The following is a 551,311-nucleotide window of genomic DNA, read 5'->3' as shown; positions in this document are numbered from 1 at the left end:
TCCATATGCTTGGGTACGGCCCTAAAAAGACAAAAAAGAAAAAAAAAAGAAATTAAAATGAAGAGTCACAATTCTTAACATTAGTTATTTTATGTTTTATATTAATATCACATACTATTTTGATATCAAAAATTTAAAAAAAAATTTTTTTTTTTTTGGCTACACCTGTGGCATGCAAAAATTCCCAGGCCACGGATCGAACCTGAGCCACAGCAGTGACAGTGCTGGGTCCTTAATCCACTAGGCCATCAGGGAACTCCAAACATTGAAGATATTGTTTAAGACTTTAATATAAAAATAACAAACTCGGAGTTCCCGTCATAGCACAGCAGAAGCTAATCTGACTAGGAACCATGAGGTTGCGGGTTTGATCCCTGGCCTCGCTTAGTGGGTTGGGGATCCGGTGTTGCCCTGAGTTGTGGTATAGGTCGCAGATGTGGCTCAGATCTGATGTTGCTATGGCTCTGGCATAGGCTGGCAGCTACAGCTCTAATTAGACCCCTAGCCTGGGAACCTCCATATGGCATGGGTGTGGCCCTAAACAAAAACAAAAACAAAAAACAAACCTGGGAGTTCCCTGGTAGTCTATTGGTTAGGACTCAGCACTTTCACCACTGCAACCTGGGTTCAGACCCTGGTCTGGGAACTGAGCTCACACATCAAACCTTTGCACGCCTTGTCCAAAAAAACAAAAATACCAAAAACCTATTACCTGTTAAAGTTAGTTTGGTTTTTTTTTTTGTCTTTTTGGGGCCGCACATGCAGCGTATGGAAATTCCCAGGCTAGAGGTCAGATCCAAGCTGTAGCTGCTGGCCTACACCACAGCCACAGCAACACCACACCCAAGCCATGTCTGCAACCTACACCACTGCTCATGGCACTGCCAGATCCTCTAACCCACTAGCGAGGCCAGGGATCAAACCTGCATCCTCACGGGTTCTAGTCAGGTTCTTAACCCACCGAGCCACACCAGGAACTCCTAGATTTTTTTTTTTTTTTTTAAGACAAAAATCACTGCTGTCCAAACAAAAATGTAGGAGGAGACTGACCTTATTCTACATTTTGTAGATCCCATTTCTGTGTGGCTTGAAAGAAGACAGCTGGGTTCTACATTCAGTCTGTTGCATTGTGTTGTTTGGATTAAAATTTGTGTTGTTTGGATTAAAATTTGTGAAGATCTGGCCTCACACAGTGAGGTAGTTGGAAAAGGGAAGAACACTTTAAAAGCCTTTTCAGATAATCGTGCATATTCTTCTTTTCTTTCAGATAATTTGTGCACCCTCACGAATACACTGAGTTAGACACATCTTCCGATGTCAACACACTTTGTCTTTTTTTTTTTTTTTTTTTAGGGCCGAACCCATGGCATATGGAGTTTCCGAGGCTAGGGGTTCAATTGGAGCTGTAGCCACTGGCCTGCACCACAGCCACAGCAGCGCCAGATCCAAGCCACATCTGCAACCTACACCACAGCTCACGGCAATGCCGGATCCTTAACCCACTGAGCGAGGCCAGGAATCGAACCTGCGTCCTCATGAATACTAGTTGGGTTCATTAATCCCTGAGCCACGATGGGAACTCTAAGATGTCAACACGCTTCATTAAATATTTTTTTAAAAAGGGCACATTTGCTTTCTGATCTCATCAGAAATGTCTTCAGGTTTTAGGAAGCTATGAAGCTTATGGCAGTGGATACATGTTTTCCAAAATGCTGTTTTTGCCTTTGTGGACAGGTCAATTTTTTATTCTTGGCAGTGAATACTGTTCTTTGTGGGGTTTTTTTCTTTTTCTTTTTCTTTTTTTTAAGCAGCAGGCTCACTCTGTTCATTTTTAAGATGTCTGCCAACTCTCCAACCTTGATTAGCCATAGTTTATTAGTTATTCTTTGACTTAAAAACAGCATTCCATTAAGGGGCAGGGGTGGGGGAACAGGGAGTTCCCTGGTGGCTCTACAGGTTAAGGACCTGGCATTGTCACTGCTATGGCTCGGCTTACTGCTGTGGTATGGGTTCGATCCCTGGCCTGGGGAAGTTCCTCATGCCAAGGGTGTGGCCAAAAAAATAAATAATAAATAAATAAAATAGGAGCTCCCATTTTAGCTCATCAGGTTAAGAACCTGACATAGTCTCTGTGAGGATGTGGGTTCCATCCCTGGCCTCGCTCAGTAGGTTAAGGATCCGACGTTGCCATGAGCTGCATCATAGGTTCACAGATGCAGCTCGGATCTGGCACTGCTGTGGCTGTGGCGTGGCGACAGCTGTAGCTCTGATCCAGCCCCAACCTGGGAACTTCCATATGCCGCTGGTGCGGCTGTAAAAAGAAAACATATAATAACAAATGGAAAGGGGGGCCCGCTCAGCCGAGACGTCAGACCTCATGCTTTTCGGAGACTTGGCGATGCAGCCAAAGGGCATTTCACCCACTTCCCGCGTGATCACACTGTGTAATAGAAAGACGTGCTTAGGTTCAGAGTTAATAAAATGAATAGTTTCCACTCCCAGGACGTGCTTAGGTGAAACCGGATGTTTCCGACCTGAGCGTGGGGTGCACTTCAGTTTCACACCTTGTTTGCAAGGCCCATCTCAACACTGTGAGAAGGGAAAACAACACTTTGGCACGAGGTGAAAACGCTCAGGACTTGGCGTGTTCCCGGCCAGGTCTTGGGCCGGAGGAGTCGGGAGTTCACTTGTGAACCCCTGGCCCCCGGCTTCCTCCTCCCTCCCCCTCCCCGAGGGCCACCTCCTTAGACCAGCTCAGCTCCCCATCGTAGGCTTTCTAAGGCCTCTGCTCTCTTCCATCGTGGCACCTACCCCGCGTGGTTACAGGCTCATCTGAGGATTATCTGGACCAAGTAGCGGCCCGGTCTGGTTGGCTCTCCATTGGGTCCCCAGGGCCCGGAACATAGTAGGCCCTTTGGGAGTGTTTGTTGAATGAGTCAGCTGCTTTGTGTCGCCCCGGGCTTCCCGAGATACTCTCAGCCCAGGGAGGGAGCCAGGGTGTGCCGTCCAGTGGGGATGTTACCAGCGGGGAAGGCGCAGGAGACAAGGACGCTAGGAGTGCAGACAGCAGGGACCCAGGGAGGAGAAGGGTCTGCCGGTGGGAGGGGCTGTGGAGTGAAGGGGGAGGGGTCTGTGAGGTGGCGAGGGTCTGGCTGTGGGGGAGACATGGCCGGGCCCCCACCCGAGCCTGGCTCCCTGCACCTCTTGGAGCAGCACCTGGCTGGTTCTGAGGCATCTTTTGTTCCTTGGTTTTTTTCTGTCAGGCCACAGTTACCTGGAGAGGCTCCTGAATGTTGAGGTGCCCCAGAAAGTCAGGTGAGTTCGGTTCCAGGACTTGGGAAGCTGTCCAGAGGAGCCCCCCAGATGGAGGCCTTCCTTCCCCATCGGGGCTGCCCCCAGGCTGCCCACTGCTGCAGCCCTGCCCCTACCCCAACCTCACTAGGCAGTGAGGACACAGATGTCAGGCCTTCCCAAATGGCTGGTCAGCATCACTCATCAGCCCTGGCCCGGTCTTGACACCTCCAAACCTTACCCAGGGGCCTGGGCTCCATAGGTTGGTAAATCCATAGGCCTGTGGATAAGCCAGTACAGCCACAAGGAGCCACCTCAAATTGGGGTGGGTGGCATGGGGGTGGCATAGGGGTTGGGATCGCTCCCTGCTCCAGCTTTACACCCCAGCCCCGCTTTGGGCTAGCACTGCTTTTCTTGGAGGCCATGTCCTGCCGTCACCCTATCCCCTCTCCCACCCCTGGTACCCCTGCTTTGGAGCAGAGAGTCAGTGCCTGGGATGGGGCGATGGGGGTGACTGGGTCGGCCCTCTGGCTTTGCTGGCCCCATGGTAAGTGGAGAACAGGCCTTAAAAGAGATGTGGCTCATCCAGGCCCAAGCGGTGGAGGCAGAGCTGGGGAAGGGCAGATACCCGGAGTTGAGGCCCTGATGGCATATACGTGAAGGCAAATTCAGAAGCTGCCTGTCCCAGGCTGCCGGCGGCTATGGGTTTGAGGCCCAGGCCAGGCATCTGTGTGGATCCCTCCTGGATCGCTGCGTGGGGGAGGGGCTCCCGTGGGGAGGCTTGGGCTGGGCGGGTCCCACAGTGTCCCCTGCTCTGCTTCCAGCCCCAAGGCAAAGGAGCCCAGCGAGGAAGCTGAGCCTGAGGTGGTGGCCCAGCCGGAGGTAAGGCGGGCAGGCCAGGGAGGGGCGGGCTCAAGGCCTGCCAGTCCCAGGTACAGACCCCTGAAGCCTTGGTGCTTCCCTTAGGTCCCCAAGAACAATGACAGCACCTTGCGGCTCCGCAGTGCCACCAAGATCGCCATCAGCACGCCCGGCTCGCAGCCTGCAGCAGGCACGCCCTCCGAAGGGCAGCAGGGTGAGTCTTTCTGGCCTGCTGGTGTGGACACCCAGGGCCGTGCGGGCCTTGGCAGCCCAGCCTGACTTTCTTTCGGGGGAGAGGGGAGCCCGATTTCCTGGGCTGTGAGGCCGAAGGGAAATGAGACCCAGGGTGCGGAGATCTTGGAGTTTGCAGGTTTCACCTTCCAACCAGTGGCCGAGGCTGGTGGGTGCAGGAAGCTGGGGAAACACCTGAATTGGGACACTCGCTGTCACGGCCTCGAGCCTCCCTCCGCAGGGAGGGGGAGAAACTCCATGCTGGGCGGTAAATACCAGGACTCGCGTTCTGGTGTTTTGTCTCTGCCGCTGGCTCACTGCTCACCCGTGTGGGTTCTGTCTAAACAGGGTGGGAGAGCCGAGGACTCTGGGGCCCAGCCCACGTTCCCTGATGGGAAGAGCACCGTAGCTGTGAGGTCCTGAGCACTGCTCCCCCGACAGGGTTAGGGACCATGGCCGGGCCAGCCCCACAGACCCCAGGGGGCTGCCGGGACCCTTTGGAGTAAAGAGTGGGGAAGAGCCGGGGGGTGGGATTTTTTTTTTTTTTTTTTCCTAGGGCCGCACCCATGGCATGTGGAGGTTCCCAGGCTAGGGGTCTAAGCGGAGCTGTAGCCTCCAGCCTATGCCAGAGCCACAGCAACTCGGGATCCGAGCCACATCTGAGACCTATACCACAGCTCACGGCAACGCCGGATTCTTAACCCACTGAGCAAGGCCAGGGATCGAACCCGCCACCTCATGGTTCCTAGTCAGATTCATTAACCACTACGCCACAATGGGAACTCCAGGAGTGGGATTTTGCAGTCAGTCTAGGGGTCTCTGAGAGCTTGCAGCATCCACAGGCTTCCACTCTGGAAGGGGCACCACCTCCTCTCGGTGTTAGAGGTGGGTGGGACGTGGTGGGGCCACCTCGATGACACTGTCCTGCCATTCTCGTCACTGGCCAGCCATGGAGGCGAGGGGTCCGTGGGCTGGGGATGGCGTGCTGGCTCTGCACATCCATGGATTTGTAAGGCCAGTTGGTGCCAGAGCTGATGCTTCTGCTCCTGGCCACCCTGGGGTCGGCCAGGGAGAGAGCCTCACCCTTGCCATAGCTGCTGCTGGTGGGCGACCTCCCCGACCCCTCCACGGCCCCCCCTGCCGCCTCTCTGAGACTGCTCTCTTCACAGAGGCCAGGACCGACCAAGCAGATGGCCCCAAGGAGCCACCCCAGAGTGTCAGGTTTGCATCCGGGAAGGGGTGTGCAGGCCACTAGCCTGAGGGGCCCAGATGGGCGTGAACCTTGGGTCCTCTCTAGAGGAGGGTGGGCGTGGGCTCAGGGGCCTGTGTTTCATCTCAGCAGAGGTGGGGCCTGGCGCTCGGATTAAGGAGGGCAGTGGCTCGATGCTGTAGGACGAGCCTGGCCTGGGACCCAGCCACCAGATCCCAGGCCTGATCCTTCTGCGTCCTCCTGGCTCTGTGACCTTGAACGGGTCCCTTCCCTTGCTCTGACCGGGCAGCAGAGGGTCAGTCAGGGAGACCCCCCCCACCTCTGCAGTACCTTTCAGTCTAGAGGCCCGGGAGCTGGGCCCGGTTCTGGTCTCAGGGGTGGCCTTTCCTGGGGTCTGGCGGGGGCGCTGAGGCCCTGTGACGCCGCTGCCGCTGTGCCCTTGGCAGGAGGAAGCGCAGCTACAAGCAGGCGGTGAGCGAGCTGGATGAGGAGCAGCAGCTGGAGGATGAGGAGCTGCAGCCGCCCAGGAGCAAGACCCCGTCCCCGCCCTGTCCCGCCAGCAAGGTGAGTGGGCCTCTGCCCTCCCTCGGCACCCCCGCCCCCAAGTTTCCTGACCCCAGTCCTCGCCCGTCTGCAGGTGGTGCGGCCCCTCCGGACCTTCCTGCACACCGTGCAGAGGAACCAGATGCTCATGACCCCGACCTCGACCCCGCACAGCAGCATCATGAAATCCTTCATTAAGCGCAACACCCCCCTGCGCGTGGACCCCAAGGTGAGGGCGGCGTGGCTGAAGGCTGCCGTCTGTCCCCGGGCCGCTGGGACCAGTTGGGTCTGGGCCAGAGCAGGGGGGGCCAGGCATCGGTCAAGGACCAGCTCAAGCCTCTGTGGCCATGGGCTGCCTTAACATGGGGGGACAGTCCTGACCTGTTGGACCCTGGGCTGGGAAGTCGCAGCACTGGCCTTGGTGGCCACTGTCCATCTCACACACGGCCCCCTTTCCCTCCCGGTGGCTCTAGTAGTTAAGGTGAGGGACACACATGGACACTGACTTACTGGGGCTGGGTGACACTTGGGGGGGTGGGGGGGGCTTCTGATGAGAGGGTACAGGCCCCAAGCAGGCTCGTGGGCCAGGAGGGCGGCCTGCTTTCCAGAATGTTCCCCACGTGGCAACTCTCGGCTCATTCCTTGTCTCCTCTCCTCCACAGAGCAGCTTCGTTGTAAGTAAAGCCTTCCCTTACACTTGTGACCTGGCCCCTCCACTTAACCTGCTGTCGCCCTGTTCTGTGAAACTGACAGCACCTGTAGAAGCACTAACATAGGCGGGAGTGTTACGGGGGGAGGCGGTGGCATCTTGCTCTGTTCCCCTCCAGCCACCTCCCTCCCACCTCCCCGCTGCTGGGCTCCTGCTCAGGGTCTGGGGCTGCGAAGAGAACAGACATCTGATCCCGAGCCACTGAGATGGACTAGGTCACAGACCTGCATTGCTGCCTTGAGGGGCAGGGCAGTGGGGGACAAGGAGGTCTGGGTCTGCCAGGGGACACTGGAACTGCCAGCGGCATCCCCCCGGAAAGAAGGCCACAGAAGCTGTTCTCTTCTCAGATACCCCAGAGCTGGGCTGGACGCCAGTCGTGTGCAGGGAGCTGCGGGGAGCTGGGACCTGCTTGGCCCACGGTCCTGGCTCCCGGGGCTCCTGAGAAGCTGGAGGGCTGAGCCCCCTCAGCCCTTTGGTGTCCCATTGCGCTTTGAAGGGCCTCCTACTAGGAGGGCTTCTGCCTCCAGCCGAGGGTCTTAGGGCCCCAACAGCACTGCCGTGGGCAGATCAAGGGGTGTCCCAGCAGCTGGTCAGGCAGGCCCTGAACTTGCCTTTCCTACGAGGAGGCTGGTCCCCTCTAGGTGGACAGGGCAATGGCATGCCATCCAGTATGCCAGCCAGCAGCCTGTCTGTGTGGTCGTTATGCACCTATTTTTGTGCCAGAGATGCCCACAGCAGCGAGCCAGCCTTGGGCTTCTTCCTCCTGTATGGACTACCTGTTCCTCGCAGACCGGAGCCTCTCAGGGCTCGGGGGTGACAGAGAGGGGCCCTTTCCTGCTCCGGGGAGCCCAGGTCCCTGCAGGGGCCTCTGGTGGGTGAGACAGTCCTCAGGAGACCAGGGGAGCGAGGCAGGTCGTTGAGGCTTTAGACTGGTTGCCTGACCTTCGGGCCCAGGTTTCCTCGGTACCTAATGTGGTGCCAGGTCCGTTCACGGAGATTGGATGAACCAGAGGCGAATGTGTGTCTGGCACCCAGCACAGGGCTTGGCATGCAGGGCTTGCTGGACGGCAGAGAGCCTGCGCCTTTGAGGCCCCTGGAGGCAGAAGAGGCTGCATAAGCTTTTGGGTTCCTCCTGCCCCCCACTTTGGCCTTGACAGTGGCCTGTGGGGAGCAGCTCACCTTCCAGGGTTGGGGTAGCGAGGAAGCACAGATTCTGTGACATGAATGACTCATCTTCTTCTGTAAAATTCATAATGCAACAAGATAAATTTTCTGACCTGGGCTTAGAAATACTAGCACTCAGGCTTCAGGACGAAAACCTGTTTTGCAGAGTTCCTGTCGTGGCTCAGCCGGTTAAGAACCCAGCTAGGATCCATGAGGATGCGGGTTCGTTCCCTGGCCTTGCTCAGTGGGTTAAGGATCCGGTGTTGCCGGGAGCTGTGGTGTCGGTCTCAGATGTGGCTCAGATCCCGCTTTGTTGTGGCTGTGGTGTTGGCCAGAAGGTTCAGCTCCAATTCAGCCTCTAGCCTCTAGCCTGGGAACTGTGGGAGCGGCCCAAGAAAAATAGCAAAAATACCAAAAAAAAAAAAAAAGAAAGAATTTATACAGTAAAATCTCTCCTTCGTGACAGTAATAGCTTTACGGAACCGCTCCCACAGTTGGGATCCAGAACCATTCCATCACCCCCCTAAACTCTGCTCCACCCCTAGCTAACCCCTGTTCTCTGTCACTGTAGCTTTGTCTTCAAGAGTGTCATGTGACTAGAATCCTACAACAGGTGACTTCTCGAGACTGGCTTCTCTCATAAGGCCTTTGAACTCAACCTCCGTAGTTCCATTTGAAGTCAGTTCCTTGTAGATATCTTAGAGCTTCTCCATCTATGAGATAGTCAGGGTGGCTTTTGTTTGTTTTTTTCTTTTTAAAATCTAACAGTGTCTTTTATTTGATATATTTAGTGATATGTTTGGATATAATTCTACTGTTTTATTATTGTCAGCTATTCCCTTTGGGTTTGTTTGTTTGTTTCCCTTTATTATCTTTTGGGGGGGAGCTCCCTTGAATTTTTTTTTTTTTTTTTTTTTTGTCTTTTGAGGGCCGCACCCGCAGCATATGGAGGTTCCCAGGCTAGGAGTCTAATCGGAGCTGTAGCCACCAGCCTATACCACAGCCACAGCAACGCCAGATCTGAGCCGTGTCTGTGACCCACACCACAGCTCACAGCAACACTGGATCCTTACTTAACCCAGTGAGTGAGGCCAGGGATGGAACCTGCAACCTCATGGTTCCTAGTCGGATTCGTTTCCACTGCGCCATGATGGGAACTCCGGCATCCTTTTTTTTTCCCAATTACTCGGTAAATTTTATTACATTTATAGTTTTGCAACGATCATCACAATTTTGGTATTCTAATTTAATTTATCTCTTGTGATTTTTGACTGTATCATTTTGAGGGTTTCTTTAGTGGTTGTTCTGAGGCATTGCACACTTCACTTTCGCAGTCACTTTAGAATCAATATCTGATCCGTTCAAGTGGAATGGAGAAATCTTACTACCTGTAGGCACCTCAACTCCCCACTGGATGTAATCTGTCTTACATGTTCCATCTCCATCCACGGACGACCCCATCAAACTAACTTTTCAGCTGTCAAACACTCAACGAGGAAAGGAGGTCTGTTGATACTCACCCAGATGTTTGTCATTTCTGTTGCTCTTCTTTCCTGATGTTTCCTGTTTCCTTCTGGTGTCACTTCTCGTCTGTCTTGAAAAACGTCCTAGAGCAATTCTTTGAGAACAAGTCTGCAGACAGCACATCCTCTAGTTTTCCTCTATTTGAGAAAGTTTATTTCACTTCATTTCTGAAGGACGTTTTCACTGAACACGCGTAGAGTTCCAGATGAACACTTCTTTCCAGCGTTCCCGTCATGGCGCAGTGGTTAACGAATCCGACTAGGAACCATGAGGTGGTGGGTTCGAACCCTGGCCTCACTCAGTGGGTTAAGGATCCAGCGTTGCCGTGAGCTGTGGTGTAGGTCTCAGATGTGGCTCGGATCCCGCGTTGCTTGGCTCTGGCGTAGGCCGGCGGCTACGGCTCCGAGTGGACCCCTAGCCTGGGAATCTCCATATGCTGCGGGAGCAGCCCTAGAAATGGCAAAAAGACAAAAACAAAAAAAAAACAGTTCTTTCCTTTTAGCAATTTGAAGACGTGCTCCTTCTGTCTGGCCTCCATACTTTCTGATGAGAAATCCCTAGTCATTCAAATCTTTGGCGCTTTTGAGTTTTTTTTTCTTTTCCTTTTCCTTTTGCATTATGTTTTTAGCCGTTTGATTCTTTTGTGGCTAGACAGTGGGTTTCCTGAGGTTTATCCTGTTTGGGTTTTGATGACCATCTTGAATCTGTAGACTTTCATCTTTTAGCAAATCTAGGAGGCATTTTTGGCCATTATTTCTTCAAGATTTTTTTTCCACATTTCATAGACTTTTTGTTGTCATTTCACTGTTCCCTCAGGCTCTGTTCATTTTTCTTCAGTGTCTTTTTTTCGTTGTGTTTAGATTTATTTATCGTCATGTTTTCTCCATTCTGCTATTGGGTCCATCCCCTCAATTTTTAATTTCAGTTATTGGTACTTTTAGTTCCAAAATTTCCATTTGGTTCTTGTTTAGCTCTTCCACTTGCTGAGATTTCCTATTTTTCCAAGCTGTTTTAAGAAGGCCTCTGATTATTTGGGGGGTTTTGGCTGCACTCACGGCAGTGTTTCCGGGCCAGGGATTGAACCCATGCCATAGCAGCAACCCAAGCCACTGCAGTGACAATGCTTTATCCTCTAAGCCACATGGGAGCTCCTTATGATTACTTACTGACTCATTTTTGTCATAGCTACATTAAAGTCTTTGTCAAATCATTCCCACATATCATCTTGGCATTGGTGTCAGCTCATTGCTAGTTTGCTGATGCTTCAAAGTCTGGTATCCTTTCCATCTGCCTGCGGCTGTCTACCTCGCAGAGGCCTCAAATAGCTGCTCTGTGCATTCGCATAGATTTTATAGCCACACCTAGTGGGAGAGACGGTGGCATGTCTTCTGCATCTCACCCGTAACCAGACCCCTTCTCACCATCCTTAGGATGGTATTATCTTGGGGCCGTATTTTCAGGTGGGAAGTCTGCTTAAAGAGCCATGAGTGGCCAAGGAGAAATAGTAACTAGTGCAAGGAGGGAGGGGCCGATGGGTGGGCGTCTGATGAAAACCAGTTTGGGGTGAGGGCTGGGGGCTCTGGTCTGGGTCCCAGCCTCCACCCTCATCCCCTGACTATTAGGGGTAAAGCATCAGTCTTGTCCTTGGCCAGGGATAGCTGGGAGCCCACTGCTATCGCCATGCCCCTGGGTCTTTCTGGGCCTGCGGAGGCAGGAGGTCCCAGCATGAATCTGCTTTAAAAAGCATCTAATACTTTTAAAAGTTGTCTTTGAGGAGTTCCTGTCATGGGTCAATGGCTAACGAACCCAACTAGTATCCATGAGGAAGCGGGTTTGATCTCTGGCCTCGCTCAGTGGGTTAAGGATCCAGCATTGCCGTGAGCTGCAGTGTAGGTCACAGACATGGATCAGATCTGGCATTGCTGTGGCTGTGGTGCAGGCGGGCAGCTACAGATCTAATTCGACCCCTAGCCTGGGAACATCCGTATGCCACGGGTGCTGCCCTAAAAGGACAGAGGACAAAAAAAAAAAATTGAAAAGTTGTCTTTGAAATGATTATGTAGTCATATCACAGGAAGTTTGGGAAATAAAGAGAAAAAAATAGCATACCTAACCTACCTCATCAGCCTACCTCTGTTAGCATTTGGCAATATTTTCTTTTTTTTAAATTTTTTTTAACTATTAGGAAGTAGTTGATGCACACAAAAGAGTGTGTGTACACCCATAGCATAAAAGTTATAAAGCATAATAATAATAAATTAACATGTGTATCCACCTACCCCTTTAAATAGAACATTGACAGTAACTTTTTTTTTTCCTTCTGCTTTTTAGGGCCACACCCGCAGCACATGGAGGTTCCCAGGCTAGGGGTCCAATTGGAGCTACAGCTGCCAGCCTGTGCCACAGCCGCGCCAGATCTGAGCCATGTCTGACCTGCACCACAGCTCACGGCATTGGCAGAGCCTTAACCCACTGAGCAAGGCCAGGGATCGAACCCGCAACCTCATGGTTCTCAGTCGGATTCATTTCCTCTGCGTTATGATGGGAACTCCAACAGTAACTTTCAAAGCTGCCTTTCTGTTCCTTCTCCATCTTGTTCTTTTTTTTTTGTCTTTTGTCTTTTTTTGTTGTTGTTGTTGCTATTTCTTGGGCCGCTCCCCGGCATATGGAGATTCCCAGGCTAGGGGTCGAATCGGAGCTGTAGCCACCGGCCTACGCCAGAGCCGCAGCAATGTGGGATCCGAGCCGCGTCTGCAACCTACACCACAGCTCACGGCAACGCCGGATGGTCAACCCACTGAGCAAGGGCAGGGACCGAACCCGCAACCTCATGGTTCCTAGTCGGATTCGTTAACCACTGCGCCACGACGGGAACTCCTCCATCTTGTTCTTCACTCCTTTTCTAAATACACTTTCCACATAGTTCTAATCAGAGCACACCTCCGATCTTGCCCACCACTTGGCAGGGCTCAGGTGATGGCACTCATGACTCAGGTCCTGGGAGGCCTTTGGGTTCCCCTGGAGGAGAGCCTGAAGCCCAGGCCTCCAACTCGGTGGGAAAGGCGTCGCCTGATTGGGGTGACTGCCTGTCAGAAGCAGTCTGGTGCTGCCTCTAGTGGCTTTGGGGGCCGTCCTGGCTCACACACACCCACATCCCGACCCCCAGGAGAAGGAGCGGCAGCGCCTGGAGAACCTGCGGCGGAAGGAGGAGGCCGAGCAGCTCCGCAGGCAGAAGGTGGAGGAGGACAAGCGGCGGCGGCTGGAGGAGGTGAAGCTGTAAGTGCCCGGCCCCCAGCCGCCCCCTCACCCCCCAGCAGCCCCCTCACCCCCCAGCCTCGCTGGAGCCCCCGTGACCTCCTGTGCCCGCAGGAGGCGTGAGGAGCGCCTTCGCAAGGTGCTGCAGGCCCGGGAGCGGGTGGAGCAGATGAAGGAGGAGAGGAAGAAGCAGATCGAGCAGAAGTTTGCTCAGATCGACGAGAAGACAGAAAAGGTGCGGGCTCGGGCTGTGGGTGGTGCTTTCAGGGGGCGGAGCCCCGGCGGCCCCGCCCACCCCACTTTCCGCGGGAGACTCCGGCTTGACGCCCCCGCACCCCTCTCTTGTCGGTCCACGGGCCCTGGGGTCCGTTCTGAGCATCCGTGGGTGGGCTCCGCAGGCCAAGGAGGAGCGGCTGGCCGAGGAGAAGGCCAAGAAGAAGGCAGCGGCCAAGAAGATGGAGGAGGTGGAGGCGCGCAGGAAGCAGGAGGAGGAGGCGCGGCGGCTCAGGTGGCTGCAGCAGGTGCGCTCGATCGCAGGGCTCAGGCGTCCGGGAAGAGGCGGGGAAGGACCGCGCTGCCTCAGTGCCCTGGAGACCGCTGAGCACACCCCCCACCCCGTTGGGTTGATCCCGGTGGATCTTGTGGCCTCAAGCTCAGAAGGCTGCGGAGGTGGAGATGGTGACACGTGACCTGCCTCCTGTTGTCTGTAGAGGCAGAGGTCTGAGGGTCGAGGGTGGGGGCTTGCGTCAGATGCCTAATCTCAGTTCTGCCGTTTATTAGCTGTGTGACCCCAGATGGGTTCCTTGACCTCTCTGTGCTCTGGTTCCCTCAAGGTAACAGTGGTATCTACCTGATAGGGTTGGTGTGAGGATTAAATGTTCTGCCTATACAATTACAGACCTACCTCTTCCTGGGAACTGTCGGTTTTATGAGTGTAGGGAACACACATTTGTCGTTAGGGAGTGGTAATACCAGTGGCTAAAATTTATCAAGTACTGACTTCGTGCCGGGCACTGTTCTCAGTGCGTCGTGTGTATAGTCGCCGCCGCCTCGTGAGGTGTGAGCATTGCTGTTGTCCCCATTTTACCAGCGAGGGCAAAACCGAGGCCAGAGGGCGTCTGTGACGTGTCCAGTGTCACCCCGCTCGTGGGTCTGGCTCCAGCCTGTACCCTTAACTATCAAATCTGCTGCAGCAAAAGAAGTTGTCCCAAGGTGCCCGTCAGGCCGGTCACAGGGGTCCCTGTGGGTGGAGCCTTGGTGGGGTGTCCCTGGGCTCAGTCCCTGCCGTTCCGGACCCGCCTGGGAGGGACAGGCCCTCCGGCCTCCAGCCCAGGCGGGCCTCCGGGCCCTGACCTTGCTCTCTGCTCACAGGAGGAGGAGGAGCGGCGCCACCAGGAGCTGCTGCAGAAGAGGAAGGAGGAGGAGCAGGAGCGGCTGCGGAAGGCGGCCGAGGCCAAGAGGCTGGCGGAGCAGCGCGAGCAGGAGCGGCAGCTGGCGGAGCAGCGCGAGCAGGAGAGAAAGAGGGAGCAGGAGCGGCAGCTGGCGGAGCAGGAGCGGCGGCGGGAGCAGGAGCGGCTCCAGGCCGAGAGGTGAGGGGTCCTTGGCTGTGAGGCGGGCGGCCCCCCCTCCAGGTGGCCGCAGGCATCCTGCCGTGTGTGGGTGAGCGACAGATGTCATTGTCACCTGAAGAGGCTGGCTGGGGGGGTCTGGAAAAGAAGAATGGGCTTTTTTTCTTGGCTCCAAACCAGGCAGACCACCTGGCGAGGTGTGTTGCCTACTGGAGAGTCGAGGGGTAAATGGCAGAGTCACTTGGGAGTTTGTCTTGGTTCTGCTTCCAGCCGGGTGATCCGACCCCTTTGGTGCGTTTTGTCCTCAGCTGACTGGGGAGGGGGGGGTCAGAGGACGGGCCGGCATTCCTCAGCATCCACTGTGGGCCTTGCGGGGGAGAGTCCACCACGCACTGCGGTTCACTGCAGGGCCTTTGGCCTCCTTGGCGCCTGCCCACATGTGCCTCTCTGGTACTGATGCTGGCTCAGGCTGCCAACCCCCCTCAACATTCCCGACTGCCCCCCATTGGGAATCATGGCAGATGAGCCCTCTCAGAGTCAGTGGTCTCTGCATTAGGCGAGAATTCCACATTTAGGGAGTTCCTGTCGTGGCTCAGTGGTTAATGAGGCCGACTAGAAACCATGAGGGTGCAGTTTTGACCCCTGGCTTCTCTCAGTGGTTAAGCATCTGGCGTTGCCGTGAGCTGTGGTGTAGGTTGCAGACAAGGCTTGGATCTGGAGTTGCTATGGCTGTGACTTAGGCCGGCAGCTGTAGCTACGATTTGACCCTGAGCCTGAGAACTTCCACATGCCATGGGTGTGGCCCTAAAAAGACAAAAAAAAAGTTTCACATTTAGTTCCACAGGTGTCTATCCAGGGCTGACCCTGTACCTGGCTGTGCTGGGTCCTAGGGCTGCCAGGGAAGATAAGCCACAGTCGCTGCTGGCCAGGAGGTACATGGGGTCCTCTGCCTATGTGTAGACATAGAGAACTCTGCCCCTGCAGGTGTAGACATGTGGGTGGATCCAGGCCTTTTGCAGTGGAGAAGTGGGGGTAACAGCCACAGGGCACGCTGCGTGGGGGCCACCCATCTCTCAGTGCTTATCGATCGGCACAGAGGTGTCCCTGGTCCTGAGGGCAGAGTCAGAGACAGAAGTCTGGGAGGGGGACCGAGAGTGGCGGCTGATGAGGTTTGAGAATTGGCTGCCTGTCAAGCAGCACCAGGGGCTTGGAGGGGCGATGATGTGATGGTCGTAGTGGTTGGCAGCTTGGGCGGATACCAAGCTTCGCGCTTTCCCCACGTTTCCTTGTTTAATCCTCTCAAAGGCCCCTATGGTGTGGGTACCAGCAGCTCCACTTCCCAGAGCGGGAAGCAGGTTCAAAGAGGTCCCGTGACTTATTCAGGGTCCCGAGCTAGTAAGCGGAGGGGCTCCAAAGCCTATCGACAGCCCTTCCTGCTTTGTGTCAGGCTTGGGGCCAGGGGTTGCCCTGTGGGTTGGAGATTGTTGGTAACTCAGATGACCTCTTTTCATTCACACGGCGACTCTGGAAGAAAGGTGTGATCCCCATTATGCAGCAGATAAGACTGAGGCACAGAGACCTAAGTTGCGTGGAAGGGCGGGGCCAGATTTGGCGGACCTCAAAACTGAGCGTTCCCCGCACTCTTGGGTGGACACTCCTGGTCCCTTGGGCACAAGCGCTTCTGCTGGCTGGGGGCAGGCGTGCCTGTTCTGCCTTTCCATCTTCCGGGGCCTGTGCCGGGGGCCTGGCTTCCCCAACAGGGACGGAACAGGGCCAGGGCTCAGCTTCCCTCTGACAGGCTTTGCTCCGTCCTCAGGGAGCTGCAGGAGAAGGAGAGGGCCCTGCGGCTGCAGAAGGAGCGGCTGCAGAAGGAGCTGGAGGAGAAGAAGAAAAAGGTAAAGGGAGGGGCATGTGGCCCCCACGGGGTCCGCCTGAGCTCGGGGCAGGGAGGCCTGGTCCAGCAGCCCTGGTGCAGGAGCTGCCCTGCCCGCCTTTGCTGCCTGGGGTTGGCATGGGGGAGGAGAGCGCACCCACAGGCTCTGTCACCATCCGCCCTCCTAGGAAGAGCAGCAGCGCCTGGCTGAGCAGCGGCTGCAGGAGGAGCAGGAGAAGAAAGCCAGGGAGGCCGCAGCGGCCAGCAAGAGCCTGAACGTGACCGTGGACGTGCAGGTGAGGCCCAGGCGTCAGGGCGGACAGGGCGCCCCCAGTCTTCCCAGTAGCTGGAGGCACAGGCTGCGTGTAGTAGGGCCTTACCGAAGAGGAGGGAGACGGTCGTCCCAGTTGTTTTTTTGGTTTTCGTGTTTCATTTTGGTTTTGTTTTTTGGTCTTTTTAGGGCTGCACCCACGGCATATGGAGGTTCCCAGGCCACGGGTCGAATCGGAGCTATAGCCGCCGGCCTGCACCACAGCCACAGCAACACCAGATCCGAGCCGCGTCTGTGACCTACACCACAGCTCACGGCAACGCCAGATCCTTAACCCACTGAGCGAGGCCAGGGATGGAACCCGCAACCTCATGGTTCCTAGTTGGATTCGTTTCCGCTGCGCCGCAACAGGAACTCCATTCTTCCTGTTTTTTTAATTTTTTTTTTTTTTTACTATTTTTGATAGGTATATTCTTCCTTATTCTGAAAGTAGAATGTTGTTGTTCAAAAAAAAAAAAAAAGATACTGAAGTTTGTAAAAGCGTACAAAAAGTAAAAGGTACCGTCGGAAGCAAACTCTGTAAGTCTGGTGTATATCTTCTTTTTTCTTTAAACAAAGGTACATATGTTCCAAGACAACACTCCGTTCTCTGCTGCAGTTGGCAACAGATGTTCTAGCAGGAAATCCAGATGTTTAAACAGGAACAGAATCGTCATGGCCTCAGGCACAACCAACAGTTTCCTTTTTGCCAGATTTTTTTTCTTTCCATTTTTTTTTTTTTTTTTTTAAGGCCATGCCTGCAGCGTGTGGAAGTTCCCAAGCTTGGGGTCGAATTGAAGCTGCAGCTGCCGGCCTCCACCACAGCCACAGCCATGTTAGATCCCAGCCACATCAGTGACCTACACCACAGCTCTCACAGCAACGCCAGATCCTTAACCCCCTGAGTGAGGCCAGGGATCGAATTGTATCTTCATGGTTCCTAGTCGGGTTCCTTTACTGCTGAGCCACAGAGGGAACTCCCCTTTGCCAGATTTCTTAATTCCAACTGATGCAAGGGGGCCTTTCCCCAGGCCTTCGCTTTTAGCTCCTCCAGTTTCTTCTGCTCCTGCTTGAATGCCTCATCCTCCTTGTCCATCTCCTCGGCCTATTTCTTGGGCTGCTTCAGGGGCTTCTTCTTGCCCCCTTCACAGCCCAGCGTGGTGCCTACCGCCTGGTATATATCTGTCTATATTTTTACATCTATAAACATTTTATACACACATAGACTCCCTCTCACACACATATATAGGGTTTTGTGGGTTTTGTGGGTGTGTACGGCCCTAAAGGGACAGAAAAAAAAAGTGACGCCTGAACTTTTTTATTTTTCCCGTGAAATGAGGGGAGGTGGCCAGAGCCCTCAGCAGCGGTGGGAGATGCCCACAGCAGAGGGGGCAGCTGACAGCTGCGTTCCTCTTTTCCAGTCTCCAGCTTGTACCTCGTATCAAATGACTCCCCAGGGGCACAGAGCGCCCCCCAAGATCAACCCGGATAACTACGGGATGGATCTGAACAGTGACGACTCCACCGATGATGAGGCCCATCCCCGGAAGCCCATCCCCAACTGGGCCAGAGGTGAGCAGGGCCGGAGCCCCCCAGGAGAGCCGGGTGCTCACTTGTGACTTCAAGGGCCCTGGGGGGGCCGTGGCTTGGCAGCTGCAGGTGTCGAGAGCAAGTTGTGCCTGTGAACTGGCAGCTTGAGTTTTTGGCCAACAAGTCTGCCTCTGGGGACAAGGCTGCACCTGGGGAAGAAGGGTGGGTGCCCCGTGGCCAGTGCGCTCCGCCGGGGACCAGATCCACGACGTTGGGTACCTCCATTCTCAAGAGATGCATTAGATGGCGGCTACCCAGGGGCAGGTGTGGTGCTGGGTGTGCCAGCTTGGGTGCCCTCCATCCCTGAGTCCCGGCTAGTAGGCTGCATGGACCCAAATGTGCACCCTGGGGTGGGAATAGAGCTACAGTGGTACTGGAGTGTCAGCAGTGCACAAAGAGCCGGGGCAGGGGGCTCAGGCAGCCGGGGGAGGGGTGGGGATGGGGGTGCACTTGAGCGGGTAGCACCCAGAATTTACAGGCCTAGCATTCAGATAGGAGTGTGGGTAAGGGCGAAGGTGCCACCTCAGGCCTGGACGCCAGGCCTGCTGGGAGTGCCCCAGTGCGGGTGCACACAGGATGGGGGAAGGGGGGGGTGCTTTACAGAGTCGGCCAAGCTGGAGGAGGGGCGGGCCGCAGCCTCTCTCCCCAGCGGAAGGGCCTAGAATCCCGCAGGGGATCTGCGCTCTGCAGAAGACAGGTGAGTTCCAGTTCACCTGAACCCCCACAGTAACCAGAATCTGTGTCTCCTTAACATCCAGAGGTGGCAGCGGGGCAGGGGGCAGCATGGCCTGGGAGCCAGACTAGTTACTGCTGGCCTTCACCAGCCACCTTCAGCTTGCTCGGTTTTCCCTTCTGTGGAATGGGGGTGCTGGGAGCACCCCGCTGAGAAGAGCTGTTGAGGATGGAGTGAGTTAGTGTCTAGCAGGCCTGGTACAGGGCCAGCGCTGGGCCCGCGTGCCGCCTCCTGACCCCCCCAGGGTCCTCCTCGGCATCGCTGGCAGGGCTGTGGGTCACCCTCGGTCCCAGCCTGCCCCGGGCACGCTGGGCCTGTGGAGCTGAGGACATCAGCAGCCCCTCAAGGCGGTTGAGGACAGCGTTGTGTGCTCCAGTCCTGGAGCCGGACTTGTCTTCAAAGCCGGGCTCTGCCAGTCACTAGCTGTGTGCCTTTGGGCAGATGTCTCGCTGTAAGTGGGCAAGATTAAGGGGCCTGCCTCTGTGGTGATTGTGGGGACAGAGCAGCCATGCAACGGGGGGTTAATCAAGAGCCTGGCTTTCTCAAGCCGCCAGAGCACGGCTGGCTGTAGGAGCGCAGTGAGAGCGACGGCAGCTTTGGAGGTGGGGCTCTGTGTGTGTAGGGGGGTGTGGGCAGCAGGGTTGGGGAGGCTCAGGGGGAGCCCCAAGGCAGTGACCCAGCCTTTTCTGTGCCCCCACAGGCACCCACCTCAGCCAGGCCATCATCCACCAGTACTACCACCCCCCGAACCTTCTGGAGCTCTTCGGAACCATCCTCCCGCTGGACCTGGAGGACATCTTCAAGAAGAGCAAGCCCCGCTACCATAAGCGCACCAGCTCCGCCGTGTGGAACTCGCCGCCCCTCCAAGGCGCCAGGCTCCCCGGCAGCCTGGCCTACAGCCTGAAGAAGTACTGAGGCCAGGGGCCCTCTCGGCGGGCTCGGCCTGTGTCTGTGTCTGTCTGTCCGCGTCTCTGTTGGTGTGGTGCCCTCCTGCCTGGGGTCCTGTCGCTGAGGGTTTGGGCCCGTGTATATAGGCGTCTTGAGTGCTGCGAGTGGAAAGCGACCCGGGCCTGTCGGGAGGCTGAGCTTGGTGGGTGTTTGGGCAGAACCAGGCCCAGCCCCGTCTGGTCTGCTGACAGCACTGTGTACATAGACTGTGATGATTCAGCTGCGTTTTAGCCTCTAGTGTTTGAGAGCTAGATTAATAAAGTCTGTTCCTTCAAGCCGCCTGTGGGTATCATGAGACTGGGCTTCTCGGCAGGGAGCCCTGGACCCTGGGCCTGTCTCAGGCCGCTGCCTGGGCTGCTCCTTCTCCTGGGGTGTGTGTCCAGGTCACCCGCATCCCACCCCCAGAGATGCCCACGTAGTGGGTGATTCTGATGCCAACCCGGGCAATGCTGAGAAACACTTCAGTTACTTTGGTGTTGGGACAAGGAACGACACATCCTGTTTTTCTGGGGAGCTCCCTGCTGGTAAGGGCCTGTTCAAGGGGTGAGACCTGGGGTGGAAGTCAGGAAAATGGGGCCCTGCCACTTGAGAACTTTCTTCCACCCCTCCACGCCTCAGGCGCCACCCATGATGCACAGATGGTAAGGGACTTTATTCGTTTTTATTTTTTTTATGGCCACACCCATGGCAGATGGAAGTTCCTGAGCCAGAGACTGAACCACAGCTCCAAATACCCTGCAGCCACAAAGCTGGATCCTTTCATCCACTATGCCAGGCAGGGGATCAAACCTGCCCTCCACAGCAACTCAAGATGCTGCAGTCAGATTCTTTTCTTTTCTTTTTTTTTTTTAATCTTTTTAGGGTCCCACCATGGCATATGGAGGTTCCCAGGCTAGGGGTTGAATTGGAGCTGAAGCTGCCGGCCTACACCACAGCCACAGCCATGCAGGATCCGAACCATGTCTGCAACCTACACCACGGCTCACAGCAACACCAGATCCTTAACCCACTGAGCAAGGCCAGGGATCGAACCCGCAACCTCACAGTTCCTAGTTGGGTTCATTAACCACTGAGCCACAACGGGAACTCCTGCAGTGAGATTCTTAACTCATGGCACCACGGCGGGAACTCTGGTGAAAGGACTTTAGAATGTGGATGTGCTGGTGAGGCAGGAGATCTGGGCTGGAAAGGGGATGGCTCTTGAAACTACCTCGGGGCCAGTACGGGCAAACAGTTCAGATATTTTCCCGCAAAGCCAGGCAGCTGCTACCTAAACGCATAGTGTCTGTGGCAGCTGGCCCTGCCTGATAACTGCCAATGGTGTTCTGAATGGCCCCTGGGCCAGATCAAGCCACAGTCTGTTTTTATAAAGTTTTAGGGTTTGTTTTTTATTTTTGTTTTTGTGGGGGTTTTTTTTGTTTTTTTTTTTTTTTGTTTTTTTTTGGTCTTTTAAGGCCACACTGGCAGCATAGCCTAGCCTGCAGTTCCCAGGCTAGGGATTACATCTGAGCTGTAACCACTGGCCTACACCACAGCAACACCAGATCTGAGCCGTGTCTTCAACCTATGCCACAGCTCACGGTAACATGGGATCCTTAACCCACTGAGCGAGGCCAGGGATGGAACCTGCGTCCTCGGGGATCCTAGTCAGATTCGTTTCCGCTGAGCCAGGACAGGAACTCCTGTTTTTATAAAGTTTTATTGGAACTCACCCTGCAGGAACAAGTGCTTGTCCCCAGCCACTCTGCAGGGGCAAAGGAGTTGCAACAGAGGCCTCATTTTTCCCAAAGCTGAGACTATTTGCTATGAACCTTTACAGAAAATGATTGCTGGCCCTGTTAGGACAAAATCAAGACCTAACACAAGGCTGAATACATTTTAAAATGAAATAGTGAATACACACAACAGGTTGATCTAGAAAATTCCACCTGTGCAAAGAAAAACATTTTACAGTTCATGCAAATATAGTCTGCTATTTAAATTTTTTCCCCTATGTTCTCTGGCTAGAACCTATTCTGTTGTCAACTGGTGAGTATGTCTGCCTAAAGCCATAATGTCACAATATTACTTCTTATAAACATATTTATGTCGGGTGAGACTGTTCAACCAAAAAGGTAGTTGCAGTTGCTTTCCGTCTTTAGTAGCCTTTGATGTTATCTGTGCTTCTCATTTTAACCATTTGAATAATCATGTAGTGAATTCTTATCCTGGTTTGTTGTTTTGTTTGGCTGCACCCATGGCATGGGGAAGTTCCCGGGCCGGGAATTGAATCCACACTTCAGCAGTAAGCAGAGCCACAGCAGTGACAATGCTGGATCCTTCACTGCTAGGCCACCAGGGAACTCCTCTCACCGTGGCTTTAATTTGTGTTTCCCTAATGGCTGATGCTGGAACATCTTGCGGGCTTACTTGCCGTCTGTGTGTCTTTGGTGCAGCATTTGTTCATTGTGAAGTTTGGGTTGTTTGTTTTCCTGCTGTTGAGAATCTCTATGTATTATGGATACAGATCTGTTGTCAGATGTGTACTTTGAACATTTTCTTCTAGTCTACAACTTTCATTCATGTAACAGTTTCGTTTTGTTTTTTTATCATAGAGCAAAAGATTTAATTTTGATGAAGTCCAGTTTGTTTGTTTTCCTTTTTTCTTTTTACGACCACACCTGTGGTGAATGGAAGTCCCCAGGCTAGTGGCAGGGAGGGGGGAATCAGAGCTACAGGCCACAGCCACAGCCACATTGGATCCAAGCCTCGTCTTCAACCTACACTAGAGCTCGCAGCAATGCCGGATCCCCAACCCACTGAGTGAGGCCAAGGATTGAACCCGAATCCTCATGGATACTAGTCAGATTCGTTGCCACTGTGCCACAGCGGGAAGTCTGCAGTTGGTTTTTCTGTGTTGACCTTGTGTCTTGTGATACAACTAAAGCAGTGCTTAGAGGGAAATTTATAGCACTAAATGCCCCTATGTTAGAATAAGTCTCAAATCAATGAGCCTAGTTTCTCCTTTAGGAACCTAGAAAAAGAAGAACAAACAGAAATAGAAGCAGAAGAAGGGAAGTAGCAAAGGTAGAGCAGATATCAATGACATTGGAAAAAGAAAAATAATAGAGAAATCTTAGTTAAACCAAAAGCTGGTTCTTTAGGAAGAATTTTTGTAAACTTCCGTCTAGATGAATAAGAAAAATAAATAACCAATGTCAGGAACGAGAGGAGACACCACTACAGATTCTACAGATGCTAAAACTACAAGGAGAGGTTATGAACAACTTACTATAATGTGACAGTTTGGATGAAATGAACAGGAATTAATTGGAAGATACAAATTCATTCACTCAAGATAAAATGTAAAACCTGAATAGCCTCGTGTATGAAAGAATTTTCATTTGTAGTGATAAACGTTCAAGGAAGAAATAACACCAATTTTCCACAACCTCTTCCGGGAACTGCTCCATCTATGAGGCCACCATTGCTCTGATCCCCAAACCAGACAAAGTCACTGCAAGAAAGGAAAACCAGACAATTACTCTCCATGAACATCACAAAAATTCTTTTTAGCAGATGAAACCCAACAAATGTTGTTTTGTTTTGTTTTTTGTCTTTTTAGGGCCGCACCTGAGGCATATGGAGGTTCCTAGTCTAGGGGTTGAATCAGAGCTGTAGCTGCCGGCCTATGTCACAGCAATGCTGGATCCTTAACCCACTGAGCAAGGCCAGGGATTGAACCTGCGTCCCTCATGGATGCCAGTCAGATTTGCTTGCCCTGAGCCACGATGGGAACTCCCTAACGAATGCTTCTTATATAAAAAGGTTACATCTTAACCAAATAGGGTTTATCCCAGCATTGCAAAGTAGGTTTAACATTCGAAAGACAATGTGATTCCCCATATTAATACAAGAGGGAAGGGACTTCCCACTGTGGCTCAGGAGGTTATGAACCCAACTTTGTATCGTGAGGATGGAGGTTCAATCCCTGGCTTTGCTCAGTGGGTTAAGGATCCGATATTGCTGCAAGCTGCAGCATAGGTCACAGATGCAGCTCGGATCTGGCATTGCTGTGGCTGTGGTGCAGGCTGGCAGCTGCAGCTCTGATTTGACCCCTAGCCTGGGAACTTTCGTATGCTGCAGGTGTAGCCCCCCCGCCAAAAAAAAGTACAGGAGAGAAAGCCTGTGATTAAATTCATACATACAGAGTTGGACAATTTAACACTAATTCATGATAAAAGTGTTGAGCAAATCATTTAAAGGGAATTTCCTCAGTTTAAAAAGGCACTTCTACCAGAAAATCGTCAGCAAACATGATGGATGACTGGAGGTATTTCTCCTACTAGCAGGTCCAACACAAGGGTGTCCGCAGTCATTACTGCTGAACATTTTATTGTAGGTTCTGTCTGGTGCAAGAGGGCCAGAAAGAAAAAAAGGTACTTAAAAGGAAGAGTTAAAATTACATTCAGGGAGTTCCTGTTGTGGCTCAGCAGGTGAGGAACCCGACATAGTCTTCGTGAGGATGTGGGTTTGATCCCTGGCCTCACTCAGTGGCTAAAGGATCCAGTGTAGATCACAGATCTACAGATCTGGTGTTGCCGTGGTTGTGATGTAGGCCTGCAGCTGTGACTGTTTTGACCCCTAGCCCAGGAACTTCCATAGGCCGTAGGTGTGTCCTTCCAAAAAAGAAAAAAATAGTTACATCCAGAGATGACTTGTAGAATGTCTGACAGTAACTACAAAAGGATTAATAAGTGAGTTTAGCATGGATGCAGGGTGCAAGATTAATATATGAAAGCCAATTGTATTTCTATACATCTACCTTGCACAATCAGAAGTTGACATTTAAAAACCGTGCAGTTTTGGAGTTCCTGCTGTTGGGGGGTGGGTTATGGATCTGACTGCAGTGGCTCAGGTTGCTATGGAGACGGGGGTTGGACCCCAGCCCCTGGGAACCTCCATATGCCATGGGAGCAGCCCTAGAGATGGCAAAAAGACCAAAAAAAAAAAATTGCTGAGAGAAATTAACTAAGATCTAAAGAGGATATATACAATTTTCATGAATTTTCGGAAACTTTCTTTTTTTGGCCACACCCCAGCATGCAGAAATTCCTGGGCCAGAAATCAAACCTGCACTATAGCTGTGACCCAAGCCACAATTGTGACAACGCTGGATCCTTAACCACTAGGCCACCAGGGAACTCTGGAAACTTTTTTTTTTCTTTTCTTTTTGGCTGCACCCAAGGCATATGGAAGTTCCCGGGCCGGGACTGAATCTCAACCGGAGCTGTGACCTACACCACAGCTGCAGCAATGCTGGATCCCTAACCCACTGCCTCAGGCCAGGGATCAAACTGGGGCCTTCACAGAGTCAAGCTGGATCATTTACCCACTGCGTCACAGTGGGAACTCCCTCAATATTTTCTTTTTTGCTTTTTAGGGCCACACCTGCAGCATATGGAGATTCCCAGGCTAGGGGTCGAATCGGAGCTGTAGCCGCCGGCCTACACCACAGCTCGCGGCAACGCCGGATCCTTAACCCACTGAGCAAGGCCAGGGACAGAATCCAAAACCTCATGGTTCCTAGTCGGATTCGTTAACCACTGTGCCAGGACGGGAACTCCCCAACTTGAGGACTATTACAAAGCTGCAGTAGTCAGGATAGTAGGTGCCGATATAAAGCTAGAGAAATAGATCCAGGGAACAGTGCAGAGTCCAGAAGAGGAACTAAAGACGTATGGTCACTTTGTTTTTGACAAAGGTGCAAAGGCAATTCAGTGTGGAAAGGTTGAGTGTTTTCAACACATTGCCTGGTGACAGTTGGCGATATTACAAATTTTCTAGTCCTACTCACACCATATATCAGATTAATTCTTGAACCATCCTAGGCCTAAATGTAAAAGTGAGAAACATAAAACTAGAAAAAAAAATGGGACAAAAATCTTAGGGTCTCTGTGTTTGGCATAGATTTCTTTCTTTCCTTTCCTTTCCTATGTCACCAAGCCCAGGACATAGCAAAGTTCTAAGTCATTGCAGTGACAACGCATGGATACTAGTTGAGTTCTTAACACTGCACCATCAGGGAACTCCGGGCACAGATATCTCATATATGACACCAAAAGTATGAACTCGAAAAGAAAAAGGAGTTCCCATTGTGGCTCAGTGGGTTAAGAACTCAACTACTATCCGTGAGGATGCTGGTTTGATCCCTGGTCTCCCTCAGTGGGTTAAGGATCCAGGGTTGCCACAAGCTGTGGCGTGACTGTGGCCGTGGTGTAGGCTGGCAGCTGCAGCTCCAATTTGACCCCTAGCCTGGGAACTTCCGTATGCCATGGGTGCAGCCCTAAAAAGACAAAAAAAAAGGAAGGAGGGAAGGGAAAGAAAAAGGGAGGGAGGGAGGGAGGAAAGAAGGAAGAAAGGGTCAATCAAAAATTTTAAATTTTTGCTCTTTCTAAGCCCCTGCTACTCAGCATTTCCCTGCCCCCAAGGGCGGGGTGGTACAAAGAACCCATCCAACCTTATTCCCGGGAACAGTGCTGGGAATGATCTGATGAAGGGACAGGTTCAAGGCTCCCCCTGCTTCAGTAGGATCCATCCACGTGTGCCAATCCTACCCCTCAGAGTAGCGCCCCCTTTCCCCTGCCCTCCGCCCATCTTACCTCCTGGACACTCTTCTCTGGTCAGACCCTGGCTGCGTAGCTGCCCCGTGAGGCTTTCCCCGTCTCCCCCGGTTAAACAAAGGTATAGCTTCTTTCCGGCTCCATCTGGGATGGTCATGCCATGAGCACCCTCTGCAGCTCAGTCTGCTGAGCACCAGTGAACACTGGGTGAGCTCTGCTTGGGCCAGAGCCACAGGCTGGGCTTCCATGATGCCCGCATTCCTCCAGAAGGTTTAGGAAATAAGGGGGAGCAGGCACAAAGGGAAGCTGGCCATCACCTGCCTTCCAAAGGTTTGCAAATTCCACCCAGATCCCAAGTCACTGTCCTGTCTGAGCCGCTTGGAGCTCAATGCTAAGCATCCATAGGGCTGTCAGCAGCACCCAGAACTAGGAACGTCGAGTGCCTTGTGGCCTGAGGCACCTGCTTTGTATCCTTACCGAGGAAGACAACCTTAGCTGTCCCCAACTGGCAAAGTAGAACCATTCCAACCAAATCACCACCAGTCATTTTGAAATTTCTCAAACCAAGCAATCTGTCCCCATGCTAGAAGGCCCACCCCAACCAAAATATTGCTGCGATTCATATCAAAGAGGGATGAACCTAGTTTTTAGGCTTTCGTGGGAGATGCTGTGTCACACAGCAGTCGGTCTGCAGGGCAGCCCAGGCACCAGCCCAGGGGTCCCTCTAGCAGAAGGGCCCTGGCTGCCCCCCACCCCCACCTCCATGGGACCATGGGGTTCTTGGCAGTCAGGGCAAGGAAGGTGTGTTCTCACTGAGTTTATTTCCCATCATTTTCTGTTTCCTAGGACCTTGAGGCTTCAGCTCCTGAAAAGCTGTACCCCGTCCCCCCATCCACATGGGAGAGTGACTCAGGACGATCTGATTTGCTGGGGGTGGGGGGGGCGGGGAGAAGGGGTCTCAGCTTCAGAGATGAGAGCCGAGGCTGAGAAGAACCTAGAAATCCTTCCGCCAGGCCTGGTACAAGTTCACGAACATGCAAATCACTGTGGTTACTATATTGGACCAGTCTCCCTCCAGGGCTCACCCTCTACCCAGAGGGCAGCCCATCAAATTGATCTTGAACCCGGTATAGTAACAGGGTACTTGAACTTGTTCAGCAGGTCAAGGGATTTGCAGTTTATTTCAGTCCTTCCATTCGAATCCAGTGTGTCATATCGTGTAGCAGGCTGAGTTACGGTCTCCCCAAGAGGTCCCTCATTCCAGGAACCTATGGCTACATTACCCTACACAGTAAAGGGACTTTGCCGATATGATTAGGTTAAGGATCTTGGGGTGGGAGATTTTCCTGGATTATCCAGGTACCCAGTGGCTCCCAAGAGACTTCACAAGAGGGGAACAGGAGCATCACGGTCAGAGAGAGATGCACAGACAGAAGAAGAGGTCAGGGATGATGGAAGGGGCTGCACCACTGGCTTTGAAGATGGAGCACAGAGCCACAAGCCGAGGAATGCAGGTAGCTTCTAGACTCTGGAAGGCAAGGAAGTAAATTCTCCGCTAGAGCCTCCGGCAGGAACAGAAGGCTGCCGACCCTGGATTTTTAACCCAGTGAAAGCGAGGTCAGACTTCTGACCTCCAGATAATAATGTCATGCTGCTAAGCTGCTTCGTTTGTGACCATCTGTTACAGGGGCAACAGGAAACTAAGACACGGGAGAAGTGCTGAGTATCGGTTATAGAATGTTAGAAAAATTCCCTGGGGCTGGATCACATCGGGCCTGGGATCCAGGACGGAGCACCGTCTCACCATCACCTACGGGTTTTCTCTCTCCTTAATTCAGATTCAGCAGGTACATCAGTGAGAGCTCAGTCTGGGAGACTGTTCTGTCCTTAACCATGAGCATCCGGCCCAAAGATGCTCACCTCACCTGCCTGCAGCTGGTGAAGGAAGTGGAACCTCTCCGGGACGGCTGGAAGGGACACGGACACCCTCTGGTCCTGTCCTGCAACCCCCACCTGTTCCACGGATGCTCAGCATCCTTTCCAGGCCTCCCTACTCCTCTGTGCCTGTAGCCCTCAACCTCGGTCAAAGCTTGTCTGTCTGCGCTTCCAGGAGTGCAGGCATTTATGAGCAAACGAATGTGACAAGACCCATGAACAGAATGAGCTGTTTCATCCCCTTGATCTTCCTCTTCCACCAAATCCACTCTTCTCCCACACTGGCTGTTAAATGAAAGGCCACAGTGACGGCCTCCTTCCTTTATCATAAACTACGTGGACATCTCCATCCCAAACGTCTAACTTGTGGGACACAAGTTCTTCCGGGAGTGATATTTCTATGGGCCTCAGGGTCACTGGCAATGCTGGATGCCCTCCTAGAAAAGGCTTTGCCCTCTGCCCCCAACTAAAGGGCGCTACATGCTTCTAACCTCCAGGGTTTCTGGGTTTCCCCCACATTTTTTTTTTCCTTTTTTTGGCTGCACTTGCAACATAGGGGATTTCCAAGGCCGGAGATTGAATCTGAGCCGCAGCTGCGACCTACACCATAGCTGTGGCAACACCAGATCCTTAACCTGCTGCACCACAGTGGGAACTCCTCCCCCCTCATTTCATAGTAAATCTGGTACCCAGAGAGAAGGTATAGGATGCAGTGCAAGTCAGATCACACTGGAGTTCCCTTTCCTTTGCTGATGGTTCTTTTCTTTTCTTTTTCTTTTTCTTTTTTTTCCTGTCTTTTTGCCATTTCTAGGGCCGCTCCCGCAGCATATGGAGGTTCCCAGGCTAGGGGTCCAATCGGAGCTGTAGTCACTGGCCTACGCCACAGCCACAGCAAGGAGGGATCCTGGCCGCGTCTGCGACCCACACCACAGCTCACGGCAACGCCGGATCCTTAACCCACTGAGCAAGGGCAGGGACCGAACCGGCAACCTCATGGTTCCTAGTCGGATTCGTTAACTTCTGAGCCACGACGAGAACTCCTGATGGTTCTTTTCTTGAACCTGGACATCTCCTCTTGGTTCCTTTGACTCTTCCTGATCATCTCCAACCCGGACTCGCCCAGGAACGCGTTTCCTTTATCAGTCGTCCTTTGACTGGGGCCTCCCTGCAGTCATGGCCATTCCCGCACAAACCTCCTGCTGAACACATGCTTCATGCCAGGCCCTGTTCCTGGCCCTTTGAACACATCCGTGAAGAAAAGAGAAACATCCCTGCCATCATGATGCTTGTATTTAATGGAGGGGAGCAAAATAATAAGCCAGATAAAGAGGTGAAAATTTAACTATATTAGAAGGTGATAAATACCACAGGGAAAAATAAGGCAGGAGGTAGGGGAGTGGTGTGGTTTGAATTAGGATGACCAGCACCTGAAACTACTGTAATATTGTAAATCAACTATACTTTAACTTTAAAAACTAGGATTCGAGGAGTTCCCGTCGTGACACAGTGGTTGACGAATCCGACTAGGAACCATGAGGTTGCGGGTTCGGTCCCCGCCCTTGCCGTGAGCTGTGGTGTAGGTTGCAGACGCGGCTCGGATCCCACGTAGCTGTGGCTCTGGTGTAGGCTGGCGGCTACAGCTCCGATTAGACCCCTAGCCTGGGAACCTCCATATGCCGTGGGAGTGGCCCTAGAAATGGCAAAGGGACAAAATAAAATGAAATAAAATAAAATAAAATAAAATAAAAACTAGGATTCCAGGAAAGATCTCACAGAGGAGGTAACATTTCAGCCCAAATAAAGGCATGAGTCATCTGGAAGATGAGCATTGCAGGTGGAAGGATGCTCCAGGGTCTAGTAATAGAGTCTCTTTAGTTTTTACATAAATATGTGTTGCCATAAATTATTCTAGGGACCAATATCCCAGAAAGCAACGAATTACATTCCGTTGCCGCCGTACGTGAGATGCTCCAAGGCTGTGGTTCTCAAATATAATTTGGGTCAGGATCACCTAAGCATCTTGATGAAACTGATGGTTGGGCTCACCCCTGGGGTTTCTCATCAGTAGATATGAGGTAAAATCGAAGAAGTTGCATTTCAAACAAGTTCCCAGATGATGCTGGTGTGGGGGACCATATTTTGAGGAGCAATGATCTAAGGCAACCTGCTGTCTCCCCAAGATGCGCCCTGAGAGTCACTGTGTTCCACCTCAAGGCCAAGGTTGGGGCTTGGCCAATTTGAATGGACTAAAGAAACCACTCCTGGAGTTCCCATCGTGGTGCAGCGGAAATGAATCCGACTAGGAACCGTGAGGTCATGGGTTCAGTCCCTGGCCTTGCTCAGTGGGTTAAGGATCTGGCATTGCTGTGAGCTGTGGTGTAGGCTGGCGGCTGTAGCTCTGGCTAGGCCCCTAGCCTGGGAACTTCCATGTGCCATGGGTGATGCCCTAAAAAGCAAAAAGAAAAGCAATCACTCCTACTTATCAACATATTTGAACCTCAGCAAAGTGCTGATGGAAAATTCTTCTCCATTCTGAGGGCTTTTGCCTGGTCAAGTGGGAGATTATATTTTATTAAAGACCCTGTCATCTCTTTCCTTCCCAAGAAATGATGCAGTGTTGGTTTAAACCTCATTTATTTTACTAAGATGTATCCAAGCTTAACAACGTCACCTCTTTTCATTTTCCTTAACTCTTTTCAGCCTACACATCTCGGAAACAGAAAGCTTGATAATTTTCCTCTTTCCTTGCTGACTTAAGCAAGCACAGTCTCTGCTCAATCAATGGTAGATTAATACAATCAAATTGCAGACTAACAAATTCTGCAAGTCATCAGTTCTGCCACCTGCAGGTGGCACCATTTCACCATTTCAATCTGAGGTCTCCCTGAACACTTGCAATATACCATTGGTCGCTAGGGGCGCCTTTCTCTTCTACATGTGGATGCAATGGTCTAAGCGACTGCAAGGAAGTGAACGTTTTGCTTCTGTTTGTATTCGTTCAAAACAACTGACCAGCTCTTCTCCTCTGGACGAAAGAAGGCGACACGTAAACATGCCAGGTGCATTTAACGACTGTCTCTTCAGATTTCACACCCGCGGAGCAGGAGATGAGACATGGAGGGTTCTATGAGCTGATGCAATAATGGCATTTCTGATGTTGTCCTACCTTCTTCCTCTGTTATGACACTGACAAGAGATGTGTGACAGAGCCACACTTCAAGGCAAGAGTTGATGAACAAGGTGAAGGAAACCATCTCGGATGCCCAATGGCCATTTCTGTGTCCTGTACCTTCTTCAGAAGCTCACAGCTTGTAGCAAGAGGTCTGAGCTGCATCCACGTAGGAGGGTGGCTGGCAGGTGGCCTGTGGGAGCAGCAGGTGCATTAACCCACACGTTTGGTGGTGAACCTCAGGGCATAAATCATGTAGGGACAACTGTGCACAGTGGCAAAGGAAGAAGTAATACATGGCTTTGAGGAGTTTATAACATAAAATATGTTGGTGCTTTGGAGTTGCTGTCGTGGCTCAGCAGAAACGAATCCAATGAGTGTCCATGAGGACGCAGGTTCAATCCCTGGCCTTGTTCAGTGGGAAAAGGATCCGGCATTGCCGTGAGCTGTGGTATAGGTTGCAGACGTGGCTTGGATCTTGTATGGCTGTGGCTGTGGTGTAGGTCGGCAGCTACAGCTCTGATTCGACCCCTAGCCTGGGAACTTCCATATGCTGTGGGTGCAGCCCTAAGAAGCAAAAACATATGTGTGTGTGTATGTGTGTGTTTCAAGTACCAGTAGAGATGCTTACAACTTTGGATAAAGACCCAGCGTATAACTTTTTGATACTTCTTAAATGTGTGACATAAAAGGTTAGTGTTAAGTGCATCTTTTAATGAGCAGAGGACTGTCTTTGACTTTGTTATTTATTACTAAAATGAGTCAATTTTATTCATTTCTCCTCTTTATAGATGTAATTTCTCAAAACGCTTATGAAATTGTGGTAGTGATACGACTATTTTTTAATTCTTTTGAGCTATAGGTTAAGTACATTGTTTGACATTGTATTGGATCACTCAATTCATTCTTTTTTTTTCTTTCTTTTTTTTTTTATATCTTTTTAGGGCCACACCTATGACATATGAAGGTTCCCAGGCTAGGGATCTAATCGGAGCTGCAGCTGCCGGCCTACACCACAGCCACAGCAACGCCAAATCCAAGCCACGTCTTCGGCCTACACCACAGCTCATGGCAATGCTGAATCCCCAACCCACTGAGTGAGGCCAGGGGGTCAAACCCGCATCCTCATGGATACTAGTTGGGTTTGTTACCATTAAGCCACAACGGGAACTCCTCAAGTTCATTCTTAATGATTTATTATCCAGGCTAAATTAGGTCCTCCTTTGATTTTACTAAAAGCAAGAAATTATAATCCACTTTTTATAGAAAAAATTTCTGTACCACGAATTTTTTTGTTTACATCTGGAGACGTATATCAGAGTCACTGCTCTGTATGAAGAGGCTGGTGGATGACAGTATGTCTTCCTTCTTCTCCTACTCCTTCTCCTTCTTCTTCTCCTTCTTCTTCTTCTTGGCCACACCCATGGCCTGTGGAAGTTCCTGGGCCAGGGACTGAACCTGCATCACAGCTGCAACCCTGAGCCACAGCAATGACAACGCCAGATTCTTAACCCGCTGAGCCACACAGGAACTCCGACAGTGTCTTCTGTCTTTGGTAAATTGGAGCACGCGTGATTGTGAAAGAGGATGAAGAAACGAGGGCTGGTGTAACCACATGCGTGTATATGGCAGAAGAATATGTCACTGTTACCATCTAGAAGTGATCCCTTAAAAGTTTTCACCCCCCTGGTATGTGTTGACCCATCAGAAGACCAAAATCGCTGGAGTAGCCCTGGGATTTCGACCTCAACCAGAAATGACACATGGGACCAGAATACACTGCTGAAGATGGGAATGCGGAGACCCTGTGTGCCTCGCGGTGGGAATATCAACCCCTGTCCTCCACCCTCCCAAGCCCTACGTCCAATACTCAGTGTTTAGGATGTTAAAAATCACAATAAGAAATCACTTTGACATGATCATAAGTCAAAGCAGGAAGCAATCTCCTCTTAGCTGATAGAAATTCCAGTGGAACTGGAGCGAGATTCTGAAGCACGCTTTGTTAACATGTAAGATTAAAAAAAAAAAAAAAAATCCGCATTGGGAGAGTTAGACTCGGTTCGCTATTTGACTTTGGGAATGAGATGAGTTACTCCGTTTGACTTAGTACAGAATATTTTTTCCCTTTTTGTTACATAGGTGTCAGAGCTGACATTTATGGCCAGACACTGTGCAGCACCTCGGATTCAACCTCTAGCCTGGGAACTTCCATATGCCACAGGCATGTCCGTAAAAAGAGAGAGGAAAAAAAAAAAAAACACTACCATGTAGCCCTGGGAACTATGTCTGGTCACTTATGATGGAGCATGATAATGTGAGAAAAAAGAATATATACATGTATGTGTAACTGGGTCACCATGCTATACAGGAGAAAATTGACAGAACACTGTAAATCAGCTAAAATGGAAAAAATAAAAATCATATATCTTAAAAAAGAAGCTCAGCAAGAGCTAAACAAGGAAAAACAAAACAAACGAACAAAAAAAAAAAGTCCACCTTTCCAAAATTGATATATAAATGTAGTGCACTTGAAACCTGAATTACTTTGGAGTTTAATCAGGAACTAAATGGAATTATTTTAAATTCACATGGAAAAAATATATATGTATATTCACATATATATATATGAAAATAAACAAGAAGATTAGGAAGAACACTGAGGGATCACTTGCTGTGTCAGATAATGAAACTTACTAAAAAAATGTCACCTTGATCCAGATTAGTGTTGGCACAGAAATGACAATTCTGCTGTGGAATACAATAGCTCAGAAGTGGATCCATAGATTAAGAGAGCACAACATACGCGTAAAATACATCACAATTCAGTTCCTGTTGTGCCTTAGCAGGTTATGAACCCAGCTAGTACTCATGAGCATGCAGGTTCGATCCCTGGCCTCTCTCAGTGGATGAAGGATCTGGCGTTCCTGCGAGCTGCTGCAAAGATCACAGATGCAGCTCAGATCTGCTGTGGCTGTGGCTGTGGTGTGGGCCAGCAGCTGCAGCTCCCATTTGACCCCTAGCCTGGGAACTTCCATATGCCACAGGTGCGGCCCTAAAAAGAAAGAAAAAGTGTTACAATTCAGTAGGTAAAAAGAGTATGTACCTTTTGGTCAGACATTACTAATAACCATCAGGAAGAAAGATAACAAGATTTCTACCTCTCACCATATAAACATGTTAACTGGCTTTAAGATTAAAATGTAAGGAATTAGGAGTTTCATGATTTCCCATTGTGGCTCAGCAGGTTAAGAACCCAACAGGGTCCATGAGGATTGCACAGCGTTCGATCCCTGGCCTTGCTCAGTGGTTAAGGATCTGGCATTGCCATAGCTGAGGCATAGGTCACTGGTGCTGATCGGATCTGGTGATGCTGTGGCTGTAGGGTAGGCCAGCATCTGTAACTCTGATTTGACCCCTAGCCCGGGAACTTCTGTATGAGACGGGTGCAGCTGTAAAAAGAAAAAAAAATTTTTTTTTAATTAGGAGTTTCGGTGAAATAGTTGGAGAGGAAGCCAGACCGCATGGGGGTAGGGGTGGGGTCACTGGAAGTTGAAAATCTGGGTCAGTCCCCAGAAGTTTAAGAAGTAAACACTTTCCGGGGTCCTGTGATAACTGCTCCACATGCTGGGCAACTGAATCTGCATGTGTCGTTTCCTGGAATAGCGAACCCTAGAGTAATTGAAGACAACAACAACGAAGAGAATTGTCCAGCCAGACCCTGGAGCATCCCTCCACTCGGAACGCTCATGTCCCAGATGCCTCTTCCCCTCTTCCTCACTTCCTTCCGATCTGGGCTGAAACATTACCTCCTCAGCGAGGCTTTTCCTGTCCACCTGTTTTGGGTTGGTCTCAGCCTGTGGCTAGTGATGCTGGCTAGGAATGCCTGGGGCCCTCACCTGAGTGGCAATGATAATGGAAGGAGACCATCACTATGGAATTTCATTTCATGGGCAACCAGAGCTGGTCCAGAGCACTTGCAAATAACTTCAGCCAACCTGGCTTCCACCTGGTTGCAGTAACGCCCCCTTCCCCAGAAGTCCATGCAGTTCACTTCCCAGCATGCAATGAGATCTGGTCTTCCTCTCTTTTGACCCTGTGCAAGCTGTTAAAGGTTGACACCAGCTTAGATCCTTTTCTTTTTCTTTTTTCTTTTCTTTCTTTTTTTTGGCCTTCCACCAGCGGCATGTGGAAGTCCCCAGGCTAGGGGTTGAATCAGAGCTGCAGCCACTGGCCTACACCACAGCCACAGCAACATGGGATCCAAACTGCATCTGTGACCTACACCATAGCTCAAGGCAACGCCAGATTCTTAGCCCACTGAGCAAGGCCAGGGATCGAACCCACGTCCTCATGGATACAAGTCGGGTTCATTACTGCTGAGCCACAACAGGAACTCCCTAGATCCTTTATATATATGTAATTTTTATAATGATTTTTATTTTTTCCATTATAGCTGATTTGCAGTGTTCTGCCAATTTGCTACTGTACAGCAAGGTGGCCCAGTCCAAGTGACCCAGTCACACATACATGTCTACAATCTTTTTTCTCCCATTACCATGCTCCATCATAAGTGACCAGGCATAGTTCCCAGGGCTACACAGCAGGATCTCATTGTTTATCCCTTCCAAAGGCAGTTGTTGCATCTATTAACCCCAAATTCCCAACCCACCCCACTCCCTTCCCCTCCCCCTTTGCAACTAACAATCTATTGTCCAAGTCCATGATTTTCTTTTCTATGGAAAGGTTCATTTGTGCTGTATTATAGATTCCAGATATAAGTGATATCATATGGGGTTTGTCTTTCTCTTTCTGACTTAATTCACTCAGGATGAGAGTCTCTAATTCCATCCATGTTGCTGCACATGGCATTATTTTGTTCTTTTTTATGACTGAGTAGTATTCCATTGTGTATATATACCACATCTTCTTAATCCAATCATCTGTTGGCAGACATTTGGGTTGTCTCCATGTCTTGGCTATTGTGAATAATGCCTCAATGAACATGCAGGTGCATGTGTCTTTTTTAAGGAAAGTTTTGTCTGGCTATATGTCCAAGAGTGGGGTTGTTGGGTCATGTGGTAGTTCTATGTATGGTTTTCTAAGGTACCTCCATACTGTTTTCCATAGTGGTTATATCAATTTACAGCTAGATCCTTTCTTGATGTAGCTTCATATCATACCCTCCAGGAAGCCTCCCTGAATGTGCCCTGGTTAGGTGGTCACTTTTCACAATTCATTAAGCACCGCCATGGCTAGGCTGCAGTGGGTACCATAGACACTGCACAAGCACTGCAAGAGATGAACCAGAGGCTGACTTTCCACCCTCTTCCCACCCCGTGATCTCCCATCAGTGCCTTTCATTGGAGAACCTCCCAAGATGGCAGCCGGCAAGAGAGTCTGGGATATGAAACTTGCAGGCCTTCATCGGACAGATGAATAAGACAAAGAAAATGTGAAACTAAGAAAAAAGAGACACTATCTGGCACATAGGGATTGAGTCTACAGTCTTGATTTTATTTCTCAGCCTCACAGAGGCCATTCGTCTGACCTATAGGAAAGTGAATAGCTGATAAGACTATTGCCCGTGACATGATCAACATGACTGAATTGGCAAGACTATGTCAACTAACAAGCACATTAGCTTTATTCTTCAGTGTCCGTGTGCTGAGTAAGGCTGGGATATGAAAAATTCCTCTAATATCTGATGCCTTGTGTCTTATATCCAAAAGCAGTAGATCTACAGTGTGCGGGATTTCAGGGATGATGCTAAGGCTACGTGTACAAAAGTGTAGTGGGGATTAATGAGAATCAACCTCCACAAGGAACAAAAGACTTACTGTCCACTTCACTACAAAAGACTGTTTAAAAAGAAAGGTCTTTGTGACAAGTGAAGTACAAGGTTAAGCAAAGTAAATAGTCTCAGTGATCCTACAGAGAGGACAGGCTCAACAGTTTCCTGTTCCTGAGGTTATTTGGCCACCTTCTTTGTGCCCTTCTTCCAGAATTCTTTTTTTTTTTTTTAATAGAGAACTACATTCAATCTGTCATGGGTGCCCCCTTTCTTCTCAAGGAGAAAGACGGAGAAGGTCTGTGATTTTCATCACCATAAGTGGCCGCTGTGTTTGCTGAGGATTCAGACGTCCCAGCCTGGGAGGGTCCTTTGATGGGGTTGTGACTTGCTGTCCTCGGGGCTCTCCTGCACCTGTAGGGCTGACCTACAACGAGGAAGAAGCATGTACCTCAAGGACATGCCAGCTCACCTGATCGACGAGGGAGGGTCAGGAAGAGTTGTTAGCACCGGGCTCTCCTGCTGCCAGGTGGCTCTCCCTCTGGAATTGTTTTAGGTGACATCCGTTCCCCAGGTAGAACAGATTGTATTGGGACAGTGCCTCACCTGGGTCCAAGAGTCTTGACTTCTGCTGAAAAGGAACTTAGGATGGAAGGAATGTCCTTGACATTCAAGGGTCTTCTAGTGAAAACCGTCAGAGTACCACCTGGAAATCTCATGGGCCCATGAGATCGTATAGGTGCCGTGTCCCACGGCCCATTTACATGCTGCCTGGATGGTTCTTATGTCATTGAGAGGGCTTTAGGCCACTTTAGGCTTGTTTCTTGTAATTTTGTTAGTGCTTGATTTGCCGCTAGATTTGTGTATGATCTTGCCAGAGCTGTGGGGTTGGGATATGTGATTTAAACTGATGTTGAAGACTTTGCATATTTGTTGGAAAAATTGTCTTAGTCTTTTTTTTAAAAAAAAGATATATAATTCCCTCAAAGAGAACATACTCTATACAAGAGTAAGTGAAGTAACACATCCACAACAGGTGGATCTGGGTAGCAACAGGTGTTCTTCTGGTGGACATGTCATTACACGTTTTTCTGTAAGTTTGACGTTGATTTCAAATGGATGCAACTAGAGATTCTCGTACGAAGTGAAGTAAGTCAGAAAGAGAAAGACAATACCATATGATACCACTTATATGTGGAATCTAAAATATGGCACAAATGAACCTATCTACAGAACAGAAACAGACTCACAGACATGGAGACTCACAGACTTGCGGTTGCCAGGGGGAGAGGGGTCAGATGGACTGGGAGTTTGAGGTTAGTAGATGCAAACTATTACATTTAGAGTGGATGAGCAATGAGGTCCTACTGTATAGCACAGGGAACTCCATCCCATCTCTTGGGATAGAACATGATGGAAGATAATATGAGAAAAAGAATGTATGACTGAGTCACTCTGCTGTACAGCAGAAATTGGCACAACATGGTAAATCAACCATACTTTAATTCTTTGAAATGGTATCCAGGGAGAGTCATGATACAGCTGGGTTGTTGGAGAGTCTGCTGATGACAGATGGTGTCATCAGCAGACGTCAGGGTGCAATGGGAGGAAGCGTCCCCAAACTCGAGGTTGTGTCTCAACTGGCGCCTGGGCTGGATTCTCAGCACTATGGACAGCGCACGTAGCCCGGGGCACACAATGCATAAGTGTTATGGCGAATTCAGGAGCAACCCAGGCATGTCTGATATTTTCCTACCTTCTTCTTCCTAGGGTATGACACGGAAGAGAGATTTAGACAACACGGGGTTATCACTTCATGGTGGGCAAGGGTAAGGAGACTGTCTCTGGTGCCCAATGGCCTTTTCTGAATCGTGGGCTCTGTGGCTCACAGATGCGGCCGGAAGTCTGAGCTGCATTAGGTGTAGGAGGCTAGGAAGGAGTGGCTACATCACTCAACACGTTCCTTTAAAGAACCTCAGGGCATAAATATCATAGGCTCAACAATGCAGAAAGGCAAGGAAAGAAGGAATAAAACGGCTTCAAGGAGTTTGTAAGATAAGGTGTGTTGGTGATTTGGGGACCAGAAGAGGAGCCTGCAGCTTTGGTCAAAGACCAGACATTTATTTCAATTTCTGGCTATTTTTAAAATACAGGATGGAAACTGTTATTGATAAATACCTTTCTTCGGGGGAGGGGCCTTAAGTTTCTTCATTGGTATAATTAGGGTACTGATGACTTCTAAGCTATCTCTTGATTCTAAGGCTCTGGGTGCAGATTAAAGTGAGAAGTAAGCTGCCCATCGCCCATTGCATTAGTATTATAATAATAATAATACATCTATCTATCTATCTATCTATCTTTGGATGCACCCGCAGCATAAAGTTCCCCAGCCGCAGCAGTGACTCCAGCCACAGCAGTGACGACATCAGATCCCCAACCCACTGAGCCAGCAGGGGACTCCAAATGTCTATCTTAAACAGCTGGATGTGACCTTTTTAATTTTATACATCCGTGGACAATATCATTTATTGCCAAAATGGGACAATTTTGTTTATGTTTCTCATCTTCATAGAAGTAAATTCTGAAAATACCTGTCACATCAATGTGCAGATATGGAAAGAATGAGCTTATGGTGGGGATGTCCCTTGATTCTTTGAATTCCTCTGGAGGATGGGCTAAAAATGACATAGTAAACTACCACTCAGCATTATTCTTTTTTTTCCCCCCTTGTTAGGGCCACACCCGAGGCATATGGATGTTCCCAGGCTAGGGATCAATTCAGAGCTGCAGCTGCCAGCCTACACCACGGCCACAGCAACGCAAGATCCGAGCCGCATCTGTGACCTACACCACAGCTCACGGCAACCCTGGATCCTTAACCCACTGAGCGAGGCCAGGGGTCAACCCCACATCCTCTTGAATAATAGTTGGGTTCTTAACCCACTGAGCCACAGTGGGAACTCCAACTTGGCATTATTCTTAATCATTTATCGGCGCTGGCTAAATGAGGTCCTTCTTTGATTTTATCCTAAGCAAGGAATCAGAAATCAATTTCTATAGAAAAAAAAATTGTGTACCACAAAATGTTACTTTACATCATTCTTTTGGCATCTAGAGATTGTACCTGCAGAGTCGGTGCTCTGTAAGAGCTGATGGATGAAGTGTATGTCCTCTGTCTTTGTAAATCTTTGTGAAAAAGCAAGAGTGTTTATCAGAAGGGAGATGGGACTTGACAACGAGCATAAGCACAGGATACTATGTTGTAAAAGTGTCTGTGGGCATCATGGTTCAGAGGTGATCCATTAAATATTTCTATCCCCCATGCGACTATTAACCAGTTAGAAATTTAATCCCTGGAGAATTGCCAGGGTTTCAACCTCAGCCAAAAGGACAGGCGTGACCAGAACATCCTGCTAAGGACATGAGTCCCTGTGCGTCTTGGCCTAAATAACCTGTCCCCACCCACCACCTTCCTACGTCCTCATTCCAATCGCCAGTCTTGAGGATATTAAAACAACAGGTGCTTAGAACTGGCCATAAAACAATTAGTGATTGAAAAGCAATGAGCCCTTCTTCCCTGAGAGAAATTTGTGGAACCAGAGCCAAATTCTGAAGCACACAGTGTTGATATTTAGGATGAGTTTGTAAATTTGCCACTGGCAGGGTCAATTAGATTCAGTTTGATGTTTGACTTTGGGAGTGGGGTGATTTATTTTGTTTGACTTAGTGCTTATATTTTTTTTTTCCTTTTTGTGGCACAAGTGTCATAGCTAATATTTGCTCCCAGACGCTGTGCTGGGCATTCTTTTCCTGTATTCATTCATTTCTCCTAAGACAAAGCCTACAAGGTAGGCAGTATTTCATTCCTCTTGTTTTACAGATGGGGAACCTGAGGCTGGAAGGGTGAGCACCTTGCTGGTGTCCCCACAAGCAGAAAGTGTCAGAGCTGGGCTTGAACCCAGGGAACCTGGGGCCAAAGTTGGGCTGCACCCACTATTCGATAAGTGAATATATGTTCTAATTTTGAACAGCACTTCAGAATTCAAGTCAATGTCAAAGTGATCCAATAGGGTTCTGATGGGGGCTAGACTGAAATCGTAGAATCCTTTGAGAGCAATTGGCTTCTTTAAATTTTCTAATATTTCCTTCAGGAACAAGGTGTGTGCCCCTGGGTTTTTAAAAAATTTTTTTTTACTGAAGCATCATAGTTGATTTACAACGTTGTGCTCATTTCTGCTCTGCAGCAAAGTAACCCAGGCGTCTATATATATTTTCTTCTCATATTATCTTCCACCATGTTCTATACCAAAAGATTGGATGTAGTTCCTTGTACTATATAGTAGGGTCTCATTGCCTTTTTTTTTAAGATTCTTTTTTATTTCTGTGAGTAAAGTTTCATGATTTTATCCCTAAAAGTTTGCATGTTTCCATATACATACATGGGCCACACCTGTGGCATATGGAAGTTCCTGGGCAAGGGATCAAATTTGAGCTGGGGCTTTGACCTACACCATGGCTGTGGCAATGCCGGATCCTTAACCCACTGCATCATAGTGGGAACTCCTATGTATATTTCAATATATTTTCATTGCTGCTATTTGTTGCCAGTGGTATCATTTTTTCCATTATGTCATATAATAGCAATAGCAGGTTTATAGGAAAGCAATTACTGTTTATAGGCTTATAGCGCTTTCAGCTACATAGTGAACTTTTACCAGTTGTAATAGTTTTTTCAGTAGATTATCTTAGACTTCCTGAGTGTTGATCAACTATCTCTACATAGTGACTGATTCGCTAATTCTTTTTTTTATTTGGTATTTTTCTCTAGTTTGAAGAGAATGTTTTAAACAAGATGTGTCCCTTTGTTTTTTTGTTGTTGTTGTTGTCTTTTTTTTTAGGGCCGCACCTGTGGCATATGGAGGGTCCCAGGCTAGGGGTCGAATTGGAGCCATAGCTGCCAAGCCTACGCCAGAGCCACAGCAACGCAGGATCCGAGCCGTGTCTGCAACCTACACCACAGCTCCCGGCAGTGCCGGATCCTTAACCCACTGAGCAAGGCCAGGGATCGAACCTGCAACCTCATGGTTTCTAGTCGGATTCGCTAACCACTGAGCCACAACAGGAACTCCTATTTTTAAGTTTTTGAGGAATCTCCAGTCTATTTTCCTTAGCAGATCCACAATTTTACATGCCTGCCCAAAATGCGCAGGTGTTCCTGTTTCTCCACCTCTTTGTTAACCCTTTTTTTTTTTCTTCCTGCCTTCCTTTCTTTCTCTCCTTCCTTCTCTCTTCCCTCCCTCTCTTTTTTCTATCTCTTCTCGTTCACTCCCTCTCTCTCTCCCCCTCAGTAGCCATCATACAGGTTATGCAAAAACCTCAAGATTTTGACCTGAGGTCAGAAACCTGGCTTGAAAGCCCTGGGGCCAAAAAAAATCTCAATGTATCTCGCCTCTCCCATCCATTCTGCCACCGTTGCCAACAAGGTACAACGGAAGGACCTGAATCGGCTCGTCCTGCCTCTCCAGTCACACACCTTCCCTGTTCTACCGCGTGTTCCTCTATGTTTCAGGTAACCTGGGGACCTGACACTCCCCAGTGAGCCGCTTGGTGTGAGCTGTCTTATCATCCCTCCTTCTCCTTCCTAGGGATCCCTCCTGCAAACATTCCTTCACGTCAAAATCCTATCGTTTCTTTCTTCTTCTTTTTTTTTTCTTTTTACAGTCACACCTGCAGCATATGGAAGCTCCCAGGCTAGGGGTCCAAGCAGACCTGCAGCTGCCAGCCTACACCACAGCCACAGCAACGCCAGATCCGAGCTGCATCTGTGACCTACACCACCACTCACGGCAACACTGGATCCTTAACGCACTGAGCGAGGCCGGGGATCGAACCCATATCCTCACGGACACCATGTTGGGTTCTTAACCCGCTAAGCCAAGACAGGAACTCCAGAATCCCGTCTTATCTTGAATGCCCCTCAAATACGCTTCCCCATAGGAGCAGCGTGACTCCCCAATGGCTTCACTCAGAATCGACGATGCCTCTGCCTGTGTTTCCACGTGCCCTCTGCACGTGACGGGGGAGAGACAGAGCACGAGCCTCTGTGGGCGTCTCCTCTGCTAGGACCCTGGAGTGACTCAGAAGGTGTGATCCTCCTATTTGACAAGGAAAACTGAAGAGGAGATGCTTTTTTTTTTTTTTTAATCAATTTTGAGCTTGATTTGACAACTTCTTTGATATGTTTGGAAACATTAGAGTAGAAAAGTAGTAGTTGGGGAGGCAGTCGTCCTTTCTGCACGGTTTTCTCTTGGGATCCTGAACACCACTGATTTTTACAAGTGTCACTGTGACCCTTTTCACAAGTGTCGCTGTGCTACTAAACCTTCTCCCTCAGCTGTCCCAAGGGAAGCCTGGCAGAGCAGGCATCATTTGACACTAAAGATGTACCCTAATCAAGGAGGTGATTTGGTCACTCCTCTTCAATCATTTGTTCAAAGAATATGTGCTTATCCTTTTCTCTGTGCCAGGCATGATGCTGTGTAAAGATGGGCAAAAGCAGGCGTCCAGTGGTCGTATGTGTGTGTGTGTGTGTGTGTGTGTGTGTGTGTGTGTGTGTGTGTGTGTGTGCACTCATATCCATGAACTGATTATACATTTGGAGAACTCTACCTCAGTTTTTGCTGCAAAGGAGAGAGGTGCAGGGTGCCAGCAATGCCTACAAGTAGGACTCTGACTGAGTCGTTGGAGACTGTGACATTGGTGGATGGCATCAGTCCTGAGCAAGGAAGGTAGGGCTGGAAGCCAGACCTTGCCACTGGCCACGTGCCTGTGTGGGCAGGACCAACAGAGCTCTCCAGGTACAAGTAGCCCTGGGCTCCCCAAGCTCCTGAGTCCAGCTCCTAATTGCTTATCGTTCACTAAGGCTGAACACTCAAAGCAAAATAAACCATGAGGCTGTCCCTGACGGTCCTGCTGGTCACTTTGGCCCTTTGCTGCTACGAGGGTGAGTATCTTTTCTCATCAGTCCAGCACTGGTCCTGGTGAGTACCTTTCTCTAGGTACTTTCACTAGGTGAACTTATTTGGGGCAGACTGGGAACAGATCAGAATCCAAACCTCTTCCTTTACTTGAGAGCGAGTCTCTCAAAAGCCCAGCCCTCATTTGATCGATTCCCAATACTCTGGAAATTTTACCAAAAAAAAAAAAAATCGTTGCAGTTAACTTTTAAAGGGCTCCCTCCTTGTCTGTGATCTGGTTTTTCAGAAGCAGCCTAACGTTATAAGATCCGGTTGCAAATCACGGCTCTGCCACTTATCAACTCTTTGACCTTGAACAAAATGCTTAATCTCTCCAAGTCTCCTCTCATCACTGGGTTTACCAGTGCCCACCAAGAGTAGTTTAGGAAAATGGTGTGGGTGTGGCATGTCAAGAGGCCAGCTCTGGCTCTCAGGCTGATACCTAGTAGTTATCAGATGTTCTCCTTCCTAGAATTTCTTAGTGACAGTTGAGACCACAGCCTTTTAAATGCATAGATTTAGACTCCTAAAATGTTCCAGCTGGAAGGGCTTGGGGAGAGCTTTTGGTTCAAGAAGAGCAAATAGTCTCTGAATCTCTGAGTACTAAATATTCACCTGGGCTCTGCAAATAAGCAGCGCTCAATCTATCTACAAGCACTACCAGTTTCTAGGAGTACTGCCGGTAACTGCAGTAGAACTAGTGTAAGCATTCAAGCCACAAACTTCTTTTTCCACAATCATTCCAGCCATTTTGTTTATCACTACTTTTGCAGGCCTTCCTGCCCTCAACACTGACCACAGTTTTTGAGTGTTTCTCTTTAATCTGACTACTTATTTATTTATTTAGTCTTTTTAGGGCCGTGCCTGTGGCATATGGAGGTTCCCAGGCTAGGGGTTGAATCGGAGCTACAGCTGCCAGCCTACGCCACAGGCACAGCAAGGCCAGATCTGAGCTGTGTCTGCGACCTACACCACATCTCACGGCAACGCCGGATCCTTAACCCACTGAGCGAGGACAGGGATCGAACCCTCAACCTCTTGGTTCCTAGTCAGATTCATTTCCACTGTGCCACGATGGGAACTCCTATCTGACTTTTTAAATGTCCCTCTTTCCCCTTTGATCTTACCCTTTCAGATTTTCTGCCAAGTCTGATGTCTTATCAGGGGTCAGAGCAGAGCCTGGTACATCTCAGGCTTCAGGGCAGTTGCCAAGACATAGGGGGATGGAGAGCCCAGACCAGGAGAAGTGGTTCCTTACTGGTCTCAGCACCATTCCAGTGGGGTCTGGAATGACCCCCGGTTCCCACCTCTCACCCTCTCTAGGAATCCTCTTTTGCAGAATAAAAGAGCCAATCACAACTTGGCAGATGAGCTTCAAATGTGTTCAAATTGATTAGATTTTTGGCTTTTTTGCTATGTTTGCGTCCAATAACATAGTCCTATACTTTTTTTTTTTTTTTTTAAGGACCAAACCTGTGGCATATAGAAGGAAGTTCCCAGGCTAGAGGCCGAATCAAAGCTGTAACTACTGGCCTATACCACAGCCACATCAACACGGGACCCAAGCCGCATCTGTGATCTACACCACAGCTCACGGCAACGCCAGATCCTTAACCCACTGAGCGAGGCCAGAGATCAAACCTGCATCACATCCAGTCGGGTTTGTTAACCGCTGAGCCACGACAGGAACTCCCAGTCTTATTCTTTTTTCTTTTCATTGTATTGAGCCAAAAGTAACAGTCTTGGGTTAATTTCGCTCTACAGCAAAATGACACCGTTATACATACATATTCTTTTCCGTTAGCTTTCATCACAGGATATTGAATATAGTTCCTTGTGCTATAGAGTCAGATCTTGTTGTTTATCGTTTGCCTCTGCAAACCCTCAACTCCCAGTCTTTCCCTCCCTCACACCCCCCACCCCCTGCCCACTTGGCAACCACAAGTCTGCTCTCTTTATCTGACTCTGTTTTTGTTTCACAGACTGTTTGGTTTATGTTATATTTTAGACTCCACATATAAGTGCTGTCATATGGGAGTTATCGTTCTCTCTCAGACTTGCTTTGCTTAGTCTTATACTTTAATTTAGGCTCAAAATAGCATCTGCCGTCATAGAGATAGCTTAGTTAATGCCTCTCCGGATTTATTCACCCTGCTCCGATCTCTGGGAAGACCTGACTCTACCATTTGCTAGAAAACGCAATTCGTAAAATCATCTCTTTCCTACATCCCAGACAAAATCAGGTGTCACTAGACTGACAGGCAAAAACTTAATTTTCTGAAGGGAAAAATGGATTTCAGCAAACCGAGGGAGAGCCTTGCGAAGTAGTGGGTGTGGTTTGAAAACGATCAAAACCGAACTCGGAATCAGGAAACTGGTTTCTAGTCCTGGCTGAGGGGGTGCTCGCTCTGGGATCTCGAGGAAGTCACAGCTCCAGGGTCCTGCACTGCCACTGGCACAATCAAGGGGATGAGACCCCTGGGGATCCTGTCTGGTTCTGACTCGGGGAGCCGTGGGAGGAAAGCGACTTCCTTTGCATCAGTTGGTTCTCTTTGTTTCTGCTTCAGCCCATGGGATTGCCTGTCCGGCCCTCGTTAATGAACTTTCAGGCTTCCTCTGGAAGCCTGACGCACTCTACAGGCCAGAATTGGAGTTATTTGGTGCACCCCCAGAAGCTGTTGAAGCCAAGATGGAAGTGAAGCAGTGTGCAAATGACATGTCCCTTAAAACGAAAACTCTGCTTACGAAAGCACTGGTAATTTCTTCCTTCTTCCTACATAGAGGCTTCTGCTCAGCTCACATCCACGGAGGAGCTCTCGTGCTCTTCTGACGGGGGCCACCTGCCACCTGCCTCTTGCCTCACTGCTGATCGGGGACCCCTGGCCACAAGGTGGACGATAGCATCCCACCTGCTGGGCTGTGCAGAGCCTCTGGGCGAGTTCTTCTTGGGGTCACCTCCCTGGAGGACTCAAGCGGTCAGGTTGAGTTTCCAGACTGTGAGTCTGGGGAATCTCCTGAGAGCAATATTTCCCGACTCTCCTGCCACGCCTGTCCCCATCCTCCACCTCGTGTCCCCTATGGAGTGAAAAGGTAGAGTCCTCTGTAATGGCACAGCAGAGACCAGAATGCCTGGACTGCTCTGTCCAGCCGTCACCTTTTTCCTCCCAGTGGGAACTGGAGCCCTGCTCTTGGGGGACCATCTCAGGATTTAGGTGCCGTTCTGTGGAAACGGTTCTTTCCTGATTTGCAGGCTTCGCCCTGATCATACTGGGTCTGTATCATTGGCCATGCATGCTAGGTTCCCGCCTTCGGCCGGTCCATTTGCCTTTTGCTGGCTGAAAGGTCTCTGGCCGCTTGCTTGTGAATGAGAGTCTGTGCTAGTGTGTCATCTTCGGCCCCAACCTGAATGACCTTCTCTTTCATTCTTTCCTTTTCTATTTCAGGTGGAGATACTAGTGAAGAAGTGTGGTTCCGAAGAAACCACACTAAAAACACAATTCCCGGATTTCTCTTTGGAGCTCAGTGGAAGCGTGTTTAAGTAGCATCCATAAAGATGCAGGTTCGATCCCTGGCCTCTCTCAATGGGTTAAGGATCGGATGTTGCCGTGAGCTGTGGTGTAGGTCTCAGACAAGGCTCGGATCTGGTGTTGCTGTGGTTGTGGTGCAGGCCAGTGGCTACAGCTCGGATTCGACCCCTAGGCTGGGAACCTCCATATGCCACGGGTGCAGCATGAAAAAGACCAAGAAAAAAAAAAAAAAAGCTATTCCCCATCTCTAAATGATCACCTGATCTTCTCTGGAAAATGTAAAGGTTTCAGCGTCTTGCTCAATAAATTACTTTCCCTTCTCTCTATTTGTCTGGTTATTATCTAACCACTTCTGACTTTGCATTGCACTGGTTTTCATCATGAAGTGTCCAGCCAGTGGGTGTTGTCCCCGGTACACCTTAGAGAGCCAAGGTCCAGTTAGCCATGGCGACCTGAGGTGCAGGGCACAGGTCATGAATCATCCTGCATCAACAGATGTCCCATCCATGTCACCATGACTGAAAGGATGGCTAAGGGTAAAAAGCCGATAAAACTTTCCTATTACTGGTCTTGACCTGAGGGATACCCACACCCTGTCTGGCAAATCTAATGGCTCCCCACCAGCAGCATCCTTCAGCTTTGGTCCTCGCCCTAACTGCCACCTGCCTGCCTGGTGCCCTTTCCTTCGCCGTGGTTTCAATCCTGTGAATTGTCCCGTGAAATTCATTTTCCATCTACTTCTCAATTCTTAGTGACTCCTCAGGGTTCGACCATCAGTTAACTCTTTTTCTCTTTTCTCTTTTTTTTTTTGTCTTTTTGCCTAAGAATTCAGAATCATCTTCTCTCCCCATCTCAAAATTTGTAACTTTATCACATCTGCAACCCCCCCCCCTTTTTTTAACCATGGAAGGACACTGGTACAGTTTCCAGGGATTAAGGCATGGATATCAGGCCCTCCTGCTGTGGCTCAGCAGGTTAAGAACCTGACTAGTATCCATGAAGATGCAGGTTCAATCCCTGGCCCCACTCAGTGGGTTAAGGGTCTGGCACTGCCATGAGCTGTGGTGTAGGCGAAGAAGTGGCTTGGATCCCACGTTCCTGTGACTGGTGAAGGCTGACAGCTGCGGCTTTAATTCGACCCCTAGCATATGGGAACGTCCATATGCTGCGGGTGTAGCGCTAAAAAGACAAAAAAAAAGAAGGAAAAAAAAACGCATGGACATCTCTGGGGGAAGTTTTACAAGCCAATTATAGCTCAACTCTCTCCTGACGTCTACAAATCATGAATTCCTGGAGTTCCTGTTGTGGCTCAGCAGGTTAAGAGCCCAACATAATGTCCTTGAAGATGCAGGTTTGAGCCCTGGCCTCACTCAGTGGGTTAAGGATCAGGTGTTGCCGAGAGCTGCAGCATAGGTCACAGATGCCACTCTGGTCCAGTGTTGCCATGGCTGGGGTATAGGCTGGCAGCTGCAGCCCTGATTCAACCCCTAGCCTGCGAAACTCCATATGCCGCAGATGCAGCCTTAAAAAATTAAAAAATGAGGCCGTTCTGCCCCCGCTACTGCCACAGCATCGCTTCCGAGCATCCTCTCCTTCCCATCCTCGTAGCCATCACCACAATCCAGTCCTAGCCCTTCCGGGCTTGGACCAAAGTCTCCTAAAGGGTTTCCTGGGCTCTGCAATCCCCTCCCTGCAGTACATCCCCCTCACTGACCCCCTCCTAAAATCAGGATGTGAATCAGATCCCACTTCCGTAAATCTGGAATACTAGAGGGCACGTATTTCCAAATGTTTCCAGTAAAACAACTCATTCCTACACCCACTCTCAAATTACATTAGGTCTATTGAGGTGGGTCTATTTATACAAACTCTTGGGTGGAGAAATAGAAGATGAGTTATCTACGGATATCAATTAATAGCAATGCTTCTTTTTTTTTTTCCCTTTGCAAAAACTTTATTTTGCTGTCAATTTCATTTAATCATCACAGCAACCTGGAAAGTAGGTCCCTTTTAGAAATGGGGGAGGCCGTAGCAATGCTTTTTTGATAAGCCTATTTTCACATCAGGAAATAGATGCACTTAGGGCCTGTACTGGGCTTGGTGGAGGCAAGGATTTACGGAGCTCTTGCAGCACTCTGAGAAACCCGGATTGGAATCACTGCTGGGGGGGGGGGGGGCGGTCAGGCCACCCCGGGCATTACAAAAACAATCCTTGGGCTCGTCCCCTTAAAGAGACACAGCTATAAAATCCCTTGGGTGGCCAGGTACACCCAAGGCCAGGGGTGTACCTGGTCTAGGAAAGGCCCAAGGACGGAAAGAAACAACGGACAACTGGCTGACACCAGAGGTCTCCACAGCCGGGGCCTTTTCTGAAGCTTCTAGCCTGTAAGTACATCTCCACCAGGCTTTTAGACTTCAGTATGATCTCAAGGGAGAAGCGGTTCAGATCCAAAGAATATGCCTCAGGTTAATGGGCCAATAGCCCTGGAGGCGAAAGGCAGAACTCATGTTATTTTATTTTATTTTATTTTATTTTATTGATTGATCGATTGATTGTCTTTTTTGCCATTTCTTGGGCCACTCCCACAGCATACAGAGCTTCCCAGGCTAGGGGTTGAATCGGAGCTGTAGCTGCCAGCCTACGCCAGAGCCACAGCAACGCAGGATCCAAGCCGTGTCTGCGACCTACACCGCAGCTCACGGCAATGCCGGATCCTTAACCCACTGAGCAAGGCCAGGGATCGAATCCACAAGCTCATGGTTCCTAGTCGGATTCGTTAACCACTGAGCCACGACAGGAACTCCAGAACTCATTTTATAGAAGGAGCGAAGATAAAGAAATGAGGGGAGTTCCCTCACTGGAGGGAGTTCCCCTTCCCCAGCGGCTACAGCTCCAATTCGACCCCTAGCCTGGGAACCTCCATCTTGAGGCCAGGCGTGGCCTTAAAAAGACAATGAATAAAAATTGTTTAAAAAAAAAAAAGAAAAGAAATGGGGGTATCTTGTCCTCAGAATGTTGTGGAGCTGATACACATCAGTAACTTACAATTTTTTTGTCTTGGCTGTGCACATGGCTTGTGGAAGTTCCCAGACCAGGGATTGAAGGGGGGCCATAGCAGTAAAAGCCCTGAATCCTAACCACCAAGCCACCAGAGAACTCCAGTAACTTACAATTAAAAAAAAACAACAACAACTCTATAGCAGAAATCTACTCAACTTTGTAAATGAACTATATTTTAATAAAAATTTTAATAAAAATTTTAGGAGTTCCTGTCCTGGCACAGCGGAAACGAATCCAACTAGGAACCATGAGGTTGCGGGTTCGATCCCTGGCTCAGTGGATTAAGGCTCCGGCATTACTGTGAGCTTTGGTGTAGGCCAGCAGCTGCAGCTCTGATTAGACCCCTAGCCTGGGAACCTCCACATGCCATGGGTGCAGCCCTAAAAAAAAAAAAAAAAAAAAAGGCAAAAAAAACTTTGCATCTAAATTTCAGAATAACTTTGGTAGGCATTTGTGCCAGTGCATGAATCACTGAGGAAAAAAAAAAAAAAATGGCTATTGCTAAATGTCATTACTCACACTGAGTATGGCCAGGCCTCAAATGACCAAAACATTAGCGTGAATATATCTTAGGTTTTCTATGGGCTTAAGGCTGGGCCAATACTCTCTCTCTCCCCTGAGACATGAGATATCTGGGTGAATAATTGACCTCGATGCCATGGTTTGTCATAGTAGGTGGTCATTAAATGTCACACCAACACTGAAACCGAAGGTACCTCCTGCTCTAGTTTCTGGACCTAATTTGGGGACCTGAGCCAAAGTCCCTTTGGGGAAGAGAAAAAAAATCAGGCCAGCAACACAAGCATCCTAACCTTTGGGCTTCTATTTCTCCTTGTAAACGCTGGCTTGCAGAGTCTTTTGGGAGCCGAGTTATTATGGGACTGACCTGAGATTGAGCCTTCCCTGCCGTGGGAAAAACATGGAAGGAAAGAGAACAGGCTCTATATTGTGGGCACCATGGACGTGGTGTGGGATTTTTTTTTTTTTTTTTTGCTAAGTAAGAAAAGTTTGAGGCGATCCAGTGTCCCCAGCAGGTCACAGAGAAGGCCCATAACAACTGGGGCACCAGGCAGTGTCTCCACTGACTCCCGGCCAAGGAGACAGCCTCCCATTTCTTTACGAATGTCCTTCACTTGCCTTTGGAATAAAGATCACCGGCGATGGTCAGCTGGCTGAAAGTACACACACAAGGGCATAGTCTTCTCCCCATTTCCAGCCTCTTGCTAAATCAATATTGTTCTTGGCAATTTATGCCCCAGCTCGATGATGAAAAGAAAGGAGTCCCAAATAATCCACACTGCAAATAACACACTCATGGGGAATTAACGATTGCCTCATCTCTCTGGCCCGCTTGCCCATGTCTTCCTTTTTCTAAACCGAAGCCAACTTTGCTTCACTTGTTCCCATGCCCTTTTGATCACCTTGCTTCTGCTGGTGTGGGTTCTTTCTCCTACCGGGGTGTCCTATCCCTCTCTGACACCAAGAGACCCTCTTTCCTTGTTTCCTTGTCTTGCTAGATACCATGGGCTCTCAGGGCCCCTGAACTTGCTGTTCCCTCTGCCTAGAACACTCTTCCCAGATCTTTCCCTCGATTTCGCTGCCACTCATCCAAGCTCGAAAGTCTCTCCCCCTCTAGCATGCCTGGACCTTCTTACAGGAGCTGCTCCTGGCGTTGTTCTGTTGTTCTTTAGCGCTGCTGTTTTCTGAGCTCACTCAATTGCAGGACTGTTTGTTGCTTCCCTTGTTACAGGTAAGCTCCACAAGGGCAAGATCCTGGTCTAACTTATCCCTGCAACTGAATCTGTGACACAGCACAGGGCCTGTCCCAAGAGAAGCTCATGGTGTTGCTGGATGGATGGATGGATGGATGGATGGATAGATGGATGGATGGATGGATGGGCGGATATGTGGATGGATGGAACCTCCCTTTGATCCATGATACTTTTTTTTTGTCTTTTTGTCCTTTTTTAGGGCCGCGCCTGCGGCATATGGAGGTTCCCAGGCTAGGGGTCGAATAGGAGCTGTAGCCACTGATCTATGCCAGAGCCACAGCAACACCAGATTCGAGCCGTGTCTGTGACCTACACCACAGCTCATGGCAACGCCGGATCCTTAACCCACTGAGTGAGGCCAGGGATCAAACCCACAACCTCATGGTTCCTAGTCGGATTCGTTTTCACTGCACCATGGCAGGAAATCCAATACCCATTTTTTTGGTTGGTTTGTTTCTTTGTTTTCTTGTTTTTTAGGGCCACACCTGTGGCATATGGAGGTTCCCAGGCTAGGGATCAAACTGGTGCTATAGCTGCCAGCCTATGCCACAGCCCCAGCAACTTGGGATCCAAGCCGCATCTGCGACCTACACCACAGCTCACGGCAATGCCAGATCACAGACCCACTGAGTGAGGCCAAGGATTGAACCCGCAACCTCATGGTTATTAGTTGGATTCATTTCCACTGCAGCACAACGGGAACTCCAATGACCCTGTTTTAAGCCCCGTAAGATAGGCTTTTCACATAGAGCATCTGTCATCCTTTCAAAACTATCATTTCTAACCATTTTAGCAGTGAGGAAAAGGAACCTTGGAATGACCAGTGCTTTAAACTGTCCCAGGACGCTCCATGATTAGGTGCTGCATCCAAGTTTCAAATCCACATCTGCCTGAGCCCAGATCCCATCCCCATCCCACCATTCACCACTGCCTCGGGCTCCGCAGTTGTTCTGCTTCACGGCAGCGGTTGAATCAGTGGAAGCAAAACCTGAAAAAGCTCACAAAAAGTAGATGAAAATTAATTCATAGATTTATAATAGGGTGAATTTAGGAAACGGAGTTAACTAAGTGAGAGAGTCTTTGTAAAAACAACCCTCAGAGAAAGAGAAATATTATTAATATTTCCCATATTTGAAGCACCTTCCTGAAAAATTGTCTATGGGCCAGGGAGGTCTGCCTCCCAGAGGACATATGTGGTATTGCACCCAGCTCAGGTGTTCCGTGACCTGGAACAGAGGCACACACAGGCTGTGAAGCAATTTGCACTTAGCAGAAGAAAGAGAAGGGGGACAGAAGCAAGAGGAGGAGGAGGGGAAGAGAGAGGTGTGGGGAAGAAGAAGAGGCAGCGATGGGGAGGAAGAGGGAGAAGAGAACATGACCTTCACAGTGATAATAAAAAAACAAGCATGGCAACGCCAGCCCGCAATGTTGTACCTTATTATTTAGAAAGCCTTTTGCATTAACGTAACCTAAAGTCATGTATCATTACTGCTGTTCCAAAGTTGGTTGGGGTCCAAAAGTCTCCGTGTCCTTGATTTGCTATCAACAGGGCACAGGCTAGCTGGGCTCGGGTTGATCCCTGCTGTCACTTTCTGGTCCTATGCCAGCTTATTCCTGTGACTCATTCCCTCACTTGTGGGAGGGATTGGTGTGGTGACCTGGAGAATAAAAGGAGGCGTTCTGGGCACTCGTCTCCAAAGTGAGTTCCTCTTTCTCTGCCACATTGGACTGAAGAGCCAACAACGGCTGCCTCCAACATGAAGCTGGTGATGGTGTTCGTGCTGGTGGCCCTCCCCGTTTACTGCTCTGCAGGTGAGTCCTGACAGGGGGCACAGGCTTTGCGCTAAGCTGGGTGTCCGGTCCCCTGTGCAAGACTTCCCCATCCCCAAGAGCCAGGACAGGACAGGTCTGCACCCTATTGGCCAAAGGAGCATCACTGATTCCAGAAACTCTGAAAAGAAGTCCTCCGTGGGCTTTGCCTCTGCCCTGGAGCTGCACGTGTGTCTCACGCCATTCCGGGTGTCCCGGCAGCATCACAGGTACCCTGAAACCAGAATGCATCATTCTGGAAAACTAGAATTGGGTGTTTCTGTGGGACAAGGGAAACATACTCTGGCGATCCCTATATTTATGTCTAGATGGGTTTACTGAAAGAGGCACTTAAATACAAAAAGAAACAGGAAACCTGCAAGGAGAAAAAGCTCAGGACATGGTGTGTACCAAGCGCGGATCCCAACTCCCCACAATGTTCAGGGTTGGTTTGAGCCCTTCTGGAATGTTCTTACACCCAGTCCCTTTCCACTCAATGGTGGCTGAAGGAGAAGAGCGCACACTCTCTGGAGGTCTCCTGCCTTGACGAAGATCGAGCCAGAGAAAAATTCCCTGGCAGCTAAAATCTGGTCTTCAGTGATAGGTCACACATGTAGCTTGCTTTGTTCAATTGCCAAAGCTCTTTCAAATGCCCCCAGCTCATTTGTTCCTCAAGTATGTGGCGTGAGGTTCCAGGCGTCAAGTTCAAGGTCAACTATCTAGAAAACTGCAGACCGGAGAGTAAAACCCAGCTCCCACAGACCCAGCTCCAGAGCTCTTTTCCCCTCCCCCCACTCACACCAATCCCTTCACAAACAAGAATTTCATGTGTGCATTCTTTTTTGTTGCAGAAAAGCATTAGCCTCAACGGCGCTAAGGAACAATCTTCTAGACCCAATACATTTACTAGACTGGGCAATCCCTAGCTGTGGCTCTCAGTGACTAGAGTGAAACATCACATGACTCTGAAGAAAGAGCAGATAATAGCTATTAATGTGTAATAATATATTGTGCTAAGTGAGAGCATCTCCTGTCTCCAGCACCCTCCTTAATCGAGGTTACATAGTCTGGCTTCTGGAGGCCTATGAGAGGAAGGATAGATGATTTAGGGCTTAAGGAAAGCCCAGATCCTCAGTTCACGCTCATAGAATTGAGGACGCCAGACCCATTCACTGTAATCTTCCTGAAGAGACATCTCTCCCGGGATGTAAGAGGATGACAAATATCCCAAAGAAGCTCATGCAACATTCTGGAGCCCACGTTTGCACCCTTACTTTCTCCCCAGGTTCTGGCTGTTCCTATCTTGAGAAAGTGATTTCAGATGCCAGGGATTCCAGCATAACCGTGGATGAGTATAAAGCATCTCTTCAAGAGTTCATAAACAGTGATGACACTGCCCAGGCCGTAAAGGAATTAAAGGAATGTTTTCTCAAGCAGTCAGAAGAGACTCTGGAAAATTTCAGCGTGTTTATGGTAATTTCAGCTTTTTCTGATGTGCTTCTAGAGACAGGGAGAAGCAGGCTCAGAGTCTGTCACTCGTGCCAAAGCAAGTGATGAATGTGCTTTATTTCTGTTTATTTCATTGTGTGACAAGTCTGATGACTTTGACGTCAAGAAAGACAATCAAGGCCACAGGGCCGATTTGCCACTTGGCAAAATCTTCCGTGAATCATGAGGGAAAAAGGCAAAAGAGGGAAAAGACCACTCAGGCACAGGACCACCTACCCCTCCGCTCCCCAGCACACACACAACCCCCCTCTCAGTTCCCTGCATGCAAGCGTGCACGCACACACGCACGCGTACACACTTTCTATCAAAGTAAAATACGTCGGATTCTCAAGACATTCCCCACTTGTAGGAGGGATGAGCAAAACAGGATCCCTTCTTTCACAAGTCATGAAGTGTTTTAAGAATGTTCCCATAGAATCCAGAAGACCCCATTTGAGGAAGGGGCCATATACCGTATTCAAAGAATTGGAAATGCACTTTCAAGCAATCCAAATTTGTCACTCTCAAGGACTGGCTTCCTTGACCTTTCACTGGTCACTCCATGAATGACCAGTGCAGATCAGGGCTACGAATCCATCCTGGAGGATGGACTTGTTTCAAACAAAAAGCAGTCGTTGAACAATGCATAATTCTTTCTGATTATGAATTGAAATCGTTGCGTTTATTCTAGCATGTATTTCCTTTCCTAATCTATTATTGAAACCATTCCACGGTGGACCATTTAGAATATTGCAAAAAGCAGATAGATCAAAGGGAATGGCACCTAAGGAGATTGTGAACCCAGTACAACCTGGATGAACCAGGGACAGGGGGGTGGACGGGGTAAGCCAGTCACAGAAGACAAATGTCACACGACTCCACCTACTCCAGGCTTCAAGAGTAGCCAATCTCATAGAAACACAGGGTAGAAGAGCAGTTTCCAGGGGTTGGCTATCGAGGCAAGTGAGAGTTATTTAACAGGTACAGAGTTCCATTTTTTTGCAGGATGAGATGGATGGCACTGACTGCAGGGTGAATGTGGTGTTAAGTAAACTGAAAATGGTTGAAATGGTAAATTATATGTTATGCATATTTACTATAATAAAAAAAAAACTTTTTATGACCACACCTGCCACATATGGAAGTTCCTGGGCCAGGGATTAAATCAAAGCCACAGATGCGCCCATGCTGGATCGTTTAACCCACTGAGCCAGCCGGGGATCAAACCCTCACCTCTGTGCAACCCAAGCTGCTGCAGCTGGGTTCTTAACCCAATGTGCCACAGCGGGAACCCCTAAAAATTTTTTTTCATGGGCCATCCTTACCATTAAGGATGATGGGCTTTTTTTCCTTAAAAACCTAGCTCAGATTAATCATCCTTAGTATACAGCGCCAAAGTTTCACAGGTCACAAAGTCAGGGGTGGCTGTTGGGCTCTTTCCTGTTATTTCTGACAGTGGGGCCATATGGGATCTCAAAAATGTTGTGTTTCATTGTCTTTGAGCTGAGATTTTAACAATTTTATGTTGAACACGGGTAATACCAGCAGCAGAGTTACTGGATAAATTATTTCACGGAACATAAATGTGCAGAGACAGCTTCCTAATGATGTCCCTGGTGGAGGAACGATCTGGAAACACCAGCACATCTTTGGCATTAATCAATGTCTCCGGAAGGAGAGAATAACTATGAGATCAATGGGATTTTTAGCCCCAGCACTAACTCTCTTTGAGAGTAGATGTGTGTGGAGAGATCCAGGAAAACAAGGAAAAAGAATGTTTCTTTACAAGATTGTACTTGAAAATCTAAGAGATACTTATGTTTGTTTTCCAGCAAGCGGTATATAATAGCCTATGGTGTGCTGCGTTTTAACTTTCCACGAGACCTTTGGCTCCGAAGATACCGACTAGAGATGAGTATAAAACACAACCTACCTTTCTTTCTCATCTTTTGAGCTACAGACTGCAAGACAACTGCTGAAACCTCAAATACATTTTCCTTTCAATAAAGTACCTGCAAATCTGCCCTCTTTTTTGTGATTGATATCTGATTCATATAGAGGCTCTAGATGAGCTCCCATCGTGGCTCCGAGGGTTAAGAACCCAACTACTGCCCATGAGGCTGTGAGTTCAGTCCCCGGCCTCCTTCAGTGGGTTAAGGATCTGGCATTGATGCAAGCTGTGGCGTAGGTCACAGATGTGGCTTGGATCTGGTGTTGCCATGGCTATGGCAGAGGCAGTGTCTGTGGCTCCAATTCGACCCCTAGCCTGGGAATTTCCATATGCTGCACGTGCTCCCCTTAAAAGAAATAAAATAGAGGCTCTAGAGAGCTTCATATCTCTCACACACACACACACACACACACACACAATTACTCATTAAAGAACTCAGGAGGAAGGATGGAAGTATTTGAAAAGCACTTTGTCCCTTACTGTCTGTGGCCCGACATTGTTCCCTTTCTGGAAAAGTGGTTTTTCCTCCCTCGTCACCCCCATCTCCCCAGGAACCCACTTGGGGAGGTTCTGGTGGCTGGGTTATGCCCAAGTTCCCTGATCTGCCTCTGTCTCCAGCTCCGCCCTGAGACCTGCTGGCCACAGCCAGGCAGCTTTCGCAGCTCTCTCTGTCCCTGCCCCAAGTGTGCAGGGCTGGGGACAGAGCCAGCAAGAGATGACTCCAGCAAAGCCAGACTGAATCTGTCTTGATTTTTAAATTTGATATATGGCAGTCATTTGGGGTTTTAAAAATGGTTCACAAAATGGCATATGTGGAGCTCCCTTCGTGGCTCGGTGTCTTAAGAACCTGAACAGTGTCCACGAGGACGCGGGTTCAATCCCTGGCTTCACTCAGTGGGTTAAGGATCTGGTGTTGCCGCAAGGTGTAAGTCACAGATGCAGCTTGGATCCTCGAGTTGCTGTGGCTGTGACATAGGATGGCACCTGCAGCCACAGCCACAGCAACTCAGGATCCTAGCCACATCTGCAGCCTATGCAGTAACCTGCAGCAACACTGGATCTTTAAGCCATTGAGCGAGCCAGGGGTCTAACCCCCATCCTCCTGGATGCTAGTCAGGTTCTTAACCCCCTGAGCCACAGTGGGAACTGCACAAGAGATTCTTAAATCAAACCTTAGCTCACCTCACTTTCACCGTCCCCACAATCCCGTCACCAAAGATAAGATGCTCCCACTCTCACTCACACCTGCCACAGTCCTTCTTCCATCCTGGGCCAATCCCTTCACCAGGAAGACCTCTGACCCCTTTCTCAGGACAATTCAGCCCCCACCAGATTCAACTCTTCCATCCTGTATGACCCAAGCAGGAGTTCAGCACAGCAGAAGATTCTGCGTCGGGGAGCCAGGGGCCCAAATATGACAGCAGTGATTGAAATTGCCACTCCTTAGACTGGTCCCTGGCTTGGAAGGGAGGAAGGCCTCAAGATTGCAAGCAGTGGCAGCTCCCAGGGGGCTCCTTCCTAGCGGGCCAGGAGCCGGAGTTCCCATCGTGGCTCAGCAGTAACGAACCCGACTAGGGTCCATGAGGATATGGGTTCGATCCCTGGCCTAACTCAGTAGGTTAAGGATCCAGCACTGCCATGAGCTGAGGGGTAGGGTTGCAGCTGTAGCTCTGAAGCGACCCCTCATCTGGGAACTTCCGCATGCCTCGGGTGCAGCCCTAAAGGAAAGAAAAGAAAAGTATCCTAGGAGTGCAGAAGCTGATATGAGCCTCTAGACAGGGTGGCCCCAGGAAGTCTGTCCCCAGCACTTGAACTGCTTTGGCCAGCCCCTGCCTCAGGGGCATCATAGCGCTGCATCCAGAGGAAGGAGGCTACAGGATCCAGTCAGGGATATAGCTGAAGGGTATCTGATGGAGGGGCCTGTGCGGGCAAACCCACGCAGAATTCCAGGGAATGACAGTGGACTGGGCGGACACCATCAGCAAGTGCTGTGTGTCCAGGAGCCAAGCATGTCGGAAGCAGCCTTGCAGAACGTCCATGCCGACAGGTCATTCGACCAACCTCGACAATGGCAAAATAATTGAAATCATACAAAGTACGTCTTCTGACCATCGTGGAGTCAAACCGAAAAATCAAGAACAGAATGATCACAGGAAAACCTCCAATCAGTCGGTAAAAAAAAAAAAAAAAAAAAAAACCTCCCTAAAAAAAATCACTGAATCATCCAATACTGATGGAATATATTTTTTTTTTTGTCTTGTTGCCATTTCTAGGGCCATTCCCGCAGCATATGGAGGTTCCCAGGCTAGGGGTCCAGTCAGAGCTGTAGCCACCGGTCTACACCACAGCCACAGTGACGCGGGATCCGAGCCGTGTCTGCGACCTACACCACAGCTCACGGCAACGCCAGATCCTTAACCCGCTGAGCAAGGCCAGGGATCGAACCCGCAACCTCATGGTTCCTAGTCGGATTCGGTAACCACTGAGCCATGACGGGAACTCCCTGATGGAATATTTTTTAAAGCATCTGTCTCCAGCCCTGGGCTGGTGCTCTGTGTGACTGGAAAATGGTGATCTCGTTCCATCCTCGTTACCTAACTATAAAGTCATCAGTCAGGGGAGAGGGGGCAGAGGGCAGACGGACGGTTCGTGAGAGTTACATGCTCCACGGAAAATACACTGGTGACAAACTCTGGTGGGAACAGGAGCCATGGGCAGCAGGGAGGAGGCCAGAATCACTGGGGTCTTGTTTGTAGTTTATGGCAAGATGAGGATGGGGGTGGTGGGGCGGCAGGGGTGGGGGGGAACCCCATGGAACTGTTTCTCCTAGTTTCCTTTCTCAGCACAGTCCCAAGTCCACTCTGCAGGACTCTTCCTGCCTGGAGTTGGAGACAGAGTAGTGAACATGTTTAAGCAGAAGGGCCTCGTGCAGAGCTCACACTGTGGCGCCACGGGATCGGTGGCATCCTGGGAGCGCTGAGAGGCAGGTTCGATCCCTCGGCCCAGCACAGTGGGTTAGGGATCTGGCGTTGCCGCAGCTGCGGCTTAAGTCATAACCACGGCTCAGATCTCATCCCTGGCCTGGGAGCCCCACATGCCGCAGGGCGGCCAAAAAAGAAAGGAAGAAATGCATTATGCGATAGCTGTACGCCTCAAGGTGTCTGAGGAGCCAAGCGAATATTGCACCTCCTGGAAGCGGACACTCAAACCTCTTCTCACAAAATACATGAACAGGATGGGAATTGCCTGGGAACGGCAGCAAAAGAACATATTTTCATTGACAATTCTTACTAGGGGTGAGATTAGAAAGAAAATGCAGTGTTTGCCTACAGAAATCAGCAATTTACAAAATAGGAGTTCCCGTCATGGCTCAGTGGTTAACGAATCTGACTATGAGTGGTGGGTTTGATCCCTGGCCTTGCTTGGTGGGTTAAGGATCTGGCGTTGCTGTGGCTCTGGTGTAGGTCATTGGCAAGAGCTCCGACTGGACCCCTAGCCTGGGAACCTCCATATGCCATGGGAGTGGCCCAAGAAATGGCAAAAAGACAAAAAAAAAGAGAGAGAGATAGGTAGGTAGATAGATAGATAGATAGACAGACTCATTTAAGCTAGGAATAGGTTTTGTTTTGTTTTTAGGGCAGAACCTGCAATATATGGAAGTTCCCAGGCTAAGGGTTGAATCAGAGCTACACTTGCTGGCCTACCCCACAGCCACAGCCACAGCCACACCAGATCCCAGCCACGTCTATGCCCTACACTACAGCTTGCGTCAACACTGGATCCCTAACCCACTGAGCAAGGCCAGGGATCGAATCTGCATCCTCATGAATACTAATCAGGCTCGTTTCTGCTGAGCCACACGGGGAACTCCCTGAATAGGTTTTTCTAATGTTTCGCAGTTAGTGCGCTGTCAAGAAATAGCAAACCTCCCAGGTATATTGAGCAGAGCAAATAACACACAGGAGTTGATAATGAAGGTGTTTGAAAGGCTGGAGCAGCAATAAGGGGACTGGAAGGATGCACAAGGATTGACCACTGCAAAAACTGCCCCTAGGAGTTCCCACTGTGGCTCAGTGGTTAACGAATCCGACTAGGAACCATGACGTTGAGGGTTCGATCCCTGGCCTTGCTCAGTGGGTTGAGGATCCGGCGTTACCATGAGCTGTGGTGTAGTTTGCAGACACGACTCAGATCTGGTGTTGCTGTGGCTCTGGCGTAGGTCAGCGGCTACAGCTCCAATTAGCCCCCTAGCCTGGGAACCTCATATGGTGCGGGTGCGGCGCTAGAAAAGCCAAAAAAAAAAAAAAAAACTGCCCCTAGAACTGGAATAGAAAAAAATACAGGATTGCCCAGATCCCACAAGTGCAGGTGAAGCTGAGATTGCTGTGGTCCAAACTGAGCTGCCTGAGCAAGAACCCAAGAACCAAGGACCCAGCTGTGACGGCCGCCACTGCAGACAGGGCCATCGCTGGGCTGCTGGTCCACCCTACCCACAGCTGCCACAAGCACTGTAAGAGGGACGGCAAAAGCTCAGAACACGTGACCTCTGTCCTCTTCCCCACCTTCCAGTCTCTATCAGGGTCTTCCTTTGGAGAAGCAGATGAGAAAACCACTGCCGAGCAGGCTGGAGTCTGTAACACACGGGTGCTCCCTGCCAGCACTGGAGAGGTGAATAGAAAAAAAGCAACCCTGGACCTAGGAAAATAAAGACCCCTGAGTTCCCGCTGTGGCTTAATGGTAACAAACCTGACCAGTATCCCTGAGGACGTGGGTTTGATCCCTGGCCTCACGCAATGAGTTCAGGATCCAGCTTTGCCATGAACTGTGGTGTAGGCGGCAGGTGCAGCTCAGATCTGGCATTGCCATGGCCGCGGTGGCATAGGTGGCTACAGCTCCCGTTCAACCCCTAACCTGGGAACTTCCACATGCTTGGGGTGCGGCCCTAAAAAGAAAAAAAAAATGTTGGGGACAAGAAGTCTTTCCAGGGAGCAAATTAAATAGTCTTGAGGATCCTACAGGGGGCGTGAGCTCAGCACTTTCCTGGTCCCAAGGTTACCTGGCCTCCTCCTCCATGCACTTCTTCCAGAATTCATTCAAAAAAAGGGGGGAGGTTCTCATTACGGCTCAGTGCGTTGAGAACCCACATTGTCTCCGTGAGGAGGCGGGTTTAAACCCTGGCCTCTCTCAGAGGGTTAAGGATCCCACCTTGCTGTGGCTGTCTCCTAGTCCAAAGCTGCAGCTCTGATTCAACCCCTAGCCCAGAAACTTCCATAAGCCACAGGTGTGGCTCTAAAAAGAAGAAAGAGAGAGGAAGAAAAAGGAAGGAAGGAAGGAAGGAAGGAAGGAAGGAAGGAAGGAAGGAAGAAAGAAAGAAAGAAAGAAAGAAAGAAAGAAAGAAAGAAAGAAAGAAAGAAAGAAAGAAAGAAAGCAAGCAAGCAAGCAAGCCAGCCAGCTAGCCTATATTCAACCTGTCATGGTTGTCTTAGTGTTACTCACTTCTTCTCAAGGGGAAAGATGGAGAAAATCTGTGATTTTTTTGAGTTAGTTTGTATTTTGTTCTGTGTTTTTTCTGCTTTTTAAATAATTACCGTATGGTTGATTTACAGCATTGCGCTAATTGCTGCTGTACAGTGCAGTGACTCAGTTACACACCTATACACATTCTCTCTCTCTCTCTTTTTTAATCTGCCATTTTCATCACCGTAAGTGGCCACTGTGTTTGCAGAGGACTCAGACGCCCTAGCCTGGGAGGGTCCTTTGATGGGGTTGTGACTTGCTGTCCTCAGGGCTCTCCTGCACCTGCAGGGCTGACCTACAACGAGGAAGGAGCCCATGCCTCAAGGACATGCCAGCTCACCTGGCTGACGAGGGAGGGTCAGGAAGCACCGGGCTCTCCCGCTGCCAGGTGGCTCTCTCTCTGGAATTGTTTTAGGTGACATCTGTTCCCCAGGTAGAACAGATTGTATTGGAACAGTGCCTCGCCTTGGTCCAGGAGTCTTGACTCCTGCTGAAAAGGATGGAAGGAGCAACCCTGACCTTCAAGTGGCTTCTCCTTGGTGAGGGAACCCTCTGGAACACTGCCTGGAAATGACGAGCCCATGACAGGTTAGCGACGCAGTGCTCCCCAGCTCTTGAATGCCGCCTCCATGTTCCTCGTGCCACGAGAGGGTTCAAGGCCACAAACGATGTTTATTGTGGTCTCTTTAGTCCCTACAATGTCCCCGGCTTCATGGATATATGACCTCGCGGAGTTCCGGGGAGGGTGGACCTCACGGGTATATGTTCATGTATAAGGTTGTACGTATCTGTTGGAATTTTGGTTCCATGTATTGAAATCTTTGGCCTGTGTCTTCATGATGTGACTTCCTGCTAAAATGAGTTACTTTTCTTCTCTTTTATCTTTCTTTATTTTTTTAGGGCCGCACCTGCGGCACATGGAGGTTCCCAGGCCAGAGTCAAATCGGAGCTGTAGCCACTGGCCTACGCCACAGCCACAGCAACACCAGATCCAAGCCAAGTCTGCCACCTACACCACAGCCCACAGCAAATACCAGATCCTTGACCCACTGAACGAGGCCAGGGATCGAACCCGCATCCTCAAGGTTACGAGTCAGATTCGTTTCCACGGAGCCACAATGGGGACTCCTACCATGAGTTACTTTTCTTCTTGGTTTTCCTCTTCATGTATATAAACTTTGAAAACACTTGTCACATGAATTTGCAGTTGCAGAAAGAATGACTCTTGTGACAGCAGTGCCATTCCATTCCTTCAATCCCTCTGAGCGGTAGGCAAAAAATGGCATGGTAATTTATCTCTCAAAATTATTTTTTAATAATTTATCAGTCACAGCTAAATTTTGTCCTCCTTTGATTTTATTAAAGCAAGGAAGTAGAAATCACTTGAGATGAAAAAGTTTTCTATACCACAAAATAAGATTACATTGTTTATTTTCCCCCCCAACTTCTCTTTTATTAAAATTGAGGTGTAATCGACATAGGCTATTATATTAGCTTCGGGGTATGCTACCTAATGATCCAATATTTTTATACATCATGAAATGACCACCCCAATGAGTAGCTAACATAGTTAACAATGTCCATCTTACAGAGGTACAAAAACAAATTTTTTCTTGTGATGAGAACTTTCTTCTAATTCATTTTTTATTAAAGTTGATTTACAGTGTTGTGCCATTTTCTGCTGTACAGCAAAGTGACCCAGTCATACACGTATATACATTCCCTTCCTTCCTTCCTTTCTGTGAATGTGAGTGTGTGAGTGTGTGAGTGTGTGTGTGTGTGTGTGTGTGTGTGTGTGTGTCTTTTTAGGGCCACACCAAAGGTATATGGAAGTTCCTAGGCTAGGGATCTAATCCGAGCTGCAGCTGCCAGCCTACACCACAGCCACAGCAACGCCAGATCCAAACCACGTCTGCAACGTGCACCATAGCTCACAGCAACGCCGGATCCTTAACCCACTGAGCAAAGCCAGGGATCGAACCCAAGGCTTCACAGATACTAGTCGGTTTCATTACCACTGAGCCACAGTGGGAACTCCCATACATTTCCTTCCTTATATTATCTTCTATCATGTTCTATCTCAAGAGATCGGGTATAGTTCCTTGTGCTGTAGAGTACAGCCTCATTGCTGATCCATTCTAAATGTGAGGAGAATTTTAAGATCTAAGATTAAATTGCTTCTTTGAAGTCTAGGGATTTCTTTTTTCCTTTCCTTTTCTTTTCTTTTTTGCTTTTTAGGGCTGCACCTGCGGCATATGGACGTTCCCGGGCTAGGGGTCGAATCGAAGCTGAAGCTGACAGCCTACACCACAGGCACAGCAACGCCAGATCCAAGCCGCATCTATGACTGCAGCTTGCAGCAACACTAGCTCCTTAACGCACTAAGTGAGCAAGGGATGGAACCAGCATCCTCGTGGCTACTAATGTGGCTCTTAGCCCCTGAACCACAACAGAAGCACCTCCAAGTCCAGGGATTTCTACAGGCAAAGTCAATGCTCTGTGTTAAGATCCTGGTGGATGTTGCAGACACCTGATGCCTTTGGTAAACTGGGGCAAGAGGCTTTGTGAAAGAGGAGGTGGGACATGTGGTCTTCGGTTTCAAGACCTGAACAATCGCTAGGGTTTCAACCTCAGCCAAAAGGACAGGAGTGACCAGAACATCCTACTGAGGACATGCGACTGTGTGTCTTGGCCTAAATCACATCTGTCCCCATCCACCAGCTTCCTCTACTTTGTTCCAACCGTCAGTCCTGAGGATATTAAAACCACAATCCCAGGCGCCTAGAACTGGCCATAAAACAATTAGTGATTGAAAAGCAATAATCCCTTCTTAGCTGAGAGAAATCCAATGGAACCAGAGCCAAATTCTGAAGCACACGGTGTTAGCACTTAGGATAAATTCATAAATTTATTGCTGGCAGAGTCAGTTGGATTCAGTTTGATGTTTGACTTTGAGAATGGGGTGATTAATTTTGTTTGACTTGGTACTTTTTTTTTTTTTCTTTCCTTTTCATTGCATAAGTGTAATGGCTGGCATTTACTACCAGACTCTGGCTGGACATTTTTTCCTGTGTTAATTAATTTATCCTAAGCCAAGTCGTATGAGATAAACAGTGGTGTCACCCTTACTTTACAGATGGGGAACTGGGAGCCTGGGAGGGTGAACACCTTGCTGGTGCCCCCACCACAGAAAGTGCCAGAGCTGGACTTGAACCTGGGGAGTCTGGGACCAAAGTCAGCATACCCTCTTCTCAACTTAGTGAGTACATGCTGATTTTGAGACATTCCAGCAGCATTTCACAATTCAAAACAAACCTGCATAATACAAAAACGAATGTATATATATGTGCATGACGAAGTCACTGCTGCACAGCAGAAATCAGTACAAGATTGTAAATCACCTACGCTTTGTTGAAAATAAAGAAATAGGAGTTCCCATCGTGGCTCAGTGGTTAATGAACCCGACTAGCATCCAGGAGGATGCAGGTTCAATCGCTGGCTTTGCTCAGCGGACTAAGGATCTGGCATTGCCGTGAGCTGTGGTGTAGGTGGCAGACGCAGCTTGGATCCCGCATTGCTGTGGCTCTGGCACAGGTTGGCGGCTACAGCTCTGATTGGACCCCTAGCCTGGGAACCTCCATATGCTGCCAGGGTGGCCTTAAAAGACTAAATAAACAAATAAATAAATACGAAAACAAACCTACAAGTACCCTATAAGGATTCCAACAGGGGCTGCACTGAATGTGTAGAGTAATTTGAGAGCAGTTGACATCCCTAAATGCTTTCGTGTTTCCTTGAAAACAAGGCAGGCGCCTCTGTTTATTGAGACCCCTTTTTGGCCACACCTAGAAAATGAAAAAGCTCACTGCTACAGACAAACATACAGTAAAAGGTAGGAAATGCCGCGTCCGGGCGCTGCAGGGCAACGGGGAATCCTGGAAGAGGGATGGCAGGGAAGAAGAGAACACAGGAGACTCTTACATCTGGAAAGTGGGGGACCAGGAGGCACTCTGTCCCGCAGAACAAAGGCCCCTGGGCTTTGGCCCACATGACTTTTATTAGGGAAGGGGATGAGATTAGTATCAGTTTGATTAAGGAAGATGACAGGATTCGTGGGCAGGACCAGGCACAGGCAATGACGAGGTAGGGCGGCTGTTTATAGAATAACCTGGTTAATGCATAAGTCCTTTATCTTGTCTCGGAAGGAGACTCTGTACTTTAGACCTCTGCATCCATAGATATTTGCCTTCGGCAGAGTTCAGCTGTTCCGTGGTCTCCCACAAGGAAAGCATCCACACGTCAAACCAGTAAGACGTTAAAAGACAAAAAGCAGTAAAATCCGCTGTATCCACAATAAGCGGTTAAGAGATACACAAAACAATTAGATGTAAAATATGATATTCAAAACAGCAATCATGATGGAAAGAGAAGGCAAATGCAGGGTGGTTTGGGGGGTTTTTTTTGGCTGGGCACGTGGCATGTGGAAGTTCCCACTGCGGTGCCAAGGCTGGATCCTTAACCTGCTGCATTTTTAAAATGCATTTGAAGTTAAGAGATTAGCCACTTAAAACAACGTATAGGAGTTCCCCTGGTGGCTCAGTAATAACGAACCCAACTAGTATCCAGGAGGACATGGGTTCAATCCCTAGCCCCGCTCGGTGGGTTAAGGATCTGGCAATACCATGATCTGTAGTGTAGGCTGCAGACACGGCTCAGATCTAACATTGCTGTGGCTGTGGCTTAGGCTGGCAGCTGCAGCTCTGATTCAACCCCTAGCTTGGGAACTTCCATATGCCATGGGTGCGGCCCTAAAAAGACAAAAAAAAAAAAAAAAGATACGGTGGAAGCAGGAGCAGAGCAGTAACACACAAATGGGGAAAATGAGAATGATAACTCCCTTACCCACATTCTGGAGTGTCTAAGAACTGCAGAGGATTACACCCCAGAATAATCTCTCAGAAAGGAAAGGAGCAAAGATGAGAAAAGACTTAGCCTGCAGGCAGGCTATATCCTGAGAGACCCAAGGAAGGGAGTAGCTTCACATACCAGATAACCCCTTGCCCAACGTCACAGCCAGGTCAGCCTGTCCTCCTGCTGAGGAAGATGAAGAGAGGGCTGTTAGCAGCTCCACTCTAAGCAATGAAGGCACGGTACCGGTCATCGCAATTATGTTTAGAATCGCCCAAGAGTTGTAAGCAATGTAAATAACCACCAACAGTTATACATGCACTGATACCGAATGGGGTCCAAGACTGAGTAAGAAAAGAAAGTTACACCACTCTACCTGGGGCGTGATCTTGTGTCTATCAGTGTGGCTTCATACAGAGAAGGCTCCCTCCAGTGGTCAACATTATAACTGCAAGGCCTCCACCAGCCGATTCTTAAGGAAACAGCGCCATCTTGTGGCCAGAGTGCTGTAACCGCATCCTGTGCCTTATGGATGGCAGAGGCTGCCGAGGCGGACACCTGCTTGATTTCATCTACATCTGGCAAGGCCAGTAAGAAATGATGCTGCTCCGTAAGAAGTCCCTTCAGCATAGTCTATAAAGTCCCAGGCGTAGGACTGTCTCTTTTATCCTATCAGAAAAGAACTGAGATTCAACTGTTCCCCGTCCTCATTACTAATCCCATCACCAACGTTATTGAGAAACTGCTTGGCCAATAAAATAAAATAGTTCCCATCGTGGCTCAGAGGAAACGAATCTGACTAGGATCCATGAGGACGCAGGTTCGATCCCTGGCCTCACTCTGTGGGTTAAGGATCTGGCGTTACCATAAGCTATGGTGTAGGTGGCAGACATGGCTCGGATCTGGCATTGCTGTGGCCATGGGGTAGGCCAGCGGCTACAGCTCTGATGTGATCCCTAGCCTGGGAACGTCCATATACTGCAGATGCAGCCCTGAAAAGCAAAGAAAAAAGAAACTGCTTGGCAATAAGCCTGTGCCATAGAGGCTAGGGTGTGCCAGACACAGACTCTCCCCCAGGAGAACTCCAGTCTAGGATGAGAAGACAATAGATAAAGATATTGATATTGACAAATTCAAAGCACAGGGCTAGTAATAAATTAATAGAGCATGAAGGATTTTATTTATTTACAATTTATGTCTTAGTTTGTTCCAAAAAACATTTGAGTTACAGTCTTAGAATGCAAGGAGGTGCTGAATCATGTAGGGCAGAGAGAGCCCAAGACTTGGACACAGAAGGACAGTAATGCAAATACGAGTTATTGATCTTCAACTTTCAGGGTCAATCCATAGTCAAAGCACTTAAGACTTAATCGCAAGAGTTCGCATTGTAGCTCAGAGGGTTAAGAACCCGACTGGTATCCATGAGGATGCGGGTTTGATCCCTGGCCTCACTCAGTGAGTTAAGGATCCCGTGTTGCCATGAGTTGTGGTGTCAGTGGCAGACACGGCTCAGATCCTGCGTAGCTGTGGCTCTGGTGTAGACCAGCGACTACAGCTCTAATTCCAACCCTAGCCTGGGAATCTCCATATGCGGTAGGTGCAGCCCAAAAAAGACAAAAGACAAAAAAAAAATTAAGTTAAATTTAAAAAAAAAGAAGAATCACCTCCTTGAAGCTCTAGTCAACCATTGATCTTATATGCTGTATCGGGTCACACAAATGCATCGCCCCCTCCCTTCCAAATCCTATTAACATGATAATAAATGATGTTTTTAAAAAGTATATTACCTACAAGAGAAAAAAAAACCCAGAGGCCATGGTTAGTTCGGAGACAGAAATTTGTGCCAACTCAGTCTCTTGACGTGTGTGAGCACAAGCGCGCGCGCATGTGCGCGCATCTTTTTAGGACTGCACCCATGGCATATGGAAGTTCTCAGGCTAGGGGTCAAATCATAGCTGCAGCTGCCAGCCTTCGCCACAGCCACAGCAACGCCGGATCCTTAACCTACTGAGCAAAACCAGGGATGGAACCTGCATCTTCATGGATGCTAGTCTGGTTTGTTACCACTGAGCCAGGACAGGAACTCCCAGAGAAAGAATTTGAAAGACAAGGTGAGGGAGGAGGCTGCCAGGTACGCGATCAGCTCGTGGACATGCTTCTGATTGGTTGGTGGTGAGGTAACATCATCAACCTTTTGGTTCCAACCCGTCTGGGGTCTACCTGCTTGTGGTCAGGCTGCCGTCAATTGTCAACTTCTTCTGCTGGGCGGGGGTTTCAGTATTTGCAAAACAGCTCAAAGGACATGGCTCAGAAAAACAGCGATAGCCTTTGAGGGGGAACTAAAGTCCTTGACTTGGTTTAACGGCTACACCATTATTTTTGTCTGGCTTGATTGTTTTCCTTTGTTTCTGCCTCTTCTCAGGTCTCTGCTTAAATGTTTTCTTGGAACCTGGTGAACGTCTATGCGGCCGAAGTTCCTCCACAAACGAGGGGCAGGCGGGGGACGGGGGATGGGGGGTGGGGGGAGTCTGTCCTGGAAAGGCCTCAGAGGGTCCTGTGGGCTACACTTTCACCCTCAAGTGTGCTGCCACACACCTTTGTGCTTGCCCATCTGACGTGCGCTCATCTGACGTGCGCTCCTCTTTCTCCTTCTCCTCCCCCAGTTCAAATCCTTCATTTCCTTTGTACCAAACTCAAGGTCCAGCTACAGAAAAGCGTCTGTGCCAAACGATGGCTCACGAGTTCCTCTCCCCTCTCTAAAAACCTCTCATACTCAATTGATGCCCCAAAAATCTCACCTTTGCCTCTGTTGCTTTTTTTCTCTCCTGTCGTTTTCATTCGCTGGCTGATGGTTATTTGTCATTTGCCGCCACCCAATTTTTTCAAGACTCTTCCCACATGGGGGCAGTATTTGGGGCTGCATCCTGCTGTCCCACCGCAGAAACTCCAAGGAGGGCATTCCTAGACTCCCTTGCAGCTAACGGGGGGGGGGGGGGCACGTGATTTGGGTTCCACCAATCAGATGCATCCACCTGAGCTGCGGCTTCAGAAATGAGCAAGACGAAGAAGTGGGAGTGGGAACGTGACCCAGGCAGTCACGTTGCCAAAGTGCCTGGTGGTCGGGGAGGTGGGGCTGGAGAGTCTGGGCCCCAGGGAAGGCACCTAGTGAGGGTGCCTAATGATGTTGGTGAAGGTGTACTCCCTGGAGTCCAGGGGAGGCTTCTATCACCTGGTTGGTTACTCTTCCCCTCTGTGTGGATTTAGAACATCCCAGAGGTGTGTTTTGTTTTGTTTTGCTTTGTTTTGCTTTGCTTTGCTTTTAAGGGCCACACCCTCAACTCATGGAGGTTCCCAGGCGAGGGGTCGAATCGGAGCTGTAGCTGCCGGCTTACGCCACAACCACAGCAACGCAGAACCCGAGCCGTGTCTGCAACCTACACCACAGCTCACGGCAACACTGGATCCTTAACCCGCTGAGCGAGGCCAGGGATCAAACCCGCAACCTTGTGGTTCCTAGTCAGATTCGTTTCCGCTGCACCACGGTGGGAACTCCCCCAGAGGTTCTTAATATTCTCTAAGAAGTCCTTTTGCTCCTTTTGTGTTGGAAAATCCTGCACGTCTCCTGTGGGTCTCCCGTACTCTCTTAGAGCTATTACTGCACTCACAACCCTTCTGATGGCAGATGTGGGGGTGGGGGTGGAGTGTTCCTTGCACCCACCAATTCTCCACAGCACCAGCTGGGGCTCCTACAATTAACTCAGTCCTTTTTTTTTTAATAGTGATTTTTATTTTTTCCATTATAGCTGGTTTACAGTGTTCTGTCATTTCTCCACTGTCCAGCAAGGTGACCCAGTCACGCATACATGCATACATTCTTTTTCTCACATTACCCTCCATCGTGCTCCATCCTAAGTGACTGGATATAGTTCCCAGGGCTGTACAGCAGGGTCTCATTGCTGACCCATTCCAAAGGCAAGAGTCTGCATCTATGAACTTCAAATTCCCCATCCATCCCCCTCCTTGCCCTGCCCCCTTGGCAACCGCAAGTCTGTCCTCCATCTCAGTTCCGACTCTATCTTTCTGGAGACACTGTCAGATCCCACGAGTGATGGGCTCAGTCCCACAAAAGTGCTCCCATCCCACTTCCAGTGCCAAGCCTGGTTAGCCCACAACTTGTCTCCAATGTGTGCACGAATCAAAGGTCCCCAACACCCCTTCCTCTGATACAACTGAATTGCTGGAGTGGGTGTCTCAGAACTCAGAGAAATACGTCCATTCGCCAGGTATATACAAAGGATATAATAAAAGTGAAGAGAGCGTGGGGAGAGGCCTGCGAGTTCCCCAGTACAAAATTCTTCTGTCCCCACAGAATTGGGGTGAGCAGTGAGCCACCCTCCCCATATGTGGATACTCACCAACCTGGAAGGCTCCCCAAACCCCGAACCACGGGGATTTGACGGAGATCTCTGCCCAGAGTCAATTCTCAACTCCAAGAGTTCCCGTCGTGGCGCATCGGAAACGAACCCGACTAGGAACCACGAGGTTGCCGGTTCAATCCCTGGCCTCGCTCAGTGGGTTAAGGATCCGGTGTTGCTGTGAGCTGTGGTGTAGGTCACAGATGTGGCTCGGATCTGATTGCTGTGGCTCTGGTGTAGGCTGGCAGCAACCGCTCTGATTGGACCCCTAGCCTGGGAACCTCCATATGCCACGGGTGCGGCCCTAAAAAAAAAAAAAAGTTAAAAAAATTCTTAACTCCATTTCCAGCTCCTCTCCCCTCTCTGGAGGAGGATGGATGGGCCTGAAAATTCCAAACTTCAAATCACGGCTTGATGAACACCAGTCAGCGTTCCGCCAGGAGCCCACCCAGGGTGTCCTCAATAGAAAAAAAGATTCTTCCTGTCATTCAGGGAGTTACAAGGTTCTAGAAGGTCTGTGTCAGGGACCAGGGCCAGAGAGCAATATATATATTTTAATTTCGCAGACTTCATCCAGCCAGATGGCTATCGCTGTGTGCAGCCCGACAGCCTGACTAATACAGTTGGTCTGATCTCTGCAGCTGAGTTGATTATTTCTCCGTAGTCAGTTTGGATCTTTTTTTTCTTTCCGGGGCAAACCTGCCCTGTGGAAGTTCCCAGACTAGGAGTCCAATGGGAGCTGCAGCTGCCACCCTACACCACAGCCACAGCAACGCAGGATCCTTAACCCACTGTGCGAGGCCAGGGATGGAACCTGCCTCCTCATGGACACTATGTTAGGTTCTTAACCCATGGTGCCACAGCGGGAACTCCCGGGTTGGATCTTTGAGAGCTTTTCTATTCCGCTAAGCATCTCCCCAGCACAAACCACGCAGAGCATTTGCACAGAGTGGAATTACAAAAACACATTCAGGGGAGCGTGTGGGGTCACGGAGTCGACGGTACAGGGTTGTTGTGGCTCCTGGCCAGGCACACACAGTGAGCAAAACAGCCCAGAGGCAGATGCCCACAGGACCCCAGCTGAATTCCAATGCGGCACTGAAGCTTTTGGCTGGCTGCCTATGTGCTTTTTCCACTTTTCCCAAAACAAGGGCCAAAAAGGGTCCCTTATTGTCCCCAGAGAAACAATTGGGTGGCCTGTCATCTTGAGAATTTACTCAGCCTGCCTCACAGAGTTGCCTAATTCCAGTAAGCGTGGTGTAGTTTTCCTGGTTTCTTGAAGAGCCTTGCGTTAGAGACGCTTGCTTACCTGCTGCTTCCTTTCCGGATCGGGCAGTTTGCAAGCTGCGTGCACATGAAGCAGGGAACCATTCCAAAGGCTGATGACTAGAAGCCTGTCCAAGGCACTAACACAGCTACAGACACTGTTGAAAATCTGTGATTCCTTGAAACTTTTTTTCTTTTTCAGTTTTTGGGTCCTTGTGGCACATGGAAGTTCCTGGGTCAGGGATCGAACCTCCGTCACAGCAGTGACGCTGGATCTTCAACCCACAGATCCACCAGGAAAGTCCACCTAGAGACTATTTTTTTATTATTTATTTTTTAATTTTTTCTCTTTTGAGCCTCACTCGGGGCATGTGGAAGTTCCCAAGCTAGGGGTTGAATCAGAGCTGCAGCTGCCAGCCTACACCACAGCCACAGCAACGTGGGATCCCAGCCGCGTCTGTGACCTACACCACAGCTCACGGAAAGGCCAGATGTCCGGCCCGCTGAGTGAGGGCAGGAATCAAACCTGCATCCCCATGGATACTAGTCAGATTCATTTCCTCTGCACCACAACAGAAACTCCTCAAAACTATTTTAGAAACAATTCTCATACTTTTCGTGAGTTCTCACTAGGAGGAAAGTCATAATTCATCAATACTTCTGCAACATAATTTTTTGCTGCCCCACCCCCTCTTCTCAACACGTATCATAATCTTAGCCATAAAAAAAAATCTACTTTTATGGAGTTTTCTTGAAGGATTCATCAAAAATGCAAATGAGGATTTATGTATAAAAATGTTCATTGATAGGAGTTGCTGCTGTGGCTCAGTGCTAATGAACCTGACTGGCATCCATGAGGACGCAGGTTCGATCCCTGGCCTCACTCAGTGGGTTAAGGATCTGGTGTTGCCAGGAGCTGTGGTGTAGGTCACAGACGCTGCTTGGATCCAGCATTGCTGTGACTGTGGTGTAGGCCAGGGGCTTGGGCTCTGTTTCGACCCCTAGCCTGAGGACTTCCATATGCTACAGGTGCAGCCCTAAAAAGACAAAAAAAAAATTAATGTTCATTGAATCATTATTGTTATTATTATTTTAGGCTGCCCCCATAGCATATGGAAGTTCCCAGGCCAGGGATCAAATCCAAGCCTCCACAGAGACAACGCCTGATCATTAACCCACTGCACCACAGTAGAAACTCCAAAGCATTATTTCCAACAGAACACCACAGAAAACATTTAATAGCATGGAGATGCTCACAAATTATGCTACCTGGATGAAAAAGTAAGAAACACAGCATCCTAATAGAAAAAGGGAGAACTATCCCCCAAAAGTTCAATTGTGAGCAGCTCCAAGTGGTGGAATTACAGCCATTTTTATTTTGTTCTTTATACTTTGCCAGGCTTTGTCTCTAAAAAATACACCCCTTTACCTGAAAATGTATTTGTGCATCTGATTTAGAATTCCCAGGGTTATTTCATCTAGAGGAGGATCTCTCCTTATACAAATAAAACAAGTATGTTCTCTTACTCAGAAGTTGAGCTTCGAATTATAATTACTAACCATCAGTATCCCCGGGACCCTCAAACTTCAGCCCAACCCCTGTCCAGGGCTGAAGCCTGCCCCCCTGAATGAAGTTGGCCCATTTTTTATTCAATAAGCATTTTTGAGCAGTCACTGTGTACCAGGCTCCATGCCAGGCATTAAGTAGTGAACACAACAGCCCTGATGGTGCCCTCATGGGGCTGTTACTAGCTCTAAGCCCCAGCCACCCACCCCCAAAGAAGGCAGCAATGTGACTCTGCCAGAAAAAATGGGTTCCAGGCACCTCTATCTGAAATCCAGTGTTTTTCTCCCATGGCAACAAGTGGTGTCAACCGATCAGCTCACAAATATCCAGATCGCTCCAGTTTTATTTCTCCCAAGAGCTGTGGCCCTCGACTGCTGAGAATTTGTTTTTTTTTCTGAGTCTCTGAACCACTTGTTTTTTGTTTTTTGTTTTTGCTTTTTAGGGATGCACCCACAGAATATGGCAGTTCCCAGACTAGGGGTCAAATCCGAGCTACAGTTGTAGGCCTACACTGCAGCCACAGCAACACAGGATCTGAGATGTGTCTGCGACCTACACCACAGCCCACGGCAACACTGGATCCCTAACCCACTGAGGGAGGCCAGGGATCAAACCCACATCTTCATGGACACTAGTCAGGTTCATTTCCGCTGCACCGCAACGAGAACTCCCTGAGCCATTTGTTCTTTATCCAACATTTATGAAAACCTCCAGAGAGCCAGGCATGGTTCTGGCCTCGTGTTACAAAGAGAAAACTGTCAAGGTTCCTGCCCATAAGATGCTCTTCGCTTAGTCTCTGGACAGAAAAACCCACCCAAAGACCATGATCGGCTCTGGAAGTTTCTATGGAAAAGATGTGCATGGCGCTCTGGGAGGCGCTATGGCAGGAGGCTGAGCTGATAGGACCCTCTTCATTGAGAACCGCTATCCATGCTGCGAATTTATTGCGGGGAGGCTAATTTTATTTTATTTTATTTTATTTTATTTTATTTTATTTTATTTTATTTTATTTTATTTTGGCTGAGCTCATGGCATGTGGAATTTCCCAAGCCAGGGATCGAACCCCCACCTCAGTTGCAACCGGCACCATGGCTGTGGCAATGCCAGATCCTTACTTAACCCTGCGCCACACGGCAACTTCCTTGGGGGTCTGATTTTAATCACTTCCAGCCTATTTCCATTCTCTCCCCAGAGAGACTGCACTGGGCACTTCAAAAACAAAAGCTCATTCGTTATTCATATAACATTGGAATTAAAAAAAAAAAAAAAAAAAAAAAGAAAAGCCGAAAACGGCACAGATTTCCCAACCTCCTACTCTAGATCCCGTGAAGAATACTGTCACCAGCCTCAGGCTGGATAAGTTTACAAGGGACAAGATCTCAATGGTTCCTTTTAGACCAATGGTCCTCAAAGGACGCTCCTGAGAACTGCCACAGTGGCAACAGCAGCATCGCCTAAGAGCTCATTAGCAGTATCTCCTAGGAAATGCAAATTCTTGGGTCCACCTCCAGACCTACTGTATCTGAAATGCTGGAGTAGGGCGCAGCAGTCTATATGTGACTCCAATGACGTTAATTATATTATTATTATTGAAGTATAATTGATTTACAATGTTGTGTTAATTTCTGCTGTACGGCAAAGTGATTTACTTACACATAGATATACATTCATTTTTTTTTCCTTTCTGGTTTTTGTTTTTGTTTTGTTTCTTGTTTCGGTCTTTCTAGGGCCACACCCTCGGCAAATGGAGGTTCCCAGGCTAGGGGATGAATTGGAGCTGCAGCCACTGGCCTACACCAGAGCCACAGCAACGCGGGATCCGAGCCGCGTCTGCAACCTACACCACAGCTCACGGCAACACCGAATCCTTAACCCACTGAGCGAGGCCAGGGATTGAACCCACAACCTCATGGTTCCTAGTCAGATTAGTTTCCGATGTGCAGCAATGGGACCTCCCGTTTTTTTTCTTTCTTTTCTTTTCTTTCTTTCTTTCTTTTTTTTTTTTTTCCCCGTCCTTTTCTAGGGACGCACCTGCAGCCTATGGAGGTTCCCAGGCTAGGGGTCAAATCAGAGCTGTAGCCACCGGCATACACCAGAGCCTGAGCATAAACTCAGGATCCGAGCTGTGTCTGCAACCTACACCACAGCTTATGGCAACACCAGATCTTCAACCTACTGAGCAAAGCCAGGGATCGAACCCACAACCTCATGGTTCCTAATCGGATTCGTTAACCACTAAGCCACGTCGGGAACTCCCAAATTTTTTTTTTTTTTTTTGATGGCTGCACCCATGGCATATGGAAGTTCCCAGGCCAGAGAGTGAATCCCAGCCACAGCTGTGGCAACAGGAGATCCTTTAACCAACTGCAAGCCAGACCAAACCTGCCCCTCCACAGGGACCTAGGCTGCTGCCATCAGATTCTTAACCCACTGCAACACATTAGGAACTCCTGTATTCTTTTTTAAAATATTCTTTTCCATTATGGCTTCTCATAGGATATTGAGGCAGTTCCCGTTGAGTCTCAGAGGGAACATATCTGACTAGCATCCATGAGGTCACAGGTTCGATTCCTGGCATTGCGGTGAGCTGTGGTGTGATCAAAGATGTGGCTCAGATCCAGTGTTACTGTGGCTGTGGTGTAGGGCTGTGGCTACAGCTCCAATTTGACCCCTAGCCTGGGAACCTCCATATGCCTCGGGTGTGGCCCTAAAAAAAAATTAAAAAGATATTGCATATAGTTCCCTGTGCTATACAGTTGTTTATCCATTCTCTGTATAATAGTTCACATCTGCTAACCTCAGCCTCCTCCTCTCCCACTCCAACCATCTCTCAACCCTCTCCCCCTTGGCAACCACAGTGATTCTGACACTTGATAAAGTCTGAGACTATGGCTGGGTTACATGGTTCTCACCCTTCCCATCACAGGGGCAGGCTCGGGGCAGGGTTCAGGACTGGGGGCACCGTCCCCAGTTGAATCCTAATGTTGACTGTGCAGCCCGAGGCCATGACCGGTGCTCACATCCTTGGTGAAATTCCCCCACCTCAGCTATCAGCACAGAAGCCGCTGCTTATCTGTCCCTCTCTTTCAAGGCTGTTACGACAGAAGAGAAGGGGACATAGAGTTCCCATCTTGGCGCAGTGGTTAACGAATCCGACTAGGAACCATGAGGTTGCGGGTTCGATCCCTGGCTTGCTCTGGCATTGCCGTGAGCTTTGGTGTAGGTCGCAGACTCAGCTCGGATCCAGAGTTGCTGTGGCCTGGTGTAGGCCGGTGACTGTAGCTGTGATTAGACCCCTAGCCTTGGAACCTCCATATACCACAGGAAGCGGCCCTAGAAAAAGCAAAAAGACAAAAAAAAAAGAAGAAGAGAAGGGGACCCATATCACTCAGGGTCTCATTTCCTTCTAAGACCTCTTGAGACCGTTACCGACACAGCCAGCTTATCTTCTTGGGGAAGCCAGTTTAATAAATTTGGGTCTTGCTGACCCCATATAAAGTTACGCTTTGGTTCATGCCGCATTTTGAACCAAAATGTACTATTTGAAGAGTTAAGAAAAAGCAACGACAGAGTTAGGAGTTGTCCAGCAGACTGAAACCGTAACGTCTTTTCTCAAAAAGCGAATCCAGTCAAGTTGCAATCGTAGCAGGAGGAACTGCGGGTTTCCTGGTCAAGGTTACAGTATGGCACATTTTGGGCTGAGGCAGGCCTCCTTTCCAGGGCCTTGACTTTAGACGGATGTTGAGTTTCTCTTCATCCCCTGGCTTGTGCTGTCAAGCTGGGTCCCTAAGAGGTACCCCAGGGACAGAGGGATGAAGGCTGGTCTTCTAAGTAGCTGCAGATCAGCCACAACTTGGTTATGACACACAGATGCAACTACCCAGAGAAGAGAGGGAAAGAAGTTTCTAGAGTGCCTTTTGCGTAAAACAGTCCAGTGTTGAGAGCACTTTCATAGCTTCCTGGCTGTCTGGGGGAAATTTCATAAGCAACAATTGCCAAATGCAGAGCTGTGTTAGCCAGAGCAGTCAGAAAGTCAATGAGATACTTTTGGTTGCTCATGGCTTCTCATCCAGATCGCTGTGGTCTCTGACAAAAGGACTTAGAAAAGGACTTCGTGCTCTCTGCATGTACTGTCTGCTGCTTATGTCTCCCAGGTCAAAGCTTCAGGCCCTGAGAGCTTTTGTGGGCTATTTTACATAATAAAATAATGTATCCATTAGTTCCTGCTGTTAATCTAGCATCTCACAGTTGCCTTAGGGGATAGAAAAGTAAACTTCTATTTTTAGGTCGCCATGGTAACAGTAATCTAGGGCAATTTGGTGGGGGGGGTGAATACGGGTGACTGGTTCAATCATCTAGGGGGTCAGAGCCTTAAGGGAACGCTCTGGGACAAGGAGGAGGAAAAGTGTCCACAAAAAATCAGGGCACTTGTAGTTGAAGGAATTTAGAGCTGGGATCCTGAGGTTCAGAGGAGGGGTTTCAGACACTTCAGTGCACCCCAGGCACAGAACCAGAACAATTACAGAGTTTATCTCTCTGTTCTTTATCAAACGTTAAGCGGAGAGAACACTGAAAGGAAGAGATTGCGTTTAAAAGAATAACTAGCAAGGCTAGGAAACATCTCTGGCCGAAGAAGGATTTTAGCGCGTGCAGCGAGGCATCACTTCGCCAATCTCGCCAACGCCACCACACCGTCCCAGCCTCATAAGCAGGAGGAGTGCCCTGCATCCCACTAGGCAGCTCGCATGCGTGAAGAGTCAGCACAACCCCTGTTCTAGGAGCCGAGCAGCCGGAGTCCAGCCCTCAGTGGCGACGCGGACAGAAGAGTTGTGCTGCGGCCGCCGGTAGAGGCTTTACGGTAATTCGCGGTGCGCTGCCCGGCCTTCGCGCGCAGGCGCGCAGCCGTTGCGGGTCCAGTGGTTGCGAGCAGAGCGGTTTCCTGAGTGGCTCCGCTGGGAGGGACTGGGCTGTGCAGGTTCCGAGGCCGGCGGGCAGCTCGGCCCGGCCTGAAGCCCCGGCATCCGCCTCCTTCACTGTCCTTGGTAGGTGGACGGCCCTGCGGGAGCCTCGCCAGAGACCCGGGGAAGCACCCGCCGCGGTGCCGGGCGCTGGAGGCGGGAGGGCGCCGGCGAGATCGCGACCTCAGGCGCCCCTGACTCCGCGGCGGGGGTGGGAGCGGGGAACAGGTCCCCCCAGGAAACCGAGGCCCGATGTGGGACCCGGGAGGAAGCCTGGAGCGGAGGTTCCGGGCGCCTTCCCCGCCCCTCCCGGGCCGGGGACCCAGCCTGGGATGGGAGCCGGGGTTTCCCGAGGACTTTGAGCCCGGAGGAGGCGGCGAGGAGGGGGTGCGGGCTCCGGGGAGGGGAGCATCGCCCCACCTCCGCGAGTCCGGCAGGTGCCTCCGGCCGGGGCCGGGCGATGTGCGCTTTTCGTGCAAAGTTCAGGCCTCGCTGCCTCTGCCCTTCGTACTCCCTCGATCTCAGGAATTTGCCTGCGGCTGTAAACCTTGCATCCCACCCCACCCCTGACCAGTAGAAACCGAACCTTGTCCCCAGCAGGAGACGTTAGCTCCGTGCGGTTTGGGGCCCGCTTGAAACGACACTTTCATCTTCCTGACCCCTAGGATCCGTCGCCATGAATTCCGCCGTCATCGTGGTCCACGGCGGCGGAGCCAGCAGCATCTCCAAGGACCGGAAAGAGCGGGTCCGCCAGGGCATCGTCAAAGCCGCCACCGTGGGTTACAACATCCTCAAGGAGGGAGGGAGCGCCGTTGACGCTGTGGAAGGAGCCGTCGTTGTCCTGGAAGACGATGCCGAGTTCAACGCAGGTAGGTTTGCCCTGCAGCCAGTAACTGATGCCAGACCGGGGTAAGCTTGTCCCCACCCCCACCCCCAAATAAATAGAACCTTTCTCAGTGAAGCTCTTCTGCTTTATGGTAAAAATCTAATATACTGAAGAGATTCCATTTTTCTCTCCTTACCTGTTGACCAAGTTGCCTTAAAGAATTGTAAAATTCGTTCTGCATCCCGTTTTCTTCACCGGCTTCTTAGAATTCAATACCAAGGGCCTTTTTTATTCCATCTTTTTAGGGGGCAGGGGTTGACTCCTGTTGGGTGGTAACCTCAGAAGCTGCCAGGTGTAATCTAAAAGGGAGGAACTGAGGAAAAAGGGAGACCACTCCAGGTTGGTAGGTGGCAGGTTTAATAAGCATGGGAACATACAGAAGAGGCTTGTCTTGCAAGATAAATAGACCTCTTTCTGAACCAGCCAGAATCTTAAAAGCCACGTGGTCTTTTTTTTTTTTTTCCTTTTTTTTCTTTTTAGGCCTGCACCCATGGCATATGGAGATTCCCAGGCTAGGGGTCAAATTGGAGCTGCAGCTGCCGGCCTACACCACAGCTCACAGCAACGCAGAATCCTTAACCCACTGAGCAAGGCCAGGGATCAAACACGCGTCCTCATGGATGCTAGTCAGATTTGTTAACTGCTGAGCCACGATGGGAACTCCTTATTTTATTTATTTATTTTTTTAAGCCGCATGGAGCTCTTATCTGGGTCCAGTCACATAAACCACCCCGATGGTCTCAACACATTTTTCTCTTACAGCTGCGTCCTTGGGCAGCTTCTAGCTCAGGACTAGCAAGTGAAGGGCACATTCTAAGGACAGGGGAGGAGCAGAAGGGCCACTGACCGCCTTGGGGCCCGCTCGCAGGTAACTGGCAGTCATCCTCAGTGATTCCTCCCAACACCCCATTCCTCATCACCGGCCTTTGCCATCGCACACACCCCCTCTTCCGCATTGTGCCCTGAGTGGTCAACAAAGTTGACCCCTTGTTGGGGGCTCAGTTGGCAGGTCTCTGGCTTCGTTGGAGCTGATGCCACAGCAGTGATATAGGCACATGCAAAAAAGATACGAGTTAAGGCAATAATTCCCCAAATCAGTGATACCTTTTTCCACCGAGAGCTTCATGGTTCAAACCATTGTTACTAAGTCCCCTAAGCAGAGGCCAGGTCACCAAGGGCATTCATTTGTGTTCTCCTGTGATTTAACGAAGACAGCACCTTAGCAGACTCCTCGGCTGTGCGCACACAGCATTCTGTCTGGATGGTGTTACAGGTGTCTCCTTGCGAAGCAGTAATACCATCCAAGGCCATCCTATTTTGGAGGAGGGTTCTTATGAGAGACATTTCAGCGTGCAGTAGAGACAGGCCTTGTTAGAATTCCCATCATGGCTCTGGTTACGAACCCAACTAGTAGCTATGAGGATGCAGGTTCGATCCCTGGCCCTGCTCAGTGGGTTAAGGATCCAGTGTTGCCTTGAGCTGTGGTGTAGGCCACAGTCTCGGCTCAGAACCCATGTGGCTATGGCTGTGGTGTAGGCGGGCAGCTGCCGTTCCGATTCAACCCCTAGCCTGGAAACTTCCATATGCCACCAGTGTGGCCCTAAAAAAAAGACAGGCCTTGTTGGCTATCCTTCACAGCTCGGTGAGTGACTTTAGTAGGGACCTCTGTGTGTGGTGTCACGTCCTCCAGGCCAGTGGAGGGGACAAAGCCAGCAGCCAAACGATCACTCCAGTGGGAACCAGAACATGCCCACCTGGCCTTGAGGAGAGAGCAGCTGGCAACCCCAGGAACTTGACCTGGTTTTGCGAACCATACATGTCAGCCAGGGGAGGCAGCCCTGTCAGGCTGAGGAGCTGGAGTGGAGGCAGGGACGCCAGACCAGAACCCCTGCCGCCTCCTCTTCCTCAGTGGCGCGAGGTCCATTCTGGGTGTGATGCGTTTCCTCGGGTCCAGCTTGAGGCTGACGTCAGAATCCCAGTGGAGATGGAGTCATGCCCCCTCATCCATCCCCATGGGACGTCCCACTGCAGATTCTAGCAGATAACTCCTTTCCCAGGTGTGTGGGGCTTGATCCACAGTGAGAGTCGGGACAGTGGCTGTTTCCTGACACAGCTTCTCGGTATCGGGTGTTTCAGAGGGTCCCCAGTGTGCACAGGGGCAGGGGCCCACCTGCTTGATCACTGCAGTGTGTGAAAGCCTTAGTGCTTTAGTCCACCTGGCCAAGGTGGTTTGATCTGTTAGTCACTTAACATACTGCTTTAATAGTCCATTGTTCGCCTTTATCAGCCCTGCTGCTGGTGGGTTATAGGGGAGGGAGAACCTCCATTCAATGTCATGTCATGTCCTTATGCCCAGTCTTGCATAGCATAACCTCTTTTTTTTTTTTTTTCTTTTTAGGGCGTCACCCGTGGCACATGGAGGTTCCCAGGTTAGGGGTCGAATCGGAGCTTCAGCTGCCGGCCACAGCCACAGCCACAGCAACACAGGATTTGAGCCGTGTCTGTGACCTACACCACAGCTCACGGCAACGCCAGATCCTTAAAACCCACTGAGGGGGGCCAGGGATCGAACCCGCATCCTCATGGATACTAGTTGGGTTTGCTTCTGCTGAGCCACAACGGGAACTCCCCCAACCTTTGAGATGTGACCCTGACCACTACCGATTTGACAAAGGTGTTCCCCTGTGGGCCTCAGCTTCGCTCATCCCCCAGTACTGGCTGCCTGGTTTGCACGGCCACAGGGAAAAGCTTGGCTAAAGTCGGACGCAGAGTCCACACAATCCAGGGAAGCTCAGAACCCTCACTCAGAGGGAGGAGGCTAAGATAATCCGTTTGCCAGTCCCTCTCCAGTTGGGAACTCTGGTGGGTGGCTTCATACTCCCTTGGCACCTGCCATGGGCATCGTTGAGAACACGCAGGACGTGCTGTTACTGCATTAACCAAGTCACTGTATTTCAAGGGCAATCCAGCACCCTTGGCAATGGCCTTCCCACCCGCGTGCTGCACTGGACACTTTCTATCGTCTAATCTCGGGATCTCCTGAAGGGTCAGTTGCCAGGGATCATACGGAGCTAGGGCATCTGCTTCCTGACGGCCACAGGGTGTCAGCACCTTGGGAGCAGGGACACGGACGACAGTGAGGACTACCTCCGGCTCTTGCAGGAAAACCAGATGTCCCTCCACACATCCTGACCCCACAGGGGCTTCCTGTTGTCCAAGCCATGGGGTTAATCAGAGAACGGCCCAGCGGTCGGTGCAAGTGATTGGCCCAGGCCGCTGCAGTTCATTCCCTCCTGAGACTCCGCCTGGAGGAGCTCTGTGCACACGGCTAGGAACCGTGGCTCGGGGAGGGGTTGGGGGGTACGTGGTGTTTCTGTCCCCTTCCAGAGCTGGGACCAAAATCCAGCGGATGCTGTCCCCTTCCGTTTTCCCTGCCACACTGCTTGACCCACACCTGGAGCCACAGCCACATCTCACTCTGTAGCTCTGCTGGGGAGTCGCCCAGAGCTTTAATCTGCCTCGCTAGTACTTCTGCCTCTTCAGAGGCTCTGATCCCATGTGCCCTTTCTTTACTGCATCCCATAAGCTATTACCACTTTTAAGTTTTGAAAAATGTATACACCTGTGTACTCACCTTACAACCAATATTTTAAAATGTCCATCGTCCCCCAAATTTTCTTCATGCCGCTTTGCAGTTAATCCCCCCTCTCGTCTCCACAGCACCAGGTATCCGTTGATCTGCTTTTGTCAAAAGTTTGCATTCTCTAAAATTTCATATAAATGCAGTCACACGAAACATGTTCTTTTTTGTTTGTTTGTTTGTTTTTTGTCTTTTTGCCTTTTTTCTAGGGCTGCTCCCGTGGCATATGGAGATTCCTAGGCTAGGGGGTCTAATCAGAGCTGTAACCACTGGCCTACGCCAGAGCCACAGCATCATGGGATCCGAGCCACGTCTGCGACCTACACCACAGCTCACGGCCACGCCGGATCCCCAACCCACTGAGCAAGGCCAGGGATCGAACCTGCAACCTCATGGTTCCTAGTCAGATTCGTTAACCACTGAGCCACAATGAGAACTCCCAGAGGGTGTTCTTTTGTGCTTGTCTTCAAACAGATCCTTTTTTAGAGTAATAATCATCATGGCTACTCTGAGTGTCTATACTCTGTACCAGGCAGAGGTCTAAGAAGCTTGCACAATTAACTCATTTAATCTACATGCCAGCCCTAAGAGGTAGGCGTAATTATTATGCTCGTTTTTCAGATAAGAAGAGGAAGGCACCGAAAGGTTACGTAACTTGCTGAAAGACACTCATCTCCTGTCTGTTTTGAAATAGAAAATCTAACACCTGGGAATTAAAATACTTCCTGGAATCATACCACCCACCCAGCATTTGTCAGGAAAAAGAATTTCAGGAAATGGTAACCAATCAGTCATCAGATATTTCGTAACTGTTCTGGTCCCCTTGCCTCCGCTCTGCACTCTTGAGCCCTTAACCCATCCTCGCGCCAGGAGGAGGCATGACTGCATCTCTATGGCTGTTTGTTGAGCTGGAATGTGCCACACGCTCCGCCTTGGTGGCAGCAGCCTGCTGTTTCAACGGGGGGCTTGTTAAGCTCTGTGCCGGTTAGTAGTCAGGACCCCGTGGGCTCACAGCCCCCACTCATTCACGGGGACCTTCGGGACCTTCGCGTGAAGCAGGTCTGTCTGGTTTCCTGCCCTCTCGAAACCGGAATGCACTGGGGAAGTATGCGCCTCCGGGGGACTGGAGCAGCTAGTTCTCATGTCCATGCTCTGAATCCAGAACCTGCCTTCTGAGTGGCTCCCTTCTCATGTGGCAGGTATCTGCTATTCAGCACGTGGAGGGAGATGGGAGCAGGGCTGAAAAATGGAAGTCAGAGAGTCCATCCGGGCGGGGTGTGTGTGGGGAGGAAATGGGGGTACTTTGAACAGTATGCTCTCCCACCTTGAGCTCTGTTCTGCATTTGCCTTTCCCAGCTGAGGTCACCACAAGCAAACAGTATTTCCAGCAGCCTCTGCTATAATCGTCTAGAATTACTGTTGGGGAAATTCATTCAAAAAGCTGAGCCCCCTGCAAGTCCTGAGTTAGGTGGCAATTATTAGCATTCATGATGCGGCTGACGTGAATGTTTGTAACAACTTTGTTTACATCGTATTCGCATTGCAGTGTGGATTTTATGTTTAAAACTTGTTTCCTAATAGCTTAGTAGAAACTAGCTTCAATATTCACCTTAAAAAATGAACTTTTAGATTTGTATGCTGGAAATATCTAGACTTCAATTGGCAGAGTTCCCTTGTGGCAAAGTGGGTTGAGGATCTGGCATTGTCACTGCTGGGGCTCAGGTCGCTGCTGTGGCACAGGTTCGATCCTGGCATGGAAATTTCAATATGCTGTGGGCACAGCCAAAAAAAAAGAAAAAGCAGGCTTAGATTGGCAACCAAATAATAACCCTTTGCTTTTTGCTTTCATTGAAGTTGAGCAGTAATTACACAGAACTCTTAAGTAGTTAATTTATTTCCCCCACAGTTCAGTTTTATAAGCTGTCAAAGAGTCTGAGATAACAGGATTTTTATTTATCCACCCTCTTCCTGAACCTCTTATGATGTAGTATCTATGAGGCGAAGACTCTGTGATAAGGTCTAGGCATTGTTTTTTATTTGTTTTGAAGCTTAACCAGTGATTCTAAATTACTATACTTGGAATCCACTAGCCTAATACTGTATAACTTCAGAAGTTTATTTTTAGTGTCATTTTTATATACATGAAAATTTCCCCTTTTTTGTGTACAGTTCCGGGAATGTGACAAACACAGGCATGTAACTGCCATCACTGTTAAAATATAAAAGTTTCAGTACTCAGAGCTCCCGTGGTGGCGCAGCGGAAACGAATCCAACTAGGAACCATGAGGTTGCGGGTTCCATCCCTGGCCTCGATCAGTGGGTTAAGGATCTGGCGTTGCTGTGGCTGTGGTGTAGGCCAGTGGCTACAGCTCTGATTCGACCCCTAGCTTGGGAACCTCCATGTGCCGAGAGTGCAGCCCTAAAAAGACAAAAAATAAAAAAATAAGAGTTTCATTACTCAAAATTTCTCCCATACCCCTTGAGTCCACACCGCCTTTCACCGCCAGTCCTTGGCAACAGCTTATGTGTTTTCTGTTCCCATGGTTTTGCCTTTTCCAGGATGTCATAAATGGAATCTACCGTGTGTGGCCATTTGAGTCTGGATTCTGCATTTAACACAGTGCATTGAAGGGTCGTTTGTGTTGACAGGAGCGCCTTTGATGCTGTTGGGTATTTTGCATTGTACAGATAGACTGCAGGTTTTGTCATTTACCAACTAAAGAACGTGTTTGATTTGGGGCCACCATAAATCACTATGAACATTTATGTACACAGAGTTCCTGTTGTGACGCAGTGGAAACAAATCTGACTAATGTCCATGAGGATGGGAGTTTGATCCCTGGCCTCGATCAGTGGGTCAGGGATCTGGCGTTGCCCTGAGCTTTGGTGTAGGTTGCAGACATGGCTCGGATCCCACGTTGCTGTGGCTGTGGTGTAGGCCAGCAGCTGTAGCTCCAATTCAACCCCTAGCCCAGGAACTTCCACATGCTGCGCGTGCAGCCCTAAAAAAAAAAAAAAATTACATACAGGTTTTGTGTAAATGTAAGTTTTTATTTCCTTTAAGTGTGGGACTACTGGTCATATGGCAAGTGTGTATTTAACTTTATTTGAAACGGCTAAACTATTCTTTTAACTCTTTTTTAAAGTGACTCCCATTTTTATTTCCATCAGCAATTTATGAAAGTTCTAGTTACTCTGCCTCTTCTCTGGCCCTTGATATTGTTCACAGTTTTTATTTCAGCACCCTCATAGATGTGTGGTGGAATTCTAGTGTTAATTTGCATTCCCCTAGGGGCAAGTAATTTTTACTTTAACCTTTTTTCAAGCCTTTTGTCAATTTCTTTATTGAGATTTTTTTTTCCCCTTAATATTGGGTTTTAAGAGTTCTTTATATATTCTAGATATAGGTCTTTTATCAGACGTTTTCAGGTACTTTCTCCCTCCTCTGTGGCATGTCTTTCTTCTTTTTCTTAACAGTGTCTTTCAAAGAACAGAAGTCCTTAATTTTGTAGAAGTTCAATTTTTTTTAATGGATCATGCTTTTTGTCTTATATCTTAAAGAAATATTTGCCTAGGAGTTCCCCTCGTGGCTCAGCAGTTAAGGAACCCGACTAGTATCCGTGAGGGCGCAGGTTCGATCTCTGGCCTTGCTCAGCGGGTTAAGGATCTGGTATTGTCATGAGCTGTGGTATAGGTTGCAGATGCGGCTCGGATCCTGCGTTGCTGTGGCTGTGGTGTAGGCCAGTGGCTACAACTCCGATTCGACCCCTAGCCTGGGAACATCTATATGCTGTGGGTGCAGCCCTGAAAAGACAGGAAAAAAAAGAAAAAAAAAAAGAAAGAAATATTTGCCTAACCCGGGTCACACACATTTTCTCTAATGTTGTCTTCTAGAAATTTTTATTGTTCTATGTTTTATATTTAAGTCTATGATCCATTTTTTTTTTCCACTTTTTAGGACCGCACCCTTGACATGTGGAAGTTCCCAGGCTAAGGGTCTAATTGGAGCTGCAGCTGCTGGCCTACACCACAGCCACATCTACCACCACATCTACCATCCAAGCCACATCTACCACCTACACCTCAGCTCACGGCAATGCTGGATCCTTAACCTCCTTTAGCAAGGCCAGGGATCAAACTTGCATCTTCATGGATACTAGTCAGGTTCTTAATCTGCTGAGCCACAATGGGAACTCCCATTTCTAAATTCTTTTTTTGTTTGTTTGTTTTGTTTTTAAGTGATTTTTATTTTTTCCTTTAAAGCTGGTTTGCAGTGTTCTGTCAATTTTCTACTGTACTGCAAAGTGACCCAGTCACACATACATATATACATTCTTTTTCTCACATTATCCTCCATCATGCTCCATCATAAGTGACTAGATAGAGTTCTCAGTGCTGTACAGCAGGATCTCATTGCTAATCCATTCCAAAGGCAACAGTTTGCATCTATTAACCCCACATTCCCAGTCCATCCCGCTCCCTCCCCCTCCCCCTCCCCCTTGGCAACCACAAGTCTGTTCTCCAAGTCCATGAGTTTCTTTTCTGTGGAAAGGTTCCTTTGTGCCATGTATTAGATTCTAGATATAAGTGATATCATATGGTATTTGTCTTTCTCTTTCTGACTTACTTCACTTAGTATGAGAGTCTCTGGTCCCATCCATGTTGCTGCAAATGGCATTCTTTTGTTCTTTTTTATGACTGAGTAGTACTCCGTTGTGTATATATACCACATCTTCTTAATCCATTCATCCGTCCATGGACACTTGGGTTGTTTCCATGTCTTGGCTGTTGCGAGTAGTGTTGCAGTGAACATGCAGGTGCGTGTGTCTTTTTTAAGGAAAGTTTTGTCTGAATATATGCCCAAGAGTGGGATTGCTGGGTCATATGGTAGTTCTATATTTAGTTTTCTGAGGTCCATTTCTAAATTCTTAAATCTTGCTTTTCAACTTCTATTTGGTTTTAGGTCATGGATCTGTCTTGAACGAAAATGGTGAAGTTGAAATGGATGCTAGTATCATGAATGGGAAAGACCTGTCTGCGGGAGCAGTGTCTGCAGTCCGATGTGTCGCAAATCCCATTAAACTTGCGCGGCTTGTTATGGAAAAGGTACGTGTGACTAGAGCACTCTTTCCCTAAGGAATTGTCACTGCTGTGCTTTAGCCACTAAAAGGGGGCTGACTGTAGGGAATTGCTTAATATCTCTGCTCTCCTGAAATTGCACCAAAGAACAAAAACAATGTTAAGTTTCTCCAGTAAACCAAATTACACCATGTAAACCAGGATTCTGACTCTGTTGATGATGTAATTAGACTCATGATCACCTGACCAGCGATTTACCTTATTTTCATGTTATCTTCCTGAATTTTCTTCATTCTTCTCTCAACACATTTCACATGGCACATACAAACAGAACAGGCTGTTTCAGTAGCATGTATTAAATTAAAATGGATTCAGTTCTCTAAATTTAAGTCAACTCTTTAGTAATATTCCATCAATTGGGGGCTTTTGAAAATATGAAAACTCAGAGACAAGGCATGTTTTCAACATTCAGAAAAGCAAGCCAGTAGAATTTGCATTTTCGAGGCTTTTTGTACCCAGAGAGAATAATTCTTTCCACACAGTTGGAACTGTTAAAACATTTTTAACATTTTCAAAACGTGATTTTCCCATTTCTTTCTGGCTCAAGACACATCATTGCTTTCTGACCGACCAAGGTGCAGCAAAATTTGCAGCAGACAACGGGATTCCAGCAATTCCTGGAGAGCAGCTGGTAACAGAAAGAAACAAAAAACGCCTAGAAAAAGAAAAGCATGAGAAGTGTGCTCAGAAATCGGACCCTCAAAAGTAAGTGTCATCTGTGGCTTGCATCTGGGGGAATTACAGAGATGTGAAAGTTTGACAAATGTCGGATTATCCACATTTCTTAAATCAATATCACTTGGTCATTTCAGTTTTTGTACAAAACGGTTTGCACTAAATAATAGGAAGACTGCTCTTTTGAGTCTGAAATTTAACCTCAATTATTACTCCTACGAATAGTAGCCCAAATTAAGCTAACAAAGTTCCTTCTCCAACATGATTTAGTAGATGAAAATAGAAGTTCCCGCTGTGGTGCGGTGGGTTAAGGATCCAACTGCAACAGCTCAGGTCACTGCAGAGGCATGGGTACAATCCCTGGCCCAGGGCATTTGGTTAAGGATCCGGCATTGCCATTGTGGTATAGGTTGCAGCTGCAGCTCGGATTTGATCCCTGGCCTGAGAATTTCCGTATGTTGCAGGTGCAACCATAAAAAAAAAAAAAAAAAAAAATAGATGAATGCCGTGTGTTAATGTATGAATTACTGGATACTTCTTGATTAATTTGCTTCTTACATACACTACAGAGGTTCTCCGTGATCCAGACTCCCTGTGAACTTATTAGGCACCCTTTCGTTAGTGCAGAGAACTCAGTACAGCTCTTCGAAGTGAATTGATCATGTGTTCTGAATTATGGTTCTGTGTTACTGATTTCCAAATCCCAAATAAAAGCCCCCTTGGAGTTCTTTGGTGGCTCAGTGGGTTAAGGATCTAGTGTTGTCACTGCTGTGGCTCGAGCTTGATCCCTGGCCTGGGGAAGTTCTACATGCTGTGGGAAAAGAAAGTCCAATCCAAATAAAAGCACCCTTATTTAAAGCAAAATTTGAATGTGGCCTGGAGGTTGATAATGGAATATAATCTAGTGATGCTACATATCTTTTAGATTTGTACTGTTTAACCGGAGGTACACTTTAATATCACTTGGGAAGCTTTTTCGAAGTATATATGTCTGACTGAGCCCTTTCCCTAAAGAAGCTAGTTTAGCAGAGCTGAGATGGAGAGGCCACGCAGGTCTGTTCGAAAAAAAAATTCCCAGGTGACTCTGATGTGTCCCCAGGTTAGGAGTCTGTTTGACAAGAATGACATATTTTGGTAGCTATCATCTTTTGCAAGTGTGCTCTTGTATCTAGAGTCTAAAGTCACAAGAATGAGATCGCTTTATCAGTGGTTCATGTACATTTTAATAGATGTTGCCACGTTACTTTCCACAAATTCTGCGACAGCAAACACCTCCACCAGCCAGTACTGCTCTTCGGTATAAGCATGTGGGGCTCCTGCCCTGGGCCCTGCATTCTAGAGGGACCCTTATACAGGAATTACAGAACGGTTGGTTTATTGCAGGTACAGGGGGCACCTCTGTCACTCAGCAGGGGCACCACTTCACCCCTCGCCTCTTGTGACTGATCTGATTCAGCCGTCAGATCAAATGCCTCTCTGCGTCTCTTGCTCTATGTCTTAGAAATAAAGATCGCCTGCATCTCAGGGTTCATGGATTACGCCACTGCTGACCTCGGAAGCAGGCAATGCTTTGGCGTGTAGGAAAGACTCAAACAGCAGAAGGACTTAGGAGAAAACGACAATAATTTGTCAGATAAATTCTTGCTTAACAGAGTGTTGTTTCCCGGTAGTGCCCAGTGTCCTTTCTCTTTCCTCTGTTCATGTTTCAATTCGTGGTCCTGGGGTTGTTCATGAATTGGTACAGTATCTGCAAGACTTGCATGTGAGCGCCGATTCCTGTTACTCTTAAATGTGTGGATTTAGACCAGCACTGTCCAATAGGAATACAAGAGCCAGATATGTAATTTAACATTTTCTACGAGCCACATTTTTAAAAAGTAGAAAGAGGAGTTCCCGCTCTGGCGCTGCGGATGAAGGATCTGGCGTTGTCTCTGCAGCAGTGCAGGTTCGATCCCTGTCCTGGCGCAGTGGGTTAAGAATCTAGCTATGGCGAAGGTCACAGCTACAGCTCGGATTTGATCCCTGGCCTGGAAACTCTCAGGTAGGGCCCAAAACAAAAGTAAAAAGTAACAAGTGAAATTAATAATGTACTTAATCCAGTATACCCCCAATATTATCATTTCCACGTGTCGTGAATGTAAGACATTATTTATGAGAGACTTTTCTTTCATGCTAAATCTTCAAACTGTGGCCTGTGTCTCACACTGACAGCACCTCTCAGCGTGGACACCCGCATTTCCAGGGCTCAGTGGTCACATGCAGCTATGTTGGACAGCACAGAACTATGAATGGTTTTATTCTTCTAAAAACACTTAAGATGGAGTTAAGTTTTCAAAAAAGTTGATGTTCTTAGCTTTTAAGTACTTTTTTATTTAAAATGTCATATTCAAAACCTGACCCAGGCAGGGGGCGGGATGGGGAGAAACCTGCTGTTGGTGATGTGTTTTTAGAAAACTGGAGAAATGTGAATGTTGACTATTATGAAAGGTGAACGTTTATTGACGTGGAAAGGTGGATTGTTAACTGAAAAAACATTTAAAAAAGGATGTGTGCTCTGAGCTCATTTTGGAGAAAATACCGATAGGCGTAAATAGTGATCTTGACTGGGACTTACATGCTACGAACAATAAAACATTAATAAAGGAAATTGAGGTGTTCCCGTCGTGGCTCAGTGGGTAACGAATCCAACTAGGAACCATGAGGTTGCAGGTTCGATCCCTGGCCTCACTCAGTGGATTAAGGATCTGGCATTGCCGTGAGCTGAGGTTCCCCTAGCCTGGGAACCTCCATATGCCACAGGTGCGGCCCTAGAAAATCAAAAAGATAAAAAAAAAAAAAATTAAATTTTAAAAAAAGTAAAGGAAATTGAAGATGACTCCAAGAAATAGAAAGATATCCTGTGCTCTTCTAACAGAAGAATGAATGTTATTAAAATGGCCATACTACTAAAGCAGTCTATAGATTTAATGCAATTCCTATCCAATTACCCATGACATTTTTCACAGAACTACAACAATAGTCCTACAATTTATATACCATACAAGACCCAGAATTGCCCAGGCAACCTGGAGGAAAAGAACAAAGCAGGAGACATAACCCTCCCAGACTTAAGACAATATTGCAAAGTTCAGTCATCAAAGCAGCGTGGTATTGGCGCAAAAACAGACGAGTGGATAAATGCAACAGAACAGAGAGCCCAGAAATAAACTCACACACCTTCAGTCAACTAATCTTCAGCAGAGAAGGCAAGAATATACAGTGGAGAAAAGGTGGTCTCTTCAGCCAGTGGGGATGGGAGAACACTTGGACAGCCACAGGTAAATCAATAAAGTTGGAACTCCCTCATACCATGCACAAAAACAAACTCAAATGGCTTAAAGACTCAAATATGACATGACACAACAAAACTCCTAGAAAAGAACACAGGTAAAACATTATCTGACATCAACTGTACCATTATTTTCTTACGTCAATCTCCCAAGGCAATAGAAATAAAAGCAAAAATAAGCCAATGAGACCTCATCAAACTTACGAGCTTTTGTACCCCCAAAGGAAAAACGAAAAGACAATCTATGGACTGGGAGAAAATATTTGCAAATGATACACCCGACAAGGGTTAAATTTCCAAAATGTACAGACAGCTCAAACAACCCAACAACAACAACAAAACCAAACAACCCAATTGAAAAATGGACAGAAGACAAAGAGACATTTCTCCAAAGAAGACATATGGGTGGCCAACAAGCACGAGAAAAGATGCTCAACATTGCTAATTATTAGAGAAATGCAAATCAACACTGTAAGGAGATACCACCTCACGCTGGTCGGAATGGCTATCATTAAAAAGTTTACAAATAATAAATGCTGGAGAGGGTGTGGAGAAAACGGAACCCTCCTACATTGCTGGTAGAAGTGTAAATTGGTGTAGCCACTATGAAAAACAGTATGGAGTTTCCTCAAAAAACTAAAAATAGAGTTGCCATATGATCCAGCCATCCCATTCCTGGGCATATATCTGAACAAAACTGTAATTTGAAAAGGTACATGCACCCCAGTGTTCATAGCAACACTATCTGCAGTAGCCAATGCATGGAAGCAACCGAAAGGTCCATGGACAAATGAATGGATTAAGAAGATGTGATACATATACACAATGGAATACTACTTAGCCATAAAAAATGCCATTTGTAGCAACTTATCACAAGCAAGTGAAGTGCGTCATGAAGTACCATGTTATATTATTTATACATAGAATCTAAAATGCGACCCAAATGAACCTACGTACAAAACACAAACAGACTCACAGACACAGAGAACAAACCTATGGTTGCCGGGGTGGGGGTGTGTTGGGAAGGGAAGGATTGGAAGCTTGGGGTTAGCAGATACAAACTACCATATATACAACAGATAAACAAAAGGACATAACTGTGTAGCACAGGGAACTACACTCAGTATCCTGTGGTAAACGGTAATGAAAAATGTGAAAAAATAATCTGTACACACACACACACACAGAGATATCTGAATCACTTTGCTGTACAGAAGAAACTAACATAACATTGTAAATCAGCTATACGTCAATAACATAAATTATTTGGGAGTTCCTGCTGTGGCTCAGCAGTAATGAACCCAACTAGTATCCATGAGGATGTGGTTTCAATCCCTGGCCTTGCTCAGTGGGTTAAGTATCTGGCATTGCCGTTGGCTGTGGTGTAGGTCGCAGATGTGGCTGAGATCCTGTGTTTCTGTGGCTGTGGTGTAGACTGGCAGCTGCAGCCCTCATTTGACCCCTAGCCTGGGAACTTCCATATGCCACAGGTGCGGCCTTAAAAAGGCAAACAGTAAAAATAAAAATAATTTATATTCATTAATTATAATTCATATTTAGACTTTAACATTAATAGATAATTTGTATATTTTAGAAAATACTACCTTTTGAAATATTTCTGCAAATTGCTTAAATTATTTTTTTTATTTGCTCTTAATTTTGATGAAAATATTTTCTCATTTAGTACATTGTCAGTATAGTTACATTTTACTTTGTAATTCCTAGATTATTGAAAATGAGTACAAGTCAAGATTTTGATAGAAAAATAATACTAAAGTGGAACTCACAAAAGAAAAAAAGCTAAAAGGAAACAAAGAAATAAAAAAATCTTCAAAGAAATGGTCCGCTTTAAAAGTAAGCAGTCTTCTTGCAGGATGTAACCCTCATAAAATTCATAAACAGAACATTACAAATTATTTGTTCAATGAAGATTTACTTATCAAAACAGTGAAAATTAGTAGGAATATTATTCTTGCCAAATCCACAACTTGAGCAATTCAGATGAAATCCCTTCAGCTTCACCTTCTTTACTAAAGAGAAATTTAGTTGCTAATCACAAAAAAATCACACAGCGGGAGTTCCATTGTGGCTCAGCAGGTTAAGAACCCAACGTAGTGTCCCTGAGGATGAGGGTTCAATCCCTGGCCTTGTTCAGTAGGTTAAGGATCCAGCTTTGCCACAGGCTGCAGCATAGGTTGCAAATGCAGCTCGAAGCTGGGGTGGTTGTGGCTGTGGGGTAGGCCAGCAGCTGCAGCTCCACTTCAACCCCTAGGGCTGCCCCGGCGCAGCCCTAAAAAGAAAAAAAAAAATCATACAGTAAAAAAGTATACATTCAGTTATTAGAATTGGGTGGTGGTGGGGGGCTGAATAAACAATAGATCATTCCGGAAAAAGGCAAAGAGAGGAAACACCAATGTGATGTTCTTGAAAGAATAATATAATGTGCCCAGTGTTTAGCGAAGTGTGATGGTACTTTTCGTGGCACCATCAACACACTGTTTACAAAAAACCATGGGACATTTCTAGGCTTAATAAAAATTATTTCAAATTTGTTAAATGGCAAACCTGTAATTAGGAAAAAATAAAACTAATGATAAGTAGGATAGAGAATTCAAACAGGTTAATTTAATGGTTAATAAAGCAAGAGATGAAATCATATATAAAGTTTTTAAAAAGTACTCAGTTCAACTAGAATGCACCATAATCAAATGACTAACAGGGGAGTTCCCGTCGTGGCGCAGTGGTTAGCGAATCCGACTAGGAACCATGAGGTTGCGGGTTCGGTCCCTGGCCTTGCTCAGTGGGTTAATGATCCGGCGTTGCCGTGAGCTGTGGTGTAGGCCGTTAAAGTAATTACATTGAATTTAGATAAGAAGAGTTCAACAAAACCACGGAAGATTCTCAAAGAGCAAATCATGGACAGTGACAGAAAGTGAAATTAATCTTGAATTTCCACTATCTGCAGTAACAGTCTGAACTGTTTATTTATGTTGGTAAGCTTAAAAACTTTTTTAAAAATCCATTTGGCTAGTTCACTTTTTAAAGGGTTAAAACATTTTTTTTAAGTGTAAAGAAACGAAACCAAAAATGCATATGAAGTATGCAAGAAAAATGACATCCTCATAAAATATTAGGGAATTGAAACAAAGAAACAAAAATATTTGCTTAACTTGGAGAAGATTCGTGTAAAAATAATCCTGAAACCACTTTCTATAAAGGCTGTTTTTCGGTTCATTATAAATCAAAGTATAAGTATCATTTAAAGAGAGATTTGAACAAAATGGAGCAACATACTGCTATTTTCAATTTTCTTTATAATACACCAGCATTGAAATTTAAAAGAAGAATTTAAGATATTCTGTGTGGCTCTAAATACTATTTAAAAGATGGCAAAAATGACTATAATAAGTGTTAATACTTTAAATTATCAAATTAAAATATTTATTTGGGGAGTTCCCATCATGGCTCAGTGGTTAACGAATCTGACTAGGAACCATGAGGTTGCAGGTTCGATCCCTGGCCTTGCTCAGTGGGTTAAGGATCCGGCATTGCCGTAAGCTGTGGTGTAGGTTGCAGACGTGGCTCGGATCCCACGTTGCTGTGGCTCTGGTGTAGGCTGGCGGCTACAGCTCCGATTCGACCTCTAGCCTGGGAAACTCCATATGCCGCGGGAGCGACCCAAGAAATGGCAAAAAGACCAAAATAAAATTTAAAAAATAAATAAATATTTATTTGGTAAAATATTCTGTGATAAGAATTTACCATGTGTAATTCCATATGGCATTTGAGTGTAGTAATATAAAAATCAGGATTCATTTCCAAATCCATGTTGCTTAGAGTTTTATAAATAATTCCATTTTGGGGGGGGGGAGGGGTCCCTTTTTTTGCCTTTTCTAGGGCCACTCCCATGGCATACGGAGGTTCCCAGGCTAGGGGTCTGATTGGAGCTGTAGCTGCCAGCCTAAGCCAGAGCCACAGCAACGCGGGATCCGAGCCACATCTGCGACCTACACCACAGCTCACGGCAACGCCAGATCCTTAACCCTCTGAGCAAGGCCAGGGATCGAACCCACAACCTCATGGTTCCTAGTCGGATTCGTTAACCACTGCACCATGACGGGAACTCTTATACTTCCAAATGTTACTGCCTCAGCAGAGTGAAACCTAATTAAAATTAAAAAGCTAAAATTAATTTAGAACTTGCTAAGAACTACATCGACTCGAGAAAGGTTGTGTTCCTTGGCACTTTGTCAAGAGAATGCGTGTTGCTTGGAAAAGTTGATCCTAAGAACATGGTCAGTGCTCCCTGAAAGGAAGGCAAGGAAAATTAATTTTATAGACTAAATACATAATAATTTATGAATTGTATATGCGCCATCACCAGCTGATCAACAAAGGATCCAGATGTGCACATTAATAATTAAGTTGTATTGGTAGCTTTTTTTTAAAAAATTATTTATTTTTGTTATGGCTGCATCTGGGACATTTGCAAGTTCCTGGGCCAGGGATTGAATTCAAGCCGCAGCTGAAACCTATGCCGAATCCTTTAACCCACTGCACCAGGCTGGGGACCGAACCTGTGCCTCCACGGAGACGCGAGCCACTGCAGTCGGATTCTTTGCCCCACAGCGGGAACTCCTGAAAGCCATAGCTTTACAATATTTTTCAAGATACATTTATTACAGTAAGAGGATAAACTCTGTTTATTACTTCTAAATAGTAAACGTGGTGTGAGGGCCTCCGTTTGCTTTGTGGTCTTGCCTGGAGCCCCTGTAGTTGTTGGAGGCCTGACGCCAGCAGTTATGCGGCCGGAGGTGGCAGCATCCCTGAGGTTGCTCCTGCCTGACCACCACCAGCTTGGGGACTTTGCATTTGTTTGTGGTCATTCTTCTCCAGGAATTTGGCTATTTGGTCCTGTGACCATTTTTTCTCTTTAGTTGTTTTGTCCCCTTCTTATCAATCTTAAGGCTGTCTTCTCTGCTTAAAAAAAAAATGTAAAAAAAAAAAAAATCCAATTCTGTTGTGTTTGTTTATGGTATTTTTGCCATATGAAAGTTTTTATTTGCTGTAATCAAATAGTAGTCTCTTCTCTTCTTGTACAGTCTGTAAGTCCAGGAACGTAGAATATATCCCCACCCCAAGACACATAGCAGCTAGGTTTTCTTGGAGAATTTTGTTTTGTGGGGGGTTTTTTTGTTTTTTTTTTTTTGTCTTTTTGTCTTTTTTTTGTTGTTGTTGTTGTTGTTGCTATTTCTTGGGCAGCTCCCGCGGCATATGGAGGTTCCCAGGCTAGGGGTCCAATCGGAGCTGTAGCCACCAGCCTACGCCAGAGCCACAGCAACGCGGGATCCGAGCCGCGTCTGCGACCTACACCACAGCTCACGGCAACGCCGGATCGTTAACCCACTGAGCAAGGGCAGGGACCGAACCCGCAACCTCATGGTTCCTAGATCTCTAGCTATATGGATTGGCTTTTTTTTTTTTTTTAGGGCATATGGAGGTTCCCAGGCTAAGGGTCAAATTGGAGCTACAGCTGCCGGCCTTCATCACGGCCACAGCAACACGGGGATCTGAGCCTCGCCTGTGACCTCACCACAGCTCGTGGCAACGCCAGATCCCCAGCCCACTGAGCAAGGCCAGGGATTGAACCCACATCCTCATGGATGCCGGTCCAATTCATTTCCGCTGCTCAACGACGGAAACTTCCAAACTTAACTCATGTCTTGACACATCTCGGCTCTAGCGTCTTCCCATATCATTCAGACTAAAAGCACCTCAAGTGGCCCGTAAGTAGGATGACCATTGGATTGAGTGTTGAAACTGGAACGGATTCTGAGAGTGAAAGCGGCCCTGTTAAGCGGGGACAGCAGGCAGACGTCAGGGCTGTCTTGGGAGACCAGGATGCGTGGCCACCGCCCCTACCAGAGCCTTTGTGGTCTGCCTGCCAGCCGGCCCTCTAACCATTCTCCAACCCCAGGGGCCTCCTTAACGTTCCATGAACTTGGCACGCATGTCCTGCTTCAGGAATATTCTTCTCCGCCACTCAGCATGGCTTGCCCTGGCTTCCTTCGGAGAAACTGTGTATGAAACAGCCCCCCTCTCCACCGTCACACGCCCCATACGCTGCTCCTGTCTATAGTTTATTGCTATTCAATAAAACCTGAAATTTTTATCACCCTGTCACTCTATGCCCCCAATGCAAACTCCACGGGAGAAGGGACTTTGTCCATTTCCTTTACTGCCGTGTCCCAGCCCTGAGATCAGCGCCTCAGATACACTGTAGAATCTGAGTGGGGGGTACATGGCTGTGAGTGTCCAATTTCTTCAACTTTTGTACTTGAAGATGTATAATGAAATGTTGGGGGGAATTAACTTCTTTCATCTTTTTAGCAAGCCCCCTGCAGCAGACACAGTGGGGTCTGTAGACGGGCAGCATCAGGGTCACCTGGAAGGTGTTGGAAATGGATGGTGTTGGGGGCCTGTCCGGTACCTGCCAACTCGATCGGTGTTGGGGTGGGGGGCGGCTGGGGATCCGAGGGGCTCTGATGCCGTCAATTATTTTTATCCCTGTCTTATAGACGGCAAACATGCCACACAGTAAAACTTAAGTTGTCAGGCAGCTGGGAAATGGTGCTGGGACTGCATGTGCCCTCGAAGTCGAGGGCTAAAGGACCGTCCAGCAGTCGAACTGACACATAGAGTATAAAGCCAACAGGCTTTCTTTGCCGTCTCCATAAGTGCAGAATGCTGGAATCGACGTGTGTCCCGAGGAGAGCTCCTGCTGTGGTGCAGTGGGATCCGCGTTGTCTTGGGAGCCCTGGGACAAGGGTTCGAATCTCCAGCCGGGCACAGTGGGTTTAAGGATCTGGCGTTGCCACGGCTTGGGCCAGACTGTGGCTGGGATCCAGTCCCTAGCCCAGGAGGTCCAGATGCGGCAGGGCTGCCAAAAAGGGGGAAAAAAAAAAAAGCATGTCCCGTGGGCCATGAACATACAGCGTGGGGACCGTGGCGGTAGTGAGCTGCATGGTCACCTGTGGGTGGGAGTGACTCTCATCTCCAGCCTGTCGCTCTTTCTGTCTCTTCTCACCAGAAGCTTGGGGACCGTGGGTGCCGTGGCCGTGGACTGCCGAGGAAACGTGGCTTACGCGACCTCGACTGGGGGCATTGTTAACAAGATGCTGGGGCGCGTCGGGGACACGCCGTGTGTAGGTAGGATGGCCGCACCCTCTGCCCCCACCCCCCTCGTCTCTGGTCTCTGCCCCCCCCCCTTCTTTCTCTCTTCATTTCCCCCTCCTCCTGGTGGCAGCATCAGGATTTCTGGGCTTGGGGTGGATTGGCAGCGGTTGTCCAGGGCACGTGGAGAAGGCAGTGCAACAGGTGCCTGTTTCGTAAACGCTGTCTTTTTTAGCACCTCTTTCTCCTCTCTAGCCCCAATTTCAGGGTCGGCAGACTATTCCCAGAGGGTTAAGTCCATGCAACCTCTTCCCAGCCATGGGCACAAATGAGCAAACTAAGAAAGCTGAGAATTTAAGTTTGCAGTAATTAGATTTGGGCGGCAGGAGAGTGACACACCGCTACTCCGGAGCTATTGCACTGAAGCCTTCTTTGCATTAACCTTGCGGCACCTCATCTAATTCCCAGCAGTGCGGGTGGGGGTGGGGATATGTTTCACCCTGGGCAGGCGGCGTGAACGTGCTCTGGGGCAAAGGAGGGGCTGTCCTGGTGTCACTGCTCTCGGAAAGGTCAGGCCCACCCCAGAGGTGCCCTCTGCCCCACCCCCCCATCTCAGGGTATCCACTAGTGCACCTTGGCATGACACCTCAGCATCCTCGGGGTGTCATATTTATGTAGCATCAGACTTGTAATGTGTGTGTGAATTTCTTGACTGTTGCCACTCCGAACCAATCACTTTCCCTGAGCAGGATCTGGAGGTTATGCTGACAATGACATTGGAGCCATTTCAACGACGGGTCATGGGGAGAGCATCCTGAAGGTGAATCTGGCCAGACTCACCCTCTTCCACGTAGAACAGGGTACGTGCAACAAGGCCATGCTGGCTGGAAATGAGGACCCAGAAGCGATTGATAGATGGATGGAGAGCCTAGGAAACCCTTTCTTGTTTGGTGGAGACATTGCCTCCCGGCCAACCCCTTCTGTCGGGGTCTGGGAAGAAGAGCGTTTTCAGTACCGTTTGTTGGAGTTCCCGTCGTGGCTCAGCAGTAACGAGCCTGATTAGCATCCAAGAGGATACGAGTTCTAACCCTGGCCTCGCTCAGTGAGTTAAGGATCCAGCCTTGCAGTGAGCCGTGGTGTAGGCCACACACGCATCTGGCGATGCTGTGGCTGTGGTGTAGGCTGGCAGCTACAGTTAGACCCTAGGCATATGCCTCCAATGCAACCCCTAAAAAAAAAGAGACAAGGAGGTCCCGTCGTGGCTCAGTGGTTAATGAACCCAGCTAGTATCGATGAGGACGTGGGTTTGATCCCTGGCCTTGCTCAGTGGGTTAAGGATGCGGTGTTGCCCTGAGCTTCGGTGTAGGTCACAGATGCAGCTTGGGTTCCGCGTTGCTGTGGCTGTGGTATAGACCAGTGGCTACAGCTCAGATTAGACCCCTAGCCTGGGAACCTCCATACGTTGCAGGTGTGGCCCTAAAAAGACAAAAAGACAAAAAAAAAAAAAAGAAGAAGAAGAATACTGTTTGTCTTCTGCCTCTCGGGGGCGGCAGGGAGACTGAGCCTGGGTGCGGGAGAAAGGGCAGGTCTGTCTCAGTGCACGGAGGGCCCTTTTGGGCCAGGATCCCTTGTTTGAGACATTCAAATAGAAGTCACTTACCAAGAACCTTTGTTAATTCCCTTTGCTTTTTTCTCCAGATTCTTTTTAATAACTTGTTTCCCAACCTCTCCTTGTTTGCAGGGAAGACATTAGAAGAGGCTGCTGAGGCGTCGTTGGGTTATATGAAGTCAAAGGTCAAGGGTGTGGGGGGTGTCACCGTGGTCAACAAAGCAGGAGACTGGGCAGTAAAGTGGACCTCGGCCTCCATGCCCTGGGCAGCCGCAAAGGACGGCAAGCTGCACTCTGGAATTGATCTCAGCGACACCAGCGTCACTGACCTGCCCTAATAAGCCTGGGACGACGGCATTCTCGACGCCAGCTTGGTCATAAAGCAGGTTCCTGGTGTGGAGACTTAGCCTAATCAATTAGATCTAGAAATGGAAAAGTTCTGCCGTCTGTCACTCGTTTTGTTGCCTTGATCAGTGTTTGGTTGGGGGTGGATCCCAAAAGGATACAAGAAATGTCCATTTTAAGATCAAAATAAGACTAGTGAAAATGACAAAGTCCACTGAGCCTTTCTCATGACTGGTCCCCGCTGCCTGAGGTTAATAAAGAGAAAAAACAGGTGATCGTGACACGACAGAAACAGCTGTGGTGCAGGGAGTGCTTTTGGAGTTGGGGGACCCACCGCAGGGACAGAGGCTGTAGGCTTGAAGGTTGGGGGGTGGCGGGCAGAGGACAGCAGCACTCCGGGCAGGACCCAGTGCAGGGGCGAGATGGGAGGGAAGGCCCAGGGGAAGCAGCGAAGGGGAGAAGCCGGGCAGACCTCGGAAGGTTGCGGACGCATTCTGAGTCAGGAGAACACTGGGTGAAAGACTCTCTGAGAGATGAACTGATTTTTCTAAGAAAGGGCACGTCTTCTCTGACTTATTAACATAGATGTGTTTCTAGAGGTTTTTAAAGGGCCCTCTGGAGACCCAGGCTCTATTCTGCCAAGGAACAGCCTTCATGGACGCTCCGGAGCCCCTTCAGGCCCGAGGGTCTTGGGCTCACACACCAGCCCGCTCACGTCGAGGTTCCCACCTGCCCGCACGGCTCTTCAGGCCCAGCCCCGCCCCCCAGACCCTCGGGGTCCTCCTCGTGGGCGATGGGGCTCGGGACCTGCACCAGGAAGGGCCAGTCACCGTCGAGAGGACCCTGGCGTCACACCGTCCGGGACAGCCCGGTGCTGTGGGTTCCCCCAGCTCAGCCGGTGTGTACGCGTGCTCGGCATGGTGAGCAAAGTCACTCCCTGTTCACGTCTCTTTACACTGGAAGTGGTATTTCTTGCTGTAACATAGCCGCCCAGTTTTTCAGTCTGTCAGGTTCACCTTCTCTCTGGAAAGAAACTGCTTCCCTTTAAATTCCATGCGCCACTAATAAAATGTATTTTGAAAGAATAACAGTGTGGGTAGGAGTCGCTGTTGACAGAGACCAGAACGTACACGAGCTGCCTGCGTCTCTCCGTCCAGACCAGACGGGGGCTTGTCAGAGAGGCCTTGCAGCCCGAGGGCAGAGCGCGGATGTGAGCTGACGTCCTGCCTCGGGGCGTACATGCGAATCCAACTAGGAACCATGAGGTTGCAGGTTTGGTCCCTGGCCTTGCTCAGTGGGTTAAGGATCCAGTGTTGCTGTGAGCTGTGGTTTAGATCACAGACTTGGCTCGGATCTGGCATTGCTGTGGCTGTGGTGTAGGCCGCCGGTCACAGCTCCAATTAGACCCCTAGCCTGGGAACCTCCATATGCCGCGGACGCAGCTCTAGAAAGAGACCAAAAAAAAGGGGGGGGGGGGGTTGGAAAGGGAGAGACCTTTGGAGAAGTATCCGTCACCGAGGAGATAAGGAAGAAGGAAGAATGAGGGGGCGAGGCCTGATTTTGAGATTATCATTTTATTCACAAGGGAAGTGGTTCTGGTCACCAGAGGCCACTGGAAGCTCAGCTCAGCTCGGCCACCTGCCCTCTGGTTAGGGAAGGTCCCCCAGCCCCTGTGCGCCAGCTAAGGACCTGGGTTCCCTGAACGACCACCTCCACTAGCCCGGATTCCCGAACGTGGAGACCATGTATGGGCCTCTCTTACCCCACATGCCGTCCAGGGGCAGCTCCCTAACTGTCCCGTGGATAAAGGAGCAAGACGGGATCTGAAGGAGTCTTCTGTCACTTCTGTGCCACAAGAGGGCAGCAGAGCACACAGAGTCCAGCGGACTCCGGCTCAAAACAATCTACTCAGAAATTTTGGAACCACAAGAGGCTTCCTGTTCTTGACTTTAATTTTCATCTAAATAACACGATCAGTTTAGAGAACAGATGTCCAGAAAAACAAATACAAATTCCTCCCAGAACCCATCATAATCAGCCACATCGCTGACTTTTAAAAACAGTGCATGGAATTCCTTCCCGTCGTGGCTCAGCAGAAACGAATCTGACTAGTATCCATAAGGACACAGGTTCAATCCCTGGCCTTGCTCAGCGGATCAAGGATCCGGCGTTGCTGTGAGCTGTGGTGTAGGTCGCAGATGCAGCTCAGATCCCCCATTGCTGTGGCTCGGGTGTAGGCCAGCAGCTACAGCTCCAGTTCAGCCCGTAGCCTGGGAACCTCCATATGCCGTGAGTGCAGCCCCAGAAAGACAAAAATAAACAAAAAATAAAAACAGCGCCACCTGCTCTGCACCTGCCGCCAGGTGCCGGGGCCCAAGGCAAGCACAGCCAGGCAGCCCCAGATCTGCCCCCTGGCCACACCTTCCAGCCAGGAAGAGAGCTAGATCAGCTTTGCCCTAAACCGGCCGAAACGGTGGGATGATGAGCCAGTTGGTGGCCCGGAGCTGAGCAGGTGTCTGCTCACCTGCTGAGCTAGAAGGAACAGTCCTGGGAAAGAAAGGCCTTAACCTTGCAGTTGTTGGACGATAAACATTTTTTCCAAATAGCATCCTTTCTAGATGTGTTCCTCGCTAGATTATAGAGCCTGAGGACAGAACGGGCTGTGTCCCCCTCTCCAGAAGTGGATGGCATGGGGAAATGGCCGGGGGGGACACCGTCCTTCCTGCTCCACCTTCTGCCTTCTCCCTCCCACAGAACCTCCACTGCATCGGGGAGGCAGCTCAGGGGAGCAGGGACCTGTCACCGCAGCGCTCCCACGGAGGAGAGAGCCCTGTGTAGGAGCGACCCAGGAAGGAATGGGGCTGGGCTGAAGGACAGTAGCAAAACCAGGTCAAGGAATGGTGCCAGGAGAGGCCTGGCCAGGGGTGGTACAGGGGCCCAGCAGTGGTTCCATCCATTGGATGCCATTAAATGGGCAGGCCACCGTCTATCTCGGCCGCCCACCACGCAGGACCCGGAAGGGTTGAGCCACCGTCAAACAGCTGGTCTCTCGTGAGAGGTCCACATGCCAGGGGAGGCCCGGCAACCTCTCCGCCCTCCTGAAAGAGGAAACAAGGCCCAGAGAAACGGGTTTCCCAGGGCAGTAAATGTGGTTTATCTCAGCCTCTCTGATCCCAAATCCTCTGTCCCTCAGTGTCCTTATCACTTTGGGCTCCGATGTAGGTCTGGATGGTCCCACAGGCCCTCCCGGTGAGAAGCAGGGAAAAAAAAAAAAAATCACGTTTAACAACTTTATCTTTCAAATTCTGCTTTTTTTTCCACCCAACCCACTATTAAAATGGAGTTAGACTTTTTCATACACTGAGAGGTTTGGACCATGCCTGGGCTGGATCGGGAGAGAACCCCCGGGCTGGGATTCTTTTTTATATATATATATGTATATATATATATATATTAATCACTCATCATCTCAGAGTCAACTCTGTTTTTGACTCTGCAGTTATCAGAACTTCCTGGATCCTGGACCAAACTCGGATGGGGTTCAGGTTCTAAGCCGAGGCTGGGTGCAAAGGCTCAGAGAGGCTGGTTCTTCCATCCTCTTTGACCTTGGCTCCGTTCATGACTCAGGCAGCCCCAGGGTTGCTATCTTGCAGGGTAGCAGTTTTTACTAAACATATTTTAATTAAAAAGACGCTTTTAATACAAGGGGTGTATGTGCATTGTAGATGCTGCAAAACGTTGACAAAGAAATTTTTTAAGTGTGAGAAAACACAGATCCACAAAAATAAGGGGGAAAAAAATGTCCCAGTACACAGTTCATATCACTGTTAATGCCTATGGGTATTTTCTCCAAAATGAGTTCAGAGCATACATCCTTTTCTAAATGCTTTTTCAGTTAATAATCCACCTTTCCATGTCAATAAATGTTCACCTTTCATAATAGCCAACATTCAAATTTCTCCAGTTTTCTCAAAACACATCACCAACAGCAGGTTTCTCCCCATCCCGCCCCCTGCCTGTATGGTGGTTGTGCCCCGTGGTCTCTGCCCCGTTTTGAACAGCTCTGACTTGTTGGATGGTTAGGGCCCAGTGCCCAGCCTGGCTGCCAGGCTGCCTGGGACAACATGAGCATTGGGTGAGCATCTATCACAGGCGCCTCCATCTCAAGCACAGGGGCCCCCTCCTGCAGCAGTGCCAGCCGTGGGAGCAGGCCTGGGTGCAAGGTTTGGAGAGGGAAGTGCCAGAGCAAGAGGCCCCACCCAGAAATTTGGCAGAGTGACTCGGGGAGTCACAAGCAGATGGGGAGCGGGTGCCCCCCGTAGCCTCCAGGAAAGGCCTCTGGGCCACCGCCCTTCCTGCGCAGAGCCTCCGGCTGCCTCGTCCCAGGTGGCTTCCTGGCTCCACTCACCTTCAGCCTTTCCCCAGGCCCGCCGACCACACACTAGGCAGGAGCAACGCCAAGTGCCTCTTGGGCGAAGGGCATTTTCCAGAAGTATTTACAAATTGGCACACGTGCATGCCAATCTCACACCAAATCCAGGAATATTTTCTGGGGGATGAGAACAAAGGCTGGGGTTCTCTTGCCTTCGAGAACATTCCACCGCCCTCTGCTGCCAGATCCCTGGGGCTCTGAACTCCTGAACTCTCCCTCCCTGTGTTCTATTCAGACACCAAGTATTTCAATCTTTGAAGAAGTCAGAAAGGCCAAGTCGAGGGCTCCATCCCTCCCTCCCGTCTGATGTGTCCCTTCCTCTGGGCCCATTCACCCCTGCCTCCCCGGTGACCTCACCCCGGATCCATCCGGCCTTCCTGCCTCGTGCTTCCCCCCAATCTCCCTGGTCATCTCTGCTCATCTTATCTCCGGCTCTTGCACAGATATCACGCCCTGCATGCCTCATGACTAAACACTCCGCCGCTCCCCCCAGGCCCTTCCCCACCCTGTCCTTGTCTTCCTTAGAAATTCCTACATGCTTTCGAGCAGAAAGGGTCAAAAGTCAGGGCGGGGCGCCCTGCAGAACCGAATCTTCCCGCACCGGCTCAGCACCCCCAGCTCCAAGTCCTTACCTGGCTGCGTTGCAGCAAACAGGCGGCCAGTCCTGGGAGGTGATGCACCTGCCTTACTCCATGGAGACCCTACGAGCGAGCGCGTGCTCCCCAGGTCTCAGACTCCACGCCTCCATCACAGCTCCAGGGAGGCCTCCCAGGGAAAGGCTTCATTTTCTTTGAGAGGAAAGGTTCCAGCCCTGTTCCCTCTCTCTGGCCTCTGGAGCCACTGTCACACCACCCCCTCCCCATGGAAGCCAGGGCCCGGAGCTCAGACCTAAAGGGCATCTTTGTTCTGCCCCCGTGACCAGGATGCTGCTGGCTCCTCTACAACCAGCAGGCCAGGCTGCCCTGCCCTTTCCGGGGCCAGCTCCCGGGATGGGGTGTGGTCTGGCACCCGCAGGCCCCTTGGCTGCCGCGCTAGCCCACCCCGGCTCCGAGACCAGCACCACTCGGCTTCTCGACTCTTCTCTGCATCAAGGATTTCCCTGGGGGGCTGCTTGGGTGGCAGCCGGGCCTGTGCTCAAGCCGGAGGAATGAGGAACCCCCCAGCCCGTCCCCCCGGGAGCCCCATCCTGCCCACCCGCAAAGATTAGGTCACCAGGAGCCTTCCAGGCTTCTTGCTGCTGCTCCTGCTGCTGCATCAGACCCAGACCCCTGGGCTGGCTCCCCCTGCTGCCCTAGCGGGCGGGGGCTCCCAGGCTTCTGCCCAGCCCATTCCCTCTCTCCAAAGGCCCCTCCGCCCTGGAAGGGTTCACTGGGGGACTAAGAGCAACCTCCCTCCGAGGGAGCTTATGAGGATCTGTTAGCAAATACTCACTAATAGAAGCGTTCCTGGCTAAGAGGTCACTCTCATTAGTGTGTGATTTTGTTTCCAGGCCACGCCAACCAGAGTGAACTCTTTCTTCTCAGAGCCCCTGCCACTCTTGGAGTCCCCAGTCAGCAGCTCCTATAATGGGCCTCGGTTCCCTGGACCCCAAAGGTGCTTTGATTGTTCTGGACACATGGAGCCAGGGCTCGGCCAGCAAGTCTGGTGGCCCCTTTGTAGAGCAAGGTGGCTGGGCAGGGCCCAACCCAGGACGACGCCCACCCAAAGGGGAGCCCCGGTTTTATAGCTTTCTGTTTACAAAGCACTTCCCCATCTCTCTCTACTCCCTGGAGTAGACAGGGCAGAAATCCTGATTCCCATTTTCAAAATGGGGCCTACGAGTTCCTGTCATGGTGCAGCGGACATGAATTCCGCTAGGAACCATGAGGTTGCAGGTTCGATCCCTGGCCTTGCTCAGTGGGTTAAGGATCTGGCATTGCCGTGAGCTGTGGTGTAAGTTGCAGACGAGGCTTGGATCTGGCGTTGCTGAGGCTGTGGTGCAGGCAGGTGGCTACAGCTCCAATTCGACCCCTAGCCTGGGACCCTCCATATGCCACAGGGACGGTCCTAAAAAGACAAAATGACCAAAAAAAAGAATGAAGCCCTAGACACTCCGAGGCAGGGAACACCTCGCCCAGGCCACAGGCTAGGAAGTGGCCCGCTTTGGCCCCGGATCCGGTTCTGCCTGATGCCCAGCCCTGCACTTTTCCCTCGGCACCGAGCTGGGTCACAATCAGTTAAGTGTATCTTCTTCCTTCTGAAAAGCAGCTCTGATGCCAAAAGAATTAGAGACGGCCGCCTGATGAAAACCAGACGCCCTGCCCCTTGTCTCTGGACCAGCTCCCAGGAAAGGCAGGACAGCGGATGTGCAGCCCCCGAGGCCCGGCCCGCCCCGTGAGCTCAGCTCCTGGCACAGAGGGCCTCCTTGAGGAAAGCTGGAGGGACCCCTGGGCCTGGCAAAGCCTCCCCCCAGCGCTGGGCCTGATCACAGGGCCGCCCATCTCTGGGGTCAGAACAAGGAGTGTCCAAGGCCAACCGTGTTGTCCCTGGCCCTCTCTGACCCAAACAATCCCGCCAACCCTGCTATGCCCATTTCTCAGATGCGAAAAGCGAGGCTTGGGGAGACGTGTCGGCGGGGAGGCCTGAGGAAGGCTGGAGGATGTCCACCCGCAGCCCTGGTGACAGTGGTGCCCGGCGGAGCAAACCCAGCCAAGACCTGGAGAAACGGCAGGACTGCCCACCGCACCCCTGCTCACCCCAGGCCAGCGGCAGGGCCGACCTGGAGGCTCCGTGCTCCCCATCCACTCGGTCAGGGTCAGGAGGCCCCCTTGCCGTTGGGGGACAGAGGTCAGCTTCCCATCGAGGTGAAGGCCCTCTCGGCAGAGGCTCCCGCAGGTCAGGGCCTGGGTGGGGAAGAGGGGGCTGGGACCCCGGGAGACTGTGAGTTGGGGGGGAGCAGGGAGCAGAACACGAGTCTACAGCTGGGGCGCCCCAGGTCACAGCCCGGAATCGCCCCCGGGGGGCCATTTCTCCAGCCAACTCCCCACCCTGCGGGGCTGAGGGCTGTACCAGGGAGGCAGAGGCTGGCCCCAGGCCTGCGTGGGGTGTGGGTGTGGGCGGTGGCTCTGTGTACATCCAAGTTCAAGAGCCCGGGTGGGGGATCATTCACATGCATTTAACCAACAACAGCCATGACCACAAAGTCCAAATAACATTGAACTCAAACTCCACCCCACCCTAGCCCGCCCTTCAGCGTGGTGCTTCTAGAAGATTCAGTGAACTGAGGTGTGTGCCAGCCCTGGCTTTACCCACCTCCCCCCCGCCCCCCAACAGGCCCCTCCATCCCCCAGACATGGGCCCTCTTCCTTCCCCACTGCCCCTGCTCCAGCCTGCCTTCCACCCCTCCTTATACGTTCCGGGGCATCATGTGACCAAGGTCAAGCCAAATGCCTCTTTGTCACTCAAGGCTCTGCACGGACTGCCTCGCCCAGTGCTCTCTGGCTTCATCCAGCCCCTGGGCCTTGGCCTCACTGGCTTCTCAGGATGCCCTGTCCCACCTCCCTCCCCGCCCCGAGGCCACCAAGCTTCACACACTGTCTTGCCTCTGCCCAGAGCACCCTGCCTCTCCTCCCCCACCCCAGGCCTGCCCATCACAGAGCCCACCCAAGGGACCCCTCCTCCATGGAAACTGTCACCATTGCGATCTGTCTCCCACTCAATGTCCCCTGTACCAGCACCAAGCCCAGCAGATAGAGAACAGTTGGTGCAGGGGGCCCAGCCTCTCCCAGCTCTGACCTCACTTCCGACTCCCCCCAGGGAGACGCCTCCTCCAGGGAGCCTTTCTGTCTTTCCCCTGGCCAGCAGCTCCTAGGGGACCGCCTATGAACCCCAGTCGCCTTCCTCTGTCTGCCTTTCCAAATGCTTGTGAGACTCTTGAGGCAACCCCCAGCCCTGGGCCTCGGCCACCCCTCCCCCGCCGACTCTACTCACACTTCTCAGTGGGAGCTTCTGGAAAGCTTGATTTTCCTCCTAGCACTTATGGAACTGACAGCCCCTCTGAGAAGGACAGCTGGTGGCCTCCGCTAGCTCCAATTTACAGCTGACACCTCTGAGGCCGCGAGAAAAAAAGCTCAAAGTTCCATGTTGTTCCAAACAGCCCCATAGGGGGCGCTGTGTCACCAGTCGAGAGGACAGCCAGCCTCAGGCTGCCGGGCCTTTGCCATCAAAGGCTCAACTCTCTGGAGGTCAGAGAGAAACAGGGTGCAGTTACTTCAGTCAGGGCTGTATTTTAAAACTTAACACTTTAGCAGTTTGGGCGGCAGGGAAGTATGTAATTACACAAAAATGTTAGGATGCTTCTCTTTGCCAAGGTCTGTCAGTCCCTTCCCAGCACAGGCTCTTCTTCTCCTTCAAAATCTTCACATTTAGGAGTTCCCGTCGTGCCTCAGTGGTTAACGAATCCGACCAGGAACCATAAGGTTGCGGGTTCGATCCCTGGCCTTGCTCAGTGGGTTAAGGATCCGGCGTTGCTGTGAGCTGCAGGGTAGGTCGCAGGTGAGGCTCAGATCTGGTGTTGCTGTGGCTGTGGCATAGGCCGGCAGCTGCAGCTCTGATTCGACTCCTAGCCTGGGAACCTCCATATGCCACGGGTGCAGCTATAAAACCAAAAAAAAAGTAATAAGCGCCTCCTACGTGCTGGGGCCTGGAGAGTCATAGGTGAGTGTGGAGCTTACATTCTGGGGGGAGTACAGCTAATAGACAAAGATACAGGTAAATATGATCATTTCAGATGGTGAGGAAGGCTCTCAAGGAAAGAAAGCAGGAGTGACAGGGGACAAAGGAATGAGGGTGAGGGCAGGCTGGGCCACAGAGGGGCTGTGTGAGTTGCAATCAGGAAATAATCTGGACAGCCCAGCCCTCGACCTACCTGCAGGGGGGGGAAGGCCAGCCAGCATGGTCCCAGGTACTGAGTGCCGGGGTAGAAATACAGATGGGACCTGAGACAGGTGGGGACAGGTCTCCCCAGGCCATGTGGACCAGGTGAGGCTTTGGATTTTATTCTGAGTGCTGTGGGAAGCCAAGAGGGGCTTACACAGAGAGGTGACATGATCTGACTTTTTTTTTTTTGCAGGGTGGGGCTGTATCTGTGGCATATGGAAGTTCCCAGGCTAGGGGTCAAATCCGAGCTGCAGCTGCTACACCACAGCCACTGCAATGCCGCATCCTTTACCCACTAAGCGAGGCCAGGGATCAAGCCCCAATCCTCATGGACACTAGTTGGGTTCTTAACCTGCTGATCCACAGTGGGAACTCCTGATCTGATTTAGGTTTAAAAGATGGCTCTGGCCGCTCTGGGGAGAATGGACCTGAAGTGGAGAGAGGACCCTGTGGACAATGACGGACCCCATGCGGCACCAGAGGCCCAAGGAGGTGTCCCCACACTCTGTCCCCTCTGGCCAGGCCACCTGGCAGGCACAGGCCTCCCCAGGGCCATCATGGAACAGGCTGCTCCCAGCCGAACCCTTCCTGACCAGTGCCTCTCCCTCTCCAGCCTCTGGGACCCAGAGACCCGTGTGCTTTAGTCATCATACTTCCTGGCGTTCTGAATCCACTGGGGAAAGACCACCAGTGAGCTTAGAGGAAAGTAAGTTACAGCATCAGAGGCTGTTTTTCAGCATTTTTCCAGGCTCCAAGAGGTTCAGAGCACAAATGCATGGAACTGTTTGCTCCTCAGACCCTGGGGTGCCTTCAAAGCTGAGAAATAAACAGCCGGCTGAGCTGCATTCTGCACTCGCATCAGCAGGAAGACCCCCGTTCAAGGCCAGTCTCAGCCCCAACTCTCTGTGCAACCCCTGATGACCCCTGGCAGTTCTCTGGGCCTGAGACCCCTCCCCTACAACAGGGGGTGGAACAGGTGTTCGCCAAAGGCCCTTCCAGACCACAGAGGCCGAACGTCCCGGAGTTCAAGCTTGAGGCAAGACAGAGACAGCTGCGGAGAGCCACCTGGTGATGGCAGAGGCCCGGGGCCTCTTCCCTGCTGTCTTGGCTGGAGAGACAGCCAGGACCGCTCGGGGGCATCAGGACCCAGCAGGGCAGCTGCCTGTGCCTGCTGGGTCCCCGGGGCTCCAGCGGAAAAACGTTCCTCCCAAGCCATTTACTTGCAGTGGGAAGTTTTTGAAACATTATCTGATGTTATTTTTCCTCGTATTTGCTTTCCTCTCTTGGCTCTTGCCCTGATCCAGGCAGCCCCAGGGAAGGGCTGTGACAGGGGAAGGGAGGGAAAGGGGGAGTCTTTTCCTGGCTTTTGCAGTTCCAAAGCCTAGGCTTTCAGAGGAACGGAAAGACCTCCAGGCACTTGTTTTGTGTCAGAGCCAGGCTTCCTGAACCCCCACTGCACCTCCAGCCCAAAAAAGGATTCCCAGGGCTGCTGGGAAATAAAGAGCAAGACAGGCACACCCCAGAGATATCGCAGGTTTGGTTCCAGAGCTCGGCGCAATAAGCAAATATCAAAATAGCGTCACATGAAATTTTTGGTTTCCCAGCACAGATAAATGTTATGTTTACATTACACTGTAATCTATTAAGTATACAATAGCACTGTTTTAAAAAAATATGTACACCTGTAACCTGAAACCAAGAAAACATTAAAAATCAACTATACTTCAATCAAAAGGAAAAAAAACGAAAAACCACAATGTACATACCTTGATAAAAAAAAATACCTAATTGGAGTTCCCGTCGTGGCGCAGTGGTTAACGAATCTGACTAGGAACCATGAGGTTTGCAGGTTCGATCCCTGGCCTTGCTCAGTGGGTTAAGGAGCCGGCGTTGCCCTGAGCTGTGGTGTAGGTCTCAGACGTGGCTCGGATCCCACGTTGCTGTGGCTGTGGCGTAGGCTGGTGGCTACAGCTCTGATTCGACCCCTAGCCTGGGAACCTCTATATGCCGCAGGAACGGCTCAAGAAATAGCAAAGAGACACACGCAAAAAAAAAAAAAAAAAAAAAAAAAAAAAACTAATTGAGAGAGTTCCCCTTGTGGCTTGGCAGGTTAAGAACCCAGCTAGTATCCATGAAGATACAAGTTCGATCTCTGGCCTCACTCGGTGAGTTAAGGATCTGGCATGACATTAAGCTGCAGCATAGGTTGCAGATGCAGCTTGGATCTGGCGTTGCTGTGGCTGTGGAGTAGGCCTCAGCTGCAGCTCTAGTTTGACCCCTACCTAGCCAGGGAACTTCCATATGCCGCTGGTATGGCAAACAAACAAAAAATACCTTATTGCTTAAAAATGCCAACCACTAGAGAGGCTTCAGCAAGTGATAATCTTTTCGCAATATTGACACCAAAGATCACTCATCACAGATCAAAATAACAAATAATATTGAAAACGTTGAAGACTTCCCTGGTGGCTCAGCAGGTTGAGGATCCGGCATTGTCACTGCTATGGCTGGGGTCGCTGCTGTGTTGCGGGTTTGCTCCCTGGCCTGGGAACTTCTGCATGCCAGTGTTGCTTAAAAAAAAAAAAGAAAAGAAAAGAAAGACCGTGAGAATTGCCAAAATGTGACATGGACATGAAATAAGCAAATGCGGTCAGAAAAAACAGAGCCAATAGATTTGCTTGACACAGGGTTGCCACAAACTTTCAGTTTATAGAAAACACCATATCTTGGAAGCACAATAAAACAAAGGATGCCTGTATTACCACAGATTGGTTGTCCCTGCTGAAACCAGTGACCTCCAGATACAGGCAGTAAGGGGATTTAAAGACAGTGATATCGGAGTTCCCATGGTGGCGCAGCGGACATGAATCTGACTAGGAACCATGAGGTTGTGGGTTTGATCCCTTGCCTCCATCAGTGGGTTAAGGATCTGGCGTTGCTGTGAGCTGTGGTGTAGGGTGCAGAATCGTCTTGGATCTGGCATTGCTGTGGCTCTGGTGTAGGCTGGCAGCTATAGCTCCGATTTGACCCCTAGCCTGGGAACCTCCATATGCCATGGGTACAGCCCTAAAAAAAGGACAAAAAAGCCAAAATAAATAAATAAATAAATAAAAATAAAATAAGACCTGGGCCCTGATCGCTGTGTGCTGACCTTGCGGGCTCACGTCCCCCGTGACACGGCCAAGGGCGGGGCAGCAGAACCTGCCAGGCGCACGGCGGGAGCAAGCTCAGGGCAGGGGACATGGGAGAGGACAGCCGCTGAGGGCAGGACCTGCTGACTCACTGCCGAACAAAGAGGGCACAGAATTCAGCCATCAAGTGAACCAGCTCCCTGGGAAGGTCAGGAGGCGAACGGTGTCCTGGGCTGTCAGCCCCAAATCAGCTGCCCAAATCCCCAGGGCCGCCTAGAAAACAGAGGGGAACCAGTTTCCACCCTGCAGAACAGGGGTTGCCACCACTTTTGTGGTCCCCACCCTCAGAGGGCGCTTCCCCGGAGCCAAGAACCTGCTGGTTCTGCCGGGTGCCCAGGTCTCGGAAGGCACATCCCCAGCTCGAAGCCCAGCTCCACCCTCCCATCTCCCCACCACCCCCTCCCAAGCGGAAGCTCCAGCAGCCTGGCTGGCTGGGGAGTCAAGAAAGGGCTCAGATCCTCGGTGGGCTGGAGCCTGCCACACCCCGACCCTCCCCCGGAACTCCAGAAAGGGCCAAAGCCAGGTCACTTCATACCTGAGTACACCCCGCCGCTGGGGAATGGGTGACGTGTGCCCTCGAGAGGTCACTAGGCAGCCCACGTGGGCATCTCGGCCAGCTACTGCCCTCGTCCGCCAGGTGGGGGGCCACTTGCCCCCGGGAAGATGAACCAGATCCCCATGGAAACAGAAGAGTGGACACCCACCCACCCCCACCTCCCCAGCCCTGACATTCGGCACCCACAACCCCCCCCACGAAGAGAGTCAATGCCAGAGGGGAGAGTCAATAGGCATCTAAATCCAGGCATCTGCCCAGAAGGGGGCTTGTGGTCACCCTGTGGTTTGTAACATCAGAAAAACTGAAACAAGACAAGTATCCAACAAAAAGATACCAGTAACTCAAATTATATTACATCCTGCAAACGTATATTCTGTAGCGTTAAAAAGAATCAAGTGTACAGTTCCCGTAGAGGCTCAGGGGGTGAAGAATCCAACTGCGGTGGCTCAGGTCCTTGTGGAGGTACAGGTTCAATCCCCAGCCCAGCCCAGTGGGTCACTAGATCTGGCATTGCCACGGCTGTGGCTCAGATTCAATCCCTGGCCCAGGAACTTCCTGGGCATGGGATGCTTTGGGCACAGCCATTAAAAGAAAAGAAAAGAAGAGAAATACATTAAAAAAAAAAAAAACTCAAATGTATCTATAAGTGCCAAGTTTTTGAAGGATGTCTAAGACATAATTTTTTTTTTTTGTCTTTTCTGGGGCCACACCCACAGCATTTGGAAGTTCCCAGGCTAGGGGTCTAATCAGAGCTGCAGCCACTGGCCTATGCCACAGCCACAGCCACGCAAACTACACCACAGCTCATGGCAATACCAGATCCTTAACCCACTGAGCGAGGCCAGGGATCGAACCTGCAACCTCATGGTTCCTAGTCGGATTCATTAACCACTGAACCACGACGGGAACTCCTCCCAGACATAATATTAAGTGGGAAAGGCGAGATCCATAGCTGCGTATGAAGAATGATAGAATCATGGGCTGATTTTTCCATATTTAACACTCACCACCCACCCCCTTTCTGTGATCTGCTCTGTGTCCCAGGAGGCTGGCCCACAAAGCCCAGGCTGCCTTGCTGGCTGAATGTTAGGCCAGTGGAAAGCTCTGGCTGTAGATCAGAGGATGGGACGAAAAAGAAGCTGGGGTATTTCTTCCCTCTGGTCCCTCCTGGTTGTTCTGATTGGTGGCTGTGTTCTGCTGTGGCCACGGCTGCAGGTATTGGGAGAGCAGGATGGGAGGCCCTCTTAGTTTGAGGTTCCCACCCTGTATCCTACCAAACACATTAAAATATGCACTCTTCCCACAAGAAGTATAGCTTTGGCTATAAACTTTTGAAAGGGGCTTGTACAGATGTAATCCTTTTGATCCTAAGACTAGATTACGCATTTGGTTCATACAACGTAAACTGTATTGCATTTGCATATAACGCCATCATGGTTGCACTGGGTCCTGGTAAGCTAGTGGGCATAATACCTAGATCAATATTCGTTATGACAATTTTGAGGTTTTCTTTTGATATGTTGCAGCCAACAGATACATGGCCATTTTTTAAGCCCTCTGGAAGCTCACATGCCCTAGGCATCGTGGAATGTCCCAAAGCTGCCAGATCCCTCCTGGGAGGGTTGGGTCAAGGCAGGGGTCATCCCCAGAAGCCACTGAGGCAGAAGAGAATGGACCAAACCCACAAGCGAAAAATCTGCTCTGCTCAGGGGCTGTTTCCTAAACAGACATGGAACCAGAAGCCCAGGGTGGAGGAAAGAGGCTGGCTTCTTCAGCGCATCCCATGAGCTGACCCCATGAACCTGTGGCCTGACTAGTCCCCCTCTGGCAGCCCAGCCGGATGGATAGGATCAGAATGGCCCTCCCACAGCCTCCAACCTGTTTTCTGGGCCAGGCTGGGACTTGCAATAGGCCAGATGCCAGCCCAGGCTGTAGCCGGCTTCCTGCTCAGGGGATGTGCCAAGCACCAAGGCCAGGGCCGTAGCACTGGTCTCAGTCAATACTTCTGGCCGTGTGGGCTGGGGGCTGCGGCTGACCCAGGCCCTCCCACCCACCTTCGCTACCAGGCCTCTAAGTGAGGACTTGGGTGGGGCCCCTCAAGGGCACTAAACAGAGCACACTAACCTAGGGGCCCCCTGTGCGAACACACAGCAGGGAGGGGCCAACAGACCTTAAAATCCGATTCCCCAAGCAGGGCTTCCAGATCCCCTGGGTTCCTCCCAGCCTTGGGCCAAGGCTGGAGCCAGGCACAAGGTGCTCTGACCCTTCCAGCTGAAGCCCAGGGAAGGTTGGATCCAAGACAGACTCCGGCCAGGCCCTGTCCCTGAAGCTCCAGAGCCAAGCCCAGCCAACACGGGGCACGGTTTTTTGGGAGGGGGAGGCCCAGCAGGAACTATGCCAACTCACTGCCCCACCTACGGTGCTAATAACTGAGGGCTTGTCTTCCTGCAGACAGTGTGTCTTCACAGAGTGGCCAGGCGACTGCCCACATGTGGCCAGAAACCGTGGCTCCCAGCCTCACCCTGTGCTACGGCAGCTGCAGGTTTTGGCCTGGGGGGTGGATTTAAGGATTTGATTAGGGTCTAAGAAGCTCTAGGCTCTGAGCCTTGACCAACCATTTTTGCCTAATTGCACATGAGGCAGAGAGGCGGTAGCTCGGCAGGCTCCCGGGCAATGGAGCGAAATGCCCACCTCCACCATCTAAGGCTCTGCCAAGAGCCGGATGGAAGACCCTGTCTCAGGACACTTGGAACCAAGAAGGAAATATCCTGGAGTTCCTGCTGTGGCACAACAGGATCGGCAGCGACTTAGGAGGTCTGAGACATGGGTTCGATCCCCTGCCTGGCACAGTGTGTTAAGGATCCGGTGTTCCTGCAGCTGTGGTGTAAGTTGCAACTTGCAGCTCGGATCTGATCCCTGGCCAGGGGACTCCATATACCCATATGCCCATATGCCAGGGGGCAGGGAGAACAAAAAAAGAAGTATCCCAAGAGAGGTATCAGAGTGAGACCAGGAGATGCACAATTGCCCACGAGCCAGCCTCAGAGAACAGCACACGGACTGCCCCGGAGGGGACAGATCAAGCTCTTTCACCATGAAGGCTGCATTTTCAAAGTTCTTGACCCGGAGTTCCCGTCGTGGCGCAGTGGTTAGCGAATCTGACTAGGAACCATGAGGTTGCGGGTTCGGTCCCTGCCCTTGCTCAGTGGGTTAAGGATCCGACATTGCAGTGAGCTGTGGTGTAGGTTGCAGACGCGGCTCGGATCCCGCGTTGCTGTGGCTCTGGCGTAGGCTGGTGGCTACAGCTCTGATTGGACCCCTAGCCTGGGAATCTCCATATGCCGCAGGAGCGGCCCAAGAAATAGCAAAAAGACCAAAAAAAAAAAAAAAAAAGTTCTTGACCCAATGAGCTGTCTGGATGACACTCCTCGAGCCATTCTCTGTGCAGCCCCTGGTGTTATCATCGAGTGGACCTGCCCTGCGTCTGGAAGGCCCTCCCTTTCTGCCAGCCAGTTTGGGGGAGGCCACATGGAGATGCCTTTGCTCTATGGTGCACGGATGGGGAAGTAAAAACACCCCTGGGATTCTACGCTCTTTACGAGGCTTCCCTACGGGTGGACCTCAGAACTACTCCTTGTTCATGTAACCCTGCTTGTCAACCCCTGCCCCGAGTCAGGTCAGGAACGTAGGAGTCGGCTGAGCTCACAGGTGTATGCGTTGGACTCAGCAGCATAGCAGGAAACGTGCGTCCTGAGAACCCAGGTGGAGCGTGACAGTGGCGCGGTTTACCCAAGATCCTCTGTGTCCCCCAGAGTCATGTGTGAACTTGAACAAGGAAACTCAAAACATAGAGTCCTGGAGTTCCCATCGTGGCTCACTGGTTAAGGAATCCAACTAGGAACCATGATGTTGCGGGTTCGATCCCTGGCCTCACCCAGCGGGTTGAGGATCCGGCATTGCTGTGAGCTGTGGTGTAGGTCGCAGACGTGGCTCAGATCTCATGTTGCTGTGGCTCTGGCATAGGCCAGCGGCTGCAGCTCTGATTAGACCCCTAGCCTGGGAAACTTCAAATGCCTCGGGTGTGGCCCCAGAAAAGACAAAAAAAGACAAAAAAAAAGCCATAGAGTCCTTCCTCTCGTGCCCTCAACAAGGAGACATACCGGTGCCATAGTCACCAGTGTTCAGCAGTCACCTCCTCCACACCAGGCACCCCTTAATGTGCATTACCCAGATGTAATCTTCACAGCCGGATGCAGCAGAAGATACTGTTATACAGACAAGGAGATCACAGCAGGAGAGGCGTGAAGCACTTTGCCCAAGATAACACAGGATTGAAAAAAGAAACCCCTCGAGAGCATAAACAAGGACTGTGCCCTTCAAATCTGGCCCCCATCCCCACTCCAGGCACAAGGCCCCACGGTACTCCCAGCTGCATCCAGGTCATTCGCCACCAAAGGGCCTCAGTGCTGGGGGCCCCCTCAGTGCTGCCCGGGTCCCCTCCCCCTGCAGGATTTGGCATGGAATCGTTTGCTGGAAGAGGACCGCCCCATCCCCTGGGTAAGGTCTCCCCATCTCACGCTCCTTTTCTACCATCGCGCCCCATATCCTTCTCCTCTCGCACTTAGGACACCTACAAGAGTGTCTTGTTTGTTTCACCATCTGCCTGTGTCTCCACACCAGAGTGAGCCTCCACAGCAATGAGGACCTGGGCCCACCTGCTTCATCCCTGCATCCCTGGCTCAGGTTGATGCTGTCCTGACAGCAAACTGGGGTACGGGATTATTCCTGGGGACTCAGTAACTGGGAAGGGAAGAGGGCGAAGCTGGGCTGGGCAGAGGGGACACTGGCCTGCAGGCCACACAGGCCTGGTAAAGATGTGGCCAGCCAAGCAGGGAGCTCTGGAGTGAGGGCCACCTGCTGGAGTTGTCCCACATGGCACAGAAGTGCCCCCCTTGCTTGGTCACTGGGTGTGAGCATCTTGCAGAGGGTATGACCTTGAGCACAACAGCTCCCTGCAGCTAAGACAGATGGCCAGGGACTGTGCAAAGCCCCAGGGACTGGCCACTGGCCACTCTCTGCTGACCTCACTTCTTGTAACCAAGCTGCAAGTTCTTCTTCTTCTCCTTCTCCTTTTTTTTTTTTTTCCTGTCTTTTTGCCATTTCTTGGGCCGCTCTAGTGGCATATGGAGGTTCCCAGGCTAGAGGTCTAATTGGAGCTGTAGCCACCGGCCTACACCACAGCTCACGGCAACGCCAGATCCCTAACCCACTGAGCAAGGCCAGGGACCAAACCCGCAACCTCATGGTTCCTAGTCGGATTCATTAACCACTGAGCCACGACGGGAACTCCTCCTTCTTCTTTTAATATATTCCCTTTCTTATATTATCTTCCATCATGTTCTATCCCAAGAGACTGGATACGGTTCCCTGTGCTGCACAGCAGGACCTCATTACTTATCATTCTGAATGTAATCGTTTGCATCTACCAACCCCAAATTCCAAGTCCATCCCACTCCCTCCACCCTTGGCAACCACAAATCTCTTCTCTATGTCTGTGAGTCCGTTTCTGTTTTGTAGATGGGATCCTTTGTGCCATATTTTAGATTCCACATAATTGATATCATACGGAATTTGTCTTTCTTTTTCTGACTTCCTTCATTTAGTACGAGAATCCCTAGTTGCATCCATGTTGCTGCAAATAGCATTATTTCATTCTTTTTTATGGCTGAGTACTATTCCATTGTATATATGTACCACATCTTTTTTTTCATTTGTAAAATAATTTTTTGTTTTAATAAAGTATAGTTAATTTACAAGGCTATGGTAATTTCTGCTGTACAACAAAGTGACCTAGTCATACATATATACATATCCATTCTCTCTGATTCTATGTAGCACACTTTTTTTTCTTTTGTCTTTTGTCTTTTTAGAGCCCCACCTGCAGCATATGGAGGTTCCCAGGCTAGGGGTCAAATCAGAGCTGTAGCCCCTGGCCTACACCATGGCCAAAGCAATGGCAGAGTTGAGCCACGTCTGCAAACTGTACCACAGCTCACAGCAACACCAGATCCTTAACCCACTGAGCAAGGCCAGGGATGGAACCTGTATCCTCGTGGATACTAGTCAGATTCGCTTCCGTTGAACCACAACAGGATCTCTCTGTACCACATCTTCTTAATCTATTCCTCTTTCAATGGACATTTAGGTTGTTTCTCTGTCTTGGCTGTTGTGAATAGAGCTGCAATGAACATAGGGGTACACGTATCTTTTTAAATTGCAGTCTTGTCCAGATATATGCCCAGTGGCAAGTTCTTTTTTTTTTTTTTTTTTTGTCTTTTTAGGGCCGCACCCGAGGCATATGGAGCCTCCCAGGCTAGGGGGTCTAATCAGAGCTACAGCTGCTGGCCTACACCATGGCCACAGCAACGCCAGATCCGTAACCCACTGATCGAGGCCAGGGATCGAACCCACAACCTCGTGGTTCCTAGTCAGATTCGTTTCCACTGCGCCACAACGGGAACTCCCAGCAAGTTCTTCTTAAAGGGGCCCCAAGGCAGGGCTGCTCCATATCTCAGCCAACTCCCAGCTCCTAGCATGGTGCCTGGCACATAGCAGGTGCCCAGCCCTTGAATGAATGAATGAACATTATTGAATCTCTAAATACAGATAGGATTCAGAGAAGGAGACAAGGCAGATGCGTGTTCCAGGCACCAGGCCCAGCTCGTACAAAGGTAAAAAGACAAGGAGTGTCCCCAAATCAGCAAATACTAAGAAGGGGTTAAATCCCCTGCAGGGGAGCAGAGGAGTGAGGCTCGAATGGTAAGCAAAGGCCAGTGGACAGGGCCTTGTAAATCACACTTGAATTTTATCCCTTCCGCCAAAGGAAGCCTTCCAAGGGTTTCAGGAAGGAGGAGGATGAAATCCGTGGGTTTTAGAAAGATCATTCTGGTGGCCTTTCTGAGGATGGCCCAGGAGGACGAGCCAAGAGGCAGGAGCCCATCTAGGAGGTGACTTTAACCCTGCCAGGCCTGTGTTCTAGGGCACAGGCATCAGAGAAGAAAGGAGGCAGCCACTGACATGGTGGCAGGAGACAGGAAGGGGCCACGGCCCCAGCCTGGAACCCCCAATGCATCAGCTCAGTCAATAAAGAATCAAAGTCTACAGAACAGGGACGGCTGAAGGGAAAACAGGAAAGAACAGGAGTTCTCGTCGTGGCTCAGTGGTTAACGAATCTGACTAGGAACCATGAGGTTGCGGGTTCGATCCCTGGCCTTGCTCAGTGGGTTAAGGATCCGGCATTGCCGTGAGCTGTGGTGTAGGTCGCAGACGCGGCTCAGATCCTGAGTTACTGTGGCTGTGGTGTGGGCCGGCAGCTACAGCTCCAATTCGACCCCTAGCCTGGGAACCTCCATATGCCACAGGTGTGGCCCTAGAAAAGACAAAAAAAAAAAAAAACAAAACAAAAACAAGAAAGAACAGAGCCGTGGGAGCGCAGGAGAGAGAATGCAGGAAACGACAAGGGGGTCAAAGCCATTAAAAGGTCAAGAGGGAAAAGGCCTGAAGTGCCCGTGGACTTGCCCTCAGGGGGCAGGACTCCAGAGCCAGCTGGCGCAGGGCATCCTCCAGCTTGACCCAGGGCTTGGGTTTCTCAGGGTGTTCTTTATCCCTCAGCATGCTTCTGTCCGGGCTCTCCCCCCAAGTCAGACCACAAGACGGTCTGGCCCATATGACCCTCAAGGCTTGAGGACCAGCCGCTTCCTGGGAGAGGAGCCCAGCGGGGTACCAGGAGTGCCAAGTCCTAGTTCTGTCCCTGCCGCTTGGGCCTTGGGCCTGAGCTTCCAGAGTGTTGGGTCCAGATAGGATCGACAGTTGCTTCTGTCTGTCGATCTGGACTGCCCAGGGCTCAAGGTCAAAGGTGGGTGGCCCAGGCCACCAGGTCTCCAAACCCTGACTGGGGAACCTAGCTGCCTCCCCACAGGACTCTGGGTTACCCCCTTCCAAGTGGCCAGTAGGCGAGCTCAGTTTCAATGGACACAGAATCCAGGTTGGGAAAGGAGAATATTTACTTTTTCCACGGAGCTGATGCCCAAATAAATAGTGTGGTCCCCGAAGTGGAGCCCACGCCCTACCCTCCCCTGTCCAGGAACCTATAAGAAAGCGGACCGGCACTTCTCCCGCAAGACCACCGGACCAGAGACAGGACTGGGGCCTCCCACCAGCCTCCGCTCCACCATGAAGCTGGCCGTCACCTTCACCTTGGTCGCCCTGATCTTCTTCTGCAGCCCTGGTGAGTGCCCAGAGCCCCTGTGCCCCAAGCCCGGCTTGGGAACTCTCCCAGCTCCCCGTCCCGCTCGGGAGATGGGGGCAGCTGTCAGGTCCTCTGCTGAGCTGCGTCCCGTCTTGGGAATGTGGGGAGAGCCCTAGGGCTGCGAGGTGGCCTGAAAAGGACCCCATCTTCCGTACCCAGCAACCTCAGCGCTTCAGGGGATGGACAGACTGCAGGGAGGGATGGGGAAACGCCCACCCGGATGCCTGCACTCAGTGGCCAACAGGATGGGAGTCACGAGCTCCTCAAAACCCAGGCGTGGATGGACCCCGAGATGCCAAGAGATCAGGGGCCGGCCCCCAGGTTTGGGGTCAACACACACTCTGGCAGCCAAAGCGGCTGGAAGGAGCCACAGAGCCTCTCAGCTTTAAAAGAAAACCCAACCCAAGGCAAGGTCTCCCATTCTGGGCAGAGAGGAATATTCTAGAAAGGGATCTTCCCTTTGGGAAACCGCCAACCCAGAGTGGTGGGGTTTCTAAACATTTCTGCCCTCTGCAAAACGGGTTAGGAGTCTCTGAAGAATTGCAGGTGTCACTGAGAGTAAAAGAATGAGACAGACAGAGACGGGGGGTGGGGGATGGATCATATCTCCCTCGAAGCCCCCTGATCTTTTGGGAACTGGGTTACCAGGTTTTTTTTACTCTGTATCAGCCTTTTCTACTCCCTTTAATCAACAACAACAAAATTTTTTTTTTTTTTTTTTTGCTTTTTAGGGCCGCACCTGAAGCATATGGAGGTTTCCAGGCTAGGGACTGAATCAGAGCTACAGCTGCTGGCCTGCCCCACAATAAGATCTGAGCCATGTCTGCAACCTACACCACAGCTCACGGCAACACTGGATCCTTAACCCACTGAGCAAACCCACAACCTCATGGGTACTAGTCAGATTTATTTCCACTGCGCCACAAAGGGAACTCCCAACAACAAAAAATTTTTTTAGCAAACTCCAATTAGTTCACTTTGAAAATTTCCTACTGACCATGAAGAGAAGCTCTATGACCTTGGGTTGAGGGCAGGCTGGGGAGTTCAAAAACCAAGACCCAAAGCAGTGGGAACAACTATCGTGCAGATATGTCTGTTTTAAAGGGGAAATAGGAGCTCCTGTTGTGGCTTAGCGGATTAAGAACTGGAAATAGTGTCCATGAGGATCCAGGTTCAATCCCTGGCCTCACTCAATGGGTTAAGGATCCGGCGTTGCTTTGCTGTGGCTATGGTGTAGGCTGGCAGTGGTCGCTCTAATTCAACCCCTAGCCCAGGAACTTCCATATGCGGCAGGTGTGGCCGTAAAAATAAAAAAAAATAAAGGGGAAATAACATCATTTGGACCAAAACGTATGCTAATTAGATGATCTCAGTGCCTTGTAGAAAGCAGGTGGATCAGCAAGAAGGGGCTGAAAAGTTTAAAGGCAGGTCTGGGATGCCTGTGTGTGTGTGTGCACGTGCGCGTGTGCTATAATAATACCTATAATAAGATCTAACATTTATTTGGCACTATAATGTGCCCATCACTGTTCTGAACCCTTTCACAGATCCTTTCTTTTCATCCTTACGACAACCCTATGACGGGGACATTATCCCCATTTTACAGATAAGAAAACTGAGCTACAGAGGATAAAGCAACTTGCCTGATGGCACAGGGAGTTGCAAAGCAGGGACCCACGCTCTGGAGGGGCTCTGACTTGGGGTGGCCCCTCTGGGGCCCCGGAGTCCAGGCAGGCAGGGACGTTTGCACCCAAGAGGAGTTTGCACACCAGACGGTGAATTCAAGACGGGGAGCTGAGACAAGTGGGAAGCAAGTATGGGATGGTGACTGTCCCCACGACCCCCGGGGGCAGGGACCCAAAAAGGGAGCACAGCCTGGGGCGCACTTGGGTGAAAGGAACACAGCGGGGCCAGGAACAGAGGTGTGTCTGTGTGCGGGTGAGCCTCTTCCGGGCCCAGCTGGGGCGGGGGCGGGGGGAGGGTGGCACTTGGCTGGTATACGTGCCTCTTCCTGCCAGAGCCTGACTTTGCCACCTGCCCCCACTAACAAGTGGCTCAGACCATCACTAACCATGTTTAGGGGTGGGAACAGCAAAACATCAGTGGCCTCTTCCCAGGCCCAACACCGCACAAAAAATCAGATCAGCAGCCTCTATCATGAGGGCCCTGCCTAGAATGCCAACGGAAAAAGCAAACAGCACCTTGCCCCACCCCAACCCAGGAAGTGCAAAAAAGACTCCGGTAAGCCACAAAAAGCTAGCCGCAACCCAGAGGGCAGCCAGGCGGCCCCACAGAGCCAACCATTTGGAGTGCCACCGGACCGAACCTTTGACGCCGTCAACACAAGGGCGGCGGTCTCTGGCTGATGGGCTGTGCGCCTCTGAGGCCAGGTCCAGGCAGGGAGCCGGCCAGCTTCGACAAGGGTCCAGCTACACATGTGCTCTCTTTTCTGTGCTCCAGCTTCTGCAGAGGTCTGCCCGATCTTTCTAGAAGTCATTCAAAACCTCTTCAAGGGCACACTTGCCAGTTACCAGGCTTCAATTGAACCTTTCAGCCCCAACGAAGACATGAAAGAGGCGGGGACCCAGCTGAAGATGCTGGTGGACACGCTCTCTCCGGAGGCCAAGGACAGCGTGTTAAAACTCAAGGTACACAGGAGTTCCCGTCGTGGCGCAGTGGTTAACGAATCCGACTAGGAACCATGAGGTCGTGGGTTCGATCCCCGGCCTCGCTCAGTGGGTTAAGGATCCAGCGTTGCCGTGAGCTGTGGTGTAGGTCACAGACGCGGCTCGGATCCCGCGTTGCTGTGGCTGTGGCGTAGGCCAGTGGCTACAGCTCCAATTCGACCCCTAGCCTGGGAACCTCCACATGCCGAGGGAGCAGCCCTGGAAAAGGCAAAAAGACACAAAAAAAGAAAAGCAAAACTCAAGGTACACGGTTCCCTTGGCCCCCACTGCCCAGCAGGGGGCTCCCCAGGTCCCTAGGCTGCAGGGTCAGCCCACTTTGGGGACACTTTTCTAATCCAGAGAGGAGCCCCAAAGTACAAATGTCCCCAGGAAAGCAGGCAGAGACATCTGAACTTCTTTTTTCTTTTTCTTTTTTTAAAGTTTACACACTTTTTTTTTTTTTTTTTTTAATGGCCGCACCTGCAGCACATAGAGGTTCCCAGGCAAGGGGTCGAATCAGAGCTGCAGCTGCTGGCCTACACCACAGCCACAGCACTGCCAGATCTGAGCCTCATCCACAACCTACGCCACAGCTTGCAGCAACGTTGGATCCTTAACCCACTGAGCAAGGCCAGGGATCGTACCCTCACCCTCGCAGACACTATGTTGGGTTCCTGACCTGCTGAGCCACAAGAGGAACTCCTGGCCTTTCTATTGAGGAGCTTCTGAGAGATTATCCAAACTCAGCTCCTCCCAGAGATGCTGAAACTCTTAACTGACACCAGAGTTCCTCAATCTAGGAGTTCCCCGTTGTGGCTCAGAGGTCACAAACCGGACTTGCAGCCATGAGGATGCAGGTTCAATCCCTGGCCTCGCTTAAAAGAAATATTTAAGGTGACTATGCTACCCAGACATACCTGTAAGCAAAGACGAACCTTTCTAGAGAGTTCCATCTCCGCAAAATAAAGAGTGGATTTTTCAATCATTTTGACAGAGCAGTAGGGAGCTATTAGGGTCTGGGTGGCCCTGTGACAGTCCCACAAATCACCTACAGCTCTCCACCTATAGAAGGATCAGCTAGCTTCCTGTAAGAAACTTGGGAAGCATGCAGTTCCCTGGTAGGTTAAGGATCTGGTGTAGCCACAAGCTGTGGTATAGGTCACAGATGTAGCTTGGATCCGGCGTTGCTGTGGCCGTGGTGTAGGCCGGTGGCTACAGCTCTGATTCAACCCCTAGGCTAGGAACCTCCCTATGCTGCAGGTGAGGTCCTAAAAAGACCAAAAAAAAAATTTTTTTTGCTTGGTCTTGTTTTAACGTTCATTCACTATTGTATTGGTGTTTCGTTTGTTTTAGGAAAAAATCGTAAAAAGCCCACTGTGTGCTTAGGATTTGGAACCTGAAGACCTTCATCTCTGGAGGCCCTGACACCCCCAGCCGCTTCCTCCCCTCCATCCCCACCAGCCCACCCTGACTCCCTACAATAAAATCCAAGCATCTCATCTTTGCGTTCCTGCCTCTCTGTCATTCACCTGCTGGAGTGTGAAGCTGTGCCACTGCCAGGGGTAAAGTTGGCAAAAAGAAAGGCAGTGGGAGTTCCTGTCGTGGCCCAGTGGTTAACGAATCTGACTAGGAACTATGAGGTTGCAGGTTCGATCCCTGGCCTTGCTCAGTGGGTTAAGGATCCGGCGTTGCCGTGAGCTGGGGTGTAGGTTGCAGACACGGCTCGCGTTGCTGTGGCTGTGGTGTAGGCCAGCGGCTACAGCTCTGATTGGACCCCCTAGCCTGAGAACCTCCATATGCCGTGGGAGCGGCCCAAGAAATAGCAAAAAGACAAAAAAAAAAAGAAAGGCAATGGCCGTAAAAACATACCCCTGAGGGGCCCAGGCGCGTTCACTTCCACCACAAGTGGCCAGTCTGGGCCTAGCACGCACTCCCTTCCACGGGCAGAGAGTCTGAAAATGCTCCCAGGGCCTTGCTCAAACTTGACCTAAGGGGTGGGGGGGGGGTTAGACAGGGTGACAGTAGACCTCAGGCTGACCCCCTAACCCCCACCCATTTAGTAAGGAAATTAAGTGTTCTGTTTCTTCCAGATCCTTGGGGGTCCTGCTTTTGATGGAAAAAGAAATACTTAAAAAAAAGGGGGGAGGGGGATTCCTGTCGTGGCACAGAGGTTAACGAATCCGACTAGGAACCATGAGGTTGTGGGTTCGATCCCTGGCCTTGCTCAGTGGGTTAAGGATCCGGCATTGCCGTGAGCTGTGGTGTAGGTCGTAGACTCGGCTTGGATCCCAAGTTGTTGTGGCTCTGGCGTAGGCCGGCGGCTATGGCTCCAACTAGACCCCTAGCCTGGGAACCTCCATATGCTGCAGGTGTGGCCCTAAAAAGCAAACACACACACTCAAAAAAACAAAACAAAAACTTAGGAAACAAAGGCTGGAGTAGGGAATAGACTTGACTCCTCTCCTTGATGAGAGATCCCGGGCCCTGGGGGGGTGACTCTAAGGAATGACAGACTTTGAGGGGCATCCCCAGAGAAGGCGGGTCGAGTGTTTTACTCACCTCATAGCTGCTATACGAAATGATTTGTCAAACTGGTTTTTTTTTTTTTTTTTTTGCTATTTCTTTGGGCCGCTCCCGTGGCATATGCAGGTTCCCAGGCTAGGGGTCGAATCGGAGCTGTAGTCTCCGGCCTACGCCAGAGCCACAGCAACGTGGGATCCGAGCCGCGTCTGCAACCTACACCACAGCTCACGGCAACGCCGGATCGTTAACCCACTGAGCAAGGGCAGGGACCGAACCCGTAACCTCATGGTTCCTAGTCAGATTCGTTAACCACTGCGCCACGGCGGGAACTCCTCAAACTGGTTTTTTGAGGTTTTTTGGGTTTTTTTTTTTGTCTTTTTGCCTTTTCTAGGGTTGCTCCCACGGCATATGGAGGTTCCCAGGCTAGGGGACCAATCAGAGCTGTAGCCGCCGGCCTACGCCAGAGCCACAGCAACGCGGGATCCGAGCCACGTCTGTGACCTACACCCCAGCTCATGGCCATGCCAGATCCTTAACCCACTGAGCGAGGCCAGAGATCGAACCCGCAACTTCATGGTTCCTAGTCGGATTCGTTAACCACTGAGCCACGACGGGAACTCCTCAAACTGTTTTTTTAAAGCAAAACCTCTCTGCACATGCATTTTCTCGATCCTTGACTTGTCGTCATTGTTAGGACATCCTAGTTCCAGGCTGAAACTGCAGAGGCCTCCCAGGCAAACTCCGTTCAAGCCAGTCTTTAAGGACATTTCTGCGCAGAAGAGGCTGAGGGTGCAGTGGGGACCAGCCGGGTCAGCACCACCTGACTGCCATCCACTGGCCATGAAGCCCCTGCCGCAGCCCTTGCCTTTCCTGAGTCCCCATCCAAGCGAATCTCACACAAAAGGAGAATCAGCCACTCCCTTTTTTCTTGAGGCAAAGGAGACCACAGGCATGAAATTACTCCTTAGGCATTCACCAGCATTTCTTTGCCGTGTTCACAGCGGTGCTGAGCGGTCTGAGGAAGCTAGGGGAGCAGATTTCATAATGTAACAAACACGCGCGAAGCACCTGCTCTGCACCAGAACCGCACAAAGACCAAAGCACAGCAGAGTGCAGCCAAGAGGGGCCCCTGCTCTCAGGGAGCTGCCAAGCTCCGTCAGGTCCCTCCAAATAAACAAGTAAACAAAGGAGTTCCCGCTGTGGCACAGTGGGCTAAGGAGCCCCCAAACACAGGGGCTCTGGTCGCTGTGGAGGCAAGGGTTCCATCCCCAGCCCGGCACAGTTGGTTCAAGAGTCCACCATGGCTGCAGTGGCTACAGTTTACATTCTATCCCTGGCCCAGGGAACCTCCATCTGCCTTGGTTGCGGCCATAAAAAAAAAGAAAAAAAAAGATATGAAATTTAAAAACCAAATAAACAAAGAGACAGAGAGATAAAACTGCTAAAAGCGTAAAAGAACTACAGAGAGTGAGGAGAGCAAGAGCAGCATGCCCTGGTCAGCTCAAGAGTTCCCTGGCTTGGAGTTCCCGTCATGGTGCAGTGGTTAATGAATCTGACTAGGAACCGTGAGGTTGTAGGTTCAGTCCCTGCCCTTGCTCAGTGGGTTAACGATCCGGCGTTGCCGTGAGCTGGGGTGTAGGTTGCAGACGCGGCTCGGATCCCGAGTTGCTGTGGCTCTGGCATAGGCCGGGGGCTACAGCTCCAATTCGACCCCTAGCCTGGGAACATCCATATGCCACGGGAGCGGCCCAAAGAAACAGCAAAAAAAAAAAAAAAAGGCAAGAGTTCCCTGGCTCAGGATCTGAGCAGTGACGGAAGGGGTGCAAGAGGGATCAGAGGAGACAGGGGGAGGCGGACACAGCACCACGGGCAGAAGATGAAGCAAGAAGGCAGGTCAGGCAGATGCACAGAGGAGACTGTGGGGAGGGTGCCTGGGCTTCTTCCCGCGCCCCTCCCTCCCGGAGGCCCCACAGAGCCCTGCCCTTGGACTTCGGGAGAAAATTCAGAACCTTCTAAAGAAGCTCACCTCTCGGTTTCTATCACCTGCCACCAAAAGAGCCCAGACCTCATCCCTTCGCATCTGACCATCAATCAACATCTCAAACGCCCCTTGTCCAAGAGAAGTCTGATTCCCCCTGCCTCGTCTTTTTCCAGTCTCTGCAAATTCGGTCTCTAGCCTCCCACTGCTCTGGCCCAAGGGGCGCACCCGGCCCTTTCCTCTCCAGCACCCTCACTTCCAGCCAAGCAAGGCCACCTCCCAAGCACCCCCAGGAACTGCCTCCAGGTCCACCGGGCTGCCCTGGGCCACACCACTCACGCCTCACCTGCACACCCAGACGGCCTCCTACGTGGCTCCCGTCTCACGCTCTAGCACCCCTTGCAGTCCACTCTCCACACTAAGGCCAAAGTAATTTTGTAACTAATGAAAATCCCCCTGGAGTTCCCGTTGTGGCTCAGCGGGTTAAGGACCTGACATTGTCTCCATGAGGATGCGGGGTCCATCCCTGGTCTCGCTCAGGGGGTTAAGGACCCAGTGTTGCAGCAAGCTGTGGTGTAGGTTACAGAGGCAGCCTGGATCCTGTGTTGCTCCGGCTGCAGCACAGGCCACAGCTGCAGCTCCAATTCAACCCCTGGCCCAGGAACTTTCACATGCCGCAGGTGCGGGTGTTAAAAAAAAAAAAAAAAAAATCCCCTTTCACCACCACTCCTGCTCCCGAACCAAGTAAAACCCTTCACAGCTTCCTGACACTCTTCTGGGAAACTCCATCTCTGGCTCTCATCTCCCGCCCTCCTCCTTCCCCTTGCTCACTCCCTCTGCTCAGTTCAGGACCCCCTCCCCTCTCCCCAGTGGTCCAGTCTTCAATTCTTTTTTTAAAAAGCCAAGCCCCTTTCCCACCTCAGGGCCTTTGCACAGGCTACACAGCATCAGCTGCTCAAAAAGTATTGATGATTGGTGTCGAAATTCGCCCCAGAACAAAATGTGCAGACTAGAGCTCGTCCTAAAGATGCAATCCCATGTGGGTATAAATACCCCTCAACAACAAACAAACAAACAAACTGTCCCACACAATCCGTGCCTGATCGACCACACCATCCCCAGCAACTGAAAGAAAGTGGAGGACGCGCACGGGGGAAGCGGGAATGGAAAGGGCCTCGGTGGCAGAGGGTACCGGAAAACGCGGCCGAAAAGAGAGAGAAAAACCTCTTCCGCCCGGGTTTTTCCAAGAAGCAACGTGGTCCTGTCGGGGACGCGCCTTCCCCGCCCTCAGCGGCAGGTGCCACTGCGGCCACGAGGGGGCAGTGTCGACCAAGGTTCCCGGGAGCCGACGCGCCGGCCCGGCTCGGGGCTTCCAAAGCCTGCGGCTCACTTTGCCGGACAGATGATGAAACACAGTTCCTTCCTAGGGATCTTTTATCATCTACGATTGCTTTAATTTGATTTTTGAGGGTTATTTTTTTCATCGAACTCTGAGGAAACACAGAGGCAGTCACACAAACAAAGCTGCTGCCGGCTGAACCCTGCCAGTGATGTGTCAGCACTTTGAGAATTAGTAAAAATTCCACTCCCAGACAGCTCCAGGGGCGAGTCCAGCAGGAACTAGAACCTGAGAAGGGCCCGAAGGTAGAGAGGACCACGGGGTGCTGGTGAGCTGACCTTTGACCTCCATCCGGCCCATCTTTAACGTCTGAAAGCAGAAACCATAACCTAACAATTACCTTTATTGATTGCTTACTCGCTGGCAGGCATTTTTGCAATTTCTCCTTTAGTCCTCACACCACCCAGATTCCAGAGCCCAGACCCCACCCCCTGGTCTGCAGAGAGTAGGATCTCAGAGGCAGGAATTTCCGGAGCCAATGGCTAAAGTGACACTGATGAGAAATGTCCCCCCACCCCCAAAACACACACACACACACACACACACACAGTAAAGCCATCACACCCCTTTATTGTCTGCCACATAGGAGGGCCTTTGATTGTAAAAATTCCCAGAGCAGGTCAGGGGGACTGACAATTCCAGAGGAGATTCTTGGCAGAGGGTGGGGCCCCGAGTGGGGGGCCCCCTGCCTCCCCCACCTTCCCCACCCCCTCACTGCATCCAGGTCTTCTGTAATTCACCTACCTTTGCCTCCGCTGAGCCATCCATCTAGGTGAGTATTGCTCAAACAGATAAGGATCCAGGGCCATGAAAGGTTCAGAATTTTAATTACCTATTCACATCTGGGGAAATATTTACCTAGGGCAAACACAGCAGGTATCTGGGGATAAAAGGAAGTCCAATTATATGGCGGGGAGTCTCCAAATCCAAGGACCTGCACATGTCAGTGGTCCAAAAAATGTGAGCTGTCAGCCCACAGGAGTGGACATTGAGTTTTAAAAGAGCAGAATGCCAGATGAACTGATCCCAGCCACAGAAAGAGCACGGGTCTGTGTGACGCAGGCCGCCGGAAAGCAGAAGGAAATTAGAGAAAACAAAGCCATGGTCATTGGCTTTGTCTCTGTCTGCACGTGCTTAATTAACCATACATTATAGCACGAGTCTGCAAACGACGGCTGGCAGGCCACGCTCAGGCCACGGCTTATTTTTGAACCAACCTCCAGCTCAGAGTGATTTTTACATCTGGAGGAGGAGAGGGAGGAAGAGAAAATGTTCGTCCAGCCCTGGATCGTATGAATATATAATTATATAATCACCCCTTTTCACTATGAATATGCCAAACTCTAAGACGCAAGGAGGCCAAGCTTATGGAGATCAGCTTCCTGCTTTTGAGAAGGGTTACACACCAACCATGTAAAGAAAAAAGCTTAAAACATATCTCAATATGGCTAAAAGATGGAAAACGAGAAATCTAGGAGCTCCCTGGTGGCCCAGCAGGTTAAGGATCTGGTGCTGTCCCTGCTGTGGCACAGGTTCGATCCCTGGCCTGGGGAACTGCTGTACGCTGCAGGGTGGCCAAAAAAATAAACAAATAAAATGTTAAAAATAAAAGCAAGAAATGTATTTTTTTAGCCCTGTATTACTTTTAGCATTGTCGCTCTGAGAAGCCCGGGGGAAAGATCCCATTTCTTGATCACACTGTCAGCTAAACCGTGACTCTGGGTGAAATCTGCCTTTGAAACGCACATTAGCCCCACCCCCTGCCACCAAAGGAGCATTTACTCTTTGAAGAAAGCTAAAGAGGAGCGGTCATGATCAAACGCTGCCATCATGCCGCAAAATCCAAGGGCTGGCACTTGCGGTGGTGCCAACGTGTCACCTAAACAGATGGCTCGGTGCGGGGGGGCTGGTGAGCGCGGTGTGGTCACCTCTGCACATGAGCCGGGGGAGGTTAGCCTGGCAGAAAAAAAAAATCTATAAATGATTCATGAGGCAGGAAGAGGAAGCAAAACCAGCCCTCATCAACTTTATCAAGCTGATGTGGATAAAATTATGCCTAATTTATGGCTGATGCAAGGGTGCTATTTGCAGGAGCCAGGGGATTTGTGGGGTGATAGCTGCACAGAATGACTTCAGATAGATGATAAAGAAAACCTTGATGGATGATGACGGGGCAGCCTGCAACGTGTAATTAGGGAACCTTCTTCCCAAACGCTTACAGAGCACACCAGTGGGCACACGGATACCATGCGAGGGTGAATCACGAGGCGTCAGACACCCAACATATTTCCATGAGCAAACTAAAACTATAAAATGATATAGGACATGCACAAATAAATAAATCTGAAAACTCTGGAGCCAGCAAAGCACGCACAGTGGCCAGCATTAGGATGGATAAACCAGGGGTTTAGAATTCAGCTTTGTCCCCCACCAAGTGAATGGATTCCTAGCCCATGACAAAAAGTCTAGTTAACTTCTGGAATATCTGAAGTTATGTGCCTGCAGCCTCCAAGCATCCTGGGTAACTTTAAGGCGTGTAGCTATGACTCTGGTCTTTTTTTTTTTTTTTTTTAGGGCTGCACCTGCGGCATATGGAGGTTCCCAGGCTAGGAGTTGAATCGGAGCTATAGCCACCGGCCTACGCCAGAGCCACAGCAACACAGGATCCGAGCCGGGTCTGCAACCTACACCACAGCTCACGGCAACGCCGGACCCTTAACCCACTGAGCAAGGCCAGGGATCGACCCTGCAACCTCATGGTTCCTCGTCGGATTTGTTTCCACTGCAGCACGATGGGAACTCCCCAAGGCATGTATCTAGGAAACGTCCTTTAGAATTCCCACCTATGGCCTTGGTGACAGAAGCGGATCGTCCCTCAGCCCCAGGACAGGATGGAGATACGGGTGGGAGTCTTCCTGGGAGAGGAGAGATGAGGACCAGGCCCCAGGGCACTGGGGCAGGAGGAAGATCTGAGCTCTGACCCTATGTGTCCATCTGTCTCTGAGTCCATCTTCTTCACAATTTACCTCGAATGTATATATTTACGTGCTCTCTCCTCCTGTTCCGAGACCAGGCTTTCACCACCTGTGGCCTCAGGTATTGCAAATAGCCACTAACCTAGTTGCCTATGGCTGTCCTAACAAGTTACCACGAACTTAATGGCTTAAAAAGAAAACTCACAGGAGTTCCCGTCGTGGCTCAGTGGTTAACGAATCCGACTAGGAACCATGAGGTGGCGGGTTCGATCCCTGGCCTTGCTCAGTGGGTTAAGGATCCGGTGTTGCCGTGAACTGTGGTGTAGGTCACAGACGTGGTTCCCGTGTGGCTGTGGCTGTGGTGTAGGCTGGCAGCTACAGCTCTGATTGGCCCCCTAGCCTGGGAACCTCCATATGCCTCGGGAGCGGCCCAAGAAATGGCAAAAAAAAAAAAAGGTTCTCTAGTCCTGCAACGCACTTAATCCACCATCTCAGGTTCCACACGGGTCTCAACTTATCCCCGAGAGGCTCAAAAGTCTCAGCCTGCTAAGAGGGAGCGTATGACCGCGGACTCACAGCTGAGCAAAGTGTTTGCCTTCTGCTTACTGGATATTTTAATTGTCCTTCATTGAGAGGCAAGAGAGCAAATGTTTGGATCATGCTTCCATGGGGCTCCCTTGAAACAGATACGAGCGAACATGCCTCGGTGACATAAGCCCATGACAGAGCCTGGATTAGGTGTGATGGGTGGTGGGGGTGGCAGCGAGAGTCCCCGGTCCTTGGGCATGACAGGCAGTGGGGGCGGGGGAGCCCCAAACCTGGGTCTTGAAGGAATCTTAAAGTTGCCAGTTAAGCAGATGATAATACCAGATGCCGGGTTAATTTTGAATTTTAGATAAATAAGGAATCTTTTTTTTTTTAAGTATGTCCCAAACATTGCATTGGCTATGGAGGATGGAGCGTGGGTCTTCAGGTGACTTTGGGAAGGTACACAGTAGAGTCTGGAGGTCAGAACGCATAGATTTATTGCCTGTTGCTTTTTCTTTCTTCCTTCCTTTTTTAATTTTTTTTTGTTTTTTTTTTTTTGTCTTTTTAGGGCCGCACCCAGGGCATGTGGAAGTTCCCAGGCTGGGGGTCCAATCGGAGCTGTAGCTGCCAGCCTCCACCAGAGCCTCAGCAACGCCAGATCTGAGCCGCATCTGCAGCCTACACCACAGCTCACGGCAATGCCAGATCCCCAACCCACTGAGTGAGGCCAGGGATTGAACCCGCATCCTCATGGATACTAGTCGGGTTCATTTCTGCTGCGCCACGACGGGAACTGCAAGAACCTTTTTGACTCCATCTCTCTTCTTCCAGGTGGGATCACATCAGGAACCAAGTGGTCCCAGGGAAATAACCCTGCTTCCCAAAAAATCTGCCACCACTCCCTGGCCAGCCCACCAGAGGAAGGCAAGCACTTTGAGGCAGGGAGTTCTCCTCAAGCCAACACATTCAAAAAGTTAGAAACTCATTGTCTCCCATTATTCCCTTCTTTCTTCTCATAAAGATGAGATCAGCTTCTGAAACTGGATTCTTTGAAACCACAAATTCATCGGAAATGTCTTCCTTTCACGATCCATAAATTTCCAGACCTGATTATTTTGCAATTATATCAATATTGATAAATGTTAAATATTCACCTGATAGCCTAAAAAGTATCTTTGGATATCTAACACCATAGACAAGAATTTCAGACTGTACTCCAGTGACCAGAAACTTTGAAAAATCCTTTGCCTAAAGAAATGTATTAGGAGGAGTTCCCGTCATGGCGCAGTGGTTAACGAATCCGACTAGGAACCACGAGGTTTCAGGTTCGATCCCTGGCCTTGCTCAGTGGGTTAAGGATCCGGCGTTGCCGTGAGCTGGAGTGTAGGTTGCAGGACTCGGCTCGGATCCCGCGTTGTTGTGGCTGTGGTGCAGGCCGGTGGCTACAGCTCTGATTCGACCCCTAGCCTGGGAACCATCCATATGCCGTGGGAGCAGGCCCTAGAAAAAGCAAAAAGACAAAAAAAATAAAATAAAATAAAAGAAAGAAAGAAAGAAGGAAGGAAGGAAGGAAGGAAGGAAGGAAGGAAGGAAGAAGAAGGAGAAAGAAAGGAAGGAAGGAAGGAAGAAAGGAAGAAGAAAGGAAAGGAAGGAAAGAAGGAAAGAAAGAAAGAAAGAAAGAAAGAAGAGAAAGAAAGGAAAGGAAGGAAGGAAGAAAGAAAGAAAGGAAGAAAGAAAGAAAGAAAGAAAGATGTATTAGGGAGTTCCCATCATAGCTTAGTGGAAATGAACCCAGCTATTATCCATGAGGATGCAGGTTCAATCCCTGGCCTCGATCCTGGGTTAAGGATCTGGCATTGTGGTGAGCTGTGATGGAGGGCACTGAGAGGGCTTGGATCCCGTGTTGCTGTGGCTGTGGTATAGGCCCTAAAAAGATAAGAAAAGAAAAATATCGGAGTTCTCTCTTGGGTTAAGGATCCAGCATTGTCACTGCAGCGGCTCATGTTGCTGCTGTGGCACAGGTTCAACCCCTGGCCCGGGAACTTCCATATGCCACAAGTGTGGTCAAAAAAAAAAAAAAAGTATCAACTGGCGTGTTGAAATAGTCATTTTATTTTTGTAGACTAATGAAGAAGGAGAAAGGAAGGAGGGAGGGAGGGAAGAAAGAGGGAGCGAGAAAGGAAAAGCAGGAAGAGAATGAGCTGACTGTTCTGCAGGCCTCCCCATTGTCTGGGCGCAGGGGTCAGTTACCAGCCCTGAAAATCTGTGTCCGAAAGTCGCCTGCCCATAGCCAGCTCTCCCAGGGATTTTAACAACGCCAGGGAGGGGAGTATGAAAACCACCAAGGCTGACCCGTAACGGATGCTCGATAGATGTTTATTGAATGACTAAGTGAAGGAACACCGCCTGAGCCCCATCCTCGCCAAAGCCCACCCGGCTTCCAAGCCCCATCCCCTTAGAAGTGAAGAAACACAGCAAAAAGGCCCTGTGCGGGCAGCCCTGCATCCAGAACTGGCTGGGGCTCTAAAAGCCACCTCGTGGAAGGTATTCCTTTAACTGCAGGTGTTTGTTTCCCTTGGCAAGGCAGTCTGTAATTTCCCATTTTTAGAACAATGCTCCAAAGAACGGCCACAAAAACAACCTTCGGAGGGGGCGGATTTCTTCCTGGCCTCAGCTACAGCCCTGTAAAACAACAATAACAAATGGATTTTATTCAAAACACTTTTTGCATCTCTCCATAAAATCGGGAAGCCTGGCGTCGACTTTGCACAGGTTGGGGCGGGGGGAGTGCACCCATCAGCCGGAAGAGCAACGCAACCAACTCCCCGCCTTTGGGAGGGGTCCATCTGGAAACGAGGCCCCCATGGGATCTGTTTGGGTCTTGACACGCCTCCCTCTGTGGGTTCCTATGTGGCAAGGGTGGAAAGGAAGCTTGCAGAAAAGCCAGGGTCTGCCCTTTGGGTGCCCCGTGCGAGTCTGAGGCCAGAAGGGACAGTGTGTTCTTGAGAACGTGCCAGTGACAGGCTGCAGGAGGTGACGAACTGGAGCGGGATGAGAGGCACGCCCTCTAGTCTCAGCCGTCAAGGAATCTCTCACCCTCATCTCCAAACTGACCTTCTCCCCGCTTCTAAACTCAGAAGATTGGCTCCTGAGTCCTTCACCCACCTTTCAGCTCCCTGCATCTTCCTTCCGTCCCCCCACCACCTCCCCGCTCCAAGGTGCCACCCAAGACATCTCCGCCTGGACCCGCACCTTCCTCTCCTCACTGGCTTCCTGGCCGAGTCGCATTCACCTCCCACGTGGGTCCGCCACCCCACTTCCTCTTAGGCCTCCCCCGTTCCATAATGTTTCCGTTCCTACAGAAAATGTCCAGCTTTCAGGGCGGGACCTCATCTTCCGTTCCAGCCTGAGCTCCCACTCGTCTCCACAAAAAGCTTAGGCATCCACCAGAATGGCAGCCTCACCTTTCCCAACCCCCATCTTTGCTCGATGGGTACCACTCCCCTCTCCCAATTTAGGATGACCTTCCTGGTCTCCAATCTGGGACTAAGTCCTACCCATGTTTTGAAGGTTCATACAAATAATACCTTCTCATCAACCGATCTAGTGGAAAATAACCCCCCGCCCCCTCTGACACTCAAGCCCTGAAATTTTGCCCCCTTCCTTCTGCATCTCCACTTTGTGAAGAAATCATTAGCATTACTTTTTTTTTTTTTTGGTCTTTTTGCTATTTCTTGGGCCGCTCCCGAGGCATATGGAGGTTCCCAGGCTAGGGGTCCAATCGGAGCTGTAGCCACCAGCCTACGCCAGAGCCACAGCAACGCGGGATCCGAGCCGCGTCTGCAACCTACGCCACAGCTCACGGCAGCGCCGGATCGTTAACCCACTGAGCAAGGGCAGGGATCGAACCCGCAACCTCATAGTTCCTAGTTGGATTTGTTAACCACTGCGCCACGACGGGAACTCCCGTACTTTTTTTTTTTTTTTTTTTAAAGGGTCGCACCTTCGGCCTATGGAGGTTCCCACGCGAGGGGTCGAATTGGAGCTGCAGCTGCTGACCTACAGCACAGCCACAGCAAGGCTCGATCCGAGCTGCATCTGTGACCTACACCACAGCTCATGGCAACACCAGATCCTTAACCCACCGAGCAGGGCCAGAGATGGAACCTGCATCCTCATGGATACTGGTTCCCGTTCATTTCCATTGAGCCACACGGGAACTCCTCCACTTTTTTTTTTCAAACCTGTGTTGAATGACCTAGAGAAGCAAGATGCTAAGCCTCTTTAAGAGGCTTAGAAGGAATGGAGCATCAATAAAAGGTGACATTTCTCTACCACCCTGGCTTGGAGGCTGACACTGAGCTGAGCATGTCCTACATTCGACCTCACCCAACCTCACAGTGAGAGTGTAGGGTAAGGATCACGGGCCCCTTTGTACAAACCAGGAAACAAGGGCTTTGAGAAACTGACTTCCCGAGAGCCTCGCAGTTTCAGAGGAACAGAGCTGGCGTTTAGGTTTGGCTCACAATAGTGACTTCTGTAGCCAGTCCTCACGGCTTCATTCTCAGAGAATTTACAGCACAGAACAGTTAGGAAGAACAGGGTGGGTAGGAAACCACGAGTTCCTTTGGTCGGAACAAATTTTTGGAAAGGATGCATAATGGGGTGGGTTCCCCATTCTACATGTTCTCTCTCTCTCTCTCTCTCTCTCTTTTTTTTTTTTTATAGACAGTAGAGGGAGTTCCTGTTGTGGCTCAGTGGTTAACAAATCAGACTAGGAACCATGAGGTTTCAGGTTCGATCCCTGGCCTTGCTCAGTGGGTTAAGGATCCGGCGTTGCTGTGCGCTCTGGTGTAGGCTGGCGGCTACAGCTCTGATTCGACCCCTAGCCTGGGAACCTCCATAGACCTCGGGTGTGGCCCTAGAAAAGAAAAAAATAAATTAAATAAATAAAGACGGTAGAGGGATCTGAGTTCCTGGACTCTCGGGATATATAATGAAGTTCTCTGATCTCTAAGGCTTCTGTGCTCGGGGAGAGTAGCAGGCAAAACAGGAAGCTCTGAGTCTGCGGCAAGAACCATTCTGAGATCCTAAGCCTAGTGGCAAGAGCTTGGATTGTGGACTTCCAGTCCTGGCCCCTGCGCCTCCCGGTCCTGAGTCTCAGACAAGCTACTGAACCTCTTGCTAAGCCTCAGTTTCATCATCTATAAAATGGGAATAATACCTGGCTGACGGGGGAGTTTGGGTAGATGAAGTGAAATAATCTACATAAATCACCTGGCACATATAAGGTGTTCAATACATTATTATTTTTGGTACTACTTCCCTTGGACATAGGAACCTGCATTTCTTCGCTTTGTTTCTATTTTGAAAATTTGGTATTTATTTTTTTAATGTTCATTGAAATCTAGTTGATGTACAATTCTAAGTTTCAGATAGACAGCAAAGTGTTTCAGTTTATATGTATATAAAATGCATATATATATTCATTTTGTGTTTTATATATATTCTTTTTCAGATTGTTTGTGTGTTTGTTTACGGCCACCCCTGTGGCATGTGAAAGTTCTCAGGTTCAGGGTCGAATCAGAGCTGCAGCTGCTGGCCTGCGTCACAGCCACAGCAACACTGATTCAAGCTGCATCTGCGACCTACATCGCAGCTTGCAGCCACACCAGATCCTTAACCCACTGAGCGAGGCCACAGATGGGAACCTGCATGCTCATGGACCCCATGTCAGATTCTTAACCTGCGGAGCCACAACAGGAACTCCTTAGATTCCTTTCTATTCTGGTTTATTACAAGATATCGAGCATAGTTCTCTGTGCTGCACAGTAGGTCCTTGCTGTCCCCTATTTCACATATAGTAATGTGTGTATATATATATATATTTTTTTTTTTTTGTCTTTTTGCTATTTCTTGGGCCGCTCCCGCAGCATATGGAGGTTCCCAGGCTAGGGGTCGAATCGCAGCAACGCAGGATCCGAGCCGCGTCTGCAACCTACACCCCAGCTCACGGCAACGCCGGATCGTTAACCCACTGAGCAAGCGCAGGGATCGAACCCGCCACCTCATGGTTCCTAGTCGGATTCGTTAACCACTGCGCCACGACGGGAACTCCAATAATGTATATATTTTAATCCCACACTCCGGATTTTAATCCTCCCCACCCTTTCCCCTTTGGTAAGCATAAGTTTAGCTTCTGCGTCTGTGTCTTTTGATTTTTTTTTTTCCTCAAAGCATAACATACACACGGTAAAGTCCATAACATGCACAGATGTTATATGCACAGCTTGATAATCATTTACATTTATAGGAACTTATATGCACACCACCCCAGTCCAGATATAGACCATGTCTATATCCGGAAAAGTTCCCTCGCGCATCGACTCAGTCCACCCACCCACCAGACATGGCCGGGGTTTGACTTATCGTGTTTTCGTGTTGCCTCTCCTTGAACTTCATTTGAATGGACCCAGGCGACGTGTGGTGTCTCGGGGCCGTGTGTATAGACCACCTACGTCTCCAGTCTTCTGCTGACAGGAGTCGGAGACAACGCTGAGTGTTCTCGTACATCCGCCTTTGTCAGCAGGAGCCCTCCTCTCTCTCGAGCATATGCATATATACCAGGGAGTGGAAACCCTGGGCTGTGGAGAAGGCACAGTTTGAGGCTTGCTAGAATCTGCCAGACAAGTCTCCTAAGGGGCTGTGCCATTTCTACGCCCCATCACAGCATGCCAGATGTGGAGTTTCAGTGCCTCCATACCTTCAAGGACACCTGCTATTCGGTCATTTATTTTAGCCATTCTAGGGCTTCTCCTTGTGGTTTTAATTTGCATTTTCCTGATGAGTAATGATGTTGAGCAGCACCTTTTCATAGTTTGACCATCCGGATGTGTTGTTTTTTTGGGGTTTTTTTTTTCTTTCTTATTTCAAGACCGCACCCGAGGCACATGGAGGTTCCCAGGCTAGGGGTTGAATCAGAGCTACAGCTGCCAGCCTACACCACAGCCACAGCAACACGGGATCCTTAACCCACTGAGCGAGGCCAGGGATCGAACCTGCAACCTCTTGGTTCCCAGTCGGATTCGTTTCTGCTGCACCATGACAGGAATACCTGGATGTGTTCTTTTATGAGTGCCTATCAGGTTTTTGCCTAGTTTTTATTGGGTCATTTGCTTTCTTCTCACTGATTTACAGTGGTTCTTCCTACATACTTTGCCGGCTCTATATAGTGCAAATATCTTCTAAGACTGAGGCTTGCCTTTCTGTGTTTTGAATGGTGCCTTTCTTAAATTTTTTATTTATTTAATTTATTTTTTATTGACGTAGAGTCATGTTGTGTGAGTTCCCAGGGTAGAGCAAAAGGATTCAGTTATATACACATATTGTTTTTCCGATACTTTTCCCAGAAGTTCCCACTGTGGCACCGTGGGTTAGTGATCCAGCTTGTCTCTGCGGCATTGCGGGTTCAATCCTTGGCCCACACCCATATGCTGTGGGTGTGGCGGAAAAAAGTGCACAGATACTTTGCCATTATATGTCATTACATGCTATTGAATATAGTTCCCTGTGCTGTACAGTAGGTCCTTGTTTACTTATTTTATACACGGTAGTTTGTGTCTATTGATCCTAAACTCCTAACGTATTCCTCCCTCCCTTCCCCCGTTTACAAAACCACAGGTTTGTTCTCCACGTCTATAAGTCTATTTTTGTTTTGTAAGTAAGTTCATTTGTATCTTTCTTTTTTTTTTTTGTCTTTTTGTCATTTCTTGGGCTGCTCCCGAGGCTTATGGAAGTTCCCAGGCTAGAGGTCGAATCAGAGCTGTAGCCACCAGCCTACGCCAGAGCCACAGCAACGCGGGGATCCGAGCCGCGTCTGCAACCTACACCACAGCTCACGGCAACGCCGGATCCTTAACCCACTGAGCGAGACCAGGGATCAAACCCACCACCTCCTGGTTCCTAGTCGGATTCGTTAACCACTGCGCCACGACGGGAACTCCCCGTTTGTATCATTTTAGATTCCACGTATAAGTGATGTTGTATGATATCCGCCTTTCTCTGTCTGACTGACTTCACTTCGTATGATACTCTCGAGGTCCACCCATGTTGCTGCAAATGGCATTATTTCATTCTTTTTTATGGCTGAGTAGTATTCCTGTGTGTGTGTGTGTGTGTGTACCACCTCTTCTTTATCCATTCATCTGTCGGGGACATTTAGATTATTTCCATATCTTAGCTCTTGTGACTAGTACTGCTGTGAACATAGGGGTGCATGTATCTCTTTGAATGAAGAGTTTTTTGTTCTTTTCATGTTTTGAACAGTGCCTTTTGATGAAGAGAGGCTTTCAATTTTGCTAAAGTCCAATTCACTCCTTTTCCTTCTATGGTTAGGGCTTTCGGAGTTCTCTTTTAGATGTGTTTGCCCAACCCCACGGTCATGAGGACACGCTAGGCTAATTCCTTTTAATCTTGTGTTCATGGTATTTTTCTCTCCGGTTGGAGATTATGGATTGGTTGTCAATTCAATGAGGAGCAAAGGTCTCATAGAAAAAAACCTAAGCATGACCAGCTCACATGATAATGCTCAGATGGTAATGACAGCCTGAGTCTTTGGGCCATCCAGCCTGCTGATGTAAAGCCACGTGGTGCATTCGCAGGCACTCTTTTTGCTGGGCTGCCCTGCTGGAATGCCATTGCAGGAGCCCCTGACAGAGGGGTGGTATGTTCCAGAATGAACCAGAAAGGAGGGGACGGTCCCCTCAATGCTGGTTTATATGCTCAGCAGCTTAGTCTGACAGCTGCTGCTGTAATCACTTTGCAAACACATCCTTCCCCATCCTTCTCTCTGCTTTAGAAATCTTTTCCCCATGCCTTTCCTTTGCTCCCTGAATAGTCCCTTTCGTTATCTTTTGTCTAACAATTTATTATCTGGAGGGCGTGATAAAAAAAAAAAAAAATCCGGAGTTCCCTTCGTGGCTCAGGGGTTAACGAATCCGACTAGGAGCCGTGAGGTTGTGGGTTCGATCCCTGGCCTCGATCAGTGGGTGAAGGATCCCGTGGCTCAGGGGTTAACGAATCCGACTAGGAGCCGTGAGGTTGTGGGTTCGATCCCTGGCCTCGATCAGTGGGTGAAGGATCCCGCATTGCCGTGAGCTGTGGTGTAGGTCACAGACGCAGCTCGGATCCCGTGTTGCTGTGGCTGTGGTGTAGGCCGGCAGCTGTAGCTCTGATTCAATCCCTAGCATGAGAACCTCCATATGCCGCAGTGCAGTCTTAAAAAGACAAAAAAAAAAAAAAATCCTTTTTTTCCTTCTGTCTCTCTTTCCCTAAAGCAGAGTTTCTCAACCTCAGTAGCACTGACCCCTTGGACGGGATACTTCTGCGTCCTGGGGGCGGTCCAGGCACTGTCGGATGCACAGCCCTCCCTGTTGCTCTCTTTTCCCTCCTACCTTTCTTCTCACTGTCAATCAAGAGGCCGGAGGGAAAAGAGGGGCTGGCTGGGAGGCGAATCATACCTTTCTCAAGCTCAAAGGGGCCTCAGATACGATCCAGTGCAACCCCCACCTTTTACAGATGAGGAAACAGATCCCGAGAGCTGGGGAGATGGGGGGGGGGAGGATGCATCAGAGCAGAGTGTGTGGTGGGCTGGGGAGAGGGGAGGACAAATGCGGGGCCAAACAGGAAGTCCAAATTCCAGAGCCTGGAGCAGAATTTCCAGTCCCACCGGGGAACCTGGGATTGTTTCCCACAGCTCCTTTCTCTCTCCGAGGCAGGAGGAGTCCCGTTCCAGAAACTACTGGAGCGGCTCAGACGGAGGCACAGACCCAGATCAGACAGCCCCCCCCGCCCACGTGCCGGGCCCCAAGGAGTGCCCATCCCTGGGAGCCCCTTCCAGAGTTTCCAGGGGACACAAGTGACCGCTGATGCCAACGGGGAGGTTTCATGATGACTAATGCCATGACAACCTCTTAGCTTAATCCTATAATCATGAGAGAGGTGATGGTCAGGCCACCTGGCCACACCTGTCCCGCTGGAGAAGGTACAGAGCAAGAGCCCTTAAGAAGGGGAAGGAGTCTGGAGACCCTGTCAGTCCTGGCCCTGCCTCAGGTACGCAGGTGGGGGCTGCCCGGGGCTGCCCAGAGCCCTGTGCCAGAATCTCCCATCTCCGCGGGTGTTAATACTTGTTAAGCGCTTACTGTGTGCTGGACACCATTCTAAACACATTGTAAAGACACGAATTCGGTTCTTCCTCTTCTAGCCTCTGAAGGAGACGCTGTCATTCACCCTGTTGAAGATGCTGATACAGAGCCTGTGCAACCCTTGGTCAAGCAGCAGGGTACTCTCCTGGAGCATATGTGTGGGGTCACACGTCAACACCAATCACCCTACTCCTTACTTGTAGCCAATGTCAACCTCACCCCCCATCAGCCATGCATGGAGCCCCCCTGGTGTGTGTATAAACCTACACCAAGATGTATATATCCGCATATATAGGTAGACACACATTGTATATATGTGTACAATGGAATACTACTCAGCCATAAAAAAGAATGAAAGAATGCCATTTGCAGCAACGTGAATGAACCTAGAGATCCTCATACTAAGTGAAGTCAGACAGAGAAAGCAAATACCACAGGATGTTACTTATATGTGGAATCCAAAATATGATACAAATGAACCTATTAATGAAGCAGAAACAGACTCACAGACATAGTGGGCAAATTTAGGGTTATCCAAGTAGAAAGAGGGTTGGGCAGGGATAAATTCAGAGTTTGGGATTAGCAGATACAAACTACTGGATATAAAATAAACAGGAGTTCCTGTTGTGGCTCAGTGGTTAACGAACCCGTGAGGATGCAGGTTTGATCCCTGGCCTCATTCACTGGGCTACGGATCTGACGTTGCCCTGAGCTGTGGTGTAGGTCACAGAGGTGGCTCAGATCCCTGTTGCTGTGGCTGTGGTGGAGGCTGGCAGCTGCAGCTCTGAATCGACCCTCAGCCTGGGAACCTCCGTATGCCATGAGTGCAGCCCTAAAAAAAGACAAACTAAATAAATAAATGTTTGCAAAATAAATAAAGTCCTACTGTATAACACTGGGATTATATTCAGTATCCTATAGTGAATCATAATGGAAAAGAATGTGTGTGTGTATATATGTATACACATACATACATAGAACTGTAGCCCTTCGCTGTACACCAGAAACTAACAAAATATTTTAAATCAACTATGCTTCAATTTTTAAAATTTCTATTAAAATTAAGTTTTTGTAAAAAGCCTACACCAAGAAAAGCCCGAGGTAATGGACAAGACTTTAGTGGTACATGATGAATGTTTTTACTTAAACAATTATGAATTTGTTTCAGTGCTTATTAGAAAACACACGGGTTTCCTTTACGGTAGTGACGTAAAGACTTTTTTTCTAATTACATGTAAGGTTTTGTTTTGTTCATTTATTTATTTTGTCCCTTAGGGCCGCACCCATGACATATGGAGGTTCCTAGGTTAGGGGTTGAATCGGAGCTGCAGCTGCCGGCCTCCACCACAGCTGTCACAACGTGGGATCTGCCACCTACACCACAGCTCACGGCAACCCCAGATTCTTAACCCACTGGGCGACACCAGGGATCGAACCAGGGCATTCTCGTGGATACTCGTTGGATGGTGGCCCTTGAATGGCTCAAGCAGGGCAGCCCTGCTCTGGCCCCGTCACATCCTGAGGACAGCTGACACCAGCCATAGACCTTTTCAGGGCTGTGTGGCCCCTGGCTCCTCTTATTCCCACCTGCCATTCTCAGAGCCTCTTTCTCAGTAGACTTGACCATGGTAGTGAGAGCGCCCTCTGGCCAACTCTGCCCCTCTACACACGTGGGTCACTCCCTTTGAGATTCTCTCTGCTTTCTGGTGATGAAAGAGACATCCACCAAGGGTGATAAATACGAAAATCCACAAATAAGAGGCCAAGTATGACGGCAGGGAGGAATGAGGAAACCGCACCCATTCTCTGGACACGAGCCTGGGCTGTCTGCCCCCAGCTGGCCTCGTGAGGCGGCAGCCGGGGAAATGTCAGCCCTGGGGTCCTGGTGCTGGTCTGTGAGCTGGACAATGTGCTCAGGGACCCCGCCCCCTCCCCGTCCTGCTGGAGTCACAGCAGCACGGGGCAGCCTTGTGACTCCAGAATTGAGAGCTTACAGAGCCTACAGCCCCCTCTGCTCGCCCAGCCTCTGATGGTACAGGAACCACTGTTCTTCAATGGCAAATAGGGAAAGTTATGTGTATGTATGTCTGTATGTATTTCGGCTAGGGATTCAATTGGAGCTACAGCTGCCAGCCTACCCCAGAGCCACAGCCATGAGGGCTCCAAGCCTCCTCTGCAATCTACACGGCAGCTCATGGCAACACCGGATCCTTAACCCACTGAGCGAGGCCAGGGATCAACCTCGCATCCTCATGGGTACTAGTCGAGTTCGTTTCCACTGAGCCACGATGGGAACTCAGGAATGTTTTAAAAGAATACTCATAAATAGGACTGGGGGAACCCACTCAAAGCCCCAGGGATATAAGAACAATCCAAAGGCTGGGATTTGAACAAGTCATCACGTCCCACAGTCCCCAGAGATTCTCGAAAGACGGGACTCAAATGCCATCTGCCTTCAAGAGGCAGGAGGGCCATTGCATCCTCCTGGGCGCTGCCTCCCCGGAGCTGGGCGGGTGCCAGGCCAAGGAAGCCTAAGCCTCTCGGGTCATTGTTCTGCCTCAGAAGAGGATCTCGAAAGCAGAAGGAAATTAGAAACAACCACACAATGAATACCAGATTCTCTTTTCTCCCTGCTCCGCCTGCCAGGAGATGAAGCAGGGCTGGCTGACAGCAACACCCCACCCAGCAGCTGCTCACCCTCCAGGACCAGCTCTCCAGCCACACGGGAAGGGCTGGTCCCCAGGCCTCGCTATTCTCTGTTGATGTTTGCAGTCTCTATTTTCCTTCCCTAGCTGAGTGCTACCCTCCCACCAGGCACAACAGGGATGAGTTACAGGCACTCTGTGTTTGTTGATTGAGTAAACGATTCCCTCTGGGCAATCCCCTAAAACACGTCACAGGTTTAAACTCATCGACTTTCCACAGCATCCCATGAGGGATAAAGTGGGGTCCAGGTGACCCAGCTGGATGAGCAGGACTGAGCCAGTTGGTGGGGTAGCTTTACTCATTTTTTTTTCTTTTTCTTTTTTTTTAGGGCTGCACCCACAGCATATGGAGGTTCCCAGGCTAGGGCTCGAATCGGAGCTACAGCTGCTGGCCTATGTCACAGCCACAGCAACGCCAGATCCAAGCCACATCTGCAACCTACGCCACAGCTCACGGCAATGCCGGATCCTTAACCCACTGAGCGAGGCCAGGGATCGAACTTTCGTCCCCATGGAGGCTAGTCAGATTCATTAACCACTGAGCCATGACAGGAACTCCATTATTATTATTATTATTTTTCTTTTTAGGACTGCACCTGCGGCATATGGAAGTTCTCAGGCTAGGTGTTGAATCAGGACTGCAGCTACTGGCCTGCACCACAGCCAGAGCAACGCCGAATCTGAGCCGTCTCTACAACTTACACTGAAGCTTGTGGCAACATCCTAGATCCTTAACCCACTGAACAAGGCCAAAGATGGAACCCACGTCCTCATGGATACTATTTGAGTTCTTAACCCGCTGAGCCATAACAGGAACTCATCCAGTTGGGGCAAATGATCCCCACTTCTTACCAACATCCTCCACCCCAGTGATTCTGAGATGGGCGTGGAGCTCAAAGTCCTACCCCACGTGCCAGATACCGAGGGTGACCACAGAGTAGACTCAGACGTGTCCCCTTCAGAACCCAAGAGGCAACACATGATGTGGCTGGATGGTAAGGAGTCTTGGAAGAGGAGACACACAGAGCTAGTGTCAGTCTTACCAACTCAGCATCTCAACATTCCTGCCAAGAACTTTTCCTTACAAATGCATTTTTTTTTTCTTGTTGGGGCTATTATTCATTGTAACATAATGTTGTGTTTTATGCCTCCTACATAAGCAGACATGAGCCTCCAGTGTTGTGGAATATTGAGCTGATGTATCTAGTCAAACTTCTGTTTGCTTTTTTGCTGCAGCCATAGCTACGATTTGAATAAATAGAGGAGAAAGATTTGGCTCCCAATCCTCTAGGCTGGGCATTGTGCCATCCCTCCCCAAAACAAAGGGGAAAGATGCCAGATGTGACGGACCAGAGCAAATGGGGAAGAAAAATGCCATCCTCTTCCAGGGGCTACTGAGAAGGGTCAAAACTCCCAGGAGAGGGGTGGTAAGGGGGTAAGAAGACATTTCCTTAATCCCTATACGCAGCCAGACCATTTTATAACTGTGGGCAGCGGACCCCCTGGAGATGAGGTCACAGGCTTGGAAGGTGTCCGCCAACCCCAGCTTGTAAGTGCTGGACCTTGACCTGGATCCCAAGTCCTCTCTGCCCAGCTCGGGGCTCTCCCACTCCACCCGGCTGACCACCAGCTGCAGGATCTGGCAGCTCCGCGCTGTATGTGGCGCGATCTCTCCTCTCTGGCTTGCATCGCATCATCGCCACGCCTCTGACCATGTCCTGGGCAGCTGCGTCCATCTGAACAAGCAAACCCAAGGAGAGGCATTTGTGCTTGGACTTTCCAGGGTCTGATCACACGAGACTGATGCCCTTCTTGAGAGTCTGTGACGTCAGGTGTTACAATAAAGGCTGATGAAAGATCAAGGTCATGGATTCAGTCTCTCGAATGAGCCCATCGTCACATAAAGGAAAGTGAGGAATCTTTGTCCCTACAGGAGTCTCGTCTATCCTGCCCTTCTTTCCTCCCGTTTATTCCAGGAACAGCCACCACCTCTCGTGCACTGATCCCACCCCTATGCTTCTTTCAGCGCACAGGAACTTTCTCATCTTGTTTCAAAATCCTTATCTGCTCTCTCTTCTGCTGGCTTTTGCTCCACCTGTAAACGTCTTTGAGTCTGCCCAGATGAAAATTCAGAACTCCGGTGCCCAGAAATGGTCCTACCTCTCCTCTTATCTTTAAGACCAAACTTCCTAGCTCGCTACCTTCTTCTCCTAAACTTCCCCCAGGTTAAGGTCTACTTTCATCTCCTAAACTTCATCCTGAGCCCCCTGCCACATGCAGTCCAGCCTGGCCGCTCTGTGGGAACTGCCTCTCAAGGACCACAAATAGTCTATAAGCATCAACTCTAGCCTCTGCTTCTCAACACCCATCCCATTTGACCCCCCTGCAGCAATGAAGCCAATGGAAGAAGCTCTTCCTTGGAGTTCCCATCATGGCTCAGCAGTGACGAACACAACAAGTATCCATGAGGACTCGGGTTCGATCCTTGGCCTCACTCAGTAGGTTAAGGATCTGGTGTTGCCGTGAGCTGTGGTATAGGGCGAAGAGGCGGCTTGGATCTAGCGCTGCTGTTGCTCTGGTATAGGAGGGCAGCTACAGCTCCAATTTGACCCCTAAACTGGGAACTTCGATAAGTTGCAGGCGCGGCCCTAAAAAGACAAAAAAAAAAAAAAAAAAAGCTCTTCCTTGTGAAATGTGCTGGGGGCAAGCGCTGCTCATTGCTTACTTACTCAGAGCCATTTCCCGTCTCCCTAGTTGGCAGAATCCCAACTTGGTTCAAGGGCAGGAAAGACATTCTTTTATTTCAGGAAGGTGGGCACAGGCCCCCTGGTCCAAAAGCAGCATGGGTCCTTTCTGACCTGTGGGGCGATCAGCTGGGGTCTTCTGAGGACAACCCCTCCCCCACCACCCACATCCCCCCAAAAGAGGGAGATGTGAAGACAGTGTCTGCTCAAGCTGCTCCGTTTCCTGTCTTTGAACTCGGTCGTGGGAGGATGCGATGCCTGAAGCTGAGGGAAGGTCAAGAGGACCTCAGCCACATTGACCAGAGATTTGCTGACCGACATCTCAATTATGAAGAAAATGAGTCCCGCTTCTCTATGTCACCACTGGACAGGTTTGCAGCCCCAGAATATCCCTTTCCAGTGAGTCATTCCTCTCTTTGCACTGACACCACCCTTCTAGCCCTCCTTCTCAAGTCCCCTTGACAGCCCGTCGGACACCCCATGAATATTGGTATTCTCCTGGCATCTGTGCTCCCTAAGTGTGTACCAGCCACCCGTTCATCGATTCAACAAACACCTGTTCGCACTTCCATGTGCCAGGCTCCTCTCATGGCGTTGACACTCTAGTGGGGGAGACAAACCATAAACAAGATGAACACGTACACACTTCGGGTTGTGACCACTGAGCGCTCGGAATGAAATGATTGGCTCACAAGGATGTTGAGAAAGATGCGGCACCTCCTTCAGTCTTGGGCAGTTGACCACAGAGGGAATATTTCGGCTGAAGTTTGAAGGGTGAGAGGAAGCCAGCCATGCAAAGATGAGGCAGAGCATTCCAGACAATTCGCACAAGGATGAACCCAAAGAAGGAAAGACTTAGCATGCTGTGGGGACCCCAAGGAAGCCAGTGAGGCCAAAGAGAAGTGAGTGAATGAAAGAGGGAAGTCGGATGAAGCTGAGATCCAGGGTAGAACCTTGTAAGCCATGGATGGTGGTGACTGGCATGCTAAGTGCAGTTGGAAGTCATTGGGTAAGAGGATTAACCATCAAATTTGTGTTACTAAAAGATCCCTGTGCCTGGAAATGGGAGCCAGAGTGGACGAGGGAGCCCCGTGTGGACTCATAGTCACCCAGGAGAGAGATGCTGGTGGCTTGATGCAAGATGGCAGCAGTAGAGATGGAGGCAAGTGGTGTATTTGCCAAGGTGGACATGATGGAACTCACTGATGAGCAGGATACAGGCAGCAAGGAAAAGGGAGGCATTGAGGGTGACACTCAGATTTTCTAGTTTGAACACAGGCAGAGTAGTGTTAGAAAAGGCAAGGGAAGGGAGTGCCTGTCGTGGCACAGTGGTTAATGAATCCAACTAGGAGCCATGAGGTTGCGGGTTCGATCCCTGCCCTTGCTCAGTGGGTTAAGAATCCGGCATTGCCATGAGCTGTGGTGTAGGTTGCAGATGCGGCTTGGATCCCATGTTGCTGTGGCTCTGGCATAGGCCGGTGGCTACAGCTCTGGTTAGACCCCTAGCCTGGGAACCTCCATATGCCGTGGGAGCAGCCCAAGAAAATGGCAAAAAGACAAAAAGACCAAAAAAAAAGAAAGAAAAGGCAAGGGAAGAAGAGGCAGAGACCAGAGCAATGAGATCTCAGGCAGGTTTATCAACCATCACAGTGGCCAGGAGCACTGGGCTAAGAGAAGGCAGGCAGCAGCTAATTATATAGGGAGAGGGTAGTTTCAGCACATTCTATTTTTAGCACAGGTTCCAGGGGTAGAAAAAGAAACAGAGAAGCTACAAGTTACATTGTTACAATTTAACAGTTTCTCTAGCTATTTTTGTCTTGTAGCTTTGCATTTCATTTTGGACCCTTACCAACCAACAAGTAGTACCATTTCCTGAGCTAGAGAAGCAGGTTTGGGATGGAGGAAACCATTTTTGGAGTTCCAGTTTGGAAATGCTGAGTTTGAAATACCTCCAGAGTCATCCAGGTGAAAAGGGCAAGTCTGGAGCTCAGGGAATTGGGAATTTGGAGATTATCAGCCTAGAAACATCCTTTAAAGTCGTGGGAATTGATGAGGTCCATTGCGTGCACCATAGAGAGGCTAGAATATGGCCATCAGGTCGTTCAAGTTAGAAATGTCACTTGCTCTTCACTTCTCCCTCTCTCTTCATGTGTTAGACTGTCACCTCCTACCAATTCTAAATTCAGAACCCTTCTTACAGCTGTCCTCTCTCCATTCTCACGGCTGGAGCCCTTCCAGCCTTCATCTTGTGTCCCCTGGAGACTTTCAACAGCCTCTTGGCCTTTGGTCCCTCCAGGTCATTCTCCATTCTGCCACCTGTGAAGTGCGCCCTGCTCAGCAGGAGCAAAAGTGAAACCAGAGAGGACAGGAGGCCCCTCAGAGAAGCAGGCCTGGAACAGCGCCAGGTGGGAACGGGGTCACCCAGCCACAGAGAGAGAACCAGGTGCCCAGATGCCCGGTAACCATAGCAACCAAGGAGGGCGCAGCACATGCCAGCCGTGCGCCCTATTAAGCATCCATCTCTGACTGGGGCTGGCCCAGCCCAGGTGGTTTCAAACTTAAACACCAGCACCCAGCATGTGGGTGGCACTCCCTAAAACAAACAATAGCAACGGTAACAAAAGTAGTAATACCTAACATTAATTGAGCACTTGCAATGTGCCAGGCACTGGGCCAGGCACTGTGCCAGGCCCTTCAACATACTCCCTCAGTTAATAAAACAACCCTATCTACGAGGCAGGTATCTCATACATGAGGACACGGGAGGTTGAGAAGCAAACCCAGCCAGGGCTTTGGGGTTGGAAAAACATGGGTCTGTCCCAGCTGCACCACTGGGCTGGGTGAAATCTCCCAGCTTTGTCTATAGAATGGGATGCAGTGAGATAACTCATGTTAAAGCATTTAGCTCGTGCCTATCACAGAGAAACTACCCAACACGGGTCCTGTAATTGATTGTTGTTGTTTGATGATGACTCACATAAAAGTCAGCTCGTGTCATATCCCTCTATGAAAACCTCCCCTGGCTCCCGCTCTCCCAAAATAAGGATGCCTGGGTCTCAAGGGCTGATTTCCACCCCCCAACCCCGCCCCACAAACCATCCTCTAGCCTCGCCCTGCCACTCACGCTTTCTGGGAGCACCTCCAAGCCTCTGCCCTCCACGTGTCAGCCCCAGAGCACCCTCCTCACCTCCCCCCCCCCCCCGCCAGGAAAGAGGAGGACGCCCCTGTCCTCAGCTTACTGGACCGGGGAGACTAGGACCTCTCTCATACTTGCATCCGGGGCGCCTAGCACAGCACTGCGTCCTCAGCGGGTGCTGACGGGAGTTCCTATCCAGAGCTCTTCACATTTTTGTGTGCGTGTCTTTTTAGGGCCACACCTGCAGCATATGTAAATTCCCAGGTTAGGGGTTGAATCAGAGCCACAGCTGCCGGCCTACACCACAGCCACAGCCACTCAGGATCTGAGCCTCATCTGTGATGGTAACACGGGATCCTTAACCCACTGAGCGAGGTCAGGGATTGAACCCACAGCCTCACGGGTACTAGTTGGGTTCTTAATCTGCTGAGCCACAACGGGAACTCCCTTTGTCACATTTTTTAAAAGTTGTCATGGGGGAGTTCCGTTTGCGGCTCAGCGGTAATGAACCCAACTAGTATCCATGGGACGCAGGTTTGATCCCTGGCCTCCCTCAGTGGGCCGGGGATCTGCTGTTGCCCTGGGAGCTGTGATATAGGTCTCAGGTGAGGCTCGGATCCTGAGTTGCCATGGCTATGGCCAAGGCCAGCAGCTGCAGCTCCGATTTAACCCCTAGCCTGGGAACTTCCATATGCCATGGGCGCAGCTCTAAAAAGCAGAAAATAAAATAAAGTAAATAAACCAGAGCCAGGGAGCAAACCCACGCCACAGCAGTGACCCAAGCTGCTGCAGTGAGCAGTGACAATGCTGGATCCTTAACCTGCTGCACCACAAGAGAACTCTCAGAATTAATATATTCTTAAGGAGTCTGCGGGCAGATCACAAACCCCACTTTGACGAGCATAACAGCAATAACTGATAACATTTATTGAGCACTGCCTGCATGCCCGGAATTTCACATTTATAATCCCACTTTATCCTTACAGCAGTATTATCATACGTGCAGCTTTTTTGTCCCCATTTTTAGTAAGGGGAAAACTGAGGCTAAGGAAGAACAGCTTGTAAGGCAGGGGGCGGGGGGGTGCGCTGGAACTGGAATGCAGGCAGCCCCTCTCCGGAGCCAGAAGTCCTACTCACTATGCTACCTGACCTGTTCCTTTGAATTGTCTTCGGAGGGGCTAGGATTCCAAGTGTCAGTGGATTAGGGGTCTGATAGATTCCTGGAGTTGCTGCTATTTTGGGGGGGGGGAAGGTAGGAAAGAACTGTCAGAGCAGTCACCCAGTAACTGCCCCATTAGAGCCATCAAGTCCCTGCCATGTTTATAGCTTGGAGATGCAGCTAGTCAATAGCGGAGTCAGGATTTGAACCTAGGGCTTGAACTCGGTACCACAACACTGCCTCTCAAAAAGATGATAGTCTGATGTGCATGGGGACTGAGAGAGCCTGGGATGGAATGGTCAGTTCACCCAGAGGAGTGGGGACAGAGGAGCCTCTGGAAGGAGGAAATAGAATTTGAACTGCAGGTCTGGATGTATGGGGCTTTGCTCCAGGAACACATCTCAGCAAGAGGACTATGTCTAAACACACTGCGCGGTGCAAAATCAGAAACTCTAAGTTAACTCTGCGGCCACCAAACAGTTTGGCAAGAATACCAACTTCCACTGGGCGCCAGAATGATCACGAACAGAGAAGCTATTGAAAACCAAACCATCAAAGTAACAACATGACGAGTTATCTTGTGGCATGGTGGATTATGGATCTGATGTGGTCACCGCAGCAGTTTGGGTCACTGCTGTGGCACGGGTTCGATCCCTGGCAGGGGAAATTCCACATGCCGCGCAGGTGCAGCCAAAAAAAGAAAAGAAATAACAGCATAAGATGTGAATAAGAAGATGTCAGGAACTACACTCAATATTTTGTCATAACCTATAAGGGAAAGGAATCTGAAAAAGAATGGAACTATATGTATTTATATATGGATAACGGAATCACTTTGCTGTACACCTAAAACAGAGCACTGTAAATTAGCTATTCAATTTAAAAAAGGAGACAAAGAAGGGCCCTTGAGGATGCCCACTGTGGCTCAGCAGAATCAAACCCTTCAAGTATCCACGAGGATGTGGGTTTCCTCCCTGGCCCCACTCAGTGGGTTAAGGATCTGGCGTTGCCATGAGCTGTAGGTCACAGATGAGGCTCAGATCCCAAGTTGCTGTGGCTGCAGCATAGGCCTGCAGCTGCAACTCCCACTCAGCTCCTAGCCTGGGAACTTCCATATGCCACAGGTGTGTCCCTAAAAAGAAAAAAAAAAAAAAGAAGAAGAAGAAAACTTAGCTTATAAGCAACAGCTGCCTACCAAAAATTAGAACAAGGCTACTTCCTCCCCACACGGTCAGAAGGTCAGAGCCTTAGGGATGATTCCCCCTTGGCACCCTCACCAGAGGGAGCGGGGGTGCTTCACAGTCTGGAGCGCCTGATGTGAGCTGCAGGCAATGGTCATTGCTTGCAACTAACTCACCCTCCCGGCCGGCCCCCTGCCGAAAATGCCAAGTCAGCCCTCAGAACGAACAAAGCCAAGCTTTGTAAGCACTGAATGACTCTGGAGGGTGGGAGGAGAGAAAAAATTGGCCCTACTCGGGTTACTCACTTTCCAGCTTGGTTTCGGCGGCCTCCAGCATATCAGAGGGAGGGAGCGCCCCACCTGGCCCCTCCTGCTACAAGCTCTGGGAGGGCGGGAGCTGGCACGCCACCATCCCCTGCATCCCCGCAAGCCTGGGGTGGGTCTCTCAAGGTGTGGTATCTGATCCCCCTGCAGACACCCCTGGGGGCCTGAGGACAGGCGAATTCCTGGCCGTTTGCTCCAGATCCACTGACTCAGACCCTCCAGGGCGGGGCCCAGGAATCCGCCTGCCTCAGCACCCCAGCGGATTCTGAGGTTCCCTAGCCCACTGGCTCCTTTATTTAACTGTGCCCGGTCCTGCTGAGAAAGTCGCTCTGACACAGAGAGCGCAGGTAAGGGAACCAGCCATCCTGGTATGGACTGCGGGCTTTCCTGGGACATGGGACGGCCAGGGCTACAGACCGGGAGTGTCAGGATGGTGGATTATCCTATCCCCCTCAAGACCCCGTGCAAAGACAAAGACAAAGAGCAGGGGATCCCAGGAGTTCCCGCTGTGGCTCAGCAGGTTAAGAACCCCACCAGTGTCCGTGAGGACGCAGGTTCAATCCCTGGCCCCGCTCAGTGGGTTAAGGATCGACATCCGGGATTGCCACACGCTGCAGCATAGGTCACAGATGTGGCTCGGATCCCACATTGCTGTGGCTGTGACGTAGGCTGGCAGCTGCAGCTCTGATTCGGCCCCTCACCTGGGAACTCCCATATGCCACAGGTGCAGCCCTAAAAAGAAAGAAAGAAAAAAGGAGCAGGGGATCCCAAGCTCCCAGGTGAGAGATTATCTCCAAATTGCCATGCTTGGCATCGGGAGGGTGCCCCACAGCTGTGCTCAGAGTTGAGTGTGGGCGGGTGATGCTTGGGGATTTCACAACACTTCAAATGAAAAAAATGAAGTCGGTCAGGACTGACTCAGGGGTTCTGGAAAAGGGTCCACCTTCTCCAGATGGTCCCCTCCCCCAAACCTACCACTGCCACCTTGTGCTAAAAGCAGCCTTTGCCCACCCTGAGCTGACTGTTCCCTCGGGACCAGAGGGGTCACCCAGGGCAGGAGGAGGCCACGAGAATCACAGGGTGTCAGAACCAGAAAGGCACCCTGGAGATCAAACAGCCCTGGCCCCTCATTTCTCAGTTGAGAAAACTCTGGTCCGCGTGATGGGCTGAGTCACGCAGGTAACAGCCCAAAGGTGACCTCGATTCTCTTGATCTGCACACCACTACACAAGCCCTTGTGCTGGGCAAAAAAAAAAAAAAAAGAAAGAAAGAAAAAAAGAAGCATGCGGGAAAATGAGGCATGCAGGAAGAGAAACTAGAAATATTCACTGAAGAGGAGGCTAGGAGTTCCCGTTGTGGCGCAGTGCCTAACGAATCCGACTAGGAACCATGAGGTTGCAGGTTTGATCCCTGGTCTTGCTCAGTGGGTTAAGGATCCGGCGTTGCCGTGAGTTGACCCCTAGCCTGGGAACCTCCATATGCCACCAGAAGTGGCCCTAGAAAAGGCAAAAAGACCAAAAAAAAAAAGAAAAAAAAAAGGAGGCTAAAGGCACAGAGTGATCAGAACGAGGGCATGTGAGGGATCACGGTGTCCTAACCCACGACACACCACAGATGAGGAAACTGAGGCACTCGGAGGTCTGATATAGTCCCCACGGCTCCACACCGAAAGCTGGCTTGCAGGTCACTTAAGGCCTGGCCACCGTGGCTGTAGAAATGGGTGGGCACTGCCCACAGATCTGAAGCTCTGCTGGGCCTGAAACGAGTGACTCTCGTGACAGTGTCCGGCAGCAAGGTGGGCTGGAGCCAGGAGCTGGAGCCCCGAAAAAGGGACCTCAGCCTTCAGCCCAGGAGAGCACCCCCAGGGAGGGTGCACTGGGGCTGACCAACAGCTTTGGGGTCTTGGGGCGGGGAGTTAGGTTTTGTTTTGTTTTGCTGTATTTTTTCCTTTTGGGGGCCATACCTGTGGCATATGGAAGTTCCCAGGCTAGAAGGCAATTTGGAGCTGCAGCTGCTGGCCTATGCCACAGCCACAGCAACCCCAGACCCCAGGCACATCGGTGACCTATGCTGCAGTGTGCGGCAATCTGGATCCTTAACCCACTGAGTGAGGTCAGGGATCTAACGCGCATTGTCATGGATGCTCGTCAGGTTCTTTCTTTTTTTTGGTCTTTTTGCCATTTCTTGGGCCGCTCCTGGGCATATGGAGGTTCCCAGGCTAGGGGTCCAATTGGAGCTATAGCCACCGGCCTACACCAGAGCCACAGCAACACAGGATCCAAGCCACGTCCACGACCCACACCACAGCTCACGGCAACGCCGGATCCTTAACCCACTGAGCAAGGCCAGGGATCGAACCCGCAACCTCATGGTTCCTAGTCAGATTCGTTAACCACTGCGCCACGACGGGAACTCCCGCTGGTCAGGTTTTTAACCCACTGAGCCACAACAGGAACTCCCCTGTCAACAGTTTTGAGTTGTATGAAATAATTGGTAAAAAATGTGATTTTTTGTGTGTATCTCTAAAAAAATGATTGTATAGCGTAGGGAACTATCGTCAATATTTTGTAACAAACTGTAAGGAACAAGAATCCAAGAAAAAGACCACAGATATATACGTGCATAAACAAATCACTGCTGTACACTTGAACACAATTTTGTAAATCAACTATACTGCAACAAAAAAGGAAAAAGATCGAAAGATGATTAACGGGGGCGGGGGGGAGCCTTTCTTTAGTGAATAGACAGAGGAGAGCAGGAGGCTAAACCCTGAGCTTTGGAAGCAAAAAGTTTAGGACAGTGAGGTTTTAAGGTTGGGGATAGGGGTGGGGGGGTTCCAAGAGCTGAGGTCAAAGGATCCCCCCTTAACTGAAGGGAGGGTGGTCATGGATGCCCCGGAGTGAGGATGTCTGTGTCGTGGTAGGAATGGCCTCCAAATTGCCTTGTTAAGAACATTCGAGCAATTAACCGGGAGATCTTAGACGTTGCCATTGTCACAGTCAATGGTAAAAGAAGAACAATGCTTAAGGATTTTTCTTTCATTCTTCCTTTTTTTTTTTTTTTTTTTGCTTTTTAGGGCCACACCTGTGGCATGTGGAAGTTCCCAGGTTAGAGGTTGAATCAGAGCTACAGCTGCTGGCCACAGCCACAGCCACAGCCACACCAGATCCAAGCCGCGTCTGGGACCTACCCTGCAGCTCAGGGCCAGCCCAGATCCCCAACCCGCTGAGTAAGGCCAGGGATCGAACCAGCGTCCTCATGGATACTAGTCAGGTTCATTTCCACTGCGTGACAATGGGAACCCCAAGTATTTTGAGTTCTCCATAATTGAGAGTCCAAAAATATTCCCTCCGAGTTAGAGGCCACAGCAAAATGGGAACAATCTTCCAGGAATGGACGTCTCTGTGGTTGGCCCAGTAAAACCTTGGCTTTGCAGAACCCTTGGGGAATGAATGAGTCACTTTATAGAGTAGAATTTCCTGAGTGGCTGAAGGCGAAACCTTTAAGGGATAGACATTTTGCCTTTTTAGGGCTGCACCTGCGGCTTATGGAGGTTCCCAGGCTAGGGGTCAAATCAGAACCACAGCTGCCATCCTACACCACAGCCACAGCAACACAGGACCCCACCCCCCCTCTGTGACCTACACCACAACTCCTGGCAATGCCGGATCCTTAACCCACTGATCGAGGCCAGGGATCAAACCTGCATCCTCATGGATGCTAGTCAAATTCGTTCCCGCTGAGCCACGATGGGAATTCCCTCAAACTTTTAAATAGACGTCTTTCTAAAATAGCCTCCTCGCCTCCCGCACTCGAAACAGAGTCCCCAGAACATCGTCACGGCAACCTCATTTTAAGGCGGAGCCTAGGGCTTAAGCGTTCAGGACACTGCTCCACTTCAGTATCTCACATTCAGACGTTCAGAACTTTCCCTCCATAACCGCAATGCCCCCCCCCCCCGCCTTGTTCCTCACTCCCACCTCCCTTGCCCTCCCGTCTCATTTCACCTCTTTTTGCGAGTCCTGCATCTCATCCCTCGTCAGGACTGACAGTCATGGAACACTCAGCTGCCATGCCCACTGCATCAGCAGTGTTCTCGGTCCCCATTCTTTTTTTTTGTTTGTTTTTTGTCTTTTTGCCTTTTCCAGGGCCGCTTCCCATGGCATATGGAGATTCCCAGGCTAGGGGTCGAATTGGAGCTGTAGCCACTGGGCCCCCACACCAGAGCCACAGCAACTCGGGATCCAAGCTGCGTCTGCAACCTGCACCACAGCTCATGGCAACGCCGGATCCTTAACCCACTGAGCAGGGCCAGGGATCAAACCCACCACATCATGGTTCCTAGTCGGATTCGTTAACCACTGAGCCACAACGGGAACACCCTCCGTCCCCATTCATGAAAGCTACAGAATGGACAACGACTAAAAAAACACTGTAAATCATCACAGCAACAGCCCACAGTCACGCCACACAGGAGGACACTTTTCATTTACAGTAATCATGAAATCCTTATACCCCCAAAGTAGCCAGCATGGGCAGTTTTAGCCACTTTTTTAAGATGAGGCTAAGGTCTACAGGTTGGGTGAGCTTCATAAGGTCACCTAATCGATAAACGGTAGATGCAGAACGTGAACTCAGGTCTTCTAGCTCCAAATCCACACACCCTGCTACGTCCTGACTCCCCTACTCTGAAAATATCTGGTAGCTAAAATCTGACAAGACAAGGGACAGAATAACTAAAAATTGGCAATCCAGCCAAATTCCTTTAACATGAAGTTTGGTGGAAGCAAGCCTGGCAATGGCTAGCGTTAAATGGTGGCTCGTGAAATCACTGTAATTGCTACCTGCAAAGAAGTGCTGTGTATGAACAAGCCACTGAGGGGTTTCTGCAGATGAACCAAAAGGCGATGTGGTTATAAAGGGTTTGGGCAAAGTGAGCAGGTCTGGACTTAAAGTGTGAATGGCCCTTTGTAAGAAATCAAAGGTGAGGGTGTCATGAGTTTACTCTCAGGAGAGCTGGCCTCTCTGGGTGTTTATCTCCAGTCCTACAGACCAAGAGCCCTGGACGATGTATCTGTCTTCACCACCACATGCCAGGACAGCCCAATCGTGCCATCCATTCCAACGAGTGAATTATAACAGAACGTTATAAAAATCCACTTGGGAGTTCCCATCACGGCTCAGCAGAAACAAACCCAAATAGTATCCATGAAGACTCGGGTTCGATCCCTGGCCTCGCTCAGTGGGCCAAGGATCCGGCGTTGCCATGAGCCGTGGTGTAGGTAGCAGAGGTGGCTTACACCCCAGCCACTGGCATTGCTGTGGCTGGGGTGTAGGCCGGCAGCTACAGCTCTGATTCCACCCTTAGCAGGAGAACTTCCATGTGCCACAGGTGGAGCCCGGAAAAAAAAAAAAAATACACCTGGATTTTTGCAGAGAGTAAATCCCTCACAGTCACCCTGACTGGTTTGATATTTAGGATGTGGATTTCAAGATGCTACCTGGAAACGCTACCCCCCCACTCCAAGATAGCTGCCCCACATCTTCTCTCTCCAGCCTCCAGCCTCCCTCCCTGTCTTTGTGCTCCGTTCATGATCTCACCCTTATGTCGCCAAGAAAATAGACGCCACCGTCAAGCACTACCTCACCTTCCCTCCATCAAGCCTCAGACTCCCTAATCTGACTCTCCCTTCAAGGCTATTCTGTTGATAGAGTGACCAACAGTCGTGGTGTGCCCAGCGCTGGGGTGTTCCCGGGATATGGAACTTTCCATTTTACTTCATTTTATTTTTACAGGTGCACCTGCAGCATATGGACATTCCCAGGCTAGGAGTCCAGTTGGAGCTGCAGCGTGTCGCAAGGCCGATCCTGAACCTGCATCTTCACGGACACTGTGTTGAGTTCTTAACCCATTGAGCCACAATGTGAACTCCAAAAATTTCCATTTTAAAACTGGGCTGGAGTTTCCACTGTGTGGCTCAGTGGTAGCAAACCCGACTAGTATCCGTGAGGAGGTGGGTTCGGTCCCTGGCCTCGCTCAGTGGGTTAAGGATCCAGCATTGCCGTGAGCTGTGGTGTAGGTCGCAGATGCCACTTGGGTCCAGTGTTGCTGCGGCTGTGCAGCTGCAGCTCAGATTCAGCCCCTAGCTCAGGAAGTTCCATATGCCACAGGTGTGGCCCTAAAAAAGCAAAAAACAAGAACAAAAACTAGGCTTTCCCTGAACCTGGGAATTTCAGTGCCCAACTAAGGAAATCACTCTCGATACAGATGAGTTCTTCCCGCACCTTCCTGCCTGAGGCCCACCCTCCACGGAATCCCACCCTCTCTCACCAGCCTGAAGGCTCCAGTCCTGCCCCATCCCCTCTTCTGCACCATCTGTCTTTCCTCCTCCACTGACGCCTTCCCCTGGGCCTGCAGACAAGGTCTCTAGCCCCCAGCTCTTTTTTTTTCCTTTTCCAGCCGCACCTGTGGCATATGAAATTTCCCGGACCAGGGACTCAGTCTGAGCTACAGCCGCACCCTACACCACAGCGGCAGCCACACTGGATCCTTAACCTGCTGTGCCAGGCCAGGGCTCTAACCCGTGCCTCCACAGCAACCGGAACCACTGCAGTCAGGTTCTTAACCCACTGTGCCACAGCGGGAACTCCTATCTTCATCTATTAAATTGGAAAAGGACCTCTGATAGCTTAATGTGAATGCCTCCCCCATCTTTAAAATAAGATGTAACTTCTCTTTTTTTTTCGCTTTTAAGGGGAGGGCCACACCCACAGCATTGGAGGTTCCCGGGCTAGGGCTCTAATCCGCGCTACCGCCACTGGCCTACATCACAGCCACAAAAACACCAGATCCGACCCAAGTCTGCAAACTACGCCACAGCTCATGGCCACACCAGATACTTAATCCCTTGAGCAAGACCAGGGATTAAACCCACAACCTCATGGTTCCTAGTCGGATTCGTTAACCACTGTGCCATGATGGGAACTCGAGGATATTTTAACTTTTATTTCCCACTGATTACAGATCCCTACTTTTGAGAAAGAGAAAACAAATGAAGAGCTGGAAGAATAAGCACGTACGCAGAGGACATGGCATCATTAAATGGCATAAAAGTTGCCAGATACTACTGTCACTTTCTATAGTGTGTCTCCCAGTGATCACAGGCAGGGTGTGACAGGGACAGTATGGGACCTGCTCTTGGAAGAGCACTGCTCTCCATGCCACACACTCCTGGGTGTCCTCCTACCACGTGCACCTGCTACTTCTCTGTCTCCTCTGCTGCCTCATCCTTTTCCTGGCTCCCAAATGCTGTTGGTCCCCAGGGCTCAGTTCATTGTTCTCCTCCCTTCCCCAAATCCATGTTCTTTTTGGTTGATCCCAACCAGTCTCAAGGCTGTAAAGACCATCTGCATGCCGATGGCCCTGCCATGGAGAGAAGTGTGTCCTCCCCAAGATTTGTTCAAGTCCCAACCCCCAGTACTCATAAGGTGACCTTACTTGAAATAGGGTCTTTGTAGATGTCATTAAGATGAGATCATATGGGTAACGGTGGACCCATCCAGTATAGGGTGTCTAATCCAGACACCAATCCTTGGACCCACTAACCCAAGGACGGATGTCTGTATAAGAGGGAAATTTGGACAAAAAGATACACCCGCCCACAAAGGGAAGATGGCTGTGCGAAGACATAGGCTGAAATTGGAGTGATGCAGCTGTAAGCCAAGGAATGCCAAAGATTGCCAGCAGAAGCTGAGAAGAGACAAGGAAGGATTCTAGACCCTTCAGAGGGAACAGGGCTCTGACGATACCTTGATTGTGTCCTCCAGATTGAGACAACAAATTTCTGTTGTTTTAAGCCACCCTAAGAAATTAATACAGGAGTTCCCATTGTGGAGCAGCGGAAACGAATCTGACTAGGAACAATGAGGTTGCAGGTTCGATCCCTGACCTTGCTCAGTGGGTTAAGGATCTGGCATTGCCGTGAGCTGTGGTGTAGGTTTTAGACGTGGCTTGGCTCTGGTGTTGCTGCAGCTATGGTGTAGGCCGGCAGCTGCAGCTCCGATGAGACCCCTAGCCTTGGAACCTCCAATATGTCATGGGTGCAGCCCTAAAAAATTTTTTATTTTTTTTAATTAATACAATCCCCAATTTATATCTCCAACCTGGACTCTACCCTGAACACCAGACTCCTATACACCCAACTGACATCTCCCCTGAGCTGTCTATTACGGAGCTTAACATACCCAAAGCAAACTTTTTGTTTGTTTGTTTTTCAGGGCTGCATCTGTGGCATATGGAAGTTCCCAGGCTAGGGGCTGAATCAGAGCTGCAGTTGCAGGCCTACGCCGCAGCCACCGCCGCACAGGATCCAAGCTGCATCTTCGACCTACACCACAGCTCATGGCAACGCCAGATCCTTAACCCACTGAGCGAGGCCAGGGATCGAACCTGAGTCCTCATGGATGCTGGCCAGGTTCATAACTCACTGAGCCACGATGGGAACTCCCCAAAGCAAACTTAATTTTTCTTTCCCAGACCTTTGTCTCCCCATGTCCCCCAACTCAGTAGATGGCAAGGCCGTTCAGTCCATTGTTCAGGCCAAAAGAAATCCTCTTGGATTTTCTTTCTCACTCCCACCCCCATCTTTCTAATCCATCAGCAGCTGCTATCAGCTCTACATCCACGGTATTTTCTCCTCTTCTGCCAACCCTCATCCTGCCTCGCCTCGCCAGAATTTTCCAAGAAGGCAAGGACGGCGCCATCCCCGAGGCCTAGAACATAACAGGCTTTCAATAAATACTGGCTAGATCAATGAATGAAAAAAAATCGTATCAACTCAAACACTCTCCTGATTGAGAATTTGGCATTGTTTAAACAGAGGCTATGAAGCAAATTAACAGTAGGACTAAGATACGGAAGCATTTAAATCATGTGGGATAATAAACTATCTACAAACAACACACCTGTTAACTATGAATCATTTTTATATTCATCCTGGTCCCCAAGCTTCTTTGTTGTTGTTGTTTTTGTCGTTTTGGCCGTGCCTGTAGCATGCAGAAGTTCCCAGGCCAGGGATCAAACCCGTGCCACAGCAGCCATCTGAGCCATAGCAGTGACAATGACAGATCCTTAGCCCCCTGAGCCACCAGGGAACTCCAAGGTCCTCTTTTATTTTATTTTTATTTTATTTTATGTTTTGTCTTTTAAGGGCCGCACCAGTGGCATATGGAAGTTCCCAGGTTAGGGGTCGAATCAGAACTCGAATCAGCTGCCGGTCTACACCACGGCCACAGCAATGCCAGATCCAAGCCTTGTCTGTGAACTACACCACAGCTCATGGCAATGCCGGATCCTTAACCCACTGAGCAAGGCCAGGAATTGAACCCGCGTCCCCATAGATAACAGTCAGGTTCATTATCACTGAGCTACAATGGGAACTCCCAGGGTCCTTTTTTAAAAGATCTTATTTTCTTGGTGGTTATGCAAAGCCTGGGTCCTTCCTCAGCGCCTAGTTCAATATACTAGGCATATAAAGCATAGCCTTCAAAGTAATTTAGTTGCATTTCCTTAAAAGAAAATACAGAAACTTTTTTTTTTTACAACCCCAACTTTTGCAGTGATCTCATCAGAAAGCACATCCTGTAAACACCTTAAATTTTCCCTGTTTCTAGTCTCCACCATGGCTCGCCCAGCATTCCAAAAATGCATCTTGAAACACTCAAGCCTTTTGACACTGAGAAAAGCACGCTAGCAGCTGAAGTTGGTTTGAAAAAGAGAGATGGATACTCTTTCAGGCAGCTTCCAACACACCCTGCTAGAACTTGCAACAGCGTCTTTCCTCCATCTATATCAAGTGACCCAAATTTGCCATTTTTCACCCTCAAATTGTTGCATATGACTTACTCTTGCAAAGTTCAGTTCAGCTCAGCAAACGCCTCCTGCAGTCTGAGCCCGGGTCAGACACAGCCCCAGTGTTGAGGATCAAGAAAGAATGAGAAAACACATGGTCCTTCCCCTCCGGAATCTTCCTCCACTGGGGGGAAATTGTACAAACTATTATACTGACATTACCAGACTATAATGAGAGTTATGGTTGAGGGGTGCATAAGGTGCAGGGTGGGCACAGATAAAGGAACAGGTCATTCCATGAGAGGGAGAGGTGTCAGGGACAGAGCAGGTGACATGTGAAACCGTTTGAGTTTACACAGTGGACAACACAGGAAAAGCAGAACGCACAGTTCCTCCACCTATGAGTGCTGGATCGTACACCGAAACTTAACGTGGAAAAACCTCATAGCATTTAGAGAATACTCCTGTAACTAGGGCTCGGGTTACTAGCCACCAAACCCACAAAGGTCAAGTTTGAAACTCATCTAGGGGTTCCCACAGCAGCGCTGCGGATCGATGATCCAGCTTGTCTCTGTGGAGGCGCCGGTTTGATCCCCAGCCCGGCACAGTGGGTTAAGGATCTGGCCTTGCTGCAACTGTGGCATAGATGGCAGCTCTGGCTCAGATTCGTTCCCTGGCCTGGGAACTTCCATAGGCCATGGTGGGTGCGGCAGGGGAAAAGAAAGGGAGGAAAAAATTTAAAAAAAAGATAAACTCATCTTATCATCCAATTGCTTTGTCATGCAACCACAGAGTGAGGCTTGAGTGTTGATTAAAGGGTCCGAAGAGGGGTCATCACAGTGGGACGGGGTCAGTAACCTTGCGACTGACTGCGTCAGATCATTGTCTCCTGCCAATCTTTAGCCCTGACTCTGTTCTTGCAGGAAAGGGGGAGAGAGACACATCTAAATAGTTGTATTATTCACAATAATCCTATGCTTACCCAGCTGGTGAATTTCAATAGAATAAACAGATAATACGAGATAAAGGATCTGTTGCAATACCGGGGACCTAACCCTCCCTGCCACACCCCAGATGCCTGCTCCACTTGTGGGCCCGCCGCTGTGCGTTAAAGAAATTCCGATTTTATTTGCACCCATCCAGGAGAAGGATGTGGAAAGAACGTTCTCTAGGCAAGCGCTTCAGCCTCCTGCAACCCTAGGGATGAGGGCTGAGGGGTGGGTACCTGAAGCCATGGGGGGGCCAGCAGTCCTTGAAGGAGAGCTTCCTGGCTGCAAACAGTTCAAGCTGCCCTTGAGCAAAGTTCCTTCCAAGTGCACTGCAGACGTTTGGGGCTGGATAATTCCTTGTGGGAGGCGGTTCTGTGCCTTGTACAGTGTGTCCTGGGCGGTTCAAAAATACCTTGGACTGGGTGGCTGAAACTGTAGAAATGTGTCTCACAGTTGTGGAAGCTGGAAGTCTGAGATCAGGAGCGCTAGTAGGGTGCGTTTCTATTGAGAACCCACCTCCCCGTCTGCAGAAGGCCCCATGCTTGTTATATACTCATGTGGCTGAGAAAAGGGGAATGAAATCCAGCAGAGGATGCGGCGTGGGCTCAAGCTGGCATGGGTACCAGCGCCCACTCTCACAACTGACGCCGTCTCCAGTCTCTACACCCCGAGGCGACAAGTCCTCCGCCCCCTTTCCCGGGCTGTATCTGCGTTACTGTGAAAATCAAACAAACAGTAGGAGCAAATCAACCCCCACCAGAAACCTCTGAGTTATAATGGATGTTTATTGGCCGTTTACTCTTGCCAAGCACTGTTCTAACCCCTTTACATGAATTCTCTCACTTCATCCTTACCACAGACCCAGAGTGTGGGTCCTGCAACTCTAAACGTTATAAACGGGGAAAGTGAGGTACAGAAATGGGTGGAGCCAAGCCTGGGGCCAGGCAGCCAATAGGAGGAAGGGAAGAGGGAGGCGAAGCGGAAGGAGTGGGGGCCGGAGAGCGAGATGCCTGAGCAGGTGCAGAACATGCGCCCTAGCTCCATCCTCAGTCTTCCATCCTCCGTGGCAGTTCAGAGAAAGAGCATCTGGGAAGACAAGGAGGAGGCCAGAAAAGAAAGAAGCGCATGAATAAAGAGAGATGAGATGTCAGGAAAAGGTCGAGAGAGGCCCGTGTGGCCGTGTTCCTTGGGGAGGGGGCGTCCTTGCCCACCTTGCCTCTCCCATGCCCCGCAAGGGCTCTGGACAGCTCCCGGGGGTCCGGCGTCTGCCTCCTCAAGAGTCAGGATGCACAATCTCCTGGTTGAGGCCCAGGGCTGGCTCCATGTCAACCACTTCTCCAGTGTCCACGGGCCCCTTTCCCGCATCTTCCAACCCTGTGCCTTGCTCTGCCTTCCCACGCCGTCTACACCACTCGTCTCTAGAGCTGGAGTGGATCTGGTGCCTGTTTCTTCTGTGGGTGCCTCCCCGTGGCTCGCCCGATGAGGCACTGGCCCAGCCCCTGCGGACCCCACACTCCTTTCCCTACCCCAAGCCCCTTCCCCACTCCGGTCTTCCCTGGTCGCCTCCTCCCCCTGGCCTGTGACCCACAGCTCATGGATCCCCCTGAACTGAGCAGTCCACACAATTGTCCTTCCCGTCTTCCCACCCTGAGTTCTTAGGTCTTGGTCAACACCTGCCAGAAACCAGCCAGTGCCGCCCCAGTGTCCCTCTGTCGCCATACCAATCCCCTTCCTACCTCTCAGCCCACACGCCCTGACTCATCCCAGCCCTCCATCCATATGAACTCAGCCAGAAAAGCCTGTGCCAGGACAGCGGTTCCCCTCACCCCCCAGCCTCTGCCAGAATTCCTCGGAGAGGTCCAGACCTCTACGTGAAGATTGCCAGGGGCCCTTGTTTAAAATACTGTGACAGTGACACAAGCCAGACCCTCAAGGACGCACACGACATGATTCCACTTACGGAGGTCTGGGCGTAGTCAAATTCAGAGACAGAAAGTAGGGTGGTGGTCACCAGGGGCTGGGGGAGGGGGGAGGGGACACTTGTTTAACGGGACAGAGTCTCAGTTTGCAAAGATGAGAAAAATATTCTGGAGTTGGTGGCGATGGCTGCCCAACAATGCGGAGGTACTTAATGCCACCGAACTGGGCACGTCCATGGTTAAAATGGCACATTTTCAATTCCGTATATTTTAGAACAATGAAAAATACAAGGCTATGACAAAGTCAGAATCTCAGGAGCGGGGCAAGGAAACCCAGGTTTTTTTAACCAGCTCCCCAGGGATTCGACACACCCGCAGCCTGAGAGCCAGGAATAGCTATGGCCTCTTAGCTGTGTAACCTCGGGCAAGTCACAGAACATACTGAGCCCAAATTCCCTTGGCTGGAAGTGGACACGAGACCTCCCTCGCCTGCTCTTGGGCGGGTGACATGAGATAAGGAATATAAAGTGCCAGGCATGTGGGAGCTGCTCAGCAAAAGTGAGTTTGACATTCAGTGGGTCCACAAACGCTTATGGAGCAGGCTGGGTGGCAAGCCAAGGCCACAGTGTCCCGTGGCTTGTCCTTGCTCTTGCACACAGACCCCCACCCACCCCCAGGCCTCCAAAGAGTTACCTGCCAGAAGCACCACCTGGCAATTCCTAAGGAGGTTCCTGACTTCCCTCTGCCAGGCAGGTCCGGTCAGCACACACATTCCATGCCTCTCGGCAAGAGCCCAGGGGCTGGAGCGGTGGGGCTGGCCCCAAGCCACCTCACGCCGGCCTGCCTGCCCAGCCAGTGCTGCCCCCAGCCTCGGGGAGGGGCAGGGAGACATCTGAGCACTTCAAAAGGGATCTCAGCCCAGCCCAGGGTCAAGGCTTTCCTGAGAGGGTGAAGGCTGCACCAAATGCTGAGGGCTCATTGACTTAGAGGGTGGCCAGGGCGCTCCTGGCCAAAGGAGTTAACATGTGCAAAGGCCCAGGGGCCACTGATCTGTTTGAGAAGGAGCAGAGGCCAGGTGGTGAGGCTGGGAAACACGGACCAGGACAACGGGAATTCTGGTATACGCAGAGGCTTCTGGATCCCAAAGGCCCTCAGGAATCAACAGCCCCGGTGGGAACTAGCTTGGAATCCGTTTCAGCTGCCTTAGCTCTGGGGAACCACTCCCTAAGGAGACAGAGTTATCTTAAAAGCTTTTGGCCTCCTTATCTCTTCACCCACTATCCCCTGTGGTTTCTTGGGATGGCCTGTGCCTCCCACAGACTCGGCCAGGCAGGTCTGGTCAGCACACGCATTCCTTTCCTCTCTGCCAGAGCCCAGGGGCCGGGAGGGGTGAGGCTGCCCCCACCAGGCCTCCTCATGCCAAAAGTGGACCCCTCAGGCCCTGCCCACGCGCTCTCCCCAGCCCCCCACCATGGACCCAGGACACTTGGTGCAGCTCTCACACGGGCCATTTCAACCACTTTCTAGACCTCAAGAGAACCCTCGTAGAAAACTCTCTTGGAGTTCCTGTCATGGCTCCATGGAAACGAACCCAACTAGTATCCATAAGGACTCGGGTTCAATCCCTGGCCTCGCTTAATGGGTTAAGGATCCGAGGCACTGCCTCGAGCTGTGTGGTGTAGGTCGCAGACGTGGCTTGGATCCAAGTTGCAGTGCCTGTGGTGTAGACCAGTGGCTGCAGCTGCGATTCAACCCCTAGCCTGGGAACCCCTATATGACACAGGTGCAACCCTAAAAAGCAAAAAAAGTGCCTCTTCTTTTCTTTTTTCCTTCTCTTTGAACTTCTCCCAAATTGACCACCCCCAGCCATGTTCAGAGAAGAGGAACGCCTACACCCGCACTAAAACCGTTTTAATACCTCCCAGACCTTTCGGGATAAAAGTGTTTCACAAATGATGACAGTTAAGATTACAAAGTGCGTCTCCTGCAGCACTTACCCTAATGAGATAGTTGCACATTTTTAATATCTTCATTTTTTTTTCTTAAGAGATCCATTTACTTGCATAGTCTGGGGCCTGTGAAGTGGTAAATACGCTAAGAAATTACCTAAACAGTCTTGTCAGGCCAACATGTTTGTCTCAGGGACCAGGAGGGTTGGAAGGCTGCCAGGCTGCGCATGACCCCTTGATTATGATATCTCCCTGAGGGCCTGTCACGTGCCGAGGACAAGTGCCAGCCCCCCAGCTCTCCAACCCAACCCTCCCTCTCTCTTCTTCCTCTCTGCGTGAAGCCATAGCGTGAAACCCAAGTCCTCTTTCTAGAAGCGGCTCTCCAAATGGGTGATCCAGCCCTGGATCCAGATTGATCCAGATCCAATCTTGTCCTTTTCCCTGTTTTCTGTTTTTCCCTTCTCTCGCTCGCTCTCTTTTTTCTTTTCTTTTGAGGGCCGAGCCTGTGGCATATGGAAGTTTGACCGGGCTAGGGGTTGAATAGGAGGTGCAGCCGCCAGCCTCCACCATGGCCACAGCAACACCAGGTCTGAGCCGCATCTGCAGCTTATGCCGAAGCTCGTGGCAACACCAGATCCTTCACCCACGGAGCGAGGCCAGGGATCGAACCGGCATCCTCATGGATACTAATCAGGGCTGAGCCACAAAGGGAACTCCCTCCGTTTCTGTGTTTTGACTGTGAAACTATCCTTGAAAGTTTTCCAAAATGGTGTTAAGGAATATTTGCATCTCGAATTTTTCACTTTAATAAAGAGTGATGGCCAAATTAAAAAAAAAAAAAAAGTGACAGCACATTTGGCAGGTACCAGGGAGCCCGAAGCAGAGGAGAGGGAAATAAGATGCTGGGTCGCCTTGTGGCTTGATTCTGCCAGAAGGCCACCACCCACTCTCCCATCTGCAGCGGGAGGCCAGTAGGTGGGGTTTGAGGAGCCTCATCCAGGCCCCTTCTTCCTGTCACTCTGTCCCCTGAGGGAGCAAGCTGGACTCAGTGGCCAGCCATCCGGGACCAGGAGCTCCCCAGGCCCCTCCCCCTTGCCAATCTTGCCTTTCTGCTCCTTCCCGAACAATTCTTTTTTGGGGCTATGCCTGTGGCATGCAGAAATTCTCAGACCAGGAATCAAACCTGTGCCACTGCAGTGACCACGCCAGATCCTAAACCACTAGGCCACCATAGAAATCACTGCTCCTTTCTAAATCCCCTAGTGACTGATACACTCGAGATGGGAGAAAATAAAGCTCAAGGGTTACATTAACTCACTGTAACCTACAAAATTCTAGGTACCTCCATTCCGAGGCTAATCCAGCAAACAGGGATTAGCGGAGGAGGCCTGACCCTTTCTCACAGGCCCTGAACTCTGAAGCCTTAACCTCTGTCCCCAAACAGAGCCTTCCTTCCTGAGCTCTCTGCTATGCCAGGAATTCTGCACAAGTTTAAGTTAAAAAAAAAAAAAAATTCCCCTGGATTTGCTGCTTTCTGATCTGACCAAGTCGGAATGTGTGCGTGGAGACACACTCGTTGCCTGGGCAAAGAAGACCCTGCAGGAAACCCGCCCTCCGTGAATAACACCCTCCACCTTCCAGAAAAGCCCAGAGGCTGCCTGCTGTTGGCGACCAGATGTCAGAACCGAAGAGCCTGGGCCGATCTTTCACCCCAAGGTAACTTGGGTGAGAAGGAAGGTACTATGCAGGTGTGGCTGACTCACTTTGCTGTACACCTGAGATGAACACAGTAAGTCAGCTAGACTCCAATACAGTTTATTTGAAAAAAGAAAAAGAAAAAGGAAGAAGGTATTATGGGCTGAATTGTGTCCCTCCACTCCCTCCACCACCAAATTCCTACACAGAAGTACCCCCAGCACCTCAAAATGTGACTGTATTTGAAGATGTTCTTTTTTTTTTGTCTTTTTTTTTACCTTTTTTCTAGGGCCGCACCCACGGCATATGGAGGTTCCCAGGTTAGGGGTCCAATTGGAGCTGTAGCCACCAGCCTACACCAGAGCCACAGCAACACCAGATCCGAGCTGCGTCTGCGACCCACACCACAGTTCACGGCAACGCCAGATCCTTAACCCACTGAGCAAGGCCAGGGATTGAACCTGCAACCTCATGGTTCAGGAACTTCAGAAGATGGTCTTTAAAGAGTACTTAAGTTATGGTGGAGTTCCTGCTGTGGTGCAGTGGGTTAAGAATCTGACTGCAGGGTGGTTAACGAATCTGACTAGGAACCATGAGGTTGCGGGTTCAGTCCCTGCCCTTGCTCAGTGGGTTAAAGATCCGGCGTTGCCGTGAGCTGTGGTGTAGGTCGCAGATGCGGCTCGGATCCCCCGTTGCTGTGGCTCTGGCGTAGGCTGGCAGCTACAGCTCCAATTCGACCCCTAGCCTGGGAACCTCCATATGCCACGGGAATGGCCCAAGAAATGGCAAAAAGACAAAAAAAAAAAAAAAAGAATCTGACTGCAGGGAATTCCCGTCGTGGCTCACTGGTAAACAAATCCGACTAGGAACCATGACGTAGGAAAGACAGCGGGGCAGTAGGGTGGAGCAAGTACACTCTCCAGCATGTGCACTCTGCTGAGTGAGGCCAGTCTCTTTTTCCCACTTGGGGTCTACCATGCCCACTCCATCCCTGGGCCATCACTCGGATTTGTCCCCACACTATTGGACCTTCCCTTCTTCAAGGTCCAGCTCAAGTCTCATCTCCTTCACAAAGCCTTCATCAAGGCCTTTGGGTGTGGTATTGAAAAGACCCTGGAGGAGTTCGCTGGTGGCTTGCGAATCTAGCATTGTCACTGCTGTGGCATGTGTTCGATCCCTGGCCCCTACATGCCACAGGTGCAGCCAAAAATAAAAATAGAGAAGTATTGCTAAAAAATGCTTTTGTGATTTTTTTTTTTTGTCTTTCTGGGCCACAGCCGTGGCATATGGAGGTTCCGAGGCTAGGGGTGTAATAGGAGCCGTTGCTGCCAGCCTATGCCAGAGCCACAGCAACTCAGGATCCGAGCCGCATCTGCAACCAACACCATGGCTCATGACAAAGCCGGATCCTTAACCCACTGAGCGAGGCCAGGGATCAAACCTGCATCCTCATGGATGCTAGTCAGGTTCACTAACCACTGAGCCATGATGGGAACTCCTAAAAAAAAAGTTTTAAATTAAAATAAAAGACCCTGGAGCCAGGCAGTCTGGATTCAAATCTTGACTTTGCCCTTCCAGCTCTCTATGACTTTGGGCAAATTAATAAATCGTTCTGTGCCTCAAATTCTTCCACTTTAAAGTGGGGATGTACAGGAGTTTCCATCATGGCTCAGCAGTAACGAACCCAACTAGTATCCATGAGGATGCAGGTTCACTCCCTGGCCTTGCTCTGTGGGTTAAGGATCCCATGTTGTTGTGGCTGTGGCCTTGGCCAGCAGCTGCAGCTCCGATTTGATCCCTAGCCTGGGAACTTCCATATGCTGCGAGTACAGCCCTGAAAAAACAATAAATAAATACAGGATGTACAGGTCTCACAGCGTTGTTGTGAGGATTAAATGAGTTAGGTCATGTAGAGCACCTGTATTGTGCCTGAGACACAGTAAGTCTTTGATAAGGGTTGGTTCCTTTTTTTTAATTTTTATTTTTTGGCCACCCTCCCACCCCCGCCCCCAGCGTGCAGAAATTCTCAGGCCAGGGACTGCACCTGTGCCACGGCAGTGACAACCTCAGATCCTATGGAGCCACCAGGGAATTCCAATGAAGGTTAGTTCTTGTTTCATTGTTCTTGTTACCTGACCTTTCCATCTCTCTCCAATACCCTCCCCTGAATTTCTACACCTGGTATCACAAAGACCACATCACTCCAATATTTAATTATAGTCAATCGCATACTGCTCCCTGCGATTTCATGTGCAACAAACAGGAACAAGCACATCTTATCTGTGATCAGAACATCAATACGCCATAGCTTATTCTTGAACATAAAATAGTCCTCATTCCTAGCGTGCTGCACAAGGCGGGGGGTGGGGAGGGGCCTTGTCCTGATTCTTCCTGGTGGCATTTAACCCTTAAGAGACCTACGAGGGAAAAGATGGGGACTAGCTGTCAGAAACAGGAAGACTGGGAGTTCCCGTCGTGGTGCAGTGGTTAACGAATCCGACTAGGAACCATGAGGTTGAGGGTTCGGTCCCTGCCCTTGCTCAGTGGGTTAACGATCCGGCGTTGCCGTGAGCTGTGGTGTAGGTTGCAGACGCGGCTCGGATCCCGCGTTGCTGTGGCTCTGGCGTAGGCCGGTGGCTACAGCTCCGATTCAACCCCTAGCCTGGGAACCTCCATATTCCGCGGGAGTGGCCCAAGAAATAGCAAAAAGACAAAAAAAAAAAAAAGAAACAGGAAGACTCAGGCCCACAGGAAGGTCCTGAAACCCATTCTCTGGGTGCATTTATTTGAACACGGAGATGGTATTTCGAAAGATGTGGATTTCACATCACGAAGCGCTGTCTGGAGGGTGGTCTGATCAGAGGCAGGGCCCTCAGCCAGAATCTGCTCCCCAGGGCAACTGAACAGCACCCCAGGGATAGAAGACCCTGAAAGTCCCGGGTTCAAGGGGCCACTAGATGGCGATGGCGTCAGGGTAGGGTGGGCCCCTGATGCTGTGTGGGCTCCTCCCAGCCCTCCTGCTGAGGGCCTTCTGGTTTACCACCCAGACAGATGGCTGAAAGCTCGTCAATTTGTCACTTCATAGTTGAAGAAAATAGGGATTTGTGCGGTACTCGGCCATTTCAGGTCTCTGTTTCTTCAGCCTTTTTTTTTTTTTTTTGGCTTTTTTAGAGCTGCACCGTGGCATATGGAAGTTCCCAGGCTAGGGGTCAAATTGGAGCTGTAGCCACCAGCCTACACCATAGCCACAGCAACACAGGATCCAGGTGGCATCTTTGACCTACACCTCAGCTCTCAGCAACGCATATCCTTCACCCACTCATTGAGGCCAGGAATCAAACCCACAACCTCATGGATACTAGTTGGGTTCATTATCGCTGAGCCACATTGGGAACTCCCTTTTTCCTTTTTTTTTTTTTTTTTTCCCCTTCTTTAAATTTAAAACGAAAGGATTGGTGGAACCAGAAGATAGCTAACAAACCACCCAGCTCTGAATAATTCTGCACAGTGAGTTTTCTGCACAGTCAGAGTGGGCAAAGGCAGTCAAAGAGGACTCTGAGAGTTGGATTTCTGTCAATGCTACCCAAAGTGGTCTACATACCATGCAACCCCTATTGAAATTCCAAAGGGATTTTTCACAGAAATAGAAAAAACAATACCCAAATTGGTATGGAGTCACAAAAGTCTCCAAATAGCCCAAGCAATCTTGAGAAAAAAGAACAAACCTGGAGGCACTGCACTTCCTGGTTTCAAACTATATGGCGAAGCTATAGTTATCAAAACAGTAAGGCATCGGCATAAAACAGATGCAGCCATCAGTGGAACAGAATAGAGAGCCCAGAAGTAAAACCATGCATTTATGGCTAACCAACAACAAAGGAGCCAAGAATATACGACGGGGAACAGATAGTCTTTTCAATAAGTGAGAGTTTAATTTCTCCTTCCCCATATACAGAGCTTCACAAAAGAAGGGGGAAAGGGAGTTCCTGTCATGGTACAGCAGAAACGAATCTGACTAGGAACCATGGGGTTTTGGGTTTGATCCCTGGCCTCACTCAGTGGGTTAAGGATCTGGTGTTGCCATGAGCTGTGGTGTAAGTCACAGGCACAGCTCGGATCTGATATTGCTGTGGCTGTGGCATAGGCTGGCAGCTACAGCTCCAATTAGCCCCCTAGCCTGGGAACCTCCATGTGCTGCAGGTGCAGCCCTAAAAAGAAAAAAGGCAGTGGGGGGCGGGGCACAGAGCCACAATATAACCCACCTGTGCCTGATGCACTTGGTAATGGAACCCTCCTGGCTGAGAGGTGCCAAAGCTGAGGATGAATCCAGCAAGGTGTGTCACTTACCCGGATTTAAGGCCCAGTTCTGACACAAGTTACCCGATTTTTGTGAAGCTTCAGTTTTCTCAGCCATAACACAAAAGGCTAATAATAATCCTTACTTCGAGTGTAAAGCACTTTGCCCAGGACCCAAAGGAGAAGAGATGCCCAAATCATCAGTCCATTCAGAAAATATTGATCAGGTGCCCACGAAGGGACAAACACTATTCCAAGACACTGGGGCACAGTCTTACACTCACACAAACTCCCCTTTACAGAATTTACCTTTAGAAGGAAAAGACAGATAGTAATAAGAAATAACCTTAGTAAAAAGTCAGATTTCCTCAAAAGCATACGAGAAGAATACGGAAAACATAAGATAAAATAGGGTGAATAGGCTAGAGAAAGAGATGTGATTTCTGGGTAGAGTCCTCAGCAAAGGCCACTGGGAGAAGGCCAGCCTTGAATGGACACCTCACTAAATGCCTCTGTGAATCCTCATAACCAGTGTTCGGGGTTTGGTGCCAACAGCGTATTTTTCCTGATGGCCAAATGGGCATTTGTGCCCAACATACCTCACAGAATAGAATGTCAGGATAGGAAGAGAACTTGGAGATTTTCTGGCTCATTTTGATAGACAAAGAATGGAATCAGAAAGGTGAGCCAACACCACCTGACACCAGCCAGAAGGGCCATCATCAAAAAGTCTACACACAATAAGTGCTGGAGAGGGTGTGGAGAAAGAGGAACCCTAATACACTGTTGGTGGGATTGTCAATTGGTGCCACCACTGTGGAAAACAGTAGGAGATGCCTCAGAAAGCTAAACATAGAACTATCGTTTGATCCAGCCATCCCACTCCTGGGCATCTATCTGGAGAAAACCACGACTCACAAAGACACATGTACTCTGATATTCATTGCAGCACTATTTGCAATAGCCAAGACATGGAGACAACCTAAATGTCCATCAACAGAGGAGTGGGTCAAGAAGACGTGGTCCATATACACAATGGAATATCACTCAGCCATTAAAAAGAACGAAATACCGGCATTTTTGGCAACATGGATGGACCTAGAAATTATCATGCTAAGTGAAGTCAGCCATCCAATGAGACACCAACATCCAATGCTTTCACTGACATGCGGAATCTGAAAAAAGGACAGACTGACCTTCTTTGCAGAACAGATGCTGACTCACAGACACTGAAAAACTTATGGTCTCTGAAGGAGACAGCTTGGGGGGTGGGGGATGTGCTTGGGCTGTGGGATGGGAATCCTGTGTAATTGGATTGTGATGATCATTATACAACTACAGATGTGATAAATTCATTGAGTAATAAAATAAAATAAAACATCTGAATATGATTAAAAAAAGAAGAAGAAAGAAAGGTGAGCCAACAAACCCAGGGCTCACGGTTAGTTCAGAGAGAGAGGTCGGTGCCACCTGCAGTGTCCTGACTCTTGAGATCAATGCTCCCGCCTCTGTTTCAGACTCCGTTGCCTCAGGCTGACTCAGACCCAGGTAAGACTGCTGCCCGCAGCCTCGAAGACTTCTGTCCTGGTGTTGCATTTCAGTCTGCATTGTAGCTTATGGCTATTACCTATGCCGTCTGAACATTTCTCTTTCAGACGTATTTATGGGAAAAAAAATTATGGATTTGCAAGAAGGCACCCGGAAACCAGGGAGCCCAGGTTAAACTGAGAGTGAAGGACCATCACTTCAGGAGGTCCTTGGGTACCAAGAATGCCACACACACAGCTGTAAACACCACCCTGGAACCACTTACGTGACACTCCTCAGCTGTAAGGCTGTCATCAAAAGACCAAGAGTTTGTTTCTATTCTTTTTTTTTTCTTAGATTTTCATCAAAATGTGAAAACAATACTTGATTTGTATAGAATCCTAGAGCCCCTGAGAAGATACCCACAGAGCCTGGTTTGAGAAACACTGCATGTGACACAGGGTTTCTGTTTGTTTGTTTTTAAATATTTGAAGGTATTTATTTATCTTTCTTCTTTTTATTTTCCTTTCTTTCTTTCTTTTCTTTTTTTTTTTTTTTAGGGCCACACCTGCAGCCTATGGAAGTTCTCGGGCTACGGGTTGAATCGGAGCTGCAGCTGCTAGCCTACACCACAGCCACAGCAACGCCAGATCCAAGCCGCATCTGCAACCTACACCACAGCTCACGGCAATACCAGATCCTTAACCCACTGAGCAGGGCCAGGAATCAAACCTGCAACCTCATGGACACTGTCAGGTTCTCAACCTATTGAGCCACTAGAGGGATTCCTATCTTTATTATTTTTTAATTTAGTTTTTATTTTATATTGGTGCATAGTTGCTTTACAATGTTGTGTTCATTTCAGGTGTGCAGCAAAGGGATGCAGTTATACTGATAGCCATTCTTTCTCAGATTCTTTTCCCACAGAGGTTATCACAGAATATTGGGGAGAGTTCCTTGTGCTATACAGCAGATCCTTTTTTGGCTGCTCCTGAGACATATGGAAGTTCCTGGGCCAGGGATCAAATCGCAGCCACCGCTGTGACCGACACCACAGCTGTGGCAATGCCCGATCCTTAACCCACTCTGCCAGGCCAGGGATCAAACCAGCATCTCCACAGAAACAAGCCAGATCATTAACACGCTGCACCACATCAGGGACTCCCCAGTGGGTCCTTTCTGATGGTCTTTCTTAGAGGTAGTAGTGATGGCACAGGCTTTCGAAAGGCTGTTTGCTTTAGGATAATTCCTCGCAGTCATCACAGGCATTCACAAGAATCACTAAGGCTACAGGGAACTGCAAAAAGAGATCAGCTCAGTTTGCTTTGTCTCAAAGCTGCCCTGGGCCAGAAGGATGAGACTGGGGCCTGATGGCAGCAGGACCTTGATAATTCTGCACAACTCTCAGAGACTGGGAACTCTCGTGAGCCGTTAGGATGAGGACCTCAAAGCACCATCCACCCATTCATTCAACAGATACTAATTGAGCACCTGCTATGTGCCCGACATGGTTCTAGGCACTGAGGATACGACAGAAAACCCAACCAAGCCCCTGACATCATAAAGCTCATATTCTAACGAGAAGGAAGGAAATGAACAAATTAGAAGGCGAATAGAGAGCGGTAAGTGGGTGGGTAAAAGGCTCAGGTGGTGCCTGAGGTCAGAGAGCGAGGGCCTGTTACTTTACCTAAGGAATCAGAGAAGGGCTCTCTGGAGAGGTGACAGTGGAAGGCTAGAGTGTGTTAAGGAAAGAACATTCCAGGCATAGCTCTCCACCAACGCCAAAGCCCCGAGGCGGAACAGCAAGGGGCTCTTCGGGGCCCGAGCTCAGGAGGGAGGGCCAGGTGGGGTCAGAAGAGCGGGAAGGGCCCACAGACCTTTGCAAGCTCTTGAATTTTGCCTGGAGTGAGATGGGGCGTGAGATGATGGAAGGTCAAGGGTGAGGAATGACTTTGCCGGACTAATGTTTTAACAGGGTTGAACCTGTGGCTGTGCGAAGAGGAGGCCAGAAGGGGACCAAGACCAAAACACAGAAACCAGTTAAGAAACAATTGCCATAATCCAGGTGTGGTGGCCTGGATCTGGGCCGCCCCAGTGGAGATGGGGCCAAGGGCCTCGATTCTGGATACAGAAGATGGAATAGATGGGAACTGCTCATCACCTAAACATGGCAAGTAGGAGTTCCCTGGCGGTGCAGTGGGTTAAGGATCTAATGTTGTCACTGCAGAGGCTGGGGTCGCTGCTGGGGCATGGGCTCGGACCCTGGCTGGAGAACTTCCACATGCCACAGGTGCAGCCACACAAATAAATAAATAAACCCGGGACGTAAGAGAACTTGAGGTGACACCTAAAGACCCTGAGAGGAGACTTGACAATGATGGAGGTCAAGTGTGTGGGAGGACCTGGGCTGGGGTGAGGGTGTGGGAGAAGGGAGGTAAAGAGAGAATTTTTCCACCAAGTGTTCAAGCTCTGACCTTGAGTTATAAAGTCAACCTTGTATAAGAGATGGGCCATGGCGTTCCTGTCATGGCACAGAGGTCAACAAAGCCGACTAGGAACCATGAGGTTTCGGGTTTGATCCCTGACCTCGCTCAGTGGGTTAAGGATCTGGTGTTGCCGTGAGCTATGGTGTAGGTCACAGACGCAGCTCGGATCCCACGTTGCTGTGGCCAAAAAAGAAAAAAATATATATGTGGCAATCTCACAGGCTGGTCTCCTGGCAAAGGCTCTATAAGGCTTTAGAGATTTATAAGTAGGAATTTTTTTAAAAATCAGGAGTGCTCATTGTGGCTCAGCAGGTTAAGAACCCAACTAGCGTGCATGAGGACACAGGTTCAATCCCTGGTCTCGCTTAGTGGATTAAGGATCTGGCATTGCCGTGGTATAGGTTTCAGACGCAGCTCGGATCTGGCATTGCTGTGCTGCAGTGTAGGCTGGTAGCTGCAGCTCTGATTTGACCCCTAGCCTGGGAACCTCCATATGCCACAGGCTCGGCCCTAAAAAGAAAAAAAAAAAGGGAGGGAGGGAATCACCCTAGAGTTTCCCCATGGTTAGTGGATATCTGCACCCTTCAGCTATAATACAACAAAAATTTAAAAAAATAGACTATCTGCACCCGATCCATCAAGGGAGTTTCACGATACGGAGGGACAGGACACTAGAGGAGGGGTGGTGGTGAAACAGGAGCCTCTTCCAGGCAGAAAGGACACAATGAAAGAGGTGGGACTGGAATAAGTGGTCAGAGAAGGAAACTGACCAATGAGGATTGAAACAGCAGAGCAGGGTTGCTGTGGACCACCGGTGGTGGGGAGATCTGATGATGGGGTTTTGGTGACCCAGATAAAGTCATTGCACTTAACATCCTGTGTGACACTGATAAAGGGGCATCTTCGCAGGAGCTCACATCCTTGAGCCTTACTCTGCGGCTAAGCCCTCGCAGCTACAAACAGGCTTAATTCTCACAACCACCCCGTAAAGGAAGTACTCAAATCATCCTGATTTCAAATGGGGAAACTGGAACTTGCCCCATAGCAGAAGAAGGATTCAAATCCAGGCAGTCCAGCTCCACTGCTCAGAGTTCCAGGAGCTCTGAACTACGAGGCTACCCGGGTCTCGGTCCCCGACAGGGTGACAGATGACAACGTGGCTCTTGGGGTTGACATTTACAGGTTCAGCTTTCCTTTGATTTCCCTTCCAAAACTCTCCTGTGCATTCACGACATCGTGTGACTAGACAGATGTCTTGATTCAGAAGCCCCACTCCTCTGACCTTCATAGCCGTATCTCAAAGTCCAGACAGGGCTCTCTGATCAAACGCACTGATTTTCTAATTATTTACCAAAAAGACTCCTTATGACAACAATGACAGGAGGGTTGCTATAAGAAAGCCAACCCAGACTCTGCTCTGTGTTTAACTATTAAGGGAAACAGTAGAATTCTCTGGAGGAGTTGATTTAGAGAAACCTGGAGGCCAATGGCAGGACCTGGAAAGGTTCCCTTCTGGTGAAGTCATGTTTACACTAAACTCTGGCTTCAAAGTCCATGAAAGTGAGGGATATGCAAACAGGTTTCTTTTTTCTTTTTTTTGTCTTTTTTGCGTTGTCTAGGGCTGCTTCTGCGGCACATGGAGGTTCCCAGAAGGGGAATCGGGTTCGAATCGGAGCTGTAGCCACCATCCTACCCCAGAGTCACAGCAACGTGGGATCCAAGCCGAGTCTGTGACTTACACCACCGCTCACAGCAACACCGGATCCTTAACCCCCTAAGCAAGGCCAGGGATCGAACCCACAACCCCATGGTTCCTAGTCGGATTCGTTAACCACTGAGCCACAATGGGAACTCCTATGCAAACAGGTTTCTAAGGAAACATTTAGGATCAGGTAAAAGCCTATGACCTGACTGGTAGATGAGTCCCTGGGAAGGAAAGCTGTAAGCTTTCTCCTGGGGTTTAAACCAAAGCTCCTGAAGATGAAAAGCCACAGCGACTTCTCCTAAGCTCCACATTCTTTCATCTGAATCCCTGTGCCTGGCTGCTTTAATTCTCCCTCCTTCCGTGCTGGCTCTTGATAAATGCTCACTGAGTGAAGAGATGTGATGTGTCCCATGTACAACAAGTCCTTTGGGGAAAGGGGTCAAATCCCAATCAGCTTTAAATCTCGAGACACTTAATCCATCGTATGAGAAACAAATGCCGCAGTAGGAATACTGTGAGAAGCTAGCATCTGCTCCCAAAAGGGCAAGAGAGGAGTATGCAGCCATGTGAGTGCTGGGAAGCCAGCCAGAAGCTCCTGCCATCATCTCTCTATTTTACATGCCAAGTGTAGTGTGCTGAGGACTCTCTGGGTCCCCAGTGGATGTGAGGTCTAGCAGAAGCCCCTTACTGTGCGAGGTGAATGGGGGGTGCCTGGCAGCACGAGAGGGCACGCAGAAGGGGCAGTGAGCCCAGCCCCGGAGGCTCGGGGGGCCTGGGGTGGTGACGCCAAGGCCCAGAAAAACGGGGGGCAGGAGGAGTGTGGAAGAACATTGCGAAGACAGAAGCAGAGCGTCATGAATCTGGATACCCGAAAGCCTGACAGTACGCCTGGGGCGAAAGATCCACCCGGTGGGTGCCGAGATGGAAGAAGGTCTCGGCAGCCTCGGGTGCTCCGCCAACGATGTGAACTTCACCCTGAAAGCCAAGCGACGTCCCTGAAGAAGTTGAAGCAGGAGAGGAATATGATCTGACTTTTATTTTAGACTGGCCTCTACCTGAAGCTCACTCCATCCACGGAAGACAAGGTGTGAGACAGGCAGACCAGGTAGGAGGGGTTTGTAGGAAAGCATGAGAACCTAAAACGTCAGGGATGGAGGAGCTCCCGTTGTGGCGCAGGGGAAGCGAATCTGACTAGGAACCACGAGGTGGCAGGTTCGATCCCTGGCCTCGCTCAGTGGGTTAAGGATCCGGCGTTGCCATGAGCTGTGGTGTAGGTCACAGACACGGCTCGGAACTGGCGTTACTGTGGTATAGGCCAAGTGCTGTAGCTCCGATTCGACCCCTAGCCTGGGAATCTCCATATGCCGTGGGAGCAGCCCTTCAAAAAAAAAAAGCAAAACATGAAATGTCAGGGATTTTAGGGAAGGAGGGTGACGGGTGTGGAAACCGGACGGTTAGGGAGCCGATCAGAGGTGGAGAAAACTTGACTCAGGTTGCAGCTGACAGGGTGAAGGGAGGCAGAGGTGGGCCCAGGGCTGGAAAGCAGGCTTGAGAAGCAGCAGCCCTGAGGGGGTGCTCAGAGCGTCCAGAGGGAGACAAATGAAGAGCCCAGACCAGGTCTTTGGGAAATTCTGCCATTTGTGAGGTTGTGGGAGGAGAGGTGGCTACAAGGGGTCTGGAAGGGAGGGCAAAGCCGTCCTAGCCACGCAGACAAAGGAGAAAGCACCAGACCCAGGAAAGAAGGGGCTTCTGGGAGGGAGAGGGCACAGCACCAGCGTCCGAGGCAGCCCTGGGCAGAGTGACAGGTGAGCCAGACCTGCTCCTCCGGGTGGAGGAGGGGGGGGTGCCCGTGGGTGGGGCACTGGAGTGCATGGGAAATGAGGCTGAAGAGGGGACCCTTTCCAGCAGGTTGGCTCTACAGGGACACCACCACAGAGAGAGGCGGGAGGGGCTGAAGGAGGGTGTCTTTAAAGGGGGAGGGACGTGGCCATATTTATTTGCCAAAAGGAGATGCCAGGATGGAAGTGGGGTGCCTGGGAGATCAAGGGTGCCTGGGAGATCAGGGGTCACTGATGGAGGTGAGGGAAGGGGGTGCACAGAACCCCTGGGAGGCTGATGCCAGGACGGAGGAGGTGGGGGGAGGTCCATGGGGCAAAGAGACAGGAAACCCCATGACAGGCAGTGACTCTACTCCAGCTGGTTGGTGGCACGTGGGATGCAGGCTGGGTGAAGATTTCAACATTTCAAGCAAAGCTAGGCTATTCCTCTTGAATACCGTCCCTAATTTCTATGAAATCTGATTTTTTTTTTGTCTTTTTTTTTTTTAGGGCCACACCTGCGGCATATGGAAGTTCCCAGGCTAAGGGTCGATTTGGAGCTGCAGCTTCCGGCCTACACTGCAGCCACAGCAACATGGGATCTGAGCTGCATCTGCGACCTATACCACAGCTCATAGCAACGCCAAATCCTTAACCCACTGAGCAAGGCCAGGAATTGAACCTGCGTCCTCATGGATACTAGTCAGATTCATTTCTGCCGAGCCATGAAAGGAACTCCGAAATCTGATTTTTAAATGTTTTGCAACTACCTCGAATACAATAAGCCCCAAACCTGGGGCCCCAATTGAGCTCCCTACAACCAGGATTCCACACCCCACAGCTCCTTCTCCCTCTCACCTCCCCCTTCATGTGGTCTCCCCTCTGAAGAAAACATTTCCTTCAGAGGCTCGAAAATACTTTTTCATGGAGTTCCCCCTGTGGCAGAGCAAAAACGGTTTCAACTAATATCCATGAGGATGTGGGTTCCATCCCTGGCCTCGCTCAGTGGGTTAAGGATCCAGTGTTGCCATGAGCCGTGGTGTAGGTCACAAACATGGCTCGGAACTGGCATTGCTGTGGCTGTAGGCCAGCTGCTGTAGTTCTGATCCGACCCCTGGCCTGGGAACTTCCATATGCCACATATGCAGCCCTAAAAAGCAATGAAAGAAGGAAAGAAAGGAAGAAAGAGAGAGAGAGGATGGAAGGAAGGAAGGAAGGATGGAAGGATGGAAGGAAGGAAGGAAGGAAGGAAGGAAGGAAGGAAGAAAAGACTTTTTCCTAAATTCTGATGGATCTTCACTAGAAGTAGATACTAACCCTTAAGTTCCAAGTGTCCGGTCTCTGCCCCACCCTGAACCCCAAGTTGAACAGATACCATCCTATCAGCAGAAATGTTCCACAGGTTAAAGCCCTGTGTACAGAGAAGCCCTGGAGAATCCTTTGGAAGCAGTCAATTATTCTTCTAGAGTAAGTGCATTTCCCACAGGCTTTTCAAGCAGCTGAAAGGAGAACTTGAATTTCTAGGTCCTAGAGAGGGAGGAGCTGGGCGTCCAGGGTCCCCAGCCAGCTTCCTCATGTGACTTCGGGCCCAGGAAGGCAAGGTCATCTGTGGCGGCTGCCCCGAGCCTCAGGTTTGCACGGAGGTATCATTATTACGATTAAAGGTATCATCCTTTAAATCCCCACCACCATCGCTCACCTGCGTTTGAAGGGGAGACGGACCCTGCCCGGGCTTGGCTGGTGACTTCCTCGCGTGTATCCTGGTCCTTGCGTTCCAGGGCTGAAGGCTGGGGTGTATTCTAACAACAAGGACAAGGAGGGTTACACACACATCAAACCATCCAACCAACGGATGTTTCTCAAATGCCTACTCTATAAAAACCGGAGGCCCCGCCTTCTGCCCCAGCCCAGCCCACCCTGGTTTGGAAGCTCTGCTCCTAGAAGAGATAACGGGGTCTTAAGAAGGGAGCCGGCATCAGCTGAAAGACCTCCTCCTGTGAATGTCCAGGGACCGTCATACAAAGGGGACAGTGCCCTCTCAGGTTCAGCAGACCCAGGCCCTGTCCTCAAGGGTGTGCCGCAGCAGAAGAAAGAGATAAGGCACACTTCACACGGAAGGACAAGATGCTGTCGAGGGAAGATGTGTAGGAAGGAGGGTGGGATTTGCTGCCCACTGTGCCTCTCTTCTCTGTACCACACGGAACTGGATGCCACGGGGCAGGCGTTCCAACCAGGGGATTGAACTCCACTAAGAGTTCCTGCAGCCCACGTGGTAGATTTCCAACCTGGGGTCACCACCATCTCAGAATAGGGGTTCCCACCAGGAAGGCAAGACCACCCGGGGCCCGGGACCCCCTGGCCAACGCCAGGATCCTATCCAACAGGAACCTGGAAACCAGTTCAAAGAGAACCGGGTCACCATCCAGTTTCCATGGGCTGTTCTTTTCACATGTCAATCAAGCGGAATTTCATCCCGAGAAATTACTCTTTCTCGGGAGAAAGTAACTTGGAGATTGATGAATGAAGTGAGATTGGATCTTGGACTTCAAATTGGTGAATTTTTTTGTCTTTTTTTTTTTTGCCTTTTCTAGGGCCTCACCTGCAGCACATGGAGGTTCCCAGGCTAGGGGTCCCATCGGAGCCGTAGCCACCAGCCTACACCACAACTCATAGCAACGTGGGATCCGAGCCATGGATCCCACAGCTCACGGCAACACCAGATACTTAACCCACTGAGCAAGGCCAGGGACTGGACCCGCAACCTCATGGTTCCTAGTCGGATTCGTTAATCAATGAGCCCTGACAGGAACTCCTTGGTGAATTTTCTTATTCATGCTTTCTTCTTACAGAGGGTCTAATCTCACCATAAGTAACAAGCAAATCGCTCATTAGACTTTCCTAGGGGCCAGGACCATAAATTATTTGTCTTTGTATCTCTGTTTGTCTAACCCAGGTTCTCTAGAAATGGTTGTCGCTTGGATAGATAGATGACTGATGAGGAAAGGAAGGAAAGAAGGAGAGGGGAGGGGAGGTAGGAAAAATAGCAACTGGTGGCATGAAAACTGAGACACAGAGAGCCTAAGTAACTGGCCCAAGATTGCACAGCTGGGGAGTCACAGAGCTGGGATTTGAACCCAGGCCATCTGGTTCATGAAACTGCCTTCAAAACTGTTAAACCACCCACTCATGGTTTGCAGCAAATATTGGAAAATACAAAAGAAAAAAAAAAAGTCCAAGGCAAAATTACCAGAATATCTAAAATAAGAAGTTATCCTAAAGAAAGGATGGTTCTTAGCTAAATATACAGATTGTCTCACCGTGTCCTGTTGGCATAACGTGCAGCCAAAACCAGAGTGCGTGAGAGATCACAGAGCGATATTACCAAACCAGCAAAACAAAGACTCTGTAGTAGCCGGACGGGATACATTTGGTTTCCATTCACTTTAGCGGAGGAAAATAATCCAATCATCAAGCCAATGGTTTTGTGATACAACCACGAGGTGAAGCTGCAACCATCCAAACAAGTCACACTGCCTGAAAATCCTATGCTCCCTCTAAAAACATAAACCTCGGGAGGAAGCTATTATTAATTCCAGCTGTACCTGCGTGGAGATTCCAATTCAATCCCCTGAGATGAATATGAAGACACTGTAGGATTCTAAGCTGTATCTTGTTAGGAACAGACAACCATGCCCAGCGAAAACTTTCAGAGAGAACAATTCTTTCCCAGCCATCATTCTGGTGCTTTCCTCAATGCAGAGGATGAGGGAAATAGAGGAACCCAAGGTGGGGACGGGAAAGCGGAAAAGACATGAAATTAAACAGCGTGAAGGTTTTAATTGCTCTTAAAGCTGTTTCTGTTAAAAGGTTCGTCTCTGTGGAAAATTCTGTCCCAGGTGACGTGTGAGCTTCGAAAAGATTAAAATCCAGCAGTGGGATTGCTTCTGATGTCCCAGGAGATGGACCCAAAGCATCTAAGCCAAGCGGGGGACAGAACTAACAACTTCTGCGGACGTGTCCTGAGCCGATCCAAGAAGAGACCCAGAGGCCTGACGTGGAGAACGTCCTGCTGTGTCACACTGGACAATTGGCATCGTCATTCCAGGACGTGACCACTGTGTGGCAGGAAAGGACGTGAAGGAAGGGCAGGCTGTGCTCAAAGAATTCATTGGAGCCACTCCAGAAAAGAGAGGATGTGGGGGGGTCATTCTCCCAGGCCCTCCAAGACCCCAGACGCTGGTGTCTTACATCTAAAAGCACGGGGAGGCGTTCCCATCGTGGCTCAGTGGAAACGAATCTGACGAGTATCCAAGAGGATGTAGGTTCGATCCCTGGCCTCGCTCAGTGGGTTAAGGATCCAGCGTTGCTGTGAGCGATTGTGAGCTGTGGTGTAGGTTGCAGACGCGGCTCGGATCCAGCATTGCTGTGACTGTGGTGTAGGCCAGTGACGACAGCTCTGATTCGACCCCTAGCCTGGGAACCGCCATGTGCTGAGGGTGCGGCCCTAAATAAAACAAAATTAAATTAAATTAAATTAAAGGCACAATGAAATGTGCAGAGAAAACTGCCGCATAACTATATTTCCATGCAGAAAGGCAGAGATCTGATTAGTTCTTCACTCCACGTAAAATAGTTACGAGGTGAGGAATCACGGATTATTACTGTCCACGCCGCTGGGTTACTAAAGTGAATCACGACTTCCTGGGCAAGAAGATTGAACTGAACTTTTTCTTCTAACCATGAGATCATGTTTTTTGCCCAACAGTTTGGTAAAAAAGAAAAGAGCTCAATAAAAACCAATAAGGGGGAGTTCCCATGGTGGTTCAGCAGGTTAAGGACCCCCCCGACATTGTCTCTGTGAGGATGCGGGTACCATCCCTGGCTTCGCCCAGTGGGTTAAGCATTGCTGTAAGCTGCAGCGTAGCTTGCAGATGGGGCTCAGATCTGGTGGTGCCATGGCTGCGGCGTAGACCTCAACTGCAGCTCCAATTCAATACCTAGCCTAGCAACTTCCATATGCTTCAGTTGAGGCCATAAAAAAGAAAAAAGAGAAAACAAAGCACAGCAAAAATAATAAAGGTATGGAAAAAGCAGGGGCTTTCACATCCATAATGTACATGGATATAGTCTTTTGGCAGGACGATGGGGAGCAGCTACTAAAATGTCAAATGCCCACACTCCTTTACCCAGAAATTTCTTTTTTTTTTTTAATTTTTAATGATTTTTATTTTTTCCATTATAGTTGGTTAACAGTGTTCTGTTAATTTCTACTGTACAGCAAAGTGACCCAGTCACACATATATAAACATTCTTCCCTCCCTCTTTTTTTTTTTTTTTTTTTTTTGCTTTTTAGGGCCACACTCTCGGCATACAGAGGTTCTCACCCTAGGGGTCGAATTGGAGCTACAGCTGCTGGCCTGCACCACAGCCACAGCAACTCGGGATCCCAGCGGCATCTGCAACCTACACCACAGCTCACAGCAATGCTGGATCCTTAACCCACTGAGTGAGGCCAGGGATGGAACCTGCATCCTCACGGATACCAGTCAGATTCGTTTCTGCTGCGCCACAGTGGGAACTCCTTCTTTTTCTCACATTATCCTCCATCGTGTTCCATCATAAGTGACTAGATGTAGTTCCCTGTGCTATACAGCAGGGTTGCCCAGCCATTTCCTTCCTGGTATCCAAGTGAAATCCTTGAATGTGTGTGTGCTCAGAGTGGCATGTGCCAGGATGTTCATAGACACGGGAAATGACATGCAACATAAAATACTTCATCTAAGCTATGCAATATTTCACAACAGAGAGAGAATGAAGCAGAGCTCATTTTACCCACACAGACCATCTCCAAAATGTAATGTTAAGGGGGGAAAAAGCAAATTGCAAAATAGCACGGTCTGGTCGTACGTATGGTTTCTTTTAACCCACCAAACTATAGAAGTCTGGGCTACTATACAGATATATCCAAGTTGATGCCAAGATGATGGCAGGAGCTAAGGAGGAGCATGCAAGCGGGCTTGGGACAAGGAGAACGTCCCTTGTTTAAATTTGTTTATATAAGTGAACTGCTGGAGTTCCCTGGTGGCGCAACAGGTTAAGGATCCTGAATTGTCACAGCAGTGGCTTGGGTCACTGCTGTGGCGAGGGTTTGATCCCTGCCCCAGAAACTTCTGCGTGCTGTGGGCATGCCGCCCCCCCCCCCGCCAAATGCTATATGAAAGTAATTAAAAATTAAATCTTTGGAAATGTGATCTCTAAAAATGTCTTCCCAATCGAGTGTTCATCTGAGTTGGAAGCATTTTACCAGCTGTGATGACTTCAACAAGAGGAGGTCCATGCAGTAAATATTTATTGAGCACCTATTATGGACCAGACACTGTTCTAGACTCTGAGGAATATTACAAATCTGTGCCTTCATCCCACCTTTGGGCAAATATCTGGACAAAACTATAATTCGAAAAGATACATACGCCTCAATGTTCATAGAAGCACTATTCACAGCAGCCAAGACATGGAAGCAACCTAAATGTCCATTGACAGGTGAATGGATAAAGAAGATGCATACACACACACACACACATACACACACACACACTGGAATACTACTCGGGCATAAAAAAGAATGAAATAATGCCAATTGCAGCAACATGGATGGTCCTAGAGCTTATCATACTAAGTGAGATAAGCCAAACAAAAACAAATTATTTTGATATCACTTCTATGTGTAATCTAAAAAAAATCTATAAAAGAACTTATTTACACAATAGAAGCAGACCCACAGACATAGAGCACAACCTTATTGTTATCAAAGGGAAAAGTGGGGGGGGATAAATAAGAAGTTTGGGATTAACACACACACAACCATACACAAAATAAGTAACCTACAAGGATCTACTGAATAGCACAAGGATGCTCAATCTACACTCAATGCTTTGTAATAACCTACCAGGGAAAAGAATCCCAAAAAAAAAAAAAATAGATGATGGATAGACAGATAGATAACTGAATCACTCCGCTGTACCCCTAAAACTAACACTATATAAATCAACTATACTTCAATAAAATTAATTAAATAAATTAAAGGATTTTAAAAATCGGGCTTCATGGAGTTTATATTCCAAGGCAGTTTATGGTATCATCTCATTTTGCTGGGGAGGGCCTCTGGGAGAGAGGCAGGAGTTGATAAAATATGCCCAGAGGGGAGTTCCCACTGTGGCTCAGCAGTAATGAAACTGACCAGTATCCATGAGGATGCAGGTTTGATCCATGGCCTCCCTGGCCTTGCTCAGTGGGTTAAGGATCCAGCATTGCTGTGAGCTGTGGTGTAGGGCACAGACGTGGCTGGGATCCTATGTTGCTGTGGCTGTGGCATAGGCTGGCACCTGTAGCTCCAACTCATCCCCTAGCCTGGGAACTTCCATATGCTGCAGGGACAGCCCTAAAAAGCAAAAAAAAAAAAAAAAAAAGTGCCCAGAGGCAGGAGCATGACATAGATGGGTGCTGGCAATCTCCTCTAGGCCAGGGGAAGAGGAAAAGGTAGGAATGGGTTGAAGCTTTAGTGCAGGCCCATAACATCAGGCTGGCCCCTCACTACCCTCTCCGTGCCCGCTCCATCCAGCTACACGAGTTGGGGTGTCTGTAGTTGGGCAGCGCCCATGCCACTCCCCAGGCCTCATGGATGTGGCTTGAGAACAAAGTGCGGAAGGAGGAAATGGTACAGCCAAGCGCCAGGCTCTGGTCCGGCTCCTCGGAGCGAACAACGAGAGTTCCCTTCCTGCATGGAGCCACAAAGAATGACAATGGCCAAGAGCCAAGGGGTAGGAGGACACGGGGACAGACAGTGAGAGGAAAGTGAGTGGGAGGAAGTGAGATTAGAGAGAAAAGGAGCTTGTGGAAGAGCCAGCAATGTTCCCCAGCATCCCCCCTTCCCCTCCTTTCACCTCTCTGTCCCCAACACCAGGCCACCTGGCCTCCACTTTGCTTCCTGTCTAAGCTGAAAAGGATAGGGAATAAGGGAGTTCCCGCTGTGGGAACAAATGGGACTAGTATCCATGAGGATGCGGGTTCCATCCCTGGCCTTGCTCTGGGGGATTGCTGTGAGCTGCAGTGTAGGTTGCAAATGAGGCTCAAATCCTGCACAGCTGCAACTGTGGGGTAGGCCGGCAGCTGCAACTCCAACTTGACCCCTAGCCTGGGAACTTCCACATGCTGCAGGTAGGGCCCTAAAAAGAAAAAGAAAAAAGGAAAAAAAAAAAAAAAAAAACAGTGTATAGGGTAGGCGATGTGACTCAAGAGAGGCCCAACACGAAAAAGCAGAACTGAGGTTAAATGATGACCACAGTAATTATTTTGCAATATATGCACAGATCAAACGATGATTTGGTACACCTAAAACTGATACAACGTTCTATGTCGATAAAACTGGGAGAAGAAAAAGTGGAACTGAATTTATGGTTTACTCAAGAAATTAAATACATGGTTTAAGGGGAGAGAGTTAAGGAAATCCTAGATCCCAGACCAACCTGCATTTACAGAAAGATGGCAGGAAGGCGGCCCCATGGTACACCCAAAGGAATGACTCAATAATCGTGAAATCACAGATAGTCTTGACAGGCCAGTGAGGGAGAGATTTCAGGCCTTCAAATTATCTCTCTTAAGCTCTGGACTGCCCCACCGGCACCCAGCCCAGCCAGCTTCTCTGCGATGCCAGTTCACACGGCTGCTGAAAGGCGGAGGTAATCTGATTGGCCTGGAAAGTCATGTTTGCTAAGGAAGACGGGCTCTGTTGAAGATCAAGGTCAAGTTTGAACCTGTTCTTCTCAAACCTACGTGCTGTCCCTCAGAGAGCCTGACAGCGAGACACACAGGGTGGTGTGAGCAGCTCTGCAGAGCTCCGATGATTTATAAGATCCAAGTGGGTTTGCAACTGCCAAGCCCAGCTGCCCAGAGTGGATATCAAGCTAAAGAGCCACTTCCACTTCATTTCTTTTCCACTTTGACTCAGAGAATCCACCGGGAGATTCCTGACCCACCAGGTCCCATCGTAAATCTTCCTTTCATCTCACCCTCAGCTGGAAAGTCCTTCCCAGCTCAGGAGCCTGTTTCCCGTGGACAAGAAACCAGCCCAGGGCCCCTGGGTCAGCTGCCTTTGCTGGCAATGCTGTTCTCTCTTGGCAGTTGTAGGTGGACATTGCTCAAATACATGGCATCACTGGTTTCTTTTTTTTTTTTGGCTTCATCCGCGGCATGCGGAAGTTCCCGAGTCACAGCAGTGACCGTGGTGGATCCTTAACCCCTAGGCCACCAGGGAACTCCAATCACTTTCAAACACATAATTCCATACCCACTTCCCCAGGAGATTTCTGATCGCAATGCCTCCAAATCTGATTTTTTTTTTCTTTTCTTTTTTTCTTTTCAGGGCCCCACTTGCGGTATATGGAGGTTCCCAGGCTAAGGGTCAGATTGGAGCTACAGCTGCCAGCCTATACCACAGCCACAGCAACGCCAGATTTGAGCTGCATCTGTGACCTACACTGCAGCTGGAGGCAACGCCAGATCCTTAACCTGCTGAGTGAGGCCGTGGATCAAATCGAGGACTCGAACCTTCATCCTCATGGATACTAGTTGGGTTCTTACCCCACTGAGCCACAATGAGAACTCCCTGCTTGCTTGCTTTTCTTTTTCTTTTTCTTTTTTTTTTTTTCTTTTCTTTTTTTTTTTTTTTTTCCGGATCTAGAAAGTCTTTGCCCAAAGCTGAGAAAGAGAAACACATTTGCCAAACCCCAGTCTCACCCAGTCCTCAAAGGAAGATGGAAAACACCCCGCAAGGCGTGGATGTGAGTGTCACGTGCTCGGTCCCCACACATTTTCCTCTGCTCACGTGTCCCTATTTCACAGCCAAGTGCTTCCCAGCAAAATACACAAAGGCTTTGTCTCATTCTGCAACACTCTGCACTGGCAAAGGGGCCACTGTCACTGTGTCTGTCCAGCTCAAAAAGGAGAACAGCCAGGGAGCAAGGGCTGGCAAGCTGCCACAGAGAGCAGGTCAGCCCCACCTTGCTTCAAAGAGAAAACACAAGTGTGCACATCCTGGCCGGGGTTTCTGGTCATAAATCTCACTAGAAAGGAAGGGAGGGAGGAGGACAGATAAAGGTCCTTTCTTTGTACTTTTTTTTTTAATGGCTACACCCACAGCATATGGGAGTTCCCAAGCTAAGGAATGAATCCGAGCATAAGCTGCCGAAGCAGCATAAGACCCTTTACCCCGCTGCACCAGCTGGGAATCGAACCCAAGCCTCCACAGCAACTCGAGCTGCTGCAGTCAGATTCTTAACCCACTGCACCACAATGGCCACACCTATACTACTTAATAAAACAAAGCCTGGGAGTTCCCGTCGTGGCGCAGTGGTTAACGAATCCGACTAGGAACCATGAGGTTGCGGGTTCGGTCCCTGCCCTTGCTCAGTGGGTTAACGATCCGGTTTGCCGTGAGCTGTGGTGTGTGTTGCAGACACGGCTCGGATCCCGCGTTGCTGTGGCTGTGGTGTAGGCCAGCGGCTACAGCTCTGATTCGACCCCTAGCCTGGGAACCTCCATATGCCGCGGGAGCGGCCCAAGAAATGGCAAAAAGACCAAAATAAATAAATAAATAAATAAAAACAAAGCCTGGATGGGGTATCAGAATCTCATCAGAAAGATGCCATTTTTTTAATTAATAAAAAGTAAAATAGGAGTTCCCACTGTGGATCAGCAGCATCTTTGGAGCACTGAGACCTAGGTGCCATCTCCAGCCGAGCACAGTGGGTAAAGGATCTGGAGTTGCCGTACATAGCTAAGGCTCAAATCTGCTCCCTGGCCTAGGCACTCCACATGCCTAAGGCAGCCAAAAAAGAAAAAAATAAATTAAGCAACTGGGAATGAAATAATCAAAAGTCACACTTCCCAGACTTAAGTGACATTTCAGATGCCAATCGCTATTTGGGGCCAAACCATTCGGATTTGGGAACCCCCCTCCTCCTCTACCCTCCATTCCTGGCCTTCCAGTCTCTGCGGTAATTCTGGGGGTATCATCTCCAACCCACTCAGGCCCACCTTCATCTTCCACCAAACCCTGGCAGGTCTCTTCCCCACTCAGCACCCCCTCTGCAGCCGCCACCCCACATTTCTTAGATCAGCTCTTCACCTTCTGAATCTCCAAGGGTTTTTTTTTTTTTTTTTAATTTTTTAAATCGAAGTATAGTTGATTTACCACGTTGGGTCTGTTTCAGGTGTACAGCAAGGGGATTCATATAAAGAGAGATATACCTATATATTCTTTTCCAAATTCTTTTCCATTATAGGTTATCATGAGACTGAGTCTCTAAGCTCTTGCTTGACTTCCTTTTCCACCTCAAGGCAGTCCCTACCTGCTGAAAAAGTGTTTGAAGTTTGCCAACTTTCCATCCTTTGCTGAAGCCAGACTCACCAACAGGTCAAGGAGAGCAGCTGCTTTGGACAATTTGCGTGATAACTTATTAGGAATCAGTTCTGGTATTCGCTTCTTTTGTTTGCTTGGGATTTCATTTTGCGGGGTTTTGTTGGTCTGTTTTTACCCAAAGTCTAAGCTAATGCCTTGGAGATTAGGGAAATAGGTAGTTAATGGACAGAAGGAAAATAGGAACCCGGGTTGCTAAGGGGAAGTGTATTAAGTGATAAGATAGTGGGGGAAGGGGGCGCTGATCAAGTTTTTGCCACGTGCCATGCACCACGCGCCCCGCCTGGCACTGAGCTGGTGATATGATGGTGAGCAAGCAGTCTGATGGGGGAGGCGGGCAGACAAGCAACGGCTTACTGATGAGCTCATCTGCTTTTTTTTGTTTGGTTGGGTTTTTTGTCTTATCTAGCACCGCTCCCAGGGCATACATATGGAGGTTCCCAGGCTAGGGGTCTAACCAGAGCTGTAGCCACCGGCCTACGCCAGAGCCACAGCAACGCGGGATCCGAGCCGCGTCTGCAACCTACACCACAGCTCACGGCAACGCCAGATCCTTAACCCACTGAGGAAGGCCAGGGATGGAACCCGCAACCTCATGGTTCCCTTGTCGGGTTCGTTAACCATTGCGCCACGATGGGAACTCCCCTGATGAGCTCATTTGAATAGTGCTGCAAACTGGAAGGTACGGAGCACCGTGGGCTCAGGATATGGAAAGGGTTTGTGTGTCAGGCAAGAAGACTTCCAGAAGGAAATGCTTCCTAAGCTGAAACCCTAAGGACTGAGGGAGGGATGCCTGATGTAAGCCAGGGGGGCTGCAGGGAGTGGGGGATGAAAGAGCTGGGTGTGGCTGGAGAGGCCCCCCGCGAGGCTGCAGGGGCTGACAATGGCTGGAGTCAAAAGTTGGGGGATCAGGAGCCTTCGGGACCAGCACTTCCTGGGGCCTTGGGTGGAGCACGGAAAGGCTGAGACCCGCTGAGACCTGGTGCCCTGTGTGAACCTACGTGCGGCTGGGGCCATCTCAGTAAAGCATTCCTAGCCGACTCTTCACTCCCTTACTCAGAAAGAGCTAACCAAACACCCACGAGCACAAAACAACCCAGGGCCCAATACGCGTCAGGGCAGAGCCAGCAGGGGACACGCCCCACGTCCCCATGTTTTTTCCTGTACTTATTTCTGCCACCAGAAAAGCCCTGTCAAAGGTTCTCCATGATTACATAAGAACAGGACAAGCAAGCTTCGAGGGACACACAGAATCCAACTGTCTCCCCTTTGAGACTCACAAAACACCCCAGAACGTGCAGACTGGGCAGTTTCCCCCGGCTGCTGGCGAGGCCTGGTACCACCGTGCGGTGGCAAGAACCCTGTTCATTCAAGCTGTTTATTTCCTTTTGATAAACACTAATGTGTAATTTCCCATTTTTAGGGACAATAATTGCTTCAAACAAAGGGCAGTCACCCAAATTTCCCATTTTTAGGGACAATAATTGCTTCAAACACAGCAGTATTTAGAGGGTCTGGTTCTCCTCCATAAAAGGACCATAGCTCAGGTTTTTGGGTTTTTTTTTTTAAATAATAATACTTTCTTTAAGCCCTTAGCTAAATGCATTCATTTGTCTCTTAGATAGGATTCAAGAAACAAGTAACTTTTGGGGAAATAGGGTGTCAAATAGAGAAAGAGCAAAAAGCCACCTCCTCCTCCCCAGACTCCCAGGACCACCAGCCCTAACCCCAGCCATGCCTGTAGCCCTGACGGTGCCCACCTGGCACTCCTGCAGCTAAATTCCTAGAATTTATTTTCTAGGAATTTAGATAATCCACACGGGCCGCCTCCACTCTCACTTGACCTCCCTCATCTGCCTGAAGGGCCCACTTGAAATTCAAGTTGTGAGCCGAACTTGCACTCGTACAAGCAGAAAATGCCCTGGCATTATTCCCTCCTGTATGCTCACATTCCAGCCCGCCCCGCTGCCTGGCCACTAGGCCAGAGGCTGCAGGCTGGGAGGGCAGCCCCGCGCCCTGGAGGAGACCATGAGCCGGGGTAAAACCCCTGACCTAGGCCACTGGGCCCGGGCTAGAAACCCAGAGGTCATCAAAAGCCTTCCCCTCTCCTGGGCTGGAGTGGGGGACCTTAAGACTGGCAGGGGTTCAAGGCCGGCTACCGCCAAGGGGCTGCGTGGGGCCCCCAGAGGGGAAAGCAGGGTAGAAACCTACCCATGCTGTTTGTGACACTTTGCTAAAAAGGCTCTCCTGTCCCAAAATACCCAGAGCCGCCCCCCCAACACACAAAGGCCTAAAATAACCACCCAGAGAGACCCATTCCTTAAGCCCCAAAGCTCTCTTTTTAGATGTAAATATTCCAAAATAATTAACATAAACAGCGCTGGGAGTCTCCTGTACTGCAGTTTCGGAGTACAAAGCTGACTAAGGAAAACGTTTGTGTCCCTACAGAGCTTGGGGCTTAGGGACCCACCGGGGTTAAAAGGGCTCGCTTCGTCGCCACCCCCTCCCTCGGAAGCGTGAACCTGGCCACAAACAAATTCCCTATGCCAGCCCCCTCCCCGCCCCCCAGGGTCTTCCCTCCCCTCTTTCCTCCCGGCTGTACCCTGCGCCCCACCCCACTCGGCCAACGCTTGAGCCAGGGGCCCGAGGCAGCCCAGAGGTGAGTAAAATCTGCCTGGCAACAAGTCACGAGAACCCGGGTGCAGCCCGGCGATTGGCCGTTCGGCTGAACGGGGCGGGGCGCAGATGCTCCCGAGAGACAGCCCTCCTCGGCCCCCCGCCAGGTCCCTCCCTTCTCGCCCCATCGCACTTCTCCCGGACCTCGGGTCTCCCGGAGGCTCTCTTACTCCTTGGACACCGGCGGTCCCCTTATTACACTATGGGGGACTTAAGTAAGAGTGTCATGTGGTTGGAGTGGATAACTTGACATTGCAAGAATGCTGTTTTGTTTAGGTTGTAAATTCATTTGGGGCGCTGGAGGGACTTATGGGGAGCGGGGCTGAAGCCCCCGCAAAGCCCTTTGGCACTGTCCCGGCTCCCCGTAGGTCCTCTCATCTTCCCTTCCCACTCCAAGCCCTGTCACGTTCCCAGCTGCGCGTTCCAAACTTCCCCCCTTTGCCGCTCCTCCCCCTGCCTGCTCGCTCCCGCCCACTCCAAGCCCCCTCCCCCCACCCCACCCACACCGCACCCAACCCCACCCCACCCCAGCCACACCACCTCTGCCGTCCCCTGTCCCGGCCTCGCGCTTCTGTTTCTCCCTGTACATTGCTTTTTACTTCCTTCTTCCTACGGGAGCCCCCATATCTCCGGAGCAAAGAGCCAGTGGTCCAGCCTCTTGGAGGCTGCAGTTCCTTCCCCTTTCCCTTGAGAGAGGGTTGGGGGATGAGGGCCGGGGTGGGGATGGGGGTGGACAGACAGGTCCACCTGTCTGCTCCCACCGCTGATGGTTCGCAAGTTCTCAAGATGGGCTGGAGTCCAGGAGGCTGGGAGGCGAAGAAGGGGGGCTGTCCACTCTTGGGAAAAACTCTGGCCTGCCCCAAACTCCTCTCCGGAGCCTCTTCACATCCCCAGGCCCTGACCCCAGAGAAGAGCCCCTCGGGGCCCCCAGTGGCCTGCATTCTCACAGCTGGGGGTCAGCCACTCCACTGGGTGGGATGGTGCACGGGGCCCCCAGGCAGCCTGGACTGTGGTCACAACAGTGGGTGGGGCTAGTTATAATGCAAATGCTTTGATTGTAGTTTCTCCCGTATTTATCATCATCCTGCAAGAGTGAAGGGGAAAAGACCCAGGGCAACTCAGAGCAGAAGGGCTGGCGGCAGCTGAGGAGCTGAATCGGGGCCAAGGATTCACTTCGCTTGAGTCTCGGCGCCTCCTTCTACCCCCTACATGGGCAAATGAGTGAGAGCCCTTTTTCTGGGCTGGACCAGAAACCAGCCAAGCTGCTGCAGGGGTCTCCAGTTTCTACCTCCAAGCTGTGTGACCTTACACATAATTGCTCAGCCTCTCTGAGCCTCAGTTTTTCTAGGTCTGTGAGAAAAATGATACCCCCTCATGGGGTGATTGTGGAAATGAAGAGATAAAGCATGTACAATGCATAGTCAGTGCCCCACACAAAGTAGGTATTCAGTAGAAACGGCTATTTACCATTTGCCAAACATAGTATTGTGTTAACTTCATCATCCTCGCAATGTATCACCCTGTTTTATTTATTTTTTTTTTTTTCTTTTAAGGGTCGCACCTGCGGCACATGGAGGTTCCCAGGCTAGGGGTCGAATCAGAGCTGTATCCACCAGCCTACACCACAGCCATGGCAACATCATACCCAAGGGGCGTCTGCGACCTACACCACAGCTCATGGCAACACTGGATCCTCAACCCACTGAATGAGGCCAGGGACTGAACCCGAGTCCTCGTGGATGCTAGTCAGGTTGGTTACCACTGCACCACCACCGGAACTCCACCCCTGTTTTATAGATAAGGAAACTGAGGCACAGAGTGGTTTAGTAACTTGCCCAAGATCACACAGCTAGGAAGGAGTAGAACGAATGGCGAGCTGTCATCATCATCATAATTATTGTTATTCCCCTATTAGACCGTAGGCTCCCTGAGGAAAGGGGCTTTGCACATAGGTATTTAATAACTACTTTTTTTGTTGTTGTTTTGTTTTTTTGTTTTTTTAGGGCCACACTTGCAGCATATGGAAGTTCCCAGGCTAGGGGTCAAAATGGAGCTGTAGCCACTGGCCTACACCACAACCACAGCGACACGGGATCTGAGCCTTGTCTTCAACCCACACCGTAGCTCACGGCAACTCCAGATCCTTAACCCACTGAGCGAGGCCAGGGATCAAACCCGCGTCCTCGTGGATGTTAGTCAGGTTCGTTAACCACTGAGCCACGACAGGAAGTCCCTTAATAACTACGTTAGTTCTTAAAAGGGCAAGGCCCTACGAATTTCAAAAGACAGCTTCCATTTCCTAAAAGCTCCTCAGAAGAAGAAATTCCCAGCTTCCTCAGGGAAGCAGCCTTGGCACCAAGAGGAAAAAAAAAAAATTTGTTTGTTTGTTTGGTTTAATCAGGAAGCTTGATTCATTTAGAGTCACCTCTTCCAGCTCTAAGATTGAGACCTAACCTTTCTGTCGGCTTTTTGCCAGGTAAGTGAGAACCTGCTAAGGACCACCAGGCCCTGTTCCAAAAAAAGATCTTTTCTTTTTTTTTTTGTCTTTTTGCCTTTTCTAGGGCCACTCCCATGGCATATGGAGGCTCCCAGGCTAGGGGTCGAATCGGAGCTGTAGCCACCAGCCTACGCCACAGCCACAGCAACACGGGATCCACGCTGCATCTGCGACCCACACCACAGCTCACAGCAACGCCGGATCCTTAACCCGCTGAGCAAGGCCAGGGATCGAACCTGCAACCTCATGGTTCCTAGTCGGATTCGTTAACCACTGCGCCACGACAGGAACTCCGAGAAGGTCTTTTCATTCTTCACCCTTTCCCATCCTTGGCCCCACAGCTGGGAAGGTTTTCCATGAAGGGCCAGCCTCAAGCTTGTGGTGGAAAATAGCAGAGGTTTTTAAAGGGAACTGAAACCACCCTTCTCAGCAGAATGTTCCCCACACATTTGCTGCAGCCCATGGCAGCGCCTCTGCTGGGAGCGGTCAGCCCTGGGAAGTTCTAGCAGATGCCTGACGCCTTGGGAAGATTCAGAGGCTGGTAAACAGCTCTGGCATTCCCAGCCCGTGGCAGGCATTCGTGTGCGGAATTCTGTGTCCTCGTGAGGACACACAGAGCGCTCTGTGCTGCAAAGCCAGAAGCCAGAGCTCCCATTTTCCAAACCCCAGCCAGAGAGCACGCCAAGGCCGAGGAGCCCGGGCCACCGGCCCTTTCAAGTATGCTTGCGAAATAAACTTGCCCAAACTTGGACTTCTTTCTTGAAAACTTGGATTTACTTGTTAACTCCAACGGAGCGGGGGCTGGGGCGGGGGGCGGGGAACATGGCACTGGTACAACGGAGAAACTGGGCATCTCCTCCTCCACCACCAAGAGATCCCAGGCACGAGGGTGGGACCCACACCACTTCCGCAGGATCCCTGCCCCAGATGCATAACCTGAACCTCAGCATAAGGAAACATCATTAGACAAGCCCACACTGCAGGACACTTCTGCAGAACAACTGGCCCTGTACGCTTCAAAAATCTCAGTGTTACAGTTCCCGTCATGGCTCAGCGGTTAACAAATCTGACCAGCATCCATGAGGATGCAGGATTGATCCCTGGCCTCGATCAGTGGGTTAAGGATCCAGCGTTGCCTTGAACCGTGGTGTAGGTCGCAGACGTGGCTCAGATCCTGCGTTACTATGGCTGTGGCATGGGCCTGCAGCTACAGCTCCGATTCGACCCCTAGCCTGGGAACCTCCATATGCCCAGGGTGTGGCCCTAAAAAGCAAAAAAAAAAAAAAAAAAAAATCTCAGCATCACAAATGACCAAAAAAAAAAAAAAAAGTGGAGGGACTTCCAGATGGAAGAAACTGAAAAGACCCATGATTTTCTTTTTAGGGCCACACCTGAGGCATACGGAAGGTCCCAGGCTAGGGGTCGAATGGGAACTGCAGCTGCCAGCCTACGCCACGGCCACAGCCACAGGATCTGAGCCACATCTGCGCCCTCTGCTGCAGCTCCCAGCAATGCTGGATCCTTAACCCACTGAGCAAAGCCAGGGATCAAACCCGCATGGATGCTAGTCGGGTTCTTAACCCTCTGAGCCACAGGAGGAACTCTGGGATCGTGGATGGTTGAAGCCTAAATGAGAAAAAAAAAAAAAAGGACATTGCTATAAGAAAATTGTATTTATTGGGGCAATGGGTAACACTTAGACATGGACAATATGTCAGATAATAATAACAATGTTAAGTTTCCTGAATTGGGCTATTCTGTTGTATTTATGTAAGAGAATGTCCCTACATGCTGAAAGGAAAGGGTCAGGAGGTTTGCAGTTCACTCTCAAATGATTCAGCAAGTATAATGATTTTTTTTTTTGTCTTTTTTGCCTTTTCTAGGGCCGCTCCCGCAGCATATGGAGATTCCCAGGCTAGGGGTCGAATCAGAGCTGTAGCCCCCGGCCTACGCCAGAGCCACAGCAACTCGGGATCCGAGCCGCGTCTGCAACCTACACCACAGCTCACGGCAACGCCAGATCCTTCACCCACAGCGAGACCGGGGACCGAACCCGCAACCTCATGGTTCCTAGTCGGATCCGTTAACCACTGAGCCACTACGGGAACTCCAGTATAATGATAATGATAGCGTCTATCTAGAGAGATATGAAAACCAACAAGGTAAAACTGGGAAATCTAAGTGAAAGGTCTATGGACATTCTCTGTATCCTTCTCGCAACTTCTCGGCAGGCTTGAATTCAGAATAAATTCATTTCGTTTTTAAAGGCCCATCCGTTGCAAGCTTAGCTTCCTCTCATGTCACGGCTGGCGTGCGACGCCAGAGAGCTGAGATAGGGATGGAGAAGTGAGACACACGTGTCAGCAACATGCAAAGTCCTGAGGGTGCAGCGCTTTGGCTTTGGGACACTGGGGACATGGCCGTATTTCAACAGTTCTGTTGCTCAAAACATTCGAGTCAAGTTACCAACCACAGGGGAAGATTAGTTGCGCTTCATTGTAATCATGCCTTGCTTTGACCCCAAACAGCCCCATCCACCTAAATTAACCAGGCTTGCTTCTGAAAGGATCGTAGACTATTGGAACTGGCCAGGGCCTTAAAGAAGCCATGCCTTATCTATGTTACAAATCGGGAAACCGAGGCTCCCAGAGGGACTTTAATTGGCCCAGTCACGGCTCATCCCATTGACTCTCAGGCCCGCGCTCTCTTCAGATTTCTGTCCTGGGAACCCTGGAGTATCTTCCAGGCCCTCTGGTTATTTGCAACCCTCAAGAGAGGAAGATTTGAAGTTCCCATCATGGCTCAGCAGAAATGAATCTGACTAGCATCCATGAGGATGCAGGTTCAATCCCTGGCCTCGCTTGCTCAGTGGGTTAAGGATCCGGCGTTGCCGTGAGCTGCGCTGTAGGCTGGCGGCCACAGCTCCGATTCGACTCCTAGCCTGGGACCCTCCATATGCCTCGGGTACAGCCCTAAAGAGACAAAAAAGAGACACAGAGAGAAAGAGAGAGAGGAAGATTTGTGTTTACCCAGAGAAACTGGTTTGGTTGTATTTTAAGGTTGGTTGGTTTTTTTCCCCCCGGCCAGGGATTGAACCCAAGCCACAGCAGTGACCTGAGCTGCTGCACTGACAATGTCAGATCCTTAACCCACTGCACCACAAAGGAACTCCTTTTTTGGTTGTTATTTTTTTTAAATGTACAGGTGACATTGAGAGCAGTTGCAAAGAGAGGGGACAAAAAAATGTTCTTAACAGTAAAACTTTTATAGGCGTGCCTCCCAAGTATAAGTGTGTTCATTTAGGAGTTCCCGTTGTGGCTCAGTGGCTAACAAATCCGACTAGGAACCATGAGGTTGCGGGTTCGATCCCTGCCCTTGCTCAGTGGGTTAAGGATCCGGCGTTGCCGTGAGCTGTGGTGTAGGTCGCAGACGAGGCTCGGATCCCGTGTTGCTGTGGCTGTGGCGTAGGCTGGCGGCTACAGCTCCGATTCGACCCCTAGCCTGGGAACCTCCATATGCCGCGGGAGCGGCCCAAGAAACGGCAAAAAGACAAAGATAAAATAAAATAAGTGTGTTCATTTAAAACAAAAATTGTCACATTATTTCATGATCATCCCTTAGATACATCTGTCTGGTTTAGGAAACCACACTATAGAGAAAATCAAGGAGTTTCTGCTGTGGCGCGGTGGGTTAAGACTCTGACTGCAGCAGCTGGAGCCGCTGTGGAGAAGTGGGTTTGATCCCCGGCCCAGCAAAAGTTGCCGAAGCCTCTCAAGAACTTCCATCTGCTGCAGGTGCAGCACTCCCACCCCTCCAAGAAAGGAAAGAAGGAAAAAGTTGCCAAACAGAAAGATGAGTGGATGAGAACTTTGTCCTGGTCCTTCTCTATCTGCCTGTGCCCCTCAGACCCCTCTCCCTCCTCCTCTGCCCAGTTCTGTGCCTCCAGGAGGCCGTTCCCTCCACCTGCAGCACCCGGGCTTGCTGGTCCTGCAGCACAAGGCACCAGCAGGAGGAAAGGTCAGCGTGTTTTCTTCCTGCTTCTCACGCAGACGGTTCGGGCAGATGCTAAGGTCCCTTGTGGCTGAATCCCAGAAACGCCACCTCTTCCCGGGTCCCTGCAGTCCCAGGGGTCACGGCAGCCTCCCAGTGTTCCTGGGGGTCTCACCACCCCTTGTTGGCACCTTGGCCCCCACCTGTGACTGTCCCCCACTAAAGGCTCTGTGGCTGAACTCTCTTCAGCCACGTTTCCCGCGAGGCACCTGACACATACAGAAATGAGTTCGAGTTGATGAAAAATATTCCCTGCCTGTTGCGAGCATGGGATGCATTTCCAAATGATTGAATTTTCCAAATGTCCCCTTAGGCCACACCCACAGTCAGTCACCCTGCCTAAAGCAAGGTGCGCTGTCAGGCTGGAGTCCCTGCTGTCCCTCTGTGCCAGAACTCCCAGCAAGAACCTCAACGAGCCCAGCCCCTTCCAGGTCTGCTGAGGCCCCTCCCACCCTCAAATGCAGGAACCAGGACCTCGTGAATCTGAGCCCTGCAGGACTTTGGGACCACACCTTGGACCATGCCCATTAGGGACTGAGGGGGGCAGGGGTCCAGTGGTGAGAAGGCGTCAGAAGGAACGGAGAGAAAGGGGGAACTCAGAGTTGGCAGGAAGGACAAGCGAAGGAAAGCCCACTGGGATGGGCCCTCCACAGGCTTCTCCGACCCTGGCACCTCCTCCTTGCCGCCCCTTTTCTGGTAACAGTCACTGCGAGGAGTAGGAGGTGCGCGAGGGGGGAGCATGCTGGGGTGGGGCCCTCCTGTTCTGTGGCCACTGCCTCCAGCCCGGGCCTGATGTGAGATGAACACCGCTGAGAAGTTTCTCATATTTATTTATTTATTTATTTATTTATTTATTTATTTATTTATTTATTTTTGTCTTTTTGCCATTTTCTTGGGCCGCTCCCACGGCATATGGAGGTTCCCAGGCTAGGGGTCGAATCGGAGCTGTAGCCACCGGCCTACACCACAGCCACAGCAACAGGGGATCCGAGCTGCATCTGCAACCTACACCACAGCTCACGGCAACACCAGATCCTTAACCCACTGAGCAAGGGCAGGGATCGAACCCGCCACCTTATGGTTCCTAGTCGGATTTGTTAACCACTGAGCCACGACGGGAACTCCAGAAGTTTCTCATTTTTAAGTGGCCCGTTGCCATGTTCCTGGTCCATGACTGTCCCAGCCAATGAGATCTCACCCTGAGGGTCCAGGAACCGTCCCCATCCCCCTCATCGTTCCTGGTAGAAGCGTCACTTACATGTGTCTATTTCCAGGGTTCAAAGCACACCCGTTTCCCACATCAGCATATCATTTGTTCTGTGCAGGTCAGCAGGAGGATTCTGAGACCAATGATGCGCCAAAAATACTTGTTGAAAGAATGCACAGCAAGGCTCCACTGGCCCACAGCACCCCTTCCTCAAGCGAAAAATCAATGTTTTAATTGTGATATGATTGGACGATATAGGCAGTTCTGCCTGGGAGGTCTTTTCAGCGTCCCAGTGGGCATCCCCCTGGCTGTACGCACAAGGGCCACCCACCCCCACCCTGCCACCATCACCCACTTACCCCCGCTCCAGACACCACAGCCACACATCTCAGCGTAAACACTGTCCCACCCACACCCGGGTGGCTTCAGAATTGAGGAAGAATCAAGAACTGGGCTTTGAGCCATGGTTGAAAGAAGCACCCTTGTGGGGTACCCAGATCTGGTTAGGTCGGAAGGCAGCTGAGTGTGGGCGTGTGTGCCAGTGTGTGTGGAGGGGCTCCCACCTCTCAGGAGTCCACCATGCCCACCCTCGTGCTCTCAATAAAAGGACATATGACTGTGACAAGAATGCCACATGCTTAAATGTGGTGTCCTTAACACAGCAGATGCTCTGGCCCTAAGCCTGCAACACGTCCCCCCCTTTTTGTCTTTTTACAGCCACACCCAAGGCATAAGGAAGTTCCTGTGCTAGGGGTCAAATCAGAGCTGCAGCTGCCAGCCTAAGCCAGAGCCACAGCAATGCCAGATCTGAGCCCCATCTGCGACCTTACACCACAGCTTGGGGCAACCCTGGATCCTTAACCCACTGAGTGAGGCCTGCGATGAAACCCACACCCTCATGGATGCTCGTTGGGTTCCTAACCCCCGGCCACATCAGGAACTCCAATTACTACCCCTATTTAATGGCCGAGGAAACTTTTTGGGGGCTGCACCCAAGGTATGTGCAAGTTCCCAGGCTAGGGACCGAACCCTCCCCATAGCAGCGACCCAAGCCACAGCAGTGACAACTCCAGATCCTTAACCCACTGCGCCACAAGGGAACTCCAGCTGGAGGAAACTTGCCCAGTTCACAAAAGCAGCCTTTAAAAGGCTTCAGGGGATCAGGCACCTCCCTTGTCACCTCTTTCCAAAACCAAGAGCCACGTTTGAATACCAAAATCCCGTAGGACACAAGCTCTGCTGGCTGAGGCGGGACTGGAGGAAGCTGGCAGAGGCACATCAGAGATCCAAGCAAGCAAGGGTGGGTAGAGTTCACACCGGGCAGATCCTCTGCCATGTGCAGAAACCCGCAGACAAGCGGGCTATGGAGGTGGCGGGAGGAGCTGGGAACTGTCCTCCCTGCTCTGGGGTGATGGAAGAGGGACAGAGCTGCCGGGGGCATGAGGCGGCAGCTCTGGAAAATGGCAAGGGGCATGAGCTTGGGTGGATTGTTTTGGTCAAAGGAGGCACTGCCCTCTGCCCAGCAATGACCAACAGCAGGAGCCAGTTTCAGAAAAGCTCCTCCACGATGACCATGGATTGTCTGCAGAGCTGGAAATCAAAAGGGGACTTTGCTTGGGAATTACCATTGCGGCTCAGCAGTCATGAACCCGACTAGTATCCATAAAGATGCAGGTTCGATCCCTGGCCTGGTTCAGTGGGTTAAGGATCCAGCATTGCCGTGCACTGCGGTGTAGGTCGCCGATGAGGCTTGATCCAGCATTGTTGTGGCTGCGGCATAGGCTGGCAGCTGTAGCTCCCATTCAGTTCCTAGCCTGGGAACTTCCATATACTTTGGGTACAGCCCTAAAAAGATAAAAATGGGGGAGTGGGGATTTTGGTGAAAAGAGATTTTTCATAAAGTTTAACCTTCAAATGGACTAGAAGGAACCGGAAGGACATGCAAGATGAGATCAGCATCCTTATTTCAAAGAAGAGGAAACAGGCCCAGAAGGGCAGGTACCGAGGCCAGCCAGCAAACCAGCAGCCAGCTCAGGAAGCGCTGGCAGGCCTGTGACCCCCCCCCCGGCCAGGTCCCTGTCTGCCGGTCCAATAGGCTCCGCCCCTCCCGCCATTCACCTCTGTATCCTTTGACTCGTTCAGAACTCTTTCAGAACCTTTTCTGGGTCCTGCATTCCTATCTGAGGATGCCAAGCAGGTGGGTGGGTGGGTCCTGGGGCTGCCAGTAGTCAGCCTCTCCTGATTTCTCAGCAGTAGTGCAACCAGCCTCCCCACAAGAATCCAGAAGCAAAGAACCCCTCCCATCACCCACGAATGAAACCAGCACGCTGCTGAGTGGGCGCAGTCTGACCTGCTGGCGCTGGATGGGCAGCCTCCGGCCAAGTTCCCCCAACACAGAATGCAGAGGCACAGGACATCGTCGGGGTTAATAAACAGCTTTATTTGCCCTTGACAGCATCAATTGTCTTACATTCTCAATTAATTTGCCATTAAAGTGCTGGAAATTGCCTTAATCATCATAACATTTGTTAAAAAGAAATCAGAACTAATTATCAGGAACGTGGCGATGACAAAACATTTCTCTTACAACACACAGAACGGAAGGCCGTGTGTTGAGCTGGGGGGTTGGCTACTTTGCAAACAGATTCAAACTCCCTCTCACCGTGAGCACCAAACAGGTTGGGACCCCCCCCCCCGGGGGGGGTGGGGGGGAAACAGGCTCTGCTAGAGTTCTGGAAACACCCACCCGCCTTGCCTGCTGCCTGCTCTCAGCCAGCTGGGGGTGTTTGCTGTTTGAACAGATCCACGTGTAGAAGAAATGGGGGGTCTGGATGCCCCCCCTCGACTGCCTTCTACCCCACCCCACCCTTCCTAACAAAAGCCCCAAAAGTCATTACAATGAAAACGTGGGTTTCCATGACCCCAACACTAACAAGTTTCAGTAAAAATGAGAATAATAAACACAAAAGCTTGCTTAGTAAACAGGAGCTCTCAGCGTTCAATGCAAAAAAAAAAAAACCACCAAAAAAACTTAAGGCAAATACTGTTGACTTTGCACACGGGCTGGACAAAGATCCTGGAACCCCTTCCCTATCTGTAAAGCTCCAGGAGGAGCCTAAAGACGGTCGGTTGGCTTTTCAGCGCTTGCCCCTGGCAGAGGCCCGATCTTCGCATTATTGCTGAGGCTGTCGGCGTGTTTCTCTTTGGAGTTTATATACAAACACACCCAAGGCTGATGTATTTTTATACAGATATGTACACACACACACGCACAAGCGTGCTACTCTTTCTTTGTGGAAACTGTCAGCTCCACCTCAGGAAGCTGGATGCCCACCTTGGTCCCACTGTCGTTGCTGGACGATGACGACAGTCGGGACTTCTTAGAGGCCAGGGACACGCCACTCCCCTGCACCTTGCCTGCCTCATCATCGCTCCCAGTCACCTCATAATGACCTTTGCTCTTTGACCCCAACCCACCAAAGGTACCAAATTTCAGCTTCGTGTGCTTCGCTTTGGCTTTCCCGCCTTCCAGCGACACTTCGCCACCTTCAAACTCCAAAGTCCCCGTCGGGGTGGAAGGCTCAGAGAGCTCCCTCTCGTCGCTGAAGGAATTTGAGCGGTGCCGCGGCTTCTTGCTTTTGAACAAGGAGAATTTGCCTTTGGGCGAAGATGTTTCACCCTCTGCCTCTCCTTCCAGAGAGCCTAGGCTGGCCTTGGAGCTCTTCAGGTCACCTTTGGAGCCCGCAATGGATGCTTCTGGTGAGCCAGTGACACCACTTTTCCCTTTAGGTTTGGAAAAATTGAACTTGGGCATCTTGATTTTGGCCTTTTTCAGCTTCACATCTGACTCTTCGCCCTCGCCATCTCCGGCACCAGACTGGGCGCTGGCCTCTGCTTTAGGGAAGTTGATATCCACCCCGACCTCTCGGCCAACCAGCTCGCGGCCAGAGAAGGTGAACTTGGGAATCTTCATCTTGGGGAATGTTACTTTTCCAGATCCACTTTCCAAGTGACCCTGAGGCCCAGACACGCTCAGCCCGGGACCCTGAAGTCCAATCTGGCCTCCTTCTCCCTTTGGTCCTGAGAAATGAAGTCCTCCAGCAAAGGCAGGTGCATCCAAGTGGAGAGCAGAGGAGACCTGAGGTCCCTTCCACTCACCCTCGGGACCTTTGACGCTCACGTGCCCTTCGCCCAGGCTGATATCTGTGGCGCTGACACCCCCTGAAACATCCGCACCTCCTTTGATCTTCGGGCCCTTCAAGAGGACACCAAAACCTGACTCAGGAGATGCCACGTTAAAAGAAGGCCCTTTCATGCCGATGTCGGGGGCGGCTCCATGGAAACCTATTCCTGAGCCTTTCAGATCGCCTTTGATTTCAGGACCAGAAATTTGCCCGGCTGGGAGTTTCACATTCACACCCGGCAGCTCCACCTCACATCCGGAGGACTTCATTCCAGGCATCTGGAGGTTTCCTTCAAGGCCTTGAACACTGATGCCCGGAAGACTTCCTCCAACCGTGGTGGGGCCTTTCATCTCACCAGTGGCCCCAAGGCTCCCTTTCACTTTTGGTCCTTCCAAGTTCAAGTCCACATCTGGGGCTGAGATTTGAGGGCCGGAGAGCTGAGGCCCTTTCAGGTTCAGGCCGGGCCCCTTTAGTTCTCCCGTGACCTGTGGCCCCTTGAGATTGATGTCCAAGTCGGACCCCGGAGCAGAGATGCCAAACTGGGGCAGCTTCATCTTGGGAAGTTTAATACCACCTTCAGGTGCCTCCAAGCTTAGGTCAGGAGCACCTACTGATACTTTAGGGCACTTGATGTCACCAGAGACGGCCAGGTCCCCCTGCAGGCTTGGTCCCTTCAGGGTCACATCTGGCGCACCAACCTCAAGCGTTGCTGTGCCACCAAGTCCAGGCACTCTCACCCCATCACCTTCCACCTTCACCTGTCCGCCCACACCTCTGAGGTCAAACCCAGGGGTGTGCACCTTCATGCTGGGAACAGACGCATCCAGGTCTCCCTTCAAACTTGGTCCTTTCAAGTTCAGGTCAAGGTCAGGTCCAGAGACTTTTGGCATAGAGAGGTTCACTGAAGGCAAATCGACTTTTGGCCCCTTTAGGGACACATCAGGCCCTTCGAGCTTAACATCGGGCGTGCTCAAGCCTCCTTCGAGAGAGGGCAGCTGCACCTCGGCTCCCCCACCCTCCACTTTCACACCAGGGACGCCGATCTTGGGCATCGAAAACTTGGGGAACTTAATTTTCGAATCTGGACCTTGCAGATCTACGTCTGGTCCTTCCAGTCCCACACTGGGGACACCACCCTTTATCTTTGGTCCCTTCAAGCTAACGTTCACATCAGGGACGGAGACTTGAGGGGCAGAGATGCCAAATGTCGGTGCTTTGATTGTAGCATCTGGGCCTTCAAGGTTGATGTCAGGTGCATCCAAGTTTGCCTGCACCCTGGGGCCTTTCAAGTCGCCTTCTATTTTTGGCCCTGAAACATCCACGCCTGGTACCTTGAACTTGGGAGCCTTCAGCTTAACATCAGGACCTTCCACATGAACCCCTGGTGCAGAAATGTCCAGATCAGGTGCCTGGATGTCACCCCCTAGTTTGGGGCTAGGGAGGGGAGCCTCAGCTTTAAATTTAGGTGATTTAATGTCAAATTCTACATCTGGGAAGTACATTTTTCCAAACATAGGTTTCTTGGTCTTGGGAGATTTCACGTCAGCTTTAAGGGTGGCATCGGGCCCCGCGACATGGACATCTAGGTCAGGAGACTTGAGACTGGCATCAATTTCACCCCCAGGAGCATTCAAATCAAATCCTTGTTTTTTGGCCTTAATTTTAGGACCGCTCATGTGAATTTTAGGCATCTTGAACTTACTTTTCTTGCCCTTGCCACCCACACTAATTTCAGGAGTCTCGACATTCAGCTCTGCCTCAGGAACTGTCACATCAACAGATGGTGATTTGAACTCAGCTTTGGGACTTTTTGTCCCAAATCCAAACTTGGGCTTCTTAAATTTGGGAATTTTCACATCTGGCCCCTCAATGTTAATATCCGGGCTCTCCATATGTACATCTAAGCTGGGGGCTTCTAAATCAACTTTGGGTCCCTTGAGGTCCAGTTCACCACCTTCTAACTTGGGGCCAGAAACCCCAATTTGGGGTGCCTTGAGATGCAGATCGATATCAGGAGCAGTGACTTTAGGGGCAGATATATCCAGTGATGGCATCTTCACATTTGGGCCACTGAGTTTGGCATCAGGGCCTTCAAAATCCAGGCCTGGTCCTTTAAGGTCCACTTCTGGGCCTTTGAAAGTCCCTTCAATCTTAGGGACAGACACATCAAAATCTCCTTTGCCTCTGGGTCCTTTCAAATCCAGGTCAACATCAGGCATGGAGATCTTGGGGGCTTTGATGTTCATCTCTGGCATCTTGAACTTGGGGCCCTTCAGTTTTGCATCTGGACCTTCAATATTCACATCGGGAACATCAATGTCCACCTTGGGTCCTGAGACGTCAATGTCGGCCTTGGGCAGGTTCACATCCACTTCTGGGCCCTCGCCTTTGAAGCCAGGCATGCTGAACTTGGGCATTTTCACCTTGGGCATCTTCAGGTGCCAGTCTGGGCCATGAACGTCCACATCAGGAGCATCAATGTCCACTTTGGGGCCTTTGATATCAATTTCTGGTCCTTTCAGATCCCCTTCCACCTTAGGCAGAGAAACATCCACATCACCTTTCACCTTGGGGCCCTTGAGGTTTAAGTCAATGTCAGGCATGGAGATCTTGGGAGCTTTGATGTTCATCTCTGGCATCTTGAACTTGGGGCCCTTCAGTTTTGCATCTGGACCTTCAATATTCACATCGGGAACATCAATGTCCACCTTGGGGCCCTTGAGGTCAACTTCAGGGCCCTTGAGGTCACCTTCCACCTTAGGCAGAGAAACGTCCATGTCGCCCTTTACCTTGGGACCCTTCAGATTCAGGTCAACCTCAGGCATGGAGATCTTGGGTGCCTTGAGGTGCAGGTCAGGCATTTTAAACTTGGGGCCCTTCAGCTTCCCTTCTGGACCATGAATGTCAATGTCAGGAGCATCTATGTCCACCTTGGGTCCTGAGACGTCAATGTTGGCCTTGGGCAGGTTCACATCCACTTCTGGGCCCTCCCCTTTGAAGCCAGGCATGCTGAACTTGGGCATTTTCACCTTGGGCATCTTCAGGTGCCAGTCTGGGCCATGAACGTCCACATCTGGGACATCAATGTCCACTTTGGGGCCCTTGAGGTCTACTTCAGGGCCCTTGAGGTCACCTTCCACTTTAGGCAGAGAAACATCCACATCACCCTTCACTTTGGGTCCTTTCAGGTTCAGGTCAAGGTCAGGCATGGAGATCTTGGGGGCTTTGATGTTCATCTCTGGCATCTTGAACTTGGGGCCCTTCAGTTTTGCATCTGGACCTTCAATATTCACATCGGGAACATCAATGTCCACTTTGGGGCCCTTGAGGTCAACTTCAGGGCCCTTGAGGTCACCTTCCACCTTAGGCAGAGAAACGTCCATGTCGCCCTTTACCTTGGGACCCTTCAGATTCAGGTCAACCTCAGGCATGGAGATCTTGGGTGCCTTGAGGTGCAGGTCAGGCATTTTAAACTTGGGGCCCTTCAGCTTCCCTTCTGGACCATGAATGTCAATGTCGGGAGTGTCTATGTCCAGCTTAGGGCCTTTAATGTCCACTTTTGGGCCTTTCACATCTCCTTCTAGTTTAGGGATGGAAGTGTCCAAATCTCCTTTTATCTTAGGTCCTTTCAAGTTCAAATCAATGTCACTCATGGAGATTTGTGGGGTTTTGAAATGGACATCAGGCATCTTAAATTTGGGTCCTTTAAGCTTTCCTTCTGGACCTTCAATGTCCATCTCTGGCCCTTTCAAGTCACCTTCGACTTTAGGCAGTGAAAGGTCCACATCCCCCTTTACCTTGGGCCCTTTCAGACTTAAGTCAAAATCAGGCATGGAAATCTTGGGGGCTTTAATGTTCATCTCTGGCATTTTAAACTTAGGCCCCTTCAGTTTTCCTTCTGGACCTTCAATATTGATATCAGGAGTGTCGATGTCCAGTTTGGGTCCTTTGAGGTCCACGTCAGGGCCCTGGAGGTCACCCTCAACTTTGGGCACAGTGATATCAACATCACCCTTTATTTTGGGGCCCTTCAGGTTAAAGTCAAGGTCAGGCATGGAGATCTTGGGGGCTTTGATATTCATCTCTGGCATCTTGAACTTGGGGCCCTTCAGTTTTGCATCTGGACCTTCAATATTCACATCGGGAACATCAATGTCCACCTTGGGTCCTGAGACGTCAATGTCGGCCTTGGGCAGGTTCACATCCACTTCTGGGCCCTCCCCTTTGAAGCCAGGCATGCTGAACTTGGGCATTTTCACCTTGGGCATCTTCAGGTGCCAGTCTGGGCCATGAACGTCCACATCTGGGACATCAATGTCCACCTTGGGGCCCTTGAGGTCAACTTCAGGGCCCTTGAGGTCACCTTCCACCTTAGGCAGAGAAACGTCCATGTCGCCCTTTACCTTGGGACCCTTCAGATTCAGGTCAACCTCAGGCATGGAGATCTTGGGTGCCTTGAGGTGCAGGTCAGGCATTTTAAACTTGGGGCCCTTCAGCTTCCCTTCTGGACCATGAATGTCAATGTCAGGAGCGTCTATGTCCACCTTGGGTCCTGAGACGTCAATGTCGGCCTTGGGCAGGTTCACATCCACTTCTGGGCCCTCCCCTTTGAAGCCAGGCATGCTGAACTTGGGCATTTTCACCTTGGGCATCTTCAGGTGCCAGTCTGGGCCATGAACGTCCACATCTGGGACATCAATGTCCACCTTGGGGCCCTTGAGGTCAACTTCAGGGCCCTTGAGGTCACCTTCCACCTTAGGCAGAGAAACGTCCATGTCGCCCTTTACCTTGGGACCCTTCAGATTCAGGTCAACCTCAGGCATGGAGATCTTGGGTGCCTTGAGGTGCAGGTCAGGCATTTTAAACTTGGGGCCCTTCAGCTTCCCTTCTGGACCATGAATGTCAATGTCAGGAGCATCTATGTCCACCTTGGGTCCTGAGACGTCAATGTCGGCCTTGGGCAGGTTCACATCCACTTCTGGGCCCTCCCCTTTGAAGCCAGGCATGCTGAACTTGGGCATTTTCACCTTGGGCATCTTCAGGTGCCAGTCTGGGCCATGAACGTCCACATCTGGGACATCAATGTCCACTTTGGGGCCCTTGAGGTCTACTTCAGGGCCCTTGAGGTCACCTTCCACTTTAGGCAGAGAAACATCCACATCACCCTTCACTTTGGGTCCTTTCAGGTTCAGGTCAAGGTCAGGCATGGAGATCTTGGGGGCTTTGATGTTCATCTCTGGCATCTTGAACTTGGGGCCCTTCAGTTTTGCATCTGGACCTTCAATATTCACATCGGGAACATCAATGTCCACCTTGGGTCCTGAGACGTCAATGTCGGCCTTGGGCAGGTTCACATCCACTTCTGGGCCCTCCCCTTTGAAGCCAGGCATGCTGAACTTGGGCATTTTCACCTTGGGCATCTTCAGGTGCCAGTCTGGGCCATGAACGTCCACATCTGGGACATCAATGTCCACCTTGGGGCCCTTGAGGTCAACTTCAGGGCCCTTGAGGTCACCTTCCACCTTAGGCAGAGAAACGTCCATGTCGCCCTTTACCTTGGGACCCTTCAGATTCAGGTCAACCTCAGGCATGGAGATCTTGGGTGCCTTGAGGTGCAGGTCAGGCATTTTAAACTTGGGGCCCTTCAGCTTCCCTTCTGGACCATGAATGTCAATGTCAGGAGTTTCAATGTCCACCTTGGGACCTTTGATATCCAGCTCCGGGCCCTTGAGGTCGCCCTCCAATTTTGGCAAAGACACATCCACATCACCCTTCACTTTGGGGCCCTTCAGATCAATGTCAGGCATGGAGATCTTGGGGGCTTTGATGTTCATCTCTGGCATCTTGAACTTGGGGCCCTTCAGTTTTGCATCTGGACCTTCAATATTCACATCAGGAACATCAATGTCCACCTTGGGTCCTGAGACATCAATGTCGGCCTTGGGCAGGTTCACATCCACTTCTGGGCCCTCGCCTTTGAAGCCAGGCATGCTGAACTTGGGCATTTTCACCTTGGGCATCTTCAGGTGCCAGTCTGGGCCATGAACGTCCACATCAGGAGCATCAATGTCCACTTTGGGGCCTTTGATATCAATTTCTGGTCCTTTCAGATCCCCTTCCACCTTAGGCAGAGAAACATCCACATCACCTTTCACCTTGGGGCCCTTGAGGTTTAAGTCAATGTCAGGCATGGAGATCTTGGGAGCTTTAATATTCATATCAGGCATCTTGAGTTTGGGACCTTTTATGCTTCCCTCTGGGCCTTCCACATGGACTTCTGGGCCTTCAATGTCCAATCTGGGACCCTCTATGTTGACATCTCCTTTAGGCAGATCCACAGCCATTTCTGGTCCTTCTGCTTTTAAGCCAGGCACGCTGAATTTGGGCATTTTCATCTTCGGCATCTTTAGATGCCAGTCTGGGCCATGAACATCCACATCAGGTGCATCAAGATGAACTTCTGGTGCCTTAATATCTACTTTGGGTGCTTTAAAGTCACCTTCTAAATTAGGACCTGTGACATCTAAGTCTCCTTTGACTTTAGGACCTTTAAGATTTAACTCTACATCAGGCATAGACACTTTAGGAGATGAAATACTCAGGAAAGGCATTTTGAATTTGGGTCCTTTCACTTTTCCCTGGACCTCAACGTCGGGAGCATTAATATCAACTTTTGGAGCTGTTACATCAATATCTGGCTTTTTGACTTTGACATCTACCTCAGGTGTCTGAACTTTGGAGCCTGAAAAATTAAATTTGGGAAGCTTAAACCGAGATTTCTTTGACTTGCCTTCAACATTGAGTTTAGGACCAGAAATGTCCACTTCTGGGCCCTTGACATCCAACTTGGGAGCTTTAATGTCACCTTCCAGTTTGGGCCCAGAAACATCAATATCTCCCTTAGGTTTTGAGCCTTTCAAATTCAGGTCAATTTCTGGCATGGAGATCTTGGGCACGTTCACATGCATGTCAGGCATCTTGAGCTTTGGACCTTTTAGTTTACCTTCCGGGCCATGGATGTCAACATCTGGTACGTCAACATCTATCTTTGGCCCCTTGATGTCAAGAGTAGGCCCTTTCAAATCACCTTCTACATTTGGAAGTGAAACGTCCCCCTCTCCTTTCATTTTAGGGCCTTTTAGATTAAGGTCCAAGTCTGGCATTGATATCTTAGGAGCTTTGATGTTCATCTCTGGCATCTTGAACTTGGGGCCCTTCAGTTTTGCATCTGGACCTTCAATATTCACATCGGGAACATCAATGTCCACCTTGGGTCCTGAGACGTCAATGTCGGCCTTGGGCAGGTTCACATCCACTTCTGGGCCCTCCCCTTTGAAGCCAGGCATGCTGAACTTGGGCATTTTCACCTTGGGCATCTTCAGGTGCCAGTCTGGGCCATGAACGTCCACATCTGGGACATCAATGTCCACTTTGGGGCCCTTGAGGTCTACTTCAGGGCCCTTGAGGTCACCTTCCACTTTAGGCAGAGAAACATCCACATCACCCTTCACTTTGGGTCCTTTCAGGTTCAGGTCAAGGTCAGGCATGGAGATCTTAGGGGCTTTGATGTTCATCTCTGGCATCTTGAACTTGGGGCCCTTCAGTTTTGCATCTGGACCTTCAATATTCACATCGGGAACATCAATGTCCACCTTGGGTCCTGAGACGTCAATGTCGGCCTTGGGCAGGTTCACATCCACTTCTGGGCCCTCCCCTTTGAAGCCAGGCATGCTGAACTTGGGCATTTTCACCTTGGGCATCTTCAGGTGCCAGTCTGGGCCATGAACGTCCACATCTGGGACATCAATGTCCACCTTGGGGCCCTTGAGGTCAACTTCAGGGCCCTTGAGGTCACCTTCCACCTTAGGCAGAGAAACATCCACATCTCCTTTCACCTTAGGTCCTTTCAGGTGTAAATCAAGGTCAGGCATGGAGATCTTGGGGGCTTTGATATTCATCTCTGGCATCTTGAACTTAGGACCTTTCAACTTTCCCTCTGGTCCTTCAATGTTAACATCAGGACCTTCAATGTCCACCTTGGGTCCTGAGACATCAATGTCGGCCTTGGGCAGGTTCACATCCACTTCTGGGCCTTCTCCTTTGAAGCCAGGCATGCTGAACTTGGGCATTTTCACCTTGGGCATCTTCAGGTGCCAGTCTGGGCCATGAACGTCCACATCTGGGACATCAATGTCCACTTTGGGGCCCTTGAGGTCAACTTCAGGTCCTTTGAGGTCTCCCTCTACCTTGGGGCCTGTGACATCCACATCTCCTTTTATCTTTGGACCTGTTAGATTAAGATCAATATCTGGCATGGATATCTTTGGAGTCTTAAAATGCATTTCAGGCATCTTGAACTTAGGACCTTTCACCTTTCCCTCTGGTCCTTCAATATTCACATCAGGACCTTCAATGTCCACCTTGGCCCCTGACACATCGATGTCAGCCTTCGGCAGGTTTACATCCACACCTGGGCCTTCTCCTTTGAAGCCAGGCATGCTGAACTTGGGCATTTTTATCTTGGGCATCTTCAGGTGCCAGTCTGGGCCTTGAACATCCACATCTGGAGCATCAATGTCCACTTTGGGCCCTTTGATGTCAACTTCAGGGCCCTTGAGGTCACCTTCTACTTTAGGCAGAGAAACATCCGCATCTCCTTTCACCTTAGGGCTTTTCAGGTGTAAATCAAAGTCTGGCATGGAGATCTTGGGGGCTTTGATGTTCATCTCTGGCATCTTAAATTTAGGCCCCTTGATTTTTCCCTCTGGACCCTCAATGCTCATTTCTGGGACTTCGATGTCTGCTTTGGGTCCTGAGATATCAATATCAGCCTTGGGAAGATTCACATCCACTTCTGGGCCCTCTGCTTTGAAGCCAGGCATGCTGAACTTGGGCATTTTCATCTTGGGCATCTTCACGTGCCAGTCTGGGCCTTGAACATCAGGAGCATTTATGTCTACTTTGGGGCCCTTGATATTCACATCTGGTACTTTAATTTTACCTTCTACCTCAGGCACAGACACATCTACATCCCCCTTGATTTTTGGTCCTTTCAGATTTAGGTCCACATCAGGCATAGAAATACTTGGAGCCTTGAAATGCATGTCAGGCATCTTGAACTTGGGGCCTTTCAATTTGCCTTCTGGTCCTTCAATGTCAACATCTGGCCCACTGATGTCACCTCTGAGGTCACCTTCCAATTTAGGAACATCTACATCCACCTCTCCCTTTATCTTGGGGCTTTTTAAGTGGAGATCAATGTCCGGCATGGAGATTTTGGGAGTTTTAAAGTGCATGTCTGGCATCTTAAATTTGGGACTTTTCCATTTGCCATCAGGGCCTTCCACAGCTACATCTGGCATTTCAACATCCAATTTGGGGCCTTTGGCATCCAAGCTTGGACCCTTTAACTCTCCTTCTAGCTTTGGGGCAGAAACATCAAAGTCCCCTTTGGTTTTAGGCCCCTTTAGGTTGAAATCAACATCAGGCATGGAGATCTTGGGGGCCTTGAAGTGCATCTCGGGCATCTTAAACTTGGGGCCCTTCAGCTTCCCTTCTGGACCCTCAAGGCTCACATCCGGAGCTTCAATGTCCACCTTGGGTCCTGAGATGTCAATGTCAGCTTTAGGCAAGTTCACATCCACTTCTGGGCCCTCGCCTTTGAAGCCAGGCATGCTGAACTTGGGCATTTTCACCTTGGGCATCTTCAGGTGCCAGTCTGGGCCGTGAACGTCCACATCCGGGACATCAACGTCCACTTTGGGGCCTTTGATGTCCACATCTGGCACTTTCATTTCCCCTTCTATCTTGGGCACAGACACATCCACATCCCCTTTGACTTTGGGGCCTTTCAAGTTTAAGTCCACATCAGGCATGGAGATCTTGGGGGCCTTGAAGTGCATCTCAGGCATCTTAAACTTGGGCCCTTTCAACTTTGCTTCAGGACATTCCAGATCAACATCGGGCACCTCCACATCCACACTGGGACCTTTCAAATCTCCCTCCAATTTTGGCACAGACACATCCACATCCCCTTTTACTCTGGGGCCTTTCAAATTAAAGTCCACATCAGGCATGGAGATCTTGGGGGCCTTGAAGTGCATCTCAGGCATCTTAAACTTGGGCCCTTTCAACTTTGCATCAGGACATTCCAGATCAACATCAGGCACCTCCACATCCACACTGGGACCTCTGAGATCACCTTCTAGTTCTGGCACAGAAGCATCCACCTCTCCTTTCACCTTGGGTCCCTTCAAATTCAAGTCCACATCTGGCATGGAGATCTTGGGAGCTTTGATATTCAACCTAGGCATCTTAAATTTAGAGCCTTTTAATTTTCCTTCTGGTCCCTCAATTTCCAAATCAGGAGTATCAATGTCCACTTTGGGGCCAGAAACATTAATGTCAGCCTTTGGTAGGTTCACATCCACTTCTGGGCCCTCGCCTTTGAAGCCAGGCATGCTGAACTTGGGCATTTTCATCTTGGGCATCTTCAGGTGCCAGTCTGGGCCGTGAACGTCCACATCCGGGACAGCAACGTCCACTTTGGGGCCTTTGATATCCACATCTGGCACTTTCATTTCCCCTTCTATCTTGGGCACAGACACATCCACATCCCCTTTGACTTTGGGGCCTTTCAAGTTTAAGTCCACATCAGGCATGGAGATCTTGGGGGCCTTGAAGTGCATCTCGGGCATCTTAAACTTGGGGCCCTTCAGCTTCCCTTCTGGACCCTCAAGGCTCACATCCGGAGCTTCAATGTCCACCTTGGGTCCTGAGATGTCAATGTCAGCTTTAGGCAAGTTCACATCCACTTCTGGGCCCTCGCCTTTGAAGCCAGGCATGCTGAACTTGGGCATTTTCACCTTGGGCATCTTCAGGTGCCAGTCTGGGCCGTGAACGTCCACATCCGGGACATCAACGTCCACTTTGGGGCCTTTGATGTCCACATCTGGCACTTTCATTTCCCCTTCTATCTTGGGCACAGACACATCCACATCCCCTTTGACTTTGGGGCCTTTCAAGTTTAAGTCCACATCAGGCACGGAGATCTTGGGGGCCTTGAAGTGCATCTCGGGCATCTTAAACTTGGGGCCCTTCAGCTTCCCTTCTGGACCCTCAAGGCTCACATCCGGAGCTTCAATGTCCACCTTGGGTCCTGAGACGTCAATGTCAGCTTTAGGCAAGTTCACATCCACTTCTGGGCCCTCGCCTTTGAAGCCAGGCATGCTGAACTTGGGCATTTTCATCTTAGGCATCTTCAGGTGCCAGTCTGGGCCGTGAACGTCCACATCCGGGACAGCAACGTCCACTTTGGGGCCTTTGATGTCCACATCTGGCACTTTCATTTCCCCTTCTATCTTGGGCACAGACACATCCACATCCCCTTTGACTTTGGGGCCTTTCAAGTTTAAGTCCACATCAGGCATGGAGATCTTGGGGGCCTTGAAGTGCATCTCAGGCATCTTAAACTTGGGGCCCTTCAGCTTCCCTTCTGGACCCTCAAGGCTCACATCCGGAGCTTCAATGTCCACCTTGGGTCCTGAGACGTCAATGTCAGCTTTAGGCAAGTTCACATCCACTTCTGGGCCCTCGCCTTTGAAGCCAGGCATGCTGAACTTGGGCATTTTCATCTTAGGCATCTTCAGGTGCCAGTCTGGGCCGTGAACGTCCACATCCGGGACAGCAACGTCCACTTTGGGGCCTTTGATGTCCACATCTGGCACTTTCATTTCCCCTTCTATCTTGGGCACAGACACATCCACATCCCCTTTGACTTTGGGGCCTTTCAAGTTTAAGTCCACATCAGGCATGGAGATCTTGGGGGCCTTGAAGTGCATCTCGGGCATCTTAAACTTGGGGCCCTTCAGCTTCCCTTCTGGACCCTCAAGGCTCACATCCGGAGCTTCAATGTCCACCTTGGGTCCTGAGACGTCAATGTCAGCTTTAGGCAAGTTCACATCCACTTCTGGGCCCTCGCCTTTGAAGCCAGGCATGCTGAACTTGGGCATTTTCATCTTGGGCATCTTCAGGTGCCAGTCTGGGCCGTGAACGTCCACATCCGGGACAGCAACGTCCACTTTGGGGCCTTTGATGTCCACATCTGGCACTTTCATTTCCCCTTCTATCTTGGGCACAGACACATCCACATCCCCTTTGACTTTGGGGCCTTTCAAGTTTAAGTCCACATCAGGCATGGAGATCTTGGGAGTCTTGAAGTGCATCTCAGGCATCTTAAACTTGGGGCCCTTCAGCTTCCCTTCTGGACATTCAATATCAATATCACCAACATCCACATCCACTTTAGGGGCTTTTACGTCAATTCCAGGACCTTTCAAGTCTCCTTCCACTTTGGGAAGAGAAACATCTACATCAGTTTTCAGTTTAGGGGCTTTCAGATTAAGTCCAACATCAGGCATAGAGATTTTGTGTGTCTGTATATTCATGCTTGGCATTTTGAATTTCGGACCCTTTAGTTTCCCCTCTGGACCTTCAATATTCACATCCGGAACATCAATGTCCACCTTGGGTCCTGAAACACCAATGTCAGCCTTGGGCATGTTCACATCTACTTCTGGGCCCTCTCCTTTGAAACCAGGCATGCTGAACTTAGGCATTTTCACTTTCGGCATCTTCAGGTGCCAATCTGGACCATGAACCCCCACATCTGGTGCATTAATGTCTACTTTTGGGCCTTTGATGTCAACATCAGGAGCCTTTATCTCTCCTTCTACTTTTGGAACTGTAACATCATAATCACCTTTCACTTTAGGGCTTTTCAAATGCAAACCAACATCTGGCATGGATATCTTCTGAGGCTTTATATTCATTTCTGGCAATTTAAATTTGGGACCTTTTAGTTTTGCATCTGGACCTTCAATGTTCACATCGGGAACATCTATGTCCACCTTGGGTCCTGAGACATCAATGTCGGCCTTGGGCAGGTTCACATCCACTTCTGGGCCTTCTCCTTTGAAGCCAGGCATGCTGAACTTGGGCATTTTTATCTTGGGCATCTTCAGGTGCCAGTCTGGGCCATGAACGTCCACATCAGGAGCATCAGTGTCCACTTTGGGGCCTTTAATATCAACCTCTGGCCCTTTCAGGTCTCCTTCAACTTTGGGCAGAGAAACATCCACATCACCTTTCACCTTGGGGCCCTTGAGGTTTAAATCAATGTCAGGCATGGAGACCTTGGGAGTCTTGAAGTGCATCTCAGGCATCTTAAACTTGGGGCCCTTCAGCTTCCCTTCTGGACCCTCAAGGCTCACATCCGGAGCTTCAATGTCCACCTTGGGTCCTGAGACGTCAATGTCAGCTTTAGGCAAGTTCACATCCACTTCTGGGCCCTCGCCTTTGAAGCCAGGCATGCTGAACTTGGGCATTTTCATCTTAGGCATCTTCAGGTGCCAGTCTGGGCCATGAACGTCCACATCCGGGACAGCAACGTCCACTTTGGGGCCTTTGATGTCCACATCTGGCACTTTCATTTCCCCTTCTATCTTGGGCACAGACACATCCACATCCCCTTTGACTTTGGGGCCTTTCAAGTTTAAGTCCACATCAGGCATGGAGATCTTGGGGGCCTTGAAGTGCATCTCGGGCATCTTAAACTTGGGGCCCTTCAGCTTCCCTTCTGGACCCTCAAGGCTCACATCCGGAGCTTCAATGTCCACCTTGGGTCCTGAGACGTCAATGTCAGCTTTAGGCAAGTTCACATCCACTTCTGGGCCCTCGCCTTTGAAGCCAGGCATGCTGAACTTGGGCATTTTCATCTTGGGCATCTTCAGGTGCCAGTCTGGGCCATGAACGTCCACATCCGGGACAGCAACGTCCACTTTGGGGCCTTTGATGTCCACATCTGGCACTTTCATTTCCCCTTCTATCTTGGGCACAGACACATCCACATCCCCTTTGACTTTGGGGCCTTTCAAGTTTAAGTCCACATCAGGCATGGAGATCTTGGGGGCCTTGAAGTGCATCTCAGGCATCTTAAACTTGGGGCCCTTCAGCTTTCCTTCTGGACCCTCAAGGCTCACATCTGGAGCTTCAATGTCCACCTTGGGTCCTGAGACGTCAATGTCAGCCTTGGGCAGTTTCACATCCACTTCTGGCCCCTCACCTTTGATGCTCGGCATGCTGAATTTAGGCATTTTCATCTTTGGCATTTTCAGGCTCCAGTCTGCACCTTGAACTTCCACATCTGGTGTTTTAACGTCTACTTTGGGGCCTTTGATGTCCACATCTGGAGCTTTCATCTCACCTTCTATTTTTGGTGCAGACACATCTAGACTCCCTTTCACTTTGGGTCCTTTAAGATCCATGTCAACATCTGGCAGGGTCATCTTAGGAGCTCTGAAGTGCATCTCAGGCATCTTAAACTTGGGGCCTTTCAACTTCCCTTCTGGTCCTTCAAGGCTCAGATCTGGAGCACTAATATCTACCTTAGGGGCAGAAAGGTCGACATCAGTCTTGGGCAGATTGACATCCAATTCTGGGCCCTCTCCTTTAAGGCTGGGCATGGTGAATTTGGGCATTTTCATCTTTGGCATCTTTAGGTTCCATTCAGGACCATGAACTTCAACATCTGGGGCACTGATGTCTACTTTTGGCCCCTTCAGGTCCCCTTCCAGCTTTGGCACTGTAACATCATACTCTCCCTTTGCCTTGGGACCTTTCATATGTAAGTCCACATCAGGCATGGAGATCTTTGGGGCCTTGATATTCATTTCGGGCATCTTAAACTTGGGACCCTTCAGCTTCCCTTCAGGTCCTTCAATATTCACATCTGGAACTTCAACATCCACCTTGGGTCCAGTGAGGTCAATGTCAGCCTTGGGCAGGTTCACATCCACTTCTGGGCCCTCGCCTTTGAAGCCAGGCATGCTGAACTTAGGCATTTTCACTGTGGGCATCTTCAGGTGCCAGTCTGGGCCATGCACACCCACATCTGGAGCATCAATGTCCACTTTGGCACTTTTGAGTTCGACATCAGGAACTTTAATCTCACTTCCAACCTTTGGCGCTGTAACATCATACTCCCCTTTGACACTAGGGCCCTTCAAATGTAGGTCCACATCTGGCATGGCGATCTTTGGAGCTTTGATATTCATCTCAGGCATCTTAAATTTGGGTCCTTTCAATTTCCCTTCTGGTCCCTCAAGGCTCACATCTGGAGCACCAACAGCTACCTTGGGGCCAGAAATGTCCACATCAGGCTTGGGCAGATTTACATCCACTTCAGGGCCCTCCACTTTGAACCCGGGCACACTGAACTTGGGCATTTTCATCTTGGGCATCTTCAGGTGCCAGTCTGGGCCATGAACGTCCACATCCGGGACATCAATGTCCACTTTGGGGCCTTTCAGCTCTCCTTCAAGTGTTGGTGCTGTTACATCATACTCTCCTTTTACCTTTGGGCCTTTCACATGCAAATCCACATCAGGCATGGAAATCTTTGGTGTCTTGACACTCACCTCAGGTAGCTTAACATCAGGCCCTTTAAGGTTGCCCGCCACGCCCCCGATGTTGACATCTGGGGCTTCCACGCTGACCTTGGGCCCTGAAATACCGACATCTCCTTTGGGGAGCTTCACGTCTACATCTGGCCCTTCCCCTTTGACTCCTGGAGTGCTGAACTTGGGCATTTTCATCTTGGGCATTTTCAAGTTCCAATCGGGGCCATGAACATCCACATCCGGGGCACTGACATCCACTTTGGGGCCTCTGACGTCAATGTCGGGGACAGTGACTTTCCCCTCCGCTTTTGGAAGGACGACCTCTACACCCCCTTTCACTTTTGGCGTAGCAGCGTTTAGGTCCACATCTGCCATAGCGATCCTGCAGGTTCCTGCTTTACCAGAAGGCCCACTAAGCTTGGGGCCTGTCACAGTCCCCTCTAGGCTGGGTGTCTCTATGTCCAGTTTGGTGCCCTTAACTGCCACTTGAGGGCCTTTAAGGTCACCTTGCACCCCAGGAGCAGAAACCTTAATGTCTCCTTTCAGTTTAGGGGACCCAAGGCTCAGATCCACATCCTGCATTGAGATTTTAGGTTTCTGAATAATCATTTCAGGAGGCTTGACTTTAGGACCCTTCATCTTCCCTTCTAGCCCCTCAAGAGCAACCTCAGGCAGGCTGATGTCCCCAGAGACCCCAGGAAGAGTCACTTCACCTGCGGGCAGTGTCACATCAATGCCAGCTCCCTCTCCCTTAGAACCTGATACGGAGAATTTGGGGGTCTTCATCTTGGGCACGTTCAGTTTGCCCCCAGGCCCATGAACATCAATGTCAGGGGCTTGGACTTCCACCTTGGGGCCAGTGATGCTACCCTCAATTTTGGGCACAGAGATGTCCACCCCCAAACTTCCCTGTGGCTTGGCACCTTTCAGGCCTAGGTCCCCCTCAAGGGATGGCCCAGTGATTTGGGGGCCCTTCAGCTTCCCCTCGAGCCCCTCAATATTGGCAGCGGGAGCACTGACTTCTAGCTGGGGGGCCTGGATGTTCCCACCAATGGTCAAGCCTGGCCGGCCACCCTTGTGTCCCACAGAGAAGTCAGGGGCAGAAACAGTCAACCCAGCCTCTGGGGCCTGGCCCTCGGGCCCTGTTAAGACACCAAATTTTGGCACCTTCATGGTGGGAAATTTAATTTTCCCATTGCTGCCACTCTCGAGAGATGGGCCCTGCCCCTCTACTGCCCCATGCCCTAGAGAAGACGAAACGTCCACTCCTTGGACCTGGACGCCCCCTTTGCTACTCAAGTCCAAGCCCTTTGCACTGATAGTGACATCCGGGCTTCCCACCTTGATCCCAGGCACAGTGACCTGGACCTTGGAGTGGCCGGCACCTTGGAGCTCTGGTCCCGAAGCGGAAATGGACCCTGCTCGGATGTCCACAGTGGGAGACACCACCCCCGAGCCCGAGGGCAATCTGATCACTGTCTTCCCAGGCTGGGTCTCCACATCCACCGTGGAGACTTCGGTCAGTTCGTGCCGTGGAATCTTGATCTTGAACTCAGGGCTGCTGAGGTCGATGTCCTTGGCTCCTTCTCGGCTGGTCACATCCACGGTGTAGGCTGTGACCCTTCGAGTCACGGTGATGGTGCGGCTCTGGGTCTCTCCGGGACCCCCTTCCACTCCATCCTCCGACTTCAGCCGAGGCTTGATCTTCGTGGTGTAGATGCGCTGATACTCCTCATCGTCCCCGCTCTGCAGAAAGACACGCCCGGCACAGGTTGCAGCAGAGTCTGCGTGAGTGACAGACGCCCGGCCACAGCCCAGCCGACAACACGGTTTCCCAGAGAAGCCAGGACCCTACGAGAGGTCCATGGAGCCTCCCTGAGACAGAGCACAGGGGGCTGAAGAAAGGGGCTGACAGCCGCATCACAGGAGGAAAACAGAAATTATCTGGGTAAACTCCAGTAAGCGAAAGCCATGGGGAGGGAGGACAGGTGGACTATCGGAACACACGATCTGAAAGGACTTTTTTTTTTTTTTTTTTAATGGCTGCACCCACAGCCTAGGGACGTTCCCAGGCCAGCGACTAAATCCGAGCTGCAGCTGTGACAACGCCAGATCCTTTACCCCACTCCACCAGGCTGGGGATCGAACCCGCACCTCCGCAGCAATCCAAGCCACTGTAAAACCAGACTCATAACCTACTGCACCACAGCAGGAACGCCTGGGAGAAGGACTTATAAGCAATTCTAGATTCAAATCAGCCCATCAAGTCCCAGGAACACCTCCCGGGTGACCAGTTCGTGCTGACTTGACCCTTCAGCTCTCAACGCCCCAACTTGTTGGTTTAATCCCAGGGGAATCTCCCATGGACCCTTCGGAAAGCAGCTGCTGAGCCCGGTTCCATCTGGAGAACTCCTTGTTAAAGAGACAAGCCAGCGGAAGGAGCAGAGAAACGTCCCTCGGCCGCTTTGCTGCCCAGCCTCCGACTCACAGAGGAGTCCCGGCCTCTGGAAGTGGAAGAAGCGTGTCTGGGAGGCAGAGCGGGGCCCCTGTGAAATCACGTCAAAGATCCTTGCAAAGCAGCCGACTCCCCTTCTGGCATCTAGGACCAGACCGCAGGCGTGGGTCCCCACGCGGGGGCCCCTCCGAAAGAGAGGGACAGAAAACTTGTAGGGGCAGCATCAGCGGCCACACAGAACAGGAGGAACCAGACTGGCTCGACAGAGAGTGGAGGGGGAGAGCAGGAGGGGGAAGGAGCATCGAGGTCCAGGGGGCAGAGGCTGGGGGAGGGGCCGGCCATCGGCGGGCCACTCACCAGAACCACTTCAGAGCTGTGGGAGCTGAAGACTTCGTGGGTCCAGGTCTGGCCGGGCTCGGGGGACCGGTCCCCCTTGCGGTGCAGCTTCAGGCCCACCGTGTGGTGCCCCATGGTGTTCAGCAGCTGGGTCACCTCGCCTGACTGCAGGTTGTCAAAGTAGATGGTGGCACCCACAATCTGGTCCCCTGAGCAGAAAGGAGCAGGAGGCAGGTGAGACCGCCCAGGGTCCCAGGGAAACAACACACAGCCCCTGCGAGCTGGGCCTGGGGACCGACTCACAGGTACAGTAACACCCACTGTAGAGACGAGGAGATGGAGGCATCGCGAGGACAAGGGACGTGCCCAGAGTGGCAGAGCTCGCTGGTGGCAGAGCGCACCACACAGGACGGGCAGGGGAGGGCAAGGCTCGGGCCATCCTGCTGCCACTGGGACCGGGCCCTCCACAGCCACTGGCCCACTTGGGCTGCCTCCTGCCCTTCCCCCCGCCACCCTCCCCCACCCCACCTGGCACCAGCCCGCACCGCGTGGTGACTCACCCTCCTTGACCACCCCAGTGCGGGCCGCAGGGGAGTTCTGCATCACCTCCTGCACATAGACGCCGTCATCCCTCTGGGCGATGGTCAGCCCGTGGGAGCCGCTGCCCTGCCAGTTGGGCAGCAGCAGCTCCCGGGTTGTCTCCTCCTCCTTCTCCATCTGGATGAGGGAAGGATACGGAGCTCAGGGCAGTGGGTGCTCGGGGGTGCAAGGGCACGAGGAGAGGAGAAAGCCAGGGATCTCTGGCCCTGGGAACTCGCCGGGAGTGGAGTACTATCTGCAAGGCACCTGCTGCCACCATGGGCGAGCTCCCCGGGGGCCCAGAAGCGGAGAAGACAGACGGAGAGTGGGTGCAACGGCACCAGAGGCAACCAGCCCCTCATCCCATCCCCCCACCCCCGGGCCACACGTCATCTCGATCTCCACCCTCTGCACCCCATCATCTCCAAACCACCCTGCCCCCCGCCCCCGCCCCCCTCCCTCCTACTCACTGACCTTGGCAGGTCTTGGTTCAGGAGCAGACGCCTTGCCAGGAGCCCGCCCCGCCTTCCTCTCCTCTCCTCAGTGTCTGTCTGTCTGTCTCAGGAATCTCGGTCACACAGCCTAGGAAAAAGGTCACATCAGGCTCGCACTCAAAGTCCACTTGCTCAAAACCCTGACCCTGGCGTTCTGTCCCCTGAGCCAAACTGAAACCCCAACCCCCCAGCGCGGTCATCGGCGCCAGTCGCATCATGCACATCAGCCTGGGAAGGGGGTTTAGAGGAGGCCAGACTCCCATTCAAATCCTGGCTCTGCAACCTCGCCAGCTGGGTGACCCTGGCCACGTCACTTAACGTCTCTGAAACTGGAGTTCCCGTCATGGCTCGGCGGTGACGACCCCGACTAGTATCCATGAGGATGTGGGTTCGATCCCTGGCCTCGCTCAGTGGGTTAAGGATCCGGTGTGGCTGTGAGCTGTGGTGTAGGGTCACAGACGCGGCTTGGATCTGGTGTTGCTGTGGCTGTGAGGCAGGCCAGCAGCTGTAGTTCTGATTCGACCCCTAGGCTGGGAACTTCCCTAGGGTGCGAGCACGGCCCTAAAAAGCCAAAACAACAATAACAACAATGACAACCACTGACTTCTCTGAACCCCCATTTCTTCACCTGTGCAAATGGAGACGATAAAGAATTTCCATAGGAGTTCCCATCGTGGCTCAGTGGTTAACGAATCCGACTAGGAACCATGAGGTTGCGGGTTTGATCCCTGGCCTCGCTCAGGTGGTTAAGGATCCAGGGTTGCCGTGAGCTGTGGTGTAGGTTCGCAGACGCAGCTCGGATCCTGTGTTGCTGTGGCTGTTGCGTAGGCCTGTGGCTACAGCTCCGATTAGACCCCTAGCCTGGGAACCTCCATATGCCAAAGGTGTGGCCCTAGAAAAAGACAAAAAAAAAAGGATTTCCATAAGGACTCATAAGGACTGAAAAGGAGGGAGAGGAAAGCATGTGTACAAAGCTCTGGCATACAAGCCCTCGCAGCATCCACATTCTCACTGGGATCTTTGTAACAGCTTCGGGTGGGAGACGCTGCTGTCTTCAGATTGCAAATGGAGAAACTGAGACTCAGGGGGGCCACCATAAAAGAGCAACTGTGCTTGGGCTCTGAGTCTGTATTTCTTCCCCCAACCCCACATCAGGCCTGCAGCTCTAACCAGCATAAGACTGCTCTCCAGACCTGGGGGCCACAGGCTGACCTGTGAGCAGGGATCCCGGTGCCCTCCCCCACCCCCTGGCCCCCCAGTGACACTGAGCAACTCTGGGTCACCCTGTCTAACACAGGCCTCAGGACACCCACCAGCTGGGAGCTAGCTGCAGGAGTCCAGCCACAGGCAGAAGCTGAACAAAGGAAGCCCCGGGCCCTCCAGCACCAGCCCAAGCCTGAGAGGCTGCAATACAGCTGTGCTGCCTCAGGGATGTGATGAGTCAGGGCCCATCTGGCTGCGCCCACTGGGCCCTGAGCCGGGCACTTAGGAGCAAAGACACCCTCCAGCCACAGGATGAGCTGTCAGCTGCAGAGGCGCCCAGGGAAGGCGGCAGACAGGCCTCCAGCCACCCACGCAAAATGGCGCAGCAGCCATCCAGAAGCCCAGCTGAGAAACCGGGTGGGGGTGCCAGAAGCCATGCAGAACCTTGCCCAAAGGGCCACCCTAAAGCTGTTTACATCCCGAAGTCAGTCAACCAATCAGTAGATACAGGCATGCCTCCTGTATGTCCAACATCACACGGGATGCTGCAGAGAACACCAGCAAGGGACAGACAGGGACAGACACCGCTCAGCCCGGCGCTGTGCATATGCCGCATTAGACTGTTACCTAACTCCACTCATGCATCCTCTCAACATTCACTAAATGCACCCCATGTGCCAGATACAGAGTTAGAGACTTTGCTCCTGGAGTTCCCATTGTGGCACGTGGTTAACGAATCCGACTAGGAACCATGAGGTTGTGGGTTCAGTCCCTGCCCTTGCTCAGTGGGTTAAGGATCTGGCGTTGCCATGAGCTGTGGTGTAAGTTGCAGACGCGGCTCGGATCCCGCGTTGCTGTGGCTGTGGTGTAGGCCGGCGGCTACAGCTCTGATTCGACCTCTAGCCTGGGAACCTCCATATGCCGTGGGAGTGGCCCTAGAAAAAGGCAAAAAGACAAAAAAAAAAAAAGACTTTGATCCTGTCCGGATAGCAATCATGAGCAAGGTGCTCTGTATGACCAATTTAGCCTCAGAATGTTCCAGAAGCCTGAGGAGCCTTCGAGGGGAATGAACTCTAAATCTTGCAGGGGCCGAGTGTACCTCTGAGAACAGGATTCATGGACATTCACGGGCACTTAACCCTTCCAGTGTCGGGCAGATCACAACATGGGTGAAAACAGCCACAGATACCACCCTGCCGCCACCCAGTTTCCCCGGCCACCCAAACTTGCGCTTGCAGAATTTATGTCAGCACAGGTGCCGGCCAGGAAGCCAGTGAGCAGCCTGTTGGCCCAGGTGTGAACTGGGGCTACCACCACCTCCCTTCCTCCCGGAAGTGCCACTGACCGCTCCGCTGGTAAAAGAGCAAAGCTGGAACTTGAGCAATGCTTCCCCCCCACCACCCCACCCCCGGTGTCGGGCACTGAGAAGCCAGCCCCGCAGACAAGGAGCCAGGCAGGGCAGGGAAGGAAAAGGATTCCATGGGAGGGCTTCTCTGATCCCTGAAGCCACAGACTGCCCTGGCACCCCGGCTTCCTCCTTGAGCAGGGCCCCTTCTCTCAGCCCAGCATCCTGGTGCTGAGCCAGGAGCCAGCGAGGGGGGAGAGCACGCCAGCCAGCTCGTCCTCGCCCACATCTCAGCCCCACCCTCCCTCCTTCCCCAGTGAGTCACTGCGGCCTCAACAGCTCCAGACACGCCAAGGGTCACGCCTAAAAACCCGATGGGCAAAGAGCTTTGCAGGCCAGACCCCTGGGTGCCCGAGAGGCCGGGGCTCCAATGAGACAGGCGGGGGGCTTCTCAGCCAGCTCCTCAGGACAAGAGTCCCAGGCCCCAAGTCCCCAGAAGCACAGCTGGGAGGCTCAGGAGGGACTTGCTACAGATGCCTCGGCCCCAGGGGCTCAGGGAGGAGGAGAGAAGGCCATCAGGAGCAGGGAAGGGGCTACAGCCCCGGAGGAGGGGAGGCGCTGGACCCAAGGCTGCAGGTCAGCCACTGGTCTCCCAGCCAGATGGGGCTGCCAACCCCCCTGCCTGCTCTGGCTCAGGCCTTGCCTCCTGGCACAGCCCCCCTTTCATCTGATCTAGGCGAACACCATGGGGGTGCTGATAGGGGATTTGAGGCCAGGCATCAAGGGCCTATTTTCTTTTTCTTTTTTTTTTTTTTTTTTTTTGCCTTTTTGCTTTTTAGGCCCACACTGACAGCATATATGGAGGGTCCCAGGCTAGGGGTTGAATCAGAGCTGCAGCTGCCGGCCACAGCCATAGCCACAGCAGCACCAGATCCGAGCCACGTCTTTGACCTACATCACAGCTCAGGGCAATGCCAGATCCTTAACCCACTGAGCGAGGCCAGAGATCAAACCTGCCTCCTCATGGGTACTACCAGTCAGGTTTGTTACCCCTGAGCCATGACAGGAGCTCCCTATTTTCTGCTTTTGGGGCCCAGCCCTCGCCCTGTCCCACCCCTGGCACCTGCATCCAGCCCAGACAGTCCTTCCTTCTGCTCCCGCCCAAGCCAGGTGAAGCCAGGCTACCCCGGGGGCTGGGGGCTCTGCCCCGCTGCTACTCAAAGCAGGGTTTCTGGAGCCTTGAGGAATTCTGCAAAACATTCAGCCAAGTGTCACAAGACCTTGGAACTAGAAGCATCCTTAGAGCCGAGCCGTCCCACATGGAGGCCACACGTGGTTCATTAAATGTAAATTAACGAAAATGAAATGAAACCTTTTGTTCATTGGTGGTAGGGGCCACATTTCAAGACCTCGACAGCCGCTCATGGCTACCGTATTAGAAGCGCAGATCCAGAACATTGCCGCTGCTACAGAAAGTTCTGAGGGACAGCACTGCCTGCTATGTACAGACGGGCAGTGTGAGGTCCAGAGAGGTGAGAATGGGGGAGTGTTGGGGTTCTAGAAGGCAGCTCTGCTAGGTCCCCGCCCCGTGGTTCACCCGACACCGGCTCCTGGTAACCTTTGCGATGGAATGGGCTGCAGTGGAGGGAGACCTTCTAAGGCAGAGGGCTGCTTGGAGAGCCAAAAAAAAAAAAAAAAAAGGAGTGAGGCGGTGAAGCCTCTCTGGGTTCAAGGCAGAGAGGATACACGTCTGAGACTGCAGGGACAGGGTGTAACTCAGGCCAAAAGCAGCTAGAGAACGAGCTGCCCCAAAGATTCAAAACCAGAGAGGGGAGTTCCCGTCGTGGCGCAGTGGTTAACAAATCCGACTAGGAACCATGAGGTTGCGGGTTCGGTCCCTGCCCTTGCTCAGTGGGTTAACGATCCGGCGTTGCCCTGAGCTGTGGTGTAGGTTGCAGACGCAGCTCGGATCCCGCGTTGCTGTGGCTCTGGCGTAGGCCGGTGGCTACAGCTCCGATTGGACCCCTAGCCTGGGAACCTCCATATGCTGCGGGAGCGGCCCAAAGAAATAGCAAAAAAAAAAAAAAAAAAAAAACCAGAGAGGATGTGCAGAGCCACAGGCCTCTGCCAGTGCCGTCTCTGCAGAGCGGGAACACCACCCAGGCAAATCCAGCAGAAGCCCAGGAAGCCATCTCCTGGCCCCAGGAAGAGGGTGCCCCCCAGAAGCGCATCCTTCCTCCTCCCCAGTACCGGCTCTCGGGAGCCCCTTCTGCCCAAGAGCCAGTGTGAAGACAAACACGGAGGCGGCCCAGCCAAAGATGGTTTCGATGCCAGTGTCACTCTTAAGATCACAGAAACTGATAACACACACACACACACGCCCCTGAGAGACGGGCCCATGGGCCTCCACACCCCCACGCACCAAACCTGAAGTCAAGTTACCCGGCAGGAGGTCCCAAGTTTGTGCATCACCCGGCACACGCAGGACGTAGGAGGTGACACTCCAAGGCAGACGGGTGCCTTCCACCCCACGGCAGGGAGGACACGGACAGCAATGAAACGTCCATCCACCACACGCACAAACCAACCCACCGTACACCCCAGTGTGCGCCAGGGCGCAGCAGTCCCCACACCCAGAACAGTGAGATGACTCACAACCAGAGCTAGAGACCTGCACCAGAGGGAAAGCCCCGACACTGAGAACCAGGACAGGGGCTTGGATATTCAGCGAACACAGACACACCCAGAGGGCCACCTCCTCCCCTGAGCACTCACTGGGCCGTAAAGAGGAAGAGAAAGCTCCAGGTTGAAAGAACCCCACCCTCTCCAGGTTGAGAAAAAGGATTCTGCAGAGCTCTTCTGGGGCCCCAGTACTGAGCTCTTTCCCTGCCCTGGGTCCCCTTCCTTCTCCAAACAGCCCTATGTGATTAAGAATTAATATCCTTATTTTAGAGGTGAGAGTCAGGCCCTCGAGGCAAAATGAGTCGCCCACATATAAGACAGAGTTGAAACGTAGGCCCAGGGTTCTCTGACTCCAAGGCCAAGAGCCACCCCAACAAGACGGACGAAGACTCAAATCAACACACACACACAGGATGAGAAACCACCCAGAGAGATGCACAAGTGAGATACCCGGGAGAGAGACTTATACTGGCAGCGGGCACAGTGAGAGCTGGAGGGACACACCCACAGGAAGACAGAGAGGCCTCTCTGCTCGTCCAGAGGGAGACCAGCACAAGGTGGGGGTGGTGAGGGGAGGACGCCTTGAAGGGACATAAACATAGATAAAGACAGGGGCTGAGATTTGAGCAAGGGCAGGGGACCCCCAGGGAGCGGTGATGCCTGTCGCGTGCCACAAGCACAGAAGGAAGGGCAGGTGGCCTCCGGCCTCCCTTGCTCACACCCCAGCCTGGTCTGGCCCAGCTTATGGATAGCAAACCCAGAACAGGCATTCCGCATCTAAGGGCCTTTTTGGGAGTTCCCTGGTGGCCCATTGGGTTGAGGATCCAGCATGGTCACTGCTATGGCACAGGTTCTATCCCTGGCCCTGGAACTGCCGCATGCCATGGGTGTGGCCCAAAATAAATAAATAAATAAGGACCCTTTTGGTTCTGGGGCTCATGAACACGGAACCCCCAGGAGTCAGATATCCTGAACAACCCAGAACACAGCTCACTTGTGGACTCTCTGGACCCCGGCAGGTGACGACCAAAAGAATCGTCCCCTTCTCTTCAGGCACTGGACCCACTCTAGAGACAGGCACAGGCAGAGCAAGGCAAACACTTCCACTGGCTGGAAAACGGGAACAGTCACGACAGGCAGATCCCCGGTCCAGAGGAACAAAGAGGAACACAGGGCCGGCCTCTCTCCCAGAACCGAAGCCTCCGAGCAGACCTGCACATGTGCAACGGCCCGATCTCTGTCTGGAAAACAACGTGCCCCATGCTAACTGGAGCCTAACTGCACAGTTATCTTCACAGCTGGCACCAAGAGCTTTGAATCAGCTGATTCTGGGTGGCACACCCCAAGGGGCACTTTGTTGTTTTTTCATTTTTTTTTTTTTTTTGGCCACCCCGCAGCATGTGGAGCTCCCAAGGCAGGGATCAGATCTGGGCCGCAGTCTCAACCTAAGCTGTAGCTGCAGCAACACCAGATCCTTAATCCACAGTGCCAGGCCAGGGATCGAACCTGTTTGTCCCGCCTCTCTCAAGATGCCGCCAATCTCATTGCACCACAACTCCCCAAGGGACACTTTCCACTTGAATAGGATGCTTGTGTTGGGGAGGTACAATTATCAGGGAGAATTTGACAGACATGACGCAAGACATGGGCACTAGAGAAACAGCCAAAAAAGCCACACAAGGACGCGCTCACAACCCGTGCACACAGACATACAGCAGCCCCAGATCCCAGCAGCAGCTCCTCACAGCCCAGAGCAGGCCTACAGCCGCTGCCTTCACCAGCTCCCAGAAGACACCTGTCTGGGCAGCGCCAGGCCCTGCCCATCATGGACGGAGCCTATTACCTGTTAACCTGGCGCCCAGAGTCTGCACCTCCCGCCGCCGTGAGCACCTGCCTAGCTCCTCCCTGGCCACCTGGGCTGCTGGGGATACACAGCAGTCAGTTCTGGGCGGCAGGTTCCGCAGTAACTGGGCTTCCAGTTCTACTCCACAACTTCCCAGCTACATGCTCTCGGCAAATGGCATTGCTCCAAACCACACCTCCTACCAGGAGGAAGTTTTTCCAGCCTCATCCACCCGCGGCCCCTCACCCTCACGCTGGACTTTGTGGCACCTCGACCTCCAGGGCAGCTCCCTATCCCCACCCCAGCCGGCGGCGGATTTCTGGGCTCCGCCCTGCCGCCTGTCCCCACCTCTGTCCCCTGGCCCCTCCCACTCCTAGTCCCAGAGCTCCAAGTTCATGCTTCCTGCGGGGAGAGAAATCCCTTTTCCGTCCCCTAAGAGGGACTCCCCTCTCTTTGCGGCAGGAGCTGGGGACAGCTTACATTCCCCAGCAGGAAGTCCCCACGCCTGATCACCGCGCCAGAAAAGAATGGGCTTTGACCCACAACACCAGGGATTAAGACCCCAGCTCGGGGGGAGGGGGGGGTCTTCCTGCGGGGGCGGGAGGAGCCGGGGGCGAGGAGAGCGGCCAAGTCTCACCCTGGGGGGTGGATCAGTTTGGGAGCCGCCCTCCGCCCGGGCGGAGGCCAAGCTCTCCGCCCAGTGGCGGGGCTTCGCTAGTGCAGGGACTAGGGCCCGGCCACTCGGCCCAGCTGCCAAAGAGCCGCCCCCAGCCCGGCCAGGACGCAAAGCCAGGCGCTTCCCCTTCCCCTAGAACCTCCGCTCCGGCCCCCGGGGACCGAGCAGGATGCCCCTCCCTGACCGGCCGTGTGCAGCGCCTCGCTCGGACTCCATCGGCCAGGGCCTCATCCCAGGGCTGTGCTCACCCTCTCTCTCGGGCTTCCGGACACAAACCCCGGGACCCCCGAACCCCTCTGGGCCGGAGAAACTTACTTTAGTCCTTACCTACAACCCCTGCGGCCCCAAGAAACCTCCACCACCAGGGCGGAGTGCCACTGCTGTCCTCTGCCCCGTGAGCCCCAGAGGCAAGCAGAGGTGACACACCCAGGAGCACCACGCACAGCCGGAGACACCCCCTCCTAGGTAATAATATGTATCTCGCTGCTATGACACAAGTGGTTACAGGGACTTGACACCACGGTGAAAGAGCAACCCCAGACCCAAGCCCAGCCCAGCTGTCCCCCTGATGAGGACTGAGGCCAGCAGGGAAGAAGAGGGGCTCCATCAAAGCACACACTCCTGCTGAGCCCGCTGTGGCCCACCCACGGGGCCCCCCACACCTCCGCAGGCTCGCCCAGGGCTGGAGGAAACTGCGCATGCTCAGGAAGGCCTGGGAACCCAGTGGGATGGTTGCAGCTCAGGGAAATGCCAGCTGCCCTCCCTGGGCGTCTGGATGAAGCCCATGGGGGACCAAAGGAAGAGCAGAAGGCCCTAGATACCCACCCACCAAAAGGTCCCATTCTAACCTCTCTCCAGGGCATGCGCAAACGGTCAGCCTTGATCGCTCCAGGGAGAGAAGCTGGGGGCTTCTGGGAGTGGGGGGGTGGGGGGACAAAGAGCCAGCAGGGGAGAGTTCCCGGCTGGGCAGGAGTCCGACTAGCTCTCCCAGTCTGTCTCTCTGCCTGTCCCCAGGCGGTTCCCAAGTTCCCAGGAAGGTGGTGACCACACCCCAGAGCCCCACCCACCCCCGCCACCCCCACAGCTTTGCCCCAACCCCTCAAACCAGCTCCTCAGGCTCTGAGTGGCGTGCTCTGCCAGGGCCAGCCAGCCAATTGCAAATGAGCTAAGGAATCCAGCCCGGCAGTGCCCGGGCACCTCCACCCACGGCCTCCCTGGGACTAAGGTGACCCCAGGGACCCCCAGCCTATTCCCTGCCTTTGACCGATACTGGCCTTCTCCCTCCACAGGTCTCCCACAGATCACGCTCTTGTGTCCCACTTAGATCCCTGGACCTGGAGCCTCGCCCTCCTGAAGCAAACCCTCGGCTCTGCGGGGTTAGCTCTTCAAAAGGAAACCCGGGCCAGGACCCCAGAGTAGCACTAAGCCCCACGGGACTTAGGTGGCTCCCCGTGTGTCCCGGTTCTCTGAACAATGTCCCAGCAGATAACCTTTAAGGACAGGGCTTTGGGGAGGGGCTCAGACACCCTCCAGTCCTTGCTAGCGATACTCCAGAACCCTCGTCCTCTGCTAGTCCAGCTCTCACAGTCCCAGGTCCTCTCCCCAGTCCCCCTCATCGCACAACTAGGAACAAGGCAGCACCCCTAAGCCTGGGACTCCCTTCTACTTCCCACTCCACACGCAAGCCAAGCGCTGGCCCAGCCCATCATCCCTGGGGGCCAGGGACTAGGAAGCTTCCCCATTCAGCTTCGAAAAGGAAGTGAGTGCCACACCCTGCCCCTGGGATCACCCTCATGGGGGGTAGGAGAATGAAAGCTGAATTGACTCCCCAGGAGTTCCCTTGCAGTGCAGCAGGTTAAGGATCTGGCCTTGTCACTGCAGCGGCCTGGGTTTGATCCCTGGCCCAGGACCTTCCGCATGCCCATGCCGCAGAGACAGCCAACAAAAAAGAAGCTACTCCCCTAATTTAGACCCAGCACAGGCGAGGAGGCCCTAAAAGGCCTTCCAAGGCACCTTCAGCCTCCCTCCTTCCCTTGACTTCACCTGTAGCCACAGGCCACCACCCCCCAGCCCCTGCACCCCAGGCATCACTGTGTCCCACAAAAATCAACCCAGTTCCTATCACTTGTTAGGCTGCGCCCAGAAGAGCACAGGATCCTACAGTCGGGGGCTGGATTCTAGTAGAGAAAACTTTCAAAACCAGTTATTGCTGGGGTGGGGTGGGGGGTGGATTATTGGGAGCCCAGCGCTATGCTGGGGACGCAGAGGTAACTAGCTGGATCCCTTTTCCTCTGGAAAGTCCAAGTCATTCTCTAAGGAGCACATTGCCATGGGAGGATCCCACCCTGCCTTTCCACAAACCCACTCTACGGAGCAGGGCACTCAGCAGCAGGCTCCCTGGAGGGACCTCGCCACCTCCACCCCGGCAGCCACGCCCTGCGAAAGGCGCGAGCACGCACAAGGCACACAATTCTCGGTGACCGTAATGCGCAGAGGCGCCGAAGCCGTCCCCAAGTGGTGCCTGGAGCCCAGCGAGTGCCCTGAGATGCCCACTCGGCGCTCCTCCCACGCAAGGGGCACAGCCGGCCCTGCTTAGATCCCACGTGTCCCTCGTGGCCAGCGAGGGGCCTGCGCCCCCGCATCCTGGCGCCCTGGCACTGCAGGGGGGCCCGAGCCTAGCCAGCCGAGGGCCAGCCCTCGCACATCGCGCACCCTCTCCCTGCATGGGAGAGCCTTACATAACACAGCTCTCTGAACACACCCTAAGCCCAGTGCCTTTCCCCCTCCACCGCACGACCTCGCCCCTCAGCCGGCTCTCCAGGAGCGCGCCTCTGGAGTGAAGGGCTCCAGAGCAGGCAGCCGAGCTCTCCTCCTACGCCAGCCGCGATCCTGCCCCCGCCCTCCCACACAAGCCCCTTCCACCCCCCTCGCCTTTGCCCCTCACCACTCCTCCCCGAGTTCTGGTTTGAATTAGTCACCGGCTCCAACCACCACATTCCTCAGGCTGCTGGCGCCAAGCCAGGCGCAGGGGCGGGGGCCATCCCGCCAGGACGGGTTTGGGAGTGGAGTGGGGAGAGAGCACCGCCTCTAAAGGGGAAGGGGCGGTCCCGAGGGCTGGGCCGCAGCACAACCCCCCCCCTCCACGCCCACCCCAGTGCAGGAATCTCCCTAATTATGTCCCCCACCCCCACTCCCACCCGTCCCGCTGCGGGGCGCGCTGCAAACGTCCAGGCTCGGCCGCCCCAGCAGAAGAAGGGAGTTTTCTGGAGCCGGGAACACGGAGGGGCAAGACCAGGGCGGGGCAGCTAGAAGGAGGCAGAGGGGGCCGCCAGGAGCGAGAAAGGGAGAGGCTGGTGGTACAGAACTGGGTGGGGCCGGGAGGACTCCAGACGCGAAGTCAGGGGCGGAGGTGTGGGGAGCTGGGAGGGGCAGCAGAGGGGGTTCACAGCGCTGGGGCGCAGGGGCGCCGGAAGAGGCCGAGGGGCCGCGCGGCGACCTCGGAAACTTCTCCAGTAAACATGGAATAGAAACGGAGCAGCGCGCAGAGCCACCGCCCCACGGAGAAGGAGGGGGTGGGACAGGGGGCACCAGGCCAAGAACGGGCGCCCAGCCCTGCAGCAGGGACGACAATCAGCCCGCGAGAAAAAGACGGACTGGAGGAAAGCGCGCCTCACAGAGATTTTCCAACTTGCCCAACTTGCGCCCCTGCTGGCTCCCCAACTCCGGAGGCAGAAGTCCCGGGGCGCGACACGTCGCCTGCCGGTGCGGCCCTGGGCTGCCCACCTCGTTCCAAACTGAACCTTCCCAGTGACATTCACCCAAAGCGCCTCGCCCAAGCCCTGCCACGCACCTCCCCTCGCGCGTTCCCAGCGTCCCGTTCCCCGGATCGCGCCGCGGTGCGCCCGGCCCCCCTACCTGTGCGCTCAGCCCCAGGGTACAGCCATAGCCGGCGCGGGGCCCGAGGTCGCGGTACTGCGGCAGCTGCAGGCGGCGAGCCCCGGTCGGGGCGGGTCCGGCAGGGCGGGCGGTGCAGTCCCCGCGGCGGAGCTGCTCCGAGTGGCCGGGCCCCCGCGCGCGGAGGCGGCTCTTGTAACTCCGGCTGGGGCGGGCGGGTCTGCCCCGAGCTGTGGGGAGAGGGCGGGGCCGGGCGGGGCCGGAGCGGAGCTGGGACAGGAGAGCAGGGCCGACCCTGGAGGGACCCGGGAGCGGGCTGCTGGGAGCGCACAGTGGGGTGCAGGGACCGGGGTCGCCGCACGTTCGAGGTACTGCCTTCCCCTCTCCCCATCCACTGCCCCCGGCCCGGCCCGGGCCTGGGTCTGCCCGCAACGTATGCGGCGTGTGGCTTCTCCTGCAAGAAACTCCTCGAAGCTCCCTGGGGCTCATCCTCACGGCCAATCAGCCCATTTTGCAGCCCGTCAGGATCAGGGGGTTCCGACTGCGGCTTGGGGGCTTGGGTGATTCAACCGCGACCTCCAGCCTGACGTGGACTTTGAGTTTTCTCTCAACACAAGGCACCTACCCTTCCACTCCTCTAGGCCCCATGCTCCTCACTCGCTTCCCAGGCTCCACGCAAACTCGCCCGTTTCTCACCTTCCCTCTTTCTGGGGGTCTCGCAGCCCCCCCCACCAGAGAATCGGCCTGGAGACGTTGGCCCCACCTGCTGGCGTCAGGGTCACCCAGTGACCCTTGTCACCATGCTGCTCCAGCTGCTCCACCGACCCGGGAGGCAGGCCTGCACCCCTTGGAGGAGCAGAGCCTGCTGCCCCCGCCCCATCCAGACTCCGCTTTCCCTCTTTCTACCCATTTCTTCTCAGACCCTCTCTCCGAGCCCCTCCCCCACTCCACCCCCACTTCCAGGACGCCAAGTTTCCAACTTTACAGCCATTTCCCACAGCCATTTCTAACTCCAGGGAGATTTTATTAAAGGCTTAATGATGGGGTGCGGGGTCCTTCTGGCTACACCCCCATTCTCTTCTTCCCCCACGAATCCTCTCATCCTCCCTCCCAGTCGGCCACCCCCTGCCCACATCAAGCCAGAAGGCTGGGGAAGGGAGACCCCGGGCTGGGGAACCCGAGAAGACCTGGCCCCGGGCAGGAGTGCCCTCCTCACTGCAAGACCATGAGTGGGCTGGAGCTGAGACCAGCAGCCCTGTCCTCTGAAATGGCAAACATGTTTACAGGCTAAAAATACCCAACAGCCAACTCTGCTGCCAGCCCTGGGGGCTGTGTCCCAGGTCCAGTTACCGGCACAGGATACAGGAGTGGGGGAGGGAAGAGACAGCGAAAGGAGCCACAGACTGGCAGACACTCATATAATGGACACAGAAAGGTGGAAACCCATGTGTAGACATTCAGACAGGCATAGACATGCAGACACACAGACAAAGCACAGACTTGGGCACCAGTGTATTCTCTCTCTTTCTGTCTCTTTCTCTCTCTCTCTCTCTCTCTCTCTCTCTCTCTCTCTCTCTCTCTCTCTCACACACACACACACACACACACACACACACTGACTCAAACCCAGAGCAGAAGCGCTTCCATCACCTATATCACAAGCACACAGTCAAAGACCCAGACTTTTTTTTTTTTTTCTTCTTTGATTTTTTGGGCCTCACCCATGGCATATGGAAGTTCCCAGGTTAAGGGTCGAATCGAATCAGAGCCACAACTACTGGCCTACGCCAGGGCCATAGCAACGCCAGAGCTTTGTCTGAGACCTACACCACAGCTCACGGCAATGCTGGATCCCCAACCCACTGAGTGAGCAGGGCCAGGAATCAAACCTCAGTCTTCATGGATACTAGTTGGGTTCGTTACCACTGAGCCAGGACGGGAACTCCACTGACTTTCTAAAGAATCACCTCCACCTCCATTTTGTTCTGCACCCCTTTCCCAGCACTTATCGTGAAGAAAAAAACCTAAACTTTTCAACTTTGGATGCTTCAAAAAAAAAAAAAAAAGAGCTAATTATCTCCTATACCAATGGCTTTAAAATTGTATTTCACTTTATTTTTATTTTATTTTTTAAATGTCTTTTTATTAAAGTATAGTTGATTTTATTTCACTTTATATGACACTTATTCAGCTTTTTTTTTTTTGTCTTTTTGCCTTTTCTTGAGCCTCTCCCGCGGCATATGGAGGTTCCCAGGCTAGGGGTCCAATCGGAGCTGCAGCCACTGGCCTATGCCACAGCCACAGCAACGTAGGATCCGAGCCACGTCTGCGACCTACACCACAGCTCACGGCAACGCTGGATCGTTAACCCACTGAGCGAGGGCAGGGATCGAACCCGCAACCTCATGGTTCCTAGTTGGATTCGTTAACAACTGCGCCATGACGGGAACTCCCTCTACTCAGCTTTTTAAATATGGACTGAGAATACAGATAAAGTGGCCTGTGATCCTACGAGTCAGACGCTCCTTGCTGTTTCTGAAATAAAATCAATACCTCCATAGGGGGAAGGATGTCAGTGCAGAAAAGTAGAATAGAAAGTAAATGATCCCATCTCCCCCCCATCCCCATCCCTCTCCCCAAACCACTGTTGACTGTTTACCAGAGGATTTTTAACTTTACAAAGTGAATCATTTGGTTCCTTGAAAGTGCAAGTGTCTCCCATGCCTATTCAAAGAGGAGCTGATTTACAGCTAGGTTTTCAGAAACATAGCTATGATGTGACATATGCCACAAAGACATAGGGGGTCTGTACTGAGGGCCATGGGAGTTTGGAGGGAGGCACCGGACCAAGAAAGGAAGAGTGGGCGAGGGTGTGGCTATTGCGCCCTTACCTAGCTTGGGCTCCGTCAGCCCCCCAGGAGTGAAAGAGCAGAGGTTAGTGTCCTGGGCTCAGAGCCAACCTATCTGCTCCACTGTTTGTTCTGGCCACACTCTTGGTCAACAGAGTAGACGGGAGAAGCTGGTTTGGGGAGCAGCCAAGAAGGAGGGATTACTGTCCAGGTGGGCAGGGGGGGTGTCAGGATACCTGTGGGGGGGGTGGTCTTGGGGTCTGGCTCCTGCCCCATTCCCAGCTAGAAGGGTAGAAAAGGGGTAACCTAGACCCTGCCCCCTAAGAAAGCATGGTCATGCTTGCCTGGAACTAGAGCCTGGGGTTTCCTAAGTTAACCTCCTTAGCCCCAGTGAAGGGAATGTTTTCCAGTTTTCAATGATGCAACTCAAGACACACACTTTTATTTTATTTTATTTTATTTTTGTCTTTTTAGTTATTTCTTGGGCCACTCCCGCGGCATATGGAGGTTCCCAGGCTAGGGGTTGAATCGCAGCTGTAGCCACTGGCCTACACCAGAGCCACAGCAACGCGGGATCCGAGCCGCGTCTGCAAACTACACCACAGCTCACGGCAACGCCGAATCGTTAACCCACTGAGCAAGGGCAGGGACTGAACCTGCAACCTCATGGTTCCTAGTCGGATTCGTTAACCACTGCGCCACGACGGGAACTCCCCAAGACACACACTTTTAGAAACTTCTGCCAACCTTTCTCCTCCACCTACTGCTGTAGCCCCCACCCCTCACTCCCCAAAACTACCGTAACAGTGACTGTGTCTAAGACTGCTACCTGCAGGCATTTCAGGCGTTAGTTCATCTAATCCTCACACAGAGGAAGGAAATGGTTTCAGAGCGGGGAGCGTAGTGATTTACCTAAAATCACACAACCCTCAGAAGCAGAAGTCAAAGCTCCCAGCAGCATCGAAGCGTCCATGAGGGCAGGAATTATTTGTTCTCTGCTGTATGCTCCATGCCTGGAGCAGGGGCTGGCACGTAGCAATCACTTGAGAATGCTTTGTTAAATGAGTGATGAATGAATGAATGAGTGAATGAATGAATTACAGGTATAACTGCCCCCAAAGCCAGTTCTTCATACAAATAGCATCCTGCACCCCCACGATTCCCAGATGGGGAAATCTGAGCTACCCCTTGCTCTCAGCCCCTGGGAGTAATTTTCCCAATGCGTAGGTCCCTCATGCAGCTGCACACACATTTACTGTGCGTCCAGCACTGGGCCAGGGCCCACTGGTGGTGGTGGTGGTGGTGGTGCAGGTAGAGGAGAACTTGAAAGATGGAATCTCCGCCCTCAAGGCACTCAGTCCAGAAGAAACTAGCCTCTGATGCTGCCTTACCTCGTACTCCAAGGTCCCTGCAGGTCCTGTGCTTTGGCAAAACTGGACATTATCTTTTCTAGTTGTGTAAAGAATGTCATGGGTAATTTGATAGGGGTCGCGTTAAATCTATAGATTGCTTTGGGTCATATGGCCGTTTTAGTGCTATTAATTCTTCCAATCCAGGAGCATGGGATAGCTTTCCATTTCTTTGAATCTGCTTTAATTTTCTTGACTAATGTTTCATAGTTCTCAGTGTATAAGTCTTTCACCTCCTTAGTCAGTTTATTCACAGGTATTTAATTTCAGAGGGGTGTGATTTTAAAAGGTATTATTTTTTAATTTCCTAATATTTCATTGTTAGTATACAGAAATGCAATTGACTTCTGAATCCTAATCTTGTATCCTGCTACTTTGCTGAGGTCTTTTCTTCCAGGTCTTTTATACCACTAACTCATGACCCCCTACACACACACACTATTTTTTTTTTTTTTGGTTTGTTAGGGCCACACCCATGGCCCTAAAGGTTCCCGGCCCGAGGGGTCGAATCAGAGCTGTAGCTGCCATCCTACGCCACAGCCACAGCCACAACAGATCTGAACCGCGTCTTCAACCTACACCATAACTCATGGCAAAGCCAGATCCTTAACCCACTGAGCAAGGCCAGGGATCGAACCTGCGCCCTCATGGATACTAGTTGGGTTCATTAACCACTGAGCCACAACAGGAACTCTAGACACACTATTTTTTAGTTACAAGGAGTCTCTTTCGGTGGCGACATTGCAAGGAAACGCTTTGTTTCATACTCCTCTGTCAAAATAAGGGCTACCTAGGGATTGGAGAGGACCTGCCCACTGGCCCTTCACCATCCTTCAGAGCGTCCCACACCGCAATCCTCCAGACTCGCTGGAAAAGCCAGGTACGCTCTGGGACTCGTCATCACCCGGATACCGGGATACCCCAGCTTTCCTAGAAGTGTCACTCCCTCCCCCGGGGGTTCCCTGATATGTATGTAGTGTGTGTGTGTGTGTGATGAACCTCCAGCTCCTTTGTTGCCAAGTGACGTGCCTCTGTTTTGTTCTTATTATGCCTGTTTCCATAGCAACCACCCAAGGGCGCCCTGTGGGCAGGCCCTGGCCAGGGGATTCCCCTTCCCCGCCCTTCGCAGCCACAGTCCCCTTCTCTGAAATCTGTGTGTTATGAGGAAGAAAAGATGCCAACTGCTCACAAAGTCATCGTGGCTTTTCAACTGGGATCCCAGAAAGGAAGTGAAGTGTGCAGTCTGCTTGAGGTGTCTTTGCAAGCAGACTTTTTCCCCAGGGATGAGGGCCCTTTGGCACGTCAGCCGGCACGTCAGCCTTAGAAGCACAGGAATTACTGTTACCCCTTCTTTGAGCCACATGGGATCTCCCAGACTCCACACACACCCCCCCCCCGCCCCCGTACACACACAAACCAGCCCAGAGATGAACATCCCGGCCAAACACCAGGCCCTTCTCCATTCACTTTCATCCATTCCTAATCTGTCATCTGCCCCAGTCCAGTTGAATAGCAAGCTTACTGGGGGATGCTGGGATCCTAACATTTTCAAAGCCATTCTCCAACCCCAGACTCCTAACCCAAACTCAAAACAGGGAGCCACGCCAAGGAAAAGTCCTCCTCCTCCAGGTCAACTCAAATCCTAGGCTGTATTTAAACCTCGGGCTTCAAATAAGGAGTTCCTGAATTACTCAGATCGGACAGCCGGGATATCTGAAACCCTCCCATTACCCTCGGTCCTAATTGAAATCTTCGGGCCCAAGCAGAACCCGAGTTAAAGCTGATTAGAAAACAAGAGACGCAGGGCTCTGAGTAGAGACTCTGGGAGGTAAGAAGGCAAGGTGGTGGGGGGGCAGGGGGCGGCGGACACACCGGGACAGCTAGAGTCCCAGAGGCACAGAGAGATGACCTGGAGAGATGACCCGTGAGCTGTGAGGGCGGGGGTGCTGGGGGAGCAAAAAGAGTAGAAAGGGGGACCCGAGATTAAGGGAAAGAGGTGGCAAAACAGGACTGGATGAGGCCCTGAAGGAAGGAGGGAGGGAGAGAGAGAGGAAAAAAAAGAGCCTGGAGCTGAGCTAGGGGCTGGGTGGATGGACTTGTAAACAGGAGCCGAGGGAGGGAGCTGGAATGAGCGGAGCAGCCAACGCCCCAGCCAGCTCCCCTCCCCAGCAGGGAGCGGGGCGCGGGTCGGGAGGGGCCGGAGAGAGGAACACCAGCCTCCCCGCCCCTTTTTGGGAATCTGCCTTTCTCCCGCCCTTTCTGACTTCCTCGGCTTTTCCCCCCCGGTTCCCGGGGAAGAGGAGACCAGCCGGGGTTTCTCCCCCTCCTCTGCTCACACTTCCCAAGTCCAGTTTAAGGAGATCAGGCTGAGCAGGGAAGGAAGGGCCAAGGCTGCCCAGAGCCTGAGTCACCACATAGTTGAGGTTCCTGTCACTCGAAGTCCCGCCTCTGCTACACCCTGTGCCCTCTGCCCAGCCCAGGACTTGGATCGCTGGGGCTGATCCTGCCCCAGGACTTGCTCCACTTCCACGCTTCTTCCCCGGGTCAGGGCTGCCTTACTTGGGCTGCTGGCAGCCTTGGATACCGCCTTCTCTTCGCTTCCAAAACCTAGTGTGCTCGGCCCACAGCTTTTGAGGGAGGCGCCCTCCCGATGGTCTTAGGAGCAAAAGTGACTCAGTGAGTGGCTGCAAGGACTGGGGAAAGGGGAGCATGCACCCCTGATAAGTCTCTTCCCCTCTGCAGTTTCCTCTTGGGTAAAAGGAAGGGACTGCTGGCTGCGGTCTCCCACATTCAGTCAGTCTGAGTCAAAGAGATGGAGCGCTGCTATTGAAGAGTGGGATAAAAGGGGTGTGTCTGCTAACCCCCGTCCTAACAGTAGGAGTGGGCGGGGTAGGGCACAGGCACTGCCACCATAGGGCAGCCAACACCCTAGGCAACTGCGTGACTCAGGTCCGCACAGAGGGTGACTGACAGGAAAGCACCCATGGCTCCCTTGTGAGTCAGGGGAAAACGCGGATCTCCCTGAAGGATGACTGGACAGGGTCCGCTATCACCAACTCTCCCTTACATCTAGAAAGCTTCCGAACCCAGTGTGGGTCCCCACTTCCTTTGATGAGCCCCAGGGCTCACCAGACTGCCTCCCTGGCCTGGCTTCCACTCCTCCTGCCTGGCCTTGGCAACCCCTCCGCCCTCAACACTGTAGCCCTCCCTGACCCTCCAACAGTTCCCCTCGTTTACCCCTTGGCTCTGCCCATCCTCACTGTCCACCCCCATCCTGGCCGAGCCAGCCAGATGATTGCAAAAGGGCTGAGCCAGCGGGAGAGGCCCTCACATGACAGCTGCTCTTGCTGCAGAGGGGAGGGGGCAGCTGGAAGTAGAGGGAGGCACATTCCATGGGAGATCCGATCAGAGATAGCCCCAAACCCTGAATGACCATCCAGCCCTGGCTCAGCACCACTCCTGCCCATTGTGTAAAACAAAGTAAGGTCAACAGGCTCCCTCTGGAATCCGGAGGAAATCAGGAAAACAAAGGGGCGGGGGCGGCAAAGCCAAGGGAGGGGAGGGGGCTTTAAGAATGAAAGTAATCCAGGAATATCTCAAGGTCCAGGGTCGCCTAGAATACCTTGGCCATTGAACCAGCCCCACCTGCCCAAGGTATTATCCCTCCCTCGTCTGAGATTCGAGTGAATAAAGGGCTGCTCTCCAGCGGTGCCAAGGCACTGGGACACCCTAGTCATTCCACCGGAGTAAAACGACAACCTCCTCTGGGAGTCATGCCAGCCTGATTCGAGCAAACAGACAAGAGCAGGTGGCATAGTTTCTCTAACCTTTCAGGAGCGCCAATATTTTAGCTCCACAGCATTAAGGGAAGAATAGAGAGGGTGGGTACCTCAGAATTACACTCAAACATCCAGGCGACCAAAGTAAGTCGGGGAAGTTACAGTGCCCTGGAGGTACCACTGATGGGGTGAGCCAAGGAAGCCACAATCACCTAAGAAAACCCATCTGATGCACGGAGGGAAAGTTCTGAGTTCTGAGGACACAGTGCCGGTTGCCATGAAAACCAGAGGATTAATTTCTGAAATGACTGGGTGGAGTCTTCAAAGCACTCATTCCTCTCCTTTCAAACAGTCTAGACCCTTCCCCCACCGTTCAAAAGGGGAAGTGGCACATTTGGGGCATGTGGGCAGCTGCTGGAATGGGTCTGACCCAGTGTGAGCAGCAGCTGTCCAGCTCCAGATCCAACCAGGACAAGACGACAATCCAGGTCTTTCTTGGAAAAACTTTAAAGGCCTTTGACTGTTTAACAAGTGACTTAGGCAAGAGAGCCAACAAAGCTAAAATAGCCACTTTTGACTAGTATCTACTGGTTTATCTCGGCCTCCCATTCACACTCCAGCCTCTGCAAAGATTTTACTGGCAGTCAAATGCACCTCTGAGCCCCAGCCCCATCTCCAGTTTCTCACCCTCCCTTTCTGGAGGCTCTGAGATTCTGCCCAGTATGTGGATGAACTAGCCGCCTCCTTCCCCCATCCTATCCCAGTTCTCCAGGATCGTGCCCTGTCCTCAGCCCCCAACCCACTTACAGCACCAAGGCCCCTCCCTTTCTGCCCTGGGACCCCAGCCACAGCCCGCCGCCCGCCCGCCGCGGATGGGCCCTGGGATGCCACCTCCAGCGTGAGGCACATCGGAAAACGGCCATACAGCAAGGCCCTCATTGGCTTCCAGTGGCGAGTCAGGCGGGACCAGGAGCGCCCCCGCCCCGCGCTGGGAGGAGCGTGGGGCGGGGAAAGGGGCGGGGCTCCAGCGAGCCACGCAGGGGAGGGGGCCCCAGCCGGATCCTGGAGGGCGCAGTCCGAGTCCCCAGCACGCCGGGGAGTGTGACTCAGGGCTCCCCGGGGCAGGGCGGGGACCGAACCAACTCCAGATGTACTCCCCCCCACCTTCCCCGCCCTACATGTGCTAGAAACTCCGGCTGTTAACCCCTTTCCTGCCTACCCCTGCGGGGCAGAAGCCCTCCCACCCCCACCGCCACCCCCACCCCCCACCTTGGAGGCCAAAATCAAGCCTTCCCGAGGCCGCAATCTCCTTGGGCCTCCCACCCCACCTCCTGTGGCTTGTGGGTCCTGGCCCTCCCCCAAGCGCAGGCCTAGCCTCCTCCAACAACCTGGCTGCACTCCTAGGCAGTTTGGTGCCCAGGCACAGGAGGCAGGACCTGTGGGTGAGTCACACTTCCTGCAGTAGCAGAGGGAGGCTAGGAGGCGGTCCAGGGCCCCCAGGCTAGAAACCCCCAGTCCACGTGGGCTGCCAGGCCCGCTGCTGTCCACCCAGAAGGACCGCCTCCCTTTCCCCGGCTTCTCTTCTCGGGCCTGTCCTCTCAAACCTACTTGCACAGCTCCATCTCTCCTGCCTCAGCTCTGGGGAAGATTAAGGATACCAGGAAGGTCGTGAAGATTACAGGAGCCAAGGAGCAGGGGGTGTGGTGGGAAACGGAATCTGGGAGGGGAGTCTGACAGGTTCTGTGAGGCCCCAGCAACCAGCTCAGGGCACACCCTGACCAGTACCCAAGCACCTTTAGATCCTATCCAAGAGGAGCCCAGAACACTCAGAAGCAAAACGGGTAGCAAGTTTGGATCAAATTCAAAACAGAACTACCAGAGAGCAAAATGAGCAAAACCAACCCACCTCTCCCCTGCCCATTCATTCACAGAACCCCAACCGCAGTCAAGGTACCAGCCAGATTACAGCCCCACCCCTCAAAAGCTGCCAGCCCCCCGACCTCTATCTGCAAAGTTCGCTTTCTTCACCTCCCTAGCCGACACCTCCCCTTGGCTTTGCGCTTGGGCTAGAGACGGGAGAAAAAGCCGCAGAAAACCAGACCTGGAGACCAAAGGCAGTCGCGACTCTGTGCCCATGCCTCAAAATGTGAATCAAACTAGAGGGTCCCAACTTCACCTGAGCTCTTACATTTACAGGAAGATTTTCAATGCTCTTCAGAAAAGACAATCAGAGCAGAGGTAAGTTCTCTGAAAAGGCTCAAAGGAAAAAAACCAGCAGGGTTGTTAAGCGCCATTTATGACTGCTCTCCATTCCAGGAAGCGGGCGGCAGGGCGTGTTGAGGACAGGCTCCGTGACACCCACTGCGTTCAAAATCCTGCCCCCACCACCTAAGAGGTGCGATCACAGGGAAGCTTCTTAAATCTCTGAACCTCACTTTCTGGTTAGAAATCCGGGACATCCCAGAAATGACCCACAGCCAGGTCAGGGCCAACAGGCCAGTATCTGTTCTAAGAAGTCTGTGCCTGGTCTTGCTGCCTGTCGGAAGGACTGACAGGTTGCTGACACACCTCATCTGCACACGGTGCTCTCAGCCCATCAGCAGGCATCTTCTCCCTTCACAGGGAGATCTGGAACCTGATCCCTAGGAATTAAGAGAGTTACAAAGCCCCATGTCTCCACCTCCCAACTGCACCCAGTCTTTCACAGCTGGGCTAGAAGATGGTCGTCACAGCAGAAGCAGGGGAATTAAAAAAAAAAAAAATTCAGAATTGAGGAGAACCCTCTTTCTGCTCTTCTGAAGACATCTCTGCACAGGGAGGTCCCACAGGCACAGACAGCGCCTTGCTCCAACATAACTCCTCCCCTTTGAAGGAGCCGTCACCCACAAAGGAAGCGGGACAGAAAAAGGTGCAATGTTCAGTTTCCTTTAATGACCCCCACTCTCCCTGAAGGGCAGAAGCAGGCTGCTAGGCGATGGCAAGAGATGTTCACTTGAAGATCTTGCCCTGATTGAAGGCTTTGCCCACATGCTGGTAGGCCCCCTCCCAGGAAAAGTATTCTCGAACCAGCGTCTGGGTCTCCTCGCTGCCAGGATCCAGTTTCCGCCACGTGTATGACTCGTAGTCCACCTGCCAATCTGGACTCAGCTGGGGAGAAAACGCCAGGTAAGAACCATGTGGTCAGGTTTTCAGGCACTGTCCCGCACCTGTCACTTCCAACTCAGATCCCCGCCATCAGAGCCCAGGACTCTGGTGAGCATGACAGCACTTGCCTGCACACATCCCTTGAACCCCCCCGGAACCCCACCTGTATCCTTGCCCCACCTCAAGGAGACAGACTTCTCCCCTGCACCTTCCTCACCGGAAAGGCAAGCTCCTGGCCTCGGAAGACCCAGACTCCAGAAATGGAGCTGCTGTTGTTGGTTCCAAAGAGAATGACACTGGCAAAGGCATTCTTCCTCAGCTTGTCCAATCGCTGGAACATTCCTGAAGGGCAAGGAAGACCATTCAGCCTTTGAAACCACGTCACCTTAGCCTCCCTTCCTCTTCCCAGAGCCACCCCTCCTCACCAGTGATGAGGTTGCAGCTCATGAAGGTCTGGGTGAGCTCTTCAGGGAAGCGGTACTCCGAGTACCACAAGGACCAGCCATCCTTATCAAAGTGCTCCCAGAAGTACGGCAGCGCCACAGAGAGTGTGTCCTCGTTGGAGTACTTGCGCTTAAATTCGTCCAACACAAAGGTACTGAATGAGGAAGAAAGGCCAGGTCAAGGTGAAGAAGGTCCTACTGAGCCAGGCTAAGAGAAGCTAGGGGTGTTTCCACGCAAATGCACTCCATTAAAGGAAATCACTGGACTGGCAGATGGGCATCACCTTCCAAGCGAGGAGAGCTGGAGGGTATGAACAGGGGCCCAGGGCAATCCCTTGGTCCCTACCTGCACCCTAAGTAATAAGCTAGGCAAGTGCAGGGTAGGAGGGCCCAAGGGAGAGCCGTCCCAAGAAAGGCACGGTGAGCTGCTGCCCCCTGGTGGAGACACGCGGGGAGGACTCCTTTTTTGGTGCCCGCCAGCCTCTCTGGGGCGCTCCCCTGTGAGTCACACACACATACAGTTCCTGACTCACCCTAGTCTCTGCCCCCCCCCAACACACAGGCCTCTTCCGGTTACACACACTACACGTGATGACAGCAATGTAAGCAGCGAACAGTTTCAAAGGGCCTCCTCCCCCCAAACGCTACACCCATGTCCTTTAGTTATTCTTCCCAGAATCAAATTTAGATGGTGAATAACCCTCAGGTTCAGGTTCTTTTTGAGGCAATCCAGAGCACACTGAGCCAAGAACACCAGCATTCATATAGGAGAGGTGCTTACCTGCACTCTGTAGGGTTCTTTCTTTCTTTCTTTCCAATTATAAAAACACATGCTGACTGAAGAAAACCCCTCACAATGCCAGCAAACAAGATAACTAATTAATATTTTCATGTATTTCCCGCTGATTTTCCAAAGATGGTGCACGTAGTTCTATGTCTTACAGAGTTTGCTCATTTACTACTGCCTGGCCATCTGAGAATGTTCTACAAATGTTTTAATGGCTAAATAATCAATCTTCTACTGCATGAATGCGCCATAAACCTATTAACTCCCCCCCACTGAATGTTTAATTGGTTCAAGTATTCATGAGGATAAATAATGTCAGCAAACCCTGGAATCAGAGACTGTTACCTTCCATCACAGTGTAACAAAGGTTCCTTCCAAAATGCACATCAGAGACCCCTCTGAGGAGCTTTCACACCTCAACCACCCAAGAAGTGGGGCTGGGGAGATCTTCTCCACCCCCTCCTTAACTAATTAATATTTTCATGTATTTCCCGCTGATTTTCCAAAGATGGTGCACGTAGTTCTATGTCTTACAGAGTAAGAGTGCCCTCCTTAACTGTTTGAACTTTATTCATGACCATGTGTCCATTGCCCCCCACCCCAAACTGACCACGGGCTCTAACAGCTCCGGAAACAAGTTTGGCTGGAAGGCCTTAAAAAGAACTAAAATAACCTGGGACAAATGAGTCTCATCTTTTCGAAGGCATCACCTCTGAGTCATTAAGAATCCTGGGGAAGTCATCTTGGCAGCCCAGGAGAGCACCACGGTGATGCAACAAGAGTGTTAATAACCATGCCCAGGAGCTCTCCTGTGGCACAGCAGGTTAAGGATTTGGCATTGTCGCTGCTGTGGTGCGGGTTCGACCCCTGGCCCGGAAACTTCCACATGCCGTGGGAACAGCTAAAAACACACGCACACACACACACACTCCCCAAAATGATACGAAAAATGCACAGCTTATTAAAGATTTTAAAGTTTACTGCCTGGAGTGTACACACCTGATATATGTGAAAATCCCTAGGTAATAATTTCAGTGTCCAAGTCACAACAGCATAAATAATGTGGGCTGCTTATCACAGCTTCCTTACACATAGCAAAAGTCCTGCTCGCTCCTGACCTGCCCCTGTGCTAGATTCACGGTAAACCACTTTGATTCAGGAAGAAATACATCTGTTCACAGCAGCTGTGTTAGGAGCCTTCTTGTACAAAGTGCCCGGGAGGAAGAGCTCGCAGCTACACCCCATGTTGCCCCCAAATGGGGAAGCAGTGACTCCTGCTGCCACCGCCCAGCACCATGGTGTCTGCTGTTTACAACTGGGCGCACTCACACCCACTGCCAGCGGCCACTTCATCCCCCACTCGAACTGCTATAAAACAGGAGGCTCACACATGGCTGCACCCAACAGACCATCCAGTGATGGGACAGATGGCTTTGGGAAAGGCAGAGTGGGCGAAAAGGAGAGAGAAAGCGAGCATGGAAGAGAGTTCTTCTAAGTGAGTTGGAGCGGTGACTAAACAGAGATTTTGATGGCAGAGAACTGGGTATCCCACTTTCTTTCACAACTAAAAACCTCCCCTTTAAAGAGGATACCTACAGCCACCCATCTACTTCCTTCTCCTCGAGGGGCATAACTCCCCCAGCCTGGGAAATAAACCAGTCAGGGACTGCCTTTCTCTTAATGAGCAATTTTTATACAGGCGGATGCATGGGAACAGCATGACAATCAAAGGGTGCTGAGGTGATGTCTGCGACCTCAGCAAAGCCAGCCCAGCAGGGCAGATGCCGGGCTCTCTGCACGGCCTTCCTCCCCACACCCTCACCGTGTTAGTTCCGAACCGCCTCAACTCTCAACAAGCACACAGGACTTAGCACTGAATTCTGGGTCTGTCTGCTTTCTTTGCTGGAAAGGGAGTGCTAAGAGTCCCAAATACTAGGCGCATTCGGAACTCGGTGTCTACCTTCAAAGTTCACCCAATTCTTGATGATAAAGTCAAGAAGTTGCTTTATCTGCAGCGAAACTACATCTTTCAATTTTGTATGGACAACCTGCAACCCTAGGCCCTGGGAGTACAAGGGGGACACACAGGGGAGCACAGGCCTTCCTGGGCCCCATGCCCCCTACCCTCCAACATCCATACCTCTTGGGTAGGTGAGCAAAGGGATCCTTGGCCTTGGGCTCAGCAGCCAGCGCCTGCTCACACTCGTCCAGCTCCTCCTCAGGAGCAGGAGCAGCTGCCTTCTTCTCCTCTTTCCGCTCAGCCTGGGGCTTCTGCTTCTCTTCTCGAGAACCTTTCTCTTTCCGTGGGGTGTCCTTTTTAGGCTGACTCTCTGCAAACTTTTTAGCTGGTGCAAAGGAAGGGAGAAAAATCACAGTCTGGCCTCTTTCAGATCCTCCCAGACCAGGCACAAGGAGAGTGATGGAGATAAAGTGCCGGGTGGGACGGCTACGGGGCCTGGACTCCACTGCACATCCTCGAGCAAGAACGCAACCCTCAGCAACGAATACCTACACGTCGCAATTCCACACACTGACACAAAGGAGAGTATGTGCGTGTATAAAACATTAGCTGCTACTTGGGACGCCCTACATTCTGTGGGTCCACAGAACCCAAAAGCTAGACAGGAAGGCAAGGGGTTAAGAGTGAGCAAAGCAGCCCCTGACCCTAGGCGCATGCTCCTCTACCTCGACTTACCATCAAACTGGGCCATCTTCTCACAGAGCTTCACCTCCCCCAAGACAGCCCGGAACTGGGGCTGGTTAATGCAGGTGAGGAACCAGCGGTTGGTATTGGGGAAGGCCTGGCGGAAAGAAGGCTCCAGGACCTGCCGGGATGCGGGAGTGGACACAGTCAGCGGAGGGAAAGATCTTGAAGCGTTTCGAGCCAGAGACAGAGAGACCCTTGTTTCTTTCTACGCCAAAGCTCCGGCTTCGCTTCAGCCCCCAGACCCCACCTATCCCTGGAGGGCCATGTCCTTTTACCCTCCTGAGCTCTTTGCTGCAGTCCAAGCCAATGTAACAGGTGCCTGGTCCCATGCTCCATTCACCATGAATCTACTTGGGAGGAATATTTCTCTCAGGCCTTACTCTTTTTACCACGCCACTTCATACCTACCATCTCGAGCGTCAATAAAATCTTAAAATTTGGGACCAAGAAAGAGCTATCGACTACTCATTTTGCCAAATACTGAAAACTATCTATACCAACTACATGATGGGTGAGAGATATATTATGTGCATCATCAAACTTCTGAAAGTAAATAATGTTCAACAGCAAAAGAAATTTCAGTACAACAGATAGACCTTACACTCAGCTTCATGAAAAAGTCCTTTTTTCAGTTTGCCAAGCTCAGGGCTGGTTCTACAGCACTTGTGCTCAAATTCTACTCTACAACTCCCTAGCTATATGATCTTGGCAAGTTATATTTTCTCCAACCCACGCAACAAACAAAAAATTCCACTTCGGTCCCTGTAAGGTGTTGGCACAGACTCTGATACACAGCAGGTGTTTTTTCTTTGCTATTATCACCTAACTGTTCTGGACCAGCAGCAATTCAAGAGCTGCTGTTTAGGAACCAGCAACATGCCACTCCCTCCACCAAGCAGGCCAGGATTGAACCCGCGCTATAGCAGTGACCCGAGCTGCTGCAGTGAAACACCGCATCCTTAACCCACTGCACCACAAGAGAACTCCACAGACCTACTCAACCTCGACAGTGATTACTACCACCCTGGCTTTATAGCTTGCACAGGGGAAAATCAAGACCAAAGGAATTCTCTCTCACTCACTCACAAAAACGCACACCCACCCACCCATAACCAGTAAGCCATGAACTGATCCAGGTCTGCCTCCAAAGATCCTGACACTCAAACGACCACTCCTACCTCTGTCTTCACAACTAAGCACAACTGGGCTTCTCAAGAAACATGGGGACAAATGAAACATGTTAGCTGCCAAACAGAAACTCAACAATACAAAAGTTCTCAGGAGAGAAAGCAATTGTGGCTTAAGAAGTAGGATAGGGGGTCTGAGGAAGGAAAAGAGAACCAGACACGACTTCTTTTTTCTTTTTGCCTTTTCTAGGGCCGCTTCCCACGGCATATGGAGGTTCCCAGGCTAGGGGTCTAATCGGAGCCGTAGCCGCCGATCTACGCCACAGCCACAGCAACACGGGATCCGAGCCGCGTCTGCAACCTACACCACAGCTCATGGCAATGCCGGATCCTTAACCCACTGAGCAAGACCAGGGATTGAACCTGCAACCTCATGGTTCCTGGTCGGATTGTTAACCACTGCACCACGACGGGAATTCCCAGACACGACTTTCCTGACATAGAGAAGCCATTTTTGGCCTACACCATTTTGCAATCTGAACCTGGCTGTAATGCTTGCCCCCAAATATATCTTAGTTATTAAGGACCTTAAGGCAACAAAAGAATACAGAAAACAAGTGTTTATCAAGAGAAGCAACAGCAGCAAAGAGACAGTGTATCAGTCTTCCAGGCAAACACTGGCCTGAAGCGCTGGATCACCAGATCAACCAGAGCATAAGGGGTGACCATATGACCTTTCCCGACCCTCAAGACTTCCATCAACTAACGCCTGGACTCCGCCAACCACCTGAGCCCCCATCACGAGTATGTGTGTACCCTCAGCTTAAAACTCCAATTTTGCTGTTGGGAAAGATCCACGGTGTTTTCCTTACTTGCTGCAGGTAATGAATCTTCTGATCTTTGGCTTGGTTGTGTCTTTTGGCTCGACACCCTTAAGAGGTGAGCCCAGGGAGTTCCCTCTGTGGCGCAGCAGAAACAAATCCGACTGATACCCATGAGGATGAGGGTTCGATCCCTGGCCTTGCTCGGTGGGTTGGGAATCCAGCATTGCCTTGAGCTGTGGTGTAGGACACAGACGTGGCTCAGGTCCTGAGTTGCTATGGCTGTGGCATTGGCAGAGCTGTAGCTCCAATGTGACCCCTAGCCTAGGAATTTCCATACACCTTGGGTGTGGCCCTAAAAAGAAAAGGAAAAAAAAAAAAAAAAAAAAAAGAGGTGAGCCCAGTTTTCCAGGATCAGTAGTACTCAATCCTGGAATTGCTAAGGATGGTTACCTCAGACTCCCTCACACCAGCAGAATACAGGGTAACTTGGCAGGCTTCTCACTTTTTCTAACCCCCACCTGCCCTCTGCCAACACAGATTCTTCAGAAACTTCACCTGTTTGTAGAGCCACAACAGGGTGCAGACAACTGTGATGTCAGCCAGCGTCACACGTTCGCCCACCAGAAAAGTCCTCGTCTTCAAGTGAGCATCCAGCAGCCCCAGAACTCGCCTCACCTCATCCTTTGCATTCTCTGTGGCCTGTTGGTGTAAAATGACTCAACTTAGCAGTGGGAACCAAGCCCTGTCCCTGCCCTCCTCCCCCAATGAGAGAACTAAGCAGCTACTGCAGCGAGTCCTGGCTCATTTCACATGTATCAGAAATGAAGCTGTCAATGGAGTTCCCATCGTGGCTCAGTGGTTAACGAATCAGACTAGGAACCATGAGGTTGCGGGTTCAATCCCTGGCCTTGCTCAGTGGGTTGGGGATCCAGCGTCACCATGAGCTGTGGTGTAGGTCGTAGACGGGGCTCTGGCTCTGGCGTAGGCTGGCGGCTACAGCTCCTGTTCGACCCCTAGCCTAGGAACCTCCATATGCCACAGGTGTGGCCCTAAAAAGACAAAAGAAAAAAAAAAAGAAGCTGTTAATGTTAAATTTCTTCACAGTGCAGTCTGGCTTCATGTCCCAAGGTATGGATCACTGTTGCGTATCTTTGAATTTTACAAGGAACTTTAGAGGTCATCTGGTCTAACCACTCCCTACCATTTGCTATAAACTTTCTACAGCAGAAACCCCTCGTCTGACCAGATGTCCCACTTCCACTGGGTCCACCTGACAAAGAATCCAGATACCACCAACAGCCCGGTGTTCCAAGCTCACACCCCAAGGACTGGGTATTTATTACCCACATATTCTGGGCACTGCCGTTCTTCAACTTTGAAGCTTTCTCATTCCCTGATACAGCCCTCGGTTTCTCCCCAAGTGCCCAGGCTAGCTCACCTGCTTGTTGTAGTGCATGATGCCCAAGGTGGGGAACACCCACGTACTGGCGGGGGGCACGATGTCGCTATCGGCAAAGCTCACCCACTGCACCACCTGGGCTGCTGCCTCAGGAGTACTTCCCCGCAGCTCCTCGTTGCTCACTGCAGAGGTGGAACGCAGAGGTCAGAACTTTGGGATTATGCCAAAACCAATCCAAGTCCCTGAAAATTCCTCTCCTTGTCCATTCCAGCTCCCCTCACCCTCTCCTACACCCTGTCACCTCCAGACCCTCCCATTCCCACAGCCACTGCAAATTACCGTAGTAGGCAATGGCATTGCTCTCGAACACACAGAATCCATCGTCACCCTCAAATGCTGGAACCTGGGGACAAAGCAGTCAAAAGCAAAATAAACGGCCGTCTCTCAAGCCCAGGAACTGAACGGTGTTGAAGAAAAGCTTTTATAGAAGGCTGACAACCTTTGCTCCTGATGCTAACTGAAAACTCAGGAACCAATACCACTTGCCATCTCTGACAATCTGAACTCACGTAAGAAACCCAAAAAACTCAACAAAAGACAAAAAAAAAAAAAGAAACCCAAAAAACTTAGGTTTATTGTATATTTGTGTAAAATCCCTCAATCAAATTAACAAGTCGTTTTATCAATCAAATAAACCAAAGAAATCAAGCCTTTTATCTCTTATTATTCAAAGCATTACGGTTCTCCCCCACTGCAATCCATCTCAACACTTAGCATGGTTATTCATGGTGACTTTCCCATCTCTGAAAGCCTCCTGGCGCAACGATTCTGCTTACAGTAGATATCTCATCTATTTGCACTGAAACCAGTCAAAACTCACCCTCTCCCACAAGACAAAGCAGCCTATGAATTTTAAAGGCAGCTCTGAACGATTTCTAACTACATACAAAGCACAATTATCTCAAAATAAAAATCTTTTAAAGAATCTTGAAATGTAGAAATAAACACACAAAAACCACGGAAAGCTCCCTTTTAACGATGGAGGCCATCTCCAGAGTGACACAACCTCGGTTCTTCTTGGGTTCTGAGGACTAAAGTCCCCTCTCCACTTCCCTACTCACCTTACCGGCAGGAAATTTACGGAGAAATTCGGGGGTGTGGTTGGTTTGGCCAAAATGGAAGTGGGGTGGTGCGGAGAGCACGCGGACCTGAGCCCCGCTGTACTGAGCGGCAATGAGGGCTTTGAAGGCCCTCCAGTTTTCAGGATATGTGTACAGGGTCTGCAGGGAGAAGATGGGGAATAAAAACGTTAATGACCAGAAGGGTCCCAGTCCTAAATGCTATCAGGAAATGACTCCCCTGAGCAACCCCAGTCTGCTCCAACTCAACTCTTTTTACCCCCTCTGGTGCACCAGATTCTTCAGTATCTGCTGTCATGTGTAATCAGAGTCCTCCGAAATACCAAACAGAACTACACACCAACTGCTAAATAAAGCTTGTTGACAGAGTTGACCTTCCCTAAGGACGACTCTAGAAGCATTCTCTTCCCCTCAAATACATCTCCAAGAAATCCACAGCTTCTAGCTCCCTCCGACTCCATCTGCTGACATACACACACCCCTCCCTTCCCAGAGCCCTGGTTCATTCATTCACGGTTACCCAGCGCCTGCCTACTCCACTGCGGAGCCGCTCGCCTTTCAAAAGCATCACTCTTGTTTCCAAGACACACACACCGACCAAGACATTTCCAAGTCCCCCCTCGGAATAGCCGCCGGAGAGACCGAATGGCATCTTCTCTTGCTAAGTCAACTTGGTTTCCCTATAAAACGATGAGCCATCCCTCCGGTCCTGTCCCGCCGTTGAGTTTCCCTAGTGGTGCCTTGTCTCCTTCTATTAATCTGGCCAGAAGGGTCCAGGTGGTCTGACTCCACCGTCCGGAGGCTCTTCCCGCTCCAAACCTCCCTGCCGGACGACCCAGAACCTTGGTCAGCCGCACCTGCCCACAAAGACCCTCTTCTTCACTCTGTCCCTGGTGTTGCCCCACAAAACGGTCGCAAAAGTTCTGTCAACCTGCCCGATCCCACGTCTCGAGGCGGCAATGAACCCGAACCCCTTTCTCAGTCCCCAGACGGCCAGGATCCGGCATCCCTTTTCTCCTCTACCCCAGACCCTTCCACCTCTTTGGCCTCCGAGAGCCCCAGCCTCAGTTCCCCTCCGGGGCCTGGAAGCCCCTCTCTCTAATAGTACGGCCTCTAGACCCAGGATCAGTTCCCCACTCGGCTCCAAAACCTCTATGACACTGGCTGGCCCTACTGAGGCAGCGGATGGCATCGGATACGGTGACCTGGATCGCCAGAGCCGGCAAACTTACCCCGGCCGCCATGGTGATTCCGCAGAGAAAGGGGGTGGGGCTCTCCGCGCTGCCGCAAAGTAAGCCGTCAGGGAGAGAAGGGAGGGGGGAAGGGGAGAGCCGTGGAGAAACAGCAGCCGTAAAGCGAGGACGGCATAGAGGGCATACGCACGACAGTTCGGTGTCCCGCGGCCGCTGAATGGAAAAAGAAGGGGGTGGGGCCTGCCGGCTAGCGCGGAAAAAGCTCGCGCCTGCGCAGTGGGGCATGGCCAATTCGCGTCCCGAGGTGGCAGCAGAAGGCGCGGAGGGAGGCGGGGACTGTGAGAACGAGCTGGAAAGCCGCCCCTTAGTAGCAACGTGGCACAGCTGCCAGCCCAGCGTCGCGTTCCTTGAAGCTCGAGGTAATTTGATGGCGCCAGATCCCTAACATCGTGATTGTGTGACATTCACAGGAGCGGAAACAACTGCGTGGAGGTCTCGGGGTGCCACGTTCTTTCTAAAGAAGTTATACATCTAACCGGAAGCCAAGTCTGAAACCCTCTGTAAAAGTGAGGGGTTTGGGGGGTATTTTTTCCCCATTAAACTACTTTGAAGCTCAGGGATGCTATTACTGCAAGGAGGGCACTAGTCCTCGGACTGTGACAGGGGAGGGGCTGAGGGAGAACACAGCCACATCCCCTCTACCTCCTGTCACCCCGGAGGGGCTGACAATTCATTTGGTATGTGGCCCTCTACCCATGCTCAGATCTGAAAATCCTTCACCCAATTTAAGAACAGGATGTGCATTCCCTGGTGGCCTAGCATTGGTTAAGGATCCAGCATTGTCACTCCTGTGGCATGTGTTGGATTCTATCCCTGGCTCAGGACCTTCCACATGCCCAGGGCTCAGCCAAAAAAAAAAAAAAAATGAACTGGAGTTCCCATCGTGGCTCAGCAGACACCAGTCTGACTAGTATCCATGAGGACGCCCGTTTGATCCCTGTCCTTGCTCAGTGGGTTGATCTGGCATTGCTGTGGCTGTGGTGTAGGCCGGCAGCTGCAGCTCCGATGAGACCCCTAGCCTGGGACTCTCCATATGCCACAGGTGCGGCCCTAAGCAGACAAAAAAAAAAAAAAAAGTAGATGAATTCTTCTGAAAAGTGAGAGAATGGATGGAGAACTCTGAACCAGTTATTTCAAACCCTGGCACCATTCATAAATCTGGGCAGCAAGGTAACACTTTCTTCTGGGCACTGCTCAAGCCACCCACCCAATACTCCATCTTTCAAGAACTCTACTGAGTGGGCTCAAGGTGCCAGACACATACTCATCCTGGGCACACCCTCTAAGTTGTGATAAGTGGTATGAAGGAAACAGGTTGAGAGACCTACGAGTCTAGGGTGGCAGGAGAAGGAACCTCTGAGAGGTAAAGTTTGGGTGGAAGGAGTATTGGCGGGAGGAAATTACAGAAGACCGTAGCATTTATTAAACTAGCAGCTTTATTGCCCTTCAGGCCCCCTCTTCACTTGAGGAGATGTCTAAGTGCTTGAGGGAGGAAAACCTGTAAGAAATGATGGAGATCAGGGAACAGGCCGTGAGGATCCTGGAGCGGGGTCACAGTGAGAGTCTGGTGGGCCTCTGAGGCAGAGGCCACGAAGGTCAGGAGCGGCTCAGCCTCTGGCCTCTGTTCAATACCGCTCGGTCCTCTCAGCTCCCGGGTTACCCGAGCCTCAGTGGCCAGCCATTCTGCTCCTGTGCCAGCACCAGCTCCACCTCCTCCCTTGGTTTGCTGCTGCAAGCGTCTTCGGGCACGCCGCCTCCCCTGCCACACTCGGTGCCACAAGGCACAGCGCCAGCTCGCTGAGGAGGGCGCCACCTCCTTCCCTGCCTCGCCCTGAGACCCTTCTCCAGCTGCCTCCGGTCCTTTGGGCCCCTGCTCTGCCGGCACCACCGTCTGCGCCTCTTCCCCAGTGGCCAGATGCTTTCCGGTCGTCCGGGGAAGCTCCGCCGGCTGCCCTGGGCTCCACATGGCCCAGTCCTGCACCGACTCTCCAACCTCTACGACCATTTCTTCTACCCCGTCTTCACTGTGATCCCCCGCACAGCCCTGCTGCTCCTCCTGCCCCGCTGCACAGCATTTTCTCTGCCCATCTACTTTCAGTCTTTTGCTTGTCCCTCCCTGGGGAGACTCCCCCGTTTCACCTCCCTCTGACCGCAGCCTCTTGGTTCCCTGTTCTATATGGCACCCCAATGCCTCCCTTAACACCTGGACCAGGGCGGCAGTGAGCTGGGTGAAGGGAGCGGGGGGTAAAGGGATGGGTGTTGCAGACAACAGGGAGCTAGGCGAGCTGGGCTGCACAAGGGGGAGCAGCCCCCAGTCCCGACCCCGGGAGGAACGGCGCTGGTACTGGAGGCTCCGGCAATAATTGGCTGCTGCTCGGCAGCAGTTCTGTAGCCGCCCAGCCACCCGGCTGGTCACATTGGCTGCCACATTGTGACTCAAGTCAAAGGGGTCCTGGAGATTCATGGGACCGAGGCGCAGACCCTCCCAGAGATTAGAGGGCAGGCCCCCTGCCACAGGCAGTGCCTGACCCTCCCGCAGGGACAGCAGTGAGCCACGAAGATCCCAGCAAGAGACGCAGGAGAAGAACTGGGCCAGCAGGGAACCTGGAGGAGGAGGAGGAAGACCAGGGAAAAGGGGTCACTTAGAGGCCAGAACTGAGACCAGCCGGGCACCAGAACCACCCCTGGAGCTGGACTTACTTTTTCCCTCCCAAGTGGTTCCTCGGATTCCTATAAACAGGAGGTCAAACCTCCCTCCCCGTGCTAGCAGTGTAACCTTGGACAACCACTTAATTACTCCAAGGCATGGCTTCATCATCTGTAAAGTGGCGCCACCTCCTTCCCTGCCTCGCCCTGAGACCCTTCTCCAGCTCCTCCGGTCCTTTGGGAGGAGTGAGCTATCCCACAAGGTTGCTGGGAGAACCAGGCCCAGCACACAGTAACCGTGCCACTAACATCATTTCGTAGTCCTCTCCCAGGCGCCCCAAACTCACTCAGGGGCTCCTTATTGGTGCTGGGCTCCAGTATCGAGGCGTCCCTGGGGAAACTACAGTCCCAGCCATCAACCTCCACCTGTTCACCCTCACCTATGAACGTAAAAAAGGTGAGGGTCAGCCTGCAAGCCGCAAGATTGAGGGGGAGGAGGGTGGAGACGGGGGGTGAAAGCAGAGAGCTCAATCCCAGGGAGGCTTCGTGTGTCTCAGTGAGATGAAGAAGAGAGGAGCTCCCCTGTGGTGCAGTGGATTAGGATCTGGCATTGTCACTGCTGGGGCTCAGGTTTGATCCCTGGCCCATGAACTTCCACATGCCACAGGCATGGCACCCCCCCTCCCCAAAAAAAGAGAGAGAGCAAGAGATGAAGCTAAAGAGACAGAGCGGGTGGAGGAGGCGGGGCTGCTGTACCTGCTTTCTGGGTGAGCTGGGAAACAGTGGGCAACACTGGAGGGTCCCTGGTCTGAAGGAAATAGATCACGAGCAAGGTCAGGGCATAGTTACTGAGAAGTGGGCCACTCCCTGGGTGAACAATAATTCCAGTTAGATTAGAGGTGTTTCTGATCCCCTTCTTGGCAGTTTTATCCATCCCTATTCCCACACCTCTGGCTCCCCTCTCTCCCTGAATCCCTGCCTTTGCCTTGCCCCCAACACAGCCCCAAGCCTCCTGATTCATGCTCACCTGACAGCCCTCGGCCCTGAGCCCAGCACCGCACAGTATACACGAGGGGCCGCACTCGCCCATCCAGCTCCGAGCAGAGACTCAGGAAGCGGGAGTTGTGCAGAGCCAGCCTGGGACAGAGGGGAGACGGGGGGTTAGAGCTCAGAAGCCTGTCACCCCCAGCTCCCATTCCAGACTTGGGTAGCGGGGCAGCTGTAAGAAGGCCAAAAGAGGGTTCCCAGTCCAGAGAGAGTGTGTACAAAAGAACATCAAAAGTGTCTGGGAGGAGTTCCCGTCGTGGTGCAGTGGTTAACGAATCCGACTAGGAACCATGAGGTTGCGGGTTCAATCCCTGGCCTCGCTCAGTGGGTTAAGGATCCGGCGTTGCCGTGAGCTGTGGTGTGGGTCGCAGACGCGGCTCGGATCCCGCGTTGCTGTGGCTCTGGCGTAGGCTGGCGGCTGCAGCTCCAATTCGACCCCTAGCCTGGGAACCTCCATATGCCGCAGGAGCGGCCCAAGAAAATGGCAAAAAGACAAAAAAAAAAGTGTCTGGGAAATACTACATCCTACAAACGTCTTAGACATTCACAGAGCGTGTTATTTCAAGACTGATCAGAGCCTTTACTATGCAAAGGAACAATGACGGGATGGGAGGGAGAAAGGGAGGAAGGAGAGCAGGGGAGAGGGCGGGAAGGAAGAAATCTGTTTGTGTTTAACTCAGCATTTCCCAAACTTACTCAACCATGGGACTCTTAAAGTATCCCAGGAAACACACTTTCCAAACCTTGATATAAAAGCCAGACATGAGATGAGCATCAGAGAGACGGGACCAAACAAGGACAAGCTCAAGGCTCAGCAGGTGCAGGGCGCCCTCCGCACCCACCCAAGTGCCCAGCTGGCCTCCCCCCTGCCCCCTAAACAAAGGTACCGGTTACTGAGGGAGACGTCACCGTGGAGACCTGAAGGCCGATGGCAGAACTTGACCACGGGGCGCCGGGCAGAGGGCACAGTTTGGACTCGGTACACTCCAGGGACACAGCCCCGAAGAATGGATCCCACCAGCTCCAGCATGGCTCCCCCTTCCACTTTCTCCCCCTTCAGAGCCTGTGCCAGCTCCACGGCCTTCCCCAGGTCCCCCTCTCCCCGGTCCTCCTGCAGCGGTGAGGCTGGAGGCAGGGACTGGGGAGAGGCGAGGGTCTCAGAGGCCAAGGCAGAGTCCGGAGTCCGGGGTGCCAGGGAGGAGGAAGGGATGTCAAAGTCCAGGGCTTCTGAGTCTTGGGGGGAAGCTGGAGGCTGTGAGTCTAGAGGAGAGGCTGGGGTGCAGGCCAGGGCTTGAGGGTCCACTGGGGATGCAAGAGCCGAGTCCAAGGATGGAGATTCTGGAGCCTTTGGCGCTGGCTGTGGATAGAAATGAGCTGAGTGACTGCCTCTCCCTAACCAGGGAACATTCCATCCCTAAGCTGTATCTATTACTGCTTATTATGTGCCAAGCGCTACCCTAAAGGCTTTCAAAATATTAACTCATTTAATCCTCCCAACCCTTTTTTAAAATTAAGCTTTTTTTTTTTGCTTTTTAGGGCCATACTTGCAGCATATGGAAGTGCCCAGGCAGGGGTCCAATTGGAGCTGCAGCCACAGCAACAGCAACACTGAATCCAAGCAACATCTGCGACCTACAGACCTACGCCACGGTTTTCGGAAACTCCAGATCCTTAACCCACTGAACAAGGCCAGGGATCGAACCCACATCCTCATATTACCAGTTGGGCTCATTTCATCTGAGCCACAAAGGGAACTCCTAAACTAACCTTTTAATGCTATAAACAGTCTACATCCTACGAAAATGTTACTGTCAGCGTTCCCGCTGTGGCGCAATGGGTTCGATGGCATCTTAGGAGCACTGGGATACGGATTTGATCCCTGGCCCAGCACAGTGGGTTAAGGATCCGCCGTTGCCGCAGCTGTGGCTTAGGTTGAAATTGCAGCTCGGATCTGATCCCTGGCCTGAGAACTCCAAATGCCACAGGGCAGCCAAAAATAAAAAAATTTTAAAGTGAAAAAACTTAAAATGAAAAAATGCTACAGTCATGAAAAACAGAAAAAGGTGGAAGAACTGTTCTAGATTAAATAAGACAAAAAAGACAACAGTCCATTATCAGAGTAGCTAGACAAAACTGAAGTATGGACTGCAGTTTAAAAAGTCTTATAGGAGTCCCCACCACGGCGCAGCGGAAACGAATCTGACTAGGAACCGTGAGGCTGAAGGTTCGATCCCTGGCCTCGCTCAGTGGGTTAAGGATCCGGCATTGCCGTGAGCTGTGGTGTGGCTGACATTGCTGTGGCTGTGGTGTAGGCCGGCAGCTACAGCTCCAAGTCAACCCCTAGCCTGGGAACCTCTGTATGCCATGGGTGCGGCCGTAAAAAGACAAAATAATAATAATAATAACCCTTTCCCACACCTAAGGCAGAATCTGTACATGTTAGAAAATACAAATAAGCAAAAACATAACCCCTTATTGTATGTCCTTTTATATACACCCCCCCTCCTCCCCACAAGATATCACGCATGCCATTTTGAAATCTGGCTTTTTCCTGTAACAAATGCCATCTATGCCATGCTAATCCATTTTACCCTATCCCAGACCCACACCCACTCACATTTCCCCAGTCATGATAACCCTCTCAGGCAGGCCCTATATCCTCCTTTTCCAGATGAAGATCGGAGACAGGGGAGGTAAAGTGCTTGCCCAGAGTCCACGACCATCCCCACTGACTCTTCACACCTGCCTCCACAGGCACGTACCTGGGGCTCTTCCAAGTCCCCCAGATCCAGGAAGAGGTCAAGATCACAGCCATGGACGTCAAAGCTGTTTATAGAAGAGCCAAAAGGATGGACCACACAGCCTGGGTGCCGAGCAGAGAATAAAGGTCAAGAGCCACTGCAGGGAGTAGGCGGTGGCAGAAGATAATGGGGCACGAAGATAGGAAAGCCAGCACGTGAGCACCGCTGGCCGCTGGCCGAGGGAGGAGTGGGGATGCAGGCATCGGGGAGGAAGGACCGGGAGGGCTCCGACACGCTGAGGGAGGCCGCTCACCAGGGAAGAACTCTGTGAAGACCTCCTGCATCAGGGCCACCACAAGGCTCCGAAGCTGCCGCTCAGCCTCGGACAGCTCCCTCAGCCCCACGAGCTTCACCATTTGTGCCCCCACGTCTGGGGCCTCGGCTAGTGCTTTGGCCAGCTGGTGGCTGTCCTGGGCAGCTCCTTTAGGGGACCTGGAGGCTGGGCTCTGGAACTCTTTCTGCTCCCGTGGCCGGACCCGCAGGCGCTGTCCTCTCAGGCTGTGCTGGGGCTGTGACAGGACAGCTTCCCGGGCATCTATATCCCCCATCTCCACGATGGCAAACACTCCCTGTCAAACCACAACAGAGACAGAGATGATGGCTTTGGAACCAAGTCGCCAAACACATGATCAGACAGTGGGTGAGAATCTTTAAAATGGGGACCACCCGGAGTTCCTGTCGTGGCGCAGTGGTTAACGAATCCGACTAGGAACCATGAGGTTGCGGGTTCGGTCCCTGCCCTTGCTCAGTGGGTTAACGATCCGGCGTTGCCGTGAGCTGTGGTGTAGGTTGCAGACGTGGCTCGGATCCCGCGTTGCTGTGTCTCTGGTGTGGGCCGGTGGCTACAGCTCCGATTCGACCCCTAGCCTGGGAACCTCCATATGCCGTGGGAGCGGCCCAAAGAAATAGCAAAAAAAGACAAAAAAAAATAAAATAAATAAAATGGGGACCACCCTATAAATTGGGAATAACTGTTTGCTGTTTCCATAACATCAGGGGACAGAGTTAGAAAAACAACTATCTCCCTCCTTCTAATTCCATATATTTTATTCCGACCCACATCTGCCTCTGAAATCCTGGTCTTACCTATTTCATCAAACCCCACTCTTCCAATGACATTTCAGTGCTTATACTATGACTCACCCCCTAACTTTTCCTGCTTTAATTAGACTCTTTTGAGAGGCCACATAATGATCACTGTTAGGCATAAACATAAACACACAAACCCCATCTTTGATGAAGTTACTGTTTAGGAATGTGACAGCAATATTGCTATAATTTGATTGAGTGTAATGATATTAATTGGTTTTCCTTTTTTTGTCTCTTTTCTGTCTTTTCTAGGGACGCACCCGCAGCATATGGAGGTTTCCAGGCTAGGGGTCGAATCGGAGCTGTAGCCACCGGCCCACACCAGAGCCACAGCAACGCGGGATCCGAGCCGCGTCTGCAACCTACATACACCACAGCTCACAGCAATGCCGGATCCTTAACCCACTAAGTGAGGCCAGGGATCAAACCTTCAGCCTCATGGTTCCTAGTCAGATTCGTTTCCGCTGCACCATGGTGGGAACTCCTATAAGACATTAAACTGTGGTCTATACTTCAGTTTTGTCTAGCTACTCTGATAATGGACTGTTGTCTTTTTTGTCTTATTTAATCTAGAACAGTTCTTCCACCTTTTTCTGTTTTTCATGAGAGTAACATTTTTTAATTTTAAGTTTTTTCAGTTTTTTTTTTGGGGGGGGGGTTCTTTTTGCCATTTCTTGGGCCACTCCCACGGCATATGGAGGTTCCCAGGCTAGGGGTCAAATCAGAGCTGTAGCCACCAGCCTACACCAGAGCCACAGCAAAGCGGGATCCGAGCCGAGTCTGCGACCTATGCCACAGCTCACGGCAATGCCGGATCCTTAACCCACTGAGCAAGGCCAGGGATTGAACCCACAACCTCATGGTTCCTAGTCGGATTCGTTAACCACTGCACCACGACAGGAACTCCAGTTTTTTCACTTTTAAATTTTTTTCTTTTTTTGGCTGCCCTGTGGCATTTGGAGTTCTCAGGCCAGGGATCAGATCCAAGCCACAATTTCAACCTAAGCCACATCTGCGGCAATGGTGGATCCTTAACCCACTGAGCAAGGTCTGGGACCGAACCCACAACCCTCATGATTCCTAGTCGGGCTTGTTAACCACTGAGCCACGAAGGGAACTCCACTTTTTTTTTTTAAGGTAAAATGATAGGAGTTCCTGCTGTGCTGCAGTGAGTTAAAGATCTGGCATTGTTACTGCAGCAGCTCAGGTCGCTGCTATGGCACAGGTTCATTCCCTGGCCCAGGAACTGCCACATGCTGTGAGGTGGCCAAGAAAAAAAAAAAAAATCTGTTGTGTTTCTATATGCTAATAATGAGCCAGTAGAAAGAGAAATTAAGAAACTATCCCATTTACGATCACAACAAAAAGAATAAAATACTTAGGGATAAGTTTAACCTAAGAGGTAAAAGACCTACACACTGAAAACTATAAGACACTGTTCAAAGAGACTGAAGAAGACAAAGAGTAGAAAGACATTCTATGCTCATGGATTGGAAGAATTAACATTCTTGGTTTTGGGGGGTTTTTTTGTCTTTTGTCTTTTTTTAGGGCCCACTGAGCAAGGCCAGGGATGGAACCCACGTCCTCATGGATGCTAGTCAGGTTCGCTAACCACTGAGCCACGGAGGGAACTCCCAGGAGAATTAACACTCTTAACAAAACTACAATGAGGGAATTCTCTGGTAGCCTTGCAGTTAAGCCTTGCTGTCACAGCTGTGGCTCAGGTTCAATCCCTGGCCCAGGAACTTCTGCATGCAGCAGGCAAGGCTCCCCCCAAAAAAACCTACACTCACATATTACCTAATGCCTATCAGAACGGCTATTATCAAAAAGGCAAAAAAGAGGTGTTGGTAAGGATGTGGAGAAAAGGGAACCCCCATGCGCTACTAAGAATACAAAATGGCAGAGCCACTATAGAAAACAGTACAGAGAGTCCTCAAAAAATTAAAAATAAAACTCCCATTCAATCCAGCAACTCCACTCCTGGGTATTTATCTAAAGAAAACAAGGAGATCCCTTCGTGGCGCAGTGGTTAACGAATCCAACTAGGAACCATGAGGTTGTGGGTTCGGTCCCGGGCCTTGCTCAGTGGGTTAAGGATCCGGCATTGCCATGAACTGTGGTGTAGGTTGCAGATACGGCTCAGATCTGGGGGTGCTGTGGCTCTGGCATAGGCCAGTGGCTACAGCTCTGATTCGACCCCTAGCCTGGGAACCTCCATACGCCACGAGAGCGGCCCAAGAAATGGCAAAAAGACAAAAAAAAAAAAGAGAGAGAAAAATTTTGGGTGGTGTCCATGCTATAGGATATACAGAAATAGAAATATAATGTTGTACACATAGTACCATATAATGTTATAAACCAATGTTAACCTCAATAAAAACTATTATATTTTTTGGCCCCACCCACAGCAAGTGGAAATTCCCAGGCCAGGGATCAAAACCACACCACAGCAGTGACCTGAGCCATGCCAGTGACAATGCCGGATCTTTAACATGCTATGCCTCCAGGGCACTCCCATTTATTATTATTATTATTATTATTATTATTATTATTATTATTATTACTATTATTGTCTTTTTGCCTTTTCTAGGGCCGCTCCCACGGCATGCGGAGGTTCCCAGGCTAGGGGTTGAATCGGAGCTGTAGCCACCCGCCTACACCAGAGCCACAGCAACACGGGATCCAAGCTGCATCTGCAATGTACACCACAGCTCATAGCAACACCAGATCCTTGACCTGCTGAGCGAGGCCAGGGATTGAACCAGCAACCTCATGGTTCCTAGTCGGATTGTCTCCACTGTGCCACGATGGGAACGCCTATATTTTTACTTCTTTTTAGGGCTGCATCTGTGGGATAAGGAAGTTCCCAAGGTAGGGGTCAAATTGGAGTTACAGCTGCTGGCCTACACTGCAACTGTAGCAAATCGGGATCCAAGGCAAATCCATGACCTACGCCGCAGCTTGTGGCAACATCAGATCCTTAACCCACTGAGCAAGGCCAGAGATGGAACCCACATCTTCATGGACACTAGTCAGGTTCTTTACCCACTGAACCACAAGGGGATTTTATGCTTTGTAAATCATCTCAGCTGAAAATAAAAGGGGGGTAAAAAAAGGGAAAAGGGGGTGCCCCTTGTACCCTCACTTCTACCTATGCCAAACAGCACAAAGAACCTGCTCTGGCCAATCTTCTGACTGAGGAAGCACACAGCTCATCTGACTGCAGTGCAGCACCAAGTTAGCAGCCAAAGCCCCAGCTAGAAATCAGGTGTCTCTCTGCCTGGCCTTGTCTGTGTGTACTTATTTCTCCCAAGAACTGCACAGAAGGCACCAGGGAGGACAGGATTAGCAGATTCAAAAGCCTGTGTTCCAGCCATTTCTCTCCTCTCAATGCCAGTGTCCCCAGATTGAGCCACCACTTACTGTGGGCTCATTATAAACCATGCAATTCATGTAAGCTATTTCCAAGCCTCATAAGACTCCTAAAACAGGAGCACCCGTAGTGGCACAGCGGAAACAATCCAACTAGGAACCAAGAGGTTGCCGGTTCCATTCCTGGTCTCGCTCAGTGGGTTAAGGATCCGGTGTTGCCATGAGCTGTGGTGTAGGTCGCAGATACGGCACAGATCTGGCGTTGCTGTGGCTGTGGTATAGGATCACGGCTTCAGCTCCGATTAGACCCCTAGCCTGGGAACCTCTGTATGCTGCCGATGCGGCCCTAGGAAAAGACAAAAAAAAAATACAAAAAACACCTGACTTATGCTTTACCCTCAGAGCCATTTGCTCTACCTTATCCTTGTCCATGACAACACTGGCCACAGGTCCAAACGCCTGGAAGTATTCAGAGAGCTGGGTAGAATCCACATCCCGGGAAAAGCCACTGACAAACACACTTCGAAGTCCCTGGGCCTTCCGGGCAGCTCGCAGTTCTACCAGGTGCCTGTGCTTCCGGCCTCCCAGGTGGGCATCTAGGCTGGGTCCTGTAAAGACAAGCATGAGACAAAAATATCTGAATGGCTCCTGACTTTGTTCTCTACACATTTAGGTCCTACTGCTTCTTCCAAGCCACAGAAAGTATGGCCTTTGAACAACAATGTCCTGGCTCCTTTCAGCTTCCTCGCTCTCTCTTTAATGGTCACATCTGCAGCATATGGAAGTTCCTGGGCCATGGGTTGAATCAGAGGTGCAGCTGCTGGCCTACACCACAGCCACAGCAACACCAGATCCAAGCCACGGTCCACATGCTGCAGTTTGCGGCAATGCCTGATCCTTAACCCACTGAGTGAGACCAGAGATTGAACCCACATCCTCATGGATACTAGTCAGGTTCTTAACCTGCTGAGCCACAATGGGAACTCTGCAGCTTCCCCTCTTGTCCATTTGTATATGGAGTGCATTCTAAGTGGTTCCCAGGAGAACAGCTGTACACTAAAGTATTTCCTGGGAGGGGGGAGGATAAATTAGGAAGATGGGAATAACATATACACACCACTGTATATAAAACAGATAATTGGAGTTCCCGTCGTGGCGCAGTGGTTAACGAATCCGACTAGGAACCATGAGATTGCGGGTTCGGTCCCTGGCCTTGCTCAGTGGGTGAAGGATCCGGCGTTGCCGTGAGCTGTGGTGTGGGTCGCAGATGCAGCTTGGATCCCACGTTGCTGTGGCTCTGGCAGAGGCCGGCGGCTGCAGCTCTAATTAGACCCCTAGCCTGGGAACCTCCATATACCGCAGGAGAGGCTCAAGAAAAGGCAAAAAGACAAAAAAAAAAAAACCAGATAATTAACAAGGACCTACTATATAGCACAGGGAAACCTAATCAATAATAGGTTTAACCTATATGGGCAAAAAAAAAGGATATATGTATATGTATAACTGACTCTGCTGTACATCTCAAACTAATACAACATTATAAGTCAAGTATACTCCAATAAAATTTCCTAAAACAGGAGTTCCCATCGTGGCACAGTGGTTAACAAATCCGACTAGGAACCATGAGGTTGCGGATTCGGTCCCTGCCCTTGCTCAGTGGGTTAACGATCCGGCGTTGCCGTGAGCTGTGGTGTAGGTTGCAGACTCGGCTCGGATCCCATGTTGCTGCGGCTCCGGCATAGGTTGGCAGCTACAGCTCCGATTAGACCCCTAGCCTGGGAAACTCCATATGCCGCGGGAGCGGCCCAAGAAATGGCAAAAAGACAAAAAAAAAAATTTCCTAAAACAGAAAAAGAAACTTTAGCTATTAAAAAAAGCAAATTTTTCTTTCTTTCTTTCTTTTTTTTTTGCCTTTTAGGGCTGCACCCACAGCATATGGAAGTTCCCAGGCTAGGGGCTGAATCAGAGCTACAGTTGCCGGACTATACTACAGCCACAGCAACACCAGATCCTAGCCACATCTGCGACCTACACCGCAGCTCATGGCAACACTGGATCACTGAGTGAGGCCAGGGATCGAATCCACATCCTCATGGATACTAGCCGGATTCGTTTCTGCTGTGCCACAACAGGAACTCCCTAAAAAAAGCAAATTATTAAAGTATTTTTTAAACCATCTATAAGTGATAGGTAGAGCAACACCTGCACATTGTAAAGAAATTAACAGGTAGGGGAAAAAAAAAGGGAGTTCCTGCTGTGGCTCAGGAGGTTAAGGATCAGACAGTTGTGGCATAGGTCTCAGATGCAATCCAGATGCAATCCAGATTCCATCCCTGGCCTAGGAACTTCCAGATGCTTGCAGGAGCGGCCAAAAAGAAATTGGAAATTAATAGGTAACTTACCCAGATCATATTTAGAAGAACTAAATAAATCAGGACTCTAGACTATTTCTTTTTTTTTTTTTTTTTGCTTTTTAGGGCCGCACCTGCGGCATATGGGTTTCCAGGCTAGGGGTCACATCGGAACTGTAGCTGCTGGCCTATGCCACAGCCACAGCAACACAGGATCCCAGCCGTGTCTTCGACCTACATCACAGGTCATGCCAATGCCAAATCCTTCACCCACTGAGCAAGGGCAGAGATCAAACCTGCGTCCTCATGGATGCTAGTCAGATTCGTTAACCACTGAGCCATAGGAACTTCCCAGACTATTTCTCATTTATCATTTCTGGGTATAGTATAGAGATTACAAGAGCAGGATCAGAAGCCCCACCACCCAAAATTGAATCCCACCTCTGAGATCTTGGGCAAGTTGCTTAACCTTGCTGTGCGTACTCCTCAGATATAAAATGGAGATAAAAGTACCTATCACATAGATATTATTCATATGTAGCATTTGGCCAAGAGTCTGGTACATGGTGAATGGGGGAAAACTTAGCTGCTATTTTTACTTTTATTACATTTGGAATTAGCTGCTTGATGTCAGCGATGTATATCTGAAATTCAGGAAGACTATCCTGGATTTCTGACTTGCCCTCCTGGGCAGTGGTAGCGCCATTCACAAAGAAAAAGATGAATGGAAGCTCACGTTTAGGGGAGATTATGATTCCATCTCACAAGTGGAATCTGAGACTTCATTGAGCCCCTTGCGCTGTCATAAAAGGCACCTTGTCTCCTTTTCCAAACCCACGTTCCATTCATACCAGGCTACTGCACCCATCTCTGCCTTTGGAAAGCTCCCTCACTTAATTACTGCCATGTCTGTGAGCCCGCAGCCTTCCAAACACATCTATAGAGCACTGAAATTGTCTCCATCTCTAGAGAGTGAGCTCCTTCATCTCTATGTCCCCTTTCCCCGCCCTAGAGCACAGCGGAGCACCTGGCACAAAGGGGATGTCCAATAAATGACAGTTAAAGAATGAACAAAATAACGAAATTTCCGTCGTGGAGATTTCGCATACAGGGAAGTTGGGGAGTCAGGTAGTGGGACCCTTCTCCACTCTGTAACCCCTTGACTGCGGAGTGAAAACCGAGGTGAGATCCTACCAATCAACTTGGCAAAAATCATGACCTATAACCCTAACTTTCGCCAGGACCCAGAGACTAAAGTCCACGACCACCCCCCCTTACTAGCCACCGCTTACGGTTGGCTGTAACGACGTGGCAGAGGCGGCAGCGGAAACCCCCACGAGGCAGCGGTTCGACATCAGAATCCACCGCAGCCATCGCCACTCTCTGGAACTAACAAAATGCAGCCACTTCGGTCACGACCGGAACTCACTCCTACAAATTGCAACGCGCTCGGAAGCGACTTCCGCCCGTCCGATAGGAAGTGACGTAGCCCCGGCCAATCCCGTGGCACACTCCTCCGAAACCCGAGCGCTTTCCACTCAGGTTCCGTTTCCAGCCTGAGTTAAGTTTCGGCCCGCTTTAGGGAAATCGTCTACGACGCGTAACTGCACGCGGTAAGCCAATTGGTGTGCTCTGAGCTGATCAGGCGTTGATTGGCCCAAAGATCATGCATACTCAGAAAGCAGCCGCAAAGGTTGGCGCAGTTTCTTGCGGGGCCCGATCCTTGACAGCCAGCAGTTTCCTTGCTGTGTGGTGGTGGGCAGGCTGTACCCTCCTTCGAGAGGCAGTAGAGACCCACGAGGCTGTATCCGCAACCCCCTATTTACCTGGTGAATAAAGGCGGATCCTTCATCTCCAGGATACCGTGGCTGTCCCTAGGCTCTCAACCTCCTCGGGCTCTTACTCTTTTCCTCTGCTGTCGGTCTTCTCCCAGAAAGGGTGTTCTGCGACGGCTTCCCAGCCCTGGCCGGGAGCCCTAACCACACCGGACACCTTCTGGACTTCAGGGGGTCCACAGCCAGATGGCCTTTATTCCGCGACAGCGGGCTGCATGGAGTGTATTCATCAGGCGCCAGAGCCACCGGCCCACTTCAAGGCATGCGGCAGAAACTACTACGGTGGCAACTGAGTAAAGACATTGGAGGGTGCTGGCCTCCCCCAGACTGTTACAGTGGTCAATTCCTCCCAAACTCCGGAGGTGCTGCTCAGGCCAGGGCGAGTAAGGGAGCTGGGGAGACCCTTGGGACAGGGACGAGATGGAGGGGCCTCTCAGCTGGGCTAGGCAACTCTTGCTGTTGTTGACCAACCCACAACTTTGGACTGTGTAAAGAGGACCTAAGGTAAACATCTCCAGGTCTTTAGCCTTGAACAAGTCACAAATGCTGAGGTTGTTCCTCATCTCTAAAGAAAGTGCTCAAGGAGCACACAATAGATTTAATTTCTTGTTCTCTCTCCTGAGGTGCTCCTCCTGTTGGGACCAGCTCAGGCGTCTCATCTGTCTCCCAAACCTAAAAAGGGAGGAAATGGCACTAGAGTGGACCCCGATATCAAAGCAGTTGCTGGCCTTGGAGATCTTGCAACAGCAGTCTGTGCGAATACACCAGCACTAGGTGGTATGACCCTACATCACCCCCCGAAGTGGACTACATCTTGCTCCAACCTCACAACTCCCAGAATTCCCCAAGTAAAAGGGAGAGAGGAGTTTAAAAGTTGGGAAATAAAGAAGCACCTTCACACACACTCCTATGGAAGCCACCAGTCATTCTGATAACCAGCTCATCTCAACGGGTTTGAGTGAATCTGGGCCAAGATGATACTCTGGCTCCAGTACCACAGAGAGCTGGGGAGCAGTGTGGGTCCCACAGGAAAGCAAGATGGAACAGGCCACCTGTCCCAGGCTGTGTATCTCATAAAGCTCTATCCCAGGCAAGCTCCCATCTGTACCTCCTCTATTGTGCTTTGTCCTTTATTTTCCCAAAGATACCACACACACACACAGAGCAGAGAATAGCTGAGCCAGGAGGAGCTGAAGAAAACAGCTTTTTATTTGTTACTATAAGAACCAATTACAGAATCCGAGGTTAAAAAAACGGACAAAAGATCTTTATTTCTGAGAATTGGCGTACAAAAGGCAGAGGGGGCAAGGAGAGGGAAGGAAAGAGCGAGCATAGGCTGGGGTTGATACCAGCTTAGGGGCCTCAAACTCCGATTGGGAAAGTCCGGACACCGGACAGGAAGAGGAACCCCCAATTAGAAAAAAGGAGAAAAAAAAGATAGACATGGCAGTAATGGCAGTGCACGCCCCCCTCCCCCAACCAGATACCACCACCTGATATCTGCTTACTCTTCCCCTCTCCCATCCCCTTTCACAAAGGGAGGCAAAATTTTTAAAAAATTAAAAAACCCTCCCCCCAAAAACTATCCAAGACAACTGTGGGCCCTACCCCCAAAACAGGCTAGGTTCCCACAATGGGCCAAGTTCCTGCAGTTTGCCCTCCATCACCAGGCATGGAGAAGCACCGGAAGGGGACAAGCCTCCAAGTAGTAACACCAGAGGGCGCCCATCCCCTCCAAGGACACACTCACTTGCTCCCTCCCTCCCGCACTCCTCATTCCCTTTGACACTAGAGGGAAGGGAGGCTAGGTGCCCGGTGCACCCACCCTCTAGCTTTCAGCCCTCCTCCCTGCCCCACAGATGCTCAGTCTTCCAGGACAATGGGCTCATTGGTGCTGGCAGGATGTGCGGATGGAGGAAGAGAGACTGGAGCCCGCACTGTAATCAGAGGTGGCTTCACCTTCAGAGGCAAGTTGGGCCGGCGGGCAGCTCGCCGCATCTCCAGGTGGGTCAGAGCCTTCCGCAGGGCTCTGGTCAGGAAGGAAAGGGGGACAAGGGAGAAGGCAAAGACCTTCAGGCTGAAACCCCACATTCCACACTGCAATCCCCCATCTCCAGCCCCTTCTTTCCTAGCACGGCCACCCTGCAGCCAGAGTCTCCCTGGAGTTGGTCTCGCTCAGATACTCCTATTTCCCACACCCACCAGTCTCAGCCCCTCCCATGCTGGGCTCCCTACCTGGTGTCTTTTGTGGCCACAAACACCACAGGATTGGGGGCGTCAGCTGGGTTTAGTTTCTGACGCTTGGTTGCTGGCTGTGAGCTTGAGCGAATCCCTGAAGCCAGAGGCCTTCCATTGGCAGAGAAGGGGACTCCTGCCATCTGGAAAAGGGTAGGGCAGCGTAATGAGAAGGGGGACTCTCAGACGCCCATCAGAAATAAACACCCATCTAACTCAACGTGACCCACTCCAGTCTGTCAACTCACAGTCTCATAGGCCCGTTTCACCATAATGCTCCCCAGCCCCCGATTCTGGGTCAGCTGGTTCCTATTGATTGGTGTCTTGGTACCCCGAGGTGTTTTTGGTTTCAGAGGTGCCTGGGCCACTGTCAGGGGAAAATAAACAGATAAATAAAGGAAACCTGAGAGAACTTTCACACTCCCTCTTTTCTATGCATCTTCCCTGGGCATTCCTAAAAGGAGTGATGGGGGAGGGGGCTGGCAAGCAATTACCAGCATTTCAAAAGTCAAACATGAGTGTGATCTTATCAATCAGTGCACAGTTTACTGAATAGCTTATGATAAAAACTTTTTTTTTTGGATGCACCCATGGCATTTAGAAATTCTCAATACAGGTATCAAACCCAAGCCAAAGCAGTGACCAGAGCCACAGCAGTGACAATGCCAGTGACCCGCCAGGAAACTCCATGAAAAAAAAAAAAAAACATTTCAGGAGTTCTCGTTGTGGCTCAGCAGTAAGGAGCCCGACTAACATCCATGAGGACACAGGTTCGATCCCTGGCCTCGCTCAGTAGGTTAAGGATCCGACGTTGCCGTGAGCTGTGGTGTGGGTCGCAGACGCAGCTCGGATCCCGCGTTGCTGTGGCTGCGGCATCGGCCGGCAGCCATAGCTCTGATTAGACCCCTAGTCTGGGAACCTTCATGTGCCGTAGGGGAAGAGATAGGTCTTGATAATAAAAGGATTGAAAGGCAGCCACCACCCTAAGAGCCTCCTCATCCTATACCCCCTGTACCGGCAGTCCAGTTCCCCATCCCTTACCCAAATCTTTCACAATAGTTGCCAGGGGAAGTCGCACCAGAGGGTGAATCTTCAGTGGAGTCTTGGCGGCCTTAGGAAGTCGAATGGAGCCTGGAGAACAAAGACAAAAGCTTTTGAAGGGACTTCACTATTCAGGCCTCTTCTGGGGTCAGGAACTGTGTCCAAGTTCCCAACAAATCCTTATGGGCCACTATTCCTACTGTCAGTAAATATCCAGAGGAACGCCCTCCAGCCAGAACAACCCCTGAAGCTTCCCTTACACTCTGCCTTGATGGCATTGGCATTGATAGGGGCATAGGGTCGTCGGGCAGCCCTCCTCGGCTGTAACAGGTCCCTGCACATGCGTCTGGCAAGACGGGTCAGCTTCGTGGTCTGGAGCAGGAATGTTTGCCTGTTCTTGGCCAGCAGCTTGGCCCGGTTGGCGCTAGTCGTATAGGGGGAGAGACTTTGGGCTTCAGGTCTGGACAAATGACCTCTCGAGTGTGGCTCCTGGAAGAAGGACATAGAAAAAGGAGAAAACACAGACTGACACCCAGGCTCCCTTCTATTCTCTGCAGAGGGCCTTTTATTCCTGCCCGATCACTTTGTGGTTGTGCCAACCTACCTGGCTCCCCAACCATTATCAAGTACCATCCACCCCCACCCCAATCAAAGCATCACCTTACTGGAGCTGGGCGTTCTGGCCTTTGCCCAAAGCTCACATCAATAAGCTTATGGTTTTCTCCCACCTGTCCCCCATCCGTCCTTACTGTGGTGCCCCGAGCAGCCCCCTCAAGCTGGGTTGGGGTCTTCAGTCCTCCGTATTTCTTCCAGTAGATCCAACAGGAAGCACAGAGGCGGCACTGCATGTTGGGTGGGCCCCAGGCATACCACTGGGCAGACTGTGTGGCTGCAGGAGCATGGAGAGGAGGGAATGGCCAGGGGTAAGTGCCACTTGAGCCACTCAGGTTCCCAGGTCAGAGCAAATGGCCCACTCACCCCAGCATCCCTATTCCTGCCTAGAACTCACTGTGGCAACTCTCACAAGTCAGGCCCTTCTGGAATCCAGCCCCATTCATGCCAGGTTTTGAGCCCACAGAGATGATCTGGTTAGGATTTGGTTTGGTGCTAATGGGGGCAACAAGGAGAGAGAAACCAGAAACTGGTCAAGGCAAAGATTCCATTTCCACTTTGTCTCTATAGTAATTTGACCCCGTCTCCTGCCCACCCCTAATCACTCAGGCGCAGGTCAGGGGAAGAGAAGGGAAACATGCCAGCCCCTCTTACCCATCACACTTACTAGGTGGGGATATAGACTTGTTTTAGTTTGCTATCTGCTTCAGCAGCTTTCAATCTTTTCTGCAGGAAAAAGAAAAAGAACAAAAGAATAAGAGCATCTCAGCAGAGAAGATGTCATCAACTCCAGAGGCAGAGGCGAGCAGGAGGCCTCTGGTCCAGCCCCCCCCACCCCAACGTTACCTGCTGAATGTAGCGGTCTGTGGTTTTCCACATGTAATAAAACTGGACTATGCTGGCCAGTGACTTCCAGGGGAGCTGAGGAGGCAGAGGGAAGAAGGGTGAGCTGGTATCTGGCCCCAGCGCCTGGTTCCCTCACCTCTTCCATCTCTCCTCGTCTCCTCCGCTTACAAAGTCCTGGCGAATGTCATTGAAATCCTTCCCGTACTTCTCCAGGGCCTCCTCAAACAGCATGGCCTCTGAAGCTGACCATTCTTCCATCTCGTCCCGACACAGCACAGGGCCCCCCTGGGGCACCAGGGTCGACATGGCCTTAGCCAGGTCATAGCCGTTCCTTTGCAGTGTATCCATTGCGTGAAACTACAGAAAGGTGGGAAACAATGACGACGACGCCCCGAAAGCCTTGGCCCCCCACCCCCTGCTGCTCCCTCAGAGACACCCTCCCCTCCGCAGGTCCCCACAAAGCTCGGCCCACCCAGCTACCCGCCAGCTGCTGCTCACCAGGGTGATATCTCGGGAGGCAGCAGCTGCACTCATGTGCAGGCTTGGCTGCCGAATGGAGCTGCTGCAATCTAGGGCTCTCGCAAAGGTCCCCACAGCCCTAAGGGAGAGAGCGAGGAGTCAAGAGGGAAAGACGATCGCGAGAGTGGGCTGAGGAACTAGGCCAGATGAGCAAAACAAGGGCACCACCTGGGCCCCAAACAAATCTAGTCCGTCTCTAAGAAAGTGACTCGGAACCATGTCTACAACCCCCTTCCCAGCCCATCTTCCCCATCCACCCACCCCTCACCGGGCCACCACGAGAAACTGATCAATCTGCCGGTCTGTGAGAGGGTTGTCTGGATCCCAGACTTTCATCTCCATCTTCTGCTGGTTCCGATTATCAGATTCTCCTGGGGAGTGAGGAAATGGCATCACCGGGGAGAATAAGAGGTGTCTTGACACTCACAATGACACCTGTTTCCTCCTTGGATCCCATCAGCCACCTCAACTCTCAGACTTGCCCGTTTGCCCCTTTCAGGTTCCTAAGGTCCCATTCTGTCAGGGACACAGCACAGAGCTCTGCAAAGTGCACCACACAGCGCCAGGGCACACCATTCAGGAACTATGATGGTAGACAACTCCGTTCTGGGGCATACCCTCTGCCAGGCGATCTGGGATCTCAGCTTGGTATTTGCAACCAACTCGGATCTCTCCCTGATCAGCTAGAAGTGTCTTCTGCACAGGGTCAAACACCAGTGAGTAAAAAAAGCAGTCCTGGAGAAGGGAAGACAGAAGGTAAGCAGGGCAGCGGTCCTCACAGGTGGGGGCAGCGGGCTATATCCAGAGTCCCTAGGACAGGCAGCCTGTCAACCTGGACCTCACCACAGTCTGACTTCTCCTCTTGCCTTCTGGGGCAATACCCACCCCCCTCCCTCTTCTCCCACCTCTTTCTCACCTCCTTTTCCAGGTACTGGCTCAAGATATCTGTCTCATTCAAGAGGGTCACACTGCATTTCCCCCTTCAGGAGAGAAGTCAGAAAACCCTTGGTGAGCTCATTTCCTCTGCGTGGCATCTCCAACACGCTAGCCCCTCCTCTCCAACTCCTAAATAAGTGGCCCTGACTGTCCTATACCTTATGTGGGTGGCTGGTAGCGATTCAAACTGCCGAGAAAGAAAAAGCTCCCGGTGCTTCAGTTGATGTCGCTGCTGTTCCGACACCCCTGGCTGCTTTGATTCCTCCTCAAACTCCCCTGGGACATGAAGGAGGAAGAGACCAAGTCAGAAACTAATTCGTAAAGAAGCCACCTTAGAAACCCTAACCCAAGGAAAATATTTCCTATCTTACTTGCTTTTCCCACATTCCCTAGGCACCTGCCTTCCACGACCTTACCACACGAGCTTTCCCTCCCAGCCTTCTCCCAGTTACTGATGCTCCCAAGTCTCCATCATTAATGAATGCTCTTAGGAAAGAGCTACAGAGGGTACAAGGATGCCAGAGGAATACATCCCAAGCCCAGGTGCCAATGCCCAGACACCACTCATACAGCCTAAATCTGACCACACCAGGCCCAGCAAGAATATCACACTTGTCTCTTTCATGCTAAACTAGCCTAGGCTCCAGAAATCCAATTAAAAATAAACACAGAAATAAATAAATACACCACACAAGGTGTGTTTACCAGTTCTTTGCAAATTTCAGGAGACTTTGCTCTTAAAGGTCACATGCAACCCTAACTATCCCTTGTTTTCAACCTGGCTAATAATAATTTGTGGGGCTTTCAAGGACAGTACCTCTCAAGCCAGTGCCAACACCTTCCTCCCCAAGGAGCTGTAACTTGCTCTGAAACCTTGGTGGAAAGGGTTAAGTTGGCTGGGTGCCAACCAAACAGGGAGGGAGCAGAAGAGCCACAGGCCCAGGCTCATTGGTGCATTGTTCCCAACCTCAGGGAGAAAGGGGGGGCAGGGGTGTGCAGCAGTAGGCTCCACCCCTCTTCTGAGCACTCCGGAAACCCTGTGAGAAGGCAAGGGGGACCACACCCCCCACACCCTTTCTGATTGGACAAGGCCAAGGTCAGCCCCTGCCAGATGGGACTGGAAACCCCAGAGGGCTGGAGAACTTGGTAGGCTCAGCTCATTAACCCTTTCATGCCCAATACCCAAAGCCGCCAAAAGTGAGCAAAACGATTTAGAAAGGAAGAATAAGAGAAAGGGGAAAGAAAGCCAAAACAGGAAAGGAAAAAAAAAAAACTAAGGGGAACTGAAAGACATGAATTTAACCAGAAAAAACAAAAGCGTAAAGAGAAAGCGGATAGGGCCAAAAAAAAAAAAGGAAAGATGTAAAATGGAGAAGAGAGGCCAGGATGGGTGAGAAAAAGTTCTTAAAAAAAAACCTTCTGGGCTTCCTATTCTCTCCCATCAATATAGCCTTACCCCCTTGATCACAAAACCCTCCACTTCCCTGTTATGCAAGCTTTTAAGTACAATCTCTTCCTGTTCACCTTGACCTTCGCAGTCACCACCCATTGTCCCAACACAACCAAAACTGTCCCCGAGAGTCTTGCTTCTCCAAATTAGAGCTCTTCTCCATCCCCCTTTTAAACATCACCATCTCTTTTACATACCCCACTCACACAAACACACACACAAATACACACCAGCCAAATTCTCGCTTTTCATGTCATGGTTTCTCCACACTGCTTCCAACCCAACGTGTAAAAACAGGCCTCCCTCTGCAGACCAGGCATTTCCCACCCCCAAACTCACACCCCTGCCTTGAGCATGATACCAAGAGAAACACCTGCACGGACATGCCCAGGTTTCAGATCATGGGCAGGGGGAGACGGGGGTACAAAGACACTCACTGGCATTACTATCAGCCAGGCTGTTGAGGCTACCAGAAATGTCCCTTCGCCGGAAAAGGCACACAACCTTTGCCTCCACATTTCCATTTGCCGTCTAAGGAGAGAGAGAAAAGAAAACAAAACAAAAAAAAAACCACTGTGAAAACTAGTCATTTGAAAGTAGAACTGCAGAAAGACAAGACTAACAACATCAAACAGGTTTCTGAAGGATATAAGAAAAACCCAAGAAATTATGAATCAAGACGTTTGCATTTAAGGACAGACTTCCAAATCCCTTTATAGAACAGTCAAGATCCCTCTAAGGTGTCAAGAGCCTTTCCTGAATGCATGGGATGAACAAATGAATGAATGAATATGAATGAATACTTAGAACAGGCTTCATGTTCTCCTGCTCTCTTCCTCTTTCCCTCCCTCTCTCATTCACCTGAAGTTAGAGACCTCAGAAGAAAGAGACCAGGGGAGGGATTGGAGGGGGTGGGGGGCAGAAGACTCTGCTCCACTCACCTTGTTGAGCTCTTCAATCCTTCTCACCAGGTAAGGATTGCTGGAGGAGTTCTCAAAATAGACGTAATCTGTAGGAGGGGGTGGGGAAGAACCGGGAAGATCAGAGGAGCGGATGGGAGAGCCGAGCACGAGAGTAGGAGGAACGAAAAGGAGGCCTGAGTGGACCAAAAGGAGAAAAGGGTCTAGGCAGAGAAGTCGCTGAAATGTGGAAGTGGAGAGACTAACAGAACGTAAGGGAGGGGTGCCCCACCCGCCACCCCTAACCACCCAAAAGTGAGCCTTAAGGAGGAGACCAGAAGCAGGGGGTTCCCCAGCAGGCGCCGCAACTCAGCGATGGAGTTGCACCCGGTGTCGGCCAAGCGAACAATTGTTCACTCCAGCGCAGGGCCCCCACCTTTGCGAACCGAGGCGCACAATAACGCCTGGGGAGAGGAAGCCTCCCGGCTGCTCCCCCGCAGATGGCAAAGCGGTCGCCCCGACCCTTCGCGCCCCCTAGCCTGCCCTGTCAGCTCCTTCGGAACCACTTTCCCAAGCCCACCCCGCGACCCCGGCGGCGCCAGGCGCAGCCCTGCGAGTGCCGTCGGGCCGCCCGAAGTCTCTCCGGGAGTCTCGGTGACCCGCCGCGTCGCAGTCCCCGCGCCCTCGCTCCCCGTGCGACCGGTTCCGGTTCCGGTCCGCGCTCCGGACCACGCCGCCCCAGACGCGACTCCCCGTGCCGCCGGGCGCCAAGCCTCTCCGGTCCCGGCCCCCGACCTCTCTCGCCCCGGGCCCCGCAGCCCCTACGCCCGGTACTTACCCCCCACTCGGTACATGTTGGCCGCCATGGCCGTTCCCGCCGCCGCCTCCGGCCGCACAAAGGGGTCCGGGAGGCTCGCGGGGGCAGGGCTCGAAGCGAAGCCCTGAGCGTGGGGCTGGCGCGTCGCAGAAGTCTCTGTCTGGCTCGCGCAGCCGGCACCTCCGCCGCCTCAGCCGTCGCGGTTCATCCCGGCCCGCGCTGTCGCCACCGCCTCTATCGCCTCACGCCCGGGACGCCGAGGCCGTAGCCGGTCCGCTCGGCTTCTTCCGGAACGAGCTCGGCTCCCGCCGGACCGGGGCCAGGCTCCAGCTCTCCCGCCCTCGCCGAGCCCCAGTAGACGTTGGACTTTGCGGGCCGCCGCGAAGGCTTGCCCTGCCCGCCTCGGGGTTCGCCTCCTTCCGGAACACCTTCGGCGGATCCGGAGAACAAGGCCCAGCGCTCGGGTCCGGTCGGAGAGCGAGACCTCAAAGCTCGGCTACTTCCGGAAGAAGTTCGGCTCCCTCCGGCCAATCGCGTCCCGGCGCTCGGTTATTTCCGTTGCGGCTCGGCCCCGCCTCCGAGGGCGAGAGAGGAGTTGGGCTTAACTCTCTCCTCGCCCGAGTCCCGCGGCCGCGAAGCACTCGTAGCGCCTCCGCACTCCGCGGGGTTATTTGCAGGCGGCTTTGCCTGTTATTTGCATGAAAGGTCTACGCTCCCTCACTCTTTCCGCATTCCCCTTTTCCTTCACCCCACCCCCACAGCGCCCCGAGGCTCCCAGCCGCGCCCGACAAAAGGACCGGGAGGCGACTTTGCTTTTGGTTTATTGCCCCTCAGCAGGTAGCGGGAGTCAGGGCCCAGGCTGGGGCTGCCCGGCTCAGCCAGCGGGTCTTTACAGTGTGTGCAGGGGTGCCGTTCGCCCCCTGCAGGGAAATGAGCTTTCGGGAATGTCTCGAAGTCTAGGACTGGGTCGGCCCGGGTCCTGGGAGACTTGGGCGGGGTGGGGCCACGCTGCAGGGCCGGTGGGTCCCGTCGGGCAGCGGTCAGACGTCGAGAGAGGAGGCGGGGGACAGCGAGGGAGTTCGAGAGGGCGTGGCAGGCGCCTGCCCCGCGCTCCCAGCGCCCAGCACTCGCCACTGGAAGATGCTGGCGTCCTTGCCGCCCAGCGAGACGAGGTGCGAGTCGTCGTACGTGAACCGGACGCTGGTCACGTGGCTGCCGTGACCGCCGTACACGAGGCTCGGCGCCTGGGCAGGAGGGAAGGTCGAGCTGCAGCGGCCGTGGAGCCCCAGGGCCCTGACCTGCCGTCCCCGGAGGCCCTGGGAGGCCTCTCACCTTGGCGCGCGCGCACGGGTACTGGAAGAGGTGCACTTTGCAGAAGTCGTCGGCCACAGCCACCACGCGCTCATTGTGGGAGCGGCACAGGGAGTTGATGTCGGTTCCATCAGAGCCATCCGGCCACACGCCTAGCACAGCCGTCGGCCTTAGCCCTGCCTCCCCACCACCACCCACAGCCCAGAGCTGCACCAATTCCGGCGCTCAGTCAGTCCTGCCACCCACCAGCTGCGTTCCAGGCAATCTTTCCCGGTCCCAAGGGCCTGCTGGAGGGGCCCCCCAGGGCTGGATCTGCCCATCCCTCCACACATGCCCAGCATTCCGAGCCCCGGGCAGTCTGCACCTTGTCCCCCGACCCTCGAGGCATAGTTCTGCGGCCCTGGGGCCCTGCCTCCCTGCTCACCATAGACATGAAAGCCCAGCACGCAGGTGTAGGTGGCCCACTCCCGGTCTCGGCTGTCATAGCGATTCCTCAGCAGCTTACAGCCTCCAGCCACGTCCCCTGGGGAGAGGGAGCCCACCCAGATCAGGTCTCACCCTGCCGTCAGCTGGAAGATGCCATAGAAGGCCAAGTTGGAAATACTTGAGGCACTGGCATGTGATCTGGTCACCATGGTAGCCCTCAGTTCAGGGCAAAACTCAGCCCACTTGCTTCCTCTTTGGCTGCACCTGTGACATGCAGAAGTTCCTGGGCCATCTATGGGACCCCTGCCACAGCAGCAACCAGAGAGAGCCACAGCAGTGAGTGACAAGGCTGGATCTTTACCACACTGTTCCAGGGGGAACTTCCCGTGTGCTTCCAGAGTTCTCAGCTGAAGTTCTCCCAATAGTTCCTCCCCAGTTCCTTCTCCCTAGATAAGTCAATCCCTCCACACCTGTCTGGAGAAACTTTTCCAAAACAATCTTTTCTTAGTGCGTTTTTCAACTCCCTCAAGGCCTTTGTGGGTCAAGACATAGTGTACAACTGTAGGTGTGGGGTTTTTTTGGTCCAAATGACAGAATTTCTCCTATGTGTAAAATTCTGACTCCACTTCAGACCTATCTCCACCCCCTCTCTGACAGCCCCTCCACTTGGAGCTCCCCCACATCGCTCCTTCATCCCCTCCCAACTGGGAGCCCCCCACACAAATAAAACCCACCCCAAGTACCCTCTCCCCGTGCCCTCCCCTACTGTCACTCACAGTAAAGGATCTCATAGTCCCCAGAATTGGACATGATGAAGTTCCCATCCTTGGACCAGTCAAGATGCGTGATGAAGCTGGAGTGACCCTGGGAGCAAGGGTCAAAAGACTAAAAATGCGGCCAGCAGTTCGCATCCCCAACCCTCCTGAAGTGTATTAGTTTACCTGCTCTGTCAATGCCCCACCCTCCACCCCAGCTTCCTCACCACACAGCGGCCGAAGCGGCTGGACTTGGCACCATCACTGGAAACGCTATAGATGTAGATCATGTTGTCATGGGAACCGATGGCCAGGTACAACCCATCTACAAAGACAGTCACTTAGAGGGGGAAGGGCAAGGGGCGCGTCTAGGTCCGGGGTCGGGGTGGCTCCCACCTGGGCTGTACCGGACCACTGAGAGCTGCTCATTGCCATCAGTGATGTCAGACACAATCTCTCGAGTCTCTGTGTCCAAAACCAGCCACCTGGAAGTGGGGGTGGGGGCGGGGGGGGGGCAGAAAGCAGGTGTGAGGATCCCTGTCCTGGGCAGGGTGGTGGTGAGCAAGTCCGAGGGCCTCAGAGGTACCCACAGAAAAGCTATGATGCAGACAGGGAGGTTGCCATTGCATTTTTTTTTTTTGGCTGTGCCTGAGGTATGCAGAAATTCCTGGACCAGGGATTGAACCCATGCCAGAGCAGGAGCCTGAACCACAGCAGTGACAAAGCTGGATCCTTAACCTACTATGCCACCAGGGAACTCCTGCCATTGCATTCTTATGCTGGGAAGTAGCAGGGGGCTAAGGGCAGATCAAAGGCAGCTGGGGGTACAGGGGCCCAACTACAAGGGCTTTGTGGCGTCTCTAAGTATGTCACTTCCCTGTGTCAGTCCTCACTAGGTCCCTTCCATCCCTGCTGCTTCTCTGCTCCGAGCTGCCACCTCCTCCACTCGCAGGCTTAGAAGGGAGGATGTGGTGACAGTTGCCACAGGGGAGACCCGGGCTACAGGGAAAAGCACTGAGGAGCAGGAAGGTGCAGTTGGGGCTCCTGAGCAGGCACTGATCACACTCCCACACACACACCCCATTACCAGAAACCCTTCCCATACCTCCTGCTTTCCCCTCCCAGGAGTCCCGGCTCCCTCTCACCTCCCCGTATTCAGTCCCACAGCCACAACTGCACCACTGGGGTGGAAGTCGGCACAGAGACCAGTTTCCTGGGAGAAGGCAGAAAGTGAATTCAGGGAGGTGCCTTTCTAGGGAACCAAGGTGGATACCCTGTCATCTTGATAACACTAAAGCCTCCTCGGTGTTCCCGTCGTGGCGCAGTGGTTAACGAATCCGACTAGGAACCATGAGGTTGTGGGTTCGATCCCCAACCTCGCACTGTGGGTTAAGGATCTGGTGTTGCCGTGAGCTGCGGTGTAGATCGCAGACGCGGCTCGGATCCTGCGTTGCTGTGGCTCTGTCGTAGGCTGGCAGCTACAGCTCCGATCAGACTCCTAGCCTGGGCACCTCCATATGCCGCAGGAGCAGCCCTAGAAATGGCAAAAAGGAAAAAACACTAAAGCCTCCTCCTCTCAATGAGGAGAGGGACAGGAGGCCTGGGATGGAGGCAGGGGGAGGTCTAGGGACTGAGGGAGGGCAGTGCTGAGGGGCCGCTAGAGGCATCTGTACAGAAGAATGAATATTTTAGCTGCCACTACAGCCACACCAGTACAAACTGGCCGCCTCTGGGAGCAGAAGAGAAGGGGATGTTGGCGAAGGAGGGGTGACCACAGGAGTCATGGTGGGGGTGACAAGGAGGATCCAGGGACACAGAGCCTACCTTGAGGTCAAGGCTCCAGGCCAGTGCATGGGCCTCCCCATCCCACAGGCAGAGCTGCCGGTCATGGCCACAGGTGAGGAATCGGTTCTGGAAGGGATGCGTGCAGAGCCCCCAGAGCTCATCCGTGTGACCCTGCAGCAGAGTATGGGCTGTCACCTCTGCGGCTCCCCAAAAGCTCTCCCCTCCCTGCTTCCTGGAGCCCTTGCCCCCGCCCCGCCAACCTGGATTACAGGGGAGAAGCCCTGAGCCAGATCTCCCCTCAGCAACGCATTCTTCGTGGTCCCCACCAGCAGCTCAGAGCCAGGCCCCTCTGCGATGGCCCGCACGGCCCCAAAGTGTTCCGGAATCTGCAGGGTGGTGGCAGAAAGTTAGAGCGCCACTGACCATTCCTCTTCCCCCTCCTTCCTCTGTCCCCGGCCCAGCCCTCACCTCAGCCTCCTGGAGGGCCACCAACCCGGGCCCCCACTGGACCAGCCGGCGGTCCCGCCCACCACCACTCAGCACGGTCCCGTCCCGCCGGAGACACAGGGCGAAGATGGACCCTTCGTGAGCGTGGGCCTGGGCCACAATCCCGTAGGTCTCTGTTGGCAAAGTCCTGGGTGGGTCACGCTTTTGGGGTGCAGGGAAGTGGGGAACAGGAGCGGCCCAGGCCGTCACAATCGAGTAGGAACGCCTGGCTGTTGGCTGCCTACTGAATGGTGTCTCTGAGCCTCAGCCCTTCTCCCAGGGCTCAAAGAAGTGAAGTAACTTCCTAAAGGCCAGACAACTAGGAGCAAAACTGGGATTTGAACCCAGCATCTGGCAGACTCCAAAGCCCCAGGCCTTTCCCTCTGCCATGCCGCCCCTACCCTTCCAGACTGGACCCCCCACCCCCACCCCGAGGGTCCCACTCTCTGATAGAGCGCCATCACCTCTCAAGATAAAAGGAAGGGAAATCCTCTGCTCAGTGTCCACAGACTCCCCTGAGGAACTAGCCTTCCCGGAAGCCACCTCCAACCACCTACCTTTGGCCCCACCCCTGCCTGGGGTCCTGGAATCCGAGAGGCTCCGCCCCCAGGTGAGAATGTTCCCCTCTGAGTCCCCAGTGAGAATGTCTCCATCCGGGAGGAACACAAAGCAGGGGATAAACTTGGGTTTCTTGTATTTCTAGGGGTGAGGGGAGCAGAGAGCAGAGGTCAAAGGGCGGGGCAAAGGCTAAAAGGTCACGAGACAGTTGGGAGTTGAAGGGCACCAGGGGCTACAGTGCTCAGACCCATACGTCCACTTCCGCTCTGCCCTCCCTCCCCCACCGCCCTGCCCCCATCCACACCTCACCCCAAAGACACCCTGTTTCCTGGTGAGGGTCCCATTCCCAGGAACCCCGGCGCCACCATTCCAGTTCCAGAAGTGGACGTGGGATTTCCCGCTGGTGACAATGCAGCTGCTGTCACGAGGGCTGAAGCCAACGGCCAGGACTGAGTCATTTGTACTCTGAAGGGAAGATACTAGATTCAACCACCCCAAGCCCTGCGCACCTTCCTTCTACTCGACTCTTTGCAGAAACCTCAGGACAACCCTTCCTTCCTCCAAGGTCCTGGTCTCCTAAGAGCAGGACTCCCAGCCGCTCGTGATTAATCACCCTAAAACTGAACTCATTGTCCCCCATGAGGTCCAGCCTCTCCACTTCACCCCCAGGGGACCCACCAGAAAGGAGGTACCTGGACAGGGAAGTCTGATGCTCTCTGCAGTCCGCCCATCACGGGGCCCCAACGCCATGCCCCGTCAGGCCACCTGGACCCCTCACCTTGATCTCAGCCAGCTTCGTGCCCCGGCTGCAGTCCCACACAGACAGCATGTGCTCATTGGAATCATCCACCACGCAGAGGAAGGCACCCTGATCCTGAGAACGGAGGGGCCACACATTGCAGGGGCTGAGTGAAGCCGGGGAGCCAAGGGGTCCAGGGGTCTAAACTAGGCAAGGGGCTCCAGGACAGCTGAGAGCTGGAGGAGGGGCCACATGTCTCAGGAGAACCGACCTGGGAGCTCGGGGAGGCTGGAACTTCTGGGGTGAAGGACAAGAAGGGGGTTCCCGGACAAGGGAGGTGGGGGCCTTGAGGCCTGGGGGGCAGCTCACCGCAACCGAAAAGGCCAGGGCCCCCACACCCCGCTCAAAGGCCCCCAGTCCGATCTCCTGCAACTTCTGCAGCGTCTCTGAGTCCCAGACGTGAACCACAGGCTGCAGGGGCTGGGGGAGGAGAAGGGGTCAGGGGCATGCGGGAGAGCTGAGCTGGAATTTCATCCTGTCTGCCGGGTGTTCGACTGTGACCTTACCTTTCCGTCCTTATCCACGCCGGCTGTCTGTCCTGAGGCTACCCGCACACCATCGGGGTGAACAGCCAGGCTAAGTGGGGGAGGAGACACTCTAGGGAAGGGGGTCGGTCTCTCAAGACCACCCAGGACACCATCTCTGTGCTTGCGGAGCAGCAAGCCACTCTCCTGTCCTGCTGCTCCGCACCCGCCCAGACCCGCTTCCCGCCAAGCCCACCGTCCCCGCGCCTAGAGCGGCCCGCTCCCAAGCCCCGGGACCCTCACCATCGAACGCAGTCCGTGTGCCCCCGATAATGTCTCTGGCCGCCACCTCCAGGACCCCCTGGGCCTCCCCCGGGCCGGTACAGCACCACCACACAGGCAATAAAGTAGACCACCTCCCCAGAGCGCAGCACAAACAGATTAGAGCGGGAGTCGCGACCCCGGTACCCATAGCTGGAGTGGGGAGCGCGGTCAAGGAAAGGGTCGGATCAAGGGCAGGATGAGGAAAGGGGGAGAAGGACAGGGCTCTGGCTGCCAGCGCTGTCGGCAAAGGATGGAAGAGAGGATGCGGAGGGCTGGCCCTCTCTGCAGACCCAGGAGAAAACCATAAAGAAGGGGAGGGGGGAGGGGGGGAGGGAGTCCCCTGACGGGCAGGGTGGTTCCCATGGGACCGCAGGGGGCAGGATACACCCAGTCAAGGCTGAGGGTCTCCGGGGGTGGGCCGCTGGGCAGCTCCTCGAGGCTGCGGATGCCAGACGGGATGTACATGGTGATGGGGCGGCCACGAAGGAACATCTTCACGGAGATGCCTTCTACGGAGAAAAGGGGGGCGGGGTCCACCAGCACGCCGTGGCTTCCCTTCCAGGAAAGCCAGAGCCGAACCCACCCACCATCTGTCACAGGGATCCCCAGTGAGTTCCCGGGGCTGTAGCCCAAACCCTCACCCCATTCCCCGTCCGTGTTCTAGATCCCGCTGTACATACCTAAATTATAATTGCTCCTCCGAGACCCGGGGCCCCCAGGGCTAGAGAGGGGGTCTTTCCCCCCACGGCTGTTGGGAAGAGAGAAAAGCACAGGGACTTGGGGTCAGGTCCCAAGACATAATGGGGAAGGGGCGGGACACAGGAAGGGAGGCCACCGTCACTTCTGCAGGCGTTAAGTGTGCATGGTGAGCATTCAGAGCTCTGGCTTCGAGGGAGACTTCTACCTCCATTTCAGGCAGGAGACGGAGACTAAATGGGACGAGGATGCCCGTAAGAGGCAAGGTGGGGTGACACTTTCCCCCAGACCCCCAGGCCTCTGGCTCTCAACCTTTTCACTGCCCCGTGCATAAAATGTATCCAGAAGGTACATCCCCCGTCCAGGGAGGGCTCTGAAAGCTTGCGCAAGAAAGCCTTTATCATCGCTCAAGAGGAAAGGAAAGGGACAGGTGAATTCCAGAGACGACAGTCATTAGATGATAAGGTGACAATCTCTCTTCAGAGAATAAAGGAGAGGCCCAGGACAGGATGAGAACGAATAATTCAGGTGTCCGGAGGCCTGTACAGACTCTGAGACAACTATGCTCAGCCACTAGGATTTCCCCTTGCTCTCTAGAATAGAGGTAAAGCCTGATAGACTGGGATGGCAGGAGAGGCCTGAAAGTCTGGGGCCAAAATCATGGGTGCTTTTGGAAAACCCTCTTGGAATCTTGGAAGCGATGTCGTGATGCAGTGGAAAGGGCAGGGGAACTGGATGCGGAGAGTCTTTGTGCTGGAATCCTGCCTCTAGCTGTGTGACCCCAGGCAAATGACTTACCCTCTCTGAGCCTGCTTCCTCACCTGGACAATGAACAGCATGAGACCACCTACCCCCCAAGGATGTCATGGGGACTGAATGAGATGGAGGAGGTCGAGGGTTTAGCACAGTGCCGGGTACACAGCGGGCGCCCCAGGAGTGCCTGTTCCTTTCTTCCTGTTGGGCAATGAGGTGCCCCCACCCCGCCCAGGGAAGTGAGGTGAGGGACGTGGAAAGTCCAGAGCCTGAGCCTGGGGGGGGGGGGCGGGTTGAGGGGGGGAGCCTCGCCCACCTCTCCGTGCTCCCTGACCGCAGTAACAGGTTGGCCGAGGAGGCTGCCTTCCGGGAGAGTTTCTGTCGAGGCCGCTCTGAAGGGGATGAGGAGGAGGAGGAATTTCTCCGTGGCCTGGGAGGAGCACAGTAAGCAGGTGAAAGCCATTCCCTCTAACCGTGGTCCCCAACCCTCCTTCCCCTCCCAGCCTTTTTTTTTTTTTTCTTTTTTCCTGTTTTTCTAGCGCCACACCTGCGGCACATGGAAGCTCCCAGGCTAGGGGCTTAATCGGAGCTGCAGCTGCCGGCAACGCCAGATCTGAGGCACATCTGCGACCTACTCCGCACCCTATGGCAATGCCGGATCCTTAACCCACTGAGCGGGGCCAGAGATCGAACCCGCATCTTCATGGATACTAATCGGGTTCTTAAGCCGATGAGCCACAACGGGAACTCCCCCTCCCAGCCTCTGCCACAAGACACTTACGTGTCAGTACGCTGTGGGGGCTGCGCCAGCCTGAAGATCCCTGGGGGGCCAGGGGAGCCAGTGCCACTGCTGCTGCTGCCCCCTCCTTCAGACTGGGTCCCACTAGGCTCTTCACTGCCCCCCTGAGGGGCTGGAGGCCCGTTGCTCAGGCCAGGGGGGCCAGGGGATGGCTCCATCTCCACCTCCACCTCGGTCTGCGTGCCTCGGCTCACCAAGGAGGGGTTGCATGTGGGTGGCAGTCCTGGGGGGGTTGCAGGGCTGCTGGGGAGACAGTGCATCAACTGATGCCCCTAGAGGCCTCAGGAAAGAGGAGGAAGAGGCGGTGACAGCATGCATACCTGTCCCTGGGAGGGCCTGGTGTGCCAGGGTCCTGCAGGGGGCTGGGGGGCACCTGCAGCCGCAACAGGCGAAGGGCTTCTGCTAAGGCTGCCTTTACCAGCTCCATCTCCTTCTCCTGCACCTGAAGCCGCCGGCTCAGGGACTGCAAGGCCTCCTGAGCAGGGCCCTCAGCTGGCAAAGGGACAAGAAGCCCTCAGAATGTACCTACCACGTGGGGAAAGGGGCAGCGCGGGACTCTCTCCCCCACCCCAACTTTCACGTTTATCCAATAGGACTGCCCCCTTCCAGCAGCCCCAGCCTTGGAAGCTCTCCCAGAGGGGAGGAGACGGGTGGTAAGGGATCAAGGGCCTCCTTCTGGCAGGGCAGGCAAGGAACCTGGCAGAGCTCCCTTCCTGCTGCCGTCCCAGCCTCCGCAAAGACAGGGAGTACCATGGAGTACCAGGGGGGAAATATGGAGTACTGCCGAGGAACGTGGGAACCACAGACCAGACGGAGGCGCAGTACTGGTGAGGGACGACAGGGCCCAGCCCAGAGCAAGTTCAGGTCTCCAGGGAAGGCAGAGAAACTTAGAGGGAGCCCCAGGAGAGAAGCGGGGGACACGAGAGTACAGTCATCCCGAGGATTCGGGGGAGGAAGAGGATTGAGAGTGACAAGAGAGGTTATCGGTGGAGAGCAGAGTCAGAGTGAAGGGCCTCGAATATCAGGGCGGGGGGTCAGAAGTAAAAAGACCCAAAATACCAAGCAGAGAGGCCCAGAGTAACACGGAGGCAGGGCAACTTCGAGGGGCCCAGAGTAACATGGGGGGGTTGGATGACGTCGGGGAAGTCCGAAATGACAGTAGGAGGACCCAAGTAACTAGGGAGAGCGACCTGAGCAAGAGTGGAGGATGCTCGGAGCCCCGGGGCCCGAGGAGCACGCGGGGACGGCCCAGGGCAGCCGTCGGGCAATGGCAGCGCCCGACCGGCCGGCGCTCCGGGAAGGGGCACGCCGCCCACCCCACCCCGTACTCACCGGGCCCCCCGGCCCCGTCCATCCGGCCCCCGGCTTGCTCCGAGCGGCGGCGGCGGAGGAGGCGTCTAAGCCGCCGGGGCCATGGCCAGGGAGAGGGGAAGGGGAAGCACCACGGGGCGCGCGCGCAAGGGAGCCGTACCACCCCCCGGGGGCGCTGTCGGGCGCGGGGAAAGGGCCTGGAGGGGGCGCTGTGGGGCGGGGGCCGAAGGCTCCCGGGCCCACTAGGGCCTCGGACTCTCCCGGGGCCGCTCTCGGCTCCCGGGGGTAGGGTGGCGGGGCCGTCCCGGGCCCCAGCGCCGCAGCACAAACAGGCGCCGGACGCGGAGCCGCCAGGAAGCGCGGGAGGGGGGCCGGGCCAGGGGGGGGGCCGGGCCGCCTGGTAACCCCTCCCTGTCCGGGCCTCGCCGCTCGCTACGGGGGCGGGGCCAGCCCGCTGACCCCCTGGCCCCCTCCGGCCTCCGCCCTCCAGGCCCTTCCGGGATCCTGGCCCCTGGACTCCCTAGGGACCTGGAAAGGCGCGCGGGCCGGGAGGTCTCCGCCCCCAGCCCCTAGCTTCTCAGGGCAGAACCGACCTGCCCCTCCCCACTTCCGCGAGGGGGCAGGGGCGGGGTCACGAAAGAGGCCCTTTGCCCGGGGGCGGGGCTTTTCCGAAGGGGCAAGGCCAAGGCATCCCGAATTGGGACTGGCAGGGGACAGGGAGGCGGGTTATTAAGTCTGTGGCGGGAGGATGCCCAAGGTATTGGGGTCACGGTGGCATTAGCCCAGCTCAAGCCGGGCTGGGCTGACGCAGCATCCTGCCGCGGCCAACCTCTGTCCCCGACAGCCCTGCTCTCCCTCGGGCAGAGATGGGAGATGGCGCCGGTGCTGCCCCTGGTGCTGCCCCTCCAGCCCCGCATCCGTCTGGCGCAAGGGCTCTGGCTCCTCTCCTGGTTGCTGGCGCTGGTCGGTGGCCTCACCGTCCTCTGTAGCGGCCACCTCCTGGTGCAGCTGTGGCACCTTGGCACCTTCTTGGCTCCCTCCTGCCCATTCACTGCCCTGCCCCGGGTTGCCCTGGCAGCCAGTGCAGTGGCTCTGGGCACAGGACTGGTGGGTTCAGGAGCCAGCAGGGCCAGTCTGGATGCAGCTCAGTACCCTCCCTGGCGAGGGGTCCTGAGCCCACTGCTGGTGGCTGGCACAGCCGGTGGCGGGGGGCTCCTGGTCCTCGCCTTGGGGCTAGCCCTGGCTTTACCTGGGACTCTGGACACCGGCCTGGAAGAGGGCCTGGGGACTGCCATGGCTCACTACAAGGACACAGAGGTGCCCGGACGCTGTCATGCCAAACGGCTGTTGGATGAGCTGCAGCTGAGACACCACTGCTGCGGGAGCCATGGGTACAAGGATTGGTTTGGGATCCAGTGGGTCAGCAACCGTTACCTGGATCCCAATGACCAGGACGTGGTTGAGTGAGTGATTTGCTTCTCCCTTTCTCCTTCCTCCTCCTCCCTCTCCTCCTCCCTTGAAACCCCATCTCACCCAGACAATAGCGTCTAGTGATGGAAAGAATGGAATACAGCGCTGCCGTTTATTAGCTGTGTGACTCGGGGCGTGTTACCAGACTGCTCTGGGCCCATTTCCCCGTCCATAGACTGGAGATGATCAGAGTACCATCTTCCAGGGTTGCTGTGAAGATAAATGAATTATGCATGCCTGGCACATAGTAAAGCAGTCGGTACTTGTCTCACTCGTTTTTCCCTTCTCCACTCCTGTACCCTGCAGCTCTTCCCCCGGGGCCTCCATCTCCAGACATCCTAACACCGCTGCCCCTCCCTTTGCAGCCGGATCCAGAGCAATGTGGAAGGCCTATACCTGATTGATGGGGTCCCTTTCTCCTGCTGTAATCCCCACTCACCCAGACCTTGCCTGCAAAGCCAGCTCTCAGACCCCCTCGCCCACCCCCTCTTTGATCCCCGACAGCCCAACCTAAACCTCTGGGCCCAAGGATGCCACGAAGTGCTGCTGGGGCACCTGCAGGGGCTGGCGAGCACGCTGGGCAACATGCTGGCTGTCACCTTCCTGCTGCAGGTGGGTCGACAAAAAATCTGAGGTCTCCTCTGGGCCTCGTCCCCGCCTCCAAGCCTGGGGGACCCTGGAACTGCTGACCCTTACTGACCTCTTGCCCCCGGCTTTCCCCCACAGACACTGGTGCTCCTGGGCCTGCGGTACCTGCAGACGGCCCTGGAGGGGCTCGGAGGAATCATCGATGGGGAGGAAGAGGCCCAGGGCTATCTCTTTCCCGGTGGGCTGAAAGACATGCTGAAAACAGCATGGCTACAGGGAGGGGTGGCCCGCAGGCCAGCACCTGAGGAGGCTCCAGCAGAAAAGGCACCTCCCAAGGAGGGTCTACCTGAGGCCTAGTGGGCTGGAGCTGGGGGTGGGGATGGGGGGAGGGGAGGGATGGACGAGCGGGCTGCAGGTGGGGGAGGGGGGCTCTGGGATTAGAGGGGTTCAGGATAGTCAGTGAGCTGGACTGGGATAGGGGAGGAAACCAGGGGTCCTCGGGCCTTGCCCGTGGCCAGAACCACCAGGGAACCACCACCGTGGTAGGAAAGGGACATGGGAAGCGTTGCTTCTGGGGCACAGGCTCAATAAACTTTTGGACTGAAGCCACTGATCCTTCTCTTCCAGGGGGTGGGGGGGGGCCCTGATTTCTGTCTGACAGAGAAGCCAGGACTCCAGGCTTTTGACCCTGGGTAAAGATCAAATGCAAAAACTAAAGGTGAGAAGTTCCCTTCTGGCGCTGTAGGATCCGGCCTTGTCCCTACAGTGGCTCAGGTCACTGCTGTGGCGTGGGTTCGATTCCTGGCCCTGGCACTTCCACATCCCACAAGCAGAGTCAGGGGAAACAAGCAAACAAACAAAAAACAAACAAAAAAACCCCGACATGAGATGTGAAGAAAAACAGAGACCCCTCTAGGTTGAGAGTTTTTATTGTGGAGGTAGGAGGGGGGTCAGCATGCTCAGGCAGGGAGGGTCCAGCCCAGCTCCTCCAGCCCCCCAGTTGCATGCCCAGCCCCAATAAGTTACCCAGTTACTCAGCAGCCCTCCCTCCTGAGTCTGTCTGTCCATCTGCTCCGCCCCAGAGAGGGCCCGTCTGGCTCAACACAAGGGCCGCTTGTCCCTAGCCTGTGGGTAGTGCCACATGGCAGGCTGGGGGAGGGGAGAAGCAGCCGGGCCCCGCCCTGGGGCTAAAGGGACAGAGGGCCTGTTCCTGGCTCTGAGGGGTCAGGACTTGGAAAAAATCACCTCCTAGCCAGGCTGGGGACCCAGTCCCAAGGGTCTGTGCCTGATGAGGTGGTGGGCAGGGCAGGGCCACCGTTACACCTCAACAGCTGGGTCTGAGCCTCGGCCCTGCCGCTGTAGCTGCTCCTCCTGCTTCATCTTGGGCTTCTCCGTCCTTGTGTGCCACACCAGAACCTGTCCCAGGAAGGTTTCAGTTAGAGCTGGGCTCAGCCACAGCCAAGCCTCTGGGGCACTCAGTACACAGCAGATTCTCCAGCCCCCTCTACACACACCGTGTTGGCTGCCAAGTACAGAGGGCAGCGTGGGGAGAGGCTTTAGTGCCTCTAAAAGGGGCTTAAGGAATTCCCGTCGTCACTCAGCAGAACTGAATCTGACTAGCATCCGTGAGGACGCAGGTTTGATCCCTGGCCTCACTCAGTGGGTTAAGGATCTGGTGTTGCCATGAGCTGTGGTGTAGGTTGCAGATGCGGCTCGGATCCCGAGTGGCTGTGGCTGTGGTGTAGCCCAGCAGCTACAGCTCTGATTTGACCCCTAGCCTGGGAACCTCAAGATGCTGTGGGTATAGCCCTAAAAAGACAATAAATAAATGAATAGATAGATAAATAGATAAGTAAATAAAATAAAATAGGGCTTAATCCCTCAGCCTCCCTGTGTCACAGAGGTGCCAAGAGATGGTGGCAGGAGACCACGTTCCTGCCCTGGCTCCCAGCTTCCCCTTTGGAAGAGAGATTAAGGTTGAACCTGAGCTCTGGAGGGTCCCTCCTGGCTCAAACATCCATCCTTTTTTTTTTCTTTTTTTTTCTTTTTTTTCTTTTTTTGTCTTTTTAGGGCTGCACCCGTGGCATATGGATGTTCCCGGGATAGGGGTCGAATGGTTGAATCAGAGCTACAGCCGCCGGCCTACACCACAGCCGTAGCAATGCCCGTCCGAGCCACATCCTAGACCTACACTGCAGCTCAAGGCAACACTGGATCTTTAACCCTCTGAGCGAGGCCAGGGATCAAACCCACGTCCTCATGGATGCTAGTCAGGTTCGTTACCAGCAAGCCATTTGGGGAGCTGCAAGACAAATACCCATCCTTGATGCTGCCCGCCGGGATCCTCATCCCACCTCTCCCATCCCCCGTCCATCCCAGAGCCAGGTTTCAATGCCCACCGTATCCCCTTACCCGAGTGCAGTTGGCAGCGCGGGGCTCCAGGTCCTTGGGATCTACGAGGTGGCTGAGGAGGCTGCTCTCCAGGTGGCCTCGAGGAGCAGCAGCATCAAACCGGGCACTGGGCTTAGCCAACAGCAAGGGCAGAGCGACAGCAAATCCCGCCATATCCACCGGGAAGGGCCTGTTGGGCTCCCACGCCGTGTGGAAGCCCACAACCCGGCCATCCTGTACCCGAGGGCCCTCGAATCGCAGGCCGCCCACCAGCCCGACGGGCCACACCGAGACTCCACGGGTCCAGCGCATCTAACAGACATCAGCAAAGAAGAAACAGTCGGGGGGGGGGGGGGGGGCGGCGGCGGCGGCGGGAGCAGGAGGAAGGACCCCTGGAGTCCCTCTGCCCCCGCTGCTCCCCACTCCTCACTCGGAGAAGCGGACAAAGTTGGTCCCACCTGGCCCCGTTTCCCCATCCCCATCCCAGGACTCACCTCCTCAAAGAGCTCCCGGCTGTAGGTGTTGTCATCGTCAGCAAAATACACGACTCCCCGGGTCCCTGGTGGGGGTGGGTCTTTCTCTCCCCCGACAGCACCCCCTCCACTGCGGAGCCAGTCCAGGGCTCTGTTCCGTTGCTCTACACCTCGGGGGCGAACCCAGCCTGGCTCGCCCTCCCGGAGCCGCTGGGCCTTGGGGGTGAGGACCGCCAGATGTGTGAAGAGGAGGCCAGAGGCAGCCAGCAGCCCTGAGACCAATGGGGTGGGGCCCTCAGCATCCTCCACCAGCAGCCAGTGCAGCCGGGGCACCAGGCTCAGGGTCTGGGACAGCCGCACCAGCTCTGCCTTCTGCACCAGCCTGCAGGGGGAAAGATGCAGCAGGACGGAAAGGAGTAGACACCATCTGCCCTCTCCAGGGGGTACACGGAGCTGCTCCTGGGCCAGTCCTAGCATCCCCCGTGGCCTTTCCCTGGCCGGTACCCAAACTCTGCTTGCCTGTCAACTTCACGCTGACACTCACCTGCCCTGTCCTTCTTTCTTGCTTTCTTTTTTGGCTATGCCTGTGGAATGCAGAAGTTCCTGGGGCCAGGGATCGAACCCATGTCACGGCAGTGACAATGTTGAATCCTTAACCACTAGGCCACGAGGGAACTCCCAACCCCTGTTCTTCTAATCCATGCCTGTCACTCACCTCAACCCCGGGGCTCTGATGGTGGGACACTATAAACGAAGGGCACAGGCTTTCAAATCAGATCTGTTTGTACCTTGTCAGGTGAGACACCGGGGAAATGGCTCCATCTCCCAGAGCCTCAGTTTCCTTGGCTGTAAAATGGGAGTAACAGTACTTTCTTGGGGGGGTGGGGCCATACCAGTGGCACACGGAGGTTCCCAGGCTAGGGGTCGAATTGGAGCTGTAGCTACCAGCCTACACCACAGCCACAGCAACACAGGATCTGAGCCGTTTCTGCAACCTACACCACAGCTCATGGCAACACCAGATCCTTAACCCATTAAGCAAGGCTGGGGATCGAACCCGCATCCTCATGGATACTAGTCAGATTCATTTCCGCTGGGCCACGACAGGAACTCTGGGAGTAATAGTACTTTACAACAAGGTTGTTTTACAAGATTAAATAAAACCATGACTATTTAGAATATCAGTAGGACTGCGTTCTTTGCCTCCTGTTCTTGGGTTTCCAAGTAGAGGAGTTTAGAGTAGCCCCTCGGCTCATTCCTCTTCAGAGGAGGAAAACTGGTCTGAGTTTAGACAGGAACTGGGAAGGTGGGCCCCAGTCTCTTGCAGGCTTCTTTACCCTTCTGATGGGCCTGCCCCCTTCAGGGCTGGTGAGGGGGGCAGGGGGAGATGGTCTAGAGATGCCCGGCCTAGGGTGGGTCAGCCACCTGATTCCAGGGAGGTGTTAGCAAGCTCTTTTACCTAGAGATCCAACTACCACCCCCAGTTGGTTTGTATCACCAATAAAGCTACATTTTATTTTATTGTTTAAAGGAATATATTTATTTATTTATTTTGCTTTCTAGGGCTGCACCCTTGGCATATGGAAGTTCCTAGGCTAGGGGTTGAATTGGAGCTGCAGCTGCCAGCCTACACCACAGTCACAGCAATGTAGGATCCAAGCCACACCTGTGACCTACACACCACAGCTCATGGCAACGCCAGATCCTTAACCCACTGAGGCCAGGGATTGAACCTGTGTCCTCATGGATACCAGTCAGGTTCGTTGTCGCAGAGCAACTTCAGGAACTCCCCCTTGTCTGTTTGAATAGGAAAACGTTTTCCCACACATCTCTGAGTCATGATGTGGTTCATTTAGCCTGTAATTTGGCATGTCCTAGTTTGAACAATATCCCCTGGCCCAGTGCTTCCCAAACTCATCATCAACCCCAGACTCCCCGTCCATGCTGATCTTGGCTGCACCAGAGCCCATACCTGGCATAGGTGGGGGTAACAACATAGATAGTAGGCAGAGCCTCAGGTTCAGGGGGCTGGGCAGGGGCAGGGGGTGGGCGACGGAGATCGGCTTGCAGCTGGGAAATCCTCAGATCCTTCTGTCGGAGCTGCTCTGCTGCTGCCCGCAGGGGAGGGAGGCAGTCACATGGCTGGCCTGGTCCCAGGAAGCAGGGATAGGGGGCAGAGAACCACAGTATGTTCAGCATCCCAAAGGGCCATAACCTTCTTGGTCAACTAGCCAACGCAAGGCTCTCCTTACGACTTCTCGAACAGCCTTTCTACACCTCCGGTGAGGGGAACTCACTGCCTCAATTAGCAGCCCCTCTCCAACTTATTAATTCCGTCCATTACAATTTTCAGTTGGCTGTTTGAGCTGATTATCTGCCTCCACCCTTTCTACCTGCTGGTCCTCATGTTGCCTTCTGGAGCCATAAAGAACAAGCTGCTCTCCGAGAACAGGACAGACTTTCAAATACCTGAGGATCATGCAGTGGCCCAGTCTCTAAAGCCCTGCATAAAAGGCAGGGTTCAATCTGTTCCGTTGGCTGTGTGACCAAAGACTCATTAAATTCATTGATTCCATCACTGGATAAATATTTATTGAATGCTCCTCCTGGGAGGCACTGTCTTAGGTGCCAGGGATGCTGCAGGAAACCAATCAGACATGGTCCCTGCCCTCAGGGAGGTTTCAGTTTATTGGAGGAGCTGGACACTAAGCAAAGAAACAAATTAATAAAATTAATAAAATCATTAGAAACTATGTTAGGGGCCGTGAAGGAAACGAATAGAATAGCGACTAAAAGAGAACCCAGAAAAAGAAGAGTTATTTTAGCTAAGGTGATCAGCAAAGGCCTCCGTGAGGCGGTGACATGTGAGCTGTGACCTGAAGGATGAGAAAAGCAGCTGGGAAAGAGCTGGGAGAAAAGCACTACGGACAGAGGGGACCGGTTAGGCGCTTGAGAGCAATGAGTGTGGGGTTTTGGAGGTACTCATGAAGCCAGTGTGGCCGGAGCAGAGCGAGCGAGAGGGGAAGGAAATGGAGTTGGAGAGGCAGACCGCGGCAGGATCATGCGGGGCTTTGCAGGCTCTGGGAAGGAGTCTGCTGTCGCCCGAGATACAGCGAGCAGCAGCGGTGAGTTCTAGAGAGGGCTGCCGGTGGGCCGACACGGGTGAATGGGGTCTGCGCGGGGATCAGCCCCAGGGACGGGATGCGCGGCGGCGGGCGCCCTGGCTGTCCCGCCGCACCCCCGCCCCGCCCGGCTCACCGAGCTGCACCAGCGCGTAGAGGAGGCCGGCGATCGACACCAGGAAGTAGGCAAGGAACACGTTCTTCAGCTTTAGCTTCATGGCCGCGCCGCCGCCGGCGCCGGGGCAGGCGGGTGCGGCGGGGACGAGAGGCCCCCGCCCCCCGCCCTCCAGCCTTCAAGCCCCGCCCCTGAAGCGGCCCCGCCCCGTGTCCCGCCCTCCTCACGCTCCTCTCGACGGGCTCCCGGGAGCAGGGACTGACGGCGCCCGTCGGGGCCCACTTCCGGTCAGTCTGTACACCCCTCCGGGTCAATTTCCGGTCCCACCGCCTAGTTCTGGAACCACGGGAGTGGTGACGTCATATCCGGCGTGTCAGGCGCCCGTGGCCGGCAGTTAGGAGCCAAGTAGGGTGCATGGGAGTGGCTTTGAGACCCTTCCCTTCATCTCCAGACCTTGTGCGCAGATTTTCTCCCCATATTCATTCATTCATCCATCAGTCACTGGCCGCAGCAACAGTAGCTCAATTAAGTACTTGCTACACGAATGAGTGACATCTAGGGCCTGTCATGTACCAAGCCTGAGCTCTGGTCTCAATCTTCACTATAATCCTTTTGGTATAGTCCCCATTTTATAGATAACTTCGGTTGCCCCAAATTATTTAATTCCCACTGTGCAATTTTCTACGTCCCTTCTAGATACCTGACTCCAGGATCTGTACTACTTCCTCTGACCGATTATTTTTAAACATGACAATAGGGGTGGGGGGGGGGTGGCAAGGCAAAGAGCTAGCTCCCTGGAATTAACTGGAAGTATTACAAGCTAAAGAATTCTATGAATACATCCCCTAAGTCCTCATATGAATAAGCCATCCTGAGCATTTTCCCCCAAAACCAAAAAAATTAGTTTCTTGTATAATAATCTCTAAGATTTGCAGTCTACAGAATGGAGGAAATTTATTTCCTGTCACTAAAATATTAGGACTTTTTTTTTTTTTTTGGTCTTCTTGCCTTTTCTAGGGCTGCTCCCATGGCATATGGAGGTTCCCAGGATAGAGGTCAAATCGGAGCTGTAGCCACCAGCCTACACCAGAGCCACAGCAACACAGAATCCAAACCACATCTGCGACCTACACCACAGCTCATGGCAACCGGAATCCTTAACCCACTGAGCAAGGCCAGGGATCAAACCTGCAACCTCATAGTTCCTAGTCAGATTCGTTAACCACTGCGCCACAACAGGATCTCCAAAATATTAGGACAATTTTTAAAATGCTGCAAAGAGCAGCAGGCATTGGTGTGAGAACATCTGACATATAGCTATTTCTATTCAAGAGGGATCCCATCAACTTTGGTCTGCACTATTGACTAGGTGTAAAATCTGTTGACTTTGTGGGCTCCTCTATGAAAATACTGGCATCAAGCAAGCTGAAGAAGGCTTGTACTCACTCATTTTACTGACTCAATAAGGCTTCTGCTGAAGCTAAATGAAAATGTCAGGCCCTAGAGCTTTTAAGGGTCTGTGGTTCAGGCCAGAACTAGAATCCAGACAAGTTATTTATGGTTTATCTCTTTATTGTTTCTCCTTTTATCAAAACCTGTCACAGCTGGAGGCCAAGAGGAAGTAAAAAAAATTCCCACAAATATTCCCCCTCGCCCCCAGTTAGTCCTTGCCCACCCCACCCCCTACCCAGGGCTTTGGGCCACCCCTGGGCGCACATGATCATCTCTCCCCCACCCTCAGCCTTCTCCCAGCAATAAATACAGATGACCGTGATTCGATGAAACCACAACTGATTTCTCCATCTTGAATGCCCCTCAACGGGACAAAATTTTAGGAGGCAAGAGAAGTTTTGTTTATCCCCTCTCAGGGAGTGGAAACTTCTTTCCCCCAAAGGACAGGGGAGGTAGAACTGCCCCTGTCAGAACTGCAGCAGCTCTAGAAAGAAGCAGGGAGAGGAAAAGTTGGGAGCCAGGGAAGAGGATGTTTTCCAGCAACCTCACTCCTGTGATCCATTCATCCCTCATCAGGTAAGGGGTGGTCCCAGTGTATCGATGGGGCATTAAAAGGGAAGGGCTGACAGAGAAGAGGGCTAACAGAGGAAGAAATAAAAGGAGGGAGAGCAGTTCGGTGGGGAGGGAAGGGGAAGGAGAAATGCAGCCCTAAAGCTCACTGCCCTTATCTTCTTCCAAGAAATGGCATCAACACACAAGAGACATGAATGGAGAGGGTCTGGAGGAGATTCAGGGCCCCCAAAAGAAAGAAAAGAGGAGGGAAAGCAAGGGCCCTATGGTCCCCAGGTCTTCACAGGTGATTGTGCTCCAGTTCGAGCAACAGAGTACTGGGAGATGAAGGGAGATCTGGTGTCAATGGGGTGGGAGAGATCAGGTCACAAAAGGAATTCAAGCCCAGGGACAGCCCTCTCACCCTGCCCAGACGTCGGCATAAGAAAGGCGAAGCCTGGGGAAGGTCAAACTCCAAGGCAGAAGGAAGTGTAACTCTCAATCACCACCGCACCCCATCCCAACATCCCATGGGTTATCGCAGGTGAATGCTCCAGTCGGATGCCACATTGACGCCAGGCTTGCGCAGGATCAACACAGAGGTCTCAGGGTCATGCTGGAAGGACAGGCGGCTTTCAGGAGATCCTGGTGGAGGAAGAAGAAAGAACGTCATAGTTGTAGCAACTACTTTCCCTCATCTATAGGCCACAACCCTGCCCCTGCTTTCCCCGCTGCCCTGCGGGGCCAGATCCCTCACTCACCTTTTGTCTGGAGTACCACAGTTGCTGGCTTTCCAGCCCCTATTATCACCACCCGCTCAATCCAGACAGGTGTCTCAAAGTGGCCTTTGGAGTCTGCTGAGCTGGAGAGAACAAAAATGGATACCCATTAGGGAAAAAAGATGTCAGAGCAGAAAGAAAAGAGGGAACAACAAGGTCACAATACAAGAAAAGAACACAATGGCTCTAAGTCTCCCTGAGGCCAGCCTTCTTCAGAGGCTGCCAAGGAAGAAAGGGGACTGCCATACCTGGAGACAAGGGTGTTGCCAGAGAATGAGAATCGACGCAGCAGGAACTCATGGCCAGTCTGATAGTTGAATGTGTGCCCATCGTCGAGAAAGAGCTCTCCCTGGGCTGTACCCTGGGCAGGAAATGGGGTAGATGAGACCCTGAGCCCAAGGAGCAGTGAGGGGCACAGCCCCATGGGACTGAATCCTAGGGAGGTAGGCAGACAGTCGCAGAGGCTCCCTGCCTGTGCGCTCACCTGGGGACTGAGTGCAACGAAGAGAGTGATGGGGTCGTCCTTCATGCAGTCTGAGGAACGCCGCACTCGCATCCATCGGGGCACAATGGTCCCTCCGCGCTGGAACACAGGGATCTAGGGCAAGAGCAGTGCGGGGATGAAGCAGCCCTGCTGTTCAATCCTGGGCCCTGCAGCACCTTTTGCTCCTGCATATCTGTGCCCCGCTTAGGAAGTGGACTGCAAAGCATACACGCTCTCCCCTTCTGGAAACCTGCAGGCAGACGGAGCTGGCAGCGGGCCCAGGCATACTTACGCTGCTTAGAGTTACAGGCAGGTACAGGGTCTGCGGACCATGATACTTCTGGTAGCTGTGAACATCGTACCACACCTGTGGGTGGCAGGAAATACACCCGGTCACTCACCACACACAGGGCCCCCATTCTCTTTACCCTCACTAACCTCCACCTTTTTAAGTGGCCACACCCAAGGCATAGAGAAGTTCTGAGACCAGGGATCAAATCCGACCCACAGCTGCAACCTACACCACAGCAACATTGGATCCTTTACCCACTGTGCCAGGCTAGATATCAAACCCGTGCCTCAGTGGCAACCCGAGCCAGAGACACCAGACCCTTAATCCGTTGCACCACAGTGGGAACTCCCCCACCACGTCTTTCCTTAACTCACCTCCCCTTGGCCAGGCAGATAGACCTGCACGCCATGTGCCTCAGAGTCTGTTACAGGGTGAACCAGCAGTGCATCCCCTGAAACACAGCAGAATCAACTCTGAACTGGGGAGATCAGTTCCCAGAGAGGGAGCCCCGAAGCACATGCTGCCTTGTACCACAGGCCTCACTCACTCCTCCCTCCCTGGGCATCCACAGACACATCTCCCACAGTGCCAGCTTCTTCCCAGCCCTTTCCCGGCCCACCACCAACTGTCCTCCCTGGTCCTCACCAAGCAGGAACTCATCATCTATACTGAAGGTCGTCACGTCCTGAGGATAATGCACCCACAGGGCCCTAGAAAGGAAGCAGGACAAGAAAGGAAGACACTCGCTGTTTTGGCAAAAGTCAAAGATGCTACTCCACAAGTGGCAATATGAACAGCACAAGGGTAGGAGTTCCCGTTGCGGCACAGCGGAAACAAATCTGACTAGTATCCATGAGCACAGGGGTTCGATGCCTGGCCTCGCTGAGTGGGTTAAGGATCCGGCATAGTTACTGTGAGCTATGGCATAGGTCACAGAAACGGCTCAGATCCCGCACTGCTATAGCTGTGGCATACGCAGCTGTAGCTCCAACTGGACCCCTAGCCTGGGAACTTCCATATGCCCCAGATGCAGCCATCAAAAACAAACAAACAAAAAAAGAGAACAGCACAAGGGGAACACCCAGCTAGACAGGGCTGGCAGCTAGACAGCTGTGGCTTAAAGCCTGAGCTATGCAATCTAACCTTGGTCTAAACATTTAATTTCCTAACCCATCTCCCTGCCTCCTCCTCCCTGCCTGCCCCCTCTTGAAACTGTTTTGCACAGTGACCTTGCAGCAGCCACTTCATTATCCTGGCCTGAAAGGCCCTCCAGGATCAGATCGAACTTCCCATCCCACCGTATCTCTCCTTCTAGTTCCTGACCCCTGAGATGCTGTCTTTTTCCTACTCCTGGAACACAACAAACTCATTTCTGTTTCATAATTTTTTTTCTTTTTGTCTTTTGTCCTTTTAGGGCCGCACCCGCGGCATACGGAGGTTCCCAGGCTAGGGGGCCTAATTGGAGCTGTTGTTGCAGGCCTGTGCCAGAGCCATGGCAACACCAGATCCAAGCTGCGTCTGTGACCTACACCACAGCTCAGGGCAACACCGGATCCTTAACCCACTGAGCAAGGCCAGGGATCGAACCTGCAACCTCATGGTTCCTAGTCAGATTCGTTTCTGATGTGCCAGGACAGGAACTCCCATAATTTTTTTCTCATTTCATAATTTTTTCACTTGCAGTCTCCCCTGCTGGGAACATTCTTTCTTTAGATCACAAAAGTGTCTTACACATCAATCAAGCCTCATCTTTATTTATTTGCTTTTCTTTTTGCCTTTTCTAAGGCTGCTTCCCGTGGCATATGGAGGTTCCCAGGCTAGGGGTCTAATCGGTGCTGTAGCTGCCAGCCTACACCAGAGCCACAGCAACACGGGATCTGAGCCGCGTCTGCGACCTACACCACAGCTCATGGCAACGCCACATCCTAAACCCACTGAGCAAGGCCAGGGATCAAATCTGCAACCTCATGGTTCCTAGTTGGATTTGTTAACCACTGCTCCATGGCGGGAACTCCAGGCCTCATCTTTATATGGCCTGTTTGTGGAACCTAATTCCGTTACCCTGTTCAATTTTTAAACACCTTGTCAGCGTTGGCAATATTCCTATTTACATATTTGTTTACACGTACGTCTCTCTGTTTCCCTCCCAAGGGTAGGACACTTGTCTGACTTGTTTCGGGCTCTGGGGATGGTGATGAGTAATGCCTGGCATGTTAGTTATAAGCACTCAGTAACGTCTACTGCTATTCACCCCCACTGGTCTCTTTTTACTCTTATCTTGAAATCAGATTTCCCTTAGTTACAAGGCCCTGGCCAGTGAAGAGGCCCAGAGATGGGTGGGGACCAGTCCCCAGTGTCTCCCAGCCACCTCAGCCCACTGGACACAGACCCAACTGAATGTCTCACCTCATGACAGGAACCCCTTCACGATGGGCCTGATAGAAGAGAGTGTACCAGAAGGGCAGTAAGGAGTATCTCTGGCCCAGGGCATCTCGGATCATGTCCTGGTACTGAGTCGGTAACAGCCACGGCTCTCGCCGACCAGTGTCCAAATGGGCGTGTGCCCGGAAGAATGGCTGGTAAGCACCCATCTGGTACCAGCGCACAAGCAGCTCTGGCTCTGGATTTTTGAAGAAGCCACCCACATCCGCTGGAGAGGGGAGGGAGGAAGCAGGTTGCAAAAGAGGGTGAAGGAGGGCTGCTGCCTAAGGAGCCCCCCAAGGCTCCACCCTGGACTCTCAGCTGTCTGTTCATGCCTAGGTTTCATACCCTCTACCAGCCCCTCTCCCGCCAAACCAAGACCCCCCAATCCCCCCACCTCCTTACCTCCACAGAAGGAAAGTCCCACCAGCCCCAAGCTGAGACACATAGGGATAGAGATCTTCAAATGGTCCCATTCAGCAGTGTTGTCCCCAGTCCACACGGCTCCTAAGGAAGAAGACAGGGAGGGAGCTTGCAAACAGGGAAGGGGCGCTACCTTTTATAGAGCTGACCTCTCTGACCTGCCACATCTGCTCTGGGGTCCCGGGTCCTGCTGAAGACGGCAGAGTTCACAAGAGCACTTGGACAGGGACTGACCCTCCCACTCCTTGCTCCCCGTGAAGTGCACAGGTGGAAGAAGCGCACAACTCAGAGGATGGCTGCGGGGACACACTTCTCCAAGATCCAGGCCCGGGTCCCTTTGCCACGGCTCTTTCTCCAAATCTTACCAAAGCGCTGGGAGCCAGCGAAGAAAGCCCTGCTCAGGACAAAGGGCCGTTCTACACCCCCAGAGCGCAGCACCAGCCCGTCAGCAGTTGCCATGTGCTGCGTGGGAACAAGAGAAAAGAGGGATAGTGAGGAACAGGAGCCAGGTGTCACTGGTGCAGGTTCCCAGCCCTCAGTCCCTCCTCTCCCAGTCCCCTACCACATAGAAGCCATAGATGTTGTGCACGTCTCGGTGCTCCCAGCCCCCATAATGCTGGGCATCCTTGAGCATGGTGACCTCAGGGCCATTGAACACGGACGGTTCGTTCATGTCATTCCAGACATAGAGGTTGGAAGATGAGCCCTGAGAACACAAGGCAGAAAATGGGGACAGAGGACAGAGCGGAAGAAAACAAACAGCGTCAGAGAAGAGAGCTAGGAACCCAGAAAGACACATTTCTCAGGGCCCTCCCAGGATCATCAAGGCCCCCTGATAGCGTCTAAGCAACCAGCCTAGCAGAGCTGACCAGCAGAGAAAGATTCCAGGAGGTAGCGGGGGAAAGACAGAGGCAGGTCCGGGAGGGGCTGCCATACCTCGTAATTCTCAAAGCGAAACATGTTAGCCCACCAGGCTCTCATCTTGGGATTGGTGAAATCAGGGTAACTAGCTGCACCTAGAAGTCAAGGATGGCTTTCAACCCTGATGGGCAAAATGGGCTCCATTTTTACCTCCCTGGTCTCCCACTAGCCTACCTCAGTTCTGGGCCCACCTACCTGGCCAGCACCAGCCCTCATAGTCAGAGCCATCCCGGGTTTTAACATACAGACCCAGGTTCTGTAACTCTTCATGTACGCGGTAGCTGGAGTCCACCTTGATGTGAGGGTCCACAATGGCTACCAGCTGGGGACAAGGAACACGGGTGATCTCAGTTCTCCGGGGTTATCATGCCTAAGAAACCCCACTATCATGCAGTCTTCTTACCTTGCGCCTCTTAGAGGCCAAATGCTCAAGCATGGTGCGGGGCTGGGGGAAGCGGCTGGGGTCCCAGGTGAAGTACCGCTTGCCATCAGCATGCTCGATGTCCAGCCAGATGAAATCACAGGGCAGGTTGTGATCATCAAAGCCCTGATTAACTTCCAGGACATCGGCCTCATCTCGATAGTTCCAGCGGCTCTGGTGGTAGCCGAGGGAGAAGAGCGGGGGCAATGCCTGGGTCCCTGCAGGTTCATCGAGGGGTGGGGGTCACAATGGGGTCAGGCTCAACCTGGGGCCGATGAGGGATGCCCAGAAATTAAAGGAGGTGGAAGGGTTTAGGGCGAGATAATAAGGTGAGGCACAAGACTTCTGAAAATCCAGGCGCCCCTCTCGAGAAGACAAGGACCATAAAAGGAGGCTGCAGGCTGACAAGGTAGGGCCCCTACATACCAGTGAGACTAGCGTACTGCCGGAAGACATCGAAGACGGAGGGCCCAAGGAGCAGGAAGACATCGATGATGCCGCTCTCCGACATCCAGCGAACATCTGTCTGTGGGGTCTCCCCAGAGCCCTGTAGGTAGTCCAGCATCTTCCCAAACAGGGTCTATAGAGGGGATCAGAAAGAGGTCTGATGCCACCCTCCTGCTTCCCACGCCAAACACAAAGCAGCAGTGTTCTCCCCAGAGTCTGCACATAGCTGGTTTCTTTTTTTTTTTTTTTCTTTTTTGGCCACCCTGCGACATATGGAGCTTCCCAGGCCAGGTATCAGGTCCGAGCCACAGCTGCGACAACAACGGACCCTTAACCCACTGTGCCAAGGTGGGGATTGAATATGCATCCCAGCCCTGCAGAGATGCCGCCTATCCCATTGTGCCACAGCAGGAACTCCACACACAGCCGAATTCTTTTTTTTTTTTTTTTCCTTGTCTTTTTAGGGCTGCACCCTCAGCATATGGAAGTTCCCAGGCTAGGAATCAAATTGCAGCTGCAGGTGCCGGCCTATGCCACAGCCACATGGAATCAGAGCCTTGTCTGCGAACTATGCCACAGCTCACGGACACACCAGATCCTTAACCCACTGATTGAGGCCAGGGACTGAACCTGTGTCCTCATGGATACTAGCCAGGTTTGTCACTGCTAAGCCACAATAGGAACTCCTTGCATTTCTCGTAGCACTTAGCACCACTGAACTCATCTTGCCCTTGGCCACGTGTTTAACCTCTGTCTTCCTGAGAGTGAGGGCCTTTCCCACCCCAATGAGCAATATATCCCCAGCATCTAGAAAAGGGTCTAGCTCCTAATGCACACTCAACTGCAAAGATACTGATAATAAAAGCATAATAGGAGGAGTTCCTGCCATGGCACAGTGGGTTAAGAATCCAACTGCAGTAGCTCAGGTTGCTATGGAGGTGTGGGTTCAATCCCTGGCCCGGTGCAGTGGGTTAAGGAACACAGAGCTGCCACAGCTACAGCTCAAATTCAGTCCATACGCTGCGGGAGCAGCCATAAAATTAAAAAAAAACAAAAAAGCAGCAGAGAGAGGAAATAGCTTCCCACGAGGGTGTGTCTGCTCGGAGTGACTGGGGAATTCCTATGCTGCTCCTAAGGCCAGGGCCCCTCTCTCGCCCAATCCCTGCAGTGCTGGAGGGCTACCCACTGAGGCTCACGAAAGCCAGTGCCCCACGCACACCCATTTGTCTCGAGGCCTGATGACTCCCTCCTGTACTGTTCCCGGTACCTGTGCTCTCACCTTCCCTGCAGTGTTGGAGGATATGTCAACCCAGGTCTCTGCAGCGTTGAGCCAGAAGATGCCCAGGTCCCTGTGAGGGCTGTGTGCCAGGAGCACAGGCACGGAGCCGTACAGGGCCATGGGGTTGTACAGCTCATACTGGAACACGTCCAAATTGTAGAGGCGATACGGATCCCCACCCCTGCAGGCAGACAGATAGACTGGCCCCGGGCCATGGCACGCACAGCCCCCACCCCGTAGACAAAAATGACCCCACTGCCTTTTCTCAAAGCAGAATTTTCTGATAGCCAAAGGTGCTCTGAGCATAGGAAGTGATCTGTGCTTGTCCGGAGTATATGACCTGTGTGCACATCTCCCTCAGCCCTTCCGACCACTTCCCTCCCCCTACATCCAGATGTCACCATGGGACTCACTCAGTAACTTTTAGCCTCAGGCTGTCTGCATGCTCGGGGATCCCATACACATGCTCCATGCCTGGCAGAGAGAAATCCAAACCCACAGACGTGGGGCCTAGAAGGAAAGCAAAAGATGAGCTCCAGAGCTTCCGCTTGGCAAGGACTCCCTGCGCCCCTGCCCAAGGCTCTCCCAGCCCCTCACCATAGGGCTTGCTGTCAGAGTGAGTTTTGAATGTCTCTTCCCAGGCTCCTGGCTCATCTTTCTCTGCCTTCCCCTGGATCTCCTCTGGCTGAAAGGAGGAAAGGAGACCACTACCCGATCACACGCCCGTCCTCTCTCTTCCCTCGCCCATTTTCTAAACCCCATCCCTGATGGCGAGACTAAGCTCCACTTTCTTGTGGGCCTTTCCCCTCCAACCTCCCAGCCAGCCCTCTGCCCTCGACTTGCCTTGTCTCCATCCCCAGGTGCTTCCTCGGGCTGGGCCCCATCGCCCTCAGCTGGGTCTTTTGATCCTTGCCTGGAAGGTAGGAGAGCTGTCTGCTCCAATCCAGAGGGGGCAGGGACGAGGGGCTAGTGGAAGGAGGGGTGAGGGAATAGAGAGCCAAGGGTCCAAAGGAACGAAGGCATTGGAGGAAGGGACTGAATGTTAAAGCTTAGAGAGGGACCCTCCCCCCCCCCCAAGTGAGCAAGTACGTGTGCAAAGAACAGGGAGAGAAATGAGAAAGGGAAATGGGGAGTAACCGCCAACAGGAGATGCCTTCCAAATATGGGCCCAAATCACCAGCCCCTGCCAGCACGTCAGAAGAGACAGGCAGGCAAGTTCAAGGGCCTGGGTTCAGAATGCTAATCCTGGCCCTGTAGCCTCCACCACGACACTGTCGCCCCAACTTCCCTCACCGGGCCTCAGCCTCCTGGCCTGACACAGGGTTTTGCAGAGGTAAGTAGGTCATAAGCCTCTACGGATGGTCAGGCCTCTACAAACATTCCCAGGGACTCAAACAAGAGGTTCTGCCAAAGATACTTTTGAGGGCAGCTGGCAAGCAGCTCTGCCCAGAGCCCCAGTGCACCCCAGCTGAGAGCCAGGAACCTCAGCAATAGGCAGCATCTCTCCACCCCTCGGCAAAGCAAGAAGCTCCCTACACTCCTCAAGGACTTTCAGCATTTCACTTTCCCTCCCTGGGGGTGCTCCCAGCCAGGGAATGGGGAACAGGGACCAGAGACCATACAGCTGGAGAAAGAGGGGTGAGTGAAGGGGAGGACGTGGAAGGGTCTGGGGCACCTTCCCTGGGGCCAGAAAGAAGGGTGGGTAAGGGCAGAGGGTCAGATACAGTACCAGTGGCCATGGATTTACCTAGAGAAAAGGTTCTTGATCTTATCCCAAATGCTACCGAGCGTGAGACTAACTTTATCCGAGAAACTGGGGCAGGAGGAGATGGGGAGGGAAGGGGAAAAGGAAGCACAAAACCAACACAAAAACAGAAACATAAAAGTGAGTTTCAGTTGACAAACTTCCAGAGATGGGGTGGGGGAAGAAATCAAAAATAAAAAACAAAACAAAACAAAACAAAAAAGGAAGAAAATAAATCTGGGAAATGTGATGGTGTGAGAGGGGGGGAAGAGGAAAAGGCAGACCCAGGCAGGCCTCCTAGAGGAGGCGCCCAGGGTACAGCTCAGGGGCAAAAGTGACTGCCTCCTGGTCTGTACAGGAAATGGAGAAAACGACCCAGGTCTGCTTCCTACCCTCCGTATAGTCAGCTTCTCCCAGCCCCCAGCCTCTACCTGGCTGTACTGCCACCCTCTCTCCTCCCAGGGACCCAATGCCAGGCCCTCCTACACCCCTAGGTTCTTCCACACAAGGTCCCCTTTGGTCCTGACCCCGTACTCACGAGACCCTGGGGGCCCTCTGGTGCTCAAAATTTAAGAGTCCTCGGGCATTGACACTGAGCAGAAGGCTGCGGTCCTCCAGCAGGTCCAGCCGGAATGGCCACGCAGTCAAAATGATTTTATAGGGTCCCTCAGCCACGGTTACCTCCATGCTGTTGTCATCCTGGCCAGAGATAGAAAGCCTGAGAAAGAGATCAAAAGGGATATAAGGGAGTGCAAAGGGCCAGGAGCAGTCAGGACACTTCAGAAGAGGGCGGGATCTGCTACGATCTACACAGGCAGTGTGGTTAGAGTGCAGTAGAGACAAGATGGTCAAGGAACCAAATAAAGAATCCGGAAACCCAAGTATACTGAGAACTTTGAAATGCAACAGGTGGCATGGCAGCTCAGTGACAATTCAATAATGGAGAGGAAAAACAGACGTTTCTGTACAGGAGAAAAGTGTGATCACATTCCCAACTTATACCTGATACAAATATCAACTCCAGACAGATTACGATTTAAACTTTCAAATGAAACCTTTAGAAGAAAATATAAAGAAATATTTTTCTGACTCTGAGGTAGAGAAGGATTATTAAAACACAACTTGGAAAACATTAATACCAGCAGGAAGGAGACTGAAATACCTGAAAACAAAAAATTCAGAACTTCAATTTGGGAATTCCCTTCGTGGCTCAGCGGTTAACGACTAGGATCCATGAGGAGGTGGGTTTGATTCCTGGACTCACTCAGTGGGTTAAGGATCTGGCATTGCCATAAGCTGTGGTGTAGGTCACAGACGAGGCTTGGATCTGGCATCGCTGTGGCCATGGTGCAGGTCAGCAGCTACAGCTCCGATTTGACCCCTAGCCTGGGTACCTCCCTATGCCGTGGATGGCCCTGAAAAGCCAGAAAAAAGAAAGAAAGAACTTCAATTTATTGAAAGATATTTTTAGGGTCATCAAAAACAAGAAAAGTCTGGGTGTTCCTGCTGTGGCATAGTAGGTTAAGGATCTGGCATTGCTGCAGCTGTGACACAGGTCTCAGCTGTAGCTCAGATTCCATCCCTGGCCCAGCATCTGCCATATGCCACTGGGGAAGCCATAAAAAAAAATAACAACAAACAAACCCCCACCCCCACCCCACCCCACCCCCGAAAAAAAAAACAAGAAAAGTCTGAGAAACTGTCTCAGTCTAGAGGAGACTAAGGAAACACAGCAACTAAATATAAAACAGTATCCTACTCGTGGAGCAGAAAAAGGACATTAGATAAAAAGTAAGGAAATCTGGGAGTTCCCATCGTGGCGCAGTGGTTAACGAATCCGACTAGGAACCATGAGGCTGCGGGTTCGGTCCCTGCCCTTGCTCAGTGGGTTAAGGATCCGGCGTTGCCGTGAGCCGTGGTGTAGGTCGCAGACGCGGCTCGGATCCCGCGTTGCTGTGGCTCTGGCGTAGGCCGGTGGCTACAGCTCCGATTCAACCCCTAGCCTGGGAACCTCCATATGCCGCGGGAGCGGCCCAAGAAATAGCAACAACAACAACAATAACAACAACAACAACAAAAAAAAGACCAAAAAAAAGTAAGGAAATCTGAATAAAATATGGACTTTAAGCTACAAAGATAGGAGTTCCTGTTGTGGCTCAGCAGCTAACGAATTGGACTAGGAACCATGAGGTTGTGGGTTCAGTCCCTGGCCTTGCTCAGTGGGTTAAGGAGCTGGCATTGCCATGAGCTTTGGTGTAGGTCGCAGACGCAGCTTGGATCTGGTGTTGCTGTGGCTCTGGTGTGGGCCAGCGGCTATAGCTCTGATTAGACCCCTAGCCTGGGAATCTCCATATGCCGTGGGTGCAGCCCTCAAAAAAAAAAAAAAGACAAGAAAAAAGAAAGCTACAAGGATACATTGTATAACACAGAGAATACAACCAATATTTTATAATTACTATAAATGCAGTATGATTTTTTAAAATTTATAAATCACTATATTGAATACCTGTAACATATGATACTGTACATCAATTATACTTCAATTTTTAAAAAATATGGACTGGGGAGTTCCCGTCGTGGAGCAGTGGTTAATGAATCCGACTAGGAACTATGAGGTTGCGGGTTCGGTCCCTGCCCTTGCTCAGTGGGTTAACGATCCGGCGTTGCCATGAGCTGTGGCATAGGTTGCAGACGCGGCTCGGATCCCGAGTTGCTGTGGCTCTGGCGTAGGCTGGTGGCTACAGCTCCGATTAGACCCCTAGCCTGGGAACCTCCATATGCTGCGGGAGCGGCCCAAGAAATAGCAAAAAGACAAAAAAAAATATATATATATATATATATGGACTGGGAGTTCCTTGGTGGTCTAGTGGTTAGGACTTTGCACTTTCATTACTGCGGCCCAGGTTTGATCCCTGGTCCAGGAATCAAGACTGCACATAATACAACTGCACATTGTGGCCAAAAAAAGTTTTTTTAATGTTATATTATACAGCAGTAAAAATGAACATCAAAGCTATATCCAACAGTTAAATACAGTTAAGTGAGAAAAGGAAATCCTGAAAGAACACATTCACTAAGATACTGTCCCTATAAAGCTCAAAAACTTACAAAACCACATAATTCATTGCTGAGGCACATGTACACAAGTATATATACGTATGCGTTTATATACACACACACAATGAAACTATAAGAACAAAAAAAGAAGGGAATGAAAAACTTTAAAATAACAACTCTCTCTGAAAGAGTTGGGTTATATATTTGGGTTGGGTGAAGGGTTTATCATGTTATTTTCTAAGTTAAAAACTTAACAGAGGGGAGTTCCCGTCATGGCGCAGTGGTTAACGAATCCGACTAGGAACCATGAGGTTGCGGGTTTAGTCCCTGCCCTTGCTCAGTGGGTTAACGATCCGGCGTTGCCATGAGCTGTAGTGTAGGTTGCAGACACGGCTCGGATCCCGCGTTGCTGTGGCTCTGGCGTAGGCCAGCGGCTGCAACTCCGATTCAACCCCCAGCCTGGGAACCTCCATATGCCGCGGGAACAGCCCAAAGAAATAGCAAAAAGACAAAAAAAAAAAACAGAAAAACTTAACAGAGGGAGTTCTCTGATGGTCTGCTGGTTAAGACTCTTGCGTTTTCACCCCTGGGGCCTTTGTTCAATCCCTGGTCTGGGAACTGAGACCCCACATCAAGCCACTGCAGACCACAGCCAAAAAAAACAAACAAAAAAACAACCCAAAAAACTTAAGAGGAGTTCCCACTGTGGCGCAATGGGACTGATGGTGTCTCAGGACACAAGTTCAGTCCCTGGCCCGGCACAGGGAGTTAAGGATCCAGCGTTGCCACAGCTGAGGCTTAGGTTACAAGTGAGGCTGAGATCTGATCCCTGGCCCAGGAACTCCACATGCCATGGAGCGGCCAAAAAAGAAAAAAAATCAAGAAAATTTAACAGAGAGCCAAGCATGGAATACTGCTGTGGAGCAACGGGTTAAAAATCTAACTGCAACAACACAGGTCACTCTCAGTGGTGGTGGGTGGTGCGGGTTTGATCCCGGGCTCTGTGCAGGATCCAGCATTGCTACAGCTGAGGCTCGGATTCAATCCCTCACCAGGGAACTTTCCATATGCCGTGGTGCAGCCACTAAAAAACAAAACAAAACAAAAATAACAACAACAATGTGTCATGACCTAAGATTTTGAGAAATCCTATCCTGAATATCTGAGGAGAAAGAGAGGAGGGAGGGAGGATGGAAGGGAAGGGAAAAGACGAGAAAGGGGGAGGGGACAGGACAGAACTGGACAGGAAGGGAAGGGAGGAACAAACCATAGAGACACTGTGTTCCTGGAAGGCCAGCTCCAGGGCCTCGTGATTTCCTCTTGGATGGCCAGCACCTAGCCTCGGCCTGGCACAGAGGAGGAAGCAGTACCTGTTTGCTGAATGAAGAGAAAGGATGAAAGAGAAAACAAGTGAAAACAGAGAAGAGAGGAGGAAAGGCTGAGAACAGCGAGGTGCTCGTCAGCCATTACCCCAGTGTGGAAAAGAAAGCGAGCCAGGACCAGAGGCTTATCAGGAAGGAGAAAAGGGCCGTGGAGGTATGCTTCTCAGGAAAAACCTACCGAGCGGTGGGGGGCTCAGCCACCAACACGTCTGGCACACGGTATCGGGGCCGTCGGGGCTCTAGTTCATCAATCCGGATCCGAGTCATGTTCTTTTGAAGCCCCTGGAGCTCCAGCACCAGCAACACCTGTGGGGACAGAGGTCTGGTCTGGAGAAAGGAAAGGGCCACACCATGGAATGCCCTCTGAAGCCATGTCCCTCCTGAAAAGTCACGTCATTCTAGCCCTTTGCCTAAGGGATCTGAGATCTGAATGTCTCACAAAGTAGAAGTCTCAAGATCAGACGGCACAGAATGTCGGCTGCAGGTTCTCTCTTCCTGAATGATCCCTTAGCCATTGCCCCACCCCCACCAGTCTCTTCCTTTTTCGCCCCTGACCTTGGTGACTTCGTTGATTAGATGGATTGTGAGGGTATCAGGACCAAGCTGCAGAGAGTCCAGCAAGGCTCGGTATGGAGACTGGCCTGGCCGTATGCTTCGCTGCCTCCTGCCAAGTGAAATGATTGAGAAGGTGGTGGGAGGGTTCCCCAAACCCCCTAGGTCCTTCTGTCAGCTGCAGTGGCCCAGGCTACCTCATCTGCCGCAGACACCTCCCACATCACCCTACTTCCCAGTCGAGTCTCCCAGAAATATCATACTTGCAGAAGGAACTCTCTTCACAGGTCTTAAAGTTGCTTCTATCCACAGCAAGGGTAAGTCCCAGGCAGACCCCTAAACAAGCCAGTACCAAACCCGTCCAAGACCTAGGGGGAGAGGATAAAGAGGGAACAATCAGCACAGGGTCAGAAAGGGCCCCGCCTTCAGAGGTGAAGGTCTCTTCCCACCACAACCCTCAAAGGGGAGAAAGAGTCCCATTAACAAGAAAAGGTAGAGTGGACATGGGGCTAAGTGTCAGGCCTGAGGAGCTGGCTCACCCACACCTTCCCTTCAAAAGGCAGAGGAAGTGGACAAAGCATCTTTGGTCTTTAGAGGCCCTGGTATTGACTCAAGTTACATCAGCCTCTCAGAGGAAAGGAACAGTAACAGCCAGTCCCAGGGGAAGCGGTGGTACCATGTGTGTGGAACAGAGAAAGTAAGCCATGCCGTTCTGTGGGCAAGACAGTGCGTAGAGCTACAGTGAAACTGTTAAAGACGGATGCTCAGCTAGCCTGCTGGTCACAGTTCCTAGGGTCCTAACATCCCCACTACTCTATCTTTGTGACAAGAGTCACCATTATCCCCCCTACACTTGGAAAGAATAATCACACTTAACCTGTACTGAGTCCTAATACACCCCAGAGGCCTGGAACCTGTACTGAGTCCTAATACACCCCAGAGGCCTGGAACCTGTGCTGAGTCCTAATACACCCCAGAGGCCTGGCTGATTTCTTCAGACCCCTATTTTTCCACTCTGCCTATAGTTTTCAGTAGTGTCAATGCCCAGATCTCACCCAGAGATTCTGATCTAACTGGTCTGAAGTGGGATCTGAACATCAGTTTTTAAAAAGTTCCTCTAGGAGTTCCCTGGTGGCTCAGGGGGTTAGGGACCCGTTGTTGTCACTGCTGTGGCATGGGTTCCATCCCTGGCCTGAGTACTTCTGCATGCCACAGGCACAGCCAAAAAATAATTTTTTTTTTTTTTTTTTGTCTTTTGTCACCGCACCCGTGGCATATGGAGGTTCCCAAGCTAGGGGTCTAATCAGAGCTGTAGCCGCTGGCCTACACCACAGCCACAGCCACGCCAGATTCAAGCCCTGTCTGCGACCTACACCACAGTTCATGGCAATGCCAGATGCTTAACCCACTGAGCGAGGCCAGGGATCAAACCCACAACCTCATGGTTCCTAGTCAGATTGTCTCCACTGTGCCACAACGGGAACTCCCAAAAAATAAATATAAAAAGGCTCCCTTAAACAACTCTAACAGGCAACCAGTGTTCAGAACCAATTCTTCATATGCACTCTTTTCTCTTTCTTTCTTTCTTTTCTTTTGTCTTTTTGCCTTTTCTAGGGCCGCTCCCACGGCATATGGAGGTTTACAGGCTAGGGGTCGAATCGGAGCTGTAGCCACCTGCCTATACCAGAGCCACAGCAATGCGGGATCCCGAGCCGCGTCTGTAACCTACACCACAGCTCACGGCAACACCGGATCCTTAACCCACTGAGCGAGGCCAGGGATCAAACTCGCAACCTCATGGTTCCTAGTCAGATTCGTTAACCACTGCACCACGATGGGAACTCCTCTTTTTCTTTCACTGTTTTCTCAGTGAATGTAGGATGGGGGTTTTTCACAGATGGGAACACTGAGGCATAAAAGGTTCAATAACTCATCCAAGATTGAAGAGCCAGTGTGAGGTGACACTGGGGTTGAATCCAGTTCTGCCTGGCTCTGGGGCCCATGTACTTCATGATGTACAACACAGCGCACTAACCACCAGCAGCAGGGCCGTCCTCACTGCGGACCACCACCCCAAGTTTACCACAAACTCTCACTTCCCCAGCATACTATCAAATGCCAGACAAGGGACTAACAGGCTCATGAAACAAGTTAGTTTGGAGGATATAGTCATCCATTCGGAGTAAATCCTAAACAGAGGTTCTCAAACTTTAGCGTCTGTTAAGGATTACATGCAGTGCTTATAAAGGAAGATTCCCAGGCCCCAAGGAATCTGCATTTTAAACACGTTCTCCCAGTGCCTGATGTAAGGAGGCAAGGAGCACACTCTGTGAGAGCGTTCCAGAGAGGGGCGAGAACACAAACACACAGGCTTCTTCTCAGCATTAAAACTTTGCTACCTGCTCACAGGGGAACCAGAGAGTAGGGCCTACTACACATATTGTATCAGGCTTTTACCTCGGTATCGGCTTGAACGCTAAAGGTAAAGAAAATGACCACAGAGATCAGAAAACACAGTTAAGCTCTCCAGTTCCAGAAGAATGTGCAAGGCAAGCCAGGCCAGACAAAGTGAGGAAAACACTAGGCTCCGCAGTTTAATAGGCCGAGCAGGAACAAACAGTAGCAAAACCAGCAGAAGAAAGGTTACCAGAAAATTCAAAAGCAAGGCATGTGGCCCAAGTCCTGAGGAGTGACTGACTGCAGCATCACAGTGAGCCACTGACCCCTGTCTACCCGCTCAAAGCAGCAGTAATCAGATGCACAGTGAACTAAATACCCTCTGGAGTCCTATTTGCACAATCTATAAAATGGGTTTGGAGAGAAGCCAATGGGGATAGGATTTCTGTACGATTTTTCAGAAATGACCTGTTGGAAGGCCCTAGGAACTCAGGGATGCCTTGAACGCCCCTGAGCAAGAGGTGGTCACAAGCCAAAGTCAGGAATGAGTCGCAGGGCAAGGTGCACCCATTTATTGTTTCAGATCACAGGCTTCCAGAGAGTCGAATTTACCACACAAGTTTTTTCCACTGCGGCGGACAGTGCACGCCTCTCCCACCCCAGTACATCTGTTAGGTCCTGGTAAATACTTTGTGGCGCTGGTGACTTTCTCGAACCATTTTTTCAGTACTATAAACTCGAGAACGCAGACCAAACCATTGTTGTGATTGAGCAACATCATCCAGGCCGGCTGTGAACTTAACGGCATCCTGGCCCAGCCATGCCCAACAACCATGAACACCGAACAAGCCAAGGCTAATATCCACGTGAAGACAAGGGCAGGAGAGGGTCTGGGGCTCTCGGAGGGGAGGGCAAGAAGGGCAAGTGGGACTGCCGGCCGAGGTGCTTCCCGCCCGGCTGAGGGGCCAGAAGGCAGCAGGCTGCGTTCCCGGAGGCCGGGCCGCGTCTCGTCCCCCGCCCTGATGGCCCCGCGCAATGCAGGAAAGAGGCGGCAGCCTTAACTGCCGCAAGCTGCCAGGGGAGGGCGGCGGCAGAGAACGGCCAAGGCCAAGAAGAGCGTACGGCTGCGGCCTTCTTGAGCGACCTGACCGGAGCGGAGAGCCCAAGAAGCAACGGTCCCCAATGCCGCGCGGATCTACCGCGAGGAGACTGGGGGGCATGTGAGGCCGCCTCCAGAGAAATAAAGGGTCCTCACGAGGCCAGGCGCAGCAGTCTCAGGAGAACATACAGGAAGGAGAGATACAAGACTTAGGGGGTCTGGGGGCGTCCGGGGCGCGCTCCCGGGATCCGGGCTCCTCACCGCCTCCTACGCGCCGCCACTGCCGCTACCGCCGCCATCTTGTGCCGGGTTTGCTCCTTGACCCGGAGCTTCCCCTCCCCCAGCGCGCGTTGAGCCACGTATCTTAGCTCCCGCCCCTTCCGGCCTCCTGATTGGCCCGGCCACACAACGGGCCGGGCGTCGGTCCCATTGGCGGAGTACGTATGCTAAATGCTCACGGGGGGCGGAGCCAGAGGGATGGGGCGGGACTGTTCAGAGCCAGGCGCTGTCCGACTTTGCCGGCGCTAAGCATCAGACAGAGGCACTGGACTCTGTTTTTCGCAAGTCGGCAAATTTTATTTAGAAAAAAAGGTGGGGTGGGGGAGGAAGAAAGTGACAGCGCTCTTTTAGGCCAAGGCCTTAGAAGAAGAGGACCTTCTACCTTTCTGCAGCACCTTAGCCCCCCGTCTCTCATGGCTCAACATCTCTCGACTTCTGGAGCTTGAATCAGGTTATGTCCCTTGCCGAAGGAGAGAGGGTGGCGATGGTGCCTGGAAACGGCCAGAGAAAAGGCCCAGGCGGTCAATGTTGCGGTGAAGGACACTGTGCAGCACAGCCAGATGGGGTCCACCCTCACCCCCACCCTCCCTGGAGAAGTCCCGGATGAAGCGGCCACGCTCTGACTGGAAGATGAACTTCTGGGGCAAGGGCCCATGCTCCCGAAGAAAGCCCCAGACACTGAGCAGCAGCAGTCGCACTTCGAAAGGTGCCAGTTGGCTAAATACCTCGTGCATGTTCCCCAGAGCTGGTGGCAGGAGGCTTCCCTCAGCCATGACAGCCACCAGGGTGCAGGATGCCTCTAGGTGCCAGGGGGACTGGGCTGTGTCAGGGTGGCGAGAGGCTTCCCAATGGCCCAAGAGGGCGGCCAGCAGCCCCCGCAGCAGCACAGAGCAGTAGCACAGGGCTGGGGGAGCAGCTGCTACCAACTTTAGCAACTCAAAGAGCAGAGGCTGTTCCCGGAAGCGCCGGCCGATGCGGAGATCCCGCTCCACAGTGGCCCGCGCATGCTCCTCAGGAGGCCAGGCTAGCTCAGCACCCGCAGCATCAGGACACACACTCTCCACCAAGGTCACTGCCACAGCTTTGGCTGCCTCTGGGCTCAGGGTGGGAGCCCCCCAGCAGCCCACACATTCAGTGCCCCCAGGGGCAGTGCAGCAGTGCACAAGGAGGCTGAGGAGGCTCTGGGTGTTATAGATCACTTCCTGCTGATTGCGTGACTGGACAGACTTGGGGGGCTTTAGGCCACTGCCGATGACTCCAGCGTGGAAAACAGACCAAATCCCTCCAGGACCTGGCACAGCTGCCGTGTGCCGCCGGTTTGTGTCCAACAGGGAGGCAGAAGCCAAAGGAGCTGAAATGACTGAGAGAGTCTCATTGTCCCTATCCACTTCCCCGCCAAACAGTTCTGTGTTGCCCCGATGTAAGGCTCCCTCCACTAGCAGCTGCAAGACAGCCTTGAGCCCAGCGGGGGAGGTCTGGGAGAGGCGGGTAAGAAGCTGGGAGGCCGAAGCCACGCCTGGGGGGCCATGCAGCCTCAGAGAGGCAAAGAAGCGATGCACTCCAGCTCTCACCAGTCCCAGGAGTTGGGAAGGGGACAGGGCTTCCGGAGGAAAAGGACAGATGGCCAAGAGGGAGGCAGCGGCTTCGGCTACTTCCTCCTCAGGATGTAGCAGGAGAGGAGCCAGGTCAGACAGATGAGCCGAAGCAGACTCCCCAAACCGGGCCCCCAGCGCTGCAGGACCTTCACCACCCTGCTGTTCCCACCCCACTAGCAGGGCCAAGTTGCGCAGGAACCGGGCTGTGAAGGGAGGTTGCAAAGTCCCTGCATGTACCCTGGCCAGGCAGCTTCGGAAAGCCAGGGGCAGGAGGCCAGAGAGACTGACCACCAGCCCTGCATATAATTGAGTGGCCAGACTCAACTCTTCAGGGCTTCGGGCCCGGCTCAGGAGATGGCCCAAGGCCTCAGGTCCACAGCTAGGCCGGGTATAGACGGAGAGCAGGCCAAGGAGCTGGTGTTGCCAGAGGAAGCGTTTCCGTTCCAGTCGTAATGTCTCTCCGCACAACTCTCCAACATGGTTTCTTAGCGCGTCGAGAAAGGGCACAGGGCGGGGGGGTGGGGGTGGGCCCAGCACCCCTTCCCCAGGAGACCCTCCCCGGTGATGAACCAGTTTTTGCAGGTGCAGCAGCAGCAGCTGAATCAGCCGGTCACAGGCCTCACGCACAGTGTCTGGCACAGCCAGGCCCTGGGTGGTAATGACTGAGGCAGGCATGGCTGTGTCCACCAGGAACTGCAACAGGCGGTAGGCACCTGCCCCAGAGGCCTGGCTCACCAGGTGCACGGCCAGGTTCAGCATATTGTCCAGCTCCTCCCGGGGGAATCCCTGCAGGTGTTGCTGCAGCTGGCTCAGCACAGCTGGAGGCTTAAGGCAGTCCACCAGCTCGCCAGAGACCGTGCCCAGCAGAGCTGGTGACATGACTGCCAGCTGCAAGAGGAAGGGAACTGTGGCCTGAAGGGAGGGGTCCCCACTCCGGCCACCAGTGCCACCTGCCAGGCTATCATGAAACATTCGCAGGAGTTCCCGTCGGATGCTGTCTCCATGGCGGGAGGCCAGGTGCCCGAGGATGCCTACAACTGAGGCAATTTTGGGCACCCGTTTCTCCCCAGGGAGAGCAGGAGATCCTGGGAAGGGGTCTGTAGAAGGGGTTTGAGACGAGCCTCCACCACTGCCACCGACTCCACCTCCAGCCCCACCATGAACACAGAAGTCCTTTAAGCCACAGGAGAGAACTCGGGAGATGATGGTGCCGGGAAAAGAGGAGCCAATATGCGCCACAACCCAGTCAAAGTGTGGGGAGTGCTGGACAGAGGTATCCAGCAAAGCATCCACGCAGGCATCTGGGCAACTACCAATGAGAGCCGAGAGGCACTGAACATAGATGTCCATTAATGTGCGTGTGGCCCGACAGCCCATCCACAGCTGCAGCAACTCGTTGAGAGAGCCAGTGGCATGGGGCACACGCTGGTGCTGGCCCGAGTAAGTGCTGCTCAGTTGTCCCATGAGGTCAATAGACCACGCACTAATCACAGGTGCCCAGGCCTTTGGGTTGGCCCGGATAAACTCAGACAGCACCTGCTGCACTTCCTGTACCACATCCTCTAGACCGGGTCCCCCAGCAGGGACATGGGAGGGTGGGGGTGGACGGAGGTGAGGTGGGCCAGCCACAGGGCTTTCATCCAGGGTAGCCAGGTGGGCCCGGACACTCTCATCAAAGACGCCTCGCAAGTGGTCAAGCACGGCAGCCCGAGCAGGTGGCAAAGAGCGGAGCAGGAGAAGCCCACAGCGAGCATGTTCACGAGCCGAGAGCTGGTGGCCCAGAATAGGGTCTACGCCAGTCAAAAAAGCCTTGATTTCCTGGGACAGCTCCTGAGCACTATAAGGAAACAAGAGAAGCAGAGTTAAGTGTTGGGACATGTTGAGCAAGTCACATTCCCTCTGGAGCTTCAGTTTCCTTTCTACGTAAAATAGGGATAACTGTACCTCCCTGACAAGATAATGTTCATAAAACACTTAAGCAACATATCTAGTTCTCACTAATCATTCAATAAATGCTATTGTTTTTAATAACAGTATCAATATTCGATAACTCTTGGAATGTGTCAAGTTTTCTTTTAAGTACTGTACATGTACTACTTCAATCCAGACTTTAGCCCATACGCTTCATTTTACAGATAAGGAAACCAAGGTTAAGTAATCAGACTATAAACTCCAAGAGGGTAGTTAAGATTTCTGTGCTCTTCAACACTAGATCCCCTTCTACTGAGGCGCCTAGCATACAGAAATTACTCAATAAATATTTCTTGACTTGAATAAGTTTATTTTGTGTTCCTGTAACATCTGCCTTTTTTTTTTTTCTTTTTTCTTCTTAGGGCTACACCCACAGCACATGGAAGTTCCCAGGCTAGGGGTTGAACTGGAGCCACAGCCACTGGCCTATGCCACAGTCGTGGCAACACCAGATCTGAGCTGCATCTGCGACCTATGTCACAGCTCGCAGGAACACTGGATCCTTAACCCACTAGGCAAGGCCAGAGATCGAACCTGCATCCTCAACAGATACTGGTCAGGTTCTTAACCCAGTGAGCCACAACGGGAACTCCTGGATTTTGCTCTTAATGGAGAGAAAATCCTAACCTCAAACTTGCCCCTTAAGGGCTTTCCTTCCCCAAACCTGTTTCCTCCCATACTCTGCAAGCATCCTAACCATCCACCACTTGGACTCCACCGCATCAACAACAATTATACTCCCAGAACTCTGTGTGCCCCAATAATCAGGGTGTCCCAGGCAGAAACAAGGCACTGCCTTTCAACCCTTCTCCTCCTGAAACATAAAGGTTCAGTCTTAGAGGTTCAAAAGCCAGAAGTATGGGAAGAGGCAAAAATCCCCTCCCTCTCATTGCCTTTTCTGCCAAAGAAGACAGCATCCTCCAGGGACCGATAAAGCTGACTGTGCCATTTCTCTCTGGTTCCCCACCCCACCCCCCAAAAAAAACCCACCCTAAGGTGAGTGGAAGGTCTCCGTTGGAGGACAAGGGAAAGGCTAGAAGGACGCATTCTGCAGGTTTCCGGGCCTGGGTGCTCAGGAAGTCTCCATGAAGTCAGGGGACCCTGGGTTCCCTCGGGTCGCAACCCTTTCTCAATAGGAAACCTAGGTTCCCAAGAGTTCTGATATTTCCCAACTCTTGGGAGAGCAAGGCCAGGATCTGGGTAACTAGGCACTGCGGAGGCAGTACCTAGATCTTGAGAGTGCGGCACTGGAGCCCAGAGTTTTGAGGCAGTCCCTGAGTTCTGGGAAGACCCGACCAGGAATCTCTGAGAACCCTGACACGAGTTCTCGAGGTAGGATAGGGGTTTCTGCCGAGAAGGCTGGGGATCTTCGCGGGGTCGCGGGGTGGGGGAAGATGCCAGGGGCTCTGACTACCTGAGCGGCGCGGGACCGTGCGTGACCGGGGCAGGGCCTGGAGGCCCTGGGGCCCCGGGAGGGTCGCACAACGCGGACATCCCGGAGCCCTAGCCGGAGCCCGAGGCGGGAGCGGCGGAGCGCAGGCAGCGCATGCGCGCTGATGAAAAACCCGAAAGGAACCAGCGGGCTAGGCCTCTCAGATAAACCAGTCCGGCGACGTCTGTGACTCTTACACATTGGTTCCGGCCTGAATCAGCGTCCCAGAAGCAGACGGCTCCCGTGACAGCGGGAAGTGGACCCACCCTCAATGCAATCCTTTTTTGCCCCTCCCAAGGCCATTGACTCAGACGAAAGCTAGCTACGAGTAGTTAATTGGATTTAGTTAATTTTTCTACAGCCAAAAATACAAAATGTTCAGCTCTCGAGGTTTTGATAAATGAAGCAGTAAGAACCATTTTAATCAATAACCAATGACGACGATATAAAAAGCAGCTAATTAGAGAGGGGAAGAGGGAAAGCGGAAAGGAGCCGGAAAGGAAAGTCCGTAAGAGAAGATGAAGAGAGAACAAAGGAAAGGCAGGGCCAGGAAGTCCAAATAAATTGGGCTGGCTAGGCTGAAGGTGTCCTCCAGTCCTAGGTTGACACACAATCATTATCAGGATCCCCAACCTCCCGGTACAGGGACCTTCCCCGACCTCACACATCCCATAGCTGCAGAGAGCTTGGTAACTTTTTTTTTTTTTTTCCCTGCTTTTTAGGGCCACACCCCGCGGCATATGGAAGTTCCCAAATACTGGGTCCTTAACCCACGGAGAGAGGCCAGGGATCAAACCCACATCCTCATGGGTTCCTTTCCGCTGCACCACAGCGGGAACTCTGAGGGCTTGGTAACTGTATGAGGAACTAATACACCTCATCAAAAGCCCCCACTCCAGTGAGTCTGTCTAGATCGAGTGCCAGCTATGCCACTAACCATCTGTGTACTTTACTTAACCTCTCTATGCCTGTTTCCTCTTATTCAAATGAGGATGGTAACAGTACAACTACCTCAGGGGGTTTTTGTGAAAATCGAAACCAGGTCATATGGTAAACATATAGCACTTTGTGCCTGCAATCATAGGTAAGTGCTGCATAAGTAATATAGCTATTTTTATTATAATTGTTGAATGAACTCCAGAAAATGAGCTCTTTGACAACAGGAACTTTGCCTATTTTGTTAAAGGCTATAATCTCATCATATGCAACAGTATCTATCTGGCATGTTGCAGGTTCTTAATAGCAGATTGGATGAATAAAAAAGAAAATATGTTCTGAGGCCTTTACTAACCAGAGGCCTGTATTAACCTGTAGTAACTATTCTCAATGGAAGTGTGAGTGACAATAACATCAGGTCCTAAAGCTACCTTTGAAGTGATTGTGTTTTAAAAGCTAAATGATTGATTATGGAGTTCCTGTCCTGACCCAGCAGAAATGAACCTGACTAGTTTCCATGAAGATGCAGGTTGGATCCCTGGCCTCACTCAGTGGGTTAAGGATCTGGCATTGCCATGAGCTGTGGTGTAGGTCACAGACGCAACTGAGATCTGGGGTTGCTGTGGCTGTGGCATAGGCCAGCACCTGTAGCTCTGATTCCACCCCTAGCCTGGGAACTTATGTATGCTGCTAGTGCGGCCCTAAAAAAAATAATAATTATAGATATATAATAAATGATTGATTATGATGGTTGGTTCTGTATTTGTTACGTTTTAGAAGTTCAAGGAATTCCCGTCGTGGCTCAGTGGTTAACGAATCCGACTAGGAACCATGAGGTTGCGAGTTCAATCCCTGGCCTTGCTCAGTGGGTTAAGGATCCGGCGTTGCCGTGGTGTAGGTTGCAGACGAGGCTTGGATCCCGCGTTGCTGCGGCTCTGGAGTAGGCTGGCAGCTACAGCTCCTATTAGACCCCTAGCCTGGAAACCTCCATATGCTGCGGGAGCGGCCCTAAAAGTGGCAAAAAGCCAAAAAAAAAACCTTCAATCGCTCGTGAAGTTTATGTGTTCTAGGACAATAAATATGAAAGAATTTCTGCTCCTAGCTCTGCCTCAAACTTGGACCCAGTGCTTCCCTTTTCTGGGCCTCAACTTTTGATCTGTGAAAGTGGGTTTTGAATCAGATAGGTTCTTCCAGCTATGAGACCCTGATGTGGTCCTTGTCCTTAAAGATTTCATAATCTAAGAGTGCTTGTTTTGTAGTTACATAGATCTAGATTCATGTCGGCTATTTATTAGCAGTGTAACCCTGAGCAAGTGACTCAACTGTTTGGAGCCCCTTTCCTTACTTGTAAAATGGGCATCCAGGAGTTCCCACTGTGGCTCAGTGGTAATAAACCTGACCAGTATCAGGACATGGGGTTTGATCCCTGGCCTTGCTCACTGGGTTAAGGAACTCTATGGCACCCAAGGGAAACCCCCGAATGAGATTTTTTTTTTTTTTTTGTCTTTTTAGGGCCTCACCCACAGGCATATGGAACTTCCCAGGCTAGGGGTCAAACCAGCTGCAGATGCTGGGCTACACCATAGCCACAGCAAGCGGAATCTGAGCCGCCCTCAGATGAACTCAGGATGGAGAAAAATCATTAACCACTGGAGCTGTTCCCAGCAGTACAGCCTGAGGGAATTCAGGAAGGAAAAAAACAGGATACTGGCCATAGGTCGTTAAAGTATGTATCAAAGGAATGATTTCAATGAGCTCAGCCAGACTCTTGCATCTTCCTACATGTAAAAGCATTAATTTCATTAGCTTGAGATGTCTAGCTTTCTTGAATTAATAATACTCCTTAATGTTCCAACTCCCCGGTTTTTGCTACAAAAGATCCTCCGTGTCCTGGGTCCTCTTGGAACCTGCCCCTCAGAGGTCTCTGAGAGGCTGTCTTCCAGGCTTAGGTCTTCAGCAATTCTGCCAAATAAAACAGAATTCTCAACTTTTAGGTTGTGCATTTTTTTCAGTCAACACAGACGCGTACTTCCTGATGCGGTGCAGGAGGAAGTGCACAGTATCAACTATGTAGAATTGTTCCAAGAAGTGCTTAACCTACATCTAATTGGGGAAAGGCGGAGTTCCCATTGTGGCACAGCGGAAACGAATCCCACTAGTATCCATAAGGATGTGGGTTTGATCCCTGGCCTTGATCAGTGCATTAAGTATCCAGCATTGCCATGAGCTGCGATGTAATGAGGCTCGGATCCCTCGTTGCTGTGGCTGTGGTGTAGGCTGGCAGCTGTAGCGCCAATTCGACCCCTAGCCTGGGAACTTCCATATGCTGCAGGGTGTGGCCCTAAAAGACAAAAAAATAAAAAATAAAAATAAATAATTGAGGATGCATACAGAAACACTCAGACAAACCCAGATTGTGAGATATTCTTTAATTAATTAATTAAGGCTGGACTCTTCAAAAACACCAAGTTATCTAAGACAAGGTTAGGGGTACACCAAGTTATCTAAGACAATCTAGTGTCCTGGATTGAAGGACACTAAAGAGACACGACAATTAAATGCAATACATGATCCTTAATTGACTCCTGAATTGAGGAAGAAATAAACAGGTATAAAGAGGAGTTCCTGGAGTTCTCCTCATGGCTCAGTGGAAACAAATCTGACTAGTATCCACAAGGACACAGGTTCGATCCTTGGCCTCGATCGCTCAGTGGGTTAAGGATCCAGCATTGCTGTGAGCTGTGGTATAGTTTGCAGATGTGTCTCAGATCTGGCATTGCTGTGTCTTTGTCATAGGCCAGCAGCTGTAGCTCTGATTCAACCCCTAGCCTGGGAACCTCCATATGCCTTTTTTTTTTTTTTTTTTGCCAAAAAGACCAAAAAAAAAAAAGAGAGAGAGAGAGATGTTCCGGCTGTGTCGAGATGGATTAATGATTCAGCTTGTCTCTGTGGAGGCGCCAGTTCAATCCCCGGCCAGTCACTGTGGGTAAAGGATCCAATGTTGCCTCAGCTGGAGCTGAGCTGCAGGTTGCAGCTCTGGCTCAGATTTGATCCCTGGCCCAGGAACTTCTCCCTGACCCAAGAACTTCCATATGCCAAGCAGGCAACCAAAAAAATAAAATAAAAATAAAAATAAAAAAAGCTGTAAAGACTATTAGAGGAGGAGTTCCTGACATGGCTCAGTGGAATCTGACTAGCACCCATGAGGTCACAGGTTTGATCCCTGGCCTTGATCAGTGGGTTAAGGATCCAGTGTTTCCATGAGCTGCTGTGTAGGTTGCAGACTTTGCTTTAGTCTGATGTCACTGTGGCTGTGGTATAGGCCGGAGGCTACAGCTCCTATTCAACCCCTAGCCTGGAAACTTCCACATGCCTCGGACGTGCCCCTAAAAAGACAAAAAAAAAAAAAAAAAGAAAAAAGAAAAAGGGAGTTCCCATCCTGGCACAGCAGAAACAATCCGACTAGGAACCATGAAGTTGTGGGTTTGATCCCTGGTCTCGCTCAGTGGGTTAGGGATCTGGCATTGCCGTGAATTGTGGTGTAGGTCACAGACACAGCTCAGGTCCTGTGTGGCTGTGGCTGTGGTGTAGGCTGGCAACTGTAGCTCGAATTTAGACACCTAGCCTGGGAACCTCCATATGTCAAGAGTGGGGCCCTAAAAAGCAAAAAAAAAAAAAAAAATTTACCGTAAAAGAATATTATTACAACTGAGGAAATTTGAATGTAGAAAACTGAATTTTAGCTAATCCGCCAATTTTTTTTTTCTTATTAGGGCCACACGGGTGGCAAGTGGAAGTTCCCAGGCTAGGGATGGAATTGGAGCTGTAGCTGCAAGCCTGCGCCACAGTCACAGCAATTTGAGATCCACACAAAATCTTTAACCCACTGAGGGAGGCCAGGGATCAAACCCTCATCCTCATGCATAGTAGTAGGATTCTTAACCCGCTGGGCCACAAGGGGAACTCCTATAACACCAACGGTAAATGTCTTGGGTATTTTGGCTCTAAAGAGGTATGTCCTTAGAGATAAAGGACCTTGCACTTGACTTTCAAATGAATCAAGACAACAATGATACATACTTTCCAACATACATACGTATATGCAAGTGGGTAGGAGATCCAATATAGCAAAATGTTAAAAACTGGTAAATCCAGGTAGAAGGCAGATATAAGAGTTCATTTATGCTACTCTCTCAACTTTCCTGAAGGTCTTTAATCATTTTTTTTTCTTTTTTGGCTGCCCTGTGGCATATGGAGTTCCTGGGCTGGGGATCTGATCCAAGCTGGAAATTGTGACCAAAGCAGCAGATATGGCAACACTGGATCCTTAACCCACTGTGCCAGGCTGGGGGTCAAATCTGCATCCCAGTGCTCCCAAGATGCTGCAGATCCTGTTGGACCACAGTGGGAACCCATGAAATTATATTCCCTCTTCCAAGAAGCCTACCCTGATTAACTAGAGCAAGGAGGAGAATATGTTTCCCCGGTTAAGCACATCTCTGTAAGGCAGCTTCTCACTTTATTTTATTTATTTATTTTTTTGTCTTTTGTCTTTTTAGGGCCGTACACACGGCATATGGAGGCTCCCAAGCTAGGGGTCCAATGGGAGCTGTTGCTGCTGGCCTGTGCCACAGCCACAGCAATGAGGGATCTGAGCTGCGTCTGTGACCTACACCACAACTCACGGCAACACCAGATCCTTAACCCACTGAGCAAGGCCCGGGATTGAACCCACAACGTCATGGTTCCAAGTCGGATTTGTTTCCGCTTGCACCAAGACAGGAACTCCCATCTTCTCACTTTAATTAACCATCCCAGCCCTGGCCGCCAACAAACAGAATTTCTGAATGTTCAAAGGGAAAAATAATGTTCACTTTATTAAGAATAATGTCCAGCAAAGGAAGCAGAGACAAATACAGTCAGCTGTCCACCCTGCTCACACGCGGGAGGTGGCAGGGCTAGTATCAGGACCCTTACATCCTTGGCCACCTCTACAATAATCCTTATTTTTGTCAGAAATGGAAAGCTGGCATGTCACTCACTAGGGAGAAAAGGCCATCATGGAGGGAGGCTGGCTTCTTGCTGCCTTTGCTCAAATGAGCTGTTACTGGAGTTCTCGTCGTGACGCAGTAGTTAACGAATCTGACTAGGAACCATGAGGTTGCAGGTTCGGTCCCTGGCCTTGCTCAGTGGGTTAAGGATCCGGCGTTGCCGTGAGCTGTGGTGTAGGTCACAGATGCGGCTCGGATCCCGTGTTGCTGTGGCTCTGGTGTAGGCTGGTGGCTACAGCTCCGATTTGACCCCTACTAGCCTGGGAACCTCCACATGCCATGGGAGCGGCCCTAGAAAAGGCAAAAAAAGACCAAAAAAAAAAAGCTGCTACCCAATTGTCTTGTTTCCTCATTCACAGCCCCTTCTCATGGCCCATCCCTCTTCCTACATTCAATCACAGGCATCTTGATGAGAACTCTAGGGCTTTATTACAAATGGAGTGGACTCATCAGGAAGCCCCCCTCTCCAATCTTTCTTTTCCACCCTCTCCCTCTCCATACATCCCTCCAGGTCAGGTCACTAAGCCATCAGGGAAGAGGAATCTGGGGAGAGTGAAAAGGAGCAACGCTTTCTCCAAAGTCCTTTGAAACAACCATCGAGTCTCCTCCTGGCTCCAGCTGAGAATCTTCTGGTGCGAGGGGTGTGAAACTTAGCTCTGATTTTCGAGGTCCTCCATGTCTACATCCTGGGGGGGCTTTGGCTTCTTTTTCAATTTTGGCTGTGAATTACTAGTCCTGGCTGGCTTGTAGGGGGCTTCCACTGAGCAAAGGGAAAGAAGAAGCAATAAAGAACCCAAATGAATCCAGGCTGCGCCCTCACCCCACTCCTATGCCTGAGCCTCACCTTCCATTGCTGCTTTTTCTTTCTGGGCAAGTCGGATCTGCTGGAGGAGTTTTCTGCGCTTCTTCCCGGATAGAGTAATGTTGGCACGTGCACTGGACCTGAAGGGTTGGTAATGGCAAAGATGTCCAGGTTAACCTGAACCAAAGAGACCACACACTGGTTCTAGTTATTGAAAAGGTGTTTGGATCCAAGTCAAAGAACTTTAAAAATCTGGGCTCTAGGAGTTCCTTTTGTGGCACAGTGGTTAACGAATCCGACTGGGAACCATGAGGTTGTGGGTTTGATCCCTGGCCTCGCTCAGTGGGCTAAGGATCCGGCGTTGCCGTGAACTGTGGTGTAGGTCGAAGACACGGCTTGGATTCTGCGTTGCTGTGGGCCTGCTGTAGGCTGGCGGCTACAGCTCTGATTGGACACCTAGCCTGGGAATCTCTCCCCACCCCCCACACTCCCCCCAAAAAATCTGGGCTCTAAGTTTAATTTCTCTAACATTAGACATTAACATACTTTAGCGAAAGTAAATCTCAACATATAAAGTAACATTAATTGCTGGCGTTCCCATCATGGCTCAGCGGTAACCAACCTGATAAGTATCTGCGAGTATTCACGAGGATGCAGGTTCGATCCCTAGCCTCGCTCAGTGGGTTAAGGATCTGGCATTGCCATGAGCTGTGATGTAGATGGCAGATGTGGTCTGCATCTGGCATTGCTGTGCCTATGGCATAGGCCAGCAACTACAGCTCTGATTCCTAGCCTGGGAAGTTCCATATGCTGTGGGTGTGGCCCTAAAATGCTTAAAAAAAAAAAAAAAAAAGATTAATTACTAATATTTAGTATACAGTAGAAACTTGTAAGAGAAAACCCTTTTTCTCCTTTTTTTTTTTTCTTTTTAGAGTTGCACCTGTGGCATATGGAAGTTCCTGGGCTACAGGGCAAACAGGAGCTGCAGCTGCTGGCCTCAGCCACAGCCATTTGGGATCCCACTGAATGAGGCCAGGGATCAACTCAAATCCTCAAGGAACTTCATGTGCCACAGATGCAGCCTTAAAAACAAAAACAAAAACAAAACCTGAAAAAAAAAAAGTTGCATTCTTAATCCACTGAGCCACAATGGAAACTCCTCTCCTCTTTTTCTTTTTTTTTCTTTTTTCTTTTTGCCATTTCTTGGGCCGCTCCTGCGGCATATGGAGGTTCCCAGGCTAGGGATCGAATCGGAGCTATAGCCACCAGCCTACACCAGAGCCACAGCAACTCAGGATCCAAGCCAAGTCTGCAACCTACACCACAGCTCACAGCAACGCCAGATCCTCAACCCACTGAGCAAGGCCAGGGATCAAACCCGCAACCTCATGGTTCCTAGTCGGATTCGTTAACCACTGCGCCACGAAGGGAACTCCCTCTCCTCTTATTCTTGATACTTCTGACTATAGATGTATGGGGGGTTGGGTGGGTGGGGTCTTAAGTTTCCCAAATGAAGCAATTTTCCAAATTCTCAGTGGACACTGACAGGATATCTTAAAAATTTAACTCAATTTGGAGTTCCCAGCATGGCGCAACAGAAATGAATCCAACTAGGAACCATGAGGTTGCAGGTTTGATCCCTGACCTTGCTCAGTGGGTTAAGGATCTGGTGTTGCCATAAGCTGTGGTGTAGGTCGAAGACTCGGCTCGGACCTGACGTGGCTGTGGCTGTGTCGTAGGCCGGCAACTATAGCTTCAATTAGACCCCTAGCCCGGGAACCTCCATATGCATTGAGTGTAAAAAAAAGCAAAAACAAAACCAATAAATAAATAAAAATTAAACTCAATTTGGATACTATCTACCTGAAAAGAGCAGCAGACATCACAGACTAAGGGCTCAGCCTCACAAGGCTTCCTCCACTTTATTTATTTTTGCCTTTTATAGGGCCGCACCTGTGGCATATGGAGGTTCCCAGGCTAGGGGTCTAATTGGAGCTACAGCTGCTGGCCTACCCCACAGCTCACAGCAACACCGGATCCTCAATCCACTGAGCAAGGCCAGGGATTAAACCCGCAACCTCATGGTTCCTAGTCGGATTCGTTTCCGCTGCGCCACGATGGGAACTCCCAGCTTCCTCTACTTTATTTTTTTTTGTCTTTTGTCTTTGTTGTTGTTGTTGTTGCTATTTCTTGGGCCACTCCCGCGGCATATGGAGGTTCCCAGGCTAGGGGTCCAATCGGAGCTGTAGCCGCCGGCCTACGCCAGAGCCACAGCAACGCGGGATCCGAGCCGCGTCTGCGACCTACACCACAGCTCACGGCAACGCCGGATCGTTAACCCACTGAGCAAGGGCAGGGACCGAACCCGCAACCTCATGGTTCCTAGTCGGATTCGTTAACCACTGCGCCACGACGGGAACTCCAGCTTCCTCTACTTTAAATACCAATCACAAACCCAGGTTGTCACCTATATTTTCGATCGACTAGTCATAAACTGGAGGTCTCATGATCCCTTTTCCAGATTCAATAATTTGCTAAGACAGCTCACAGAACTCAAAGGAACATTTACTGATTTATTAGAAAGTGATACAGGAGTTCCCGTTGTGGCACAGTGGTTAACGAATCCGACTAGGAACCATGAGGTTGCGGGTTTGATCCCTGCCCTTGCTCAGTGGGTTAACGATCCGGCGTTGCCGTGAGCTGTGGTGTAGGTCGCAGACGCGGCTCGGATCCTGCGTTGCTGTGGCTCTGGCGTAGGCTGGCAGCTACAGCTCCGATTGGACCCCTAGCCTGGGAACCTCCATATGCTGCAGGAGCGGCCCAAGAAATGGCAAAAAGACCAAAAAAAAAAAAGACAAAAAAAAATGAAAGTGATACAACTCAGGAACAGCAGGTGGAAGAGAAGCACAGGGCAAGGTATGGGGAAGGGGCCAGGGCTTTCCATGCCCTCCCCACGTGGGCCAACCTCCCAGCACCTCCAACGGTTCACCAATTAGGAAGCTCATCAAGAGCTTGTTCAAGAGGGTTTTTTGTCTGTTCGTTTTTATGGCCTCACCCACAGCATGTGGAAGTTCCTGGGCCAGGAACTGAATCCTAGCCACAGCTGTGGCGTCTGGGACTCTTAATCCACTGCGAAACTACAGGAACCCCCAAGAGTTTTTACAGAGCACCCACAGCACCCATGCCCCTTCCCACAGGCTGCGTGGGTAGGGCTTATTATTTCCTTTTCTTTTGTTTGCTTTTTAGGGCTGCATCTTTGGCACATAGAAGTTCCCAAGCTAGGGGCAGAAGCGGAACTGTAGCTGCCAGCCTATGCTACAGCCACAGCCACGTGGAATCCGAGCCTCGTCTGCCACCTACACCACAGCTTACAGCAACCCCAGATCCTGAACGCACTGAGCGAGGCCAGGGATAGAACCCTTGTCCTCATGGATACTAATTGGGGGCATTACCACTGAGCCATGACGGGAACTCCCAGGGTTTTAATTTCTAATCCTCTAAGCACTTCATCTTTCTGAGGATCAACACCATCCTAGTCATCATAGCATAAACTTAGATGTGCTCAAAAGGGGATTCTTATGAAATAAAAAGGCACTTCGGGCCAAGAAGGTAGCTGTGAAGTATGAAGCAGCTACAGCAATGCCACATCCTTTAACCCACTGCTTACAGCAGGAGATGGAACCCACACCTGTGCAGCAACTGGGGCTGCTTGCAGTCAGATTGTTATTTTATTTATTTATTTTTTTGGTCTTTTTAGGGCCGAACTCTCGGCCTATGTAAGTTCCCAGACTAGAGCTAGAGCTGCTGGCCTTACGAGACAGCAACAGCAACCTGGGATCCGAGCTTTGTCTGCGACCTATACCATAGTTCATGGCAATGCCAGATCCTTAACCCACTGAGCGAGGCTAGGTATCAAACCCGTGTCCTCATGGATACTAGTCAGGTTTGTTACCACTGAGCCATGACGGGAACTCCCGCAGACAGGTTCTTAACCCACTGTGCCACAGCATGAACTCCCAAAAGACACTTTCATTACTCAGGAAATCCTGCCAGAAGCCGGAGACAAAGATCAAATATATCCATTACACCACATTATAAACTAGATATTTGTACTAAATAAATCAATGAAAGGATGGGATTGGAACTCCTCCCCAAGACTCAGGGGGCCTTAAAACTTGGATGCAAAATCCCATGTGCGCCTTCCTAGAAATTCATCAAATTGTTTGTTTACCGCACTTTTTCTTTGGGAGGGGGTCTTTCCTGGGGCACGTGGAAGTTCCCTGGACAGGGATGTAACCTGCCTATCAGCAGTGACCGAAGCCACAGCAGTGAGAATACCAAATCCTTAACATGCTGAGCCACCTGGGAAATCCCTGTCTGCAGTCCACTTATATGTGTGCTTTTAAATTTATTCATAAAAATAAAAACCTACGTGAGGCGTTCTCCTCTGGCGCAGCAGAAACGAACCCCATTAGGAACCATGAAATTGCGGGTTCTATCCCTGGCCTCGCTCAGTGGGTTAAGGATCTGGCGTTGCCGTGAGCTGTGGTGTAGGTTGCAGATGCGGCTTGGATACAGCGTTGCTGTGGCTGTGGCGTAGGCCGGCCAGCGCAGATTGGACCCATAGCCTGATGAACCTCCATATGCCTCGGGTGCGGCCCTAAAATGCAAACAAACAAACAAAAACTACGTGAATATACGATGTTACTTGGGGAGGTGGAGTGCGCAGCTCTCCTTATATTTTCACTGGGGTCCGATACGCAAAGACAGGTTGAGAGCTCCCGTTACAGGGAGAAGCTAGCAGCGTTCAGGCACAAACACAGTCGACAGCCGTGGACGTGTGGTCCCAAGCATAACCGTGCGATCACAAGGAAAGCAGAGCGGTGCTAGCTGCTCCGGAATTCGACAGGGAGAGTCGGTGGAGCAGACCAAGGGGGAGAGGGTCTGGCACTCACGCGCTTCTTGAGGTGGTGCCTTGTGATCAGCCCTTCGTCTATCACGGCTCCGACCACACGGTGCCTCAGTCGCCGCTCCCTGCTCAGCACACGCCGTCGCTTGAACAGCTTCTTCTTCAGCTCCTACGGGGGAGGAACATGCTTAATTAGAGGGCGGCCGCGCACCGCGACCCGGAATCCCGCACCCAGCGAAAGTGTCCCATCGACCCCCATTTTGGGCGAGATTAAAGAGCTGCGGGGTGCTCAGGAAACAAAGTCGGGGCTCCCACATAGTCACCGTTCGCGGCCGGTTGATTTTTCCTCCCGGAGCACCCATGGTTGAGCAGCGGTATCCGCATCCACGTTTCCGCTCTGCGCATGATCCGTATAGGCCCCGCCCCTCAACCCCCGTTAACCAATAGCCGGCCGGGTCCGGGTCCTGGGCTATATAAAGGAACCCGGTCCCTTCACTGGTCTCTTGTAGGGCCGCGACCAAGTGAGTTCCTGGTTACCGCGTAGGTCTGCGGGTGTGGCGGGGATTACGTGCGGGGCCGGCGGACCCTCCTTTTCTTGGCGGGGTTCGGGCGTGCGGTCCCGGCACCCGTAATGTACGGAGGTAGAGGAAAAGGGCTCTGGCCCCCTCGGCGTCATGTCTTCGGTACCCGCAGCTTCCAGTCCGCGGGTTCTATCCTCAAGCGCCGGGACACAGGGCTCCAAGGAGCAGGGCAGAACCGAGATTACTAGGCTCCTCCCCGATGTGCTCACGTCTTCTCCTTTGATTTCAGGTCTGTGGGGCCGCCCAAGGAGCCGAAGCTGTCTTTCATCTTCCACCTCCAATTGCAAACAATAAAGGCCGGTCTTACGATAGTAAGTTTGTGTGCGCGTTCTTTTTCCCCCAAGGCTGGAGAGATAGGGTGTATGCGTGGTTCCGCTAGGCGGATTTTGCAAATCTTTCCTTGGACCTCAGACCCTGCCCGAGAACGGGCGACACTTTCGCGGAAGTTTCTCTGGCCGACCTTGCCGGCACTTCCATAGATGGCAGCCCTGCGCCGAATCCTCCACGTGGCGAGCCTGGCGGCGGGGACGCACCGCGCCTTGTCGGGTAGGAAGGGTGGACAAAGTGGGAGGTCAAGGGCGCTCGTCGTTAGCCGGGAGTCTAGTCCCTGAATCTGTGACTCAAAATCCCAGGGTATAGAAACGCCGATTTTGCAGCCGTTGATAGAACTGGGCCCTGTGTGACCTGTGTCCTCCACTCGTCCACAGGCTCCTTGGCTGACAGCTGCCTGGCGGATCGCTGCCTCTGGGATAAGCTCCATGCCCAGCCCCGTCAGGGCAGCGTTCGCACCTTCGACTGGTTCTTTGGCTACGAGGAAGTCCAGGGGCTCCTACTGCCCCTTCTGCAGGAGGCACGGTCTGCCTGTCCACCGCGGGTGTTGGACGTAGGCTGTGGGACCTCGAACTTGTGTACAGGCCTCTACACCAAATGCCCACACCCCGTGGACGTGCTTGGGGTGGACTTCTCTCCTGTGGCCTTGGCCCACATGAACAGCCTCCTGGAGGGCGGCCAAGGCCAAACACCCCTGTCCCCTGGACATCTCGCCTCCCGCCTCCATTTCATGCAGGCTGATGCCCAGAACCTGGAGCCAGTAGCTCCCTCAGGCTCCTTCCAGCTAGTACTGGACAAGGGCACCTGGGATGCTGTTGCCCGTGGTGGTCTGCCTGGGGCTTACAAGCTGCTGTCAGAATGCCTGAGGGTTCTAAGCCCCCAGGGGACCCTGATTCAGTTCTCAGATGAGGAGCCTGATGTGCGGCTGCCCTGCCTGGAACAAGGGTCCAGAGGCTGGGCTGTGACTGTGCAGGAGCTGGGCCCTTTCAGGGGCATCACCTACTTTGCTTACATGGTTCGAGGCTGCAATTAAAAGACTTTTTAGGCCTGGCCCTAGTGTTTCTTTTGGGTGAAGAGAGTTGGAGAGAGCTTTGTCTTTGCAAGATAACTGGAAAATAAGGAAATCTTGGCATTTATTACCTGAGTGCACATAGTATTACATTTCCGTGCCCCAATTTACTCATCTGCAAGGTTAGAGTTATGGAGACTACTTAGAGTGATAGGTGAAACACTTAGCAGTGCCAAGATGAGTGCTGAACAGAGACAGTTCAAGTGGATTATTCCACATCTCCAACTGAACTCTTAAGAAGCACTGAAAGGATTTTTTTTTCTTTTTTTTTTGGTCACAGCTGCAGTATATGGAACTTCCCAAGCCAGGGACTGAATCCCAACCGCAGCTGCAAACTATGTCACAACTGTACAACTGTGACAACACCAGATCCTTAACCTACTGGGCCAGGCTGGGGATCAAACCCATGCCTCTGCAGTGACCTGAGCTGCTGCAGTCAGATTTTTTTTTTTTTTTTTTTTAAGGGCTGCATGCACAGCATATGGAGGAGGTTCCCAGGCTAGGAGTCGAATTGGGGCTATAGCTGCTGACCTATACCACAGCCAAAGTAGCACTGGATCTGAGCCACATCTGCGACCTGCACCACAGCTCACCACAACACCAGATCCTTAACCCACTGAGTGAGGTCAGGGGTCAAACTTGCATCCTCATGGATACTAGTTGGGTTCATTAACTGCTGAGCCACACCAGAATTCCTGCAGTCAGGTTTTTAATCCACTGTGCCACAGCAGGAACTCCTAAGAATTCTTAATCCAAGCCCTTTGGATATGACCTGATGGCATAACCTTTAAGCCTTTTTCTCACTTGTAAAAGGGGAAGTTTGGGAAAGGATGAATAGAAGGGCTTCACAAACCTATAGGTGAAATGTTTGAAGGAGAGAGTGATACTTAAAAGGTCCTGAGAGGCAGGGAGTGGGAATAGTCCACAAAGCAGCTTCTGCAGACCCAGGAGCCTAATGCTGGGTCCCAGATGGAACAAGGATTGGGGGCTTCCTCCCACCCTCTGTCCTCTGGAATCCAGGATACATCTTCTCTAGCTGTTCCTACCCCCAGCTGAGTTCTGGTTAAAGATTCTTAAGAGAGATCTAGGATCTAGCCAGCTCCAAGCCCAGCCTAGTGCGGGAGCAGGAGTTAAAGAGCCTATTAACAGTAAAAAATATACCTCACATGTTACTGGTTGGTTGGGGTTTTTGGCCACCTCCGTAGGCATGTTGAAGTTAATTGAGCGCAAGCCATAGCAGCTCCCGTGCTGCTGTAGTGACAAAGCCAGATCCCTACCCACTGTGCCACAAGGGAAATCCACGAGGCTTTTTAAAAAAATGAGATCAAAAAAGGGCAAAAGTAATACAACCTACCTTCACAGTCTGTTTCTGCATGAGGGAGAATAATCCTTCCTCACTGGGTCCTGAAAATCATGAGTTAAAAGTGTTCAGCACATGGAGTTCCCGTCATGGCTCAGCGGTTAACGAATCCGACTAGGAACCATGAGGTTGCGGGTTCGATCCCTGCCCTTGCTCAGTGGGTTAAGGATCTGGCATTGTTATGAGCTGTGGTGTAGGTTGCAGACACAGCTGGGATCTGGTGTGGCTGTGGCTGTGGCACAGGCCAGCAGCTTTAGCTCCGATTCCACCCCTAGCCTGGGAACCTCCATATGCTGCCAGTGTGGCCCTAGAAAAGGCAACAAGACAAAAAAAAAAAAAGTGTTCAGCACAGTGACCGGCACATAGTAATTGTGTGGTTCCCCCCCCCAAGCAGCTTAACAGTATATAGACATGAGAAAAAGAAGATATAAAATGTTAACTCTGAGTAGTTGATTTGGGGTGATTTTATTATCTTACCCCTTGACAAAAAGATTTTAAAATATTAAAAATACGTATTAAAAGTTGTCACTTGTTTGATACCACAACTGACCTTTAAACAGGTCAACTTTGCCAAACACCTTGACTCTTATCTCTCACCTCTACATTTTTCTTCACTAATGTTTGCTGAGCGCCTACTCTGCTGCTGAATGCAAGGCCCAGGATCCGAGCCACATGTGCAACTACAGCTCAGGGCAATGCTGGATCCTTAACCCACCGAGCAAGGCCAGGGATCAAACCAGAGTCCTATTCAGGTTCGTTATTGCCAAGCCACGATGGGAACTCCACAACAGCCCCCTTTCGAACCAGCCGCCTCCCTCACCTGGCTCTTCACATCCGTCCTGGAAGACCTAAGCCTCCTCTTCCTCATCATCACACATCATTGTGTGGCCACCAGAGCGCCCCACTCTCTTTGCTCACCTCAGAGGCTTCCATCACGATGGAGGGGAAGCAGGTCTTTAGAGAGACAACCTGGACAGACACAGCAGGGGGCTTGGCCCAAACTGGAGGATGAGCCAGCAACAGATCCGAGGGTGAGGAAGTACTAACCTGAATAGCCGGCTGACCTTCAACTCTGCCAATTTCTCCTCTCCCCTCCCAGCAAGTGCTGGGCAGCCTAGGACTTTCTGGATGCTGGGTGGGGCCTGGGCTATCTCCAGGCCAAGCAAGACCCATCCTCATTCTCTGGCACAAAAGCCATGGATACTGATACTTATGATGGTTGAACTCAGAGTAGAGAACCCCTGCTTAATGCACCCCACAGACTCCCTTTAATCTGCTTTGGAGCCTGGCCCCTTAATCACTTCTGAGGAGAGGAGGCTGACATGGCTAGGAGATTATGGGGCTTCCAGGGGAGGGGACAAGAGGTAGAATAGGAGCTTTATTTCTACTCACTAACTGGTGACACTGGGAAAGGCGGGGACTGCATCTGGATTAAAGCCCTGGAAGTGAAGAGCGTAGTTAATAGACTTGGAATTTCCTGATTCTTCCATTTACTGGATCTCCCAAATTGACATGTTTCTTTGTATCTTATTTAATAAATGTTTATATGGTGTTTGCTATTTGCCAGAAGCTATTTTATTTTTGTCTTTTTGCCATTTCGTGGGTTGCTCTCGTGGCATATGGAGGGTCCCAGGCTAGGGGTCCAATCAGAGCTGTAGCCGCCAGCCTACACCAGAGCCACAGCAACACGGGATCTGAGCCGCGTCTGCAACCTACACCACAGCTCACAGCAACCCACTGAGCAAGGCCAGGGATCGAACCTGCAACCTCATGGTTCCTAGTCAGATTCCTTAACCACTGCACCACAATGGGAACTCCAGAAACTATTTTAAATGCTTTACGTATGAACTTAATTATCCTAGTTTATATTGTTATTAGCCTCATTTTCTGATGTAGAAACCGAGGCACAAAGAACTTCAATGACTTGCCCACAACTAAGAAGTGTTTTCTTCTCCAAACTCGCATTTGGGATGTTACACAAAATCCAGTTTTCATGATTCAAAACAAAACAAAACCAACAACATGCTAAGGGAAGAGAAAAGTAATGTTTGTGTTTAACAAGAAAAAAAAAAAACGAAATATATAAATAAAAAAATATCCTTTCTGCCACATGGTACACTAGGCTTTGAATTTTTGCTCAAGAGTTGAAGGGATTGAAGGGCGTCAATAGATTGATGTTTATAAGTATTTGGATGTCCATTATGTACTGTATTGTAAAAGCATGAGTTATTGTAGGGAACTGCAGAGCACAGCTCTAGCCCTCTATCAAAGACATTGCGGAGCTGGGCAACTGTAAAACCCACAGTAACCACGAAGACACACATCCTCCCCTTCGCAATCCCACTCGGGATTTCACGACACTAAGCCCCCACGCTCGGTCTTGGGTGTCAACCCCTCCCGACCTGCTCGGCCTCCTCAGCTAAATCCAATCTTCCCTCGCAGGCGTTGTGGATTTGAAACGTTTCCCCGGCCGGGCCTTCTCTAGCCCAGCTTCGTCTCTATGGTCCCCTGCCGTGGGGCGCTCTAGCCTGCGTCGGGGACGGTGAGACGTCGCAGCCGCCTTGCTGGGCTCCGGAGGGCGCCTGGCTGATCGCGCTGTCTGTCATGGAGACCTTGCGCAAAGCGCTGATCGTGGGCGCAGTGCTGGGCGTGGGGGCTGGCGTGGGCTCTGCGCTGTTTGTCCTCGTGACCCCGGGAGAGCAGCAGAAGCAGGCGATACTAAAGGTGGGAGCAGGTGGGTAGGCGGGCAGAGAGCACCGCAGGGCTGGGGGCCCGGACTGCAACCCTCCCTTCCTCCCGGCAGGAGATACCGGAGCAGGACCCGCAGCGCAGGGACGAGGCAGCCAGGACCAAACAGCTACTGCTGGCCACTCTGCAGGAGGCAGCGGCCACACAAGAGAACGTGGCCTGGAGGAAGAACTGGATGAGCGGCGGCGGCGGGAGGTCAGCCTGAGTCCGGACCTGCTCCCGTGGGCGCCGTGACCTCCGCTCCCACGCAGGAGTCCAAGGCAGCCTTTCTCCTTTGTGGGCCGGCGAGGAGTCCAGACCCAGATGCCACGCGCAGGCCTCTCCGGGTCCTGGGGAGCTGCTGCTGGGTGAGCACGTTACCCCCCCAAACCCTGTACTGACTGTGTCTTAACGTCTACGTTGCGGGCCGGGGCGTCGGATGCGGCTTAACTGAAGGAACCAATAAATCATGTTCCTTCATCCAGAGAGTGACTCTGCGGCTTGGACGCCGGTAAAAGCCTAGAGTGTTTTGGGGGTCGGTGCTGCGAGCCCGAAAGACTGCAACTTCCGCCTGCCCCGCCCCCCATGTGAAGCTGAAGCCCAATAGGGCAGAGCAACCACGTTTTCAAAATACCACTCAGGTCATGTGGTCTGTGTGGAGTGTTCTTTGGGGATAACCAAGTGACATTCTTGAAATCATAGGTATCCTGGAAACTCGTGTGCAGTAAATGCCCGTAGAGGACACCTTGGGTTCCTTTCCTTTGAATGAGGTTGGTGAGGCGAGGGGCTTTTAGTAATTAACTTGTGCCATGCTGCCATCTGTGGTCTTTAACTCTTGGAGGCCCCACCCCCACCCCCACCCCGTGGTAGGACTATTAAGAGGAGGGTGCTTGGAATCCGATCTCGTTTCAACTCCTGCGTGTCCTAAAACCTGAGCCTCAGTCCTGTGCCATAAAAGGTGAAAATTATCTTGCAGGTTGTTGTAAAGAAGGTGAATTTAGGAATGTGAAGTGCAGTGCCTGGCAGAGGGCAGCCTCTCCCTAAATGCAATGGGGTTATCCTCCGTCCAGGTTTTCACTGCAGTGGTCTTCAAACTCTGAATTGGGTCATAGGATCTATTGGCGATGCCACTGAAGGGATGAGATAAAAGCTGTCAGTGGGGTGACAACCCCACAGCCAGACCAACCAGTTCACTTCCCTTTTGTCTACCTTATGTCCTGTGGTTCCAAACAAGATTGGTGGTGGTGGTGGGGTGATGTTGGGGGGGGTGGCAGCACCCTCGCTTTTATTAAATAAAGCTAGAACACTAAATAAAGCTTGGTGACACTGAGGTGTAAAGCCAGATGTGGGCATTGGTGCAGTTTTAAGTTACCTGATGGTGAAGTCATAAGTGGATATATTTGTCAAGTGTGATCCTCACTTGTGGCCTCTTTCCCAGCCCAGGGGATGAGAGAAAAGAGGTCAGCAGCCATGTGAGGGAACACTAAGATCAGGTGATGGGAAGCAGCAAGAGGGGCTGTGTTGAAGGAGCTTGGCAGTTTAGAGCCCGAGGCCTAGTCGGGCTCCCAGGTAGGTGTCTGTCTAGGTTCTACTACTTGCTACCTGTGCCGCTTCGGGCAAGCCTGCACGTTGGTGTCCTAATCTGTAAAATGGGATAATTGGAGTTCTCTTGTGGCACCATGGGTTAGGGATCTGGCATTGTCACTGCAGTGGCCCAGGGGTAACTGCTGTGGTTCAGGTTTGATCCCTGGCCTGGAAACTTCCACATACCCTGAACGTGGCCAAAAAGTAAAATAAAATAAAATGGGATAATGCACCACAACAGGAACTCCCTTTTTGGTTTGTTGTTCGTTTGTTTGTGTTCTGCTTTTTAGGGCTGCACCATATGGAAATTCCCAGGCTTGGTGTCAATTGTAGCTGCAGTTGTTGGCTGACAACTCATAGGAATGCTGGATCCTTAACCCACTGAGTGAGGCCAGGGATTGAACCCACATCCTCATGGACACCAGTTGGGTTCATAACTGCTGAGCCACAACGGCAACTCAGAGATGCAGTTGTGAAGAGCACACTAATACTCTTATTTGTGAAAGGCCCTATTTTTTTTTTTGTCTTTTTGCCTTGTCTAGGGCCACTTCCCTCGGCATATGGAGGTTCCCAGGCTAGGGGTCTAATCGGAGCTGTAGCCACCTGCCTACACCAGGGCCACAGCCACGCGGGATCCGAGCCGCGTCTGTGACCTACCCCACAGCTCACGGCGATGCCGGATCCTTAACCCACTGAGCAAGGCCAGGGATCGAACCCGAAACCTCATGGCTCCTAGTCAGATTCATTAACCACTGTGCCAGGACGGGAACTCCAAGGCCCTATTTTTTTTAATTACCCCTTTCGGTAGCTAATACTTATTGGAGACTTATTAGGTGCCAAGCACTGTACTAAAGCACCTTATGTCAGTATTATTTAACCCTCTACAACTCCAATTAACAGATACTATCATCTCTGCTTTACTAAAGAAGAAACTAGGCTTAATTATAGAAGACGCGTCGCTAGTAAGGATTTCAGGCTTCGGCCCTGCCTTACCCACAGCAGCCAAAGTTGCTCCCCAGTGGACTCCCCAATACTCCACCTCCCCCTCAACCTCTGCGCAACCTCTCAGACCTAGAGATTAGAAACCAGTTTCCCTTGGAAACATAAAATGAGGAATAGGGTCTATTCTAAATGTCTTCCTTCCTAGCCATTCAGGAAGGAGTCAGGCACATACAGAACTCAGAGGGTTTATTTATTAGGAAGATGTCAGTGCTTTATCAAAGATGGAGAAGTCAGAGAGGGATGGTGGGAAAAGGCCTCTCAGCTGGGACATTTCTTGGCCACAATGAGGACAGCAGAAGGCACAAGTCCTGAAGATGGAAGAAAACAGGTTTGAACCACAGCAATACCTGCTTCTTGCCTCCCCCAAGTTCCTGGCCTCGCACCATCTCCACAAGGTCCCTCCTCTTTGCACCTCCCCTTCCCTCCTCAGGGATGCCTCCTGTCCCCCAAATCCTGGTTTCTGGTGCCACGTGTCATACCCAGCTCCTGCAGAGGCCGCTCCATGTCAGCTTCTGAGAAGGCCCGCCGGGGGAAGCCACTGAGCAACTGCACAGGGTCCTGGCCCCCTCCTAGCTCCTCCCCACGGTGGAGCTCCACATAGAGCCTGACGGCCGCCAGCTGTTCCCGTGCCCGGAACGTCTGGGTCAGGGAAGTCCCATCTGGCAGCCTGACCTAGAGAGCAGGAGAGACAGTACTGTGAGCGTCAAAGCTGAGTAAGGGGCCCAGGTAAGGAAAAGAAGAGCAATGATGGCTTCTCTTCCTCTCTGAGACTGAACCAGCAAAATTACTATTTAAAGCATCTAAATGACCAACCACTGAGGTTCGGCTTTACTGAATGCTGGAGAGACTCCCGACTTATTCACAGTTTAAGGAAAACAAGGACAAGATTATACCATATACCTGGACAGATCCCACAGCATGCAAACAGCTGTATAATAAACCAAATGAAAACATTATGAACAAATAAAAAGGTAAACTGCTGAATAAGAGATGGGTATGGATTTAAATAAGACTGGGGCGAGTGAAATTTGATACCGTTCCTAAGAGCAGAGGAGATAGGATTGCAAAAGTCATTTACAAAAAAGGGAGAGGTTTGGCAAAGGGGAACATAACTGAAAAAAGCTCCGGGCTGAGTTGGGTCCCTTAGAAACCAACGAAGGGGTCCCAGGAGCATGACAGGAATCAGAATCAGTACCTGAATGCGACACTGGTCATACTCCCGCTTCGTGGGAGGCTCCTGGCTGGGAGAGGCGGGAACAGGACCTGGCTCTGTCGTCGTAGGTGGGGGTGGCTGAGAACCCACACTACCCCCATACTGGAGGACAAAGGAGATAAAACAATCAGGCACCAAGGCCACCCTTTCCTCCTCTGAAGCCAGAAAAGCTTCCTGACCCACCTACTTCATCATCCTCAGGATCTTCCCAATCGCCTACCTTCTTGGCTCTCTCTGCTTTGTCCCTTTCGATCTTTTCTCGGACTCTTTGTCTGGAACGCAGACAGGAACAAAGCAGGTCAGACACGGACAGAACAAATCCTGATTCCTTTCTCATCTCAGCCAACAGTCCCAGCACCCAGACCTGGCCGCTAACTCTTCAGCCTTTTCCCTCCGCCGCTCCTCAGCAGCCCGGCGCATCTCATCCTCCTGGAGCCGCTGTCGGGCAGCTGACAACTCCTGCCCTTGTCTCCTGCGCTGCCGTTCGCGTTCCAGGGCCTCCCGCTCCTCTCTCTCTTCACGTTCCCGCTGCTTCTGGGCCAGCAGCTCCAACATCCTGCGGCGCAGCAAGTTCAAGAGAAATGGATGTAAACTGGGAGTTTATGACGGCAGTCTCAGGAAAACAAAATCTGCGAACACGGTCCCAAAACAGATGGAAGAATCAAAGAGGAAAAAGCCAAGAAAAACAGAGGGAAGGTGGAAAGTTCGAGGTTCTTTGATCAGACTTGTGTACTGGGGAGAAAGAAGTGGGAGGTGACCCTCAGGAATGTGGGCTTGTTTCTCACACCTCTTAGTCTGTTCCTGTCTTTCCTCTTCACTCAACGGGGGTTTGCCTTCTCCGGCAGCAGACCCAGGTCCTGCAAAGAAACAATCAGTATTATTACTCGTTCAGCCTCCTTCTCGGGCCCCCCTGAATAATCACGTTGTGTCCCTCAGTCAGGACCTTCGGGGCTACTTTGCTCCGAAGGCGTGGGTTCCCGTCCCAGGACATGTCCAAGGGGGGTCGCTAGTGGCTCGTCCACATCGGGGTCGTCTTCGTGCTCCATCAACCTGGCAGGGAAAGTCAGGAGGAAGGTCATAACGTTCAGACTGCCCCTCCCAGCCGCCCCCGGTCCCCTTGCACCCGGTCTCAGCTCTCACCAGTCCATCGCAGCCTCGATGCCCTGGTTCCCTGTGAGGGCCAGAGCCTTCTCCCTGGGGGCAGAAACACCGTGAATAGCGCCCACCAGCCATGGCGCTGATCAGGCTGGGGCGGAGAGCCTGAGGCCAGGCTGGGGCAAAGGCCTGGGCAGGTCCGCGACCCCCGCGGTCCCGCGTTAGGGGGCTCCCTTACGCGCGTCCCCTGGGGAAGCCCATCTCGATGAGACTCTCCAGAGCCGTCAGCTCCGCCATGACGCCGCCACCGCCGCTTCCGCGGGGACCTGGAGGGACGAGGAGGGTGGAGGGGGTCAGCGTGGTGCGCCCCCCGCCGGCGCGCAATCCCGCCTCCAAAGCCCCAGCCGGGCGCCCGCTTACTCACCGGCAGCGGCCCGGCCGCGGACACTGACGAGAAGAAAGCCCGGGGGAAGCGGAAGTGCCCGAACCTGTTTGGGTCACGTGGAGGCGGCCGTGGACGGGTGCCGCAGAGAGCCAGACAACGCGGGCCCGGCCCGGCCGCCCCCGCCCAGAGCGGACCCCGACCGGCGGCGCGTGGGAGTCGCGGACGGGAGGGGACGCCACCGCTCCACATCCTCAGCCGAGGCGCCTTGGCGGTGGTGGAGAGGAAGGATGATGCCCCCCTGAAACCCATGGGCCCATGAAGCCAGTTCCCGATACGACCCCTTAGCGAAACCGTTTGGAAAGTTATAGAGCAATGTTGTTATCGGGAGCCATAGAAATGCATGCGCTCTTCGACCTGCTCATCCTCTGGGGGGAGTTGAGCCATCCTCCGCCCCCACTGCCAAAGCGATCTTTGCAAAACACAATATCTGATTAGATCCTGTCGTCACCTCCCTGATTAAGACTTCTCCATGAGGAGTTCCCATCATGGCGCAGTGGTTAAGGAATCCGACTAGGAACCATGAGGTTGCAGGTTCGATCCCTGGCCTTGCACAGTGGGTTAAGGATCCGGCATTGCTCTGAGCTGTGGTATGGGTCGCAGACGCAGCTCGGATCCCAAGGTTGCGGTGGCTACAGCTCTGATTGGACCCCTAGCCTGAGAACCTCCATATGCCGCGAGAGCGGCCCAAGAAATGGCAAAAGGACAAAAACAAAACACAAAACAAAAAAAACACTTCTCCGTGAGAAGTTCCTGTTATGGAGCCGGGGAAACGAACCTGACTGGTATCCATGAAGATGCCGTTCCGTTGGTGGGTTTAGGGTCTGGCATTGCTGTGAGCTGTGGTGTAGGTTGTGGCTTGGATCTGGCGTGGCTGTGGCTGTGGCTGTGGCTGTGACCGGCAGCTACAGCTCCTATTTGACCTCTATCCTGGGAACCTCTATATGCCATGCCGTGAGTTCGGCTCAGAAAAAGACTTCTCTGTGACACCCCAGTCTCCCAGGAGGAAACTTAAATGCCAGTAGTCTGGCTTCCTCCTACCCCATTTTTTGTTTGTTTGTTTGTTTGTTAATGTCCCATTTGTAAAGCGAGGATAACCATAGCACGAACCTTAGGCACCAGACAAAACTGTACTGTGTAAATGTTGGTAGTTAGTATTGAGTTCATCCCCCATCACCTGAGGTTACCTAGTGCAGATTGCAAAACAGGCCTTCTAGCTCTTCCTGGCTTTTGCACATACCAGGCCTTCTGTCTGGGTTTTCCTGCCTCTTCTGTGGCAGGAAATAACCCCCCAGTCACTTTTTGGACTGGACTCTGGGTTTGCTTTCTGAGGGAAGCCTGCTTTGACCACCCCCTCTCCACCTCCCAGCTCCAATATTTACTCCATTAACATTTGGCCCCCTGCTGTGTAGTCTTGTTGACTGCTTAGCCCTCCATCGCCCCCTAGGCTGTTAGGTCCCTTAAGTTAAAGGGCACTTTAAATATTTATTAGGAGGCAGAGTAATAATAAGTTACTGGTATCAATAATATATGCACCAGAGATTGTTATAGTTGATGTATATTTAGTCATTACAACAGTCCATGTGCTATAGAAACTATTATCGATCACAGGAAATAGGCACAGAAAGATCGTTTACTGAAGGTCACAGAGCTAGTAAGGAGTAGCACGAGGATTCAGACCTACTGAGAGTGCATTCATGAGACTGCTATGCTATGCTGCCTCTCTGTGGTGGAGCAAAGAGCATCAGCTTTGGAGTTGGGCAGTTTGGGCTGAAATCCCAACTCAGCGCCTTACTTGTGGTTTCAAATCCATTAGAACCTTAAACATCTCATCTGTGAAAATGTGAAACCATCTTTTGGAATGATTCGTGATAGAGATCAAGTGAGAATGCATGTAAAACATATCTTTAAATAATGAGATAGTAGGCCCTCATTATTTGTAAATGAATAAATGCTGAGAAAATCACAGGGTTAATTAAAAAAAAATTTTTTTTTCTTTTTCTGTCTTTTTTGCCTTTTCTAGGGCCGCTCCTGCGGCATATGGAGGTTCCCAGGCTAGGGGTCTAATCGGAGCTGTAGCCGCTGGCCTACGCGAGAGCCACAGCAACGCCAGATCTGAGCCGAGTCTGCAACCTACACCACAGCTCACAGCAATGCCGGGTCCTTAACCCACTGAGCAAGGCCAGGGATCAAACCCAAAACCTCATGGTTCCTAGTCGGATTCCCGCTGAGCCACGACGGGAACTCCCCCCCCCCCCCCCCCCCCCGCCAAAAATTTTTTTTTTTTCTTTTGGGGGCTGCACCCTTAACATCATGCAGAAGTTCCAGGGCCAGGGATCCGACCTGTGCCACAGCAGTGACAATGCCAGATCCTTTGTGTGTGTGTGCATGCCCACACGCAAACTTTTTAGGGCTGAACCCACTGCACATGGAGATTCCCAGGCTGGGGTTCAAATAGCTGCTGGCCTACACCACAGCCACAGCAACGCAGGATCCCTAACCCACTGAGCAAGGCTAGGGATCCAACCTGCGTATTCATGGATGCTAGTCAGACTTATTACCCACTGAGCCAGGACAGGAACTCTGGCAACGCCAGATCCTTAACCCACTGAGCCACCAAAGAACTCTAGGAATTAAATTTGAAAGTCACTAAGTATTCACTGCCATGCGATGAGTGTTCTAGATAACAAATGTATTCTAAGTTTATTCCAGAGGGCCAATAATAAAATAATGATTAAATAGTATAGTACTGCCTCTCTCACCTCCTTCCAGATGGGTACCCTATAGAAATACACAAATAAGGGAGTTCCCATCGTGGCACAGTGGTTAACGAATCCGACTGGGAACCATGAGGTTGCGGGTTCAGTCCCTGCCCTTGCTCAGTGGGTTGAGGATCCAGCGTTGCCGTGAGCTGTAGTGTAGGTTGCAGATGCGGCTCGGATCCCGTGTTGCTGTAGCTCTGGCCAGTGGCTACAGTTCGGATTGGACCCCTAGCCTGGGAACCTCCATATGCCGCAGGATCGGCCCAAAGAAATAGCAAAAAGACAAAAAAAAAAGGAAAAAAAAAGAAATACACAAATAAGGATGTCCACGGCAAACGCTGAAGACAACTGCAGTGTTCCAACAAAGAGGAATGGCTACTGCCAGTTTAGAAGCATCCTCCTCGGGGAAATTACGCAGCTTTTAACATAATTAAGGAGGTTGTCATTTACCAACATGGAACGTTGTCCATAATGTATTGAATGAAAGCAGAAAATACTGGCATTACATAGAGAAAAATTTGTTCTGATACAGGTACTTACCTCTTGAAGAGGAAGGGAATTTCATTTTATCCTCTTTACTATTATCTCAATTTGTATAAGTGGTTTTTTGGGGGTTTTTTTGTTTGTTTTTTTTGGTCTTTTTTTTTTGTCTTGTCTAAGGCCGCACTCTCGGCACAGGGAGGTTCCCAGGCTAGAGGTCGAATCGGAGCTGTAGCTGCCAGCCTACGCCAGAGCCACAGAAACACCAGATCCGAGCCTCGTCTTCGACCTACACCACAGCTCACGGCAATGCCAGATCCTTAACCCACTGAGCAAGGCCAGGGATCGAACCCGCAACCTCATGGTTCCTAGTCAGATTCATTAACCACTGAGCCACAATGGAAACTCCTGTATAAGTGTTACTTTTATAATTAAAAAAAAAAAAGTTATAAGAGCAGTAAAAGTGAGGAATAAGGAGCAACTTAAAGACTTTTCTACATCCGGTTAATTTAAAAATAAACTCAGGAGTTTCTGCTGTGGCTCAAAGGGATGGTAAGTGCCTCAGGAGCACCAGGACACAGATTCAACACTCGGCCAGGCATAGGGGATTAAGGATCCGGTGTTCCCAACAGCTGCCTTGTAGGTTGAAATGGCAGCTGGGATCTGATGCCTGATCTGGGGCTCCGTATGCTGGAAAAAAAGAAAAAATAAACTCTGAAGTATCTATACTACCCTGGAACATAGGTGTGTCAGCAGGGAATTGGAAAGGATGTGAAGTGCAGTCCTTTAGGTTTCCTTTAATGTCGTTACGGTGGATATACAATAAACACAAATGGGAGGGGGAACCCCTTGCTATTAGCATATTATCATGTTTTTACCGGAAAAAAACACAAGCTTGTCCCAGACAGCAGCTTTGGCAATCCTTCTTTTCCCCAGCCCAGATCGGTGCTTATTTCCACCCACCTCAGACACAGCTGGATTCTAACCCAGGGCACATCCTCACTATCTTAACAAAAGGCAGAAGGGGGATTGGCCTCTAGCCCCAAATTCCTATCTTGCAGCAGCTTATTCTCAAAACCCCACTAAAGCCACCCATAGTGGCAGAGCCCTTTCGAGGACGTGTGACAGGGGTGGACGAGCCAAGGAGCGGAATCTGGCCGGGGTCTGAATTGTAAGGAGCTAAGAATGACTTTTACATTTTTAAATAGTTACGTGGTTATAGAAGTACCTACATGATACCTTGGATTTTATCCCCTGGACCCATAAAGCCTAAATTATTTCCTATCCAGTCCGTTGAGAAAAAACGTGCCAACGCTCTCTCCTCCTTCTAAACCTCAGCTCTCGGAGTGGAGCGGCACGTCCGGGACCTGAACCCACGCAGCGGGGACCCCGCGCCCGGCCTTCAGTTCTGCCCTCCGCACTCCGCAGGGGGCCGCCACCTCCCCCAGGAGGGGTGCCGGGCTTAGCTCGGCCGGAGAGGCCCCGGGGCGGCCTCAGAGCCCCCCTGGGCTCGCGCGGCCGCGGCGGGGGCAGCCCCAGCGCTCGCGCAGGCAGAAGTGCCAGACCAGGGCGGCGCCGCTGATGAGCGCCAGCGCCGAGCCCACGCCCACGGCCGCGTGCAGCAGCGTGAGCGGCCGCGGCGGCACGCTGAGCCGGCCGCAGGGACCTAAGGTGGGGCCGCCCGCGCCGTCGAGGCCCTCGGCCCCGGCCGGGGGCACTCTGCTCTCCCCCGCCGCGTTGGCGGCCACGACGCAGACGATGTACGCGCCCCCGGGCTTCAGGCCGTTCAGCTCGGCTCGGCGGACCGTCGAGTTGAGGGGGGGCCCCTTCTGCGGAGCCCCGCCGCCTTCCCAAAGCAGCAGCCAGTACTGGTGGACCGGGGAGGAGGGGGCGCACCAGTGCACCACGGCGCGGCCCGCCTCGGCTTCCACGCGCACTTCCCCCAGGCGCGGCGGGTTGGGCGGCTGCGAGGCGCTGGAGAGGCCGGGGCACAGGCAGGCCGTCGGGCTGGCCCTCTGCAGCTCCTGGCAGGGCACCTGCAGGTGGCGGCAGCGGTCGTAGTCACAGAGGACAGCTGGCAAAGGTGTCTCATCTTGCTCTTCTTCCAAGTCTCCCGCGGCCAAGGGCTGCACTCCGGGAACCACGGAATAGGTGACAGCCAGGAGCCACAGAAGGCAGGGAGAGCCGGGCGGCATGGAGTCTGGAAGGGAAGGAGGTGGCGGAGTGAAGGCTGTTCAGCCCCCGGGTCTTGCAGCCTTCCCTCAACAAAACCCTAGGCACAGGGAAACGCAACTGGGGACCAAGAGGAGAACAGGAGAGAGGTGGGAATGAGACACCCGCGCATGTGTCAACCAACTTCTGAACAGCGTATGTGCTCAGTTTGGGGCGAGAAAAGAATAAAATGTGGTCTCCCCCGACAGAGAAAGGTGTGCGGCCAGCAAGGCAAGAAGCACTACAAACAGTTAATGGATAAACAGCGCTGGTGAGAAGGGGAGGGGCTGATTCATACAGGCTAGGGAGCAAAGGTGCAACAGCGCCTAACGGCCACCCAGAGAAACCGAGGTAAAACAAGTGTCAGTCAGTGACACACGCAGAAATCCAGGAAGGAGAGGGAATCGAGAGAGAAGAGATGGGACACAGGGGCCCTGGCACCCTCCCTCCCTCCCTCCCCACCCGCTCTTCGGCTTCCCCCACCTCCCGGACTCCGGCTCCTCCGTGGCCCACAAGCAGCCCCTTACCGGGATAGGCCTTGATGTGGTGAGTGGCAGACTGAGGGCCCCCAAAGGTCCCCAGGAGCACAGGCTGCGCAGTCGGGATTTGTCGGTGTCTTCTTCAATTTCGTTTTGCCTCAAAGCTTTTATACCCCAACTGTGATGTCACCACCTGGCCCCCCCTTCCCCTGCCCCCCTCCCCGGTGAGTGCCAAGAAGAGGGTTGGTCCCTTCAGAGGGCCTGAGTCACGGGGCCAGGCTGGGGGTGAGGGAAGCCACATGCAGTGGTTTCAGCTGGAGGCCAGGATGCCTGGGTTCTGAAAAAGCAGTGGAATGTGGAAAGCGGCCAGGAGCTGAGCGTCCAAAGGCTGAGGTCATGCGAGGGGATGAGGGGAACGTGAGAGACAGGGCCACCTGGCTGGCATCAGAGAGGAAGAGAGCTGTGGGCGGCACGGGATCTGGGCTCCAAAATGCTGTTTCGGTAAAAATCGCCGTACCACATCCATGGCAGTCATTTCCTGCCTCCTGCCTCCGGGTGGACAGAGAGAGGGAGGGGTGCGGAGGCCAGAGTGATGTATCCCAGCTCTCCAGCCCCGCCCTGGCTATCCCCCTCCCCAGAGGGAGAGGAGAGTCACGAGGCGAGGGGGCAGGTTTTCACTCCCTGAGCTTCCTAGGTTGATGAATGGAAACAGCTGGGCCTGAAACAGTCCGGGGTCTGGAGGCCTCCCCATCGCAGCCTCTGAGAAGCCCTCCAGTCAGGGCGGGGGGTGCCTGGAGAGCGCCAGGTTTTCCAATGGCCCTGAATCCACCACAGAGTCAGGGAGGCAGCTGGCACGAAAATAGTTTATTCAGGGAGCCACGGCACGGGAAAGGGGTGGTGGTGGTGGGGGAAGGGCTGGAAGGTGGGGACGCTGCCCCGTTCTCTTCAGGAACTGGAGCACATAGGGCGCTGGCGGACGGTGCCCGCGGAGGATTCGGAGCTGCCCACGGTCTCCGGGGCAAGGGCAGGGGCAGGAACTGGCAGGCTGGTCTCTGTCAGCAGGGTTGCATCTTCCCAGGAGCCTGAACCTGGGCCAGGGCAGCGAAGAACAAAATCCCAAAGGGGAAATTCAAGAACCAGGGGCTCCTGCCCTCACCTGGTGTGGCCTCCGCCCTCCCCCAGGTCCCGCTGCAGACTGCCCTCACCGTCACTGGCCTCGGGCTCTGGCTCCTCCTCGCCACTCAGGGGCTGCTGTTGATCTGGCTTCTCCTCTGGGGACATCTGGCCCTCTGCAGCTGGCGGGGGAAGGGGGAGAGAGGTCAGACTGGATGAAGCCAAGGGGAGTTCTGAGGAGGAGTCAGGAAGAGGTGGGGCTGCTGCGCCTTACCTGTCCCCGAGGGGGCTGCAGGGCTCTCCCTGTGCTCTGTAACCTGTGACAGCTGAGGGGCCGCCTCCTGGCTTTGGGGCCCTGTGCCTCCAGAGGGGGTAGAGGACAGGGCAGAGCTAGGGCGGCTGCGCCTGGACTGCAGTGCCAGCTTCACCCCGCTCAGCCTTTCCCTTGACCTTCGCATCAGCTCAGCACCTGAGTGCCAGAGCCTCACACACCACCACAGGGCACAGGAGCCCCCCACCATCGCCTTGACCCGGTACCTGGCTGGCGGGCAGCGATCCTTCGCTGGACTTTCTTTCGGGAGCCGTCTCTGTTTCGGACGTTTACCTGCAGAGGGGAGACTCCTGAGCCGAGAGGCCTGCCTTCCCTCCCCAGGGATCGGGGCCCTTCCACCCCAGCCCCCAAGCCCGCCCCTGCCCACTCCCCAGTCAAAGAAGGGTCACGAAGGGGTGAGGAAGGGGGGTCCTTTACGACCTGCAAAGAGAGGCGGTGTCGGGGCCAGACGCCGCCCCACACCCACTGCATGTAGCTGAAGAGCACGATGACACTGAGAAAGGTGAAGTTGCTGGCGACGCCGACGAAGGCGCAGGTCATGGGGAAGTTGTACAGCAGGTACCTGGGGATGCGAGTGGGGGCGGGGCAGGGGAGGGAGTCGCAGCTATCGGGGAGCACCAGCCGCCCCCACTTCTCAGAAATAACTTCTAGAGCAATGCATCAGAGTTTGGCTAAAACGGGTCTCCTCCCTTGGCCTCCACCCTCGGCCTCCCACGCGCTGAGCCAGCAGTTGCGGACAGCAGGTCCTGACCCTGGCTGCGCATGACGTTTCCCTGGGGTGCTTTCAAAAAGACCAGATATGAACCTAATAAATCCTTGTCTTGGGGTGGGGCCCAGGCATTGCTATTTGTGAAAAGCTCCCCCGGGGGGGCTGCTATGCTGATATGGAGCCAGGATGGAGAATCTGTAGCCTAAGTAAAACCTGCCACCTCTGCTTGGGATCCTTTTCACCTGAGGACAGCCAGGAGGCCACTCCAGCGCTTCCTCACCTGAGCCCAGTGAAGTGGGCATGGATGCGGAGGTAGGCGCCGTACAGCTGGATGCGCTTGCTGTGGATCTCAATAATGGCCCCGGTGGTCGGCACGTACTGTGGGCCGGGAGGGGGAGGTGGCAGCAGCATCAGCCCGGGATCCTGCTGCTGTCACTCACAGCCTGATCTGAGGCCCACTTCCAGCCTCTGGAGCTGTCCCTCCTGACTGAGGCCAGGAGCTCTTCAGGTCAAATTCTGGGCTTGTGGGCAGGGCTGGCTCCTGGCCCTCCTGCCCCCGCTTACCGAGTTCTCTCTGTATTCCGGGTATAGCTCCACCTCTAGGATCTGCTTCTGCTCTGCAAAGCCGAACAGCAGGAGGCTGGAGAAGACCAGCGTGTCAAGCATCTGGAGCAGGTCTGAGCGGTAGTGCAGCATCACCTGCCGAGGCCAGGAGGGAGAGGCTGGGGACTGGTGCCTCCCCAGGCTGCTTCTTCCTCAGGCCCCCTGCTCCCTCCCTTGCACTTCCCACCACGCCCCCAAACCCAAGTCGTGACCCAACCATTGTGAAGGCTGGCGAGACATCCCTGACTGGCCCTACCAAGAGTCTCTATTCCCAATACAGCAAAAGCCCCTTCTTCTAAGAAACTGTCCAAGATGAAGCCCAGCACTGTCTCTGATCTACCTTTCCCCCAAATGGTTGTAGAATCCAGAACAGAATGTATGTCCCAGTGCACCAGCGGAAGCTTTTTTCCCCATATGGACATTCAGGAATTTGTTTTCGTGATGTCCTTCTGTTGACAATTAAGAATGGAGTCTAGGGAGTTCCCGTCGTGGCTCAGTGGTTAACAGATCCCACTAGTAACCATGAGGTTGCGGGTTCAATCCCTGGCCTCGCTCAGTGGGTTAAGGATCTGGCATTGCCATGAGCTGTGTAGGTTGCAGATGTGGCTCGGATCCCGCATTGCTGTGGCTCTGGTGTAGGCTGGTGGCTACAGCTCCAATTAGACCCCTAGCCTGGGAACCTCCATATACCGCAGGTGTGGCCCTAAAAAGACAGAAAAAAAAAAAAAAAAAGAACGGAGTCTAACATTTATTGAACACCCACTATTTCTTCATCAAACCTAAACTAGGCTCACTATGAGGAGTTACTGCTATATGGACTTATAATACTTTATAGCCAAGGGGCTAAGTAAGTTGCCCCTCAGCTGGCATGTTTCCGAGTAAGGATTTGAGGTCAGGCCTGTCTGGCTCCAAAGAAGCCCCTGTTTTCAGGGCAGCTCCACTCTTCAGGCTGTACCCCAAAAGCTAGACATGCTCATCGGATATCTGGGGGCGATCGTCTGGTTTGGCAAACGGACACCTCTTGCCTATCCTGATGTGTCTGTGACCTCAGAGCTAGGATGTCTGCTCCTCGAGCTCCACCCAGACTCTCTGACACTGGTCATCCTTCTCCTCCACGCCCTCCCAGACAGGCCGGGAACACTTACAGAGCGGGAAGAGGTGGAGATGATTCGGCCACCTCTGGTGTAGCAGGAGATGGTGACCAAGAACATGCCCAAATCTTGGTTCACGCGAGACTCTGGCAGCTCGAGCTCTAAGGTGACGCGGTACGGCTGTCCATACATCAGCACCTGCCCAAGGTAGCCCCCACTCTTTCAGAAAGAAACAGTTTAATCGTCCTATCCCTGTTCCACCTCCCTGTCCCTCCAGATACTCTGCCACAACCCCCTCAGCTAGCAAAACAGGCCTCCCAATCTCTCTCATCCTGAGAAGGTGCTGCCCCCTTCTGGTGGCTGGATCCCGCAACTTCTGAGATCTTAGCTTTACCCTGTCAGCACTTCTGAATCACTTGGTTTCGAGCAAGGGTATTTTTATATATTTTTATTTTTTGTCTTTTTAGGGCCACACCCATGGCATATGGAGGTTCCCAGGATAGGGGTCTAATCAGAGCTGTAGCTGCTGGCCTACGCAACAGCCACAGCAACGCCAGACCTGAGCCGCGTCTGTGACCTATACCACTGCTCACGGCAATGCCAGATCCTTAACCCACGGAGCGAGGCCAGGGATCCAACCCGCAACCTCTTGGTTCCTAGTCCGATTTGTTTCCACTTCGCCATGACGGGAACTCGGCGAAAGGGTTCTGAGAGGGTTGTGTCATATTTCTTTTCCAAAAGTGAACCGTCACGTTGCCAACTGGGCCAACTGTGACTCAGGCCTCTCTGTCTCCGTGAGGCCATCCCCCTGGGCCCAGCCTGCCTTCACTGACATTATTAATTAACTAAGTGCCAGAAGCGCTCACTGTTTCCCTAGCCAGCTCTCGAGGTCAGTGTTGCTCCAGACCATCTTATGTCGTTACGGGCCCCATACCTTGGCTCTGTTGGCAGAACCCTGAGACCCATGGTGGAAAGGCTTCTTCACTGGGATTAACCTCGAAGGGTTAAAGATTTGCCACCAAACATAGCCTGGTTTTTCCTAACCATTCCTATATTCCTCTAATTCTATATTCAATTATGCTTATCCTGTAGCACAACCCTCTTAAGATGATACATAAGGACCACAGGGGTGATAGGAAAGACAGAATGGAATAGACCCCCCCAAAAAAAAGAGTTCTCTTGTAGTGCAGTGAGTTGAGGATCCAGCATTGTCACTGTAGTGGCTTGGGTTGCTGCTATGGCTCAGGTTTGATCCCTGGCCCAGGAAGTTCCACATGCCATGGCCAAAAAAAAAACTTTTTTTTTGTCTTTTCTAGGGCCACGCCTGTGGCACATGGAGATTCCCAGGCTAGGGGTCGAATCGGAGCTGTAGCTGCCGGCCTACACCACAACCATAGCAACACCAGATCCAAGCCGCGTCTGCAAACTACACCACAGCTCACAGCAATGCCGGATCCTTAACCCACTGAGAAAGGCCAGGGATCGAACCTGCAACCTCATGGTTCCTAGTCAGATTTGTTTCTGCTGCACCATGACGGGAACTCCGAAAAACCATTTTTTCTTTTTTCTTTTTGGCTGCGGCCTCAGCATTCAGAAGTTCCAGGGCCAGGGACTGAATCCAAGTCATAGCAACAATGTGAACTGCTGTAGTGACAATGCCAGATCCTTAACATACTCTACCGCAAGGGAACTCCTCATTTTTAAATTCTTAGTAAATCTGACCACTAATTACTTCTCATGACAACTCAAAAAAAAAAAAAAAAATCTGGTGATCAGAAATGCTGCTGATCTTCCAAGGTCCTTCTGAAGTGTTCTGGATGCCTACCCCTTTTTCAGAGCCTCCAGCAGCTTGCCTAATAGAGAAGGACAAATCCCATTCTGCATTTCCTAGGGTTTCCAGCTTTCTTGAAGTCACAGTGGCATCTGACCCAGTCTCTGACACAGTACCCTTTGTAATGGCAGGTTACAAATACCTGTCAACGGTTTCATAATTTAACGTATTTTCAAAACTCATGGGTGGGTTCCAACCTAGTTCAGTGAAAGAGCTGATCTGTTAATTGAGATGCATTCAGATCTAAAACACACCTTATCTAGTAGACATGGCCTGGCTGAAACAATTTAAGAAGGAGAACATAGGAGTTCCCGTTGTGGCTCAGTGGTTAACGAATCCAACTAGGAATCATGAGGTTGCAGGTTCAATCCCTGGCCTCGCTCAGTGGGTTAAGGATCCGGCGTTGCTGTGAGCTGTGGTGTAGGTCGCAGACACGGCTTGGATCCCACATTGTTGTGGCTCTGGTGTAGGCTGGTGGCTACAGCTCCAACTGATCCCTAGCCTGGGAACCTCCACATGCCAAGGGTGTGGCCCTAGAAAAGACAAAAAAAAAAGGAGAACATTGCTAAAGTTTGCTGAAGGAAAGAATAATGCACACAATTTGTTTGGACTTTCATTTTTCTTTAACCTCCCTTTCCTTGAAAGCCTTCCTCTTAGCCTCTATTACTCAGTCCCTGATCACCAGGTTTTTCTCCAGCCTTCCTATTTCAAGTCATCAGAGCTCTAATGAAACCTCTCTTCAGGTCCCATACTCACCCGATCACGTCCACCCTTAGCCAGTGAGACGTTGGCAACGGGGAAGGAGCAGAGTAAGGAGGAGGAAGAATCGCAGTCGGTCCTAAATGAGAATGAGGATGACACTCGGCTGAGTTAGGGTCTGTCTTGCCCTCACGCCTCCTTAGCCCCTAGGGCTCCCCTTCCCATTCCCCACCCCTTCTTCCAGAACAGGCACCCTTCTCTGTCATAAAGAGAGGTGCAGGAGTTCCCGTCGTGGCACAGTGGTTAACGAATCCGACTAGGAACCATGAGGTTGCAGGTTCAGTCCCTGCCCTTGCTCAGTGGGTTAACGATTCGGCGTTGCCGTGAGCTGTGGTGTGGGTTGCAGACGTGGCTCGGATCCTGCGTTGCTGTGGCTCTGGTGTTGGCCGGTGGCTACAGCTCCGATTGGACCCCTAGCCTGGGAACCTCCATATGCCGCGGGAGCGGCCCAAGAAATAGCAAAAAGCCAAAAAAAATAAATAAATAAAATAAATAAAGAGAGATGCAGACGAAATGCAGCCAGGAGATTCAAGACACCAGGAATGTTCTTTAATTCTCTTCCTGCTACTTCAGTTTATTTCTTCTTGTTAGGGCAGACATTCTTTTTTTTTTGGGTGTGCCCATGCATGCAGAAGTTCCCCGGTGAGGGACTGACTGACCCGACCTGCTGCGGTAACAATGCCAGATCTTTAACCCGCTGCGCCACAGGAGATCTCCAGGGAAGAGATTCCTTTTTTTTTTTTGTTTTTGTTTTTTTGTTTTTACTTTTTAGGGCCATACCTGTGGCATATGGAGGTTCCCAGACGAGGGGTTGAATCCGAGCTGCAGCTGCTGGCCTACACCACAGCCACAGCAACACCCTATCTGAGCTGCGTCTGTGACCTACACCACCACACCACAGCTCATGGTAACGCTGGATCCTTAATCCACTGAGCGAGGCCAGGGGCCGAACCCTTGTCCTCGTGGATATTAGCCAGGTTTGTTACTGCTGAGCCACGATGGGAACTCCCTCAGATGGTCTTTAGGAGGTTCATGCACCCTCTCATAGTGTGGGCAAAACTGCACATGGCCATGTACAGAGGATTTTATGGCAGGAGGGGCCAGAGCTTTCATATCCATGTTTCCTAAAAGTTTAAGCAGCTCTGCCTTGGAAATTACAGCTTAAGACCAGGGGCTAAGGACAGGGAAAAAAAAAAAAATCCACTTTGCACCATTAATAATAATGCCCTTGTCGGCACTTCTTGATTGGTCCTGTAGTCATTCTTAAAAGGAGAGAATCTGGGAGTTCCCGTCATGGCTGAGCGGTAACAAACCAAACTAGTATCCACGAAGACTAGTATCCATCCCTGGCCTCACTCAGTGGGTTAAGGATCTGGCGTTGCAGTGAGCTGGGGTGTAAGTTGCAGATACGGCTTGGATCTCATGTTCCTGTGGCTGTGGTGTGGGCCGGCAACTACAGCTCTGATTTGACTCCTAGCCTGGGAACTTGCATGTGCTTTGGGTGAAGCCCTAAAAAGACAAAAAAAAAAAAAGGAGACAATTTGGCGGGATTTGTAAAATGGAAAGGAACTGAGGCCCCAGACAAGAAATAGGACTCTGGGAGTTTATGTGTTCATACATTTGTGTCTCCATATATTCTCTTGCAGCAGACTGTCATGAGTGGGAGGAAGTCATGTAAAAGGTCAACTGCTGCTTTCTTTTTTTTTTGTCTTTTTGCCATTTCTTGGGCCACTCCTGCGGCATATGGAGGTTTCCAGGCTAGGGGTCCAATCGGAGCTGCAGCTGCCAGCCTACGCCACAGCCACAGCAACTCGGATCCGAGCTGCGTCTGCGACCTACAGCACAGCTCATGGCAACGCCGAATCGTTAACCCACTGAGCAAGGGCAGGGACCGAACCTGCAACCTCATGGTTCCTAGTCGGATTCGTTAACCACTGCGCCATGACGGGAACTCCAACTGCTGCTTTCTTAATACCTCCTCTACTGAGATGACCAGAGGGGTTGGGCTGGCTCAACAGGTGGGCCCTAAGAGAGGTCTGACGCATCCTACCCAGAACTGACCCCTCGTAATGACAGTCTAGGAGAGAGATTTTTTTTTTTCTCCTCTTTTAAACCAGATTTCAGTAACCAGAGACAGGTAAGCGGGTTGACCTGAATAAACTCCAAGGATCCTTGCAGCCATTCCCTCTCAGGATTCTGCTGCTGTGATAGAGGCCCCCTCTCACCTGTAGTAGAAATGCACGGGGCTGAGGTGGCTGACTGTCGGCATGTAGGAATAGTAGAAGGAGCCGTAGAGGAAGACAGACACCCAGAGCAGGAGGAGGATGGTACAGAAGAGCACCCCAAACTGCAGCAACAGCTTGCGGGCACGGCCTGCCAGGACGTGGCCCATCTCCTGAGCCCACAGTAAGGCGGGTACTGGTGGGTCATTGACCATGTTAGGGAGTGCAGGGGGTCTGATCCCGGGTTCAGGCCTTGAGTTCCTAGGTGTTCTGCCACCTGGACGCCACCCCTGGCCATGGGATGCAGCAGCTGGTGGTTCCTGGAAGAAGACAGAGAGGGGGAAAGAATGGCTCCTTTCACCAAGGAGGTGGGGGAGAAAAAGGACAAGCTTAGGACTGTCTTTGAGGAACTGGAGATACCAAGACATGGCAAAGTCTTTGTTTCATATGGCTTTTTTCCAATTGACTGCCTTTCTCCGCCAACCATGCCTTCCTTTCCTCCACAGGTGCTTTCTCTCTCTGCCCCCAGTGCTAGAGTTCCTCAGTTGAACTCGTTCTCTGGTCACCTGATTCTGGGACGGGAACACCTTGATACTCATTCGCAGCAATACATGACATACAGAGGAGGAGCACCTTAAAGTTCTCTTTAAAAAAAAGGCGGTTTTAAACACATGGTGACACTGATTCCCCACTCCGAGGTGGTTGCAAGAAGAATGTGGGACTTGCCTAAGGTCGCACAGCGGGACTCAGAGCGAGCAGCCTCAGCGGCCTCCCGAGTTTCTCCTCTCCGCCTGCAACTACGCTCGCTCCCAGACCGCGCCACGCCCCACACCGGGCAGGACATCCAGCAGCCAACGGCCGCTCCCTGCCAGGCCCCTCCGGTTTGGCAGTGGGCGCGGGGCCCGGTGCCCCCATCCAACCACACCACCACAGAAAGCAGCCCGCCGGCCGCCGCAGCTCCGCAGACTCACCAGCAGCGCGCTGCCAGGGAAACCGCGAGAAGGCACTTCCGCCTCTCGGGGAAGCCCCGCCCCCTCCCGCCGGCCGCCTTTGTAGCCCTGGGGGCGGGGCCTCGCCAAGGGGCGGGGCCCGGAGCAAGAGGTGGGGCCTGCCGGGCAGCCTGGTTCCCACCTCCTCGAGCTCGGCACCGTCCCTCCCAGTGGTCCGTTACCCACCCGTTACCAGCACCAAAGGGGACAGGCGCCTCCTTTCAAGTCCCAAGATATGCCCCAGACAAGCTATGAGTCAGCAGCATCCCTCTCGGCCCGCCTCTCGAGGCCGCAATCACGGCCCTCCGCCCAAACGTTCACTACCCACTATTTAAACCCCGAAAAGGGGGAGAGGTGGGCATCCACCTCCTTGGACCTGTAGGCATTCGAGGCAGAGAGCATGCGCCCCGAGAACGTTGTGATCTGCGGGGACCTGTGCATCTTGCGCGTTGCGCTGGCGGGCTGGCTGTCCCCTGTTTTACAAGAGTGGTAGCATTTCAGGCCCGTGTTTGGTCTCCAGCTTTTTTGATGCGTAATCGACCTCCTCTGACCCTAACCAGACTTTCCCACAGAGTTCCCGCAGCGCATTATCTAGACTAGTCTTGGCGAGTGGCACCCTCTATTCTGTATATGTCCATTCACCCCAAAAAAGATCCCCTCGAGGGTAGGGTCAGTGTTGTGTACATCTTTGCATTCCTCACAGCACTAAGCACAACGCAATCTCCCGACCAATACACACCCACCCCCAGGAAGCCCATCTATTTCCAGAAACACCCACTGAACTCTCCCCTACCTCTTCTTTGTCCGATTCTTTGATCTGGTCTCTGCACACCTCTTTTTCCTTAGCTTCTCCTTCTTTTTGGTCTGCCATTTCTTTAGACATCTTCCTGATGGACCCCGCTGCCCCTAGATTTTCCACGCCAGTCACTTGTAGCTAGATCATTAAGTGGTGATCTAGACGTTGATACCTGTAGCTCATCACATTTTCCTGGAAATTGGGAATGGAGGGTCCCTGGGAGAGAAACGAAGAGTCAGGTGCTAAATGCTGTGTCAGAGTAGAGGGAGGAGGGGTGGAGTGGGGGGGGTGACTGCCCAGCTGATGTCAGATTTTCAAATGAGCAGGGTCTCCCGGCAGCCAGTACTGACTCCAATGCAGGGGCTGTCACAGGTCCAGACCACCCCATTGAGGGGGGGAGTCTGCCTGGGACTCAGTTACTTTCAGCTCCTTTGGGGAGGGCTCTAGCCCAGACTCAGGATGTCTGCAATGGGGGAAGGGCAGGATGTGAGACAGTAACGGTGGGGGAGTGCACAGGGGCTGCAGGCAGAGCAGCTAGGCTCCCCCACTGGCCAGACGATTGGTATGCGCCAGGATCTGAGCAGCTCCTTCTAGCATCCTTCATCCTTCAGGTATTTGGGCAGTGCTTGAGCTGGAGAAGCGGGGACCAGTCAGTCCTCCACCAGCCTCTGACCCGACCCTCCCCAGTGGCCTTCTCTGTATTAGTTGCTTTGGCTGCTGCGTCAGATACTCTCAGCTGCAACTCCCTGCAAGGTGGGGCACCCATCTCAGGCAGAAGGTTTTGGTGCACCCCAGATCCCACTCCCCAGGACTGACACTGCCTGTGGCCTCAGGTGAGTAGGGAACATTCTGCTTTTCTCCCTTTGGGGCTCATGGGGGCGGGTGGGGGTTATGTGCTCTCCTCATCAGGGCGGGGCTCCTGTTTCTAGCTGGGGTTTTCCAAGCTGGCAACACACAGAGCTTGAGAGCTGTAAGCCTTGAATCATTAGTACATTTAATGATCTGAGGCCCAGGCCATGTAGGAGTTTGGGGAGCTTCTCGTCCCACCTCTCCATTTCCTTAGCTTTGGAAGACAGGGATGGGAAAGACCACTGGAGGTTGGGGATAAGAGGGCAGTAAAATACGGGAGCATATGACCCAGCCTCGTAAAGGCTGATGAGTAAGCACGGAGGGGGGGCCTTCAGCTGAGACTGTGCAGGGCCCCCTATCATGCTCTGAGCTGTCTCTCTTTTCCAGGATGAAAGGGGAGACCCCTGTGAACAGCACTATGAGCATTGGGCAAGCCCGCAAGATGGTGGAACAGCTTAAGATTGAAGCTAGTTTGTGCAGGATAAAGGTGGGTGGGGCCCTAGATCCCAGTTGGCAGGGCTGTACTGTAGACTGCCAAACCTCAGGATGAGAGATCCTTTCTTTCCTTGAGATCAGAGGAGGAGTCCTGGGATCGGTAAGGAGAGCTGACCCCAAGCCTCTGTGGGTGTCGCGGGAAGAGAAAACTGTCGTAAGGAGCCCTAGCGATGGCAAAAGAAAACCTATTTGGAGAGGGAGACTGCAGTCCAGGGTTTCTGGCTAACAATTCTCCTCCTGGCTGTGCCCCAGGTGTCCAAGGCAGCAGCAGACTTGATGACTTACTGTGATGCCCACGCCTGTGAGGATCCCCTCATCACCCCTGTGCCCACTTCGGAGAACCCTTTCAGGGAGAAGAAATTCTTCTGTGCCCTCCTCTGAGCTGCCCTGTCCCCTCCTCACAACTCTTCACCTCTCCCACTCCCTGGCCTTTTCTTACTTAGGTCAGGAATTGTCCTGAGCCCCTGAGGGTCCCCGCATCTCATCTCTAGCCCTTGCCCAACCCTGTGAAGTTATCTGAAGCACAAGGCCTTCTCTCACCTATTTGCTGACCCCATTTCCTCGCCCACTCTGGTCGACCCAAAGCTCCCCGTGACTCGGGGCACCTTTAGCTCCTCCCACAGAAGGGCTGTCAGACTCTGCCAGGGTCCCGCCTGCTTCCCTCTGTGACCTGCTCAGACAATGGAGAGAGGGATGGAGTGGGTGCCTGCTGTCAGTCTCACCTGGAGCTGCTGGAAGGTAAAGCCATTTGAAGAATAAAGTCATCCAGAGTCTCAGAGGGCAGCTTCTGTGTTAGCGTTCTTGGGGGAGAGGATCATCAGTCAATAGTTTTGGTGGTTAGAAAGGCGTGTCATAACCAGGGTCAGTCAAAGCAGGTTAGACATTGTCTAGGATCAGAGATCCTGCGACGTTAAGGGGAGGGGGAAACGGATGGCGGGCACGGCACGTGAGTGTCTTAAGTGGAAGAATTAAGTTAAAACAGACACTCAGGCTATGGAGAGCGCGCGCAAACACACACACACACACACACACACACACACACACACAGAGGCAATGAAGAAAATGAAAATGAAAACAGATCAAACAGGGTAGATTTAGGGAGGGAGCCGGAGGGGAGTCGTAGACGGAAGGAACCCAGTGAAAGGGGAGGAGCTTGGTTCCAGTCCCAGCGAAGGGGCCGGTTTTATTTCCAACATGGCCGCGCCCAGAGCAAGTCTCCTTCCAAGATGGCCGCTGCCAGGGGAACCTGCGCCAATATGGCGGCCGCACGTCACAGCGTTTCACCGTACACGGCTTCTCTGGGCCCATACTTAAAATGGCGGTCCTAGGCGCTCAGCGTGCTCAATATGGTCCCTTCCGTGTTCATCTACCTCAAAATGGCTGCCCCTGCTGTCGCCAACTGGATTCCCACTCCTGCCCACTCTGGAGGCTGGAGGCCGACGTCCACTCGATTCAGGTGAAGGCGTGCGGCGGCTATAAGCCAAGGATTAAGGGACAAGGGGACCCCAGCAAGCACGCGGGCAGTAGGCATAGGTTTCCACAGTTTGCCTAATAGGCGGTCCCGTTGGAGCGGAAACGTGTGAGGACAACGCCCGGCGCCGTTTATTTCAGCGCGCTGCTCCTCGGTCGCCTCCCTAGGGGTTGGTTAAGCCCCAAATTGTTCAGTCTGGGCTTCCTGGTGGAACTGGGGCGTGCTGTTCCCCACTTCCCATTATTCAGGCCCATTTCTGGCCCATCCGCCAGGAGCAATGTCCCCGCCCCTGGTGTGCCCGCCACCCCTCGGAGCGGCCCAGCAAGCTGCCGGGTCGGAGGTTCAGCGTCTCACGAGTGTCTGCGGGACTCAAATTTTGGACTCAAACTTAGCGGAGGTTTTGTAAGAGCCAAAATGCCTTTCTAGAAGCCTCTTCCTCCCAAGGGAAAGGTAGATATGGAAGTGGGACCGGGGCCAAGGCAGAGACCGTGCGAGTCTCAGAATGTCTGCTCCTCGCGGACGGTCAAAGATTCCTCCCCCACCCCTCAATCCAGGGGTACATCCTTGGGGGAGGGAGGGGAAGCCTAGGTCAGTTCGTGCTTTGTCCCGGGATACACTTGGGAGAAGGGGGCTGCCTTGCGGTGAGAGGGGGTGACCTGTACGAGAGATAGCAGATCACCCCAGCTTCCCCACGCGTTCCCGCAGGAAGACGGCAGGGGGAGGGGAACAGACAGGAAACCTGAGGAACTGAACTTAGTTTCCTAAGATGTCTCCACAGGCCCCAGGGGTACCCAGTGAACTTGGGGCACCTTCAGGAATAGCACCTTGCCAGGTGTTGATGCACTCTTGAGCCCTCCTAGGTTATGGGGATATATATATTTTTTATTAATGAATTTATTACAGTTATAGTTGTACAATGATCATCACAATCCAATTTTACAGGATTTCCATCCCACAACCCCAGTGCATCTCCCCACCCCCCCAAACTGTCTCCTTTGGAAACCATAAGTTTTTCAGTCTGTGAGTCAGTATCTGTTCTGCAAAGAAGGGTTCTGGGGATATTTAATTAATTCCCTCATCCCTGAGAGGAGGAAACAGGGAAAGTAACCTGGCTGCCCTCCTGAAGTAGGGACTTGGCCTCCTTTTGTTCAGGAGTCTGCTTAGTTCTTCCTTGGTGCTGATGAAACAAAAGCAAGTCTGGTTTTTGGTTTTTTTTTTTTTTGGTCTTTTTTTTTAGGGCCACACCCACGGCACATGGAGGTTCCCAGGCTAGGGGTCCAATCGGAGCTGTAGCCGTCACAGCAAGGCAGGATCCAAGCCTCATCTGCAACCTATGCCACAGTTCATGGCAACATCAGATCCTTAACCCACTGAACGAGGCCAGGGATTGAACCTTCATCCTCATGGATGCTAGTCAGATTCATTAATGCTAAGCCACGACGGGAACTCCAAAGCAAGTCTGTTTTTGTTTAGTTTTTTCTTTTTATGGCCACACCTGTAGCACATGGATGGAAGTTCCTGGGCCAGGGGTTGAATTGGAACTGCAGCTGCAGGCCTGTGCCACAGCCATGCCGGATCTGAGCTGCATCTGTGATGTGACCTATACCACAGCTAGCGGCAATTCTGGATCTTTAACCCACTGAGCAAGGTCAGGGATGAAACCTGCATCCTCACAGACACTGTCAGGTTCTTAACTTGCTAAGACACAACGGGAACTCCAAGTCTGCTTTAATCTCTGCATCCCGTCAGTGTCTGGCATATAGCAGATCTTCAAATACCTGATGAATTGGAGTTCCCGTTGTGGCACAGCAGAAATGAATCCGACTAGGAACCATGAGGTTGCGGGTTCGATCCCTGGCCTCGCTCAGTGGGTTAAAAATCTGGCGTTGCCATGAGCTGTGTGTGGTGTAAGTCATAGATGCAGCTTGGATACTGTGCTGCTGTGGCTGTGGTGTAGGCTGGCAGCTGTAGCTCCAATTTGACCCCTAGCCTGGGAACCTCCATATGCCGCAGGTGCAGCCCTAAAAAGCAAAATAAATTAATAAACAAATACCTGACAAATGGATTGTTCTGTACACGCTTAAATAGCAAACAGCATAAAAGGCACTAAAAGAAACTTTTGCTTTTCCTACAGTATCAGTGTTGGGCAAATTCCAGAGGAGTTAAGTGAAAATTTCCACATTAGTTCAGACATGGTAAAAAAGCCACAAGTGCTCAATAAATGCAGTCTTTTGTGTCTGTGTGTGGCATATAGAGTTCCTGGGCCAGGGATCAGATCTGAGCCACAGTAGTGACCTAAGCTGTGGCAACGCTAGATCCTTAACCCACTGTGCCGCGCCAGGGATCAAACCTGCATCCCAATGCTCTCAAGATGCCATCAATCCCCCTGCACCACGGCAGCAACTCCACATGTAATCTTGACATTAGGTTATTTTTTAAAGAAAAGCAGCCTCTGGAGTTCCCACCATGGTGTAGTGGGTTAGGAATCTCACTGCGGCAGCTCAGGTTGCTGTGTTGGTGTGGGTTTGATCCCTGGCCTGGTGTAGTGGGTTGAAGGATCTCGTGTTGCCTCAGCTACATCTAGGGTCTCAGCTGTAGCTCAGATGCAGGCCCTGGTATGGGAGGTTCTACATTCTGCAGGTGCAGCCATGACATTAAAAAAACAAAACAAAACAAAAACCAAAAAAAGCCTCTGCTCAATTTTTCTGCACAATTTTCATACTCATCAGATTAGAGGTGAATGACTAAAACCTTAGTTGGGGGAAAAGGGGAGCTTAAAGTTGACTAGAGACAAGGCATGAGCTATAAATAACCATTTAAAATGATTAGCTGTAACACTGAGTAACTTTCAGTATCCTCGAGAATGGGCAGACACTGAAAATCGAGGATAGCCTTTGGGCCCAAAGCTCTAAGTCTGTGGGGTAGGAATCTGTGTCATACGCAAAGGCGGTAACAAGAGTAGTAGCTAGATCTGTATCACCCCTGCTTCAGAACATTAGATTCAGGAGCCTGTGGCACCCCGGCCTTAATAAGCCCCTGTTTATTAGAAATTACAGTCACCATCAGTTAGGTGCTAGTGATACAAGAGTGCTTTCGTTAAAGTTACTCTTTCATTCTACAGACTCCCTAGGAAAGAATCCCTATTAAACATCTTCTGTTGAATAAGTGGGCCTTTCCTCCTAAGTGGTCATTACTTACAGGTAAACTCTTTTGGCTCCTAATTGGAGCCCTATATTCAGTCATCCCACTGGTTTTAGTATAAGCCAAATACACACAGGTCATGTGTTGTAATTTACTTTTCTTCTACTCCAGTGGCTCAAGCTCTTAGTAAAAGTAAGCCCTTAAGAAAGCCGACAACCCCTGTGTGAAGGTATGGCTGGTTCCCAAGTGAAAACATGGCAGGATAGGAAGGGAATTAACAGCCATGAAAGAGGAGAGCCCTCGCTGGATGGAACCAAGTACAATGTGAGGAGCAGCATCGGAAATAAATAGATAAAGCCCCCAATGACACTCCACCCAGTCAGTGCAGCCACAGAAATAGGGTGAATTCAGTTCAAATGGTTATTTATTCTAAAACTGGAAGCTACTGTGCCTACATTTTGCCAGAATGTTGTAATGAGAACAGGGGAAGAAGAGAGAGTTACAGATGTAAACAATGACACAGTTACATTTTTTTTTTTTAAATGGTAAAACCCTTTTTACTGGCCACTTCCAAGAATGCTTTACAGGTTGTGCAAAAACATTTACAGGCTCCATGTGGTGTTTGTTTTTCTCACAAGCTTTTCCATCTACAAGAAAGAACTACAACAGACGTCTGATAAAACACTAAACAAGTCTTCTAAGGAAAACAAGGCTAGGGATCCCCTCCTGTTAATCCATACTTTCCCCCTTAACATTGTTTTTTTCAAAATAAAAAGACAGACAGAAACAAAACTCAGACATCTACTGTTGTTTCGAGTGATCTCTTGGACTAAATCGACAAAGACGTAGCAGTTTCACTCTTCACCCACCTAGAAAAACAGCTTTCTTTAAAAAGATGACTTTCTAGTGTCAAAAATTAACAGCAAGTACCTTGCCTAGCCCCCCCCACCCCCCAAAAAACCCTGAAGTGGCTTAAGCTTTGTCCCCCGGCCCTGGAGGCCTAGCATCCCCAAACCATATCTTAGACGATAAAAAGATGCTGTTTGCTGGAGGACTGAATGTTGGAAGAGGGGTGGCAGCTTCTGCCTCAAATTCAATTTTCTGTTATAACATAATCTTGCCCGAAGGGAATTTCGTTGGGCTCTGGTTTTTACCTCCTTGCCCTGACACTATGAGCAAAGCTTTTTCAAAAACCCCCTTAATAGTAATGTTAGTGGGTTACAGAGAAGTTCATGCAATCACTTCACCCACTGCCACACACAAATCCATCTGACGGCACCACAGCAGAAGGAGGTGCCAGAGAAAGGACATCATTGTGAGCAAACAAACATATTGCCGACCAGTGCCCCCATTCAGGCCTCCGGTACTTGTGGCGCAGAAGAGTGTGTGTGTCACAGACAGACGGGCGACTAGAGGGCCAGGATGAGGGCCTGCACACCCTCCTGGGCAAGGCAGTACCGTGGGAGAGGGAGATCAAATCTCAGCACAAGATTTTCAACAGAGAACTGCCCAGGTGAGGGAATGGGAGGTGCAGCATTTTCTAGTAGCACAACCCAGGGCTCCCCGCAACCCACAAATGCAGCAGCGCGTGGTATCTGCTGAGTACGCTCTTGCCTGACACGATGCTGAGCAGGAAGGTGAGAGTTAAAACTGAAGCTCGGCATTGAAGGAGCATTCCTGTAACCCACCCGTGTTCCTGAACCAGCAACCTGAAGCCGTCTGTCAGGAACTGGGAGGGTGTCGGTAAAGCCACAAGCAAAGACCATCCCGACTGAGGTCTCTCGGCTAGGCCGCCTCTTGGGGGACATGCAGGGAAGGCGCCCCAGGAGGAGCCCTGTTTCAAGAAGCAGGGCAGGGGTGCTCCCTTTCACGCACACACCACACACACACACACACTCAACTCACGCTCTTCCCAAGTTCCAGCAGCCCCACGAAGCTCCCCCCACCCCCACCCCCACTCTAGTCACTCTCTACCTGCGTATCAAAAACCCCAGCAGGGCCCGGGCCCTCCACACTGTATAAAATAGTTGCTGTTCTCAGCACCTGGATTCACCTATATACATATCCTGCTGTAGGGAGAGGAATCCTGCTTCGTTTCTGCGTGAGCTGAAACCCTGAGAAACGTTCCTTCTCTCGAACTCTAAGAGGGCAGATTCTCTGAGAGAGATGATTTCAGAGACTTCCGACCTGTCTCAACCTTGGAAGACAGAGAGTGGAGACCAGCAAGTCACCATCTTCAGGCTGAGGGCGGCAACCCCGACTCTTGCCCAAGACGGTACATAATCCACTAATGGGTACACAGAGGCTGCAAGCTGCTCTGCTCTGCAATCAGGAACAGTCCCCACGCCTCCCTGGCCTGGGGAGCCTATGTAACAGAACCGCCCAGACTGGTGGTCTCCGTGCCTCAGCCCAACAGCACAAAGGCACAGGAAGGTGGAGTCAGGGACACGAGGCCTCCCAGCCCACCAGACCACATCTCCCAAGAGGGAAAGGTCGGTAAAGAAAATACAAACGGTTAGTTGGTGCAAGTGATTGATAAGAGCCAATCGTTTATTTTCACTGCCCATCACAAGCTCTCCCCCTGTCCCCACTCTGTCTGCTACGGAGAGTGGCCCTGCTCGCTTCCCCGCCTGCTCCGCACCACCTCGCCGTCACGCTCCCTCACTCGGCTGCCAGTCCAGCTGCCTTAGAATGTCAGAAGGGTGACATTTTCAGTTCTCTTCCTGTCCGACCGCAGGGTATAGGACAGGCAGCCCTAAGTGCTGCTTTCTGCGCAAATGTTTTTTGATTACAAATATCTAACTAGGTTTGAAATGTTTTATAGAATAAGACAATATTCTTTTCAACAAACTTTAAAAAAAATGTACAGTTTTGTTGTTTTGTTTCCGCCTCCCCCCTCCCCCACCCCTGCTTGCGCACCCTCCCCCCTCCGCCCCTCCCCGGCAGCTCAGCCCCACCCCGACAGCCCCTGTTTTCCTTGGTTGTGTTTTGGGGGGTGCTTGGCACCCCCAGAGATTCAGCTTCATGGCTGACAGGCGACAATGGCAGGGGCTTCACCGATACCCTTGGTAACCGTAGTAGCTCCTGTAGTATCGGTCTCTGTCCTGGGGGTGGTAGTAGTAATTCTGCCACTAGAAGAAAGGGGAAACCCCATCACTTGGAGCCACGGCGGGCTGAGGATGGAGAGGCATGACAGTCGTCCCCCTGTCCTGCCCCCTGCAGCCCTCTCTCCCCAGACGATACTTACATCCCGGTTGTATTGTCTGTAATAGTCTCTGTATCTGTTGTACTCATAGTCTCGCCCGTAGAATCGATCATAGTCTCCCCTGTATCGATCGTAGAAATTACGGTAACCCTGAGAAAGGAGAAAGCGAAGGAGTAAAGATTTATGGGTCTTCAACATCACAATCCACTGCTATCCCCCGTCTTAAATGAGAGACATCTTAGCTTGATGTTGTAAACAGCTTAGTCGTCCCAGGATAAGTTCTTCCAGAGGAACAAATTAAATGGGCAAAACCCTAAGCCCTGAGAAAACAGCCCAAACCACTCTGCTCCCCCAAGCCAATAGGAATGGCTATCACGGCCCAGAGGGAGGAGCAGAAGGAGAGCTGCACTCACCCCTCTGTTTCCAGACTGCCCCCAGTACTGCTGCCCGTAGGCCCGGTTGTCGTAGCCTCGGCGCTGCCCGCCCACTGGAAGAGAAATGGAGAGCGCGCTCAGATAGCTGGCGTGGGGTCCTGGCTCCACATCTGAGTGGAAATCAAAATTCGGAGCCAAAGGCAATTCTGGGGGAGGAGGAGGCCTGCTTCTGTCAGGCTCACACAATGTTAATTAAAGCACCAGCCAGGATCTTATAAAAAGTCTGAGGGGGGAGGGCAGAGGAATGAGTAGAGACACAAGAAAACCAAGCCACCTTGCTTTTGAAGCTCCCCAATTCCTGCAAAACATTTAAGATGGCAAAAGGATACATGGCAGAGTTAGAAACATGAGTAAAAACTGCCACTCGTGAGTCACAGACTTTCAGCCCTGGAAGGATCTTGGCTATCGTGTAACCCAGACCCATCATTTTATACAAATGAACAGTTTCAGTAATAAGCTCTTCCAGGGTAGGAACCGTTGGTATCCTCAGTGCCTGACACATAGCAGGCACTCAAAAATTTTGTTGACTTACACTTATAATTACACACACACACACACACACATACACACACATACACACACGTTTTTAGTGGGTAGTGAATGCACATAGCGGCGGGGGAGAGGATTTAACTGACAAACTAGACATTCAGAAGGGAAACTAATTCTACTAACAATCTAACTCACTTTGTAACCCCTCAAATTACTGAATAATGTATTCAACCTTCTGGTCCATAGAGTTGGGTTGACCCAACAGACAAAGCAGTAAGAAAACTTAAGATGAGAATCTGATTTCAGTGTAGAGTCCTTCAGATAAATTACAACAGTGACGGGGGAATCCATATGTAGAAAATGAAAACTGAGAAAATGAGAAGGCTCCTGCATTGCTTTTTAAGGAAATACATATTTCTGCTGAAAAATAACTACCATTTGTTGAAGGACTATGGAAAAAGCACAAGTAGTTGAGGATAAAAGCCCCAGGAAGAAATACGCTCCATCAAGAAGGGACTTCCTCATTGTCAGTGACTTGACTGGCTGTGCCTCGCCTTTCCTTGTGGGCTCTGCTGCACTCAGCACAGAGGACGGACTGAGGCTGGGGCTGGCAGGTCCCCAGGACTCACCATAGCCTTGGCCGCGGCTTCGGTTCTGCCGGTTACGCTTGTTTCGATTATTCCGGCGGTTTGTCCGCTTCTCAGAGGGGGGCAGCAGCTTCCTTGCCTCCTCCTTGTACTTAGTGACAATGGGCTGAGCTTCCTCCTTCTCCAGCTCCCCGTATGTCACCTCATCCATATAGTCGCATTTTTCAGGCAGAGAGAAGTTGGCTAAAACAGTAAGAGAGAAGCTTGTGGGCCTCCAAGTACATGGGTGGTAAGATCACAGTGTGAAATTCCACTATAGGAAGGCTCACCTATGAATGCACAAAACCGTGCTGGGTTCACTCTACAAGTTTTCCCTACACTGTAACAGCCCCAGGCAAAGGGCTACCTGCAAACTGTAGATTTACAAGGTCTCAAGTGATTTATAATAAATTAAGAGTGAACTGGATTAAGGTTTCTTATCAGGACAGAAGTAGGCAGCCAGAGGCTAAAAGTAACTGAGACAGTTTAGTTTGGATTAGATGAAATGCTAAGAAATACACTTTAAAAAAAGACTCAAGGAGAAACTGACTCAAGCCTAAAGCCTACTTACTCATCTACGCAAGACCTCGGGATGGGCTAATGACCATGAGGGGCTCATTAACCACCTACGTGTGATGGCCCAGCACACTTGCCAGTCTCTAGACCTCAAGTGCAGAGGCTGAGTCCCAGTGGAATTCATTCAGGTCAACAAGGCTCTCCTGATTCTTAGATGAATCCAGTTAGTGTTTACTTTTTTGGGGGGTGGGGGGCCATGCCCACAGCATGTGGAAGTTCCTGGGCCAGGGATGGAACCTGTGACACAGCAGCGACCCGAGCCCTAGCAGTGACAATACCAGATCCTTAACCCGATAATGGCACCAGGGAACTCCAGCCCTCAGTTTTATAAAATTGAACTAAATTCCTCCAAGTGCCTGAATATCAATTATGGACTTGTACAGTTCATTGAGTACAATTAAGAGAATCTGACTCTTAGGTGTGTAACCAGCTCCCATGCTTGGGCATTATCAGAATTCCAAGAGCCAACAGTTGCCAGGCAGCACAGGGAAAAATAACACTGAAGTGAACAGCAGGAAAATGGATCAATCAAGACAGTTAATTTTAGGGTTTGTTGGGTTTCTTTTTGCTTTTTTTAGGGCTGCACCCGAGTCGCAAGGAAGTTCCCAGGCTAGGGGTCAAATCGGAGCTGTAGCTACTGGCCTACACCCCAGCTCACAGCAACGCTGGATCCTTAACCCACCAAGCAAAACCAAGGATTGAACCTGTGTCCTCATGGATACTAGTCAGGTTGTTACTGCTAAGCCACCACAGTAACTCCAAGATGGTTAATTTCACCTTCTAGGGGCCTTTATAGTGTACATACCAAAAACCAAACCAAACAACAAGATAAAAAACAAGCCCAATGTTATACTAGAAATCAAACTTACTGATGAGATTATTCACGCCAACCACATTTTTTGGCGATCCGTGCTGTGGCACGTGAAAATTCCCAGGCACGGGACTGAACCCGAGCCACAGCAGTGACACCACCAGATCTTTAACCCACTGTGCCACAAGACAACTCCTGACTACATGTTAACTTGAACCACAAGAAGGTCCTACTTCCAAAACAGAAATTCAAGGAAGGCAGAGCGTCATTTCATTCACTACTTCCCTACGTCTAGAACAGTCCTGGACAAAACGCAGACACTCTAAGCATTTACTAAACAAATACCTAACTCATTGAAGCCTCTGCCTTGAATTTTGGGGGCTTTGTTTTGTTTTCTTTTTAGACTGCATCCGTGGCATATGGAAGTCGCCTGGACAGGGATCAAATACAAGCCGCAGCTGCGACTTACACCACAGCTGTGGCAACGCCAGACCCTTAGCATTGTGCCAGGCCAGGGATATAACTGGTGCCTCCACAGAGACAAGCCGGATTATTAACCCACTGTGCCCCAGCGGGAACTCCTGCCTTGAGGTTTAATTATCCTGTGGTCTATCACCACTTCCCTTTTCGTATTTTATCAGAACAAGTCAAGAGATTATTGCTTCTCCATTCACTCTGCTCATTCATTAATTTACAAGTGATCACACCCATTAATCCACTCCTGAGATTTACATTTTACATGTGAAGAATCCTCCAGGTCCTAAGAGGCCCTGGTAAGATGGGCAGGGACAAAGGACGGGATCCCTAACTCATATAGCTTAGCCCACCTTTCATCTCCAGCATTATAGACTCAGGCACATCATCTCCTTCCACTTCCTTCCTCAACTCCAGCCTCTTCTTCCAATCCTCCTCATTGGGGACAACCACCACCACTTTCCGAGAGAAAGTCTTGAACAGCAATAGCTTCCGCCGTTGGCCAGAGTTGTACACATTACACTAGGGACAAGAGGAATGACAGACATTTTAGGAATAAAAATTTAGCTCAAACTCAATCAACACTTATTGAGCAACTTTTACAAGTGAGGCATCAGGGTGCACAGCAGAAATGAATCTGACTAGGAACCATGAGGTTGCGGGTTCGACCCCTGGCCTCGATCAGTGGGTTAAGGATCTGGCGTTGCCATGAGCTGTGGTGTGGGTCGCAGACACGGCTCGGATCCCGTGTTGCTGTGGCTGTGGCATAGGCCGGCAGCTATAGCTCCGATTAGACCCCTAGCCTGGGAACCTCCATATGCCACAGGTGCAGCCCTGAAAAAACAAGACAAACAAACGAACAAACAAGTGAGGCATTGGATTAGGGGGTCTTATTTATACAATCTATTTATTCATTTACTCATGGCTGCACCTGGGGCATGCAGGTTTCAGGGCCAGGCAGAGAACCCACACCATAGTGGTGACCCAAGCTACAGCAGTGACAATGCCCAATCCTTAATCCGATGAGCCACCAGAGCACTCCTATACAATCTCTTTAAATTTTTCAAAAATTGAGACTCAGAGAGACCAAGACTTGTCCAAGGTCACACCTAGTAAAGTGGTAGAACCATGAATCCAGAGCTGGATTGCCTCTATAGTCTGGCTCCATCTACTCTCTGGTAAAAATACTAAGAGGTGTATCTCCGAGTTTAAAAGACATTACAGGAGTTCCCGTCGTGACACAGTGGTTAACGAATCCGACTAGGAACCATAATGTTGCGGGTTCGATCCCTGGCCTTGCTCAGTGGGTTAAGGATCTGGCGTTGCTGTGAGCTGTGGCGTAGGCCGGCAGCTGTAGCTCCAATTCGACCCCTAGCCTGGGATCCTCCATATGCCGCATTGCAGCCCTAAAAAACAACCATTTGGTTGTAATTAGGTAAGCTTATTGTATGCCTTAATTCAGTCTTTCTCTAATATGTACCATATTTTGACTCTAAGCAATTTATCAGATTAAATAAACACCAAACTTTTCATTTCTGGACCTACTGTCAAACTAGGTTTCTTTTGAATGTTTGACCAATACCTGATCAAGAATGAAGTTCCTCTTTGTCCGGGAAGCAATCTGGACCAGCTTACTAAGGCACTGGGAGGCTTGCTGAACTAAAAGGTCTCGGCTTTTGGGGTCCATCTCTGGCTCCTCGAGCCCCTTCATCTGATGAGTTCGAGAGGAAGAGAAACACAAGAAGTTGTGCAGTTAAGTTAAAGCCCAAGAGTCACTGGTGAACGCCACCAACGCCATTACATCAGTGCACTGCCATCCCTCAGTGGGGTCAATGTTGTCCGTTTCCTACAGGACTCACTTCCAGTCTCAACCCGGACATACTCCAGACCATCAGCTTTTAGAAATATGACAACAAAGCAAAGGGGAAAAATTACACCTTAAACACATATTGAGAACTCATTTCTTTATCTGGGGGGCCCTCTTCTCAGACACTTAAAGGACCAACCCCACGGAAAAGATTACATGAGTCTCTTGGTACCTCAAGACCAAACACGTGTGACTCCTCCCAGCAACTCACCCTCATTTGATTGAGCACAGTCTCAGCTCCCAGGACATTGTATCTTTTCTCAGCGTTTTCCTTTGCGTATTTCAGTGCCCACTGGGTCTTTCCAGAGCCAGGGAGTCCCACCATCAGGATCACCTGCAAGTAAACAGAACCAGGAATGTTGTTAAAAAAACAACCGAGGGTCATGACTACAAAGCCCAATTTAAGAACATCCTCCCCTGCCCCAGGTGGGTAAAGTTTTGAGAAGAAAAGCTACCCACCCACCATGCCAAGTCCGAGCAGCAAGGTGAGCAGACTCCCGGCATACCTCGCACTCCTCTATGGTCTTGGGGGGGACTGCAGTGCGCACGCGCTCCTCAACAGGCACAGCATGGATGAACACAAACTCTTCTGGTGGTGGGAAGAAGGGCTCCTCCTTCTGACCAAAGTTTAATTCTACAACACAATTTTTGCAGAGGACATGGGGTAGGAGGGCCCGGTCTGCCAGGGATTCCTTGCTGATACGGAATGCCACGCCTAGGTCTTCTCCATTCTTGGAAAAGGAAAGTTCTACTTCTTCAGCTTCAAAATTCTGCAATGACAAAGGACAAAAGCATTTATGAGCACACATGGTCTGAGGGTGATTAATCTTACAATTTAACCCCTTTTTGTAAAAGCTCCGACTGCTACACAACTTTGTAAGCAGTGCATCAAATGCAGAAAAGACAACAGCTGATAGGAAGCAAAGTGATTCCCCAGTGCCCTCTACCCACTCTTCGCTACAAATCCACAACTTTCAGGAGCACTTACAGCAAAGCAGCCAATGACATCATTCTCCCCAAAAGTCTGGCCAAATTCCTCAAACTGCCCATTCTCTGCCTTGAGTCCTCGTCCATCGAAACCATAAGAGAATTCGTCCTCACCTAGAATAGTGAGAAAATTAGGTGCCTACACTTAAATTTCCCACAGAGTAGCAAACACTAAAAGGATTAAATTAAAAATAACTTTACCAAGCTGCGGATGGGAAAAATCAACAGACCATCCAACTCGAAGAAGAGAAACCTCTGTGCAGCCTTCTTTCATTGGGAGATTCTGGGTTACCTGGCCAAATCAGAAGAGGAACTTTCAGATACTCTGACCAATTCAAGCAAGCCTGAGTTAGAAAAACAAGATTTTTTTTTTTTTTTTTTGGGTCTTGTCTTTTTAGGGCTGCACCTGCAGCATATGGAGATTCCCAGACTAGAGGCCCCATCGGAGCTGTAGCTGCCGGCCTGTGCCAGAGCCCCAGCAATGCAGGATCCGAGCCACATCTGCGACCTACACCACAGCCCATGGCAATGCCGGATCCTTAACCCACTGAGCAAAGCCAGGGATCGAACCCACAACCTCGAGGTTCCTAGTCGGATGTTTCTGCTGCACCACGAAGGGAACTCCGAAAAACAAGTTTTGATACAAACTGAAAATGAAAACTATCACAATACAGTATCAGAAAAACAACTATCGGGAGTTCCCGTCGTAGCTCAGTGGTTAATGAATCCGACTGGGAACCATGAGGTTGCGGGTTTAATCCCTGGCCTCGCTCAGTGGGTTAAAGATCCAGCATTGCCGTGAGCTGTGGTGTAGGTCGAAGACGCGGATCAGATCCCGCGTTGCTGTGGATGCGGCATCGGCCGGCAGCTACAGCTCTGATTAGACCCCTAGCCTGGGAACCTCCATATGCCGTGGGTGCAGCCCTAGGGGAAAAAAAAAAAAAGAAATAATAATGATAATTTAAAAAGTTAAAAAAAAAACAAAAAACAAAAACAACTATCAATGAACTTCAACCAAAGCCATGGGAAGTGATTTCTTGGTTACCTGGTTATCATTAAAGCATGGTACCTTTTTCTGCACTAATAAATCAGTAATGAGCTTGAGTTCAGTACATAATAGTGTTCTGTAGTTTTTCTGTTTGTTTGCTTTTTAGGGCCGCACCCCTGGCACATGGAGGTTCCCAGGCTAGCGGTCAAATCAGAGCTACAGCTGCCGGCCACAGCCACAGCAACACCAGATCCGAGCGGCATGTGTGACCTATACCACAGCTCATGGCAACACCGGACCCTTAGCTCCCTGCGCAAGGCCAGGGATTGAAACCACAACCTCAAGGTTCCTAGTCGGTTTCCTCTGGGCTACGACAGAATCTCCCCAGTACATAGTAGTTTAATTTAACAAATGAATGGTTGTAATGAGCCGTATGCACTACCTTGGCCTCAAAGCAAACTTTCCCCTTTGTCACTCCATAAGTGCTCCTTGCGCCAGACCAAAGGGTGGGGAACTTCTCTGAGAAAAGCGGCTGCCCTCCATAGCGGTCTTTGCTCACTTGAAAATGGAGATCCGAGGTATCTGTTAAGAAAGAAGCAATCCATTTACTCAATGCCCCAAACTTGAAGCTACCAACAGAACACACATATACCCAGTTGTCAAGAAGGAATACAAAGGAGTTCCTGCTGTGGCACAGCAGGTTAAGGATTCGGTGTTGCTAGCACCTGCGGCCTTGAAACTTCCATTGGCCACATGTGTGGCAAAAAAAAAAAAAGAAAAAGCATGGATACAAAGTCTAAATCTCTTACAAATGACAGCCCATAAAGTTTTATTAATCCTCCCCCCAAATCACTTTTGATTGGTTAAAACCCCCACCAGTGTGCTCTATACATACATGTGTCCAGGTTCACAAGAGTTTGATCCTCTTCCTCATCTTTTGCCTCTTCTTCTGGGGGTGGTGGAGACTTTGAGCTATACATATATGAGAGAAAAGCAAATACGATGTAACCAAAGTCCTCCAATTTGAGAGGTGTCTGCAGGTCTGCTTAAAGGATCAGTGGATATATATAATTCCAGCTTCTTTCAACAAATGAGAAAAGGACAACAGGATGTTTCAGGGTAGATTCCATCTAAAACTTAGGCCGATAAAAACCTATTCCATTCTTAATCCACCCCTCTTTCCAGACTGTCCAGTCAGCAGCAGGTAGACCAAAATCAGAGCAGACACTCCCTTCAATGAAAGGGACTGTTTCCCTCACCGGCTGTGGTAAGCCTCCTCTCGGAATTCATAGTAAGCTCGGCCATGTTCATCCTTCTCATCCCGCTGTCTCTTTACCCCCCGCCGCTCACCATCTGAGCCTGCTGGTTTTGACTTTTCACTATCTTGGTCATCTCCTACAAAAAGGAGGGAAAGAAAATCAGCAGTTTTCATACTGGAGTGTAGAATAAGCTCAGAACCAACAGAAACTAAAGGAGGCCCTGTGTATCTGTCTAGTCAGAAGAGCCAGGTTATTCCCGCTGCGTCCACAGAATGTTTTATTTCCAAAGATCATCTTCCTGTCATTGGCTGGGGTTTTTTAATTAAAAAAATGGGGGCGGGGGAAGGAAGGGACATTATGGGCTAATTACAGTCAAAGTAGTAGATAAAAACAGCAATTTTTTGCATTCTAAATTTATCTGCTTGAATCAGGTCAAACTTGCAGATTTCCCCACCACTATGACATGAAAGAAATATCCCATAAGTTTTTAAAAAAACTTCATAGATTAATTTAATTTTAGTTCTTGACTATTAGAGCTGGATTTAAACTAGACAATATATATTTCCCAACACTTTCCCACAGCTCCATGTTACAGAAAGCCTTCTTTTTTTTTTTTTTTTTTAAAAGAGTTTGCCTTTCCAGCTTTAAAACACATAGCCATCCACAGCTTTTCTTACGTAGCAAACGGACTCAGGTGCACACAGCTGTATTTTTATCATGGATTTTTACTGAAACTTGTAAGAGCAAACCATTAAGTCACAAGAGACCCATAAATAATACTGCAACTTTCCTGCACATAATTTGGGGCAGAAAGGTGTTGTCATATATTTAGCAACATTCTTTACAAGAGAGAAAAAAAAATCAGAATTTTTCCTTGGACTTTTGTGGTTTGCAGAACTAAGGTTTTCAACAATAACTTCTTTAAACAAGTCCTTTATCCCTCAACCTTTTTATCTGCTATTTGGGGTACACATTAAGTCAAAGGTTATGTAATGGGATTTCTGTTCCAGGACACAGGACAAATGATCTGCAAGTTGCATGTGACAGATGTAGCATGGGTTCCAATTATACCCTCATAGAAGCAGCAGCCTAACAAATGTATTATAAAAGGAACTAGGCTACTTCATAGTAGGACTTGAAAGCAGCTCCCTACTCTGACAGATAGTTATGGATCAGCTCTAACCATCCAATCACTTCAAAGGAAGTGAGAGGTCACTAACCCCCTGGGGGAACTATACATTCTATTCCACAAGGTTACTCAATGGACACATCAACACCCCAATCATTTCAAGTCAGGAAGTCAGGGACCCAAAATGCAAAAGGCTAAGTGTACACCAAATACACAAAGTTGTCCGTCCATCTACTAAGAGGGAAAATTAAAATTTAATCATAAGCATTCAGACAAGATAAAACTCCTAGCCAAGTAGCATTAATTAATTTATCCTAAAGGCTCTAGATCAAGATTTTCTCTTCAGCAGTTAACTATTAAACTTGACACCCTCACACCACAGGCTGCTGAAGCGGGAGCTGCTGCTAAAGCAGGAGTAAGGTTAGATTTCCCGATTTCCTGTGTGGCTCAAACTCTAGTAAAGAGCTTCTAGGATGGAACGAACTTTGACGAACTTAGCTCATTGCTTAATATTTTTAGGACGAAAAAAATCAATAGTTAGGGAGCCCAAAGGCCGAAGCCTCCAACAGTCGGTCTGGCTGTCCGTGTAATCAACAATTCCTCGGCGCACACTCGGTTTAGAAAAGATAACCAGCGCCGCGGGAGGCTGCTCCACAGGTAGCTCGTAAACAGTTCGCATGCAAAACCGCTTACTTGCATCCACTACCACCAAGCAACCAAGTCAGGCAGGAACCTCCCTCCTGCAGAGAGAGGAGCCCCAAGAGGTAGCCAAGCCCCCCAGAAAGGTGGGCTGAGAGAATGAAAGCCACCTCCCCTGGGGAGTCCCACCAAACGGCGATGGGAATCGGACCCGGCTGTGCCAGGCTTGGTGCTGGGTCGGGGCGCACCCAGCAGGTTGGAGCCGGGCTCCGCTGCCAGCTCCTCACCCTGTTCCTCCGCGGCCTTGTCAGCCGGCGCCTCGGATCCCGGCGTCTCGTCCCCGCTCCGCTCCTCCGGTTCCTCTTCCTCCCCCTTGACGGTGCCCTGCTCTTCGCCACCATTTACCCCACCTGACCCGGCCGTGGCCTCCTCCGCTGGTTTCTCGGAAGCATCGGACTCGGCCACGGCCTCTGTGGCTGCGGCCTCCGGGGGCTCCGGCGGCGGCTGCGCGGCCTCGCCCGAGGCCTGGGCAGGGGGTGGCTCTTCGTCCTCGTCCTCAAGCAGCGCCTCCTCGTCCTCCTCCTCCTCCTCTTCGTCCTCCTCTTCGTCCCCGCCCGGGCCGCCGCCCGACGCGGCCACAGGCCGAGGCTCCGCCTTGCAGGCCCCACCGGGCCCGGCCCCGCCACCGCCGGCCTCGTCCTCAAGCATCTCGGCGTCAAGCGCCTCCTGCAGCCGCTGCGCCAGATCCACCTTGAGGCCGCGCGAGTCCAGGCCCCGCCGCTGCAGCTCCGACCGCAGCTCGGTCACTTTCAGCCGCTTCACCTCCATCGCCGCCGCCGCCTCCTCCGCCTCCCGCCGCCTCCTCCCCTGCGAACCGTCGACCGAGCCTGACCGCGCAGGCGCCGCCGCCGCCCGCCTCCGCCTCACGCGCCAGCACTGAGCCCGCGCGGGCGAGCGCACGCACGTACGCACGCAGGCAGCGAGGACCTCGCGCAGCCTCCGCTACGTAGTGTTTGTTTCTTCCGTCTGCTCCCTCCCCTTTACATCCCTCGGAGCCCAAAACAACGCAGCAGGAAGCTGCTTCCTTTCCAGCCCCCTCGGTTCCCCTCCGGCGGGTGGGCGCGCGCGGAGAACCACAGACTTCCCTTCTCCTTTACCTCCCGCCCCCTCTCACCCCTGAGCCAATCGGCGCCGGTGTCTTCACAGCGCAGCCGCACCGGAGCCGGAGTCGGGAAAGGTTGGCTTTGGCTCAAGTGCTTCGTAGCACTCAGGCGTATGCCCACCGGTCTCTCCGTACTTTCAGCCCCGGGCTCCGCGCAGTGGGCGGGAGCTCCCTCGCCACATGGCCCTCACACCCTGTCGCCACCCTTACTCCCGTCTGACCCGATCACACTGTCGTCGTAGTGCTTTAGTCTGTGTCCTACTGTCTATATGTGCAGCCACTTCTTGAGACAAAGGAAGAAAAGACAGAAGGGAAGCAGGGAAGCTCTTGCAACGTGAACTCCTACTAGCAATTATGTTTCTGGTTAGTCAACGCAAGGGCTCTCCGAAACCGAGGAATACAGTAACCTCGGGCCCTCGTCTTATTTCAACTCTTAAACTTCTACCTAGCAACAGACACCCTAGTCTCGCCTTATTGGCCAACTTGAATCGTCATCTGCAATTCTGATTGGTCATCCGTGATCGTTCAGCTTTTTTTTCAATTGGCGAAGCTGACGGGAGATTTCCCCCTACACACACCCTCTGGTTGGTCGGCCAGGGAGGCTGGGGAGGCGGGGTCGTTTATGCAGGATTACTTTTCCGAGGCTGCTCCTGATTGGGCGGCATGCCGCAACGCGCGCGACCTTTACACACAAACTATCCGGAGACCAGATCCAGTCCTCTCTGTGCTCCGGGATCGTAAACCGAAGCTCGGGGCGTGGAGGGGGGGCAGGAGAGACTTTGGGCTCGGCCATTTGTAAGGAGCGAGAGGCTGGCCGCGGGACCTGGGGCACTTGCAGCTGAGCGGCGCTGCGGCCGCGTCACCGTTGGCTTGTGGTTACGGTGCACTGACCGCATTCACCTTGGTTCCCCAACTCTTGGCCCAGAGGCCAACAGCTGCTGGTACAAACAAAGAGCTGGGAGGGAGGCAAGCCCCCTAGACCTCTTTTAGGAGTTGTCCCCGCCCACTCCCTTCCACTTCCAGGTCGGGGGGGCGGTTGTTCAAAGGAAAGGAGGAAGTAAATTCCGCCGGCGTTCCCACGCTGGCCACAATTCCTTAGTATGGCTTTCGCTAATTCATGCAATCACTTCGTCCCGGAATCACCTCTTTAGGAAATCAATTTATCTGTGGCTTTACTATTTCCACATCCTCTCCCTGTCCTTCATTTCTAGAGATTGAAAAATACCTGCAGAGAAGAGAGGAAGAGGCTGCAGTAGAATCAAGCAAACCTCATTCCCTGAGAGGCCTCCGGGAGAAGGATAGTTTCCTGCTTCTTCAAGTCGGCTACCAAAATCGGTTATTTCGCGCCTATCCCCACAGCTTCGGAATTGCTTCCCCATTCCGCAAGAGCACGGGGTGACAAAGTTATGGAGAAGCGCCTGCAGGAGGCCCAGCTATACAAGGAGAAGGGGAACCAATGTTACCGGGAAGGGAAATACCGGGATGCTGTGAGTGGATACCATCGAGCTCTGCTTCAGCTGCGGGGTCTGGATCCAAGTATGCCCTCCCCGATTCCTAATCTAGGGCCTCAAGGCCCGGCCCTCACACCTGAACAAGAAAACGTACTGCATACCACCCAGACAGACTGCTACAACAACCTGGCTGGTAAGAGCAGGGCGGAAGGGTGGGTATAGTGTCAAAGCAGCCGCATGAAAATCTGAGAACATTGGGAAAAACACTGACGTGCTTTTCTGCTCACATCTAGTTATTGTGCCATGAATTGAGATATATTTTCAATCTGTAGGACTTTGAGTTTCTATAAAGCAGTGCTTTGCAGACTTGTAGCTTGTAAAACACAGCTATGCCCAGTTTTATGGGTCTGAGGTGTTTGTGTGGGGCTACCAGTTTACATTTCTGATAAACTTATGGGGGATGCTGATAGATTTAGGGCATTTTGCACGCCATAGATAAAGTACTGAGCCTGTGTTTAGGGCTTTGCTTCTTTAATATTGAAAATGTAGGGAAGTTCCCATCGTGGCTCAGCGGTAATGAACCCGACTAGTATCCATGAGGACATGAGTGTGATCCTGGCCTCCCTCAGTGGTTAAGGAACTGGTGTTGCTGTGAGGTCTGGTGTAGGCCGGCAGCTACAGCTCTGATTCTACCCCTAGCCTGAGAACTTCCATATGCTGCCTGTGCAGCCCTAAAAAGACTATGTGTATCTAGAGAGAGAGAGGGAGAAAGGAAGGGCATTCTCTTGTGGTGCAGTGGGTTAAGGATCTGGCATTGTCACTACAGCAACTTGGGGAGCTGCTGTGGCACCGGTTCTCTCCCTGGTCTGGGAACTTCCACATACCTCAGGAACAGCCAAAAAATAAAAGAAAGAAAGAAAATATAGGAAAGAAGGCATTTGCTTCAACGGATGGTGTAAGTCATCCTTCTTAGCTGTTTTGGATAACTTGCCTTCTTCCTGTAAATCAGCTGGATAGTAACTTGGATAACTAGTATTTTCCATCTCCAGCTGGCCTTGAATGAAGAGATAAATTCCAGAGTTAGCACTAGGCATAATCTATTAGAAGAAAGAGACTTCTGGAGTGCCCGTTGTGGCTCAGCAGGTTAGGAACCCGACATAATGTCCCTGAGGATGCATGTTCGATCCCTGGCCTTGCTCAGTGGTTTAAGGATCTGGCGTTGCCACATTGTTATAGCATAGGTCCCAGCTGCAGCTCTGATTCTACCCCTAGCTTGGGAACTGCCATATGCCACCACTGTGTTAAAAAAAAAAAAAAAAAAAATGGCTCAGTGGTTAACGAATCCGACTAGGAACCATGAGGGTGCGGGTTCAATTCCTGGCCTTGCTCAGTGGGTTAAAGGATCCGGCATTGCCGTGAGCTGTGGTGTAGGTTGCAGACTCGGCTTGGACCCCGCATTGCTGTGGCTCTGGCGTAGGCTGGCGGCTGCAGCTCTGATTAAACTCCTAGCCTGGGAACCTCCATATGCTGCGAGAGCGGCCCAAGAAATGGTAAGAAGACAAGAAAAGAATAAAAAAAGAGAAAGAAAGACTTCTTAGGTCTGTTCCATGGTAGGCTAATTAAATTATTTTGAAAAAAAATTATTTTGAAGTATATTAAAATATTCTAATGGTCCCAGTTGAGGCCATAGAAATTATTAGGAGTAGTTTTTTGTTCGTGGGTTTGTTTCTTTATGGCTGCACCCAAAGCATATAGAAGTTTTGGGGCCAGGGATTGAATCTGAGCCACAGCTGTAGCAGTGCTTGTTCCTTTAACCCACTGCACTGGGCCTGGGATCTAACCATGCCTCCGCAGCGACCAGACCCACTGCAGGCGGCCTCTTAATCCACTGCGCCACAGCAGGAACACTTTAGGAGTATTTTTATACCTTGTAATAGTGGTTTAAATGATTTTTTTTTTTTACTACAACCGTCATCAGTTATGATTTGGTGAAAATCTAGCTTTTTTTACCGTCTCTGTCCAGTCCTACTCTTAGATTCAAGTAACAATAACAGTAATTATAGTAGCCAATATTTCTATTCATTCAACAATTATTTATTGGATACTGAGGATACTGCAGGATAGTAAAACAGATAAAGGAGTTCCTGTTGTGCCTCAACAAATTAAGAACCTGACTAGTATAAATGAGGATTCGGGTTCAATCCCTGGCCTCGCTCATTGGGTTAAGATCTACCATTGCTGCAAGCTGTGGTATAGGTTGCAGATTCAGCTCGTATCTGGCATTGCTGTGGTGTAGGCTGGCAGCTATAGCTCCGATTCGACCCCTAGCCTGCGAACCTCCGCATGCCACAAGTGCAGCCTTAAGAAGAGAAAAAAATTAAAATAATAAAAATAAAATGAAACAGATAAAGATCCCTGCTCTCAAGGAACATAAACTCAAGTAAGGAAAATGGACAGTTAACAAAAGAGGTAACATAGAAGTTCACTCAGTGGATTAAGGATCCAGTGTTGCCATGAACTGTGGTGTAGGTCGCTGACGCATCTCGGATCCCTGGTTGCTGTGGCTGTGTCATAGGCCAGCAGCTGTAGCTCCAATTCAGCCCCTAGCCTAAGAACCTCCATATGCCAAGAATGTGGCCCTAAAAAGCAAAACAAAAACAAAAACAAATAAACCCCAAAACCAAAAAAAAAAAAAAAACCCAAACAGGTAACATTAGAAAACTATAAGTAATAAAGAAAAGAATAAAGCAGAAAATGAAGGGATGGAAGTGTTAGCTAGTCATCAGGAAAGGCTCATTTATGAAATGCCATGGCCATGGAGTTTTCTTGTGACACAGTGGGGTTAAGGATCTGGCATTGTCACTGCATCAGCTTGGGCCACTGTCATGTCGCAGGTTCCATCCCTTGTCTGGTCTCGGAACTTCCACGTGCTCTGGGAACAGTCAAGAAAAGTTGTCTATGTCTGTCTTGTTCCTTTTATCCCCTGCTCTTAGCTCCACATAGCACACAGTCAATGCTCCATAGCTAGTTGTGGAATGAATAAAGCTACAGTGATGGGTTAATTGAACCCTGGGGAAATAATACCTAAGTATAAACCACATGACCACTTGGTGGCACTGTTGTAGAAGGATACGGACATTAGCTCTGCTTCTCCTTCCTTCTCAGCACTGTGATTTAATAATTCTGTGTTCAGTCCCCACTGTTAGGAAACAGGGAATGCATTTCCCTTCTTGATTACAGAAAAGCAAAACATTGGCCTGAACATTGCATCCTAATAGATTTGTGTTTTGAAGTCCCATTTTTTCATCCAGGGGAATAGTGAAGTATTATATCACATTCGGAGTGATGATGATTTTGTTTTTGGGTTTTTTTGGTTCAGCCATGCCTGTGGCATGTGGAAGTTCCCACCTGAGCCACAGCAGTGACAACACTGAATCCTTAACCTACTTCACCACAAGGGAACTTGGTGGGGTTTTTTGGGGGGTGGAGTTGTCTTTTTAGGGCCACATCTGCGGCACATGGAGGTTCCCAGGCGAGGGGTCTACTTGGAGCTACAGCTGCCGGCCTACGCCACAGCCGCAGCAACACCAGACCCAAGCCTCGTCTGCAACCTGCACCACAGCTCATGGCAGCGCTGGATCCTTAACCCACTGAGCAAGGCCAGGGATCAAACCCACAACCTCATGGTTCCTAGTTGGATTTGTTTCCACTGCGCCATGATGGGAACTCATGATGTTTTTTGTTTTTTGTTTTTGAAATTGAAGTATATATAGTTTTTTGTTTTTGAAATTGAAGTATATATAGTTTGTTTACTATGTTGTGTTATCTTCTGCTGTACAACAAAGTGACTCAGTTATACATACAAAAGAATGATGATGCTTTTTGAGTTAGAGAGTCCTTGGTTCAGATTTCTTACTCATTCCACCTAGAAGCTATGGGATCTTGGACAAATTAAAGACTTTCAAATAAGGAGTTCCCTGGTGGCCTCGTGATTAAGGATCCGGTGTTGACACTGTTGTGGCTCAGGTTGTCTCTGGCGTGGGAATTTCTGCATGCCACAAGCACAACAACAAAACAAAGTTAAATTTTCACTTATGTTCTTTTCAAGTTTTATAGCTGTGCCTAACCCACACTATGTACATAGTAGGCATTTGATAGATATTGAATAAACTGTAACATGGGTTAAGCTTTGATTCACTGCTGCATCTTCTGCAATAGCTAGAAGAATGTCTGGCACATGGTGGACACTTAAATTTATTTATTGGGGAGTTCCTGTCATGGCGCAGCAGAAATGAATCTGACTAGGAACCATGAGGTTTTGGGTTCAATCCCTGGCCTCACTCAGTGGGTTAAGGATCCAGGGTTGCCATGAGCGGTGGTGTAGGTCGCAGACACGGCTCGGATCCTGCGTGGCTGTGGCGTAGGCTGGCAGCTGTAGCTCCGATCAGACCCCTAGCCTGGGAACCTCCACATGCTGCGAGTGCAGCTCTAAAAAGCAAAGCAAAAAAAAAATGGGAGTTCCCCTCATGGCGCAGTGGTTAACGAATCCGACTAGGAACCATGAGGTTGCGGGTTCGGTCCCTGTCCTTGCTCAGTAGGTTAAGGATCCGGCGTTGCCGTGAGCTGTGGTGTAGGTTGCAGACTCGGCTTGGATCCCGCGTTGCTGTGGCTCTGGCGTAGGCCGGTGGCTACAGCTCCGATTCGACCCCTAGCCTTGGAACCTCCATATGCCGCAGGAGCGGCCCAAAGAAATAACAAAAAGACAAAAAAATATATATATATTTGTTGGATGAGTGAATGTTGTTGATATCACTCTATGTTTGGTGCTGCCTTGAGTTAGGCAGCAGAACTTAGTATAATAAGGCCCTCCTTGCTCTTCTCTCTTCCTTCTCTTTGGCCCTATTAGCCTGTCTCCTTCAGATGGAACCTGTAAACTATGAACGGGTGAAAGAATACAGTCAGAAAGTCCTGGAACGACAGCCTGATAACGCCAAGGCCTTGTATCGGGCCGGAGTGGCCTTTTTCCACCTGCAGGACTATGACCAGGCTCAGCACTACCTCACGGCTGCTGTCAACAGGCAGCCAAAAGGTGAGAGAAAGGGGGACTGAAGTGGTAGGTACAAAACATTGTCCCCCTGGGGACATCTGTCGGAGAGTGTTCTATTTTACTTTTGCAATGTATTGAATTTTTAAAATAGCTGATAATACCTTCACAAAGTATAAAATTCAAAATGTTATGAATTCAAAAAGCTTCGAAAGGTGTATGACGACCAGGCCTTCTACACTTGTGTTCTTGCCTCCGAGGGAAAGCAGCATGGGATAGATCCTCCAGAAAAACTCTCCCCCACCCCCTGGTGAAAGGTTTTCAGGTGTTTTTCAAGGTTCAGGTCTTAGATCGGGACTAAAATAGGATCTGGATTCCAAGGAATGAACTCTCCAGCTGGGGTCTGGCCTTTGCTTAACTATCCATTTGTCCTTTGGCTCAGCTAAGGCCAGATATGACCTCGAAGAAGGACAGGCCTATGGAGAGAGGATTTGAGGCTGGTTTCCAAGGCAAAAAGGATACAGGGAAGCGGATGACACTGTTGGTGGTTCAGCCGTGAACACTGTCTCCCATTTTGCATCCTGGCTTGGAGCAGCTGCTAAAGTAGAGGGTCCCCAAACATACAATGACTCAGCAAAATCTCTCTCAATGAATGAGAAAGCCATTAGGAATTAATAAAGATATAACATATGAGGCACTGTTCTTTCCTGTGTCTTATTTTCAAGTCCATAGATGAACTGCCACCCATGTCTAGTAGCTTTAGAGGCTGTGCACTAATAATAACTATTTCTTCAAGCTCGTTTTCATTGTTAAATTAGCACCCAGCCCAGCCCTGCACAAGAGTTTTAAAAAATACAACGGTAGGAGTTCCTGTCGTGGCGCAGTGGTTAACAAATCCAACTAGGAACCACGAGGTTGCGGGTTCGATCCCTGGCCTCGCTCAGTGGGTTAAGGATCCAGCATTGCATGAGCTGTGGTTTAGGTTGCAGACGTGGCTCGGATCCTGCGTTGCTGTGGCTCTGGCGTAGGCTGGCATCTACAGCTCTGATTCGACCCCTAGCCTGGGAACCTCTGTATGCCGTGAGTGCGGCCATAGAAAAAACAAAAAAATATATGTATATATACAGTGGTATCCATGAATGAGATTTACTATTGCATGGAATAGTTGTAATAGGAGTTCCCATCGTGGCTTAGCGGTAATGAACCCAACTAGAATCCGTGAGGATATGGGTTTGATCCCTGGCCTCACTCAGTGGGTTAAGGATGCCCATTGCCATGAGCTGTGTGTGATGCAGGTCGTGGACGAGGCTTGGATTCTGTGTTGCTGTGGCTGCGGCTGGGAACTTCCATGTGCCACGGGAGCGGCCCTGAAAAACAAACAAACAAACAAACACAAAGAATAGTTGTGATAGATGCAGAGCTTAGAAAGCTTTTGAGAAATGGAAGTGTGTTCACCAGCCTCTCCTGCCTGGAGGTGCAATTGTGGTCTGTCTCTCATTGCCTTCTTTGCCCTGTTCTCAGATGCCAACGTCCGGCGGTACCTTCAGCGAACACAGTTGGAACTCAGCAGTTACCATCGGAAAGAGAAGCAGCTCTACCTGGGCATGTTTGGTTAACAAAAGAAGAAAGCGACACCTCCACTTGAACTTGAGGGAACCATTAAAGACCCATCAAGGGGAAACTGAGCCTCGGCCAGAGAAATTAACCCCATACCTTGGACTGAGGTGGACCTCCGTTTTGTTTCTAGTTCTGCACATGCTCTTTATTGCTTACATAGTCTGTGTCTGTTGTTGTCTATCCATCTATGTATTTATATGGCTTTTGGGGGGGGGGAGGGCCTTTTTAGAGCCGCACCCATGGCATATGGAAATTCCCAGGCTAGGGATCGAATCCGAGCTGTAGCTGCAGGCCTGCACCACAGCCACAGCCTGCACTACAGCCACAGCCACAGATCTTCAACCTACACCACACCTGATGGCAACGCCAGATCCTTAACCCACTGAGCGAGGCCAGGGATCGAACCTGAATCCTCAAGGATACCAGTCAGGTTTGTTACTGCTGAGCCATGATGGGAACGTCTATATGGCTTTTATACATAGTATTCTTGGGGACATTTACCTTGAGAAATACAACCAGAAAACACTCATCAGCTGTGGGTGGAATTAATCATATCTCTGGCATAGATTTTAAGGATAGATGTTGTCGGATATAGTCACACACACAGGAGGAGGCCAGCAGAGGATTAAGTGATACGGACAGCAGGAGGGAGTCTCTTCCTTCATCTCCTCAGATGCCCGAAGCCAAGGTTACGCAGGCCATAAACTGGCAAATATATATATATATTTTCTTTTGTGAAACTAGACAGTTATAAATTATACCCACACGGCTCAAAATGAAAGATTTAAAATTAATCATTAAACCACTGGGGAGTTCCCTGGTGACCCAGCAGTTAAGGATTCGGCATTGTCACTACTGTGGCTCGAGTTTGATCCCTGGCCTGGGAACTTCTGTGTGCCATGAGGGTGGCCAAAAAAAAGGAAAGAAATTAACCATTTTGATTAAATTAAATCCTTTCTCGATGTTCCATATACTTTGAGATTCTTCTTCCCCCACAAAAATATCTAGTTCCTCTTGTTTCTCTTGGTAATTGCTAATCCCCGCTATTGTTCAGATTTGAATCATTAATATCGTATAATTATTTTTTTATTAAACCTTTCTATCTTAAAACCTCTGAAGCCAAGCATTTAAATGTATATTTAATAGCCTTTTTAAAGCCCTCATGCCAAAAAAAAAAAAAACCACTCAAGTAAGCATTTTAATTTTTAATAGGTGCATATCTGTCGTATGCTCATTTCTCTAAAAAAACATAGGAAAGACAGTTTACCAAGTCTTGTAGAAACAATACTATAAAAGAGCAGGATAAAAACAGAGGCCTGTTTTTCACCTGTCACCATGGATTTTGCAAGACCTCTGTTCCTACAGAGGAGGGAAACAATGAGGAAGGGTTCTCTTTCCTTAGTGCCTTTTAAGCACCGATCGAACTTTCTGGAAGCTTTGTTGGGCATGATGCAGGCTGCAGATCTGGTGCAGTCGCGGCTCAGCAGGAGGCTCCACCAACTGGGAGGTCCTTTGTCATTCTGCACACGTGTGAGTAATGGCTATAATCTATGAGTTGTACAGAGTAGGTGAAACCGTACAGCACCGGCTCTACCGTTATGAGTGAAGATAATAAGCATGTGTCGTTACCCAGCACAGAACCACAGACAGGTTTCAGAAGAACACCAAACCCTTAATCTTGCCAAGCGTACATGAGCTCTTCTCCCAGTGAGCTAGGCTGTGTCTCCCTGTATACCCTTAAACAATACAACCGTAAGCTTACAAGAAAAAGTTCTATACCAAATAATCTTATGAGTCCAAGGACAGAACCAACACAGGTAGAATCATTTATTCCTCTTCTAAGCTTCTGAAATTTCTAAGCTAGATTGTTGACAGAACTGTGTCATGGTTGTGTGTTATGTTTGTTGGGGGCTGGTTTTGCTTTCTGATTTTTCTTTTTCCCCCTAAACCTTGATGTTACAGTAACCTATGTTCTGCATCAATGAGGAAAAAATAAAGCCGATACTTAAAAATTGTAGAAATGTATTGCACTCATCCCTTTACTAGTGCTACTAAGAGACAAAGTGGTCACACTTACATTTTGGTCCTTCATTTGAAGGCCAGCTCCTAACACAGATGTTATGAACAAGAAAGTGGACAAAAGCCAGCAGTCAGAGGTGGGTCTCGAGGAGGAACCCACATGCTGAAGGAATCAGCCAGAGGAACCTAAATCTCTGGACTCAGAAGTTTGTGGAAGGGGAGGCTGCTCACCATCTTTACAACTTTGCCAAAACCACACACTACCTATACTACTTTTTAGTCAATATTTTATTTAAATATATATTTTGTCTTTTTTTTTTTTTCCTAGGGCCGCTCCCACGGCAGGCATATGGAGGTTCCCAGGCTAGGGGTCGAATCGGAGCTGTAGCTGCCGGCCTACACCACAGCTCATGGCAACGCCGGATCCTTAACCCACGGAGCGAGGCCAGGGATTGAACCTGCAACCTCATGGTTCCTAGTTGGATTCGTTAACCACTGCGCCACAACTGGAACTCCTTAAATATATCTTTTAAAAGGATCTTTTGGAGAGAGGAACATATTAAATGATACCATGGGGATGTATGTAATAAGCAAACTCCAGACTGAAACTGTAAGACAAATAGACCCAATTTCTTCAGTAAATTTCAAGGAAAAAGAGAGGGGAGCCTATAGATTAAAAGAGGCTTAAGAGACATCAACCAAATAAATGTGACTCTACTTTGGATTGTGATTTGAAGAAAGTAACTAAAAGTTTATGAGACTGAGATAATGAAGGGGAAAAAAATATATATATATATATATATATATGTCTCTTCCCAGATCCTGGCACAGAACTCCGAAAGCCCTTGGAATTTGGATTCTGAAAAAAAACAACTAAAAGTTGATGAAACAATCAGAGAAATTTGAACAAGAATTACTGTCAATTTTGTTGAGTGCGATCATGGTATTTGGTCTTTTTTTTTAAAGAGTTTCTTTTAGAGCTGCATGCTGAAATTCTTTACTGATAAAACTGGGGAAGGGATTCTAAAGAACCTCACACATCATTTGCCAAAAACAACAAACCAAAAAGCCACCCAACCACAAAAATAAATATATTTTCAGTTTAAAAAAAAAAAGTATTAGGAAGTACCTTGTGGTGCAGCACATTAAGGATCTGGTGTGGCCACAGTCGTGACATAGTTTGCAACTATGGTTTGCCCCAGGAATTCCTTACGCCTTGAGACATCCAAAAGAAAAAGTTGAGACATCCAAAAAAAAGTTGAGTTTTGTGAAGCTAAGCTTCCATTAGACACCAAGTGAAGTCCTACACTTATAATACAGCCAATTAAGAAATGAAATCCTAAGCTAGGAATATATCTTTAAAAGGGTGATTGTCTGAAAAGGAAAATTGGCTTAGAGCTCAGAAGTAACTGACGTCTCAGGGTTAAACTGAATAGCCTGGGGCCTGGCCCATCCCACTATAAAATGAGGCCGATAAAATGAGGCCGATTTTTGGCTCAGTGGAAGGAAGCATCCCACAATTAGGGTTGTCCAACCATAGAATAGGTTTCCTCTGGGGAGAGTCTTCTCTTTCAAGCAGAGGTTTAACAAGGGGCGAGGGAGGACCCAGTGTTGGACTAGAGGGTAGATGAGCTCATCTGTGGTTCCTTGAATCCATGGGTGGGACCATCGAGAGTAGTGGAAACGAGAGAAAATTCTCTATTGATCACACCTCTACAGACAGGCATGAACTGTTCCTGGGGTCCAGCAGATGGATAAGGCGAGGCGACCATGGCCATAATTGTGTGGGCTGCTGCTTTCAACTTGTTGCAAGTTCCTGGCTGCTGTGTCCAGGGAAGAATGCATTCCATGCTGGGAACTGGAAGCAGATGCTTGCGCTTCAGGAGAATCTAGCCAAGTAACAGATCCTCTTTAGCCAGGTATTGCACCTGGCCGAGACAGTAACAATGGTTCCTGTGTCGTCCAGACTGTCCAGAAAAATTATATACATTGTATATACACGTACACATATTTATGATGATGCCTCACTTTGAGAAACTGATGTTCTGAGACAGCCAATTTCTTTTCCTCCCCTGCCCACCCCCATGTCTTTTTCAAAAATTAATAGATAATTTGCATACCATAAATTTCACTCTTTTAAAGGCAACTGATTTTTATAGGCATTTTGCCTTGGTATTTACTCTGGGAAAGACTTTGGAGAAGGTGCTCCACCCAGCTAAAATAGCTCTTCCTGTGTTTACGTATCTCTTGCCTTGTTTCACCAAGGAGTTAAGGCAGTAATGTATTTGCATAAATAAAATTAGCCTTTTGAAAAGTAAAATAAAAGGTTATTCCAACCCAAGGAAAATGAAAGGTGCAGAATTCTCTCTCTCAGGCTTAAAAACGTTAAGCATTGACTTTTGCTTCCCCTAATGCCCCAGGTGAGGAGCTTTCTTTGGCCAAATCTTTTTGTTTGTTTGTTTTTAAGGCCGCAGGTGCCGCATATGGAAGTTCCCAGGCTAGCGGTCGAATCAGAGCTGCAGCTAGCTACCGGCCTACATACGCCACAGCCACAGCAACTCTGGATCCAAGCTACGTCTGCGACCTACACCACAGCTCACGGCAACGCCAGATCCTTTAACCCACTGAGCGGGCCAGGGATCAAACCCACGTCCCCATGGATACTAGTTGGATTCATTACTCCTGAGCCACAAAGGAAACTCCCTGGCCAAATCTTTGATGCTCAGCTCTGTCTCCCTATGCCTCAAAAACAATAGCTTGCCAGTAAGAGTTCACAGTGCTGAATGTGACAGATCCAAAAAGAAGAAATTCAGAAAATTTCACTCACATTTTCATCTTTTTCTAAATTTTCCTTCCTTTTTTGTACTCAGTCCTTTAGGTAAGAGGGTTTCTGGGGAGCCCTCTAGCCCACCTGACACCCTTCCCCACAGGTAGGGCCAGACCTTCTCTTACATTCCTAGAACTCTTCTTTTTTTGCCCTTGACACATCAACACCCCAAAGTCCTACTGCTTTGCTATTTCTACCGTCAGTAATCACCTGTGTACGCGGCTGGCACACCTTTTAGGTGAGGGCGTTAGACCAGATGAATGCTAAGATTCTCTCACTGAGAGTTCCTTTTGGTTTTTTTTTTTCATCTTTTTTGCCTTTTCTAGGGCCGCTCTCGCAGCATATGGAGATTCCCAGGCTAGGGGTCTAATCGGAGCTGTAGCCGCTGGCCTACACCAGAGCCACAGCAACTCGGGATACGAGCCACGTCTGCGACCTACACCACAGCTCATGGCAACGCTGGATCCTTAACCCACTGAGCAAAGCCAGGGATCGAACCTGCCACCTCACGGTTCCTAGTCGGATTCGTTAACCACTGCGCCACGACAGGCACTCCAAGAGTTCCTTTGGTTTTCCAAGAACCCATCACTTCCATCCCACAGGCCCCCACATCTACCACCATGGAGCCTAGCGTCTTTCTGCCTTCTAGTTTGTCATCTTTGGAGATCTCAATTCACATTTACAACACGTAGGCCAAAATTGCAAATCATCAACACAGTATCTGTTGCTGAAACAGTCCACAAGGTCTTTCTAGGTGGAAAGCAGAGGTAAAGGGGTAGAGCAACAAAACCCAAACACTCAAAAGGTCAAAAAAAACCAACATCCAGTTCGCAGTTAACTATCTTCAGCAATGTTGTTTGAAGCCACAAGCCGGGGTTCCAATTCTGGCTTGCCCCCTTAACTAGCCCTGTGACTTTGAACAAGGTCACACTGCTTGTTCAGTCTCAAGTGTCCTTGTCCGTGGGAAAAGAAAGTGGGGAGAAGGATAATTCCTCATCAAGTTGTTGAGGATTAAGTGAGTATTTATGGGACGTCCCCAGTACAGCCCCGGACACGGGAGCTCAACTGCAACAACAAATCCTGATGGTGTAAAATTCCCTAATTTGTATACTTTTCCTAGTAAAGTCTACATTGCCCTCTGCCTGTCTCGCTTTTTTCCTCATGAGCAAGCCTGACCTGTCTCTGCCTCAAATACAGACGTCAGATTCCTAAAAGATCTGGAGGGGTGGTATAAAACATCAGGAGGCATGCAGGTTTGTGGGAGAAACCAGCCAACACTCATTTAAAGAGACAGTTTCACCGCTAGCTTTATGGCCCGGAATGCAGAGTGAGGAGCAATTACACCTCAGGAAAATTCCCAGTGCCCTTGCCGAAGGACTGACTGAGATGCCATGCCCCATGAAGTCCTGCAATCTGGTCGGGAAAAGGAAAGGGTAGGAAGCTTCAGCCAGAGCAGAATCTTCATTCGGTCCCCAGCAGGGAAAATGAGATGCTTTCAACCTTCGGTGCTGCGCCCTCCAACAGTAGCAAGCGCAGGCCTAGCATCAGCGCATGTGTGCCCAGATGTCAGTTTTTGGGGCCAAGCACAAAATCCTTGGGTGGCCCTCCACCACCACTGCTGTTCTGTTTATCTGCTGCCTGTGGGGAGCCAGGGAGGGGCTGCCCTCCTAGAAGGGGGCCAGCCTCTGGATCCGGTTTGCTGCGTTTGGCCAGGTCCTCATTGTGAGCCTTGCGGATGTGGCGGTACAGGTCCCCTGACTGCGTGTAGCTGCGCAGGCAGTAGCGGCACTCGTAGGGTCGCTCCCGGGTGTGCACGGTGGCATGGCGCCGTAGCGTGTAAGAGCAGGAGAAGGTCTTCCCGCATGTCTTACAAGTGGGGACATCCTCAGTATAACCCCCAAAGCTTCCTGGGGCTGCTTCATACTCAGAAGGCAGGTAGAGTGGCTCATGCAGGGCAGATGGCGCAGGCAGGGGTGAGGTCACCAGTCCTCGATGATACTGCCCTGGACCTGGCAGCAAATGGTAGGGTAGGTGAGGATCTGGTGACAGGAAGTGGTCACTTGGCCCCACTTCCTCCAGTCCTGCCACCCGTGGCTCCTCAAAAGCCTCTGGCTGGGGGGGCTGTCCACCATACATTGCTCCTCCAGGTGGGAGCAGTCCCTCAGGACCCCGAGGCTGTTCCTCTGACACATCAGCCTCCTCATCAGAAATCACAATAGCTTCGACTTTCACCTGGACCAGCTCAGCTTCCACTGGGGCTGGGACTGGGGCTGCAGCTGAAGCTGGGGGATAAAAGCCTTGCAATGGTCCTCCAGTACCCCTTGGTTCCACCACCCTCAGACTCTCCGAACCCACATCAAGGGGAGCCAGTGGCTCTACTGAAACTGTTGGGAGGCTGGAAGAGAAGTAGTTTGCAGGGTTGGTCTCTGTGGAGCTGCTGGGGCTGGCAAGAGAGATGTCAACCACTGGAGGAGGAGGTGCCCGCAGATGCGGGGAGTCCACTTCCACACCAGGCTGTGTAGTGTCAGCCCCAGCTGGCATCGGTGACTCATCTGGAGGGCAGAGAGTAGGTGAAGGAGCAGTTGAGCCTTTCCACTCCCCTTTGCTCCAGTGGCCTGATGTCTCAGCAGATGCCAACGAAGGCTGGGGACCACGGGAAGTGCTGGATAAGAACTCCAAATTAGAAGGCTGTGAGTTGGTTTCCTCCTCCTTCTTGGTACTGTCTGCCTCTGCCAGGGCCCGGGCTTGCAGCCGCCGCTTACACACCTTGACGATATCATTCATGTGCAAGTAGCTGGCAGCTGCCAGCACATCCTCCACAGGGGTATCTCCCCTCAGGACCAGCTGGCCAGCATACATAAAGTCCAGAAGCAGCCCAAAGGCTGGGGCTGTGACAATCTCGTTGTGGATACACACCAGATCCCTCTTGTCCAGTTCCCGCTCTTTGTAGAAAAGCTGGAAAAATGGGCTGCAGGAGGCCAGCACTGCCCGATGAGCCAAGAACTGAGTGCTACCCACCATCACGGTGCAGTCACAAAGAAAACCCTGGGACCGCTGCTCTCGGAGGCTCTGCAGCAGCTGCTGGCTGTGTTCTGGGAACTCCATAGCAACCCAAGAAGGAAAAGGGACCCTAGGAAGGTCTCCCTGGGAAGAGAGGACAGTGAGTTAGGGCAGGTAACCTCCCCCAGAAACCTTAACGTAAGCTCTGAGCTATTACTTGCCACCCCAAAGCCTCTGGCAGCACGGTCATGACCCCAACACGCTCTCGTAAAGTACCACCCTTCTTCCTCCTAGGTCGCACCCAGCGGTCTACTTTTAGCTCCGCCCCCTCGCCCCAACCTTAGCTGCAGGCCCCGCCCCATCTACAAAGTCCCGCCCCGGAAGTCCAGCCCCTAAGCAGCCTCCGCTTCCTCGATGCCCACCCGGTAGATTCCAGCAGGTCCTCCGACTAAAAGTCTCGCTCCCAGGCCTTCCCGGGCGATACCTCTACACCCCACTCCGGGAACTCCCTGAGCCCTTCTTGCATTCCAGAGGCTGAGAAGTCCTAGGGTGGGAAGTAAGAGGGAAAGCCGATCCCGCACCTACCACCCAGCAGCCACCGGGCGTGTTCCTCCACTCCTCGCCTTCTCAGTTTTAATTGGCTCGAATTTGCCTTCTCTCGTCACCGATTGGTTCACTCCCCACTAACCAGCCCCCTGGCTCAGGACGGCGTCTCCAACTGGGTACTGAGAGCTGTCGTTCAGGCAGCCAGACGCCCGATTGGTTGGTGCTCCTGTCCTAATTTTTTCCTTCTCGTCCCACCTTCTTTGCCTTAGAGCCCTCGGGATTGGCTAAACTTCTCCATCTACCTGAGGAGGGCGGGGACTTGGCTGTAAGGGGTGTAGCGAGACGCCCTCGGGGCTAGGCCGGGAAGAGCTTGTGTCTTAGCCGACAGCACGTCCGTCACCTCCGCTGCAGAGTGATCAGGAAGAGGAGGAACAACAACCTGATGTAGTACTCAGAAAGCCCACTCTGCCATGGCAGTGGGTGATAGCTACATCTCTCTGCACTGCAGTTGTCTTTTGTAGGTCCCTTCCTCCCTCAGAAACTTCAAGATGCCCTCCTGCCTCACTCCCTCCGGTCTAATGGTTCCTGGCTCCTGGCTCAGGAATGGTGGTGTCCGAGAACTAGCAGCTGCGCGAATGCCGTCGTAGTGTCCCTAGCCTGAACTCTACAGCCAACTTACAATGAAGAGATGAGTGTCCTCTGAGTGGAGATAGCGGGCATGTGCTGATAGGAAAGGGACTGAGCTCAAGGCCTTCAGATGTCTGAGGGTAGGAGAATAAAGAGCGTGGCCACGTCTGAAGAATTCCTCAGAATCCCTAAGACAACCAGAGGAAAGGGATGTAAATTGGGAGTCAGTGATACCTGCCTCTTCTCTAACAGGCACTAGCTGTTGACAAGGTTACCAGAGGAGTAACTGCCTTTTATCCACTCTTCACCTCTTCACCCACCCACGATTCTTTGTATATCCAGTTTGTTCTGTGGTCAAACCCTCCGATCAGATCTAACCAGAATTAGGGACAGTTCATCTTTCTACCTTCCATCCTTATACTATAGACATGCAGGCCACACTGACTTCGGCTTGGGACCACCTCTTCAAGATATTGTTCCAAGCCATACAGTATTTATTGTATAGGAATTAAAACTAACATAAGCGGGAGTTCCTGTCGTGATGCAGCGGAAACGCATCTGACTTGTATCCATGAGGATGACTAGTATCCTGGCCTTGCTCAGTGACTCAGTGATCTGGCTTTGCAGTGAGCTGTGGTGTAGGTCACAGACACAGCTTGGATCCCCTGTTTCTGTGACTGTGGCGTAGGCCAGCAGCTGCAGCTCTGATTTGATTCAACCGCTAGCCTGGGAACTTCAGTATACTGCAAGGGCAGCCCCCCCCCCCCCAAAAAAAAGGTGTATGTAAAATTTAAAGCTAAAATGAAAGAACTTAACGGCAGTAACTTTTTCCAAGGAAAAAGGTGGAAACACTTTGCTTCTATGTGTTTGTGTATTAGTAGTAGTTAGAAAAATACCTATCATGTTATTTAATAGTTGTTAAAGTGCTAGCGATGTGCCAAACATATGACTTCTAATTGCATAATAGCCTTTCTTATCCCCATTAGACAGAAGAAGAGACTGAGGTTCTTCTAACATATGGTTAAGTAACTTGGTCAAAGCCATACAGCTAATAAAAGGCAGAGCTGGAGTTCCCCTGGTGGCTCAGCAAGTTAAGGATCCAGCTTTGCTACTACTATGGTTTGGGTCGCTATGGTGGGGGAGGTTCCATCCCTGGCTTGGGAACTTCTACTTGCCGAGGGCAAGGCTGGAACATAGAAAAAAGGAAAAAAAAGAAAAGGTAGAGCTGAGAATGAATCTAGGTCTGTCTTCAAAGCCACATCCCTAACCACTTTGTACGTCTGTCTTCCTAGAGTGTCCCCAAGATGGTCCTCGGGGTTGTGGTAGTATCCACAGTCAGAGGATTCAGACTCAGCTGGGGCAGGATTATCCTGGCTATTGGAAGAACTGGTGGCACAGAAGCAGGAGACTAGAACCAGGGAGAGTTGGATGGATGACCATTGCTCAGAGATGGCCCTCCAGGAGGTCCCAATGTGGCTCAGTGGAAATGAATTTGACTAGTATCCATGAGGACGCAGGTTTGACCCCTGGCTCTGCTCAGTGGGTTAAAGATCCAGCATTGCCTCAAGCTGTGGTGTAGGTTGCAGATGCAGCTTGGATCCTGAGTTGCTGTGGCTGTGGTGTAGTCCTGCAGCTATAGCTCTGATTCAACCCCTAGCCTGGGAATTTCCATATGCCGTGGGTATGGCCCTGAAAAGAAGAAAGAGGAGTTCCTGTCGTGGTGCAGCGAAAAAAATCTGACTAGGAGCCATGAGGTAGCGGGTTCGATCCCTGGCCTAGCTCAGTGGGTTAAGGATCCAACTGTGAGCTGTGGTATAGGTTGCAGACGTAGCTCATATCTGGCCTTGCTGTGGCTCTGGTGTAGGCCAGTGGCTACAGTTCCGATTCAACCCCTAGCCTGGGAACCTCCATATGCTGCAGGTGTGGCCCTAGAAAAAAGACAAAAAGACAAAAAAAAAAAGGAAAAAGGGATTGCCCTCCAGGGGCTGGACCTAATGCTGTGTTTGAATCTTTGGGAGACAGGTGACAGACATCACGACAAGGGCTCCTCTCTACTATCTAGCTGGGCAAGACCTACTCTTGCAGCAGATTGTACTCTCCAAGATGGTCTGAACAAGACCTTCCCTCCCACATTTTACAAGATGACATTGATGTTCCTTCCATTGAGTAAGACCTCTCACCTTGAGTCTCAAAGGGATTGTGACCTTCAGAGAAATGTGGAGTTCCCATCGTGACTCAGGGGTTAACAAATCCGACTAGGAACCATGGGGTTGCGGGTTCGATCCCTGGCCTCGCTCAATGGGTTAAGAATCTGGCATTGCCGTGAGCTGTGGTGCATGTTGCAGATGCGGCTTGGATCTGGCGTTGGTCTGGCTGTAGTGTAGGCTGGCAGCTACAGCTCCAAGTGGACCCCTAGACTTGAAACCTCCATATGCCGTGGGAGTGGCCCTAGAAAAGGCAAAAAGACATAAAAAAAAAGAAAGAAAGAAAGAAAAAAAAAGAAAGAAAGAAAGAAAGAAAGAAAGAAAGAAAGAAAGAAAGAAAGAAAGAAAGAAAGAAATGTGATGCTGTGTGACTTCTAAGTCGTAAAAAGGGATAGAGGAGTTCCCGTCGTGGCGCAGTGGTTAACGAATCCAACTAGGAACCACGAGGTTGCGGGTTCGATCCCTGCCCTTGCTCAGTGGGTTAACGATCCGGCGTTGCTGTGAGCTGTGTGTAGGTTGCAGACGCGGCTGGGATCCCGAGTTGCTGTGACTCTGGCGTAGGCTGGTGGCTACAGCTCTGATTCGACCCCTAGCCTGGGAACCTCCATATGCCACGGGAGTGGCCCAAGAAATAGCAAAAAAAAAAAGGGGGGGGGGATAGAGTTGGGATACTTGCTTTTAGAACCCAGCCACCATGGTGTGAAGAACCCCGGCCACACAAAAGAGGGCATGTGTGTTTCAGCTACAGCCACAGCCAGGCTTCCAGCTAACAGCCAGCTTCAATTTGCCAGCCATGTGACTCAGCTGTCACAGAAGTGGACCCTCCTGTCCCCAGCTGAACTGCCCCAGCTGATGTTGCATGGAGCAGGTGTAAGCTTACCCCATTGAGTCTTGCTTAAATTGTCGATTTGTGAACTAAGTAAATTACTGTGGTTGTTTTAAGCCACTAAGTTTTGCGGGGCGTTATTGTGTAGCAAGATAAATGAAACAATCCTTCAGTAAACTTTCCGGGAACTCCTCCAGAGATGTTTTCTTTCTGTTCTAGCTTGCCTCTGATTTTGTAGTTTTGGAAGTAAGGAGATCCGGGCTTGGGGAGAATTTATCATGGCCAACCCATGTCTGGGGAGCTTGAAGATATACTAATAGATTCATTATGAGAATGAGGTTCAATCAACCCATATTTCTTAAACTCCATTATTTGCCGAATGCACTGTTAAATGCTAGAGATTCGCTTAGCGATGCAGCTAGATCCTGAGCACCTGTTCTATTCCAGGCACCATTCTAGGCATTGGGGATATAGCAGAACACAATAGACAAGAATCCCTGCCCTTCATGGGGTGGGAATAGGCAAAATGCACATGTATAAGTTAATAATGTGTTCCCATTGTGGCGCAGCAGAAACAAATCCGACTAATATCCATGAGGAAATGGGTTTGATCGCAGGCCTCACTCAGTGGGTTAACAGTTGTTGTGAGCTGTGTTAAGGTGGCAGACGTGGCTCGGATCCCGAGTGCTGTGGCTGTGGCCAGCAGCTGCAGCTCTGATTTGATTCCTAGCCTGGGAAATTCCACATGCCACAGGTGCGGCCCTAGAAAGGCAGAATAAAATAAAATAAGTTGATAAGATGGTGGCATTCCTGCTGTGCCACAGCAGGTTAAGGATCTGGCATTGACACAGCTGTGGCATAGGTTGCAGCTGCTGTAGCTCAGGTTCAGTCTTTGGTCTGAGAACTTCCATATGTCTCAAGTGAGGCCAAAAAAGGGAAAAAAAAGTTAATAAGATGATGCCAAGGGGTTCCCTTTGTGGCTCACCAGTAGTGAACACAACTAGTATCCTTGAGGAGGCGGGTTCAATCCCTGGCCTTGGTTAGTGGTTTAAAGGATCCGAGGTTGCCATGAGCTGTGGTGTAGGTTGAAGACTCAGCTAGGATTCCATGTTGCTGTGGCTGTGGTGTAGGCCGGCAGCTACAGCTCTGATTCAATCCCTAGCCTTCTATATGCTGAAGCTGTGCCCTTACAAAGAAAAAAAAAACAAAGATGATACCAAATAGGGCAAAATTCTATGAAGAAAATAAAACAAAGCAATACAATAGAGGAGTGATTGAGATGCGGCAACTTGAGTCTGGCAGTCAAGGAATGCCTCTCAGAAGTGTTGACATTAAACTTATACCTGTAAAATGAGAAGGAGCCCTCCTTATACCCCTCAGGTGAAACCCAGAGCCAAGAGCATTTTAGGCAGAAGAAATAGAAAGTGCTTTGGTCCTGAGGTGGGAGGGGAGGCCAAGGTGGCTGGAGTGGAGAAAGCAGAAAGAAAAGAAGCAGAACATAGGGTTGGCTGGATCTGGCCCCTGCCTGGTAGGTCAAAGTGATGGTTTCATTATGGTGCCCTGGGTTCGAAGTAGGGGATTGAAATTATTTGACTTGAGCTTTGACAAGACCACGCTCGGCAAAAAAGTAAATGAAAAGATGTCTAACATCCTTAGTCATTAGGGAAATGAAAATTAAAACCACAAGGAGATGCTACCACAGTGATTAGAATAGCGAAACGAACCCTACTGACAATATCATGTGTTGGTGAGAATATCAGAGCAACTGGAACTCTTACACCCCCATGTACAATTATATAACATTCACGCCACACAGACACAATAGGTGCAGATAACCTCAAGAGCATTGGTAATATAATACACGGTGTTAAAATAATTACGAAGCAGTGAGTTTTAAGCATTTATTGCTAATGATGCTGACTCAAATTACAATTTGTTTTTTTCTCCACACATCCAAGAATTCCTCAAATACCAATTGAGGAATTGGTCCTACAATTTACCTCAGTTCTGAGATCATCTACACAGAGATTACACAGGCTAAGGGACTACAAGATTGCCCTCCACTTCAGATGGCAATTGCAAGTCCCAGCTGTGGCCTGTGTTTCTTCTGACTGACTGGCTGTAGATCAAAGTTCCAAAGACCGGAGTTCCGGTTGTGGCTCAGTGGAAACGAATTCCACTAGGAACCATGAGGTTGCAGGTTTGATCTCTGGCCTCGCTCAGTGGGTTGAGGATCCGGCATTGCCATGAGCGGTGGCGTAGGTCAAAGACACAGCTCGGATCTGCTGTGGCTGTAGCTGTGGCTGTGGCTGTGGCGTAGGCCGGCAGCAACAGCTCTGATTAGACCCCTAGCCTGGGAATCTCCATATGCTGCGGTGTGGCCCTAAAAAGACAAAAGACAAAAAAACAAACAAACAAAAATAAAGTTCCAAAGACCCCCCTTAGTTGGGTTCAATTCATTTGCTAGAGGGGTTCAGAGAACTCAAAGAAACATTTCACCTACTTGATTACCACTTTATTATAAAAGGATCCAAAACAACAATAGCAACAACAGCAACAAAAGGATCTAACTCAGGGAAGTTCCCATGGTGGCGAGGTGGAAAACGAATCCGACTAGGAACCATGAGCTTGCGGGTTTGATCCCTGGCCTTGCTCAGTGGGTTAAGGATCCAATGTTGCCATGAGCTGTGGTGTAGGTCGCAGACGCAGCTCGAATCTTGCCTTACTGTGGCTGTGGCATAGGCCAGCATCTGTAGCTCTGATTAGACCCCTAGCCTGGGAACCTCCATATGCTTCGGGCACCCCCCCCCCAAAAAAAAAGGATCTAACTCAGGAACAGCCAGATAGAAAAGATGCCTAAGACAAGGGATAGGAAAGGGCTTTGAGCTTCTCTGCTCTCTCTGAGCTCACTGCTCTCTCCAGTTCTCTGGGTCTTCATGACCCCCAGGCTCTCTGAACCCTGCCCTTTTTTTTTTTTTTTTCTTTTAGGGTCGAGCCTGTGGCATATGGAAATTCCTAGGCTAAGGGTCAAATCGGAGCTGCAGCTGCTGGCTTACAACACAGCCACTGCAACCAGATCCAAGCCGTGTCTGTGACCTATACTACAGCTGTAGCTCATGGCAACACTGGATCTTTAACCCGCTGATCGAGGACAAGGATTGAACCTGTGTCCTCATGGATACCAGTCAGGTTTGTTACTACTAAGTCACAACAAGAACTCCCTCCTTTTGTTTTTTTATGTAGGGTTCACTATACAGGCAGAGTCGATTAATTTATTAGCCAAAGGAAGCTGAGACTGAAAGTTCCAACCCTCCAGTCACTTGGTTGTTTGGTTGTTCCCCTGGCTTAAGTGCTTTCCAAAAGTCACCTAGTTAATATCAACTCACATGCGGGTTATGAATATCAAGGGAAGTTCCCTGGTGGCTCAGTAGGTTAAGGATCTGGCATTGTCACTGCTGTGGCTCAGGGTCAATCTTTCAGTGCTGGGAACTTCTGCACCCTGTGGGTGCAGTAACCAAAGAAAAAAAAGAAGACACCTTTTTCAAACTTATCACTTAAGCAATTCCAAGGGTTTTAGGAGCTCTGTGCCAGGAATAGGGAAGAAGACCAAATATATAGTTTTTTTTTTTTCAAACTTAAATCATGTAATATTTATTTAAAAAGACTAAGAAGAAACTGATTTTCCATTAATAAAAATTGGATATACCTTTCTTTGTGTTTAAAATAGTTTTTTTTTAATTGTAAATCACAATGTAACAGTTACCTCTGTTGGTTTCTGACTTTTCATTATAGACAAATCTATTTATTTATTTTATTTTATTGTCTTTTTGCCTTTTCTAGGGCCACTCCCAAGGCATATGGAGGGTCCCAGGATAGGGGTCTAATCAGAGCTGTTGCTGCCGGCCTACGCCACAGCCACAGCAACACCAGATCGGAGCTGCGTCTTTGACCTACACCGCTCACGGCAATGCCAGATCCTTAACCCACTGAGCAAGGCCAGGGATCGAACCCGTAAGCTCATCGTTCTTAGTCGGATTCGTTAACCACTGAGCCACAACGGGAACTCCTATTTATTTATTTTTAATTCTATTATTATGAACTTTTTTTTTTTTTTTAAAGGCTGCACCTGCAGCATGTGGATGTTCCCAGGCCAGGGTCCAACTGAAGCTGTAGCTGCCGGCCTACACCACAGCCACAGCAACACCGGATCTGAGCGGCATCTACAAGCTACACCACAGCTCACAGTAACGCCGGATCCTTACCCACTGATTGAGGACAGGGATCTAACCAGAGTCCTCATGGATACCAGTCAGATTTGTTACCACTGAGCCACGATGGAAACTCTCTATTATGATCAATTTTAAACATACAAAAGTATAGAAGGAAACATATAAAAAGCCACAATTTATCCATCATTTGGCTTCAACAATCATTCATACATTGCCTGGAGTTCCCCTCCTGGCTCAGCAGAAACGCATCTAAGCATCCATGAGGACGCAAGTTCGATCCCTGGTCTCGCTCAGTGCGTTAAGGATCTGCATTGCTCTGAGCTGTGGTGTAGCTAGCAGAGGGGCCCGGATCTGGGATTGCTGTGGCTGTGGCACACGCAGTTCCATGGCTACAGCTCTGATTCGACCTCTAGCCTGGAAACCTTCATATGCCACGGGTGCAGGCCTAAAAAGACCAAAAAAAAAAAAAAAAAAGGCATTGCCAAACTTGTTTCATCTGCACCGCTGCCTTTTTTTTTTCAAATATTCATTTAATTTTAAGTTAAGACAATTACATTTTAATAATGGCTGTGTTTAAGAATTAGCTTGCAAAATTCCTGAAATAGTAACAGTTGGCTTTTGCAGGGGCTCCAGCACACCACTGTCAGCAGGTAAGTTTGCTCTTGCAGGGAGGCTGGCTTCAAAAAGAGGGAAGGAGAGGGGTCAGGGCTGCTGTGGTCCTGGCCTCCGTTCTCTCCAGATAAGAACAGATAGTTATTATGCTTACTCTGTAAAAGCAGTCTTCAACTGTTTGCTGAATGAATATATTCTGCTAAAGCGCTTTATTTATGACGTCTCTCATTAACTAAATCCACCGTTTGAACTTCTTGTCTAGACCTGGCCTTGCTAATTTGTGAGCGTCCTGTGCTTTTACAGAGGGTGGACTGGACGAAGGGGGAGGAGCTTCGTGGATTTCCCCGCCCACGAAAACGAAGCCCAATCAAGTCCGCAGACGAGACGTGTTCCCGCCCACTTCTCTGGGGCAGGCCCGGAAGCGGGATTGGGGAGGTTGGTGTACTTCCGGCCCTTCCGGGGGTTTTGCTGCTGCTGCTGTCGCTGCTGTAAGCCTGGCTGCCCTCGGCCTGGCTGCTGTCCAGCCTCCTCCGGGAAGATGTTCTACCACGTGAGCAGGGCCCGGGGTGGCGGCAAGGGTAGGGTCGAGAGGAGGAGCGAAGCGGAAGGCCGGGAGTAAGGGGACGCTTCTTGCCTGGTCTCCATCCCACTTTCTCCGCAGATCTCTCTGGAGCACGAGATCCTGCTGCATCCGCGCTACTTCGGCCCCAACCTTCTTAACACCGTGAAACAAAAGCTCTTCACTGAAGTGGAGGGGACCTGCACCGGCAAGTGAGTGTCCCGCTCTCCGTGCTGCCTGAGCAGTGCGCCCTCGGCGCCCGGTGCCTTCATCCCCTCCTCAACTCCTGAAAGTTTCTGCTGTCTACCCTGGAGAGCCCTCTCACCCACCCAGACGGCCCAGGCAGTCATTTGCTTCCTGCTTTGGGTTCCCATGATGCCCTCTGCGAAGCTGGATAACGGGACTAACTTCCCTCAGCCAAGATTGGTCATTCATTTACTTTACAAACATTTCCAAAAATACAGCTGTGTGCCATGCTCTGTGTTGGGCCCTGGGAACAATGCAGTGAGAAAGACAGAAGCGGCCACCTCGAGCTCATAGTCTCTTTGGATTTTGCTGGTTTTCTTTATCCCCCACGCCCAGGGACCTGTCATGGCACATTGGGCTTCACTAAAAGTGTGGTGAATGAGGGAGTGACCAGGATAAAGCAGATTGAGAGTTAGGGGGAGGAAGGAAGAGCACTGACGTTTGACCATCTCTTTGCTCTATACAGAGGGACCTCTCATCTGGTGATGTAGACAAACCAGGATGAGCAGGGCTATGGAGTACTTGGGGCTCCAGCATCAGAGCAACTGGGGGTGTCTTTTGAACATACAGGTTCCTGAGCCTCATGTCATCCTTACAGCATCCCCATATCTCTGGGGACAGGCCTGGGGATATACATTTATATATATATATATATATATATATGTATTTTTTTTTCTTCTTTTGCTGCACCCTTGGCATGTGGAAGTACCTGGGCTCAGTAGGTTAAGTATCTGGCGTTGTCTGTGGTGTGGGTTCTATGCTTGGCCTGGGAACTTCTGAATGCCACAGGCCAAATAAATTTTAAAAAGAGATTGAGGTCTCTTGGCTCAAGGACTGCAGCCCTTTTGGACATTTATTGTGAACTTATGAGATCAGCATTTGGCCTTGTAGATGCTGGTCATTGTCCTGTCTTCTCTCTTGATCATTAAGTTCTCTGGGACCAGGAGTGCCATCTCCTTGCCCTTTGTGATGCCCTTTAACCCCCAGGCTTGGTGACTCTTGTGGCAGATTTTTTTTTTGTCTTTTTTTGGGGGGCTGCACCTGTGTCGTAGGAGGTTCACAGGCTGGGGAGGAATCGGCACTGTAGCGGCTGGCCTATGTCACAGCCACAGCAGCGCAGGATTTGAGCCACATCTGCAACCTACACCACAGCTCACAGCAATGCCGGCGTCCTGAACCCACTGAGTGAGGCCAGGGATTGAACCTGTGTCTTCATGGATACCAGTTAGATTCGTTTCTGCTGAGCCACAACCAGAACTCCTCTTGTGGCAGATGGTTTTAGAGGCTCTTCCACACCTTTCTCTTTCTCATCCTCCCTGCAGGTATGGCTTTGTAATTGCTGTCACCACCATTGACAATATCGGTGCTGGTGTGATCCAGCCAGGCCGAGGCTTTGTCCTGTATCCAGTTAAGTACAAGGCCATCGTTTTCCGGCCCTTTAAAGGGGAGGTCGTGGATGCTGTTGTCACTCAGGTCAACAAGGTAAGTCCATCCACAGGACAGGTAATGGGAAGTCCTGAGAAGATCTGGGATGAGTCCCAACTCTTACTTACTAACTCTGTGTCTTTGGCCAAATCACCTCTTTGTGCTTCAGGTTTCCTTACCTGCCAGATGGCATGGGAATCTTGTCCTGCCTCACTCAGGCAGGTGTAAAATGTAAGTCAATATTAAGAGTCAAAGGAGCAGTAGCCTCCATTGATTGAATAGTTCCTGTGCACCAGGTGAAGTGCAAAGCCTCACAATGACTGTGAGGCGAGTGCTTTTACCTCCGGACTGAAGCTTGGAGAAGACTGCTGGCCAAGGTCATGTGGCCGACAAGTGTTCAGATTCCAGACGGACAGGTTCGAGGCCTCAGGTGTTGACTACTACACTCTGTTAACATAAAGTGAACGTTTGAAAAAGGAGAGAAAAATGAAAACAAATGCCAAATTTCAGAGTGGTTTCAAAACACGAAGACTATTATTAGGATCCAGATAAAGACGGGATGCTTAGCAGACAATGGGGACAAAAGAAAAAACTAGGTCATTCATTTCCCTTTTAGGTCGGACTTTTCACAGAAATTGGGCCCATGTCCTGCTTCATCTCTCGACATGTAAGTCCAGGCGGGCTGGGTGGGGCTAAGGAGGAGACATGCATTCCTGACCGTCTCTTTCTTTTTTGGGCTGCACCTGGAGCACATGGAAGTTTCCAGGTCAAGGATTGAATTGGAGCCACAGCTGTGGCAATGCTGGACCCTTAATCCATTGTGCTGGGCTGGGGATTGAACCTGCATCCCAGCAGAGACTTGAGCTGCTGCAGAGATAATCCTGGATCCTTAACCCACTGCACCACAGTGGGAACTCCCCATGACCATGTCTTGAAGCGTCCTCTTAATGTGCTGACCCAGGAGTTCCCTCATGGAACACCGGGTTATCCAGTGTTATCACTGCTGTGGCTCCAGTTACAGCTGTGGCACGGGTTGGATCTCTGGCCTGGGAACTTCCACATGCTGTGGGCATGGCCAACATAAGTAAATAAATAAAAATAAAGTGCTGGGAGTTCCCGTTGTGGCAAGTGGGTTATGAACCTGACTAGTATCCATGAGGATGTGGGTTTAATCCCTGGCCTCGCTCAGTGGGTTAAGGATCCTGCGTTGCCATGAGCTGTGGCGTAGGTTGCAGATGTGGCTCAGAACCCGAGTTGCCGTGCCTCTGGAGTATGTCTGCAGCTCTGTTTCGACGCTTAGCCTGGGAACTTCATCTGCCACAGATTCGGCCCTAAAAAGCAAAAAAAAAAAAAAAAAGTGCTAACCCAGTGTCACCTTCCTTTCAGTCCATCCCATCAGAGATGGAATTTGATCCTAATTCCAACCCACCGTGTTACAAGACAATGGATGAGGTGCGTGAGTAGGAGGAAGTCAGTGAGAGGGGCGAGGGAAGGAGCCACTCCCGGGGAAGAGTACTGGCCGGGGGGCGGGGGGTGGGTGGGTCTGAATCTCCCGTCCCTCCTCCCCAGGACATTGTGATTCAGCAGGATGATGAGATTCGCCTGAAGATTGTGGGGACCCGTGTGGACAAGAATGACATCGTGAGTCTCTGGCTCCCCCCCCCCGCCAATGCCAGGCAGAGCTGTTGATGTCTTTCTACCCAGAATTCCTCGGCGTTTTGTGCTCTTCTGCCGGGAGGAAGAGATGGGTGGGCAGAGGCCTGGGGCTTTGGCTTCATCTCCTTTTTACTTTTTCTCCTGCAGTTTGCTATTGGCTCCCTGATGGATGATTACTTGGGTGAGTGCCTGCTCATGCATCATGCCACAGTTGTTGCCCTGAGGAGGGTGTGTGGGGGCAGGGGGTGGACTTGGGATTTAATTCTGGAGTCACCGATGAAAGAAACTCTCTGGTTGTCTGCTCGAAAGATCTAGCATGTGCCCCTTGGGGTGGGAAGTCCACGGTTAGGGCTGTCCCAAGCCTTGGGTCTAACCAGTGCGCTTTTCCTGTTCTCGCAGGGCTTGTGAGCTGAGCACCAGACTTTCCTACCTTGTTTGGTCCTTACCGAGGAGGTGTGACTGGCACACTTCCCATGTTGTCCAGAGGCCCAGTCTTGGTGCTGTGGGGGAGGCAAGGTAGGTTCCTTGTCCTCAGAAGACATTGGGTGCTTCTTGTGGCTTAGCAGCCACTCCCAGATTTTTGACTGTGTTTCGTAACCATAAAAAGTCCTTGATTCTCATGGAAGTGTCATCTCCTTTCTTTGATAAGAACAAGTCTTTTTTTTTTTTTCTTTTTTTAAGGGTTGCACCTGTGGCATATGGAAGTTCCCAGGCTAGAGGGACGAGTCGGAGCTGCAGCTGTTGGCCTACGCCATGTCCACGGCAACACAGGATGGGAGCTGCGTCTGCATCCTGCACCACAGCTCACGGCAACACCTGATCTTTAACCCACTGAAGGTTCAAGGCCAGGGATCGAACCCGCATCCTTCTAGATACCAGTCGGTTCTTAACCTGCTGAGCCACAAAAGGGACTCCTTTTTAAAAAGGCTGAAGGGAGTTCCCCCATGGCCTAGTGGTTAATAGTCATTGCTGTGACTTGAGTTCCATCCCTGGCCCAGAAACTTCTGCATGCCACAAGTGTGGCTTAAAAAAAAAAAAACAAAAACCTAAAAAAAAATTAAAACCAAAAAGCCTAACAGCTGGAGGGCCAGTTGCTTGCTAGCCCCTCTTTGCTTGGCCTGATGCCTTAACGAGCCTCTATACTAAACTGAACTGCAGATGTGAAAGGGCTCATGATCCATTAAGGTAACACAACACAAATACATGAAATGTGGAGGTTAAACAGACATGCTTCCCTCCTTTGCGCTGTGCCTTTGCAATACTCCCTGTCTACCTTGGGATGCCCTTTCCCAACGTATCTGATTGCTGCGTATTCATCTATCAAATCTGAGTCAACTGTTTTTCCCCCCTTTTTTGCCACTTTCCTTGACTTCCTTGGGAAGCAGAGCTGTGTAGTAGACAGTATGGTATTGCGTTGATAGAGAGTTGGGTTTCAGTCCTAGCTGGGTGACTTTATGTTTCCTGATTGTCAAATGGTCATAGCACCCTCTGTGGACGGTTGCTGCTCATATCGGAGATCATATGTGCAAGTAGCTGGCAGAGCCTGGCCCATGATAGGTGCTCAGCTGTTAACTGTAATTATTTGTTGTTCTATGGGGCATATAAAGTCATGATTATCAACTGGGTTGCATTTGGCCTCCAGCGATGCAATGACACCTTTGGTTGTCTCAGCTGGGTGGGGGATGCTATTGGTATCTAGGGGGTAGATTCCAAGGATGCTGCTAACCCATAGAAGACAGGTAGATTCCACGGACAGCCCCCCACACAAAGAATCATCTGTCCCCAAATGTCAATAGTGCCAAGTTCTGGAAAACCTGATATGAAGCATCCAGAATAGTACCTAATACCTGGTAAGGAAAAGGCATTTGAGTGTATTTCCCTTTCCTCTCACCTCACCACTCCTGGGCAGACATAGGCTCTTCCATTCATTCCTCTTTAGTGTGTCACAAAACATTATTTTGTCATTGTCTCCCTTTTCTTTTTTTTTTTTTTGTCTCTTTAGGGCTGCACTCACGGCATATGGAGGTTCCCAGGCTAGGGGTCACATCAGAGCTGTAGCCGCTGGCCTACACCACAGCCACAGCAATGCCAGATCCTAGCCTCCTCTGCAACCTACACCACAGCTCATGGCAACACCAGATCCTTAACCCACTGAGCGAGGCCAGGGATCGAAACTGCATCCTCATAGATACTAGTCAGATTCATTTCTGCTGAGCCATGATGGGAACACCCCCTTTCACTTTTTTATTATATAGAATTTCAGTTATTTTATTAAGGTAATTATAGATTCACATGCATACCTTTCATTTTTGTATCTCTAGCTCACAGCACTGTGCTGAGATTCCCAGGTATATTGAATCCAGGAAAATTTCTGTGCTGGATTTGCAATGAATTTTCCCACAGAAACAATGTTCAAATTGTGGCCCAACTTCACGACACTGAGTTGATTACACAGGTTGTGAGGCTATTCCCTGGGCCCTAAACACACGTGTCTCAGAGTAAACGCCCCAAGTTCTCAAATGGAATCACCGTGCATCCGTAAATTATGTCTTGGATACCCGGGAAGTAATACTAGGCCTGAAAGGAAGAGACTGATGGATAGAGAAGCAGCTCATGGAACTGCTGGTGAGGAAGTGGGATGTGACACTGGGAAGGCTGGCATTGCATGGGGAACTGAGTAAGTGGGGATGGCCTGGAGCTGGTCTCCAGGACTCTGCTATCTTTTAAGTTTTGGTACCAGTGAAGTCTGAAAGTTACGCCCTTATGTAGAGGTCACAGGCTTAAAAGTAACAGGAGTACGTGCCTGGTATCCTAAATCCTTTACACCGTTAAAAAAAAAAAAAAAAAATTAATTCCAAAACCATCAAGTTCTTGCCAGGCATTGGATGGCTGGGGAGCGATTGGGAGCCACCTTTCTCCCATCTGTGGCCAAGTGTTCCTCATTACTGCTTTCCCTGGTCCCTGCCTTGATTCAAGCTGGGGGCAAACAGCCCCAAGACAGCTTGGATGCAGCTTCACTGCATCCTCCACCTCCAGGCCTTCCTCTCTATTTAAAATTATTTTTACATTTTATTTTATTTCTCCTTTTTAGGGCCACACCCATGGCATATGGAAGTTCCCAGGCTAGGTGTCAAATCAGAGCTGCAGCTGTCAGCTTATGCCACAGCAACACTGGATCTGAGCTGCATCTGTGCACAATGGCGCAGCTTGCGGCGATGCTGGATCATTAATCCACGGAGTGAGGCCAGGGATCGAACCCACATTCTCATGGTTACTAGTCGGATTCTTAACTAGCTGAGCCATGATGGGAACTCCTTTCCTCACTTCATTCTGAATAGGACTGGAAGGGACTCCATGGGGTCACATTCTTCTTAAGTGGTGTTGCCATGGCAACTCCCATCCTGTCCATCTGGCTTTCTCGGCTTGGGTCTCAGAGGATCTTTTTTTTTTTTTTCCCCTAAATATTTATTTATTTATTTATTTATTTTTTGTCTTTTTGCTATTTCTTGGGCCGCTCCTGCGGCACATGGAGGTTCCCAGGCTAGGGGTCTAATCGGAGCTGTAGCCGCCGGCCTACGCCAGAGCCACAGCAACGCAGGATCCGAGCCGCGCTCACGGCAACGCTGGATCGTTAACCCGCTGAGCGAGGGCAGGGACCGAACTCGCAACCTCATGGTTCCTAGTCGGATTCGTTAGCCACTGCGCCACGACGGGAACTCCCTCAGAGGATCTTTTCTAGAGGCAGCAGCAGCAGCATCTATCTATCCCTGAGAGGGAGGAAGGGCAAGGATGTGTACATTCATGCTCCCCTGCAGAAAGCTCTCTATGATTAATAGCCCATTGTAAAGTCCCACCCTAATGAACAAAGGCATTAATCCACTGCCTCTCGATATGTCAGCGAAAGTTCAACTACCTAGTGTAAACCTACATTATCTCCTTTCGTCTGTAACAGCCCTATGTAGTGGGTATTATTACTCCATTTCGTAGATGGGGGGAAATGTAATTAGGTACTTTGCTCAAAAGCAGACTCAGAGAATGAGCCCCTGTCGGTGTGACTCCAAATACCATTCTTTACTAAGCCCACTGCTTTTCAATTGGGAATTGACAAAGTTCGGGAAAGTGTGCGTGTAAAATGGTCAAGAAGTCTGCGAGGTAGGTAAGGGTTTGCATTTGGCTTATTGAACTTAAACGAGGATACCAGATATGGTGTCCGAAAGGGCAGAGCCCTGGAGGCTGGATCCTGCACCAGGTGTTTGCCCCAATCAGAAGACCCTTCTGCCTGCAAAGAATATCTACCAAGAGCCCCATCCATCCTTCGGGAAGGGGAAGTAGCAAGTTTTGTTTGACAGGTAAGTTGAGCCCCACCAAGCCGGAAGGAAAACTAAGGCAGGCGCCAGGGTCTAAAGCCTCAAAGCATTCGCATAAATACAAATGCTCGGAAACTCAGGCGCAGACAAGGGAATGGGGACGTTTTCCTTGAGAACACGCTTGGTAAAACGCACACCCCTCGAAACTCCCATTAGCTGTTGCTTTAAGAAGCGCTATGCTTCGGTGTCACGTGACCCCTGGCGCCCAGAGTCTTTACCACAGCCATCACAGCGGCCAATCGCGTGGCGGGAAGCCTCTCGGAGGGCGGGAACTTCTCGAGGCGCTCATGGATTGGCTGTGTTCGGGGAGGGCGGGGCCTGGGTTCCGAGCGAGGGAATTAGTGAGACCAGGGTGAGTCGGGGCCGCAGCCACCGCCAGTGTCGTCTCGATATCCGCTTTCGCCCGTGCCGAAGCCCTCAGGTGAGCAGGCCTTCTGAACTCGGTCCCCCCGCGGTCCGCGCGCTCACCGGCCTGGAAGCCCGCTCCACTGGGGGCCCGCCCCCTTCATTGACCACGTGACCCAAGTTCGGTAACCTCTGACCTCCTCCTCCCTACCCCACCACCTCTAGACCAGGGATTCGGCGAGAGTGGGTGGGAGGATGCGCATTTCGGAGACCGGTGGAGGTCAGTTCCCACGCCTCTTTACCAGTGTGTTCAGTGGCTGAGGATGTGGAGGAGAGGAGGTTGAGGAGCGGGAGACCTAGGTCAGAGCCCAGACTTTGTGGGTTATAATGTGGGCATATAATAAGGAAACTCCCGTAGCGCCTTCCGGGGGCATTCTTGCTCCCATTTTACAGATGGAGAAAGAGACTTCACAGTTATCCATTGACGGGTCTGCAACGCCAAGGCTCCGGGCTGGGAATCCAGGCCTTGTTCCCACGCAGCCCGCTGCTCCTCATGATTAGTAAGGAGAGTTGAGTTCCTGCTCTCTATCCATGATCTTGGGAAAATCATGTAACTTTTAACCTGAGTTTTGATTTCCTTGGCTGTAAAATAGACAGTACTTATGTAATACCTATCTCATTGTTAATGTGGACGAAATGAGGTGTAAGCAATATAAAACACTTAGCTCAATGTCTCAGGCATAGTATGTGCTTAGAAAAAAATCGCTGTTCTTCATTTTTTTCAGCAAGTGTTTATTGAGGGCGTGTTATGTGCTGACACCGTGCCTGACGCTGGGGATGCAAAGGTGAGCAAACAGGCATGATTTTTGCCATTATGGAACTTACCATCCAGTGGGGAGATAGATGTTAATCAAAAAATTATACAAATATATAATTACAAACTGATAACTGCTTTTGAAGGCAAAGTACCAGCACACTGTGTGGGTCTGAGAAGACTTCCCTGGGCAAGTGACATTTGAACTGAGATCTGAAGTATTGTCACTGGACAAACATTGCAGGGTAGAGGAGGAAAGTGTTTCAAGTAGCGGAAACAGTTTTTGTCCTGGCTCAGCAGGTTAAGAAGGATCTGGATAGGGTTCAGTCCTTGGCCTTGGTCAGTGGGTTAAGGATCCGGCATTGCCGTGAGCTGTGGTGTGGGTTGCAGACATGGCTCAGATCTGGCGTTGCTGTAGTTGTGGTGTAGGCTGGCAGCTGAAGCTCTGGTTCAGCCCCTAGCCTGGGAATTTCCATATGCCACAGGTGCAGCCCTAAAAAGCAAAACAAAAACAAAAAAGGAGAGGAAACAGAATGTATGAATGTCCTGAAATAAGGTGTTTTTGAGGAAATGGAAAGAGGCCAAGGGAATGCAGAACACGTGAGAGACTGGAAAGAGATGTCTGCACATGTAGGTGCACATGTGGGGCCTTGGAGCCATGGTGCAGGTTTATTTTTATTCCAAAGGCAATGGGGAGTCATTGGGAGAAATGCTGTGGAGAGGCCAAATAGGGTGCCTGCTGGATTTAGGGACCTGGAGGTCACTGGTGACCCAGGGAGCTCTGCTGGAGAAGAGTGGTGAGGCAGCGCCCAGGAGGGTGACCGTGAAACTAGGCCTTGCTGCCTGTGGTGCTGGTGTCTGACTTTGGCCCATGAGGGCCAGCCTTCTGGTTGTGCTGTGTATGTGTGGCTGGAATCGGTCAGCAGCTGCTGTTTTTGTTGGGTTCTTATTCTGCCATATCCTGTGAACGGAAGAGCAGGTTCCTGCTTTCAGGCCTTGAAGCCAAACTGGGGAAGACCAGACACATGGGCAAAAAGCCCAGTGACTAAAAGCCTGATGGTCTCAGATGGTATATGGGACAGGAAGACCTCAAAGGAGAGACTGGATTTGCCTTGGGAAAGATGAGGGGTGGGTGCTTGGTGGAGAGAGGGAGACAGATCAGCCCGAGCACTGGTGGTGGGGTACGAGGTAGGCTGGGAGACACGAGGCTGGCCTTACTGGGAGGGAGGATCAGTTTGAAAGCTCTGAGGAGTTGGGACCAAACACAGAATGTCAAGCCAGGGAGTTGAGACTTTGCTTTGCTTTTATGAGTTGTGGAGAAGTACTGAAGACTTTTTTTTTTTTTTTTGCTTTTTAGGGCTGCACCTGTAGCATACAGAAGTTCCCAGGCTAGGAGTCAAATTGCAACTGCAGCTGCCGGCCTACACCACAGCCACAGCAACACCAGATCTGAGCCGAGTCTGCAACCTACACTGCAGGGATTAAACTTGTGTCCTCGTGGATACTAGTCAGGTTTGTAACCTGCTGAGCCACAGTGGGAACTCCCCAGCTGTGCGGAGTTGGGACCTAACACAGAATGTCAAGCCAGGGAGTTGAGGCTTTCCCTTTATGAGTTGTGGAGAAGTGTTGAAGACTTTTGAGCAAGGGACTGTCAGGGTAAAATCTTGTTTTCATCAGTGTTTAGTACGTAGTGGTTATAGCAAGCATCAGAAAGAAGAAAACATGGGAGTCCCTGCTATGGCTCAGTGGATTAAGAATCCGACTAGTATCCATGGGGAGGTGGGTTTGATCCCTAGTCTTGCTCAATGGGTTATGGATCCAGTGTTGTCATGACCTGTAGTGTAGGTCGCAGACATGGCTTTGATCCAGCATCGCTGTGGCTGTGGTGTAGGCCGGCAGCTGCAACCCCCAATTCAACCCCTGGCCTGGGAACTTCCATATGCCATGCGTATGGCCCTAAAAAGCAAAAAAAAAAAAAAAAAGGAGAAGGAAACATGGCATTTTTGTTTGTAATTAATGATGGTGACATTTTTCCATTTGTGTAGTGTTCTGGCTCCTGAATGTCATATCTTATGATCTCATTTCATGAATTAGGGAGGGCAGGGCTTATTGCCACTGTTATATACCAGGACCCAGACTGATGAAGGTATCAGCCAGATTCATGGAGGAAGTGGTGGAGCAGGGCTGGGTCCCAGTTCTGTGAACCCGAAGGCCAGGTACTTTCTCGGGCATCACTGTTGTCGGTCTCCAGGCCCAGCTCAAGTCTGTTTATTGCTGTGAGCCTCAGTGCCCACAGCTGGATGCTCAGAGGCTTTGTGGCTCCTTGTTCGGGATTCTGGAGCCAGAGCAGCAAGATTGGTTTAAAGGACTTTGAGTCAGGCTCCTGGGCTCTGAGGGAGACTGGCTGGCTGGTCAAACCCTCCTCCCCACTCCCAGCTCCATCGGGGCCATGTCGGAGCGAGAAGAGCGGCGGTTTGTGGAGATCCCTCGGGAGTCCGTCCGGCTCATGGCGGAGAGCACAGGCCTGGAGTTGAGCGACGAGGTGGCGGCCCTGCTGGCAGAGGACGTGTGCTACCGTCTCAGGGAGGCCACCCAGGTACACTCCCCTGCCTCCCAGTACCCCCAACTCTCCCTGTCCCTCCCTTTGACTACCCCCTCCCAGAGGGGTCATTCAACAAGTATACATCAGGCACTCACTCCTTGCTTTGAGGGACTACAGTGGAGGTGGTCCCTGCCCTTTCCCGAGCCCCCTCTAGCCAGCTGGGCATCATCTCGTGGGTTCCTCACTGCAGCCCCGCTGGGCAGGCCAAGTAGGTTCAGAGTCACATCTTACATGGGAGAAACTGAGTCCGAGAGGGAATGTGACATTGGGAGTTGTTTGTCCCCTACTCCCTGTCCCCTGACTCTGTTCCTCTCCTCCCAGAATAGCTCTCAATTCATGAAACACACCAAGCGGCGGAAGCTGACCGTCGAGGATTTCAACAGGGCCCTCAGGTGGAGCAGTGTGGAGGTGAGTGGGGTGCAGGCTGCACGGGCAGGGCCCAGCCCCCAAGGCCCAAGAGTTCGGAGAGAGGGGATGGCCATGGAGGCCAGGATATTAGGGGAGGCTTTTTTTTTTTTTTTGGCTTTTTGCCTTTTCTAGGGCCGCACCTGCTGCATATGGAGGTTCCCAGGCTAGGAGTCCAATTGGAGCTGTTGCCGCCGGCCTACGCCAGAGCCACAGCAATGCCAGATCCGAGCCGTGTCTGCGACCTACACCACAGCTCACAGCAACGCCGGATCCTTAACCCACTGAGCAAGGCCGGGGATAGAACCCACAACCTCATGGTTCCTAGTTGGATTTGTTAACCACTAAGCCACAATGGGAACTCCTAGGGGAGGCTTCTTGAAAGAGACAGGACTTGAGCTGAGCCTTAACGGGAGGCTCAGGTTAGATTCAGACTAGCTTGCTATGGCGCAGGTTTGATCCCTGGCCCAGGAACTTCCACATGATATAGGTGTGGCCAAAAAAATTCAAAAAAAAAAATGAGGGCATTCTGGGTGAGGGAGAAACCCGAGCGCACGTGTGGGTGGAGAATGTCCTGTGTGGTTGTTCTGAGGCAGGGGGTCCAGGGAAGAAGGTCACATTTAGAGGAGAGGAGTATTTTTTTCTTTCTTTTCCTTTTTTTTTTTTGTCTTTTTAGGGCTGTACTCTCTGTATATGGAGGTTCCCAGGCTAGGGGTCGAATCAGAGCTGTAGCTGCTGGCCTACACCACAGCCACAGCAACGCCAGGTCCAAACTGCCTCTTCGACCTACACCACAGCTCATGGCAATGCCAGATCCTTAACCAATGGACTGAGGCCAGGGATTGAATCTGCGTCCTCATGGATACTAGTCGGGTTCATTACCGCTGAGCCACGATGGGAACTGCCAGTAGAGAAGTATTTTCAAAGTTGGGCAGGTGTGAGGAGGACCAGCAGCCTGGGGGTTGGGGCTCAGAGTCCCCACAGATCAGTGAGGAGGGACCATATTCTACTCCTTGACTCAGCGAGCTCTGGAGCGCTGCTCCAGCCAAGGTCCCAGTGACAGGCCGGGAGCCCCGGGTAGCCCCCTCTTCTCGGGACCTACGGACTTGCTGCAAACAAAGGCTCTGGGCCCGGGTCCCTGGGCTCAGGCTGCTCCCACCCCTCTCTTCCTCAGGCTGTGTGTGGCTACGGATCCCAGGAGGCCCTGCCCCTGCGCCCCGCCAGGGAGGGCGAGCTCTACTTCCCTGAGGACCGAGAGGTGAACCTGGTGGATCTGGCCTTGGCCACCAACATCCCCAAAGGCTGTGCCGAGACGGCTGTGAGAGGTGACTGCCTGGGGATGGGGGTGGGAGCTGGGTTGTCAGGAGAGGTGATGGACTGGCTGGTGGAGGGGGCAGAACCCCAGGCTGACCCATCTCTCTGCTCTGCTTCTAGTTCATGTCTCCTACCTGGATGGCAAAGGGAACCTGGCCCCTCAAGGATCAGGTGAGGGGAGTGTGGGGAATGGGCCTTCTGCTTGGACCTTCCTCCCTCAGGAGCTGAGGGTGCTGCCTCCACACCTCGGAGTCTTCATCTGACGACTCTTTGCCGGTGCCCGATGGTGCCTGTCCCGAGTGGGCACTGGTCCCTGCCCCGGGGGCCTCGGATGTGGAGATGGGATCCCAGGCCTCTAGCCAGTCATGATGCCGTGTCAGACGCTAGCCTGGGCAGCAAGCTGGGGTCCGGGAGGTGTCACACTTCCAGGGTTGCCTGAGCTTCACAGAGCCTGAGGCTTATGACCTTGGAACCTGGGAACTAAGCAGGAGTCCGCTGGGCGGAGGAGAGGTGGGAGGCAGCTTAGCGAGCAGCAGTGTGGAGCACTTGCAAGGACAGGGCCGAGCCGGCTGCTCAGAGGGGCGGCTCGTGCTCTAGGAGTCCTGTCTGAACAGGCTCCCTGCGGGGGTGGTGGGGATGGTGGCTGTTGAGGGACAGGAGGGGAGGCCTGGTGAGGGTGGGGCTCTCCACCCTGCCCACCCCCTGCCCACCCTCTTGCAGTGCCCAGTGCTGTGTCCTCGCTGACCGATGACCTTCTCAAGTACTATCAGCAAGTGACTCGGGCTGTGCTGGGGGATGATCCACAGCTGATGAAGGTGCGTGAGTGGATGGGCACACGGTCCAGCTTGCGAATCCCGCGGAATCCCTCAAGATGCCTACTTACGGTCCTCTGCAGGCTGACTGAGGATGTGGGCGGAAGCTGCTCTGCGAGCGCGAGCCCGGCACGGTTGCCGAGGCTGGGCCTCCTCTTACACTGACTCCCCTTCCCGCTCTGGTGCCTTAGGGGATGGGCAGCTCAGCAGGGCCCTGTCGGGGGCTCAGGTGGTCCGTCTCCCCACATCCTAATCCCGAGCCCACCCTGGGGCTTTTATGGACCTGGGGCCACGTGGGGCATCCATGTTGCAGCTTTTATTTGCCTGGACCTGAGAGGAAAAGGAGAAGAGGAAGTAGAGGGAGGCAGGTGAGGGTGCCCAGATGGGCTTCGGACCAGGCCTGCTGCTTTAGCCTCTTGGGCTGTGCCGGGCCCGCTGGACAGTGTCCGTGTCAGGTCTCTTTGTCTGCTGTCAGATGAGGGCTAGTTTGGTGGTCTGCTCGACCACGTGGCCTCTCTTTTTGAGGGTTTTACATCTTCCCATCCTCACATATATGGCTGTTGCTTTTACTTCCCTTGCAAAGCTAGGAATGTTGCTACCATATGTTCCTGCCATAGAAACTTGGCTGCTGATCCCCAGACACAATGCAGGTGGCCTGACACAGGGGCCTGGAAGCCAAGCTCCTTCCTCACAGCCCTTGTCTGCTTTCCCAAAACCTGAACTTGGGATCTTTTTGTTGTTGTTGTTTTTGTCCTTATATGGCTGCACCTACAGCAGATGGAGGTCCCCAGGCTAGGGGTCGAATCGGAGCTGTAACCCCACAGCCATAGCAATGTCAGATCCAAGCCGCAACTGCGACCAACACCACAGCTCACGGCAATGCCAGATTCTTTTTTTTTTGTCTTTTTGCCTTTTCTTGGGCTGCTCCTGCGCATATGGAGGTTCCCAGGCTAGGGGTCGAATCGGAGCTGTAGCCACCGGCCTACGCCAGAGCCACAGCAACGCGGGATCTGAGCTGCATCTGCAACCTACACCACAGCTCACAGCAACGCCGGATCCTTAACCCACTGAGCAAGGCCAGGGATCGAACCCACAATCTCATGGTTCCTAGTCGGATTCATTAACCACTGTGCCACGATGGGAACTCCAGCAATGCCAGATTCTTATCCTGTGAGTGAGACCAGGGATTGAACCTGTGTCCTCATGAATACTAGTCATATTCGTTTCCACTGAGCCATGACGGGAACTCTGGGATTTTTTTTTTTTTTTTTTTAATGACCACACTTGTGGCCCACGGAAGTTCCTGGGCCAGGGATTGAATCCAGGCTGCAGTTTATGTCACAGCTGCGGCAATGCCAGAGCCTTTAACCCGCTGCACCTGGCCGGGGATCAAACCCACGCTTCCACAGTGACCCAAGCTACTGCAGTCCGATTCTTAACCCACTGCACCACAGTGGGAACTTCATGAACTTGGGATCTTTCTCCAGAGAAGTTGGAGGGCACGGTGGATGGAGGTTCAGGGCCAAGATGGTTTACTCATTTACCTACTCTGGTTTTTCTGCTTATAAGAGTAACATCGGGAGTTCCCGTCGTGGCGCAGTGGTTAACGAACCCGACTAGGAACCATGAGGTTGCAGGTTTGGTCCCTGCCCTTGCTCAGTGGGTTAACGATCCGGCGTTGCCCTGAGCTGTGGTGTAGGTTGTAGATGCGGCTCGGATCCCGTGTTGCTGTGGCTCTGGCGTAGGCTGATGGCTACAGCTCCGATTGGACCCCTAGCCTGGGAACCTCCATATGCCGAGGGAGTGGCCCAAGAAATAGCAAAAAGACAAAAAAAAAAAAAGAGTAGCATCGAGGAGTTCCCATCGTGGCTCAGCAGAAATGAATCTCACTAGTATCCATGAGGATGCAGGTTTGATCCATGGCCTCGCTCGGCGCCGTGAGCTGTGGTGTAGGTCGCAGATGCTGTTTGGATCTGGCGTTGCTGTGGCTGTGGCATAGGCCAGCGGCTGCAGCTCCAATTCAACCCCTAGCCTGGGAACCTCCATATGCCACAGGTGTGGCCATAAAAAGACAAAAAAAAGTAATATCATCATGGAGTTCCCACTGTGGCACAGTGGATTAAGAGTCCGACTATAGGAGTTCCTGTCGTGGTGCAGCGGAAACGAATCCGACTAGGAACCACAAGGTTGTGGGTTCGATCCCTGGCTTTGCTCAGTGGGTTAAGGATCTGGCATTGCTCTGAGCTGTGGTGTAGGTCGCAGACGCGGCTTGGATCCCAAGCTGCTTGGCTCTGGCGTAGGCCGGTGGCTACAGCTCTGATTCGACCCCTAGCCTGGGAACCTCCATATGCTGCGAGTGCAGCCCTGAGAAGACAAAAAGACAAAAAGAAAGAATCCGACTGTAGCAGCTCAGGTTGCTGCAGAGGCCTGTCTTTGATCCTCAACCTGGCAATGGGTTAAAGGATCTGGCATTGCTGCAGCTGTGGCTCAGATTCAATCCATAGCCCTGGGAATTTGCATATGCTGCAGGTGTGGCCATTAAAAAAAAGTAATATTGGCATATGTTTATTATAGAAGTACTGTAATATATTAAAGTAGGAAGTAAAATTCTGTAGAACCATCTACTCTTATTTTCTGTGTATAAACTATAGTTTACTATCAGCCAAAGTGGTATTGTATTAACATCTGGTTTTTGAATAACTGCTTCTCTCAGTTAAAAATATGTTGGGCATTTAGGTTGTATTCATTCTTATCACAGGTAGTGCGGTGCATGGGTATGTGTGTAAGTGGCTATCTTTTATAGCGGGTTAAATTTGTAGACTTACTGAGTCAAAGAGTATGAACATTTAAAATGTTGTATATAAGTGCTAAGTTTGGTCTTTTAAAAAGTCAGTTTATGGGAGTTCCCGTTGTGTGGCTCCAGGGGTTCATGAACCACACCTATCCATGAGGCACGGGCTTGATCCCTGGCCTTGCTCAGTGGGTTAAGAATCTGGCGTTGCCTGTGGCTGGGATGTAGGCCAGCAGCTACAGCTCTGATTCCACCCCTAGCCTGGGAACTTCCATATGCCATGGGAAGAAAAAAAAAAAAAAAGATCCGTTTATACCTGGGGCTAGTAGATGCAGTGCAGTGTGGTCCCTTCCTTTCCAGATTGCTCTACAGGACCTTCAGACTAACTCCAAGATTGCGGCCCTCCTGCCTTACTTTGTTTATGTGGTCAGCGGGGTAAGTGTCCAGGCTGGGGCAGGGGAGGATGTTTTGTGGGGAGGAGATGCTGCAGCAGCCCGCAGGGCTCACAGCAGTTGTCATCAGAACATCGCCCTCGTGTCCCCCTACGCGCCCCTCTTCTACCAACAGGTGAAGTCTGTGAGCCATGACCTGGAGCAGCTGCACCGGCTCTTGCAAGTGGCACGGAGCCTGGTTCGGAACCCACACCTCTGCCTGGGGCCCTATGTTCGCTCCCTGGTGGGCAGTGTCCTCTACTGTGTCCTGGAGCCCCTGGCCGCCTCCATCAACCCCCTGAATGACCACTGGACTCTGCGTGATGGTGCTGCTCTCCTGCTCAGCCACATCTTCTGGTAGCCATTGGCCTCGCACTGATCAAAGGGTGGGGTCGCTGTAGAGCTGAGTGGGTTGGGGTAGAAGATGGGGTGAAATTTCTCGCTTTGAGGCCATGTGTTGAGAGGTCGGGAGCCTCTTGAGCCTCTTCACTTCCAGCTTCCCAGTTGGTGTGCTGTGACAGACACACTGGGATTCTGCACCTGGGTGCCAGATGTGCCAGGGGTTTGGTCTGTCGGCCCTCAGGTCCTGGGCCGGTCACCCAGCTGCCTTGTTCATGTACCCCAGCGAGCCAGGCAGGTGCTGTTTTCTTGGTGTGCTGGGACTTGAGTCCAGGGGGGCAGTGCCGTGTCTCACTCCACTAACGGAATGTTGCTCCTACAGGACTCATGGGGACCTTGTAAGTGGGCTCTATCAGCAGATCCTACTCTCCCTGCAGAAAGTCTTGGCGGACCCTGTGAGGCCTCTCTGCTCTCACTACGGGGCTGTGGTGGGGCTGCATGCCCTCGGCTGGAAGGTGAGGATCCTGGCCTTTTTCACCTAAGAGTTCTCATTGTAGTTAAATAGTGTTTGTGTGTCTTTTATCATAAAAGTGGTATATGCTTGTTGCTGCTGTTTACCGAGTTCTTGCCTTGGGCCAGGCTCAGTGATTCCCTGACTTGCCATATGTAAATGTCTTATCTTTCAAAAGTCCTGCATGGCAGATATTAATATACCCCCATTTCATATATTCTCATCCATTCTTTTTTGTCATGTTAAGGAATCAGCCTTCAATTCCTCTTATATGGAGTTTTTTTTTTTTTTTTTGTCTTTTTAGGGCCACATGCATGGCTTATGGAGGTTCCCAGGCTAGGGGTCCAATCAGAGCTGTAGCCATCAGTCTACGCCAGAGCCACAGCAACACCAGATCCAAGCCACGTCTTTGACCTACACCAGAGCTTATGGCAACGCTGGATCCTTAATTCACTGAGTGAGGCCAGGGATTGAACCCACAACCTCATGGTTCCTAGTCGGATTTGTTTTCACTGCGCCACGGTGGGAACTCCCCTATGGGGTATTTTAAACATGGGTAGATATTGAGCTTTGCCAGATACCTTTTTAGCATCTGTGGGGCCTATCAAATGAGTATGTAGTTTAGTTCTGTTTACATGACAGGCTATATGAATGGATTTTTCTGCTGAAACACTCTTACTTTCCTGGAATAAATTCTTACTGCTGCTATTGAGATTTTTAATGGAATTATATGGAACCTATTATTAGGTCAGTTTTGGAGAAAATTAACATCATTAATGGCATTAAGTCTTCATATCTTTCCACTTTTTTGGGTCGTTCACTGTTTTTCAGGATCCTTTCATAATTTTCCCTGAAGAGAACCTACAAATATTTTATTGATTTATTCCTAGGTTTTTGCTTCTTTGATTATGTTGTAATGGTATCTTTTTTTCATGGTATTAACTTCTTACTGGTGTGTTAAAACGCAACTGACTTGTGTATTCATTCAGCTGCTTTATTATTTTAAACTGTGGGGTTGTTGTTTTTTGTTTGTTTGTCTTTTTAGGGCCAGACCCACATCACATGGAGGTTCCCAGGCTAGGGGTTGAATTGCAACTGTAGCCGCCAACCTACGCCACAGCCACACCAGATCCCAGCCATGTCTGCAACCTACACCGCAGCTGAAGGCAACACTGGGTCCTTAGCCCACTGAGGGAGGCCAGGGATTGAACTTGCATCCTCATAGATCCTGGTCAGGTTCGTTAACTGCTGAGGCACTAAGGGAACTCCTTGTGTTATATTTTTAACTACTACAGTTATAGAATTACATGAGTTTTCATATTTCTTGAGTCAGCATAAAGTTTCCTGGTTCCTAGGAAAGGTCTTCCCAGGAACCTAGGAACCTGTCAATTTTGTCCAAAATTTCAAATCCTGGGAGTTCCTGTTGTGGCTCAGTGGTAACGAACCCACTAATATCCATGAGGATGCCAGTTTGATTGCTGGCCTTGCTTAGTGGGTTAAGGATCCGGTGTTGCCATGAGCTGTGGTGTAGGTTGCAGATGCAGCTCGGATCTGGTGTGGCTGTGGCTGTGGCATAGGCTGGCAGCTGCAGCTCCAGTTTGACCCCTAGCCTGCAAACTTCCATGTGCCATAGATGTGGCCCTAAAAAAAACAAAAAAAAAAGTTTCAGGGAGTTCCCATCGTGGCGCAGTGGTTAACGAATCCGACTAGGAACCATGAGGTTGCGGGTTCGGTCCCTGCCCTTCCTCAGTGGGTTAACGATCCGGTGTTGCCATGAGCTGTGGTGTGGGTTGCAGACGAGGCTCAGGTCCCGAGTTGCTGTGGCTCTGGCGTAGGCTGGCAGCTACAGCTCCAATTCGACTCCTAGCCTGGGAACCTCCGTATGCTACAGGAGCGGCCCAAGAAATAGCAAAAAGACAAAAAAGAAAAAAAGAAAAAAAAAGTTTCAAATCCTTGGTCTGTGGCTAACCAAATAACTTATCCATTCAAGCCCATCACAAATGTCACCTGCTCTGTGAAGTCTTAATTGCTTCCCCCCAAAGTATTCACAAGACTTAAAATTATATAATCAGAGTCCAGGAGTCTGATCAGTAGTTTGTTTTCATGCAGGTGGTTTGAACTGAGTTCCAGGTTACATCTAAGCCAGGACAATAGTTGACTGTAGGGTGTAGCAGCTGGCGAGCTAAATTTCTCTGTTAGCAGCAGGCATTACTTACACCCTCTTAGCCCTTGGCTCGTATGTCACTGACAGTGGGGTCATTTCACATTGTTTGTCTGTCCTTGTACCAGATCTTATTCCTAGGGCTTAACTAAGGCTTGGGCATTCAGGAGGTTCGAAATAAATTTTGGTTGAATATGCCAAATGGGGAATTTAGAAGGATTGAGCCCTGCTCAGTACCAGAGATAAAAGTAGGTCTTTGGAGTTCCTGTCATGGCACAGCAGATACTAATCCAACTAGGAGCCGTGAGGTTGCGGGTTCGATCCCTGGCCTCACTCAGTGGGTTAAGGATCTGGTGTTGCCGTGAGTCGTGTGGGTCGAAGACATGGCTGGGATCTCGGATTGCTGTGGCTGTGGTATAGGCTGGTGGCTGCAGCTCTGATTAGACTCCTAGTCTGAGAACCTCCATGTGCCATGGGGTGCGGCCCTAAAAAGCCAAAAAAAAAAAAAAGTAGGTCTTTTAGGACTTCCCATGTAGCTCAGCGGGTTAAATATCCAGTGTTGTCACTGCAGTGGCTCAGGTTGCTGCTGTGGCGAGGGTTCAATTCCTGGCTCTGGGAACTTCAGCATGCCATGAGTGTGGCAGAAAAAAAGAAAAAGGAAGATCTTTCAGGGGAAATGGCTCTTGAGAGGCAAAAAATAAAAACGAGGCACTCACCACATTCTTTTCTCCCTTCCAGGCTGTAGAGCGAGTCCTGTACCCTCACCTTTCCACTTACTGGACAAATCTGCAGGCTGTGCTAGATGATTATTCGGTATCTAATGCCCAGGTTAAAGCAGATGGGCACAAAGTCTATGGAGCCATTCTGGTGAGTGCCAGTCCCTTCCAGCCTCTCCTTGCATGAGCTCAGCAGTTCTGCTGGCTTTTTTGTAATACTTGATTACTTGATGGGCCCAGGTTCATCCTAGTCTCTCTGGGTTTTTTTTTTTTTTTTGGTTTTTTTTAGGGTCGCACCTTTGGCATATGGAAGTTCCCAGGCTAGGGGCTGCAGCTTCCAGCCTATGCCACAGCCACAGCAATGCTGGATCCGAGTGGCATCTGTGACCAACATCCTTAACCCACCGAGCGAGGCCAAGGATCAAATCGAAATCCTTGCCGTTACTAGTCTGGTTTGTAACGCGCTGAGCCACAACGGTCTCACCTACTCTTACAGGTGGCAGTGGAGCGACTGCTGAAGATGAAGGCCCAGGCAGCAGAGCCTAACAAGGGTGGGCCAGGCACCAGGGGGTGCCGGCGCTCAGACGACCTGCCCTGGGACAGCCTTCTCCTGCAGGAGTCTCCTTCCGGGGGCAGCGCAGAGCCAGGCTTTGGGTCTGGTCTCCCACTGCCTCCTGGAGGCGCAGGGCCGGAGGATCCTTCCCCTTCGGTGACCTTGGCGGACATCTACCGGGAGCTCTATGCCTTCTTCGGTGACAGCTTGGCCACCCGCTTTGGCACGGGTCAGGCCGCGCCCACGGCCCCGCGGCCACCCGGAGACAAGAAGGAGCCGGCGGCAGCCCCGGACTCGGTGCGTAAGATGCCGCAGCTGACGGCCAATGCCATGGTTAGCCCGCAGGGCGACGAGAGCCCCCGGGGTAGCGGCCCCGCATCAGCCTCTGCCCCTGCCGCCTCTGAGAGCAGGCCGCTGCCGCGCGTGCACCGGGCGCGGGGAGCGCCCCGACAGCAGGGCCCGGGGACCGGCACCCGGGACGTCTTCCAGAAGAGCCGTTTCGCCCCGCGTGGCGCTCCTCACTTCCGTTTCATCATCGCTGGGCGGCAGGCCGGGAGGCGATGCCGCGGGCGCCTCTTCCAGACCGCCTTCCCCGCGCCCTATGGGCCCAGCCCGGCCTCCCGCTACGTGCAGAAGCTGCCCATGATCGGCCGCACCAGCCGCCCTGCCCGCCGGTGGGCGCTCTCGGACTACTCGTTGTACCTGCCCCTTTGAGGCGGCGCTCGACCTCCCCTCTGTGAATAAATCCCGCGCCCGGAAGTGACGTCTCCGCGCTCGTGGGTCGCGCCGGATGAGACGGGGTTTGGGCAGTTGGCTCGTTAGGCGGCGCTTCCTGGGGGCGAGGGCGCCATGGCGCTGCTCTGGTTGCAGCGCGTCGAGCTCCTGCTCTTTGCTGCTACTTTCCTGTGCGGAGCCGTGGCGGCCGTGGCGCTGACCCGGACCCAGGTGCGGCTGTGGGACGGGGCCGGCCGTCGGGTCGGGTAAGCGGGAGGCCGGTCGGGCCTAACACGGAGAGACAGCTGCTGTCCGGGCAGCGGCGTTCTGGCGCGCTGCTTCCCGGAGCCAGTGGGCCGGGTGAGGTCGGCGGCGGCGGCGATGATGTATCGGTGCTAATCGCGCTCTGTGGCCCAGTCCGTCCAGGTCATGCTTCGGAGGCATTCCTTCGCCCGTGGAACGAGTCCTCAGGCGTGTCTAACAGTATCAGATATAGCCCGGCCTGGTGGCTGCCTCTGCATTACTTAAGCCTAGCTATGAAACAAGGGGGCCCAGGCCCCCTTTTAATGAGACAGTATTGTGCTGAGCTATGCCAAGAAATAAAGCACAGTATAGCAGAGATGATCAAACTGCCAAATGGCTGCAACACCATTTGTTAAATGACAAAATAGTAGCAGAAGCCAATCAGTTTACGTTGAGTCTTTACCCCAGTCCGGCAATCATCGTGCTACCAAACACAGACTCGTTTAAACCCTACGAGTAGGCGCTATTACGCCTATTTTGCAGGTTGGAAAACACTGGAGATAGTTGAAGGTTACACAAGTCTGGTTCTACTCCAGGATTTCCGTACGAGGAGAGACTGGAACTTCTGAAGCATTTCTGAAACTCAACTGTATTTTATAGCCACTGCATATTTCCTGATCCTTCTGACTACTGCAGGTTTGATTTCCCTAGCCGACTCTTTAATCTCCTGGCCCAGAAACTGATAGGGCATAAATAACTTCCTAGGAAGGCCCTGGGCTAGGATATTTCCAACACCTGCCAGAAGCTTGCATTCAGAGGCATTAGCCTAAAAGCTAGGACTCAGCAGCTTCTTTCCACAGGGCTCCTTCAGGGGCAGCTGTCCCCTGTATGGTGTGGCCACCCTGAATGACTCCTCCTTGGCCCTGTCCCGACCCTCGGCCCCATCCCTCTGCTACTTTGTGGCTGGGGCTTCTGGCCTACTGGCCCTCTACTGTCTCCTGCTTCTGCTCTTCTGGGTCTACTGCAGCTGCATCGAGAACTCCCACAGGTGACTGCCCACTCTGAAGGCGGGGGCTGAGGTGGGAAGAGTCCCACCTCAACCACAAGGCTTATTCTCTCCCTCCTCATAGAGGCCCGACAGGGCTCTGCATTGTATTGGCCATCTCAGCTGTAGCCATCTTCCTGGTTTTAGTGTCTGCCTGTATCCTCCGATTTGGCACCAGTTCCCTCTGCAAATCCATCGTCTCTCTGAACATAACTAGGTAACTGGAGAGGGAGGGAATCCTGGTTGGGGCTGATTACCTTTTCTCTGCAGAGGGGATTCTATACTCCTCCCTTTCATATCCCCATCACTTCTCATCTCCAAGGACACTTGAGCACATTGGTGTTTGGGGGTATATCCCCTCCCCCTCCTTCTCATAACTGTCTCTTTGACCTCACAGCTGCTCTGATGCTCAGAGAACTCCATGGATACCCCCTGGAACCGCTCTGCAGTTTTACTCCAACCTACACAATGCTGAAGTGAGGTCCTGGGATATGAAAGACTGGGTGGAGACTGGGGGATACACAGATTCATATAATGAATCATATAATACAATCTGTAGTTGCAAGAGTGCTCCCCAGTGAGAGGCTGAGAAGAGCTGTCAGCCTGACAGTGAATAGCTAGGAGTGGTCTGTGGGTGGAACTGGATTTGCAATGGTCCCACTCCTCTCACTCCTGTTCCTTTCTCCCACAGACCTCCTCTTGGGTGAATCTGGTATTGTGGTGTATGATCTTGGTGCTCCAAGTCGTGCAGCAGAAGTCTGAAGCCACCCCAAACTGGCCTCTGGAGAGGGGTGACCCTGAGTGGAGGTCTGAGGCAGATGTTCTTGTTGGGCCCCGCCTTTCCCATTCCTGAAGACTACCCAAAGTATTTCCTGCAGCCAAAGACTCCATGCCCAAGTGCCTGCAAAAATCCTCTTGCCCCCACATGGCCCTGTTTATGCCAGGAGCCTTAGTTTTCCCTCTAGGAGGGAGGCAGGATGAGAGGCACTCTCTTCCTCTAGCTGTTTTTGTACCAAAATATCGTATTATTTTCTTCCTTCATCTCTGTACTGAGTTTTTTGTGTTAAACCACCATAGGTAGATGGACGGGAGTCAGGAGTGAAGGCTAAACAGACATGGGTCAGGGAGTTCCCATCCTGGCTTAGCGGAAAGGAATCTGACTAGTATCCACGAGGATGCAGGTTCCATCCCTGGCCTTGCCCAGTGGGTTAATGACCCAGTGTTGCTGTGAGCTGTGGTGTTGGTTGAAGACACAGCTCAGATCTGGTGTGGCTGTGGTGTATGCTGGCAGCTGTAGCTCTGATTTGACCTCCTAGCCTGGGAACTTCCGTATGCCGCAGGTGTGGCCCTAAAAAGCAAAACCAAAAACAACCACAAAAACCAGACATGGGTCAAAACACCTTAAAAAGGTTCCACTTGGAGTTCCCGTCGTGGCGCAGTGGTTAACGAATCCGACTAGGAACCATGAGGTTGCGGTTTCGGTCCCTGCCCTTGCTCAGTGGGTTAACGATCCGGCGTTGCCGTGAGCTGTGGTGTAGGTTGCAGACGCGGCTCGGATCCCACGTTGCTGTGGCTGTGGTGTAGGCTGATGGCTACAGCTTCGATTCGACCCCTAGCCTGGGAACCTCCATATGCCACGGGAGCGGCCCAAGAAATGGCAAAAAGACAAAAAAAAAAAGGTTCCACTACAGATGCAAGGAAAGCATCCTTGTGCTACCTGTCTGACTGTGGCAACCCAGATCGAGTATTTCCAGGGGAAAAATACTTTGCACCCCACAAATACCTTTGTGAACATAAAAGCCTGCTTTACTCCAAAGAATTTAAATTTATAAGGGAAAAAAAAACTTAAAAGGTACTGGCAGGTAGCTGCCCTCACGAAGAGTGCTCTTTTATTTGCTGTCAGTGAATTCTGGGCCCACTGTGTGACCAACTGCCGCCCCACCTCTAAGTTTCAGATTTTATTCCCCTCTGGGAGGCCTGAATGAGCTGAGGTGGTTTCTTCACAAGCTACGGTAGGCACCCACAGTAATATCAAAGAGTTTTGTGTTGGGGAAGTGTCCAGCTTTGTCCAAGAGGAAGTAGAAGCGTCGGCCTTTGACCTTCAGAGGCAACATAGCAGGGACTTCACCCCGATGGGCCATGCAGGATACTTGGTTCAAGGGAACAGTGAAATGGGCACCCAAGCCAAAGGGGGCATGAGTGGTGAGGGTCACTTGCTTCCCTCCAGCCCGTAACATCACTGAGCGCACAGAGCGAAGGGAAAAGAGAAGACCAGCACTAAGTACCAGGGTACCTGCAGGAACGGCAAAGATTGAGGTTTTCACCGAAGAGCTGCTAAGCAGTAACTCTTCCAGTGCCCCCTGAATAAAATAATTGTGATAGTAACTCCTCCTGAGCACCTCTTACACCCTAGTCATGTATGCCATTTCTCCCGAAAGCCTTAACAGATGTGCATCCCCGTTGAAAACACGGCCCAGTAACTTGCTCAAGGTCATGGAGTGAGAGGCAGAACTCAGCCTGAGCCTGTTCAAGGGCTTGGCGCTCGCGGACTGCCAACGCCGGCGTACCTCCTGCTTAGCCTGGAGGGTTGGGAGCCCCTTACTCTCGCTTGAGCAGGGAGGAATGTGCCTGCCACTCCCGCCCGCCTTATCCCCGTGTCCGGAAGCCAGCCCACACTTACCGATAGTGCCGCAGCCAAGAGCCAGGCCATAGCGCCAGAGCGCGGAGCGTAGGTCCAGGCGGCCACGGTCTGGGGACTCGGTGTCCGGAGGCCGAGCCGGGGCCGGGGGGCGGGCTAAGGCGGCAAAGGCCAGGGAGGCCCAGAAGACGCCCTGACCGGCACAGAACAGCCCGAGAACGGCGAAAAAGCGGCCTCGTTCGTGCTCGAAGAGCAGCACGTCCCGTGGCGGGGCTGCATCGTGCAGGGCCCGGCGCGCGGGTCGGGACTGCAGCGCCAGAAGCAGCCGCCCGGGTACGCGTGCCCCGGGCGCCGCCATGGCCCCGCCATGGCCCCGCAAGGGACTACTTCCGGGGCGGGACTTCCTGCCGACACCGCCTCCCCGCCCTCCGGGAGTCTCCGTCCCCGCCCTCTAGGCCCAGCCCTGGCCTCCCTTCCGCCAGCACACGCAAAGGGCAAGCAAGGCTAATACAGAATTGCACACTCTACACAAAATACAACATCACTCTTTATCTTAAAAAGTAGGAAGGATCGTGGGGTTAAGTACACAAAGCACCTAAGTCCTTTGAGTAGTTTAGTGTCAGTTCTACAAAGTAAGCTTTGGCTTCCTGGCACCAGAGGCTCAATCTCCTGGAAGTCTTCCAGAAGGCAGGTGAGGAGAGGGATCCAGCAGCACCCCCTCCTCGGTCACAGTCAAAGGGTGGCCTGGGGGCCGGAGAGGCGACAACCATGGCAACGAGACATCAATATATCCAAGGGCTATTTACAGGTGCCTTCTCTTGGAGCACAACTATGGGTCACTTTATGAATGCCACTTCTGGGATCTCGCCCTTGGCCTTAGGGAAAAATAAAAGGTTGGTAGAGTGAGGTGGATGGCACCCATGCCCCCAGCTTACTTGACCCTCTTGAAGGCTTGGAGGTCTCTTTTTGCCACCCATTCTCAAACCTTACCTTGAGATGAGTAAAGGCCTGGGCAGATCTGGTGTAGTCCCAGTTGTTGTCCTGAAGACACCTGGAGCAGGGCAAGAACAGACACCTCCGTGAGAAACAACCACAGTTATTCTGATCACCAAAGGCCACTTCAAAATCCATTCTAGGGAGATCCCGTTGTGGAGCAGCAGCAAAGAATCCGACTACTATCCATGGAGATGCAGGTTCAATCCCTGGTCTTGCTCATTGGGTTGGGGATCCAGCACTGCCGTGAAGGTCACAGATGTGGCTCAGATCCCACAATGCTGTGGCTGTGGTGTAAGCTGACAGCTAGAGCTCTGATTTGACCCCTAGTCTGGGAACTTACATATATGCCTCATGTGTGGCCTCAAAAAAAAAAAAAAATCCATTCTATAGAAACACACGCCTGAGTTTGCCAACAATTATATACACGCTGTTATACTCTATACAAATGAAAAACTGGTAAAAATCCAAATGTCCATCAATGGTCTTTTGATATTAAATAACTATTTCTACTAAATAGCTAATAGAAACAAGACTAAGGTAAGTTTTACACTAATAGGGAAAGATGCTCATGGGATAAGTAAAGTCAGCTGCAGAACAGTATAAAAAAGGGACTTCGCTTTGGCTTTAAATTGTTATGCTAATTTACGCACAAAGAAATTTTTTCTCAGGGACAATCTTTTTCTTTCTTTTTTTTTTTTTTTGCCACGCTCACAGCATACATACCTTCCCAGGGCAAGGACAGAACCCACACCACAGCAGTGACCCAGGCCACAGCAGTGACAGTGCTAGATCCTTAAGCACTAGGCCACCAGGGAACATCCCCTTTTTTAAAAGCAATTAAAAAAAAAAAAGGTCTGGTTTTAAAAATTTTATGGGCACTCATTATTCACCACCAGCCCTACCTCAGTTTACCCCTGTGCCTACACAGGCCCAGTACTCACTTCTGGGACCACTCAAGGTTCATGCCAGACTGGGTAGAGAATGCTTGCAGCATTTCCTGCTGTTCTGGGGAGAGGGTGGGCACTGGGCTGGAGGAAGGCGTGGGCGCCGGCATGGCAAAGGCTCTTTGGATCTCATCGGGACTGGCATTCCGCACAAACAGCTCGTCGTTTACGATGCACAGCCTTGGAGACAAAAAGCGCCTTAGACACAGCGGGACAGACAGAGAACCTCATCCTCCCACCGTCACTCCTCGCTTGACACTCAGATTCTTTCAATACCCACGAGGTCCCTTCATCATTCACCCCCTTTCCTGTGGACTCTATGTATGGGATTACCTACCAAACACGCTAGAATTAGACATTCTCCCCCAACCCACAGACAGTTCTTAGCCCTCATTTATTTTCACAACAGACTCAGGAAGTGAATGCTGTTAAACTGATTTGCAGATGAGGAAACTTGCCCTTGGCTAGAAGTAGTGAAGCCAGGATGGAAGACCCAGGCAGCTGGACTCCAGAGCCAAACCCTTCACCACTGTGTGAGCCTCCTCTGCTCCCTCAGCCTTTCTGAAATTCTGAAAATGCCCAGAGGGGTGACTCCACCGTCCCCACATTTCACAGTGGTGGGGGCCAGGGATTGGGGCTGGGGATTAGGACCCCACGTGCTAAGTCAAACACTCACCCTGAATTGCTGCCAGGAACAGCCACGAACGTCCGGGTAAAGGCTCGCAAAGAGTCCCGAGATTTTCCATCCACTGCAATGACAACACAGGTGATGACCCCTCCGAGTCACTCATGCTTGATGTTTTCAAACAGCTTCTCAAAAATCATGGTCTCATCTGCCACAAAGAACCCTAAGGGGGCCAGGCAGGGGTGACAGTGTGTTTACAGGGGGAGCAGAGTCAGGGGCGGGGGGTCCGAGGCCAGGGAGGGCAGTCGTGATGACACTGTTGTCCACTAACCACACTCGTGTGCCAGACCCTGCGTCAAGGACTTTCTCAATCACTGGATTTACTCCCCACGACAGCACTGTGAGAGGGCTATTACTAAGCCCTGCCCCTTACAAATACAGACTCAGGCTCAGGGGTGATGTCGACTGCCCAGACACAGAGGACCGAGGTTGGGACAGAAACTCAGATCTGCTTGACTCCGGAGTCTGTGTCCTCGTCACCCTCAGGCTTTGCCCACCCACATCCCAGAGGGGAAAGCCAGGCGGGGAGGGCAGGCCAGGTGGAGACGGCGACGGTGGGGCAGGGCGGGAGGAAGCGGTCAGGGAAGAAGAGAGAAGGCAGCTGGGAAGCTGAGGGTGGGTGCTGAGAACGACAAGCTGCAAACTCGGGACTCCGAAGAGGCTCACCTTCCTTGAAGACTCCATTGACAGAAAAACACAGCAACGTGCTCTGGAAGAGAAGCAGCAGCAGCAGTTACCCCACAGGCTGCCAGCCAGAGCCCGGGTCCTCCGGGCCTTGCAACTGCCCCTTCCCCACTTCGGGGCCGTGTCAGGGAAGAAAACAGGTGCTTACTGTCTGGGCGCTTATGTCTACCACGAAGGAATTGATATCATGCTGAGTTTTGGGCAGCTCGTTGAGAAAGGCCACCACGTTGAGACGCGTGTGCTTCAGCAGCCTGAACCGCAGGCCTGTGGGGGGAGAAGAACCCAAGGTCAGGGGCTGCCACGCGCTCACCGACGCCGTCCCACCCCCTTCTCCCAACTTGTTCCGCTCACGTCACACACTTACTAGGGTCTTTAAGCTTCTTCACATTCCTGCTATCCTTGAAGTACTCGGCCAAGTTGCTTCTGGGGGGATAAACGGAAAAGGAGGTAGTGGGCAGAGCAGCGTGGATGCTAGCAGGTGCCAGCCTGGGTCTGCTGAGAAATGCTGGCCCCAGGCAGCTTCTGGGCTGTGATACTCACCGAGCAGGGTTCTGGGGGATGAAGGGGATGCTCAGGGAGCAGCAGGCCCCATCATGGTAGGCATCCAGGAGCCGCTGCCGGTCTCCAGAGTCATATACTGCATAGTACCTGCGGGGGAAACAAAAGGACCAATAGCTCCCAAGAGTGAGTTGCGGTGGGGCCAGCCCACCTCTCCCCTGCCTCGGGGCCCAGGACACTTACTGCTGCAGGAAGTGCAGGACCAGATTCTTCAGGGTCTCTGTTCCAAAATAGCTTCCCTGGAATCAAACAGATGTCAGAATCACGTAACCAGTACCCTCAACACCAGTCCTGACTCAGCGCCCCGGACTGCACAGCCCACTCACCTTGCAGGGTGGTAACATCGTGGGGGCTTCAACATCAAAGGCAATTGGTGGGGGTAACTCGTGGCCATCCTGCAGAAAGGGAGCAAAAGTGGACAGTGTAAACCAGAGAAAAGGAATTCCTATTGTGGCTCAGCGAATTAAGGACCGGACACTGTCTCTGTGAGGGTGCATGCAGATTTGATCCCCGGCATTGCTGTGGGTTAAAGAGCTGGCACTGCTGCAAGCTGTGACATAGGTGGCAGATGCAGCTCAGATCTGGAGTTGCCGTGGCTGTGGTGTAGGCCGGCAGCTGCTGCAGCTCTGATTCGACCCCTCGCCCAAGAATGTCCATATGCTGCAGGTGTGGCATAAAAAAAGAAAAACCAACCAACCAACCAAAGAAAAACTATAGAAAAAAGGCTAGATGAGTAATCTGATGGGTGAACTAAGAGTGAGGGGTCTGAGGTCAAGTGGAAAGGGAAACAGAAAGGGTCCATGAATCCTGATAAGATGCAACTTTTGTCTATGGGCACTTTTCTGAGAAGAAAGGATTATAGGATTTGTCAGATTCTCAAAGGGCTCTCTCTGTGCCCCCAAATTAGCAGCCACATAAACTCATCGGGCAACACTCTGAGGGTGGGAGATGCTACCCTCCTCAGAAGAGAATAAGAAAAGTCAGGGACTCACCAGGCGTAGTAATTTGGGGAATCGTTCTCGAATGGCGCTGTCAAGAACGGGACAGAAGTGAGTGATGCTTCAGAGCCACCGGGCCTCCTGGGCTGCACTAGGAGCAAATACACCAACACCCGAGGGACAGCCCACCCCATCCTGCTTGTCCTCGCCCTCTTCCCCAGCCTCTGAGCTCCAGGAAAAGCAGCCCCACTCCCCGCCTCACCCGGGGCACCCAGAAATGACTGCCTTGAAGGCCGACTCTCTTCTATCTGCCTGACCCCGAGCGCCACAGGAGCAGCGCTCCCAGCCCGGGCTTTAAGCCAGGACCTCCTCTCCCTCCCTGCCCCCCTTACCTTCCACCTACTCACCTGTGCAGCCCCGGGAGGAGGGAATGGGGTGGGAGCCCAGGGGCTCCGCTGCCTCAACAGGTATCCATCACTTCTGCCAGGTCTGGCCGTGGCCAAGACCAGAACACACCACAGGGATGGCACAGGATGTTGGGGCAGGGAGACGAGCAAGGCAGGGCTCAGGAGGAGGGGAGGCCAAGGAAGAAGAGAAGGCAGGGAGAGAAGAGAGAGAGGACAGGTAGGAGGGGAGGGGGCGAAGGAGAGACGAGGGAGACACAGGCGCGTAGAGAGAAAAAGGAAAAAGAAAGCAAAGAAGCCGGAGCTCTACAGGGCGAAGAGCCACCCAGAGAGAAGAGGGAGAACGAAGGGAAGAAGGCGCCTGACCCAGCCTTTTCCTTCAGCTCCCCTCTCCCTGTGGTCCGAGGAGGACATGGGAAACAAATCCTCGGTGTGGCGAGAGGGCGGCTGCTGTTGGCCAGGTCTCTGTCTGCCACCTGGGTCCCGATCTGAGCTGGGCGTGGGAAGCGAGACAGCCATGGGGGCAGGAGACCTCCCTCAGAAGGCGTGAGGGTTCAGGCCCCTGCAAAGTTGGGGGGGTGAGGGTCTGTGCCCCACCTCTGTTGGCCCCCAAGTCCTCTCCTGATGGCCCCTCTGCGACTGTGCCTGTCTTAGGTTGTTCCTTCCCTGAGGAATCTTACCCGTCTCTGGCTAGCCAGCCATCCTCCGGGGCCAAGCAGGGTGATGTGAGGTGTGTGAGCGAGGGAGGGGCAGCGCCCCCGGAGAGGGTCAGTTCTCCGTCTCCTTGCAGCCTACGCCCCCGCGGCCTCCACGCCCAGCACCTGCCTGGGGATGCCCTCGCCTGCCGGCGGGGCCCCGGCTCTGGTCACATGTCTTAGGGACCCCAGGTTTCTCCTCCAGGGAGGGCTCAGCTCAGAGCACTGGGCAAGAGACACCGTCTGCCTGGCAGCAGCCCCCAGGAGGCCTCCACCTCAGCGGGGGCGGGGAAGCCCAGACTGCAGCCTTGGGCGCATGGACTGAGAGAAGCGGGCCCTCCTGGCCAAAGTGCAGAGGAGGGAAGGCCCATCAGCAGAAGCCCTGGGGAGGGAGGGCTTTCTCTGCCCAGGGGTAGCAGGCTCTTGGCTGCTCAAATCAACCCCACGTGTGGGGCACATACACGACACCCCCTGGTCACAGGAGAAAAGGGGAGATGCTCTTCCTGGAACAGAGGGCAGGGAGAGTCTGGAAAAGGCTGTGCTCAGGAAGGAGGGAGAAAGGCCACAGAACCAGCAAAGAGCAGTCAGGTGGGAAGGAAGGGCAGGAGACCCGGGCCAAGCTGGGGACACGGACAGACGAGAGGGAGGAGCACGTGATCCTCCCAAAGGACAGGTGGTTCCAGCTCAGGGCTGCACATCTCCTGCAGATGGGCACTGGTCAGGGGGCAGCAGCTCAGCCTCCTGGGGGGTGAAGGTCCCCAGGAGGGGAGACAGAGGCTACAACTGACCTGATGTAGGTGGACTGGTCTCGGAAGGTATCACACAGGGTGTTTCCATCGAGCCACAGCTCTTCTAGCTTCAGCCCTTTGATCTTGTCCAGCTCCCGCTCAGACTTCAGCTGCAAGGGAGGGGGGAAAAGGCGCGTAGGCAGCCAGCTGGATCCCCACTCGACTCTGAAACGCCCGCCCCCTGTCTCCCGCGGTCAGCACCCTCTGCCCACCCCCTCCCCCTTCAGAACACAACCCGGCTCTCCATCTCACCTCGTTTCCAGAGAGATTTAGGATCTTTAGATTCGGTGCTTTCTGCACGATGTTGGACAAGTCATCCAGTCTGTAGAGCTTGTTATTGCTCAAGTTCAAGGACAACAGCTGTGGGGAGAGAAGAGTTTAGAGGAAGCACGGCCAGCGAGGGGATTAGAAACAAGCCTGCCATGAAGGCCCCTCCCATCTACGCCACCCCCGTGTCCTCACGCCCCGTGGGCGGGACAAAGGCCTCACCTCAGGGATGTTCTCTTCGATGATGCGCAGGGCAGCTGCCATGCAGCTTCTGCGGTTCAGGACCACGTCGATGTTCTGGGCCACCAAGTCTTCAGGAAGGAGAGGGAAGTCAGTCTGAGGGGGTGTTCGGGCCGCACCATTCTCCAACTTTCCTGCCGGACTGAGCCCCCCCCTGTCTACAACCGTCTAAGCATTCCTGCTGTGGACCGTACCTGGGTCTGTACGGAGGCCCTTGAGGTCAAGGGCTTGCTGGGAGCCATCGTATCGTTTGCTCATGATCAGCTACAGAGGAAGACAAAGCGTTCAGCAGCAGTTCAGCAGTCTCCGGGGCTGTGTGGGGGGGGGGGTATGGGGGGGGTGACAACTGGAAGGACACACCTGTTCAGCCCACCGGCCTCACCTTGAGCTGCTCGACTTGCTCCGGCTTCAGCTCGTTCTGCACAGTGTGGGGCGGCGGAGAGGAGTTGATGATGATAGATATCTGTGGGCAGGGAAGACCCAGGGCAGGGTGAACTCGGGGAGGCCCGAGCCCCAGACTCAGTGGGAGCCCTGAGCACCAAGCCCCGCCCCCGAGCACGCCAGGCCCTTTACACACACCCTGCGGTTCTCCCGATCCAAAATCTTATAGTTGACAGCCTTCAATGCCGAGGCGGTACTGGCGTCCTCGACAAAAAACTGGGCCCGTGTGTTTTCATAGTGAAACTGCCGGAAGAGGAAACAAGAGTGTCAGACCTGGAGCCCAGAGCCCCTGGCCCAGCCGGTACCTCCACCTCCCCTGGGGCCCGGCCAGCCACTCACGCCGGAGTTTACCTCAATGGGAGTGAAAGGGACACTGCACTTGCTCTGAATCATGCCCAGGAGCCATGACTTGTCGTATTTCCTGCCATAAGGAATCTGGAGGAGAGAGAGAGAGAAAAGGGAACAGCGTACAACCATCGCTGACCAGCAGGCCTGCCCTCGTGCTCTCTTCATATCACCGGCCAGCTCTAAAACATTTTCGAAAGAAATGGCCAGTGAAAGCTTTTCCACTCAAGCCAAACACAGATTCCTTAACCTCCTCTTTGTCTATTTATACTGGGCAGAATTTTTCGTCAAAAGAAACCGTTTCTTTTTTTTTGGGGGGGGGGGACCTAATTGTGGCCTGCAAAATTCCTGGGCCAAGTTTTGAACCCGTGCCACAGCTGTGACCCAAGCCACAGCAGTAACCCTGGATCCTTAACCTGCTACACCACCAGGGAACTCCTCAAATTGCTTGATTCTAAAAGTTGCAAGGTGTCATTGATAACCTGCCTGGCCCTCAGAGAACCCCAGGGCCCCCAGCCGCCACACTCGGCTTGAGGGAGATGGAGAAATCCGGAGGAGTCAGTCCAGCTCCCAACCACAGTTGCCACATTTCCCTTTAGGTGCCCCCCCCAATCCCACTTGTCTCCTTCTCCTTTTCTGAACCTGCTCATAGGTTTTTTAAGACAGTGATTCTAAGGAGAAAGAATGGCCACCTGACTGTGGAGTGAGCCGCTGAGAAGCCCAACCTTGTGATGTGCGAAGGAAACCCCTCACCCTGGGCCTGGCCCCCCAGCACCCCGGCTCTGCGCCCTTGCCAAGACACTCACTGTAATCTTAAACCAGTTCTTTGAGGTCCCATCCTGGCTGGTGCCGGCTCCTCCCCTCTCTGGAGGAACTCTGTCTCTCCGCAGAGGCACCGTGACGTGAATTCGAGACCGCTCGTGCCAACCATCGCCCCGACGGTTGGGTCGCGCAGCATAGGGGTTGCTGTGGGGGAAGGAGGGAATCAAACATCCACAAAGTGAGGCCTGTCTTCTCGGAGACCTTCCTGCCCTGGTGTCCGGACCAGGCCTACGGCTGTTCAACCAGGAGGCTGGTTCTGGCATTTCTCTCTCGTCCAGCAACGAAGAGAAATGACACACGCACTATGGTGAGAGGGCCGCGGAAACAAACGGGTCGCTGAACTCAAACCGGACAAACTGGTTACTCACTATCGTAGTCGGGGAACATCCTGGGCGTCGCTCACTGCCACATCCCTGTCATCTTCCTCAAGGCGGGAAGACCGAATGCCAGAACCTCCCCTTGCAGAGCGCCGGTTCCCCTCGCCACACTTCCACCGGAAAGGGCCTCGGCCTTTCTTCCTTCTTTGAGGGAAACTAACTCGATCATCGTGCTCTGGGGTTGGAAACGGGACACAAATTAGAAAATACATCCCTGGTTCGGCTCCCCTACTGGGCGATCCCAGTATCCAGCGCCCTGCACGACCAGACAGGAGACACACAATCACAACAGAGCCCACCTCCTGGCAAACTCCTCTGCCTGGCCAGGGAAAGAACCTTCTCCGTGGGATGGCAGCAAAAGGGAAACATCCCTGGAAAACTGTGTATAAGGCTTTAGAAAAATGAAGCAGAAACTGGAACTACAAAGGAGAAGCAGAATGTGGAAGTGTGAGTGTCCCGAGCAGTAACTGGACACAACTCACACTGGGTCAGGTCACCTGAAAACTGCCTGCTCTCAAGTGCCCAAGTCTACTTAACTCCACTGGAAATGTGGTCAGTGATTATATCTTGGGAAACCAATCACAAAGGAAAACCAATCACAAGGGGAAAAACCAATCTCAATGATTACATCAGCTCTGGTAAACAGGACTTTTGCCTATAGAGCACAAATGTCAGTTACAAATATGACCAATTTAAGACCTTTTTTTTTTTTTTTTTGGCTGCACCCACAAGGCATACGGAAGTTCCCAGGCCAGGGCTCAAACCCATGCTGCAGCAGTGACAACATCAGATCCTCGACCTACTGAACCACCAGGGAACTCCACGAGCATCTTTTAAAGTCTTGTTCTCCTCTCAAAAGACTAAAAATAGAACTACCATATGACCACCAGCAATTCCACCCCTAGTTATACATCTAGAAAAAAATATATAATTCAAAAAGATTCATGCATCCTAATGTTCACGGTAGCACTATTTACAGTAGCCAAGCTATGGAAGCGATCCTAGTGTTCACCAAGAGACTAATGGATAAAGACGTGGTGCGTACACACACACATAACGGAATACTATTCAGCCATCAAAAAGAATGAAATCTTGCCATAGTTGCAACATGAATGAACTTGGAGGGTATTACGTTTAGTGAAATAAGCCAAAGGGAAAAGGACAAATACTATGTGACATTACTTGCACGTGGAATTTAAAAAAATAAAATGTATACAGCAAAACAGAAACAGACTCACAGATACAGGCAACAAACTAGTGGTTATGAGGGGGAGGGGCAAGATAAGGCAAGATATGGGATTAAGAGATACAAACTACTAAGTATAAGAGAGAGAAGCCACAAGGATCTGTTGTATGGCACAGGGAATGACAGCGATTATTTTCCAATAACTTTTAATGGAGTGTAATCTATAAATACAGGAATGACTATGCTGTACACCTGAAACCAACATTACATTGTAAATCAACCTTCCTCAATTTAAAAAGATTTAAAAAAAAAAAAAATCTTGCTCTCCAACTGCCACTCTCAAGTGAATGTGAAGTGTGAGTGACCCACAGTAACTGGACACAATTCGGACCCCTCGAAAGTCACCCGACATCTGCTTTCTGTAGGCCCACCCAAATCTACTTAACCCCGAGGTGACCCCTCTCACAGGTGGCAAATCCGTCCTCATGATTACACTAGCTTTCGGGGAAACAGCTCTCCTTTTGCCCATACAATACAAACACCACACACGGATAGGACCAATTTAAGGGCTTCTTTTAAAAGTCTTATTCTCAAACTGCCACTCTGAACTTTTGGGAGTGAGCCCTTTGTTTTCTTGGTCAGAAAAGGCTTTTAACTAAGGAGACAACTCCTGAATTCAGGTTCCAGTGGCAGTTAGGATGCTTCACCAAGGGTCCTCTCCAAGAATATGATCCTCTGAACCCTGGTGTGTAGGAAGCGCTTCTTAAAAAAGACCCATGAAGGAGTTCCCCGCGTGGCTCAGTGGTTAACGAACCCAACTAGGATCCATGAGGATGCGGATTCAGCCCCTGGCCTAGTTCGGTGGGTTAAGGATCCGGCGTTGCTGTGGCTGTGGTGTAGGCCAGCAGTTACATCTCCGATTGGACCCCTAGCCTGGGAACTTTCATATGCCTCGGCTGGGGCCCTAAAAAGCAAAAAGAAAGAAAGAAAAAAAAAAAAAGACCCACGATACAGATGGCCTACAGGCACATGAAAAGATGCTCAACATCACTAATTATTAGAGAAATGCAAATCAAAACCACAATAAGGTAGCACTTCACACCAATCAGAATGGCCAGCATTAAAAAGTCCACAAAAACAAATGCTGGAGAGGATGTGGAGAAAAGGCAACCCTCCTACGCTGTTGGTAGGAATGAAAACCGGTGCAGCCACTATGGGAAAGAGTATGGAGGTTCCTTAAAAAACTAAAAATATGAGTTTCTCAAGAAGTTACCCTAGGAAAAAAGTAATAAATGCACACAAGTCGTTGCTAACATTTACTGAGAACTTTTCTCCAGTGCCAGGCACTATGCTCCAGGCACCTGACATGAATGATCTCGTTTTAACACACACACACGGAGACAAACTCAGAAGGCTGGTACTGTTTCTATCCTCATTAAGGAGATGGAAAACGCAGTCTGAGGGTGTAAGTTACTCAAGCTTGGCATAGCCAACTCGGGATTGAAACCTCGGCTCCTAACCACCGCTCTGGACTAAAACTCAGTGTAGTGTTTGGACCAGAACATCGAGTTGATGTGCAGATCTAAAATACTAAGCCTAAGCGACAGACGCGTTAGGTGGGGGAGGGGGCAAAATCGCCTGGACGCGCGGTAGAAAATAGGGCACATCAGCCCAGGAGAAGGGCACTGACTCACATTAAACAGTTTGGCCGCCGAATTGAACTGACAGGCATCAACCACCCACAAAGTTCAAAGGAATCTCATCACCCCACCACTGAGCCACCTCTCCCAGTCGCAGGGGCCCGCAAAGCAAGGATCCCAGCGTCAACAACCCCGGCACCCAACCCTCTAGCTCACCCAGGCCCCCGGGCTTCCTCGCCCCGGGCCCGCGCCGCGCCACCGCCGTTCCCCGTGGACGCCGGGCCCCTCGCGGCCTCACGCCCCGGCGCTGCGGCCTAGGCTAGCACAGCCCAGCAGGGCCCAAGATCGACCGGCTCCCCGACCCAAGGGCCAGCACTGACCGTTGTATGACTTCCCTTCGTCCGCCATGGCGCAGCGAGCAGGGGCGGGCTCTGTCGCGGCCCGCGACACCGGCAAACGTCCGAACGCCCAGGCTCTCCCGGCTGAAGTGCTCCTACGCCGGATGCCGCCGCATTTATGCGGCCAGCGCGTCGCGCGCAGCCGACGTCCCACGGTGATGGGCGGAACCACTGGGAGACGCGCGTGCGCATTCGACGAGCGGACTAGCCGGGGGCGGGACCTGGCGTTGCACGCCCCGCCCAGGACCTGAGCTTGGGAAGCCGAGTTACCGCGGGTTCGCCGGCCCCCTGCTTTCATCCACCCCGCCGCTAGTAGCTCTCTGCTGGAGCACCTCCAGGGTCAGCGGTGAAGCGGAGGGGTGGCTACTGCAGCCCAGGATTCCGAGAGGAACAGGGAAGAGGGGCTACAGGAAGGGCTTCCGAGGAGTGGGAGACCAGGCCCTTAGGAGCGGGAGTGACCGCACATAGACACCTAGAAGGATCCAGCCAGGGCAAGTCTCAGCTCAGCCCTTTGACACTTGCAGATCTAGGCCTCGGTCTCCTCGCCTATAAAATGAAATAGAAAACTAACGGTAAACTCCCAGAGAGCAGGGGCTTGATTAATTCACGGCTTTTTCTCTCCGGCACCTGACTGGATACCATACTTAGCACGCACGCAGCAGGAACCCAACATATATTTGTGAAATAATTACTGATCTATGCATTCCCTCCGAGAGAGCTGCAATCAAAGGAGAGAAAAACGGCATTTGCCAGGCTTTGGCTGTCTTCACAAACCAACCCACCCACCAACCCACCGGGATGTGCTATGCTAAACCCACGTCTTGCGTCAACTGGGCAGTGAGGAGGCCAGCCTGACCACACGCTGAACACAGGCCAAAGGGAGAGGAAATATTAAAATGCCATGGCTAGGAAAGACCTGGGCTCTCCTGGGCCCCTCAAAGTACTTGGGCCAGCACAGTGTATAGTGACTGTTGTCTCTACAGCTTGAGCTTCCTTTCGGGTGTGTGAAGTAGGGGAACTCCAGTGATGCAGGATGATGTGGTTCTGGGTCCTGGTCCAGACTAGAAAGCATATTAACCTCCCTGGAGGGTGGGTGTTCCAGGAAGGTCACTCCTTCATTCTTCTGACTGGCTTGGATGTGGTGAGGGGCTTCAAGGGGACCAAGAGCCTCAGCTGGAGCTGGGAACAAATTCTTCATGTCACCTTCACTCCTAGCAGCAGGCAGGACTCCTACTTCATCCAGCGCAAGTAAGTTTGGGGCCAAGTGGTTGGAGCATGCAGATGAGACAGGTCCAAATACTTCAGGAGATGGTCCTGGAAGTTGCTGTCAATCAGGGACCCAGGCTGGGATCCTGCTACGGGCCTCTGAAGGGAAGTTTCCATGCTAACTAAGTGCTGCTACACTTGGAAACCCCCTTCGGGAGGCAGCTGTGTGCACAGAGTGAGTAAGCCTGGCCCGTCAGGGCCATCAGCCCAACCCTTTTAGTTATGATGCTGGGCAGTGGGCTCACTCCACTTGCTGCCAAGGCCCTTCGACGCTCCCACCCCGAAATGACGACATGGCTAGTGAGGCTGACAGTCTTGTTGTAATTGGGAGGAAACGGGCCGCAGCACATTTGGCAGATTGAGAGTCATCTGCAGCCAGAGTTGGGGTTGTGTAGGCAGCCAAAGGGCTCAGGGCCCCTTGCCTCACATGGTGAAGAGAGGAAGAGGTAAATTTTAACCCAGATGGGAAAGTTGGTCCCTGGGGAAGTTTCACTTCCTCTCCTCACTCTCAGGAAGGTGGGGAAGGGCATCATCTCCCCTTGCTGCCAGAGTTGAGAAAGGCTGGGGAGGGTTTATAAAAATCTCCAGTGGAGACAACCTCTCCGAAGAGCCCTCCAGTTGGCCTCTGCTCCCTTCCAGCCACTTCACAGCAGAGTCCAAATCCAGAACCGTGTGTGTTTCATGGGCCTGAGGATGGTGAGGGGAGGACAGGGTGGCCAGAGGCAAGGAGTGGGAGATCAGGGGCAGTGGCCATTCTTAGCAGTTCCAGGGAAACAGGGCCTTTCTCCCAAGCACCCTGCACAGGCTCAGTGGCAGCTCTGGCCACCTGCCCTCCCAGGAGGGTTCCAAACCCCCACGGAATGCCTCAGCGTTGGAGAGGGTTCAGGCAAGGAAGACCACGAAGATGATGAAGAAGACAATGAGGATGAGGAAGATTTTGACCATAAGCCACCGGTTGGAAGTGACCGACTGGAAGTACTTGAGGATCTCCGAGTGGGCGGCCTCAACGTCCAGCTGGGCTCCTAGCACGTTCTCGTCGATCCTGGAGAGAGGGCCGAGAGGAGGGGACAAAGAGTGACACTTGATTAAAAGGAATGCTGTTGAAATGTATTTTTGTGTGTGTGTACATGTATTTGTAGATAGGAAAGCTCTGGGAGCTCCCATTGTGGCACACAGTATGTTAAGAATCCGACTGCATCGGCTCGGGTCACTGCAAAAAACACAGGTCTGATCCCCAGCCCAACGCAGTGGGTTAGGTTAGAGGATCCGGCATTGCCACAGCTGAGGCTTGAATTCAACCCCTGGCCCAGGAACTTCCATATGCTGTGGGTGCAGCCATTTAAAAAAGAAAAGAGGGGAGTTCCCATTGTGGCTCAGCGGTTAATGAACCCGACTAGCATCCATGAGGATGCCAGTTCGATCCCTGGCCTCGCTCAGTGAGTGAGTTAAGGATCTTGCATTGTCGTGAGCTGTGGTATAAGTCGCAGACGTGGCTAGGATCCTGTGTTGCTGTGGCTGTGGTGTAAGCCGGCACCGACAGCTCCTATTTGACCCCTAGCCTGGGAATCTCCATATGCTGTGGATGCAGCCCTAAAAAGACAAAAGACCAAAACAAAACAAAAAATATATATATATATTACCCTTCCAGAAAATGCTCTGGAAGGGTAATATAAACAAATCTTGGCTCTGGTTTGAAAATCAGCTCTGTAGCATATAACCCTAAGCCAGTCACTTAACCCCGTCTCATTTTCCTCAACAGCAAAGGAGAAAATTCAGATAACACAAACCACACCTCTCTAGCTGCTGTCAGTCTTAAATGAGTAGAGTGCCTAACTCATACTAAAAGGACCCAAAATGTTAGTCATTATAATTTTTTGCACATCAGTATTTATGGATTTTTCTCTGATAAGCAGTATTGCCTTTGTAATAACGGGGGAAAGGTCACAGGCCATTATGGTCAGGAAACCCTGGTTCTGAGTGAGAAAGGAAGAAAAACTTGATGATACGAACAGAAAGGAGATAAAGAAAAGCCCAAGGGGAGTTCCTGTTGTGGCTTAGCAAGTTAACCTAACATAGTGTCTATGAGGAGGCAGATTTGATCCCTGGCCTTGTCAGTGGGCTAAGGATCCCGTGTAGGTCTCAGATGTGGCTCAGATCTGGCATTACTGTGGCTGTGGTGTAAGCCAGCAGCTGTAGCTTCAATTCAACCCCTAGCCCAGGAACTTCCATATGCTGCAGGTGCAGCCATAAAAAGAAAAAAAGAAAAGCCCAAGGGAGTTCCCTGGTAGTCTACCGGTTAAGAACTTGGCATTGTAACTGCTGTGGCTTGAGTTCGATTCCTAGCCCGGGAACTTCTGCGTGCCACAGGCATGGCCAAAAAAGAAAGGAAAAGAAAAGAAAAGCCCAATATTAGAACATGTCTCTCAAGATATAGAGAAGTCCTCAGAAGAATGAATGGCAATCTCTTGAGAGGCTGCTGAGGAAAATAAAACATTTCCCAGCTAACGTGCATGTGCAATCCTGAAAACGAAATATGAACCCTGGTCTTTGCAAAGGGAGTCGCAGGGAGCAGAAACCTTCGTGCGCTGTGAGGACAGAAAAGTTGGTGAAGGCTGGGAATCAAGTAGGAAAGTGAGAGGAAAGGCTGGGCTGGTGGCTGCAAGTCCAAGGTCCTGGGAAGGTGGTCATGAGACTATCAGCTAATCTCTGGCCAAACACTGAAGCATGAATTGTATGATTCCCTGTTTATGTCAGAGAAGCTAACAAACGTATCAGGTTTCCCAGCTTTGGGCTATAATTACATTTCTCAGTGTGGATGCATTTGTCATCCCATAGCCAATAAAGCTCATTCACACTGACAATCATAATGGCTCTGCTTAACAAAAATGGAAAAGCAATAAAATGGAAGATTTTTATTGTATTTTATTTTTTTGGCCATGCCTAAAGCATGTGAAAATTCCCAGGCCAGGGACTGAACCTGAACCACAGCAGCGACACAAGTGGTTGCAGTTCCAAGGGAACTCCTAAAACATTTCAAATGGGAGACCGTGAATGAAAACTAATACAAGGGAAATCTAGGGGTGATAAAATTAGGCATCAGTGGGATATTCAGAGGAATCAGTAGGGGAGTTAAAAGTCAGAAAGGAATGGGGAGAAAATAATGACTTGGGAGGGAAAAGACTGAGGAAAACAGAGAGGAGAACAGTTTGCAACGTTTTACAGAAAGAAAACCACAGAGGGAAGTAATTAAGCAATAAGAAGCTGGAGTCTTGCTGAAGACGAAGGATGGATGATGAAATTGATATCAGAGGCATGGACAGCCAGAGGACGAGAAGGTAAGTATAAGGTGGGAATGACAAAAAAGGAGTTTGATGGAAGAAGATAGAGAACTCAAGAACTAGAAGGATTATTTGACCATCTGACCGTGCCTAGGAGAGCTTGGATTTTAGTTCTTTTGGCTTCAGTTTCCCCAAAACTTCATAATTACTGAGAGTAACTGGATCATGTTCAGTGGATACAGAAGCTGCCTTGAAGTAGCTCCTAGTGGCCAGAAATCTGACTGTAGTAAAGAATAATGATGGTGCAAATCAACCATAGTAAAATAAATTAGTTAAAAAAGAATGATATTAGACTAAATACATCAAATTTTTAAAATTACCATTTTCTATAGTAATTTCATTGTTTTATTTTATTTTTGCTTTTTAGGGCTGCACCCGTGGCATATGGAGTTTCCCAGGCTAGGGTCAAATTGGAGCTGTAGCTGCTGGCCTACGCCACAGCCACAACAACAGCAACTTTGGGATCCTAGCCGAATCTTTGACCTACACCACAGCTCACAGCCAACGCTGGATCCTTAACCCACTGCACGAGGCCAGGGATCGAACTGGCATCCTCATGGATACTAGTTCGTTAACCACTGAGCCACGATGGGAACTCCTATAGTAATTTTATTTTATTTTTTGTCTTTTTAGGGCCGAGCCCACTACATGCAAAAGTTCCCAGGCCAGGGATCGAACCTGAGCCTCAGCAGTGACAATGCCAAATCCTTAGCTGCTAGGCCACCAGGGAACTCCTCTAGAGTGATGCTTTGAGTCCCTATGAATGTCCAGCTCCTTAGCCCTATGATGATCCATGCCTGATTCCTTTGTGAGAATGAGTATGGCAAAATGGTAATTTTCTAATTTCTTCTACATTCATTAGCTGACAGAAGGAGCTTTCCCTCTTTAAAATTACTATAGAGGAGTTCCCGTCGTGGCGCAGTGGTTAACAAATCCGACTAGGAACCATGAGGTTGCAGGTTCGGTCCCTGCCCTTGCTCAGTGGGTTAACGATCCGGCGTTGCCGTGAGCTGTGGTGTAGGTTGCAGACTCGGCTCGGATCCCGCGTTGCTGTGGCTCTGGCGTAGGCTGGCAGCTACAGCTCCAATTCGACTCCTAGCCTGGGAACCTCCATATGCCGCGGAAGCGGCCCAAGAAATAGCAACAAAAACAACAACAACAATAACAACAACAAAAGACAAAAAATAAATAAATAAAATTACTATAGAGGAGTTTCCATTGTGGCTCAGTGGGAACTCCTCTACAGTAGTTTGTGTTTTTATTTTATTTTTTATTTTATTTTATTTTATTTTGTCTTTTTGCCATTTCTTGGGCCGCTCCCGCGGCATATGGAGGTTCCCAGGCTAGGGGTTGAATCGGAGCTGTAGCCACCGGCCTACACCAGAGCTACAGCAACACGGGATCCTAGCCGCGTCTGCGACCTACACCACAGCTCACGGCAACGCCAGATCCTTAACCCACTGAGCAAGGGCAGGGATCGAACCTGCAACCTCATGGTTCCCGGTCGGATTCGTTAACCACTGCGCCACGACGGGAACTCCTATTTTTTTTTAATAGCAGTTTTTTTGGAGACAGGCGTGACCAAAAAAAAAAAAAGTGTCATTCATTCCACAGATGACTTGGTTTGATGGTCACCACCTTCAACAAATGACTAAACTTGGCATCACCAATGCCAAGAGATAACCTCATCAAGTGCCCACGGATAGGATCATCTATAGCTAGCCCCAAATATTTAACTTAATCACAGGTGAAACAGTGCACAAATACACTGGCAGGCCTTTGAACAAGAGGCACTGGCCTCTAAAAAGAAAGAAAATATCACACATACACACACACAAAAACAAAAGGCAGATGAAGGCTTTAACAATCAACTGAAATGTGTGAATGCTGCCTGGGTCTTAAATGAAAGGAAAAAAAGCTAAAACTATTTCTTTAGAACGGTTGGGGAGGTTTGAGTTTAGATTGAGTACCGGATTGTGCTGGAGACCTGTTAATTTCTTAGGCTTCATAATGGTATGCATATTCAGGAGAATACCTATTCTTGGCAGATGCATGCTGAAGTATTTGGGGATAAATGTCATGATGTTTGCACTTAGATTTAAAGAAAATTTTCTTTATTATGGTTGATTTACGATGTTGTGCCAATTTCTGCTGCACAGCAAAGTGACTCAGTTTTATATATATATGTGTATATATATATGTGTGTGTATATATATAAACATTCTTTTTTACATATATATATATTTTTTTGTCTTTTTTTGCTATTTCTTTGGGCCGCTCCCACGGCATATGGAGGTTCCCGGGCTAGGGGTTGAATTGGAGCTGTAGCCACCGGCCTACGCCAGAGCCACAGCAACGCGGGATCCGAGCCGAGTCTGCAACCTACACCACAGCTCACGGCAACGCCGGATCGTTAACCCACTGAGCAAGGGCAGGGACCGAACCTGCAACCTCATGGTTCCTAGTCGGATTTGTTAACCACTGCGCCACGACGGGAACTCCTTTATATTATTTTAAATGATTCAGAAAAAAGGGCAAGAGGAAGCAAATGTGATCAAACGTCAACAGTTGGTGCATCTATGTGAAAGGTACACAGGTACTCATTATCCTCTCGGCTTTCCTGTGGTTTGAAAATTTTTAATTGTCAAGTTGGTGGGAAAAAGAAAGTGACTAACTCTAGATCAGCAGTTTTTATACCTTACAAGGAAAAAGAAGCACCTCTGGATCATCTCAAAAAAGCAAATTCTTAGGTCTCGCATTCAGTGATTCCAGGGTGGGGCCCATGAAACTAACATACTGAGAACTTTGGACTAAATCAGTGGTTTCTAAGGAGGGTGCTTAACTCCGGGTTCACTGGCATTCCCAGGAAGCAAACACAAAGAGTAGCCATGTCTATTTGGAAAATATCATTCTTTCAAATTTCAATTTCTTGTTCACATCACTGTCCACAAGTTTTCTCTCCTTTGTTATTCCCCTTTAATGCTTCCAAGCCATTCAACTGAAATTGCTGGCACTGATTCAATTAACCAGAGCCCCCGGATCCAATTAACACCTGAGGATCCTTGACTCATGCTTCCTTCTCAGGGGCATCAAGAAATAGCCACTCCTTTCTCCCTAAAATTCCTTCCAGCTCAGCTTCTAAGAACACATCTCTGCTTTCTCCTCATCTTCCTAAACCTTCCTTCGCAGTCTCTCGGACACATTCTTCCCTTTATCACAAATGCCTGGAATCCACGGGGATGTATCCTGTCCTTATTCTCACTTTACCCACTGTCCCTGGGTGGTCTTATCTATCTCATGGTTTCTCCTAGAAGCTGCTGGCTCCCAAGTCCTTATCTCTAGCTTGGCCCTCTTTCTGAGCATCAGACTAGGGGTCTTTGGCTTGGGAAAGACCTTAGCTTTCACGATGTCCGGAGCAAATCTCATCCTCCTCGGCCAGCATTCTCTTGTGTTCCCTCCCTATCCCTGGACCCAGGAGGACTAGCTCCCAGCAGCAACAAACATTTGCTAAACCAATGAAAAATGAGTACTAACACTGAAAAGGGCTTAAGACACTCTCAAGGAAGACTAGAATGTGAAGCTGCATATATGCTATAACTTGAACTACTTAAAACACATATGCATTGGGGAAAGAACCCAAATTATCTTTTATAAATCTGTTTCTTGGAATCTACAATAGTATTTTTTCCTTTTTTTTTTTTTCTTGGTCTTTTTAGGGCCGAACCCATGGCATAGGAGGTTTCCATAGGCTAGGGGTCGAATCAGAGCTGTAGCGACCTACACCATAGCTCACGGCAACACCGGATCCTTAACCCACTGAGCAAGGTCAGGGATCAAATCTGTGCCCTCGTGGATACCAGTCAGATTCGTTTCCACTGAGCCACGATGGGAACTCCATACAATAATATTCTAATATTTAAAGTACATAGTAGCCTGAGGAGCTACTGTGTTTATGGCCTAGCTCAGCAAGGGATTCCTTAGGTTTCAGTTGAACCAGCTAAGAATCACTCAAGTCCCCCGATTCTAGGGCCAAGACAGCTGTATCCACAGCTCTTTCACAATATCGAATTAGGAGTTCTGGCTGTGGCCCTGTGGGATTGGCAGCGTCTTGGGAGGGCTGGGACGCAGGTTTGACTCCCTGGCCTGGCACAGCGTTGCCACACCTGTGGCTTAGGTCCCAATTGTGGCTTGGATCTGACCCCTGGTCCTTGAGCTCCATATGCGGGGGTGGGGATGGGGCACAAAAATAAATAAATAAATAAATACAACTGCCCAATTAAATACATGAGGCTGTTCAATGCATCGGGGCCAGGAAACCTGCTTTACACAAATGCAGGTGTTCACCCAGTTTCACATGATCAACAACCAAGAGTAAAGGCGCTTTACTAGGTGCTGTGGGGAATAAAGATCAACCAGGACTGGATGTTGCCTAGAGGCAGAACAAGTGGGTGGGAAGGTGTGATCCTGTGGATTCCTCAAAATTCCCACACCTCTTCTCCCCCATTCTCTCTTTTTTGTTGTTGTTGTTGTCTTTTTAGGGCCACACCGGTGGCATATGGAGGTTCCTAGGCTAGGGGTTGAACTGAGCTACAGCTGCCGGCCTACACCACAGCCACAGCAATGCCAGATGCGAGCTGTGTCTGCAACGTACACCACAGCTCATGGCAACACCAGATCCTTAACCCAGTGAGCAAGGCCAGGGATCAAATCTGCATCCTCATGGATACTAGTCAGATTTGTTTCTGCTGAGCTACGACAGGAACTCCTAATGGCCTATCTTCCCACTGAACTGAGAAGACTAAAGTAGTCTGAAGAATTGGCCAAGGTTAAAGATAAATAAATAAAAGGTTCCCGGGAGTTCCCATCGTGGTGCAGTGGTTAATGAATCTGACTAGGAACCATGAGGTTGCGGGTTCGATCCCTGGCCTTGCTCAGTGAGTTAAGGATCCGGTGTTGCCATGAGCTGTGGCGTAGGTTGCAGACTCGGCTCGGATCCCGAGTTGCTGTGACTCTGGCCTAGGCCGGCAGCAACAGCTCCGATTAGACCCCTAGCCTGGGAACCTCCATATGCCCCCTGGAGCGGCCCTAGAAAAGGCAAAAAGACCAAAAAAAAAAAAAAAAAAAGGTTCCTGAACTTCTCTTCTGGCTCAGTAGGTTAAGGATCAGCATTGTACTGCAGTGGCTCAGGTTGCTGCTATGGTGCAGGTTCCATCCCTGGCCTGGGAACTTCTGCACACACACACACACAAAGTTTAAAAAACATAGGTTCCTAGTCTCACTCTTGGATATTCTGATTCTACAGATATGAGTGTTGCGGACTTCCACGGAAGTTCCCAGGCCGGAGATAGAACCCTTGCCTCAGTGGAGACCCAAACCGCAGCAGAGACGCTGGATTCTTAACCCAAGTGCCACAGCAGGAACTCCAGTAAAATATATTCTTGCAGCTTATTTATTTTATATATAGTCGTTTTCAGCTCTTAAACCCTTCCCCTTTCCCTCTCCCCATCAGCAACCACTAGTTTGTTCTCTACATCAGTAAGTCTGTTTCTGTTTTGTTATGCTCATTCGCTTTTTTCTTTCCATTTTTTTTTTTTTCTTTTTATGGCTACACCTGTGGCATATGGAAGTTCCCAGGCTAGAGATCGAATTGGAGCTGCAGCTGCCGGCCTACACCAAAGCGGCAGCACACCAGATCCGAGCCATATCTGTGACCTATGCCACAGCTTGTGGCAGCACCAAATCCTTAACCCACTGAACAAGGCCAGGGAGTGAACCCACATCCTCATGGATACTAGTTGGGTTCTTAACCTGCTGAGCCACAACAAGACCTCCCCCATTTTTAAATTGGGTTGTTGGTTTCTTTTGCTGTGCAAAACTTTTAAGTCCCATTTATTTTTGTTTTTGTTTCCTTTGCCTTAGGAGACAGATGCAAAAAAAAATTGCTATGATATGTCTAAGAGTGCCTATGTTTTCTTCTAGGAGTTTTATGATTTCCAGTCTTACATTCAGGCCTTTAATCCACTTTGAGGTTACTTTTGCGTATTTTGTGAGATATACTTTTGTATATTTTGTATATGGTATGAAAAAAATGCTCTAATTTCACTCTTTTACATGTAGCTGTTTGGTTTTCCCAGCACCACTTACTGAAGAGACACTCCCTATTGCGTATCTAGGCTTCTTTTGTCCTTGACTTTTTTTTTTTTTAATTTGGCTGAGCCCACAGCATATGGGCCAGGGATGGAACCCACTCGACAACAGTAACAATGCCTGATCTTTAGCCTGCTGAGCTGCCAGGGAATTCCCTCCTTTGTCACAGATTAATTGACCACAGTGCATGGGTTTATTTCTGAGCTCTCTATTCTTATAAGTACCACGCGTTAACCAATTGTGTGACTGGAGCTACTGGGCTCTCTATTTTGTTTCACTGACGTGTCTGTTTTTGTGCCAGTATCATACTATTTGGATTACCGTAGCTTTGTAGTATAGTCTGAAGAACAGGGAGGGTGATATCTCAAGCTCTATACTTCCTCAAGATGGTTTTGGCTATTGTTGGTCTTTTGCGTTTCCATACAAATTTTTAAATGATATGTTCTATTTCTTTGAAGATTGCCATTAGTGTTTGCACTGAATCTGGAGAGTACCTTGGGGAGTATGGCCATGTTAATATTCATTCTTCCAATCTGTGAACATGGTAGATCATTCTATCAGTTTGTGTCCTCTTCAATTTCTTTTCATCAGTGTCTTATAGTTTTCCAAGTACAGGTCTTTCACATCCTTAGGTTTATTCATAAGTATTCTTTTTGATGAGATAGTAAATGAGTTTCTTTCTTTTTTTCTTTTTAGGTCTGTAGCTGCGGCATCAAGAAGTTCCCAGACTAGGGGTCAAATCGGAGCTGCAGCTGCTGGCCTATGCCCACAGCCACAGCAATGGAGGATCCCAGCCACATCTGCAACCTACACCACAGCTCACGGCAACGCCAGATGCTTAACCCACTGAGCGAGGCTAGGGACTGAACCCACATCCTCATGGATACTAGTCAGGTTCACAACCCACTGAGCCATGATGGGAACTCCCTAAATGAGTTTCCTTAATTTTTCTTTTTTTTTTTTTATGACCACACCCATGGCATATGGAAGTTCCTAGGCCAGAGATGGAATCCGACCTGCAGCTGCAATCTATGCTGCAGCTGAAGCAATGCTGGGTCCTTTAACCCAGTGTGCTGGTCAGGGATTGAACCCACACCTCCACAGTGACCTAAGTTGCTGCAGGTGGATTCTTAACCCACTGTGCCACAGCAGGAACTCCTTTAATTTGTTTGTTTGTGTATAGAAATTCAACAGGTTTCTGTATATTAATTTTGTATCCTGGAACTTTACTGAATTCATTGATGAGCTCTAGTAACTTTTCAGTGGCATCTTTAGGATTTTCTATGTATAGTATCATGGCATCTGCAATGCTGACAGTTTTACTTCTTCCTTTACTGTTTGGATTCCTTTTATTTTTCTTCTCTGACTGCTGTGGCTAGAAATTCCAGTATTATGTTGAATAAAAGTGGTATTTCCATCGTGGCTCAGCAGAAATGAATCTTGACTAGTATCCATGAGGACGCAGGTTCAACCCCTGGCCTCGCTCAGTGGGTTAAGGATCCAGTGTTGCTGTGAGCTGTGGTGTAGGCTGCAGACACAGCTCACACCTGGCACTGCTGTTGGCTGTTGCATAGGCTGGCAGCTGCAGCTCCAGTTTGAACCCTAGCCTGGGAAGCTCCATATGCCTTAGGTGCCACCCTAAAAGACAAAAAAAAAAGTGGCAAGAATGGGCATCTTTGTCTTGTTCCTGATCTCAAAAGGATGTACTTTCAGCTTCTCACTGATAAGTATGTTAGCTGTGGCCTTATCATATATGGCTTTTATTATGTTGAGATATGTTCCTTCTATACCCACTTTGTGGTGAGTTTTTATTATAAATAGATGTTGAATTTTGTCAAAAGCTTTTTTTACATCCATTGAGACGATCATATGATTTTTGTTCCTCAATTTGTTAGAGTGGTGTATCGCACTGAAGATTTGCAGACGTTGAAACATCTTTGCATCCCTGGGATAAATTCCCATTTGATCATGGGGTATTTTTTTTTTTTTTGTCTTTTTGCTATTTCTTGGGCCGCTCCCGCGGCATATGGAGGTTCCCAGGCTAGGGGTTGAATCGGAGCTGTAGCCACCGGCCTACGCCAGAGCCACAGCAACGCGGGATCCGAGCCACGTCTGCAACCTACACCCCAGCTCACGGCAACGCCGGATCGTTAACCCACTGAGCAAGGGCAGGGACCGAACCCGCAACCTCATGGTTCCTAGTCGGATTCGTTAACCACTGTGCCACGACGGGAACTCCTATTTTTAATATATTGTTGCATTCAGTCTGCTAATATTCTGTTGAAGCTTTTTGCATCTATGTTCATCAGTGATACTGTTCTATAATTTTATTTTCTGTGATATTTTTGGTTTTGGTATCAGGGTGATGTTGTCTTCATTCCTTCCTCTCCAATTTTTTTGGAATAGTTTGAGGATTAGGTGTTAACTCTTCTCTAAACTTTTTTTTTTGTCTTTTTTGCCATTTCTTGGGCGGCTCCTGTGGCATATGGAGATTCCCAGGCTAGGGGTCCAATCGGAGCTATAGATGCTGGCCTACGCCAGAGCCACAGCAACACGGGATCCGAGCCGCATCTGCGACCTACGCCACAGCTCACAACGCCGAGTCCTTAACCAGAGCAAGGCCAGGGATCAAACCCGCAACCTCATGGTTCCCAGTCAGATTCGTCAAACACTGCGCCATGATGGGAACTCCTTCTCTAAACATTTTGTAGAATTCATCTGTGAAGCCTTCTGGTCTGGAACTTTTGCTGGGATTTTTTTGTTTTGTTTTTGATTATGGATTCGGTTTCATTACTGGTAATTTGTTTGCCCCCCCCCCCCCTTTTTTTTGCCGTGCCTGTGGCATGCAGAAATTCCCAGCCCAGACATCAAAACTGTGCCACAGAGACAATCTAAGCCACAGTGGTGATAATGCTGGATCCTTAACTAGCTGAGCCACTAAGGAATTCTGTGTGTGTGTGTGTGTGTGTGTGTGTGTGTGTGTGTGTGTGTGTGAGTTCATACTTTTTATTTCTACCTCGTTCAGTCTTGGAAGATTAGTTTGTTCACTGCTTCTAGGTTGCCCATTTTACTGGCGTCTAGTCTTTAATAGTAAGCTTTTTCTTTTTTGGCCATACCCACAGCATGTGGAAATTCTTGGGCCAGGGATCAAACCCACGCCACTGCAGCAACTCAAGCAGCTGCAGTGACAATGCCGAATCCTTAAGCTTCTGCACCATAAGAGAACTCCCTGAAGTGAGTCTTATATATAGGTAGCACATATATGGGTCCTGTTTCTGTATACTTTCAGGCAATCTATGTCTTTTAATTGGAGCATTTAGTTCATTTACATTTAAAGTAATTATTGCTGTTTTGCGATTGTTTTTATGGTTCTTTTTTGTTCCTTCTTTTGTTCTCTTCCCTCATGATGTGATGTCTATCTTTGGCATCATATTTGAATTTCTCTTTTTTGTGTATCTATTATAGATTTTTGGCTAATGGGTACCATGAGGTTTATATATAGCAACCTATATATGTGTGTGTGTGTGTGGTTTTTTGTTTTTTGGGGTTTTTGTTTTGTTTTGGCTGCAACCACAGCATGTGGAAGTTCCTGGGGCAGGGATCAAACCCAGTCACAGTAGTGATAATGCCAAATCCTTAACTGCTAGTCCAGCAGGGAACTCCCTATATGTGGTTATTTTAAGCTGCTGATCTCTTAAGTTTGAATGAATTTTTACACCCCTCCTCCAGAGTTACTATCTTGAAATATTTTACATCTTGTTTTGTGAACCCTTTATTTATTGCAGATAAGATGACTTTACGACTTGTCTTCAAATTTTCCTACTAGCTTTGTAAGTGGTTGATTTAATTACCTTTACTATATATTTGCCTTTACAAATGAGCTTTTTCCTTTTGCAGTTTATGATTTTAGTCGTGGCCTTTTCTTTTTTACTCAGAGAAGTCCCTTTAATCAATCTTTTGTAAAGCTGGTGTAGTGGTGTTGAACATTTTTAGCTTCTGCTTGTAAAAAATTTTTTACCTCTTCATCAAATGTTGAATAAAAGCCTTGGCAGTTAACGTATTCTTGGCTGAAGTTTTTTTTTTTCTTTTCTTTTCTTTTTTTTTTTTTTTTGGCCATGTCCCAGGCATGTGGAAGTTCCCAGGCCAGGGATCGAATCTGCACCATGGCAGCAACCTGGAACGCAGCAGTTACAGCACCAGGTCCCTAACCCAGAACTCCTGTAGGTTTCTGTTTCTAGTCACTTTAAATATATCATGCCACTCACTTCTGACCTGCAGTTTCTGCTGGAAAACTCAGCTGATAGCCTTTTGGGAATTTTCTTGTATGTAACTTGTTAGTTTGCCCTTGCTGCTTTTAATATTCTCTCTTTATCTTTAATCTCTGCCATTTTAATTAGAATGTGTCTTGGTGTGGTTCTCTTTGGGTTGATCCTGTTTAGGACTCTCTGGGCTTCCTGGACCTTGATGTCTTTTGGGAAGTTTTCAGCTATTATGTCTCCAAATACTTTCTCTGTTTTTTTCCTCTCTTCTGAGACCCTAGAAGGTGGATATCAGTACACTTAATGTTGTCCCAGAAGTTTCTTAAATTGTGCTCAATGCTTTTTTTTTCTGCTCAGCATCAGTGATCTCCACTATTCTGTCTTCCAACTCACTGGTCCATTCCTCTGTATCATTTAATCTACTGGTGATTCCTGCTAGTGTGGTTTTCATATTAGTTATTACATTTATCTGTTTGGTTCTTGTTTATATCATCCAACTCTTTGCTCAACTTCTCACCATGTTCAGCCATTCTTCTCCTGAGTTCCTTGATCACCTTTACAATCATTGCCTTCAACGTTTCTTTTTCCTTTTGGCTGTGCCCATGGCATGCAGAAGTTCCCAGGCCAGGGACTGAACCCAAGCCACAGCAGTGACAATGCCAAATCCCCAACTGCTGGCTACCAAGTGACTCCATCCTTAAATTCTTTATCAGAGAGTTTGCCTATCTCCACTTTACTTAGCTCTTCTTCTGGGGTTCTAGCTGTTCCTTTGATTGGAACGTGTTCCTCTGTCACCTCATTTTGCCTAACTGGCTTTTTTTGTTTCTGTGTATTTGGTACGTTGGTCATGTTTCCTGACCTTAGGGAAGTGGCCTTTTTAGGAGATGTCCTCTGAGTCCCAGCAGTGCATGTCCCTCTGTTCACCAGAGCTACATGCTCTAGGGGTACCCAGTATTGCTTGGGCCCTTCTGCGGCAGTGGGGCTGACTGGACATGGGTGATCTGGTAGGCGTGGTCTGGTTACTTGCCAGGCCCTGCCTTTTATGGAGGCTGCCAGCCACTGCTTGGTGAGATCTTTATTTTCCCTTTTTATGGCAGCACCTCTGGCACATGGACGTTCCTGGGTTAAGGGTGGAATGGGAGCTGTGACAGAGGCCTACACCACAGCCATGGAAAGGCCAGATAGGAGCTGCATCTGTAACCTCCACCACACCTTGCAGCAACGCCAGGTCCTTAAGCCACTGAGCGAGGCTGGGGATCAAACCCACATCCTCAGAGAGATAACATCAGGTCCTTAACCTGCTGAGTCACAACAGGAACTCCCGATCTTCATTTTTTTATAAGCTCTAAAGGGGGTTCTTTTTTGTTTATGTGTCTTTTTAGGGCCACACCCACAGCTGTGGAAGTTTCCAGGCTAGGGGTCAAATCAGAACTGAAGCTGCTGGCCTACGCCACAGCCACAGCAACACCAGATCCACGCCATGTCTGTGACCTACACCGCAGCTCATGGCAATGCCAGATTTTTAACCCACTGAGCAGGGCCAGGGATCATTACCACTGAGCCATGCTGGGAGCTCTGGAGGTTCTTATGAACATCCAGGTTTGGCAACCACTGGTTAAAAGGATGTTTCTGTACTTATTCAACTATTAGGTGTTGAGCACCAGACATTCATAAGGTTCTATGAGTTCATTTGTCTTGGTCCCTCCCCCAGCATCTGTTCAACATATTCTGCTTTCCCAGCTAGCAATACCTTGTCTTAAATCCAAGTCCCCCACTCATGCATTGATCCCACTTCCTCTCACTTTCTCAAGGACATAACTTTAAGAATTCTTCCCCATCTTGCTATATCATCAATTTCTATTTTTCTGTTGCATCATTCCCATTAAAATACAAATATACTTTTATTTTCTCCCTTTTTTAAAAAACAAACCCCAAAGCCTTTTATCTCCTACTGGACAAGTGAACAATCTGAATACTAAAAATAATTATTATCCTAACTAACTGTAATACAGAACAATAAAAACCTTGGAGTTCTCATCATGGCTCAGAGGTTAACAAACCCAGCTAGTATCCATGAGGACACGGGTTTAATCCCTGGCTTTGCTCAGTGGGTTAAGGATCTGGCGTTGCCGTGAGGTGTGGTGTAAGTCAAAAACACAGCTCAGATCTGGCGTTGCTGTGGCTGTGGCCAGCAGCTACAGCTCTGATTCAGCCCCTAGCCTGGGAACCTCCATATGCTGAGGGTGCAGCCCTAAGAAGACAAAAAAAAAAAAAAAGCAGTAAAAATCTTAAGCTGATAACGATAATAAAAAAAGAGGAAGAATTAAACAAAACAAAACCTCCTTGGTCACTACCATGGCATCTAATCCACAAACTATTTACTCTGAAAATACAGCAAAATAATTAAAGTTTTATCCAGCCTGATTAAGAGGAACTTCAATTCTCTGCCATCAACTGTAAAAATGTTTTCTTAGGTCATCTCCCAAGGCAATAGAAATAAAAACAAAAATAAACCAATGGGACCTAATCAAACTCACAAGCTTTTGCACAGCTACAGAAACCATTAAAAAAAACGAGAAGATAACCTACAGCAACAGAAAAAATAGTTTCAGGAGTTCCCGTCGTGGCGCAGTGGTTAACGAATCTGACTAGGAACCATGAGGTGGCGGGTTCGGTCCCTGCCCTTGCTCAGTGGGTTGACGATCCAGCGTTGCCTTGAGCTGTGGTGTAGGTCAAAGACACGGCTCGGATCCTGCGTTGCTGTGGCTCTGGTGTAGGCCGGCGGTTACAGCTCCGATTCGACCCCTAGCCTGGGAACCTCCATATGCCGCAGGGGTGGCCCAAAGAAATAGCAAAAAGACAAAAAAAAAAAAAATAGTTTCAAGTGATGCAACCCACAAGGGCTTAATCTTCAAAAGATAAGAACGATTCATACAACTCAACAACAAAAAATAACCCAATCGAAAAAGAGGCAGAAGACCTAAACAGACATTTCTCCAAGGAAGATAGACGGATGGCCAACAGGCACAGGAAAAGGTGGTCGACATCACCAATTATTAGAGAAATGCAAATCAAAACTTCAGTGAGGGGCCACCTCACACTGGTCAGAATGGCCATCATGAATAAATTGACAAATAACAAATGCTGGAGAGGGTGTGGAGAAAAGGGAAACCTCCTTCACTGTTGGAGGGAATGTAAATTGGTACAACCACCATGGAAAACGGTATGGAGGTTCCTCAGAAAACTAAATATAGAACTGCCATATGACCCAGCAATCCCACCCCTGGGCATACATCCGGAGAAAACTTTCATTGAAAAAGATACATGCATCCCGATGTTCACTGCAGCACTATTCACAATAGCCAAGGCATGGAAACCACCCAAATGTCTGACAGATGAATGGATTAAGATGTGGTACCGGGAGTTCCGGTTGTGGCTCAGAAATAATGAACCTCCATATGCTGAGGGTGCAGCCCTAAGAAGACAAAAAAAAAAAAAATCAGTAAAAATCTTAAGCTGATAACGATAATAAAAACCCATGAGGGACCTGGGTTTGATCCCTGCTCACTCCGTGGGTTAAAGGATCCAGTGTGGCCGTGAGCTGTGGTGTAAGTGGCAGATGCAGCTTGGATCCTGCGTTACTATGGCTGTGGCAGCTATAGCTCCGATTCCATCTGCAGCCTAGGAACTTCCATATGCTGCTGGTGCAACCCTAAAAAGACAAAGAAAAAAAAAAAGATGTGGTACATATACACAATGGACTACTACTACTCAGCCATAAGAAAGAACAAAACAATGCCATCTGCAGCAACATGGATGCATCTAGAGATTCTCATACTAAGTGAAGTCAGAAAAACAAATACCATGTGAATCTAAGATATGACACAGATGAACCTATCCACACGACAGAAACAGACTCACAGACACGGAGAACAGACTTTTGGTTGCCAAGGGGGAGGGGGACAGAGTAGGAAGAACCAGGAGCTTGGGGTTGGTAGATGCAAACTATCACATTTAGAAGGGGTAAGCAATGAGGCCCTGCTGTGCAGCACAGGGAACTCTCCCCAATCACTCATGATAGAACATGATAGAAGATAACATGAGAAAAAGAATACATGTGTGTGACTGGGTCACTCTGCTGTAAAGCAGAAATTGACAGAACACTGTAAATCAACTATACTTTAATCAAAACATTTTTCTTAAAAAAGAGGAACTTCAGCTCATGCGGTTAATAAAAGAAAGCTCTTTTTTTCTTTTTCTTTTTTTGGCCACCCCTCAGCATATGCAGTTCCCAGGCCAGGGATCGAATTTGAACCACAGGTGCACACCGCTGTACACCACATCTGTAGCAATGCCAGATCCTTAACCCACTGTACCACAAGAGAACTTCAGATGTCACTTCCTTTCTTTTTTTAGAAAAAAACTTTTTTTTTTTTTTGCTTTTAGGACCACACCTGTGGCATATGGAAGTTCCCGGGCTAGGTGCTGATTTGGAGCTGCAGCTGCCGGCCACAGCTACAGCCACAGCAATGCGGGATCTAGCCGCATCTGTGACCTATACTGCAGTTTGAGACAATGCCAGATCCTTAACCCACTAAGCAAGACCAGGGAACAAACCCACATTCTCATGGAACTAGTCGGGTTCTTACCCACTGAGCCACAATGGGAACTCACTCTTTTTAAAAAAAAAAAACCCACACCCTGGACACATGGAAGTTCCTGGATCCAGGGACTGAATCCGAGCCGCGTCTGTGGCCTACACTGCAGCTGCTGCCTATGCTGCAGCTGGGGCAACCCCAGATCTTTTAACCCACTTCATGGGGCTGGGGATCAAACCCACAACTCTGTAGTGACCCAAGCCACTGCAGCTGGATTTGTAACCCACTGTGCCAGACGTCACCTTCCTGATACCACAACTATCCTCTTTTTTTTGTTTTTTGGTCTTTTTTGTTAGGGCCCTACTCGCGGCACATGGAGGTTCCCAGGCTAGAGGTCGACTCAGAACTGTAGCTGCGGGCCTATGCCACAGCCACAGCAATGCCAGATCCAAGCTGTGTTTGTGACCTATACCACAGCTTACAGCAATGCAGGATCCTTAACCCACCGAGCAAGGCCAGGGATCGAACCTGCGTCAGATTCGTTCCCACTAAGCCACGACAGGAGCTCCAATCCTCTTTAAATATACAACTTGCCCCTCCATGCCTAGAACTCCCAATTAGTTTACCCCACTCTACTTTTATTTATGGATTTATCACTGGACAAAAATATATTCTGGACTATTTATTATGTGAATTTTAAACTATCTATCTCCCCTACTATGACGTAAGTTCCACAAAGGCAGGTTTGTCTCTTTTGACCTTGGCTGTACCCTCCGTAACTCACTGAATGAACACCAAGTGCCAAAAAAGAGGCGCAGATACTCTCATGCAGTAGCAGCAGATGCCCCAGGAGCAGAGACGTCTTCCGTGGGTGGGCTCTGCCTCCCTCCCTCTGGTCTCCCCTTGTACCTCTCTGTTCCCGTTCACTGCTTTCTAGCTGTGCTAGCCTTCTTGATCCTTTAATACAGCAGGACTGTGCCGCTGGAGGGCTTTGCTCTAGCTGTCTGCGCTGCCTAGAATACTCTTTGCCCCTCTCTTTTTTTGGCGTTTTAGGGCCGCACCCACAGCATATGGAAGCTCCCAGGCTCAGGGTCAAATCAGAGCTGTAGCTGCCGGCCTACACCACAACCACAACAATGCAGGATCAAAGCCACATCTGCAACCTACACCACAGCTCACAGCAATGCCAGAGCCTTAACCCACTGAGTGACATCAGGGATCGGACCTGTGTTGTCATGGATACTAGTCAGGTTCTTTTCCACTGAGCCACGATGGGAACACCTCCTTCCCTCTCCCTTGCATGGCTGGATCCCTCCTGCTGTTCATGCCTCTCCTTAAATGTCGAGTCGAGTCTTAAGAGCAGCCTTCCCTGCCACCCTATCTGACATACCTCCGCCGACGCTTTCTTAACACCTCGTCCTACTTTCTTGGTATAGCCCTTTATCACTACCCGAAAATTTCTTTAAATTCTTTTTTTTTTTTTTTTTTTTTCTGACTCCACTGCATGTGGAAGTTCCCAGGCCAGGGATCAAACATGTGCAACAAGAGAACTCCTTGTCAATTCTCTTTAATAGCTCTCCTCACCCACCTTGGTAAATTATGTATGAAGACAACAAAGTAAGCCTCACGAAACAGATGTAACTGTTCTGTTCATCCCCACATCCCCAGCACCTAGCACAGGGCCTGATGGGAAACAGGTGTTCAGTAAACACTTGTCGAGTGAACAGAGGGAGGTGAACTAACCCTGGGGGTGGACAGGGTTCACCCTTCTCTTCCAAAGGGCATCAAGCTGCCCCTGGGGACCTTTAGGATGCCAACCCCCGAGGGTTAAAGAGAGAAAGAGTCTCACCTCTGAATGGTTTCTTCCTGTTCCTTAACCATGTGTGCCAACTGCTGGAAGATGGAGCCAAGCTCCACAATTGTGGACTCAATGTTCTGCATGGTGTCTGCCCGGTTCTGGATGTAGGAGTCCTTCAGAGGGGAGAGAGTGCACATGAGCCCTGGGAGCTTCCTCAGGGCGGGGCCTGCCTCTGGAGGACCCTCCCTCTTGCCATTCCACCCACGGCACATTCCAAACGCTTGCTTGTGGCCCACGGAGGAAACCAGAGGAGCTACTCCTCCCCCGCTCAGAGCCTGGGTACCTGCTCATCAATGAGCTGCAGCTGCTGGCTGGTCCTAGAATCCATCATGTCAATGGCCACGTCCCCAGAGGCTCGGGACTCTGCCCCCAAAACCACAGCACCACCCCCTGGGGGAAGAAAGAAGACACGGCACTTCTTAGTGGTTGAAAGGTTCAAAGCCCACACGCTCTGGATTTGAATCCCAGCTCCGGCACTTAATAGCCTTGTGACCCTGGACGTCTCTGAGACTCAGTTTCCTCAGCTATAAAACGAGGGATAATAATAGCTGCTTTCTCAAAGGGTGGTTGCCAAAATTAGATGACGGAATGTAAATAAAATGAACAGGTGCACAACAAATACTAGAAAGTGTTGGAGTTCCCATCGTGGTGCAGCGGAAACGAATCCAAGAACCATGAGGTTGAGGGTTCGATCCCTGGCCTTGCTCAGTGGGTTAAGGATCTGGTGTTGCCACGAGCTGTGATGTAGGTCACAGACATGGCTCAGATCTGGCGTTGCTGTGGCTGTGGTGTAGGTCACAGATGTGGCGTGGATCCCATGTTGCTGTGACTGTGGCATAGGCCAGCCGCTGTAGCTCCAACTGGACCCCTAGCCTGGGAACTTCCACATGCCAAGGGTACAGCCCTAAAAAGCAAAGAAAATAAAAATAAAAAATACTAGAACCTGTCATTCTTGGAGTCCTATCTTGGCTCAGTGGGTTATGAACCCAACTAGTACCCGTGAGGATGCAGGTTCAATCCCTGGCCTCGCTCAGTGGGTTAAGGATCTGGCGTTGCCATGAGCTGTGGTGTAGGTCACACACTCGGTTCAGATCCCACGGGGTTGTGGCTGTGGCGTAGGCTGGTGGCTGCAGCTCTTACTCCGTCCCTAGCCTGAGAACTTCCAGATGCCACAGGTGTGGCCCTCAAAGAGAAAAAAAAAAAAAGAAACGGTCATCCTTCTGAACTTGACTGACTTCTCACCCCAACGGTGAGAATGAATGCGGGAGACCAGGTGTGGACTGCACAACCCAGCCCTCAGCTTTGACCTCTGAGAGATCAAGCCGAGCACCGTCCTTGGCCCTCCTTTCTCCTACCCAACGCCTGCCTTAGAGGGTGCCCTCAGAGCCGGAGTAACGGCGCCTTACCCCCAAGGCTCCCTGCGCTGCCTGTGACTTACCGAGGTGGTTGGGCGCGAGGGGCAGGGCTGACACGGGTGCCCGGGAGAACTGCTCCCGCCGGCTCCTCTGCTGCTTCAGGTTCTGGGGTTGGGGAGGAAAGGGAAGCGCCTGAGGCCTCTGGAAGGCCGGCATGTTAAAGAGACCCCGCCTGGGGCCCGTGACCACCCTGCCCTTCCCTTCCACTTGTCCCTTTCCCGTTTCCCTCGGGGACCCACACCCCCAGATTCCCAGCCCCCTACACAGCTCCTTCTCACCTCTGTCCTCACTTCCAAAACTGATTTGAAGTCATTGGACATGGAGGCCAGTTTCGACTGGAAGGAGAGGAGAGAGGGTCAGCCAGAGGAGACAACAACTGTCCGCCTTCTGCCTCCCCCGCTCCCGGGTCCCACCTGCAGGGAGACCACAATGGTGTTGGAATGAGTCTGCAGGTGCCGGCCACTCTGGCTGCCCTTGGCTCTCACGAAATCCTGAAGCTGGGCGATTTGCTTGTTGAGGCTATTGATGTCCTGGTGAAAGAGGAAGCAGAAAAACTTGAGTATCCACTGGGAGGAAGGGGGGTGTCCTCGGCCAGCGGCTCCCCCACATGGGACATCGCTGGCAGGGACGGCAAGGTGGGCATTTCTAGGAGGGGTGATAGTATCTCCGACACTCAGACCAGAAAGGCCTGCTGGGACGGTCCGAGCTCTGGCGTTTGCTCTGGCTCGGTCCCTGCAGAGGAGAGCCAGAAGGAGGTGGTGACATTTGTAAATAACTGAGCTGCTGACTCCCTCCGCCCTGCGGCCCCACCCCCACCCCTGCTGTGAGGCCAGGCTCAGGGCCACAGAACCCCTTAAAAGGCCCGAATCTCTGACCCACAGCACACTGACCAACAGCGGGGCTGGGGCAGGACTCAGGAGATGGAAAGAGTCAAAGGCAGCATGGTTTCCCAGGAGCAATCAATAAAATTTTTACATACAGAATGCCTTCTAAAAATTACTGCTGGAGTTCCTGTCATGGCTCAGCGGAAATGAATCTGACTAATATCCAGGAGGACACAGGATCCCTGGCCTCACTCAGTGGGTCGGGGATCCAGCATTGCTGTGAGCTGTGGCTCAGATCTGGAGTGGCTGTGGCTGTGGCTGTGGCATAGGCCGGCAGCTGCAGCTCCAATTTGACCCCTAGCCTGGGACCCTCCATATGCTGTGTGTGCAGCCCTAAGAAGACAAAAAATAAAAATAAAAATAAAAAATAAAATTTAAAAAATTACTAATGTGGGAGTTCCTGTGGCTCAGTGGTAATGAACCCAACTAGTATCCATGAGGAAATGGTTCAATCCCTGGCCTCGCTCAATGGGTTAAGGATCCGGTGTTGCCATGAGCTGCAGTGTAGGTCACAGATGCAGCTCAGATCCTCTGCTGCTGTGTCTGTGGCGTAGGCCAGCAGCTGCAGCTCCGATTCAATCCCTAGCCTGGGAACTTCCATATGCCGCAAGTGGGGCCCTAAAAAGACAAAAAAGAAAAAAAAAGAAAGAAATAGGCTAGAAAAAATAACTAGATCAGGCACCTTCTGGAGTCCTGCTGACAGCCCCCCCCCATTAGTATCCCCCCCGTTGCTATCCCATTCCAACCATTCTCTCAGGATGCCGGGACAATTTCCACTGCTGATTGGTCTGTCTTTTTGGAGTTAACGGAGTCTCCTCACAGCCATGTGTCCAAAACTGCGTTCCAGCTTCCCCCCCCCCACCAAATCTCCCCGAGAAGCGCAGAAAATGGCACCACTTCCCACCTAGGTATCCGAGCCAGAAGCTTCTGTTCTTTCTTTTTTTCTTGTTTTTTCTTTAGGGCCACATTCGTGGCATATGGAGGTTCCCAGGCTAGGGGTCTAATCGGAACTGCAGCTACTGGCCTACACCACAGCCACAGCATCATCGGATCCGAGCCGTGACTGCGACCTACACCACAGCTCACGGCAACATCGGATCCTTAACCCACTGAGCGAGGCCAGGAATCGAACCCGCAACCTCAGGGTTCCTAGTCAGATTCATTTCCGCTGAGCCATGATGGGAACTCCCCTAGAAGCTTCTAAGTCACATGCTGACACCTTCTTAACTTGACCTGCTGCCACAAGAAAACAGAGTCTACACTGAGCGTTTACTGAGCACTGGGTGCTTTGTGAACAGAACGGCAGCCCCGTGTTTGATGACCACGTGCCACGCAACCCAAGCAGCATGCGACGTCCTCTTAAACTGAACGTAGAAAACAACTCTTAACTCCCCCTCAAAAAAAACCATTCCCCCTTCTTTGCCATTTTGGTAAATGGCACCACCATTCACCAGTTGCTCAGACCAAAAACTTGAGTCATCCTCAACTCATCTCTCTTCCCTTAATCCACATGGACCCACAAAAAAAAACCCCAGCTGATTCCGACATATACCCTGAATGTGTCCACCAGTCTATACCAAAGCCATCCTAGTCCAAACAGTCCACTTGTCTCTCAAAAATCTGCCAGAGCCTCCTAAGTGAGCTTCCTCTTAGAGTCTGCCCCTTACAATCTGTTTTCTACACAACAACTGGAGTGACTGCCTACACCAAAAATAGTGCATTTCATCCCTCTGCTTGAAATCTTCCAAGAGCCTCCCACTAAATTTAGAATACAACCCAAATTCCCTACCTGGCTCACACGGGCCACATGGTCTAGCCCTGCCCACGCCTCTGGCCTCGCCGTCCCTTCTCCTTCTCACCTGCTGTGTTGTAGCCACACCGACCTTTTCCACGTGGATCTCCCGCAGCAAGGCTGCCCAGGCCTCAGGGCCTTTCCCCTTACTATTCCCACTTTCTGGAAAGTGCCCCCCCCCCCGCCCGATCTTTGGATAACTAGCTTTTCCCCCTTACCATTCAGGCCTCCGTGTCCCTTCCACAGCCAGGCCATCCTATATCACCATATAAAGTAGGCCCGGGAGTTCCTGCTGTGGCGCAGTGGAAACAAATCCCACTAGTATCCATGAGGTTGTGGGTTCGATCCCTGGCCTTGCTGAGTGGGTGGGGGATCTGGCACTGCCGTGAGCTGTGGTGTAGGTTGCAGATACAGCTCGGATCCATAGTGGCTGTGGCTGTGGCGTGGGCTGGCAGCTGCAGCTTTGATTTAACCCCTAGCCTGGGAACTTCCATATGCCAAGAGCGTGGCCCTAAAAAGCCAAAAAAAAAAAAAAAAAAAGTAGGCCTCCCCTACCCTGAATAACTCGCTCACCTGCTTTCTTTATTAGGATTTGCCACTACCTGAAAGTGTCTTTTCTGTTTTCTTGTACAGTGTTCCGATGACCCATTCAGAAAGGAATTTCCCAAGGGCATGGACCACAATTGTCTTCTTTGCTACTGAGACCCCACAACCAGGCAGCCAAAAGTCACTCAATAATGTGAGTGATTGAAAAAATAAACCAGGGAGTTCCCGTTGTGGCTCAGCAGGTTACAAATCCAATTAGTATCCATGAGGATGCGGGTTTGAGCCCTGGCTTCGATCAGTGAGTAGTGTTGCTGCACTGTGGTAGGTCACAGACACAGCTCAGATCCAGTGTTGTGGCGCAGGCCAGCAGCTCTGATTCGACCCTTAGCCTGGGAACTTCCATACGCTGTGAGTGTGGCCCTAAAGCGCAAAAAAAAGAAAGAAAGAAAGAAAAAATAAACCAAAGCATCCTCACAACTTCCCTGAGGTATGTACTATTATTGTGGCCTTTTTATTTATAAGGGGACTGAAGCTCAGGGTAGTCAGGTAGCTTACCCGTGAGTGGTGAGCCCAGGTTTTGAAGTCTGTCCGAATCCAGTCAGTGGTTCTTTTGTTCGTTTTCTTTTGTTTTGCTTTTGAGGGCCGACCCCACAGCATATGGAAGTTCACGGGCTAGGGGTCAAATCAGAGCTGCAGCTGCCAGCCTACACCACAGCCACAGCAACGCCAGACTTGAGTTATGTCTGTAGCAATGCCTGATCCTTAACCAACTTGAGGGAGGCCAGGGATCGAACCTGAATCCTCATGGATCCTAGTGGGGTTCATTACCGCTGAGCCACTACAGGAACTCCCACAGTCAGTGGTTCTTAAATGCCTATGCAATAAGGCCCCAAGACTTAATGGAACCCTCTCTTTTGGTCTCAGCACAGCATCTCTTGAATGTGTCTGCCCTTTGGCCTCTGCCATAATCACCTTCCTACTGGCAATCACACGAGTCTCCTCCCTAGCTTCTCAGTTCATCCACGCTCCAGGGTTGTTTTTTTTTTACCCTAAGATGATTCAATTTCAGAGTTCCCATCATGGCGCAGTGGTTAATGAATCCTACTAGGAACCATGAGGTTGCGGGTTCAATCCCTGGCCTTGCTCAGTGGGTTAAGGATCCAGCGTTGCCGAGAGCTGTGGTGTGGGTCACAGACGTGGCTCGGATCCCGCGTTGCTGTGGCTCTGGCGTAGGCCGGTGGCTACAGCTCTGATTCGACCCCTAGCCTGGGAACCTCCATATGCCGTGGGAGTGGCCCTAGAAAAGGCACAAAGACAAAAAAAAAAAGATGATGATTCAATTTCTCCTTTTATTCTTATTACATTGTTCTGAGAAAGAAAAGACTCAAACTATTAGGGAGTTGCTGTTGTGGCTCAGCAGAAACAAACATGACTAGTGTCCATCCCACAGTGATTGTCACAACCAGCTACCAATCTACTCTTCCAGCCTCATCTGCTGCCAGTCACTCAACCGACCAACAAATACTGAGTATCCACTATATGCCAGACCCTGTTACAGGCACTTGGGATACATCTATAAACAAACAGGAAGAAAAATCTCTGCCGTTATGGCATTCACACTTTTTTTTTTCTTTTTGAGGGAGATGAGGTAAGTGGGAGGAAACAGAGACAAACCATAAACATAAGAAAGTTAATCACAGCAACCATTAGAATGTACATAAAAATGCTGTAAAAAGGAAAACAGATGAGGGTTTGGGATGGAAATGCTGTAAAATTTGGTTGTGATGATTGTTGTACATCTATAAATGTAATAAAATTAATTAATTTTTTAAAAAAGAAAAAAAGCGAAAAAAAAGAAAGAGAAAGAAAACAGAGCACGGAAAGGGAGATCAGAGTTTGGGGTGCTGGGATATTGAACAGTACAGTGACAGCAGGCCTCCCTGGGCAGGTGACTTCTGAGCAGAGCCCGGAATTTTCCCTCTTACGAGACATGCCACTGCACACACTGTTTCCTCTATCTGGAACATTCTTCCACTGCCTCTATACGAGCCTTGAAACCAGCTCAGATTTCACCTTCTCTATAAAATCTTTCCCAGCGTCCCTGGACTATCTCATTTATCTTTTTGTAAGACCTTTTCTGGGAGTTCCTGCTGTGGTTCAGCGGGTTAAGAACCTGTCATAGTGTCCATGAGGATGTGGGTTTGATCCCTGGCCTCACTCATTGGGTTAAGGATCTGGAGTTGCCACAAGCAGCAGTGTGGGTCTGAAAGCCATGGTGTAGGTCAGAGATGTACTGCAGATCCTGTGTGGCTGTGGCTGTGGCTGTGGCTGGCAGTTGCAGCTCCGATTCGACCTCTAAGCCTGGAAACTTCCATATGCCGCAGGTCAGCTGTAAAAAGAAAAAGAAAAAGGGAAAAGAAAAGAATATCTTTTCTGTACCACTCGCCTCCTATTCACTGTGTGTGTTTATGGGGCCGGATACCTTTTCTAGACAATAAGCTCTTTTTTTTTTTAGGGCTGCACTCGAAGCACACGGAGGTTCCCAGGCTAGGGGTCAAATTGGAGCTGTAGCCGCTGGCCTATGCCACAGCCACAGCAATGCCAGATCCAAACAGCATCTGCGACCTACACCACAGCTCACGGCAACGCTGGATCCTTAACCCACTGAGTGAGGTCAGGGATCGAACCTGCAACCTCATGGTTCCTAGTCAGATTCGTTTCCACTGCACCACAAGGGGAACTCCGACAATAAGCTCTGGGGAGCAGGAATCCTGCCTCGTAACATTTATGCAGCAAATACCCAGCACAGTGCTTTGTACACAGTAGATGACCACTAAGTGCCTACTGACACAATGGATGAGCAGGATGTTGGGGGCCGGCTCTAGAAACTTGCTCCCACAGCAGGGGAAAATGATGGAAGTGATCTGATTGGGGTGCTGGGCTTTCCCGATCGCCAGGTGCTTACCTGTTTGATGATATAAGTTAGCTCCTCGATCTCCACTGCTTTATCGTCAAAGAGGGACTTGCGCTTGGCCACTACAGAGATAAACAAGAGGCCATGACAGGTGAGGTTGAAGACAAGGCTCAAGCAGTCCGGCTCCTCAGCCCTCTCTGGTTCCTTCACTGCCCCAGCTCTCCAACGCCCCAAGAACACTCACGGATTGTCAGCTTCTCCAGCTTGGCAAAGGTGTTGCTGAGGTCTTTGCCAATGCGCCTGCAAACGGGAGTTAGTGAGGACGCTGCGGGGAAGGGAAGGAGAGGGTCTTTCCCACATTAGCACCAGCACGACCAACCCCAGCCCCCCCGGAGCCCAGGCCACAGGCAAGGCTACTTCTCTTTAGACGCTAGTCATCCCACCACAAAACTACTCTCAACTCACTTGGCCATGAGGGTGAATTCACTGCGTTGCCGGACAGCACGCAGAGCTGGCTTGTTTGTCTGGATTCCATTCTGAAAGGCAATGTCAAGAGGTAGACCTTTTTTTTTTTTTTTTTGGCTTTCTTTTTAGGGCCGCCCACGCAGCACATGGAGGTTCCCAGGCTACGGGTCAAACTGGAGCTGCTGCTGCCGGCCACAGCCACAGCCACAGCAAAGCCGGATCCTTAACCCACTGAGGGAGGCCAGGGATCGAACCCGCCTTCTCACAGATGCTAGTCACATTCATTTCTGCTGAGCCATGGAACTCCAAGAAGCAGAACTTTAGCTTTCCCTCCCCATTTCCAGCTCTCACTATTCCTCAGGTGTCTGCTAAACTCATCCTCCAGCACCAGTGGCATCCTCCACCAGACAGTCCACATGGGTAGACACAGGTTCAAATCTTGACACCACCAATCACTAGATGGGGGCTTGGGACAAGTTACATAAACCATTCTGAATCTCTATTTCCTCTTCTATAAAACGAAGACACCTCCTATTGTTCTTGCTAAAATTAAAAAATATAAGGGGGGGAGTTCCCGTCATGGCTCAGTGGTTAGGAACCATGACGTCGCAGGTTCGATTCCTGGCCTCGCTCAGTGGGTTAAGGATCTGGCGTTGCCATGAGCTGTGGTGTAGGTCGCAGACTCGGCTCGGATCCCGAGTAGCTGTGGTTCTGGCGAAGGCTGGCAGCTACAGCTCCTATTAGACTCCTAACCTGGGAACCTCCATATGCTGCAGGAGCAGCCCTAAAAAAGACCAAAAAAAAAAAAATATATATATATATATGGGAGATCTCATTATGGCTCAGCAGTTAACAAACCCGACTAGGATCCATGAGGATGTAGGTTTGCTCCCTGGCCTCGCTCAGTGGGTTAAGGATCGGCATCGCTGCAAGCTGCGTTGTAGGTTGCAGAAGCAGCGGCGGTTGCAACTCTGATTTGATTCCTAGGCCTGGAACTTCCATATGCCGTGGGTGAGGCCCTAAAAAACCAAACCAAAACAAAACATAAGGGATGCAAAGAATTTTAGCCAATACCAGGTCCATTATAAGCACTAAATAAATGGTAACTAATATCACCATTCTATTCCTCCACTCTGGGAACTGAAGAGGATAAATGGGAAACTCTTGGAAATCATATAGCAGGGCAGTTAACAAGAGCTGAGCAGTAAAAATATTTAAATTTACAGTTACTAAGGTTCCACTTGGATTCAGAAAGTCTGGACCAGGATAAAGAAATCTCACTTTTTAAAAAGGGCTCCAGGGAGTTCCCGTCGTGGCACAGTGGTTAACGAATCCGACTAGGAACCAAGAGGTTGCTGGTTTGATCCCTGGCCTCCCTCAGTGGGTTAAGGATCCAGCGTTGCTGTGAGCTGTGATGTAGGTCACAGACGAGGCTCGGCTCCCCAGGTGCTGTGGCTGCGGTGTAAGCTGGTGGCTACAGCTTCGATTTGACCCCTAGCCTGGGAACCTCCATATGCCTCAGGGAGCAGCCCTAGAAAAGGCAAAAAGACCAAAAAAAAAAAAAAAAGAAAGAAAAGAAAGAAAAGGACAAGTTCCTTCATTTTACATATATATAAAAACTGAGTTCTGGAGTTCCCGTCGTGGCGCAGTGGTTAACGAATCCGACTAGGAACCATGAGGTTGCGGGTCCGATCCCTGGCCTTGCTCAGTGGGTTAACGATCCGGTGTTGCCGTGAGCTGTGGTGTAGGTCGCAGACACGGCTCAGATCCCGCATTGCTGTGGCTCTGGAGTAGGCTGGCAGTGACAGCTCCGATTAGACCCCTAGCCTGGGAACCCGCGGGAGCGTCCCAAGAAATGGCAAAAAAAGACAAAACAAAACAAAACAAAACAAAAACAAAACTGAGTTCTAACTAAACTAACTTCCCTGTTGTCACAGGAAAATTTGGTAGAATCATACTGGAACGAGAATTCAAAGTACCTGTCCCTGAGCTAACGGGTCTTTCTGGTATCTGTTCCTCATCCAAACCAAATATACTGCTGCCATCTCTCTCCTGAGATATTCCTTCCAGAATAGCAACTCTACACTCAGGGGATCCCTGATAAGGTCTAGATCCTTGCCTCTAGATTAGCTAGCCAACCTCTTCTCAGTTGTTTGGGAGGTCCTACTACCCCCGCCAAGCTGGGTCAGTTCTCCGACAAGCTCCCCCAGTAATTATTTCAATCAGCAGTGCTGGAGCACCGCCTCTCCCAGGCTTGAGTAAGGCTCACTTCAGCCTTTCCCACTCCAGGTCCTTACCTGACGACTCTGCAGGGACTTGCAGGCAGACAGGAATTCCTGGGTCCGATCCCGGCAGGACATGGTGTCGGGAGGGGGAGGGGCCAGGGCCACTGGGGGGGGCAGAGGGGCGATGTCGCTGCTGCTACTGCCAGCAGTTGCAGGGGACAGGACCTGCGTCTTTGAGAGACCCAGGTAGACACCCTGATCCGTGTTCTTAGACCCGTAGCGTTTCCGCGGGATCATTGAGACGCATAACCTCGGACTGTTGTGGAGGGGAGAGTGTCATTCCCCAGTCAGCCTCCTTCCCCACAAAGCCCCCCAACCAGCAAATCCTCGGACTCCCTCTGCACTTGGCACGGACTTGCGCGCCCAAAGCCACCCGTAGATCCTGGGGACGTCTCGCAACGGGCAGGACCCCGCTGCCTCTCCGGCCCAAGCCTTCCCGCTCCTTAGACTCTTCTTCCAACTTGGTTCTGGAGGCCAGACCGCGGACCGGGGCCCTGAAGTAGAGGCAGGGCCAAAGGCAGGTCCTGTGGCCCCGAGGCTCCAGCCCGGCCCATGCAACTGTCCCAGGCCCTAACTGGGCTTTTTCGCATCCACGGGTTCCTCAACTCGTCAGGGAAAAACGGTGACCGACCTCCTGAGAGGGACACACTTGGGTGGGCGGAGGGGGAAAAGCTATAGGTGTTTATTTGAAGCAGGAAGTCCCACCCCCGCCCAAGTCCCACCTTCTGGACGACTGCAACCACTGATTGGCTAACTCCGACGTCTGTCTCAACAGGGGCTTTCCTGATTGGAGGGCAAGGTGTTCGCTCACTCCGAGCCGGGCCGGCAGGACTTGCCCGCTTGCCCCTGGTTCCCTTCCCCCGGCCCGGCGCCATCCCCGGAAAGAGCTGCCCAGGGCGGACACAGCGGCCAGACCCCACTTAGAGTGATCCTACCTCCTCTCTGCCGCCTGCCGCCGCCGCCACCACTGCCACAATCTCCCGGCTCGTCACCGCCTCCTCCCCCGGCGCCGAAGCCGCCGAAACCCGACCGAAGACTAGAAGCCGCCACGTCACCCACACGTAACCCCACCCCCGGTGACGAGAAGGCGGTGGCATGCCTTTTCGAGCCCGGCGACCCGAGAGACACGCCCCCCAACCCAAATGCGGGAGCAACTCCGCTGTCCCATTGGCTAGGCCGCCTCCGAGGCCCCACCCCCCAGGGAAACTAGAGGCGGAGTTGGGGGGCTGGGCCAGCTTCGGGGGAGGAGCCTTAAAGAGCCCTCCGCGCTGGTGGTGCCCGCGCCCTGTGCGCCTAAAGCGAGCAGCTGAGGGGCAAGCGCTCAGGCAGGTACACGTTAGAAAGTTTATTCTCTGGAGGCTGGGGCGAACTGAGAGCAGGGCTGGGTCAACCCTTTTCTGGCTCCTCCGGGATCCCCTCCCGGTTGCATTCCGGGATCTTACAACCCGGCTTTTGACCCAGGACTGATTGCCTCTTGTTTGTCCGCGTGGAGCCCCGACGGCTGAACAAGGATAGCCGCCGCCACAGCACGGTGATCAGAAGGCTATCGTTTGACTTAGGATCCTGGTGGTACTCTGAGTCCCCATCAACCCCTTCAGTGCCTGCGAGGATAAAGAGGCCCGCTGAGCTCTACCCTCCCTAGTCCAGCCTTCTATCGGGAAGTCCCCAAGCCCACTCCCTGAACCCCCTTTGTGTGTCTCTGGTCCCACCTTCCTCTGACACGCTCTCTTTGGCCTGCACATCCCTCTGAAAGTCCTTGTCTTGGCAGCAGCCCATGGCCCCGAGCGGCCTTGCACTTGGTGCCACCCACACCAGCCGCCAGCCTGCTGCTCGCGGCCCTGCTTTTGTGACGTCAGACACCCCACCACCACCCCAGCTCAGGGTGCAGCCACCGCTCTTTCTTTTCTCCCATCACAAAAGGATCAGGATCATCGTACATATTAAGCAGTTTATTTACAAAGTGAGCACAAGCTTTTCAGGAATTGGTGGACCCAGGCCGCTTCTTTTTTCTCTTTCTGGTTTGGAGAACCCCTTGGGTCTGTTCCAAATCCGGGAGCTTCCGCTTGGCAGCTGCCTCCAAAGAAGCCCAAAGTTCATCTGTCTCTGTATCTTCTGAGGGCACCTCATTGGGCTGTTGAGGCTCCTGGGGTTCATCCTGGTGAGTGGGAAGAAAAACTCAGGGCACGGTAGCAGACCCACAGCCAAAGGGAGTAAATTCCTCCAGGTACCACCCTGCTTATTTCCTGCTCCGGGAAACATTCTCATCTATGCTCCTATGTCACCCTCGGCAGTAATCCTGTCAGGACTATATTAACACCCCCCCCCCCCCCGAAAAATTAAGTTAACGTGGCAGGTGGATGGACGGTCCCAGGTCTGAGTTCCAGCTGCTTGCCCTTTCTCGTCACAGGGAAAATCCTCACACCTGTGCCCTTGATGCCCACATTCCCAGACCCGACTGCTTACCTCCCAGTTATCCCTGCCTGATAGGAGGAGGCAGTTCAGTTGAGATTTGAGATAAACCTGCAAAAGATTAAGGGCCCTAAGGAGGCAAGTCTACTGAAACAGAAACATGAGGCGGGGCACAGGAGGCAGCAGGCACTTACCTTATGCTCCAGGCCCCGTGGATTCCGGATCCTGTGTACCCTCAGGACTCTGTCCAAGCCACAGGAGGCTAAGAGGGGCTTTGAAGGGTGGCACTGCAACCCTCGGACGCTGCCCGCCAGCCCCTTCAGACAGCCCAGTAAACGCCCTGGAGGAGGGGAGAGTCATCAGTGCTAGGTGGCCAGCCAACAATCATTTATTGGTTACTGTTCAAATGACTTTATGTTTCAATCTTTTTTTTTTCTTTTTTAGGGCTGCACCCATGGCATATGGAGGTTCCCAGGCTAGGGATCTAATTGGAGCTGTAGCTGCCAGCTTACACCAGAGCCACAGCAACACCAGATCCGAGCTGCGTCTGCGACCTACACCACAGCTCACAGCAACGCCAGATCCTTAACCCACTGAGTGAGGCCAGGGATCGAACCCGCAACCTCACGGTTCCTGGTCGGATTCACTTCCGCTGGGCCACGACGGGAACTCCTGTTTCAATCTTTAATCTGAGATGACAGTCACCATTAATATCGCCATTTTACAAATGAGGGAACTAAGGCACACAGGGAATTGACAAAATAACTTGTCTAAGGTCATACAGCTTTTGGCAGAACCAGGATTTGAACCCAGGCAACCTGGCACCTGAAAGAGGGCTCAGTGCCTCCGCTGCACCACCTGAGAGGGAATCCCACCCTTCCTCCCCTCTCTCAGGCTGGCTAGTCCATCCACTCACCCTGCCGAAGGTCAATTTCTGCCAGCTGCCCATGAGTGTTCCCCACAATCACTGAACTGAGGAGGGGACGAGAGGCAATGGGGTCAGCAGGAGCTCCCTGGAGTCCATCCCAAGCCCCACTTTGCCCTCTAAACACTCACTTGCCCTCGGGAGTGAGGGTCATGGCTGTCAGTGGATACTCTCCATAGGTGGCCTCGAGGACTGGCCTGCGCTGGGGGGAGGCTGGATCGTAGACACGGACCTGGAGGAAGACCGAGGCATCACAACAGTACCCTCACTGCCCATACCCGCTCCCGCTGGCTCCTCCACATCGTCACAGCCTCCTTCACACACCGCTCTCCTGAATTTGAAACGCACCCTTCTTCTCTGGGCCTTGGGGGGCAGAGGAGAGCTGCTGAGGAGCGTGGATGTACCGGGCTGAGGGGAGGGGTCCACCAGGGTCGGGGGGTGGCAGGTGTGAACATTCCATCCCCCCCATCTTCCCCTCTCGGGATGGAAAAGCAAGTCGGTCTAATTGTCAGAGGAGCTGAATTTCAAGGAGAGAAGTTAAGCCTGAACAAGAAAGGAGAGAGGAAGCCTTCAGATGTGTTTTGAGTGGAGGCGTAGCACCATGATCAGACTTCCACATGCAAGAGCAAAGCAAGTGGCAAATACAGTGACCCTGCCTGGGTCTTAGGACTTCAAATGAGACCAAGTGAAAAGCTCCCCAGTTGGGCCTTTCGTGTGAAGGTGAGGCACTGAGGCCAGAGACCAGAGGCTCAGGCTTGGGTGCCAAAGCAAGTCAGAGGCTGCGTCGGGCCCAGAACCCAGTTCTCTTGGCACCCAGCCCCGTGTCTTCTCATGACACCCGCACCATGTGCTTCTACAACGAAGGGGCTACTCCCTTCTTCTCTCTTACAGATGGGAAGAACAGGACGAATCACAGCTCAGGAAACTCCATTCTAGAATGCACTGAGAGGTCACTGGCTCAGCTATTGGGCTGGAACGGACGGGGGAAGTGGTCCCTCTTCTGGGAGCTCCGGGATGGAAGAGGGATGGTGAGAGGGCAGCTCTCCCAATGGCGGGGACCAAGCATATGTATTACACAGCAAAGCTGTTCCTCTAGGAGGCTGCTTAACCCAGAAAGCCATAGGGGGTGGGGTGGGGTGTCACCTGATGGTACCCTGTACAGGTGACCAGCTTCTGTGACTCAGGGAGGAACTGTATGTCCTGGTCCCAGATGGGAACTCTCAGGTCAAGCCAATCATTCCGCACCTGGTGGGGCAGGTAGATGAGGGTCAGGGTTGTGGGGGGCTCAGAGTGCCCCTTCCTCCCACCCTCCATCGTTATCCCCTAAAGCCAATCTGGTCTCTGACTCACAGTCTTTGGCCGAAGCCTTCCTGGACCTTAGACCCGGCCCCTTCCCACCCACCATCACTCACGTTCTTGGCCTTGAACACAGGCTCCTCAGACCCCTGCAGGTCCCACACCTTCAAAGCATTCTCCTTCCCACCCGTGGCAACCACATGGGGGCGAGATGGGTCCTGGCGCATCCTACACACCCCAGGGCCCACTCTCAGTTCTAGGAGCTGAAAAGAATGCGAGATGAAAGTCAGTTCCTGAGTCCTTCATCCTCCTCCCCTAGAGCCTTCATGTGGCTCCTACCCTGGGCCCCACCTTCCCCAACCATCAGGATCTGAGCAGGGGAGCTCACTGGGTCAGAGGATGCTTCCTTGCCAATGTCATGCCACACTCGAAGTATCCCAGATTCCACACACGTGATGAGGGTGCTGCAAGGAAGAGGGAGGATAGGCTTAGGTTAAAAAAAAGTGCCAGGGAGTTTCTGTTGTGGCTCAGTGGTAATGAACCCGACTGGTATCCGTGAGGACATGGGTTCAATCCCTGGCCTTGCTCACTGGGTTAAGGATCTGGCATTGCCATGAGCTATGGTGTAGGTTGCAGATGTGACTCTGATCTGGTGTTGCTGTGTTGTAGGCTGGCAGCTGCAACTCCAACTGGACCCCTAGCCTGGGAACCTCCATATGCCGCAGGTGTGGCCTTAAAAAGACAAAAAAAAAGTTTCAACGTGTTCTCTGGCCCTAGTCAACCCAGACCCAAATTCATACGAACTAGACTTCCTCCTACCAACCCTGTTACTAAGGAAGCCTCTAGGTAACTCAGGTCTACAGCAGGGTTTGATGGCTGTTATTTAATTTCAATAGGGGGAAGAGCCTGAAGCTCTGAAAATTAAAAGATTTGCCACTCAGCTATAGATGTCAGAACCAGGGCTAAAAATCAAGCCTGTGATACTCCAAAGCAGAGAGCTTTTGCTATTCCATGGCTACATGTGGGGCACCTGGCCCTGCTGGTCTTTCTGAATCTTCAGCCGATCACCAGGGGTCAGGATCAGTGGCTCTGAAAGGACAGTAATGGGACTGCTTTGGGTTTAATGTCTGGCCAAAGTCAAATACCAGCTGTTCTCAAGTTCCCTTGTCCCTGGTTAACTGGATGCTAAATTTCAATCTCTCCCCCAAGTACATTTCCCATGAAGCCCAAGCAAGTCTCTCTCCAGCATCTGCACAAACCAAATCTATGCCCTTTCTCATATCTGCCCACCCTCCCCACCTTGGATCAGGCTCTGGGCTATGGTAACAATCTCCCAACTGCTCTCTCTCCAATCCATCCTCCATAATCCTGCAGGGCTCACAGCTCTGACCACCACACTTCCTAGTCAAAAACCATAACTCCCCACCACATACAGAAGTGCAAATCTCTCAGCCTGGAACTTAAAGCCCTTTTTTTACCTTTAATCCCAACCTACCTTGCCCATCTCATATTAAAATGCTTCTCGGCTTCAATCCCCAAACGCTATTTATTTATCTTTCCCATGATGTATCCTGTAGCCTGACACCAGTCCTTACCTCTGCTCGGGCAGTAGCCTCTTTCTAGAGTGCCCTTACCCGCTTCTCCATCTACCCATCATTCCAGACCCAGTTCAAAGATCTCACCCCACACAGCCTTCTAGATCTCACTTGTCAGAATTAGCATCACCAAACCTACACAGCCTGTTCATAGCCCGTCCATCTTCCGAAGAAAGCTAAGCCTGTAACTTATCACTTTCCTATCCTTTACTGTGGGAGCTTTACCGATTTGGTGGTTGGTAGCCCCCATCTAAAAACACACTCTAGGAGTTCCCGTCGTGGCGCAGTGGTTAACGAATCCAACTACGAACCATGAGGTTGCGGGTTCGGTCCCTGCCCTTGCTTAGTGGGTTAACGATCCGGCGTTGCCGTGAGCTGTGGTGTAGGTTGCAGACTCAGCTTGGATCCTGCGTTGCTGTGGCTCTGGCGTAGGCCGGTGGCTACAGCTCTGATTCAACCCCTAGCCTGGGAACCTCCATATGCCGCGGGAGCGGCCCAAGAAATAGCAAAAAAAAAAAAAAAAAAAGACAAAAAAAACACACTCTAGGTGATATAAGACACAAATAAAAACATACTCTAAACTATTAAATGACTTGCTCCAGGGTCACCTAAAAAGTCATGGACCCAAAAGAACAACCCTTGAGGATGCAGACTCTAGGAAGGCAGGTACTGTGTTCAGTTTACCTGCAGCCCTTGAATGTCGTCCAATGCCTGTAATCCAGTAGGTATTCAATAAATGCTTATTATAGGAATGAAGGAACGAAGGCAGGACAAATGTCCCTGTCACACAGATCAGGCTCCTGTCACCTAAGACTTGATCCCCATTGATCGGCCGTCCTGCGGGAGCTTCAACTATCTGCCTACACCTGAGCATACGGCAAGGGTCTCGGTCTTACCCGTCAACCTGGGCGAGGCCTCGGAAGGTGCCCTCGCCTCCGGGGCAGTGCCTCTGGCCCTGGAACCTGCCCTCCTCGGTGCTGAAGTGCTTCACTGTCCTATCGGCACAGCCGACCAGGATCTGCAGGCAGAGAGAGCAGGGCAGGATGGCAAGGGGAGCGAGGCTGCCGCGCCTCAGCATCCCCCCTGCTCCAGCACAGTTAGAGGTCGCTCACCTGGGTCTCGCCGCCCGCGCCCCAGCACAGGGCGCTCACCGCCTCCTCGCGCTGCGGCTGTCCCGCCGCCGTGTAGTTTACCGCTTGTTTTCGCTGAAGGTTCACCCCTGCGGTCCGGGGACGTCAGTTACGCCGGGGTCGCGAACGCATGACCCCCGCGGTTCCAGACGCCCAGGCCCATCACTCACCTTTCAGGATGCCGGTGTCGGTGCCGACCCACACGTGATTCCACCGTGCCTCGGCAGCCGCCATAACGGAGACCCGGAGCCGGCTCGCACTTCCGGCGCAGCATTTGCGTCACCAGCACGCGGCAGGTCGGATCCGGATAAAGGCCGTTTCTGGGAGCGTAGAGACCAGGAAATGTAAAAATTCCCGCACTGCGCCAGCTGGTTTTGCTTTTAAGAAAATGAAATCTAGGAGTTCCCGTCGTGGCTCAGTGGTTAACGAATCCGACTAGGAACCCTGAGGTTGGCGGTTTGATCCCTGGCCTTGCTCAGTGGGGTAAGGATCCGGCGTTGCCGTGAGCTGTCGCAGAGGCGGCTCGGATCCCACCTTGCTGTGGCTGTGGCGTAGACCAGCAGCTGTAGCTCCGATTGGACCCCTAGCCTGGGAACCTCCATATGCCGCGGGTGCAGCCCTAAAAAGCAAAACAAGAAAGAAAACATATATCAGGAATGATTCAAGTCGCTCATGAGGGACATCAACCTTGAATATAAAAAGGACGAATTCTGGGAAAATAAAACCGACTTTTTTTTTTTCCCCAGATCCCATGTGGTATCTGAGGCAAGCCTACGACGTACGCCACAGCTCAGGGCAACCCAGATCCTTAACCCACTGAGCGAGGCCAGGGATCGAACCTGCGTCCTCAGGGGTGCTAGTCAGATTCGTTTCTGCTGAACCAGGATAGAGAACTCCAAAAGTGACAATCTTTTTTTTTTTTGTCTTTTCTAGGGCCGCACCCGCGGAATATGGAGGTTCCCAGGATGGGGTCTAATCGGAGCTGTAGCCGCCGGCCTACGCCACAGCCACAGCAACTCGGGATCCGAGCCTTGTCTGCGACCTATACCATAGGTCACGGCAACGCCTGATCGTTAACCCACTGAGCAAGGGCAGGGATCGACCCCGCAACCTCATGGTTCCTAGTCGGATTCGTTAACCACTGAGCCACGACGGGAATTCCCAAAACTAACAATCTTTAAGCAGAACTCTGTTTTGGAAGGTGGAGGTAAGGGCTTAGTTTTTATTTCCTCACATTGAGATTTGGGGATGGTAAAAAATTAGTACCAACTGAGAGTAAAAATCTGCAAATCTAACAGAAAAAAATCTTTCTCCCAAGGGATAAGCTGCAACTTTAAAATGTCATAACGTCCCCCTTTCTTGAATGGCTGAGACATTTTCTCTGAAATCAGAGACTATCAACTATCAGAGGAGTTCCCATCATGGCTCAGTGGTTAACAAATCCGACTAGGAACCATGAGGTTGCGGGTTCGATCCCTGGCCTTGCTCTGTGGGTTAACGATCTGGCGTTGCCCTGTGCTGTGGTATAGGTCGCAGAGGCGGCTGGGATCCGGCATTGCTTTGGCTGCGGTGTAGGCCGGCGGCTACAGCTCTGGTTGGACCCCTAGCCTGGGAACCTCCATATGCCGTGGGTGCGGTCCTAAAAAGACAAAAAAAAAAAAAGTGCTGTTTAAAATTATATCGGGAGTTTCCTAGTGGCCTGGCGGTTAAGGCTTATTACCGCTGTGGCGCGGATTGAGTACCTGCCTTGGGAAATTCTTCATGTGTGGTGCGGCCAAAAATTGAAAAAAAAAATCTTAATTTAAAAACATAGTCATGGGGGAAAAATGTAATTGTAATGTATACATGTAAGGATAACCTGACCCCCTTGCTGTACAGTGGGAAAAAAAAAAAAAAAAAAAAAAAAACATAGTCGTTCCCGTCGTGGCTCACGAATCCGACTACGAACCAGGAGACTGCTGGTTCGATCCCTGGCCTTGTTCAGTCGGTTAAGGATCTGGCGTTGCCGTGAACTGTGGTGTATGCAAGTCGCAGACGCGGCTGGGATCTGGCTTTGCTGTGGCTGTGGTGTAGGGCGGCAGCTACGCTCCAATTAGACCCCTAGACTGGGAACCTCCATATACGGCGGGTGCGGGCCTAAAAAATATATGCATATCAGTAAATAATCATCTCACACTTGCCTCTCACATATCTTAAGGCCTCAGCGGAGAAGCGACCTTGATTTCCAACCGCAGAACTTCAGTTTTTTTACACAGCCCTCTTTCGCACTTGAGCCCATTAAAATCCTGTCTGGACTAAACCGAAACTCCACTTTTCTCTGTCTTATAGTTCTCCTTTATCTTGTGAGATGTCCAGTCGTTCTTTTGGGAGATCTCCGTTGCTGCAAAGCCATGAAGGGACCTGGAGCTTCTAGGCAGAAGGGACTACGAACTCCCGGTAAAACTATGAGCTATAAAGAGCTCCAATGACAACTACCTCAGAAAAGACAAACAGTTAAAACCGCAAACCCACGTAACCCTTCATATTCCCGGTAAACAGCAACGTAGTTGTGCCTGTTCACAGATTTAAAAGTACACGGTGAAACTCACGCTAATCTGAACTGGTAAGTAACCTAGTATAACCAGTTTCAAAATTTCATCGCTGTTTTGGGAAGATATCCGGCATTACACAAAATTAACCACTCTACTACTTGTCTCTTCTTTCTTTAAACCGAATGTATCCCCCGAAAGGGGGGGTGCACCGTTCCTGGAAGTACTGCAATACCAGGTCGATGCGTGGAGTGGACGGAGCAAGCTCCTATTCCATCTCCTATTTCCAAAAATCCATTTAATATATTGTCCTCGGATAGAGGACGTATCAGATATTAAACTGATAAGAACAGATACTACACTTGATCTTAGCCAAAAGGCCGAGAAGCGATACTGCTGAACGCGCCACCCGGCCATCCTTAGTCTTACTGTCCTTTTTACGATTGTGGTGACTTTTGTCGCATAGCCATTAGACTTTCTCCAACACGTAATCTTTCTTTAAATCAATTTCTCATTGTTATTACTTCTTAATAATAGATATGTTTTCAGAAATAGGTCTTAAATCTTGTTCTTTACTACTCCCGTCTGCTCCCGCTCGGTGTGTTTTGCATAAGTCCGCCCCCCTGCTCTTTCACTTTCTTAGCACTGGTCCACTTGCTAAACGTGATTTCAGTGGCTGCCTGGTGTTTTCCCGAGACCGCGGCCTCGGTCTCCCAGACCGAAAGCTTTTCGGCGCTTCCTGGGGCCGGCAGGGCGGTAGAGACGGTTAGTATGCTGAAGGGCGCATAGAAAGGGCGAACAGGATGGCACCCCTTTCCCGGATGTTTATTTGGAGAGGCCGCGAGCCCAGGCTTTGGAGTCCAAAGAACTGAACTGGATTTCCGGACATGATGACACGAGGCATGTTGCTTAGGCTCGTTTCCTCCACTGTTAAATGGGGTGGCTGTGACACACTGTGCACTTGGCCCAGAGCTGACAGCGGAGGGCGTGGGCCTTTAGGACTGCATTCCCCTCGCATTCTGGGGCTCCAGGCTCCCTTCTGCCCCTCCGACCTCCCCCTTCTTGTCACAACCACTCCCACCTTATCTTGCCGTTTTGTACCTGCCACCATCCGCTGTTGGCCCCCACAGCGTGGGAAGAGATGTCCCGAGAAAAACGTTTCAGCACCTTCTGATTCCTAAATCCAGGAACCAGCGGAGGGGCAGGGGGTGAGAACAGTGCGGGTCAAATTTAAAAGAAGCAGTTCTTTAGAGGCTCAAAGCCAAGCCCAGCTCTATGAAAGGAAGTAATGTCAAGCCCTCGCTCAGAAGGGACTTCAAGTCCCGTTTCCTTGGAAACTGTGTTAATATAAACGCGGAAACCGAACGTTCTGAAACCTCCTTAGCTGAGCTCTACACCTGGGTTGAAAATAGAGGCCATGTCTCTGTGTCAAAGTGACCAGCATGGGAGTTCCCTTCGTGGCGCAGTGGTTAACGAATCCGACTAGGAACCATGAGGTTGAGGGTTCAGTCCCTGCCCTTGCTCAGCGGGTTAACGATCCGGCGTTGCCATGAGCTGTGGTGTAGGTCGCAGACGCGGCTCGGATCCCGCGTTGCTGTGGCTCTGGCGTAGGCCAGTGGCTACAGCTCTGATTTGACCCCTAGCCTGGGAACCTCCATATGCCGCGGGAGCGGCCCAAGAAATAGCAAAAAAATAAAATAAAATAAACAAAAACAAAGTGACCAGCATGGAGTGGCTCGGCGGAAACGAATCTGACTAGGAACCAGGAGGTTGCCAGTTCGATCCCTGGCCTTGCTCAGTGGGTTAAGGATCTGGCGTTGCCGTGAGCTGTGGCGTAGGTAGCAGATGTGGCTCGGATTTGACCCCTGGCCTGGGAACTTCCATATGCTCCCGGGTGTGGCCCTAAAAATAAAAAAGAAAAAAAAAAGAGAAGGAAAAAAAAAAGGGACAGGCATGGCCGAGAGCCTTCAGGCAAGAGTAGGATATTCTTTTCTCACTGATAATCTATGATTTTAGAGACTATGGTTTCTCAGCACTGTGTCCCTATTAACGAACAGAATCAGGGCCCCAGTAAACCCAGAGCCTCCAGGAAAAACCCAGAGCTTCCAGGAAGGGGCTAGATTGAGGGGGTGTGGTAGGCAGAATAAAGGCCCCACATACCCATGCCTTAATTCTTAGACCTCTTGGGGGTTCTCTTCATGGCTCAGCAGAAACGAATCCGACCAGTATCTGTGAGGATACAGGTTTGATTCCTGGCCTAAGGGTTGGGTGCTGCCGTGGGCTGTGGTATAGGTTGAAGACATGGCTCGGATCTGGTGTGGCTGTGGCCTCCAACTGTAGCTCCCATTTGACCCCTAGCCTGGGAACCTCCATCTGCCACAGGTGCAGCCCTAAAAAGCAAAAAAAGCAAAACAAAACAAAACAAAACAAAAACTTAGACCTCTCATTATGTTACCTTACATAGCAAGCAAAAGGTAACTTGCAGGTATGATAATGATTTTTTTTTTTTTTTTTTTGCTTTTTAGAGCCACACCCAAGGCATATGGAGGTTCCCAGGCTAGGGGTCTAATCGGAGCTGTAGCCACCAGCCTACACCACAGCCACAGCAACATCAGAACCCAGCAGCGTCTGCGACCTACACCACAGCTCACGGCAACACGGGATCCTTAACCCACTGAGCGAGGCCAGAGATCGAACCCATATCCTCGTGGATGCTAGCTGGGTTCATTAATCGCTGAGCCGTGAGGCGAACTCCTGATAACGAGTTTTGAGAAGGCGTGATCATTCTGCTGGGCTCCATGTACATAATCACAAAGATCACAGAGGGAGGAAGGAGACTCAGTGTCAGAGTCATAGTGATGCAGATGCGAAGGATTTGATGCCCTCGCTGGCTTTAATGATGGAAAGGGCTCATCAGCCAAGGAATGGGGGTGGTTTCTAGGAGCTGGAAAATGCCAGGGAACACATTCTCCTTGGAGCCTTCAGAAAGAAATTCAGCCCTATTAACACACTGATTTCAGCCATTGAGACCTATTGCACTTCATTTTGGACTTGGGACCTCCCAAACTGGAAGGTAACACATTTATTGTGTTTTAAGCCATCAAGTTTGTGGTAACTTATAGCAGCAATAAAAAAAACGAATACTGGGGCAAAAGCAAAATTCAGTTTCTTCCAATCCCAACCTTTTTTTTTTTTGTCTTTTTGCCTTTTCTAGGGCTGCAGCCACGGCATATGGAGATTCCTAGACTGGGGGTCCAATCAGAGCTGTAGCCGCAGGCCTACACCAGAGCCACAGCAATGCTGGATCCAAGCCATGTCTGTGACCTACACCACAGCTCACAGCAACGCCAGATCCTTGACCCACTGCGCAAGGCCAGGGATCAAACCTGCAACCTCAATCCCAACCTTTCTTAAAATTCAGCAAGACCCAACCTGGGGCAGGCCACAGTCCCCTAGCCGAGCAGGCTTCTGTCTATCCACTCAGGCTGCAGCCAAATATCCTGAACACGGAGCTCTTGGTGGCTTTTCCCACTAGGGGCTCAGCCATCAGGTCAGCCGTAGCCCTGTTCCTCCTCGAAACAAAGGCGAGTAGGGACAGCACTGTCGCTCTCCTCTATTGTCACCCTGCCTCTTGCTGTGTAGTATGGGAGGCTGATGATGAGCGCCCCTCAGGAACTTGGAGATCTCGTTGTCCCCTAGGAGGCCATTCATCCATTTGTTTACGCTTGTGAAGCAGACAGTAATGAGCAAAATTAGACATGCATCTTGCCTTCATGACTTTAAGGTCTACTGGGCAGGAGTTCCCGTTGTGGCTCAGTGATAATGAACCCAACTACTATCCATGAGAATGTGGGTTTGATCCCTGGCCCTGCTCAGTGGGTTAAGGATCTGACGTTGCCATGAGCTGTGCTGTGGGCTGGCTGCTGCAACTCTGATTCTAGCCTGGGAATTTTCATATGCTGTGGGTGCAGCCTGTAAAAAAAAAAAAAAAAAAAAAAAGATCTACTGGGGAAAAATAAGAAGGTTCTAGTGATTCTCCAGGCAAGAGGGGAAGGTGGCTTGGGTGGGGGGGGTGGCTGTGGTGGCAGAGATGGAGGGAAGTGGAAGAGGTCATGGAAAGTCACTGGCGTTGATACCAGCAAAGCAAGGCCAAAGGAAGGATATTCTTTCGACGGGTGTACTTTTATTTTTTTGCTTTTTAAAGGATGCACTATGGAAGGTCCCAGGCTAGGGGTCAAATCAGAGCTGTAGCTGCTGGCCTACACCTCAGCCAGAGGAATGCTAGATCTGAGCCTCATCTGTACTCTACACCAGAGCCACAGCAACGCTTGATCCAAGCTGTGTCTGTGACCTACACCACAGCTCATGGCAATGCCGGATCCTTAACCCACTGAGGGAGGCCAGGGTGTGGATACTAGTTGGGTTTGTTAAACCCTGAGCCTCGCTGGGAGATCCCCATATCTTCCATCTCTTGGCTTAAGTCAACTGAGTCTTGATTTGAATTGGTATGGGCCACCTGGTGAAAACAGTGCTTGAGCAAAGGGTTCAGTCATTATCTACCAGACACTCAGATCCTTAACCCCGTTGGGTCTCAGCAGGACTCCTACACTTTCATTCTTGTGGCTGTAAAATTTCTTTTGACAATTTTTTTCTGTATGGCTACCATTGAATGAGCAAGAAATAAATTTTCTTTCAGTGAAATTGCCTTTATTTTACGATAGTGGGGACCCAAAATGTATTTTTCCCCCTTTTTAGAGCTGCACCCGAGGCACATGGAAATTCCCAGGCCAGAAGTCAAATTGAAGCTGCAGTTGCCAGCCTATGCCACAGCAACAGCAATGCAGGATCTGAGCTGTGTCTGCAACTTACTTCACAGCTCATGACAACGCCGGATCCTTAACCCACTGAGCAGGACCAGGGATCGAACCCATATCTTCATGGATCCTTAGTGGGGTTGGTTAACCACTGAGGCACGAAGGGAACTCCCACAAAATGTATTCTAAACCTCACATGAGAGTTCCTGTTGTGGCTCAGCAGAAATGAATCTGACTAGCATCCATGAGGATGCAGATTTGATCCCTGGCCCTGCTCAGTGGGTTAAGGATCTGGCGTTGCCTTGAGCTGTGGTGTAGGTGGCAGATGCAGCTCGGATCTGACATCGCTGTGGCTGTGGAGTAGGTCCGTGGCTATAGCTCAGATTCAGTCCTAGCCTGGGAACCTCCATTGGGTGCCACAGGTACAGCCCTAAAAAGACATATAAAACTTTGCCCCCCCAAGAGCTAATCTTTTGATCCTTAATTGCCAAGCCTCACTGGCTCCTAGTGCCTTTGTCCAAGTCTACTAGTTCTATGGTACAGGCCTCTAGCCTGAGGTGGCCTACTCTGTGGTGTTTCTCCAGGGTTGCTCTATGGGGACCACATTCCATCTTCTTGCCCCTAACACCTTTTGTCTCTCAATTTTTTTTTTTTTTTGGTCTTTTTAGGGCTGCACTTGCGGCATATATTAAGTTCCCAGCCTAGGAGTCTAATCGGAAGCTGTAGCCACCGGCCTACATCACAGCCACAGCAATGCGGGATCCAAGCCGCATCTGCGGCCTACACCACAGCTCACAGCAACTGCCGGATCCTTAACCCATTGAGCAAGGCCAGGGATGGAACCCAAAACCTCATGGTTCCTAGTCAGATTCACTTCCACTGCGCCGTGAACGGGAACTCCTCTCACTGAATTATTTTCTTGCTTTTCTTAGGGCAACACCTGCAGCATAGGGAAGCTTCCAGGCTAGGGACTGAATCAGAGCTGTAGCTGCAGGCCTACACCACAGCCATAGCCACACCAGCAACACCCATCCCAGCTTAAGGCAATGCTGGAGTCTTTAACTCACTCATTGAGGCCAGGGATCAAATCCACAACCTTGTGGTTCCTAGTCCTGCAGCAGAATGGGAACTCCTTTTACTGTTAAAGTACGGTTGACTTACAATGTTTCAAGTTCTGTTGCATGGCAGAGACCCAATCACACACACTTCCCTGTGCTGTACAGTAGGGCCCCACCTGCCCATCCATTCCAAACTTAAGTTTGCACCCAAACCCCCTCAAATGCCTACCCATCCCACTCCCTCTTTCCCCCATGGGAACCCCAAGTCTGCTCTTTGGCTGTGATTGGTTTTCAGCTATCTTTTTAGATAGGATCATCTGTCCCATTATTTTAGATTCCACAAGCTTCAAGTGCCACATGTACTATATTATTATCTTTTCTTTCTGGCTTACTTCATTTAGTATCCTATGTTCCACCTATGTTGCTGCAAATGGCATTAGTTTTTACACAGTATCCCCCGTCACATATATGTGCCGTATCTCCATCTCATCTGTAGATGAACATTTAGGTTTCCATGTCTGGCCACTGTGAATGGCGCTGCAATGAACACAGAGGTGCGTCTATCTTCTTGAAGTTAGTTTTGTCCAGATAAATGCCCAGGAGTGGGATTCTCAGCTACCTCCTTACTGTTTTCCAAGGTGGTTGTGCCAATTTACATCCCCAACAGGTGAGGGAGCATTCACTCTTCTCCATCCTCTCTCTAGAGAACTCCTCTCGCTGAATTCCTTGTGACATAAAGAACCTTTACGAAATGGTCATCTTTGGGACTGATCCTAAGGACTTTTTGGCGTTCTCCTCCTCCCCGTAAAGGGTCACTCAAACCCAGCAAGGACAACTAGGCCAAGCAGCGATAGGAAGTAAAACTCCTTAAAGGTCTAGGAGGCTCTTCGGATGCTTTCCTTGGGTCAGACTGTCTAATATGTGGCAAACTGTTACGCTAAGTAGGGCAAAGCCAGTAACAATCTCCCTGGGATTATATTATCTCCTGCTCACCTAGGTCCATCCAAACACAGAAGCAGTGAAGGTTTACAAAAAAATCCCTTTATTTATTTAGAAAGACTATATGCTAATTTGAATAGGTAGGTTGTATAAGAAAATTCCACTTCTGATGTCCTCCAAGAGTTGGATTCCTGCAGAGAAAAAGAACAGTTTAGGGCTTTTACTATAATGGACTTAGAACATACTATCCTTTCAACCAGTTAACACTAAAAGGGCTGCTCTAATGTACTTCTGCATTTATATAGTTAGTCTGATATTTAACACAAGTACATGAATGGATACTCACTTAGCATTGTATTAAGTACGTGTTCTTTCTTCAAACCTGGAAAAAAAAAAAAAAAAAAGCCCACTAATTTTTCAGTGAGTAATTTATCCCCTCTTCCCCAAGTTTAGAAATTCTTAAGATTCCCTCAGACAGTTCCTTCTGGAACAAGCCTTCCTCTTTTCCCCCAGCCAGCCCCAGTGGGTTCACCTTTACAGGCTCTGGGACTAGGACAGGAGGTAAGACGTGTGAATGTTTCTTCATAGGGAAATTTTAACTCCATCCTCAATGCATTTAAATTTACTAACCTCAGTTTCAGACTGGAGTTGAGCAGAGTATGGCTTACACCTTTCACCTGCAAAACAGAGATTGGGAACTAAGTCAACCATTCCCAGAGGAATGGGACACCCTAATAGGCTGTGTAGGTCTCAACAAACATTTTATAAAAAGACTAACTTCCCAGTCTAAGGCAAACTCACAGCTCAGAAAATACCTTTCAGTCATATTGATCAGACTGGGGCGGTATCAAACTCATCATGTGAGCAGAAATCTGTTTCAGGTGGTTCACAAATGGCCAAAGGCAGACTTTGGATTAAGTAATACCTGCACAACTATCCAAAGTGCCACACAAAAACTGGCAAACTTTACATAGCCATAGATAAACAGATTTACCTCCAATCATCCTCAGGCTCCAGACAAGATGGATCTAAAACAAAAGAATGAGTCAGTAATGCTTACTTCCTACATTAAAATTTGTTCCCACTTAATTTCTTAAAAGAAGAAAAAGATCAGATTTCCGAGTCTCAACAGCAAATCATCAGCCGAACGAGATTCCATGTAAGTCATCATGTGTAGATGCCTAAAAAGGCATTTTCTCCCTCTCAGTACACTGTACGCGCCAACATATAAATCACTCACCTTTGAGTGAACAAGCCGCTAAATGGTACAGGTACCTAGGAAAGGACAAAACTGTAAGTGATATTAAGTTCCTTGCAGACAGTATCCCACTGCTCTGTTCTCCAGTTTCTCAGGTGTTCATATCTTTTCATTGTTAGTTCATAGTGAGCTAGTTTGATTCATCACAGAAACTGCTTACTTGGTGGCATATATTATGGTGACATTAATCAACTAACCTTTTAACTCTGGAAGCTTAAATAGAGGAACAAGATGCTCCTTTGAGGATGCAGGAACAAGGTGCCCCTGAATGAGAAGATCATGACATCAGTGGAGTACCTTAAAAAACCAAAAGGATCCCAGCTAATATGTAAGCCAAGGGAAGCTAAACAAATGCTACCCATTGGCAGTTGCTGTACCTCAGACAGTTCCTTACGGAACATGTTTTCATCCTCTCTCCCTGTTAGCCCCAGTGGGTTCACCATTACTGGCTCTGGGGATAGGACAGGGGTTAAGACAGGATGCTTGCTCTCCTCATTGGCACTGGAGACAAGTTACAGCCAAGGTTACAAGTACTCACCACTCTCAACTCTTTCCAGGAGTTTGACCCTGAGCAGATCAGCAGGGATCTAGGAAACAAAAAACAAATAAGAGCTCAGGAATCACCACTACAAGGAACGAAGAACCCAGAAGGTCATCAACTTAAGCTCTGACAACACTCCCTCCAGATGGAAGTTACCCACGCTCACATATACATTAATTTACCACGGTATTGGTACGAGTAACTTACCTTAAGACAGATGAATGTATCACCATCAAGACAACCTGCAGAACAGCAGCAAATGGTTATTTTTTAAATACTATCACAAGATACACTTTTTCATTCATGTAAACTGCCATCAGAACTCTAACATGCTATTAAGTGTTGGACCTCACAGAGGATCAGCATTGTCAATTCAAATCATCTGACAGTGACATATGAGTGAAGAGAACACCCTCACAGAACCAACTGTGCTGCTTGCTGTCTCCCTCCCCAGGAAAATCATTGCAAAAGGAAGAAACTGAAGGAGCAAAAAGGTAACACTGCTCCACTGACCATTTGCTCTGTGGGGAACAAGAGAGGCCACCCCAATCCCCCAGTTGGAAGAATTACCTGTATTCATCCTGGGAGGCACTTGAATTTCTTAGGATTGGTGATGAGCTGAAGACAGAAAAGGGAGGCATTTAATGTACTTAAGAACAACCATTAAAAAGCCTCGAGTACTCCCCGCCCACTTCTCAGTAGTTAAGATGACATCACTTTTGTGTTCAGGCATATGCTTGTCATTTTACCGTTCATCATGGAGTGGCCAGTGCAACCTGAACGAGCCAGTCCCAACCAGGCGCTGTGCTCATACCCATAATGGCATAAAGCATCGTATACCCACCTGGAACACCAACACCGTGCTTGATCTATACAGAGATAGGTCTTGTCCCATCCTCCAGCCTGTACACTCCCTGGAACTCAACCCCATCTGAAAAATACCAAAGAACATCCTTCACTATACCCCCCAGCCTAACTCTCCCCCGCAGTGTCTTAGCAACTCGAAACAAAAAGACCCAAACATGAAACATGGGCTGCGGATGGTGCTACTCAGAAATTTTACTTTCTCCACTAATCCATCAGTAAGAGAGAGCTCAATTCTTGAAATCATCCCTGTAGCACACACCGATGTACCTCTGCACATGTCCAACAACACAGAAACAAAGGGAACAAAGCCAGGCCACGAGCACTTACTCCAACGACAGGCCTTCCCGACCCTTCAGAGTTCGATGCGCGCCCAAACCCTGCAGACAAAAGAACCTTAGGTCAGACCTCGGATTATCTCGCCAAAGCTTTGTTTTCCGAAGCTGAGGCGGCGTCGGCTGTGCCAGGCCGGTCTCCTCAGAGTTCCTTATCCTCACGGAGCTCAGTACAGGTCTGTGAAAATGTTCTCATCACAGAAAGGCCAGTCGGCACGGCCCGCCATCGCCATTTTGTCCTTCACAAAGTCCCTGCCGCTCTAAGGCCTCAACACCCAGGCCATGTCTCCTCTCCCCTCCCCCACCAGCCTAATAGGTGCCACAGACAAAGGACAAGGCGCGGGCACGCTCGCGTCACGACTTTCTTAACGCGAGAAAAGGAAAACGCTTACCGAAAGCCCGGGAAAAATGAGACCGAAGCGTCACCGCGAGACACTTAAATACCAGCGCGCAGAGGTCCACGGGATTTGGGGGCGGGATTAAGGCAGGCGCAAGCGCAGAAGGAGAGGGCATGCGTGCCTGGTGGGTTGTGGATAGAGATTTTCAAAGAAGGCTGCTGTTGAATGTGTACGCCCTGAAACTGCAGCGCGAAAAAGGAGCGCATGCGCCTAGGGAGTGCGCAGGCGCGCCTATCGTGCTGCAGAGAGGTTTGGTCTTTACTGCGGCTGCTGGTGAGGCTGTGACGCCGAGTTCTCAGCTTCCCGCCGATCCTGTCCAGACGCTCCGTCTTGGTCATAGCCGACTGCCCCAACACCCTTCCCTGAGCTCCCCTTGCCACCACACACCCTAAACCTGTGTGCAGGGTCCGACTCCATGGACCCCGAACCTCACGAACCCTCGACCGGCGTCGACTTGGTTCCGCACCAGCCTCCCAGCGAGCACTCGGGGCCTGGTGCTCAGGGTCCCAGCGCGGGGGGCAACTCAGGTACTGCTGGGCTCCGGGCTGAGCTCGAGTGGAGGGCCCTTGCATGGAACCGTTTCGGGAAGGTGAATCAGGCCATAGATGTTCTTGAAATTCATAGCAGCCGTTGATATCTCTAACTGGTCACCTCTACCCTACTGTCTGGTCCAACTTCTCCGGGAGCTTGTCTTATAGTAGGGCTAACATTAGCTGACACTTGAATTGCCGTTTTAAGCACGTTACATGAATTGGCTATTCTTTAGTCCTCTAAATCCAAAGAGATAGATCTGTTGCCAAAATATCGGCTGCATCTACGCCAATACCAAACAGAGGAGGAGACAGAAGTAGCCTTAACGGGGAGGCAAAGAGGGAGCACAGCAGGCTAGTGCCTAAAGGACTATGTCCCCTGGAGGAGGTAGTGAGGAGACTTACAGTGTCCAAGGAGCAGGGCTTGATCGGCTTGGGGACATTTATCGGATTCTTTGGTGCTGAGGTAATGGGAGTCCATCATATCATCAACCTTCTGGTCGCAGCTGGTCGGGGGGGGGTCTCCATGCTTGGGGGTAGCATACAGTTAACTTCTTCCACTCGGTGGGGGCTTCAGCACCTGCAAAAGAGCTCCGAGGGCATGGCTCAGAATATTATCTGTAGTCCTTGAGGAAGAGCTAAAGGTTCTTGACTTTGTTGAATGGCTAAACTATTCTGTCTTCTTAACTGTTTTCCTTTTTCTCTGTAATTTCTTACTTCTCTGATTAAATTGATTCCTTGACTAAAGTTTTTCTATGGACAAAAAGGCAAGCAGAGGATATGAGTTGGGGGGTCCACTCTGCCAAGGTTTCACAGGGCCCTGCTGGGTTAAAGGCACAATACCATTTTATAGATGAGGGACTGCAGGTGTAGCGTTCAGCCCCAACTCCAGCCTGATTGTCCGGGTGGTTCCAGTCAGTGACACTCTTGTTACTGAGGCCACTCAGCATTAGTTTATTAATTTCTAGTGGTAAACACCTAGGGTACGAGTATATTTTATAATCATTTATGAAACTCTTATTGGAGTTCCCGTGGTGGTGCAGTGGTTAACGAATCTGACTAGGAACCATGAGGTTGGGGGTTCGGTCCCTGGCCTTGCTCAGTGCGTTGGGGATCCGGCGTTGCCATAAGCTGTGGTGTAGATTGCAGACTTGGCTCGGATCCCGAGTGGCTGTGGCTGTGGCGTAGGCTGGTGGCTACAGCTCTGATTCAACCCCTAGCCTGGGAATCTCCATATGCCACAAGAGCGGCCCTAAGAAAAGGCAAAAAGACAAAAAAAAAAAAAACCCCTCTTGCGTGCTCTTGCTCTTCTGTATGACCTCAACTAATAGGAGGAGGTGTAAAGCTAACATTATGGAACAGGAATCTCAGGTCCAGAGTGGTTACCGAGCTCGGTGTTATCCCACGAAGAACTCAGAGCCCAGGTACAAATCCAGGCGGCCTGATTGCAGAGCCTGGATTACTCTGCTTTTCTTCTGTCGTCACACACTTCTCTGGGTATTCCGGGAACCAGCAGTTCGCAGGAAGCAAATGGCATGATCCCTGGGTATTGTTTCTCAATTTTTTTCTTCATTGTTGTCTCTCCCTCCCCAGAATTCTTAAGATCTTTTCCCTTCTAATGCTTCCTATGAAATCGTAATTCCATTGATACACTCTATATCTGCTTTTACCCTTCGGATGGCCGGAAACCTTTTTTACTATCTAGGAGTCTCTACCCTCTCCCTGCTCTTCAAGAAGCAGTTTTCACTCCTTTGCCATATTGTCCCCATGCGTGTCCCAGCTTAACAAGTGGCAAAATAAGTACTGAAAGAGTTCCAATTTGAACAAAGTTATTATAGATGGGATAAGTTCATTTACTCAATAGCTATTAGGTGCTTGTTCAAATACATGATTGAACACTCGTACCAAAATGTATAGAGTGGAACAGATAAGTTATGGAAAATTTATAAGGTCCGCAGTAGGCAGATAGGGTTGGGGAGGTTGTGTGTGGGCATAGGAATTAGGGAGTGCTTTATGAAGTGCCTGGGCCTTGAAGGATAGAGAAACAGAGCGGGGAGGGGATTCAAGTTAAACAATTTGAGCAACAGGCTTAAAGTTGAAAAAGGAAAGAACTATATGAGTATAATTTATGAAAAATGGGCTGAAGGGGACTCATATTGGAAAAGATTTCCTGGGGAAGGCTAGATAAGAAGAGCCTGGAATGCAAAGGTAAATAGTTTGAACCAGGAGTTCCCATCGTGGCTCAGTGGTTAACGAATTGGACTAGGAACCATGAGGTTGTGCGTTCAATCCCTGGCCTCACTCAGTGGGTTAAGGATCTGGCGTTGCCGTGAGCTGTGGTGTAGGTTGCAGATGCGGCTCGGATTCCAAGTTGCTGTGGCTCTGGTGTGGGCCATCGGCTACAGCTCTGATTAGACCCCTGGCCTGGGAACCTTCATATGCCTCGGGTGTGGCCCTAGAAAAGACCAAAAAAAAAAAATAATAATTTGAACTATAGGTAGGTAAAAAAATAAGTGGGGAGTTCATGCTGTGGTACATTGGGATTGGAGGTGTCTTGGGAGCACCAGGACCAAAGTTCGATCCTGGCCCTGGCACAGTATGTTAAGATCTGGCATTGCCGCAGCTGTGGCTTAGGTTGCACTTGCAGCTCGGATCTTATCCCTGACCCCAAGGAACTCCATACGCCTAAAAAACAAAACCGAAAGTTTTTGAGTAGGGAGGTGTAAGAAATTGATGGACGAGATGAGACAAGGAATTAGATTGTCCCAGTAGTTTAGGCAACACATAAGTGGATTCTGTACTAACAAGTGTAATGGAAGGGAGACAGAAAGGAGAAGGTTCACATCAGGAGTCTTATTTTTTTTAGGGCCACACCCGCGGCATATGGAAGTTCCCAGGCTAGGGGTCAAATCAGAGCTGTAGCTGCCGGCCTACACCACAGCCACAGCAGCATAAGATCTGAGCCAAGTCTTTGACCTACACTACAGCTCACCGCATCGCCTGGATCCTTAACGCACTGAGCGAGGCCAGAGATGGAACCCTCATCCTTATGGATACTAGTCAGGTTTGTAATCTGCTGAGCCACAATGGGAACTCCCATGTTAACGTTTATTAAGTGCTTTTACATGGTACCTTCCAGGCACTATACTGAGTGCTTTATATATATTACCTCAATTCAAAAAATAGTAGTTTGGGTGTTTTTTTGTCTTTTCTAGGGCCGCACCTTGGCCTATGGAGGTTCCCAGGCTAGGGGTCGAATCGGAGCTGTGGCTGCCAGCCTACACCAGAGCCACAGCAACGCAGGATCCGAGCCTCGTCTGCAGTCTTCACCACAGCTCATGGCAACGCCGGATCGTTAACCCACTGAGCAAGGGCAGGGACCGAACCTGCAACCTCATGGTTCCTAGTCGGATTCGTTAACCACTGCGCCACGACGGGAACTCCTTTTCTTTCTTTTTTTTTTTTTTTGGTTGCACCCATGGCATGCAAAAGTTCTTGGGCCAGGGATTCAACTCACGCCACAGCAGGACTGGAGCTATAGTGACAACACTGGATCCTTAACCTTACCAGGGAACTCCTGGATAAAATCTTTGACACGCGTTTGCTTTATAATTTCATTTTTTAAAATTATGCTTTAACACCCCTGGAGTACACTGACTTTCATTGGTCCATTTATTTTTTTCATTCAAGAAGTATATATGGAGGAGTTCATGTCCTGGCTCAGCGGAAACGAATCTGATTAGCATCCATGAGGACGCAGGTTTGATCCCTGGCCTTGCTCAGTGGATTAAGGATCTGGCATTGCTGTGAGCTGTGGGGTAGGTCGCCAGCAAGGCTCGGATCTGGCGTTGTTGAGGCTCTGGCATAGGCCAGTGGTTACAGCTGCGATTTGACCCCTAGGCTGGGAACCTCCATGTGCTTTGGGGGTAGCCCTAAAAAGAAGAAGAAGAAAAAAAAAAGGGACTTCCGGAATTTACAGAGAGTCAGGATTTAAACTCAGGAAGTCTGACTCCAGAATTGGAGCTTTAGGCCTCGTCCTCGTGTGACTGACACCACGCCTTGCCAGACTCTCATGGCTACCACCATAGCCTGCTTCCTCTTTCCAGCAAACGTTTTTTAACTTTTAAAGAGCTCTCTATGCCTGTATCTTCTGGGAGCTGAATCTCAGGTCTTTCCGGAGACCAAATGAATTCGATTTTGTCTTTCCATGAAATCCCCAGGTGATCAGTATGCATGCCGAAGTGTACGAAGCACTGGTTGACACAGTGCTGTTTACTTCTTTCTCGAGACACTTTTCAGCCATCCTTATCTCTCAGCAGCATCTTACCTTCTTGGCCCATTTCCTGTTTCTTCAAACACTGTGCAGTGCTTAGCACACTGCTCTCTCCTGGTGTTCCTCTTACAGCTCTGGTTACTTCTCAGTGATCCTTTGAGCGATGTATGGCCCATTCCTCAAACGTTAATGTTCCTTGAGTTATGTGTTGGACCCAGCTTTATACTTCCTCTGCCTGGGCCACCTTATCCACTCCTATGATTTTAATAACCGCCGTGATATCAGTGGCTCTAGCTCAGGATCTTTTTCCTGAGCTTCAGAGCTGTACGTCCAGTTACCTCCTGGATGAACATTATCATTTGGACGGCCCACAAACTTCTTAACTTTTTGAAAATGAATTCAGCCCACTCCTCTTATTTTACCTCCTTGTCCAAGCGACCCTCATTCTGGCCATTGACCCTAAGACTTTTACCCCAGAATGAATTTGGCTCCCTGGTCCTGATTTCCTTTCTTCTCACCCATTCTCTATCTTGAAACCAGAGAGATCTTTCTAAAAAGATTTGGGAGTTCCCGTCATGGCTCCGAGGTAACAAACCTGACTAGTACCCATGATGCTGCGGGTTCAATCCCTGACCTTGTTCAGTGGGTTAAGGATCCAGCATTGCCTTGAGCTGTGGTGTAGGTCACAGATGTGGATCAGATCCCGCATTGCTGTGGCTGTGGTATAGGTCAGCAGCTACAGCTCCGATTTGACCCCTAACCTGGGAACATCCATATGCTGCACCTGTGGCCCTAGAAAGACAATAAATAGGCAGTTCCTGTTGTGGCTCAGTGGCTAAAAAACCTGACTAGGAACGATGAGGTTGTGGGTTCGATCCCTGGCCTTGCTCAGGGGGTTAAGGATCCGATCAGTTGCTGTGAGCTGTGGTGTGGGTCACAGATGTGGCTTGGATCTGGTGTTGCTGTGGCTCTGGTGTAGGCCGGTGGCTACAGCTCTGATTAGACCCTTAGCCTGGGAACCTCCATATGCCGAAAAAGACAATAAATAAATACATAAATCTGTCAAGTCTCATGTCTCAGCTCATAATTCTTCGTGCCCCTCCAGAGCCTTTAGGCCAGATCATGGATGTGGCCCTTGAGACCCTTTGCCGCTTCCCGTCCCACCACTCCCTCCCCAAGAATGATCCACTCCGCCTGCCCCTGGTAAACTCCCTTGGTTTGGATACCTTATCTGTGTAAATCATCATTGAATCCTATTGCCCAGCAGAGTACAGGGCACAGAGTAGGACTCCATATATATTAGTTTAATCCCTGTAAATTTTTTTCCCCTACAAATTATGGAATGATGTTTTTCTAGCTCCAATTCATTGATTTCACAGCTGCTTGGGAAAGTCTGGTGATTTTGCTCAGAGAGCAACCCTGCCCCCACCTGGCAGAAAGAGGCACTGCCTCACTTAACAGGGGAGGATAATGGGAAGAACCAGAGCTTTGCCAGGAACTGGGGGAAAAGACAGGAATTTACGTGGAGAAAAAGGCCCAATTTGATAACAGAATTTCCTGGGTTTTGGGGAGATGAGGATGTTGATGATTGTAAGGACAGGCTTACAAGCTGTATTTATGGACCTGAGTGAGGAAGGTTTGGGAAGGGGTGATGGGGAGTTATTGCAGATAACGGCAATTCTAGGCCTTTTGGCTCAGATCAAGTGTCTGTTCCTATCAGTTTAACATCTGTGTCCTTTACCTGAGGACAGCATATTACATCGACTTTTTTTTATTATTATTTATTTATTTATTTTTTGTTTTGTTTTGTTTTTTGTCTTTTTGCCATTTCTTGGGCCACTCCTGCAGCATATGGAGGTTCCCAGGCTAGGGGTCGAATCGGAGCTGTAGCCACCGGCCTACGCCAGAGCCACAGCAACGCAGGATCCGAGCCGCGTCTACAACCTATACCACAGCTCACGGCGACGCCAGATTCTTAACCCACTGGCAAGGCCAGGGATCGAACCCACAACCTCATGGTTTGTAGTCGGATTGGTTAACCACTGAGCCACAACAGGAACTCCTACATTGATTTTTAGAACAAGGAGATGGACTAGGAGCTTGCTCTGTTGGCTTTAGGCATCAAACTGGCATTGCAGGACGTCTAGGTATAGCATGCCCTTTGAGGTTGTTTAGTTGTTAAGAAATTTGTTAGCTACGACTTTTTTTTTTTTGTCTTTTTTGCCATTTCTTGGGCTGCTCCCGCGGCATATGAAGGTTCCAAGGCTAGGGGTCAAATTGGAGCTGTAGCCACCGGCCTACGCCAGAGCCACAGCAACACAGGATCCGAACCGTGTCTTCGACCTACACCACAGCTCACGGCAACGCCGGATCCTTAACCTGCTGAGCAAGGCTGGGGATCGAACACGCAACCTCATGGTTCCTGGTCAGATTCGTTTCTGCTGCACCACGATGGGAACTCAAAGCTGTCTCTTTTAATAAAAAGCTTTGCTTGGTGTTCCCGTCATGGTGCAGTGGTTAACGAATCCAACTAGGAACCATGAGGTTGTGGGTTTGACCCCAGCCTTGCTCAGTGGGTTAAGGATCCGGCGTTGCCGTGAGCTGTGGTGTACGTCGAAGACACGGCTTGGATCCTGTGTTGCTGTGGCTCTGGCGTAGGCTGGCGGCTGTAGCTCTGGTTCGACCCCTAATCTGGGAATCTCCATATGCCGTGGGTGCAGCCCTAAAAAGCAAAAAAAAAAAAAAAAAAAAAAAAAGACGGCTTGTGGGAGTTTCTGCTGTGATGCGGTGGGTTAAGAATCCAACTGCAGGAGTTCCCTTTGTGGCTCAGCGGTTAATGAACCCGACTAGGACCCATGAGGATGTGGGTTTGCTCCCTGGCCTCGCTCAGTGGGTTAAGAATCTGGCGTGGCCGTGAGCTGTGGTGTAGGTCGCAGACATGGCTTGGATCCCGAGTTGTTGTGGGTTCGATCCCCAGCCCGATGCAGTGGGTTAAAATGATCCAGCATACCACAGCTGCATGTGGCTTGGATTCAGTTCCTGGCCCGGGAACTGTCATATGCTGTGGGTGCAATGATAAAAAAAAAAAAAGAAAGAAAGAAAGATAGCTTGTGCACAAGGGAGAATGCAGAGCAAAAAAAGAGCCAGCTCCCTGAGTAGAAGGGACATGTAACAAAAGGGAGGGGTTGTCTTATCATCACTGATGATTTCCAGAAGTCATGAAGGTTCTCTGCTCAGCAGCAGGTGGCTCTACTATCAGGAACAGGGAGGGCTCCTGTGAGGGGAAAGAAAGACATGATCATTGTCCACAAGAAAGCACAGGAACAGATAAAGTTAAAATTTACACTTGACTTCTTGCGGCAACTAGGTGTACTCCTTAGTATAACAAAGATTAAAATAATCTTTTAGTCCAGTGAGCCTGGTTTTTTGTCCCTGGGACTCTGGCCTCCAAGGCCTTTGTTCTTTAGCTTGCAAGGCCCGTTTTGCCCAAGGCCATTCCTTTGTCCTTTTCCTAAAGGGATGTGCTCGTCTCCCTGTCTCACTTCCAGCAGAGCCAGCCCGGCCCAGTTTCCTTTTTCAGCTTCTGTAGCAGCCTCCTCCCTCCTCACTCTACTTGACCCCATTCTGGCTTATCCTCCCTGAGGTCAGAAATCTTGTCTGAATAATTAATTAATCATTTATTACTTTATCCCCATCATGTATAACAAGAGGTGTCACTATAATTCATTGATTATCCTCTCTATGCTGTGAAGTAAGCTCCTGAAGAGGTTCATTAAAGAAATACTTTTTTTTTTTGTTTTGTCTTTTCAGTGCTGCATCGGCAGCATGTGGAGGCTTGAGGTTCCCAGGCTAGGGGGTCACACTGGAGCTGCAGTTGCAGCTGCCTATGCCACAGTAACAGCAATGCTGGATCTGAGTCGAGTCCGACCTACACCACGGCTCACGGCAATGCGGGATCCTTAACCCGCTGAGCGAGGCCAGGGATAGAACCCGCAACCTCATGGATACCAGTCGGGTTCCTTGACTGCTGAGCCACTCGGGAAATACTTTTGAGCTATAAACAGCGTCCTCTAGTGGAAATCTTTTCTCAGAGGGAAGCTGCTCAGGGAGTACCTCTGCCCCCTCCTGGTAGCAAGAGGCACTGCCTCCATTAGTAGAGAAGTAGGGATATGCAAATAGGCCAGGCTTTGTTCACCTCTAGGGCAAAAATCCAGTCTGAGAACAGGATTCCCTTGTTTTCTGAACTGTGGAGAAATGTGCCAGTGGGAAGCTGTCCCAGAGAAGGACTGACCTCAGACATCGGGGGGAGTGATGGCTTGGAGTGAGATCTTAATGCTCTGCTCAGAAATTGAACCTGGACAGCCTGGGTGAAAACCGGGAATCCTGGCCACTAGACCAGCTAGCTGGAGGCTAAGAGCAGGATTGCTCTGATTCTTGTCCCCTGTTGAAAGCAAGAATGTTTCAAGGAGGAAAATACTGTAAAAACAGGTATAAAGTTTATTGTTGGAAAGAGCACAACATGTGGGAGGGCCCACGGAGAAGTAGTCTGTTCATCCAAGGCAGAAGCAAAGCAGTGACACACACCCAAAGGAGTGAGGGTGTGGGTGTCCCCCTCAAAGAGGAGGGCACTGGCTAAGTGATTTAAACCACTTACATAGGATGGGTCTTCCAGGTCCTTTGTTTTCCTTTGGCCAGTTACCTTGTTTTATTTCTCACAAGTGACTGGACCCGGGGCCCTCCCCGATATGCATCCACATCTTTTGGCCAAGATGGATTCCAGAACAGAGGGTTCTGGGACAGTTTCAGGACTTATTATGGCCTGGCGCCCCCTCCGTTTTTGACCCCCAGGAGTCTTTCTGCGCAGGTATAACTGGGGAGGTCTCTTTGACAGCAGGGGTGAGTGATGTGGTCATCGTACCTTTTTACTCCAGCAGAGCTCAGCTCCTGCCATTAACTTTCCCCTTGGGGAGTTCCTGTCATGGCTCAGTGGTTACGAACCTGACTAGGAACCATGAGGTTTCAGGTTCAATCCCTGGCCTTGCTCAGTGGGTTAAGGATCCGGCATTGCCGTGAGCTGTGGTGTAGGTTGCAGACTGGCTTGGATCCTGCGTTGCTGTGGCTGTGGCATAGGCTGGCGGCTACAGCTCCAACTAGACTCCTAACCTGGGAACCTCCACGTGCCTTGGGAGCAGCCCTAGAAAAGGCAAAAAGACAAACAAAACAAAACAAAACAAAAGAAAACTTTCTCCTTGGAGGTGTCAAAGAGAAGCCAGCCCCAATGGACTCAGCCTAAGTCCCAGCTGTTCTCAGCCCAGGGGCCCATGGACCTCCTACCTCAGGGTGAGACTGGTTTTTGGGGAGAGCCGAGGATGTGGAATTTGAAAAGGAACAGCTTTAAGGTTGCTTTTGTGGCCTCGAGTGAAAGTTTGGGAAGCAAGTCCTAATGAGAATAGGTTGTTTCTTTGGGTTTTGGCTCAAGACCAAGATCAGTGTGGAAGTTCCTGTGTGATGCAACATGTTAAGGATCCAGCATTGTCACTGCAGCTGCTTAGGTCACTGCTGTGGCCCAGTTTTGATCCCTGGCCTGGGAATTCCCACATGCCTCGGGTGCCAAAAAAAAAAAAAATTACCTTTTTTTCCTCTTTTTAGGGCTGCACTTTCAGCATATGGAAATTCCCGAGCTGGGGGTCAAACTGGAACTGCAACTGCTGACCTATGCCAGAGTCACAGCAACGCCAGATCTGGGCTGCGTCTGTGACCTACAATGCAGCTTGAGGCAGTGCTGGATCCTTAACCCGCTGAACAAGGCCAGGGATTGAACCCACATCCTCGTGGATACTAGTGGGCTCTCAAACTGCTGAGCCACAACAGGAACTCTGGAAGATTTTATTTGAGCCAAGCCGAGGATTATAAACCATGAGGCAGTCTTTCAGAAGGCTCTGAGGACTGTTCCCCTGTTAGAGGTCAAAGCACGGTTGTATAGGTTTTTGAGACAAAGGGTAATGTATCAAAGTAACATAGTCCAACAAGGCAAGTAGTGGGTTATTGTGACCCCTTTATCTTTTTTTGGCTTTTAACTCAATGAATTTTATTATATTTATACTTGTGCAATGATCACAAGTGACCCCCTTATCTTCTAAGGAATGTTATCTTCTAAAGAGTTACTTTCCTGGAGCCCGGAGGAAATTGCTTTTTTTTTTTTTTTTTTTGCAAGTAGGCATTCCTGTGTCTTCCAAGGGGATCTAGTTAATGTGGAATGCAAATGCACAATGCACACTAAAGGGGAGGAGGTAGTGGCTCAAGTTGCAGGGAAAAATTAAAGTTTTCTTGCCTTAAAATAATTTTATTTCATCAGGGAGCATCGATGTCTTTATGACAGCAAATGTTTCTATTCATGAATATGTGGCATTTCTCCTTGTGGTCTTTGTATTTGCTATTTCCTCATCCAGAAAACTTTTATTTTTTTTATTTTTATTTTTTTTCTTTTTAGGGCTGCACCTGTGGCATACAGGAAACTTTCTTGTAGAAAACTCCCTTGTTCCTTTATTTCCTTAGGTCTCTGCTCAAATGTCATCGCATCAAATGTGCCTTCCTTTTTTTTTTTTTTTGGTTTTTTAGGGCCGCTCTGTGGCATATGGATGTTCCCAGGCTAGGGGTCTTATTGGAACTGCAGCTGCTGGCCTACCCCACAGCCACAGCAACGCCGTATCTGAGTGGCGTCTGCGACCTACACCACAGCTCACAGCAATGCTGGATCCTTAACCCACTGAGTGAGGCCAGGGATCGAACCCAAAACCTCATGGTTCCTAGTCAGTTTCGTTTCCACTGTGCCACAACGGGAGCTCCAGATGTGTCTTCCTTGAATAAAGTAGTCTCCTTCTCATCTCACCTCTATTTTTTCACAGCACATGTAATCATGTAATCATTTGACATATTATTATTATTATTTTTTTCCCCACGGTGTGCAGCAGCTTGATGTGGGGTCTCAGTTCTCAGACCAGGGATTCAACCCGGGCCACAGCTGTGAAAACATGGGATCCTACAGGCTTCCCTTGGTGGTGAAGCAGGTTAAGGATCTGGCGTTGCCGCAGCTGTGGAGCAGTTTGCAGCTTCAGCTCAGTCCTTGGCCCAGGAACTTCCATATGCCATGGGTGTGGCAGAAAAAGAAAAAAAAATGATTATATGCCCTTTTCACCTTGTTGAATATTAAAAAATACTTTAAAAATGTAGTCAGGAGTTCCTTCTGTGGCTCAGTGGATTGACAATGTCTCTGCAGTGGCAGGGACATGGGTTTGACCCTGGCCCTGAGCAGTGGGTTAAGGATTCTTCCCCCAGGGACTCCATATCCCTCCAGGCGGCCAAAAAAGAAAAAGGAAAAAAAAAATGTAGTCAGGGGAGTTGGCTCAGTGGAAACGAATCAGACTAGTATCCCTTAGAACGTAGGTTCCTTCCCTGGCCTCCCTCCGTGGGTTAAGGATCCCGAGATGCTGTGGCTGTGGTGTAGGCCGGCAGCTACAGCTCTGATTCCACCCCTAGCCTGGGATCCTCCATATGCTGAGGGTGCGGCCCTAAGAAGACAAAAAAAAAAAGAAAAAAAAAAAGTAGTCAAGGATCTGCTTGCCTGTGTGGAGCCCTAAGATTTTGTCTATAGTTGATCCGAAAAGGAGAGTAGGCAGGACCAGGGGCCGATGTGGGCCGAGCTCTTCAGTATTAAGTTACGGAGTTCCCGTCGTGGCGCAGTGGTGAACGAATCCAACTAGGAACCATGAGGTTGTGGGTTCGATCGCTGGCCTTGTTCAGTGGGTTAAGGATCCGGCATTGCCTTGAGCTGTGGTGTAGGTTGCAGACGTGGCTCAGATCCCAGGTTGTTGTGGCTCTGGTGTGGGCTGGTGGCAACAGCTCCAATTCGACCCCTAGCCTGGGAACCTCCATATGCCTCGGGAGTGGCCCTAGAAAAGGCAAAAAGACAAACATAAATAAATAAATAAAATTCAAAAAAAAATTTAGGGAGTTTCTGTCGTGGCGCAGTGGTTAACGAGTCCGACTAGGAACCATCAGGTTGCGGGTTCGGTCCCTGCCCTTGCTCAGTGGGTTAAGGATCCGGCGTTACCGTGAGCTGTGGTGTAGGTCGCAGACGCGGCTCGGATCCTGCGTTGCTGTGGCTCTGGCGTAGGCCGGTGGCTACAGCTCCGATTGGACCCCTAGCCTGGGAACCTCCATATGCCGCGGGAGCGGCCCAAGAAATAGCAAAAAGACAAAAAAAAAAAAGTAAGTTACGTGTCGGGAGGGAATGGAGGGAGAATGTATATTCAAGAAGTGGGTCCTGAAGTCTAAGAGCCCACCTTCTCATTATGCGGCTTTAGAAATGTATTGCTGGAAAATTCTGGTAAGATGTAGCCCATCTTGAATGCCTCTGAAAATCAAAAGTGCTTGAGAGCTTGGTTTTTGTGACCGTGAGTGTGATAGGGAAGTGTCCGGCTTGGCAGAAAAACAGCATAGATGTTTTCCAGGTTTTTTTGCCCACCATCAAGTGTAATACCTATTATCTGTTCTTTTTTTTTTTTTTCCTCTTTTTGCCTGGCCTGGGATTGGACCCACTCAACAGTAGTGACCTGAGCTGCTGCAGCGTGTGTCTTGATTTTCTTAGGGCAATATGCTAAATTAGCTGTGGTGTAGCAGAAACAAATCCAACTAGCAACCCTGAGGATGTGGGTTTGATCCCCGGCCCTGCTTAGTGGGTTAAAGGATCCAACATTGCGGTGAGCTTGCAGATGTGGCTTGGATCGGAGTAGGTAGGCCGGCAGCTACAGATTCTACCCCTAGCCTGGGACCCTCCAAATGCCATAGGTGTGGCCCTAGAAAGCAAAAAATGAAATAAATAAATAAATAAAATAAAGAGGGAATTCCCGTTGTGGCTCATCGGTAACGAATCTGACTCGTATCCATGAGGACACAGGTTCGACCCCTGGCCTTGCTCAGTGGGTTAAGGATCTGGCGTTGCCTCGAGCTGTGGTGTATGTGGGTTGAGCCTCGTATCTGAGTTGCTGTGGTGTAGGCGGGCAGCTGCAGCTCCGATTTGACCCCTAGCCTGGGAACCTCCATCTGCCTCAGTCATGGTCCTAAAAAGACTGGACAAAAAATTTTTTTTCTCTTAAAAAGGAAAGAATGTCTGACTCTAGAGCTTTTTTGGGGGGATGGGGGAGGGTAGAGGCAGATGTTTTGTCTTCAGTTTGTTTCTGCGTGATCTTGCAACGTAAGTTGAACTATTCTTGGTATTTTCTGAGGTTCTTTTGTTCGGTGTTTATTATCAACCTTTAGTTGTTCATTATCTAAAGTGTGACTCGATAGTCCTTGGCTACACCAGTGCCAAAGTTCCCAGGCCAGGGATCACAGCTGTGCCACGGCAGTGACAACGCTGGATCCTTAGCCTGCTGAGCCTTGAGGGAAAGCCTACGAATACTTTTTAAAGACAGGAGTTCTCTGGAGTTCCCTTTGTGGCTCAGTGGTTAACATATCCCACAAGGAACCATGAGGTTGTGGGTTCGATCCCTGGCCTCGTGCAGTGGGTTAACGATCTGGCGTTGCCAAGAGCTGTGGTGTAGGTCGCAGACGCGGCTTGGCTCTGGCGTTGCTGTGGCTCTGGTGTAGGCCGGTGACAACAGCTCTGATTGGATCCCTAGCCTGGCAACCTCCATATGCCACGGCAGCGGCCCTAAAAAAGGCAAAAAAACAAAAAAAAAAAAACAAATAAAGACAGGAGTTCTCTTGTGGCACAAAGTGGCTTGGGTTGATACTGTGGCCTGAGTGGTTTGATCCCTGGCCCAGGAGTTTCTGAGTGCCCAGAGGGCACGGCCACAAAAACAAAAAACAGGAGTTCCCGTCATGGCTCGGCAGAAACGAACCTGACTAGTATCCATGAGGACGCAGGTTTGATCCCTGGCCTCACCCAAGTGGGTTAAGGATCCAACGTTGCTGTGAGCTCTGGTGTAAGTCGTAGACTCGGCTTGGATCCCCGTGGCTGTGGTGTAGGCCAGCAGCTATATGCCGTGGGTGCAGCCCTGAAAAGACAAAAAAAAAAAAAAAAACCCAAAACAAAAAAAGATCAATCTTGAATAGTTAGAATTAGAGAACTAACTGAAGAGTGGGCATTGGGGTGGGGGGTCATTTCATAGACTTGTGAGTAGTTGGATTCCTCGAGGGACTGCCTGGCTGGGTACCTGTACAGCATTTTACTATTGCCAGTTTATTATAAAGGGTACAACTCAGGAAGAGTGCACAGGGCAATGTATGGGGGTGCGTGTGCCCCTCCCAGCCCCTTGATGTGTTTAGGGACCTGGAAACTCTGTGAGCCCTGTTGTTAAGGGCTTTTTATGGAGGCTTCATTGTGTAGGTGTGATTGGTTAAATCATTGCCATTGGCGATTAGCCCAATCTCTAGCCCTTTTTCTCTTCCTAGAGGTTGGGGACGGGCGGGACTGAACATTCCAACCCTCTAATCATGCATTTCTGGTGACCAGCCTCCATACCGAAGCTATCTAGGAGCCCATCAAGAGTGGCTTCATTAGAACAAAAGACTCCTGTCACCCAGGAAATTCTAAGAGAATTAGGAGGGCGAATGGAAGTTCCTCAGACCAGGGATTCAATCTGAGCCACAGCAGCTGCAACACCTGACCTCCCTCCCGCCTTTTTTTTAGGGCTGCACCTGTGGCATATGGAAGGTCCCAGGCTAGGGGTCCAGTCGGAATCCCAGCCACATCTGCAACCTACACAGCTCACGGCAACACCAGATCCTTAATCCACTGGGTGAGGTCAGGGATGGAACACGAGTCTTCCTGGATACTAGTTGAGTTTATTACCGCTGAGCCACGACGGGAGGAACGCCAACATCAGATCCTTCAACCAGCTGTGCCTGGCGGGAGCCATACCTGCGTGCACTTCTGCAGCACCCGAGCTGCTGCAGTTGGATTCTTAATCCACTGCGCCACGGTGGGAATTCCATCTCTGTACTTCTTGAGTGTGTCTGCACTTAGTGACTTTCTTCCAAAGAATGCGATGATAGAAAGTTTTGAGGGGACGGGAGGCGGGGAGAACGATGGTACCCACCAGTATTGTGTGACATGACTGCGGCAAGAGGTTGGAATGCCTCGGTGATCACATAAAGGGACATTTAATCTCATCACCAATTAGCCTTTTGATGAGATCAATATTTTGATGAGATCAGTATTCTCTGATTGGTCGACTATCTCATGTCATCTCTCCAGGATGATATGTTAAAAGTACTTCTGCATCTCTTGCATAAATTGATCGGCTGTATCTGTGGTATTTCTCTTTTAATACTTGGTTGCATTAGAAAGAATGGCTTGCTGCAGTGTTTTTTGTTTATTTGTCCAATTTATTTGAGTATCAGACACTTTTCAGACGGTGTATTTCTCTTCTTCTAAGAGAAGGCTCCAGTTGTGTGTCTTTGACTCTTTCTGGCTTTTATCCCTCCTCTCATTCCTCACCCTTCACAAAGACAATGCTGACAGTTCTTGTTAGCAGCCAGTGTCCCTCCTGCAGGATTTGTAATAACAAATGACACTCGAGCAGCGCTTCTTCTAATGACAGCGGCCAAGTGGGCCCCTTTGGTGGGAGTCAGCCCCCTTCCCTGCTCTCATCCCAGCTGCACTTTGACTTCAAGGGCTCGTTTCCTTAACTTCAGCCGTCATCCGTTTTTCAAGTGGCTGAACTCCTCAAGGCTGATAGGTAGTTTAGAGGTACAGCTTGCATGCTTTTTCTCTAGGTCTTGGAATGTTGCCTTTAGCTTTGGCAGACCGCAGAGTCTGTTGGACAAAAACAGCCTCCTAGGTTTCTAACTATTCTCCCGTCTTTGTTCTGTCTTTGGACAAAATTTTCTTTTTCTTTTTTGCACATGAGTAGTGGGGATGTCCCTATCTTTAGGCTAAGATCAAGTAATGCCTGCCTGTTGAGAAACATGGGACATGAATTTTTGCAGTATGGGATCAGAAAGGAACTGTCTCTGTACACTTGACCCTCTCAAATTCAGGGTCCTGCTCCCATCTGCCTATAAAGTCCTGAGGCTTTGAGGACTCACAATTGGTCCTTTTTTTTGGCCGTGCGTGCAGAAGTTCCTGGGCCAGGGGTTGAACCTGAGTTACAGCAGGGACAACACCAGCTCCTTAACCTACTGAGCCATCATACTTTACATTCTATAGCAAATGTTGAATTTTATTTTTAGCAATATACATTGTAGGGTCTGTGGATCTCTAACCACCTTCAGCCCTCTTTCTCTGCAGTCTTTCCCTGCTGCTTTCACTCCCCTTCACCTAGATTTTGTTTTATTTGGTTGAACAGTTACAGGTCTTTGTTTTCCTGCAAAAATGGCTTCCTCTTGATAACATACAGTGTTTTGTTGTTGTTGTTTGTTTGTTTGTTTTGCTTTTTAGGGCCACACCTGTGGCATATGGAGGTTCCCAGGCTAGGGGTCCAATCAGAGCTGTCGCTACCAGCCTATGCCACAGTCACAGCACCGTGGGATCTGAGCTGCGTCTGCGACCTACACCACCGTCACGGCAATGCTGAATCCTCAACCCGCTGAGCCAAGGCCTCAGTCTGAGTCCTCATGGATACTAGTCAGGTTGGTTACTGCTGCTCCACGATGGGAACTCCACCACTTGTCTTGAAAATGAAAGGACATGAAATGAAAAATGAAATAATGAAAAAATAGGACATGAATTGTAGAAGAGATAGGTGCAGATGGATAGAAAGTAATTCTTTGGGGGCAGCTGGGAAACACTCATTTGAGCTAGGTCTTGAATGCATCAGAGCTCATGAGGCAGAAGGGCAGAACAGGAAGGGCAGAACACAGAGGGAATGTCAGGTACAAAGATACAGAGGCCTGGAGTTCCCGTCGTGGCTCAATGGTAAGGAACCTGACTAGTATCCATGAGGACTCGGGTTCCATCCCTGGCCTTGCTCAGTGGGTTAAAGGATCTGGCATTGCCATGAGCTGTGGCATAGGTCGTAGACGTGGCCCAGATCAGGCTTGGCTGTGGCTGTGGTTGTGGCGGGCCACTGTAGCTCTGATTTGACTCCTAGTCTGGGAACTTCTACATGCCCTGGTGCGGTCCTAAAAAAAAAAAAGACAAAGCTGGGTGTGCTGTGGGACTGACACGTGTGTGAAAGCTGATGTCGCTGGAGGGTAGTCCCTGTGGCAGGTGTGGTGGGTGATAAATTCGGGGAGGTATGTTATTAGCTTCTGCACCGCATACAAAAAGGATTGTTTTCATCTTACTGGAGCCGTGACGGGTCTGCGAGTGAGATACTGTGTTCCTGGGGGTGTTGTGTTGCACCATCTCAAGGAGGACGTCTGACCCCACAGCTTTTTTTTAACTCTGAGCTTTCGTGCTGGTGATAACGTCTGTTCAGAGCCCCTGGTTGGTATTTATTTAGCACTCGCAGGCCACTTTGGACTTCTTATCATCACTGAACACAAGTCTGAACTCCAGCCTCTGCCGGCCTGCCCGCCTCCCTCTAGGACCTGGTTCTGGCTTTCCTGGGTGGGAGATGGGGGTGGGCTCTGGTATAAAGGGAAGGGAATGGCAGAGGATGAGCCTTTCACCTCTCAGCTCTCCTCGGGCACCCCTTTCTGTCTACTCTTTCTTCAGATCTTGGCTTCTGCTTTCTTCCAAACACACAGCTCTCTTGGCTTCCAGCCCAGGGAGAGGGTGAAAGAACTTCCTTTCCTCAGCTCCTCTCTGACAATAACCCAACTGGCACTGCTCAGGAACAAGAAGTTCCTGAGAGTGTTGGCACCTGAGGGTGTTGATGTCTGGCAGTCCCTGCTGTGACCCTCACCTCACTCTCAATCCAAGGACCTCTGTGGAGAGAAGTTAGGTGGTTTTCAAGGCCTCTGCAGTAACAGCTGCCTCCAGAGCCTGGCATGGTGAAGTAATTCGGAGGAAAGAGAACCATGGCAGCCTGGGGAGATCGGGCTAATCTGTGGGAGGCCCTGCAGGAAGGCAACGAGTCTGGCCATGGCATCTTCTGATCTGATGTAAAGAAAAGGTGGAAGCCTCTTGCTGAGGCCCAGCCCTGGAATGCTGAGTCAGCCCCAAGGTTGCCTATCAGTCTCTTCTCGCACCTGGACATGCTGGCGCCAGAAATTGGGGGTGGGGTAAATCGGGGAGTGTCAGCCATTCTCCTGTCCAAACAGATTCATCTTGAAAAATACCATGGAGAAGGCTCGATTAGGGGTAATTCAATTAGAGTTAATAAAGCAGCGAACTGTAGTGGGTGCTCCATAAATAGCTGCCGAATGACGAATTACTTGAACGAAATTCAGAATGTTTTGAAGGACACGTGGGAGTGAGCCCTGCGGGGAAGCGAAGGTTTAGCGCCAAGTCCCAGAAGGCCTGAGAAGACAAGGTCTGGTGGGGGCAAGGGCGGAGGGGCCGCTGGCAGAGTGCAGATGGCCACCGGGGTTGGGAAGAGCAGGCGGTGGGGTGAACTCTGGGCTAGGAGTAAATGGAAGATGGTGTCCAGGGCTGTCGCCAACCTTCGGAGTGGGTGAGAAGGGCTGGATGTTGCCTACAGGCTCACTTTCCAACGGAGACAGGGGCCAGCGGGGACCGGGGCACTGGACCAACCACACTCACCCACCTCGAGGTGGCCGTGCCCAGCATTCTTGGTGTCCAGGTCGAAGGAACCTTAGGGGTAGGCGGTTCGAGATGAGGAACTGGACTTGACAGCAGTTGGAGGCGAGTTCCTATCATTCCCTAGGCCGCCCCCCACCCCTCCCTTTCAGTCCCCGGAAGAGCAGTCCCGCAGGTTCCACTTTAAGGGGCGGGCCGGGGCGGGGCTCCCCTGCCCAGTCGTCGGGCCGGGACAGCCTCGCCGCAGACGTTGTGGCGGAAGCTGCTCAGAATCCAGCCGCCTTGGGAGGCCGTTCTGGGACCGGGAGGTCCGGGCAGGTAGGCGTCCAGCCACTCGCTGACCGAAGGCTGCGTCGTGTCGCCGGTTCTGCAGGCACCATGAGCCAGGACACCGAGGTGGACATGAAGGAAGTGGAGCTGAACGAGCTGGAACCCGAGAAGCAGCCGATGAACGCGGCGTCTGGGGCAGCCGTGGTCGTGTCGAGCGGCCCCGAGAAGAATGGTCTGGTGAAGATCAAGGTGGCCGACGATGAGGCAGACGCGGCAGCAGCCAAGTTCACGGGCCTGTCTAAAGAGGAGCTGCTGAAGGTGGCGGGAAGCCCCGGCTGGGTACGCACCCGCTGGGCGCTGCTGCTGCTCTTTTGGCTCGGCTGGCTGGGTATGCTGGCGGGCGCCGTGGTCATCATCGTGCAGGCGCCACGCTGCCGCGAGCTGCCCGCGCAGAGCTGGTGGCACAAGGGCGCCCTCTACCGCATTGGCGACCTTCAGGCTTTCCAGGGCCGCGACGCGGGAGACCTAGCGAGTGAGTTCAGGGTTCCCCCATCCCCTGCCCGGCGCTCCCCTGGTTTTACTGGCCACTGTCCTTAGATTGATTGCTACGGTTTTCTTCCCTACCCGGGACCCGCGACCGCTCCCGGGGACGTAGCTCCTTCCTTCCTTTGAAAGGCCACCCCCCACCCCCCCGCAACTCCCTCTTTCCCGAGGGCGGCTGACTCAGCATCCTGCCCCCCCGCGGCGCCAGTTGCCTGTCGCAGCAGGTTTCTGAAGCAACGTGGTAGGCTTCTTACATCAGCATCTCTGTCTCGTGATCCAGCCTCACCCCCAACACTTAGTTGGAGAGAATGGGGCGATCAGGGGCCTTGGAAGAGGCCTCACTGTAACTCTGCTTCTCCATTTCAGGCCTGAAGGGGCATCTTGATTACTTGAGCACCCTGAAGGTGAAAGGTTTTGTGCTGGGCCCAATTCACAAGCACCAGAAGGATGACCTCGCAGGGACCGACTTGGAACAGATCGACCCCGCTTTCGGTTCTAAGGAAGATTTTGACAGTCTCCTGCAATCGGCTAAGAAAAAGAGTGGGTGTCCTAGAGTTGGAAAGAAAGCAGCTAGGAAGGGCTGGGCCTTTTGGCCAGAGCAAAGGGAGGATAGGGTTTTTATCTGGTTTAGTCAGTTTATGATCTGACTGGCTCAGAGTTTTCCTAGGGAGGGCACAGGGGAGGTTTGTCAGGCTTCAGCCTTAAATGGGTTTGTCAGATGGTTCAGAGACGAAGTAACTGGCTGTGCAATTCTTTAACTTCTGGGCTTCAGGGCCCTTATTTGCAAAATGTAGGCTTTTGCTAAATCAGTGGTTTTTTATTTTATTTTATTTATTTATTTTTTTGTCTTTTTGCTATTTCTTTGGGCCGCTCCCGCGGCATATGGAGGTTCCCAGGCTAGGGGTCCAATCGGAGCCGTAGCCACCGGTCTACGCCAGAGCCACAGCAACGCGGGATCCGAGCCGTGTCTGTAACCTACACCACAGCTCACGGCAACGCCGGATCGTTAACCCGCTGAGCAAGGGCAGGGACCGAACCCGCAACCTCGTGGTTCCTAGTCGGATTCGTTAACCACTGAGCCACGACGGGAACTCCTAAATCAGTGGTTTTAAAACTTGTAAAAGAGTGAAGCCTTTTGGAAAAAAAAAAAAAAAATCCAAATAGAATCTTGTGTTACTTGTAAAAGGGTTTGCTTTGAGGGTGAGGGGCTCAGGCTTCTCTATTACACGCCATTCCTGCCCCCCACTTGCTGACATCTCTGTTTCCATGGAATGAGTTTCACCAGGGTTCAAATCTGAGCCTTTGTACCAAGTAGTGCCTAGGAAGTACTCTACTGACTTGTATGTGTTGATTTCCTCCTTTCCCGTCCCCGCAAAGTCTTTCTCACACCTGCCTCTTCTCCCGTTGTACTAGGCATCCGGGTCATTCTAGACCTCACTCCCAACTATAAGGGCCAGAACTCATGGTTTGACGCCACTCAGCTTGACACTGTGGCTGCCAAGATGAAGGTGAGTGCCTTGGTACCAATGGCAGGTGGGAACTGCATACTGGGGCTTGATTGGTGCTTTCATAGCAAGTTCTGTAAATGCAGCCCTGCACCAGCCAAGGAGCTGCTTGCTGCTTCCACAGGCAGAAGGATAGGCCAGCAGGGCACACAGGTTCTTGTTGGTTCTTTCTCTGACCACTCATTTTCCTTGTTTCCCTGACTCTGAGGTTGACAGCGCAAGAAAGGGAATTTCTCAGATGTGAATTTTCTTCCTTTTGGGAGAGGACGCCTTTTCTCTGTGGGAATCCTGTCCTGTCTGGTTTCCCATTTCTTATTTATGTGTTTTGGAGTGGGTCCCAGTCTGGAATTCCAAGCATTGGGGTCTTCCTATGTGTCTATGGGGAAGGCTGCGTATTTTATATACCTTCTTGAATCCACTGTATAACCAAACAAGGTCCCTTTCATTATCCCTAATCTGTGAATCAGGAAGCAAAGGTTCAGAGGCGCTTTCATGTGCCCTGGGATTTGCTGTCCCAGCTATTCTTATGTCTCTAATCTGCCCTCTCTGAAGGTGTAGGCTTAAACTCTGTACCCAGCAGGCTGGGAAGTGGGGCTTTGAATCCAGTTTTTTTTTTTTCTCTTTTCTTTGTCCTTTTTATAGCCGCGCCTACAGCATATGGAAGTTCCTGGGCTAGGGGGTCGAATCGGAGCTACAGCTGCCAGCCTATGCTTTAGCCACAGTCAGGGCAATGCCAGATCCGAGCTGCATCTGTGACTTTTTTTTTTTTTTTTTGCTTTTTAAGGCCACACCTGCGGCATATGGAGGTTCCCGGGCTTGGGGTTGAATCGGAATTGTAGCTGCCAACCTATAGCCACAGCCACAGCAATGCGGGATCTGAGCCTTGTCTGCGAGCTATACCACAGCTCATGGCAATGCCGGATCCTTAACTGGCTGAGTGAGGCCAGGGATTGAATCTGCATCCTCATAGACACTGTCAGGTTCTTAACCCTCTGAGCTGCAATGGGAACTCCTGAGCCTAGTTTCTAATGCCTGGGTTCTCAGACACTGACCACTTCAGAAGCAGTAGAACGCAAATAGAGACAGGCCCTGACACTTTGCTGGCAACTACGATTTGGAGGTGGAATTCTGTCTTCCCAGCATTTCAGTTGACCCTTGGGGTCATCTGGTTCAGTCCTTGCTACTTCCTGGAAGACCCATTAAAAGTTACTGAGAAGGGGGTGTTTTCAGATGGCGAGGCACGAGGTGTGGTAGCCTCCGATGAAGATTGGGACCAGAGGAGAGAGCACATGGCACGGAGAGGGGAAGGGGGTGCTGGCGGGAGTGGGGTTCCCTGTCCTGGGCCTGTTCTGCAGAGCTGGCTCCTCTTTTCAAATCTTCAGCTAAACTGCCCTGGGGCTGTGCTTTGAATTTCACTCTTTTACCCTTGGTCTTGCTCTGACTGGCTCTTTTACTCACACCCTCCGCAGGCCCCAGGAAGTGGGGAGGAGTAAGTACACTGGTCTTGGTTAGCTTTTTTTTTTTTTTTTTTTGTCTTTTTTTTCTAGGGCTGCCCCCATGGCGTATGGAGGTTCCCAGGCTAGGGGTCGAATCGGAGCTGTAGCTGCTGGCCTACACCACAGCCACAGCAACGTGGGATCCGAGCCATGTCTGTGACCTACACCACAGCTCACGGCAACACTGGGTCCTTAACCCACTGAGCGGGGTCAGGAATCGAACACGTGTCCTCACGGATACTAGTCAGGTTTGTTAACCACTGAGCCACGACAGGAACTCCTTGGTTAGTATTTTAGGTCCTGTCTCTGCTGCTGTCTGCCTGTGGCCTTGGGCTGCCTCCTTGCTTCTCTCACATTGTTTCCTCATCTCTGAAACGAGTATGCCAGCGTTTCACACATACAAGTATGAAGTGAAGTGACATTTTTTCTGTAGGTATCAAAGGTAAAGCTTTGTGATGGAGCTTGGGGAGGAAGGAGAAGTAGAACCGTACAAAGAGAATCAAGGACAGGTTAGAATGGAAGGGGAGGAGTTCCCATCGTGGCGCAGCGGAACCAAATCCGACTAGGAACCATTAGGTTGTGGGTTCGATCCCTGGCTTTGCTCAGTGGGTTGAGGATCCGGCGTTGCTGTGAGCTGTGGTGTAAGCCAGCGGCTACAGCTCTGATTCGACCCCTAGCCTGGGATCCTCCATATACCTCATGTGCAGCCCTAGAAGAAAAGAAAAGAAAAAGAAAAAAAAAAAAAGGAGAGAAGGGGGCTAAAAGCTAAGGCCTCGTAATGAAGGTGAGAAGTGAGACTTTGAGGCAGGTGACTCTGCTGAGGTCCTGGAAAGTGTGTGGTGGGCAAGATTTAGTGTGGGCTGGAGTTTTCTGTGCCTTCGCATCAGAGTGCTGACGAGTTTCCTCTGTTCTTTTGCCTCCCTCCCTAAAGGAAGCTCTGAGTTTTTGGCTGCAGGCCGGTGTGGATGGGTTCCAGGTTCGGGACGTGGGGGATCTGCCAGTGAGTACCCTTTCTGTGGGAGAAGCAGAGCCTGGGTGAGAACAGAGGGGCTCATTGTGTTCCCTGCCCCTGGACTCTGCTTTCTTTTTCCTTCTAGGGCGCGTCTTCATTCCTGGCTGAGTGGCAGAACCTCACCAAGAGCTTCAGCGAGGATAGGTGGGTGCAGACCCCGGCTTCCCCAGCTCGACTCCATTGTGGGAGCCCCTCCATGGACCCCTGGCCCAGGGAGGGGCAGGTCCTCGTCCAAAGAACCTTCTCACTTCCATTTCTCCTCTCTAGTCCTGTACTAACCTGGATTCCTGCTCTGCTCTTGTGTAGGCTCTTGATTGCAGGCACCGACTCCTCTGACCTACAGCAGATCCTGAGCCTCCTCGAACCCACCAAGGACCTGTTGTTAACTAGCTCGTACCTGTCCAACTCCTCTTTCACGGGGAGGCAAACCAGTTTCCTGGTCACGCAGTATTTGAACGCCACTGGCAGTCGCTGGTGCAGCTGGAGTGTGAGTCCCACAGGGGTGGGAGAAGGGCAAGAGGCCTTTTTTTTAAAAAAATTTTTTTTTGTTATAGTTGATTTGCAATAGTCTGTCAGTTTCTGCTGTACAGCAAAGTGATTCGCGCACACACACACACACATATATTCTTTTTTTCACATTTTTCTCCATCGTGTTCCATCACAACTGATGAGATGTAGTCCTCTGTGCTGTACGGCAGGAAGGAGGCCTTTCGGCAGAAGGGAGCGTTGGCAGGTGTGGCAGAGGCGGGCTCTGGGCTCACCAGCGTGTCCTTTCCTGCAGTTGTCGCAGGCGGGGCTCCTGACCTCCTCCGTGCCGTCTCACCTCCTCCGGCTCTACCAGCTGCTGCTCTTCACTCTGCCGGGGACCCCAGTGTTCAGCTACGGAGACGAGATTGGCCTGGAGGAAGCTGTCCTCCCTGGACAGGTATGGCTTGCTGCCCCCGCCAGCACAGGAGCCCGGGGCCAGTACTGCGTTTGACTCCCAGTCAGCCACCTAGTCAGGCGCTGTGCGGCCTTGGCAAGTTAGTTGGCTTCTCTGACTCTTGGTTATCTTTTCCGTGATACTGCACTTCTTCTTTGGCTGCGTCTGCAGCAGGCAGAAGTTCCCGGCCAGGGATCGAAGCCGCACTACAGCAGTGACTGGAGCCACAGCAGTTGCCTACCCTGGATCCCCACCTGCTAGGCCAACAGGGAACTCTGATACTGAATTTTTTTTGGTAGGGTAATTTGGACTAAATGAGAGCATTTTTTTGTTTGTTTAGTTTGGTTTTTTTGGCTGCGCCTGTGGCCTATGGAAGTTCCTATGGAACCCACATCATAGAAGTGACAATGCCCGATCCTTAACCACTGAGCCGCCAGGGAACTCCACAAGAGCATATTTTAAAATGCAGTGCCTGGGAATTCCTGTTGTGGCCCAGCGAAAACGTATCTGAGTAGTATCCATGAGGACGCAGGTTTGATCCCTGGCCCCGCTCAGTGGGTTAAGGATCTGGTGTTGCTGTGAGTTGTGATGTAGGCCTGCAGCTACAGCTCTGATTTGATCCCTAGCCTGGGAACCTCCATGTGCCTCGGGTGTGGACCAAAAAAAAAAAAAAAAAAGCTGTGTCTGGTTCCTGGTAGGCATTCAGGGTAGTAGCCATCACTCATTCAGTAATCTGTTCATTCGGTGGACAGTGAGTACTCTGTGTCAGGTTCTGTGCCCTCCCAGAGCTCTGAGTTTCGTGGTAGAAACAGATGAGTAAGAGAAGTACAGGCAGCAAGTGGCATAATGGGGTAGGACCGTGAAGGCTCCTACTTAGCTTCAGCCACAGGGTTGGAGGTTGACATCTAAGCCGATATGTGTAGAGTCATTCATTTATTCCACTAAGTTTTACAGAGTAGTTCCTGGCTGCCATGCACGGAGGGCACAGCAGTGCACGAAAGAGCTGGAGGTGGTGACGTTAGCTAATAAGCAGATCTAATAATGATGCCAGGTCCTGATAATGTGCTGTGCAAAAGGAAGCCGGGCAGGGGGCCTAGAGGCTCGGGGGTGGGCTAGGTTTTCCATGGAGTGGCCACAGGAAACCTGAAGGAGGCAACTGAGCAGGGACCCGAGGGCAGAGAGGGGGCTCGCTTGTGGCTGTCTGGAGAAGCACCCTCTAGGCTGAGGGGTCAGTGGGTGCAGGGCCCTCATGTGGGAGCCGGCCTTGCTTGGGTTACACGTCCACAGGCTGGGCATGGGAAGAAGAGTCAGGAGACGGGCCTGGGCCTTGGCCAAGTCCTGTTTTCCCCACTTTCTAGCCTGTGAGGGCCCCGGTCATGCTGTGGGATGAATCCAGCCTTCCCAGCACCTTAGGACCTGTGAACAGCAGCGTGACTGTGAAGGTAAAGGTTTCAGATGGGCAGGGCCCAACCCACGGGGGTGGGGGCGCCGGGGGAGTTTGCCCCCCACGGAGCCCGTCACCCCTTCCTGCTGGGTCTTTATCCCTTGGCCGTTGGCAGGGCCAGAGCGGAGACCCTGGCTCGCTCCTCTCCCTGTTCCGCTGGCTGAGTGATCTGCGGGGGAAGGAGCGCTCCCTGCTGCACGGCGACTTCCACGCGCTCTCCTCGGGGCCCGACCTCTTCTCCTACATCCGCCAGTGGGACCAGAACGAGCGCTTCCTGATAGTGCTCAACTTCGGGGATGTGGGCCAGCCTGCCAGGCTGGGGGCCTCCAGCCTGCCCTCCAGTGTGGATCTGCTGCTCAGCACCCAGCCAGGCCGCAAGGAGGGCACCCCTCTCAAGCTGGAGCACCTGAACCTGGAGCCCTATGAGGGGCTGCTGCTCCGCTTCCCCTATGTGGCCTGACCCCGACCCCCTGACCTCCCCCACCCCCAGGCTCTTTGGGTTCTGGTTTCTCTCTTCTTTTCTTTCTTTCTTTCTTTCTTTTTTTTTTTTTTTGACTGTTACAGATGAACTCCCAAATAGGGCGTTTTCTGCTTCAAATAAATGTCAGCCCTGCCTGGTGAGGCCTTGTCTTTCCTCCACCTGCTCTTTTTTTTTTTTTTTTTGTCTTAAGTCCTTTTAGGGCCACACTCGCAGCATATGGAGGTTCCCAGACTAGGTGTCTAATTGGAGCTGTTGCTGCCAGCCTATGCCAGAGCCACAGCAAGGTGGGATCCTTAACCCTCTGAGCGAGGCCAGAGATTGAACCCGCAAGCTCACGGTTCCTAGTTGGATTCGATTCCACTGGGCGGAGACAGACATTCCCATCCTCCACCCGCTCTTAATGGCAGGAATTTCTCTCCCCTTCCTTCCCTCCCCCTCACTAGAGCTGCCCCGGGATGATCAGGAGCAGAGAGTTCCATTGGTCTGCCCCACCCGGAGAGGAGGGGGCCTGCTGAGGTCCTAAGAGCAAGGAGGGGTCAGGGTCCAGGACCAGGCGTCTGCCTGGGCCAAGGTGCTCACTGCCGGAGGTCTCGGCTCTTGCTGACTCTTCTTTACCTTCCTCAGCAGTGGTGTCCAGCCAAGTGTGGCCACTTCAGTTTCTCAGAGCTGGCCTTTCTGGGAGAAAGAGGGCGAGTGGCCTGTTTCCTAAAAGGCACTCCTGAAAGGCACCGCAGGTCCTTCATTCACCAAGAATTTATTGTGCCCTCAGCACATGCCAGGAACTGTTCTAGGTCCTGGGGTTCCAGGAGGGCACAGAATCCAAAGATCCCTGTCTCCTTAGGGCTTATAGTCTAGCGAAGAGGCAGAAGAAATGAGATTAAAACTTAGAGTATGGTGGACGCGGTAATAGTGTTCAAAGAGGAAAAGGGAGAGCAGGACAAGAGGTAGGTGTGTGGGCATGGAGGGGCTTTGGGGGGCCCTGGAGGAGGCCTCACCAAGGAGGTGGCATTTGAGTATAAGGCTGGAAAGAGGGGAGGGAGTTAGAGTGCCTGTTGTGGCGCAGTGGAAATGAAATCGACTAGGAACCGTGAGGATGCGGGTTCAATCCCTGGCCTTGCTCAGTGGGTTAAGGGTCTGGCATTGCCATGAGCTGTGGTGTAGGTTGAAGCAGCTCAGATCTGGTGTGGCTGTGGCTGTGGTGGAGGCTGGTGGCTATAGCTCCGATTAGACTCCTAGCCTGGGAACCTCTATATGCTGTAGGTATGGCCCTAAAAGGACCAAAAAAAAAAAAAGTGTTAACTTGATGTCCGGGAAGGAGTTTTCCAGTGCCCTGGGGTGTGAACACGCCTGACTTTTAGAGGAATAAGAAGCCCAGGGCTGGGGTCTGGTTGGCATGGAGTGGCCAGATGGTGAAGGTTATAATAAGGCACAGAGTGAGGTGCAAAGAGTCTGGCAAACTGCAATTGGAAGGGCACGAACCCCATAAGACTGCCCTCATTTCAGACACCAGCTGCAGGTTCTGGGTCCCCATGACACTGCCTCAGTGGGTAATTTGCTAGAATGACTCACCAAACTCAGGAAAGCATGGAGATAACAGTTTTATTACAGTGGAAAGGAATAATACATTTGAATCAACCAAAGATGAGAAGCACAGGGCCCCAGTGGGATTGGGAAGGTCCAGATATGAGGAGCTGATGGTCCTTGAGTCCCAGTGGAGTCCTGGACACAGACCTGACCGTAACCCCCAGAGTGTAGCCCAGCAGGGAGGCACCCTGAGCCTCTGGTGTCCTGTTTTTTCCTGGGGCTTTAATGTGGGCGCCCATGTAAGCTTTATTCTCCAGCCCCTCCCAGAGGTGCCAGCTAATACCTTCGGTCTCCAGCCCCTCCAGAGCTTGTCCCAAAGCTCTCATCCCAAATCACATTGTTAGACTGTCCAACATCTGACGTCCTCAGATTAAGGAACCCCTGTCAGGCAGGACATGCCAGGGGCTTTGAGCTCACCTCCCAGTAGCTGAAGGCAAAGGCCAGACTTTGGAGGTGGTGACATGTGTTGGGATGCTGCATTTATTTTGCAGGTAGATGACCAGGGTTTGCTGGTGATCCTGTTGGAGTCATCACCATCTGGGGTTAAGCTTGACTCACCTACTTTTCTTAAGGAAAAGAACACTGGATGGGGCTTGCGTTGGGCCTGGGCCTCTAGGGGTTTTTTTTCTTTTTTTCTTTTTTCTTTTTACCTTTTCTGGGGCCATAACCACAGCATATGGAGGTTCCCAGGCTAGGGGTCTCATCAGAGCTGTTACTGCTGGCCTACACCACAGCCACAGCAACGTGGGATCTGAGCCGCGTCTGCGACCTACACCACAGCTCACGGCAATGCCGGATCCTTAACCCACTGAGCAAGGCCAGGGATCGAACCCGCAACCTCACAGTTCCTAGTCAGATTTGTTAACCACTGCACCATGACAGGAACTCCTAGAGGTGTCTTGATGGAGGAGACCAGCCCAAAGATTAACACTCCATTGGGGCCCAGTTCTTGTCAGTGACCTTTGCCCTGCCTGCCTCTGTGCCCCAGGGCTGTGAGGGAAGGCGTGCCCTGGGCCCCCATCTGTACTCAGAGACCTCAATTCCTGAGAAGACACACCCTGCCGCCTGCCAGCTGCACCTTGGCCCCCTAGGTCTGGGATTTCCCTTCCTCCTCCCAGCTCCTGGCCCCTGTCTGAGCTGGGCCTATCCTCTTCCTGAGCCTCTACTCCGGCCCCCCGCCTCCCGCAATGTCCTTCCCCAGGGTCCCAGCTCCCGCCTTCCCCTTTTCCCTCTTCCTCAGCCTCCTGGCCTCCCCTCTGACTCACAGTTTGTATCATGGGGTTGGGACAGACAGAGCCTCATCATGACTGTGCTTCGCAACTTACCGTGGACTTAACACTTGCAAAAAATTGTGGTAGGAGTTCCTGTCGTGGCACAGTGGTTAACGAATCTGACTAGGAACCAAGAGGTGGCGGGTTCGATCCCTGGCCTCGCTCAGTGGGTTAAGGATCCGGCAGCTCAGGCCAGCCACTATAGCTCCGATTGGACCCCTAGCCTGGGAACTTCCATATGCTACGGGTGTGGCCCTAGAGATGGCAAAAAGACCAAAAAAAAAAAAAAAGTCGTGGTAAAACATCAAATTTGTCATTTACCTTTTTAGGCATGCAGTTCAGTGGCATTAAGTACGTTCATGACATCAGGCAGCCACTGTCGCCATCCATCTCCAGAACTTTGTCATCCTGCCAAACTTGACACTGTATCCATTAAACATTAACTCCCCCCCCATGTCTTTTTTCCCTTTTTTTTTGGTCTTTTTAGGGCCGCACCCGCAGTATATGGAGGTTCCCAGGCTAGGGGTCTCATCGGAGCTGTAGCCACTGACGTACACCACAGCTCACAGCAACGCTGGATCCTTAACCCACTGAGCAAGGCCAAGGATCGAACCTGCAACCTCATAGTTCCTAGTCAGGTTCGTTTCCACTGTACCACGACAGGAACTCCTGTTTTGTTTTCTTTTAATGTCCGCCCTTGGGGCATATGGAGGTTCCCAGGCTAGGGGGTTGAATTGGAGCTTCATCTGCTGGCCTACAACAGCCACAGCAATGCAGGAGCCGAACCATGTCTGTGACCTACACCACAGCTCACGGCAACACCGGATCCTTTAACCCACTGAACAAGGCCAGGGATCAAACCTGTGTCCTCACGGATACTAGCTGGGTTCTTTACCACTGAGCCACAATGGGAATTCCTGTTTTCAAAATAAAATGAATGAACCCATAGTTAAGTAAAGACATTCAAATTCCTAGCAGTGCTGAGAATCCTGGTGATGCTCTGATCTCTGTGCTGGGGGGGAACAGGAAAGAATGTGAACTCGCAGGCCCTCTGAGCTCTGCAAGAGCCATGCCATTAAGGCTCTCTCCCTGTCTCTCCCCACCAGCCCCTGTCAAGGACAGAAGGAAGTAGAACCAGATGTGGTCACGGCAACTCTCTCCTTAGCCCCCGGCTACCCTGTGAAGAAGCCTCACCCTTATCACAGGATGCTTCTCCCCAGGTTCCCAGGACTGTCTGAGCTGACAGCAGAGGTCACCTGACATGGGGGGAGGGGGCAGAGAGCGGGTGGTTCCTGCAGCAAGGCACCTCTGCTATTCCTTCATTCACTCAACAAACCTTTTTTTTTTTTTTGCTTTTTTTAGGGCCGCGCCCATGGCATATGGAGGTTCCCAGGCAAGGGGTGGAATCGGAGTCAGAGCTGCCGGCCTACACCACAGTCATAGCAATGCCGAATTCGAGCCACGTCTGCGACCTACACCGGATCCTTAACCTATAGCAACGCCAGATTCTGAACCCGCTGAGCGAGGCCAGGGATCGAACCCACAACCTCATGGTTCCTGGTGGGATTTGTTAACCACTGAGCCACGATGGGAACTCCTGTTGTTGCTGTTGTTTTTATTTTTAGGGCCACATTTTTAGGGCCGCACCTGTGGCACATGGAAGTTCCCAGGCTAGGGGTTGAATCAGAGCTGTAGCCTCTGGCCAGTGCCACAGCCACAGCAACGCCAGATCCAGGTCATGTCTGTGACCAACACCACAGCTCACGGCAGCATTGGATCCTTAACCCACTGAGTGGGGCCAGGGATCGAACCCGTGTCCTCTTGGATGCTAGTGGGTTTTGTTTCTGCTGAGCCACAACGGGAACTCCGAGATAATCTGTTAAATAAGATTTCACTTTTTTCCCCTTTAATTCACTGTGATGGATCTATGAGGACCTCGGGGACTTTTTCCAGGGCAAGGAACCCCTTGGACACAGCAGTGGAGCCGCCACTTGAACCCAGGCCTCAGCCCTGTAGTCAAGCCCGCTGTACCATGGGACTTGGTCTTTCCCCAGGACCTCTAGCCAATGACCTGCCCTTGGGTCAGGGAGGGAACTAACACTTCTATTGGCCTGAGTACCATTCAACCTGCTGTATGTGGAGGCATAAAGGGTGAAAAAAGACTGCTCTCTGTTCGGCATTTCCCCGAGTGGAGTGGAGGCAGGCATGTGAATAATCGCAGTCCTGAGATAAAGGCTGTGAAGCAGCAGTGAACTGGGCCCTGTGGGGTTAGGGTTAGGACGGCAGCGTCGAAGGGGACAGAGACGGGGGCAGTGAGATCGTAAGCAGATTTATCAACCAATAGAGTGGCCGGGAACACCGAGCAGAGAGAACTCAGGCTCGCTCCTAGGTGAAGTGTTTAACCCAGGAGATTTAATTTAATTTAATTTAATTAATTAATTTATTTTTTTTGTCTGTTTGCCTTTTCTTGGGCCGCTCTGGCAGCATATGGAGGTTCCCAGGCTAGGGGTCGAATCAGAGCTGTAGCCACTGGCCTACGCCAGAGCCACAGCAAGGAGGGATCCGAGCCGCATCTAGGACCTACACCACAGCTCATGGCAACGCCGGGTCCTTAAGCCACTGAGCAAGGGCAGGGACCGAACCCGCAACCTCATGGTTCCTAGTCGGATTCGTTAACCACTGTGCCACGATGGGAACTCCTATTTTATTTATTTATTTATTTTTTGTCTTTTTGTCTTTTTGTTGTTGTTGTTGCTATTTCTTGGGCCGCTCCCTCGGCATATGGAGGTTCCCAGGCTAGGGGTTGAATCGGAGCTGTAGCCACCGGCCTACCCCAGAGCCACAGCAACGCGGGATCCAAGCCGCGTCTGCGACCTACACCACAGCTCATGGCAACGCCGGATCGTTAACCCACTGAGCGAGGGCAGGGACCGAACCCGCAACCTCATGGTTCCTAGTCGGATTCGTTAACCACTGCGCCACGACGGGAACTCCCTGTTTTATTTTTTAAATGATTTTATTTTTTCCATTATAGCTGGTTTACAGTGTCCCGTCAGTTTTCTACTGTGCAGCAAAGTGACCTAGTCGCATATACATATGTACTTTTTTTTTCTCACATTATCCTCCGTCATGCTCCATCCGAAGTGACTGGGTATAGTTCCCAGTGCTGTACAGCAGGGTCTCATTGCTTAAGTGAAGCCTTCTTAGAACCTTTCTTTGAGCTGAGACGGAGGCACCGGTAGGCCCACCCGGATAGAGGGGACATTACGTACAGCCACTCAGGTGAGACGGCACGGTGAGTGTGGTTTGGGGCAGCCTGGGGGAGTGGTGAGAGCCAGCCAGAAGCTGATGAACCAAGGGCTTTACCAGCCAGGCTCCAGTTAGCTCTACTTTGCCTGCTTGCGGATTAATGGGTCCCAGCCTAGTGATGCAGAATCTTCTGGAAAAGTCTCTGCCCTTTAACATCCACTGAATTGGAATCTCGAGGTGATGAGCCTAGTAGTGCTCTGTTTTTTTTTTTTCCCTTTTTTTGGCTGCACTTGCAGCATATGGAAGTTTCCCGGGCCAGGAATAGAATCCAAGCCCCAGCGGCAGCAACGCCAGATCCTTAACCCACTGCACCACAGCAGGAACTCCCTGGGAGTCTTTTTTTTTTTTTTTTCCTTTTTAGGGCCACAACTGGGGCATATGGAAGTTCCTAGGCTAGGGGTTGAATTGGAGCTATAGCTGCCAGCCTACACCACAGCCACAGCAACGCGGGATCCAAGCTACATCTGCGACCTACACTGCAGCTCATGGCAATGCTGGATCCTTAACCCACTGAGTGAGGCCAGGGATAGAACCCTCATCCTCATGGATACCAGATGGGTTTGTTAACCACTGAGACTTGAAGGGAATTCCATTTTTTTTGTCTTTTTTTTTTGTCTTTTTGCTATTTCTTGGGCCACACTCGTGGCATATGGAGGTTCCCAGGCTAGGGGTTGAATCGGAGCTGTAGCCACCGGCCTACGCCAGAGCCACAGCAACGAGGGATCCGAGCCGCGTCTGCAACCTACACCACAGCTCACGGCAACGCCGGATCGTTAACCCACTGAGCAAGGGCAGGGACCGAACCCGCAACCTCATGGTTCCTAGTCGGATTCGTTAACCACTGTGCCACGACGGGAACTCCTTTTTTTTTGTATTTTAAATGAACTTTCTGAAATGATTCCCGAAGCAGTTTGGGAATCACTGGTGTGGGGTTTGTCAAGCTTGCTTAATTGTGCCCAAGGACAATGATTAGAAAGAAAAGCCCTCCCTGGTTTTTCTCCTAGATGTTCTGTCTCAGAAGGTCTGGGATAAAACACAAGATTATCTAAGAAGCTCCGATAAGAATGAGGAGGGAAGAGTTCCTGTTGTGGCTCAGTGGTTACGAATCCCACTAGGAACCATGAGGTTGTGGGTTCAATCCTTGGCCTCGCTCAGTGGGTTAAGGATCCGGTGTTGCCGTGAGCTGTGGTGTAGGTCACAGATGTGGCTCGGATCCTGCATTGCTGTGGCTGTGACTGTGGCAGGCAGGTGTAGCTCTGTTTTGACCCCTGTGAACTTCCACCTGCTGAAGGTGCAGCCCTACAAAGCCAGAGAGAGAGAGACAGAGAGAGAGAGAAAGAGAAGAAGCTCCATGGATCATGATAGCTTAGGAGAGATGGACTTCATGCGAGGGGAGAAGCTTGCTGCGTGGTGGCTCCTGAGTTTCCAGCTTAGGAAACTGGAGGTGCAGGCTGAGCAGGGGAAGTGGGAAGAGGAGCCGCTCTGGGCGGGAGGGTGACCTTTGAAGACGTGGGGAGAAGCTTGCTGCGTGGTGGCTCCTGAGTTTCCAGCTTAGGAAACTGGAGGTGCAGGCTGAGCAGGGGAGGCGGGGAGAGGAGCCGCTCTGGGCGGGAGGGTGACCCTTGAAGACGTGCTGGGTTTAGGGGCCTTGGACCTGCAGGTGGAGATTTCCCTCAGCAGAGGGTCCAGAGCTCGGCAGAAGGGTGGAGCTGGGGTACATACCTTGAGTGGGAAGGATGCCCTGGTCAGTGTGTGAGAAGGACAGAGGGGAGGATGGAGCCCTCGGAACTGGCAACGTTCGAAGGACACACAGTGGAAGAGGGACACACAAAGGAGAAGGAAGAGAAGAGAACGGAGCCCCAGGGGTGGGGACAGGAAGGCAGGAGGAAAAAGCTAGGGCAGTGTGGGAGCAGAGCTGTCCCTGGTGGCCTGCAGTTTGGGGACAAGGAGATTGTTGGTAGTCTTCTGGTGGTCTTCTCCAGAGCCCTTGGCCGGGGGCAGGGGGTAGGGTGGGGGTGGGTGTGCACATATGTGGAGAAGTGGAGTTTTGGGGTTTTGTTTTGTTTTTTGCTTTTTAGGGCCACTCCTGGGGCATTTGGAAGTTCCCATCCTAGGGGTCGAATCGGAGCTATAGCTGCCAGCCTGCACCACAGCCACAGCAATGCAGGATCCAAGCCACATCTGCAACCTACACCACAGCTCATGGCAACACTGGATCCCTAACCCACTGAACAAGGCCAGGGATCAAACCCGCCACCTCATGGTAACTAGTTGGATTCATTTCCCCTGCGCCACAGTGTGAACTCTGGGGTTTTCTAATTTTAAGGGTGGGAGGTATTTTAAGGTTTTAAAAAAATTTTTTTTTATTACTCAAATGATTTTTATCACATCTGTACTCCTATAATGATCATAACAATCCAATTTCACAGGATATTTTATTTTATTTTATTTTATTTTATTTTATTTTATTTTATTTTATTTGTCTTTTTGCCTTTTCTAGGGCTGTTCCCACGGCATATGGAGGTTCCCAGGCTAGGGGTCTAATCGGAGCCAGAGCTGCCAGCCTACACCAGAGCCACAGAAATGCGGGATCTGAGCCGCATCTTCAACCTACACCACAGCTCACGGCAATGCTGGATCCTTAACCCATTGAGCAAGGCTAGGGATCGAACCGGCAACCTCCTGGTTCCTACTCGGATTCGTTAACCACTGAGCCACGACGGGAACTCCACCACAGGATATTTTAAGTTTTGAGATAGTATCTGTTGAGGTTTGTGGTTTTCTTTTTTCTTTTATTTATTTCATTAAAGTATAGTTGACTTGCAGTGTTTCTTCAATTTCTGTTGTACACCAGTCACACACAGGCCCCTGTGCTGTGTAGTAGGACCCTGTTGCCCATCCATTCCAAGCATAACAGTTTTCATCCTAAAATCCCATCCATCCCACTCCCTCCCCCAGAGTTCCTGGTTTTCTTAAGAAGCACAAGAACTTACTGAAAGGCTCTCAGGAACTGCCAGAACCAGACTTGAAAAATGGGCAGGAAGTGGGCGCCAAGCAGCAGGAAGTACCATTGTCCTCTAACTGGAACTGCCTGGGAGGCTGCCACTGGGGACACGCTGCCTAATGCAAGTGCAGTTGGCTGCAGGTGATGCTGAGATGCAGAAGCGTCCCACCTGCAGTGGTGGTGGGTCCAGAAGTTGGGGATTACCTTCTTCTCACGAAGGGCTCCATCTGGTCACTAAGTCACGCACATGGTACTGTGTGTAAAACTCCAATTTTTTATTTTACTTTTTAATTGAGTTATAATTGGCATACAACGTTATTTTAGTTTCAGCTGTACAAGATACTGATCTGATATTTGTATATATTGGGAAATGATCATCACGATAAGTCTAGTTAACATCTGTCATCATACATAGTTATGGAATTTTTTTTCCTTGGGATGAGTACTTTTTTTTGGGGGGGGGTCTTTTTGTCTTTTTAGGGCCACACCTTTGGCATATGGCTAGGGGTCTAATTGGAGCTGTAGCCGCCGGCCTACACCACAGCCACAGCAATGCAGGATCCGAACCTCATCTTCGACCGACACCACAGCTCACAGCAACACAGGATCCTTAACCCACAGAGTGAGGCCAGGGATCGAACCCACAACCTCATGGTTCCTAGTTGGATTCCTTTCTGCTGCGCCACAATGTGAACTCCCGGGATGAGAACTTTTAAGATCTATTCTCTTGGAGTTCTCTTGTGGCTCAGTGGGTGAAGGATTTGCTGTTGTCGCTGCAGCAGCTTGGGTCGCTGCTGTGGTGTGGGTTTGATCCCTGGCCTGAAAACTTTGACATGCTGTGTGGGTGTGGCCAAAAAAGAAAAAAGATCTACTGGAGTTCCCGTTGTGGTGGCTCAGTGGCTCAAGAACCCAACGAGTATCCATGAGGAGGTGGGCTGGATCCCTGACCTTGCTCAGTGGGTTAAGGATCCAGCACTGCCACAAGCTGTGGCGTAGATCACAGATGCGGCTCAGATCTGGCGTTGCTGTGGCTGTGGCATAGGCTTGCAGCCGCAGCTCCTATTGGACCCCTGGCTTGGGAAATCCCATATACTGCAGGTGTGGTCCTAAGAGAAAAAAAAAAAAAAAAGACCTACTCTCTTAGTCACTTTCAAAAATGCAATCCAAGGCTTTTTCTTTATTTTTTTAAGGGCACAATGGTAGCACATTTGCTACAGGACAGGGGGGAAAATGCTGGAGAGAAGCCTTGATGGATGGATGTCTTTGAGGTTGGGAGAGAGGGTGGCATGTAGTCGGGGGCGGGGGGGTGAGGGAGGGGACCGGCTTTTACTGGGAGCTGGTTACAGGGAAGGCAGAGTACCGGGTACCATTAGTGGCTTGACGGGCAGATGCCACTCTCGGATTGCTTTTCTTTTCTCGGTGAAACAGAAAACAAGATCTTGGTTGAGAGTGAGGACTGGGGCTTCCCCAGTGTTGGAGGTGTGAGGAGAGGGGAGAAAGTAGGAAGAAACATCCAGGAACTTCCTAGTCCCCATGTTTCCTGGGGACTAAGCACATCGCACACTCGTTCAAAATGCAGAATCTCAGGCCCACCTGAGACCTATCGATTTGGGATCTGCATCTGCATTTATTTATTTATTTTTAGGGCCACATCTGCGGCATGTGGAAGTTCCCGGGCTAGGGGTCAAATCACCGCTGCAGCTGCCGGCCTGTGCCATAGCCACGGCAACCCCAGATCTGAGATGCATCTTTGGCCTGCATCACACCAGCACACATCTATATCACAGCTGTGGCAGCACCGTATCCTTAACCCATTGCACCGGGCTGGGGATCGAACCTGACTCCCTGCCTGTTGTGTCACAAAGGGAACCTACATCTGCATTTTAGTGCCAGCTGACTCATGCACGCTGGAGTTAGACCAGCCCTAATGGAGCGGAATGGTAGAGCCACGAATTGAGGGCAATGTAGATGGATGGATGGTCAGGCAGTGTGAACAGCCAGCTTCAGATCTGCCTTTGTCTCTTTCTCTTTTCTTTTTTTTTGTCTTTTGAGGGACACATCCATGGTATAGGGAGCTTCCCAGGCTAGGGGTCGAATCAGAGCTGCAGCTGCCAGCCTACACCACAGCCACAGCAATGCAGGGTCCAAGCTGCATCTGCAACCTACACCCCAGCTTGTAGCTGGATCCTTAATCCACTGAGCGAGGCCAGGGATGGAACCCGCGTCCTCATGGATCCTAGTCGGGTTTGTTACAGCTGAGCCACAACGGAACAGGAACGCCTTGCCTTTGTTTCCCTTGCTGTTCACTAATGGAATTTCAGGGCTTGGCCTTGAAAAGTCCAGGTTCCTTAACACGGAGAGCACACACACACACACACACACACACACACACACACACACACACACACACACAAAGGCAAACCAACCCCCCCTCCAAAACCTCAGTATGATAAGATGTTCCCTCTCTGAAGCAGCAGGAAAAAAAAAAGAAAAGAAAAAGAAGCAGATTCTTTTCTGCATCATAAAACCATCGTTGCAAATGTTATTTCTAACAAGGGCGTCTTGTCAGAGGATCACATTTAAGAGGCTGTTGCTTTTGTCTTGGGAACGTAACCTTTAACTTTTAAAAAGCTTGTGATTCTGATTGCTTGTCTTCCTTAATAATGTGTTGCCCTGGCAATAGCATTTCAATTCACATCTCTATTTTCTAAAAGGTATAAATACCTGTGAGTTTTTTTGTTAAGCCAGAGGGGAGCACTGGCACATGCCTCTTCTCCCACGTGCACGAAGTAAAATACTTGCAACAGTGCCTGCAAGATGTATTCAGTAGAGTTGGAGTCGCCTTTAAATGAACGCAGAGGGGGCAAGGTCACTTGTGAGCTTGGAGGGTAGGGGGCATGAGAAGAGAAGGCGAGAGCTGAGAACACCTTTGGGAATAAGGCCAGGGAGCTGACTGAGGACAAGTACAAGGGCGGTGAGAGGGTGCCAGGAGGCCCAGGGGCTGAGATCAGGAACCCGGCCTCTGTTCTGGTGCCAGCCCGCAAGGTGGCAGAACTTTTTCCCAGCCGTGTTGACTGCCCGGGCGCAGGACCAGGAGAGATGGATGGTGGGGGTTGGTTGGTCCAGGCTGGAAGCAGGGGATCGTGGATACCTGTGGCCGGGTTCAGGCTTCTCAGGGAAGGCGATGCCATGGTGGGGGAGAGAGCTGACGACTGGGAGAACAGGACAGGGCCTGGAGGAAGAGGATGGGGCCAGGTCAGGGCGGGGAACCAGAGTGAAGAGGTTAAGCTCTGGAAGAGGATGCGGTTGAGGGCTCCGGGTGTGGCCGACAGGCACAGCGAGGTCCCTGGGGCCGAAGAGGTCAGGACATCTGCACTGATAAGCTGAATGTGTCACCCAGCCGGGGTGGCAGCCAGGGTGAAGAGGACGAGAGCAGGAGCTTGGAGATCCTTCGGGGACTGACCCCTGGCTCTACCCTTGACTAAGCTCTTGACCTCAGGTTCTTCCTCTCTGATAGAGGCTGAAATGTTTTTACCCACAACACTTCTGACACCAAGTGTGTGTGTGTGTGTGTGTGTGTTGTTTTTCTTTTTCTCACTCCGACCAGTTCTCTGATTCTCTGGATGCTAACTGGGTGTCCTATGAGTTAATTCAGTTCTATTTGGAATTAGAGCCAACACCTCCAATTAAGGGCTTGTTCCTCCAAGACTGTCCCCATTGGAGGTGCCAGCTGTAAGTCCCCGGTTGTCATGGGTGCTATATATTCAGGGCATTCCTACAACTCCCATTATTCTCTAGGAAAACTCAACTCAACTCAACTCTGGAAAGTGCTTTACTTAGTACTACCAGTTTATTTTATTATTTTTTTGCCTTTTTGACTTTTCTAGGGCCACGTCTGTGACCTACACCCCAGCTCACAGCAATGCTGGATCCTTAACCCACTGAGCGAGGCCAGGGATCGAACCTGCCACCTCATGGTTCCTAGTCAGATTTGTTAACCACTGCACCACCATGGGAACTCCAGTACTACCAGTTTATTAGAAAAGCTATAACTCAAGGGCATTCCCCTTGTGGCTCAGCAGTAAAGAACCCAACTAGTATCCATGAAGATGTGGGTTCGATCCCTGGCCTTGCTCAGTGGGTTAAGGATCCGCCATTGCCATGAGCTGCAGTGTAGGTCGAAGATGTGGTTCAGATCTGGCGTTGCTCTGGCTGTGGTGTAGGCCGGCAGCTTCAGCTCCAGTTTGACCCCTAGCCTGGGAACTTTCGTATGCCTCAGGTGTGACCCTAAAAAGACAGAAAAGAAAAAAAAAAAAGAAAGAAGATTTGCCACTCAGGAACAGCCAAATAGAAGAGACGTACAGTGCGCAAGGTGTGGGCATATGTTCCACGCCCTCTCCAGGTGAGTCACCTCCCAGCACCTAGCTGTGTACACCCGCCTGGAAGCTCCAGACTCTGTGGTTCAGGGGTTTTTCCCGAAGCTCCATTATTCGGCCTGACTGAGCTCACTCTCCAGCCCCTGTCCCCTCCCCAGGGGTCACTGGTGGGGCTGGAAAGTCCAGCCCTCTACTCACAAAATGGGTTCCTCTGGCAGCCAGCCCCCATCCTGAAGCTCTCCAGGGCCCCCTTTGTGTCCCCTCATTAGTATAAACTCAAAAGGTTGAAACGGTCTCCCTGTGAAGAACGAAAGGCATTCCTTTCACCAAGAGCTCAGGAAATTCCAAGGGATCTAGAAGCTCTGTGTCAGGAACTGGGGAGGAAGATCAAATATAGATTTCTCATTACATCACAGATAGAGACAGTGCCATCCATCTCAAGGGATTTTTTTTGGCTGAGCCCATGGCAGGCAGAAGTTCCTGGGCCAGGGATCGAACCTGCACCACAGCCATGACAATGCCTGATCCTTAACCGCTAGGCTGCCAGGGAACTCCTGGCGGGACTTTTGAGATTCGAAAAGAGAGTCTGTTCACATTTCAGGGGGAAAGAATGGTACTAGGAGTCGAAAAACCTGTAGGCTTCCTGTCTGGCTCCCAGCTGATTACGGTAGCAAAAGTATAACGTAATAATGATTTGCCATCTACTATATCACAGAACATGTGTCCAATACTTTACCGAACCTGAGGGTTAACGTGTGGGCCCCATCCTTGGCTGGGCAGAGGCAGAGGAGCAAGAGAAAGAGACGTTAAGACTGTAGGGGCGGGAGGGAAGCTGGTGCTTTCTGAGGTTTTCGTGTATGACTGGCCCTGTCTGATTAAACCTCTTTTACAGACAAGGACATTGGGGACGGGAACAATGAAGCCATTTGCCCAGGTTCACAAACTCTGGCTCCGAAACTCTTGCCTTGGTATTTCCTGAATGATAGGGGTGCTGGGGGCATCTTTTGTTCTAGGATTTCTTTTTTTTTTTTTTTTTGGTCTTTTTGCCATTTCTTGGGCCACTCTCTCGGCATATGGAAGTTCCCAGACTAGGGGTTGAATTGGAGCTGAAGCCATCGCAATGCGGGATCCGAGCTGTGTCTGCAACCTACACCACAGCTCACGGCAACGCTGGATCCCTGACCCACTGAGCAAGGCCAGGGATCGAACCCGAAACCTCATGGTTCCTAGTCAGATTCATTAACCACTGAGCCAGACGGGAACTCCTTTATGTATTATTTTATTTTATTTTTCTTTTCATGGCCACAGCTGCAGCATATGGAGGTTCCCAGGCCAGGGGTTGAATCAGAGTGGCAGCTGCCGGCCTACACCACAGCCAAAGCAACACAGGCTCTGAGCTGCATCTGCCTATGATGCAGTTTTTGGGAATGTCAGGTCATTAACCCCCTGAGCGAGGCCAGGGATTGAACCAGCAACCTCATGAACACCATGTCGTGTTTCTTAACTCACTGAGCCACAACAGGAACTCTCAGATCTATACTTTTGGCAAAAGCACTTTGGCTGAAGCATGGGACTGATTAAGGCAGGGGTTGCAAACTACAGCCTGTGGGTCTGTACCCCCTGTAAGCTAGGAATGGATTTTGCATTTTTTTTTGTCTTTTTGCCTTTTCTAGGGCCCCACCCATGGCATATGGAGGCTCCCAGGCTAGGGGTCTAATCGGAGCTGTAGCTGCCGTCCTACACCACAGCCACAGCAACACCGGATCCTTAACCCATGGAGAGAGGCCAGGGATTTAATTCACAACCTCATGGTTTCTAGTCGGATTCGTTAACCACTGCGCCACAACGGGAACTCCTGGATTTTGCATTTTTAAATGGCTGAAAAACAAGTCAAAAGACTTTTTTTTTTTTTTTTTTTTAGGGCCTCACCTGTAGCATATGGAGGCTCCCAGGCTAGGATCAAATCAAATCTCCAGCTTCCAGCCTACACCACAGTCACAGCAACACCAGATCTGAGCCAGGTCTGCGACCCATACCACAGCTCATAGCATTGCCGGATCCTTAACCCAGTGAGTGAGGCCA

General features: G+C 51.0%; 32 protein-coding genes, 3 long non-coding RNA genes, 10 other non-coding genes and 1 pseudogene across 90 annotated transcripts in view; 16 read left to right on the top strand and 30 right to left on the bottom strand.

The window, feature by feature from the left end:
* The window catches only part of INCENP (inner centromere protein), a 30,834-nt gene extending 10,749 nt beyond the window's left edge, over nt 1–20,085 (top strand). Inside the window, exons 5-19 of one of the 2 annotated variants that reach the window (XM_047775536.1) lie at nt 3,264–3,315; nt 4,116–4,173; nt 4,258–4,366; nt 5,553–5,604; nt 6,040–6,157; nt 6,231–6,365; nt 6,799–6,810; nt 12,700–12,809; nt 12,903–13,023; nt 13,187–13,309; nt 14,160–14,377; nt 16,173–16,251; nt 16,418–16,525; nt 17,961–18,111; nt 19,563–20,085. In XM_047775536.1, coding sequence (XP_047631492.1) covers nt 3,264–3,315; nt 4,116–4,173; nt 4,258–4,366; nt 5,553–5,604; nt 6,040–6,157; nt 6,231–6,365; nt 6,799–6,810; nt 12,700–12,809; nt 12,903–13,023; nt 13,187–13,309; nt 14,160–14,377; nt 16,173–16,251; nt 16,418–16,525; nt 17,961–18,111; nt 19,563–19,777 — 1,661 coding nt within the window. In that variant the 3' untranslated portion in view covers nt 19,778–20,085. The remainder of the gene's footprint in view (nt 1–3,263; nt 3,316–4,115; nt 4,174–4,257; nt 4,367–5,552; nt 5,605–6,039; nt 6,158–6,230; nt 6,366–6,798; nt 6,811–12,699; nt 12,810–12,902; nt 13,024–13,186; nt 13,310–14,159; nt 14,378–16,172; nt 16,252–16,417; nt 16,526–17,960; nt 18,112–19,562) is intronic. The other variant, XM_047775537.1, reaches the window with a different exon arrangement.
* A 24,120-nt stretch (nt 20,086–44,205) lies between these two features.
* LOC125123937 (secretoglobin family 1D member 2-like) lies at nt 44,206–48,173 on the top strand. Its single transcript, XM_047774106.1, has 3 exons — nt 44,206–44,307; nt 46,888–47,075; nt 47,764–48,173. The coding sequence occupies exons 1-3, from the start codon at nt 44,253–44,255 to the stop codon at nt 47,860–47,862; spliced, it is 342 nt and encodes a 113-aa protein (XP_047630062.1). The 5' UTR covers nt 44,206–44,252; the 3' UTR covers nt 47,863–48,173.
* A 32,200-nt stretch (nt 48,174–80,373) lies between these two features.
* ASRGL1 (asparaginase and isoaspartyl peptidase 1) lies at nt 80,374–103,449 on the top strand. 3 transcript variants are annotated; one of them, XM_047775534.1, is made up of 7 exons: nt 80,374–80,459; nt 81,225–81,428; nt 90,049–90,191; nt 90,772–90,929; nt 101,318–101,436; nt 102,150–102,260; nt 103,142–103,449. In XM_047775534.1, the coding sequence occupies exons 2-7, from the start codon at nt 81,236–81,238 to the stop codon at nt 103,345–103,347; spliced, it is 930 nt and encodes a 309-aa protein (XP_047631490.1). In that variant the 5' UTR covers nt 80,374–80,459; nt 81,225–81,235; the 3' UTR covers nt 103,348–103,449. The 3 variants fall into 3 exon arrangements, with proteins under 3 accessions (XP_047631490.1, XP_047631491.1, XP_047631489.1); XM_047775535.1 differs by lacking the exon at nt 80,374–80,459 and adding an exon at nt 80,480–80,643 and having other exon boundaries at nt 101,321–101,436; XM_047775533.1 differs by lacking the exon at nt 80,374–80,459 and adding an exon at nt 80,480–80,643.
* A 2,191-nt stretch (nt 103,450–105,640) lies between these two features.
* LOC125123936 (uncharacterized) lies at nt 105,641–109,353 on the bottom strand. 2 transcript variants are annotated; one of them, XR_007134243.1, is made up of 3 exons: nt 108,981–109,353; nt 108,419–108,574; nt 105,641–107,903 (listed from the first exon to the last, which is right to left on the bottom strand). It is a non-coding gene; the product is annotated as an uncharacterized LOC125123936 (long non-coding RNA). The 2 variants fall into 2 exon arrangements; XR_007134242.1 differs by lacking the exon at nt 108,981–109,353 and having other exon boundaries at nt 105,641–106,452; nt 107,763–107,903; nt 108,419–108,970.
* Nucleotides 109,354–124,608: 15,255 nt separating this feature from the next.
* SCGB1A1 (secretoglobin family 1A member 1) lies at nt 124,609–128,923 on the top strand. Its single transcript, XM_047774105.1, has 3 exons — nt 124,609–124,737; nt 127,219–127,406; nt 128,778–128,923. The coding sequence occupies exons 1-3, from the start codon at nt 124,683–124,685 to the stop codon at nt 128,808–128,810; spliced, it is 276 nt and encodes a 91-aa protein (XP_047630061.1). The 5' UTR covers nt 124,609–124,682; the 3' UTR covers nt 128,811–128,923.
* Nucleotides 128,924–139,187: 10,264 nt separating this feature from the next.
* On the bottom strand, nt 139,188–243,741 carry AHNAK (AHNAK nucleoprotein). Of its 12 annotated transcripts, none has more exons than XM_047775526.1 (7): nt 243,584–243,739; nt 231,900–232,007; nt 231,407–231,563; nt 230,868–231,055; nt 218,396–229,801; nt 215,306–217,795; nt 210,833–214,921 (listed from the first exon to the last, which is right to left on the bottom strand). In XM_047775526.1, the coding sequence occupies exons 3-7, from the start codon at nt 231,561–231,563 to the stop codon at nt 211,694–211,696; spliced, it is 17,469 nt and encodes a 5,822-aa protein (XP_047631482.1). In that variant the 5' UTR covers nt 231,900–232,007; nt 243,584–243,739; the 3' UTR covers nt 210,833–211,693. The 12 variants fall into 12 exon arrangements, with proteins under 12 accessions (XP_047631488.1, XP_047631486.1, XP_047631482.1 ...); XM_047775528.1 differs by having other exon boundaries at nt 215,912–217,795; XM_047775525.1 differs by having other exon boundaries at nt 210,833–216,757; nt 217,142–217,795.
* Nucleotides 243,742–254,510: 10,769 nt separating this feature from the next.
* EEF1G (eukaryotic translation elongation factor 1 gamma) lies at nt 254,511–264,498 on the bottom strand. The gene is made up of 10 exons (XM_047775515.1): nt 264,402–264,498; nt 263,152–263,310; nt 262,370–262,433; nt 262,070–262,212; nt 261,187–261,330; nt 258,669–258,798; nt 258,114–258,318; nt 255,169–255,341; nt 254,961–255,085; nt 254,511–254,746 (listed from the first exon to the last, which is right to left on the bottom strand). Exons 1-10 carry the CDS (start codon nt 264,411–264,413, stop codon nt 254,588–254,590), a joined length of 1,314 nt encoding a protein of 437 aa, XP_047631471.1. The 5' UTR covers nt 264,414–264,498; the 3' UTR covers nt 254,511–254,587.
* A 1,342-nt stretch (nt 264,499–265,840) lies between these two features.
* Nucleotides 265,841–279,253, bottom strand: TUT1 (terminal uridylyl transferase 1, U6 snRNA-specific). 2 transcript variants are annotated; one of them, XM_047775511.1, is made up of 9 exons: nt 279,024–279,253; nt 275,798–275,988; nt 271,170–271,485; nt 270,878–270,978; nt 269,003–269,472; nt 268,096–268,205; nt 267,825–267,935; nt 267,416–267,508; nt 265,841–267,026 (listed from the first exon to the last, which is right to left on the bottom strand). In XM_047775511.1, the coding sequence occupies exons 1-9, from the start codon at nt 279,103–279,105 to the stop codon at nt 265,882–265,884; spliced, it is 2,619 nt and encodes an 872-aa protein (XP_047631467.1). In that variant the 5' UTR covers nt 279,106–279,253; the 3' UTR covers nt 265,841–265,881. The 2 variants fall into 2 exon arrangements, with proteins under 2 accessions (XP_047631467.1, XP_047631468.1); XM_047775512.1 differs by lacking the exons at nt 267,416–267,508; nt 267,825–267,935 and having other exon boundaries at nt 279,024–279,185.
* A 2-nt stretch (nt 279,254–279,255) lies between these two features.
* On the top strand, nt 279,256–280,470 carry LOC125125070 (uncharacterized). The gene is made up of 3 exons (XR_007134362.1): nt 279,256–279,344; nt 279,665–280,070; nt 280,190–280,470. It is a non-coding gene; the product is annotated as an uncharacterized LOC125125070 (long non-coding RNA).
* A 287-nt stretch (nt 280,471–280,757) lies between these two features.
* Nucleotides 280,758–289,417, bottom strand: MTA2 (metastasis associated 1 family member 2). Of its 2 annotated transcripts, none has more exons than XM_047775513.1 (18): nt 288,943–289,417; nt 288,147–288,214; nt 287,643–287,736; nt 285,914–286,031; nt 285,736–285,799; nt 285,437–285,554; nt 285,088–285,190; nt 284,799–284,898; nt 284,469–284,657; nt 284,301–284,375; nt 284,122–284,180; nt 283,852–283,949; nt 283,592–283,731; nt 283,103–283,331; nt 282,843–282,932; nt 282,050–282,168; nt 281,802–281,944; nt 280,758–281,595 (listed from the first exon to the last, which is right to left on the bottom strand). In XM_047775513.1, the coding sequence occupies exons 1-18, from the start codon at nt 288,968–288,970 to the stop codon at nt 281,430–281,432; spliced, it is 2,001 nt and encodes a 666-aa protein (XP_047631469.1). In that variant the 5' UTR covers nt 288,971–289,417; the 3' UTR covers nt 280,758–281,429. The 2 variants fall into 2 exon arrangements, with proteins under 2 accessions (XP_047631469.1, XP_047631470.1); XM_047775514.1 differs by lacking the exon at nt 288,943–289,417 and adding an exon at nt 288,541–288,785.
* A 233-nt stretch (nt 289,418–289,650) lies between these two features.
* EML3 (EMAP like 3) lies at nt 289,651–299,567 on the bottom strand. 3 transcript variants are annotated; one of them, XM_047775509.1, is made up of 22 exons: nt 299,410–299,567; nt 298,398–298,569; nt 298,060–298,320; nt 297,595–297,708; nt 296,510–296,577; nt 296,215–296,338; nt 295,809–295,979; nt 295,548–295,617; nt 295,351–295,461; nt 295,021–295,116; nt 294,552–294,707; nt 294,242–294,383; nt 293,667–293,818; nt 293,459–293,584; nt 293,238–293,369; nt 292,559–292,626; nt 291,810–291,898; nt 291,641–291,738; nt 291,435–291,522; nt 290,657–290,755; nt 290,254–290,384; nt 289,727–290,165 (listed from the first exon to the last, which is right to left on the bottom strand). In XM_047775509.1, exons 1-22 carry the CDS (start codon nt 299,429–299,431, stop codon nt 289,962–289,964), a joined length of 2,694 nt encoding a protein of 897 aa, XP_047631465.1. In that variant the 5' UTR covers nt 299,432–299,567; the 3' UTR covers nt 289,727–289,961. The 3 variants fall into 3 exon arrangements, with proteins under 3 accessions (XP_047631464.1, XP_047631465.1, XP_047631466.1); XM_047775510.1 differs by having other exon boundaries at nt 298,060–298,317; XM_047775508.1 differs by lacking the exon at nt 290,254–290,384 and having other exon boundaries at nt 289,651–290,165; nt 298,060–298,317.
* A 152-nt stretch (nt 299,568–299,719) lies between these two features.
* On the top strand, nt 299,720–302,051 carry ROM1 (retinal outer segment membrane protein 1). Its single transcript, XM_047775516.1, has 3 exons — nt 299,720–300,851; nt 301,224–301,470; nt 301,585–302,051. The coding sequence occupies exons 1-3, from the start codon at nt 300,262–300,264 to the stop codon at nt 301,801–301,803; spliced, it is 1,056 nt and encodes a 351-aa protein (XP_047631472.1). The 5' UTR covers nt 299,720–300,261; the 3' UTR covers nt 301,804–302,051.
* Nucleotides 302,052–302,359: 308 nt separating this feature from the next.
* On the bottom strand, nt 302,360–307,727 carry B3GAT3 (beta-1,3-glucuronyltransferase 3). 2 transcript variants are annotated; one of them, XM_047775518.1, is made up of 5 exons: nt 307,569–307,727; nt 306,283–306,457; nt 304,332–304,692; nt 303,859–304,149; nt 302,360–302,862 (listed from the first exon to the last, which is right to left on the bottom strand). In XM_047775518.1, exons 1-5 carry the CDS (start codon nt 307,648–307,650, stop codon nt 302,764–302,766), a joined length of 1,008 nt encoding a protein of 335 aa, XP_047631474.1. In that variant the 5' UTR covers nt 307,651–307,727; the 3' UTR covers nt 302,360–302,763. The 2 variants fall into 2 exon arrangements, with proteins under 2 accessions (XP_047631474.1, XP_047631475.1); XM_047775519.1 differs by having other exon boundaries at nt 306,283–307,015; nt 307,569–307,614.
* Nucleotides 307,728–309,101: 1,374 nt separating this feature from the next.
* On the bottom strand, nt 309,102–327,587 carry GANAB (glucosidase II alpha subunit). Of its 3 annotated transcripts, XM_047775505.1 has the most exons (25): nt 327,508–327,587; nt 324,014–324,118; nt 323,754–323,862; nt 323,377–323,504; nt 319,298–319,477; nt 318,763–318,828; nt 317,859–317,928; nt 317,613–317,700; nt 317,429–317,525; nt 317,016–317,196; nt 315,716–315,869; nt 315,272–315,507; nt 315,064–315,190; nt 314,884–314,963; nt 314,510–314,653; nt 314,313–314,409; nt 313,930–314,031; nt 313,510–313,753; nt 311,749–311,813; nt 311,478–311,554; nt 311,104–311,178; nt 310,812–310,925; nt 310,576–310,688; nt 310,310–310,410; nt 309,102–310,193 (listed from the first exon to the last, which is right to left on the bottom strand). In XM_047775505.1, exons 1-25 carry the CDS (start codon nt 327,543–327,545, stop codon nt 310,084–310,086), a joined length of 2,901 nt encoding a protein of 966 aa, XP_047631461.1. In that variant the 5' UTR covers nt 327,546–327,587; the 3' UTR covers nt 309,102–310,083. The 3 variants fall into 3 exon arrangements, with proteins under 3 accessions (XP_047631461.1, XP_047631462.1, XP_047631463.1); XM_047775506.1 differs by lacking the exon at nt 318,763–318,828 and having other exon boundaries at nt 327,508–327,586; XM_047775507.1 differs by lacking the exons at nt 318,763–318,828; nt 327,508–327,587 and adding an exon at nt 327,403–327,422.
* Nucleotides 327,588–327,796: 209 nt separating this feature from the next.
* INTS5 (integrator complex subunit 5) lies at nt 327,797–332,639 on the bottom strand. Of its 2 annotated transcripts, none has more exons than XM_047775503.1 (2): nt 332,506–332,639; nt 327,797–330,957 (listed from the first exon to the last, which is right to left on the bottom strand). In XM_047775503.1, the coding sequence occupies exons 1-2, from the start codon at nt 332,583–332,585 to the stop codon at nt 327,978–327,980; spliced, it is 3,060 nt and encodes a 1,019-aa protein (XP_047631459.1). In that variant the 5' UTR covers nt 332,586–332,639; the 3' UTR covers nt 327,797–327,977. The 2 variants fall into 2 exon arrangements, with proteins under 2 accessions (XP_047631459.1, XP_047631460.1); XM_047775504.1 differs by lacking the exon at nt 332,506–332,639 and adding an exon at nt 332,082–332,489.
* A 6,277-nt stretch (nt 332,640–338,916) lies between these two features.
* On the bottom strand, nt 338,917–344,653 carry C4H11orf98 (chromosome 4 C11orf98 homolog). Its single transcript, XM_047774288.1, has 4 exons — nt 344,545–344,653; nt 344,242–344,390; nt 339,355–339,452; nt 338,917–339,270 (listed from the first exon to the last, which is right to left on the bottom strand). The coding sequence occupies exons 1-4, from the start codon at nt 344,581–344,583 to the stop codon at nt 339,161–339,163; spliced, it is 396 nt and encodes a 131-aa protein (XP_047630244.1). The 5' UTR covers nt 344,584–344,653; the 3' UTR covers nt 338,917–339,160.
* Nucleotides 344,654–344,694: 41 nt separating this feature from the next.
* On the top strand, nt 344,695–346,182 carry CSKMT (citrate synthase lysine methyltransferase). 3 transcript variants are annotated; one of them, XM_047775502.1, is made up of 4 exons: nt 344,695–344,742; nt 345,032–345,113; nt 345,214–345,348; nt 345,510–346,182. In XM_047775502.1, exons 3-4 carry the CDS (start codon nt 345,282–345,284, stop codon nt 346,163–346,165), a joined length of 723 nt encoding a protein of 240 aa, XP_047631458.1. In that variant the 5' UTR covers nt 344,695–344,742; nt 345,032–345,113; nt 345,214–345,281; the 3' UTR covers nt 346,166–346,182. The 3 variants fall into 3 exon arrangements, with proteins under 3 accessions (XP_047631458.1, XP_047631457.1, XP_047631456.1); XM_047775501.1 differs by having other exon boundaries at nt 344,715–345,113; XM_047775500.1 differs by having other exon boundaries at nt 344,715–345,348.
* Nucleotides 344,807–344,955, top strand: LOC125126586 (small nucleolar RNA SNORA57). The gene has a single exon (XR_007134691.1). It is a non-coding gene; the product is annotated as a small nucleolar RNA SNORA57 (small nucleolar RNA).
* Nucleotides 346,183–350,082: 3,900 nt separating the features above from the next.
* Nucleotides 350,083–350,774, top strand: LOC125125059 (ubiquinol-cytochrome-c reductase complex assembly factor 3). Its single transcript, XM_047775498.1, has 2 exons — nt 350,083–350,285; nt 350,365–350,774. The coding sequence occupies exons 1-2, from the start codon at nt 350,166–350,168 to the stop codon at nt 350,512–350,514; spliced, it is 270 nt and encodes an 89-aa protein (XP_047631454.1). The 5' UTR covers nt 350,083–350,165; the 3' UTR covers nt 350,515–350,774.
* A 2,269-nt stretch (nt 350,775–353,043) lies between these two features.
* On the bottom strand, nt 353,044–355,697 carry UBXN1 (UBX domain protein 1). Of its 2 annotated transcripts, XM_047775497.1 has the most exons (10): nt 355,607–355,697; nt 355,421–355,508; nt 355,228–355,281; nt 355,031–355,137; nt 354,875–354,944; nt 354,452–354,643; nt 354,308–354,359; nt 354,070–354,189; nt 353,354–353,546; nt 353,044–353,182 (listed from the first exon to the last, which is right to left on the bottom strand). In XM_047775497.1, exons 2-10 carry the CDS (start codon nt 355,477–355,479, stop codon nt 353,133–353,135), a joined length of 897 nt encoding a protein of 298 aa, XP_047631453.1. In that variant the 5' UTR covers nt 355,480–355,508; nt 355,607–355,697; the 3' UTR covers nt 353,044–353,132. The 2 variants fall into 2 exon arrangements, with proteins under 2 accessions (XP_047631453.1, XP_047631452.1); XM_047775496.1 differs by having other exon boundaries at nt 353,044–353,546.
* Nucleotides 355,698–359,638: 3,941 nt separating this feature from the next.
* Nucleotides 359,639–362,286, bottom strand: LRRN4CL (LRRN4 C-terminal like). The gene is made up of 2 exons (XM_047775494.1): nt 361,605–362,286; nt 359,639–361,066 (listed from the first exon to the last, which is right to left on the bottom strand). The coding sequence occupies exon 2, from the start codon at nt 361,059–361,061 to the stop codon at nt 360,360–360,362; it is 702 nt and encodes a 233-aa protein (XP_047631450.1). The 5' UTR covers nt 361,062–361,066; nt 361,605–362,286; the 3' UTR covers nt 359,639–360,359.
* Nucleotides 362,287–362,399: 113 nt separating this feature from the next.
* On the bottom strand, nt 362,400–374,499 carry BSCL2 (BSCL2 lipid droplet biogenesis associated, seipin). 7 transcript variants are annotated; one of them, XM_047775487.1, is made up of 12 exons: nt 374,067–374,499; nt 371,998–372,216; nt 370,219–370,535; nt 367,991–368,072; nt 365,458–365,601; nt 364,274–364,408; nt 363,990–364,087; nt 363,421–363,562; nt 363,207–363,273; nt 362,944–363,033; nt 362,762–362,851; nt 362,400–362,644 (listed from the first exon to the last, which is right to left on the bottom strand). In XM_047775487.1, the coding sequence occupies exons 2-12, from the start codon at nt 372,085–372,087 to the stop codon at nt 362,502–362,504; spliced, it is 1,398 nt and encodes a 465-aa protein (XP_047631443.1). In that variant the 5' UTR covers nt 372,088–372,216; nt 374,067–374,499; the 3' UTR covers nt 362,400–362,501. The 7 variants fall into 7 exon arrangements, with proteins under 7 accessions (XP_047631443.1, XP_047631444.1, XP_047631445.1 ...); XM_047775488.1 differs by having other exon boundaries at nt 362,944–363,030; XM_047775489.1 differs by having other exon boundaries at nt 362,944–363,024.
* On the top strand, nt 372,279–374,122 carry GNG3 (G protein subunit gamma 3). Its single transcript, XM_047775495.1, has 4 exons — nt 372,279–372,611; nt 372,706–372,833; nt 373,237–373,336; nt 373,597–374,122. Exons 3-4 carry the CDS (start codon nt 373,238–373,240, stop codon nt 373,723–373,725), a joined length of 228 nt encoding a protein of 75 aa, XP_047631451.1. The 5' UTR covers nt 372,279–372,611; nt 372,706–372,833; nt 373,237; the 3' UTR covers nt 373,726–374,122.
* Nucleotides 374,500–380,471: 5,972 nt separating the features above from the next.
* Nucleotides 380,472–392,580, bottom strand: HNRNPUL2 (heterogeneous nuclear ribonucleoprotein U like 2). 2 transcript variants are annotated; one of them, XM_047775482.1, is made up of 14 exons: nt 391,728–392,580; nt 389,673–389,808; nt 389,309–389,385; nt 388,856–388,995; nt 387,627–387,717; nt 387,427–387,539; nt 386,945–387,208; nt 386,650–386,772; nt 386,154–386,282; nt 384,925–385,093; nt 382,714–382,914; nt 381,575–381,648; nt 381,204–381,311; nt 380,472–381,087 (listed from the first exon to the last, which is right to left on the bottom strand). In XM_047775482.1, exons 1-14 carry the CDS (start codon nt 392,266–392,268, stop codon nt 381,010–381,012), a joined length of 2,244 nt encoding a protein of 747 aa, XP_047631438.1. In that variant the 5' UTR covers nt 392,269–392,580; the 3' UTR covers nt 380,472–381,009. The 2 variants fall into 2 exon arrangements, with proteins under 2 accessions (XP_047631438.1, XP_047631439.1); XM_047775483.1 differs by lacking the exons at nt 380,472–381,087; nt 381,575–381,648.
* Nucleotides 392,581–393,247: 667 nt separating this feature from the next.
* TTC9C (tetratricopeptide repeat domain 9C) lies at nt 393,248–400,965 on the top strand. 2 transcript variants are annotated; one of them, XM_047775485.1, is made up of 4 exons: nt 393,248–393,543; nt 393,814–394,246; nt 398,960–399,142; nt 400,619–400,965. In XM_047775485.1, exons 2-4 carry the CDS (start codon nt 394,009–394,011, stop codon nt 400,711–400,713), a joined length of 516 nt encoding a protein of 171 aa, XP_047631441.1. In that variant the 5' UTR covers nt 393,248–393,543; nt 393,814–394,008; the 3' UTR covers nt 400,714–400,965. The 2 variants fall into 2 exon arrangements, with proteins under 2 accessions (XP_047631441.1, XP_047631440.1); XM_047775484.1 differs by lacking the exon at nt 393,248–393,543 and having other exon boundaries at nt 393,609–394,246.
* Nucleotides 400,966–406,726: 5,761 nt separating this feature from the next.
* On the bottom strand, nt 406,727–409,184 carry ZBTB3 (zinc finger and BTB domain containing 3). 2 transcript variants are annotated; one of them, XM_047775481.1, is made up of 2 exons: nt 409,142–409,184; nt 406,727–408,704 (listed from the first exon to the last, which is right to left on the bottom strand). In XM_047775481.1, the coding sequence occupies exon 2, from the start codon at nt 408,663–408,665 to the stop codon at nt 407,127–407,129; it is 1,539 nt and encodes a 512-aa protein (XP_047631437.1). In that variant the 5' UTR covers nt 408,666–408,704; nt 409,142–409,184; the 3' UTR covers nt 406,727–407,126. The 2 variants fall into 2 exon arrangements, with proteins under 2 accessions (XP_047631437.1, XP_047631436.1); XM_047775480.1 differs by having other exon boundaries at nt 409,146–409,178.
* Nucleotides 409,185–417,998: 8,814 nt separating this feature from the next.
* POLR2G (RNA polymerase II subunit G) lies at nt 417,999–422,110 on the top strand. Its single transcript, XM_047775479.1, has 8 exons — nt 417,999–418,154; nt 418,266–418,375; nt 419,732–419,891; nt 420,451–420,501; nt 421,221–421,286; nt 421,404–421,475; nt 421,638–421,671; nt 421,890–422,110. The coding sequence occupies exons 1-8, from the start codon at nt 418,143–418,145 to the stop codon at nt 421,901–421,903; spliced, it is 519 nt and encodes a 172-aa protein (XP_047631435.1). The 5' UTR covers nt 417,999–418,142; the 3' UTR covers nt 421,904–422,110.
* A 3,180-nt stretch (nt 422,111–425,290) lies between these two features.
* On the top strand, nt 425,291–440,410 carry TAF6L (TATA-box binding protein associated factor 6 like). Of its 3 annotated transcripts, none has more exons than XM_047775475.1 (12): nt 425,291–426,278; nt 426,988–427,047; nt 429,453–429,612; nt 429,940–430,026; nt 431,198–431,348; nt 431,458–431,508; nt 432,058–432,152; nt 435,301–435,375; nt 435,508–435,728; nt 436,093–436,225; nt 439,121–439,249; nt 439,595–440,410. In XM_047775475.1, exons 2-12 carry the CDS (start codon nt 427,040–427,042, stop codon nt 440,363–440,365), a joined length of 1,881 nt encoding a protein of 626 aa, XP_047631431.1. In that variant the 5' UTR covers nt 425,291–426,278; nt 426,988–427,039; the 3' UTR covers nt 440,366–440,410. The 3 variants fall into 3 exon arrangements, with proteins under 3 accessions (XP_047631431.1, XP_047631430.1, XP_047631432.1); XM_047775474.1 differs by lacking the exon at nt 425,291–426,278 and adding an exon at nt 426,303–426,482; XM_047775476.1 differs by lacking the exon at nt 425,291–426,278 and adding an exon at nt 426,507–426,562.
* A 1-nt stretch (nt 440,411) lies between these two features.
* On the top strand, nt 440,412–442,694 carry TMEM179B (transmembrane protein 179B). The gene is made up of 5 exons (XM_047775478.1): nt 440,412–440,596; nt 441,469–441,656; nt 441,739–441,870; nt 442,051–442,129; nt 442,345–442,694. Exons 1-5 carry the CDS (start codon nt 440,501–440,503, stop codon nt 442,504–442,506), a joined length of 657 nt encoding a protein of 218 aa, XP_047631434.1. The 5' UTR covers nt 440,412–440,500; the 3' UTR covers nt 442,507–442,694.
* Nucleotides 442,695–443,506: 812 nt separating this feature from the next.
* On the bottom strand, nt 443,507–444,683 carry TMEM223 (transmembrane protein 223). The gene is made up of 2 exons (XM_047775473.1): nt 444,334–444,683; nt 443,507–443,946 (listed from the first exon to the last, which is right to left on the bottom strand). The coding sequence occupies exons 1-2, from the start codon at nt 444,647–444,649 to the stop codon at nt 443,654–443,656; spliced, it is 609 nt and encodes a 202-aa protein (XP_047631429.1). The 5' UTR covers nt 444,650–444,683; the 3' UTR covers nt 443,507–443,653.
* A 142-nt stretch (nt 444,684–444,825) lies between these two features.
* On the bottom strand, nt 444,826–456,840 carry NXF1 (nuclear RNA export factor 1). 3 transcript variants are annotated; one of them, XM_047775468.1, is made up of 21 exons: nt 456,682–456,839; nt 453,467–453,650; nt 453,083–453,242; nt 452,283–452,366; nt 452,070–452,174; nt 451,873–451,953; nt 451,685–451,754; nt 451,473–451,561; nt 451,236–451,343; nt 450,984–451,093; nt 449,151–449,187; nt 448,485–448,553; nt 448,342–448,397; nt 448,141–448,248; nt 447,965–448,023; nt 447,749–447,864; nt 447,583–447,625; nt 446,908–446,980; nt 446,229–446,411; nt 445,282–445,342; nt 444,826–445,166 (listed from the first exon to the last, which is right to left on the bottom strand). In XM_047775468.1, exons 1-21 carry the CDS (start codon nt 456,707–456,709, stop codon nt 445,128–445,130), a joined length of 1,863 nt encoding a protein of 620 aa, XP_047631424.1. In that variant the 5' UTR covers nt 456,710–456,839; the 3' UTR covers nt 444,826–445,127. The 3 variants fall into 3 exon arrangements, 2 of the variants coding, with proteins under 2 accessions (XP_047631424.1, XP_047631426.1); XM_047775470.1 differs by lacking the exon at nt 456,682–456,839 and adding an exon at nt 453,775–454,125; XR_007134359.1 differs by lacking the exons at nt 444,826–445,166; nt 445,282–445,342; nt 446,229–446,411; ... (5 more) ...; nt 448,342–448,397; nt 448,485–448,553 and having other exon boundaries at nt 449,150–449,187; nt 449,504–451,093; nt 456,682–456,840.
* Nucleotides 456,841–458,266: 1,426 nt separating this feature from the next.
* Nucleotides 458,267–489,554, bottom strand: STX5 (syntaxin 5). 2 transcript variants are annotated; one of them, XM_047775471.1, is made up of 11 exons: nt 489,402–489,554; nt 488,479–488,722; nt 486,182–486,252; nt 485,961–486,016; nt 485,768–485,838; nt 479,994–480,110; nt 479,859–479,915; nt 479,604–479,685; nt 478,449–478,555; nt 478,157–478,278; nt 458,267–459,007 (listed from the first exon to the last, which is right to left on the bottom strand). In XM_047775471.1, exons 2-11 carry the CDS (start codon nt 488,701–488,703, stop codon nt 458,848–458,850), a joined length of 1,068 nt encoding a protein of 355 aa, XP_047631427.1. In that variant the 5' UTR covers nt 488,704–488,722; nt 489,402–489,554; the 3' UTR covers nt 458,267–458,847. The 2 variants fall into 2 exon arrangements, with proteins under 2 accessions (XP_047631427.1, XP_047631428.1); XM_047775472.1 differs by having other exon boundaries at nt 488,479–488,570; nt 489,402–489,553.
* Nucleotides 489,555–489,852: 298 nt separating this feature from the next.
* On the bottom strand, nt 489,853–490,272 carry TEX54 (testis expressed 54). Its single transcript, XM_047774283.1, is given in 1 exon segment — nt 489,853–490,272. A coding segment is annotated over 1 exon segment (390 nt). The 5' UTR covers nt 490,243–490,272.
* Nucleotides 490,273–490,400: 128 nt separating this feature from the next.
* On the bottom strand, nt 490,401–496,163 carry WDR74 (WD repeat domain 74). Its single transcript, XM_047775467.1, has 11 exons — nt 495,992–496,163; nt 495,804–495,910; nt 495,588–495,709; nt 493,485–493,560; nt 493,213–493,359; nt 492,944–493,045; nt 491,932–492,032; nt 491,792–491,847; nt 491,070–491,215; nt 490,930–490,986; nt 490,401–490,621 (listed from the first exon to the last, which is right to left on the bottom strand). Exons 1-11 carry the CDS (start codon nt 496,053–496,055, stop codon nt 490,442–490,444), a joined length of 1,158 nt encoding a protein of 385 aa, XP_047631423.1. The 5' UTR covers nt 496,056–496,163; the 3' UTR covers nt 490,401–490,441.
* Nucleotides 496,164–498,550: 2,387 nt separating this feature from the next.
* LOC125126612 (U2 spliceosomal RNA) lies at nt 498,551–498,741 on the bottom strand. Its single transcript, XR_007134716.1, has one exon. It is a non-coding gene; the product is annotated as a U2 spliceosomal RNA (small nuclear RNA).
* Nucleotides 498,742–505,240: 6,499 nt separating this feature from the next.
* LOC125125044 (uncharacterized) lies at nt 505,241–508,686 on the bottom strand. Of its 5 annotated transcripts, none has more exons than XR_007134356.1 (12): nt 508,551–508,622; nt 508,154–508,203; nt 507,804–507,890; nt 507,530–507,577; nt 507,167–507,201; nt 506,957–507,005; nt 506,616–506,715; nt 506,401–506,435; nt 506,155–506,188; nt 505,791–505,837; nt 505,507–505,542; nt 505,241–505,351 (listed from the first exon to the last, which is right to left on the bottom strand). It is a non-coding gene; the product is annotated as an uncharacterized LOC125125044 (long non-coding RNA). The 5 variants fall into 5 exon arrangements; XR_007134355.1 differs by having other exon boundaries at nt 506,616–506,682; nt 508,551–508,621; XR_007134357.1 differs by lacking the exon at nt 506,401–506,435 and having other exon boundaries at nt 506,616–506,682.
* Nucleotides 505,626–505,751, bottom strand: LOC125126577 (small nucleolar RNA SNORD22). The gene has a single exon (XR_007134686.1). It is a non-coding gene; the product is annotated as a small nucleolar RNA SNORD22 (small nucleolar RNA).
* LOC125126575 (small nucleolar RNA SNORD31) lies at nt 505,959–506,025 on the bottom strand. The gene has a single exon (XR_007134684.1). It is a non-coding gene; the product is annotated as a small nucleolar RNA SNORD31 (small nucleolar RNA).
* Nucleotides 506,266–506,335, bottom strand: LOC125126574 (small nucleolar RNA SNORD30). Its single transcript, XR_007134683.1, has one exon. It is a non-coding gene; the product is annotated as a small nucleolar RNA SNORD30 (small nucleolar RNA).
* Nucleotides 506,505–506,570, bottom strand: LOC125126570 (small nucleolar RNA SNORD29). Its single transcript, XR_007134679.1, has one exon. It is a non-coding gene; the product is annotated as a small nucleolar RNA SNORD29 (small nucleolar RNA).
* LOC125126579 (small nucleolar RNA SNORD22) lies at nt 506,792–506,919 on the bottom strand. Its single transcript, XR_007134687.1, has one exon. It is a non-coding gene; the product is annotated as a small nucleolar RNA SNORD22 (small nucleolar RNA).
* Nucleotides 507,271–507,346, bottom strand: LOC125126571 (small nucleolar RNA SNORD28). The gene has a single exon (XR_007134680.1). It is a non-coding gene; the product is annotated as a small nucleolar RNA SNORD28 (small nucleolar RNA).
* LOC125126572 (small nucleolar RNA SNORD27) lies at nt 507,650–507,723 on the bottom strand. Its single transcript, XR_007134681.1, has one exon. It is a non-coding gene; the product is annotated as a small nucleolar RNA SNORD27 (small nucleolar RNA).
* Nucleotides 508,005–508,078, bottom strand: LOC125126573 (small nucleolar RNA SNORD26). Its single transcript, XR_007134682.1, has one exon. It is a non-coding gene; the product is annotated as a small nucleolar RNA SNORD26 (small nucleolar RNA).
* A 111-nt stretch (nt 508,687–508,797) lies between the features above and the next one.
* On the top strand, nt 508,798–535,825 carry SLC3A2 (solute carrier family 3 member 2). Of its 2 annotated transcripts, none has more exons than XM_047775465.1 (10): nt 508,798–509,083; nt 528,386–528,814; nt 529,192–529,365; nt 530,239–530,333; nt 532,758–532,826; nt 532,924–532,982; nt 533,145–533,325; nt 533,620–533,763; nt 535,119–535,202; nt 535,320–535,825. In XM_047775465.1, the coding sequence occupies exons 1-10, from the start codon at nt 508,972–508,974 to the stop codon at nt 535,662–535,664; spliced, it is 1,692 nt and encodes a 563-aa protein (XP_047631421.1). In that variant the 5' UTR covers nt 508,798–508,971; the 3' UTR covers nt 535,665–535,825. The 2 variants fall into 2 exon arrangements, with proteins under 2 accessions (XP_047631421.1, XP_047631422.1); XM_047775466.1 differs by lacking the exon at nt 508,798–509,083 and adding an exon at nt 527,882–528,117.
* On the top strand, nt 515,036–515,142 carry LOC125126623 (uncharacterized; annotated as a pseudogene).
* Nucleotides 535,826–551,311: the final 15,486 nt, after the last annotated feature.

This window comes from Phacochoerus africanus, chromosome 4 (assembly GCF_016906955.1).
Source record: "Phacochoerus africanus isolate WHEZ1 chromosome 4, ROS_Pafr_v1, whole genome shotgun sequence".
NCBI lineage: Eukaryota > Metazoa > Chordata > Mammalia > Artiodactyla > Suidae > Phacochoerus > Phacochoerus africanus.
The sequence above is the reverse complement of the archived record's forward strand: the minus strand, read 5'-3'. Positions and strand labels throughout refer to the sequence as shown.

Excerpts from the sequence above, each read along its gene's own strand:
- LRRN4CL (XM_047775494.1), bottom strand. The coding sequence starts at position 361,061 with ATGCCGCCCGGCTCTCCCTGCCTTCTGTGGCTCCTGGCTGTCACCTAT.
- STX5 (XM_047775471.1), bottom strand. The coding sequence starts at position 488,703 with ATGATCCCGCGGAAACGCTACGGGTCTAAGAACACGGATCAGGGTGTC. Across the intron at positions 486,253-488,478 it reads AGTCCCTGCAGAGTCGTCAG|AATGGAATCCAGACAAACAA; the intron begins GTAAGGACCTGG and ends ATTGCCTTTCAG. Across the intron at positions 478,279-478,448 it reads TGCAGCTCATTGATGAGCAG|GACTCCTACATCCAGAACCG; the intron begins GTACCCAGGCTC and ends TCCCCTCTGAAG.
- EML3 (XM_047775508.1), bottom strand. The coding sequence starts at position 299,431 with ATGGACGGGGCCGGGGGGCCCG. Across the intron at positions 294,708-295,020 it reads CGAAGCTGGCTGAGATCAAG|AGTACAAATGACTCAGTCCT; the intron begins GTGAGGGGTCCA and ends TCTTCCCTTCAG. Across the intron at positions 290,166-290,656 it reads GCTGGGCTTTCATGTCTATG|GCGCCGAGCCTCGTGTACGG; the intron begins GTGAGCAGGGAG and ends CCTCCTGCCCAG.
- MTA2 (XM_047775513.1), bottom strand. The coding sequence starts at position 288,970 with ATGGCGGCCAACATGTACCGAGTGGGGG. Across the intron at positions 287,737-288,146 it reads GGATTGAAGAGCTCAACAAG|ACGGCAAATGGAAATGTGGA; the intron begins GTGAGTGGAGCA and ends CTCTCTCCTTAG. Across the intron at positions 282,933-283,102 it reads CAATGCCATCAAGGCAGAGT|GCTCCATTCGACTTCCTAAG; the intron begins GTAAGGGAAGCT and ends TTTGTTCTCCAG.
- AHNAK (XM_047775520.1), bottom strand. The coding sequence starts at position 231,563 with ATGGAGAAGGAGGAGGAGACAACCCGGGAGCTGCTGCTGCCCAACTGG. Across the intron at positions 231,056-231,406 it reads CACTGGGGTGGTCAAGGAGG|GGGACCAGATTGTGGGTGCC; the intron begins GTGAGTCACCAC and ends CTTTCTGCTCAG. Across the intron at positions 215,306-215,527 it reads TTGACGTCTCAGGACCCAAG|GTGGACATTGATGTTCCCGA; the intron begins GTGGACATAGAT and ends AAGGGCCCCAAG.
- ROM1 (XM_047775516.1), top strand. The coding sequence starts at position 300,262 with ATGGCGCCGGTGCTGCCCCTGGTGCTGCCCCTCCAGCCCCGCATCCGT. Across the intron at positions 300,852-301,223 it reads AATGACCAGGACGTGGTTGA|CCGGATCCAGAGCAATGTGG; the intron begins GTGAGTGATTTG and ends CTCCCTTTGCAG. Across the intron at positions 301,471-301,584 it reads CTGTCACCTTCCTGCTGCAG|ACACTGGTGCTCCTGGGCCT; the intron begins GTGGGTCGACAA and ends TTTCCCCCACAG.
- HNRNPUL2 (XM_047775482.1), bottom strand. The coding sequence starts at position 392,268 with ATGGAGGTGAAGCGGCTGAAAGTGACCGAGCTGCGGTCGGAGCTGCAG. Across the intron at positions 389,809-391,727 it reads CAAGGCCGCGGAGGAACAGG|GAGATGACCAAGATAGTGAA; the intron begins GTGAGGAGCTGG and ends TCCTTTTTGTAG. Across the intron at positions 381,088-381,203 it reads ACAGACAATACAACCGGGAT|TGGCAGAATTACTACTACCA; the intron begins GTAAGTATCGTC and ends CCTTTCTTCTAG.
- ASRGL1 (XM_047775534.1), top strand. The coding sequence starts at position 81,236 with ATGAATTCCGCCGTCATCGTGGTCCACGGCGGCGGAGCCAGCAGCATC. Across the intron at positions 90,930-101,317 it reads CAGAAATCGGACCCTCAAAA|AAGCTTGGGGACCGTGGGTG; the intron begins GTAAGTGTCATC and ends TCTTCTCACCAG. Across the intron at positions 101,437-102,149 it reads CGGGGACACGCCGTGTGTAG|GATCTGGAGGTTATGCTGAC; the intron begins GTAGGATGGCCG and ends TTCCCTGAGCAG.
- C4H11orf98 (XM_047774288.1), bottom strand. The coding sequence starts at position 344,583 with ATGGGTGCTCCGGGAGGAAAAATCAACCGGCCGCGAACG. Across the intron at positions 339,453-344,241 it reads GCCAGACCCTCTCCCCCTTG|GTCCAGTGCACGTGCCAACA; the intron begins GTCTGCTCCACC and ends CCAACCCTTCAG. Across the intron at positions 339,271-339,354 it reads AGAAAAAGCAGCAATGGAAG|TGGAAGCCCCCTACAAGCCA; the intron begins GTGAGGCTCAGG and ends CCCTTTGCTCAG.
- CSKMT (XM_047775502.1), top strand. The coding sequence starts at position 345,282 with ATGGCAGCCCTGCGCCGAATCCTCCACGTGGCGAGCCTGGCGGCGGGG. Across the intron at positions 345,349-345,509 it reads GACGCACCGCGCCTTGTCGG|GCTCCTTGGCTGACAGCTGC; the intron begins GTAGGAAGGGTG and ends ACTCGTCCACAG.
- INTS5 (XM_047775503.1), bottom strand. The coding sequence starts at position 332,585 with ATGTCCGCGTTGTGCGACCCTCCCGGGGCCCCAGGGCCTCCAGGCCCT. Across the intron at positions 330,958-332,505 it reads CACGGTCCCGCGCCGCTCAG|TGCTCAGGAGCTGTCCCAGG; the intron begins GTAGTCAGAGCC and ends GTTTCCTTATAG.
- SCGB1A1 (XM_047774105.1), top strand. The coding sequence starts at position 124,683 with ATGAAGCTGGCCGTCACCTTCACCTTGGTCGCCCTGATCTTCTTCTGC. Across the intron at positions 124,738-127,218 it reads GATCTTCTTCTGCAGCCCTG|CTTCTGCAGAGGTCTGCCCG; the intron begins GTGAGTGCCCAG and ends TCTGTGCTCCAG. Across the intron at positions 127,407-128,777 it reads ACAGCGTGTTAAAACTCAAG|GAAAAAATCGTAAAAAGCCC; the intron begins GTACACAGGAGT and ends CGTTTGTTTTAG.
- TTC9C (XM_047775485.1), top strand. The coding sequence starts at position 394,009 with ATGGAGAAGCGCCTGCAGGAGGCCCAGCTATACAAGGAGAAGGGGAAC. Across the intron at positions 394,247-398,959 it reads CTGCTACAACAACCTGGCTG|CCTGTCTCCTTCAGATGGAA; the intron begins GTAAGAGCAGGG and ends TGGCCCTATTAG. Across the intron at positions 399,143-400,618 it reads TGTCAACAGGCAGCCAAAAG|ATGCCAACGTCCGGCGGTAC; the intron begins GTGAGAGAAAGG and ends CCCTGTTCTCAG.
- TMEM223 (XM_047775473.1), bottom strand. The coding sequence starts at position 444,649 with ATGGCGGCGCCCGGGGCACGCGTACCCGGGCGGCTGCTTCTGGCGCTG. Across the intron at positions 443,947-444,333 it reads TCTTGGCTGCGGCACTATCG|GTACCCTGGTACTTAGTGCT; the intron begins GTAAGTGTGGGC and ends CCGTTCCTGCAG.
- TAF6L (XM_047775475.1), top strand. Across the intron at positions 431,509-432,057 it reads CCTGGCCCCTCAAGGATCAG|TGCCCAGTGCTGTGTCCTCG; the intron begins GTGAGGGGAGTG and ends ACCCTCTTGCAG. Across the intron at positions 435,729-436,092 it reads CTGCTCAGCCACATCTTCTG|GACTCATGGGGACCTTGTAA; the intron begins GTAGCCATTGGC and ends TTGCTCCTACAG.
- TUT1 (XM_047775511.1), bottom strand. The coding sequence starts at position 279,105 with ATGGCTGCGGTGGATTCTGATGTCGAACCGCTGCCTCGTGGGGGTTTC. Across the intron at positions 270,979-271,169 it reads CTTCACAGAGTTCTTCCCTG|GCTGTGTGGTCCATCCTTTT; the intron begins GTGAGCGGCCTC and ends CTCGGCACCCAG. Across the intron at positions 267,509-267,824 it reads CCAGCTCACCCAGAAAGCAG|GTGAGGGTGAACAGGTGGAG; the intron begins GTACAGCAGCCC and ends TTACGTTCATAG.
- UBXN1 (XM_047775496.1), bottom strand. The coding sequence starts at position 355,479 with ATGGCGGAGCTGACGGCTCTGGAGAGTCTCATCGAGATGGGCTTCCCC. Across the intron at positions 355,282-355,420 it reads GGCTTCCCCAGGGGACGCGC|GGAGAAGGCTCTGGCCCTCA; the intron begins GTAAGGGAGCCC and ends TTCTGCCCCCAG. Across the intron at positions 354,945-355,030 it reads GGAGCAAAGTAGCCCCGAAG|GACCTGGGTCTGCTGCCGGA; the intron begins GTCCTGACTGAG and ends GTTTCTTTGCAG.
- GANAB (XM_047775505.1), bottom strand. The coding sequence starts at position 327,545 with ATGGCGGCGGTAGCGGCAGTGGCGGCGCGTAGGAGGCG. Across the intron at positions 314,032-314,312 it reads CGCTGGCTCCCAGCGCTTTG|GAGCCGTGTGGACTGGGGAC; the intron begins GTAAGATTTGGA and ends CTTCTTCCTTAG. Across the intron at positions 310,926-311,103 it reads TGCCTGTAACTCTAAGCAGC|ATCCCTGTGTTCCAGCGCGG; the intron begins GTAAGTATGCCT and ends CTCTTGCCCTAG.
- LOC125123937 (XM_047774106.1), top strand. The coding sequence starts at position 44,253 with ATGAGGCTGTCCCTGACGGTCCTGCTGGTCACTTTGGCCCTTTGCTGC. Across the intron at positions 44,308-46,887 it reads GGCCCTTTGCTGCTACGAGG|CCCATGGGATTGCCTGTCCG; the intron begins GTGAGTATCTTT and ends TTTCTGCTTCAG. Across the intron at positions 47,076-47,763 it reads CTCTGCTTACGAAAGCACTG|GTGGAGATACTAGTGAAGAA; the intron begins GTAATTTCTTCC and ends TTTCTATTTCAG.
- BSCL2 (XM_047775487.1), bottom strand. The coding sequence starts at position 372,087 with ATGTCTAAAGAAATGGCAGACCAAAAAGAAGGAGAAGCTAAGGAAAAA. Across the intron at positions 365,602-367,990 it reads CTAAGGGTGGACGTGATCGG|GTGCTGATGTATGGACAGCC; the intron begins GTGAGTATGGGA and ends TACCTTGGGCAG. Across the intron at positions 364,088-364,273 it reads CGGAATACAGAGAGAACTCG|TACGTGCCGACCACCGGGGC; the intron begins GTAAGCGGGGGC and ends CCCGGCCCACAG.
- WDR74 (XM_047775467.1), bottom strand. The coding sequence starts at position 496,055 with ATGGCGGCTGCCGAGGCACGGTGGAATCACGTGTGGGTCGGCACCGAC. Across the intron at positions 495,911-495,991 it reads CGACACCGGCATCCTGAAAG|GGGTGAACCTTCAGCGAAAA; the intron begins GTGAGTGATGGG and ends CCCGGACCGCAG. Across the intron at positions 491,848-491,931 it reads ACCCTCACTCCCGAGGGCAA|TTCAGTGATTGTGGGGAACA; the intron begins GTGAGTGTTTAG and ends TCCCCTCCTCAG.
- SLC3A2 (XM_047775465.1), top strand. The coding sequence starts at position 508,972 with ATGGACCCCGAACCTCACGAACCCTCGACCGGCGTCGACTTGGTTCCG. Across the intron at positions 528,815-529,191 it reads CGACGCGGGAGACCTAGCGA|GCCTGAAGGGGCATCTTGAT; the intron begins GTGAGTTCAGGG and ends TCTCCATTTCAG. Across the intron at positions 535,203-535,319 it reads ACAGCAGCGTGACTGTGAAG|GGCCAGAGCGGAGACCCTGG; the intron begins GTAAAGGTTTCA and ends GGCCGTTGGCAG.
- EEF1G (XM_047775515.1), bottom strand. Across the intron at positions 258,799-261,186 it reads TGTTGTGGCTCTACAAACAG|GTCCTGGAGCCTTCTTTCCG; the intron begins GTGAAGTTTCTG and ends GCATCCCGGCAG. Across the intron at positions 258,319-258,668 it reads GAAGATGGCCCAGTTTGATG|CTAAAAAGTTTGCAGAGAGT; the intron begins GTAAGTCGAGGT and ends CCTTTGCACCAG.
- LOC125125059 (XM_047775498.1), top strand. The coding sequence starts at position 350,166 with ATGGAGACCTTGCGCAAAGCGCTGATCGTGGGCGCAGTGCTGGGCGTG. Across the intron at positions 350,286-350,364 it reads AGAAGCAGGCGATACTAAAG|GAGATACCGGAGCAGGACCC; the intron begins GTGGGAGCAGGT and ends TCCTCCCGGCAG.
- NXF1 (XM_047775470.1), bottom strand. The coding sequence starts at position 453,844 with ATGTTTCCCTTTTGCTGCCATCCCACGGAGAAGGTTCTTTCCCTGGCC. Across the intron at positions 453,243-453,466 it reads GATGTTCCCCGACTACGATA|CAACCCCTATGCTGCGCGAC; the intron begins GTGAGTAACCAG and ends CTTCCCCCACAG. Across the intron at positions 452,175-452,282 it reads TCCCTTTCACTCCCATTGAG|TTTCACTATGAAAACACACG; the intron begins GTAAACTCCGGC and ends CTCTTCCGGCAG.
- POLR2G (XM_047775479.1), top strand. Across the intron at positions 420,502-421,220 it reads CCTGCTTCATCTCTCGACAT|TCCATCCCATCAGAGATGGA; the intron begins GTAAGTCCAGGC and ends CCTTCCTTTCAG. Across the intron at positions 421,287-421,403 it reads GTTACAAGACAATGGATGAG|GACATTGTGATTCAGCAGGA; the intron begins GTGCGTGAGTAG and ends CCTCCTCCCCAG.
- TMEM179B (XM_047775478.1), top strand. The coding sequence starts at position 440,501 with ATGGCGCTGCTCTGGTTGCAGCGCGTCGAGCTCCTGCTCTTTGCTGCT. Across the intron at positions 441,657-441,738 it reads TGCATCGAGAACTCCCACAG|AGGCCCGACAGGGCTCTGCA; the intron begins GTGACTGCCCAC and ends CCCTCCTCATAG. Across the intron at positions 441,871-442,050 it reads GTCTCTCTGAACATAACTAG|CTGCTCTGATGCTCAGAGAA; the intron begins GTAACTGGAGAG and ends TTGACCTCACAG.
- GNG3 (XM_047775495.1), top strand. The coding sequence starts at position 373,238 with ATGAAAGGGGAGACCCCTGTGAACAGCACTATGAGCATTGGGCAAGCC. Across the intron at positions 373,337-373,596 it reads CTAGTTTGTGCAGGATAAAG|GTGTCCAAGGCAGCAGCAGA; the intron begins GTGGGTGGGGCC and ends GCTGTGCCCCAG.
- B3GAT3 (XM_047775518.1), bottom strand. The coding sequence starts at position 307,650 with ATGAAGCTAAAGCTGAAGAACGTGTTCCTTGCCTACTTCCTGGTGTCG. Across the intron at positions 304,693-306,282 it reads GTTACCCCCACCTATGCCAG|GCTGGTGCAGAAGGCAGAGC; the intron begins GTATGGGCTCTG and ends TTCCCCCTGCAG. Across the intron at positions 302,863-303,858 it reads GCGCTGCCAACTGCACTCGG|GTTCTGGTGTGGCACACAAG; the intron begins GTAAGGGGATAC and ends TTCCTGGGACAG.
- ZBTB3 (XM_047775481.1), bottom strand. The coding sequence starts at position 408,665 with ATGGAGTTCCCAGAACACAGCCAGCAGCTGCTGCAGAGCCTCCGAGAG.